This window comes from Triturus cristatus, chromosome 8, assembly GCF_964204655.1.
Source record: "Triturus cristatus chromosome 8, aTriCri1.1, whole genome shotgun sequence".
Taxonomy (NCBI): Eukaryota; Metazoa; Chordata; class Amphibia; order Caudata; family Salamandridae; genus Triturus; species Triturus cristatus.
This window is the reverse complement of record NC_140591.1, coordinates 451,835,623-452,384,430: the sequence shown is the minus strand read 5'-3', so window position 1 is coordinate 452,384,430 and position 548,808 is coordinate 451,835,623. Positions and strand designations below refer to the sequence as shown.

General features: G+C 46.0%; 2 protein-coding genes across 9 annotated transcripts; both read left to right on the top strand.

The window, feature by feature from the left end:
• The first annotated feature begins 41,637 nt into the window (after positions 1-41,637).
• On the top strand, positions 41,638-76,129 carry LOC146802301 (keratin, type I cytoskeletal 12-like). The gene is made up of 8 exons (XM_085621876.1): positions 41,638-42,093; positions 58,307-58,389; positions 60,052-60,208; positions 64,509-64,667; positions 65,327-65,452; positions 68,911-69,128; positions 69,285-69,349; positions 75,905-76,129. Exons 1-8 carry the CDS (start codon positions 41,638-41,640, stop codon positions 76,000-76,002), a joined length of 1,362 nt encoding a protein of 453 aa, XP_085478002.1. The 3' UTR covers positions 76,003-76,129.
• A 193,036-nt stretch (positions 76,130-269,165) lies between these two features.
• LOC146802300 (N-fatty-acyl-amino acid synthase/hydrolase PM20D1-like) lies at positions 269,166-527,031 on the top strand. Of its 8 annotated transcripts, none has more exons than XM_085621869.1 (14): positions 269,166-269,571; positions 269,653-269,861; positions 297,287-297,373; positions 297,945-298,177; positions 302,943-303,029; positions 303,748-303,881; positions 350,150-350,269; positions 372,333-372,408; positions 381,854-381,915; positions 383,099-383,177; positions 383,616-383,687; positions 418,489-418,654; positions 458,112-458,211; positions 465,882-467,375. In XM_085621869.1, exons 2-14 carry the CDS (start codon positions 269,666-269,668, stop codon positions 465,907-465,909), a joined length of 1,440 nt encoding a protein of 479 aa, XP_085477995.1. In that variant the 5' UTR covers positions 269,166-269,571; positions 269,653-269,665; the 3' UTR covers positions 465,910-467,375. The 8 variants fall into 8 exon arrangements, with proteins under 8 accessions (XP_085477995.1, XP_085477999.1, XP_085477992.1 ...); XM_085621873.1 differs by lacking the exons at positions 269,166-269,571; positions 465,882-467,375 and adding exons at positions 459,364-459,405; positions 465,673-465,823 and having other exon boundaries at positions 269,598-269,861; XM_085621866.1 differs by lacking the exons at positions 269,166-269,571; positions 465,882-467,375 and adding an exon at positions 526,920-527,031 and having other exon boundaries at positions 269,598-269,861.
• Positions 527,032-548,808: the final 21,777 nt, after the last annotated feature.

The window sequence follows — 548,808 nt, the reverse complement described above, 5'->3', positions numbered from 1 at the left end:
GACTGAGTGCCTTGGCCGTATTTAAACCAGGCGCTACGCAAATTCGGAGCTGGAGAACGCTTCTTGCAGTGGGTAGACTGCATATATGCAGCCCCCCAGGCACGGATCAGAGTGAATGGGGTCACTTTGTGACCGTTTCCCATTCGGAGAGGAACGAGACAGGGTTATCCGTTGTCACGCCTGCTCTTCGCGTTATACATGGAACCCTTTGCAGGAAGAGTCCGCCATCTCTGGGATCAAAATGGGAGACAGAGTTCACAAAATCTTATTATGCACATGCAGACAATGTGGTCCTGTTTTTAAGCCGGCCGGAGCTCTCGCTGGTCGCCCTGATGGAGGAACTGGTGCTATTTAATTTAGCCTCAGGATTTAAAGTCAATCTTCATAAAACCCAGGCTTTGAGCTTGAGCCTCCCACAGGCCGAGCAGGTGGCGATATCATCGGGGTTTCCTTTTCAATGGGCTACGGAAGGAGTCCAGTACCTGGGCTTGCAGATATTCCCCACCGTCACCAAAACGACGCAAGTAAACTATTCCAGTCTATTGGCCGGGATTCGGCGTGAGCTCACGGGCTGGAAGAGACATACCCTGTCCTGGCTTGGCAGACTAGCTGCTGTCAAAATGACCCTGCTCCCACGGATAATGTATTTAATGCAGACGTTACCACTTAGCCCCCCTCCTAACATACTAGCGCAAATGCAACACCTCCTTTGCACCTTTATCTGGGGGGACACGAGACCGAGAATAGCCTGTCCACTGACATACCTTAAACAGGGGGACGGAGGACTGGGGGTCCCATGTCTAAAACGGTATTTCCAGGCTGCACAAATCCGATATAGGGAACCCCGACTTCCCACCGGCTTTTACCAGAAACAGCTTTCTCCCGTGGCAAGAGGCCAACTGTAAACGTATTGGGGATTTGTTCGATGTGCATGGGGTAATGGAGTTCTCCAGTCTCAAAGAGGGTTACAGCATCCCTAATCAGGCGTATTGGCAGTATATGGCTCTTCGTCATTGGGTCACCCACCCACAGGTGAAACCAGATGCTGGCCGCACACTAACAAAATTAGAGAAATGGTTAATCACTAGGACGTCGGACAAACGACTGCTGTCGGACATTTACGTCTTTTGCCGCACTCCCTGACAGACCAGCAAATCCCCCGCGCAGCATCGGTAGGAATCGGATTTGGAGTATGAGTTCTCCCCCAAGGAGTGGAGTGATATTGTGCACAGGGCCAGGGTTTCAGCGGGCAAGGTGATGTTTTCAAAGATCGCACAATATTGGTACTACACCCCTGAGTAGCTACTTAGGTGGAAACCTGGGGAGACAGGGCATTCTTGGCAGAATTGCGGCCAGCCGGGCACACTCATCCATATTCTTTGGACTTGCCCGAAAATACAGAATTTTGGGATGTAACTCTTCGTGACATTGACACAATCTACCACACGGACCTACCAAGACTCCCCACATTTATACTTTTGGGACTCCCTAATGCTTTGATGTTTCCCCTCAAATCTCGGAGGGGTAGAGTGATAGCGTTGGCATTCGGGCGGCCAAACAGGTATTGCTGGCTAGATGGGGAAAGGTTGAGGTTCCGTCTCATTTGGATTGGCTGTATAAATTGTGGGAACTCCTGGGTATGGAAAAGATTACAGCACGCCTTACGCACTCCCGCCCCAAATTCGAGAAAACATGAGGGTCCACTATAGAATTTTTGTCTAATGAGTTCACAGAAATCACATGCCCAAAGTATCTCAAAGTACTTCGCCTCACTAGCTCCAAACGCCCACAGGAATAAAGTATGATAGGCCATTTCCCGCCTTGTTCACCTATTGAGCACCTGCCAGGCCCACCTCACACCCGCTCATGGAATACTCCTCAGTACCCTCTTTCTTATTTCCTACTTCCTTCTTTCTTCTCATTTTTCTTATTCCTTTTTAGTTAACTTGAATGTTCCCCACCGGCCGATGGATGTAGGTGGTGGCTATTATTATGCTTGACCTTTCTTTAAAATAATAAAAAGATTTAAACCATAAATTGGACGGGCAGGGTGGCGGGCGGGAAAGCTGCAAAAACAGTCCACTCCGTCGCGGTCCTGCTAACATCTAAATAAGGTCCTAAGTCTTAAAGTTTTTCTCCACTTTCAATTGAGCCAATCAGGTCTTAATGTTTTATGAAGCTTGTTTCTTCACTTTAAATTCTGCCCATTTAAACAAATGGTTATATTTTTCTGTTATAAATATGGCACAGTGTCTACAGGCTACTGGAAGCAAGATGCCTGCTGTTTGTAAATGTGGCACTTTGAAATGGGAGAAAATTAAAATGATGAGGTTTATGGAATCAATTTAAATATAGAGTTAAATCCTCGGTGTAATTTTCTCTCAATTCAAAGTGGTTGCAGTTACACACAGCTGGCATCTTGCTCCCAGTGGCTGATAGACACGGTGATGTATTTATAACTCAAAAACACAGCCATTTTTTTTAAATGGGAGAAATTTAAAGTCGAGAAAAGTGCTCCATATATATTACGATTTTGAAGAACATTTTTTTGCACTTTAAATTTCTTCCCTATAAAAAAATAGTAGTATGTTTATGTTTTACATGTAACACGGACACATTTGGCAAAAGGTATGGCTAGGACTGACACCTTTTTTCTCTGGCTTACACAGAAAAACACTGGCCAAGCTGGTAAAACCTGTGGAGGTGGCAACAAGTATATATGACACAGGCTCTCAGTCCTTCATACACATATATCCCTTTCATACATACACACCGTTAGAAATGGGGGTCTCTAGCTGGCAACGGTTTGCACCTTTGTCCAAGTAGGGACCCTTCTTCCTAGCCAGGGTAAGGGGGATACACTTCTAAAATAACCCCTGCTCACACCCTTGGTAGCCTGGCACGAGCAGACAGGCTTATTTCAGAGGCAGTGTGTAAAGCATTTGTGTACACATACAGTAATACAGTGAAAACACTACAAATGGACACCACACCAGTTAAGAAAAATAAGTAATTTTTGTCTAACCCAAACAAGACCAAAATGACAAAAATCCACAATACAGTGATCAAAAGTATGACTTTTAAAAGGTAGAAACAGTTCTGTCCATAGCAAACTATAGGTGTGACACTTTCATCACAAAGTACCTGCATCACAATCTTAAACAAAAACAGCCGCAGGGAAGGTGATGCGTCAGTTACTTACTTCAGGGGAGGTGATGCGTCAGTTCCTTACTGCCACACAGGGGAAGTGATGCATCGATCTCTTACTGATGGTGAGGTGATGCGTCAGTTTCTTACTGTGCGGGGAGGCGATGCATTGGTTTCTTACTACGACCCCAGGGTTCTCGTAGACTGGGTACCCTGGTGCGATGCGTGGAGATTGGTGATGCATCGGTTCTCGATTCGGCAACGGCGCTGCATTGGTTTCTTGAGCTGCGGTCCCACGATGTGTTGGTTCTTGCAGCCACACAACAAGGCCTGTATCGGAATCGGTGCGGTGCTGTGATCTCAGACTTCAGAGATTGGTGGACGGGATTCTGCGTGCAGCGATTTCTACAGTCACGGGCAGGCGTTGGTTTCTTCGGCAATGCATTATAAACAGGTGAGGCTGCGTCACGCTTCGTGAAGTTGCATATCTTTTCCAGCTCCCATCAGCAGGAACAACCTCCAGAGGTCCAATTCAGCAGCAGGCACTTCCTGGTAGGTCAGAACTCCCAGCAAGGAAGTTCAGGGGAGCTGATGGTGAAGTCTTTGTATCCCTGAGACTTCTAAAGAGGAGGCAAGCTCTACTTCCAGCCCTTGGAGATCTTCCTCAAGCAGGGGACACAGCACAAAGCAAGTTCCTTTTCCTTTTCTTGGCCGAAACAGCCACTGCAGGCCAACTCCAGACAGCACACAGCAAAGGGGCAGTACTTCTTCTTCAGCTTCTCCAGCTCTTCTCCTTGGCAGAGGTTCCTCTTGAATTCCAGAAGTAATCTAAAAGTCTGGGGACTGGCCCCCACTTTTTATAGTCCATTTCTCTTTGTTCTCTGGTGTCAGAGAGGTTCTGTGCTCAGCTAAAACCACTTCTGTCCTCTCTGGTGCAGCTGCCCGGCAAGAGGTGGAGACAGCATTGTGCAAGGCAGACCAGGCTCATTCAGGTGAAAGGAAATCTCCTCCCCCCTACTCTAAATGCAGCCCAAGTCAATTCAGCCTAGACCTGACTCACCCTGGAAAGGCAAGATACACCTCACCCCCCCAAGTGGCTGTCTGAACAGAATGCACATCCCCAGCCCCTGTCCCTCCAAGGTCAGACAGTCAATACACAAACCTAGCAGAGGCACACTGGATGGCTAAGAAAGGAAATACCCACTTCCTAAAAGTGATATTTTCAAACTCAGAATATAAAAATCGTCCTTACTAAAAAATGCATCTTTAGATCCTGAGTTCAGGCATACCAAACTCCACATTCCTATCTTGTTCCTATGAGTAGTTGTACTTATAAGATGTTATAGGTAAGCTCTCAAGTCTATCCTATAGGCAGATAGCCTTTCAATAGTGAAAACCGAAATTGGCAGTATTTCACTATCAGGACATGCCACATAAATCAGGGCATGTCCTACCTTTCACATACACTGTACCCTGCCGACAGGGGTACCTTGGGCATACTTTAGGGGTTACTCCCATGTATAGGGGTGGGCGGAATTTGCGTAGTTGCGCTACGCAAAGCTCAGAGAAACGGTAAAAAATTTCCGCGAGCACGCAAAAGTTCTGCAAACACGCGGAATTGCTTGTTCTGCCCATTCGCGTTGCTTTATTCCTGTTCGCGAATGCTGTTTTTGTGCTCGGGGAGAAATATCTCACGAACACGCATTTTGAAAGCGCGAACAAGTAAAACAATTCAGCGAAGCCGCGTATCGTGGAATTTTTGGCAATTACCCAAATTCCGCAAGTGGAACGGAATTTACCGCCCAGGCCTAGAAAAGGGAAGGTTAGGGCCTGGCAAGTGGGTGCACTTGCCAGGTCGACATGGAAGTACTAGACTGCACACAGACACTGCAATGGCAGGTCTGAGACCCTTTTTCAAGGCTGCTTGTGTGGGTGGTACAATCAGTGCTGCAAGCCCACTAGCAGCATTTGGTTAACAGGCCCTGGACACACACAGTGCACTGTACTAGGGACTTAACAGTGAACCAAATAAGCCAATTATGGAAACACTAATCCAAGACAGCAACTTACAGAGGGAGCACCTGCACTTTGGCACTGAACAGCAGTGACAAAGTGCCCAACGCATCTAGACCAGCAAAAACGAAGTCCAACACACAGTAAAAACACAGGAGGCAAAGTCAAAAATACAGGGGAAACCCACACCAAGGATGCCGGCTCCAACACGTGTCCCCTCCAGCTCAAATGTGGGGAGAATTACCCACCCTCTTGGGAGTTCTCTTCCCTAAGGTGGAAAATTCTGGACAGACCATCAGAATTGGTGTGTTCTGTACCAGGGCAGTGTTCCCCCGTAAAGTCCATCCCCTGTAGGGAAATTGACCACCTCAAAAACTTTGGAGTCTCACCCCTCATCTGCATCAACCATTTGAGGGGCCTGTGGTCAGTCTGAACCCTGAAGTGAGTCCCAAACAAGTAGGGCCTCAGCTTCTTCAGTGCCCAGACCACAGCAAAAGCCTCACGCTCAATCGCACTCCACCTCTGTTCCAGGGGAAGTACCTCCTACTAATGAAGGCTACGGGTTGGTCTAGGCCCTCCTCATTTAGTTGTGAGAGTACAGCCCCCACACCATGCTCTGAAGCATCTGTCTGGACCACGGATTCCTGTGAGAAGTTGGGTGCTTTGAGCACAGGCGCCGTGCACATGGCAGATTTCAGGGCATCAAAAGGCTTCAGTCCAGTTCACCTTCGTGGGCTGCTTCCTGGAAGACTGCTCATTCAAGGAGGCGACAATGGTGCCATATCCCTCACCAAACCTCCTGTAATACCCGGTGAGGCCTAAACTTGCTCACACCTCTGCGTGGGTCTTGGGGGGCTTCCCAAGCAAGAATGTTATCAATCTTTGGCTGTACGGATGCCACCTGGCTGCTACCTACCTGGTGTCCTAAGTACACCACTGATTCCTACCCGATGTGGCACTTGCTGGCCTTGATCGTGAGGCCTGCCCTCTGCAGAGCCTTCAACACATCCCAGAGGTGCTGCAGATGTTCCTCCCAAGTGGCACTGAACACTGCGATGTCATCCGGCCAACACCTGATTGACCAGCCTCAGGCAGGGGCATTCTTCAACCCAATGGGCATCACCCAGAACCAGTAGTGCCACTCTGGTTTTGAAAAAAGAAGATCTCTCCTTTGCCCCCTTAGTTAAGGCAATATGCCCAGTATCAGTACCCAGACGTTAAGTCAAATGTACTGAGGTACTTGGCAGCTCCCAACCGATCTTTTAGCTCATCAGCTCTGGGGATGGGGTGCTTGTCAGTCCTCGTGACTGAATTGAGCCCTTGGGAGTCCTTACAGAACCGGAGTTCTTGCGTAGCACTGGGTGCAGCAACCTTTGTGACCAAGTCCACCAGGCTGGACCAAGGAATGTTGGAGCGCTCACTCACCCCTGCAGCCAACATCTTCGAGACTTCCACCTTGATGCTAGCTTTGACCCTGTCAGTCAATCTGTACATTTTGCAATTTACAGGAGGACTGTACCCAGTGTCCACATCATGGACACACCACTGAGTGACACCAGGGGTCAGGGAGAACAGAGCAGCAAACTGTCTCAACAGTTGGCAGCAGTCACTCTGCTGTTCAGGAGTCAGGGCGGGGGGGGGGGGGAGGTTTACAACGTCCACTGGCCCATCGTGCTCTTTAGCAGACAGGAGGTCAGGACGAGGCTCAGTCTCCTCTTTCATTCCATCATCAGTCGCTAGGAGCATGCCCACTTTGGACCTATGCAAGTGGGGCTTGAGGCGGTTCACATGTAGGACACGCAAGGGGTTAATTGGAGACTGAAAGTCCACCAGATAGGTGACTTTACTCTTGCGTTCCATCACCTTAAAGGGTCCAGCCCACTTATCTTGAAGCGCACAAGGTTCCACTGGGGCCATGACCCACACTTTTTGGCCTGGCTGAAACTTGATCAGGGTGGATTCTGATCATACCAGTTTCATCTCTTCCTGGCTGGCTTTCAAATTCACCTGAGCGTGTTGTCTGACGCGCTTAGTCTGGTTCCCGAAGGCCAGCATGTAGCTATATACATCCTGGGGAGGTTCACTGGGAGCTTTCTCCCAGCCTTCCTTGACCAGAATCAGAGGTCCTCTTACAGGATGCCCATACAGGAGTTCAAAGGGACTGTACCCTAAGGACTTCTGCGGTACCACCCTGTAAGCAAACAACATGCATGGTAAGAGGATGTCCAACTTATGCCTCATGGGTTCACCAAGAGCCATAATCATTGCCTTCAGGGTCTGGTTGAATCTCTCACCCAGCCCGTTACCTTGGGGGTGGTAAGGAGTGCTAAACTTGTAGGTAACACCGCACTCCTGCCACAGGGACTTCATATATCTGGATATGAAGTTGGTACCCAGGTTGGACACCACCTCTGGGAACCCCACATGGGAGAAGATCCCCATCAATGCTCAACCCACCACGGGGGCCGTCACAGTCCGTAGAGGGATAGCCTCAGGGTACTGGGTGGCATGGTCCACCAAGACCAGTATGAACCTGTTGTCCATGGCTTTTTTTTTTGGAGTCCAGTGGCCTCACAATGTTGATGCCCACCCTCTCAAAGGGGGTGCTGACGACAGGGAAAGGTTGGAGAAGAGCCTTGAACTTCCTCCCACTCTTACCACTTGCCTGGCAAGTCTGGCAAGTCCTACAGTGAGTGTCAAAATCCTTGCACATTCTGGGCCAGTGAAAGTGGGTGACAAGCCTTTCAAAGGTGTTGTTATGCCCCAAATGCCCTGCCAAAGGTACATCATGAGCCAGACCCAGTAGGAAGGCTCTGAAGGGCTGGGGTACCACAAGCACACGGTCTGACCCAGCCTCAGCAACCTTAGGCTCACTATACAGGAGACCATTCTCCCAGAAAATCCAATGTGACCCAGACTGTTCACCTGCTGCCTGGCTTGCAGCCTGCTGCCGCAAACCAACAAGAGAGGGACATTCCTGCTCTCCTTGCAGAATTCCTCCCTGGAGGGGCCCCCGTCCTGCTGCCAATGGGTCAGCGCAACAGGTTCCCCAGTTTGGACACTTGCTCCCCTGTAGACTCCAGGGCATCATCCTCAGGGTCTGCCTCCTCCTGTATCATGGCAACTTTGCGGGCCAGTTTACCACACCCCGTGCCGCCACGCTTTGTGGCAGGCAACTGGGCCATTCTTCCAGGCTACAGGTCCTCTTGATTGTCCTTACCGGCTGCCATAGACCGAGTGGTCACACATGCCCACTCAGGCAGACTCAACATCTCTAAATGAGACCTGTGTTCCACCTTCTCCCAAGGGGAACTCTCCAGGTCATTCCATAGCAGCCAGTCAACAGGCATGGCTGGGCTCACAACTACTTTCAAGGTACCCGAGACCCCCCCACTCAAAGGGAACCTGTGCCACTTTGCAGAGGCCCTCCGAGTTGTCAGCTGCAAATACTGGGTAAAGTATGTTGGGGACCACATGCCGGTCAGACATTAGCCGACAACTGACAGCTGTCACACTGGCTCAAGTGTCTCTCAGAGCCTGCAGCCTATGGCCATTGATGGTCATTCACTGCCCATATTTCTTAGTGTTAGCGGACAGGTAGGTCCTTGGGATATTCTCACTGTCTCCTAATGAGACCGGGGTCAGCTCCGCTGGCTCCCACCCCTCCTGGGAACCCAACTCCTCCCCCAATGGTAAGCTAGTGCACCCATGGGGTGGTGCACCAGTGAGTGCAGTGATGGCTTTGGGACACTTAGGATCCCCTATGAAGTGACCCACCTGATCACAAGCATAACACTTGCAGGGACCCTTCTCTGCAGGCTTATCTGAAGAGGCCCATGGTTTCCTACCACCGGGGTTGGGGGGGGGGGTGCTGGGAACCTTTCCCTTGGTTCACTTGGGAACTTCTTTGTGACCGTTTTTGGAACTCCATCTGTTTACCCGTGTCCCTCCTACTCTTCTGCTGGGGACCCTGCCCATCTTTGGCGGAGTCTCCAACATACCCTTTGTGGACCCGGGTACTGACCCAGAGATCTGCCTCCACAGCAAGATTCCTGTGGTCAGTCAGCTTACTGTCAATCATGAGCTGACGTGGCTCTGGAAAACAATTAGCAGACAAGTGCTCCCATGCTATCAAATCATAGCAAATCATTTACCTGGCTACCCTTCACCCAACCATCCAGTGCTCTGCAAAAATAGGAAACACCCAAGTGTTTGATTCAAGCTTCTTACAGGCCCTAATCTTCTGCCTGTACAGTTCTAAGGTTAAGCCATATCCCCAGATTAAGGCTTCGTTCCTAGGAGCATAACACATTTTCTCCTCGTCTGGTATGGCTAGCAAGGTATCCTTCCCTTCTGTCAGGAATCGAATCCACAACCCACTCCCCAGTCTCTCTCAGGGAGTCTATGGGATCTCATACCCCCTGAACCACTGACCAATGCCATTACTCTTCACTTAATCTTTGATTACCTCCTTGGGGATGTACACTCTCCCTTCTCTGGGTTCGAATGACAAGCTGCAACTTTGGAACTGGACGAAACTCTTGGCCTATAGGTCCAGCTCCTCCAAACCTCTCTCATGCTCTACGAGCATGTTTTTTTCTTCCAGGACTATTTCTGCCTCTCCAACCCCAATTCCTTATTAGGCCTGGGCGGAGAACTTCGCTCCGTTCGCGGAGTTTGCAGAGTTTTCTGCACTCCACGGAGCTCGCGGAGTGCAGAAAACTCAGCTTCCTGATGTGTGACAGAGTTTTTCCCCCGGTCACGATTGCGAACGGTAAGTAGAATAGCATAGAATTTCTACCCGAGCTGAAGGAATATCAGCACAAACTGCAGTTCGCACTACACTCCGCCACTCTCAGAACTTCGCAGAGGTTTTTTGTAACTTTGCGGAGTTTCGCAAACTTCGCCCAGGCCTATCATCCTTATCCTCCTTCCCCAGCCTGAGCTTTGTAAGCTCCAACTCATGCACCGTGCTTCTCTCTCTGTCCTCCAGCTCCTCTGGAGAAAGCCCTTTTGAATATACACTGCTGCCCTTCCTGGATGGTAACCTACCTCCAGGCAGGTTCAATAGCCCATCCTGCTGCCTATCTAAATTCTTCGCCTCCACCATAGGGTCCTGGGTATGCTCACTGGCATTCCTTGATTCCAACCAGGCCCTCAGCACATTTTGGTATTCCACCTTTCTGGTGAGGCATCTTATTGGGATTTTTTAACTTTTTGCAGATGGCTTTCAATTGTGGCACAGTGTAGGTTTCAGCCCTATCCTTTTCAAACAATATCCACAGAAGCTGGTTTTGTCATGGTGAAAATTGGCAGTTCTTAAGTTGCAAAACGAACATGTCCAAAAAGAAAATGTTTCACCAATTGTGCGTGGTCGCGTGATGGTCTGCACTATACTAGTAGTGTACACCAATTACTGTATGTAGGGCACAAATGCAAGTCCAGATCCTCACCACTGACCATACATGTTAGAAATGGGATTCTCCCAAGAAACCCATATTCAGGGAACCTCCTACTGCGCTCTTAACAGGTGGGGGTATAAATTGGTAGCTCATGCGGGGTACGCAAAATGGTCCAGAGGGGTGGGTATTCTGGTGCGTAGTTCTTTCCCCTTCACATACAAAAAGTTACCTGAGACCCACTGGGCAGGGTCATCACGGCCTCGGGCGGGGGGGGGGAGGCCCCTTAATGTAACATCCCTTTACGTACCCCCAGACTACATTCCATCACACTTGTTGACTTAGGGCCACATATGTTAAGCTTGCCTGACGGTGATGTACTGCTGGGGGGCGATTGCAATGCCACTCTTAACGGCGACTTGGACTGTCTGCCACCAAGGGGAGGAGAATTGTCCGGGAAGTTATTGGCAGACTTTCTTGAGGCACTGGGTTTGATAGATATATGGAGGACCTGTAATCCCACCTCCTCACTGTACACCTTTCACTCTGTGGTACATGGGAGATTGTCACGTATAGATTATCTCTTCTGCAAAGCCTCTCAGCTCCCTCTGTTTGGTGAGACCTCCATCCTTCCCAGGGGTACCGCGGATCATTCCCCAATCACGACGCACAATGGGGGTGTCCCTCCACCAACCCGATATGAAATGGTTCTTAACCCTGATATCTCAAAGTGCCGACGATAAGAGAAAACCTGGTGGAGGCTACCCAAAATTACTTCGGCAAAAATGACGGTTCACTTGATTCAGATGTAACATTATGGGAGGCCTATAAGGTCATGATCCGCGGTTGTGGAGTGGCGGTGGCTGCGGGTCACAGAAAAGAGGAACGTAAACAACTGGTGGAGTTGGAGAAAGCGGCGGTCACGCTTGAAGGCGAGTTGGTGGCCTCACACACGCCTGAAACCGCACATACATTATCTATAAAGCAAAAGGAATATAGGGACATTGCTGAGGAGGCAACTAGGACCCACTACGGAGCTACCCAACATCGTATTTATGGTTAGGGGATAAAGCTAGCAAGCTATTAGCATGGTTGGACAAAAGGGAGTTGGCCAATAAATGGGTGTCTCAGATCATGGATCAAAGAGGTGATAATATACAAGATAGAGCTGGGATATCGATGGCGTTTGCCAACCACTTTGAACAGATTCACACATCCACGGAGACATCTACCCAGATGGAAGCGGCGGAACTGCTAGCTACCTTGCCGCTGCCCATGCTAGACTCCCAAGAGGTTAAGGATCTTGATGCCGATTTGACAACAGAGAAAGTATCTAAAGCGATTTCTGCTTTGCAGTCCGGCAAGGCTATGGGCCCAAGTGGCCTTCCAATTGAACTGTACAAATCTAATGCCACCACTATTGCCCCATTCCTAGTGCAGCTATATGAGGCGAGCGAGAGTCGGGGTATCTTGCCTGACACGCAGAGGCTTGCTAATATAGTAGTCCTTCATAAAAAGGGTAAACCCCCAGCAAAGTAGCTCATACAGGCCTATTCCTTATTGGACCCTGAGGTAAAAATCTTAGAGAAGATTCTGGCACGTCGTCTTTCTCCTACCTCCTCAAATTGGTGCATCCGGACCAATCCGGCTTCATGCCTACTAGGAATACAGCATTGAATCTCCGCTGTCTGTACAGTGTCCTGGGTAGGGCCTCCACAATACAAGAAGACTTCATTATTATGTCACTCTACGTCAAAATGGCATTTGACATGATTGAATGGCCATTCCTGTTTGCCGCACTTGAATGATAAGGATTCGGTGGTCGGTTTCTGTCCTGGGTGCGTCTTCTCTACTCACTGCCCTAGCAAGGATTTCGGTGAATGGCAGTCGTTCAGCAAGTTTCGCATTGGGGAAAAGCAGGAGACAGGGTTGCCCACTTTCGCCCTTACTCTACGCCTTAGCCCTGTAGCCCTTGGCTATTTGGATAAGAGGGGACACCCTTATTAGGGGCCTTAACTGGTCGGTTGAGTGGACGGATAAAATTTCCCTCTACGCTGACGATATGCTGCTTTATTTGGCAAGACCCATCTTTTCTATTCATTGGGTGTTGCATATTTTTACTCTCTTTCAAAAATATTCCGGCTATTAACTATTAACTGGGATAAATCCCTAATCTACGTACTGAGTGGGGACCCCCCGAGTTTACTGAGTGGTTGCGAGGCCAAAATAGTTATCGATGGCTTTCAATACTTGGGAATATATATTACGCAGGATTCCTCTGTTTTCCACGATCATAATTTGATGCCCCCCTTGTGCCATCCCCGAGCGGATGTGCAACACTAGAAAATGAAAATGTTACCCCTTACTCTTTTAGGCAGAGCGGCCCTCTACAAAATGATGGCGCTCCCACACTTTCTATATGCTCTTCAAAACACACCACATGTAGTCCCACCTCAATATTTTCAATCAATTGATTCTGAAGTCCGTGCCCTGCTTTGGAACCAGGGTACTCCCTGTACAGCCCTCGCTAAGCTTACAAAAAGCTGGTATGACGAGGGCATTGCCCTACCCACCATCAGATCCTACTACTTGGCTGCACAGTTGATGGTCTTGAATCACTGGGTCCATTGACCCATAGCAGACCCAGTTTACAGAATGGACAGGCATAATATGCTTCTGTAGTGGGGAAAGGTATGCGCCCAGATTTACACCAATGTCCACTAGCTCTATGGCATAAGGCAGCACTCGCTCTGGGATGGAAGGACAAAATAACGCAAGTTAGTCCACTGTTAGAAGCAGCCCGTCTGGGTATGCTATCAAAGCAGACAGGGTTCGATAAATGGGACCTGATTGGTCTCTCGAAGGTTGGGGACATGTGGGCGAAGGGTAGAGTGATTCCATTTAGCGACCTGCAGCGAGACTATCAGTTACAAGCGGGGGTAAACCTTTTGCTACCTCCGGGCCAGAATTGCATTATACAAAGCTATTCCGAAAGACTCGTACTTGCCGGTCTCCTCACCTCTGGAGGATATGCTATTAGATGACTATCTTCCGGAGAGAATCATCTCACTGACCTACCGTAAAATCTTCAATCATACACCAGACACCCAGGAGAAAATGCGTGAAAAGTGGGTTGATGACCTTGAGGACCTGGATGATGATGAGTGGAGCGATCCGCTCTAGATTCAAACTTATACAACATAAATTGTTACATCGGACCTAACACACTAGCTCAGTACTTTTCAAAATGGGGCTACTGGACTCCCCTGCCTGTCCCCGAGTGTGTGGTCATACAGGTACCTACATGCATCAATGGTACTGGGGAAAAGTTATAGCCGGTATGTCCCAGATAAGTAAGACAGGTCTCCCTCCGGCTGTGTCTGCTGAATATCTGGGAGGCCATGGATCTGTCATGTACAGAGAAGCTGTGGGTTACTTTGGGCTGCATAGTGGCAAAGCGCAATATAGCTAGAACATGGAAGGGAGGAGTCCAGCCCAGATATACTGATTTGGAGTCAGACATGGATTGGTGCATGCAAGCGGAGAGTGTTATCTACGAGAGTAGAGGTTGCCCGCATAAATGGACACAAATCTGGGGCCCCTGGAATGAGAGCAGAGGTCTGCTATGCACTCCCATCAGTGCCCCTACCTCCCTGGTGGTTGACAATGAAGATATTTAAGGATCTAATTATGTGGAAGAATGATACATGCTTTCTGTATTGTAGACTCTGTGCCTTGACTTGTTTCTGTACTATATACTGTGATTATTGGAAGTATTGATGGCTGCAATGCACTGTTTTGGTTGTATTTTTGTATCTTATGCTGATTCTCTTAATACAAATATTTTTTTTTTCAAAGAAGAGAAATGAGTGTCTCGAGTTGGCAACAATTTGCATCTTTGTCCAAGTAGGGACCCTTTTTCCTAGTCAGGGTAAGGGGGATACACTTCTAAATGAACCCCTGCTCACCCCCTTGGTAGCTTGGCACAAGCAGACAGGCTTATCTCAGAGGCAGTGTGTAAAGCATTTTTGTACACATAAAGTAATACAGTGAAAAAAAACAAAGGGACACCACACCAGTTTAGAAACATAAGTAATCTTTATCTAAATCAAACAAGACCAAAATGACAAACATCCACAATACAGTAAATATGACATTTAACCCCTTCGCTGCTAGGCCTTCTCTTCCCCCCCTCCGTGCTAAGCCTTTTTTTTGGCTATTTGGGGTAGTTCGCGTTTAGGCCCCTGTAACATTTTGACCACATAAGGTATCCAAGCCAAATTTGCGTCCTTTTTTACCAATATCATGGGGTACCCAGGGTTTGTGGATTCCCCTGAAAGGGACCTAGAAATTGGCCAAAATACAGCTAATTTTGGGGGGGGGAGGGCTACAGATGAAAGCGTCCGGTATTTCCCAGCAAATGGCATCAAAAAAGGGGCGGTGGTGCTGAGCTCACTATCTTTCCAGCTTTCAGGGACAAGCAGACTTTTGTCAGAAAACCAAAATATTTTACACAGTTTTGGAATTTTTCTGGGACATAGCCTATTTTTGCTATTTTTTGTGCTTTCAACCTCTTTTCAGTTAATGGTAGAAATGGGTATGAAAGCAATAATGGATTCTGAAAAGCTATACATTTTAGAAAAGTAGAAAAAATTCTGAATTCAGCAAGGGGTCATTTGTGTACATCCTTCAAGGTGTCTTTATAGAAACTAACCATTGAATATAGGAAAAATTGAAAATTAGTTGATGAAGAAAACAGCCATCTGTGTCACCGTTTTTACCTGTAACTTCTTTTAATTATGACAGCTGTTAATAAGCAATATGCCATTACATCCGCTGGACCTTTCTGGTTGTAGGGATATATAGGACGTGTAGGTTCACCAAGAACCCGACGAACCCAGAGCCAATAACTGAGCAGCAACTTGCAATGGTTTTTTATTATGTACCTGGTATATAGCAATTATTTTGGGAAAATGTATACATGGAAAAATCGGTATGAAAGATACTTATGTATTTCTGAAATGGGAACAAAATATAGACTTTAAAAAAAAAAAAGTTAATCCTCATTCGCCTCTGACCCCAGACCACTAGGAGACTAGTAGGCTGCCACTGTTACTCAGTTACGAGACGTAGGCCAGCGAGGTGTAAACCACGCCTCTCTGTCACCCGCCTACCAGTGGCAAACCCGCTCCTGTTGATGCCCTTTCGTTGTCAAGGAAAGGGTGGTCATACTCTCTTCCGATTTCTCGAAACCGGTGCCTAATGCTGTGAGTCTGTTTGCAATTGGAAATCGATACAGAAAAAGACACAACACAGCCTCACACAGTCTGAGAGCTTTGCCTGAGGCTTAATAATAGGATCAAGAAATTATATATTTTATATTGATTATCTTATGCTGTGAGGCAAATTGTCATTATTAACGTTGTTGGCCAGGAGACCAGTTTTTCAAGTGATCCCAAATGGCTTTCTTTCTGCTATTTCCCAGTCTAGCTAAATCAGTTCTGGAAGTTTTATATAGAGAAGTCAGCCAATCTGAGTGCGTGGGGGATATGGTCTCAGCCCATCTTTTGCAGATTTCACGTCTAGCTAACAGAATAGCATAGAATAAGAAACCTCTGCTTGGGCCTATCATTTCACTTGATATCCCAAAAATGATAAGCCTGAGGGAGACGCATACTGAGCGCCCTAAAATATCAGTAAGAGTGGTTTCTACTTTCTTCCAGAATTCTCAAATAGCTGGACAATCCCAGAACATATGTGTGTCTGGGACACTTTCCGTATGGCACTTTTTACAGCTGGCAGGAGGGCCCTTAGATATTTTAGTAAGTCTCGCCGGGGAAAAATAGGCCCTATGTGTGGTAAAATAATGGTTTCTTCTTAACCAAGCTGGTTTCACAGCTGTAAATAGGGTATTAAAGGAAATTTGCCACATATCTGCCCAGTCTATATCTGCATCCCCCCATAGCTCCTCGGGTAATCTGAAGTCTCCATCAATAGTCTCTTCTATAATCCAATAAAAGAAAGATACTTCCTTCTTTCCTCCTTGCTTCCGTACCAAATGTTCTTCAAGGATATTGCCCATGCCTATGGATTTATCAGAACTCTGAAACCAACTCTTTAACTGTAAATATTTGAATCTGGACATACCTTCCTCCATTCTCTCATCAAATGATGCCCAGGTCAAAAGTACTCCCTCAGAGACCAAATCTCCCCATACCAGGAACCCCGCTGTTTTAAGGGGGGCTGCCAATTTGTCTTTCAAGCAGCTCGGAGCTCCCGGACTATCCCACAAAGGGGCCAAGCTTGAATAGTATTCTAGGCCCGTCGATTTTTTAATTTTGGCCCAAATTTGAGCTGCACTCAGTAATACCTTCAGTCTTATTTTCTTTTAAAACTTCTGATCTCCGTATTTAAAAAGAAAGCCCTCACGTGATAGTCCAACTTGATCTAACATTGCTGAAAACATTCTCCCCCTTTCTGATAAGTACGGGCATTTTAATAGCATTCTGGGATGTGTTCGCTGAAAGGCCCAGGCATAATATTGAATATCTGGGAGTGTAACACCACCTTTTTCTCTACTGCGCCTCAACTTTTTCCATGCTATTCTTGTCGATTTGTAGGCCCACAGAAAATAATTAATAGATTGCTGGAATTTATCTATGGCCTGCTTCTCAAAGTATAGCGGGATGGCATTGAAAAGAAAAGTGACTGTTGGTAAAATTACCATTTTTATTAAATTAACTCTACCCATGATGGTCAAGGGGAGATGTGCCCGGGACTTCATGATTTTTTGACATTCTCTCACAATGTTTGAAAAATTAGTTTCTGCAATCTTATTAATGTCCTGGACAATTTTTACTCCCAGATATCGCATTTCATTTTTAACCTGATGTCGACATCCCGGTAGATTCCATGTCATAATTTCGGTTATGTAAGCATTAATTTCGTACCCCGAAACCTGGCCAAAGTCCTGCGCTATACGAATAATATGAGGGAAAGATAGCTCCAGATTCGACGACAGAATTAGTATATCGTCTGCATACAGAGACACCTTCCTCTCCCACACTCCACTCTTGAATGGTATAATATCTGTCTCCTCCCTTAGACGTATAGCGAATGGTTCTATATACATATTAAATAGGAGCGGGGAGAGGGGGCAGCCCTGTCTGGTTCCTCTCTCAATTTTAAAGGGTCTAGTTAAATTTCCATTGACTACAAGTCTCGCTGAAGGATCACTATATATGAGATGGATAGTTCGGCAGGATTTTGGACTAAAATTGTACTTCTCGAGTACTGCTGTTAAATAGTTCCAGTTTACCCTGTCAAATATGGACTTTATAAACAGTAGATATTTGTACATTTCCGAAATTGGGAATACCCACACTAGCATGAGAATTATAGGTCATTTTTCAAAATGACTTATTTTTTACACATTGTCTTTCATTGTCTTTCATTTGGAAGGCAGAAATGCATTGAAAGCCAATAGGTAATAACAGTCTACAAATCTGTGTTACCTTAAGTCTCCCAATAAAAATGGTACCTCACTTGTGTGGGTAGGCCTAGTGCTTGCGACAGGAAACGATCTAAAACGCAACGTGGACCCACCACACTTTCACAGTGAAAAATGACCATTTTTTTGCAAAGTGCCTAGCTGTAGTTTTTGAACCCAAGCTCTGCCGCCACCTAGGGAGACCTAGCAAACCTACACATTTTTGAAAACTAGACACCCAGGAGAATCCAGGATGGGGTGACTTGACTAGCTCTCACCAGGTTCTGTTACCCAGAATCCCTTGCAAACCTAAAAAATTGTTTTAAAAAAAAAACACATTTTCCTCATATTCCTGTGGTGTAAAGTTCTGGAATCTGCATGGATCCACAAAATTCCACCCACCCCGTGTTCCCCAAAGTCCTCCGAGAAAAATGGTACCTCACTTGTGTGGGTAGGCCTAGTGCCTGCGACAGGAAACGGCGCAAATTGCAACGTGGACACACCACATTTTCACAGAGAGAAATTACCGTTTTTTGCAAAGTGCCTAGCTGTAGTTTTTGAACCCTAGCTCTGCCGGCACTTAGGGAAACCTAGCAAACCTATACATTTTTGAAAACTAGACAACGATGGAAATCAAGGAGCGGGTGACTTGACTGGCTCTCACCAGGTTCTGTTACCCAGAATCCCTTGCAAACCTAAATATTTTTCCAAAAAACACATTTTCCTCAAATTTCTGTGGTAGACAAGTTCTGGAATCTGCGTGGATCCACAAAATTCGACCCACACCGCATTCCCCAAAGTCTTCCGAGAAAAATGGTACCTCACTTGTGTGGGTAGGCCTAGTGCCCGCGACAGGAAACGGCGCAAATTGCAACGTGGACACACCACATTTTCACAGTGAAAAATTACCGTTTTTTTGCAAAGTAACTAGCTGTAGTTTTTTAACCCTAGCTCTGCCGGCACTTAGGGAAACCTAGCAAACCTATACATTTTTTAAAACTAGACACCCAGGGAAATCCAGGATGGGGTGACTTTACTGGCTCTCACCAGGTTCTGTTACCCAGAATCTCTTGCAAACCTAAAACATTTGTCTAAAAAAACACATTTTCCTCAAATTTCTGTGGAGGAAAGTTCTGGAATCTGGGAGGATTCACAAAATTCCACCTACCCCGCGTTCCCCAAAGACTTCTGAGAAAAATGGTAACTCACTTGTGTGGGTAGGCCTGGTGCCCGCGACAGTAAACGGCGCAAAACGCAACGTGGACACACCACATTTTCACAGTGAAAAATGACCCTTTTTTGCAAAGTGCCTAGTTGTAGTTTTTTAACCCTAGCTCTGCCGGCACCTAGGGAAACCTAGCAAACCTATACATTTTTGAAAACTAGACACCCAGGGAAATCCAAGATGGGGTGACTTGACTGGCTCTCACCAGGTTCTGTTACCCAGAATCCCTTGCAAATCTAAACATTTGTCCCAAAAAATAAGTTTTCCCCACATTTTTTGTGGTGGAAAGTTCTGGGATCTGCGTGGATCCACAAAATTCCACCCACCCCGCGTTCCCCAAAGTCTTCCTAGAAAAATAGTACCTCACTTGTGTGGGTAGGCCTACTGTCCCTAACAGAAAACGGCCTCAAACGCAACGTGGACTCACCACATTTTCACAGTGAAAAATTACCCTTTTTTTGCAAAATGCCTAGCTGTAGTTTTTGAACCCTAGCTCTGCCGGCACCTAAAACCTAGCAAACATATACATTTGTGAAAACTAGATACCCAGGGGAATCCAGGATGGAGTGACTTGACTGGCTCACACCAGGTTATGTTACCCATAATCCCTTTCAAACCTAAAAAAGTGTTAAACAAAACACATTTTCCTCACATTTCTGTGGTGGAAAGCTCTCGAATCTGCGTGGATCCACAAAATTACACCCACCCCGCATTCCCCAAAGCCTTCCAAGAAAAATGGTACCTCACTTGTGTGGGTAGACCTAGTGCCCGCGACAGGAAACTATCCCAAACGCAACGTGGACCCACCACATTTTCACAGTGAAAAATGACCCTTTTTTCGCAGAGTGCCTAGCTGTAGTTTTTGAACCCTAGCTCTGCCAGCACCTAGGGATACCTAGCAAACCTATACATTTTTGAAAACTAGACACCCAGGGGAATCCAGGATGGGGTAACTTGGCTGGCTCTCTTCCAGGTTCTGTTACCCAGAATCCCTTGCAAACCTAAAAAATTGTCCAAAAAAACACATTTTCCTCACATTTCTGTGGTGGAAAGTTCTGGAATCTGTGTGGATCCACAAAATTCCATCCACTCCACGTTCCCCAAAGTCTTCTGAGAAAAATAGTACCTCACTTGTGTGGGTAGGCCTTGTGCCCGCGACAAACGTTCCAAAATGCAACGTGGACCCACCACATTTTCACAGTGAAAAATGACCCTTTTTTCGCAAAGTGCCTAGCTGTAGTTTTTGAACCCTAGCTCTGCACACACCTAGGGAAACCTAGCAAACCTATACATTTTTAAAAACTAGACACCCAGGGAAATCCAGGATGGGGTAACTTGACTGGCTCTCACCAGGTTCTGTTACCCAGAATCCCTTGCAAACCTAAACATTTGTCCAAAAAAACACGTTTTCCTCACATTTTTTGTGGTGGAAAGTTCTGGGATCTGCGTGGATCCACAAAATTCCACCCACCCCGCATTACCCAAAATCATGAAGGATGTCGAGTGCTGGGGGGTCAGTGTCCGGATTGGAGACCAATAATCCTTGGCAACTGCAACCCACGCAGTCAGAGAAAAGATGTTTCGGTGTGGACCAGCAAAGTCCTGTGGACTCCCCAAGTGATGGAGAGTCAGGGCGCATCTGTAGCAACCAGGAAAGCCCACTGAAAGTTAAAGTACCCTTCTCAGGGACCCACAGGTCGATGGACCAGTGAACGCGAAGGGACCTCGAGAGGAAACACAAAATACCAGCCCACGGAACATTCGTGAAGTGTAAGCTGGTAATCTTCAGTGAAATCACTGCTCGGCTTCTGGACTAAAAGTAGCCCAAAGCCCAGCCTCAGGGATCACCAAAAAGCATATGCTGCTGCAAATGTGCACGGTGTCCAGGGGTACGGGTTGCACGGTCCCCACAAGGGCTGCGGGTCTCAGGGTTGCTGAGAGCACTGGTTGGCCTCGGGAAAGCTTGGGAACCCACCTCCTATGTTGCAAAATCTTTGGAGTCCTTCAGGAGCTGCGTAGATGCAAACCGGTCAGATGCGTTTCAGGTGCCTGCCTTGCAGGGGAGTAATGCCTTTACTCCAAGGGAGATTCTTCGGTCATCCAACATTGTGTAGATAGTTGAAGTACTTGGTTTCTGTAGCAGAGTCTTCAGGTAAATCTAAAGTCCTGTAGCCAGGGGTTCCTACTTTATACCTTAGGAAGGGGTGTGACAAACTCTGGGGACCCACCTATGGGAGGGTCAGGACAGAGAGGTGGCTACACCCATGTCTTTTGTCCAGTTGTGTGCCAGAGCAAGGGCTGATAGCTCCTGCAACTGGTTTGAGCTTGACTATGCACAGGGACCCCAAATGTGACCCCAGTGCAGACATCAAAGCACTCTCAGAGTGCACCCACCCAGCCCCAATACACTAAAGCCTGTCTGGGAGGTGGTCACACCCCCCTGTGACAGGAAACCTATTGTCCAGCCTTACCCTGCCGGAGTTTCGTCCAGCAGCAGGAGGGCAGACTCGTGTCTGTGGCTGGCAGCATCCATTTTGTGATGCCAGGGTTTGTAAAGCTGGTACCGGGTGTACCGGTGCTGTCATATTTCTCCCTCTAATAGGGTGGAATCATACCTCCCACACCAGTTACTGGTGTGGAGGTATGATTCTAAGGTGTTTGACACCAAACACGACATGTTTCCATGCAGCCGTTTTAAAGTTAGCATTTACAGCGAGGTTATAATGCACTTAGGTATATATGGTTGGCTGCATCACAAACAACCCCGGAATATAGGTTCCGAAAGCTGCAGAGGGACTCTGCTCATGCATGGGCACCCTCTCACATAAAACCCAGCACCCTGCCTTCAGGATTGATAAGGCCTGCCATAGGAGTGGCTGATAGGTTTATATGTGCAGTGATTAGGATAGGTATAGTGAACCTATATCTAAGTAAGGGGAGCATGCACCACCTTACACGGGCTGCTGTAGCAGACCTGTTGTGTCATTTTAAATGGTCTCCCAGGGGTGGCATAATACATGCTGCAGCCCCTGAGAGGCCTCTGGCGTACCCATGCCCTAGGTATATAGTATACCATATACTAGGGACTTATAAGGGTACCCTAGAATCCAATCTGGAGTGTACCTGGATAGCAGGATCCCAGCCAGTCTAAGTCGAAAACAGTGAAACATCAGCAAAAAGTGGGGGTAACTATAAGAAGCAGTTCCTACTCTCCTACAGCGGTCTGAACAGAAGGGAAATCCCCAGCCCCTGTCACTCCAAAGTCAGACAGTCAATACACAAACCTAACAGAGGCACACTGGATGGCTGAGCAAGATAAAACTTTCTAAAAGTGGTATTTTCAAACTCAAAATCCTCTTTACTGAAAGATGCATCTTTATATCCTGAGTTCAGGCATACCAATCTCCACTTTCCTATCTTGTTCCCATGGATAGTTATAAGTAAGCTCTCAATTCTATTGTATAGGACACATAGCCTTTCAATAGTGAAAACCGAAATTTGCAGTATTTCACTAACAGGACATGCCACACTAATCAGAGCATGTCCTACCTTTCACATACACTGCGCCATGCCCACAGGGGTACCTTGGGCCTACCTTAGGGGTGACTCACATGTAAGAAAAAGGAAGGTTAGGGCTTGGCAAGTGGGTGCACTTGCCAGGTCGACATGGCAGTACTAGACTGCACACAGACACTGCAATGGCAGGCCTGAGACCACAATCAGTGCTGCAAGTCCATTAGCAACATTTGGTTTACAGGCCCTGTGCACCCACCGTGCACTGAACTACGGACTTAACAGTAAGCCAAATAAGCCAATTATGGAAACACTAATCCATGACAACAATTTACAGAGGGAGCACTTGCACTTTGGCACTGAACAGCAGTGGCAAAGTTCCCAAAGCATCTAGACCAGCAAAAACGAAGTCCAACCCACGTCAAGGATGCCAGGTCTCATCCTCACTGAGCGCACTCTCATTGACACACCTGGCTGCCCTTTCATAGTGCACCTAGTCAAATAGGTAAAGTTACAAATATTTTGTTTTAGGTTTGAGTCACAAAATTGACACAAAACAGCACAAAATGTTTATTTTGTTGGTTACTTTGCAACGCTATATGATTTGCACTGGAAATGAGCCTTAAAGTAACGTAAAGCCACGCGAAGTACTGATTTGCATTACTTAGCGTCAATGGGGCGTTACAAGGGTGGTACATGGGCAACCATGCAACCACCCATGCTTTTTCACGCAAATCCCCATCTACTAACAATAGTAGACAAGATTTTGCACCACAAAATTAACCCCACTTCAAAGCATGCATTTTAAAGCAAAAATAGTTTCATTTCTCCTTTCTTTTCCGACTTTGCATGTGTGCTGCACTGTTTTAAAACTGGTCTAGACATACAGTACAAAACCTATGCTAGACTAATGCACACACCCTTGCACTATGGCACAAAGGTGTGTGTGGAGCGCTGGGCAGCAGAATTCTGCGCCAGCACTTAGAAGAGGAGAGGAGAGTGCCATGTTTCTGTAGATAGGGCGCACTCCTGCTCTCCCTGCCATACAACACAGCATTGTTTGCTGCTGTGCTGCATTGTGGAACACATTTGTAAATCTAGGCCAAAGTATTTTGTTCAAACCACAGTATCTGGCTCTATACACATTGGGCTTAAAGTCAAAGAAGCTTGGCATGGGGATGGCTGGTAACCCATGATACTTTATAAATGCACAAATAATTCTGCACTGTAGATTCAAACTATATCGAAATTGTGAGTAAGAAATGTACTGATCTATGTTCACAGTGGCAAAAATGGATAATGTTGTTAAATATGCAATATGTATTGACACTTAGAATTTATGTAATAATAAAGATAAAATGCAATAAAGATATTTAAAAAAAAAAAATGGGTGTGGCTGGTAACAATGCACGAGTTTCTTGACCTTCAGGAACTCACGATGATTTTCACTAATCACAAGTAACTCTCCCTACAGAAAAGGTTGGAGACCCTTGCAGCAGATCCTTTCACCTGCCAATAGCAGGGGTATCTGAGCGCAGGCTGGAGCTCTCATCCCAGCCTGTGAAGAGAGCTCTCTGCCATGTGCCATCGACCCTGGGGATAGGGACCTGCATTCCTTTTGCTGCTTTGACATTTTGTTGCTTCAGTACATTTCCCTTTAAAGACCCTGTACCCGCCTCAAGCCCCATGCTTCTGTGCCATGAAGACCAGTTATGGGTATTGGGTTTGCTGAGAGGGCAGGGTTGGGGGATATATAGGGGGTACCATGAGAGAGTGGAAGGCGACAGTGTTGGGAGTTAGGGAGGGAGAATAGTGAGAGTACTCTGGTCTGACAGACATGGTTCTCTCTGCGTGGGGGACGCAGAGCATGCCAGAGAAAGCATGTGGACACAAAAGCCCACCTCTTCCCACCATCCTCTCTACAGGGTCTACAATTAGATCTCTTCTGCTGTTGGTAATAAAAATGTGCATTTCCCTGTTGTCCATATCTGAGGTGGGCGGTGGGGCCTACTCATTTCTCCAGGGCCTGTGTCTCTGAGAGAACAGAGGCACTGGAGTAGAAGGAGGAGCCATGCACAGGGCACAGAAGGGTTCTCTCTGGCACTCATAGACCCTACTTTGGTCATATGTTCTTAGCACTGAAGCTTCACCCTATGATGCCTAACTGGTTGATCTGTGCAGCTTGCCACTTCCACACTGCACTGCACAAAAGCCAGGCAAACTACCTGATAATTTTTGGACATTTGGGAAAGACCTTACAAGAACATACAGTGCTAAATACTTTACTGGCATGACAAGCCAGGTAAATCTTGCAAAAGCAAATAAATGGGTACCTAAGCATATATAGGATGGCTTTGTGCATTTCCTTTCCAGGAAGTTTCTGTAGAATGTTTTTTTAATATATATGCAGTATTGGATTACCAAATAGGCAAGTAGGCACCGGCCTGTTGGCCCCACTCCCTTTAGGGCCCGCGACAACGGATCAAAATAATATTGATTTGATCTTGAAAGAAAATTAAAATCTAGCTTTTTAAAATTGTTTTCAATTAATGTTTGTTTAATAACATTCATAATTGTTAATGTTTTGTTTTGTGTATTAAAATCAGTTTTATAAATTGTTGGTTGGTAAAATTAACAAGAATTTACAATGCAATACGTCTCGCAATTGTGAGATTTTGAGCTATTGGCATTGTAAATGGCAATGCCTTTTATAATATTAAAAGGAATTGTCATTTACAATGCCAATAGGACAAAGTTTGGCAAAAGCGAGACCTATTGACCTATTGTATTGCAGAACGCGGTGTCCCTGAAGAGGGCGCCGCGCTTGAAAAACCAGGCTATATTAGGCTAGGCCTGGCGGCGCAGGGTACGCCTGAAATCTTCTGAGTTCGCCTTCCAAAATACAGAGACACAGAACACTCTGTTGGCATAGGAACTTCAATTTATTAGCTGCAGCTAGGTACAGTTGTCCTAGAAGTACATCAGTGGTAGGTTCTTAGGAGACTGGCACTTCAATCCATGGCTCACAGTCTTTTATGGCGCTTGAATCCCCTAAAGCAACAACCCCCTCAATGAGCAATAAAAACAAACAAATCATCCACTAGCAAACATTACGTGTATAAGATACAGGATAATAGGTAATAGAAATTCCTTCCCCAGGGTCGTGTTCTCTACCTGACCCTATAGGTCAGATGGCATGGGCATTCCTAAGTTAAATTAATTTACAACAGGACGTGTTTGCGTGTTGCAGGAGGTGATTCGTAAAACAATTGTAGAGGCTGAGAAGGATCACTGAGGGTCAATAGATGGTTATCACGGGGATTAGTTGCTTCGAGCCGGGTCTCAAAATGTACTTGCTCAGAGAGACAGAAAAAAGGTCGTTTAACATGTTAAAATACAGAGTATGGGCGAAACGCTACGAAGGCCTTTGGTGCCTGAATGAGGGCAACATCACAATGGTGTCGATACGCAAGATGGAGCCGTAATTAAATTTCCTCAGACCCTCCTTTTGCCATTACTCAGGCAAAATCACAGAGGCTCTTGTTACTCAGAATCCACTTCAATAGCCATGAAATCTACAAGCTGTTGTTGTAGCATTATCTTTGTGTTCTCTGCTTTCTGGGATACAGGATTTGGAACACACAGGGTGGCGCAGAGCCCGCATATAGCGGGACCACATTGTAGGCAAAGGCAACATGAGAAGAGAATAGCCAAAGTCGCTCCGACAAAGGTAAGAATCTTCCATCCCCATATAGACAGTACTTCCCCAAACCATCCCATCAGAGACCAATTCCCTTCATCCTGGTGAACGGACTCAGCGATCTTATGTAATTTAGAGATGGCTTGGTATACTGTAGGGGCGTTGTCTGGAATATAAATGCAACAGCTAGATCCGATCAATTTGCATACGCCCCCACGGTCAGCAAGAATAATATCTAATACCATTCTGTTCTGAAGCGTGACAAGGCAGTCAGCAACGAGTTCTGCAGTGAGATTACTCAAAGCTCCAGCTGTTTCATTGACAGTGGCTTCTACAACTCGAATTAGTTGTCTTATGTCCCTACTTTTGGCTATTGGGCCCCAGAATGGAAGAAGTCCTTTCAAGACATCCCCGACTTCTTGTCCTGACGTATCCTGGTCAGACGCCACCCTTCTTTTCTGTAAATGATGCTTGGCATCCGCTATGTATGTAGGGGGCAACAACCAAGCGATATAACAAGTGCCTCACCAATTACCAGGTAGAGAAGTGTAAGCTTTATTTCCACACACGAAGTATGTATTACGTGAGGGAACCATGCGAGGCCAGTCTGTCCCATTCAAGGTCACAATATGTTGGCATTAGCTTGTACCTTTATATTCTAACCCTCCTTTCCTAATACAGAATGGTGCTTGTCCAGGTACCACTAGAAAAGTTTGTCCTTTTCGAGAGGTTTTGTTGGAGGGCAGGAAATACAAGTCTGTAGATCTGGTTTGGCGATCAGCATATTCTGACTTCTCACTATTCGTCCCATATATCCTTTTTCTGTCCCGCCAACATAAATGATATGGATGTACTCCCAAGCTCCTTACGTCTTGGGTATCACCATCTCCAGAAAATACCCAACTGGCACTCAATTCCCACCATGCACTACAAGAACCATTAAATGAAAAGGGAAAGGTAATATATGGTATTCCAGTGTTCACTGAACTTGGCAGAAGACCACAAACCCAACAGTTCGTTGCATTAGTAGCCAATTGATGTTGGTGTAGCATAGAAACAAATGTGTTGTTACGGAATTCACTCCTTCTCGACTCAACATGAGGGGGTAGAGCGACATGTGTATGCATTTCAACTGTAACTTTTAGAATAGGCTGCGTAAAAATTACATGTAGTCCCCATCCTATGCAAGACAATATAATACACATTAAAATCAATATTATTAAGGCCACTACAAAACAATTATGCAATAATTTACAATGCTTCGTGTTCATTGTTTGTACTTTGTCCATTCCCTTTTGAACAGTCATTTCCATCTCTAAATGTTGCCCGTGATGGGAGGTTTGCTTCACTCGGCTGTGATTGTCTGTAGTTCTCTTTACTTTCCTACAAATCCCACAGGCCTAGAGCCACACCTTGGGTCACAATTCTGACACTACGATCACAGCCCTGCAACATGTGGAAATCGGGATAAAGACAAAGTCAATGAGGCACTATTGAGGTATTTTGTTCAGTCTGGGCCTCAAATCGTACCTCTGGGAACCAGGTACAGTTTGTTCTTGGAAAAGGAGATGTGGTTCAGTAGTGTCCAATTTCAATGCCGGTGGTACAGTTGCTTGGAGGACCTCGTCGTCGTCTTTCTCTGATCTGGCAAAGTCTAGGTGTGCATCGCTAAACAGTCCAAATCTTGGTATTCTTTCGCTTTCAGAATCGCCAATTGGGTTTCGAACCCACTGATCATAAGGCAAAGGTAGGGGCTCTTTCTTGCAATGTACCCCATGTACCCAGTTCTTTTTGCCGACCACCTTCACTGCAGTACGCGTCGTTAGAAGTACTTGACGAGGTTCTCTCCAGCGAGGTTCCAAGTTCTTCGACCTCTGGAAGTTTTTAATGCAGACCCAGTCACCAGGCCGTATGGTATGACCAGGATCCATTGAAGCCTGAGGCAAAGTATCTTGTACCTGTTGGTGAAGGACACGTAACTTAGTGGTGAGATCATGCAAATAATCAATTAACAATGGATGCTCTATCTCGGAGTATTTCTTTGGTCTTGGGACTCCCCAAACATTTGCCGGGCGTCCAAACACAACCTCATAAGGACTAAGCCCCATACGGGAATGGGTGGTTGTTCTGGTGGATAAGAGAGCCAAGGGCAAGGCATCAGGCCAAGCCAGACCCGTGCTGGCTTGTATTTTCGCGAGTTTAAGCTTAAGAGTGCCATTATAGCATTCCACCAAACCTGCTGACTGAGGATGGTTTGCTGCGTGGAACTTTTGTTTAATGCCAAGGCCTGTACATACTTTCTGCATGATCTGACCCACAAATTCACTCCCGTTGTCACTCCAAATAATTCTGGGTAACCCAAATCTCAGCAGAAACTCCTTCAAAAGGACTTTTGCCGTGGATAGAGCAGTATTATCTTTCAGGGGATAGGCCTCTATCCATCGGGAGAAGGCACATACCACATCAAGAACATACTTCAGATTGTTACATTGTTCCATGTGAATGTAATCTATTTGCAACACCTCAAAAGGGTACGTTGGGGGAGCAAAGTGGCCTGCCGGTGTTGGTGTTCCCTTCCCCGGGTTATGCATCAAGCATATAATACAATGCTTAACCAGATTGTCTGCGCATTTAGGGATCCCCACATTTTGCCATACCGGAGCCAGAAGTTTGCATATACCTTTAGCGCTAATGTGGGCTGGACCATGTGCCATGGTAACTACTGGTAGTACATAAGCATCTGGTAACAACCAGCGTTGATGTTCCGACAAGTCTGTCCAGCACCCTGTCACATCCAACCTTCCTATACTCTCTTTCCACATACTCAATTCTTTCTCTGTGGCTTCTGCCTGGATCATTTTCACACTGTCCACAGTATTCTCACACATCCCACCTTGTGCAACCCATCTAGCAGAGCCCACAACATACATGCGGCTTGTAGTGTCTTTAGCTGTCTCTTTCGCTATCTGGCCTGGGAAAGCATTTCCTTGACCTACATCATCAGTGATCTTCCTATGTGCACCACACTTCACAATTGCTATCTGAGTGGGCAAGGTAAGCGATTCAAGAAGGTCATTTACCAATTGGCCATGCTGTATCTTAGTGCTATGGGACGTGAGAAACCCTCTTTCCTTCCACAGGCGGCCATAGCGATGGGCCACTCCAAACGCATACTGACTATCAGTGTACACATTCACCCTTTTTCCTTCAGCCAACACACAAGCTCTAGTCAGTGCTATCAATTCAGCTGCTTGGGATGAATTATGCATAATACGCGCTGTTTCCACAACAGTGTACAAGGTAGTGACTGCATAGGCTGAGGTCGTTTCGCCATTGGGAAGCTTAAAACAAGGACCGTCCACCCATAGGATCCCATCCGGGTCCGGGAGTGGAGTATCTTTTAAATCAACTCTGCCTCTTGTCTCTTCCTCCGTGCGGAGGAAACAATCATGTTGCTCCGGAGTACCATTTTCTACTGGAATTGGCAGTAATGTTGCCGGGTTCAGGGCATTACATCGCTTAATGTGTATGTGGCTGGCTAGGAGCGTCAGTTCGTACCCCGAAAGGCGGGCACTTGTGAGGTGTTGAGTCTTCGTTCTATTTAGGAGAGTGTCTACTGCATGTGGCACCATGACAATGAGGGTATTATCTAATACCAATCCAGCAGACTGGCGAATGGAAACTGCTGCGGAGGCTGTAGCCCTCAAATAGCTAGGTAATGCCTTGGCCACTGGATCTAACGTGGCCGAAAAATAGGCACAGGGACGTTGCTTGTCCCCAAATCGTTGTGTTAAAACTGATAATGCGCAACCTTCTTTCTCATGAACATAGAGTGTGAAAGGCTTACTGTAATCAGGAGTACCTAACACAGGAGCAGAGCACAAGGCAGTACGTAAATCAGTGAAACTTTTCTGACATTCCGCAGTCCATGGGAGAGGGTGCGGTGTATCCTTAAGAGTCAGTGCCAACAAGGGTTTCGCCAGAAGGGAAAAATTGGGGATCCATTGTCTACAATAAGAGGTAATACCTAAGAAGGCATGTACCTCTTTTTGCGTACATGGAATAGGCATTTGAGCAATTGCTTGAATACGTTCTGGGGTCAATCGCCGTCCCTCCTTTGACAAGAGATGACCTAGATAGGTAACCTCTTGGCAGCAATATTGCAATTTAGATGGTGAAACCTTGTGGTGATGGTCAGATAAGTGGCGTAACAGTGAAATAGTAGCCTTTTTACAAGTGTCCTCAGAATCTGCTGCAACTAACAGGTCATCCACATATTGGATGAGAGTGGTCCCTGGTGGTAAAGACATAGTATCGAGCTGTGATTTTAATGCTTGACTATAAATGGAGGGGCTCTCGCAATAACCTTGAGGAGCCCGCTTGAACCGTAAGCTTCGGCCTGCTAAGGAGAAGCCAAAAATATCCCTACTTTCCTCAGCAATGGGAATGCTGAAGAAAGCGTTTTTGAGATCAATGACAGAAAACCAGGAAGCTGAGGCAGGTATTATTGTCAATATGGCATTGACATCCGGGACAACAGGGAACTGAGGTACTACAATCTTGTTGACCTCTCTGAGATCGATCACAAAACGATAAACAGGTGGCTGAGAGGGGTCGGTTCGTTTAAAAACAGGCAGAACAGAGCTATTGCATACATTACCCCTAGTCTCTTCAACCACACCATTTTGTACCAAATCATGAACTATAGTCAAAAGAGCCTTTTCGCCGTCACTGGAAATGTTATACTGTGGAATGCGAGGAAATTTAACATTAGGCTTGAGGGTTACAATGTAGGGTGGAATCCGCAGGAGGCCCACATCATTGGGGCCGGTGGCCCAGAGGGTGGCGGGAAGAGATTGTAATTCAGGGGGGAGCTGGTCTTTATACAAATACATCGGTGAGGTCAATTTCTTACCTAGGGTAAGACGCACACCAGAAGGGGAACAGTGCAATGTCGCATACAATCTCTTCAATAAATCCAAACCCAACAAATTTTCACCACAACCAGTTGTTAAAAGAAGCGGGGCCTCCAATTTGTAAGGGCCTATTGAAATGGGCAAAGGGCGTGAAACTGGATTTTGAACTGGGGCACCAGAAAAACCTCCAGAAACATTCGTACAGCCAGACAAAGGTGCCCCAGGGAGTTTAGAGTGAATCATAGGGCTCTTTGTCACACCAGTGTCTAATAGGAATGGCTCTGTAACACCTAGTGCTACCACATCAACATAAGGCCCGCTTTGGTCCACTGGAACTGATACTACTCCCTTACTTTGTCCAAGGCTGTCGTAGCTAGATTGGGAATTCTGGCTCTCATCCTCGGTATAATAATCATCATTGTAATAGTTGGTAGACTGAACATTGTGCTGATCAAAATAGTTCGTGGAGTTTCCAGGGGGCATGGAATGTTGGTTATTAGGCGGTGTACCTCGTCCTCTACCCCTGGGTGCTGACTGATAACCACCCCGGCCTCGTGACCCGGTAATGCCGCTCGTACGCTGTAGCAAAACCGGGCAATTATACTTTAAATGGCCTTCTTCTTTACAGTAGGCGCATTGATTCTGGCCCAGTGGGGGTCAGGGAACCAAAGGCCCAGGCCTCTGCAACTGTCTCTGAAATTGTGGAGGCGGCTGATATTCATGTTGGGCAGGGCGAGGAGGATAAGCTTGTTGCAAGAGAACTTTTGTTTTCAGCTCTTTCGTCTTTTTATCAAGTTTCTCTCTCTCCTCTTTATCCCTATTTTCATAAGACTGAGCAGTGGCCAATATCTGGGCAGAAGACGATACAGCCCACGCACTTTCGGAATTCTTTAATTTATTAGATATTTCCGGAACCAAATTAGACACAAATTTATCTACAAACAGTCGTTGGCCACCTTCCGTGCTCATATCATGACCACTATGATCGATAAACGTCTCCTCGAAACGAGTGAAGAAATCAGAGACATTTTCATCCGCTTTCTGCTTACAAGCTGCTAACTTATCCCAATTAACTCGCAGAGGGGGCATCATAGTTTTCAGTAAGGCAATGATCCTAGCTGGGAGTTCTGTAATTAAGACTTCAGGTTTGGCACCACCCACTTGGAGTCTGTCCGCTGCAAGTATGGCAGCCCAATTACCCCCCAATTCCGCGGGATGGTCCTCCTTCCGAATCCTAGCCCATAATGGTTGTGGGACCACATTACCCATTAGCATGTCTATATCGGCCAAATTCATAACACATGCATCGACGGTTTGGGACAACTCTTTGTAGTACCCAGCAGGATTTTTACGGGGGTTCGGTAAAGACCGTTTAAGGGCCAATACCTCAGATTGTTTCCAAGGAACGTGCACCCACACACGTTGGAAGTGAGCAGGTATAAGAGGATTACCACCCTGAGCTGCGACCTCCCCTCTCCACACTGGGGAAACCTCTCTCATAGGATAGTGTTTTAATTTTCGCCTAACAGAGGAATCGCGTTTTGGCAAAGACCGGCAAGCAAACATCATTCTAAATGTGACAAGCGTCCCTACCGCATCCTCAACCTCTGCGCCCACAATCAGCCCTTTATCAAACTCGGCCTGAACATCTAGCAGGCCCTGAGGGACTGGTCCCAATCCAATATCTTCCCATTCTTAACCTAAAATGTTACACATAGCATCAAAAACATATCTCTGCGTTGGTGCCTCCCACTGCTGAAAGGTAACCATAATGTCCTGCAAATTATACTGGGGGCCATTCGTGAACCACCGTCGGGCAAGAAGATCTAACACTTCCCGTTCATCTGGACCTGGGAGCTGACTACGAGTTTGTCTGCGAGGAGGAACAGGGGTCGTTTGAAGTGTCCCAAAGAGAGGGGACAAAAGGCCAGAAACGGTATCAACCATTCGTCTCCGAACGGAGGGAGAAATCGTCATTAGGACAGGAGACAGAATATTAGGCGGAGCAGAAGAGGGAGTACTAGGTATAAAGGGAGACGAAGGCAAGGGAGAGCTCGGTAATACCGGAAGAGGCTGTGATGGGGGTGCAGGAACCGATTGAGGAGCGACGGGTGGAACAACAGGTGGAACAGGTGGGGCAGGTACTAACAATAAAGGTGCATTCGCTCCCGGGGCAGGCGGTAGTGCAAGAGGTACATTAGTCCCCTGCGCATAGGGCAGGGGTAGTCTCAACAGATGGGACATTAAGGGATCCTTCTCAGGGTCCACATTTTTCTCTGTAGGGGAAGTTGGCAACAATGGATAGCATCTATCTACCGCCATACGATGTTGCCTATCTAAAACCTCAATCGCATGATCGGTCTCGTCATTTTTAAATTGCTGAGCAGCTTGTATAATAGTCATATTTCTCCTATCTCTTTTAGCTTGTTTTATTTCTTTCTGTTTGGCCTCCTTGCGCCATAAGCGAAAAGAGTCAAACATAGCCGGCCGGGCTTTTCGTTTAAACAAAGTGTCTTCCAAATTATCTAAGATATTGAGCTCAAAACTGCCATTCTGCGGCCACCGTAAAACACCATCTTTTCTAGTATAGCGAACCCACGCCTCATTAAAGGCTATGTGGCCAATACCATGTTTAGAGTATACTTCATAAGTGGGAGTCCCGGCCGGAGGAAAAGGACGAGAGTCCTCCAGTCAGGAATCCCTATCACAACAAAAACCAAACCATCTTCCAAACTTACTGAAACCAGGGATCGCTAGCACACTAGTTTCTTTACAAACTTCAAGGGGGTTAATTAGTCACTTTATAGTACAAAAAAAAACTGCACTCACCCCTCGGTTTCGGCTTTTGCAAAAGTCAAACAAAGACAAAACAAAGACAAAGGAGTGGCCACTATACTTAACTTAACCAGATGTTTTCTTACGCCAACAGAGGTCCATCTAACGTCTCGCCATACCAATTACCAAGGGAGCCAAACCGTGGCGGCAGTCAGGGCAGCAGGTCTTCGCAGCTGTTGGAAGGGAGAAGCCACGCTGTAAAAACCTTCGGTCCACTTACGACATGCAGGGGTCGATCACGTGGTGCGCGTCCTCCGGAATTTCCTTGCAGGGCTCCTCACGATCCTCGGGCTGGACCCACGACCTCTGAAGCCGCCTCACAGAGGGCACCATTTGAAGAACCAGGCTATATTAGGCCTGGCGGCGCAGGGTACGCCTGAAATCTTCTGAGTTCGCCTTCCAAAATACAGAGACACGGAAAACTCTGTTGGCATAGGAACTTCAACTTATTAGCTGCAGCTAGGTACAGTTGTCCTAGAAGTACATCAGTGGTAGGTTCTCAGGAGACTGCCACTTCAATCCGTGGCTCACAGTCTTTTATGGCGCTTGAAACCCCTAAAGCAACAACACCCTCAATGTGCAATAAAAACAAACAAATCATCCGCTAGCAAACATTCCGTGTATAAGATACAGGATAATAGGTAATAGAAATTCCTTCCCCAGGGTCGTGTTCTCTACCTGACCCTATAGGTCAGATGGCATGGGCATTCCTAAGTTAAATTAATTTACAACAGGACGTGTTTGCGTGTTGCAGGAGGTGATTCGTAAAACAATTGTAGAGACTGAGAAGGATCACTAAGGGTCAATAGATGGTTATCACGGGGATTAGTTGCTTCGAGCCGGGTCTCAGAATGTACTTGCTCAGAGAGACAGAAAAAAGGTCGTTTAACATGTTAAAATACAGAGTATGGGAGAAACGCTACGAAGGTCGTTGGTGCCTGAGTGAGGGCAACATCACAATGGTGTCGATACGCAAGATGGAGCCGTAATTAAATTTCCTCACGCTCACCATTAAAGTAAAAAAAATAAAAAAATGAAACTGTGCACAGTGTCCCTGAAGTGGGAACCACGCTCAACAATAACGTAAAAAAAAAAATTAAACTGAGCGCTCAGCATTCAAGCTTATTTTAAAAAAAAAAAAGCTGAAAGAAAGTGCGGTGTCCCTGAAGCGGACGCCACGTTCACCTTAAAAATAATAAAAAATGTTTTAAAAAAGCATCACCATTGTACCGTGAGTGCTGTGGGGGTAGGAGGCAGCCACTTTTAAAGTTAGAGCGGCATAGCGTACTATACGAAAAGCGACCGCCATTGTCCTGTGTGGGCGCACTGCAAATACAAGAAGCAGCTGCCATTGTCCCCATTAATCAATAAACAAAATAGTGCTCACTGACTTATAATGTAGACCATGTAACAAGCCATGTAAAAGGTCCAGTCGTTATGCGAGGCAACAAATGCAGACAAGGCAGTACCATGGAGGGACTAACAAGCCTATTTACGAATCAGAAGCAAGCATTTACGAAGGACAATGACACAAGCCTATGACAAATATGGCGGAGAGTGGGCGTGGCTTCAAGTGCATACTCCAATACAGCATGCCTCGCTGGGCAGCGCATGCGCACTGCCTCTAGGCTGACTGTGAGGGTCATTTAGAATATGGCAGAAAGATGCAGGTGCCATAATATGGCAAACTCGCCGTTCCATCAGTGTCGCAACTCACCCACCTCATGTACCTGTTCACAGGTAGAGGACTGGCTGGGTTTCCATCTGCAGAGCTTAAGCTCTCTCTGTTGACAAAGACTCTTGACCTGGCGGACAGTGACGTCATAGTGGCGGTCATCCACCCTCTTCAAGGGGCGGGACCATCACTCATTTTCTCCACCCAGGAAATCGCGCTCTTCCCCCTGCCCCGCAAGTAGAGATAAAAGTCCCCGTGTCGAGGCCGTTGCTATTTTGTTTTGCAAGAACTAACGCCAGCTTTGAGAGTTTCACCTTCAGAATACAATATTTTACCGAGAAAGAGGGAGGAGAGATGTCGATTAACTGAACTCAACCGCCCAATTCTCAAAGCCACTTGTGGACCTAAGTTGGAGAGTTGGACCGACGGCTTTTGTTATAAGAATAAATTCCACTTTCTTTCAGTTTCGATGCCTTCTGCTCCCATCTCTTCCCAGCAGACCCTTCCTCCTGCTGTCCATGACCTTCAACTTTACACTCTCTCTTCCCACACATCTATATTCTCTTTACTTCCTGTCCTCCGCTTTTAGGTCTGGCCTTTGATACAGCTTTAGCTGTCGACCTAAAATATATATATTTTAAATCATGTATCATATACTTACTTGCGCTGGGGCTTTGAGCCAACTTGACTGTGTTCTCATCCTCACTCTGTCCTTATGAGTGTGTATGTAAATCTGTCTTCGTTATTAATAGGAACAAGAAGAGGTAAACAATTGGGCATGATTCTTCAAGTTTTCTGAATTCACTCGACTGCGAACACAATAAGCATAGAGGCGCTGATGCCAGGCATTGAATTGGCACCTTCTGCCAAGCCAGCCTGTTCTGTAAAGATAGATGACACTGGCATTATCCAGTGCCCCGCGGTACTGCACCTCCTCTTACTCTTTCACCCTTCGCTCTTTGACCCATTCTGCCCAGTTTGTCAGTGGTGGCACTGCGAGTTATCTGAGCAGTGTACATGTACAAGTCTATAAATATTACCTCTTCACACTTGTCTCTGTTGTATTATCGGAACTGAGGGCCTCGTTTACTACAAAATGACACAGCACGGCGCCGCAAGCCGTTGTGCTGAGCCGAGCTGCATCAGTTAGAAGCACAGGGATGCGTCGTGTTAATCTGTGTGCTTTGCCCTGCGCTGGCGCACATAAGGCTGCAATGCGCCAGCGCAGGTACCCATGTGTCATGTTGCATTGTATCCCTTCCTGCATAAAAGCAATCATTGATGACATTTTCCTCTTTCTATGTGTGCTGCAGAATGCGGCAGAATGCTGCAGAATGCGGCATGCATAGAAAGAGGAAACAACGAGGAGAAATGGAAGTCTTTCTCCTTGTTGCGCCACTCCTACGCCTCCCCTGGGCAGGCATAGGATTTTGACACCATACCAGTATTACAAAACGTTGTAAATCTGGAAATGGGAATCTGGGAATGTGTCAGGTTCCATGGATGTTGCGTGGAAACACACACAGAAAGGCCCATGGAACGCCCCTTTCACGCAAAGTAATGCTTAAAAAGGGGCCCATATTCACAAGGCCATGAAGAGTCATGCAGGGTGTCTTTACGTAGCCTTGTAAATATGGGCAAGGCCATTGCGCGGCCGGTGCATCAATAAAAATGTGACGCACCAGCGGCGTAATGGGCTTGTAAATCAAGTCCTGGATTGGGGAATGCAAGACAGGTTTGAGGAATATTGTGAGCATTGTTTGCTCCTTGTTCAGCAATAATTGTACAACTAAAAAGCAGTTGTTGCAGAGAGGGACATCTTCATTTGCAGACCCCATACAACGATCCAATGCGAGCCACATCCCTGTGCAAATATAAAAATAAACCCTTTGTGGGTTGGGCGGGAGTTGGACGAGTGCAATATACCCAGGACAGAGCTGTGAGGATAGGAATACGCCATGTACGTTTCACAGTTATTTAATTGAGTGAGCGAAGATTACATTTCTGCTGACTCTGATGTACCATTCTTGGCTGAGTGTAAGGAAAACATACACTCCTGCTGTCCATGCTGCACCTTTTCTGTGTATGAGGAAGCTCCGATCCCTTAAATTTCCTTTGTATAGTAGAAGCTTTCAAAACTGTGCCTGCCCTGACACGTTTGTGTACATAAGTGAAGCTGCACTACTGCTGTATGTGCTGTCCATGTTCTGCTTCTTGTAGAAGATTACACTGCTCGTGTTTGTGCATGACGGAAGGCTGCACTACTACTACATGTGCTGTACATATTCCATATGTGGTAGAAATTTACTTTTTATTGACTGACTGTGACGTAGATGAGGGAAGCTTGCACTACTAACACTCAGGGCCCAGTTATGAGTTTGACAGTGCGGCGGCAAGACCGCCCCACCGCCGTACTGCCAAACTCCCGTGAGACCCGCCCGCCGTATTATGACTTTTTTAGTCAATTCGTCTTGACAGAACAAACCTTTTTCCAGGCTAGGTCTAAACCTTCTTTTTTAATACATATGTCACCCCTACGGTAATCACTAAAGGTTCATAGGGCAGGGTGCATTGTGTTAATAAAGTAGGACATGTGTTTGTAAGTTTTACTTGTCCTGGCAGTGAAAAGCTCCTAAATTTTTACTATGACAAGTCCTGTCTCTCCCATTGGATAACAGTGGGTTACCTTATTACATTTAATAAGTGCAAACGTTTGATTACTACGGCAAGCCCTGTCTCTCCCATTGGATAACAGTGGGTTACCTTATTACATTTAATAAGTGCAAACGTTTGATTGGGAACAGATAGGTATGTCAAGTTTGGACTCAGATGAATTTGACCACACACCTCCTCTCATATCAGGAATTACCACTGAAACACTTATCAGGAAATCCCCAATGCATTCCTATGGGAGGGCAGCCTCACAGTAGTGATGAACCAAAATGGCTGTCCTACCTTTGACCTACAATGCACCCTGCCCATAGGGCTAGCTAGGCCCTACCTTAAGGGTGACTGACATGCAGTAAAAGGGGGGTCACAGACATGGCGCACACTTTAGGTGTCACGTCACAGCGGCAGTAACACTGCGTGCACAGGCCCTGCAATGGCAGAGACCTGGGACAGGTTTCAAAAGCTATTTTGGTGGGTGGCGCAATCAGCGCTACAAGCCCACCAGTAGCATTTAATTTACCAGCCCTGGGTATAAGAGATACCACTTTACAAGGGACTGACAGGTAAATTAAATATGCCAAACAGGTGTAGACCAATCCTTACAATATTTACCACAGAGAGCACACGCACTTTACACTGAACAGCAGTGCTAAAGTGCCCAGAGTCCTAAAACCACCAACATCATGTCAGAAAAAAGGCTAGGAGAAAGACAAAAAGTTTAGGGATGACCCTGCAAAAAGGGCCAAGTCCAACAAGTCCTAACCCTCAAGTGGTGACCCCAGATCCTGGACCCTTGTAAGTGATGTTGGTGGTACTGCTCCTGCATAACCCTAAACTTAGAACATTTTCCACCAAAACGTGGCCTGAAAACTGACAGAAGATGGGGTCCTACTTGCCAGCCGATCTGCCTAAGTTGCATTCCCGGTCGGCCTGACTCTGCTTTAGCTACTGCTACATATTGCTCTGTAGCAGCAAACCCTGTTCAGCGGGACCTCTAGGTGAAGGTATCTGCCCTGGTGGAACCCATGTTGGATACAGCCTGCAGCTTTGTCCAACTGGGGATTTACGACTTCCAAAAAAGCGACAATGTCCAAAGGCAGAAATCTTCACAGTGACTCCACCCAATGGCTCCCCGATGACAATGGCTCCTCCTTGGACACTGCCAGATGCCTTGCCCCGCCAAACTTCACCTTCTCAGGAACTGTGCGTCAAAATTCAAAAGGTAAGCCGAGACCATGGCCAACCCACCTCTTGTATCAGAACCATGCTACATAGTGGTCTGCCTTAACTTTTGACTTAGCCCTGGTCTGGTGCTACCAGTTTTCTGCGGTTGGCGCTTTGATCATTTGGGTGCAAGATTTCACTAAAAACCTTAAATAATCTTCACTCCGGTTCTACAAATTGGATTTAATTCATTTTGGTGTAATTTTATTTATTAAACTGTATCCTATTTTTCTAAACTGGTTTGAGATTTTTCTTCTGTTGTGTTTTCACTTTTTTACTGTTTGTGTGCTTACACTTTGCCTCTAAGTTTAGCGTGACTGATTTGTGCCGAGCTACTATCAGGCTAAGCACAGGTTAGTTTAGTGACTTTTGTGGTTCACCCTGACCAGGACTGTGGTCGTTGCACGAGTGTGGCTTCTACCCCTCAACCAATAACCTAGATTCTTACAATGCCCATTTATACTTCATCTGTGATGAAAACGTCATAGTCCCTCCAGAGTCCTGAAAGCCCTGCAACGTCATACAGTGCCAGACTACGCACAAGACAAATGCCAAAGGCATAGCATAACAAAACGTGAGTTTAATTTATTGACATATTTACCACATCTGTATGGCATAATATTAGTAGACCTGGGTAAAATTTAAATGATGCCTGCCCAGTTCGCAGAATTCCATGTTACGCATGTTATTACGCAATTATGCCACATTGAGTAATTTTTTTGCCACAATTCCCTGCAAAATTATAGAACTGGAGGAAGGACCAACACAAACAATCATAATCAGAATGTCTGATGTTTACGGCAATTGTGTTTATCATGCTTTCTTTAACACAAAATGTGTCTTGTGTCAAAAATCGACACAAGGATGCATTTGCCCTATAATATCGCATTAAATGACAATTCTGCATTTGGATAGTTACGCCTGATTTTCAGCAAAATTCGTGGAAGTTTTACACGAATTTCGCACATCCCTAAATATTACATGAGACCTAATAATATCTCAGGGCCAAGAGTGGACGTTGTAGGGCTGGGGTGTGTTGGAAAGTTGGCGCACGGCCACAGATGTTCAAGCTTCTGGCTCTTTACATACTTTTGCAAGGCATGTTCTCATTCTGGATAGTGTCAGAATTTAACTCCAGTTAAGGGCAGGCACGGCCCCACTCTGAAGAAGGTAAAAAATGTACTCCTGGTAATGCCAGGCACATTTTCACTCTGGATGTGGCAGCAGATTCACTCCTGTCAGTGGCTGGTGTTCATCTGTCCTCCAGGTGTGTATGGGGAGGAAAAACCTCCAAAATTGGTGGATGTGAGCGGGAAGGTTTTTTTGCATGGCGGAAAACAATTTTCCATTTGAAGAAATAAATGATCTGTACCTTTAATGCATGAGTAAATGTACAGCATGTACATTTGCACATGCATAAATGGTAATGCATTGAACATGCACAAAGTTGACAGATGACAAAGGAAGGACTAGAAAAATATGTACTTACACAGGGTAGAGAGAATTGGTTCAAACAGGGGGAAATGATTGCTTAATTGTGTTAACAGAAATCGCATCAAGCATGGCCTCTCCACTCCACCCCTATCACATCAGACCATCGTCAATGCATGGTAAACAGCCCCGGGGTGCCAACAACTCAAGCGAAAAGAACCTTCATAAATAAGGGCACCTCCCAATGAGCAGGAGTTGATGCAGATGTTGGTGCTTGCCCCTGCAGAGGACAGGTATGAGAAATGGAACGCCCACTCTATGCTGCATAAAAGGGTGGGATACATTTTTGGTTGTCAGATACCCATACACCTTTTTAGTAGAAGCTTGTTGGCTCACCACCATGGCTTATCATAGCATCAAAATGAGACGGAGTAGTGCTTCCAGTGTGGTGAGCGGTGGTGGTTTTGGGAGTGGTGGTGGAGGTTTAGGCAGTGGTGGTGGAGGGGTTAGCAACAGCTTCAGTGTCGCACCAGGGATCCATCTTAGCCAGGTGGGGATGGAAGTCGGCTTTGGGTCTGTCAATGCTGGTGGTGTGCTTAATGGATTCGGCGGTGGAGCAGGTTTCGGTGGTGGGGGGGATCCTCTTCTTTCTGCCGGGGAGAAGGAGACCATGCAGAACCTCAACACCCGCCTGTCCTCCTACCTGGAGAAGGTGAGGGCTCTGGAGGACTCCAACGCCGACCTGGAGCAGAAAATCAAGGAGTGGTACGAGAAGAACCACCCCGGAGGTGCTGGGGGGGCCGCAGCTCGCGACTACAGCAAATACTACAAGCAGATTCAGGATCTCACCAATAGGGTAAGCATGATGCAGCACTGCCTTGAACTTGTGAATCTAAATATTAAGTTGTGTGGGGGTTTTAATTAGGATCAGCAGATGAGTCCACACCACTGAAGCACAACTTTTACAGTTGTTGGCTATACTTTCACGTTTTATAGTTTAAGGGGTAGTCTAATTAGTTACATAGAACCCAACTAAAACTCCCAGAATACACTGATTTGTTTAAAGAAGGCTCCGGGGTGGAAACTAGGGGGGAGATTTACTAAGATTTTGTGCTATGTTTGCGTCACAAAAGTGACACAAAACAGCGCAAAATAATTTTTTCCTAATTAACTTTCCAGCGCTAAACTTGTTTAATGCTGGAAATAATATAAAAGTAATTCAAAGCAGCGCACTGTGCTGCTTTGCATTACTTTGCGCCATGGGGGCGTGCCAAGGTTGGTGCATGGGCATTCCTATGCAACTACCCAAGGTTTCTCACGCAAAACCCAATTTACTAAAAGAGTAGATTGTTAGTGTGAGAAAACTGGGCCCTTTTCAACTAGGCGCAAGGAAGGAGAAATGCTGTCATTTCTCCTTCCTTTTCCGACTTTGCATGCGTGTTGCACTGTGCAACACGTATGTAAAGTGGGAAAAGCATTGCATCGTGCCTAGCATAGTATTTGTACAGGAAGCGTACCCTTCCTGTACAAACCTATGCTACACTCATGCACACACCCTAGCGCTATGGCACTAAGGTGTGTGCATGGCGCATGGCAGCTGCAATCAGCGCTGGCGCAAGGAAAAGGGGAGGAAAGAGCCATATCTTTAAAACTATGATGCTCTCCTGCTCCCATCCTGTCACGCAACGCAGCACAGCCTCGCGGGGGCTCCCCTGCGTTGCAAGGTAATTTTGTAAATCTCCCCCTCGGTGTCCCGGTGGCATTGAGTTATCTGATAACTGTAGATCTGTTGTCTCCCATAACGCGAAGTACTGTCCTCCAGCGCGGTCACAGGGAGTATAGTCCGAGCCAATGGGATTGTGCGATTCCGCGCCTTCGTGATTTTCTATATGATTTAGATTTTTTCATGCATAGTTTACCATTTGCAGCATAATTTGTACATTTCTACAAAAAATCCTTGTTTATAACTGAAATGGATCAAAAGATACTAAAAATACACGCATACTTCACCATTTGCAGCATACTTTGTATATTTCAACATAAAATGTTTGTTCACAGCTGAAACGGATCAAAAGATACTAAAGAAAGGGGCAAACGCATTCACATGAATTACCAGTCCCTTTTCACAATCTAACTGACCACTGTCCAGTTGCTTGGATGTCAAAGAGGAACTAATGACGTGAAATCTTTGCCCATATTGTGTTAATGCATGTATGCCAACAGACCCATTCGATCTGGAGACTCACGATTTTGAAAGCCCAAAATGAGTTTATTTTAGATGTCTGCCGCCTAAAATCTCCTCCTCTTCAATGTAAGTCAATGGCAAAAAACATAAATCTCCCTTTTACCACAATCTAGATGTTAGCATGTATGTTAATGTGTCTTGAAATCTGAGATAGTATTGCCACTGAATGCGCAGAATTATACCGCATAATTTGCCTATTTTCAAGGCATAATTTACCCACCACGTCCCATAAGGCATACTTCCAGAGGCCCCGAGAATGGTTGCGCTGAGGAAGCCAGCAGAAAATCCAAGAACTTGCTTCGACCTTCTGTAAGGAGAGGCAGAAAGTGAGCAGGTTGAGTGTGCCGGGCAGGGCTGTTCTACCGTCACTAACTGCTTCACTGGAGATAACTCACACAACAAGCATTTGCAATGCAATCGGTCTCGCCTTTGGGACCTTCTAAGAAATAACGATGTAGCGCATTTTCACACTAGTGTCCTGAAATATTTATAACAACCATTGGTACCTCTAAAAAGAAAGCACACTTAAGTGTGTAAAAGAAGCTATGAGAACATATTGATGCTGCCTCTGCAGCACTGTGCAGTAACAGACACCAATGCTGCCATCCTATTTCTTCTGCAATTGCAGACTATCAATCAATCAATCAATCAATACACTTATAAAGCGCACTACATACTCGTTAGGGTCTCAAGGCGCTGGGGGGGGAGGGGTGCTGCTACTGATTGAAGAGCCAGGTCTTGGACTACTTGCCCTTTGCAAAGCTGCTGTGAGAGGGACACACATCTGCTGGAGCTGTGCCCACCACACATTTGTAAAGATCCATAGCAGAATATGACAATAGATTAAAGTCTCCGCACTCTACCCTAGCCGGCATTTACGAACAGCAATTCAAACTCCTTCCTCTCTCAACCCCCACACATATATGGAGGAGCACTCATACGCTAATGAAGAAAATGGTGGCTCGGTGAATTAAAATACTTGCCCAGGAACACATCATTTGAGACCAGTTTATGGGTCAAGAGCATTACAATTAGGTCAAGTAGATTATTTAAGTCACTAGACCTGCAGGCCTATTAACAGTTTTAGGGTTTTTCCAGGCCTGATACCTAAAATAATCTCTGGAGTTTACAAGCTCACATCGGCAGCAGATTGCACATGAGAAGCCCACTTGAGTCTGGAAGACCTGGAGCGACTAAGTGGTAAAATGTCAAAAGCATTTTACAAACCAAATCAATAAAATAAAACGTAAAGTCCATAATTCATAGACCAAAACCTCAACTATGCTTGTCAATAACACATTGTCTTATTTCCTCACTTTTAATAGAAGCAGCATATAGTTTATAAGAATAACCCACAAGATTCAAGCCGTCCCTGAAACATTCTTTGACTGCAGTAACAAATCGTTTAGTTGCACGTTTTTTTTCCTCTTTTCAAGGGCAGAAATATTTTTTTAAGCTTCAATAATTCCAGGAAGATAAAGAGTACATAATTGGGGCCTAAAAGAGTTTCACTCAAGTTACACCGTCTATTACCAATAGGAATGCGGCTCCATTTACCTTCAATCTACCTTAGTGGACGGCAGATCCAGCAAAATGGCAAAATTACTGTTTACACAGGGCTTGAGCCAACCGTCAAAATCTTGGTTGTTATAACTGAATCTAAAGTGTAGTTTGTGTCTGGATTTGCTTTAGTCCCTACTTCTTTTAATTAAACCTGGCCGATAAGACCTTAAGTACACACACATCTGCTGACATTCACACAATGCCCGGGTTTTCACATATATGTAATCACAAATAAAGCCTTGCTGTCTACAGACATGCACATTCACAAAACATGAGTCTAAACGTATATGTACTTACAAAAAAGCACATGTACACTACATGCATGCACACAAACATTCACAAAATACATATCTTGGCATATATTTGATCACAAACTACATTTGTGGAATACATGCATAGCACGTATACGTTTACTTACAAAACACACAGGTTTACATACATTTATTTGAATGTTGGTTACAAATAACGCCTGTACTCTGCATATACTTGCACATACACATTCAAACAATACATAAGTCTTCACAAATAACTACTTATAACACAAGTAGCATCCGTGCAGTACACACAAGCGCCTACATATAATTACCACGTATGTATGCCACACATGCACATAGACATCCGCACAATAAACAGGTCTAAAAATATATACCCACAATTAACACCCATGCAATATACACATGTTCACATTCCCCCCAGTATTCCTGTATTCAAGTGTATGTACCCACACAGATCACATGGCTTTGCAAACATATCTACAAGCACACTGATACAAGCCACACAATTACAAAATGCGCACCCAAACATAATCCCTGAATAAAACATATTTAGAAATACACAGAATGAACAATACATGCACAGTATTCACAAACACACACGTGCATCTAAACAAAACATTAGATCGACGCAAACGTGCAACGCATATTGTTACAGGAGATTATATAATACACTCGTTCACACTCGTCTAAAAAATGCAATTTTTTACAAAACACGAGACACAAGCGTACACATTGGCACCCCGATTTGGAAAATGCGTACATTTACACATACACAAAACTTGTTGACACATACCCACGCAACAACATAAGTTCAATAAGCAACAAGAACATATGCACACAAAAAGCATACCTTCAAGACCACATGCACCTAACACGCTTGTCTACACATGCTTGTTCTCACAAATAGCACATTTGCACATCGCACATGTGTACATACACATTAACACTTCACGCAGGTGTATGCAGATACAGTATGTGCCTTGAAACAACACACGAGCCGTATGTATGCATGCACGCACTTATTCTTAGAGCCCGAAGATTACACACGCTCACGACAATGTCTGTCACATTAAGTGCGCTTACACCTACCTATGGAGCGCACATTCCATAGGTGCAAACGTACAGCCAGAGCAAGGGACCCTTTACACTAGAACACGACCACGGACACCAGCACAATGCGCACCTATGGAGCACACATCCCATAAGTGCAAACGTATAGCCAGAGCAAGGGACCCTTTACACTAGGACATGACCACAGATACCAGCACAATGCACACCTATGGAGGGCACATCCCATAAGTGCAAACGTACAGCCAGAGCAAGGGACCCTTTACACTAGGACACGACCACACACACCAGCACAATGCACACCTATGGAGCGCACATCCCATAAGTGCAAACGTACAGCCAGAGCAAGGGACCCTTTACACTAGGACACGACCACACACACCAGCACAATGCACACCTATGGAGCGCACATCCCATAAGTGCAAACGTACAGCCAGAGCAAGGGACCCTTTACACTAGGACACGACCACACACACCAGCACAATGCACACCTATGGAGCGCACATCCCATAAGTGCAAACGTACAGCCAGAGCAAGGGACCCTTTACACTAGGACACGACCATACACACCAGCACAATGCACACCTATGGAGCGCACATCCCATAAGTGCAAACGTACAGCCAGAGCAAGGGACCCTTTACACTAGGACATGACCACACACACCAGCACAATGCACACCTATGGAGCGCACATCCCATAAGTGCAAACGTACAGCCAGAGCAAGGGACCCTTTACACAAGGACACGACCACACACACCAGCACAATGCACACCTATGGAGCGCACATCCCATAAGTGCAAACGTACAGCCAAAGCAAGGGACCCTTTACACTAGGACACGACCACACACACCAGCACAATGCACACCTATGGAGCGCACATCCCATAAGTGCAAACGTACTGCCAGAGCAAGGGACCCTTTACACTGGGACACGACCACACACACCAGCACAATGCACACCTATGGCTCTCCAGGTCCTACCGAGGCACTCCAAAAACTGAACACCGAACTTTAAACATAAAGTTAAAACGTATTAAAGATGTGACTAGCCAGAGTTTAGCGCAAACACGGGAGGCTCGGGATCCACTGGGCAGGTGTACGCATGCTGCCCGCATACTGATGCTCTCTGGGACAGTACAACCACACCAGTATCCCCTCCCCAGGACAGTGGTCGAAGTGTGGGGGGGGGGTCTGAGGGGCACGGTGTGCCCTTACTTTTTTAATTTTAGGAAAACAGTTCCCCTACTTTTTGTCAAAAGTCAGCCGTCCCGGGACGGTTAATTCCGGGAGCTGAAGAGCTTCAGCTAATCTTCAGTGTCTTTCAGGTAAGCCTCCTGAGCTGTGAAAACGAGGGAGGGGAAGACAGAAAAACAAGCCTTCTTGTCAGGGGGCCTGATTACCTGAAAGAAGTGTAAATGTGCCAAATGCTAAATCTGCAAATGAAACGTCCTGGTAATGCGCATTTATTCAATTTGAGAGGTACTGTAAGGGAGCTACCTGCTAAGATGTGACACGTGTTTTTTTAAAAGACAGTAACCATAAACAAGTCAAATATAAGAGTATAGGGCTTAGGCGTGTGTTAGTAACACATTAACATAACATTAGCATTTCCATAGCGTTGTGAAAACCATCTGAGCAGCGAAGGGCCCAGCAGTATTCCAATATATGAGCGCGCTTTAAAATGTACTGTAATCTACTGCTATATTTAACCCTCGACAGCAGTAAAATAATGACTGACCCCAAAGGACATGTATTTTAAAAGCAACTGCAATTAACTTGTAGCCTACGTGATTTATGCGAGTGGTTGCAAAAATATCAGCTAACAATAGCAAGTTAAGCATATTACAATGCAGACTTGTAAAATACAAAACCAAAGGAGTTGAATAAGGAGGCAACAAAATGTGTGACGTGTAATAGATGAATACTTTGACAGAACACCAAAGAAGGGAACATTGTATTTACAGCTCAAGGGAAAACGAAGATGCTGTCACTATACCATTATATGCTATAATATGGTACTCGCCCAGTGGTCGAAGTGGGGGGGATCGGAAGGGCACGGCGTGCCCCTACTTCTTCAATTCCAGGGACTCTGTTCCCCTATTTTTTTATTTTGAAAATGCGTCCCAGGACGCAAGAAATCACCATCGCCTATAAAGAAAGCTCGGCGTTCCTGGCGTTCGAGGACGGGCGGCAGAGAAGTAACAGGACTCTGTCTTTTCCTTCTTACCCACAGAAGAAAAATACAGTGTCCACTTCTGCTCTGTCGCTTCAGCTGCCCCCCCCCCCTCACTCTTTCCTTCTTCCCTCTCTTTCTGTCTAGCAGTTCTTCTCTTACAGAAAACCGAGATTTCAAGACGGGGTTTTCACACTCTTTCCTCTACTTTCTTTTATTTGCTCCCCTGTGAAATGGATCCAAAAAAGAAAATACATTTTGCTGGAAATGTCGTATTTTAATTCCAAAGTGCAGCATCTGGAATAAAAGGTTACAAATAGGAAAAATAACTAAATAAAGTAAGACAGAGTGGTAGCAAACTGACCAGATTTATTTTATTCACACCCAAACACATTAGCGCCACTTTTACAGAGTTTGCCAGTGAAGCGCTATTTTTGTTTTCTTGTCTTCGTTTTCCCTGGGCTTGCAACTAGTGCACCAATCCTGGAGGTACTACAATGTGTGGATTGGAAAACAAAATGTGTACTGCGGCTCTGCGTCCAGGGACGTGGTCATTTTACCATACTGCTTATGTTTTGTAAGGATATAAGCAATGGACATTGAAATGGGTCCTTTCAGGGCCCTGTAGTTATGTCCTTAACTTTTCAGGCAAAAGCACTCACTGATTTCTGAATAGTGAGTGTAAACGCATTAAGGTAACCATGTTGTTCCTGCTTACATTTCACATGGTTTGCTAAATTTTACATTCCCTATGAGGGTTGTAGTTGAAGGCAGTGTGAGTTTTTCTCAGTGGGGCAGTATGGTGTTCAGTGGGGAGAGGATGTGGCACTATGGCCAGAGCTACTGAATTTGTAACTGGGGAACCAGGTTCAGCCTTAATAACCAGTCCACCAGACCACTCTCCTGAGGGAGCACATTCCTATGCTAGACCTTAGAAGGCTGCGCAAGACCTTAGAAGCCCTGGTGTCTTAGCACCAGCAGGTGGACCCTAGCAGTGGCAAGTGTGGGTTAACCTCCAAGTTTTGTCCACCACAATCCATACTGAAGTTCACCTCCAGTCTTGCAGACAGGCCTATGAAGCAGCACACCCTAGAGCGACAGTGACTCTGTCACTGAGGTCAAAGGACACTTGAGAAGGGCCAGCTCAAGGGCAGTGCAACCGGTGTGACCGCACCGGGTGTTGACTTTGGGTGGAGGCATTATGTTTGCAAGTATATTAAGGTTTTAAAAGCGCTTGCTGCCTCCTTCCTGGCCTCCAGCAATTTTCGGCAACAATAAAAATGTCATGATGACTCTGGTGTTTAATGTTCTTCCTAGAGAGAGATCTTTTTGTCTAGTGGAAGTTTTGATTCATGGAAAGGTAGCTCAGAGGGTTAATGTGCCTGCTGCAAAGAACATGTACCATACAGATTGTGAGAAGTTGGCCTGGTATATGCTGTCCACTAGTTATAGTGGGCACCTTGTACCAGTCCAAACAACCCTCATTGATGATAGGTTTAAAGACAACCTTTATTGAACGCTATCCTAGTGGTAGCTATGGAGAGCAGCCTTCAGGCTAAGGCCTGAAGGAGTGTAAAGCAGCTTGGTTTACCAGATTATAACCTCTTGAATTACTAAATGAAAGGAGATCCACACAAGGTATATATAAAATATATGTATTTATTTCTAAACACTCACTACTAATCTCTTTATGAGATTAGAGTCCATGATACACAATAATACAGTTCTAAAACAACAGTAAATAGCACAATATACAATGGGCCCTAGGGGCGGACCAAACCATATATTAAGAAAGTGGTTTAAGAACCACGACTTGACTAGACACAGTGCCTAAAGCACGTAGAATCGCTGGGACCCCAAGGAACCACCCAAGGTAGTGACGGGTGCATAGGTGTCAAATGGTGTCGGAGATCGTCGTTGATTTCAATGGCGATCTGCTGCAAAGTGCTGCTGCCGGGAAGGAGAAAAGTGTCCGGTGTGATCCAAGCCTGGATCGAAGATCAGAAGAGCCTGAAAGCAGAGGGGACAGAGTCTGGGTCACTTGCCAGTGACCAGGGGCACGGTAGACGAAAGCCCACCGATGTTGGGTGATTCAGGTGCGAAGAGGCGAAGCTTGACTCTGCAGCCACGAGGACCAGGAGGCGTCGATGACAACCAGAAGCTGGATTTGAGCTGTCCCACGAAGGATGTCGAGTGCTGCAGTGTCGGTCCTCGTATTGAACACAACAAGCCTTGGCAACAGCAACTCACGCAGGAAGAGAAAAGATGCTTCGGTGCGGACCAGCAAGGTCCTGGGGACTCCCCAAGCAATGGAGAGTCAGGGCATGTCTGAAACAATCAGGTAAGCCTAATTAGAGGTAAAGTTGCCTTCACAGGGACCCACCAGTCAACGTACTAGGGATTGCGAAGGGACCTCGAGAGAAAACACAAAGGGCCAGCTCACGGAACACTCGTGGAGTCAGTGCAAATGCTGCTCGGGGTCAGGGCTATAAGTAATCCAAAGCTCAGCTGCAGGAGTCGTTGGAAAGCTCATGCTTCTGCAAAGTGACGTGGTGTCCAGGGGTTCGGTTTGCACGGTTGCCACGAGGGATACGGGCCTCAAACTTGCTGTGGGCACTGATCGACCTCTAAGACCACAGAAACCCACCTCCTGTGTTGCAAAATTCTTCGGAGTCTGGCAGGAGCTTTGGAGCTGCAAACCGGTCAGATGTGTCTTTGGTGCCTGCAGGGGAGTAGCTCCTATACTCCAAGGGAGATTCTTCACTCATCTAGTTCAATGTAGATCGTCGAAGTTCCACGATTCAGTATCAGAGTTTCGTCCAGGTTTAATGTAAAGTCCTGTAGCCAGGGGTTCCTTTCTTATACCCAAGGAAGGGGTGGGCCAAACTCTAGGGACCCACCTATGGGAGGGTCAGGAAAGAGGGATGGCTACTCCCATTTCCTTTGTCCAGTTTCGCGTCAGAGCAGGGGCTGGTAGCCCCTGCAACCGGTGTGAGCTGGACTATGCACAGGGACACCAAATGTGCCCCTAGTGCTGAACTTCAAAGCACTCTTGGAGTGCACCCACCCAGCCCCAATACACTAAAGCCTTTCTGGGAGGTGGTGACACCTCCCTGTGACAGGAAACCTATTGTCCAGGCCTCCCCTGCCGGAGTTTCGTCCAGCAGAAGGAGGGCAGACTCGTGTCTGTGGCTGGCAGCATCCATTTTGTGATGCCAGGGCTCTGTTAGCTGGTACCGGGTATACCGGTGCTGTCATGTCTCTCCCTCTAGAAGGGTGGGATCATACTCCCACACCAGTTAATGGTGTGGGGTTATGATTCCAAAGTGTTTAACACCAAATACAACATGTTTCCGTGCAGCCATCCCAAAGTTAGCATTTACCATTTAGTTATAATGCACTTAAGAGTGTATGGTTTGGCTGCATCACAAACAACCCTAGAATAAAGGTTCCGAAGGCTGCAGAGGGGTTCTGCTCATGCATGGGCACCCTCTCACATAAAACCCAGCACCCTGCCTTCAGGATTGGTAAGGCCTGCCATAGGGGTGACTGATAGGTTTATATGTGCAGTGATATGGAGAGATATAGAGAACCTATATCTCAGTAAGGGGTGCATGCACCACCTTACCCAGGCTGCAGTAGCAGACCTGTGGTGTCATTTTGGAAGGCTTCCCAGGGGTGGCACAATACATGCCGCAGCCCCTGGTAGGCCTCTGGTGTACCTATGCCCTTTGTACATAGTATACCATATACTAGGGACTTATAAGGGTACCCCAGAATCCAATCTGGAGTGTACCTATAGTACTTGTAATCAATTTAAGGGAGAAAGCAGATAGTCTGGCTGGGATCCTGCTATTCAGGACCCCAGCCTAAGTCGAAAACCAGCAAAACACCAGGAAAAAAGTGGGGGCAACCATGCAGTCAGATTCCACCTTCCTACACAGATCACAAAGTGCACATAATTTGTAACTTGCAGTTTATAAGTTAAAATCCTAACATACAACAGTGAGCTATTAACTTTCTTCTAAGAGCTGCATACAAACTGCAAGGTATAAATTAGAGCGTTATGTTTTTTCCCCCCAGTCTTTGATTATCCTAATGTTGCAAAAAGTGATCTTTTGGACAGAAATCAATTCTGATTATTAAAGAGAACCCCCAACCATGGTATTACGTTTTAAAATTCTGAGTTTATGTTTCTCCAGACCAATCACTATTAAACTATACGGCCTAGTAGTATGGTTGTCATGTGACTCCTACACCTTGTAGTCCTTAGTCTTATGTAACATTTTCTATACAGTGATTTACACATATATTGATTGTCTCTGAGTAATGTGTGTGATGTAAAGTGCTCTGTCACCCTACACTGGTATGAGTGGCGCTGTAAATCAAATTAAATGCATCTGAGAGCAAGTGTGGTTATGGAGACTTGAGGGGCACTGTTAAAGGGTGGTATTGAGGGAATACATGGCAGAGGTGGTCATTGGGGGGCAAAACAAACATTAATGCACAGGGCACCACCAGTGCAGAGGCCGGCCCTGCCCTTGAGGCCAGTCTGCGTCACTCATAGTTAGCTCCATTGGCCTTGTTTCAGAAGTAGTAGCTGCAACTCACCAGGGATTGGCAATACAGGATTTGCACGCACACCAAACTAAGTTCACAAACTTCACAGTCTCTCTGCTTCATTCACAAGCACTTTTAACATGTGCTGCCTTCTGTGGTGACACTGGAATTAAATATGCAGCAAAGGAGGATACAATTATGCCACAGTGTTGACTAAATTAAGCATTTAAAAAAAGGCTGCAGCGTAATGCAGTATATTTTCTGATATTTTATTATTTTGACATGTGTACACATACTAACAGTCTTTGGAAAGATGTTGCCTTATTAGTACCAGTGTAACATACAAATGCAACAGTGAGAAAGGTGATCACTCAACCTTTACAATGAGCAATCCACTCACAGGAAAACAATTCACATTTTTTATTAATTTTTGATACGTTTGAGCTATAAACAATTTATTAGTTTAAATGGTCAGATCATGCAGCAGATCTTCCATTAGGAGGCAAATATGGCAGAGCCATAATTATATAGAAAACATTTGCAAACTAGGATATTTTGCCATTCATGTTTGAACTGCTGTTGTGGAAAAAGGGAGAAGTGCTGATGATAAACTCCATGGCTCTGCGTCAAATGGCTTAGGCTTCCACATTTTATCGTATTTGGGACATTCTGTGATTAGAAGCATATCCCACTTTGTGAATGTGTTTTAATGTCAATAACTCATTATAACCTTATATAATCATGTGTATCCATTGGTTGATTAAACTGGGCAGTGAAATGCCAAACAAATACTAAAAATTGGGATATTTGCGCATTCTGGCTACACCTCTGGCTCCGCCCACTGAGCCAATCCTTGGGTTATTCCCGCCCTCTGATTCTCCGCCCACAGTTCCCCTCCTTTTTTTCCCCCACTTCGACCACTGTACTCGCCCCAGCGTTGCCATTCGTCACCGATCCAACAAAGCAGCTCTGTAAATACTACATTACCAAGTCACACGCTGGACAAGAACCTGTTCTAAAAGCCGGGCATCGACTTAAAACGCAGGATGACATGCTGCTGTCACCGTGGCAGATCGGGTCTACGACAAGCCTTGCCTACAGGTAAGTGTGCACATTGCAGGACACCAATGCACCTTGCTGCATTAAGAGCACAATCTGCAGCCCCCTAGCTCTACTGTCCCATGCTGAGGCCTCCTGTTGAACCGGCTGCTCCCGCCATGGGATCGGTCTGCAGCCTGTGCCTTGGACTGCGCTGTAAGTCGCCAGAGGCCCTCGGATATCACCCTCAAGCCCAACACAACCCTCTGGCCACCACATTTCTTGATTCCGTGTGCGTCTTGGCTGCCAGGGTCTGAAGCTCACCTTCATCCTCGCAGTTCGCCTGAGATCCTCCGCCGGAAAGAGAAACAACTTCCGCCCCAAAAATGTGCATATTACCGACTGACTGTTTCTGTGATTATTTAATGGCTCCCTGTAAGGCTTCACATTTGAGCTGACCCTGTCGCCAGAACTCCTTCAATAGCTCCTCTACGACGGAGTCCTAAGCCCGGAGCTGGGAGAGAGGGGCCGCTTTGTCTTCAGAGGCCCTGCACTCCCCGGGTCTCCAGTAGCAGCAGATCAGAAGCAGAAAAACAAGGAGCGCTAACCGGTGACTGGCAGACCGTCCGCCGCTTCGCAGCTTGTGCTCTCTCTGCCTCCCACATTGATTTGTAAAAACGCCACTGTTTTGTCATCCATGCGTACGATGTAAGGCATCGCGTGCATGCAATACAAAGAGTACAAATTCAGCCACCAATCATTAAACAAACAAGCACTGAAAATGCAATAGGACTCGCATTTACGCGAGCCCTATTGCATTTTAAACGGAATTGCGGGCATTAAAGAAGGCACCAATGGGAGGGGGTGGGAGGGTGGTTGTGGTAAAAATAATTACGGACTGTGGGAGGGAACGCAGAGAGTTAGGGGATCAAAACTGTTTTTCTAGTAAAGTGGCTGATAGCCTCGTAAGGATAACAAGCATTTGCAATGCAATAGGTCTCGCATTTGCGAGAGTTTGAGCTATTAGCATTGTAAATGACAGTGCCTTTTATTTATGTTTTAAAAAAAGCAAACTTAAATAAAAAGCATTGTCATTTACAATGCCAATAGCTCAAACTCGTATAAATGCGAGACCTATTGCATTGCAAGTGCTTGTTATGACGTGATTCATTCACTGCATATAAACTGAAGCTGAGTAGTTAAAACAAGACCTCCAGACAACCTACAACGTTAGCAAGTACGACCCACGGTCCATTGTGGTAGCACGAACATTCAATAGGTGAGATGAGGAAGGCAGGTACTCACTGTCTGTTCCTGTAGTCCGCCACACGCCACTCTATTGTTTACAGAGCATCACAGTTGTGCACGCGTTTCCGGTCCCCAATCCACGATAAACAGCAGAGTAAAAATTGAACAAGCCGGGCCACGGAACGGAAAGCGAGAAGCCAAAATTCTAAGGGGACTATGTGGGCGTGTGACACTAGGACCCTCGATCAGTGCTCCGTCGTAGAAGAAGGACTAAAAAGGATAGAAGCCTTTCGAAGCTGGTTAAGGCTAAACAGGGCGGCCATCTTACAAAGACACAGTTGTGGATGGAGTGGAGGAGAAAGCGGACCTGCTGCATAATATCTTCTTGAATTTTTATAGTGTTTTTTCTTAATTGAAAAAACGAACTAACTTGTAAACATCTTTATGTACTCTTTCAATTTTCGTCCTCAGTGGGAATGCTTTAGTTTCACATTGGAAAAAAAATAAAAATTAAAGATGGACGCTTCATACCTAACCAGACGGGTAGGGGACTCGTCGGTGATTATAGGTGCATATGTATAGTAGTGCTTTAAGCGATATGAACAAGCATTGGCGTGCGAGCGATGAAAGTTAAAGATGGACGTGATACAGATAAAACGATAAACAGATAAAACGGAGGTGGTTGAAGGATAAGGAAGCGGATGGTTGACAGACGGCGAGAGCGCACTGCCTGTGGCCTAAAGCTTGAGTGCAAGCGAGTGGTGCGCTCGCAGCAGTGATTGGCGGCTGCGCGCGTGCACGCTCACGTGCACTCAAGCTTTAGGCCACAGGCAGCACTTTAAAAATCCCAACTACAAAATGTCTCTCCGAGCCAGCGCATGCGCTGGCCTCAGCGAGACCTAAAAATGAGGACATGAACGTCAGGAGGCGTGATTAACAAGCCAAGCACCAATCAGAATGCAGAAATTATGATTCAAGCCAATTAAAAATAAGGCTGGAAAGTGAGCGGAGCTTCCCCTGCTATACTGTATACAGCATCTCTTAACGAGACAGCGCATGCGCTGCCTAGCCAAGACCTAAAAAGGAACTAGATTAATCAGTTGGCATTTGGCAAATAATTAACTTTTTAGAAAGAGGAAATAAGATGCCCTGATTTTCTGTAATTGGACTGGATTATTTCTGACTGCCTTGCAGCGCTGTGTTCTTTAACAAGAGTGGAAGGAAAAGAAAAAAATCAATTTATAATACATGCCTGAAAGGTTTTCCCGTCAAATAGTGTAATTTCTTAACACAAATATAAAAACATTTTGCAGCATTTTTAGTTTAGCATTATAGATCTAAAGTGTTTCATATTGAGGAATTTGGGGTCTGTAAATTAGGGGCCTCTATTTCGGCAGGACTGATGAAGCACCGGATGTTGGGTTATTTTAAGAGGTTTTGTGTGGCGCCTTCTACAATAAAGTAAGGAACTGTAGTGCTTTCCTAAGTGGCTTTTTTCGAATGATTCTGACGAATTCAAACATAAGGGAGTGTGGGGTTGCTTGTCAGCGTTTTCTACGGTTAGTAGATATTTGTTTAATGGCTGGCTTCTCAATGAGCTCATTTGGTTAATATGACAGTAACATGAGCTTGAACCAGACAGGGACCTCTGCAGTGTATTTTGTTTATATTTCTTGGCATGCAATTGCCAGCCTGTGCACACTGTTTTCTAGACTGCATTGCTAGCCAGGTAAACAGCTACGCTTTGGTGCTGCTCTCTTAAAGGTGAGGTTTGTTTAAGCTGATTTGTATGAATGGCTTTAAGACATATACTGGTGTGGAGCGGTGAGTGGACTGTTGCGTTACCAGTGCATTATGAGCCACAGATCCTGGCGACTGGATTACCTACATCTTGCAATATGTTCTTTGACATGTTTTCAGTCTCATCTTAACGGAGCATTTATAGGTAATCAAATGCTTTATGAATTATTAGTGATAATACCAACACTATTACATGTGGTTTGCTGCCACAATGTGCACATCAAGGTGTCAAGGGCTTCTCTAGAGAGGTCTGTTTGTGAGAAAACGAGTTATAGGTATAATTGTAAAGTTGTTTTGTGTTGCAACTCTGGAATTCACTTTCAGAAGTATATGGAAATCAGTTTTGGAAAACTGTACGAGATAAGAGATGAAGTGAAAGGTGACCCTTAACACAACTGTTCTTTCCAAGGACTACCAAGGCCTGAAGACGAAGAAAAGGGAAGGTGGCTCTGGCAAACAGCACACACTTTTTATACATTTCCAAGGGTCCAAAATTACTAAATCCAGATAGCGTGGCAAGTATTGTGTGCGCTCAAGTGTCACTCACGTGCACAAACTGTTACATTTGCTGTTAGGATGCCCAATTCTTTATTCATAGAGGCATGATCTGTAGATTTGTCAAAGTGAAGATTTCTAGAATATTATCACAATCATTATATTAACCTAACTTCACAATGTAAGGTAAGTATATATTTGCTGAACTCCACCTGTATTGGGAGGTAAGTACAGTACTTACATATTTCTGTATGTAGCACAGAATGTAGTGTTAAGTCAATGTAGTGGGTGTGAAGAGACCATCATGCCTATAGTGGAGGAAGGGCTATTTTTCCACCATATGTTAGTATCACTTTAGATGAGGATACAAGTGGGAGACAGAGTGGTGGCATGACCTCTCAACCATCCTTGTACCAAGAATATTCTTAGAGTAAACCCTTGGGGACAGACATGACACACATATGGGTGAGACCCAGGACAGTTCTATGGATCTAGTGAGATGGGATGGTGTTGTTTGATATTATATTCAGTGTGAAAGATGCTCAGTGATATGTTGCCTACCAGGATGCATAGTCATGCACTGATTATCCTCCTGTCTTACAGATCATTGGTGCTGCAGTTGACAACGCCAGGGTCGTCTTGCAGATTGACAACGCCAGGCTTGCAGTGGATGACTTCAAACTGAAGTGAGTGTGGGGCAGTCACTCTGGGCATGGAGGGGAGCTGGGAGGAGTCCTCTCTTCTCTGTTCTACCCACATTGACAGTTATTTTAATTGTAAGGGTGGCTAATTAAACTATCTTTTGGATCAAATGAAAAGTCTGTATTCCTGTAGGGTCTTATGCCCTCCAACAATGAAGATTCTGAGCTATCGCATAATAATAACATCTTTTTAAAATTTTGTTTGACACATTTTGAATAAACCATTCTCAAACAGCTGAAAGAACTGCAGAGAGGGAGTTTCGATCATGGACGAACCAACAGTACAGCAGCCTTGAACAAGTTACAGGGCAAGGAAAGAAAAATTATGCAGTATGTGTTGTAAATTATTCAAATTATGCTAAACGTTCTGTGGCTTTGTTACTTAGCTATTCTGACATTTTAACACACTGATAGAAATTGGATTCGCCTGCTATAAAAATAAATAGGATTCTTAAGAAGGAAAATAATACGCATTAAACAAATTCTAATCAGAATTTTGTTCACCAACAATTAATAATGTTGGGCCTGATTTGCATTTGACGGGCATGTCCTCCACGCTGACATACAGAGTAAATTCGGCCATACTTTTAATAGGGCCCTTTGTCCTGTTTGGAAGCCCAGCAAACCATTTTATTGACAGTGTACATTCCAACTCAGAATAAAACAGGTTGTGGGAAAAGCATGCAAGGAGCTGCTAACAATCCCTAAACACCAGAATAAAATCCAGATGTTGCTTGAAACATCTGCATGGGATTTATTCTTCTTGATGCCTGTTGCCCCCTGCAGCGAGCAGTGCTTTCTTGGATGCTGTTGTCAAGCTACTACGTCACCTGGGCTCCAGTTTCTTCACACAGTGGCTTTGCAGCAACTTTTATTCATGTTTTGAACCCCTTAATAGGGGCTACGCTACTGAACTTTCACAGTTTTTAACAAATGTAGGTCTTGTTCAGGAAGTGAAGGACATCACCCATCAGGCGACCCCCTTATTGACCTAGTCTTCCCTGCACCCTAAATTATCAAAAGGTGCTTCTGGACAGACCTTTAGTGTTCTGTCGACAGAGCCAACATTAGCTCTGTCAATGGAATACTTCAGGATACTTTCTCCGATGACCCAAGAGAGTAGAGGAAGTCGGAGGAACAATTGTATACCATCTGCCATATTTAGGGTGGATGGTGTAAAGACTTTTGTTTTTTCTGTTGTTCAACGCAGGAAATCCTGCTGGTAAGGAGCAAGAAAACGACAATAAAACACGCCCAGGGTGTAGGGGGGCTTAGTTTTTTATGTATATTTTTTTTATTCTTTTACTTAAAAAAAATATCCCAATTTGGGTGTATGTTTTGGAAAAACGAAAAACTTTTGAAATGCTTGACGGCATGCCACCATGGCTGACAGTACTGTCCGTCAAACTTTTCATACATTAACAAGTGCCTCTGTCAGTGTACAGAGTTTTTTCCGCTGAGCCGGAGAACAACTCTGCATTTGGAGGGTGGAGGTCCCTCAGGATAGCAAAGGTAATGTCCGCCACCATCCTAAGGAAGTACACTCCCTCCGGCAAACTCTAAATCATGCCACGTATCCTTATGTATCATCTCACCCTTGTGCTCTCCTGGATAAAATGACACCTGCTTATCTGTACTCATGCTCAGGGGAGAAAATGAACTGTGCCTGCGGCAGAACGTGGAGGCGGATATGAATGGTCTTCGCAAAGTCATGGACGAGCTCACCGTTTCCAAATCAGATCTGGAGACGCAGCTGGAGAGCCTTGCTGAGGAGCTGGCCTTCCTCAAGAAGAACCATGAGGAGGTAGGCTTCACTGCTCAGCTTTGAGGCTTCCCAAGTGGTTGCATGAAGTTGAAAATTCAGGAATGGGCAACCCAGTGCCACTTTGAGTGAGGCTATGCCAGAGCCATTAGTGTAGCTTTATGCAGGGCCCACTCTATTTCCAGATTTGGTAGTCTTTCTAAAGTCCCACTATATACAGGTACATAAATCATATAAATCTTCATTTGCTCTATTGCACTGGTAACTTAAAGACCCAACCCCTAAAGGGCCTGATTTAAACTTTGTTGGAGAGCGTACTCCATCGAAACAGCGTCGGAGTACCCTCTCTGCCAAAGTGAAGTTGTGACTGCCTCATTGGGCGGAACTTCAGTATGTAGATGGTGGAGACTAATCCATCTCTTCTGCCTGCCTACACATCCAAAGGCGCGACGGAGTAAGGGCTGTTGTACGTTTGGACATGGTTTTTTTTGCCCTATTTATAGCTGGTGAAAACATGGCCAGTTTTAACTGCTCTTCACCGCTAGGTAAAATCTGGAGGTAAAACCTAGATGCGAGGGGCAGAGAAAACTGCAACATGACCCTCGTGCCATGGGAGAAAACTCCCATGGTGAGGAGGGTATTGTGTTTTTTTATTTTCAAAAACAAAATTCCACCTTATGATTTTGTTTTTGAAAATAAAAAAATCTTGAAAGTTTGACAGACAGCTTTGGCATGTTGGTAGAGATGCCTGTCGGAACTACCATGGCGGTGGTCCATAGAAATACTAGAGATGGTCACTGGGCTGGCAGACATCAGTAACTTTGACGGGCAGAGTACCCTCACCATGGCAGGAGTAAAATACTCTGCCAGGGCAAGGATACATACTCTGTATGCCAAAGTATAAAGAAGGGCCTTAGTCTTTAGAAAGAGTCCTTAAAACGTTTTGTAACCATCAAACTAGATGGCTTATTTACAAGAGGCCTGCGCCACTGGGGCATCAGTTTTGTTTACGCTCCTTTGGCGCAGGCCTCTCGATCATATCTATAAGGGGAAGCAAAGCCACACTGCAAAGGACAGGAATGTACCGTATCTGATAATACGGTGCACTCCGCCCTTTCAAATTGGCGTAGGGCAGGGCAGCAAAAAGATTTGCAGCACTGGCCTTCCCCAAATCTTAGTAAATAAGGCCCTAGGTTAAGTGTGTCCTGTCTGGTTATTAATTTATGTCATTGTCAAGGCCAGGACCAATTTCAATGTTCATATCCTAGCGCAAAGACAATTGGTGGAGTGTGAGTGACCTACAATTATCAAAATCAATACAGGGACCAGTGCACCCTGGTGCTCTGAAGGAGGCTGTGTGAACTGATGTTAGACACCTTGGAGACCTACGGTCTGAGCCTTCCTGGCCACATTGTATTGGACCACTCGGTTTACTTTCCAACCACCACCTTATGATGCATTCCGGCTGGCTTATGACGGGCTCATGGAGCCTGTAGGCCAGTTGGAGCTGGCCTGTGATCCCAAAGCGTGGGCCTTTCCGCCCTTGGGATTACAATGCACGGTTTCCGACATGGTTTTCAAGCCTGTCTGTCTGACATGGAAACCATGTCTGAAAGCGTGTTTGGGGGCCCACAAGAGGGCCCCCTTGGGTGCGCAGCCTCCTGTTGGGAGATGAAGGGACACCTATGATGCCCCCCCTGTTGATCCCTGCACCTCGTGGCAGGCACCTCAAGAGGCCTGCCACGGGGTGCAGGGATAAACAACACCTCCCATTTCCCTTTGGGAGCATGTATTATGGCCGGTTTACAGCCGTAATGCATGCTCCCATAGGGAAATGCAGGAATGCGTCCGAACAGTGTTCAGTCGCATCCTTATGAGGCGGTTGGGACCGCCGACTAGAGGTCGGTCGGTCCCAGACCAAGTCGGAGTTGGGCGGAGTCAATGCCGCCTGACATCGAAATCGGCCCTCTTATGTTTTGTGAAGCAGTGTGATTCCAGGATCTGTTATACATTTTTACTTTGTATATATTGTAAACTGCGATCAGGACTTTTAAAAAAAATATTTAGTATGTCAGTGCTCTCTGGGGCTCTGTTTTATCCTGACCATTCCATAGAATTGAATTTCTCAACTAACCCCTTCCGAACAACTGCGCCTTCGATCGAAGCTACTATCGGGGCTGTATCTAGGCCACTGGAGGAAGTCGCCTTGCAATACCAACACAAGAAGACATGAGAGGGCGGGTAGGGAGTTGAGGTACCAAAATTACAAACTGTCGCTTGGCATAGGGCTCAAAAAAAATGTTCACTGGAGCAGTTTAATTTTCTTCAACACCCGGATTCTCTCGAACAAATCTGGGAAATTAGCTACAACCACACAGATTTACACTGATTAGAAAAGAATTCAACAAGATCACATCTCCTCGATTTTATTCTCAAGGATTAAAATGGTTTAACATAGGCTGAATATCAATTAGTTATAGGAAATACTGTAGACCTTTAAATTCTATCAGTAAAGTGAATCACCTAAAATAAAACCATGGGTGAACCACTCTTAGTTTGGCCAGTTAAAGACTAATGCATGAGCATTCTAATTAACTTGGTAAATCACTTGGTAACAGAGCTCCTCTCTGGAATGACCCAAAAACAGCCACTCCTTGCTGAAGAAATGCAGCCAAAGCCTCAGCAAACCTTCTGTGGGCTCCAACATATCTTGCAGTGGCCCCCTGCAGTGGCCCCCTAGTGCAGGCTATTGAAAATAATCAAATGTCATCATGTCGCTCATTGCAAGGGGGCCATGAATTAGATCCAAAGGCCAGACAGGAAGTAAAGAATTTGCTATTTTCTCCATCATTCAGGCGGGGATTCCTTCCAGAACCCCAAGGCCCTCATTACGAGTGATCCAGATAAGTCCTGTGTATGTGATAACTGCTGTTTCCACACATAGCAGAATTTGAGTTTGGCGGCTCACACAGCACTTCTATAGTTTTTACTGGATTAATTTCGACAGGTCAAACCTAAAAAGTATATTGGGGGATAAATCCCCGTAATTCTTGGAACATGTGGATTTTAGTGTAGTAAGCACCAAAATCCTCATGTTATCCCCATTTTCGGGGACAATCTCGTAGTGGGGTACTATTTGACGCACCCAATGATTTCCTTACCGAGTAGAGTCAAATTTATCATCACAAACACTGGCCACACATAATGAGGTCCTAAGCCTATTTTTGCTCCTGGAAGGGGAGCTGATTCCACGAGGGAGGTATACAAATTTCTGTCCATAAAAAAAAAAGCGCTCATTTGTCGGGCCCTCTTGGTCATTTAGAAGTGATTAAATTCCGCCATTTGCACAACAGTACTAAGGGCTATTAAATCATGGGTCAGTTCCCAATTCACTTAAGGCATAGTGAAACAGAAGACAGCAACAGAAAAAAGGGTATATCAGAACATTGGAATGTTGAGCGCTCCATTGAAGACAATGGTGTGCTCCGGGCTTCTAATGATTGGTAGAAGCCCTGAGCATCAACAGCTGTTGCTGTGAACGAAAAGGCCTCAAGCAGCAGATGGGATTTCAACCCCCTCCGGCTCTGTGAGGACTTTGTTTTACAAATTAGAACATTCTGCCCTCTAGGGGTGGAATGTTCTAATAGCCTTAGAGCCCTCAATAGCAGGCTCTATGGGCTATTAAAGACCTGTTCCCTTGTTAAAGGCCCTTGCCTTAAGCTCAGTTCTGGAGCAGGCCTATAATTGCCGGTAAAGCCTGCTATGCGGGCACTAAGGCTATAATGAACAATGGGCGTATAAAGGTGGAAACAAAATCAGTCATTGGTGATAAACTGCCCTGTTCTTCCTGACCTTCCAACTTTGATATTTCCACACATACTGCTATTTCTTTTTCGGACTTGTGTCACGTTCAATTAATTTAGTTTATTCATATTTTCACTGTGCCAATCACACACAAAAAAACAGTCTAAGCAAAAGTAACACAAACAAGGCACATTAACAACATTTTAGCACTTAGCTGATAGAAAAATACAAGGATGCTGTACAAAGGACTAAAATTAAAAACTCTACCAAAAACAGCTACTCAGTCCATTATAAATTAAAAAAATTAAAAAGAAATAAACGGAATTTTGATATTATGCATACCAGTTTACAATTATATTGATTATGTTTGTATAACCATTTATTGGGTTATATTGGTGTTGTTTCTAAACATCAAAATGATGGTCATCCAAATCTTAATGAAAAACAGCACAACTTAAAGTTAAATAACAAAATCTTAACGCACACTGTATGAGGATTTTTGTTTTTTAACTTTACACTGTTTTATCCCAATGTCTAGGAGATGAAGGGCTACCAAGGAGTAGGCGGCCAGCTGAGCGTGGAAATGAACGCGGTCCCAGGAATCGACCTGATGAAAGTCCTGAATGAAATGAGGGCACAGTATGAAAAAATGGCAGAGAAGAACAGGATGGAAGCTGAAAGCCAGTTCAATGAGGCGGTAAAAACACATTGGCCAATGCACGAAAACAGAGATAATCTACACCTTTAGGCTTCCACCTACATTTGATTGAATTTATGCAGTTTTGGCGATTCTCAAGTAGTACATATTGGAAGCTGCGACAATTTACGTTTAATAGGCATAATCAGTTAGACTTTAGTAATGGTATACAGATAAATGCCTTACAAAAGTCAATGTACATATGATTGATTGTTTTTGATTTTCTCCCAGGAAATTAATTTTCCCCCATTGAAAGCAATCTTACCCTAAACACCCTTGAGCTTTGCAGGTGTTATCAACCCATTCCCACTCTGCATCGGTGTTTGCCCCAATCCCTCCTGAGAGGAGCTACTCTTTGACTAAATCCAAGCTCAGATTGTGTGTTGGAAAAGCTGTGAATATCCACAAATTTGTGTGTTTACGGGTCCTCACCAAGCTTCCATGGCTAGTGTCATATCAAGTGTGAGTAAATCAATGTATGGCTATTTTGTAAATTGCAGTTGTGAACTGGCGTGCGTGAATGAAGCCTTAGTACTATTAAGTTGAACTTAGGTGCCCAAATGTTGCTGTTAATCAGTTTCTATATATTTTCATCAATATATTAATGACATGTGAGATCGTTTGACACACTCCCTTATCTTTCTCTTCTTTCTCCCCAGTGTAAGAGCCTGAAGCAGGAACTCCAGGTTGGGGCAGAGCAGGTACAGTCCAGCAAGAGCGAGATCAGTGACCTGAAGCGCAGCCTCCAGTCCCTGGAGATAGAGCTGCAGGCGGCCATCGCCATGGTAGGTGAGAAGTGGCTTTAGATATCTCAGGCCACTGAATGTTTCAGAGCCTTTTTAAATTCTAGCAGAAAGGACAGTCGCAAAACTATTGCAAATACATTCTTATTCTTGGAAAATATTCAATTTCATGGCTTTTCCAACCTATATTCAGATTTTCCAGCAGAGACTTCTGAATTTTAAAATTCTGCTGACGTAACTGGGCAAAATTCATAATCTTGCAATTTGATGAAAATCCAAAGTTGTTCATTCCTTTTCAGGTAAATGTCTGGGGAGGACAATTGTTCTGTAAAAAGGCAATTTTCTGATTTCTTTTAGCTATTAACTGAAAAAGAGTTAAGGATGTTTCACTTATGTTGCTCGAGATCAGTACTTCAGTTTTGTCGGAGTAGAGTTGGAGGCAGTTGTCTCTCATCCATTTGACTATGTTGGTCATGGTGTTGCACAAGTTGTTTTTTGTGTTGGATAGGTCTTCTGTGAGTAAGAGGGTCAGTTTTTAGTGTCGTCTATGGGCTGTGCAGCGCTTGTTACCTTTTTAGTTGCAACTGGGATAAACACTTCTATTGTACAGCAAAAATGCAGATTTCAGAGCATTTTATTCTGAAACCTGTGTAGCAGGCCTTAGCTACTTCATGTGTGAAATACCAGATGTCCAGAGCAACAGGTAATAGGAGAAATATGGATAAAAAGATGGTTGTTCTTAAACCCTATTACAACAATTAGAATGCTACTAAAAGGAATGCCCCAAACCTTCTAACTGTATTAGCACATCTGCATAAAACAGCAACTTGTCTGGGGGATTGATTGATTGAATTGTAGACTTACACAGTACACGGTTACCCACATGGGTATCCTGGCGCTAATATCTTCAAAGAAGCAGCATGGGGAAGGAAATTAAATGTTGAAGAAGTAGATTTTTAAGTGCTTTCTGGACTCTAATTGAGGATTTGTACAACGCGCATCAATGGGATAGAGAATTCCAATCTGAAGCCTTCAGATAGTCAAACAAGTGGCCATCCAATCTGACTTTCCTGAAGTGAGGAGTGGATAGTAAAAAGGCAGAGGAAAAGTAAAGCGAGCAGGAAGGCTTATATTTTTGGAAAATAGCCTGTATCTGGAGATGGGTGAGTCATAGGGTCAAGGGTGAAATGATTGGAATAATGAACATTACCATTGAGTAATCAGAGCACAACGTTTTCATTCCTACATCCAGTTCTTACATCATTGAGAATACAAGCGGCATCAATTCGATATCCCAGATCTAAACAATGTGCATGCCCTGACTCCAGCAGGCTGTCGATTGATCTAACTAATTTCAAACACAACAGCTTGCACCTCAGCGGAGAGCACTCAAATACTGATGTTTAAGGTCCTCCTGGTCCCCCTGGGCCAAAGCCGTTTCTTCACAAGTCTGAAAGACATTATCACAACTCTACTGTCTTACCCTAGATACACAACATCTGTGGTTTCAAATTCCCTGCACAACTCTTTCTTCTTTTCTATCTCTCTCTGTCATTATTTTCCTATTTACCTTAGTTTTTCTTTTAATCTGTTTCACTTGGATCTCATGAATTGTTCCAACCATCAGAGCATAGGTCTTCCTTGCTGTATCAAAGGTAGTTGTACACCTAAAATTCCCTAGTTCCCTCACTTTTGAACTACTGGTATTTGGACCTTTGATTTGGAGTGGAACCACCTAATGGAGTCACAAGTAATGTAGTGCTCTATTACAATGGGTTTAAGCTATAAACCTCCATTGCCATCTCTTTCAAATGAAGCCAGCGGCCGTGAGCTCCTGGGTATTGGCTCTGGTCAGATCGCCCATGGCACACACACACGTGTATGCACACATGAAGGCTGAGAGAGGAAGAATGATGTCTGACTCAGCCTGCCATATGGGTCCCAACTGTGGCAGATGCATCCTAGACTAAATTGATATAATTTGATTGTGGGCTAAAAGTAACTGTGCCATTCCTGTTTGGTAAGGTGTATATTGTCTCATGTTTTCACTTTATGTATGAACAGTGTTTAAAACCGTAACACTGGATTTGAACATGGTACAAGGATCAGAAACAATTACCATTTCCTAGACCCATAATTTATATCTAAGGTGAGATTTTCACTAGGTGAATTACTTAATATAGTTCATGATAGATTATATTTCTTTGACACAACCAATAATACAATTCACCCCTTATGGTTCAGTGAGTCAATGACTGTGTTGCACCACCTGGCAGATCAAAGACCCGGTGAATAGAAGGCCAATCATAGAGGAATTAGGAATCTTCTGCACAAAGAAGGAGATTAAGTTGACATTTTCAGAGCCACCACCAACAATTACCTGATAATTAAGAGGAGGGAATCTCCCAGCCCTGACAATGGAGAAACTCACACATTTGTCTCTACTGCTACTTTGAGGCAAGGGGCAGTCCTGGTGGGTGTTGACCAAGTCAGAAAATAATGTGCTATGATTTTGGAGAGGGCTATCATGTTGTAGTTTTCACAGAATACATGGTAAATGTAGTACCAAGGATCCCTAGAAGGCATTGCAGGAGCAGCACCAGGAAGGTGGGTTGATACATTTGGTGATAGAATGAAGTGGCACTAGAGTGAGTAGGTGACTCACAACCCACATAAATCTGCACTTCTCTTCATAAGCACCTACACAGTCAGTTACAGCTGACAGGAAGCCTGGAAAGGACACAGGATGTGCAAGCAACACTGTAATAACTTTTAGGGGCCTTGGGGGTGCACTTAGGGACTTTATGGACTTTCCGCAGAGTTGGTGGCACCAGCTCCCTGACTTTCTCCCAGGCACAGTAGAGAGTTTGGGGATCAATCAGGGGATCCTGTGGACTTCTGTGGTGCATTAGCCCACAACCACTGTGCAAAGGGCACACGATTTGGGTGGGTGGTGAGTTCAGGCAGAGAGTGTGGACTTCCATGGGCACCTGCTGGGTACAACTGAAGAAGACTCCAGGTCAGAATCACCACAGCTGGGCAAGTGGGCTATACTCCTAGTTGCTACTGTAAGGAAGACATAATGCAATGTTGTAAGGATGGTGAAGAAAATCCTCATCTAATTATGTGAGCCAGGATGCCCATAGCTGCTGGTTCAATACGCTGGGACCTGCTCCAATGAGCAGAGTGCCAAAACCCACATTGAAACAGTCAGTGGAGACAAACATATGGCTAATTGTCTATCTTACTCAAATATGGCTTAGAATACTCCTATGCTTTTCTAACCTTTGATTCTTCATACTTTTAAAATGTTGCTTTTTCATTCTTTTTTCTGTTATTCCTTGTTTTTCCTTATTCTACCTTGCAATGTAGCCTCCTTTGCTCTTCAAGGCTATTCATGACCATCCTTCCCGCTTCTTGCTCTTCCGTTCCAGCCCTTTTCTCCCTTACCTGCCAGTTCTTCCACACCACTACTTGTTCTTTTTTGTCATTCCCGGCAGAAACGATCCCTTGAAGATACATTGTTAGAAACAGAAGGTCGCTACTGCCAGCAGCTCTCCCAGCTGCAAGCCAGGATCAGTGCAGTGGAAGAGCAGCTTACGGCCATCAGGAGTGAGATAGCCAATCAGAGTCTGGACTATGAAAAGCTCCTGGATGTCAAGACATTACTGGAGATGGAGATCGAGACCTATCGACAGCTCCTGGATGGCGATGGAGGGTAAGCCTACAGTCTGTTTATCATTGTGATGTCTTCTGACCTAGATGAACATTCTTGGTTTGAGAATGGAAACAGGATTACTTGAAATAGCTAGTGAGCTAGTGACTGCAGTACTTGAGAAAACCATCAATGTCATCATCTGTTTTTTTGTTTCAGAATATCACTGAATTCACCGGAGAGTTCAGGTGGCGGATCACAGTCTGGATCCCAAAAAAGCAGAGGTAAATCCTGCTGAAAATAGTTTTAAGCTGATCCAGCCTTGTCTTTCATCTTCCAATGAGGTTCCTGTCTTTTCTATAACTGGGTTAAGTAAGAGTAATGCTCACTAAGCAGTCAAAATCTTTGCTTCCTAGAAGACCATGCGTCAAAGCACAATCAAAAGAAGCATACTTCGTTTCTAAACGATGTAGTCATAACTAAGATGTGGCGCAAACAGCGCTACAGGAAGCCTGTTCTCTGGGAAGTATCTTTTAAAAGGAATTTTGGCCTTGTAGATAGGAACATCTAAAAACCATATATTATTTCCCCCAAACTGGTGCTTTGCTACATAGCTTCTGTTTCATCTTGCTTGTGTCTACAAGTCCAGAAGAGCTCCTACTTTGACAGCCATGCTAGAGGAGGTCCATATGATGAACATTGATCTGCATGTTAATCTGTAGGAAATTTGGGGATTTACCTTCTGGTCAGTGCCATTGAATGGCCGATGCTAAGGAGAGTTAGTCCAGGGCATACCATTCTCCACAAACCTTTCTCTCACTCGCTGGTGGACTGTTGTTTGTTCTAGGGGCAAGTGTAATGGGGCAATGTGAACAAGGAGCATTGGGACGGGTAATGGATTTCAAATGGGTGAACTAGAGATAATGATCTAGCAAGAAACTGAATACTGATCAATGGCTATAAATTTTACTTCATTTGTTGATATAAATATTGACATGCTATATAACATATCTGAATGACAGGGTTTTCGAGGTCTACGATTTATGTAATGAACATCTCTTTCGTTAAATCAATCAAATTTCATAAACAGTAAATTTCAGTTCGTATCAGTGGTTAATTTGAACCGATGGTTTCCGGTACTCGGCACTGGCACTTAATTGTCAACACCAGCGCTGTTGACAGTCTGCCACTTGGTGCAGTCTGGGTAATTTAGAGATGACAGCAACAGCAGGTAGTTATGAACTCAAGATACATTAAAATGATTATTACCTGCAGCCCAAGCCAGTCTTATAGCTTTGGAGGCCTAAAATAGTCACACTTGTGGAAGTGACGGTTAGTAGTTGTGTTCTTACAATCATTGGCAGCATGGCTGGGGCAATGTATGGTGCAAGCTGCAGTGGCCTCCTGACGAGAGCCCTGGCACTTATTCTAAAAATTAAGCACTGGGTCATATACCCTTTATGATGTTCATGATCTAACCCATAGAACTCAAAACCTCTGTCCTGCAGCTGTGAGCTTAAATACTTGCAAAGATGTTAGGCACTATGGGCTGCATGCATCAAGCTTTTTTCCGGAAGTAAAAGGGCTGCTTCGCAGAATCGGCCTGTTTGCAACTGGAAAAAGCCCCTTTCCAATGCATTTACCTGTTCTGCATTTGCAATACAGGTAATCGCAATTTATTGCGATTACCTAAATTGCGAATGCTTTTAGGGAATCGCACCTATTTGAGATGCATCAAGTCTTTCCTAAATGCCACTTTGCATTTAGGAAACGCTAATTACCATCAACTTCAAGTTGATGGTAGTTTGCAAATTCTTTGAAAACTGCACAAGAGTGCATTTTTCAAAGTGACATGTGGCGCACACATATGCCCTTAGAGCATGTGTGTGCGCCACATGTGCACACTTACCATTTGAGGGGATGAATCAGGGGGAGCTTAGGCCCCCTGGCACCTTTGCAATTTGCGATTACTAATTTGGTAATTGCAATTTGCGATTGCATTCCCATTAAAACCTATGGGCGTATAATTTGCGAATCGCTATTAGGTAATGTGTAGGAATCACAATTTATTTAGCGATTCCTTAATGCATAAGGAATTGCGATTCCTAAATAGTGATTCCTTAAAAATCGCTATTTAGGAATCGCAATACCTTATGTTGATGCATGTCCCCAAAATCTTATTCGGAGGTCTAATAGTCCTCCAACGAGCCCCTAAAGTCGTATTTTTCAGTTTACTATTGAGGCTGCATTTCATGGTTTGTTGTATTTCTCCCCGCTTTGCTACTTCCTACTTAAATCGACTAAGCGGGTGAGATTATGGGAATGGGAACAGGAATTTGTCAAAGTATATTACGTCCGTAGCTGAAGGACATATTTGTCATCCGTCTACTATTGTTTACACTCACAGCCACAGGCTCGCGGCACAGGTGTTCAAACCAGTGATATAACGTGTATTTGAAAAACAAACAATAACCCAAGTCTTTGGTCTCTTGGCGCTTCAATAACAGATGTTTATTTGTATCCTACTCAGTGGCACTCATTTTTATCAACCTTTGAAGGATAAAATGTTGAGCAGATCGAGATTCAAACCTGGGATCATGAGGTCAAACACAGATCCCTGGAGTAGACACATCAGTCCACAGAGTCCCCGACTTGGTGCTTATTGCACCCCATCCGCTTACAGCAGTGCAATAACCATTTGCCTATAGGGTGCCTATAGGGCCTATGTATAGAAAGACCCGCAGGTGGGGATTGCGGGTTACATGATACGCTTGTAAATAGGACATGTTGTCTGGACAACATCAGCGGCATGATTTAAAATGGCCAACTTGACATTTGCAGAAGTAGCTCAGCTGACCTGTAGTGACAATTTGCAAGGTCACAATTTTGTGCACCCTGGTTCTGGTGTACAGAGTAAAGGTGTTTAAATTGGCAACGTTTTTTTCCATCTTCGCAAAAAGGTGTATGGAAAAATATGCAATATTTCAAAGTTTGCCCGAATGGGCACAAGAGAATAAGATCATACCCACTGAGCAGGGGTGGTTCCAGGAGGGTCATTCTACGGTAGATCATTGCTTTGCTCTTTGGGCTATTATTCGAAAATCTTCAAAACTTAACAAGAGGTTTTGTTTTTGCTTGATTGATTTCCGTATGGCTTTGATACAGTAGATGGGGGTCTGCGTTGGGAAACTCTCCACTCTTGGAAGATACCACCTACTACTTGTATGATCCAGTCATTACATACTGATAACTAGGCCAGGTGGAACTTGACAAGTCTGCGAGGTTAGCCCAGAAGATTCCACTTCAGAATGGCCTGCATCAGGGGTGTGTCTTGGCTCTGTTGCTTTTCAGTCTATCATTGTCGGAGATACCAGCAGCTATAAAATGATCAAAATCATTCTTTCCAAACATTGGTGGGTGGCATATACCATGCCTGTTGTGTGCAGATGATTCAATTCCGTTAGGCTATGCACCCCTTGCTTTGCAAAGAAAATTGGACCCCCTCGATGTATACAGTAAACAGAACTCCTTTAAAATTAGCCTAGAGAAAACAAAGGTAATGGTTTTGGGGGGACAAAGTAGATCATTTTAAATAGGCTTTGAATTCACTAGCCGTGGAAGTGGTGGAATCCTCCTATAGGTTCTTGGGGTAGACTTTTTTATGGGATTTAAAGTGCCAAGGTCTCATGGGTAGCGCCAAGCCCAGATCCATGTTACCAACTGGATGCCTGGTTAAGTTTAACCAGAGGAATGGGGACTTGGCACTCACTCATCTCATGAAAGCCTAGTAAGGGAAAATAGGCCCCCGGGTGTTGTACGGGCAGAGAGAGATTCCTGCACTTGACCCCTCCTGTAACTGGGATACACTGGGGGGAGTTGTCTGTAGGAGGCTATTGTTGCTTCTACCAGGAACCATGATACAGAGTATAAGGAGGGAATTGCATTTGGCTCCTTGGCAGCTAGCTGCAAGTCAATTCCTGCATTTTGATCTTTCCTAATAAGTTATATTTAGATAACAAAACTTTACAGATTTCCAAATAATGCTGGGAAGAAATTCTTGCTAGTGAAAGGAAGTGGGATGTTCGGCTTAAGATAGGAGACCTTAAAAGAGTGCATTGCTTATGAGGCACAATTGGAATACGGAATCCCTTTCTAAGCAAACTAGTTCTAAAAGGATAATCAGAAAAAAGATGTTGTACATTGGATTTGGCCTACTTGACGGAAAAACCTTCTATAAGCTTCACAAAGAAGTCTCTTGGCCAGGAAGTTGATTTGCCCTTTTGGGCTTATATACCTGATCCTAGGTAATGCAATGAAAATCTTAAAAGTGAGACTGGGGTGTAACCCAACTTTCTCAAGTGTGTCATTTTCTCATGGATTGTGTTTTCTATAGGTTTATAAGCTTGCCCGCATCAAGTTTTAAGATCCCTATTTTTAAAATATCAAACATATTTGAGGTCCGATGCAATGGGTTCCTGTCTGAAATGTGCTTTAGGCATGTTGCAGTAGCAATTGCATGATTCATGCTTTCTTTCAGGCAGTGTTTTAAAAAAGGTTTAGAATAAGTTTTGTTTTTAATTTGTGTATACTTGTGGTTTTAGAATGTTTTAGTATGTAACTGTTTTTATTTTATTTAAATGTTTATGGACAATTGTCCCAATAAACTTATTGTAAATCTGATCTCAAAACTTTTGCAACGATTTTCCTTTTGCCACATTCATATGGAAATGGCGACTTTTGAGAAAATATAAATCACATATATCCTTATTTATCTCTAACAAGCCCGCATAAGATATACTTAGCAGAAAACAGTTCTGTGATCCATGATGAATCAAAAAACGGATGCAAACTTTTATTCCCAACTTTTAAACTACATTTAAAAAAAAAATGGTTTAGTAATTGATAAGTATGAAATGTATGAAATGTGTATAAATGTGGCTTATTGTAAGTTTATATTAAGTGAACAACATTTTTTTCCACTTAACTTCACTTCATCCTTGAATTTAGGACAAATAGCCATCATATAATGAACCAAAATAAAAGCATAAAGTGCACACAGACAGACTCCTGTGTGCAGGGATAAGTCATAAATCTTTCAAAGAGAACTGAAGACAGTGGGCTGCTGCCCACGCCCGGTTTCGTGTTGCAAGTACTTATGCCAGTTCCTGCCAAAGAACAGGACCTCACCTCACAGCCCCCTACCATGCCACACAGTGCAGCAGCTAATAATAATAATTCTTATTTGTAAAGCGCGAACATTTCACCCCTTAAGGTTTCAAGGCGCCGGGGCTGTCAGAGAGATCTAGTGCGCAATTGCCAAGAGTCACATGATGCTGAGCTGTTGTCGGCGATTAAACCGTGAGCCCTGGTGCTCCAGACTCAGCCGCTCTGGCTGCTGCGCCACACCTCTTCTTCCCTGAAGTGAGCTCTGTCTGATCGTTTCTGAGAGACATCTGGCAGTTTAGCTTTGTAGTCACAAAGTGGCCCCGACAAATCTGTCTTTTCAACATTTGGCGTTTGCCCCTCCTGACCCGAAGCAGATACTCTCTGCAGATAGCTTCTCTTGGCTCGACACGCCCCCCCTCTAGACCCGCCTGTCTCCGTGCCAGCCTGCAGACGAAAGGGGTTGGTTCAAAATGATCGCCACATCAGCAGAGCGATCAGCTGTCAGACTCAGGGTCCGATTCACGAAGGCACTTACGTGTAGTAAAGTTATGAGTGCCAAGTCTTGGCACTTGTGCTGGAATCTGCACTTAGAGCAGAATCTGTGCCGGGCACACAGCAGAGAGTGCGGTAAAGTGCCTTCTGAATCCGGCCCTCAGTTTAGACGAGGAGGGCAGGCCACAGATGGCTGTGCAGTGCAGAAAGCACTTTGATACCAGTGCAGGGTAAGGAACTCAGGCAACATGTCTAGACTCACTTCAGTAACAATAGCTGCCAAGTGCCTCTACTGTGTTTGACACCTTCACCCAGGCCTGTACAAAGGTTTTTAACTAGTGCCACTTGGTGTTGGGGCACTTTAAACTAAAATTCCTAATGGAAAAACGAAACGACAAGTCCCAGAATGCAATGACTGGACTGGAAAGTCAGAACTGGCAAAAGGTGGCACAAATAATAACCCCTGACAGCAACACATGGTTAATTCAACATAGTTTGTGACTCATTCAGACAACAAATGTAGTGCCAGATTATTTAGCTATTATGAATGGTATGCATTCCATGCTGTCTTCACTAATCCCAAAGTAATGCGGGGTCTACAGGCCCTTGAGAAAAGACACTTGTTGTTCTGGGCAGGCGATGGTGGTAGGCGCCCTTCACGGAAATGTTACCCATTGGGGGACTCCCGAAGAGCCCGCACTGCAGTTCATGTGTGTTCCCAGTATCATTCCTGCTGCTGTTAATGCCAGTCCGCAGTTTAGGAACAGTGATTAGGCAGGAGGGACACAACCTGCTAACACTGGATGGAACTGCACTGCTTGCGTCACTGAATAAAATGTCACTCAAAGCGTCACACATGAGACTGAAATGTCACACATAACCCACTCCAAAGGGAGAAATGTCACACATAACCCACTTCAAAGGGAGAAACGTCACACATAACCCACTCCAAAGGGAGAAACGTCACACATGAGCAGACTGGACCCTTGACAGACCTGTGCATGGTGAAGGATAAGGCGAGGGCCCACCCACGGTCATATATAGTCTTCATACTAGGGTAATTGTATCCCCAAACGTAAGGCCTTAAGACCACCAATGGGTTGTAAGATGCCATAGCAAATTCTATAAAGAGACACGAACATAACCGTTTCCTCATCTCGTGCAATCTACTTTTCTTTCAGGGCCACGCAAAACACGGAAGATCCACACAATAGTTCAGGAGGTGGTCGATGGGAAGGTGGTCTCGGAAAACGTGAAGCAGGTAGAAGAGCTGATGTAAATGACGTCACCACGTCATGGCGGCGAAGGACATAAACAGACTCTTACGACAGGCGTCAGTCTGGCGAGAAGGGGAGGAGTCTGTCTCTGTTCAACAGAAATGATGACCTTTGGCTCCCAGGCGTCGGTGTAACCAATTTATCTTAAAGGCTGGGCACTGTCTGTTTGCACTTCCTGCTCTTCAATTTCTAATAAACTTTATTTCTGCTTGCAAACATGACATGTTTTTTTTGAGTCCTCGTAAGAAATGCCAACCCTTTTGAGATAGTTATATTTTTATTATTTTACTGAAACGTGTTCAAAGTGGATATTGAACATATTATAATAGAATAATATGAAAGGCAAGTACTGGCCATCTCTTTAAACTCTAAGAGGTGTCAGCCTTAGGATATGAAGGTTTTGACTGCACACGGTGTTGCTGTTCAGTGTAACTTACTGTATCACCAGTTCCGGGTTACTAAATAGTCAAAGTAGGCACCGGCCTATGGGCCCCACTCCTTTTAGGAGCCACGCGACAAACGGATAAAAATAATATTGATTTGATCTTCAAAAAAAATTACAATCAAGCTTTCTTAAATTGTTTGCAAAAGATAGGAAAAAATGAATGAACTCAAAGAAACGAAATCTTTGCATTAAAGACTCCACCGAATACAACGCCTTGCAAAAGGGAGACTTCCAAGATATCCTAAAAGATTTAAAGTTTTGCTTGGTTATTACATTTTATAAAAATTACTTTTTGTTTAATAACATTAATACTTGTTAATGTTTCGTTTTGTGTAATAAAATTGGTTTATTAAAATTGTTAGTTGGTAAAATGAAAAACATATTAGAAGATAATTTGCGAGGGGGATCTGCAATTTCAACTGCCTTGGGGACTCCACAGGGTTTACTGCAGCACTGTGCATCACTGCATGATATGCAGAGACCCCCCAGGTGTTTCTGTTGCTCGTACCTCACTACCTCGCTACATGGGATACAGAGAAACACAAGAAGTTTCTGTTCCTCTCTCACTGCATGAAAAAGCAAGCTTCTCCAGGTATCTGGTCTGTGCATCACTGCATGATATGCAGAGAACCCCCAGGTGTTTCTGTTGCTCGTACCTCACTACCTCGCTCCATGGGATACAGAGAAACACGAGAAGTTTCTGTTCCTCTCTCACTGCATGAAAAAGCAAGCTTCTCCAGGTATCTGGTCTGTGCATCACTGCATGATATGCAGAGAACCCCCAGGTGTTTCTGAGGCTTGTACCTCACTACCTCGCTACATGGGATACAGAGAAACACGAGAAGTTTCTGTTCCTCTCTCACTGCATGAAAAAGCAAGCTTCTCCAGGTATCTGGTCTGTGCATCACTGCATGATATGCAGAGAACCCCCAGGTGTTTCTGTTGCTCGTACTTCGCTACCTCGCTACTTGGGATACAGAGAAACACGAGAAGTTTCTGTTCCTGTCTCACTGCATGAAAAAGCAAGCTTCTCCAGGTATCTGGTCTGTGCATCACTGCATGATATGCAGAGACCTCCCAGGTGTTTCTGATGCTCGTACCTCACTATCTCGCTACATGGGATACAGAGAAACATGAGAAGTTTCTGTTCCTCTCTCACTGCATGAAAAAGCAAGCTTCTCCAGGTATCTGGTCTGTGCATCACTGCATGATATGCAGAGAACCCCCAGGTGTTTCTGATGCTCGTACCTCGCTACATGGGATACAGAGAAACACAAGAGGTTTCTGTTCCTCTCTCACTGCATGAAAAAGCAAGCTTCTCCAGGTATCTGGTCTGTGCATCACTGCATGATATGCAGAGAACCCCCAGGTGTTTCTGATGCTCGTACCTCGCTACCTCGCTACATGGGATACAGAGAAACACGAGAAGTTTCTGTTCCTCTCTCACTGCATGAAAAAGCAAGCTTCTCCATGTATCTGGTCTGTGCATCACTGCATGATATGCAGAGAACCCCCAGGTGTTTCTGATGCTTGTACCTCGCTACCTCGCTACATGGGATACAGAGAAACACAAGAAGTTTCTGTTCCTCTCTCACTGCATGAAAAAGCAAGCTTCTCCAGGTATCTGGTCTGTGCATCACTGCATGATATGCAGAGAACCCCCAGGTGTTTCTGATGCTCGTACCTCGCTACCTCGCTACTTGGGATACAGAGAAACACGAGAAGTTTCTGTTCCTGTCTCACTGCATGAAAAAGCAAGCTTCTCCAGGTATCTGGTCTGTGCATCACTGCATGATATGCAGAGACCCCCCAGGTGTTTCTGATGCTCGTACCTCACTATCTCGCTACATGGGATACAGAGTAACACGAGAAGTTTCTGTTCCTCTCTCACTGCATGAAAAAGCAAGCTTCTCCAGGTATCTGGTCTGTGCATCACTGCATGATATGCAGAGAACCCCCAGGTGTTTCTGATGCTCGTACCTCGCTACCTCGCTACATGGGATACAGAGAAACACAAGAGGTTTCTGTTCCTCTCTCACTGCATGAAAAAGCAAGCTTCTCCAGGTATCTGGTCTGTGCATCACTGCATGATATGCAGAGAACCCCCAGGTGTTTCTGTTGCTCGTACCTCACTACCTCGCTCCATGGGATACAGAGAAACACGAGAAGTTTCTGTTCCTCTCTCACTGCATGAAAAAGCAAGCTTCTCCAGGTATCTGGTCTGTGCATCACTGCATGATATGCAGAGAACCCCCAGGTGTTTCTGAGGCTTGTACCTCACTACCTCGCTACATGGGATACAGAGAAATACGAGAAGTTTCTGTTCCTCTCTCACTGCATGAAAAAGCAAGCTTCTCCAGGTATCTGGTCTGTGCATCACTGCATGATATGCAGAGAACCCCCAGGTGTTTCTGTTGCTCGTACTTCGCTACCTCGCTACTTGGGATACAGAGAAACACGAGAAGTTTCTGTTCCTGTTTCACTGCATGAAAAAGCAAGCTTCTCCAGGTATCTGGTCTGTGCATCACTGCATGATATGCAGAGACCCCCCAGGTGTTTCTGATGCTCGTACCTCACTATCTCGCTACATGGGATACAGAGAAACATGAGAAGTTTCTGTTCCTCTCTCACTGCATGAAAAAGCAAGCTTCTCCAGGTATCTGGTCTGTGCATCACTGCATGATATGCAGAGAACCCCCAGGTGTTTCTGATGCTCGTACCTCGCTACCTCGCTACATGGGATACAGAGAAACACGAGAAGTTTCTGTTCCTCTCTCACTGCATGAAAAAGCAAGCTTCTCCAGGTATCTGGTCTGTGCATCACTGCATGATATGCAGAGAACCCCCAGGTGTTTCTGTTGCTCGTACTTCGCTACCTCGCTACTTGGGATACAGAGAAACACGAGAAGTTTCTGTTGCTGTCTCACTGCATGAAAAAGCAAGCTTCTCCAGGTATCTGGTCTGTGCATCACTGCATGATATGCAGAGACCCCCCAGGTGTTTCTGATGCTCGTACCTCACTATCTCGCTACATGGGATACAGAGAAACATGAGAAGTTTCTGTTCCTCTCTCACTGCATGAAAAAGCAAGCTTCTCCAGGTATCTGGTCTGTGCATCACTGCATGATATGCAGAGAACACCCAGGTGTTTCTGATGCTCGTACCTCGCTACCTCGCTACATGGGATACAGAGAAACACAAGAGGTTTCTGTTCCTCTCTCACTGCATGAAAAAGCAAGCTTCTCCAGGTATCTGGTCTGTGCATCACTGCATGATATGCAGAGAACCCCCAGGTGTTTCTGATGCTCGTACCTCGCTACCTCGCTACATGGGATACAGAGAAACACGAGAAGTTTCTGTTCCTCTCTCACTGCATGAAAAAGCAAGCTTCTCCAGGTATTTGGTCTCTGCATCACTGCATGATATGCCGAGAACCCCCAGGTGTTTCTGATGCTTGTACCTCACTACCTCGCTACATGGGATACAGAGAAACACGAGAAGTTTATGTTCCTCTCTCACTGCATGAAAAAGCAAGCTTCTCCAGGTATCTGGTCTGTGCATCACTGCATGATATGCAGAGACCCCCCAGGTGTTTCTGATGCTCGTACCTCACTACCTCGCTACATGGGATACAGAGAAACACGAGAAGTTTCTGTTCCTGTCTCACTGCATGAAAAAGCAAGCTTCTCCAGGTATTTGGTCTCTGCATCACTGCATGATATGCAGAGAACCCCCAGGTGTTTCTGATGCTCGTACCTCACTATCTTGCTACATGGGATACAGAGAAACACGAGAAGTTTCTGTTCCTCTCTCACTGCATGAAAAAGCAAGCTTCTCCAGGTATTTGGTCTCTGCATCACTGCATGATATGCAGAGAACCCCCAGGTGTTTCTGATGCTCGTACCTCACTATCTCGCTACATGGGATACAGAGAAACACGAGAAGTTTCTGTTCCTCTCTCACTGCATGAAAAAGCAAGCTTCTCCAGATATCTGGTCTGTGCATCACTGCATTATATGCAGAGAACCCCCAGGTGTTTCTGATGCTTGTACCTCACTACCTCGCTACATGGGATACAGAGTAACACGAGAAGTTTCTGTTCCTCTCTCACTGCATGAAAAAGCAAGCTTCTCCAGGTATCTGGTCTGTGCATCACTGCATGATATGCAGAGAACCCCCAGGTGTTTCTGAGGCTTGTACCTCACTACCTCGCTATATGGGATACAGAGAAACACGAGAAGTTTCTGTTACTCTCTCACTGCATGAAAAAGCAAGCTTCTCCAGGTATCTGGTCTGTGCATCACTGCATGATATGCAGAGAACCCCCAGGTGTTTCTGTTGCTCGTACTTCGCTACCTCGCTACTTGGGATACAGAGAAACACGAGAAGTTTCTGTTCCTGTCTCACTGCATGAAAAAGCAAGCTTCTCCAGGTATCTGGTCTGTGCATCACTGCATGATATGCAGAGACCCCCCAGGTGTTTCTGATGCTCGTACCTCACTATCTCGCTACATGGGATACAGAGAAACACGAGAGGTTTCTGTTCCTCTCTCACTGCATGAAAAAGCAAGCTTCTCCAGGTATCTGGTCTGTGCATCACTGCATGATATGCAGAGAACCCCCAGGTGTTTCTGATGCTCGTACCTCGCTACCTCGCTACATGGGATACAGAGAAACACGAGAAGTTTCTGTTCCTCTCTCACTGCATGAAAAAGCAAGCTTCTCCATGTATCTGGTCTGTGCATCACTGCATGATATGCAGAGAACCCCCAGGTGTTTCTGATGCTTGTACCTCGCTACCTCGCTACATGGGATACAGAGAAACACGAGAAGTTTCTGTTCCTCTCTCACTGCATGAAAAAGCAAGCTTCTCCAGGTATCTGGTCTGTGCATCACTGCATGATATGCAGAGAACCCCCAGGTGTTTCTGATGCTCGTACCTCGCTACCTCGCTACTTGGGATACAGAGAAACACGAGAAGTTTCTGTTCCTGTCTCACTGCATGAAAAAGCAAGCTTCTCCAGGTATCTGGTCTGTGCATCACTGCATGATATGCAGAGAACCCCCAGGTGTTTCTGATGCTCGTACCTCGCTACCTCGCTACATGGGATACAGAGAAACACGAGAAGTTTCTGTTCCTCTCTCACTGCATGAAAAAGCAAGCTTCTCCAGGTATTTGGTTTTCTGCATCACTGCATGATATGCAGAGAACCCCCAGGTGTTTCTGATGCTTGTACCTCACTACCTCGCTACATGGGATACAGAGAAACACGAGAAGTTTATGTTCCTCTCTCACTGCATGAAAAAGCAAGCTTCTCCAGGTATCTGGTCTGTGCATCACTGCATGATATGCAGAGACCCCCCAAGTGTTTCTGATGCTCGTACCTCACTACCTCGCTACATGGGATACAGAGAAACACGAGAAGTTTCTGTTCCTGTCTCACTGCATGAAAAAGCAAGCTTCTCCAGGTATTTGGTCTCTGCATCACTGCATGATTTGCAGAGAACCCCCAGGTGTTTCTGATGCTCGTACCTCACTATCTCGCTACATGGGATACAGAGAAACACGAGAAGTTTCTGTTCCTCTCTCACTGCATGAAAAAGCAAGCTTCTCCAGGTATTTGGTCTCTGCATCACTGCATGATATGCAGAGAACCCCCAGGTGTTTCTGATGCTCGTACCTCACTATCTCGCTACATGGGATACAGAGAAACACGAGAAGTTTCTGTTCCTCTCTCACTGCATGAAAAAGCAAGCTTCTCCAGATATCTGGTCTGTGCATCACTGCATTATATGCAGAGAACCCCCAGGTGTTTCTGATGCTTGTACCTCACTACCTCACTACATGGGATACAGAGAAACACGAGAAGTTTCTGTTCCTCTCTCACTGCATGAAAAAGCAAGCTTCTCCATGTATCTGGTCTGTGCATCACTGCATGATATGCAGAGAACCCCCAGGTGTTTCTGATGCTTGTACCTCGCTACCTCGCTACATGGGATACAGAGAAACACAAGAAGTTTCTGTTCCTCTCTCACTGCATGAAAAAGCAAGCTTCTCCAGGTATCTGGTCTGTGCATCACTGCATGATATGCAGAGAACCCCCAGGTGTTTCTGATGCTCGTACCTCGCTACCTCGCTACTTGGGATACAGAGAAACACGAGAAGTTTCTGTTCCTGTCTCACTGCATGAAAAAGCAAGCTTCTCCAGGTATCTGGTCTGTGCATCACTGCATGATATGCAGATACCCCCCAGGTGTTTCTGATGCTCGTACCTCACTATCTCGCTACATGGGATACAGAGAAACATGAGAAGTTTCTGTTCCTCTCTCACTGCATGAAAAAGCAAGCTTCTCCAGGTATCTGGTCTGTGCATCACTGCATGATATGCAGAGAACCCCCAGGTGTTTCTGATGCTCGTACCTCGCTACCTCGCTACATGGGATACAGAGAAACACAAGAGGTTTCTGTTCCTCTCTCACTGCATGAAAAAGCAAGCTTCTCCAGGTATCTGGTCTGTGCATCACTGCATGATATGCAGAGAACCCCCAGGTGTTTCTGTTGCTCGTACCTCACTACCTCGCTCCATGGGATACAGAGAAACACGAGAAGTTTCTGTTCCTCTCTCACTGCATGAAAAAGCAAGCTTCTCCAGGTATCTGGTCTGTGCATCACTGCATGATATGCAGAGAACCCCCAGGTGTTTCTGAGGCTTGTACCTCACTACCTCGCTACATGGGATACAGAGAAACACGATAAGTTTCTGTTCCTCTCTCACTGCATGAAAAAGCAAGCTTCTCCAGGTATCTGGTCTGTGCATCACTGCATGATATGCAGAGAACCCCCAGGTGTTTCTGTTGCTCGTACTTCGCTACCTCGCTACTTGGGATACAGAGAAACACGAGAAGTTTCTGTTCCTGTCTCACTGCATGAAAAAGCAAGCTTCTCCAGGTATCTGGTCTGTGCATCACTGCATGATATGCAGAGACCCCCCAGGTGTTTCTGATGCTCGTACCTCACTATCTCGCTACATGGGATACAGAGAAACATGAGAAGTTTCTGTTCCTCTCTCACTGCATGAAAAAGCAAGCTTCTCCAGGTATCTGGTCTGTGCATCACTGCATGATATGCAGAGAACCCCCAGGTGTTTCTGATGCTCGTACCTCGCTACCTCGCTACATGGGATACAGAGAAACACAAGAGGTTTCTGTTCCTCTCTCACTGCATGAAAAAGCAAGCTTCTCCAGGTATCTGGTCTGTGCATCACTGCATGATATGCAGAGAACCCCCAGGTGTTTCTGATGCTCGTACCTCGCTACCTCGCTACATGGGATACAGAGAAACACGAGAAGTTTCTGTTCCTCTCTCACTGCATGAAAAAGCAAGCTTCTCCATGTATCTGGTCTGTGCATCACTGCATGATATGCAGAGAACCCCCAGGTGTTTCTGATGCTTGTACCTCGCTACCTCGCTACATGGGATACAGAGAAACACAAGAAGTTTCTGTTCCTCTCTCAATGCATGAAAAAGCAAGCTTCTCCAGGTATCTGGTCTGTGCATCACTGCATGATATGCAGAGAACCCCCAGGTGTTTCTGATGCTCGTACCTCGCTACCTCGCTACTTGGGATACAGAGAAACACGAGAAGTTTCTGTTCCTGTCTCACTGCATGAAAAAGCAAGCTTCTCCAGGTATCTGGTCTGTGCATCACTGCATGATATGCAGAGAACCCCCAGGTGTTTCTGAGGCTTGTACCTCACTACCTCGCTACATGGGATACAGAGAAACACGAGAAGTTTCTGTTCCTCTCTCACTGCATGAAAAAGCAAGCTTCTCCAGGTATCTGGTCTGTGCATCACTGCATGATATGCAGAGAACCCCCAGGTGTTTCTGTTGCTCGTACTTCGCTACCTCGCTACTTGGGATACAGAGAAACACGAGAAGTTTCTGTTCCTGTCTCACTGCATGAAAAAGCAAGCTTCTCCAGGTATCTGGTCTGTGCATCACTGCATGATATGCAGAGACCCCCCAGGTGTTTCTGATGCTCGTACCTCACTATCTCGCTACATGGGATACAGAGAAACATGAGAAGTTTCTGTTCCTCTCTCACTGCATGAAAAAGCAAGCTTCTCCAGGTATCTGGTCTGTGCATCACTGCATGATATGCAGAGAACCCCCAGGTGTTTCTGATGCTCGTACCTCGCTACATGGGATACAGAGAAACACAAGAGGTTTCTGTTCCTCTCTCACTGCATGAAAAAGCAAGCTTCTCCAGGTATCTGGTCTGTGCATCACTGCATGATATGCAGAGAACCCCCAGGTGTTTCTGATGCTCATACCTCGCTACCTCGCTACATGGGATACAGAGAAACACGAGAAGTTTCTGTTCCTCTCTCACTGCATGAAAAAGCAAGCTTCTCCATGTATCTGGTCTGTGCATCACTGCATGATATGCAGAGAACCCCCAGGTGTTTCTGATGCTTGTACCTCGCTACCTCGCTACATGGGATACAGAGAAACACAAGAAGTTTCTGTTCCTCTCTCACTGCATGAAAAAGCAAGCTTCTCCAGGTATCTGGTCTGTGCATCACTGCATGATATGCAGAGAACCCCCAGGTGTTTCTGATGCTCGTACCTCGCTACCTCGCTACTTGGGATACAGAGAAACACGAGAAGTTTCTGTTCCTGTCTCACTGCATGAAAAAGCAAGCTTCTCCAGGTATCTGGTCTGTGCATCACTGCATGATATGCAGAGACCCCCCAGGTGTTTCTGATGCTCGTACCTCACTATCTCGCTACATGGGATACAGAGTAACACGAGAAGTTTCTGTTCCTCTCTCACTGCATGAAAAAGCAAGCTTCTCCAGGTATCTGGTCTGTGCATCACTGCATGATATGCAGAGAACCCCCAGGTGTTTCTGATGCTCGTACCTCGCTACCTCGCTACATGGGATACAGAGAAACACAAGAGGTTTCTGTTCCTCTCTCACTGCATGAAAAAGCAAGCTTCTCCAGGTATCTGGTCTGTGCATCACTGCATGATATGCAGAGAACCCCCAGGTGTTTCTGTTGCTCGTACCTCACTACCTCGCTCCATGGGATACAGAGAAACACGAGAAGTTTCTGTTCCTCTCTCACTGCATGAAAAAGCAAGCTTCTCCAGGTATCTGGTCTGTGCATCACTGCATGATATGCAGAGAACCCCCAGGTGTTTCTGAGGCTTGTACCTCACTACCTCGCTACATGGGATACAGAGAAATACGAGAAGTTTCTGTTCCTCTCTCACTGCATGAAAAAGCAAGCTTCTCCAGGTATCTGGTCTGTGCATCACTGCATGATATGCAGAGAACCCCCAGGTGTTTCTGTTGCTCGTACTTCGCTACCTCGCTACTTGGGATACAGAGAAACACGAGAAGTTTCTGTTCCTGTCTCACTGCATGAAAAAGCAAGCTTCTCCAGGTATCTGGTCTGTGCATCACTGCATGATATGCAGAGACCCCCCAGGTGTTTCTGATGCTCGTACCTCACTATCTCGCTACATGGGATACAGAGAAACATGAGAAGTTTCTGTTCCTCTCTCACTGCATGAAAAAGCAAGCTTCTCCAGGTATCTGGTCTGTGCATCACTGCATGATATGCAGAGAACCCCCAGGTGTTTCTGATGCTCGTACCTCGCTACCTCGCTACATGGGATACAGAGAAACACGAGAAGTTTCTGTTCCTCTCTCACTGCATGAAAAAGCAAGCTTCTCCAGGTATCTGGTCTGTGCATCACTGCATGATATGCAGAGAACCCCCAGGTGTTTCTGTTGCTCGTACTTCGCTACCTCGCTACTTGGGATACAGAGAAACACGAGAAGTTTCTGTTGCTGTCTCACTGCATGAAAAAGCAAGCTTCTCCAGGTATCTGGTCTGTGCATCACTGCATGATATGCAGAGACCCCCCAGGTGTTTCTGATGCTCGTACCTCACTATCTCGCTACATGGGATACAGAGAAACATGAGAAGTTTCTGTTCCTCTCTCACTGCATGAAAAAGCAAGCTTCTCCAGGTATCTGGTCTGTGCATCACTGCATGATATGCAGAGAACACCCAGGTGTTTCTGATGCTCGTACCTCGCTACCTCGCTACATGGGATACAGAGAAACACAAGAGGTTTCTCTTCCTCTCTCACTGCATGAAAAAGCAAGCTTCTCCAGGTATCTGGTCTGTGCATCACTGCATGATATGCAGAGAACCCCCAGGTGTTTCTGATGCTCGTACCTCGCTACCTCGCTACATGGGATACAGAGAAACACGAGAAGTTTCTGTTCCTCTCTCACTGCATGAAAAAGCAAGCTTCTCCAGGTATTTGGTCTCTGCATCACTGCATGATATGCCGAGAACCCCCAGGTGTTTCTGATGCTTGTACCTCACTACCTCGCTACATGGGATACAGAGAAACACGAGAAGTTTATGTTCCTCTCTCACTGCATGAAAAAGCAAGCTTCTCCAGGTATCTGGTCTGTGCATCACTGCATGATATGCAGAGACCCCCCAGGTGTTTCTGATGCTCGTACCTCACTACCTCGCTACATGGGATACAGAGAAACACGAGAAGTTTCTGTTCCTGTCTCACTGCATGAAAAAGCAAGCTTCTCCAGGTATTTGGTCTCTGCATCACTGCATGATATGCAGAGAACCCCCAGGTGTTTCTGATGCTCGTACCTCACTATCTTGCTACATGGGATACAGAGAAACACGAGAAGTTTCTGTTCCTCTCTCACTGCATGAAAAAGCAAGCTTCTCCAGGTATTTGGTCTCTGCATCACTGCATGATATGCAGAGAACCCCCAGGTGTTTCTGATGCTCGTACCTCACTATCTCGCTACATGGGATACAGAGAAACACGAGAAGTTTCTGTTCCTCTCTCACTGCATGAAAAAGCAAGCTTCTCCAGATATCTGGTCTGTGCATCACTGCATTATATGCAGAGAACCCCCAGGTGTTTCTGATGCTTGTACCTCACTACCTCGCTACATGGGATACAGAGTAACACGAGAAGTTTCTGTTCCTCTCTCACTGCATGAAAAAGCAAGCTTCTCCAGGTATCTGGTCTGTGCATCACTGCATGATATGCAGAGAACCCCCAGGTGTTTCTGAGGCTTGTACCTCACTACCTCGCTATATGGGATACAGAGAAACACGAGAAGTTTCTGTTACTCTCTCACTGCATGAAAAAGCAAGCTTCTCCAGGTATCTGGTCTGTGCATCACTGCATGATATGCAGAGAACCCCCAGGTGTTTCTGTTGCTCGTACTTCGCTACCTCGCTACTTGGGATACAGAGAAACACGAGAAGTTTCTGTTCCTGTCTCACTGCATGAAAAAGCAAGCTTCTCCAGGTATCTGGTCTGTGCATCACTGCATGATATGCAGAGACCCCCCAGGTGTTTCTGATGCTCGTACCTCACTATCTCGCTACATGGGATACAGAGAAACACGAGAGGTTTCTGTTCCTCTCTCACTGCATGAAAAAGCAAGCTTCTCCAGGTATCTGGTCTGTGCATCACTGCATGATATGCAGAGAACCCCCAGGTGTTTCTGATGCTCGTACCTCGCTACCTCGCTACATGGGATACAGAGAAACACGAGAAGTTTCTGTTCCTCTCTCACTGCATGAAAAAGCAAGCTTCTCCATGTATCTGGTCTGTGCATCACTGCATGATATGCAGAGAACCCCCAGGTGTTTCTGATGCTTGTACCTCGCTACCTCGCTACATGGGATACAGAGAAACACGAGAAGTTTCTGTTCCTCTCTCACTGCATGAAAAAGCAAGCTTCTCCAGGTATCTGGTCTGTGCATCACTGCATGATATGCAGAGAACCCCCAGGTGTTTCTGATGCTCGTACCTCGCTACCTCGCTACTTGGGATACAGAGAAACACGAGAAGTTTCTGTTCCTGTCTCACTGCATGAAAAAGCAAGCTTCTCCAGGTATCTGGTCTGTGCATCACTGCATGATATGCAGAGAACCCCCAGGTGTTTCTGATGCTCGTACCTCGCTACCTCGCTACATGGGATACAGAGAAACACGAGAAGTTTCTGTTCCTCTCTCACTGCATGAAAAAGCAAGCTTCTCCAGGTATTTGGTTTTCTGCATCACTGCATGATATGCAGAGAACCCCCAGGTGTTTCTGATGCTTGTACCTCACTACCTCGCTACATGGGATACAGAGAAACACGAGAAGTTTATGTTCCTCTCTCACTGCATGAAAAAGCAAGCTTCTCCAGGTATCTGGTCTGTGCATCACTGCATGATATGCAGAGACCCCCCAAGTGTTTCTGATGCTCGTACCTCACTACCTCGCTACATGGGATACAGAGAAACACGAGAAGTTTCTGTTCCTGTCTCACTGCATGAAAAAGCAAGCTTCTCCAGGTATTTGGTCTCTGCATCACTGCATGATTTGCAGAGAACCCCCAGGTGTTTCTGATGCTCGTACCTCACTATCTCGCTACATGGGATACAGAGAAACACGAGAAGTTTCTGTTCCTCTCTCACTGCATGAAAAAGCAAGCTTCTCCAGGTATTTGGTCTCTGCATCACTGCATGATATGCAGAGAACCCCCAGGTGTTTCTGATGCTCGTACCTCACTATCTCGCTACATGGGATACAGAGAAACACGAGAAGTTTCTGTTCCTCTCTCACTGCATGAAAAAGCAAGCTTCTCCAGATATCTGGTCTGTGCATCACTGCATTATATGCAGAGAACCCCCAGGTGTTTCTGATGCTTGTACCTCACTACCTCACTACATGGGATACAGAGAAACACGAGAAGTTTCTGTTCCTCTCTCACTGCATGAAAAAGCAAGCTTCTCCATGTATCTGGTCTGTGCATCACTGCATGATATGCAGAGAACCCCCAGGTGTTTCTGATGCTTGTACCTCGCTACCTCGCTACATGGGATACAGAGAAACACAAGAAGTTTCTGTTCCTCTCTCACTGCATGAAAAAGCAAGCTTCTCCAGGTATCTGGTCTGTGCATCACTGCATGATATGCAGAGAACCCCCAGGTGTTTCTGATGCTCGTACCTCGCTACCTCGCTACTTGGGATACAGAGAAACACGAGAAGTTTCTGTTCCTGTCTCACTGCATGAAAAAGCAAGCTTCTCCAGGTATCTGGTCTGTGCATCACTGCATGATATGCAGATACCCCCCAGGTGTTTCTGATGCTCGTACCTCACTATCTCGCTACATGGGATACAGAGAAACATGAGAAGTTTCTGTTCCTCTCTCACTGCATGAAAAAGCAAGCTTCTCCAGGTATCTGGTCTGTGCATCACTGCATGATATGCAGAGAACCCCCAGGTGTTTCTGATGCTCGTACCTCGCTACCTCGCTACATGGGATACAGAGAAACACAAGAGGTTTCTGTTCCTCTCTCACTGCATGAAAAAGCAAGCTTCTCCAGGTATCTGGTCTGTGCATCACTGCATGATATGCAGAGAACCCCCAGGTGTTTCTGTTGCTCGTACCTCACTACCTCACTCCATGGGATACAGAGAAACACGAGAAGTTTCTGTTCCTCTCTCACTGCATGAAAAAGCAAGCTTCTCCAGGTATCTGGTCTGTGCATCACTGCATGATATGCAGAGAACCCCCAGGTGTTTCTGAGGCTTGTACCTCACTACCTCGCTACATGGGATACAGAGAAACACGATAAGTTTCTGTTCCTCTCTCACTGCATGAAAAAGCAAGCTTCTCCAGGTATCTGGTCTGTGCATCACTGCATGATATGCAGAGAACCCCCAGGTGTTTCTGTTGCTCGTACTTCGCTACCTCGCTACTTGGGATACAGAGAAACACGAGAAGTTTCTGTTCCTGTCTCACTGCATGAAAAAGCAAGCTTCTCCAGGTATCTGGTCTGTGCATCACTGCATGATATGCAGAGACCCCCCAGGTGTTTCTGATGCTCGTACCTCACTATCTCGCTACATGGGATACAGAGAAACATGAGAAGTTTCTGTTCCTCTCTCACTGCATGAAAAAGCAAGCTTCTCCAGGTATCTGGTCTGTGCATCACTGCATGATATGCAGAGAACCCCCAGGTGTTTCTGATGCTCGTACCTCGCTACCTCGCTACATGGGATACAGAGAAACACAAGAGGTTTCTGTTCCTCTCTCACTGCATGAAAAAGCAAGCTTCTCCAGGTATCTGGTCTGTGCATCACTGCATGATATGCAGAGAACCCCCAGGTGTTTCTGATGCTCGTACCTCGCTACCTCGCTACATGGGATACAGAGAAACACGAGAAGTTTCTGTTCCTCTCTCACTGCATGAAAAAGCAAGCTTCTCCATGTATCTGGTCTGTGCATCACTGCATGATATGCAGAGAACCCCCAGGTGTTTCTGATGCTTGTACCTCGCTACCTCGCTACATGGGATACAGAGAAACACAAGAAGTTTCTGTTCCTCTCTCAATGCATGAAAAAGCAAGCTTCTCCAGGTATCTGGTCTGTGCATCACTGCATGATATGCAGAGAACCCCCAGGTGTTTCTGATGCTCGTACCTCGCTACCTCGCTACTTGGGATACAGAGAAACACGAGAAGTTTCTGTTCCTGTCTCACTGCATGAAAAAGCAAGCTTCTCCAGGTATCTGGTCTGTGCATCACTGCATGATATGCAGAGAACCCCCAGGTGTTTCTGATGCTCGTACCTCGCTACCTCGCTACATGGGATACAGAGAAACACGAGAAGTTTCTGTTCCTCTCTCACTGCATGAAAAAGCAAGCTTCTCCAGGTATTTGGTCTCTGCATCACTGCATGATATGCAGAGAACCCCCAGGTGTTTCTGATGCTTGTACCTCACTACCTCGCTACATGGGATACAGAGAAACACGAGAAGTTTATGTTCCTCTCTCACTGCATGAAAAAGCAAGCTTCTCCAGGTATTTGGTCTCTGCATCACTGCATGATATGCAGAGAACCCCCAGGTGTTTCTGATGCTCGTACCTCACTATCTCGCTACATGGGATACAGAGAAACACGAGAAGTTTCTGTTCCTCTCTCACTGCATGAAAAAGCAAGCTTCTCCAGATATCTGGTCTGTGCATCACTGCATTATATGCAGAGAACCCCCAGGTGTTTCTGATGCTTGTACCTCACTACCTCGCTACATGGGATACAGAGTAACACGAGAAGTTTCTGTTCCTCTCTCACTGCATGAAAAAGCAAGCTTCTCCAGGTATCTGGTCTGTGCATCACTGCATGATATGCAGAGAACCCCCAGGTGTTTCTGAGGCTTGTACCTCACTACCTAGCTACATGGGATACAGAGAAACATGAGAAGTTTCTGTTCCTCTCTCACTGCATGAAAAAGCAAGCTTCTCCAGGTATCTGGTCTGTGCATCACTGCATGATATGCAGAGAACCCCCAGGTGTTTCTGTTGCTCGTACTTCGCTACCTCGCTACTTGGGATACAGAGAAACACGAGAAGTTTCTGTTCCTGTCTCACTGCATGAAAAAGCAAGCTTCTCCAGGTATCTGGTCTGTGCATCACTGCATGATATGCAGAGACCCCCCAGGTGTTTCTGATGCTCGTACCTCACTATCTCGCTACATGGGATACAGAGAAACACGAGAGGCTTCTGTTCCTCTCTCACTGCATGAAAAAGCAAGCTTCTCCAGGTATCTGGTCTGTGCATCACTGCATGATATGCAGAGAACCCCCAGGTGTTTCTGATGCTCGTACCTCACTACCTCGCTACATGGGATACAGAGAAACACGAGAAGTTTCTGTTCCTCTCTCACTGCATGAAAAAGCAAGCTTCTCCATGTATCTGGTCTGTGCATCACTGCATGATATGCAGAGAACCCCCAGGTGTTTCTGATGCTTGTACCTCGCTACCTCGCTACATGGGATACAGAGAAACACGAGAAGTTTCTGTTCCTCTCTCACTGCATGAAAAAGCAAGCTTCTCCAGGTATCTGGTCTGTGCATCACTGCATGATATGCAGAGAACCCCCAGGTGTTTCTGATGCTCGTACCTCGCTACCTCGCTACTTGGGATACAGAGAAACACGAGAAGTTTCTGTTCCTGTCTCACTGCATGAAAAAGCAAGCTTCTCCAGGTATCTGGTCTGTGCATCACTGCATGATATGCAGAGAACCCCCAGGTGTTTCTGATGCTCGTACCTCGCTACCTCGCTACATGGGATACAGAGAAACACGAGAAGTTTCTGTTCCTCTCTCACTGCATGAAAAAGCAAGCTTCTCCAGGTATTTGGTTTTCTGCATCACTGCATGATATGCAGAGAACCCCCAGGTGTTTCTGATGCTTGTACCTCACTACCTCGCTACATGGGATACAGAGAAACACGAGAAGTTTATGTTCCTCTCTCACTGCATGAAAAAGCAAGCTTCTCCAGGTATCTGGTCTGTGCATCACTGCATGATATGCAGAGACCCCCCAGGTGTTTCTGATGCTCGTACCTCACTACCTCGCTACATGGGATACAGAGAAACACAAGAAGTTTCTGTTCCTGTCTCACTGCATGAAAAAGCAAGCTTCTCCAGGTATTTGGTCTCTGAATCACTGCATGATATGCAGAGAACCCCCAGGTGTTTCTGATGCTCGTACCTCACTATCTCGCTACATGGGATACAGAGAAACACGAGAAGTTTCTGTTCCTCTCTCACTGCATGAAAAAGCAAGCTTCTCCAGGTATTTGGTCTCTGCATCACTGCATGATATGCAGAGAACCCCCAGGTGTTTCTGATGCTCGTACCTCACTATCTCGCTACATGGGATACAGAGAAACACGAGAAGTTTCTGTTCCTCTCTCACTGCATGAAAAAGCAAGCTTCTCCAGATATCTGGTCTGTGCATCACTGCATTATATGCAGAGAACCCCCAGGTGTTTCTGATGCTTGTACCTCACTACCTCGCTACATGGGATACAGAGAAACACAAGAAGTTTCTGTTCCTCTCTCACTGCATGAAAAAGCAAGCTTCTCCAGGTATCTGGTCTGTGCATCACTGCATGATATGCAGAGAACCCCCAGGTGTTTCTGATGCTTGTACCTCGCTACCTCGCTACATGGGATACAGAGAAACACAAGAAGTTTCTGTTCCTCTCTCACTGCATGAAAAAGCAAGCTTCTCCAGGTATCTGGTCTGTGCATCACTGCATAATATGCAGAGAACCCCCAGGTGTTTCTGATGCTCGTACCTCGCTACCTCGCTACTTGGGATACAGAGAAACACGAGAAGTTTCTGTTCCTGTCTCACTGCATGAAAAAGCAAGCTTCTCCAGGTATCTGGTCTGTGCATCACTGCATGATATGCAGAGACCCCCCAGGTGTTTCTGATGCTCGTACCTCACTATCTCGCTACATGGGATACAGAGAAACATGAGAAGTTTCTGTTCCTCTCTCACTGCATGAAAAAGCAAGCTTCTCCAGGTATCTGGTCTGTGCATCACTGCATGATATGCAGAGAACCCCCAGGTGTTTCTGATGCTCGTACCTCGCTACCTCGCTACATGGGATACAGAGAAACACAAGAGGTTTCTGTTCCTCTCTCACTGCATGAAAAAGCAAGCTTCTCCAGGTATCTGGTCTGTGCATCACTGCATGATATGCAGAGAACCCCCAGGTGTTTCTGATGCTCGTACCTCGCTACCTCACTACATGGGATACAGAGAAACACGAGAAGTTTCTGTTCCTCTCTCACTGCATGAAAAAGCAAGCTTCTCCATGTATCTGGTCTGTGCATCACTGCATGATATGCAGAGAACCCCCAGGTGTTTCTGATGCTTGTACCTCGCTACCTCGCTACATGGGATACAGAGAAACACAAGAAGTTTCTGTTCCTCTCTCACTGCATGAAAAAGCAAGCTTCTCCAGGTATCTGGTCTGTGCATCACTGCATGATATGCAGAGAAACCCCAGGTGTTTCTGATGCTCGTACCTCGCTACCTCGCTACTTGGGATACAGAGAAACACGAGAAGTTTCTGTTCCTGTCTCACTGCATGAAAAAGCAAGCTTCTCCAGGTATCTGGTCTGTGCATCACTGCATGATATGCAGAGAACCCCCAGGTGTTTCTGATGCTCGTACCTCGCTACCTCGCTACAGGGGATACAGAGAAACACGAGAAGTTTCTGTTCCTCTCTCACTGCATGAAAAAGCAAGCTCCTCCAGGTATTTGGTCTCTGCATCACTGCATGATATGCAGAGAACCCCCAGGTGTTTCTGATGCTTGTACCTCACTACCTCGCTACATGGGATACAGAGAAACACGAGAAGTTTATGTTCCTCTCTCACTGCATGAAAAAGCAAGCTTCTCCAGGTATCTGGTCTGTGCATCACTGCATGATATGCAGAGACCCCCCAGGTGTTTCTGATGCTCGTACCTCACTACCTCGCTACATGGGATACAGAGAAACACGAGAAGTTTCTGTTCCTGTCTCACTGCATGAAAAAGCAAGCTTCTCCAGGTATTTGGTCTCTGCATCACTGCATGATATGCAGAGAACCCCCAGGTGTTTCTGATGCTCGTACCTCGCTACCTCGCTACAGGGGATACAGAGAAACACGAGAAGTTTCTGTTCCTCTCTCACTGCATGAAAAAGCAAGCTCCTCCAGGTATTTGGTCTCTGCATCACTGCATGATATGCAGAGAACCCCCAGGTGTTTCTGATGCTTGTACCTCACTACCTCGCTACATGGGATACAGAGAAACACGAGAAGTTTATGTTCCTCTCTCACTGCATGAAAAAGCAAGCTTCTCCAGGTATCTGGTCTGTGCATCACTGCATGATATGCAGAGACCCCCCAGGTGTTTCTGATGCTCGTACCTCACTACCTCGCTACATGGGATACAGAGAAACACGAGAAGTTTCTGTTCCTGTCTCACTGCATGAAAAAGCAAGCTTCTCCAGGTATTTGGTCTCTGCATCACTGCATGATATGCAGAGAACCCCCAGGTGTTTCTGATGCTCGTACCTCACTATCTCGCTACATGGGATACAGAGAAACACGAGAAGTTTCTGTTCCTCTCTCACTGCATGAAAAACCAAGCTTCTCCAGGTATTTGGTCTCTGCATCACTGCATGATATGCAGAGAACCCCCAGGTGTTTCTGATGCTCGTACCTCACTATCTCGCTACATGGGATACAGAGAAACACGAGAAGTTTCTGTTCCTCTCTCACTGCATGAAAAAGCAAGCTTCTCCAGATATCTGGTCTGTGCATCACTGCATTATATGCAGAGAACCCCCAGGTGTTTCTGATGCTTGTACCTCACTACCTCGCTACATGGGATACAGAGTAACACGAGAAGTTTCTGTTCCTCTCTCACTGCATGAAAAAGCAAGCTTCTCCAGGTATCTGGTCTGTGCATCACTGCATGATATGCAGAGAACCCCCAGGTGTTTCTGTTGCTCGTACTTCGCTACCTCGCTACTTGGGATACAGAGAAACACGAGAAGTTTCTGTTCCTGTCTCACTGCATGAAAAAGCAAGCTTCTCCAGGTATCTGGTCTGTGCATCACTGCATGATATGCAGAGACCCCCCAGGTGTTTCTGATGCTCGTACCTCACTATCTCGCTACATGGGATACAGAGAAACACGAGAGGTTTCTGTTCCTCTCTCACTGCATGAAAAAGCAAGCTTCTCCAGGTATCTGGTCTGTGCATCACTGCATGATATGCAGAGAACCCCCAGGTGTTTCTGATGCTCGTACCTCGCTACCTCGCTACATGGGATACAGAGAAACACGAGAAGTTTCTGTTCCTCTCTCACTGCATGAAAAAGCAAGCTTCTCCATGTATCTGGTCTGTGCATCACTGCATGATATGCAGAGAACCCCCAGGTGTTTCTGATGCTTGTACCTCGCTACCTCGCTACATGGGATACAGAGAAACACGAGAAGTTTCTGTTCCTCTCTCACTGCATGAAAAAGCAAGCTTCTCCAGGTATCTGGTCTGTGCATCACTGCATGATATGCAGAGAACCCCCAGGTGTTTCTGATGCTCGTACCTCGCTACCTCGCTACTTGGGATACAGAGAAACACGAGAAGTTTCTGTTCCTGTCTCACTGCATGAAAAAGCAAGCTTCTCCAGGTATCTGGTCTGTGCATCACTGCATGATATGCAGAGAACCCCCAGGTGTTTCTGATGCTCGTACCTCGCTACCTCGCTACATGGGATACAGAGAAACACGAGAAGTTTCTGTTCCTCTCTCACTGCATGAAAAAGCAAGCTTCTCCAGCTATTTGGTTTTCTGCATCACTGCATGATATGCAGAGAACCCCCAGGTGTTTCTGATGCTTGTACCTCACTACCTCGCTACATGGGATACAGAGAAACACGAGAAGTTTATGTTCCTCTCTCACTGCATGAAAAAGCAAGCTTCTCCAGGTATCTGGTCTGTGCATCACTGCATGATATGCAGAGACCCCCCAGGTGTTTCTGATGCTCGTACCTCACTACCTCGCTACATGGGATACAGAGAAACACGAGAAGTTTCTGTTCCTGTCTCACTGCATGAAAAAGCAAGCTTCTCCAGGTATTTGGTCTCTGCATCACTGCATGATATGCAGAGAACCCCCAGGTGTTTCTGATGCTCGTACCTCACTATCTCGCTACATGGGATACAGAGAAACACGAGAAGTTTCTGTTCCTCTCTCACTGCATGAAAAAGCAAGCTTCTCCAGGTATTTGGTCTCTGCATCACTGCATGATATGCAGAGAACCCCCAGGTGTTTCTGATGCTCGTACCTCACTATCTCGCTACATGGGATACAGAGAAACACGAGACGTTTCTGTTCCTCTCTCACTGCATGAAAAAGCAAGCTTCTCCAGATATCTGGTCTGTGCATCACTGCATTATATGCAGAGAACCCCCAGGTGTTTCTGATGCTTGTACCTCACTACCTCGCAACATGGGATACAGAGAAACACGAGAAGTTTCTGTTCCTCTCTCACTGCATGAAAAAGCAAGCTTCTCCAGGTATCTGGTCTGTGCATCACTGCATGATATGCAGAGAACCCCCAGGTGTTTCTGATGCTCGTACCTCGCTACCTCGCTACTTGGGATACAGAGAAACACAAGAAGTTTCTGTTCCTGTCTCACTGCATGAAAAAGCAAGCTTCTCCAGGTATTTGGTCTCTGCATCACTGCATGATTTGCAGAGAACCCCCAGGTGTTTCTGATGCTCGTACCTCACTATCTCGCTACATGGGATACAGAGAAACACGAGAAGTTTCTGTTCCTCTCTCACTGCATGAAAAAGCAAGCTTCTCCAGGTATTTGGTCTCTGCATCACTGCATGATATGCAGAGAACCCCCAGGTGTTTCTGATGCTCGTACCTCACTATCTCGCTACATGGGATACAGAGAAACACGAGAAGTTTCTGTTCCTCTCTCACTGCATGAAAAAGCAAGCTTCTCCAGATATCTGGTCTGTGCATCACTGCATTATATGCAGAGAACCCCCAGGTGTTTCTGATGCTTGTACCTCACTACCTCGCTACATGGGATACAGAGAAACACGAGAAGTTTCTGTTCCTCTCTCACTGCATGAAAAAGCAAGCTTCTCCATGTATCTGGTCTGTGCATCACTGCATGATATGCAGAGAACCCCCAGGTGTTTCTGATGCTTGTACCTCGCTACCTCGCTACATGGGATACAGAGAAACACAAGAAGTTTCTGTTCCTCTCTCACTGCATGAAAAAGCAAGCTTCTCCAGGTATCTGGTCTGTGCATCACTGCATGATATGCAGAGAACCCCCAGGTGTTTCTGATGCTCGTACCTCGCTACCTCGCTACTTGGGATACAGAGAAACACGAGAAGTTTCTGTTCCTGTCTCACTGCATGAAAAAGCAAGCTTCTCCAGGTATCTGGTCTGTGCATCACTGCATGATATGCAGATACCCCCCAGGTGTTTCTGATGCTCGTACCTCACTATCTCGCTACATGGGATACAGAGAAACATGAGAAGTTTCTGTTCCTCTCTCACTGCATGAAAAAGCAAGCTTCTCCAGGTATCTGGTCTGTGCATCACTGCATGATATGCAGAGAACCCCCAGGTGTTTCTGATGCTCGTACCTCGCTACCTCGCTACATGGGATACAGAGAAACACAAGAGGTTTCTGTTCCTCTCTCACTGCATGAAAAAGCAAGCTTCTCCATGTATCTGGTCTGTGCATCACTGCATGATATGCAGAGAACCCCCAGGTGTTTCTGATGCTTGTACCTCGCTACCTCGCTACATGGGATACAGAGAAACACAAGAAGTTTCTGTTCCTCTCTCACTGCATGAAAAAGCAAGCTTCTCCAGGTATCTGGTCTGTGCATCACTGCATGATATGCAGAGAAACCCCAGGTGTTTCTGATGCTCGTACCTCGCTACCTCGCTACTTGGGATACAGAGAAACACGAGAAGTTTCTGTTCCTGTCTCACTGCATGAAAAAGCAAGCTTCTCCAGGTATCTGGTCTGTGCATCACTGCATGATATGCAGAGAACCCCCAGGTGTTTCTGATGCTCGTACCTCGCTACCTCGCTACAGGGGATACAGAGAAACACGAGAAGTTTCTGTTCCTCTCTCACTGCATGAAAAAGCAAGCTCCTCCAGGTATTTGGTCTCTGCATCACTGCATGATATGCAGAGAACCCCCAGGTGTTTCTGATGCTTGTACCTCACTACCTCGCTACATGGGATACAGAGAAACACGAGAAGTTTATGTTCCTCTCTCACTGCATGAAAAAGCAAGCTTCTCCAGGTATCTGGTCTGTGCATCACTGCATGATATGCAGAGACCCCCCAGGTGTTTCTGATGCTCGTACCTCACTACCTCGCTACATGGGATACAGAGAAACACGAGAAGTTTCTGTTCCTGTCTCACTGCATGAAAAAGCAAGCTTCTCCAGGTATTTGGTCTCTGCATCACTGCATGATATGCAGAGAACCCCCAGGTGTTTCTGATGCTCGTACCTCACTATCTCGCTACATGGGATACAGAGAAACACAAGAAGTTTCTGTTCCTCTCTCACTGCATGAAAAACCAAGCTTCTCCAGGTATTTGGTCTCTGCATCACTGCATGATATGCAGAGAACCCCCAGGTGTTTCTGATGCTCGTACCTCACTATCTCGCTACATGGGATACAGAGAAACACGAGAAGTTTCTGTTCCTCTCTCACTGCATGAAAAAGCAAGCTTCTCCAGATATCTGGTCTGTGCATCACTGCATTATATGCAGAGAACCCCCAGGTGTTTCTGATGCTTGTACCTCACTACCTCGCTACATGGGATACAGAGTAACACGAGAAGTTTCTGTTCCTCTCTCACTGCATGAAAAAGCAAGCTTCTCCAGGTATCTGGTCTGTGCATCACTGCATGATATGCAGAGAACCCCCAGGTGTTTCTGTTGCTCGTACTTCGCTACCTCGCTACTTGGGATACAGAGAAACACGAGAAGTTTCTGTTCCTGTCTCACTGCATGAAAAAGCAAGCTTCTCCAGGTATCTGGTCTGTGCATCACTGCATGATATGCAGAGACCCCCCAGGTGTTTCTGATGCTCGTACCTCACTATCTCGCTACATGGGATACAGAGAAACACGAGAGGTTTCTGTTCCTCTCTCACTGCATGAAAAAGCAAGCTTCTCCAGGTATCTGGTCTGTGCATCACTGCATGATATGCAGAGAACCCCCAGGTGTTTCTGATGCTCGTACCTCGCTACCTCGCTACATGGGATACAGAGAAACACGAGAAGTTTCTGTTCCTCTCTCACTGCATGAAAAAGCAAGCTTCTCCATTTATCTGGTCTGTGCATCACTGCATGATATGCAGAGAACCCCCAGGTGTTTCTGATGCTTGTACCTCGCTACCTCGCTACATGGGATACAGAGAAACACGAGAAGTTTCTGTTCCTCTCTCACTGCATGAAAAAGCAAGCTTCTCCAGGTATCTGGTCTGTGCATCACTGCATGATATGCAGAGAACCCCCAGGTGTTTCTGATGCTCGTACCTCGCTACCTCGCTACTTGGGATACAGAGAAACACGAGAAGTTTCTGTTCCTGTCTCACTGCATGAAAAAGCAAGCTTCTCCAGGTATCTGGTCTGTGCATCACTGCATGATATGCAGAGAACCCCCAGGTGTTTCTGATGCTCGTACCTCGCTACCTCGCTACATGGGATACAGAGAAACACGAGAAGTTTCTGTTCCTCTCTCACTGCATGAAAAAGCAAGCTTCTCCAGCTATTTGGTTTTCTGCATCACTGCATGATATGCAGAGAACCCCCAGGTGTTTCTGATGCTTGTACCTCACTACCTCGCTACATGGGATACAGAGAAACACGAGAAGTTTATGTTCCTCTCTCACTGCATGAAAAAGCAAGCTTCTCCAGGTATCTGGTCTGTGCATCACTGCATGATATGCAGAGACCCCCCAGGTGTTTCTGATGCTCGTACCTCACTACCTCGCTACATGGGATACAGAGAAACACGAGAAGTTTCTGTTCCTGTCTCACTGCATGAAAAAGCAAGCTTCTCCAGGTATTTGGTCTCTGCATCACTGCATGATATGCAGAGAACCCCCAGGTGTTTCTGATGCTCGTACCTCACTATCTCGCTACATGGGATACAGAGAAACACGAGAAGTTTCTGTTCCTCTCTCACTGCATGAAAAAGCAAGCTTCTCCAGGTATTTGGTCTCTGCATCACTGCATGATATGCAGAGAACCCCCAGGTGTTTCTGATGCTCGTACCTCACTATCTCGCTACATGGGATACAGAGAAACACGAGACGTTTCTGTTCCTCTCTCACTGCATGAAAAAGCAAGCTTCTCCAGATATCTGGTCTGTGCATCACTGCATTATATGCAGAGAACCCCCAGGTGTTTCTGATGCTTGTACCTCACTACCTCGCAACATGGGATACAGAGAAACACGAGAAGTTTCTGTTCCTCTCTCACTGCATGAAAAAGCAAGCTTCTCCAGGTATCTGGTCTGTGCATCACTGCATGATATGCAGAGAACCCCCAGGTGTTTCTGATGCTCGTACCTCGCTACCTCGCTACTTGGGATACAGAGAAACACAAGAAGTTTCTGTTCCTGTCTCACTGCATGAAAAAGCAAGCTTCTCCAGGTATTTGGTCTCTGCATCACTGCATGATTTGCAGAGAACCCCCAGGTGTTTCTGATGCTCGTACCTCACTATCTCGCTACATGGGATACAGAGAAACACGAGAGGTTTCTGTTCCTCTCTCACTGCATGAAAAAGCAAGCTTCTCCAGGTATCTGGTCTGTGCATCACTGCATGATATGCAGAGAACCCCCAGGTGTTTCTGATGCTCGTACCTCGCTACCTCGCTACATGGGATACAGAGAAACACGAGAAGTTTCTGTTCCTCTCTCACTGCATGAAAAAGCAAGCTTCTCCATTTATCTGGTCTGTGCATCACTGCATGATATGCAGAGAACCCCCAGGTGTTTCTGATGCTTGTACCTCGCTACCTCGCTACATGGGATACAGAGAAACACGAGAAGTTTCTGTTCCTCTCTCACTGCATGAAAAAGCAAGCTTCTCCAGGTATCTGGTCTGTGCATCACTGCATGATATGCAGAGAACCCCCAGGTGTTTCTGATGCTCGTACCTCGCTACCTCGCTACTTGGGATACAGAGAAACACGAGAAGTTTCTGTTCCTGTCTCACTGCATGAAAAAGCAAGCTTCTCCAGGTATCTGGTCTGTGCATCACTGCATGATATGCAGAGAACCCCCAGGTGTTTCTGATGCTCGTACCTCGCTACCTCGCTACATGGGATACAGAGAAACACGAGAAGTTTCTGTTCCTCTCTCACTGCATGAAAAAGCAAGCTTCTCCAGCTATTTGGTTTTCTGCATCACTGCATGATATGCAGAGAACCCCCAGGTGTTTCTGATGCTTGTACCTCACTACCTCGCTACATGGGATACAGAGAAACACGAGAAGTTTATGTTCCTCTCTCACTGCATGAAAAAGCAAGCTTCTCCAGGTATCTGGTCTGTGCATCACTGCATGATATGCAGAGACCCCCCAGGTGTTTCTGATGCTCGTACCTCACTACCTCGCTACATGGGATACAGAGAAACACGAGAAGTTTCTGTTCCTGTCTCACTGCATGAAAAAGCAAGCTTCTCCAGGTATTTGGTCTCTGCATCACTGCATGATATGCAGAGAACCCCCAGGTGTTTCTGATGCTCGTACCTCACTATCTCGCTACATGGGATACAGAGAAACACGAGAAGTTTCTGTTCCTCTCTCACTGCATGAAAAAGCAAGCTTCTCCAGGTATTTGGTCTCTGCATCACTGCATGATATGCAGAGAACCCCCAGGTGTTTCTGATGCTCGTACCTCACTATCTCGCTACATGGGATACAGAGAAACACGAGACGTTTCTGTTCCTCTCTCACTGCATGAAAAAGCAAGCTTCTCCAGATATCTGGTCTGTGCATCACTGCATTATATGCAGAGAACCCCCAGGTGTTTCTGATGCTTGTACCTCACTACCTCGCAACATGGGATACAGAGAAACACGAGAAGTTTCTGTTCCTCTCTCACTGCATGAAAAAGCAAGCTTCTCCAGGTATCTGGTCTGTGCATCACTGCATGATATGCAGAGAACCCCCAGGTGTTTCTGATGCTCGTACCTCGCTACCTCGCTACTTGGGATACAGAGAAACACAAGAAGTTTCTGTTCCTGTCTCACTGCATGAAAAAGCAAGCTTCTCCAGGTATTTGGTCTCTGCATCACTGCATGATTTGCAGAGAACCCCCAGGTGTTTCTGATGCTCGTACCTCACTATCTCGCTACATGGGATACAGAGAAACACGAGAAGTTTCTGTTCCTCTCTCACTGCATGAAAAAGCAAGCTTCTCCAGGTATTTGGTCTCTGCATCACTGCATGATATGCAGAGAACCCCCAGGTGTTTCTGATGCTCGTACCTCACTATCTCGCTACATGGGATACAGAGAAACACGAGAAGTTTCTGTTCCTCTCTCACTGCATGAAAAAGCAAGCTTCTCCAGATATCTGGTCTGTGCATCACTGCATTATATGCAGAGAACCCCCAGGTGTTTCTGATGCTTGTACCTCACTACCTCGCTACATGGGATACAGAGAAACACGAGAAGTTTCTGTTCCTCTCTCACTGCATGAAAAAGCAAGCTTCTCCATGTATCTGGTCTGTGCATCACTGCATGATATGCAGAGAACCCCCAGGTGTTTCTGATGCTTGTACCTCGCTACCTCGCTACATGGGATACAGAGAAACACAAGAAGTTTCTGTTCCTCTCTCACTGCATGAAAAAGCAAGCTTCTCCAGGTATCTGGTCTGTGCATCACTGCATGATATGCAGAGAACCCCCAGGTGTTTCTGATGCTCGTACCTCGCTACCTCGCTACTTGGGATACAGAGAAACACGAGAAGTTTCTGTTCCTGTCTCACTGCATGAAAAAGCAAGCTTCTCCAGGTATCTGGTCTGTGCATCACTGCATGATATGCAGATACCCCCCAGGTGTTTCTGATGCTCGTACCTCACTATCTCGCTACATGGGATACAGAGAAACATGAGAAGTTTCTGTTCCTCTCTCACTGCATGAAAAAGCAAGCTTCTCCAGGTATCTGGTCTGTGCATCACTGCATGATATGCAGAGAACCCCCAGGTGTTTCTGATGCTCGTACCTCGCTACCTCGCTACATGGGATACAGAGAAACACAAGAGGTTTCTGTTCCTCTCTCACTGCATGAAAAAGCAAGCTTCTCCAGGTATCTGGTCTGTGCATCACTGCATGATATGCAGAGAACCCCCAGGTGTTTCTGTTGCTCGTACCTCACTACCTCGCTCCATGGGATACAGAGAAACACGAGAAGTTTCTGTTCCTCTCTCACTGCATGAAAAAGCAAGCTTCTCCAGGTATCTGGTCTGTGCATCACTGCATGATATGCAGAGAACCCCCAGGTGTTTCTGAGGCTTGTACCTCACTACCTCGCTACATGGGATACAGAGAAACACGATAAGTTTCTGTTCCTCTCTCACTGCATGAAAAAGCAAGCTTCTCCAGATATCTGGTCTGTGCATCACTGCATTATATGCAGAGAACCCCCAGGTGTTTCTGATGCTTGTACCTCACTACCTCGCTACATGGGATACAGAGTAACACGAGAAGTTTCTGTTCCTCTCTCACTGCATGAAAAAGCAAGCTTCTCCAGGTATCTGGTCTGTGCATCACTGCATGATATGCAGAGAACCCCCAGGTGTTTCTGTTGCTCGTACTTCGCTACCTCGCTACTTGGGATACAGAGAAACACGAGAAGTTTCTGTTCCTGTCTCACTGCATGAAAAAGCAAGCTTCTCCAGGTATCTGGTCTGTGCATCACTGCATGATATGCAGAGACCCCCCAGGTGTTTCTGATGCTCGTACCTCACTATCTCGCTACATGGGATACAGAGAAACACGAGAGGTTTCTGTTCCTCTCTCACTGCATGAAAAAGCAAGCTTCTCCAGGTATCTGGTCTGTGCATCACTGCATGATATGCAGAGAACCCCCAGGTGTTTCTGATGCTCGTACCTCGCTACCTCGCTACATGGGATACAGAGAAACACGAGAAGTTTCTGTTCCTCTCTCACTGCATGAAAAAGCAAGCTTCTCCATGTATCTGGTCTGTGCATCACTGCATGATATGCAGAGAACCCCCAGGTGTTTCTGATGCTTGTACCTCGCTACCTCGCTACATGGGATACAGAGAAACACGAGAAGTTTCTGTTCCTCTCTCACTGCATGAAAAAGCAAGCTTCTCCAGGTATCTGGTCTGTGCATCACTGCATGATATGCAGAGAACCCCCAGGTGTTTCTGATGCTCGTACCTCGCTACCTCGCTACTTGGGATACAGAGAAACACGAGAAGTTTCTGTTCCTGTCTCACTGCATGAAAAAGCAAGCTTCTCCAGGTATCTGGTCTGTGCATCACTGCATGATATGCAGAGAACCCCCAGGTGTTTCTGATGCTCGTACCTCGCTACCTCGCTACATGGGATACAGAGAAACACGAGAAGTTTCTGTTCCTCTCTCACTGCATGAAAAAGCAAGCTTCTCCAGCTATTTGGTTTTCTGCATCACTGCATGATATGCAGAGAACCCCCAGGTGTTTCTGATGCTTGTACCTCACTACCTCGCTACATGGGATACAGAGAAACACGAGAAGTTTATGTTCCTCTCTCACTGCATGAAAAAGCAAGCTTCTCCAGGTATCTGGTCTGTGCATCACTGCATGATATGCAGAGACCCCCCAGGTGTTTCTGATGCTCGTACCTCACTACCTCGCTACATGGGATACAGAGAAACACGAGAAGTTTCTGTTCCTGTCTCACTGCATGAAAAAGCAAGCTTCTCCAGGTATTTGGTCTCTGCATCACTGCATGATATGCAGAGAACCCCCAGGTGTTTCTGATGCTCGTACCTCACTATCTCGCTACATGGGATACAGAGAAACACGAGAAGTTTCTGTTCCTCTCTCACTGCATGAAAAAGCAAGCTTCTCCAGGTATTTGGTCTCTGCATCACTGCATGATATGCAGAGAACCCCCAGGTGTTTCTGATGCTCGTACCTCACTATCTCGCTACATGGGATACAGAGAAACACGAGACGTTTCTGTTCCTCTCTCACTGCATGAAAAAGCAAGCTTCTCCAGATATCTGGTCTGTGCATCACTGCATTATATGCAGAGAACCCCCAGGTGTTTCTGATGCTTGTACCTCACTACCTCGCAACATGGGATACAGAGAAACACGAGAAGTTTCTGTTCCTCTCTCACTGCATGAAAAAGCAAGCTTCTCCAGGTATCTGGTCTGTGCATCACTGCATGATATGCAGAGAACCCCCAGGTGTTTCTGATGCTCGTACCTCGCTACCTCGCTACTTGGGATACAGAGAAACACAAGAAGTTTCTGTTCCTGTCTCACTGCATGAAAAAGCAAGCTTCTCCAGGTATTTGGTCTCTGCATCACTGCATGATTTGCAGAGAACCCCCAGGTGTTTCTGATGCTCGTACCTCACTATCTCGCTACATGGGATACAGAGAAACACGAGAAGTTTCTGTTCCTCTCTCACTGCATGAAAAAGCAAGCTTCTCCAGGTATTTGGTCTCTGCATCACTGCATGATATGCAGAGAACCCCCAGGTGTTTCTGATGCTCGTACCTCACTATCTCGCTACATGGGATACAGAGAAACATGAGAAGTTTCTGTTCCTCTCTCACTGCATGAAAAAGCAAGCTTCTCCAGATATCTGGTCTGTGCATCACTGCATTATATGCAGAGAACCCCCAGGTGTTTCTGATGCTTGTACCTCACTACCTCGCTACATGGGATACAGAGAAACACGAGAAGTTTCTGTTCCTCTCTCACTGCATGAAAAAGCAAGCTTCTCCATGTATCTGGTCTGTGCATCACTGCATGATATGCAGAGAACCCCCAGGTGTTTCTGATGCTTGTACCTCGCTACCTCGCTACATGGGATACAGAGAAACACAAGAAGTTTCTGTTCCTCTCTCACTGCATGAAAAAGCAAGCTTCTCCAGGTATCTGGTCTGTGCATCACTGCATGATATGCAGAGAACCCCCAGGTGTTTCTGATGCTCGTACCTCGCTACCTCGCTACTTGGGATACAGAGAAACACGAGAAGTTTCTGTTCCTGTCTCACTGCATGAAAAAGCAAGCTTCTCCAGGTATCTGGTCTGTGCATCACTGCATGATATGCAGATACCCCCCAGGTGTTTCTGATGCTCGTACCTCACTATCTCGCTACATGGGATACAGAGAAACATGAGAAGTTTCTGTTCCTCTCTCACTGCATGAAAAAGCAAGCTTCTCCAGGTATCTGGTCTGTGCATCACTGCATGATATGCAGAGAACCCCCAGGTGTTTCTGATGCTCGTACCTCGCTACCTCGCTACATGGGATACAGAGAAACACAAGAGGTTTCTGTTCCTCTCTCACTGCATGAAAAAGCAAGCTTCTCCAGGTATCTGGTCTGTGCATCACTGCATGATATGCAGAGAACCCCCAGGTGTTTCTGTTGCTCGTACCTCACTACCTCGCTCCATGGGATACAGAGAAACACGAGAAGTTTCTGTTCCTCTCTCACTGCATGAAAAAGCAAGCTTCTCCAGGTATCTGGTCTGTGCATCACTGCATGATATGCAGAGAACCCCCAGGTGTTTCTGAGGCTTGTACCTCACTACCTCGCTACATGGGATACAGAGAAACACGATAAGTTTCTGTTCCTCTCTCACTGCATGAAAAAGCAAGCTTCTCCAGGTATCTGGTCTGTGCATCACTGCATGATATGCAGAGAACCCCCAGGTGTTTCTGTTGCTCGTACTTCGCTACCTCGCTACTTGGGATACAGAGAAACACGAGAAGTTTCTGTTCCTGTCTCACTGCATGAAAAAGCAAGCTTCTCCAGGTATCTGGTCTGTGCATCACTGCATGATATGCAGAGACCCCCCAGGTGTTTCTGATGCTCGTACCTCACTATCTCGCTACATGGGATACAGAGAAACATGAGAAGTTTCTGTTCCTCTCTCACTGCATGAAAAAGCAAGCTTCTCCAGGTATCTGGTCTGTGCATCACTGCATGATATGCAGAGAACCCCCAGGTGTTTCTGATGCTCGTACCTCGCTACCTCGCTACATGGGATACAGAGAAACACAAGAGGTTTCTGTTCCTCTCTCACTGCATGAAAAAGCAAGCTTCTCCAGGTATCTGGTCTGTGCATCACTGCATGATATGCAGAGAACCCCCAGGTGTTTCTGATGCTCGTACCTCGCTACCTCACTACATGGGATACAGAGAAACACGAGAAGTTTCTGTTCCTCTCTCACTGCATGAAAAAGCACGCTTCTCCATGTATCTGGTCTGTGCATCACTGCATGATATGCAGAGAACCCCCAGGTGTTTCTGATGCTTGTACCTCGCTACCTCGCTACATGGGATACAGAGAAACACAAGAAGTTTCTGTTCCTCTCTCAATGCATGAAAAAGCAAGCTTCTCCAGGTATCTGGTCTGTGCATCACTGCATGATATGCAGAGAACCCCCAGGTGTTTCTGATGCTCGTACCTCGCTACCTCGCTACTTGGGATACAGAGAAACACGAGAAGTTTCTGTTCCTGTCTCACTGCATGAAAAAGCAAGCTTCTCCAGGTATCTGGTCTGTGCATCACTGCATGATATGCAGAGAACCCCCAGGTGTTTCTGATGCTCGTACCTCGCTACCTCGCTACATGGGATACAGAGAAACACGAGAAGTTTCTGTTCCTCTCTCACTGCATGAAAAAGCAAGCTTCTCCAGGTATTTGGTCTCTGCATCACTGCATGATATGCAGAGAACCCCCAGGTGTTTCTGATGCTTGTACCTCACTACCTCGCTACATGGGATACAGAGAAACACGAGAAGTTTATGTTCCTCTCTCACTGCATGAAAAAGCAAGCTTCTCCAGGTATTTGGTCTCTGCATCACTGCATGATATGCAGAGAACCCCCAGGTGTTTCTGATGCTCGTACCTCACTATCTCGCTACATGGGATACAGAGAAACACGAGAAGTTTCTGTTCCTCTCTCACTGCATGAAAAAGCAAGCTTCTCCAGATATCTGGTCTGTGCATCACTGCATTATATGCAGAGAACCCCCAGGTGTTTCTGATGCTTGTACCTCACTACCTCGCTACATGGGATACAGAGTAACACGAGAAGTTTCTGTTCCTCTCTCACTGCATGAAAAAGCAAGCTTCTCCAGGTATCTGGTCTGTGCATCACTGCATGATATGCAGAGAACCCCCAGGTGTTTCTGAGGCTTGTACCTCACTACCTAGCTACATGGGATACAGAGAAACATGAGAAGTTTCTGTTCCTCTCTCACTGCATGAAAAAGCAAGCTTCTCCAGGTATCTGGTCTGTGCATCACTGCATGATATGCAGAGAACCCCCAGGTGTTTCTGTTGCTCGTACTTCGCTACCTCGCTACTTGGGATACAGAGAAACACGAGAAGTTTCTGTTCCTGTCTCACTGCATGAAAAAGCAAGCTTCTCCAGGTATCTGGTCTGTGCATCACTGCATGATATGCAGAGACCCCCCAGGTGTTTCTGATGCTCGTACCTCACTATCTCGCTACATGGGATACAGAGAAACACGAGAGGTTTCTGTTCCTCTCTCACTGCATGAAAAAGCAAGCTTCTCCAGGTATCTGGTCTGTGCATCACTGCATGATATGCAGAGAACCCCCAGGTGTTTCTGATGCTCGTACCTCACTACCTCGCTACATGGGATACAGAGAAACATGAGAAGTTTCTGTTCCTCTCTCACTGCATGAAAAAGCAAGCTTCTCCATGTATCTGGTCTGTGCATCACTGCATGATATGCAGAGAACCCCCAGGTGTTTCTGATGCTTGTACCTCGCTACCTCGCTACATGGGATACAGAGAAACACGAGAAGTTTCTGTTCCTCTCTCACTGCATGAAAAAGCAAGCTTCTCCAGGTATCTGGTCTGTGCATCACTGCATGATATGCAGAGAACCCCCAGGTGTTTCTGATGCTCGTACCTCGCTACCTCGCTACTTGGGATACAGAGAAACACGAGAAGTTTCTGTTCCTGTCTCACTGCATGAAAAAGCAAGCTTCTCCAGGTATCTGGTCTGTGCATCACTGCATGATATGCAGAGAACCCCCAGGTGTTTCTGATGCTCGTACCTCGCTACCTCGCTACATGGGATACAGAGAAACACGAGAAGTTTCTGTTCCTCTCTCACTGCATGAAAAAGCAAGCTTCTCCAGGTATTTGGTTTTCTGCATCACTGCATGATATGCAGAGAACCCCCAGGTGTTTCTGATGCTTGTACCTCACTACCTCGCTACATGGGATACAGAGAAACACGAGAAGTTTATGTTCCTCTCTCACTGCATGAAAAAGCAAGCTTCTCCAGGTATCTGGTCTGTGCATCACTGCATGATATGCAGAGACCCCCCAGGTGTTTCTGATGCTCGTACCTCACTACCTCGCTACATGGGATACAGAGAAACACGAGAAGTTTCTGTTCCTGTCTCACTGCATGAAAAAGCAAGCTTCTCCAGGTATTTGGTCTCTGCATCACTGCATGATATGCAGAGAACCCCCAGGTGTTTCTGATGCTCGTACCTCACTATCTCGCTACATGGGATACAGAGAAACACGAGAAGTTTCTGTTCCTCTCTCACTGCATGAAAAAGCAAGCTTCTCCAGGTATTTGGTCTCTGCATCACTGCATGATATGCAGAGAACCCCCAGGTGTTTCTGATGCTCGTACCTCACTATCTCGCTACATGGGATACAGAGAAACACGAGAAGTTTCTGTTCCTCTCTCACTGCATGAAAAAGCAAGCTTCTCCAGATATCTGGTCTGTGCATCACTGCATTATATGCAGAGAACCCCCAGGTGTTTCTGATGCTTGTACCTCACTACCTCGCTACATGGGATACAGAGAAACACGAGAAGTTTCTGTTCCTCTCTCACTGCATGAAAAAGCAAGCTTCTCCAGGTATCTGGTCTGTGCATCACTGCATGATATGCAGAGAACCCCCAGGTGTTTCTGATGCTTGTACCTCGCTACCTCGCTACATGGGATACAGAGAAACACAAGAAGTTTCTGTTCCTCTCTCACTGCATGAAAAAGCAAGCTTCTCCAGGTATCTGGTCTGTGCATCACTGCATAATATGCAGAGAACCCCCAGGTGTTTCTGATGATCGTACCTCGCTACCTCGCTACTTGGGATACAGAGAAACACGAGAAGTTTCTGTTCCTGTCTCACTGCATGAAAAAGCAAGCTTCTCCAGGTATCTGGTCTGTGCATCACTGCATGATATGCAGAGACCCCCCAGGTGTTTCTGATGCTCGTACCTCACTATCTCGCTACATGGGATACAGAGAAACATGAGAAGTTTCTGTTCCTCTCTCACTGCATGAAAAAGCAAGCTTCTCCAGGTATCTGGTCTGTGCATCACTGCATGATATGCAGAGAACCCCCAGGTGTTTCTGATGCTCGTACCTCGCTACCTCGCTACATGGGATACAGAGAAACACAAGAGGTTTCTGTTCCTCTCTCACTGCATGAAAAAGCAAGCTTCTCCAGGTATCTGGTCTGTGCATCACTGCATGATATGCAGAGAACCCCCAGGTGTTTCTGATGCTCGTACCTCGCTACCTCGCTACATGGGATACAGAGAAACACGAGAAGTTTCTGTTCCTCTCTCACTGCATGAAAAAGCAAGCTTCTCCATGTATCTGGTCTGTGCATCACTGCATGATATGCAGAGAACCCCCAGGTGTTTCTAATGCTTGTACCTCGCTACCTCGCTACATGGGATACAGAGAAACACAAGAAGTTTCTGTTCCTCTCTCACTGCATGAAAAAGCAAGCTTCTCCAGGTATCTGGTCTGTGCATCACTGCATGATATGCAGAGAAACCCCAGGTGTTTCTGATGCTCGTACCTCGCTACCTCGCTACTTGGGATACAGAGAAACACGAGAAGTTTCTGTTCCTGTCTCACTGCATGAAAAAGCAAGCTTCTCCAGGTATCTGGTCTGTGCATCACTGCATGATATGCAGAGAACCCCCAGGTGTTTCTGATGCTCGTACCTCGCTACCTCGCTACAGGGGATACAGAGAAACACGAGAAGTTTCTGTTCCTCTCTCACTGCATGAAAAAGCAAGCTCCTCCAGGTATTTGGTCTCTGCATCACTGCATGATATGCAGAGAACCCCCAGGTGTTTCTGATGCTTGTACCTCACTACCTCGCTACATGGGATACAGAGAAACACGAGAAGTTTATGTTCCTCTCTCACTGCATGAAAAAGCAAGCTTCTCCAGGTATCTGGTCTGTGCATCACTGCATGATATGCAGAGACCCCCCAGGTGTTTCTGATGCTCGTACCTCACTACCTCGCTACATGGGATACAGAGAAACACGAGAAGTTTCTGTTCCTGTCTCACTGCATGAAAAAGCAAGCTTCTCCAGGTATTTGGTCTCTGCATCACTGCATGATATGCAGAGAACCCCCAGGTGTTTCTGATGCTCGTACCTCACTATCTCGCTACATGGGATACAGAGAAACACGAGAAGTTTCTGTTCCTCTCTCACTGCATGAAAAAGCAAGCTTCTCCAGGTATTTGGTCTCTGCATCACTGCATGATATGCAGAGAACCCCCAGGTGTTTCTGATGCTCGTACCTCACTATCTCGCTACATGGGATACAGAGAAACACGAGAAGTTTCTGTTCCTCTCTCACTGCATGAAAAAGCAAGCTTCTCCAGATATCTGGTCTGTGCATCACTGCATTATATGCAGAGAACCCCCAGGTGTTTCTGATGCTTGTACCTCACTACCTCGCTACATGGGATACAGAGTAACACGAGAAGTTTCTGTTCCTCTCTCACTGCATGAAAAAGCAAGCTTCTCCAGGTATCTGGTCTGTGCATCACTGCATGATATGCAGAGAACCCCCAGGTGTTTCTGTTGCTCGTACTTCGCTACCTCGCTACTTGGGATACAGAGAAACACGAGAAGTTTCTGTTCCTGTCTCACTGCATGAAAAAGCAAGCTTCTCCAGGTATCTGGTCTGTGCATCACTGCATGATATGCAGAGACCCCCCAGGTGTTTCTGATGCTCGTACCTCACTATCTCGCTACATGGGATACAGAGAAACACGAGAGGTTTCTGTTCCTCTCTCACTGCATGAAAAAGCAAGCTTCTCCAGGTATCTGGTCTGTGCATCACTGCATGATATGCAGAGAACCCCCAGGTGTTTCTGATGCTCGTACCTCGCTACCTCGCTACATGGGATACAGAGAAACACGAGAAGTTTCTGTTCCTCTCTCACTGCATGAAAAAGCAAGCTTCTCCATGTATCTGGTCTGTGCATCACTGCATGATATGCAGAGAACCCCCAGGTGTTTCTGATGCTTGTACCTCGCTACCTCGCTACATGGGATACAGAGAAACACGAGAAGTTTCTGTTCCTCTCTCACTGCATGAAAAAGCAAGCTTCTCCAGGTATCTGGTCTGTGCATCACTGCATGATATGCAGAGAACCCCCAGGTGTTTCTGATGCTCGTACCTCGCTACCTCGCTACTTGGGATAAAGAGAAACACGAGAAGTTTCTGTTCCTGTCTCACTGCATGAAAAAGCAAGCTTCTCCAGGTATCTGGTCTGTGCATCACTGCATGATATGCAGAGAACCCCCAGGTGTTTCTGATGCTCGTACCTCGCTACCTCGCTACATGGGATACAGAGAAACACGAGAAGTTTCTGTTCCTCTCTCACTGCATGAAAAAGCAAGCTTCTCCAGCTATTTGGTTTTCTGCATCACTGCATGATATGCAGAGAACCCCCAGGTGTTTCTGATGCTTGTACCTCACTACCTCGCTACATGGGATACAGAGAAACACGAGAAGTTTATGTTCCTCTCTCACTGCATGAAAAAGCAAGCTTCTCCAGGTTTCTGGTCTGTGCATCACTGCATGATATGCAGAGACCCCCCAGGTGTTTCTGATGCTCGTACCTCACTACCTCGCTACATGGGATACAGAGAAACACGAGAAGTTTCTGTTCCTGTCTCACTGCATGAAAAAGCAAGCTTCTCCAGGTATTTGGTCTCTGCATCACTGCATGATATGCAGAGAACCCCCAGGTGTTTCTGATGCTCGTACCTCACTATCTCGCTACATGGGATACAGAGAAACACGAGAAGTTTCTGTTCCTCTCTCACTGCATGAAAAAGCAAGCTTCTCCAGGTATTTGGTCTCTGCATCACTGCATGATATGCAGAGAACCCCCAGGTGTTTCTGATGCTCGTACCTCACTATCTCGCTACATGGGATACAGAGAAACACGAGACGTTTCTGTTCCTCTCTCACTGCATGAAAAAGCAAGCTTCTCCAGATATCTGGTCTGTGCATCACTGCATTATATGCAGAGAACCCCCAGGTGTTTCTGATGCTTGTACCTCACTACCTCGCAACATGGGATACAGAGAAACACGAGAAGTTTCTGTTCCTCTCTCACTGCATGAAAAAGCAAGCTTCTCCAGGTATCTGGTCTGTGCATCACTGCATGATATGCAGAGAACCCCCAGGTGTTTCTGATGCTCGTACCTCGCTACCTCGCTACTTGGGATACAGAGAAACACAAGAAGTTTCTGTTCCTGTCTCACTGCATGAAAAAGCAAGCTTCTCCAGGTATCTGGTCTGTGCATCACTGCATGATATGCAGAGAACCCCCAGGTGTTTCTGATGCTCGTACCTCACTACCTCGCTACATGGGATACAGAGAAACACGAGAAGTTTTTGTTCCTCTCTCACTGCATGAAAAAGCAAGCTTCTCCAGGTATCTGGTCTGTGCATCACTGCATGATATGCAGAGAACCCCCAGGTGTTTCCGATGCTCGTACCTCGCTACCTCGCTACTTGGGATACAGAGAAACACGAGAAGTTTCTGTTCCTGTCTCACTGCATGAAAAAGCAAGCTTCTCCAGGTATTTGGTCTCTGCATCACTGCATGATATGCAGAGAACCCCCAGGTGTTTCTGATGCTCGTACCTCACTATCTCGCTACATGGGATACAGAGAAACACGAGAAGTTTCTGTTCCTCTCTCACTGCATGAAAAAGCAAGCTTCTCCAGGTATTTGGTCTCTGCATCACTGCATGATATGCAGAGAACCCCCAGGTGTTTCTGATGCTCGTACCTCACTATCTCGCTACATGGGATACAGAGAAACACGAGAAGTTTCTGTTCCTCTCTCACTGCATGAAAAAGCAAGCTTCTCCAGATATCTGGTCTGTGCATCACTGCATTATATGCAGAGAACCCCCAGGTGTTTCTGATGCTTGTACCTCACTACCTCGCTACATGGGATACAGAGAAACACGAGAAGTTTCTGTTCCTCTCTCACTGCATGAAAAACAAGCTTCTCCAGGTATCTGGTCTGTGCATCACTGCATGATATGCAGAGAACCCCCAGGTGTTTCTGATGCTCGTACCTCGCTACCTCGCTACTTGGGATACAGAGAAACACGAGAAGTTTCTGTTCCTGTCTCACTGCATGAAAAAGCAAGCTTCTCCAGGTATTTGGTCTCTGCATCACTGCATGATATGGAGAGAACCCCCAGGCGTTTCTGATGCTCGTACCTCGCTACCTCGCTACATGGGATACAGAGAAACACGAGAAGTTTCTGTTCCTCTCTCACTGCATGAAAAAGCAAGCTTCTCCAGGTATCTGGTCTGTGCATCACTGCATGATATGCAGAGAACCCCCAGCTGTTTCTGATGCTCGTACCTCACTACCTCGCTACATGGGATACAGAGAAACACGAGAAGTTTCTGTTCCTGTCTCTCTGCATGAAAAAGCAAGCTTTTCCAGGTATCTGGTCTGTGCATCACTGCATGATATGCAGAGAACCCCCAGGTGTTTCTGATGCTTGTACCTCACTACCTCGCTACATGGGATACAGAGAAACACGAGAAGTTTCTGTTCCTCTCTCACTGCATGAAAAAGCAAGCTTCTCCAGGTATCTGGTCTGTGCATCACTGCATGATATGCAGAGAACACCCAGGTGTTTCTGATGCTCGTACCTCGCTACCTCGCTACTTGGGATACAGAGAAACACGAGAAGTTTCTGTTCCTGTCTCACTGCATGAAAAAGCAAGCTTCTCCAGGTATTTGGTCTCTGCATCACTGCATGATATGGAGAGAACCCCCAGGCGTTTCTGATGCTCGTACCTCGCTACCTCGCTACATGGGATACAGAGAAACACGAGAAGTTTCTGTTCCTCTCTCACTGCATGAAAAAGCAAGCTTCTCCAGGTATCTGGTCTGTGCATCACTGCATGATATGCAGAGAACCCCCAGCCGTTTCTGATGCTCGTACCTCACTACCTCGCTACATGGGATACAGAGAAACACGAGAAGTTTCTGTTCCTGTCTCACTGCATGAAAAAGCAAGCTTCTCCAGGTATCTGGTCTGTGCATTACTGCATGATATGCAGAGAACCCCCAGGTGTTTCTGATGCTCGTACCTCACTACCTCGCTACATGGGATACAGAGAAACACGAGAAGTTTCTGTTCCTCTCTCACTGCATGAAAAAGCAAGCTTCTCCAGGTATCTGGTCTGTGCATCACTGCATGATATGCAGAGAACCCCCAGGTGTTTCTGATGCTCGTACCTCGCTACCTCGCTACATGGGATACAGAGAAACACGAGAAGTTTCTGTTCCTGTCTCACTGCATGAAAAAGCAAGCTTCTCCAGGTATCTGGTCTGTGCATCACTGCATGATATGCAGAGAACCCCCAGGTGTTTCTGATGCTTGTACCTCGCTACCTCGCTACACGGGATACAGAGAAACACGAGAAGTTTCTGTTCCTCTCTCACTGCATGAAAAAGCAAGCTTCTCCAGGTATCTGGTCTGTGCATCACTGCATGATATGCAGAGAACCCCCAGGTGTTTCTGATGCTCGTACCTCGCTACCTCGCTACTTGGGATACAGAGAAACATGAGAAGTTTCTGTTCCTGTCTCACTGCATGAAAAAGCAAGCTTCTCCAGGTATCTGGTCTGTGCATCACTGCATGATATGCAGAGAACCCCCAGGTGTTTCTGATGCTCGTACCTCACTACCTCGCTACATGGGATACAGAGAAACACGAGAAGTTTCTGTTCCTCTCTCACTGCATGAAAAAGCAAGCTTCTCCAGGTATCTGGTCTGTGCATCACTGCATGATATGCAGAGACCCCCCAGGTGTTTCTGATGCTCGTACCTCGCTACCTCGCTACATGGGATACAGAGAAACATGAGAAGTTTCTGTTCCTCTCTCACTGCATGAAAAAGCAAGCTTCTCCAGGTATTTGGTCTGTGCATCACTGCATGATATGCAGAGAACCCCCAGGTGTTTCTGATGCTTGTACCTCGCTACCTCGCTACATGGGATACAGAGAAACACGAGAAGTTTCTGTTCCTCTCTCACTGCATGAAAAAGCAAGCTTCTCCAGGTATCTGGTCTGTGCATCACTGCATGATATGCAGAGAACCCCCAGGTGTTTCTGATGCTCGTACCTCACTACCTCGCTACATGGGATACAGAGAAACACGAGAAGTTTCTGTTCCTGTCTCACTGCATGAAAAAGCAAGCTTCTCCAGGTATTTGGTCTCTGCATCACTGCATGATATGCAGAGAACCCCCAGGTGTTTCTGATGCTCGTACCTCGCTACCTCGCTACATGGGATACAGAGAAACACGAAAAGTTTCTGTTCCTCTATCACTGCATGAAAAAGCAAGCTTCTCCAGGTATCTGGTCTGTGCATCACTGCATGATATGCAGAGAACCCCCAGGTGTTTCTGATGCTCGTACCTCACTACCTCGCTACATGGGATACAGAGAAACACGAGAAGTTTCTGTTCCTCTCTCACTGCATGAAAAAGCAAGCTTCTCCAGGTATCTGGTCTGTGCATCACTGCATGATATGCAGAGACCCCCCAGGTGTTTCTGATGCTCGTACCTCGCTACCTCGCTACATGGGATACAGAGAAACACGAGAAGTTTCTGTTCCTCTCTCACTGCATGAAAAAGCAAGCTTCTACAGGTATCTAGTCTGTGCATCACTGCATGATATGCAGAGAACCCCCAGGTGTTTCTGATGCTCGTACCTCACTACCTCGCTACATGGGATACAGAGAAACACGAGAAGTTTCTGTTCCTCTCTCACTGCAAGAAAAAGTAAGCTTCTCCAGGTATCTGGTCTGTGTATTTAGTCGAATTTATTGTAGTACACTATACAATATTTCTTCAGTGAATCTTTGGTCATTCGCGCTCTCTCTTTCCTTCCCATGTACACTTTTATTTGTGAAAAGGCCCTCTCGACATTGGCACTTGAGAATGGCAACGCCAAAACAGCAGTACACAATTTGCCAACTCTGGCCACTGACGTAGCTTTCCATGCCAATACTGGTGCACCTCAAGGTTGACATTGTCTGGGCCAGGTTCTGAAACATATGCGTTGAACTGGGTGCATATGCCCTCAGAGGTGTTAAAGCGGTCAAATATGAAGCTGTACTTCGCAAAGTCTGGAGAAAATTCCCCTTTACGGAAGGGATCTAACACTTGCTCAGAGTACCAAAGTGAGGCTTCATTGACATCAAACGCCGTGGTTGATGAAGGGACATTTCTATGCATCATAGCTAGCCATTTCTCATGCATTGTAAAATAACATTTCCTGAATTGGTCCTCAACACTTCTTTGCTTACCAAGTGGCATTCTAACAGGGAACATGTTGCAGTGCCAAAGTCACTAAAAGTGTCGCCTAGCCTACTCTCGAGGAGATGTTTGACATCTACATCAATTATGCCGAACACTTGGTAGACAAGGGTGTTTTTTGACTCAAGTTTTTTGATTATGTCCACTACAGCAGTCATGTTTTCCTGCAAAAATCTAAGAATGCAGTACAGTGTACTTTTTTTGACATCACTATCAATATACACCCGAAGATCCTCACATTTCTTGCCTTTTGCATAAGCAAAAAAACAGAAAACGGTCGCCACATAGATAATATTGCATTCACGGCCTCTAGGACTGAGAACCACCGACTAAATGACACAGTTGGGATGACTCTTTCTTTGCTGCCACACAAAACACAAAATGAGAAATATTTGCGTTTTAGTTCTGGCAAAACGAAACAGTGCACCAGAATGGACTACAAAATCAATAGCATTCTTCATTAGCTCAGAAGATTGTAGAGCTGCTTTCAGCATACCATCTAGCAAGTGGCACGGATCTCTTACAGGGAAACACTTCAGCTCAGGTATTGCTTTTGACAGGTCATCACATAACTTTTTCAGATATGTAGCTGAATCGCTGCAAATACAAACAATATCACTCCAATCTTTGTTAAACTTGGTAAGAACTCTCTGCAGCAGCATTCCAAGTGACACTGCGTTGCATGTTTCCAGTACATCTAGATCTGACATGATGGTACGTCTGTACCATCCATTTTTTGCATCACAAAATGTGATTAGCACTACCACTGCTGGGTCGCCACGCATCTCTGGAGTCTCTTCAAGGGTAACAGAGATCTTTACATCACCTTGGAGTAACTCTGAAATATGTTCAATATCTGCAAGGAACACCTCTGGTAGGTATTTGTCATTCATTTGTGTTGCTTTTGGTAATGTTTTGCATGCTGGTGCACGCTTGCAGAACAGATTCCCAATCGGTCCACCGTCTTGGTGTAAGCTGGTTCCAGATTGCACTAGGGCACGTACAATTTCATGTGCCACATCCTTTTCTTCCTCACGTTTTCTTTTGAAGCGTGTCATTGTCTCAGCAAGAGACATCTGGCATAGGCTGTCGCTATTTGGTGGCTCTTTCAGTTTCAAGTGGGTCTTGGTGACAAGATGTTCAGCAATTCGGCTTGCAGTCTTCCCAGTTACTATTGGGACAGTCACTCTGCAAAACCTGCAAATTAACATCTTTTGCTTACGCACTCCTTCAACCATGAAAACTTTGTTTTCCAGCACATAATCTTCTGCCGTCTTGATTCTGCGGGGCATGTTGTTCTGCACAAACTAGATCATTAAAAAATTTGAAACCGGGGAGGAGCCTAGCGCGCAACCAAGATGGCCGCGTAGGTGCGAGGCTCCCGAGGACCTCCGCAACCTCCTACGTTTATCCTGTCTTCATCCTGCATCGGTTGAGGGGACTGTGTCGGTGAGCCTGAGCCGAGGTGGTACTAGTTTCCCGTTTTCGAATCGGACCTCGGGTGCCGGAGTGAGCACCGAATGAAGTTTGCGGCCTACTTCTCTCCTGACCCCGGATTCGCGTTCGGGGGCGACCCAGTGGCAAAGTGAACAACAACGGCGGGCTGGGCCTGGCGAGTCGCGTACCCCACACTTTCACTTTCACTTTCGCGCCCCCTTGCCGTTTTCGCAAGTGGGATCACGGCGCTCTTTGTGTTGGGGTGGCCTCGCTGGGAGACCCTGCCTGCCTGCCTGCTGTGGCCCGCTCTGCCGGCCTGGGGTGGCCCCCCGGAGCTCGTGGCCTTGATTGCTTGCTCTCCACTGCGTGGCTGGTGCGGGTGTGAGACCCGCGACGATGGCCACGAAGCAGGATGGGGATCGGTTGAAGGCCAAGTCGACCCGGCGTGGTGCCGCCCATCAGACCAACATCATGGACCGCTACACCCTCCCGAAGGGGTCTCCCGGCGGATCGCACATGTCCTCTGAGTGCCCCCCGGATGCCCCGGATTTGCCCACGGATCTGTCTCTGCAAGACGTCATGAGCGCCATTGCTGAGATGAAGGCCTCGGTGGGCCAGCAGTTCGACACTTTAGCGCACAAAATCGACGCGGTCCTCGTTGATGTCAACCTTGTGAGAGCTGATCTCTCTAAGACCAACGACCGGGTCGATTCTTTGGCCCACACCGCGTCGGGCCTCACGACTGAGGTGGCGGCCCTTCAAACGGAGGTGCACCGGCTCCGTCAGGCGAGTGCGCTCATGGATCGGCGCCTGGAGGACTCCGAGAGCCGGGCCCGGAGGAATAATATCCGCATCATCGGAGTACCCGAGGGACGGGAGGAGTCGGCGGCGGATCTCTTTGTGGAGGACCTGATCACTACCCATCTCCAGCCTCGGGGACTGAGTAAATTCTTTGCCGTGGAGAGGGCCCATAGAGTTCCTGGGGGCAGACCGAAGGTCGGAGCCCCTCCACGGCCTCTTATTGCCCGTATTTTTAACTTTCGGGACAGGGATGCTATTTTGCAAGCTTCCAGACTGCAAGGGCCGATTAAGCTGGAGAACTTGGAGGTGAACTTTTATCCTGACTTCACCCAAGCGGTCCAGAAGCAGAGACTGAGTTTCCTGGGCGTCAAGCGGCGGCTTCGAGGCATGAACTTAAAATACGCCATGCTCTTCCCGGCCAGGCTGCGGGTGGAGGTGGATGGTCGCACTCACTTTTTTGACCGTCCTGAAACGGCCGGGGACTGGCTGGACACTTTGTCTGGGGGTCATGATCGGGAGGGCGGGAGGGGGGCGGCGGGAGGAGACTGCCCACCGGACCGGGTCTGAGGTACTGATGCCGGGGCTCACTCCGGATGATGCTGCCACTTTCGGCCAAGCTTAGGGTCTTTCGTTTGTTGTACTCGTCTTCCCTCCTTTGGAGGCGGTGCGGGGTCTTGAGGGGGTACTCTTTCCTCCTCTAGGGGGTCTAACTAGTTCCAATTATATAGGGGCGACAGGCACACTGCAAGTTGGGGGGGCTGTTTGGGCTCATGCAGGGGTGCAGGGAGGGGGGAGTTTTGTTGGGGCGGTTGGGTTGGGGTGGGGTATTGTTCATTTGTACCACAAGGCAAAAGTATTGTTGTGCTATTCCCAAAGTGCTCTCGGGGGGACGATTGATCGCTTTCGGTTATGATGGGGGGTAGGGGACTGAGTCTTTTGTCCTGGAATGTTAATGGACTGGGGGACAGGATAAAACGGGGGGTGGTCCTGCAGTTCCTAAAACGAATTTTACCTGATATAGTTTTTCTGCAGGAGACACACCTCATTGGCAACTCCTTTCGTGCTATGAATCGACGGGGCTACCGCCTTCTGGCCCATTCGGGCTTCACGTCTGGTTCAAGGGGTGTGGGCATCATGGCTAAGACCTCGCTCCCGTTGGAAGTTGATGAGGTGCTCCTTGATGACAGGGGACGTTACACGGTTCTGGTGGGTAGAATGGAGGGCAGAGTGATTGTTTTTGTTTCTGTCTATGTCCCGCCAGGGTTGCAAACGACTACTTTTGCGGATTTGGGGCGCCTCCTCCTTGGCCTTCCGGAGGGGATTCTAGTGGTTGGGGGGGATTTTAACGCTGTGGTTTCCGGAACTGAGGACCGTCACCCCCCTAGGGATCTCCCCCGTGCCCAAGCGTGGTTGTCCGGCCTCTTGGACACCTTGGGGCTGGTGGATTGTTGGCGTTTGAAACACCCTACGCAGATACAGTACACCTTTCATTCCGGGGCCCATGGCAGTCTCTCAAGGCTAGATTATGTCCTGGTGCCGGCGGCGCATGCTGGGAGGATCGGGGAGGTGCGCCATTTGGCGCGGGGTATTTCAGACCACTCCCCGCTCCTGTTGCACTTCGACATTCTCCCGAGGGGGGAGGGTAGGGTGGTCCCGATTAATCCCTGGTACCTGCGTGACCCCACCATTCGCGCAGAGTTGGTCGAATCCCTTAAGCGATATTTTGACGATAATGTGGGGTCTGTGTCATCAGCGGTCTCTCTGTGGGAGGCGTTCAAAACGGTACTTCGGGGGGAGGCCCTGTCCCTTATTTCCCATTCCCGGAAGCGCGGGCGGGAGGAGGTGGCCCGTGTTGAAACTGAGATAACCGAGCTGGAGGGTGATCTAGAATGTGGGGTGACGGATGACAAATTACATGTTCTCCGACTCAAGCAGGCGGCCTATAAGGCCCTCGTTACGGAGGCGGCCAGGGGCCTCAGTAGAGAGCAACAGGGGAGACTGTATGATGTGGGTGATAAGGCTGGGAAATTGATTGCGTGGCTGGATAAAAAGGAGAGAGCGAGTCGAGTTGTCCCGTCGATTGAGAAACTGGATGGTGTGTGTGTCACTGAACCGGAAGAAATTGTTGATTGCTTCGCAGAATATTTCCGTGGGGTGTATTCCCCGGTGTCCTCCCGCTCGGAAGAGGATTCCCATGCCCTGCTTAGGGATATCGCGCTGCCATCCCTTTCGGAGGAGGACAGAGTGTCGTTGGACGCCGCCCCAACATCTGAAGAAATTGCCCTCGCCATACGTTCGGTCGCTTCCGGCAAGGCCATGGGTCCTAATGGTCTTCCCATCGAATTGTACAAGCTGCGACCGGATACGCTGGCGCCGCATCTCCGTGCTATGTTCCTCGCGGCCCGTTCGGCGGGTTCCCTCCCGCTAGACCAGCGTCTGGCTACTATCGTGGTTATTCATAAGGAGGGGAGGCCGCGGGACCGGGTCACGTCCTACCGGCCCATTTCGCTGCTGAATGCGGAACCCAAAATTCTCGCCAAGGTGTTGGCCAATCGGCTGGTTGGCGTGGTGTGCGATCTGATTCACCAGGATCAGTCCGGCTTTATCCCTCATCGCAACACTGCGCTCAACCTGCGGCGTTTGCATGGGGTGCTCGCGCGTGTCCCGTTCATGCGGGAGCCGGCCATTTTGGCGTCCCTGGACGCCACTATGGCGTTTGACACACTTGAGTGGCCATATATTTGGGCGACACTGGCGAAGTTTGGGTTTGGCCCGGGATTCATCGGTTGGGTGAAATTGTTGTATTCTAGACCGCTGGCGCAGGTGGCTGTGAACGGTAGAGTGTCGGCTCCGTTTGAGCTGGGCAGGGGCACGCGGCAGGGCTGCCTGTTATCACCGCTCCTCTTCGCGCTTGCCTTGGAGCCCCTGGCGGAGTGGCTGCGGTGGCATCCTTCTATCCGTGGTCTCCGATGGACCCCAGAGTATGAGGACCGCGTATCTCTTTACGCTGATGATATTCTTTTGTACCTGGCTTCCCCGCGTAAATCGCTGATAGTGCTGGTTGATGTATTGCACTCATTTGGCCTCAACTCCGGCCTAGTCATCAATTGGGCTAAATCGTGTGTGTATGTCCTCTCTGGGGAGGTTCCTATCCTTCCGCGGGGTTGTCCTATCCAGATCGCCCCGCGGGGATTTAGGTACCTGGGTATCTTCATTACCCTGGACGCGGAGGCCCGATATAAACAGAACTTGCTTCCCCCCCTCCAGCGTCTGAAGGATGACGTCGCGCGTTGGAGGCGCTTGCCGCTCTCGCCGCTCGGCCGGGCGGCATTGTTTAAGATGATGTCGCTGCCACGTTTCCTGTACGCTTTACAGAATACAATGGACGTTGTCCCGGCGCGCTACTTTCGCGAGGTGGAGGGTTTGCAGCGCCGCCTGTTCTGGGAGGGTAGACCGCGTATTGCCCTGGCGAAGCTGACGCTCCCGTGGTACGACGGGGGGGTTGCCCTCCCAGACATCAAGCGATATTACTGGGCCTCCCAGCTGGCTGCGATAAATCACGGCCTTTACGGGCCCGCTCTAAACCCGGCCTTTGAGATGGATAGGCTGTTACTGCCGGGTGGCGACTATAATCGGGCGCTTTATTCTAGCTCGCTCGACGTACGTCTGACGGGACCCACGCGGGTCATGGTACGAGTGTGGCACGCGGCTAACGTGGCGATGGGGTGGAGGGATCGTTTGACCCGGGCGACGCCACTATATGCATCTGAGCGGCTGGGCTCCCTGTGGACCTCGAAGGGCTTTGAGAAGTGGGACATGATAGGCATCAGCAGGGTGGGCGATCTCTGGACGAGGGGGGGATTCAAAACGTTCGACGTGCTGCAGATGGAATTCCAGTTGCAGGACAGGGAGTAATTTCGATATATGCAGATCCGTCATGCGTTGTGCTCCGTATTCCCGGACGTTGCCTCCATCCCGGAGTACTCCCCTCTGGAGGATAGAGTGCTAGATGGGCATGTACCGGACGGCACGATTTCATTAATTTACAAAAAACTCATCAATGATCGCTCGGGACTGCTGACTAGCCTTCGTGAGGCGTGGGGGGCTGATGGATTGGAGCTGGATGACGAGGACTGGGTGTCTGCGGTGGCCTCCCCGAAAGAGGTGGCCATACCGGCTCGCCTTCGCTTCGTCCAGCTCAAGATACTCCATAGGGTCTATGTTACGGGGCCGAGTCTGATGCGTATGGGCTATGCTGTGGACGGGTTGTGCAAGCATGGGTGTGGTTCTTTGGGGACCTTTCTCCATATTTTGTGGGAATGCCCGGAGGTGGCGCGATGCTGGCGTGGTGTGCATGAGGTTTTGCAGGCAGTTACGCATGTGCCGCTGCTGCCCGAGGCGAGGAGATGTCTTCTGAATGTGTGGGAGCCAACCGACTACTCAGTGCCGCAGACGTGGTGGGTGACTCTGGGATATATGGTGGCCAAGCGTGACATTGCGCAATTGTGGGGTTCCCAGAGGTCACCGACTGTCTCGGCGTGGAAGGACAACATGGATTGGTGTATGTTTCGGGAAAAGGTGGTGTATGTTGCGAGAGGTAAGCCTGGGAAATGGGTGAAAGTGTGGGGCCCCTGGAACGCCTACCGTGGGGGAATCTGTACCCCGCCGCTGATGCCTGATCCGTCACCGGCCCCGTCCCCTTAGCCTGCTTGTCTTCCTGGTTCTGGGCATTGAGTCCACTTTGTCTCCGTCCCGACCTATCCCCCCCCTTGATATTCCTGTGGATCGGTAGGGTCCCCCCCAGGGGAGCACATGCTGCTGCTTCCGATTGTGGGTTGCCTTGTGGAATTGTTTTTTGTTGTTATTTATATAAAAATGAAACCGCTGTGTGGGGTCCAGATAGTGTGGCTGGCAACGCTTCTTTCAACTCCTGTGATCTCTCTTCTGCCGCAGCGTGTGTTCTACTGTTTGTATTATATGCTCTTCCTGTTTGCTAGCGGCCGGCCTGAAGGTTGTAGGCCCATCTTTGTATATCTTTTGGATTCTGTAATAAACGGTTTCAACCAAAAAAAAAAAAAAAAAAAATTAGAAACCGGTTCTGTACTGTTGAGAAGCAATGATGCCACTAAACAGGCTGCCAACTAATTGGTGAAGTTGAAGAACACATATTTGGAGGCATAGCATAAGAAGCCTGATGACACCAAACAAAAAGTCCACCCAGCCACCCTAATGAGACTCTCAGTCCAATCACACATGAAAAATTAGTTTCAACGATGGGCACAATGTGGCTCAGATTCCTCGCTCTGGGACTCTCTCCCTTGTCCTCTTGGCATTGAATTGATTGGAAAGTCTTGAAAATGTGTTTATTCCAATAGCGGACCTTGAAGCAAAACCGTCAGCCATCAGGGCTCTAACAGGAACATTCACGAAAACTGAATTGCAGTTTCTAAGTGCTTTTGATTTAAAACTTAAAAAATCTGTATCCTTGGTACCCTAAATGCTTTTTAGCCATCATGCTTTTAAAAAAAACGTGGTTCTGGATGTATGCAAATTAGCTAACCTCCAGTGTGCCTAAAAGTGATTAATACATGGTGGTCGAAAGCCCTTAGGCCAATTTCATGCTTTATAAAATTGCAAAGAAATGCGATGTATATACAGATGCAGGTCAGGTAACCTATTGTCAGGAGAATGTTCAGCTTAATGAAAGGGGAATGTTGAATCCATATGTGCCCAGTATGAAACATTCATATACAGTTCAAAAATAATAAGGACCAGTGGCGTAAATATACTTACATAGCTCCCAGATGCGCTACTACAGTCAAATTTCAGGGGGGGGGGAGATTCTTCCAGCAATCTGCAGAATGGAGATGCAGGGGCTCTAAGAAGGGGTAAAAAACAAGAAAGCCTCGTTAAGTGAAATTGTCTTTTACAGACCCGTGAAGTACTCGGTGCGGCTGCAGTAAGACAGACGCCAGAACACAATAGCTCCTCTCCCCCCCTTGTGAGCCAGGCAGGGGGCCTGGTGTTGCTCTGGCCCTTTGGCCATTCACACCTCGGCCCCCCATTCCCTTGTCTGTCTTCGCCCTCTGCACGCTGTGTTGCACTAAACAGTGGGACACTCAGTTGCTGCTCAGAGAGACGAGCCATGTATATGTTCAATTATTCACATAGTGTAGAATACGGGTGTCCAATGTCAGAAGAGGTTGTACCGCAACTGGTGCTCATGTAAAGCGCTCTGATACTGCCGGGTTTTGTGTTCGCTATATAAAACCCTACCCCCTAAAAAATTAATAATAATCCCCCGCTGATTTGTTAGACTTGTTTTAGAAGAACTTGCTGAGGCTTTCCATCCATTTAACTGTACAAATGAAAAGCTATTCACCCCCAAGCTCCCTGACTTTGCTCTCGGAACCGCTGAATCGCAGGCAGTAGACATATGTTACACAGTCTGCGACAATCTGCAAGTGCTGTGAAACGCTGACACTGCAGGCAATCACAGAATCGCTATAATAAATGCACCCCAGAATGCGTCATCTGAGGCCCTCGGAATTGTATATGGGGATACTTCGAACTACCCAAGCGTGGCAGACCTCATGGCAGCTACCAGTCGCGACTGAGGACTACACATGGCACTGATCTACACTACTGGATCTGAGGTGGCCTGTGGCATCATGGGGGTTCCTGCGCACCAATGCTGGTGGAAGGTGAGCTGGCTGTGGGGACTTGCGGGGGGCCGCAGGGCTCTGCCTGGTGCTCGGAGGCCTACCTGGGGTGAACTCTTGCTGACTCGCTGGTGTGGCGCTGGTGACTGCTGCATCAGCGCGTGGTTTGGTATGCTGAAGCAGCAGACCTGCAGCGTGTGGTGAGAGGGGCGGCAGGGCCCTGCTGATCCCATAAAATAACAATTTAAAAAAACGAGGAGGTGAGGCCTGCAGAGGCACTTTGTGCCTCCTGGATTGTCGCTGCGGGGGCTTACTGTAATGACTGTGCCTCTATAATATCTCCACCTGGCCCCCCCCGGGTTTGAATGGCGCACATGATATCAGATTACCTCAGTTTATGGGCTCCAAATTTCACTGTGCCCATTCAGGTGGCCTACCCTTAGTCTGGTGAGAAGGGTGGCGCCGGTAGGCCCGCCAGGCTGATGGCCCTAGAGCTGCGTGGTGCTTAAGTGTCGGGATCCTGGCCCCTGGCTGTGGACACCATAGCTTATTTTATTTTTTTATTTTGACAGTTTTGTATAGCCCGAACAAGACCCTTGCGGGTATCAGAGCGCTTTACATAGCAACCATACGAAAATGAAAGACATGTACATATAAATACAAAGAATTATGTGAATACAGTAAACAGAATACAGAGATTGGCACATAACTACAGGAGTGTATAGGATAAGTTCAAGTGAATTTGGACATGAGAATCGATTTCACTTCTTTTTAGGACTCGCCTGAGCCAGCGCTTTAGTGCTGCTCTCGCGAGAGCTTTTGTAAATGGGGGATCTGGAAGTGCAAACGAGTGCTTTCAGGCCTCCAAATACAGTGCATGTGCGCCGGGTGCACGCACTATTTGGCAGCCTGCACACCATTTGCTTTCACTTTCGCGGCCGCACGGCCACTTTGATGTTTGATCGCAATCGCGATCACTTTCAGCGGCCGCTTGTTTTTTTTGTGTGTTTTGGGCGCTTTGGAGGCCCCCTCCCTGGGCCGCACCAAGCCGCGGAGCATTTATTCAGGCGCTGCCACTAGGCACGAGCCGCAGGCCACGCCAATGTGCACTGACGCCGTGCCTACAACGTGCGCATGGCGCTCTTTCACTTTCCTTTGTTGTAGGAAGCGGTGGGTGTAGCAGCACCCCTCAAGGCTTTTGAAGGTGGGCGCTGAGCGGGCGGGGCAGGTACAACAGGCTGAAGTACCAGCGACAAACTCATGCCCGCCCCAGGTCTCTAGTATCTTGCATGTGAGTGTGCTAGGCACAGCCCCCTCGCTCTTAGACCCTCTCCATATGCTGCTTGTCTCCCTCCTTTCTACTACTCTTTCCTTCCTTCCTACTTTATTTCTTATCCCTTCCCTTCCCACCTTGCTCCCGTTCCTACTTTACTGTCTTTTCTCTCTACTTCTTTCACTCTGGACTTTCACTGCCAATCTTTTTCTTCTTCCTCACTCCTTCTTTCCTACCAGGTTTCTTGTTCTCTTCCTTCCTTCCTCCCCGCTTCCACTCCCAGCTTAGTCATCTCTGGAGACCCTGTTTGCGTCTCGGCCGTGCTTGTGTTTTTTTCTCTCCCTCAACCCTTCCCGGTCTCGTTAAAAGTTTGGCCTGGGGACTTTGAGGTTTGCCAGAGATCTGGTCACCTCTTCGGTAATGCGAGGAGCGGTGGCATCGCTTTCGCACAGGGTGTCCCCGGGCACTTCCGTTGCCCTGTAAACAAAGGCTCGCATGTGCGCACGCGGCGCGGTGACCTGTTTTAAACTTCCCCGCTTACGAAATGCTTCACGCTGTATTTAAGGCATGGCGGGGCTCACCACCACTTCACTATAGCCGCCAGGCACAAACAGTTTCACACTGAAAAGGACCACGCGTATTTGTACTTATTCTTTTCGTCTGCCAGTTTATTCACAGATTATTTTTTGTATTTATATCTATTTTGGAAACAAACTAGTGAGTACATTTGGGATTGTCACCTATCGACGCGTTTACATCGAACAGGAACATCGTAAAACAGCGATATCCTAGTGGTAGCCCCGTTTGTCTCATTCGGTGTGATTGGCCCCAGTGCTTAGAAGGAGCGAGGAAGCAGGTGTGCGACCAGGACTTGGAATGGTAGCACTAGTGTCCCCCCTGCGGCCCCTGCACCTGGCCCTCAACTCTGTGCTCTTCCTGCGGGTTCCTGCTCATCCAGCCCAAGCAGACCGAGTGTGGGCACTGGTACTGTCCTCCCTGCGTGCAAAGGCTCTTCAAGTGAGCGTGGAAGTCTGGCTGTGGGGTGTGCTGTACTGTAATTGTATTTGTATAGCGCTTCATACCAGTGACGCGGCATTGAAGCACTGTTAGTGAATGCAGTAAACACTAAAGCCCCCTGATTGCTGATTCGGCCAGATAGATTTGGGTGAGCTCTATAGCACCACATCTGCCCTACTCCTTATTTTGTTTCTACCCCATACCATGTATATTCACCACCAATTGTGAGTCCGTCCTTTTGTAACAATTGACACTAACCTCTATCCCGTCATGTTGCATCTTGTAAAACTGTATGTCTTATAATAAAACCTGTTCTGTTTTTTAAAGCACTCTAATACCTTTGGGTAATTTTCGCGCTATATAAAAATGCATAAATATCGCATTCACGATTCCTCTCCCTCGCCCCACAGACATTTCAGCACCACTTTCTGCTTCATTAAATTACCTGCACCACTAAGGACGTCACACCACCAACCACATCACTGATGGTGGCATCATATGCCTCCAAGAAACATGCTGTTAGCATGTGTCAAGATCTGTTGTTGATCTCATCTATATCCCCCCTCATGCCAACTGTCACACTGGCTACCCCAGTGCATTCTGGCAATTGCAGTCTCTGTCAAGAACAGGTAAAGCTCATGACATATCAGAACTCCTTACTGCTTGATGGGGCAGGTGGTTATTGGGCGCACTGGAGCCGCTGGACCGTTCTTAACATGGAGTATTCAAACCAGGGCTGGTGTTACTGCCCGTCTGGCTGCATCTAGATCTCCCGGTGACATGTACCGGGGGTGACAAGGAGAGAGGGCGGGGACTTCGCTGGCTGGTGTCGTGCGCCGAAGGTCCCACTGCGCAAAGACTCACTCTGCAGCCAGAACACGGAGAGTAGATAGAAAGTACTGAAATCTGCACCCTGTAATCCACTCCCCCCTCACCATTCAATCATAATCAGGGCTCCCGAGCCTCCCGGCGACATGTACCAGCAGTGACAAGAACGGACGGCGGGGACTTCACTGGCTGGTGCCATGCGCCGCAGGTCACACTGTGCGCAAGGACTCACTCTGCAGCCAGAACACGGAAGGTAATTACAAAGTACTTCGCCCTCCCTCCCCCCAATACAATCATAATTAGGGCTCCAGGGCCTTAAGGTGGCATGTACCGGGGGTGACAGGGAGGGCGGGAACTTCACTGACTGGGTGTCATACGCCAAACGCCATAGCCAAAGGTCACACTGCGCAAAGACACACTCTGCAGCCACATCACGGAGGGTAGTTACAAGGTACTGAAATCTGCAGAAGGATTCGCACTGCCCTTTATTTCCGTTTATCTCGCATTCATGTAGCACTAACTAGGGAGAGGTTGTGGCCTTAGGGCCACAGCTGCCTACTTTGGAGCTGGGGAACCAGATTTGAGCCTCAACGTCGGCTTGGCTCAACTTCCTGTGATTCTGGGCAAATTTCTAAATCTCCCCATACTTAACTAATGAATGTGTCCTTGTGTAACATAACTGGTGCTCCTATGAAGCACTCCAATACGTTCGGGTTGAGTTTGCGCTATAGTAATCTGCAAAAAAAACGAAAAACTCTCCACGAAGGGCTTTAAGTGCTTTGCATGAGCACCACTTACATTACACAGGGACACATAGCTCAGTGCATCTGCAGCTGTCTTTACTAACCCCCCACCCTTTCTGTAGTTGTTGTTTTGAACTAACCAATGCTTTTGACACCCCCCCCCCCCCCGCCCTCCCCACGCCCCCCGTGTGACCCACCACGTCCTGCTCCCTGCCTCCTTTCCCATTCCTTGGCCATAAAAGACAAGTTTATGGCCTCGTAGCCATGTGGTGATCTCTCGACCTCTCTGAAAGTGGTGCAGCCTGCATTGATGTATGTGCCACTGATCGAGATTTCTGTAAACCGAGCATTGCTTTGTTTTCCTACTACTTAACATTTCTTCCACTTCAATGCAAGTTAATTTGTAAATTCAATGCACGCTGTGTTTGTTCTCAATCTTTCTCTTATCTGAGCGCAAATGTTGGCATGTGTCCCCGAATCCTTTCATTGCTCGCCAGAAGACGGCTTCGGGTGGTTGGCTTGGTTTTTGTTTGGGGCGCTTATGAGTCAGAATGAGTAATGTCATCTATGTGTGCACACAACCATGACACATGGTTCAGTGCTGCAGTGTCTGCTTCCGACCTTCACGCCGCACCACAGACCCCCAGCACCCCCTGACGCTGCCGTCACCCCCGGACACAGAGAACCTCTCAGCCCCTGGTGCTTTAACCACAAGGGCTGCCCTGCACTAGCCCTGGGCACATTCCGGTGCTACACCCAAGCAAGCCACAGAAGTGAATTCAGAGAACTGCATTTGTCAATAGAACAAAGGTCACGCTGGTATGTTATTAACTGCACTATTTTACTTTGTTCACCAATGACACTCAGGTTAAAAAATGTAAACTACCTTTGGCAAAGCAAATCTGCCTTGTACTTTGAGTGCTGCCTATAATATTCTAAAGGCCTGTTGCAGTAAAAACAAAAAATACTGCTCTCTATATACGAATGATCTTTGAGATAACTAATCACTTATGTGACGATTCAGTGTACGTTTGCATACGAAATGGCCCCTTGTGCATTGCAATGCAATAGGTGTTGTTTTTGGTATTGTAAATAACAATGCTTTATTATTTTATTAAAGGCATTGGCATTTACAGTGCCAATAGCTCCAAAACTCGCAGTTGCGAGACCTATTGCATTGCAAATGCTTGTTTTAAAGAAGCCGTAGATGGATTGAGTCTCGTTTATGGGGGTAAGGCATTCCATATCCTGGGGGCCATTCCTGAGAAGGTACGATTGTAAGATACGATATACGAAGATACAATAGCTGATGTTACAGAACTCTGGTGAGGTCACTTGGGGTCTCAGAGGTGTCAACGTAATTCTCATCTTTGCGCACAGGTCAACTGCCCTGGAAGTGTTGTATACCCAAGGAGCTGCGGTGCAGTTGCTGTTTACTGTTGGGGCTCCATGTGGGTGGCTTTCTACGCTGCTGAGGCCAAGAACTAGTGCGCTGGAGGATGGCAGTTAGTTAACTCCTTGCCCTTCACACACACTAAGACACAAATAGGCCAGCCCTGTCCTCCCTCCTCTATTCAACCCCTGCTCGCAAGGTATGGGGGCATCAAAGCTATCAGAGCCTCTCTGCTGCAACAGTGACAGTGGTGATTCTGTAGTAATGTTTCAGTTCGACAAAACACGCACTTGGAGCACTGGCGGTCGTCGTCTGGTCGTTGTCTCGTCATCGTGGGGGTCTGAAGTGTGCTACAGTGTGTGGGGCCAGACAAAGTCCAGACAGCATTTTCAATGGGACCTGGCCCCACCCACCAACCTTGCCAACCAATGTGTCTCCCCGAATTTAATGGGGGTGACACATGTTCCAAACTACTTCGTTCTCGGGCCTAAATTGGAGCTTTGCTTCTAATGCTTTGGCTCCATCAAGAGGCCAAGTGGTGCAACAGCAATGAAAATCAGTGACACTCGGTTTAAACCGGGTCAGCTGATTTTCATTCGGTAGGGTACTGTCGGGCAGAGTCGGTTTTAACCAAATTCTGGACAGCCTATTTATACCATATTTAAAAACAGCAACATACATCCAGACACTGTACTGTTCTTTTATTGTCTTAGCCACTACTCGGTGGAATGTACGATGTTAGCAATAGTACTCATATAAAATTGTAATGTCGGTCGCACTCCGTGTTAATCGTAGTAACCAGGTTAATGTCCTTTTGAAATCAAGGGAACATTTATTGAGCATCCCATACCATCGTTCAGTAAAGCGCACATTGTTCTTGCATAATGTTGATTTAAGCGGTATTCTTAGTCCTCTCGGTATTCTTTAAATTTTATGGTAACGTATCAGTGTGCTAGCATGTAACCGCTGGTTTATTTCTCTTTTTGCTGCAAATAAAAGTTGTTTGATATTTGACTGTATTGATCCTGTACTTGTGCAGACGCATTCAGGCTCCTGGATTAAAGAATATATCCGATTCGTGTCCTCATTAGTAAAACCAAATGTATCGGCTTTGTTACCAGTAATATTAGCGATATCTTCATACGACATTCTTAAGTTGGGTGCGTTCACGATGTGATCTGACCAAGGATAATATAAAATTGTAATGTTGGTCGCACTCCGTGTTAATCGTAGTAACCAGGTTAATGTCCTTTTGAAACTCTTCAGGTGCTGTGGGATCCTGCCCCCTGATCAAAGAGGTGTCAATATGAATAGACATAAATGATCCTTCACCACTGGAAGGTATATCCCATATAGCACTCAACTTCACCTTCTTTTCTTTCAATAAACGTAGTCAAATTTGAGTGTTCAAAAATAGCTGTTTTAATCTTGCGGTATGCAGTTTCATAAACAAATTCATTGAATCAAAATCTTCAATTTCCATAATTCATAATTGAAAACATATGTGTAGTACGCTGTTGTGGGGTCACAGGGTTATTAATCCCCAATGCATTTCGGGGCGTGCCCTTCTTCAGGGGGTTCTCCCTGTAAACAGAAATGCGGGCTCTTAATATCATCAGAGCTAGAATGCATCAACTCAAAAAGTATAAAAGACTGTCGAGTATTAGACATGCAGTTAGTGAACTAGTGCACATTATGGTGTCGATTCCGATCATGGAAAACCCGGGTACGAATCGTCGTTCGGAGCGTTTCCTCCATACGACTCGTACCCGGGAAATCCACATTACAAACCAGCAAGTACGATTCGTCCCGATAGCCCATTACCGTACGATTTGTAAACATTTACGAGCGTGGAAAAAATACCCACAATTTCGATCCGGGACATCTTGTACGTGACGTCCGGACGGAGTAAGGCAGCGTTCTACGGACCAGCAAGTACGATTCGTGCCGACGTCACTCCGCACGGATATATTTTTACGGCAGCCAAAAACTCCCGGGAAACTGAGGACGACGCGAACAAGGAGCAGCGGGACGCAACGGACAGCCATGGACCCCATCCTACGTGTCATCCCGGCCCTCATAGCCTACGACCTGGTGCACCGAAACCGCCGCGCACACCGCAGAAGGTCAGAACAACACCCAAGGGCATAGGGGGTGCGAGGGGCAGAAAACATAACCTCAACATAATTACAAAGATACCATATACTGTACATACCTGACCTCCAGGGTCTGGTAACTTGGGGGGGCGTGTCCACTAATATCCGCGCATGCGTACCCGACACCACTACAATGTTGGTACGGGCCGTACCACGCTTTCCCCTACGTCACCACTACAATGGTGGTACGGCCCGTACCCACGCCCTCAGAGCGTGGGTACGGGCCGTACCACGCGTTCCCCTACGTCACCACTACAATGGTGGTACGGCCCGTACCCACGCCCTCAGAGTGTGGGTACAGGCCGTACCATGCGTTCCCCTACGTCACCACTACAATGGTGGTACGGCCCGTACCCACACCCTCAGAGCGTGGGTACGGGCCGTACCACGCGTTCCCCTACGTCACCACTACAATGTTGGTACGGCCCGTACCCACACCCTCAGAGCGTGGGTACGGGCCGTACCACGCGTTCCCCTACGTCACCACTAAAATGTTGGTACGACCCGTACCCACGCCCTCAGAGCGTGGGTACGGGCCGTACCACACGTTCCCCTACGTCACCACTACAATGGTGGTACGGCCCGTACCCACGCCCTCAGAGCGTGGGTACGGGCTGTACCACGCGTTCCCCTACGTCACCACTACAATGGTGGTACGGCCCGTACCCACGCCCTCAGAGCGTGGGTACGGGCCTAAGAACTCTCTGCAGCAGCATTCCAAGTGACACTGCATTGCATGTTTCCAGTACATCTAGATCTGACATGATGGTACGTCTGTACCATCCATTTTTTGCATCACAAAATGTGATTAGCACTACCACTGCTGGGTCGCCACGCATCTCTGGAGTTTCTTCAAGGGTAACAGAGATCTTTACATCACCTTGGAGTAACTCTGAAATATGTTAAATATCTGCAAGGAACACCTCTGGTAGATATTTGTCATTCATTTGTGTTGCTTTTGGTAATGTTTTGCATGCTGGTGCACGCTTGCAGAACAGATTCCCAATCGGTCCACCGGCTTGGTGTAAGCTGGTTCCAGATTGCACTAGGGCACGTACAATTTCATGTGCCACATCCTTTTCTTCCTCACGTTTTCTTTTGAAGCGTGTCATTGTCTCAGCAAGAGACATCTGGCATAGGCTGTCGCTATTTGGTGGCTCTTTCAGTTTCAAGTGGGTCTTGGTGACAAGATGTTCAGCAATTCGGCTTGCAGTCTTCCCAGTTACTATTGGGACAGTCACTCTGCAAAACCTGCAAATTAACATCTTTTGCTTACGCACTCTTCAACCATGAAATCTTTGTTTTCCAGCGCATAATCTTCTGCCGTCTTGATTCTGCGGGGCATGTTGTTCTGCACAAACTAGATCATTAAAAAAAACACTTAGAAACCGGTTGTGTACTGTTGAGAAGCAATGATGCCACTAAACAGGCTGCCAACCAATTGGTGAAGTTGAAGAACACATATTTGAGGCATAGCATAAGAAGCCTGATGACACCAAACAAAAAGTCCACCCAGCCACCCTAATGAGACTCTCTGTCCAATCACACATGAAAAATTAGTTTCAACGATGGGCACAATGTGGCTCAGATTCCTCGCTCTGGGACTCTCTCCCTTGTCCTCTTGGCATTGAATTGATTGGAAAGTCTTGAAAATGTGTTTATTCCAATAGCGGACCTTGAAGCAAAACCGTCAGCCATCAGGGCTCTAACAGGAACATTCACGAAAACTGAATTGCAGTTTCTAAGTGCTTTTGATTTAAAACTTAAAAAATCTGTATCCTTGGTACCCTAAATGCTTTTTAGCCATCATGCTTTTAAAAAAAACGTGGTTCTGGATGTATGCAAATTAGCTAACCTCCAGTGTGCCTAAAAGTGATTAATACTTGGTGGTCGAAAGCCCTTAGGCCAATTTCATGCTTTATAAAATTGCAAAGAAATGCGATGTATATACAGATGCAGGTCAGGTAACCTATTGTCAGGAGAATGTTCAGCTTAATGAAAGGGGAATGTTGAATCCATATGTGTCCAGTATGAAACATTCATATACAGTTCAAAAATAATAAGGACCAGTGGCGTAAATATACTTACATAGCTCCCAGATGCGCAACTACAGTCAAATTTCAGGGGGGGGGGAGATTCTTCCAGCAATCTGCAGAATGGAGATGCAGGGGCTCTAAGAAGGGGTAAAAAACAAGAAAGCCTCGTTAAGTGAAATGGTCTTTTACAGACCCGTGAAGTACTCGGTGTGGCTGCAGTAAGACAGACGCCAGAACACAATAGCTCCTCTCCCCCCCTTGTGAGCCAGGCAGGGGGCCTGGTGTTGCTCTGGCCCTTTGGCCATTCACACCTCGGCCCCCCATTCCCTTGTCTGTCTTCGCCCTCTGCACGCTGTGTTGCACTAAACAGTGGGACACTCAGTTGCTGCTCAGAGAGACGAGCCATGTATATGTTCAATTATTCACATAGTGTAGAATACGCGTGTCCAATGTCAGAAGAGGTTGTATCGCAACAGGTGCTCATGTACAGCGCTCTGATACTGCCGGGTTTTGTGTGCGCTATATAAAACCCTACCCCCTAAAAAATTAATAATAATCCGCCACTGATTTGTTAGACTTGTTTTAGAAGAACTTGCTGAGGCTTTCCATCCATTTAACTGTACAAATGAAAAGCTATTAACCCCCAAGCTCCCTGACTTTGCTCTCGGAACCGCTGAATCGCAGGCAGTAGACATATGTTACACAGTCTGCGACAATCTGCAAGTGCTGTGAAACGCTGACACTGCAGGCAATCACAGAATCGCTATAATAAATGCACCCCAGAATGCGTCATCTGAGGCCCTCAGAATTGTATATGGGGATACTTCGAACTACCCAAGCGTGGCACACGCTTTCTGAAATGCTGCATTTTTCACCTACTGGGTGCGTGTCGGACTGCTCGTCTTGACTTGGGCAGGTGTGCGGGGCAGCGAGGAGATTCCGGACTGGCACAACGGTAGAGACCTCATGGCAGCTACCAGTCGCGACTGAGGACTACACATGGCACTGATCTACACTACTGGATCTGAGGTGGCCTGTGGCATCATGGGGGGTCCTGCGCACCAATGCTGGTGGAAGGTGAGCTGGCTGTGGGGACTTGCGGGGTGCTCGGAGGCCTACCTGGGGTGAACTCTTGCTGACTCGCTGGTGTGGCGCTGGTGACTGCTGCATCGGCGCGTGGTTTGGTATGCTGAAGCAGCGGACCTGCAGCGTGTGGTGAGAGGGGCGGCAGGGCCCTGCTGATCCCATAAAATAACAATTTTAAAAAACGAGGAGGTGAGGCCTGCAGAGGCACTTTGTGCCTCCTGGATTGTCGCTGCGGGGGCTTACTGTAATGACTGTGCCTCTATAATATCTCCACCTGCCCCCCCCCGGGTTTGAATGGCGCACATGATATCAGATTACCTCAGTTTATGGGCTCCAAATTTCACTGTGCCCATTCAGGTGGCCTACCCTGAGTCTGGTGAGAAGGGTGGCACCGGTAGGTCCGCCAGGCTGTTGGCCCTAGAGCTGCGTGGTGCTTAAGTGTCGGGATCCTGGCCCCTGGCTGTGGACACCATAGCTTATTTTATTTTTTTATTTTGACAGTTTTGTATAGCCCGAACAAGACCCTTGCGGGTATCAGAGCGCTTTACATAGCAAACATACGAAAATGAAAGACATGTACATATAAATACAAAGAATTATGTGAATACAGTAAACAGAATACAGAGATTGGCACATAACTACAGGAGTGTATAGGATAAGTTCAAGTGAATTTGGACATGAGAATCGATTTCACTTCTTTTTAGGACTCGCCTGAGCCAGCGCTTTAGCGCTGCTCTCGCGAGAGCTTTTGTAAATGGGGGATCTGGAAGTGCAAACGAGTGCTTTCAGGCCTCCAAATACAGTGCATGTGCGCCAGGCGCACGCACTATTTGGCAGCCTGCACACCATTTGCTTTCACTTTCGCTGCCGCACGGCCACTTTGATGTTTGATCGTGATCGCGATCACTTTCAGCGGCCGCTTGTTTTTTTTGTGTGTTTTGGGCGCTTTGGAGGCCCCCTCCCTGGGCCGCACCAAGCCGCGGAGCATTTATTCAGGCGCTGCCACTAGGCACGAGCCGCAGGCCACGCCGATGTGCACTGACGCCGTGCCTACAACGTGCGCATGGCGCTCTTTCACTTTCCTTTGTTGTAGGAAGCGGTGGGTGTAGCAGCACCCGTGAAGGCTTTTGAAGGTGGGCGCTGAGCGGGCGGGGCAGGTACAACAGGCTGAAGTACCAGCGACAAACTCATGCCCGCCCCAGGTCTCTAGTATCTTGCATGTGAGTGTGCTAGGCACAGCCCCCTCGCTCTTAGACCCTCTCCATATGCTGCTTGTCTCCCTCCTTTCTACTACTCTTTCCTTCCTTCCTACTTTATTTCTTATCCCTTCCCTTCCCACCTTGCTCCCGTTCCTACTTTACTGTCTTTTCTCTCTACTTCTTTCACTCTGGACTTTCACTGCCAATCTTTTTCTTCTTCCTCACTCCTTCTTTCCTACCAGGTTTCTTGTTCTCTTCCTTCCTTCCTCCCCGCTTCCACTCCCAGCTTAGTCATCTCTGGAGACCCTGTTTGCGTCTCGGCCGTGCTTGTGTTTTTTTCTCTCCCTCAACCCTTCCCGGTCTCGTTAAAAGTTTGGCCTGGGGACTTTGAGGTTTGCCAGAGATCTGGTCACCTCTTCGGTAATGCGAGGAGCGGTGGCATCGCTTTCGCACAGGGTGTCCCCGGGCACTTCCGTTGCCCTGTAAACAAAGGCTCGCATGTGCGCACGCGGCGCGGTGACCTGTTTTAAACTTCCCCGCTTACGAAATGCTTCACGCTGTATTTAAGGCATGGCGGGGCTCACCACCACTTCACTACAGCCGCCAGGCACAAACAGTTTCACACTGAAAAGGACCACGCGTATTTGTACTTATTCTTTTCGTCTGCCAGTTTATTCACAGATTATTTTTTGTATTTATATCTATTTTGGAAACAAACTAGTGAGTACATTTGGGATTGTCACCTATCGACGCGTTTACATCGAACAGGAACATCGTAAAACAGCGATATCCTAGTGGTAGCCCCGTTTGTCTCATTCGGTGTGATCGGCCCCAGTGCTTAGAAGGAGCGAGGAAGCAGGTGTGCGACCAGGACTTGGGATGGTAGCACTAGTGTCCCCCCTGCGGCCCCTGCACCTGGCCCCCAGCTCTGTGCTCTTCCTGCGGGTTCCTGCTCATCCAGCCCAAGCAGACCGAGTGCGGGCACTGGTACTGTCCTCCCTGCGTGCAAAGGCTCTTCAGGTGAGCGTGGAAGTCTGGCTGTGGGGTGTGCTGTACTGTAATTGTATTTGTATAGCGCTTCATACCAGTGACGCGGCATTGAAGCACTGTTAGTGAATGCAGTAAACACTAAAGCCCCCTGATTGCTGATTCGGCCAGATAGATTTGGGTGAGCTCTACAGCACCACATCTGCCCTACTCCTTATTTTGTTTCTACCCCATACCATGTATATTCACCACCAATTGTGAGTCCGTCCCTTTGTAACAATTGACACTAACCTCTATCCCGTCATGTTGCATCTTGTAAAACTGTCTGTCTTATAATAAAACCTGTTCTGTTTTTTAAAGCACTCTAATACCTTTGGGTAATTTTCGCGCTATATAAAAATGCATAAATATCGCATTCACGATTCCTCTCCCTCGCCCCACAGACATTTCAGCACCACTTTCTGCTTCATTAAATTACCTGCACCACTAAGGACGTCACACCACCAACCACATCACTGATGGTGGCATCATATGCCGCCAAGAAACATGCTGTTAGCATGTGTCAAGATCTGTTGTTGATCTCATCTATATCCCCCCTCATGCCAACTGTCACACTGGCTACCCCAGTGCATTCTGGCAATTGCAGTCTCTGTCAAGAACAGGTAAAGCTCATGACATATCAGAACTCCTTACTGCTTGATAGGGCAGGTGGTTATTGGGCGCACTGGAGCCGCTGGACCGTTCTTAACATGGAGTATTCAAACCAGGGCTGGTGTTACTGCCCGTCTGGCTGCATCTAGATCTCCCGGTGACATGTACCGGGGGTGACAAGGAGAGAGGGCGGGGACTTCGCTGGCTGGTGTCGTGCGCCGAAGGTCCCACTGCGCAAAGACTCACTCTGCAGCCAGAACACGGAGAGTAGATAGAAAGTACTGAAATCTGCACCCTGTAATCCACTCCCCCCTCACCATTCAATCATAATCAGGGCTCCCGAGTCTCCCGGCGACATGTACCAGCAGTGACAAGAACGGACGGCGGGGACTTCACTGGCTGGTGCCATGCGCCGCAGGTCACACTGTGCGCAAGGACTCACTCTGCAGCCAGAGCACGAAAGGTAATTACAAAGTACTTCGCCCTCCCTCCCCCCAATACAATCATAATTAGGGCTCCAGGGCCTTAAGGTGGCATGTACCGGGGGTGACAGGGAGGGCGGGGACTTCACTGACTGGGTGTCATACGCCAAACGCCATAGCCAAAGGTCACACTGCGCAAAGACACACTCTGCAGCCACATCACGGAGGGTAGTTACAAAGTACTGAAATCTGCAGAAGGATTCGCACTGCCCTTTATTTCCGTTTATCTCGCATTCATGTAGCACTAACTAGGGAGAGGTTGTGGCCTTAGGGCCACAGCTGCCTACTTTGGAGCTGGGGAACCAGATTCGAGCCTCAACGTCGGCTTGGCTCAACTTCATGTGATTCTGGGCAAATTTCTAAATCTTCCCATACTTAACTAATGAATGTGTCCTTGTGTAACATAACTGGTGCTCCTATGAAGCACTCCAATACGTTCGGGTTGAGTTTGCGCTATAGTAATCTGCAAAAAAAACGAAAAACTCGCCACGAAGGGCTTTAAGTGCTTTGCATGAGCACCACTTACAATACACAGGGACACATAGCTCAGTGCATCTGCAGCTGTCTTTACTAACCCCCCACCCTTTCTGTAGTTGTTGTTTTGAACTAACCAATGCTTTTGACACCCCCCGCCCTCCCCACGCCCCCCCGTGTGACCCACCACGTCCTGCTCCCTGCCTCCTTTCCCATTCCTTGGCCATAAAAGACAAGTTTATGGCCTCGTAGCCATGTGGTGATCTCTCGACCTCTCTGAAAGTGGTGCGGCCTGCATTGATGTATGTGCCACTGATCGAGATTTCTGTAAACCGAGCATTGCTTTGTTTTCCTACTACTTAACATTTCTTCCACTTCAATGCAAGTTAATTTGTAAATTCAATGCACGCTGTGTTTGTTCTCAATCTTTCTCTTATCTGAGCGCAAATGTTGGCATGTGTCCCGAATCCTTTCATTGCTCGCCAGAAGACGGCTTCGGGTGGTTGGCTTGGTTTTTGTTTGGGGCGCTTATGAGTCAGAATGAGTAATGTCATCTATGTGTGCACACAACCGTGACACATGGTTCAGTGCTGCAGTGTCTGCTTCCGACCTTCACGCCGCACCACAGACCCCCAGCACCCCCTGACGCTGCCGTCACCCCCGGACACAGAGAACCTCTCAGCCCTTGGTGCTTTAACCACAAGGGCTGCCCTGCACTAGCCCTGGGCACATTCCGGTGCTACACCCAAGCAAGCCACAGAAGTGAATTCAGAGAACTGCATTTGTCAATAGAACAAAGGTCACTCTGGTATGTTATTAACTGCACTATTTTACTTTGTAAAACTCTTCGGGTGCTGTGGGATCCTGCCCCCTGATCAAAGAGGTGTCAATATGAATAGACATAAATGATCCTTCACCACTGGAAGGTATATCCCATATAGCACTCCACTTCACCTTCTTTTCTTTCAATAAACGTAGTCAAATTTGAGTGTTCAAAAATAGCTGTTTTAATCTTGCGGTATGCAGTTTCATAAACAAATTCATTGAATCAAAATCTTCAATTTCAATAATTCATAATTGAAAACATATGTGTAGTACGCTGTTGTGGGGTCACAGGGTTATTAATCCCCAATGCATTTCGGGGCGTGCCCTTCTTCAGGGGGTTCTCCCTGTAAACAGAAATGCGGGCTCTTAATATCATCAGAGCTAGAATGCATCAACTCAAAAAGTATAAAAGACTGTCGTGTATTAGACATGCAGTTAGTGAACTAGTGCACATTATGGTGTCGATTCCGATCATGGAAAACCCGGGTACGAATCGTCGTTCGGAGCGTTTCCTCCATACGACTCGTACCCGGGAAATCCACATTACAAACCAGCAAGTACGATTCGTCCCGATAGCCCATTACCGTACGATTTGTAAACATTTACGAGCGTGGAAAAAATACCCACAATTTTGATCCGGGACATCTTGTACGTGACGTCCGGACGGAGTAAGGCAGCGTTCTACGGACCAGCAAGTACGATTCGTGCCGACGTCACTCCGCACGGATATATTTTTAGGGCAGCCAAAAACTCCCGGGAAACTGAGGACGACGCGAACAAGGAGCAGCGGGACGCAACGGACAGCCATGGACCCCATCCTACCTGTCATCCCGGCCCTCATAGCCTACGACCTGGTGCACCGAAACCGCCGCGCACACCGCAGAAGGTCAGAACAACACCCAAGGGCCGTACCACGCTTTCCCCTACGTCACCACTACAATGGTGGTACGGCCCGTACCCACGCCCTCAGAGCGTGGGTACGGGCCGTACCACGCGTTCCCCTACGTCACCACTACAATGGTGGTACGGCCCGTACCCACGCCCTCAGAGTGTGGGTACGGGCCGTACCACGCGTTCCCCTACGTCACCACTACAATGGTGGTACGGCCCGTACCCACACCCTCAGAGCGTGGGTACGGGCCGTACCACACGTTCCCCTACGTCACCACTACAATGTTGGTACGGCCCGTACCCACGCCCTCAGAGCGTGGGTACGGGCCGTACCACGTGTTCCCCTACGTCACCACTACAATGTTGGTACGGCCCGTACCCACACCCTCAGAGCGTGGGTACGGGCCGTACCACGCGTTCCCCTACGTCACCACTACAATGGTGGTACGGCCCGTACCCACGCCCTCAGAGCATGGGTACGGGCCGTACCACGCGTTCCCCTACGTCACCACTACAATGTTGGTACGGCCCGTGCCCACGCCCTCAGAGCGTGGGTACGGGCCGTACCACGCGTTCCCCTACGTCACCACTACAATGGTGGTAAGGCCCGTACCCACGCCCTCAGAGCGTGGGTACGGGCCGTACCACGCGTTCCCCTACGTCAGCACTAAAATGTTGGTACGACCCGTACCCACGCCCTCAGAGCGTGGGTACGGGCCGTACCAAACGTTCCCCTACGTCACCACTACAATGGTGGTACGGCCCGTACCCACGCCCTCAGAGCGTGGGTACGGGCCGTACCACGCGTTCCCCTACGTCACCACTACAATGGTGGTACGGCCCGTACCCACGCCCTCAGAGCGTGGGTACGGCGCGTACCCCCATTGTAGTGGTGCCGATTCCGATCAGCAGGGGACAGAGATATGGGGTGGGTGCCCAGGACTCCCTGCAGTGGCCAGACATATGAGTGGTGGGTGCAGAGGACTCCCAGCAGTGGACAGACATATGGGGGTGGGTGCCCAGGACTCCCAATAGTGGCCAGACATATGAGTGGTGGGTGCAGAGGACTCCCAGCAGTGTCCAGACATATGAGGGCTGGGTGCAGAGGACTCCCAGCAGTGGACAGACATATGGGGGTGGGTGCCCAGGACTCCCAGCAGTGGCCAGACATATGAGTGGTGGGTGCAGAGGACTCCCAGCAGTGGACAGAGACACGTGATGGGTGTGTGCAGAGGACTCCCAGCAGTGGACAGACATATGGGGGTGGGTGCCCAGGACTCCCAGCAGTGGCCTGACATATGAGTGGTGGGTGCAGAGGACACCCAGCAGTGGACAGAGATATGGGGATGGGTGCCCAGGACTCCCAGCAGTGGCCTGACATATGAGTGGTGGGTGCAGAGGACTCCCAGCAGTGTCCAGACATATGAGGGCTGGGTGCAGAGGACTCCCAGCAGTGGACAGTCATATGGGGGTGGGTGCCCAGGACTCCCAGCAGTGGCCAGACATATGAGTGGTGGGTGCAGAGGACTCCCAGCAGTGGACAGAGACACGTGATGGGTGTGTGCAGAGGACTCCCAGCAGTGGACAGACATATGGGGGTGGGTGCCCAGGACTCCCAGCAGTGGCCTGACATATGAGTGGTGGGTGCAGAGGACTCCCAGCAGTGTCCAGACTTATGAGGGTGGGTGCAGAGGACTCCCAGCAGTGGACAGACATAGGGGGGTGGGTGCCCAGGACTCCCAGCAATGGCCAGACATATGAGTGGTGGGTGCAGAGGACTCCCAGCAGTGGACAGAGACACGTGATGGGTGTGTGCAGAGGACTCCCAGCAGTGGACAGACATATGGGGGTGGGTGCCCAGGACTCCCAGCAGTGGCCTGACATACGAGTGGTGGGTGCAGAGGACTCCCAGCAGTGGACAGAGATATGGGGGTGGGTGCCCAGGACTCCCAGCAGTGGCCTGACATATGAGTGGTGGGTGCAGAGGACTCCCAGCAGTGTCCAGACATATGAGGGCTGGGTGCAGAGGACTCCCAGCAGTGGACAGACATAGGGGGTGGGTGCCCAGGACTCCCAGCAATGGCCAGACATATGAGTGGTGGGTGCAGAGGACTCCCAGCAGTGGACAGAGACACGTGATGGGTGTGTGCAGAGGACTCCCAGCAGTGGACAGACATATGGGGGTGGGTGCCCAGGACTCCCAGCAGTGGCCTGACATATGAGTGGTGGGTGCAGAGGACTCCCAGCAGTGGACAGAGATATGGGGGTGGGTGCCCAGGCCTCCCAGCAGTGGCCTGACATATGAGTGGTGGGTGCAGAGGACTCCCAGCAGTGTCCAGACATATGAGGGCTGGGTGCAGAGGACTCCCAGCAGTGGACAGACATATGGGGGGTGGGTGCCCAGGACTCCCAGCAGTGGCCAGACATATGAGTGGTGGGTGCAGAGGACTCCCAGCAGTGGACAGAGACACGTTATGGGTGTGTGCAGAGGACTCCCAGCAGTGGACAGACATATGGGGGTGGGTGCCCAGGACTCCCAGCAGTGGCCAGACATAGGAGTGGTGGGTGCAGAGGACTCCCAGCAGTGGACAGAGACACGCGATGGGTGTGTGCAGAGGACTCCCAGCAGTGGACAGACATATGGGGGTGGGTGCCCAGAACTCCCAGCAGTGGCCAGACATATGAGTGGTGGGTGCAGAGGACTCCCAGCAGTGGACAGAGGCACGTGATGGGTGTGTGCAGAGGACTCCCAGCAGTGGACACAGACATGTGAGGGGTGTGTGCATCCTAATCAGATGGCCACAACTCCATGGGTGTATGTACGCATCCCTCAAAATGGACTATGTTGATAGTGCCATAACAACACATCACAGACAGCAGTGTCCCACTCCCATGAGGATGGATGTTTTTCCCCCAATGCATGACACACCACATGTGGGTGTGCGGACAAATGACACCTGCATACCCACCCCTGGCTGATGCAGCACAATACACACACAGAGACCATGCCACAAGACTGCATAGTCATGTCTATGCCCAAGAAAAAAAGTAAGCCTAAGGGAACACACACTGTCACGCACATCCCCGGACTGATAGGGATGAACAGGTGCTGGGACAGCCACCAAGATGTTGTCTCTCATGGCTGGAAGAGGGTGGAGTTCCCACAGATACAATGACCATAAATGTGAGTCAGGTGCACAAATACCCTGCAGACCAAGTAACATATATGTGCTAGGCTGGGATTACACACATGCAGTGTGCGGAAAAGGGACAATTTCTCCATCAAGGCATGGCAACATACCCAATACACAGGTACAGTGACTAGCAAGGATGGCACAGAGGATGCAGCCGGAGACATTGATGAGCAGGCATGGCCATAGTTGAAGGGATCCGTCACCAACAGAGGAAATGTAGACACAGTTCAGCACAACAATTGGGCAACTCCGTGCATGGAAGATGTCAGGTGGCACAGAGGAAGGAGCACTCCTTGGGACAATGTCTCCAAACAGAATTAGCACATACGACCAAAGATTCTTGGAGGAGACCTTGTGATGGCAGTCAGCTACCATGGTCCACCTCATGAGCTGCAGACCACAACATTACCCTGAAACAGAACACATTAACACAACCCCAACTCCTGGAGCATCAGCACCCACATCAATACCTCAAATGCAATCTTGTTGAAAGTGAAAAGAAAATGCTTTATTCAGCATGAATAACACAAAATAGAAAATGACACTATGTACAAAGGCACATGGCCAGTCCATACAAGAAGTCCTTTGGGGGGACACTGGGGCACATGTCTCCCCTAGCTTGCCTGCATATCAGAAATATCAGGTGTCTCCACTGGTGGGGGGTCATCATGTGGGGAAGGACTAGGTACCGCAGGGACAGGAGGGAGAAGGGTAGGTGTGGTGGGTGCAGGGACGGACGACTCCACCACAGGGGGTGGGGCAGCGCCAAAGGTGGATTCTAGCACGGCGCTGCACACCACTGCCAGGTCGCCCAGTGTCTCCCCTGCTCCCAAAGATACCACAGGCACCAAGGAGTGGGGGGGGTCGGAGGGATGGGGTGCAGCGCCACTGGGGGAGTGGGTGGACAGGGGGGGGGACTCAACTCCCCTACCCGGGGAGTGCCTTGCCCGTTTGCGGGATGGTGATCCAGAGGGGCTGAGGCCCAGCAAAGCCAAGTAGCTCACCTTCTCAGCATGTGGGGCAGGGGAGCCGAGGGGAGTGCAATGGGAGGGACTGGGTGGTGAGGCATGCGGACTCGGACTGTGGCTGCGTGTATGCTTGTGTGTCCCAGACCCAGTGGGTGTGCCTTTCTCCCCCTGAGTGTGCGTGCGAGGGGGTGTGCGTTTGGCCTTGTGTGTTGGTGTGCTGCCTGTGTCTGGTGGGGTGCTTGCCTTGGAATGTCTGGGTGTGCTTGGGACAGGCGTGGGAAGGGTGGATGGTGCAGGGGTAGGGGGGGTGACGAAGCGCTGCATGAGACTCACTGCTGCCGTCAGTGAAGAGTCCATGGACCTCAGCAACATCCGTTGGTCAGACATCGCTGATGACATGCCCTCCATGTAGGACACCATCTGAGTCAGCAGTCTGGTGTGGCCATGGAGGACAGTCAGCATCGAGGTCTGCCCAACCTGTAACTGACGCTGAAGGTCCACAGACTCTGCAGTGAGGGCAGCAGGGGGTACAGGGGCAGGGGGAGCGGTGCCTGGAACGAAGGAGACACGCCGTCAGCCTGCACGGCCAGAAGGGACCCCAGCAACTGGGAGGGCGGGAATGGGAATGGAGGGGGCGGTGACAGATGTTGTGCTGCTGCCAGCTATTGTAGCAGCCTCCGCCCCCTCAGGGAGTTCAGCCTCGGACCCGTCAGCATCGTATTCGTCGTTGGTAGTGGACAGGTCCTCTGCCTGACTCCCCTCGTCCTCCGTGCCACTTGCTTCCGCAGATTCCCCAGAAGTGGTGGCACCGGTGCTGGATCCCTCCTCCGGCTCCGTGCATGTGTCTCCCTCGTGAAGAAACATAATATAATCAGTCACTTGTATACATCTGACACATGAGTCCAAAATAAATAGGTCACAGTGCACATCAGGAAATGCATCATGAGTAATATCGAAAATACTCTGCACATATATAAGCCCTGCACTCCCCAGTTGGTTGACCCACCATGCCACTCGGTAACAATGACAATTAGGACACAACAGCAAATAACTTGATATTGAATTATACTGAGATGCCAGTGTCTGGGAACTGTTGAGCACATCAAGACTATGAAGGCATGCCACCTCTTGTTCACTGTGAACGAAACAGTATTGGTGCACACAAGGGGAAATAACAGACACCAATGCTGAAGGTGTCCCCACCCTCAGAGACCTGTGAGTACATTAGAAACAACAAAAATAATACATTGGGATCCATTGTGAATCACAATAATTGTCACAATCTACATGTTTAGAAAGTGTGAATGTGACACTTTCTGACCAGAACACACATGTGCCTGTATAACAAAAGTCACACATGGAGGTGCACACTAAACCCCATTTCTACAGTTGTTGTATGAGCTGGCAACCTAAATCACATAAGCCACTGTCAAGTAGAGATGGTGTATCAGTAAGTACATATACATGGCACAACGGTGGTCTGGATGACTGGACACTCGTAAGTAGTAATCAGCAACAACCAAGGAATTACCCAAATGCAACCACACTGTGGCAATATGTCTATGCATAATCGCTAAACAAGTGTTTATCAAAATGTGCCTTTCAGTTACAAGTGCCAGCGTGTCCCCGGCAAGTGTCGTGGTGGGGTCTTGTGCACTTCCCAGGGAGACATCTGTCATGCAGGCACATCATTGTCCTGCACAACAAAACTGGAAAGTAAAGGCTTGCTACAATTGGGACATGTTGACAGGTGTAGTGAGTGGCAAGGTACCACACTTCTTGACTAACAACTTGAATCATGCCACCTGTCACATGGACATCCGTAACATGATGACACATTTAGAAACACATCTGACCCACTGCCTGTCATGTGGAGTGCCACACATGTCCAAATACAGGACAATGCATGAGAGAATGGGCCTGCATTTGTTTCTGAATAAGGAGCACCAGCACTGAGGAGACACCCTCATGTGAACAAAGAATGTCCACACAGATGTCAGCACACACAGAAAACACTATGTAGCATCTCGATCCCACACAGGTGCCAAATATGGATGAGCAGGAACCATGTATTTTAACTCTTGAAACATGCTGCAAGGCACAACCATTGAACCCTGCACAACATGACTGTGTCCCTGCACGTTGAGTGGCTGTCCTGTCAATTTTCACACACAGGTCAGAGCTTGCAAGGAGACATAAGGTCAGGACATGTAGTCCTTGGCTGAACAACCCCCACAAACCTGAGACAATGTGATTGAGACAGATCAAGAAGTGACAACTCTTAATCAGGGTTAACACAAATATGCAGCAATAATCCCCAAAAGTACTCCACCACACCTCGTGATGCTGGCAACACATATTTGTGAGAAACAACCATCAACAGATCATTGTGAATATACACACAGGCACTGGCCAGTGTGAGGATGCACAATCAAAATGGGCTCAGCCTGCACAGTGGACACATGTAGTACATATTACATGAATACTAATGATGCCATTGAACAATGCGACAGAGGCAAAACTATGCTGAACACACAGAAAATGGGCACAGTGTTGGATGAGACACATGATCATGAGGCAAGGGTGTCTCAGGGGACTGTAGTGGGCACACTGCTCCATGTCCCGGGAATGATCTGACTGTAACATGAGCAACCCTCCCGGCACTATACATATCTCCCAACCATGCACATCATGTCTGAGGCCACAACATCATTCATGCATGCTGCAAGTCTGTGCATTTTAAATCTCACAATCCTAGGTTGAGACTCAGCATCAGTGCAAAGATACATGGACCCCCAACTGACTGAACAGGACAGGGCACAGGCAAGGTACCAACACATGTCACAGACCACCCCCACACATGATGCATAAAGCTGTGTGCACTTGGATTACCTGGCAGAATAGATAACCTTGTGCAATAGTGATTGCACACAGACCAGGGAAAACATGTCAAGGAGGGGAAGGGAGGAAGAACAGCCCTGGTTGACTTTGTGCAACAGGATATGCCCTGCACATATGACCCCTGCCAGTGTATCCATGCAACTGAGCACTACCAAGATCTTGGGACACACAACAAACACACATGTACCTACCCCCTCCTTGCTGCTGTTTCTCCTGTAACTGCCTATCCATTTCAGGGAAGACCACCGCCAGAACACGCTTCATATGGTGGGTCAGGCGTCGGCGCCTGCCCTGGGGGCATGGTGGTGAGTCCTCCAGCAGGACCCGGGCGATCCTCCTGGTCCAGCACGGATATTCTGCCAGCGTTTCCGCACTTGTGGCAGGCGCCGCCTGCAACCCTCCACCGATTTCACGGCCCTGACGGCCTCCTTCCATATCTCCCCCTTGGCGTAGGCGGTTACCTGTGAGGATGACAAAGTGAGACAACATCACTACACCTGCTACATGTCACAGAGACACACATTTGAACATCTTTGATATGTTGAACAGGGCATAGGATTGTGCCAACCAATAGCACCTTTGTAATAGGGAGATTAACCTCTGTGGAAGCCCCAATGCACTACATGGCATTGAAAGTACACAGGTGGCATGAGGGGTGCGACACACCCCTGATCATGGCACACACTGTGCATCCCAAGCAACACCAGGCTGATGGACAGCCCCTCAAAGCAGTCACATGCCCCTGGCCACTGACGCAACCTCAGCAGAGTACACAGACACACACAGTCACAGAACAATCACCTGCCATAGGCAACAGCGACTACAAACCTCACTCTGCACATGTGCCACTTGCCTGTGGTGTGTCACAGGTGTGGGGCTAGCTCAGCAGGTCAGACGCACAGCACCGCTTACTTCTCACATCAGATGGTTAGAGCTGTTGCCTCCTCCATGCAGCTGTGGTGCAACACTCCACATACACACTCACACACATGACAAGGAACAGTCACACACATCAATGTCCAGGGGGCGTACACATCATTTGGACAGTGTCAACACAGCTCCACTCAACTCACACACATCTGTGGGTACAGTCACCTAACACAACGGGGGGACCACTGAATCAACTCAGGCACATAGAAAATAACTTGCAAAAAGGATGAAAGTTGCAGAATGTGCAATGCACTATGCAGTTAATGTCAGAGCATGCACAATACAAGTGATGAGTGCACACATGAGCTACATCATGCTATGCATGAGAGACATAAGCCAATCACACCCCGGGGACCACCTCTAAACAACATTGCATGTCTGTCACACCGGGACACAATGCCAGGAGTGACAGTTACAAACAAGGGCCACAGTCAAAGGTAGTGGAGTAAGCACTCACCTGCTCCCCTGGTCTCCCATACAGGCTGGGGTACTGTGGGAGGATGACGTCCAGCAGCGCCTCATTCTCATCATGGGTGAAGGACTGGGCCCTCTCCACAGACCTTGACATGGTTCCAGGGTAAGCACAAACAGCAGCAGTGGTGTGGAATGAAAGGTTGTGCAGGCAAGTGCCCTCTCATCGGTCCTGCCTGACTTATATCTGCCTTGCTGTGCAGTTTCATTAACAGGAGTAACAAGTGATTGGTCAGGCACATTTGTATCCTACGTTTCCACCAATCACTTTAAACATACACAAGTGAGGGAGTTTTGATGGTTTGAAAATCTGAGCATCATGTCAAGTCAACAACCACTTTGCAACATTGTATATAGTGGCCAACCGACTCTTGCAGGCCACCTGATGGAATAATTTGAACTGGGACCTCGGTATCCATGACAACCAGCATGCATTGAGGCCCGAATACTTGTCCCCATGTGTCCCCTATGTAATTTTAAGTTAAACACACAGGTACGGTGCGTTTTACACGTACCCCTACGGCACCAGTTGCACAGTGCGTTTGACGCGTACGTGTACGCACTGATCGTACACGTACGTGTACTACGGTAGTACAGGTACGTGTGCGATCAGTGTGTACGGTCCGTACACACACGCGTACACACTGATTGTACACGTACGTGTACTGGTAGTACAGGTACGTGTACGATCAGTGTGTACGGTCTGTACACACACGCGTACACACTGATTGTACAGGTACGTGTACTACGGTAGTACAGGTACGTGTACGATCAGTGTGTACGGTCCGTACACACACGCGTACACACTGATCGTACACGTACGTGTACTACCGTAGTACACGTACGTGTACGATCAGTGTGTACGCGTGTGTGTACGGACCATACACACACGCGTACACACTGATTGTACACGTACGTGTACTGGTAGTACAGGTACGTGTACGATCAGTGTGTACAGGCCATACACACATGCCTATTCCTACGACTATCCCCAATATAGTGACACGACCGCACACACGCCCCCAGAGCGTGTGACCGGTGCGTTTCACAGCTTACAATGGGGATAGTAGGCGCTCATAGACGCAATGGAGGTCTCAGACTCGCACAAGGCTGTACATCAAGTGATTGTCAGTGCAGTCCTTCATGTGCAGGGACAATGCGTGTCAGGCATTGATATGGCACATGTCTCATCATGTGTTATCACAATAGATGTGTGAGGACCTGTGTCCCCATGTCATGTGTGATGGTGCACTATGTACACACCTCTCCTTCCCACTTTGCACATGTGTGCATGTAGTACAAACATGTCAAGCACTGCATCACTGGAATGGCACAGTCAACAACACCCGCAAGTGTCCCATGATGCCAGGGACAGTGACACTACCACCTGACATCTAACTAGCAGCGTGCCCCGATGTGACTATGTCATGTGTGTCATGTGTTCCCATGAGCTTGCTGTTGCTGGTCCGTCAACTGGATCTGCTGTTTCTGCATCCAACATGTGTCTGTGTGTATATGTGCATGTCGCACATATACGCACAACATGCCACATGTGGCTTCACACGTAACGTGTGTCTGGATGCTCGGAACATGATAGTTGTTTTACATGAGGACATATCTGCGATGTCTCCATGTCTGTGTTTCCATTACTCACGTGTACCCCTTCATTGCAATGTGTGTGATCGGTATATTAATCATGACATGTGACCTGTGCGTCTAGCTGGCTGCCAGCTGTCTGTATGAGATGTCATCCTTGGAATGCAGATATGTGGATGTATGTTACTCCTGTGATGTGTCTGGCTGTTCACTTACACTGGCACATAGCTAGTCCCAGGGCATGTAATGTAGAATTTGACAATCAGCAGGTGTAGCTGTGTCTTCGTAGGAGTATCACCTGGATAGCATATGTGTCCGGGATGTATTGCACAGACCATACTCTGAATTTAGCTGATGTGTAGTAGCAGCGCAGCATGTGCTCAGTTCATTGACCTCGATGTCATCATGTACTCACCCTTCGTCATTCCTTCTGATTTAATGCAGGGCACCGCCTCTACCCAGACCAATGCCAGACTTGGGTGCCATGAGGGAACGTGACTGCATCAGACGCTACTGCTTCTCGCAACAGATGATTCAGAACTTAACCGCGAGGCTGGAACCACACCTCCAACCGCGACACAGATATCCTACTGCGCTGACCCCCAAGATGAAGGTGATGGCAGCCCTACATTTTTTTGCCACGGGTACGTTTCAATTCACCATAGCTGATGTTGGTGGCATGTCACAAACCATGTTCAGCCGTGTCCTGCATGATGTTTTAGAAGCCATGTTGCTGCACATGGATGAATTCATCCATTTCCCGACTCGTGAGCAGTTGACAGGTGTCAAGGGTGAGTTCTATGCCCTGGGAGGGATGCCCCATGTCATTGGGGCCATTGATGGGACACATGTGGCTTTGGTACCACCACAAGCACAGGAGGTAGCCTTTCGCAACCGGAAACATTATCACTCCATTAATGCCCTTGTGGTGTGTCTTGCTAACATGGTGATTTCACATGTCTGTGCACGTTTTCCAGGGTCAGCACACGATGCCTACATCATGAGGCGTAACAGGGTGCCAGAAATGATGCAGCGGCTGCACAACAAACGAGCATGTCTTGTTGGTGGGTATCCTCTGTTTGTCCTGTGTTTAGTGCTATCTTTGTATCTTACGTCATCTCCTGACCCACTTATTCACATGATGTTTCCATGTAGGGGACTCTGGCTATCCCAACATGCCATGGCTGATGACGCCTCTCCACAACCCCAGAACAGCTGCAGATCACCATTATAACAACGCCCACGGGCAGACCAGGCGAGTGATTGAGAGAACGTTTGGACTCCTGAAGAGCCGATTTCGCTGCCTTCACAAGACAGGCGGGTCTCTCCGATATATGCCGGTGAAGGTCTGCTAAATCTTCCTCGTGTGCTGCATGCTGCACAACATGGCAGTGGAGAAAGCTGTGCCACTCATCCTGGATCCGGATGAGCTGGAACATCCACCCGTGGAGGATGAAGGGCTTGGTCATGAGGCAAGTGACGAGGAGGAGGAGGAGGATGAGGACATCCGGAGTCAGCTCATACGCAACTTCTTCTCATAATGGTGAGTCCCTGTGTCTGAGTGTGCACGCTTGGAGCCTTGTGTGGCATGTGTTGCTATGTGTGTGTCCAGCTGACTGTATGCTAAGTGCCTTAGAGGTGTGTTCAGATGTGTCACTCGCGTGATGATGTAATTCAACGCATTGTAGCTGAGACACTCAATTTTAAAGTAGCATGGTGACACACTTATTCCTGTAGGGTAAATGACCATGCATGCAGATGAGAATGTTTTGGCTGACTTCTTGTTTGTCTGTCATCCCCAGGTACTTGCGCATGCTGTCTGCTCTTGTCATGGTTGGCCTCCTGCGATTGCTCATGGGTATTGCCACGTGTGCGGAATCAGCATTCCATACACGGACATGGTGAGTAGTCATTTTGTGTGAGGATTGCCGCAAGGCCTTTTGGGTGTGGTAGGTGTTTGTAATGTGTGTGCCCTGCTCCTGTGCATGTAGTGTCACTATGCATACATGTCGACTCACCATGGGGCACATGACCTGTAGCATGACTCACATGACTTGATAGTCACACTTCGTGACAGTCATCTGTAATGGGACTGTGGATTCTGATGATGGCATCAATGTGTGTAATACTACCCTGGCAACATACAGGATGCTACAGGTGGACATAGTGTGGGACATCCCCATGACAGGCTCAATGGGGAATTGCAGCCTCTCGGTGTGCAGCAGGGGCTGTTTGGCTCACACACTTCACTTGTGTGCCAGTTCAATGGATTTACAGCCTCTGTGTTGAGAAGGGGGTGCCCAGTTTAGCTCCCACATGTTCAGGCAAAAGATCTGTGAGTCTGTTAAGATTGATGCATGTCCCGTGGTGTCAGCCTGAGTAATAAAGGTGTTCCTCACCCTCCAAGGTGCCTCATCTCACTCAATGCAGGTCCCTTGCCACTTGGCATGCGGCATCTCTGGCATAGTTGTAAAAGATTGGGAATATGAGTCTATGTGTAGTTTAGCAACATGCATGCAGTTACTCATGGATTCAATTGTCTATTGTGCATGAAGTCCATGTTTGTGTATGTATTTGGGCTTGTTGGTCCCCACAAGGGGCAATCAACGCCTGCTGAGAGTGTCTCTCCTGTGCACATCTCGCCCTTCGGTTTCATGGTCCTGTGTCAGTCATCTTAGGTTATTGTGCATCCATTGTGTCTGTGTGTGCCATGGAAAAGCGGACACTCCATCATGTACATACGCCTGTTGCAGCTATCCTTTCTGACATCTTTGTGTTTTGGTACAACTTGTGGCATTTTTTGAAGGACATGCCGCATGCTGATGCAGCCCCAGCAGCAAGGGCACAGAAAGTATCCTGATTCGGCAACACACACGCATCCAAGATGATCCTCCCTTCCTCCCTCCACCCATTCATTTGGCCAGTCATCATCTTGTCTGTGCCACTGTTGCGGTCACAGGGTGCCAAAGGATGGACCGTCAACGCATGCAACGTGCACATTGCGCGACCCTCATGTCCTTGCATGACCCACATCACAATACAGTCTGATGTTGCAGCCACACTCAAAGCAATGTCCATCCGCAAAACTGACGCATGCTCTCAGGCATAGCCTAAGCACACACACAGCAGCTTTGCATGATGAGTGTGCCACTCCAACTGCCTACACAGCACTGCACACATTCCAGGCCCTGTCACACCAACCAGGTCATGTCCCTCCTACTCCCCACCGGCGCTCTACCACAGCAAGTACATGGTAGTGGGAGTCAAGCCTTCAGCATGTAGTATGGTGTCGTCATATGGCACATGGGCTAGGCATCATCTCTGAGTGTGTCAATCGTCTATGTGTCCAGGACTACCCTATCCCCCATGACATGCGCACAGCAACTACTTATCAGCTCGTATGCCATTGACAGACAAGTGCTACTCACCCTCACCAAAGACACAAACATTGCCAGTTCCAATCTTAAAGTATGCATGTCATCCATTGATGAATGGCTGTACAGCAGCCACCTGAGGCTGGACTGGTACAGGAATGAGGTAATAATCTGAGGATTGTCCCCTTCCAGCTGGGCAACTGATTGTGTCCCACCCGCAAGACACCTGCACAATCACACAGTGGCCACGCACACAAGATGGTGGGCATCATGTATTCCTGGCTCACATTTGCCATGCAAATCTCAAGCATCTGTACCTCAGGCTGAAACTCACTCTGCATTATGCACATGATCCACAGATTGATCCACTCCGCGTACAGACAGGCCATCCCCCAGGTCCACAACAACATCTGTGTCAAATACTGCCCTGCCCTATATGGAGCAAGTACATCCACACTCTTGGAAACTTGTCCACATCCAGGGGGCATCTGCACACCTCAGCTTCAACATCCAGCCACATAACCGTCCACCAGAGATAGCTGCAATGGATCACTGTGCGCTGGCGGATGACCTTCACACTCCCCGCAAACACTCATGAGGCAGGCCCCAACCCCAGACCCCAAACCAACCTTGTACGTCTGTCAGCCGAGACCCCGTTGGGCCATCTCCCTGCATCCAACCTTGCCCTGGCCACCATTCTTCACATCCACCATACTACAGCATGCAGGACATGTTTTGCACACCTGCCAAGACATACCTGCTACTCCCTCCCAGGCAACATCCACATGAGCCATGTCCTCTACGCATTAATTGTTACTCTTACCAATTGGTCTGTCCTCACAGCATTTGAATCCCCCCCTCAGCAGCATGGGGCCATCACGGGTGAGTATTGTGCTCCATGTCTGTTTCGGATGATACATTGTGACCCAGGTGTGTTCTGTACCAGACTCAGCTCCCAGGGTATGGATGGCTGGAGTTAGTTAAACACTCAGGCATAGTTTGACATTTCCCCACACGTAGGTTGTGGACACATGCTAAATAACTGCAACATATAGGTAGTAAGTTTAAGATTTATTGTCAGTGGGGGGCGTGTTTAGTGGGGACAAGTAGGTGCTATACAGTGTCCCTAGAATCCAAAGTTCACAGGGGGAGATGGTATCCTTGTCATTGGAAATCATCAGAGTCCAGACCACAGTCTAGGTCATCATTGGTCAGACTGTGACCAGCAAGTCCATGTGGCAGAGAATGTCATTGGATGAGGTGCTGCTGTTGCGCCAGAGGTCCAGGTGCCAGGCCAGGTGACCTGGGAGATGTGGATGGTACGCTGCCTCTCACGGTCTTTTCCGTGGACGACCCACCTTCCTCGCGGGACACTCAGATGCAGGCCTTGACGATGCTTGTGATGCTCCGTCGGAGTCCTCCTCCTCCTCCTCCCTCCCTGTGGCTGGTGTTGTTCTTCGCCTGGTGGCACAGGGAGGGTTGCCCATGTTGTCGGCGATCCGACGGAGTGAACGGCTCATGTCCGTGTGCACCACCAGGAGCTCAGCCAGTGTTGCCTCCATCCGTCCTTGGTGTTGCTGTTGACTGGCATGTTGCTCGGCCTGCAGGTTCTTCATCTCATTGAGGGTCCCCTTGATGTCTATGAGGCTGTCCACTACCTGGCTGATGCCCCTGGTGTCACGCCGGTATGTGTCCAGGATGTGGCGTATGTGTGACATACCGGTTCCCTCAGCTGGCTGCTCAGGTTCTCGCCTCCGCCTGCCTCCACTCCCACCACCCCTGCCCACACAAGCCGGACCTGCTGTTGTGGGCACATCGGGTCTATGGGACCCCTGAGGGATGGCATTTGCAGGGTTGTCTGCCTCCTCCTGGGTGCCCGGAGAACCTTGTCCCTCCTGGTCAGACTGGCTGTGTTGTTCAGTGCGATCAGGGCTCCTGGGTGTTTCCAGGGATGTGGCAGGAATGGGGGTGGTGGTTGGGCCAGATGTATCTGAAGCAGGTGCTGCAGTGGCTCGGGCACCAGAGGGGCCAGGCTGGCTGGGGTCATCCACGGAGTGGTGAGAGTCGTCACTGCCGGTGGGGTCATCTTCACGCCGAGCCTGGGACTGTGATTCTTCCCCCCCAGTGTTGGGGGGAGATCCATGACGTTGCCCTGTGTGTGAGAGAGAGACAATGTAAATGCGGTTTCATGCGACATCCATGTTTCATACATATTCAAGTTGGCACAGTTCCTCAAGGTAGTTGGATGTGCCTGGCATTCCTCTCAATGGACACTTGTGGATGTGTATGTTGCGGGGGACAGATTGATATTTTCTCCTGAGTCTTTGACCTGTGGATTTTTGCCTAGGATGCTTATTTGGCTATGGATTGTTCTTGTTGTGTCACATGTCCATTGTGAGAGTGGGTAAATCCGGTGGCTGCCCCGGGTGTGTGTGCTTGTGTAAGGGGGGGGTGTGACCGGGCCTGCTGTTGGGTGTAGTGTGAGTTGGCATTGGGTCTCCCAGGTGATGTCTGTCCCCTCATGGTGCATGCTGGCAAGACAGTGAGTGTGAGTTCCTGTGCTAGGTATCTGAGCTTGTGGAGTTGGTGTTTGGGTGTACAGTGGTCACAGGAGGGCCTTGTGCTGGCTACAGCAGGGCCAAGTGTCAGCTACCTTTTCAGTACTTGGCCAGTCCCTGTGCATTGAGCATGTTGCATGGGTATGTACCTAGGCCATATGGGCTGAGGGCATTGATGTCTGCTTCTGAGTTGCACTATGTGTTTTGTGAGCACCACCCGCCAAGCATCGCAGACAGCCAGTCTTTGTTTTGTGGTTTGTGTAGCCTGGGACATGGCATGGCCTTGCTTTGTGAATGGGGCATGTAGACGTTAGTGGCAGTTGCGTGGTTTTTGAGTGTGGTTGTGCCCGGTGAGGGCTTGGGGGTAGTTGCGTGCATTTGTTGTAGTTGGGGTGTGGATGGCGTTCCCCCCATGTTAGCTCAGTGGTTTGTGTACTCACCAGGCTCTGCGACTCCTTCGACTCCGTGTACTCCCACCGGTGGCAGCGTGCCCATCACCTTCTCCTCCCAGGGATGGTAGTGTACCGGTCTGCGGGGCAGCCCACTTCCAGTGATGTTACTCTGGGCATGTTCGTCACTCATTTTGCGCCGGACTGTCCTCCGCAGATCGTACCACCTGGCTTGGCATTCATGCCTGGTCCTTCTGATGGGCGCAACAGCATTCACCCGATCGACTATCCTCTGCCACATGGTCTGTCTGACCAATGTTCCAAAGAGCTGTGGCTCGACTCTGATGATTTCGTTGACAAGGATGTCCAGCTCCTCCCTTGTGAACTTTGGAAAACATTTGGTTTCCTGTCTGTATTTATTTATAAAAGTGGAAAAATCTTGAAAATGGTGCTTCTTGTGAGAAACTCTCCATGCTGTCTTTCATGAATTCCAGGCAAAAGCTGAGTGGGCAGACAGTACGAAGTGTTAAAAAAACAGAATGGGATGTCCTTATATACAGCCATATGTTAACATATATTTGTAGTATAACGCTAATATGTACCTGTGAGTGCAGTCTTTTGTTATACGTGGCTGCTTAGTTTGCTAAAACGTGAGAGGCACCCATGTTTGTGTGCACGTCCAAGAGTAAAATAAACACTGAAATATACCATTTTACAGCTCCATTTATTCTTAAAATACAAAAGAAATATGGATAAGTACCAATAAGATGGCTAACAAACAAATATGGATAAATACAGATGGAAATTTAAAAAAAAAAAGATACCATAAAACCAGGAGCCCTAATTATAATGGAACTTTCATTTTGTGCTTCATTTCTGCCGCAAAGTGTATGAAAATCTTAGCAGAATTGTTGTAATTTTAATTGGCTATTGCATGGATTGTCAGCAATGCTTTGAGATCAGTACGTATCCTGTAAGGTAACTAACAACACTGTAAGCATTGATTTTAGGCAGCATATACAATTGCACATTCCAAAATTCAGAGCACGCCAAAGAGTGGACGAGCAAGTCAGCAGAGTCACATGTGGAACCCACATCCAGCAGGGAGGGGGGCATACTTTCCAACATTCTGTGTTGGCAAAAAAGGGGTACCATATTCCATGTTTACAACTGGCAGGGTCAGTAGTAATAAGCCACATGTGGGCACCATATTTCCCTGGTATGGCAAGAATCATAATCCTTCCAGTGCCAGAAGTGTTTACTTGGTGTACAATAACACTGTATCAATGTCTGCTAATGAAGAGTAAATAAAATAGTTAAATCACTAATGTTTACATTTCAAAAATTGGCACAAAAGGTATTACCATCAGTTCTCTTCAGAAGGCACACTGCCCAACCGAGCTGGCTTAAAACAGTGAGCCAAACTCTTCTAGCAGTTGTTTATGTAGTTGAGGTTTCACAGTATAATGTACCCTTTCTTACCATTTCAGCTAAGGTCACCCTTTTACCCGAGTTGTCCTTGTGTTCAGGTCTCCAGAATAATTTGTGCGCCCCTTGTCTTTAGTAGCTGTTTCGGCTGCATTCTATTGGGGCTCTGACAGGACTTTAACAAGCATTTACAATGCAATGGTCTCGGAATTGTCAAAGTTAGAGCTATTGGTATTGCTCATGACATTGCTTTTATTTTGCCTTCAAAAGATTGAAAGAAACAGTATTGCTATTTCCAAGTTAGTAGCTAAATGTGTCTGAAATGTGAGACCTGCTGCATTTGCACACAGACACAGAAGCAAACATACAATGTCAGTCATACCGAGCCACTTACACAGAGCTTTTTGCATAGAGCAACGCATACAAATAGAGCCACTCATACTGAGTCACCTACATATACAAAGATTTACCCACACAGAGTCAGAGGCAGTAATGCATAGAGGCACTTTCACAAAAAGTCACCCTTATAGAGGCACATAAAGAAAAATACATACACATATAGAGCCTCCTGCACATACATTGAGACTCACACAGAGGCACACACACACAGCCACATTCACAGACACACATATACACAGAGCCCTATACACATATTGCCACACACAGAGAGCTACACAGATATGCAGAAGCAGAGACACATATAGATGTAGCCACATACACATTGATCTTGTGTGCTAATGAAGAAGTGTGATGTATTTACCTGTTTTTGTAAGCTTTATTTCAGTGAGTAATATTTATTGATAGTAGTAGTTAGAAGAGAGAAGTATAGTGTGGTTAGTATAGTAGTTTGTAAATTATAGAGAATTGTAGCTGCGTTAATTAGGGTATGATAGAGAAGTAGTATGAAAGAGTGAGTAGTAAAGTGGTATTTATAGAGTGTTATGATTTGTAATAAATTAGTAGTGGTGTACTGGAGTGCTAGTAGTATTAATATTTGTAGTATAGTGAGTATTAGGGTGAGTATTAAAGAGTGTGTTAAACATTAGTATTATTTGTAGTGTATTAGATAGTGTTGGTAGTTATGTAGTAGAAGTAGTATTGTTATTTGAGTTAGTGTATCGATATTGTGTACTATCACATGGCTAATAGTTGTTAAGAGTGAGAGAGTAAGTAGTAAAGAGTAAGTTGTAGACTTTAAATGGACGAGTAAGTATTAGTAGCAGAGTGCAGTAAGTATTACTTTTGCGAAAGTATAGCGATATACATTTGTACCTTTGTATTCATATTAGTACATATATGCTGAATATTGTTATGTATATGTTTATATATGTGCATATTTAATAGGTTAGCAGAATGGTGCATATAGATGCATGCAAGCACATAAAAATAAATATTTATTTTATGGAAAAAAACAGTAAGCAAAATGGCGTATGTTTTTTTTATTAACTGTAACTTTAAATATGTTTTTAATATTTTAATATAATTTTGTACTTTGATGATGTTTGCATATTGTATACTTTAAGATTCGTCCAGGATTTCGATTATGCATTCATTTTGAAAGATGACATTTAATGTCTTTGGTAGGTGTGGCATGAGAGCCTCTGCAAAGTCCTCAATGTCTGCTGGTATATCTAGGTGGTCCATTAGAAGCGTATTGTTAATTTGCACCGATTTCAAATGTTCGTTGTCTTCAATCTGTATTGTTATAGTACTTTTCTCCTGAGTTGTATTCTCTAGTCCATATATTGTGATTGTAAGTTCCTCTTAGGGTGGCTCGATTTTCTGGGAAGGCAAAAAAAATGCGTTAATGAAGGCATTTACAGTGTATGTACATTTATTTATTGCCATTTTTGAATGAGTTTTTGTGATAAATAGAAAAGTGATTGGTATAGATCTGAACCGAAATCAGAAAAGATATCAAAGGTAATTGCAGATAGTACTGAGAAGTAGAGACATGTCTGTGTATGGTTAGGTAATGCTAAAGACTAAAAGTGAGTAATAATGGGAAAGTATTTATGTATTTTAGTACGGAGGGGGTGGTGTGTTGTAGAATTTGTGATTTAGAGGGCGTGAAATGTAATGTAAGAGGAATAGAAGTTGAAAGACATTGAGAAAGATCGATGTATGGAGAGTGAGTTTTATAGAAAGGCAGTGACATAGAATTAGAATATGCAGAGGTATGGAGTGATATAGTGTGAATATAGCAGAAGATAAGTTAAAGTTAATAAAAGAGAGGCACTTGTATTTTAAGGAAATTGTGTAGTATTGTGGTATAAGAAGAGATAAACGTAGATGTAGATAGAGACATGGATGTTGGTCTGCTTGAGAAATAATTATTTAGGAAATTGGTGGCAGTTTGAGAGAAAGTTAGTGTTATATATATATAGATAAAGTTAGGTATGTCTAGTTTTGCATGTGGTAGCAGGTAAGGTATATAGTGAGTAAAACAGGTAGTATGGTAGAGTTATGTAGCAGCATTTTAAAATGTGTGGAAAAGTAACAGAGTGAGAGATATAGGTGCCGATTACGATCCTGCAAAAAATATCCCCGTACGACTCGTATCCGGTCTTTTTACCGTACGAATCGTACAAGTGCCGTACAAACTGCCAAGTACGATTCGCACGGGAAAAAGTCCATACGAATCGCATTGGGATTATTTCCCCACACGTCCTCGGGTCGGAAAATGTGACCGACACGTCCCCGGACGATTTACCGTACTAATGTGAAAAGTGAAGTCCGACCGCGCAAGTACGATCCATCCCGTGAGTCCGATGTTACAACCGTATGGAAAAAACACTGTCCGCACCGAACTCCCATAGCAACCATGGAGACATGTGCCCACATACACGCCGAGCAACCCCCAGCCCCCGTATGTACGCGCCGAACACCCCCCCAGCCCCCGTGAGTACGCGCCGAACCCCCACCCGTGTACTACGAGTCGAACCCCCATGTATGTACACCCGTGTACGTACGAGTCGAACCCCCCGTGTATGTACACCCGTGTACGTACGAGCCGAACCCCCCGTGTATGTACACCCGTGTACGTACGAGTCGAACCCCCACCCGTGTACGTACGAGTCGAACCCCCCCTGTATGTACACCCGTGTACGTACGAGTCGAACCCCCCGTGTATGTACACCCGTGTACGTACGAGTCGTACCCCCACCCGTGTATGTACGGTGCGTGTATGTACGGTGCGTACCCCCAGCGCTACGCGCTGGGGGTACGCACCGTACATACACGGGTGAGGGTACGACTCGTACGTACACGGGTGTACATACACGGGGGTTCGACTCGTACGTACACGGGTGTACATACACGGGGGTTCGACTCGTACATACACGGGTGGGGGTTCGGCGCGTACTCACGGGGGCTGTGGGGGGGGGGTACGGCGCGTACCCAGCCCCCTAATCTGGTCGTTTCGCGGCGTACTTCGCTTTTCCGGCACTTTTTGGGTGCCGTAAAAATATTGCCGTCCGGAATGCTGTCGGTTCGATTCATACTTCCTGGGTCGTGAAACGCTGCCTGAGAGCGTCCCGACGTCACGTCGGAGCATTCCCGGATCACATTCGTATGTATATTTTCGTCGGTCGGTGTTTTGTACGACTCGTACGGAAATGGTGTTTCCGTGCGAATCGTACTTGCATGTTTGTAAAGTTTTACGACCGGGTACGAGTCGGACGGTGAAAAGCCTCCGTCCGACGGTTCGTACCCGGTTTCTCCAGGATCCTAATCGGCACCATAGTGTGTTATGAGAGTACGATCGTATATATAAGGATGTTGTGCTTATGTGTAATTGTCAGTATGTGCAAGTGTTTTGAAAGTTTGTTTGTAATGTAGCTCTCCTAAATGTTTTGTATTTTGTAGTTATGTAGGGAGTTGTAGGGAAGTTAAAGAGAAATGTAGTTAGTTATAGATGTACAGGTAGAGTGGTTTAGGGAGTAATGTATATGCATATAGGTAAAGTGATATATATTTTTGGTGTGTCAGTTAGTTGTACTATTGCAAAATGTATGTAGAAGAGAGAGCAAGAGATGTTGTTAGTTCTGAGAGTAAAGAGATGAATGTAATCTGTGTTGTGTATTAGATGCGTAAGTAAGTATTTTTTTAAAGTATGCATGTAATTTAGCGATAAATATTGGATTGCAGTTTGCACTTACTTGGAATTGGGTATTTCGAGTTGAATTTAATATTTTCTGGTTATTAAATTCATGCACTGTCAAATTAGTTATTTTGATGTATGTTCCAAGTTCGATTGGGAAGTCCGCTGCGTCTCGCCATAGTGTTATTTTAACCGAGTCTGTTGCATAATTAACTGTTATAGATTTTAGATTAGTTTCTTGTCCTCCAATGAACACTGTTTTTGTTTCTTCTTCCTGTTAGATACATAAAAGAAATATTAATATTGTTTGTAGTATACATTGTATACAGTGGAGCAGTATAGTTGTTTTTTTTTTTAGAACTTGTGAAACAAATTTTAGTTGATTATGGTAGTGTATTTGTTCTGTAATTGTAAGTGTGCGCTACAGTGTGTATGCTAGAGAGTGTGCGCTAGAGAGTATGTTATTAGAGTATGTGTATTATATAAGTTGTAGCAGAGTGTATACTAAAGAGTAGATGAGTATATTCAGTATAGTCATCAAGTTTATTAGTGGCGTGAAGAAAGAGTAATAATAGTTTCAAATTTGCTGAAAACTGTTGACAGTGTTACATGTAAGTAACACTATTGAATTTTGCAGATTGGTTCTCACCTGCATGCTCACTTATTTATTATCACTTATTGGCAAATTATAACTGGTATATATAAAAGAAATGAAAAAAGGAGCGAATGGAGTTGATAGTACATAGTATGTGGTGTATAGTAAGTAATAGTGGTAGTAGTAGCAACATTATTGTGCAGCATATAGGAATTAATAAATTTATTAAGTATAAATATAGTCTTTAGAGATATTTTTAGACTATTAATGTTTTATTATAATGCATGTAGTAGATTTTACTAGAGACTATTGGGAAGGGTTATGTAGTAAAGAGTGAGTGATAGAGAGTGTGTATGTAAATATATGTACTAGAGTGTGTATATGTAAAAGTGTGTCATAGAGTGAGTAAATAGTATTAATGTGTGTAAAAGAGAAGGAACCAACAGGCAGTATTAGAAATTGTTCTAGATAGAATGTGTGTTACAGAGAGTGTTGTACAGAGTTAGTAGTAAAGAGTGTGCTGTTGAGAGTGTGTGTTTTAAAGAGTTTGTGTTACAAATTGTGGTATAGAATGTATGTTATAGTGGTTTCGAGAGTGTGTCTTACAGTGTGTGTGTGGTAGATAGTGTGTTTGATAGTGTGTGGTTGTAATTGACTGTTTCATGTAATTGTTAATATGTATAAAAACATTTCCTTTTAAGCTACGTACCTCAGATATTGTCCCGAATATGCTCATTAATGATCGTAAGTTTGCTTCTCTTATTGTTTTAATTGGAGAAATCGGTGGAGCAGGTGGCTGTAGTATGCATTCTGCTTCCTGGATAATTTGTTAAGGGTGGCATTCTGGAAATCTTTGTTTGTTTGGTTAAGATTATTACATTGTTTTTGGTGATAACATTTCTAATTATAATTCCATTTCCTTCCTTTGTCTGTTTGAAAAAATCATCGTTGTAGCAAGTCTCTTTAATTGACCCACTTTCATCAGCTAGAGCAATATGATATAAGATTTTACTTTCTTGCTTAGTGTTTTTGTAGTTTGTTTTCGGCGAGCATTTCACTATGTTAGCTCTTATTGCTTTTTGATAAGGCTTGCTTTCCTCTTGTTTTGTCTGCTTAATTTCTTGTATAGAATCATCTGCAATGAGAGAAAAATGTGAGCATACATTCTGAATATAATATTGAAAAAAGGAAATTTCTGAAAGAAAAGAACATATCAAATGATAAATTATGCTTCTTAAACTGCTACCCATAATGCTTTGTGATCACTATAGTAGGACTCTAATATACCAGAGTCACATTTACATTAACATATATATGATCCAGTGTTGAATTGTAGTCTGTTGTGTAGGCTTGTATTTTTTGGTGACATTGGAATTGGTTTTGCATGTATTCTAATAGTAGTGTTGTGCGATACTTGTGTTAAATCTATGTTGAAGTCACCCATTATTATATATTTATAATTAGGGTAAAATTTTAATATGCTAGTTAATACTTGCAATAGTTTTTGTAGTTGTACATGTGGTGGTTTGTATAATATTACAAATAAGTAGTCACAATTATTAAGATGCAGAGTAAAATGTACAATGTCAATTTCGTGTTGTGTTTCATAAATTGGCAACAAGCAAATATTTTTCTTGTAGTAAATTGCGATTCCATGCTTAGTATGCTTCTTATGGAATTTATCAAATATTAATAGATGATATTGTTGAATTAATAAAGAATTGCTATCTCCTTTCCTAGTTGTGTTTATTTCAGTGAGACATACAATATCTGCATTCATGATATTTGTGTCGGCTTGTATAGCTTTGTAATTTTTTTGCAGTGAACGTATGTTATGTACAATAATATTAAGTTTTGGAGATAGTTACATAATTGGGGTGCTGATATTTCCAATTGCATATTTGTCCTTAATCGGGCCATTTCTTCATGTACTTTTGGGTGTACAACTATTTTGTCTTGCTGAAAGTTCTTAATATATATGTTGGCTAATGATTTTGCTCTGCTTAAAGCAACATAATGCAAATGATGTATTTTTCTATTATTAAAATGGATGTAAAGTGCTTCAATAGTTTCTTCTTGTGTTCTATGTATAGTACGTGCAGATGATTGGCGTAGTGGGAATTGTTTGCGTATAATTGTTATAAATTTTTGTGTAAATTGAAAATGTCTTGAGATAGCATTAATTGGTGTCCAATGAGGCGAAATGTTATTGCAATATATGTGGTTATTTTCCTGCCATGTCAATTTACCAACAGTTTCCTTATCAAAAAGAATCCATATTACATTAGGGACGTTATTGATAGTTTCTACTAATTCAACTATACCTGTAGCACCATTTGATAAGCCATCATTAACATTTATATTGCAAGTTAGATTGTATCGTAATTTCAATGCAATATGTAATATGAATGGCAGGCCCATGGTTTTAGTTGGATCTGTAGGTAATTGCATTAGTATTTTTTTTTTACTATTTCACTTAGGTCAGATGCAACTGTATCTATAGCGGTTGCTGTGTAAACAGGATAGTTTATTATGTGTTGCAATAAAACTTCATTATTAATGTTATTAACTTCTTTGTTTGTTGCCATAATATAAGGGATGGTCTTGCTAATGTTTTGGGCTGGGTCTAAATCGCGTATTTGTATTATATCGGCATTAGTTTGTTTTCCTTCTCTTAATCTGTTTAGTAGCTCTGCAAATGGTAAGTCATTTAGCTGCCTCATAATTTTTGTTAACTCAAACAACTTAAAGTGTGTTTGCCATAAATTAGTACTTACTGGTCTGTATGAATGCCTAGAATTTTCTAATATGTATGCGTCAAAAAGTGGTTTTAATTGATAAAAATCTCCAATTGCTAAAATGGATATTCCACCAAAAGGGAGGTTAGACATTTTTATTTCCTGTAACCTATTATGTATGAAATTGAAAAGATTTGCCCCTACCATTGAAATTTCATCAATTATTAGCAATTTAAGATGCAGTAATCCATTTTGCAGTGCGCTCCTGTTCTCATGAGTTAGTGGTTTTTGAGTTAGCATTTGCGAAACTGGTATTTTAAATGTACTATGTAGCGTTTTACCATGAATGTTATGTGCTGCTTTGCCTGTTTGAGCTGTAAGCAATATATAAATGTTATCTGGATTTTCTCCAGCTTTGGTATTGTAATAGCGTAGTAAGGTTTGGTAAAGGGCTGTAATAAGGAAGCTTTTGCCTACTCCTGCACCACCTGTACAAAATGTGTAGCAGGGTGTTTCTTTTGTTTTTATCCAATGCAAGTGATGGTATATAAAGTTAAGTTGTTCATTTGTAAGATTTTGCTTTAAACTGTGATATTGGTCATTTGGCATTATATTATTGGTTAAAAGTTCATCAGAACTTGTACTTCTAATGCCTAAATCGAATGACAAGTCATATAATAGTGGTTCATTGACTTGAACTTCAGGACATATGTTGTCATCTGTTTCTATATCTATTGGAGGTATAAGTAATGTGTCTAATGTACTGTCTTCATTGGTATTAGGTGCTAACGGTTTATTATGCTTATTATGATTAAAGTCAACTATGTTTTGAATTTCTAGGTATTGTTCATAATATGTTCCCTTATGACCAATAATTTGATTTTCTACTCTCCAGGGGTAATAAAGCATTAACAATTCTCTATAATAATTTTCTGGATAATTTTTTTTGTTAAATCTGCAATAGCGAATTATTTTTTGTATTTTGCGTTTTGTATAGTCTGGTTCTGCAGTTTCATCTTGTATATTAATTTCAAGTTCTTCCTCATCTGAGCTATAAAAGTGATTTTCAGTGAGGAAATTGTCATGGTCGGTTTCATTTTTTCGCTTTCTACTTTGTTTATTTTCATTATGCATAGATGCATAGTCAGCTAATGTACATGTTTCTAATTTTTTAGGCCGTTTGCTGTACTTTACTATAATATTATCATATTGTATTTTATTGGATGTATCTGGTAACAAATTTATAGTTTCGATGTCTTTTAATAAAGTAGGTACGCTTTTCTGGAGGGCTTGTATTAATGAAAACGCAAGATCTAGAACTTTTCCGTAAAGGAATTTGAAGTATAAGATATGCTGCTTCTTGCGCACTTATTTCTGTACAGTTTAAGAATTTGTTACCTATATGCTTAAATTGATCTTTTATACTTGGATTGTGATAAACTTCTTTTGCTGCTTGTGCAATAATTCTGCTCATTCCACGCTGTGATTTACTAATATATGATACTATATATACGGCACATGCATATGCGTCTAAGATGTATTGTATATCTATGTTTGCTTGCCATGCTTGTAAAATTGTAGTATTGTAGTTATTAATAAAGCATTCAGCTGGTGTTCTTTTTAGGAAAATGTTATTTTTTTCTATAATGCACCGTATACATATAACATATTGTCTTATATCTAGTTGCATAGAATCTAAAAACTGACTAAAGGAATAATTTGGGAAGTCTTGTGTGTTCATAGTCAGGTGTATTTGTTCAATTTGCTGAAGGAGCTCTTGATCAGTTTTGTTTAGTGCTAATGGTTCTAGTATAAAAGTTTCTGGCATTGGATATTTTGGGTACTGGTATTTGCAGGTTCTTTTATGTTTGATACGGCAATTTTTGGTATGCCTGTGCCTTTGCAGGGGTAATAAAGACTCTATATTTGGATCTTGTGTTTTTGCACATGTTATATATTTATTTATAAAAGCAATAACTGCATCGGGTTCTGAAGTTTCATATTGTGGAGCATTTTCAATCCATATTAGTGCATGTATATGTGGGGATCCTCGTTGTTGGAATTCAACTCTATAAAAGTAATCTATAATTTTGTCAATTGGGTTACTTTCATGCAATAAAATACAATTAAATAATTTTCTAACTTGAAAGTCAAAATGTCTTGCACATGTAATAGGATTTTGTTGTATTAATGTGCATTTTGCCTCCCATGACATATTTTGGAATTCTTCTTCTGTACATTGGTTTTTTTACTCACTACGTAATAGTATGTTAATTAAATCATACCATTTAGTTTCTGCTGCTGATAAAGTTAAAAAAAATGTTGGTATTCCTAATTGTCTAATCATAGCAAATATGTCTTTTTTGCATTGCTCCCAATATGGTGGCGAGCTACGTATAGTTTTTAGTACCCCTCATTAAATTGAAAAATGCTGTCTAATTTTTGTTTTATGTCTTTTGCCGTAATAATGTTCCCATTGTTAAAGTATTTTCTAAGTGAGATGTATATTTTACTCTGCATTTGCTTAATGTGCAACTTTTTCAATTTAAAGAAAACATTTGTTATAGACTTAGCTACTCTTTGATCATTACTTCTTAATTCCCGTTGACAGATTGTACTGTAATGTATTGGTACATGCCTTTCTTTATTTGTTGGCCTTCGCTTCCCACAAAATATTGTAGGGAAAGCTAAATATTCAGAATCTTTGTCTTCATATAGACCTCTTGGTGTGTTATATTCACCAGGTGCTAAATTTATAATATTAATGCTTTTTGTAGTTATAGTTTCAGTAGTTAACATAGTATCTAAATTCCCTGCTGCAATGTTGTCTGAGGAATCTGATGTATTGTTTGTATCAGAAGTGTCATTACAAAGTGGTATATTTGCTGGTGTATATTCCCAATCTGGATTAATGGTGACTCCATATTCTTGGAACATACTGCTAGTAGTTGCTAAATATAGAGCTGCACGTTTTACTTTATTTGGTCTAACATTTTCGAAATGGGTATAGGATTTATAGCTTAATTTTCTTTTTAATTTTATGAGAATTGTCATGTTATCATTAATTTGCCTTGGTAAAACAGTAACAGTTGTCATAACATCTGCAGGAACGTTAACTACTGCACCTGAGAGAGATTTTTGGAAGCCACGTGGTAGTGTTCTAATTTGTAAAAAAGGTATTCTTGGTGATACTAATCTTTCTTCTAAATTATGCAAGTGTAATTCTGGTGGTATATCAGGAAATGTCATCCCATTATAGAAAGAACAAGGTGGTATTTTGTCCTTGGAAATATATTTGTAGCATGTTTTGCATATATCTTCTGTTTGATATTTGCTAATGTTACATTCGATGAATTTCGCCTGTTTTTTTATATTGTGCGTTTTTTGTAAACTTTGTTTATGCCATAATTGATTGCAAATAGTGCAAGCATACTCTGGGCTATATGTAATTTGTGAATGGAAACTACTAATTATGGCATTTGTTGTCAATGATGCTATATTTGTATCAGTGTTAAGTGGATTTTCAGGTTCTTGTGTATGCGTTCTTTTTCTGTTACTGTTATTTTGTTGGACTTCTATTGTAGTTGGTTGATTTTGAAATTCAGCATCAGGTGTAAATGTGCTTGTTAGTACATTGGTATTGCTAATAGCTATGTTAGAACCAATATTACTTGTGGTTGTGGAAAGCTCTTTATGTGTTTGACTATTGTGGTTTAGTGTTTCTATAATTGTATGTCCTACCTGTAAGCTTATTGGTGGGATATGTGGTGAGGCATTCTGAGCTATGTTTGTAGTATGGACATATATGTTTTTTATAGTTTTCAATTTTTTTTCTATGGTTTCTTTGTGTTCCCTTAAGTGACAATTTGGTAATTGTGTTTATTTTAACTGGAGTGAAGTATAAAGTAATACTCAGTGAATTTGTTAGCTTGTCTTTATCAGCTAACTTTATGATGTATTCAATAAGTTGATTAATTGAGTCGATTTCTATAGCAATACATGTCCCATTAGCATGAGGTATTACTTTCTCATCTTGGCTATTTGAATTAAATATAAAGTATGCATGGATAGTTTTGAATACCGAAATAGTATATGTATTCAAACAGACTAATATACCAGTTTGTAAATTAATTGAAGAAGTGAAGGTTGTAAAGAATTTGGTATTTTGCATTTCTGCTTCTTTTATCTCAATTCGAAAGCATTTTTTTAGCTTAATTGAATATATAATGTTATTGTGATCTATGTAATTTGGTAAATTTTGTGGCTGCATACAATTTTCGTTATTAACAGAGTGCATTTCAATATATAAAGCATCTCCGAGATCCATAATAGTTTGTAAGTCTAGACTATCCCAACTATATGCGGGTTTACAGTAGTTTTGTAGAATTGCAAATAGACTATTTGGTAGAGATTGTGCACATCTTGATGTTAGTCCAATATTTGTTTGTTTTTGCTGCTCGCTTGTGTTATTTAATACATTTATCTCTTGTTGTGTTTCTGCTAAAAAAGTTTTGCCTATGTTGTTATTCTTGATGGTATTTTGCCTTTTGGACAATATGCCATTGGTGGTACTTTGTGGAACAATTATTGTATTACTTTCAGTATCAGGTATGTTTGTATGATGGGAACTATGTGTATATGTGTTAGTATGTAAATCACTTGTTGAGGCTGTCAGTTTTTGTACATGTATGTTTGTTGTATTACTACTTCTGATTTCTGTGTTGTGCTTAAGTGTATTTTTAACTATACTTGCATATGTAGTAGTATTAGAATGTGAGGCACTAGTATATTGTGTTGTATCTATGCTATTGCTGTTAGGTGGAGGCAGTTGTGTAGGTGTTGGAGGTAAAAGTGTATTTGGTTTTGTTCTAGTAAGTGGAGTATTAGCTAATGATGCTGATGGCTGTTCTGTATTTACGAGAGTGCTTGTCTTTGATTTCCGAAGTAAATGTTTTTCAGTTTCTATGCGAGTTTTCAATATGTGTGTGAAAAAATCTGTACATGCTCCAGTAGAATGTACATCAATATGTTTTATTAATATGGAATTTGTATTTTGTTCTGTTATGAGCATTGCCTTATGTAGTGAATCTTTTTTAATTGTACTTATATCTATAGGAGTTAATTCATATGGTAAGTAATTTTTATTGGGCCGCTTTAGACTATGTGCAAGATTTGTAATGTACTCTATAAGTCCTTCAAATGATATTTGTATAGTAATACATGTTCCATTTGGGTGAGGCATTCCAGTGTTATCGCGGCTATGTGAGTCAAATACAAAGTATGAATTTCTATTGTGCATAATGGATATAATATCCATGCAAAGCAAAACACCGGAATGTAAATGTAGTGCAGCTCTTAATACTGTTTGCATATTTGGGGAAGATGGGTCAAAATGTTTTAGTATGTCCCCATAAGAAGGTTGTTTAAGCTTAATCGAATAGATAGTGTTATTGTGTTGTATATAATTTGGTAAATCATCAGGATGCATAAGGTGTTCTTGATTAATGGAATGCATATCTATATATAAAGCATCCCCCAAGTCCATAATGGAATATAAATCTTCTATAGTCCATGTATTTGCAGGTTTGTAGTAATTGTGTATGATTGCAAATGTGCTGTTTGGCAAACATTGTTTACCTCTCGAAGTAGCGGAAAATTTGGTATGCCCTTGATGATAAGCTGCTTGCAGTATTTCCATTATATTGATTGTAACACAGAAATAATTTCTCAATTAAACTGTTGACAAAAAAATAAGTATGATATGCCTGTATTCCAGTGTTCTATTTATGCTGTATTTTAGTGCTTTAATTATATGGTATGCATTATATATATATAAATATATTGGTAATTTGTATATATATATTTATATATATCTAAATTTATTGAGCTTTCCTGAGTATTTACTTTCTAGATGTGTAGATAAACAAAATAGTAAGCAACTTTTCTTTTGATGATAATACTACTAAGGAATTACCAACAGATGGTGTTTAGTTAAACTATTTTTGTAAGTTTTTTTATATGTATACCTTAGTCTATTTCTTTAAGCTATATGCATAAGATATTAAACTGAATAGAAGTGTTTTCTATGTATGCATTTAGTGTGTGTATCTATCCATATTATCCACTGGCGGTCGCCAGTAGATAGTTATAGTTAGGACCGTGTTTCCATAGGAAATCTGAAAATTCTATTTTGAATAACTTTGGCGCCGGTTGACGAATCCTCGCGAAATTTTCAAAACTAATGGGGCCCTCCACTCAGCTCCTACCCTGAAAGTCTCGGGGTGATTCGTCAAGCGGGGGCCGAGAAAAAATGGGGGTCCCAAAACGCGTTTTCCCCATGCATTTTTCCATAGGGACCTTTAGTCGAAGGTACAAAATTACTTGAAATTTGGCAGAGAGGTAGTCCTCAGGTCAGGGAAGTGCCTTTTGCATATCTGGTGTCAATCTGTTCAGTATTTCCTGAGAAAATTGCATTTAAAAGTACATAAATATCTATAGGCGCGCACCGTGCGCGCACTGTGCGCGCACTGTGCGCGCACGGTGCCGTGCGTGAGCGTAATTCTGATTGGTTGTTAGATGTCAGTAAACATTCGAATCGGTCGAAATCAGGAAGTGTCGGCCGCCATTTTGTCTGTCACACTGAAAAGGAAAGGTGGAGAACGTGGAAAGGGGGCAGGGTAGGGAGTTCCTGACCCCCTAGCCTTTGTCAGGGGGTCACAGAAGGACCCCGAAGGGTGAAAAAAAAAATTAATTTGTTTTAAAAAAATCGCGGGGTGCGCGCACGGTGAAAAACCCTTAAAAAAAGAAAAAAACATAAGAACGTGAAAAGGGGGCAGGGTAGAGAGTTCCTGACCCCCTAGCCTTTGTCAGGGGGTACCTGAAGGACCCCGAAGAGCGAAAAAAAATTTTTTTTTTTTCAAAAAATCGCGGGGTGCGGGCACAGTGAAAAACCCATAAAAAAAACATTTAAAACTGTTTATAATTTTATAGAAGATATTAACTATGCTGTTCAACTTTATCCAAATTCAAAAAAAATATATATAAAAAAATATATAATACATACATAAATTAGCATTTAAAAAACCTTTAAAATTCACTAAAAAAACCATAGATTTCACACACGTTATAGTTGGGAATTAGCATTTAAAAAACCTTTGAAATTCACTTAAAAAACCATAGGTTTCACACACGTTATAGTTAGGAATTAGCATTTAAAAAACCTTGCAAATTCACTTAAAAAAACCATAGGTTTCACACATGTTATAGTTAGCTGGACATTTCACTCGTAAAAAACCAATGAAATTCCACCGTTATAGTTAGTTCAGGTAACTATAACTCACGCGACCGCAATCCACTGCTGATGACGTCAGATATTACATCACTGATGACATATGTGTCTTTCTGTAAAATAAATATTTGTTATATATGTATAGCTAAAGGTTAATGGAAGAATAAATGGGTAAATACGTGTCTAAATACAGTGATGTAATATCTGACGTCATCAGCAGTGGATTGCGGTCGCGTGAGTTACAGTTACCTGAACTAACTATAACGGTGGAATTTCATTGGTTTTTTACGAGTGTAATGTCCAGCTAACTATAACATGTGTGAAACCTATGGTTTTTTTAAGTGAATATATATATATATATATCTTTGCTCTTAGTTTGTTTTTACAAAAGGTCTGCTTTAATCAAAGTTTTTTAACTATTAAATAGCATGCCAATGGTATTTTATGAACTTCTAAGTATTAGCCTTTGATATACTGTTTATATAATTGTAAGAGTCATGTTTTAGCTATAGTTGATATAGTTTACGTATGAAAAAAAAAAATATATATATATATATACCCAAATGATTTTATTTAAACGCTCTTTGGTACAGGCAGATAGGTAAACAAAATAGTAAGATACTTTCACCTTGATGATGTTTTGATAAGGAATTAGCAACTTGCCACAGCGATCTAGGGAAGAATAAAAACAAGTATTAATGATGACTTTGCATATTAGTATACAGAAAGTTGTGGAATGGGAAGAAATAATGAGTGTTTTGGAGTATTTGCATTATTGAGTTAGTAGTAAGAATAGTGTAGTATAGATTGCATTATAGTGTATGGAGCTAAGCGTGTATCAAACATTGTTTAGTAGAGATTTTTAAAGAGTGTGTAGTAGAGTGTAACAACAAAAAACATACAGAATCAAATTTGTTAAAAATAGTAAAAGAGGAATACAGGTGTAATAATACTCAGATACATTGCGGCTGCAGTTTTATGTAGAGTATGTTAGAGAAAGTGTGGTGGAATGTAGTATACTAGAGAGAATGTGCAGCAGAGAGTGTGTGTTGTAGAAAGTGTACATAACAAAGAATGTGTAGCGGAATGTTTACAAAAGAGTAGTAGAGTGTGTTTATCAGAGTGATTTATTGTAATAGTAGTGTGAAGAAAGAGAAATAGTAAGTCAGGAAAGTGCTGAGAAAAGTTGGCAGTGCCTCACGTAAGTAACCCCAAGGGAGTATGAATTTTGCTTCCGCTTCCATAGTGTGGTGTAATAGGTAGTATGGTGTGAAGAGTGTGTGTGTGGTGCGAGGAGAGTGCGCGGGGCAGGGTGCGTGGGGCAGACTGCACGGGGCAGAGTGCGCGGGGCAGAGTGCGCGGGGCAGAGTGTGCACGGGGCACAGAGTGCACGGGGCAGAGAGTGCGTGGGGCAGAGTGTGCGCGGGGCAGAGATTATAAAAGTTTGTGTTAGAGAGTGTGTGGCATAGGAAGTAGTAGAAAAGGTTGATGTTAGAGTGTGTGGTAGAGAGAGTGAATAAGTGTGCTTTTCAGTATTATGCTGTTGTGTATTTGATTGTGATTACTTTGTAATATTCTCCTTGTAGCTTATTGAAGGTGAGTCCTCTCGGTTTTTTAGATGACATATTTTTTGTTTATGAATAACTGTGTTTTGTTGTATATTTTGGGCAGGTGTAAATGTGTATCTTGGTCTACTAGTTGGATTTCTTGAAATAACTTGGTAATGTTTTAGGATAATGCTAATTGAAGTATTTTTAACAAAAGTGCTGATATTCGTGTTTTGTGGAAATTCCCTAATTTGGTTATGTCAGGGCAAGCTATGGCTTTTATTGAATTAGCGGGTGCCTGTATGTTCTCTTCCTTTCCATAAAGAACAGTAGGCATGGTGCAGCTATATCATGGTAAGTGCAATCTTTTTCTACTTTCCAAACGTATTTCGTTTTTTTTATTTTTTAATCTATTGTATTTGTATTTGTCCTTTCGTTTACTTATTGTTACTGCTTAGGCATTTTGTAAACATTGTGAATGAGTTTGTTTTTCTGTATTATGCTGTTTTTTATTTGATCGCGATTACTTTGTAATATTTTCCCTGTAGCTTCTTTAAGGTGAGTCCTCTCAGGGAGAGAGTGTGGTAGAGGCAGAGAGAGAGAGTGTGGCAGAGAGAGTGTGGCAGAGAGAGTGTGGTAGAGAGAGAATGTGGCAGAGAGAGAATGTGGCAGAGAGTGTGCGGCAAGTAATAAAGTGTGTTACTTGTGTAAACATAAAGATATACAAACGTAAAAGTGAAAAAAGTTGACAGTGCCTCATGTAAGTAATACCATTGTAATGTGTAGATTGGTTATCACCTGCATGCTTACTTTCTCATCAGCTATTGTCAACTTATAGTTGTAAAATTGAAAAAATAAGGAATAAAGAAAGAGAGTATATAAAGTGTGTAGTGTATATGAAGTAGTAAGAGTAATGTATGTAGTATAGAGTACGTAGTAAAGCATAGCAAGGGAAGAAAGTGAGTAGAGATGTAATTGTTGAATAGGCTGTATGTAGTAGAGGCTGTGCATTAAAATGTGTTTTAATTTAATGGTAAGATCTAATGTTTTTGAGAAGTGGTGCTTGAACCCGCCCCTCTTCTCCTTTCTTCGCCATTGACTAGGCTCTTAAATGCTGGTTAGCCATTGGAGAAGAGCTTTACCACTCCAAACAAGACCCGTTTTTTCGGATTTGTGGGCGTGCTTCTTTCTCTTTTTTGAAGCCTGTCCCTTATTCACTAGTGGGTGTGTTTGTTTTTTTATGAACGTTCTCAGGTTTATTTTCGTGCCTGTTGCTGGGATGTGCAGAGCGCTTTGTTGAGTGTGTGCTATAGTGTATGTAAAAAGACTGCGTGCAGTAGAGTGCGTGCAGTAGAGTGCGTGCTGTAGAGAGTGTACGTATAGCGAGTGTGGTAGATAGTGTGTGATAGAAAGTGTAGAATATAAAGAGTTATGAAGAGCGTGTGTAGTAGAGGGTGCATAACAGAGAATGTATAGCAGAATGGTTTTTAAAGAGTAACTAAGTTTGTTTAGTAGAGTAATACAATGTTATAGGAGTGGGAAGAAAGATAGCAAGTTTGAAAAGTGCTGAAAAAGAGTGCCAATGTCTCACGTAAGTAACTTCATAAGAGTATACATTTTACATTTAACTTGCATATTTATTTTTCCATTATTAGCTATTGGCAACTTATAAGAGGAAAGAGTAAAAAAGTAAGTCTAAAAGATATAGGAGATTAACGCTTAGACAGTGCACAGTATATGTGAAGTAGTAAAGATAGTAGTAGGAGCAGTGTATGTGGTGTCAAATAAGTAGTAAGGCATAGTAGAGTTTAAAAAAGTGATTAGAAAATTAATTTGAGGTGAAAGTGCTAGCTAAGGTGCCTGTAGTAGATTGTTTGTAAACTAGTAGGGGGTGTGCATTTGAAAGTGTGTGGCAAGGTGTATGTTTAAGAGTCTGTGTTATAGAGTATGTAAAAATATAGTGTGTGTTAAAGAGTGTTTTAGAGAGGGACTAATTTTGATTATGCAGTTAAATGTGTGTAATAGAGTGTAGTTTAAGAAGTGCGCAATATAGAAAGAGCATTAGTGAAGAGAAAATATTAGTAGCATGTGTAAAATAGAGTGAGAAGCATTAAAGAATAAATATAAGTTGTGTGTAATAAAGTGGGAGTAATAGTAAGTATTAGACAGTGTAATAGTGAGTGTGCGCTAGAGAATATAGTAAAGAGCGTATAGCAGAGAGTGTGTAATAGAAAGCGTGTGTCAGAGAGCGTGTGGAAGAGAGCGTGTGGAAGAGATGTAAGTGTTGACAATGGTGCATGTAGTAGGGGGTGTGTATGTAAGTGTATGTAATAGAGAGTGTGTGTTCTATAGTATGTAAAAAGAAAGTGTGTGGTAAGAGCATGTGTGAGAGCGTGTGGCAGAGAGCGCGTGCCAAAGAGCGTGTGCCAAAGAGCGCGTGCCAAAGAGTGCATGCCAAAGAGCGCGTGGCAAAGAGTGCGTGGCAAAGAGAGCGTGGCAAAGAGCACGTGGCAAAGAGCGTTTGTAGAGAAATAAAGTGTATTACTGTTGGAAACAGAGATAGGTAAAGTAAAAAGTTGCAGAAAAAGTTGACAGTGCCTCACGTAAGTAACACCATTGGAGTTTGCAGATTGGTTCTCACCTGCATGCTCACTTTCTCATCATCAGCTATTGTCAACTTAGAGCTTGAAAGTGTAAAAAAGTAAGGAAAAAAAAGAGTAGAGTGAAGAAGAGAGTGTGCAGTATACATGAAGTAGTAGAGAGAGTAGTAGGAGTAGTGTATGTAGTGTAGACCAAATAGTAAAGCATAGTTGTGAGGGTAATAAAGTTAGTAGAGATGTAACTATTAACTATGGTGCATGCAGAGGCGTGGCAAAGAGTGCCTGGCAAAGAGCGTGTGGCAAACAGTGTTTGTTGAACAATAAAGTGTATTATTGGTGAGAACTCAGATATAAAAAGCAAAAGTTTTTGAGAAAAGTTGACAGTGCCTTATGTAAGTAACAGCATTGGAGTTTGTAGATTGATTGTCACTTGCATGCTCACTTCCTCATCATCAGCTATTGTGAACTCACAGCGTGAAAGTGTAAAAAAAGAAAGGATAAACAAGAGAAGAGAGACAAAGAGAGTGTGTAGTAGAGGCGTGGCAAAGAGCACGTGGCAAAGAGCGCGAGCGCTTGTAGATGGTAGCCTAGGTACCCAGGGCATGGGTCCCTCAGAGGCCTACCAGGGCTGCAGCACTTCTTGTGCCACCCTGGGACAGCCATATCAACTGACACCACCAGACCACTACTGTAGTCTGGGTAAGGTGGTGCTTGCACCCCTTACAGGGATACAGGTACCCTGTATCCCACCCTATTACAACACATATACTCTCATAGGTCACCCCTATAGCAGACCTTGGTAATCCTACAAGGCAGGGTGCTGAGGTATGTGTGAGGGGGAACCCCTACCTGAGTAGGGCCCCTCTGCAACCTTCATAAAATCATTGCTGGGTTGTTTGTAGTGTAGGCATACCATATACTCTTAACCGCATTATAAGTCTATCACGATAGCGTGATAACTTGAGAATGGCTACACAGAACCATATCGTGTTTGGTGTCAAACATGTAGGAATCATACCCCCAGTCCAGCCATGGGCATGAGGGCATGATACCCCCCTGCTAGAGGGGCGATATGGGAAAAGCGGCAGAATTTAGACACCAATTTAAAAGTGCACACGTAGTACAAAATGGATGCTACCCGCCACCCTCACGACTCTGGCTGCCTGTTGCTGGGGAAAATCCTAGCCTCGGCAGCTGTACAATAGGGCTCCTGTGGCAGGGAGGTGCCAGCACCTCCCCAGACAGGATATGTGGATTGGAACTGGGTGGGTGCACCATAGGATGCCTTTCAGAGTTTCACGTAGGCTGCTACAGCGCCTACATTCTGCATACACCGCCTGAAACCGGTTCAGGGGCATCCTGCCCCTCGCCCAGGTGGGAAACACACAAAGGGGAGAGGGTGTAGCCACCCTTTCCCGCCTCAACTCTCATTGGTAAGCTCTGATCTGGACCCTCCCCTAATCTCCTGGATAAAGGTGAATACTGTGTCCCCAGAGCCTCAGATTAATCTTGGACTTTACAGACTTGACCTTCGACGAGCTGCTGCCCAGCTGACTGAAGAAATCTCCCTTGGGGTAAAGGAGTTACCCCCCTGCTTGGCAGGCACCTGAAACACTGCAAGTGATCCGGTTGGAACTTCGCTGCTCCTATGGACTTCGTCGACTCCCAGCAACCTTGAGGTGGGTTTTCAAAGCATCCCAGAGGCCAGTGAGTGTGCACAGCAAGTCTGAGCACCGTGGACCGCGTGGGTGCCGAGATTCCCAATACCCCAGGACACCGGCCACCTCTTGCATAGCACACGACCCTGACAAGTGGGGAAGTTGTGCTTTGGCCCAATATTGAGCCAACCTATAAGCAGCAACTGTGCCAAAGATCAGCACACTAGCCCCCTCCGGTGGCCCGTGGGCTCCCTTTAACGCACTCCAAATTGCTTCCTCCAGCAGTCCCTTGTCTTTCGACTGGTGGGCCCTAGCGGAGGTCAATCTTGACTTTTAAGAGTTTTCCTGGTTGCTCCAGGCCTGCTCTACCGTCTCTCCAAAGGAGACCTCTCACAGACCTCGTGGGTCTGCACCAGTAGCTGATTTGTTTATCTTGCGTGGGTTGCGGTTGCCAAGACTTAGTGGATCCAATCCGGACACTAATACCGCAGCGACCCTCATCCTTTGTGGGACAGTTGCTCTCCAGAAGCTGGCCTTCCTTGAAGCCTTCTGGAGCCCGTGGCTGCAGATCCAAGCTACACCTCTTTCCACTTGAAGCACCCGACATTGAAGGGCTCTTTCCTTTGAGCTCCCTGGTCACTGTGCCGTGACCCAGACTCTGTCCCCTCTGCTTTCAGGTTCCTCTCTACAAGATCTACAACTTCATTCTTCACGACATCATCAACGCTTTTGGCTAGCAGCAGTTTTGTACATTTTCCCGTTGAAAATCAGCCTGCGACCCGACATCGAAAATGACCTATGCTCCCGGCTTCCCCGGGGCAGGTAACAGTGGTACCTCGGTACTCTCGTGGTAGTGGGCTCCTCAAAGGCTTAACTCCAAGCCCTTAACTTTGAACTCCTGCTAGAAGTGTCTTTAATCTTTTAAAATCAAACCGCGACATTCTCCATAGGCTATAATAGAGATCCCGATAGCAGCTATTTGCACTGCACGCGTCTCCCGTGGGTCCCCTTCCTCATAACCTGGGGTGGATTCTTAAGGGGCCAGCGATCCTAAATGCCCTAGGCATTGTCTGTAGAATTGTCGTGGTTCTTATACCACTTTTTTAATATATGGTTTGGTCCCCCCCCCCGGGGCCCTGTGATTCCAGTGCTATTTATTGCATCTATCACTGCTTGTTTGAATTGTAACTTTACCTCTAGCCTCATAAAGAGACTTGTGGGATTCTGTCTAGAATAAATACATATATTTTATATATATACCTGTGTGGACTACTCTTTCATTTGGTCATTCAAGAGGTTATCTATGGTAAAACAATAAGCTTAACACTCCTTCAAGACTTAGCCTGAAGGCTGCTCTCCACAGCTACCACTAGGATAGCTTTCTTTAAAGGTTTTCTTTTAACCTATCACCATAAGAGTCGAATTGGACTGGTGCAAGGTGGCCACTATAACTAGTGACCAGCATATGTCAGGCCAACGTCTCACACATGGTAAAGAGTGTTTGCAGAGAAATAAAGTGTATTACTGTTGGAAACAGAGATAGGTAAAGTAAAAGTTTCAAAAAAAGTTGACAGTGCCTCACGTAAGTAACACCATTGGAGTTTGCAGATTGGTTCTCACCTGCATGCACACTTTCTCATCACCAGCTATTGTCAACTTATAGCTTGAAAGTGTAAAAAAGTAAGGAAAAAAAAGAGGCGAGTGAAGAAGAGACAGTGTGCAGTATACATGAAGTAGTAGAGAGAGTAGTAGGAGTAGTGTAGAGCAAATAGTAAAGTATAGTAGTGAGGGTAATAAAGATAATAGAGATGTAAGCATTAACTGTGGTGCATTAAAATGTGTGCAGTAGAGAGTGTGTGTTATAGAGTATGTAGGAAGAGAGCGTGTGGAAGAGAGTGTGTGTTATAAGTATGTAGGAAGAGAGCGTGTGGAAGAGAGCGTGTGGAAGAGAGCGTGTGGCACAAGGGGTGTGTGCTAAGAGTATGCAACAAATTTGTTTTTGGGGTGTTTCTTTTTTAGGTCTACCCTGACCTGTGCCTCCGTGCAGCGTCATGCAAGCAGTATTTTTGCCGGTGTGTCTTCTGTTTCAGGTAAGCCATCTTGTCTATGTTTCTCATCTAACGCTTTTTTCCTGTTTTTTTTATATGGCTTCCCCGGCCCATGCCGTCCCTGTGCAGCGTCGTGCATAGAGTGCTTTGGCCGGTATGTATGATGCTGTTTGTGGGTCTTAGATAAGAAACATAGGCAAAATGGCTTACCTAACATTTTTTTTCGTTTTGTTTTAGTTACAGGTCTAGCTCAGCTCGTGGCTAGAGAGTTTGGATTAAATTGTGTATGTTAGCTTGTACTGTGTATAGTACATTAATTGGTGAGGAGGTTGGCTGCACAAACTTTCAAAAAATGCTTGGTAACTTTCTTTGCTTTGTAACACTGGCTTATCTAGTATAATGCTGTTTTCAACTTGTTATTTCTCTCTATTTTTTAACATACTCCACGGACACATTTACACACCCATACACACACACACTGCTTCCCTTGATCAGCAATTTGAGCGCTCCATTGAAACTTTCCGTTTCATCTAGTTCTGAAAAAGCAATAGTACATTAATTGACTGTGCAGAGACATCTATACAGTGCATTTCTTGGTATATATGCTGCTGTTTGTGGGTGGCAGGCAAGCCATTTTGTTTTACAGGCTCATTGAATGCATGTGTGTGTTTGCCAGGTCTACCCTGACCAGTGATATTTCCGTGCAGCGTCATGCATGGGGTGGTTCTCACAGTATGTATGCTGTTTCCGGTTGTTAAGTAAGTCATCTTGTCTTTCTTGCTTATGTAATGGATTCTTATTTTTATGTTTGGGGTGTACCCCGTGCCAGAGAGCGTGTGCTAGAGAGCGTGTAGTAGAGAGCGTGTAGCAGAGAGTGTGTGGTACAGAGTTGGAGTTAGCAGTTTGTTTCTCACCTGCATGACCACTTTCTCATCATTAGCTATTGTCAACTTCTAGCTTGAAAGTGTATAAATAAAAATAAAAAACAAGAGAAGAGTGAAGAGTAGTGAGTGTGTAGTATACATGAAGTAGGAGAGAGAGTAGTAAAAGCAGCGTATGTAGTATAGAGCAAGCAGCAAAGCATAGTAGTGAGGGCAATATAGTTAATAGAGATGTAAGTGTTGACAATGGTGCATGTAGTAGGGGGTGTGTATGTAAATGTATGTAATAGAGAGTGTGTGTTCTATAGTATGTAAAAAGAAAGTGTGTGTTAAGAGCATGTGTGAGAGCGTGTGGAAGAGAGCGTGTGGCAGAGAGCATGTGGCAGAGAGCACGTGGCAGAGAGCGTGTGGCAGAGAGCGCGTGCCAGAGAGCGCGTGCCTGAGAGCGCGTGCCAGAGAGCGCATGGTAAAGAGTGTTTGTAGAGAAATAAAGTGTATTACTGTTGGAAACAGAGATAGGTAAAATAAAAAGTTGCAGAAAAAGTTGACAGTGCCTCACGTAAGTAACACCATTGGAGTTTGCAGATTGGTTCTCACCTGCATGCTCACTTTCTCATCATCAGCTATTGTCAACTTATAGCTTGAAAGTGTTAAAAAGTAAGGAAAAAAAAGAGTAGAGTGAAGAAGAGAGTGTGTAGTATACATGAAGTAGTAGAGAGAGTAGTAGGAGTAGTGTATGTAGTGTAGACCAAATAGTAAAGCATAGTTGAGGGTAATAAAGTTAGTAGAGATGTAACTATTAACTATGGTGCATGTAGAGGCGTGGCAAAGAGTGCATGACAAAGAGCATGTGGCAAACAGTGTTTGTTGCACAATAAAGTGTATTATTGGTGAGAACTCAGATATAAAAAGCAAAAATTTGAGAAAAGTTGACAGTGCCTTATGTAAGTAACAGCATTGGAGTTTGTAGATTGATTCTCACTTGCATGCTCACTTCCTCATCATCAGCTATTGTGAACTCACAGCGTGAAAGTGTAAAAAAAGAAAGGATAAACAAGAGAAGAGAGACGAAGAGACAGTGTGTAGTAGAGGCGTGGCAAAGAGTGCGTGGCAAAGAGCGTGTGGCAAAGAGTGCGTGGCAAAGAGCGCGTGGCAAAGAGTGTTTGTAGAGAAATAAAGTGTATTACTGTTGGAAACAGAGATAGGAAGAGTAAAAAGTTGCAGAAAAAGTTGACAGTGCCTCACGTAAGTAACACCATTGGAGTTTGCAGATTGGTTCTCACCTGCATGCTCACTTTCTCATCACGAGCTATTGTCAACTTATAGCTTGAAAGTGTAAAAAAGTAAGGGAAAAAAAGAGGCGAGTGAAGAAGAGACAGTGTGTAGTATACATGAAGTAGTAGAGAGAGTAGTAGGAGTAGTGTATGTAGTGTAGAGCAAATAGTAAAGTATAGTAGTGAGGGTAATAAAGCTAGTAGAGATGTAAGCATTAACTGTGGTGCATGTAGAGGAGGTGTGCATAAAAATGTGTGCAGTAGAGAGTGTGTGTTATAGAGTATGTAAAAAGAGCGTGTGGTAGAGAGCGTGTGGAAGAGAGCGTGTGGAAGAGAGCGTGTGGAAGAGAGCGTGTGGCACAAGGGGTGTGTGCTTAGAGTATGCGACAAATTTGGTTTTGGGGTGCTTTAACCCGCCCCTCTTCTTCCCTCTTCTCCATTGGCTGGCCTCTTAAATGCTGGTCAGCCATTGGAGAAGAGCTTTGTCTCTCCAAACAAGCCCCGTCTTTTTCGGATTCGTGGGCGTGTTTTTTCGATTCTCTTTTTTTGAAGTCCGTCCCTTAATCACTGGTGTGCGCGTTTTTTTTTTTTTTCTTCATTGAACCTTCAGGTTTATTTTCGTTTCTGTTGCTGTGAGGCGAACGCTTTCAGAAGTCTGTCCCGTCCCCGTGCAGCATCGTGCATGGACTGCTTTGCCCGGTATGTATGATGCTGTTTGCGGGTCTTAGGTAAGCCATCTTGTCTATGTTTCTCATCTAACGCTTTTTCTTCTGTTTTTTTGCAGGGCTTCCCCGGTCCGTGCCGTCCCCGTGCAGCGTCGTGCATGGAGTGCTTTGCCCGGTATGTATGATGCTGTTTGCGGGTCTTAGATAAGCCATCTTGTCTAGGTTTCTCATCTAACGCTTTTTTCCTGTTTTTTTGCAGGACTTCCCCGGTCCGTGCCGTCCCTGTGCAGCGTTGTGCATGGAGTGCTTTGGCCGGTATGTATGATGCTGTTTGTGGGTCTTAGATAAGAAACATAGGCAAAATGGCTTACCTAACGCTTTTTTTCTGTTTTATTTACAGGTCTAGCTCAGCTCGTGGCTAGAGAGTTTGTATTAAATTGTGTATGTTAGCTTGTACTGTGTATAGTACATTAATTTGTGAGGAGGTTGGCTGCACAAACTTTCAAAAAATGCTTGGTAACTTTCTTTGCTTTGTAACACTGGCTTATCTAGTATAATGCTGTTTTCAACTTGTTATTTCTATCTATTTTTCAACATATTTCACAGACACATTTACACACACACACACACACACAGCTTTCCTTGATCAGCAATTTGAGCGCTCCATTGAAACTTTCACTTTAATCTAGTTTTGAAAAAGCAATAGTACATTAGTTGACTGTGCAGAGCCATCTATACAGTGCATTTTTTGGTATGTTTGCTGCTGTTTGTGGGTGGCTGGCAAGCCATTTTGTTTTACAGGCTCATTGAATACATTTTTGTGCTTGCCAGGTCTACCCTGATCAGTGATATTTCCGTGCAGCGTCATGCATGGGGTGGTTCTCACAGTATGTATGCTGTTTCCGGTTGTTAAGTAAGTCATCTTGTCTTTCTTGCTTATCTAATGGATTCTTATTTTTATGTTTGGGGTGTACCCTGTGCCAGAGAGCATGTGTTAGAGCGTGTGCTAGAGAGCGTGTAGTAGAGAGCGTGTAGTAGAGAGCGTGTAAGAGCGTGTAGCAGAGAGCGTGTAGCAGAGAGCGTGTAGCAAGAGAGTTGGAGTTAGCAGTTTGTTCCTCACCTGCATGACCACTTTCTCATCATTAGCTATTGTGAACTTATAGCTTGAAAGTGTATGAAAAAAAAAACAAGAGAAGAGTGAAGAGTAGAGAGTGTGTAGCATATATGAAGTAGGAGAGTGAGTAGTAAAAGCAGTGTATGTAGTATAGAGCAAGTAGTAAAGCATAGTAGTGAGGGCAACATAGTTAATAGAGATGTAAGTGGCAACGAGCATGTGGCAAAGAGCGCGTGGCAAAGAGCGCGTGGCAAAGAGTGTTTGTAGAGAAATAAAGTGTATTACTGTTGGAAAAAGAGATAGGTAAAGTAAAAAGTTGTAGAAAAAGTTGACAGTGCCTCACGTAAGTAACACCATTGGAGTTTGCAGATTGGTTCTCACCTGCATGCTCACTTTCTCATCACCAGCTATTGTCAACTTATAGCTTGAAAGTGTAAAAAAGTAAGGGGAAAAAAAGAGGAGAGTGAAGAAGAGACAGTGTGTAGTATACATGAAGTAGTAGTGAGGGGAATAAAGCTAGTAGAGATGTAAGCATTAACTGTGGTGCATGTAGAGGAGGTGTGCATAAAAATGTGTGCAGTAGAGAGTGTGTGTTATAGAGTATGTAAAAAGACAGTGTGGTAGAGAGCGTGTGGTAGAGAGCGCGTGGTAGAGAGCGCGTGGTAGAGAGCGCGTGGTAGAGAGCGCGTGGTAGAGAGCGCGTGCGGCATAGTGTCACACGCGCTAAGTCACACGCGCTAAGTCACACAATGAGTGTGTGGTGGAGAGTGTGTGGTGGAGAGTGTGTGGTGGAGAGTGCATGGTGGAGAGTGCGTGGTGGAGAGTGCGTGGTGGAGAGTGCATGGTGGAGAGTGCGTGGTGGAGAGTGCGTGGTGGAGAGTGCGTGGTTGAGAGGTTGAGGGTAGAGAATGTGTTGCAGATCATGATTAGTAAAGAGTGTGCGTAGTGAAGAGAGTGTATAGTATAGAGTGCGCATAGTATAGAGTGCGCATAGTATAGAGTGCGCATAGTATAGAGTGCGCATAGTATAGAGTGCGCATAGTATAGAGTGCGCATAGTATAGAGTGCGCATAGTAAAGAGTGCGCATAGTAAAGAGTGTGCCTAGTAAAGAGTGCACATAGTAAAGAGTGTGCATAGTAAAGAGTGCATAGTAAAGAGTGCATAGTAAAGAGAATGCATAGTAAAAATTGTGTGCAAAAGAGTATGTGGTAGAGAGTATTTAGCATAATTGTGTGATATAGTGTGTAAGACACTGTATGTAGTCTAGGAAGTATAGCAGAGAGTGTTTTGCTTATTGTTTATCAGAGACTATTAGCATTTAACTTTCGAGGCATAAAGCATGTGTTTATACTTAAAAAATGTATTGTGCTGCAAAGCGTGATTGAAAAAAGCAACATCCCCCAAAAATATTTGTATTAGCGCAGCTAATCAGGAATACTAAAAGCATAAAGGCTAATGTTTGTAAAGCGCACAATGAAAATAAGTAAACAATGATAATAAATAAAATTATTTCGAAGCGTGTATCTAGTTTCGTAAGCGCACGATGTAAAAGTCAACAAAAAAAGTAAAACAAACATAGCACATTTAAATGGCAGTGATAGTTTAAGGATAAGCACCCCACACCCCCTTGACCCACACTTGGTTTGGTGTAATTAATTTGCAGCGAAGTGGCGCAAAGTAAATAAGGTGTATACGACTTTTAGGTAAAACATAAAATGAAACAATGTAACCTGAAAACATCTGTAAAGAGGCGAGAAAAGGAGATAGTAAATATATTGTAATCCAAAGCATGACGAAAAGCAATGGGTGAAAAGCAATTGAAGGCGCACAACAGAAATGCGATTCTAGAAAAAAACTTAGATACAAAAGTACACATAGGGGTGACAGATGTAATGTAATTTCTGATGCGAACCGGACATGAGCTAAATCAAGATGGCGGGAATACGTTTCGCGTTGTAAAACACATTCTGGTAGCGAAATAGAAACAGTTGCAATATATTCAAATAACAGTGGCAAGCGAAACAAAATGACAAGTGGAACATTGCGGCAGCGAAGAGTTGAGTATCAGCGTATAATTGTCCGATTACTGGCAACAGTAGCAAGTATTCAAAGCAAGTGAGGCAAAACTATATTATGCAGAGGCAGCTTTACTAAGTGTGAAATGTACCGCAAATGATAGCAAAGCTGTACATTAATGTCAATAGTAATAGCGTGGAAAACAAAAGTGCTAAGTTTATGTACATGTTGCGCGCGCGATTTTTTTTTTAATACTGGGCAATAGATATTGGTTAATCAGCTTGATTCTAAATAAATGAATTGCAGCTTTGAAAATAAACGGCAGCAAAATAATAAACGCGCTCCTATACTTAACAAGCAAAACGGTTTTCAAAAGTTTTAAGTTATAGAACAACTGTACTTTACATTTGTTAAATACGATTTTACCAATTAGTTGCATTTTTATGAAAACAGTAATACACAAGCGTATTCCCATCGCAATGTAATAAGTTACTTACCGGTTTTGCAACAGAGATAGGTCAGCTCGCGATGTATACCGGATGACGTTGCCCCTCGAAATGTTTAGAATGGCTGCTCTTCGAGTTTAAGTACTGTAAAAGAGAAAGAAAGGGGAGTTACTTAAAACGAATAACAGAAGAAAGCAACACTTGGTGTTTACGAACAGCGTGTGTGTAAGTTGTTGGTGTCTAGCCGTATGCTAATGTTTGGGTGGGGGGCTTCCTTGTAAGGATGAAAGGGATGTCTGGGCGGGAGTGTATGTAAACTGTTAGTGAGGATGTGCGAAGCGAATGTGAAAGCATGCATGTAACAGATAGCGATGCAGTAAAATGCAATGTGGCTCCAAACTGTCTGCCTTTGCTACAAAGGTGCGTTTTAAGGGAATGAAACGCAAGTGTGCTGGAAAGCCAAAAAGTAAAACAATAAAAAGCACGCATTTTAAATACAGGCAAATTAATAAAATAAATAAATAATCTTACCTTTAGGTGATTGTTGACTTCGTACTAACCTATATGTAATTTTGAGTTTTCAATATGCCAACACAACCGACCCTGAAAAGAAACAAAAATTTAGAATCATCAATCCAACAAAACACCTGTCAAAGAAAGCGAAAAAAATGCATTAGCTGAGAAGCATAGACAAGATGGTTTACCTAAGACCTGCAAACAGCATCATACATACCGGGTAAAGCAGTCCATGCACGACGCTGCAGGGGGACGACACAGAACGGGGTAAAGGAAAACAGGCCTACTAAAACACGGTAACTTACCTTGACACGCAGCTACACGATCGAAAACAATTAAAGCAATCAAAAGCTAGGCTAAACAATGACTATAACTAAACAAACTGAATGATAGAAAAACAATAGTTGTACGAGGATACAAAGAAACAAAAGCAACATTAAGTAATAACATAAATTAATCGAACAAACAAATACATAAACAATAATTTCGTAATGTTTACAGTAATCCTCAAACTAAATACGTTCAGAAAATACAAAAGATTGCACTTAGCATAATGTAGCTGTGTCACGCCTACAGTTCATTCTAGAAAGCGAGATAACATACGGACACCCTCCGATTCAATGAAAAACGCGCCCCGCCTTGACGTAGTCAAAGTAGGGAACAGGACTTTTGTTAAAAATTAGCTAATTAGCATTATCCTAAAGCATTACTGAGTTATCGAAAGTGATTTAAACTTTATACCGAAATACAAATTTAAAACATCCCAAAAAATGCATGAAAAGACAAACAGTTATTCATAAAAAATGCTTCAATTACCATTATACTATAACATTACGGAGTTATCTAAAGAAATCAAAAAAGTATTCCAAAATACAAATTTTAAACAGCTCAAAAGCGACAAGTAAACACAAACAGTTATTCGTAAACAATAATTCTAAAAGGTTCAAAAGCCACATACCAAATACCGAGAGGACTCACTTTAAAGAAGCTACAGGGAAAATACTAAGAACTAATCGTGGTGAAATGAAAAAACAGCACAATACAATAAAGCAAACTTATTCACAATGTTTACAAAATGTCTAACCAATAACGGTAAGGAAACGAAAGCACAAATACATAAGCAATAAAGTTGGAAGGTTAACTAAAAACAGCAAACGAATGACGTTTTTAAATTAGAAATAGATTGCACTTACCGTAATGTAGCTGCGTAACGCCTACCGTTCTTTGTGGAAAGGAAGAGGACATACGGATTTGGCAGATTCAATAAAAAAAAAAGATTTTAAACGTGCCCCGCCCTGACGTAGTCAAATTATGGAATTCCCATAAAACACGAATACTAGCACTTTCGTCACAACTGCTTCAAATACCATTATCTTAAAAAATTAGGAAGCTATGTAAAGAAATCAGAAAAGCATTCCAAAGGACAAATTTTAAACAGCCCAAAATATACAAGTAAACAGAAACAGCCATTCATAAACAATAATTCTGAAATGTGAAAAAACCACATACAAAATACCGAGAGGACTACATTTAAAGAAGCAACAGGGAAAATACTAAAAAGTTATCGTGGGCAAATGAAAAAATAGCATAATAAAATAAAGCAAACTTATTCACAATCTTTACAAAATGTCTAATCAATAATGTTAAGTAAACAAAAGCCCAAATACATAAGTAATAAAGTTGTAAGGCTAACTAAAAACAACAAACGAAATACGTTTAAAAAGTAGAAATAGATTGCACTTACCGTAATGTAGCTGCGTCATGCCTACCGTTCTTTCTGAAAAGAAAGCGAACATACAAACACCCGCAGATTCAATAAAAAACATGCCCCGCCCAGACGTAGTCAAATTAGGGAATTTCCACAAAACAAGAATACTAGCACTTTCGTGAAAAGTTATTCGATTAGCATTATTCTAAAACATTACCAAGTTATGTAAATAAATCCCCAAAGTATCCCAAAAGACACATTTAAAATAGCTCAAAATATAGAAGATAACACAAAAAAAGTTATTTATAAACAAGTAATCTAAAATCTAAAAAAAAAACCACATACCAAATACCGAGCGAACTCACCTTAAAGAAGCAACTGGGAGAATATATTACAAAGTAATCGCGTTCAAATAAAATTCAGCATAATAAAGAAAAGCAAACTTATTCCTAATGTTTAGAAAATGACGTTTAATTAATGTGTAAGCAATAGCAATAAGTAAACGGAAAGACAAAGACAAACAATCGATTCGTAAAGCAAAAAAACAAAAAAAAAAAAAATACCTACTATTAAAAGCTTGCACTTACCGTAATATAGCTGCATCACGCCTAACCTTCTTTCTGGAAAGGAAGAGAACATACGGACACCCGCAGATTCAATAAAAAACGTGCCCCGCCCTGGCATAGGGAAATTAGGGAATTTCCTCAACACACGAATACCAGCACTTTCGTTAAAAATTCTTAAATTAGCATTTGTTTAAAACTTTACCATTTTATCGAAATAAATCCACAAAATATTCAAAAAGACACATTTAAAACAGCTCAAAATATACAAGAGGACACAAACAGGTATTTACAAACAATTAATCTGAAATCAAAAAAACTACATACCAAATACCGAGAGGACTCACCTTAAAGAAGCAACAGGTAGAATATTACAAAGTAATCGCGAGCAAATAACAGCATAATACAGAAAAGCAAACGATTGCACTTACCTTAGTGTAGTTGCGTCACGCCTACCGTTCTTTCTGGAAAGGAAAAAAGCATACGAACACCCGCAGATACAATAAAAAAACGTGCCCTGCCCTGACGTATGCAAATTAGGGAATTCACACAAAACACGAATACAAGCACTTTCGGGTAAAATCCTACAATTATCATTATCCTAAAACATTACCAAGTTATGGAAAGAAATTCAAAAAGTATTCAAACATACAAAATTAAAACAGTACAAAGTATGCAAGAAAACACAGTGAATCAAACAATAATTCTGAAATCTAAAAAAACACTTTGCAAATACCGAGCGAACTCACCTTAAAGAGGCTACAGGGAGAATACAAAAAAGTAATCACGATCAAAGAAAAAACAGCATAATACAGCAAAGCAAACTTATTCACAATGTTTACAAAATGTCTAAGCAGTAATAATAATTAAACGAAAGAACAAATAAATAAAAAATCAATTCGTAAGCGTAATCAAAAAAACACCAAACTAAATACGTTTTAAAAGTATAAAAATTTTCCACTTACCGTAATGCAGACCTGTAACTTACCTTGAGACGACGCTACACACAATACTAAAACAGTACAAGAAACACAACCAGCATTGATCAATGACAGTCATTTAGCAAAACGTCAAATACATCACTAGACACATAATGGTTACATTAAAAATTACGCAAAAACAACACAAAAATTGGACAAAGATTGCACTTACCTCATTGTAGCTGCGTTACATCTGGTAACCAACAGAACATACCCACAACAGCAGATTCAATCAAAAACGTAATCAAATAAGGAATTCCCCACAAAATACACATAACAGTACTTTCGTCAAGAACCTCGTCTATCAGCATCACACAAACATAAGATATATAATTAAATAAAGTCTGCTAAATAAAGACTGTACAAAGTAATGGAAAAAACACCAAAATAAGGCTAGCATTAGTCAAAACCTATAAAATAAATAACTAACAATAACTCTTACACTTACCTTACAGAAGCTTGTATGACGCTGCACGGAGAGCACATGGGCTGTGGAAGAGCTGAAAAAGAAAAACGAAAACATTAGATGAGAGACATAAGAAAGATGGCTGACCTGAGACCCGCAGCCAACAGCATACATCCCGGGCAAAGTATTCCATATACAACGCTACATGACTACACTAAGGGCCAGGGTAGACCTTTAACTTACCTTGAGACGACGCTACACAACGACGCTACACACAATAAGAAAAAAGGACAAAAAACACGAACAGAATTGATGAATGATAGGCATTTAGCAAAAACCTAAATACACGTGTAACGTTTACATTAAAAAATAATCAAAAGTAACATAAAAAGTATACAAAGATTGCACTTACCTGTTTGTAGCTGCGTTCCGCCTACCTTTACATCTGGAAACCAACGGAACAGTCCGACAACAGCAGATTCAATAAAAAAAACGTGCCCCACTCTGCCGTAATCAAATAAGGAATTCCCCACAAAATACACATAACAGCACTTTCGCCAAGAACCACGTCTATTAGTATCAAACAAAAAACATGAGATCTATAATTAAATAAACGTTACTAATTAAAGACTGCACAAAGTAATGGGAAAAACACCAAAATAAGACTATAAATAATCAAACAAATAAATAACAATAACTCTTAGTCTTACCTTAAAGAAGAATGTACGACGCTGCACTGGGACGGCACGGACCGGGAAAGACCTGTAAAAAAACAGAAATAAAGCGTTAGATAAGAAACATAGACAAGATGGCTTACCTAACACCCGTAAAACAGCATCATACATACCTGCAAAGCACTCCATGCACGACACTGCACGGGGACGGCACAGACCGGGGAAGCCTTGTAAAAATAAATTAAAAAAGCGTTAGATAGGAAACATAGGCAAAATGGCTTACCTAAGACCAGCAAACAGCATCATACATACCGGGCAAAGCACTCCATGCACGACGCTGCACGGGGACGGCACGGACCAGGGAAGCCCTGCAAAAAAACAGAAAAAAAGCGTTAGATGAGAAACCTAGACAAGATGACTTACCTAAGACCCGCAAACAGCATCATACATACCGGGCAAAGCACTCCATGCACGACGCTGCACGGGGACGGGACGGACTACTGAAAGCGTTCGTCTCCCAGCAACAGAAACGAAAATAAACCTGAGAAGGTTCAATGAAAAAAAAACAAAAAAAACACGCACACCAGTGATTAAGGGACGGGCTTCAAAAAAAGAGAAAGAATCGAAAAAACACGCCCACGAATCCGAAAAAGACGGGGCTTGTTTGGAGAGACAAAGCTCGTCTCCAATGGCTGACCAGCATTTAAGAGGCCAGCCAATGTAGAAGAGGGAAGAAGAGGGGCGGGGTTAAAGCCCCACTTCTGAAAACATTAAATCTCGCGAGCGAGACTGCGCAAGCGCAGCCTTCGCTAGCCGAGATCTAAAAAAGGACAAAGGGATGCACATGACAAAGGAAAGCAAAGCAGGGTCCTACTTTGGACTGAGGGAGCAGGAGCTTGGTCTGTGAGGGCCTCTTGCATAGCTGCCAAGTTTTCCGGCAACTTATGAGTGACATTTCCATGGTTTCAGTGGGCCTCTGAGTGACATTCTATTTCCAAACGTGTGCTAATTTGGGTGACACACTGACATGAAGAAAACCAAGCAATGAAGTTTGTATAAGGAGACAAAGAGAAATTGGCTCAACTTCTACGCCTTGAGAAGCTCTAGACAAGGCACTGAAACAGAACAAAAAGCCCAGAAATTGAAAGACACTAACCTTCCTGGCAGTACTGCCACCTGCCCCTTGTTGTCCTGAGCCTAAGGGTTGTGACGGGTAAACTCCTGCCGTTGACCTGCACATTCCATCATTCTACATTTTTAATTCATAAAATTCTTTCTCTGGGTGAGCTTTACTCATGGTTCTCACCAATGACCACGAAGAGGGACGTAGCCAAGGGGTGAAAAATAATGGCGGGGAATGGGCCCAAAAACTGACCAGGCACCTGAGGGAAGGCCAGTAAATATGCTGCATATTCTACAGTGTCTGATGCTCAGTGTAACACAAAAAATGTACTTGTTTGTTCAGACATGGGTGCTATCTCTGAGGTTGGCAGGCCACGTATGTGGCTCTTGCCTGGTGGCGGACACAGTTCCTTCCATGCTTCATATCATGGGTGGTTGGCCACTGATGCCCAGTTTAGACCACCGGCCCGGATACCATCTCTGCGGCCTGTTGTAGGGAGAGCTTGTGCTGGCTATCCCACTGCCACTTGCATAGCGCCTCGAATTCTCCCCCAGCACCCTGACTTGGAAACATCGTGTGCCCTGCTTTGCTGAGCCCACACTACTCTAGTCAGACCCCCCAGGATATAGCGGCATGGATTCGCAATTTTAGTGGCACAAATATGGAAATTTAGCGGCACAAATATGGAAATTTAGCGGCATTTTTGCGGCACTTTATTTTACTCATAATCATTAATTTTCAGCCTTAAATCAATGGAAACTCTTTTAGCAGATTATTCCACTTTGAATAGGGAACCTGGAATATGGAACAGAGGAAGCAGCCCACAGGTGAAGGCTGTTATCCTTTGGAAATGCAATTCTCCATTTGCTTTAGTATAGGTTGGTAGCAGTCTGAGAGCGGCTGGACACCGCATCCGTGGACAAGCCATGGCCCTTAGAGTAGGTCCGAGAAGGTCCACTGTGAGAAAAATAACTGACTTTATTAGTATGCAAACCTTTTGAAATCCTACCACTGCCCATTTATTTTAAAGCTCGAAATGATTCTGGTTTCTTCTTCCCACATCCTAAAGCTAACTTCCTGATTTGCAGAAGGGAAGAATATTTGTAAAAAATCCTCTCACATTTGCCTCAATTTGTAATAAGCTAATATACAGAATTTAGCACACAATCCCTGGTAACCCCTAGTTTTACTGCAGAATAATTAAAGACATGTTACCTCTGCCCAGGATCGATAGGTGAGTGAGCCAATAAATTAACCACAAGCCGAGCTAAGGGTCAGTCTTGGCTCGAAGAGTCCATGCACGAGCCAAGCCTTGAAAATGTTTGGCACGTAAAAATATATTCTCAATCAATCAAATATAGTTTGTTTTGGGACAAAACCTATAAAACCATATCAGTAAAATAAAAAATAAAAAAACACACATGCTAGACCTAAATAAATATGGCACTTAAAAGTCAACCTCTAAATTAATGTTATATAAATAAATTAAGATTATAATTTTAACATCATGCTAAGGAAACGGGAAATGAGTAGGTACGGGGGCACTTCTAATATTTTAAATGGGATTAATCAGGGTCACGCGATAGGTCAGAGGCGCTGACGATAGCCCACAGGTATGCACCGCACAGAGTTGCTCTTTGCCCTTGTGCTTTACAGGCCTTCAAGGCCGCTTGGATCAGGTCCTTTATTTATATTGGATCAGAATCCTGCAGAGTAGAAAGCGCTCCCGGTTTGCTGGGCCATCAGATGTCTTGAGTATATCAGATGCTGCCTCCACCTCACAGAAGTGTATGGACAGCAGGTGATCTGATTGAGGGGAGAAGAGTTTAATGGGGAGTTGTTTTCGATACCCTTGTGGGCAGGCGCGCAACACCCATTGGACGCAAAGGGCTTCAGCCCCCCCCGTCGTGTGTGGCAGCCCAGACAGCTTCCCGGACACACACACAGCCGCACCCGAGCACTTCACAGGTCTTTTAAAGACCATTTGCATGTTAATGCGGCCTCGCTGTTGTTTCACCCCTTCTAAGAGCCCCTGCAGCTCCACTCTGCCTATTGCTTAAAGATTCAGCCCCCCCCGAAGTTTTTTCTTAGCCCCCCTCCCCCCTGAAATTTTGCTCTAGTTGCGCCTCTGCCTGTGGGGGCAGAACATCATCAACTACGGGATTAGGTCCAGGGGTTGTACATTGCCGATTTCGCAGGCACTTTTGTAAAAATTGCGGCATTTTTACAAAAGTGTCGATTTCGCGGGCACTTTTGTAGAAATCGCGGCATTTTTACAAAAGTGCCGATTTCGCGGCAAGCCGCGAAATCGCGAAATCCTGGAGGGTCTGTCTAGTAGCATCTCTGAACTTTATGTGACGTCACCCTATCTACAGCACATTTAAAATACATATCACTCACTAATTGGAACTGCACTGAACGAAAGAGGTCAGAAGACATACTCGAATGGTGGGCTGAACCCCAAAACCAATGCTTAAGTCGAGCCTAGCGCAGCGCACATGCGCTGCCCTATGGGAGGCTTCTTGTAAGCACTCCCAACTCCCAGAGCTTTTCCCCGTGTTTGATTGGCCATTGCGTAAGGCTTTCACAAAAGAAAGCAGGCAAATGGCCAAAGGCGCGGGTATGTCCCGCCTTATCTTTAAATGTTCCCTCCCATAGCCTATGTGTCTCGGGAGCAAGCGCAGTAATTAGCGGCGCGCAGTGTGCCAGCTGCACGGCAAGCTGCATTCCAGTATCAGGTTACTTGTACTAATTTCCCCAGCACAGGCGCTATGACTTTCGCGACCGATCTGGTTTTTCTCCCTTCACCCCATCCGCTTCCAGTCTCCTATGATGGCCTCTAGTTCGGCCAAAAACACGCTCTCCTTGTTTGTACGGTTTAGAAAGTTGGATGTTTCCATCGCAGACTTGTGGCTTCTGTGCATAAACTGCCTTTCCAGTGTAAATCCTGACAAGGAAATGTTAGTGTTTCGTGACAATACCACCTACTCCAAGGATTCCAGCCTTGGAGGGGCAGCTTCCTTGTTAGAAAAAAATCCAACGGGGAGGGACTTTCTGTGTTTAACAGATCAGCGAGTGCACGACCCCTTAAATATTCAGCCGTTTTAGAACTTGACAAGAGCGTGTTACGCACAACATTCAACTTCCTCTAGAATTTTGAATGAAGGGCAGTCTTTTAAATCTAAAAGCATACTAGGGCTGTTAAAAATCAGATTTCTAAAAATGTAAATAATAGGATCAGTCTTTCTACAGGCTAAAGAGAGAAGACAAAAACAGAGAAAGAAGCAGTTTCCTTACTTTGACATTGCAAAAAAAAAAAAATACTTTCACTTCCGTAAACGTGATTACATTTGCAGGTGTTTCCTGGCCCTGCAGAGGTGTCCATTGGAGACATGTCTTAAGTTTTCCATGTGGCATACACACATGCCGATTCTCTTCCCTCCACCCAAGAGGGTTCACCGAGCAGCGGTAGCTCTGGTGATGTCTTCTGCACTCAAGGCCCCGAGAACTCAGTGAGCAGTTCTGGGGCTGCGAGCTCACTGGGCGGAAGATTGCTGGCTGATGGGACTGTCCTGAGGCTGCCTTTTAAAAGTTGTCAGCAAAACTTGAAAAGCGCTGGGCCTCTGCTAATGCTCTAGCAGCATACATGAATTTTAAAGATGTGAAAAATAGTCTGCCCTGTAAACCTCTCTAGTGTAACTAACCACACATGTATGGCATGTCTTGCTGGCCATTATTTACTCCTGCGTGTCACCTGAACCCAGTGAAAATGGAGGCAGCCCCCGAGCAGAGGATGAATATCCAAAGAAATTAGGTGTACTCGACCAGTTTTTGTGTTTGTACAACTGTACACTGAAAAAGTTCTATATAACAAGCATTTGCAATGCAATAGGTCTCGCTTTTACGCGAGTTTGAGCTATTGATATTGCAGACAACAATGCCTTTTATTTTTGTTTTTAAAAACATAAATAAAAGGCATTGTCATTTACAATGCCAATAGCTTAAAGTCGCGTAAATGCGAGACCTATTGCATTGCAAATGCTTGTTTTGTGTGGTGTAAAGCAGGGCTGGGACCGCAGGTGGCTTAAATACAAAGGTTATGTTAGATTTTATGTTAGGTCAACAACTTGCTGTCAGTCACCTCTCTGAGATCTGAGCCTGACTCTGCAACAGTTTTTTGTTCTGAAATATAAATTAAAGAAAACGTACTTTTGGGTTTCAGTAGAACTAAAAGGAAGGGTGGCCAAGAGAGGTTACTCAACATGCTGGAAAAATCAGACGGGTGAATTCGAGTGCAGTTGCGAAAAGCGCCAAGCAGGGTCTGATATGGAAGGCTCCCTCTGGGGTGCTTCAGACAGGATGGGCTTGTTAGTTGCCTGGCAGTGCTGGGTGGTGTTCGGAATTGTATGGGAAGCACCACTATCAGATAATATACATTTAAAATAAATAATGGATGCTAAAACTTCTCCTAAATATTTGGAGGCGAGAGGCACAACCAGGCATAGCTGCTCTGTTTGCAGTATTTTATTGATTGTAGTGTAAATGACCTGTTTGCTTCCACTCGCACAGAATGACTTCACATGCATTCTGAAATGATTCAACCCCTTCAAGCGCAGGGCCTTTCTTTTGTGTATACTTTTTGTGAGGCGCCCTGGGGGGGGAATGCTCAGTTCAAGCCATGGCCAGTCGGGCCGTAGCCTAGGGGACCCGGTGACAGTCTCAGAGGTTACAGGGGCAGGCTAGGGGTCTAAATGACGTCCATGGAGAGGCTCCTTCCAAACATACTTTTCCTATTCAGATTTGTGCTCGGGGGCTGAGCGGTGCTCCTATGCACTGATCACTGAAAGCCGATGGCTTTCAGGTTCACACAAGTGAGATTTGTGTTAGTTTGCATTTTTAAAATGCACCATTGTTGTTTATTTAGCTTTGTTTGTGAAATAAAGTTAAATAAACAACAATGGTGCATTTTTTAAAACGTAAGCTAACAAAAATCTAATTTCCAATACAAACAAGTGGAAACATATGTGTAGTATCCTCAGGTCATGTAAATATGTTCCCTTCATTCTGTACCTAGCTGCTCAGCCAGTGTCAGTGTTCCGCGTAGAATGTTAGTGTGGGTGGAATGCTTGGATGCCTGTGTGGGACTGAGACAGTTGGGAAGATGGGCTGAGCAGCTAGGATGCTGCTCCTGGTGGGGCCTATTGTGGAGCCTGATCTGGGGCCTGTTCTGGGTTTACTACTTCTACACCTAAGATCTCAATAACCTTCATCTACTCCTACCTGGCCACGTCTACTGCCTCTACTTGTACATCTTGCACACGTGGGGCCAGGCCACTACATTTATGGCGACAATCTGGAGCTCATCTCACGCAAAAGGTAGCCTGATGACAACTAAGAATGAGGAGTGGAGCAAGATTACGTGTAGAAAAGAACCTATGTCAAGTAAAATGAGAAAAAAAAAGAAACAAGCATCAAGAAATTTAAAGAAAAGGAAAGAAACCTGTTTAGCGACGCAGCTGAAGTCAAAGAAATATGTCAAGCTTGCCTGTCTGCCCCACCAGTGTCCACTACACCGGACAGCCCAGCCCAGGCATGCTGTGTCTTCATCTCATCATCTACTACATCAGAAAATACAGTTACAAGCCAGACTACATCTGGAAAAGAAATTATGCCAAAAAAACGTCTATTGTGCTTCAACCAAGGAATTTTGAGCAACAAGTAACAAGGTAATCTGTGGCTGTTTGTGACTTGGCCCACCAGTGCGGGGTTGAAATGTTCACTTTGGCAAAAGGAATCCAGTTTTAAATTTGTGGCTGTGCTGAAGCTATAGACTTTTATATCCCATGGGCTCTGAAAGTGTGTTCTACAGCTTCGTATTTTTGGACTTGTTATTCAAATCTGCGTGTGCTATTTCGTGCCCAAATTGTTTTTGAAGTTTCGTTTTTTGACTGGTACAGTGTCATCTTAATGGATGCGAGAAAATAATAACTGCCAAGTTTATAGGAAGCCAGCGATGTACGGAAAGTTTTATGGAAGCAAGTGTTGTACCGTAAGAAAATGTGACCTCGTATTGCCTCTTTTCGTCTATACTGCCGCTTTAAGCCATCTGTGTGAGGAAAATACATTTTCTATACTAGTTAAAAGTTGTCATTTAATTCTCTCTGCATGGCTGGTGAGAAATTACAGTTGCGCTTATTTAAAAATATTCAAATGTGGCTCGTGCACCGCACCTGGTCAGTGTGTCGCGCGAAGCAGCTCCTGTTATCCATGACGTCCTTTTCGTTCTAATGCACACATTGCTGCCAAAACACTTACCTATGCTTGGTGATGCCGGGAGCCATCCGGGACAGCGTCAGGCGGCGTGCCTCCATTTTGGATTTGGTGAAGTGTGTTCGTCTGGTATTTCGCAATCCGCCAACCACGTTTTTTTCCCCCTCAAGTACAACGTTTTCAATAAAGTTTTTCAGTGACAAGGATGCCGCGATGACTATGATCACTTGTTTTTCTCCTGTCACGCGTGTTCTCATGGAAGCAAGAAAAAGCAAGTACGGTGGGCAACCAAGATATTGTTGAACTAAGTTTCCTCACAGTTCACAGGTAAATTATTTTTTTGGGGTCGTTTTGAAGATTTAGAGATTTTCACACTCCTGTCTTCGCAATAAGTTTACCCATGAAGTGTTGGACAGTATTTTGTTTTCGACTCGATGTAAGCGCAACAGTTGGCATTTTCAACATGTGCTGTTGGTTTAAAGTTCACTCTGATTCAAGCATTGGACACAGATTCTATTTTTGGCATTTTCAACACGTGGTGTTGGTTTAAAGTTCTCTCTGGTTCAGGCACTGGACACAGATGCTATTTTCTGTTATAGTGGTCAATTGTTTCTAGGAATGCCTGTTCCTCATCATCGCGGTGACAGGCACACCATTGACTTTTTGAATTACGAGTTGTGGTCCATGTTTTAAAGAGTTTAACGCAAAAATATTGTATTTCACAAGCAAATGAGTTTTCTACAAGTGTTTTGTATTGCTTTATGCCAACAACGTTGATTTGTTTTCCACACGTATATGTTTTGTTGGTATGGGAGTGGGTTTTTAGTCCCATGTTCCCATGTCTGAAATTGTGTTATCCTTGTCTAAGGGATAGGAGTGGGTTATAGTCCCATTTCCTTTTCAGATATTTTTATCCCCGCTTGGGGATGGGAGTGGGTTTTTAGTCCCATGACCCTTATTTCACATGGGTTATCCCTGCCTAAGGGATAGGAGTGGGTTTTAGCCCCATTTCCGTTAATGATAGTTTTTATCCCTACTTAGGGATGGGTGTGGGTTTTTTTTTTTTAGTCCCATTACCCCAAGGGGGTTTTAGTCCCACCTTTGTTTAATTTGAGTTTGGGTGTCAGTCACATTTACTCTGTTATAGGGGGTTAGAGTCCCACCTATGTTATTAGTAATGGATGTCAGTCCTTTTTACTAAGTTTAAAGGGGGTTTTAGTCCCACCTTTTACGTTTGTGTTGGGTTTTAGTCCCTTCATTTATGTTTTCGCTGTCTTGTGTGTGGGTAGCCTTCTTTTAATGCCACACTGTGCTGCATGTCGGTTTTACATGCTGTACAAGTCAGTGGGTTTTAGTCCCATGTGACGTATCACGTACATTTGGGTGTCAGTCCCGAACAATGTTTTTTTTTCACGTGGGTTTTAGTCCCATAGTGTCCCTCACATGAGGGGTGGCGTATTGGGTTGTCGCCACAGTCTTCTCACGTGAGAAGTACTTCCTTGGGTGTTGTTCTACTCATAGGAATTATACCCGTAGGATTCTACTCTGGGTATCATATTCACTTGTTGTATGTGAGCTTTTATTTCACATCTTAAATTTTTTCTTTGTTAAGTATTAAGGGAGGGGGATGGTGTTAGTGTGTTGATCTATGCTTGCATTTTTCCTTTCTCCTTAGTGTGTCTGTTTTCCCTCTCGTGATGTATTTCTTCATGCATCCCTGGGTTTATGGACTCTTTATATCTTTTGTACATTTCTGTATTTATTTGTTTGCTTATTAGTTTGGATTTAGATTAGGTTTTATTAATTTTCAGTGTAAAGGGAGAGGATGTGTAGTATCCTCAGGTCATGTAAATATGTTCCCTTCATTCTGTACCTAGCTGCTCAGCCAGTGTCAGTGTTCCGCGTAGAATGTTAGTGTGAGTGGAATGCTTGGATGCCTGTGTGGGACTGAGACAGTTGGGAAGATGGGCTGAGCAGCTAGGATGCTGCTCCTGGTGGGGCCTATTGTGGAGCCTGATCTGGGGCCTGTTCTGGGTTTACTACTTCTACACCTAAGATCTCAATAAACTTCATCTACTCCTACCTGGCCACGTCTACAGCGTCTACTTGTACATCTTGTACACGTTGGGCCAGGCCACTACAATATGCTCATCTGAAATCTCTTTAGAACTGTATTAAGAGTGCAGTACCGGATGTGGCTAATAGAGGTCCCTTTACAACTCCGAAGGGGCACCTGTAACAGCCTGTGGTACTGCACCCTTTCCTTGCTGTTACAAAAATTAAAGACCGTGCAACCGCTGTAGGAAAGCGCTGCTGTCTGTAAGATCAGCAGACACTGATCCTCTTATCCCCTTCTTGCGGGGATAAGAGCCAGTGCTTTTGTGTTCAGTGATCCTTGGCTGAGCACTACATATGGGAACAGAGAGCCCTCTGTTTAACAGTGAACGGTGTAAGAAGCAGCACCGCTCCTGCACCAAGAGCACACCATGAACTGCAAATACTCAAATAAATATGAACAATTAGACAGAAGCATAAAATGAAGATGCAAAGACTGTCACAGACCCCATAATGGAAGCCGGATTGCAATGCACTTCTTTAGGCCCTCACATGGCCCCAACAGGCTGTAATGTGCCCTTACCATGCGATACAAATATGTTTAATTTTGCCCATGTCTATCTATGTGGAGAAAATGATAGATATCCCTTTAAAGCCAACATTCTAATGTGGCGACGATACATAGATGACATTCTGGTCTTCTGGAAAAGGCGAAGATACCACGTGCCAGGATTTCGGATGCTGAATCAACACTCTCTACCCGTACCAGAGATTCACCCAGTCTACCTCAACAAGGGAGGTACCATTCCTGGATTTACTCATCTCCATTGAAGATGGGAACCTATGCACTAATAACTATAGAAAAACCACTGATTGCAACAGCCATCTAGTATTTGATAGACACCATCCAAAAGTCCTATTGGAGAACTTGCCAAATGGGCAGTTTTTCCATCTCCAGAGAAATTACAGCTCATTAAAAGACTATGATGCTCAAGCCAAAACACTTAGTAGGAATCTGTCCTCCCGGAACCACCCATCCAGAGTTATCAAATGAGCTGAGAAAAGGGCACGAAACAATGACCGGGGAGCTCTCTTGGAGACCAACACAAGACCTACTGAAGATTTCCTTAGTTGGCTGACCACCTTCACCCCAAACTTCAATCAGATCAAATGCACCATTATGAAATATTGGGTGTTAGAAATGGGATTTCTGGTTGGCTAAGGCTTGCGCCAAAGCCAGGCAGAAACCACCACTCTAGTCAAGGCAAGGAAGTTACCTGCCAAAGATAACCCCTGCTCACCCCGTTGGTAGCTTGGCACGAGCAGTCAGGCTTATCCCGGAGGCAATGTGTAAAGCATTTGCGCACGCACACAGCAACAACATCCCAGGCACACCACAAAAGGAACTCCACACAAGGTTATATATAAAAATAGCCTTTGTATTATCATAACACATTAGAATAGTAAGTACATATTATACATGGGGCCCCCCTGGCACTAGGTCATATTTACAAGGGATTATTTACACCTGACAGGGCCAACTGGACCACTGTCAGTACCATCACAAAGTGAACTTAGTAAATGTAGAACTTATCATAAACATAGAACACAACCAGTAACTACTGTACTTAGCATCAGCCTGTAACATAAACCACATTATGCACAGTATCACATTAGGCGCCTAACGCATTGTTTGCCAACCTCATCAGCATAAACACATTTTGCAATTCTCTCACAAGTCCAAACACCTTAGACCCTAACCTCCTAAGCATAACTACATTAGGGGCGTAAATCACACAGTGGAACATAATCTCACCAGCATAAACAATGATATGCAGAACAACCTCATAATCATAAACCACAGTTTAGAGGTATAACACAGGGTGAATAAAACATACTACACACAGTACATTTCCTAGCACCACAATCACATTAGGGCCTGGTGCCCTACAATTCTAGCAGTCTCCCTGGCCAACTGGCCATCTCAGAAAGGGGCTCAAATGCCCTATTTCCCCAAAGTCAGGACGCGCTGCCTATGAAGCGAAAGTCAAGGGTGCGCAATCTGTGCAGGCCTAAACGTTGCAGCTGGCACTAAGTCAGTGGCGGCTCTCCCATTGGGGCGTGGGGGCGTTGCCCCACTGCTTTCTCGTGGTGCGAGAAGGCAGAAACATAAATGGTAATAACTACCATCGTATGTTTCTGCCTTCTCGCACCGCGAGAAAGCAGAAGTGCCTGATTGGGGGTGGGCAGTCCTGCTCGAGGGCAGGGGGGGAGTGGCTTGCCCACTGTTGTGCATACTGACTGTTTGGTTGGCCCAGGGCCGACCAAACAATCAGTATGCACAACAGTGGCAAGCCACTCCCCCCTGCCCTCGAGCAGGACGGCCCACTCTCCCTTTGTTCTCTATAGAGAAAATGGCACGCCTGTGGGGCGCTCTCCAATGCGGGTCACCAATCACAACGCTGCCATTGCAGCGTTGTGATTGGCAGAGGGGAGGGAGGGAGGCTGCCTACCTGCTAGCTGATGACGATCTCGGAACTGAATTCGGGAAAGGCAGGACGGCGGGAGTCGGAAGTCGGACTTTGGACCCATCAAGACAGTGGTGCAGGACGGTAAGTTAAGTTTGATATTATTTGATGTATTTTTTAAATTAAACAAACCCTCCCCCCATCCCCTACCCTGAGCAAACCCCATTCCCATTTCCTTCCCAGTGTGTTTTTGTGTTTTGAGTGTCTGCCATTTATTGCAGTATTATACTTTTACTTGTATTTTGAACGCTTTTGTAACATGCTCACATGTCACTTTTTCCTTATGTAACGTATCGTTTGCTACCTCTTGTATTTTGTGTGCTTTCGATACATGCACAACGGCCACCACTGCCTCATGTAACGTAACTTTTGTTTTAGTGTTTTGAGTGTCTGCCATTTATTGCAATTTTTTTAACCTCTACGTGTACTTTGTATGCTCTTTTAACCTGCATACGTCACTTTTTCCTTTTGGAACGTATCGTTTGCTACCTCTTGTATTCTGTTTGCTCTTGATACTTGCACAATTGTCACTATTGCCTCATGTAACGTACCGTTTGATTTTGTAACATGCTCACTTGTAATTTTTCTCCTTATGTATCAATACTGCTCCTATTGTGAAGCGCTCTGACACCTTCGGGTAAAGTCCGCGCTATATAAAAATGCATTAAATAAAATAAAATAAATTTCCACCCCCTCTCCCCCACCCGCCCGTGACTGCTACAGTTTACGCCCCACTACTTTAAAAGTACACCAACCGCCACTGCACTAAGTGCTGAGCAAGGATGGGGCAAAGGAGTGCATCTCACTCCTAACTACCAACATGCCCCTGAAGAAAAGAAGGAACTAAATGTTGCAGCTGCCCACTACTTGCTGGGCAGCTGGGAACAATAATAAAAGGCTGGACACTCACTATGCCTCTTGCGCTAAGGTACGCAAACCGTTGCAGCTGCCCTCTGTCTGTTGGGGCAGCTGTGGATCAGAACTGGCCCTGGAACTACTGTGCCCTCTGGTAAATCTGCGCAAAAGCTGGAGCCACACGGGGCTCTAAAACAATCATACCCCCAACACGTGGCAGCTGCCCTCTAGCAGGCAGGGCAGCTGTAAATCTGAAAATGAGGCATGGGCTCTCACGGGGAAGTACGGGCACCACGGGCCCTCGGGACCCCCACTGGGGCCCTTTAAACAAATAGCCCATCGTTGGAGTAGCCCGCTGCCAGGCGGGGCCGCTCGGAAAGAAGTGCGGGCATCGGCAAGCACCCACACGGTGCACGTTCGAGTCCCGCTCGGGGACTCTGATGTGACATACACCAACTGTACAAGACATGGCCACAACGGTGGAGCGGCCCGCTCTCTGGCGGGACTGCTCGGGATCTGTGCCTCGACCGGCACCACTCCTCTCCCTCGAGCCCTCTCTCACCGGCTCTCGGCAGGTACTCCTCTTCACCCGGGCCCCCTCCTGGGACCCTGGACTCTCTGGCAATACGCGGGGCTCCCTCAACTCATGGGAGCCCCACGAGGCATGCACTGACTTCCGCGCCGCCTTCTTCTCTTCTTTGACCAATCCTTGGGCGCGGGGCTTCCCTTGGAAGGCGGAAGTCCCGCCCCACGACAGGCACGACGCTGCCTGGCTTCCGGTTTTGCGGAGCGGCCGCGGCGGTGAATACGAGGGGTGGGCTCACTTCCAAGTATAATTCTAGAGCGGGGTGGGCACCCGCATTAATTACGGCAAAGTCGCGGGGTGGGCAACTGCGCATTAAAAATGAAAGCCATGTCGCGGTGTGGGCACCCGTGCATAAAAATAATTAAATAAGAGGGGTGGGCACCCGCATTTGGAACTAAGGCAATAAGCAGGGTGGGCACCCGCAAAGCTCAGAAGGAGGGGGGAATCCCTAAGAGGGGGATCCCTCAAAGATGATCGCAGCCCAGTGCTGCAAGGGCAATGCACAGAGGCCCCCTCTCAAACCAAAGGGGCCAATTTGAGATAAAGCGCTCCCAGGCGCTAGGGGTAAAAGCACAAAGTCCAAGAAGTCCTGGAGTCCCAGCAAGGCAGAAGGGTCCCAAGAAGCAGTCCTCCAGGCATCCAGGGGCAGGGCAGGGTCCAGGGAGGCAAGCCTTCCCCTGAGCCCCAGCAGCAGCACGCCCCTGGTAGATTCAAATCCACAAACAAGAACATTTTTATGGGGTCACAGCCCTTTCTTTTATACAGCATTTTCCTTTGTTCTGCAACTGTAGGGCAAGGGGAGAACCAGATACAACTGGTTCAGGAGCACTTTGTTTTGCTCAGCTCCCCTCTCTATTCACAGGACAGGACAGGAACATCAGACACACCACAGGAGTTGGAGCCAGCATTGTGAAGGGAAGGCCCAGCCCCATTCAGGTCCCAGGTGCAACTCCTCCCTCCCATCTACATGCAGATCTCTCCATTCACCACCTGGCAGACTCACCCTGGCTCCTGGAATTCCCCAATCCTCTCAGCTCCTGTCAATCACAAGCCAGACAGGCAATTCACATCACGCAGCACACAGACATGCCAACTTCTAGAAGTGGCACTTCTCCACCAGTCCCAATAAATCTGCGCATACCATTGTGCAGCATTTATTCTCACGAGTTCGCACATACCAAACTCGCCCCTGCACTCCTCTCACATCAGGAACTACCATGGACACACATATCCCCCATGCATTCCTATGGGAGGGCAGGCCAGTCTCATTAAATGTAACACATAGCGCACGCACTTTACACTGGGACACAGTGCTAAAGTGCCTCAAGGCCTAAAACTGCTAACACTACATAGGGAAAAAGGCCAGGATAAATGCAAAAAGTTTAGGGGTGAACCTGCAAAAAGGGCCAGGTCCAACATTGGGATATTTTACGCACTGGGTCCCTTGAGATTCCACAGCCATGATTTGCTTTTAAGTGTACCCAAAACCTGAAGTACCTCCTGCTACACAACAGATCCTGCACTCAACAGTCCCACATGCAAAACACCTTGTGGGCCTTACCAAATGTCACAGGACACTATCCCTGTGGGTCCTAAGGGGTATGCACACTCACTAACCATTCCAAAGATGTCAAGTTGGGTCCCAAATTCACCTGGATACAGAAAGGTCAAACTAACTGCAATACAAAATACTGCGTTTACCTGATCACCTGCCCTTGTGGCCTTCATTACGTTGGTATGACCACAAGGGATATCAAATCAAGAATAATGGAGCACCGAAGCAACATCTGTTGCAGACGTACCACTACAAAAATGTGCAATCACTTTTGGGTCTCCAACCATTCTCCAGATGACCTTTGTGGGCGATTTTGGAAGTAAATAACTCATAGAGCCCTGCTAACCTTTTCAGAAGGGAGCAACAGTGGATTTTCTGCCTCTCCACCAACAGCAACGGTCTGAATAATGAAATTCTTTGGTGCAAGGTGTAATTCTCCAGTCAGTCCCCTGCAACATCAGATACTCCCTAACCGTGGATCTATTGACATTCTCTTCATACATGTGATCTGATTTCCCATATCACCACTGAAACCATTCCACATATGGGACGCCCTACTATGGAGTCTCACACATTACACCAAGCAGTGCTTATCATAAGCACTTTGCAACTTGACATGGGTCTCGTTCTTCATTAGCACAGATGTTTCTGTTGATGTCAATGACGCGGTACCACTTCCCTTATGTACCCCCATGAAAGGAACCATGGAGCAGCAGGCGGTTGAACGTCCTCACACAGGCACTTCTTATCAGGCAGCAAAAATAAAAAGATCTCTGGTAAAGCGAACATCATGGATGTGTGAGGGCACCAAGAAATAATCCTTAGGATTGCCCTTTCTTCGTCTGCCTTTCTTTCTTCTTTGCCTTCTGATAAGAACAGTACCTCCACTGCTTTTTGCATTTGTGCTGTATCATTGTTATTTCCACCAAGCAGTACCTGAAGGTTTAAGCAAAGACATGCCACTCAAAATGGGCCAGTGTGACATGTGTGCCATAGAACAAGCACAGATGAGGCAGCTGTAGTTCTCCCCTCACACACATGGGATCCTTTGCAGAGGGTAGGTGAAACAATGCGCATCTCCAAGCACTATCTTGTAAATGGGACTTCACTGGGAATCATTTTGCCATCTTGCAGCACTGCTTTGTAATATGGGCGGTGTAAGCTTTCAGCAAGAAGGAGGAGGATTAGGAGGTACAAAGATAATTTTGTTGTCTTATGGAACTGTGATGGCCGCGTAGATCAATCAATTACATTCTGCAAAACTGACTGCATGGAAGGTGTGGGGGAAGCAATAGCATGTAAGGATTCTAGCAACAACACAGAGCAGGCCAAGAGGCAGTACAAGCAACAACACAGACTGAAGAGAGGGGATGCAACTAACAGGAGGGTTGGAGGAAGCAAGCAACAAGTCAGTGGGACTGCAGGGGGGCCACAGGTAACAGGGACGGAGGGTGGGAAGGAACGAGCAATGCGGATGAAGGGGGTAGGGAAGACAGCCTGGAAAACATCCACTCTTATGGAGTGCTGAAAGTTAAAGAAAAAAGTCGATCTGAAAGCGTGAGCAGTAGGAGGAGAGTAAGGAAAGAATCAGTTCTTGGGCCATGGCAGGGACAAACCAACAAAGAGGAAAAGAAACCACATACGCTGCCCAAAGAGAATCAAGAAAAGGAGAATGGCAATAAAGCCAACCAATGGTAAGAAAAGGAAGGGCCATTGGCCCACCTGTAAGCTAAAAAAATGTTTCTCACAAGCGAATGAAAATGCACTGCATCAGGCAAGACCAAAAAAGTAGCTCACTAAATGTTAGCAGTGGAAGTATGAAAGTCATCCAGTCTAGGCTCCAGGGGATGGACAAACAGAAGATGAACAAGCTAGGACAAGAGAAGCCATTGAATAAGAAACAAGCAAGAAAGAGTTACAATAAAGCAAATAGAGGTGGGAGCGGCAAGCCACAGTGGAGCCTTGGATCTTAGAGCAGGTTCACAAGCCGAGCACTGAAAATGTTTGCTATGTAAATTATATAAGAAATATCCGTAAAATATGACCACCCATTTCAAATTCAATAACGTTTTTTGACATGTAGAAAGTTTGACATTAAAACATCACACTACAGCACTGCACCAAGAGTACTCATTACATTACACCACATCCCATTCATGTTTCAAAGGCAAGAGAGATTAAGCGATTTGCCTAGAATTACAGTATGCTTAGCCGATGCGGAGATTCAAACTTGGTTCAGCACTGGCTGTAATGTTGCATTCTGGGTAGGGGTATGTTGGCAGGCAGAAACCAATTGAAGGTTTGGTTCGTTATGGGCTTGAAGTTCCAACAGGACCTAGAGCCGGAGCCAGGCATAAGGTTCAAGCATTCAGTGGCTTGCCCACCTCTAACGGTAAATCAATGGTAAACAAATGAGGGGCTGTAAGCTACAATAACTCTTTTGGAACCAGACAGAATCTCTTTCCTTTAAAAGCCACTTATGATTCTTCTCAAGTGCTTTTATCTTGCATTTGCTGTTTTCAATAAACGTACTGAAAGGGAAAACTACCGGAATTTTGATTATTCCCTTTTTTAGCCATTTTAGCATTAAAATTCTGGTGAGGCCCCTAAAGTACCTACATGTCAATAGCCCCGATTCAGACGGGATAGACTCCCATGATTTTCTAAGCCAAAAATGGCTTTATTTTGTCCATCTCCCACCTTAAATTGCATCTCCCTCAATAGAAGTCAATGGGGGAAATACATTCTCCTGATTATTTTTTATGTCAAGCCTAGACAGTGCATGCGCTGTCTGGAAGACATGCTGTATTCAGTATGTGAACTTTCATTCTGCTCCTCTCTGCTGATTGGTTAAGAAGAGCATCACTCACAAAAACTGGCTTCTCAATGGTGTTTTTGCCTTTTATGTCCCACCTTCTCGTGTCTTGCTCCTCCCCTGGAGAACTGGCTGTTAGGGGTATCCTTTGACAAAAGGGCTTTTCCATGTCTTTATGCACTCTTTGTTTTCTTGCAGAGTCCGCGTGTTTTCCTGGGTAAGCACGGCACCCAATCATGGAAGCTGTACTTTTTCTTTTAAAGATGCTCCCTCCCCTCCCACTTCACGGCTGGCTGCAACGCTTCAGGAAGCTGATGCTTGATGATGAAAGAAATCTGCACAGCCGCTTCCTTCAACATGCCAGTGTCCCCCCCATCCATTCCCTTTGTGTTGCTTGTTATATCAGTCAGCCAGAGTGAAAAAAGCCAGCCCACCACTTCTTCGAACAGGCAACAGAGTATGTGAGACATGCGGAGAAGCATCTAGCAAAAAGTTATTTATATCTCCTCTGTGTGTGCAGGTTTTTTACGTCTACAAAAAAGGGGACTACGGGCTTTTATAATAGGTCCAGCATACATGCCCAGTAATACATCAATGCAAAAAAGTGGTATGCAGTTCCTGGTAGTAGTTAACAGGTCGTGTAAAAAAGTGAAATCCAGGAAGAGGAGGAATTCCTCTAGTCGAAACTAGGACCCTCACACACCTAGCCAGCTAGGTGTCATGCTTCATCATTTGGGTCTGCTCCTCGTTGGGTCGGCGCAGCAATACCCAACGGACACCCATGAAGGGGCTCTTTGGCGGAGATCTTTTGTTCCTTGCCATATGGTGCAGTGTGTGTGAGGGCCTGGAGAGTGTAGATGTGGTGGAAGGTGAGGTTAAAATAGGAGGTAGATGTCCAATCAAAATAATTTGAATGAGTATGGCTCCTCTCCTAGTTAAAAATATGTGATGCGCCCCTGAAATGATGTTACAGGGTACCGCGTATGCTGGTCGACATGTTTCTTGCCTAATTGTCTAGTTGACTGCAATTCATCAGGACCGGTAATAATGATTCACGTTACTGACCACGACTGATAGTGTAGAAAGTGCGAGACCACAACCAGTACCCTAAAAAGTGTGGTACCTGTCACTTTAAACGATCAACCTGTAGAGAGAGATTATAAAATTATGAAAGTAACAACATCAATTGATGGCATTCATTAGAGGATTTAAAACATGCCCGTGCAGCACTCAACAGTGAAGTAAGCATCCTATAAGTTGGCGTGCTGCGACAGACATGAAAACGGCAGATTGAAATAAAAGATTTTGTGCATCACGTTCTTGAACTCACTCAATTGCAGTCATTAATATTCATCTACGTGTTACAGCAGGCGATGACACTGTAAAGACTATCAATCAATCAATCAATGAATTTGTAAAGCGCGCTACTCACCCGTAGGGTCTCAAGGCGCTGGGGGGAGGGGGATCCGCTACTGCTCGAAGAGCCAGGTCTTGAGCGGTTTCCTGAAGGAGAGATGGTTCTGGGTCAGTCGTAGGTGGGTGGGGAGGGAGGGAGTTCCATGTCTTGGCCACCAGGTAGGAGAAGGATCTTCCTCCGGCGGTGGTCTTGCGGATGCTTGGGACGGTGGCAAGGGCGAGGCTGGCGGAGCGGAGGTGGCGGGTGGGCGTGTAGAATGTGAGGCGGTTGTTGAGGTATGTGGGTCCCATAGCGTGGAGAGCCTTGTGTGCGTGGGTGAGGAGTCTGAACGTGATCCTCTTGTTGATGGGGAGCCAGTGCAGGTCTCTCAGCTGGGGAGAGATGTGGCTGAAGCGGGGGGTGTCCAGGATAAGTCGTGCAGAGGCGTTCTGTATGCGCTGGAGTCTTTTCTGTAGTTTGGCTGTGTTTCCAGCGTAGAGGGTGTTTCCGTAGTCCAGTCGGCTGGTGACGAGGGCCTGGGTGACCGTCTTCCTGGTGTCGGTGGGGATCCACCGGAAGATCTTTCGGAGCATGCGCAGGGTGTTGAAGCAGGATGACGAGACGGCGTTGACTTGCTTGGTCATCGTGAGGGAGGAGTCCAGGATGAAGCCCAGGTTGCGAGCATGGTCCGTTGGCTCTGGAGCGGAGCCCAGGTCAGGGGGCCACCAGGAGTCGTCCCAGGCGGAGGGGGATGTTCCCAGGATGAGGACTTCCGTCTTATCTGAGTTCAGTTTCAGCCGGCTGAGCTTCATCCATTCCGCGACGTCTTTCATTCCTTCCTGGAGGTTGGCTCCGGCGGTGGCGGGGTCGTTGGTGAGGGAGAGGATCAGCTGGGTGTCGTCGGCGTAGGAGATGATGTTGAGGTTGTGTTGGCGTGCGATGGCTGCGAGGGGGCTCATGTAGACGTTGAAGAGGGTGGGGCTGAGCGAGGATCCTTGCGGGACGCCGCAGATGACTTCGGTGGCAGCGGACCGGAACAGGGGAAGGCGGACTCTCTGGGTTCTACCGGTGAGGAACGAGATGATCCATTCCAAGGCCTTTCCTTGGATTCCGATGTTGCTGAGGCGCTGTATCAGGGTGCGGTGGCATTCGGTGTCGAAGGCTGCCGAGAGGTCCAGGAGGATGAGGGCAGCTGTTTCCCCGTTGTCGAGCAGGGACCTGATGTCGTCGGTGGCTGCGATGAGGGCGGTCTCGGTGCTGTGGATTGCTCGGAAGGCGGACTGCGAGGGGTCGAGGGATCCGTTGGTCTCGAGGAAGGCGGAGAGTTGTTTGTTGACGATCTTCTCAATGACTTTGGCCGGAAAGGGGAGGAGCGAGATGGGGCAGAAGTTCTTGAGGTCCGTGTGGTCCGCGGTGGGTTTCTTCAGGAGGGCGCTGAGCTCGGCGTGTTTCCAGCTCTCTGGGAAGGTGGCGGATGCGAAGGAGCTGTTGATGATGTTCCGGAGTTGGGGTGCGATGATAGAGTAGGCTTTGTTGAAGATGTGGTGTGGGCAGGGGTCGGTTGGGGAGCCGGAGTGGATGGTGTTCATCGTGCGGGTGGTATCTTCGGTGCTGACCATCGTCCAGGTGCAGAGGGTGGTGGTGGGGGGCGCCGGATCGGTGGTAGGGTGCGTGGTCTGTGCGCCGAAACTGTTGTGTATGTCGGCAATCTTGCAGTGAAATAACGAGGCGAGTGAGTCGCAGAGGTCATGCGAGGGTGTGATGTCGTTGTTGCAGGCGCTGGGGCTGGAGAGCTCTTTGATGATGCTGAAGAGTTCCTTGCTGTTGTGGGAGTTGTTGTCCAGTAGTTCTTTGAATGTGGTCCTTCTGGTGGTGCGGATCAGTTGGTGGTGTTTGCGGGTGGCGGGTACAAGACTAGTGTCCTGTAGGTATGGAAAAGCAAAATCAATCATATGGGACTTGGTTGGCATAGGTGGTGCGAACAATGTCAGACCACCTGTTCCAATGGTCCAACGTTCAGGGGGAGGCCCTGATAGTGAGAAGTGTCAAGGGTCAGAGGTAGTGAGTCCCATTCTCTAAATCTCGATGAGGTCCACTGAGGGAACTCTCACGCATAACGGAGCTACGGATTGCGACCCACCAGCAGCGGCACACAAATGCATACATTAAAAGAGGCTACCAAGGAGCCCTATCGAACATATCCATTGTGGCCACTGGGGTATAATCGCATAACCGCATGCTACCAAAATTACAAGGTATTCCAGGATATCGCCGCCTATCACCCAGAATCACAACACCTACCGGCAGGTTTTGCCGGTGAGCCTCGTACGCCAAAGTATAGCCGACGAGTGAGAGGGAGGTTTGATTTACTGACGTGTCTTCTCTGTACATTGGCGGAGGACCTACCCCACACGCAGCTGGAACCGAGCGGTAACGACCGACCTTGTTGTGGCGGTTTTGAACACTCGATCGGTAGCAGTCGGGGGTGGGGTTCCCACCACCAATCAGAACGGCGAAGAACACTAGAATGTAAACCCTATGCAGGTGAAAGTGGGGCCATATTGGAATCACAGAGTTTGACGGAGACCATAAGTCAGTAAAAATGTGTGTTACCCAGAAACAACAGAATGTAATCCCAGTGTTCCCGGAGTCAATCAAATATCAAAGTAATTGTAAAAAGGGGGAGGGGGGTGTTGCCCAAATGAGGTAGAATGTAACCCCAGCGTTACTTAAGTATTATCTAAGGCAAGCAAGGCACAACATAACTAGATGATCTATCAGATACAGTGTGATTCTGTGTGGAGCCATTGTGTTGTTAGGGCATTTAACCATTTAACATTATCATCTTGTCAACAGATGCCAGGGAATTTCCTCATTTAACCCTTGATTGTTAGAAGCCAATCGTAACACCCATCTTTGTTCGATGCGGAACAAAGTATTGATACTCATGTGCTTCCAGAACAATCCACTGGAGGGAATCTGGTGTGTGTCACATCATTTCGAAATGTGTGGTCATTTTGGTGTTAGTTTTATGGCATGTAAAGTTGCTCCTGTATTCCCTGATGTGTGTTTTGATAGCCTGGTGGTCATGCCTATGTACTGGAGTCCACAAGGACAAGTTAACTTGTATATACAATTAGTGGTGTTACAATTCGTATGTCGCCTAAGCTGCCACCTGAACCCATTAGAAAAGACAACTTCTTTAGTAGGTTTCGTGAGTTGACAGACTATACAAGTACCACAGGGGGAGTGGCCCACTACCGGTGGGAGTTCCCACAGTGATCTCTGTGTGTTGGTATTGGGAGAGGGGCTGGGCAGGGCCCAGGGAGGCAAGCCTTCCACTGAGCCCCAGCAGCAGCACGCCCCTGGTAGTTTCTAGTCTAAGAACAAGAACATTTTCATGGGGTCACAGCTCCTCTTTTATACACAGAATCCTTTGTCTCCAAAGGTGCAGGGAAGGAGCGAACCAGATGCAACTGGTTCCTGAGCAGCGGTGGGATTAGGACTTGCATTTGCACAGTGCCACAGTGACAACTGGCTACACTGCAAAACTCTGCATTTTAGACAGTCACATGGAAAGGGAATATTGTTCTAAGTTGTTTTAAGTGTCATTTCTGTGGAAATGTGTTTCTTGTGCACTTTGAGTTGGGTGTCCTGCCAAGGATAGAAACCAGAAACTGGAGGAGGTAACTGCTCTTGTGCAGACAGCTATTTCTTGGGTTGGCCTGCAGTAGAAGCTGGAGGAGGTAACTGCCCCTGTGCTGTTTGCTATTTCTTGGGTTGGTCTACAGTGGGGACTTAATTGGTATGGAGTCACTAGCTCGGGAGGGTAGATCATCCCCGAAGTGCAGTGTGAGTTTTCTGGATTCACCAGTAAGGGTGGGATCCAGTGGTGGCAGCAGATGTGTGTCCAGTGCATGTATTCCAATTCCCAGTTCCCGGAGTAATGGTACCTGTGTCACGTGGTGGTCAGGTTGAGAAATCAGGGGCAGTAGAAACTGTCTTACCAGTCTTGGGAGGGGTTTGGGGATGAATGTGTGAAGCGCTGGATGAATGTGAACGTCCCATTCCCAGTTCCCGGAGTAATGGTACCTGTGTCACGTGGTGGTCAGGTTGAGAAATCAGGGGCGGTAGAAACTGTCTTACCCGTCTGGGTGGGGTGAGTGTGAGTTCACTGAAATAAGGAGCTTGCATTAGGGAGTGATTCCAAAAGGAGTGGCTGAGGTGTCTTCCAGCCCAGCGTGGTGGAAGAGGTTCAGAGTAGCCCAGCTAGGTCTCGGTGTAGGGGCTCACGTCCTGACTCTGCGGAGAAGGAGTGGGTGGGACTGCGTGTCTCCAGGTGCCCGAAACCCAGTCTCAGGGCCTGGATGGTTTATTTAGGGAACATCAGGTCGGGGGCCTAGGCTGTACCAATAGGCCATTTGAGGAGGATCTTCCCGTGTTCTAGGATCTGAAGAGGCATTTGGTAGTGATCACTTTAGGAAACAAGGAGAAACTATTGTTGGGTAGAGGAACCAGATGAAACTAAGGAGAGGTTATCCCTGAAACTGGGGGAAGTGGCCTGCAGTGGTTGCCTGACTGCCCAAGAAAGGAGTAAGGAACTGTGTGTGTATGTTAATTTTCAACTTGTGTAGGATCTCCCAGTGTCTAGAGGACGTGGAGTGTCTGTAATCAGAGCTCCAGCAGTCCTAGTGTCTGGCGGTACCGCTCCAGTTGGGAGGGTGCGGAAGTCCAGAGGGAGGGGTGAGAGGGGGAGGGAGTCCCCAGTGGGAACCAGTAGGTCACGGACCAGCCGGGAGGGCTGAGTCGCCACTGAGTGGCCATGGTGTTGCCACTTCTGTCCTGGGGGGTCTGCACACACTGTCAGATGGACAGGAGGTTGTGAGATCAGCGCCAGGCATTAGTTATGTGTCACCCTCGTTAAGTCCTGGTTCGCCAGGCATCTGACCAAAGGGTACGTCCCTCGGTTGGGGAGCCAGTAGTCGGTGTTTCCGGATCTGGACATAAGGGCAGCAGTAGTCCTGAGGGCAGGTGGGGCTCATCGTAAGTGAAGAGAACCTGCTCTACAGTGGAAGGGGGTGCAGAGGGAGGGAATCCTCGCCTCTGACCCCGGTGGATCCCAGGTGGTAGACCAGTTGATGGAGAGAGGTCCTGAACTGGCGGGAGAGTTGTGTTCTGGTGGGTGCTTCCCTGGGAGGGTGCGGAACCCCAGAAGTAGAGGTAGGGTGGGGCATTCTTGCCCGTGACCTCTGGTCAGCCTGAGGGTGCGGACCCTAGGTTGAAGGATCAGTGGTAGTTTGGAACTACACTGAGAGGGAGAGTGGAGAATGGCTATTGGATGCCAGGGGTTACTGCCCCCCACTCTGTGCTTGGCAAGGACCAGTGGTATCTGGGTGGCCTAGGGCCTTGTCCTGGCCGTGGACAACTAGGTAGTATGAGTGGGGTAGCCTAGTTGGGCCTGAGGTTTTTTTTTTTTTCAGATGGAACCACGTTGATTCAGAATGGCGTAGAACCGGAGGGTGTCCCTGCAGTGCGGGCCTGCGTCCGTGTTCTATCGCCCCAAGCAGGGAAGACCATCACGGTGATGATTGGTCTGCCCTGCGTTTTGGCTGGAAGGGGGTAGTGTTGGACTTGGCCCTTCTGGCAAGTTCACCCCTAGAACTTTTAGCATTTATCCTAGCCTTTTTCCTATGTTGTATTAGTGGTTTTAGGCCTCTAGGCGCTTTCACACTGTGTCCCAGTGGAAAGTGTGTGTGCTCTCCGAGTGCATGTGGTGAGATAGGCCTGCCCTTCCATAGGAATGCATGGGGGATCTGAATGACTGTGTTAAGTGCTGATGTGAGAGGAGTGCAGGGTCGAGTTTGGCATGTGCGAACTCGTGAGATTGAATGCTGCACGATGATGTGTGCGGCGTTACTGTGTCTAGTGTAGAAGTGCCACTTCTAGAAGCTGGCATGTCTGTGTAATAAATGTGCAGTGTCTGGCTTGTGATTGGCTGGTGTGCCTGGCTCCAGGAGACAGGATGGGTCTGCCCCGGTGGTGAATGGAGAGATCTGCATGTTGATGGCAGGGAGGAGTACACCTGGGACCTGAATAGGGCTGGGCTTTCCCTACACAATGCTGGCTCCACCCCCTGTGGTGCTTCTAATGTCCCTGGCCTGTCCTGTGAATAGGGAGAGGGGCTGAGCAAAACAAAGTGCTCAGGAACCAGTTGCATCTGGTTCGCCCCTTCCCTGCACCTTTGGAGACAAAGGATTCTGTGTATAAAAGAGGGGCTGTGACCCCATGAAAATGTTCTTTTTCTTGGACTAGAAACTACCAGGGGTGTGCTGCTGCTGGAGCTCAGGGGAAGGCTTGACTCCCTGGGCCCTGCCCAGCCCCTGGATGCTGGAGGACTTCTTTTGGACCCTCCTGCCTGGCCTGAGGATGGCTGGGAGACTGTCCTTGCCCTGAAAGCCTTGCCCTGCATTACCCCTTACTTCCTAAAGGACTTATTCTGTTGACTCCTGGACTTTTGCATTCTTCTAGCGCCTGTGAGCGCTTTTGCCTTGATTTGGCTCTTTATTTTAGGAAGAGCGCTGAGGCCTTGCAGCGCTGCGCTGCATCCCGGGAGAGAGAGGGAATCCCCAGCTGAGGGGTTCCCCCTTGATGTCGGCCTTGCGGGTGCCCACCCCGCTTATTTTTAGCTTTTGGTGCGCAGGTGCCCACCCAGCGTCTTTGTTTTACTGGATGGATTGAAGAGGGTGCCCACCCCGTGTGGCTCCCAGGACATAATTGTTTTCAGAGCGTACATGGCTCCAACGCTGGGGGTACAGTTATTTTTAGTGCGTGACTGCATCGGGGGCATATTTCATTGAAAACACCAGTGCGCTCCCTAGTGCTTTGGGGCAAGTGCATATTTTATTGAAAACGCCAGTGCGCTCCCTAGTGCTTTGGGGCAAGTTCATATTTCATTGAAAACACCAGTGCGCTCCCTAGTGCTTTGGGGCAAGTTTTTTTTCTGTGTTGGCGCATATTGATTTCAGGAGCCAGTGAGCTCCATGGGGACATGTTTGTTTTCTGAGCCAGATGGCTCCAACGTGGGGCACATTGGTTTCCTCATATTTGACTTCCACAGCTGCGCAGCACTTAGTGCCAGCTGCAGCGTTTAGGCCCTGTTCTTGTCCCCAGCTACCCAGCAAGTAGTGGGCAGCTGCTACGTTTAGGTTCTGGCGCAACCTGGACCCTAATGTGATTGAAGTACTATTGTGTTTTAATGCTTGGGGAGTTAGGAAATGTACCGTGTGTAGTATGTTTTGCGCACCCTGTGTTTTATACCTCTAGATATGATTTCTGCATAGGAGGTTGTTTTAATGCTTTGGGTGTTAGGAAATGTACCGTGTGTAGTATGTTTTGCACACCCTGTGTTTTATACCTCTAGATATGATTTCGGCATAGGAGGTTGTTTTACCTGTTTAGGTTTATGTTAGGGAGATTACACTTCCCTGTGTGATGTACGCCCCTAGTGTAATTATACTTAGGAGGTAGGGTCTAATGCGTTAGACTTGTGAGAGATTGCATAAAGTGTTTATGCCCCTGTGATGTATACAGGATAGGTTTTATACCTGATTCTATTGTGATAAAGCTGAGGTCATTATTGCGCCAGTAGTTACAGGTTGTGCTCTACAGTATAATTTGTGTTACAGTTGGTATATGTTCTACATTTACAATTGGTGATTTGTGCTAATTCTGACAGTGGTCCATGTGGCCCTGTCTTGTGTAAATAGTCCCCTGTAAAATTCTGCCCAGTGCCAGTTGGCACAGTGTAAATTATGTGATTATCATCTAATGTATTTATTATAATACAAAGGCTATTTTTTATACATAACCTTGTGTGGAGTTTCTTTTGTGGTGGGCCTAGGGTGTTGTTGCTGTGTGTGTGCGCAAATGCTTTACACATTGCCTCCGGGATAAGCCTGACTGCTCGTGCCAAGCTACCAAGGGGGTGAGCAAGAGTTATCTTTGGCGTGTAACTTCCCAACCCTGACTTAGAGTGGTGGTCTCTGCATGGCTTTGGCGCAAGCCTTAGCCAACCAGAGATCCCATTTCTAACAGCCTGAACTCAGGATGATAAAATACATCTTTTAGTAAAGTTGGTTTTAACATTCTGTGTTTGAAAATGCCACTTTTAGAAAGTAAAAAAAGTGAAAAATGAGTACCCAGATATGTGTCTGGGAATGCCCAGTGCACTACTAAAAACACTATCCAGTGTGAATTTATAACATAAATACGCATTTAGTCCATTAACTTCACATGAAACACATTTAACTGATAGAAATCCAACAGAGATTCGCTGAATCAAACAGAGTCCAATCGATGTCGCTTGTTGATTGCAAACGATTCTTCTTTATTATCGAAGAATACGAGAATGAAAAGTTGCTGTGGCAAAAAACAGCTTTTACAAATGAAAATTAGAACAACCGTCTCAATGTACAAGTCTCCCAATGCATTTCGGGCTGTAGGACGAAGCCCTTCGTCAGGGGAATCTGTAGAAAATAGACAGTAACAATCTGAATACATTCGTAATTACAAAATGTGTATGTACAATATGGCTCATCGGAGGACAGGAATACCAAAATAACCAGTGATCACAATCTTGATGGCGAAAAAACAGAAAGAAAAAAAAGAAGAAAAATGTGAAACCTAACACCCGAAGTGTTGATAGAAGAACAGCCATAACCACAAACTCTGGCCACCAATACACAAAGTGCCGAAGATCAAATAAAGCAAAAATGACTAGCATACCTTGAGCGGTCAAAATACCAGTATCGAATTGGACTTAATGTCAAACAAACGTCTAACGGGTTGTGAAACCTGAAAAGTGGATAAAAGACACTAGTGACCACGAGTGTAATGATTAATGAGAAAGAAAAAGAAAAGTACCCGTGTGACAAAACCAAACCTTACCACGATATATACTACTGAGAGCGGCAGAGGCCAAAATGAGGGGACTTCTGAAAAATATGAAAAACGCAGAACAAACGAGTAAACAATAAGTACTAGGCTTAGGTGGTGAAGATTAATTAATAGTGCCACAAGCCGCTTACCCGTAAAGCTCGAGCAACCACTTCAGCGAACACAACGCCGGCTCCCGCGAATGTGAGGGGTGAGCCGGTGGATCTATAAGCATACACACATGAACGAAATCACCGAAATAGAAAAAGGACTGTGTGAGAAAGAAAACTACCGTAGCGGCCATGATGAAGAGTGCACGTTAGAATAAAATATAAGTAGAAAGTAGGCATTTTCTTGTCTAACCATTCAAAGCTGCCTCTGCTGGGCTGTGTGTATTCCTTTGTCTGGAGTTTGAGTGACAGGGCTGGGGAATTCCAGGAGACAGGGTGAGATGTCCCAGTGGTGAATAGAGAGATCTACATCCAGATGGGTAGGAGGAGCTGCACCTTCGACCTGAATAGGGCTGTGCCTGTCTTCCACAATGCTGGCTCCACCTCCTGGGGAGCGGCTGATGTCTCTGCCCTGCACAGTGAATGAAGAGAAGGAATCCTGTCAACAAAGTGCTCCAGTGCTGTACTTGCCTTCCACAATGCTGGCTCCACCTCCCATGGGGCGTCTAATGTTTCTGCCCTGCACTGTGAAAGGAAAGGAGAAGTCTGGTAAACAGAGTGCTCAGGAACTGGTTTGGACTGGGCATAGGCCTCTCTGCCTTCAGAGGACAAAGGATTTCTGGGTATAAATATTGGGACCCTGATCCCAAGAACTTAGATCACTTTGGGAAAACAAGAAGAACCTCTGCTGAGGGAGGAACCAGAAGAAGCTGAGGAGGAAATTATCCCTGAAACTGGGGGATTGGCCTGCAGTGGTTGCCTTACTGCCAAAGAGAGGAGAAAGGAACTTTGTGTGTACTTTTGCTCAACTTGTGAAGGATCTCCAAGGGCTTGGAAAAGAGCTTGCCTCCTGCTGAAGTCTCAGGAACAACAGACTTCACCCCCCCCCCTGCCCAGAGTTCTTTGGAAGTGCCTGCTGCTGTTGTTGGGCCTTCTGAGGGACTGCGTGTCGCAAGGAGCTGGAAGCGCGACTCAAGAAGGAGAAGCGTGCCGCCGTCGGAGCTGTTGTCGTCGCATCTCCTAAAGTGTGTCGCCGCTGCAGCATCGCATCGAGCGGAAGCGTCTCGCATCATCCAGGAAGTGTCTCGCAAAGCCGAAGAAGCGTGTCACCATCGCAGCCATTGTAGTTGTCGCATTGCACCGCATCAAGAAAAGCGCCTCGCATCCACGGAGAAGCATGCCGCCGTCGGAGCTGCTGTCGTCGCATTGCGTAAAGCGGTGTCGCCACTGCAACATCGCATCGAGCGGAACCGTCTCGCAAACGTCAGAGAAGAGTGCCACTGCCAAGGCCGCTGTCGTCGCATCGCGTAAAGGGTGACGCCGCTGCAGCTGACGCATCGAGTCTAGTCTTCTCGCAACATCGGAGAAGCGTAACGCATCTGGAAGATCTTCACGTCTTTATTTCTTTGCACCAAAAACTTCATCGCATCAACATCGTTGCAACACTTTCGTTGCCCTGCGTGTCGCATCTAAAAGGTACATTGACTTAAAGTGTCGCATTTAAGAACTTAAGAGAACTATGCAAAATTCTACCATCTAAAGTAACAGTATTGTGTATTTTTGTCGTTTAATGGTCTTGTGGTAAATCTATATAAAGAATACTTATTTTTGATATAAAACCTGTGTGGTGTCCATCTGCAGTGTTGTCACTTGGTTACTGTATGTGTTCACAAATGCTTTACACACTGCCTCTGAGATAAGCCTGTCTGCTCGCGCCAAGCTACCAAGGGGGTGAGCAGGGGTTATTTTAGGAGTGTACCCCCTTACCATGACTAGAGGAGGAGATCCCTATTTGTCACAAGTGCATACCTATGTCAACTAGAGACCCCCAAGTCTAACACTGGTGGTCAGCGGTGAGGATTCTGGACTTGCATTTGTGACTCATGTACAGTGATTGGTGAACACTACTTAATGAGTGCAGACCTTAACGCAACCAATACTTGTTGGTAGATTTCTTTTTGGGACTTTCTATTTTTGAGTACTGCCAAGCTTAACCACCATGGAGAAAGCAGCATCCATAGTCTCTGTTAATACTGAATTTGAGTGGGAAGAAGAGAAATTGGATAGCTACACTGCCAAGCAGCTGAAATCCTTCTGCAAGAAATTTAATGTTTCTACTACTGGATGCAAACATAAGGCAGAGTTCTACAAGGCGCTGAGGGCCTGGGTAGAAGCAAGGAATGCCACTGATGATGATAATGCAGAGGAGCAGCTGGAAGGGCCAGTGGGTCCAAGAGGAAGGAGAAACCCTTCCCCTGCCGGTAGCAGTGTTTCTGGTAAAAGTCTCTCTCCAGAGGAGTTGGCAGATAGACAAGAGTGTAGGATGCACAAATTGGAGCTGACCAAGCTCAAGTTAAGTGGGCAGTTAGAATTTGAAATACAAAGTAGAAAGTTAGCCCTAGAAGAGAAAAAGCTACAGTATGGGCATGAAACGGTTTTGAGGGAGTTGGAGTTGAAAGCCCAGAGTTTAGAAATTGCTCCCTCTGGTGGCAGCACACCGTCAATGCCTGTAGAATCTAGAGTTTATATCCCTAAAGATGTGGTGAAGGAATTTTTTTTAAATGATTATATTGGGCAGTGGTTCAAAGCCTATGAGATAGCCATGTCTTCCTACTGGGTCCCTGAGAAGGATTGGGGAGCGGGGTTGTGGGGACGGTTCCTTAGTGAGGGGCGGGACACACTGCTAGACTTGCCTTCTGATGTCTATAATTCCTATCCCCACATGAAAGATGCATTGATGTCTAGATATGGTTTGACCCCTGAGATGTATATACAGAGGTTCAGGGGTTGCACAAAGATAGCAAACAGTACCTATGTTGAATATGTTACTTTTTTCTGCAGAGCATTGGATGGTTGGGTGAAGGGTAGCAAAGTCAATGATTTTCAGGGACTTCTTGATTTGATTGCATGGGAGCACTTGTCAAGTAACTGTTTTCCTGAGCTACCCCAGCACCTGATTGATAGTAGGCTGACTAATCCTAGGAAGCTTGCTGAGGAGGCGGACCGCTGGGTCAGTACCAGGATCCACAAGGGTCACTTGGGAGACTCAGCCAAGAGTGGGCAGGGTCCCCAGCAGAAGAGTGGGGGGGACAAGGGTAAACAGAGGGAGTTCCAGAAGAGGCCCCAAAATAATCCCCAAGGGAACCAAGGGAAAGGTTCTCAGCCTCCCCCCCAGAAACCGTCAGGGGCCCCGATAGGTCCACCTGTTCAAAGAGGGCCCCCGAGATGCTACAAATGTGATGACCTGGGTCATTTTGCCAATGATACCAAGTGTCGCCTGTTTGGAAAACCAGCACCCACTGGTGCAGCCCCCCGGCAGATGGCTAGTGTAGCCCTGGGTTAGGAAAGGGGTGCCCAAGGTGGGTGGGGTCCCGCAGAAATGTCCCTTGTCTCATTAGGAGACTGTGAGGTGGTCCCTAGGACCCAGCTGGCTGATAACACTAAAAAGTACAGGCAGTGGGTGACCATCAATGGCCATAGAGTGGAGGCTCTGAGAGACACAGGGGCCAGTGTGACAGCTGTCAAGTGTCACCTGGTGTCTCAAGAGCAGGTTGTCCCTGGAGCATTCTACCCAGTTGTTGCCGCTAACAACACAGAGAGTCACTGCAAGGTGGCTCAGGTTCCCTTTGAGTGGGGGGGGGGTCTCTGTTACTCTTCAGGTAGCTGTGAGGCCCGCCATGCCTGTTGACTGTTTGTTAGGGAATGACTTGGAGAGCTCACCTTGGGCGAAGGTGGAGCGGAATGCACATTTAGAAATGTTGGGTATGCCTGACATGGCGTGTGTGACCACCCGGTCAATGGAAGCGAGTAAAGGTGCTCAAGAGGACCTGGAGCCTGAGAGGGAGGCCCAGGTACCTGCCATCAAGAGGAGAGGCAGGGGGCGGGGAAACCGGCCCCCGAAGTTCCCACGGCCCAGGAGGGAGCAGACCCTGAGAGGGATGCCCTGGAGCCTACCGGGGAACAGGTAGCCGAACTGGGGGACCTGCCCATTGGCAGCAAGAAGGAGGACCCTCCAGGGAGGAATTCTGCAAGGAGCAGAAAGAATTCCCTTCTCTTGTGGGTCTGCAGACCAGGCAGCAGGTGATCATTCTGGATCACATTGGATCTACTGGGAGAATGATCTCCTGTATACAGAGCCTAAGGTTGCTGAGCCTGGGTCAGCCCGTGTGCTGGTGGTACCCCAGCGCTTCGGAGCCTTCCTACTGGGGCTGGCTCATGATGTTCCATTGGCAGGACATTTGGGGCAGGACAAGACCTTTGAAAGGCTTGTCACCCATTTTTATTGGCCCCAAATGCGCAGGAGTTCAGACACTCACTGCAGGACATGCCAGACTTGCCAGGCAAGTGGTAAGAGTGGGAGGAAGCGCAAGGCTCCTCTCCAGCCATTCCCTGTAGTCAGCACCCCCTTTGAACGGGTGGGTATTGACATTGTGGGGCCACTGGACCCCAAGACAACCATGGGCAACAGGTTCATCCTGGTCTTGAGGACATTGACGGCCCCCGTGGTGGGACGAGCACTGATGGGAATTTTCTCCCGAGTGGGATTCCCTCGCGAGGTAGTGTCTGACCGGGGACCAACTTCATTTCCAAATATATGAAGTCCCTGTGGCAAGAGTGTGGTGTAACCTACAAGTTTACCACACCTTACCACCCCCAAGGAAACGGGTTGGTTGAGAGATTCAACCGAACCCTTAAAGGCATGATAATGGGTCTTGAGGAACCCATGAGGCGTAAATGGGACGTCCTCTTACCATGCCTTCTTTTTGCTTACCGTGAGGTGCCACAGAAATCTCTAGGGTTCAGTCCCTTTGAGCTTCTCTATGGACACCCCGTAAGAGGACCTCTACGTCTGGTCAAAGAAGGCTGGGAACAATCTCCCAGGAAACCTCCCCAGGATGTATATAGCTACATGCTGGCCTTTAGGAACCAGACTAGGCATTTCAGACAACTCGCTGAGGCGAATCTGGAAGCCAGCCAGGAGGAGATGAAGCGGTGGTACGACCAGAATGCCACTCTGGTTGAGCTTCAGCCTGGACAGAAGGTGTGGGTCATGGCCCCAGTGGAGCCCTGTGCGCTCCCGGATAAGTGGACCGGCCCCTTTGAGGTTGTGGAGCGCAAGAGTCCGGTTACCTACTTGGTGGACTTGCGGTCTCCCAGGAACCCCTTGAGGGTCCTGCATGTCAACCGCCTGAAGCCCCACTTAGAGAGGTCTCAAGTAGGCATGCTCTTGGCAACAGATGCTGGGATGGAGGAGGAGACCGAGCCTCTTCCTGACCTCCTGTCAGCCAAGGAGCAAGATGGGTCAGTGGATGTTGTCAACCTCTCTTCCACCCTGACCCCTGAGCAACAGAATGACTGCCACCAGTTGCTGGGACAGTTTTCTGATCTGTTGTCCCTGGTTCCAGGTGTCACTGATTGGTGCGTCCATGAGGTGGACACTGGGGACAGTACACCTGTGAGGCACAAGTCCTACAGAGTGCCTGACTGGGTAAGGGCTTGCATCAAAGTGGAGGTCTCAAAGATGCTTGCGCTAGGGGTAAATGAGTCCTCTAGCAATCCTTGGACCAGCCCAGTGGTCTTGGTCCCAAAGGCTGCCGCGCCGGGTGCCACACCCGAACTCCGGTTCTGTGTGGACTACAGAGGGCTCAATGCAGTCACCAGGACTGACGCACACACCATCGCCAGAGCTGATGAGCTCATAGATCGGCTAGGGGCTGCACGGTACCTCAACACGTTTGACTTAATGTCTGGGTACTGGCAGATCGCCTTGACCGATGGGGCAAAGGAGAGGTCAGCATTCTCCACACCAGATGGGCACTACCATTTCCAAGTTATGTCCTTTGGGATGAAGAATGCCCCTGCCACCTTTCAGAGGTTGGTCAACCAGGTGTTGGCTGGACTGGACTCGTTCAGTGCCGCCTACCTGGATGACATCGCAGTGTTCAGCGCCAGTTGGGAAGAACATTTGCGCCACCTCTGGGAAGTGTTGATGGCGCTGCGGAGGGCAGGCCTCGCGATCAAGGTGAGTAAGTGCCAGATCGGGCAGGGTTCCGTGGTGTACTTGGGACACCAGGTAGGGAGCGGCCAGGTGGCGCCCCTACAGCCCAGGATTGAAACCATTCTGGCTTGGGAGCCGCCCAAAACCCAGACAGAGGTGAGAGCCTTCTTAGGACTCACAGGTTACTGCAGGAGGTTTGTCAAGGGGTATGACAACATTGTGGCACCCTTGACAGCGCTGACTTCCAGGAAGCAGCCCAAGAAAGTGATTTGGACTGACACCTGTCAGGAAGCTTTTGAGGCCTTAAAAACTGCTATGTGCACAGCACCCGTGCTCTTGGCACCCAACTTTTCCAAGGAGTTCATAGTGCAAACAGACGCTTCAGAGCATGGTGTGGGGGCTGTTCTATCACAGATGAGGAGGGCCTAGATCATGGGTACTCACAAACTTTCTCTCGGGGGCCAAATTTACAGTGTGGTTTCTGGCTGAGGGCCGCACCGGTGGGGGAAGGGCCAGTGGGGGAGGGGGCGGGGCTAGAGCAAAAAAATAACTATGACCATGAGGTTGAACACAGGCCCCTGCAGCGGACGCCTTCATCCACTGAGCCACCAGACCCGGTATGCACACATATCTATCTATCCATCTCTCTCTCTCTCTCTGTTTCCCTCCCTCTCTCTCTCCCTCTCTCTATTACTCTCCCTCTCTCTGGCTCCGTCTCCCTCCCTCTCTCTATCTCTCTCTCCCTCCATCACTGTTTGTCTCCCTTTCTCTCTGTCTCCCTACCTCTCTGTCTCACTCACTGTCTCACTCATTCTGTGTCTCCCTCTCGCTCCCTTTGTCTCACTCACTGTTCGTCTCCCTTTCTCTCGGTCTCCCTCACTCTCTGTCTCCCTCTCACTCCGTCTCCCTCCCTCTCTCTCTACCTCTCGCTCCCTCTGTCTCACTCACTGTTTGTCTCCCTTTCGCTCTGTCCCCTCCCTCTCTGTCTCCCTCTCACTCCGTCTCCCTCCCTCTCTCTCTCCCTCTCGCTCCCTCTGTCTCACTCACTGTTTGTCTCCCTTTCGCTCTGTCCCCTCCCTCTCTCTCTCCGTCTCCCTCCCTCTCCCTCTCTCCCTCTGTCTCCCTCCCTCCCTATCCCTCCCTCTGTCTCCGTCTCCCTCTCTCTCTCTATCTCTCTCTCCCTCCATCACTCTGTTTGTCTCCCTTTCTCTCTGTCTCCCTCCCTCTCTGTCTCACTCACTCTGTCTCACTCATTCTGTGTCTCCCTCTCGCTCCCTTTGTCTCTCACTGTTCGTCTCCCTTTCTCTCTGTCTCCCTCCCTCTCTGTCTCCCTCCCACTCTGTCTCCCTACCTCTCTCTCTCCCTCCCTCTGTCTCACTCACTGTTTGTCTCCCTTTCGCTCTGTCCCCTCCCTCTCTCTCTCCGTCTCCCTCCCTCTCCCTCTCTCCCTCTGTCTCTCTCCCTCCCTCTCCCTCTCCCTCTCTCCCTCTGTCTCTCTCCCTCCCTATCCCTCCCTCTGTCTCCGTCTCCCTCCCTCTGTCTCCGTCTCCCTCCCTCTCCCTCCCTCTGTCTCCCTCCCTCCCTCCCTCTGTCTCCCTTCCTCCCTCTGTCTCCCTCCCTCCCTTTGTTCTCCCTTCCTCCCTCTGTCTCCCTGCCTCTCTCTCCCTCCCTCTCTGTCTCCCTCTCTCCCTCCCTTCCTCTCCGTCTCCCTCCCTCTCTCTCCCTCCCTCTGTCTCACTCACTGTTTGTCTCCCTTTCTTTCTGTCCCCCTCCCTCTCTCTCTCCGTCCCCCTCCCTCTCTCTCTCCGTCTCCCTCCCTCTCTCTATTGCTCTCTCCCTCCCTCCCTCTGTCTCCCTCCCTCTCTCTCTACCTCTCGCTCCCTCTGTCTCACTCACTGTTTGTCTCCCTTTCGCTCTGTCCCCTCCCTCTCTGTCGCACTCACTCTGTCTCACTCATTCTGTGTCTCCTTCTCGCTCCCTTTGTCTCACTCACTGTTCGTCTCCCTTTCTCTCTGTCTCCCTCCCTCTCTGTCTCCCTCTCACTCTGTCTCCCTACCTCTCTCTCTCCCTCCGTCTCACTCACTGTTTGTCTCCCTTTCGCTCTGTCCCCTCCCTCTCTCTCTCCGTCTCCCTCCCTCTCCCTCTGTCTCTCTCCCTCCCTATCCCTCCCTCTGTCTCCGTCTCCCTCCCTCTGTCTCCGTCTCCCTCCCTCTGTCTCCGTCTCCCTCCCTCTGTCTCCCTCCCTCCCTCTGTCTCCCTCCCTCCCTCTGTCTCCCTCCCTCCCTCCCTTTGTCCTCCCTTCCTCCCTCTGTCTCCCTGCCTCTCTCTCCCTCCCTCTCTGTCTCCCTCTCTCCCTCCCTTCCTCTCCGTCTCCCTCCCTCTCTCTCCCTCCCTCTGTCTCACTCACTGTTTGTCTCCCTTTCTTTCTGTCCCCCTCCCTCTCTCTCTCCCTCTCCCTCCCTCTCTCCGTCTCCCTCCCTCTCTCTATTGCTCTCTCCCTCCCTCCCTCTGTCTCCCCCCCTCTGTCTCCCTCCCTCCTCCGTTCTCCCTCTGTCTCCTTCCCTCTCCCTCCCCCTCTCTCGGTCTTCCCCCCTTTCCCTGTCTTCCTCCTCTCCCTGTCTTTCTCCTCTCCCTGTCTTCCTCCTTTCCCTCCCTCTTCCTCCCTCTGTCGCACTCTGTCTTCCTCCCGCTGTCACCTCACCCCCTGCTCTCACTCCCTGCTGCCCTCCATCACCTCACCCTGCTGTCCTCTGTCACCTCACCCCCTGCTCTCACTCCCTGCTGCCCTCCATCACCTCACCCTGCTGTCCCCTGTCACCTCACCCCGCGCTGAGACTGCTTCCAGGGAACGCACACGGCCGCCGCACCCAAGTACTTCACAGGTCTTTTAAAGACCATTCACTTGTTAATGAGACTTTGTTGTATTTCATCTCTGCTTAGAGCCCCTGCATCTCCACTCAATCAAGGGGAGATGCAGGGGCGCTAAGAAGAGGAGAAATACAACAAAGCCTCATTAACAAGTAAATGGCCTTTAAAAGAATCGCCCGGCCCCCACAGCTCCGTGCTGCTGTAACCGGCGGTGTTCGCTGACAAGCACAGGGCACAGGCACTATGTCTGCAAGGTCCGCGGGCCGCCAGGGAAGGCTTGCCGGGCCGCTGGAGGCCCGCGGGCCGTACTATGAGTACCCGTGGCCTAGATCAACCTGTAGCCTTCATCAGTAGGAGATTACTACCACGGGAACAGAGGTGGAGTGCTATTGAGCGTGAGGCTTTTGCTGTGGTCTGGGCACTGAAGAAGCTGAGACCCTACCTGTTTGGGAATCACTTCCGGGTTCAGACAGACCACAGGCCCCTCAGATGGTTGATGCAGATGAGGGGTGAGAATCCAAAGCTGTTAAGGTGGTCCATTTCCCGACAGGGGATGGATTTCATGGTGGAACATCGTCCCGGTACAGAACACGCCAATGCTGATGGTCTGTCCAGATTTTTTCGCCTTAGTGATGAGAACTCCCAGGAGGTAGAGTAGTTCTCCCCACATTTCAGCTGGAGGGGACACGTGTTAGACCTGGCACATTGGCGTGAGTCTCCCTTCCATTTTTTCGTTGTGCCTTATGTATTTTTGTTGGTGTTAGCTGCTCAGGGCAGTGTGCCACTGCTGTCCAGTGCCACAGTGCAAATTCTCCCTATTGTAAATTCATGTATGATTTGTGATTCCATGATTGGTTGGCTTGGTTTACTTGTCAGACCCTAGTACAGTGCACCAAGAGTGCCCAGGGCTTGTAAATCCAAATACTGCTGGTGGGCTTGCAGCACTGGTTGTGCCACCCACAGAAGCAGCCTGTAAACATGTGTCTAAGGTCTGCCATTGCAGAGCCTGAGTGCAGTCTGGTACTGTCATGCTGACTGGGCAAGTGCACCCACTTGCCAGTCCCTAAACCTTCCCTTTTCTTCATATTAGACACCCCTATGGTAGGCCCAAGGGCAGGGGGCATTGTAAGGATAAGGTAAGACATGCCCATGTGTGTGTGGCATGTTCTAATAGTGAATTACAGCCATTTTCGTTTTTCACTATTGCAAGGCTACCTGTTCTCCATAGGCCAGAATGGGCAGTTTGGTTATTACATTTTATAATCCTAACTGACTCAGGGAACATGGTAGAAATTTGAATTTAGTATGCCTGAACTCAGGATGATAAAATACATCTTTTAGTAACGTTGGTTTTAACATTCTGTGTTTGAAAATGCCACTTTTAGAAAGTAGGCATTTTCTTGTCTAACCATTTAAACCTGCCTCTGCTAGGCTGTGTGTATTCCTTTGTCTGGAGTTTGAGTGACAGGGCTGGGGAATTCCAGGAGACAGGGTGAGGTGTCCCAGTGGTGAATAGAGAGATCTACATCCAGATGGGTGGGAGGAGCTGCACCTGGGACCTGAATAGGGCTGTGCCTGCCTTCCACAATGCTGGCTCCACCTCCTGGGGAGCGGCTGATGTCTCTGCCCTGCAGAGTGAATGAAGAAAAGGAATCCTCTCAACAAAGTGCTCCAGTGCTGTACTAGCCTTCCGCAATGCTGGATCCACCTCCTGTGGGGCGTCTAATGTTTCTGCCCTGCACTGTGAAAGGAAAGGAGAAGTCTGGTAAACAGAGTGCTCAGGAACTGGTTTGGACTGGGCAAAGGCCCCTCTGCCTTCCGAGGACAAAGGATTTCTGGGTATAAATATCCCAAGAACTTAGATCACTTTGGGAAAACAAGAAGAACCTCTGCTGAGGGAGGAACCAGAAGAAGCTGAGGAGGAAACTATCCCTGAAACTGGGGGATTGGCCTGCAGTGGTTGCCTTACTGCCAAAGAGAGGAGAAAGGAACTTTGTGTGTACTTTTGCTCAACTTGTGAAGGATCTCCAAGGGCTTGGAAAAGAGCTTGCCTCCTGCTGAAGTCTCAGGAACAACAGACTTCACCCCCCAGCTGCCCAGAGTTCTTTGGAAGTGCCTGCTGCTGTTGTTGGGCCTTCTGAGGGACTGCGTGTCGCAAGGAGCTGGAAGCGCGACTCAAGAAGGAGAAGCGTGCCGCCGTCGGAGCTGTTGTCGTCGCATCTCGTAAAGTGTGTCGCCGCTGCAGCATCGCATCGAGCGGAAGTGTCTCGCATCATCCAGAAAGTGTCTCACAACGCCGAAGAAGCGTGTCGCCATCGCAGCCATCGTAGCTGAGGCATTGCACCCCATCAAGAGAAGAGTCTCGCATTAAGGAAGAAGCGTGTCGCCATCGCAGCCATCGTAGTTGTCGCATTGCACCGCATCAAGAAAAGCGCCTCGCATCCACGGAGAAGCGTGCCACCGTCGGAGCTGCTGTCGTCGCATCGCGTAAAGGGGTGTCGCCGCTGCAACATCGCATCGAGCGGAAGCATCTCGCAAACGTCGGAGAAGAGTGCCACTGCCAAGGCCGCTGTCGTCGCATCGCGTAAAGGGTGACGCCGCTGCAGCTGACGCATCGAGTCAAGTCTTCTCACAACATCGGAGAAGCGTAACGCATCTGGAAGATCTTCATATCTTTATTTCTTTGCACCAAAAACTTCATCGCATCAACATCGTTGCAAGACTTTCGTTGCCCTGCGTGTCGCATCTAAAAGGTACATTGACTTAAAGTGTTGCATTTAAGAACTTAAGAGAACTAAGCAAAATTCTACCATCTAAAGTAACAGTATTGTGTATTTTTGTCGTTTAATGGTCTTGTGGTAAATCTATATAAAGAATACGTATTTTTTATATAAAACCTGTGTGGTGTCCATCTGTAGTGTTGTCACTTGGTTACTGTATGTGTTCACAAATGCTTTACACACTGCCTCTGAGATAAGCCTGTCTGCTCGTACCAAGCTACCAAGGGGGTGAGCAGGGGTTATTTTAGGAGTGTACCCCCTTACCCTGACTAGAGGAGGAGATCCCTATTTGTCACAAGTGCATACCTGTACCAACTAGAGACCCCCAAGTCTAACACAGAGACAGAAACAGCTTACTTATTTTTAGTAGCCACCATCCAAGAGCCCTCAAAGAAAACTTACCCTTCGGCCAGTTCCTCCATATTAGGAGGAATGGTAGCTCCATTGCTAACTTTAGGAAAGAGGCAGATATCTTAGCAACTAACCTGAACAGGAGAGAATATCCAACTCGCAACGTGATGCTTTCACTGAGAAGGGCCCGTAACAACAACCGGGAGGCCCTGCTATAGAAAAGACAAAAAGAACCTAGTGAGGTGCTCACATGCATCACTACGTTCACCCCTGACTCTAACAAAATCAGGAACATTATATGAAAAAACTGGAATATCCTTCACACTGGCACCCTCAATCTACCAGTACCTAGGTTTGAATTTAAGCGCACACAGAACCTGAAGAGCATGCTTATACATTTCAGGCCCAGGGTCTCCAATACCAACACACAGAGATCACTGTGGGATCTCCCACCGGTAGTGGGCCACTAGCCCTGTGGTACTTGTATAGTCTGTCCACTCACCAAACTTACTAAAGAAGTTCTCTTTTCTAATAAGTTCAGGTGGCAGCTTAGGCGACATACGAATTGTAACACCACTAATTGTATATACATGTTAACTTGTCCTTGCGGACTCCAGTACATAGGCATGACCACCAGACCTATCAAAACACGCATCACAGAACACAGGAGCAATTTTAGATGCCATAAAACTAACACCAAAATGACCACACATTTCGAAATGATGAGACACACACCAGATTCCCTCCAGCGGATTATTCTGGAAGCACATCCCAGAATGAGTAGCAATACTTGTTCCGCATCGAACAAAGATGGGTGTTACGATTGGCTTCTTAAAAACAAGGGTTAAATGAGGAAATTCCCTGGCACCTGTTGACAAGATGATAATGTTAAATGCCCTAACAACACAATGGCTCCACACAGAATCACACTGTATCTGATAGATCATCTAGTTATGTTGTGCCTTGCTTGCCTTAGATGAATACTTAAGTAACGCTGGGGTTACATTCTACCTCAGATGGGCAAACCCCCCTCTTTTTACAATTATTTTGGTATTTGATTAATTCCGGGAACACTGGTATTACATTCTGTTGTTTCTGGGTAACACAAATTTTTACTGACTTATGGTCTCCGTCAAACTCTGTGATTCCAATATGGCCCCACTTTCACCTGCATAGGGTTTACATTCTAGTGTTCTTCGCAGTTCTGATTGGTGGTGGGAACCCCGCCCCCGACTGCTGCCGATCGAGTGTTCAAAACCGCCACAACAAGGTCGGTCGCTACCGCTCGGTTCCAGCTGCGTGTGGGGTAGGTCCTCCGCCAATGTACAGAGAAGACACGTCAGTAAATCAAACCTCCCTCTCACTCGTCGGCTATACTTTGGCGTACGAGGCTCACAGGCGAAACCTTCCGGTAGGTGTTGTGATTCTGGGTCATAGGCGGCGATATCCTGGAATACCTTGTAATTTTGGTAGAATGCGGTTATGCGATTATACCGCCGTGGCCACAATGGATATGTTCGATAGGGCTCCTTGCTAGCCTCTTTTAATGTATGCATTTGTGTGCCGCTGCTGGTGAGTCGCAATTCGTAGCTCCATTATGCGTGAGAGTTCCCTCGGTGGACCTCATCGAGATTTAGAGAATGGGACTCACTACCTCTGACCCCTGACACTTCTCACTATCAGGGCCTCCCCCTGAATCTTGGACCATTGTAACAGGTGGTCTGACATTGTTCGCACCACCTATGCCAACCAAGTCCCATGTGATTGATTTTGCTTTTCCATACCTACAGGACACTAGTCTTTACAGTGTAGTCGCCTGCTGGAACACATAGGTGAATATTAATGACTGCAATTGAGTGAGTTCAAGAACGTGATGCACAAAATCTTGTATTTCAATCTGCCGTTTTCATGTCTGTCACAGCCCGCCAACTTGTAGCATGCTTACTTCACTGTTGAGTGCTGCACGGGCATGGTTTAAATCCTCTAATGAATGCCATCAATTGATGTTGTTACTTCCATAATTTTATAATCTCTCTACTGGTTTGATCGTTTAAAGTGACAGGTACCACACTTTTTAGGGTACTGGTTGTGGTCTCGCACTTTCACGTTTCTGACCACGACTGATAGTGTAGAATCATTATTACCAGTCCTGATGAATTGCCGTCAACTAGACAATTAGGCAAGAAACATGTCGACCAGCATACGCAGTACCCTGTAACATCATTTCCGGGGCACGTCACATATTTGTAACTAAAAGAGTAGCCATACTCATTCAAATTATTTTGATTGGACATCTACCTCCTATTTTATCCTCACCTTCCACCACATCTACACTCTCCAGGCCCCTCATACACACTGCACCATACGGCAAGGAACAAAAGATCTCCACCAAAGAGCCCCTTCACGGGTGTCCATTGGGTATTGCAGTGCCGACCCGACGAGGAGCAGACCCAAATGATGAAGCATGACAACCAGCTGGGTGTGTAAGGGTCCTAGTTCCGACTAGAGGAATTCCTCCTCTTCCTGGACTTCACTTTTTTACACAACCTGTTCAGTACTACCAGGAACTGCATACCACTTTTTTTGCATTGATGCAGGTTTTTTATTACATTGGTGTCTCTTTACAGGTACGTACTATGTTCTTGTTTAAGGTGGGGAGACCCTTGGTGGGGAACGGGAGACTCCTAGCAGCTCTCCTATCCCATCCTCGTCCCATGCTGCCTTTGCACAGGGCGTCCACCTGGGCTCCATGTATAACTCTCCTCTGTGCTTCAGAGCTGCAAGCTCTCGCTGTAGTGTCAGCCCTGCCCCTGGAGGCACTTAATGCCTATCCTCCCCGACCCCTTCCTTGTGATCACTGCCATTCTTCCCCGAAAGCCCCCCACAGTTTAATCTCTGTGCACCAAGAACCGGCATGTGGCTAAATCATAATTGTATCCACTAGAGCGCAGGTACCTAAGGCCCTCAGCAGACATAGGTGATTGCTATGTACGCCAACGCATAAAATCAAAAACAAAACATGTTGCATGGCGCACATGGAGTATGAGTGAAAGCTCTACCGAGCAATGCAATGGACTTTACTTTGAAACTGAAAATGGCTGCCGTATTTGCTATCTGATAATAGCAGCCAAGGCAGGCATCTGTTTCCCTAGTCTTTCATCTATGCCTATGTTTCAGCTGGTAGCAACGCACTTCCTGTTATACAGATCAGCTGAGTCAAACGGCAGAAGCTAAAAGAGAGAGCAGAGTATTTGGTGGTTATAATTTGATCTTTCTTTATTAAGTCTTGGACTGGAAGAATGTGGCGCCTTTCACCGACATATAGACAGATGGTGCTTTCCTTTTCAGGTCTCGCCTAGCAGCGCATGCACTGCTCGCTTTGCGAGATCTATTGCCGTCGGGTTGTTTTTGGAAGTGGGGTTGGTGACCACCCTGTCTCCCTTAGGCCCCGCCCACCCGGACTGGACTCGTCGTCAATTGCTCATCATGCGCGCTGCGTCTCTCCACTTCTCCCTTCTCACGAGGCGGTGGGCGTGTCGGCACTTGTTCTTTTTCTACCAGAGCCTTCGAGGCATGATTCTTTTTGTGAGACCTGCTCCTCACCTGGGAAAACAATCCTGGCTGCCAGCCGCCTGAAACCGGAGACGAGATGCCCAATTAATGGCGCGTCTTGTAACCATTTTAAGTGCACGCCGATGCGCTGCACTCAGCGGTTGCGTGCGTGTGCGAGCGCGAGGCGCCCTCTGCAGGACGCCTTACCACTTTGTGGGGAAGCTTGGCTCACGCTGGCAGAGGTTCATTTCCATCCATTTTTTTAAAAGTAGTGCGGGGGCCACGTGGTGTGGCGGGATTAACATATTTCCATGTAAATGCGGGCTGCTTATGTGTGTGTCCGTCACCACGGGCCACGGGGGCCCTTCTTTGCAAAGATGTGACATTCTTGTGTTAATCACCCAGATGGAGGCACCTGTGGGGCGGCTGCTGGGGCTTAATGAGTGAGGAGCTGGCAGCCAGGTCATGGTTAGCAATTAGCTTTAGCCCTGGCATTCAGCTGTCAGTCATCGGGGATGAGAAGGACAGTGTGTCCGGCTTAGAGGGATGCTGCAGAGTGGCAAGTGGAATGCGCCTGCTAAAAATACCCTCTGTATTGTGTACAACAATTGCCCTGGGTGTAAGTTTTCAGTCAGCATGTGCGCCAAATCCTTGAGTCAACAAAACAAACTTGGTTTTGGGAAGGTGCTTGTGGAGGTTTGAAGGGCAGCAGTGGTGCAGCGCAACCTCAGGAAGGCGATGACGGGCTGTTGTTATCTTTATATGTGATGAGTAGACGTGTGATAATATAAATAGACAATATTCTACCTTCCGTGCCTGGTTATCGGATACAATTATGTCTAAGTGGAGTAATTGACCGGTGATGCCACAACATTACCACACAAAAATGTGTGGAAAAAGTGTTTTTTTCAGCTAAATGAGGTTTGCAGGGGATTCTGGGTAAGAAGAAGTTGGGGGATCCACATACGCCATACCAACCTATAATCCCATGGGTGTCTAGTTTTCAGAAATGTATGGGTTTTCTAGGTTTACCTACCTGGCCACAGAGCACGGGGCCAAAAACCCAGGTAACACACTTTGCAAACCAGGTCCTTTTGTGATAGGCAATTTTGTAGTCGCCTCAATACGTTTTGGGCCCTAGCCTGACGCGGGTACTTCTGCCTCCCACACGAGCGAGACACCATTTTTATCGGGAGATCTGGGGGAACGCTGGGTGGTAGGAAATTTGTGTCAGCCCAGTGATGCCACAACTTTTCCACCCAACAATGTGTGGAAAAAGTGATTTTATCAGCTAAAATTGAGGTTTGTAGGGGATCCTGGGTTAGGTTAACATTGGGGGATCCACGCAAACCATACCTCCCTATAACTCCCCAGGTGTCTAGTTTTCAGAAATGTGTGGGTTTGGTAGGTTTCCTTTGCTGGCTGCCGAGCACGTGGCCAAAAACCCAGGTGACCCCCTTGCAAAACCAGTTTGTTTTGTGATAGGCAATTATGATGTCGCCTCAATACGTTTTGGGCCCTTGCCTGTCGCAGGTACTTGGGCCTCTCACATGAGTGAGGCACCATTTTTATCGGGAGACCTGGGGGATCGCTGGGTGGTAGAAAATTTGTGTCAGCCCGGTGATGCCACAACTTTCCCACACAAAAATGTGTGGAAAAAGTGATTGTTTCAGCTACATTTGAGGTTTGCAGGGGATTCTGAGTAAGAGAACTTTGGGGCATCCACGCAAGCCATATCTCCATGGAAGACCCCGGGTGTCTAGTTTTCAAAAATGTATAGGTTTGCTGGGTTTCCCTAGGTGCTGGCAGAGCTAGGGTTCAAAACCTACAGCTAGGCACTTTGCAAAAAAAGGGTCTGAATTCACTGTGAAAATGTGGTGTGTCCACGTTGCGTTTTGGGCCGTTTCCTTTCACGGGCAATAGGGCTACCCACATAAATGAGGTACCATTTTTCTCTGAAGACTTTGGGAAACGCAGGGTGGGTGGAATTTTGTGGATCCACGCAGATTCCAGAACTTTCAGGCACAGAAATGTGAGGAAAATGTGGGTTTCTTGACAAATTTTGAGGTTTGCAAGGGATTCTGGGTAACAGAACCTGGTGAAAGTCAGTCAAGTAACCCCATCCTGGTTTCCTTTGGGTGTGTAGTTTTCAAACATGTTTAGGTTTGCTAGGTTTACCTAGGTGCCGGCAGAGCTAGGGTTCAAAATCTACAGCTAGGCACTTTGCAAAAAAAGGGTCAGTTTTCACTGTGAAAATGTGGTGTGTCCACGTTGCGTTTGGGCCGTTTCCTGTCGCGGGCACTAGGCCTACCCACACAAGTGAGGTACCATTTTTCTCAACAGACTTTGGGGAAAGCGAGGTAGGTGGACGTTTGTGGGGCCACGCAGATTCCAGAAATTTCCACCACAGAAATATATGGAAAATGTGTTTTTTTGACAGATTTTGAGGTTTGCAAAGTAAAGTAACCTGGTGGGAGCCAGTGAATTCACCCCACCCTAGATTCCCCTGGGTGTCTAGTTTTAAAAAATGTATAGGTTTGCTAGGTTTCCCTAGGTGCCGGCAGAGCTAGGGTTCAAACTTTGCAAGAAAAGGGTTGGTTTTTACTGTGAAAAAAGCTCAATACGTTTTGGGCACTTGCCTGTCGCGGGTACTTAGGCCTCCCACACGAGTGAGGCAGAATTTTTATTGGGAGACCCGGAGGAACGCTGGGTGGTAGGAAATTTGTGTCAGCCCGTTGATGCCACAACTTTCCCACAGAAAAATGTGTGGAAAAAGTGATTTTTCAGCTAAATTTGAGGTTTGCAGGTGATTCAGGGAAAGAAAAGGTTGAGGGATCTATGCAAGCCATACCTCCCTATAACCCCCCGGGTATCTAGTTTTCAGAAATGTGTGAGTTTGGTAGGTTTGCTTAGCTGGCTGCCGAGCATGGGGACAAAAACTCAGGCGACCCCCTTGCAAAACCAATTTGTTTTCTGATAGGCAATTTTTATGTTGCCTCAATACGTTTTGGGCCCTTGCGTGTCGTGGGTACTTGGGCCTCCCGCACGAGTGAGGCACCATTTTTATCTGGAGACCTGGGGGAACGCTGGGTGCTAGGAAATTTGTGTCAGCCTGGTGATGCCACAACTTTCCCACACAAAAATGTGTGAAAAAAGTGAGTTGTTCAGCTAAATTTTAGATTTGCAGGTGATTCTGGGTAAGAAAAAGTTGGGGGATCCACGCAAGCCATACCTCCCTATAACCCCCTGGGTGTCTAGTTTTCAGAAATGTGTGGGTTTGGTAGGTTTCCCTAGCTGGCTGCCGAGTACGGGGCCAAAACCCCAGGTGACCCCCATTTGAAAACCAAGTCGTTTTATGATAGGCAATTTTGATGTCACCTCAATAAGTTTTGGGCCCTTGCCTGTCGCGGGTACTTGGGCCTCCCACACGAGTGAGGCACCATTATTATCGGTAGACTTTGGGGATTGCTGAGTGGTCCGAAATTTGTATCAGCCCAGTGGTGCCACAACTTTCCCACACAAAAATATGTGGAAAAGGTGTTTTTTCCAGCTAAATTTGAGGTTTGCAGGTGATTCTGGGTAAGAAAATGTTGGGGGATCCACGCAAGCCATACCTCCCTATAACCCCCCGGGTGTCTAGTTTTCAGAAATGTGTGGGTTTGATAGGTTTCCCTAGGTGGCCGCCGAGCACGGGGCCAAAACCCCAGGTGACCTCCCTTGGAAAACCAGGGCGTTTTCTGAAAGGCAATTTTGATTTTGCCTCAATACGTTTTGGGCCCTTGCCTGTCGCGGGTACTTGGCCCTCCCACACAACTGAGGCGCCATTTGTATCGGGAGACCTGGGGGATTGCTGGGTGGTAGGAAATTTGTGTCAGCCCAGTGATGCCACAACTTTCCCACACAAAAAAGTGTGGAAAAAGTTGTTTCTTCAGCTAAATTTGAGGTTTGCAGGGGATTCTGGGTATGAAAACGTTGGGGGATCCACGTAAGCCATACCTCCCTGGAAGCCCCCGGGTGTCTAGTTTCCAAAAATGTATAGGTTTGCTGGGTTTCCCTAGGTGCCGGCAGAGCTAGGGTTCAAATCTACAGCTAACCGCTTTGCAATAAAAGGGTCAGTTTTGATTGTGAAAATGTGATGTGTCCACGTTGCGTTTTGGTCCGTTTCCTTTCACGGGCACTAGGCCTACCCACACAAGTGAGGTACCATTTTTCTCTGAAGACTTTGGGGAACGTGGGGTGGGTGGAATTTTGTGGATCCACGCAGATTCCAGAACTTTCCACCACAGAAATATGAGGAAAATGTGGATTTTTTGACAAATTTTGAGGTTTGCAAGGGATTCTGGGCAACAGAACCTTGTGAGAGCCAGTCAAGTCACCCCATCCTAGATTTCCTTGGGTGTGTAGTATTCAATAATGTATAGGCTTGCTATGTTTACTGTTAGACTTGGGGGTCTCTAGTTGACACAGGTATGCACTTGTGACAAATAGGGACCCTCGCCTCTAGTCAGGGTAAGGGGGTACACTCCTAAAATAAAACCTGCTCTTGGCACAAGAAGACAGGCTTATCTCAGAGGCAGTGTGTAAAGCATTTGTAAACACATACAGTAATCAAGTGACACACTACAGATGGACACCACACAGGTTTTATATCAAAAATAAGTATTCTTTATATAAATTTACCACAAGACCATTAAACGACAAAAATCCACAATACTGTCACTTTAAGATGGTAGAATTTAGCTTAGTTCTCTTTAGTTCTTAAATGCGACACTTTAAGTCAATGTACCTTTTAGATGCGACACGCAGGGCAACGAAAGTGTTGCAATGATGTTGATGCGATGAAGTTTTTGGTGCAAAGAAGTAAAGACTTGAAGATCTTCCAGATGCGGCACGCTTCTCCAAAGTTGCGAGAAGACTCGACTCGATGCGTCAGCTACAGCGGCGACATCCCTTTACGTGATGCGACGACAGCGGTCTTGGCGGCGACACTCTTCTCTGACGTTGCGAGACGCTTCCGCTCGATGCGATGTTGCAACGGCGACACCCCTTTACGCGATACGACGACAGCAGCTCCGATTGGCAGCACGCTTCTCCGTGGATGCGAGGTGCTTTTCTTGATGCGGTGCAATGCGACAGCTACGATGGCTGCGATGGCGACACGCTTCTTCCTCGATGCGAGACTCTTCTCTTGATGCGGTGCAATGCGTCAGCTAAGATGGCTGCGATGGCGATACGCTTCTTCAGCGTTGCGAGACACTTTGATGATGCGAGACGCTTCCGCTCGATGCGATGCTGCTGCGGCGACACACTTTACGCGATGCGACAACAGCTCAGATGGCGGCACGCTTCTCCTTCTTAAGTCGCGCTTCCAGCTCCTTGCGACACGCAGTCCCTCAGAAGGCCCAAACAGCAGCAGCAGGCACTTCCAAAGGACTCTGGGGAGCTGTGGGGTGAAGTCTGTTCCTGAGACTTCAGCAGGAGGCAAGCTCTTTTCCAAGCCCTTGGAGATCCTTCACAAGTTGAGCAAAGGTACACACAAAGTTCCTTTCTCCTCTCTTTGGCAGTAGGCAACCCCTGCAGGCAAATTCCCCAGGTTCAGGGATAGTCTCTCCTCAGTTTCTTCTTGGTTGCTCTCCTCAGCAGACTTTCTTCTTGTTTCCCAAAGTGATCTAAAGTTCTGGGGTCTGGGTCCTAATATTTATACACAGTTTCTCTTTGTTCTCTGGAGGCAGAGAGGCCTTTGCCTAGTCCAAACCAGTTCTGGTCAGTCCTGGAGCACTTTGTTTACATGACTCCTTCTTTCCTTTCACAGTGCAGGGCAGAGACATCAGACGCACCACAGGAGGTGGAGCCAGCATTGTGGAGGGAAAGCACAGCCCTATTCAGGTCCCAGGTGCAACTCCTCCTACCCATCGACATGGAGATCTCGCTATTCAGCCCTGTGCTGACTCACCCTGTCTCCGGGCATTCCCCAGCCCCCTGGATTTCCCCAGCCCCTGTCACTCAAACTCCAGACAAGGAATACACAGCCTAGCAGAGGCAGGCTTGGATGGTTAGACAAGAAAATACCTACTTTCTAAAAGTGGTATTTTCAACCAATCATGGAATCACAAATTCATACATTAATTTACAATAGGGAGAGCATATGCACTTTAGCAATGATCAGCAGTGGAAAAGTGCCCAGAGTCATAAAACAGCCAACAACAGGTCAGAAAAAATATAGGAGGAAGGCAAAAAGTTCAGGGATGACCCTGCAAAAAGGGCCAAGTCCAACATTTACCTAGGTGACGGCAGAGCTAGGGTTCAAAATCTACAGCTAGGCAATTTGAAAAAAAAGTGGTCAGTTTTCACTGTGAAAATGTGATGTGTCCAAGTTGCGTTTTGGGCCGTTTCCTGTTGCGGGCACTAGGCCTACCCACACAAGTGAGGTACTATTTTTCTCAGAAGATTTTGGGGAACGCAGGGGGGGGGTGGAATTTTGTGGATCCACGACGATTCCAGAACTTTCCTCCACAGAAATGTGAGGTAAAAGTGTTTTTTTTGACAAATTTTGAGGTTTGCAAGGGATTCTGGGTAACAGAACCTGGTGAGAGCCAGTCAAGTCCCCCCATCCTGGATTCCCCTGGGTGTCGAGTTTTAAAAAATCTATAGGTGTGATAGGTTTCCCTAGATGCCGGCAGAGCTAGGGTTCAAAATCTACAGCTAGGCACTTTGCCAAAAAAGGGTAATTTTTCACTGTGAAAATGTGGTGTGTCCACGTTGCGGTTTGGGCTGTTTCCTGTCTCGGGCACTAGGCCTACCGACACAAGTGAGGTACCATTTTTCTCGGAAGACTTTTGGGAACGCAGGGTGAGTGGAATTTTTTGGATCCACGCAGATTCCAGAACTTTCTACCACAGAAATGTGAAGAAAATGTGGTTTTGTTGACAATTTTTTAGGTTTGCAAGGGATTCTGGGTAACAGAACCTGGTGAGACCAGTCAAGTCACCCCATCCTAGATTCCCCTGGGAGTCTAGTTTTCAAAACTGCATAGGTTTGCTAGGTTTCTCAAGGTGCCGGCAGAGCTAGGGTTAAAAAAGTACAGCTAGGCACTTTGCAAAAAAAGGGTCATTATTCATTGTGAAAATGTATTGTGTCCACATTGCGTTTTTGAGCCGTTTCCTGTCGTGGGCACTAGGCCTACCCACACAAGTGAGGTACCATTTTTATCGGGAGACTTGGGGTAACACATAATTGTAGAGCAACTGTTATTACCTATTGATTTTAGATGTATTTCTGCCTTCCAAATGAACGACAATGTGTAAAAAATAAGTCATTTTGAAAAATGACCTATAATTCTCATGCTAGTATGGGTACTCCCAATTTCGGAAATGTGCAAATATCTACTGTTTCTAAACTCTATATGTGATTCCCATTTCAGAAATACATAGGTGTCTTTCATATCGATTTTTCCATGTATACATTTTCCCAGAATAATTGCTATATACCAGGTACATAATAAAAAACCATTGCAAGATGCTGCTCAGTTATTGGCTCTGGGTTCGTCGGGTTCTTGGTGAACCTACAAGTCCTATATATTCCCACAACCAGAAAGGTCCAGCGGATATAACAGTATATTGCTTTCAAACAGCTGTCATAATTAGAAGAAGTTACAGATGAAAACGTTGACACAAATGGCTGTTTTTTTCAACTAATTTTCACTTTTTCCTATATCTGTTAGTTTCTATAAAGAAACCTTGAAGGATCTACACAAATGACCCCTTGCACAACTTTTCTAAAATGTATAGCTTTCCAGGATCCATTATTGCTTTCATACCCATTTCTACCATTAACTGGAAGGAGGTTGAAAGCATAAAAAAATAGCAAAAATAGGCTATGTCCCAGAAAAATGCCAAAACTGTGTAAATAATTTGGGTTTTCTGAAAAAAGTCTGCTTGTCCCTGAAAGCTGGGAAGATTTCAGCACCACAACCCCGTTTTTTGATACCATTTGGAGGGAAAAAAACAGATGCTTTCATCTGTAGCTCTTTTTTCCCATTTTTTTTTTTAAATCCAAATTTAGCTGTATTTTGGCAAATTTCTGGGTCCCCTCCAGGGGAATCCACAAACCCTGGGTACCTTTAGAATCCCTGTGATGTTGGAGAAAAAGGATGCAAATTTGGCGTGGATACCTTATGTGGTCAAAATGTTACAGAGGCCTAAGCGCAAACTACCCAAAATAGCAAAAAAAAGGCTTAGCACGGGGGGAGGCTTAGCAGCATAGGGGTTAACAAACGCTGTGTCTGCTGAGACACTAGAACGTGTCCAGGAGGATACAACACACAGCCAACAATTCCAAATCAAACCACTTAATTCCCCTACAAACAACATACAGCCACTCCACATCAAACAAAAATCATAAGTAAAAGACATTGTCCTTTACAACACCAAAAGCTTTAACTTTCACAAATACGAGATTGAGTGCATTGCAAATGCTTGTTTTATATACCTCCCACCTTCCTCCACTAAAACGTTGGTAGATATGAAAGTACTGGTTGGGTTCGAGGTTTGTGAAGACGTTCGTAAACTCAAGCGTTGGAAAATTACAGGTTAAGCAACTCTCATGTTTATGTCTACCTGTTAAGTTATCCTCAAGAATGTTTTGAGAATGGGGGGCTTGGGGGGCAGCCGAGCACGGCGAGGTCTGCCCCCCGGGCGGAGTGGGAAATGGGGGGGGAGTGGCCGGCGAGCGGCCATTTTATATGTTTTGGGCTACATTGGGACTAGCCCAATAGTAGCCCAATATTTTTAGAGTAGCCCAAGGGGTATTTATACATTTTTCGCGCTTTCCCAGCCACCATTTTAGGTTTGGTGACCTGGTGGCTGGGAGCGCTGTGTTAGCTAGGTCAGGTTTAGTGAGTTTGGTGGTGTTTTTGAGGCTTGGTATTGCAAGCATTTGGTCATGGCTGGCGGCGATTCCAGAGTCCTTGAAGCGATGCGGCTGCTCCGCGAGGCGGGCAGATGGATCTTTTGATCCCCGCTGTTGCCGCGCCCCCGCTGAGGCGCGCGTCAGCCGGGGTGGCGGCCGCCGTCGCGGCCTGCTCGCCCCCCCCGGAAGGCCAAAAAAACAAAGGTGAACGGTGGGGGCAGCGCGATTGTTAAGAGCGCTGCCCCGAAGGATGGGGCAGTGTCGGTTGGGGTCGCGGGAGGCGCGGGGGAGGCGCATTCTGTGAGCAGGGCTGTGGGCAATGTGGATCCGCGGGGGAGCGCGTCTCGCGTCTATCCGCCGGACCTGCATGTTGCTGGGGGCCGCTCGTATGCTAGAAAAGCGGCCCCAATGGGAGAGCATTCTCTGGCGGTGTTGGCAGCGGGCCGCTCGGTCAGTGGAGCGGCCCCGTTACAAGAGGCGGCGGGGGGAGTGTTTTGGAGAGGCGAGGCGAGAGGGAAAAAGGCACGGCAGTTAAAAGTGTGGCCCAGACTGGTGATCGGAGGGGGAGCCCGTCGCATGGCTCCCCTCAGAGATCACAAAATGAGAGGGGCCGCTCGCATGTCAGAAGAGCGGCCCGACTAGAGCAATAGGCCAGAAATTTGTCTTGGACGCCCACGGGGGGGGCAGGGAGCCAAGTTGTGGAGGAGACGCAGGTGGCGGCAAGTGAGGCGTCTTTAGCGGCAGGGGGAGAGGGTGGGGGTATGGGCTTGGGAGGCAGGCCCAATGGGGGGGTGTTGTGGGGGCAGGGGAGAAGTCAGGCCTGGGGGGGTCTGGGTATCTCTGGGGGGGTGGAAGGGGAGGCAGATAGAGGGGATTCTCCTTTGCTCATCGATTCGGATGGGAGCGACTGTGACTGGGCGGGTTTGGACATTTTTCCTTCTTGGGTGGAGGGTGTTTCTGGGGCCCCTGGGAGGGGGTGGCAGGACGGGTTTCGCTTGGGGGTACGACCGGAGGTTTCAGGAAGGGGTGTTGAAGACTGTCCGGCGCAGTGGGTGGGTGGTGCCCTAGAGGAGGGGGGTGCGGGCCGAGTTTCCGGGGGGTTTGGAGTGGAGTGATGGGGAGGGGGACGTGGGCGACGCGGAGGAGGTAGTAGATTTGAGCGCGGTAGGGCGGGCATGGGTTGCGAACACTTTGGGGGCCGCAAGTAAGAGGGGTTCGGATGGGAGGGAGAAGAGAGGTAGGCCCAGCACACCAGACCATCCTTTTTTGTTGCAGGTGGTGGAGCGACGCCCAGACCATCGCGGGGTGCCAGACTTGGAAGGGCTGGGAGCGGCCCATTGGCACCAAGGAGAAGGGAGGGTGGAGCCTCGGGCGGCGTACCCAGTGCCCCAACACTCACGGGTACGCAACGTCCTGGGGGACAACACGGACAACGGAGCGACGCTGAAGACGAGTTTTATCTTTCTCGTAGGGTTCCTTCTGCGCCACCAGCGGGGAGCACTGGGGACGTGAGGCAGGGGGAGCTAGATTATGAGGAAGATAGTATGGAAGAGGGAGAGGTGTGAGATGTTGACGTGGAGGGAGAGGGGGGGGCCGAGTAATGTTGTATCTAGTATTTCCCAGGTGTCACAATGCCAGGCGCTGCCCACGGGTCAGACATTGCGATGGGAGGACAGCTCGGCCTCGCGGCCAGGACGCAGGGTGGAACGGCAAACTGAGTCCTTGGCGCCAGGTAAAAGGTCATTGCGCGGGCATCCTGTGATGATGTCGGTGGGCGTGGGTGGGGCTGAAAGGGAGGAGAGGGCGGGGGTAGGTTGAACAAGGGGGCTTATGTGGTGGACGTTGGGGTAGGAACTGAGGATTCAGGTAAGAGTGCGGTCAACGGGTCAGGTAAGATGGCCAGAGACGTGGAGAGCATGACGGACAAGAAGCATGATGACCACCCTGTCTCCCTTAGGCCCCGCCCACCTGGACTGGACTCGTCGTCAATTGCTCATCATGCGCGCTGCGTCTCTCCACTTCTCCCTTCTCACGAGGCGGTGGGCGTGTCGGCACTTGTTCTTTTTCTACCAGAGCCTTCGAGGCATGATTCTTTTTGTGAGACCTGCTCCTCACCTGGGAAAACAATCCTGGCTGCCAGCCGCCTGAAACCGGAGACGAGATGCCCAATTAATGGCGCGTCTTGTAACCATTTTAAGTGCACGCCGATGCGCTGCACTCAGCGGTTGCGTGCGTGTGCGAGCGCGAGGCGCCCTCTGCAGGACGCCTTACCACTTTGTGGGGAAGCTTGGCTCACACTGGCAGAGGTTCATTTCCATCCATTTTTTTAAAAGTAGTGCGGGGGCCACGTGGTGTGGCGGGATTAACATATTTCCATGTAAATGCGGGCTGCTTATGTGTGTGTCCGTCACCACGGGCCACGGGGGCCCTTCTTTGCAAAGATGTGACATTCTTGTGTTAATCACCCAGATGGAGGCACCTGTGGGGCGGCTGCTGGGGCTTAATGAGTGAGGAGCTGGCAGCCAGGTCATGGTTAGCAATTAGCTTTAGCCCTGGCATTCAGCTGTCAGTCATCGGGGATGAGAAGGACAGTGTGTCCGGCTTAGAGGGATGCTGCAGAGTGGCAAGTGGAATGCGCCTGCTAAAAATACCCTCTGTATTGTGTACAATTGCCCTGGGTGTAAGTTTTCAGTCAGCATGTGCGCCAAATCCTTGAGTCAACAAAACAAACTTGGTTTTGGGAAGGTGCTTGTGGAGGTTTGAAGGGCAGCAGTGGTGCAGCGCAACCTCAGGAAGGCGATGACGGGCTGTTGTTGATATCTTTATATGTGATGAGTAGACGTGTGATAATATAAATAGACAATATTCTACCTTCCGTGCCTGGTTATCGGATACAATTATGTCTAAGTGGAGTAATTGACCGGTGATGCCACAACATTACCACACAAAAATGTGTGGAAAAAGTGTTTTTTTCAGCTAAATGAGGTTTGCAGGGGATTCTGGGTAAGAAGAAGTTGGGGGATCCACATACGTCATACCAACCTATAATCCCATGGGTGTCTAGTTTTCAGAAATGTATGGGTTTTCTAGGTTTACCTACCTGGCCACCGAGCACGGGGCCAAAAACCCAGGTAACACACTTTGCAAACCAGGTCCTTTTGTGATAGGCAATTTTGTAGTCGCCTCAATACGTTTTGGGCCCTAGCCTGACGCGGGTACTTCTGCCTCCCACACGAGCGAGACACCATTTTTATCGGGAGACCTGGGGGAACGCTGGGTGGTAGGAAATTTGTGTCAGCCCGGTGATGCCACAACTTTTCCACCCAACAATGTGTGGAAAAAGTGATTTTATCAGCTAAAATTGAGGTTTGTAGGGGATCCTGGGTTAGGTTAACATTGGGGGATCCACGCAAACCATACCTCCCTATAACCCCCCAGGTGTCTAGTTTTCAGAAATGTGTGGGTTTGGTAGGTTTCCTTTGCTGGCTGCCGAGCACGTGGCCAAAAACCCAGGTGACCCCCTTGCAAAACCAGTTTGTTTTGTGATAGGCAATTATGATGTCGCCTCAATATGTTTTGGGCCCTTGCCTGTCGCAGGTACTTGGGCCTCTCACATGAGTGAGGCACCATTTTTATCGGGAGACCTGGGGGATCGCTGGGTGGTAGAAAATTTGTGTCAGCCCGGTGATGCCACAACTTTCCCACACACAAAAAGTGTGGAAAAAGTTGTTTCTTCAGCTACATTTGAGGTTTGCAGGGGATTCTGAGTAAGAGAACTTTGGGGGATCCACGCAAGCCATATCTCCATGGAAGACCCCGGGTGTCTAGTTTTCAAAAATGTATAGGTTTGCTGGGTTTCCCTAGGTGCTGGCAGAGCTAGGGTTCAAAACCTACAGCTAGGCACTTTGCAAAAAAAGGGTCCGAATTCACTGTGAAAATGTGGTGTGTCCATGTTGCGTTTTGGGCCGTTTCCTTTCACGGGCAATAGGGCTACCCACATAAATGAGGTACCATTTTTCTCTGAAGACTTTGGGAAACGCAGGGTGGGTGGAATTTTGTGGATCCACGCCGATTCCAGAACTTTCCTCCACAGAAATGTGAGGTAAAAGTGTTTTTTTTGACAAATTTTGAGGTTTACAAGGGATTCTGGGTAACCGAACCTGGTGAAAGTCAGTCAAGTCACCCCATCCTGGATTCCCCTGGGTGTCGAGTTTTAAAAAATCTATAGGTGTGCTAGGTTTCCCTAGATGCCGGCAGAGCTAGGGTTCAAAATCTACAGCTAGGCACTTTGCAAAAAAAGGGTAAATTTTCACTGTGAAAATGTGGTGTGTCCACGTTGCGGTTTGGGCCGTTTCCTGTCTCGGGCACTAGGCCTACCGACACAAGTGAGGTACCATTTTTCTCGGAAGACTTTGGGGAACGCAGGGTGAGTGGAATTTTTTGGATCCACGCAGATTCCAGAACTTTCTACCACAGAAATGTGAAGAAAATGTGGTTTTGTTGACAATTTTTTAGGTTTGCAAGGGATTCTGGGTAACAGAACCTGGTGAGATCCAGTCAAGTCACCCCATCCTAGATTCCCCTGGGAGTCTAGTTTTCAAAACTGCATAGGTTTGCTAGGTTTCCCTAGGTGCCGGCAGAGCTAGGGTTAAAAAAGTACAGCTAGGCACTTTGCAAAAAAAGGGTCATTATTCATTGTGAAAATGTATTGTGTCCACATTGCGTTTTTGAGCCGTTTCCTGTCGTGGGCACTAGGCCTACCCACACAAGTGAGGTACCATTTTTATCGGGAGACTTGGGGTAACACATAATTGTAGAGCAACTGTTATTACCTATTGATTTTAGATGTATTTCTGCCTTCCAAATGAACGACAATGTGTAAAAAATAAGTCATTTTGAAAAATGACCTATAATTCTCATGCTAGTATGGGTACTCCCAATTTCGGAAATGTGCAAATATCTACTGTTTCTAAACTCTATATGTGATTCCCATTTCAGAAATACATAGGTGTCTTTCATATCGATTTTTCCATGTATACATTTTCCCAGAATAATTGCTATATACCAGGTACATAATAAAAAACCATTGCAAGATGCTGCTCAGTTATTGGCTCTGGGTTCGTCGGGTTCTTGGTGAACCTACAAGTCCTATATATTCCCACAACCAGAAAGGTCCAGCGGATCTAACAGTATATTGCTTTCAAACAGCTGTCATAATTAGAAGAAGTTACAGATGAAAACGTTGACACAAATGGCTGTTTTTTTCAACTAATTTTCACTTTTTCCTATATCTGTTAGTTTCTATAAAGAAACCTTGAAGGATCTACACAAATGACCCCTTGCACAACTTTTCTAAAATGTATAGCTTTCCAGGATCCATTATTGCTTTCATACCCATTTCTACCATTAACTGGAAGGAGGTTGAAAGCATAAAAAAATAGCAAAAATAGGCTATGTCCCAGAAAAATGCCAAAACTGTGTAAATAATTTGGGTTTTCTGAAAAAAGTCTGCTTGTCCCTGAAAGCTGGGAAGATTTCAGCACCACAACCCCATTTTTTGATACCATTTGGAGGGAAAAAACAGATGCTTTCATCTGTAGCTCTTTTTTCCCATTTTTTTTTTTAAATCCAAATTTAGCTGTATTTTGGCAAATTTCTGGGTCCCCTCCAGGGGAATCCACAAACCCTGGGTACCTTTAGAATCCCTGTGATGTTGGAGAAAAAGGATGCAAATTTGGCGTGGATACCTTATGTGGTCAAAATGTTACAGAGGCCTAAGCGCAAACTACCCCAAATAGCAAAAAAAAGGCTTAGCACGGGGGGAGGCTTAGCAGCATAGGGGTTAACAAACGCTGTGTCTGCTGAGACACTAGAACGTGTCCAGCAGGATACAACACACAGCCAACAATTCCAAATCAAACCACTTAATTCCCCTACAAACAACATACAGCCACTCCACATCAAACAAAAATCATAAGTAAAAGACATTGTCCTTTACAACGCCAAAAGCTTTAACTTTCACAAATACGAGATTGATTGCATTGCAAATGCTTGTTTTATATACCTCCCACCTTCCTCCACTAAAACGTTGGTAGATATGAAAGTACTGGTTGGGTTCGAGGTTTGTGAAGACGTTCGTAAACTCAAGCGTTGGAAAATTACAGAGTTAAGCAACTCTCATGTTTATGTCTACCTGTTAAGTTATCCTCAAGAATGTTTTGAGAATGGGGGGCTTGGGGGGCAGCCGAGCACGGCGAGGTCTGCCCCCCGGGCGGAGTGGGAAATGGGGGGGGGAGTGGCCGGCGAGCGGCCATTTTGTATGTTTTGGGCTACATTGGGACTAGCCCAATTGTAGCCCAATATTTTTAGAGTAGCCCAAGGGGTATTTATAAATTGTTCGCGCTTTCCCAGCCACCATTTTAGGTTTGGTGACCTGGTGGCTGGGAGCGCTGTGTTAGCTAGGTCAGGTTTAGTGAGTTTGGTGGTGTTTTTGAGGCTTGGTATTGCAAGCATTTGGTCATGGCTGGCGGCGATTCCAGAGTCCTTGAAGCGATGCGGCTGCTCCGCGAGGCGGGCAGATGGATCTTTTGATCCCCGCTGTTGCCGCGCCCCCGCTGAGGCGCGCGTCAGCCGGGGTGGCGGCCGCCGTCGCGGCCTGCTCGCCCCCCCGGAAGGCCAAAAAAACAAAGGTGAACGGTGGGGGCAGCGCGATTGTTAAGAGCGCTGCCCCGAAGGATGGGGCAGTGTCGGTTGGGGTCGCAGGAGGCGCGGGGGAGGCGCATTCTGTGAGCAGGGCTGTGGGCAATGTGGATCCGCGGGGGAGCGCGTCTCGCGTCTATCCGCCGGACCTGCATGTTGCTGGGGGCCGCTCGTATGCTAGAAAAGCGGCCCCAATGGGAGAGCATTCTCTGGCGGTGTTGGCAGCGGGCCGCTCGGTCAGTGGAGCGGCCCCGTTACAAGAGGCGGCGGGGGGAGTGTTTTGGAGAGGCGGGGCGAGAGGGAAAAAGGCACGGCAGTTAAAAGTGTGGCCCAGACTGGTGATCGGAGGGGGAGCCCGTCGCATGGCTCCCCTCAGAGATCACAAAATGAGAGGGGCCGCTCGCATGTCAGAAGAGCGGCCCGACTAGAGCAATAGGCCAGAAATTTGTCTTGGACGCCCACGGGGGGGGCAGGGAGCCAAGTTGTGGAGGAGACGCAGGTGGCGGCAAGTGAGGCGTCTTTAGCGGCAGGGGGAGAGGGTGGGGGTATGGGCTTGGGAGGCAGGCCCAATGGGGGGGTGTTGTGGGGGCAGGGGAGAAGTCAGGCCTGGGGGGGTCTGGGTATCTCTGGGGGGGTGGAAGGGGAGGCAGATAGAGGGGATTCTCCTTTGCTCATCGATTCGGATGGGAGCGACTGTGACTGGGCGGGTTTGGACATTTTTCCTTCTTGGGTGGAGGGTGTTTCTGGGGCCCCTGGGAGGGGGTGGCAGGACGGGTTTCGCTTGGGGGTACGACCGGAGGTTTCAGGAAGGGGTGTTGAAGACTGTCCGGCGCAGTGGGTGGGTGGTGCCCTAGAGGAGGGGGGTGCGGGCTGAGTTTCCGGGGGGTTTGGAGTGGAGTGATGGGGAGGGGGACGTGGGCGACGCAGAGGAGGTAGTAGATTTGAGCGCGGTAGGGCGGGCATGGGTTGCGAACACTTTGGGGGCCGCAAGTAAGAGGGGTTGGGATGGGAGGGAGAAGAGAGGTAGGCCCAGCACACCAGACCATCCTTTTTTGTTGCAGGCGGTGGAGCGACGCCCAGACCATCGCGGGGTGCCAGACTTGGTAGGGCTGGGAGCGGCCCATTGGCACCAAGGAGAAGGGAGGGTGGAGCCTCGGGCGGCGTACCCAGTGCCCCAACACTCACGGGTACGCAACGTCCTGGGGGACAACGCGGACAACGGAGCGACGCTGAAGACGAGTTTTATCTTTCTCGTAGGGTTCCTTCTGCGCCACCAGCGGGGAGCACTGGGGACGTGAGGCAGGGGGAGCTAGATTATGAGGAAGATAGTATGGAAGAGGGAGAGGTGTGAGATGTTGACGTGGAGGGAGAGGGGGGGCCGAGTAATGTTGTATCTAGTATTTCCCAGGTGTCACAATGCCAGGCGCTGCCCACGGGTCAGACATTGCGATGGGAGGACAGCTCGGCCTCGCGGCCAGGACGCAGGGTGGAACGGCAAACTGAGTCCTTGGCGCCAGGTAAAAGGTCATTGCGCGGGCATCCTGTGATGATGTCGGTGGGCGTGGGTGGGGCTGAAAGGGAGGAGAGGGCGGGGGTAGGTTGAACAAGGGTGCTTATGTGGTGGACGTTGGGGTAGGAACTGAGGATTCAGGTAAGAGTGCGGTCAACGGGTCAGGTAAGATGGCCAGAGACGTGGAGAGCATGACGGACAAGAAGGTGACGGTGGAAATTCAGACGGTGGAAGGGGAGACCAAATTGGAGAGTAAGGAGGTGAAAATAAAACGGTTGCTATACATGGGTGTTACTAAGCCTTTGGGCGCTCTTCAAATGTTGTCCACCAAGGAAAGGATTTGGAAAGAGGAATATGTTGAGATGCTTAAACTCCTCCATAGGGAGGTGAGGGCAAAAGAGGGTTCGAAAGAGGAGGAATTCGAGTTGACTAAAAGGCCAAAGGTGCCGTTGACGATTGAGAATTGGACGGCAGCATTTCTCATTTACGCTAGCGTGTATTGCGAAAAATTCCCGGACAGGTCGGTGGCCATGTTTAAATACATGGACGTGATCAGGAAGGCTCAGATTACGGGGGGCGGCTACGCCTGGGCGCAGTACGATGAAGAGTTCCGGGCACGCATGGCGTGGGACCCGGAGGCGAAATGGGGAGAGCTTGATACAGATTTGTGGCAACATACAATGGGGCTAGCTCGGTCTGGGAAATCTATTTTTACGGCCAGCGGGCTCCCGCTTGTGTATTGGCCCTTTCAAGGGCCCTACCCGTGGGGGTGTGGGGGGAGCAGTCAGGGGGCAGCCGGGGGCAAAGGGGGCTTGCTGGGATTATAACAAAGGGTTGTGCACCAGGGAGTACTGCCGTTTCCGGCACGATTGCTCCGGATGTGGAGGAAGACACGCGTTGGTCAATTGTTGGGGCGGCCAGGGGCAGTTCTAGGGCTCCCAGCAGTGGCAGACGGGAGGTTTTAAGGCAGGGGGGCAGCAGCAGCTGGGAGGGGGGCGAGGGGCTAAGGGGCCTGGGCCAAAGGGCTTGTACTCCGGTTAACGTTGACAATTTGTTGGCAGCCTTGCAGGGGTATCCGGAGAGGGAGGCTGCGGAGCGGTTGTGACTGGGGTTTCTGGAGGGTTTCAGACTGGGGTACGAGGGACCAGGGGTGAGGAGGTGGGTGGACAATCTGAAATCGGCAAGAGAGCGCTCAAAGGTAGTGCAAGACAAGCTCGATAAGGAAGTGCGTGAGGGCCGCATGGCAGGTCCCTTTCAAGACTGGCCGTTGCCAAATTTGATTGTGTCACCCATTGGAGTGGTGCCTAAAAAAGAGCAGGGTCAGTTTCGCCTCATTCAACATTTGTCGTGGCCTGAAGGAGGTTCGGTGAATGATTTCATCGACGAAAGGGAGGCCACAGTTTCCTATTCATCTGTTGACGTAGCCATGTCACTGGTGGTGACCGTGGGCGCACAGCAATGATGGCAAAGTGCGACATAAAGTCGGCTTTCCGGCTGCTTCCAGTTCACCCTGATGACTGGGATCTTTTGGGCATCCAATTTGGTGGTCACTGGTACCTGGACAAAGCTTTGCCGATGGGCTGCTCTATGTCATGCGCGCTTTTTGAGTGTTTCAGCACGTTCCTACAATGGCTGTTTACAGAACGGACAGGTCACCAAGGAGTTACGCACTACCTGGATGACTTCTTTTTTGTGGGCACCACAGGCTCCACTGACTGCCAGAGGGCTCTGGACAGTTTCAATGAGATCATGAGGGAACTGGGCGTGCCGTTGGCACCTGAGAAGACTATGGGACCCAGCACGGCCCTGTCCTTTTTAGGGATTGAGTTGGATTCACGGTTGATGGAGGCACGCCTTCCTGCAGACAAAATGCATCAAATGTTGGGGCTGCTGGAGATCATGTTGTCAAAACAGAAGGTCACGGTTAAAGACATTCAAGTACTCCTGGGTCACCTCAATTTCGCCTGTCGGGTGGTCAGAGTGGGGAGGACTTTTGGTAGGCAACTGGGCAGGGCACTGGCAGGGCAGAGGCCTCCATATCATCATGTACGTCTGTCAGCAGGGGTGCGGGAGGACTTGAGGATGTGGAAGTTTTTCTTGCAACATTTCAACGGCATACCTTTGATGAGGGAGGCGGACATGTTGTGGGATGTCCAAAAATTTTCGGAAGCGGCAGGGAGTACTGGTTTCAGTCTGTACTGGCAAGGGAGGTGGTTTTGCCGAGCATTGGCCTGAGGAGTGGTTGGAAGGGGGCAGGAGCATAGCCTTTTTGGAGTTTTTCCCCCTGGTGGTGGCAATCACACTTTGGGGGGAACTCTTGGCGCACAAGAAAGTCACCTTCCGAATTGATAATATGGCGGTGGTGCACATTGTAAATCGCCAGTCTGCCCGAGATGAACAGGTCCTGAAGTTGTTGAGGGTCTTCGTGTTGGGGTGCTTGAAGCATGATATTGCTTTTCGCGCTGTGCATGTGCCAGGTATGGACAATTGACATTGCGGATGCATTGTCTCGTTCACAGTGGGGGAGATTCCATGGGCTCGCCAAGGACGCGGACAGGACCCCGACCAGAATGCCGCACCAGCTGTGGTATGTAGGCAGCACAGGATGTTGCAACTGGTTCTAGGTTCCCTAGCTCACTCCATGAAAGCAGCGTATCAGGCAGCATGGGAGGAATTTTTGCGCTCTGGTGCACGGCGGCGGGCCTCTTTGGCGACTAGACAGGAGGATGTTATTCAGTTTATCTTGGACTTGGTGGAGAAGGTGCTGGAGCGGGTATTATTTTTCTTTTTTGTGTACCCACTTCATTTTTGCATGTTTATATTAAAACGAATAATGGTTAATTATAATTTTATTAACAGTTTGATGTGAGGTGTTTAACCAACCGTATTAATAGAAAGAATACACATGGGAATGCATTTGCATGGCTAAATAATACGTGAACTAAGCTTGTATGCATATTAATATAATAAGTCTTGCTTTTGTGATGTTATTGTAATTTGTGCTTAATAAATTGAGTATAAACTGCTTTAAATGTTGCACTTTGCTAGATAAATACACACACATAAGGGTATTAGTACGGGAATAACACTGTTTTATCATTTTTAATGTATTAATTACGGTTTTTATGCTTCTTTACTTAAGTTGACCATTTGGGCCTACTACAAAATGGCTTCCGACTGAATCTGACTGTACTGAGTGACATCATGGGCGGAACAGTGAGAAGTGCGCCTGCGCAAACTTCAGCAACCGTGTCCCTTGTGTGACCGGACAGACTGTGCCCATGAAGGCCACCCTGGGCGAAGCGCCAGTTTCCCTGGATGTGCAACAAAGCTACATTTGAACTGTTGAACTTGACGTGTCCCTATTCATCGATACATTTCCCACATGGGAACTACATCGAATGTTTCCTGATGCACCAAGATGTATTTTAATTAACCAATAGGAACCCCTCAAAACTTTATTTGCAACATTTGGAATGCAAATTTTACTATAAAACATGGTAGACTAGAGAGGTAAAAGAGCTGCATCGTGAACGTCATTTCCAGTTTCCTGATGTTATGCTGACGGAGAGGACGGTGACTCTGCTTGACAGAACAGAACTTTGACGAATTGACTGATGACCAGACTCTGACTTAGAAAACGACAATTAGCCAGAATAGGTAAATATGACAAAGTGAGTTTGAATTATTAAGATTTAACCTGCATTTAATTAGATAAAATAATTGAATTGACACATGTGTTGGGTTGTTATTTCATTGAAAGTATTGTCTGGTTATTTAGAAGTGTTAATGTTTCATTAAATACAAACAACTAGATTGGTCCGATCGACCTTAGGATGGAAGGGATGCTAAGTGTGATTTAGGGTAAAAGGTATTTCCTTCCAGAACAGTATTGGGAAACAATTTTCCTCTTGTTAGGTGCGGATAGTTTGACAGAATGAATGTTGGTGTTATGGGCCCCACCAGCGTATGAATTGTGATGTGTGTGACTGAGAAATCATTCTGTCTGTGGTAATAGAGAGGAATTGAGAATCCCGAACTGCGTCAAAGGGTCTTACGAAGGTCACGATAGCGGGCAAACTGGCGGGGATTGATTTCGTCTGGAAATTATTGTGGGGCTATGCCCCCTCCGCGGGGGAACTTGGGGCACGCATTTTGGAGGGTTGGGCACGGGAATGCGGACGCGCAACCCGGGTGCGGAATCCTTTGTCATGGGAGCTGTTGGAGGGGGTGATTGGGGTGTTGCCTGGGTTGTGTTTTGACGTTGGGGAAGTGGTACTTTTCTCCACACTTATGTCCTGGATGTTTTTCGGGGCCTTTCGGGTTTCGGAGTTGTTGGGAACCAAAGCAGAGCAGGGGCTGTCTTGGAGGGAGGTTTCTTTTAGTGCCGATAGGGTTCACATATGGCTGAGGAAGGCAAAGACGGATCAGAGGGGCAGGGGAAAATGGGTTTCTTTGCAAAAGGGGCTGGCTTCGCAGGTTTGTCCTTATCAGTGGGGTCTGAGGTGGAGGTCTTTTTCTGGGGCTTTGGGGGGTTTGGTCTTTGGGCATGGGGACGGTCGGTGTGTCAAGGCTTCACAGCTTTTAGCGGTACTGCGGAAAGCGCTGGGTAGGCTGGGGTTCGAAGGAAAGGATTTTGGCACACATTTGTTTCAGATTGGTGCAGCTTCAGAAGCTCACTCTAGAGGCTGGGAGCGAGGGGACATTATGAGGTTGGGCAGGTGGTCTTCGGACTGCTATCAGCGTTATGTGCGCAGCGTACCCGGGATGGTTATAGCGCGTTAGTTCCTTTTTTCCTGTTGTTCATTCATGTTTCTCGTTGCAGGTTCGGTGATGGGTCCCCTCGCCAGGGAGATGTCCATTTGGATTGTCGGCCATTCTTTTGTGAAACGGGTGCAATTCCAGGCCCGCTCCAGCTATTTTGGGGAAAGTTTGGGGTTTAATAAAGACCTATATTCTGTGGGTTGGCGTGGCAGGGGTGGTATGTGGTGGAACGAGCTGTTACAGGTTCTCAACGGGATTTTGGTGGCTGGTAGGTGCCCGGATGTGCTGGTACTTCACTTAGCGGAAAACGACATGGTCAGGGAGACGGACCTGGCACTTATGCGTTGCATGAAGCGGGACTTGGCTTTGATTAAAGCTCAGTGTTCAATTGTATGAACAGAGTTTGTTCCTCGCAGGGTTTGGAGAGGGGCGGTTAACCCGGGTGCGGTGGACAAAGCCAGGCGTAAGTTGAACACAGAAATGGTGAGATTTTGTCGGCAGTCGGAGATTTGCAGGATTGCGCATAAAGATATTAGGAATGACACACCGGATTTTTTCAGAGGTGACGGGGTCCATCTATCCCAGTTGGGTATGAACTTGTACTTGTTGGAATTGAGGGAAGTGTTGGCCAGATTGCTAGGAGTTCATAGGCGTTGAAAGGGGGGTGGGGGGTTTGCTTGGCCGGTGGGGGAAGCAGAAAAAGGGGGGAGGCGGCGTCTCCGCCTACACTCCCGCCTTTTTCTGGGTGGCGGGGTGGTTGACAGTTGGCCGGGATTGGCTGTAGTTTTTTGTTATATGTTGGTAGTTTGTGAGCAGGAGCAGGGAAAGGGTAACCAGGTAGGATGTTTAGATTAGAGGTTGGTTAGTTACAGTAGCACAAAGGCAGGTAGGGATTAGGGTTAGGGGAGGTTAGGATTTGGAAATGCTAGATTGAGTAGGATTGGGTAATATTATGGTTATGGAATGTTATATTGTATTTTGTGGGGTGGGGGATCTGATGTGGTGATCGTAGGGGTGAGGGGAGGAACAAGGGGTCAGGAACTTCATCTATAGTGAGGTTTTTAGTTTTGGAAGGCAGTTGCCAAGGGATGAAATTGTGATATGCACCTGTTTCAATAAAGTGGCCTTTTTCACACACAGAAAGTTGGTCTCATGTCGGCTTGCTCCCCCCCCTCCCCCGCCCCCCAACCCCCGCTTATCTCCAAACGCTCACTCTTCAACTGGTCAGCTACCCAGATGCTGCGTAAGGAAATCGAACCATTCGTTAAACTGGTTCGATCGGCGGCCACATACACAATGTGGCTGGACGAACTCTGGTAAAAACGTTTTAAAGAAAAGTTAGCAGTCTAGTTCTTCGGGCAATGAATCACATCGCAGACCGATGGGGGTTAAAAGGTCGCTTTTATTTCAGCAACGACAATTCAATACAATAATACAATCAATGAATTTGCATGTAACCCCACATGAAATATCCCCACTGAAATTTCCCCATATTGATCCCCCATGAATTTTCCCCGTATCGATCCCCCATGACTTTTTCCCCATCTTGATCCCCCATGACTTTTTCCCCATCTTGATCCCCCATGAATTTTTCCCCCATATTGATCCCCCATGAATTTTCCCCCACCTTGAACCTCGACCCCAACCCCTTAGTTTGTCCCCCTTTCTACCTCCTGCCTCATTCCTCTGTCCTCTGTTTTCCCTCTGTCCTAAGCTATTCTGCCTGCCCTAACCCTTCCTGCCTGCCTCAATCCCGTCCAAATCTGCCAATAGGTAAAGGAAACCCAGTGATAACCCGGGAAGCTAACCCAAAATGATGGGCAACTAAATGCATAAAAGGGGAGGGTGGGAGGGGCACAAAAACTGCCGCGCTGCCTCCTACCTTAACCTAGGACCCCCAACTGGCACTAATTAGAACGCGGCATTTGAAAACCGCCGCGTTCTAAAGCAGGCGCGCGCTCGGTCTGGGCAATACCATGCCCGAAGCCGCCCGGGGGTGGACATTCTTCGAATGCCACCCCCAAGCCCCCATCGGGCAATGAATCACATCGCAGACCGATGGGGGTTAAAAGGTCGCTTTTATTTCAGCAACGACAATTCAATACAATAATACAATCAATGAATTTGCATGTAACCCCACATGAAATATCCCCACTGAAATTTCCCCATATTGATCCCCCATGAATTTTCCCCCGTATCGATCCCCCATGACTTTTTCCCCATCTTGATCCCCCATGACTTTTTCCCCATCTTGATCCCCCATGAATTTTTCCCCCATATTGATCCCCCATGAATTTTCCCCCACCTTGAACCTCGACCCCAACCCCTTAGTTTGTCCCCCTTTCTACCTCCTGCCTCATTCCTCTGTCCTCTGTTTTCCCTCTGTCCTAAGCTATTCTGCCTGCCCTAACCCTTCCTGCCTGCCTCAATCCCGTCCAAATCTGCCACCAGGAAAAAACCCTGCAAAGGCGTTTTTCCTGTCCCCCCCCCCACCGCTAAAAATTTAAATTGTGAAAATTCCCCCTTTCAGCAAAGATTAAATCAAAAAACCCAAATCGGTTTAGTATCAACAGCCACTTTAGATGAAAATGCCAGGTCATAAAATCTTGTTGTTAAGACACAATTAAGGGACTGTCGCCAATACAGCCCTCAACCCCAAGTTGCCATCCCAGTAGATCAAGGGACTTTCTTCAAAATTCGCCAAATACATTTTTTTTTTTTTTTTTGGTATCACCAAAAAATCAACCCCCCCCATGTTTTAGAAAATCTGAAAATCAGTAACACAAATCCATAAAGTTGTACCAAGGTATTTACCATTTATCCTAATAAACTCAAAGCTAAAAACTTAAGTTAGATCTAAGACAACACGGATCAGTCATCATGATTGCCAACTTAAGACAGGAGTGTCCCACGATCCAGAAGCTTGTCATGTATGCCGGAGAAGAGATTTGACAACCTGGAAAGAAAAAAGATGTTAGCAAGACCAAAAAACTATGTCTAAAACTCATTCAAATCTCTATCATATCTTAGCAGTTTGCTATCCAACGGCCTAACCTTACAGTTGCTGCACAGAAAAAAAAAACTCTGACCGCTTCCAGAGCTATTCCTACTCTAATAGAATGGGTACCAAATTCTAAAAGATGGAAGACCTAACAAAAGCAAAATTTTCTCGAGACCCCTAACAGCTGTGAACCTGTCAACGCAGACCCAACCTGATGCTGAAACAGAAAATGAGTATTTGGATAACTTTCAAATTGGTCAAATTGTAACCAAGCTGATCATGGGCATAGCGGACTGCTAAGCTTCCGCAATACCCCATAGCCCCTTGTCTTCATTGGTCTGTTTTAGATGATTCTAAAAGAATATTTAACAATTCAGGTGTGGTTGATACATTGGAATATATTAGCCCAGGAAAAAACTGATTTTCTTAAATAACTCGGATATCCTAAAAGCTCCAAAGAATAACTATAACATGCAGACTTGAAATAATGAAGCTTCCAATGTGGAACAACAAGGTCTAGGCAGTGTTGGTACAAATGCCTCCCAGTAACGAAAAAATATGTAGGTTTGCACAGCACAGTGCCACATCCCTGTATATAAGGCCAACCTAGGAAAAAATGTTAATCCCCAAATCATCTAGAGAGGGGTCATAACCCTAAAAGTACTTACCATAGAGAGAAATGCCTTAAAGCTTCCCCGCAATGGTGGTAAGGGATACATTCTTATCAATGTTGCTCAGAATAACACGCAGTATGTTGAGGTTACTGAGTAAAGAGCCTACTTGAGCATTGTTACAACGAGTCGTAAATGACTGGAGAAAATTCGCACAAGCCCTTATGTAAGCTAAGCATGCGCTGATAACAAAAGAGAGTCCCACCAACATCTTTATCTCCATCCCGCTAGAACCATACCGCCTGAGGAATCAAATCCTTCCTTGGTCTGCTTTGGGTGGCAAACACAAGGAATGCTATTACTGAGAACGAGATCACGCATCTCCTATGATATTGTCCAGACCAGATATATGCTGAACTGTAAACTTTATATTAAAAGCACGCAACACAGCATGACACAGCACACAGCATGAATCTCTGCAACAAGTCAAGCAGACGTTTTGCTTTTGCCTTCTTACCAGTTACCAGATCCACTTACAGTTTGCTGTGGATATGAAAGGCACTGATTTGCTGCCAAATACTTACTCAAAACTGTCAACACTATGATCAAAGAAAGAATTCAAAAATGAAAATACTGCGATTCTCATTAATCCACGCACCTTTTCCGGCCTAAAAACCCAAAGCAAATACCTCCTAGCGCTTCATCATTTTTTAATTTTTTTTTATTTATTTATTAATTTTACTAACCATACAACACGTTCGCCCAGAGACGTTCTAAGCCTGTGATGAGGAAAAGAAATGGCAGCCATAGCAACGCCCAACCGTTAACATAAAGATCTCCCGGCATTTAGTACCCTGCGAGCAAAATTGAGGTGACCTAGTAACCGCTGTATTCCAAAAAGAATAAGTTTGGTGACATCCTGGCAGGTATCAGCAAGTGCGCAATTCCCTGCACTTTAGTAACTGGTCACCTTACCTCAATTTTCACTGCAATAAACTACATACTGAAAAAATATGAGGCATGTAGAAGATACTTTGACTTCTCTTTAGCCTGAGGCCCGCCTAACTCTTGCATTAAAGATTAAAAGAAATGGGGTGCCTTGACCCACTTTTGTGATCCTTGTGATCGAACAAAAAGAAAATTATCCATATAAAAGGAACACTTATGAATGAGATGACCGGAATGAGAAAATCCCTTGCAGAAAAAGAGCTTAAATCTCCGAACAGCTGACTAGGGACTGCACAACCCGTGGGCAAAAATTTTGTTGACAAAGAAATGTCCTTGAAAGTGTATGTCAAGGAATTCAAAGTCTTGTGGATGAACTGGAAGTAACGTAAAAGCAGATCTAATGTTACATTTTGGCTCTTGAGCCGGCCTTCTTACCAGACCAAAACCTACCTCCACTAAAACAAACTGCACCACAGTGTCTTCCTTGGTGATAAAATAGTTGACAGACAAAAACTTGTAGCCAGGAAAATGTTGTATCAAGTGAAAATCTCCTTAAGTCTGTCTAGGAACCATTTCCAAAGGAGAATTGATAAGGTTGTGAAGAGGCCAAGAAAAGAAAAGGGGGGGGGGGTGGCAGCCAACCAACCTACGCTCTGCAATTCCACAGTGGATTATGAGTTATGACCTGTGAGAACTGTTCGGCAGATTTAAAATTTAGAGCAAACCTGCTGTGTCTAGGACCTTAATAATTTGAGCTGAAAACCTTCTTTTAAAAAATGCCCCCACTCCAAATTCGAAGCTTTTTTTTTTTTTTATAGTGAAGATTAAGAATTGAAGCTATTAACAAAGCATGGAGAAATAAAGTGTTGATGGACTGAACAGTAAAAAATGCCCATGTTAATGTTAACTACAATTCAAAGGCGTCACTGACTATACTACAGCATAAAGACAATACCACTGCATTATATAGAAATATAAGCCTACTGCCCGACCTACGATATAAAGCTAACACCACTGACTCACCAAAGCCATTGCTGCTGATTGACCTACAGTAAGTAAACATTACAAACTTAACTGCTTTTTGACGTAAGGCAGTAATGGGGCACCCATCCCTCTACCTGGACTAGTAGGAAAACCGGATCTTTGTTCACTAAAAACATTGCAAAAAAGGGGGTGTTGACCACATTTGAAACATTCATGGCTGTATTTACATGGATCCTTCTGTCATAAAACCGGTTAGAATTCCAGCAGACTCCTGTATCGAAATCATAAGATTTTGCCGAAGTGCCCGCCCCTCTTAGGGTGGGGAGCAATATCAAGCCCACTAGCAGTATGCATCGTTGGGAAAGGTCTCCGAGAGATACATCTATTGCACCCATTATTTGTTATCCACGTCACCCCCAAGGCTTCTCTGTAACTAGGGCTAGACGGGCTCAAAAATCTTGTCATAATGTAGCCGGGCAAAAAATAACCAAATCTTGACTGAGCCTTTCTAATCGTATCCAAGTATTTAAAATTGAGATTGAACGCTCTGGAAATCTTACACTGTGAAACACTACAAAAAACAGAAAATTTGTGGTCCAAAAATCCATATTAATGGGAACCCTGGGTCTTTAAGGAAACTCCCCAGCCTCCTCTCTAGAGCCTTCTTTGGATTGAATCTCCCTGTACAATAAAATGAAACGCCACCACAAACTCTCCATCCCAAATCTTGTCTTTTGGTATGCTTGTCAAGACATAACCCCAAGAGCATCGACATCCACGTATATGGAAAACTTTTAATACCTATGACTCTTGTCCTTACTATCCTTCTCCTTAGCAAATTCACAAAATTAGATTCTGTAACAGTGGAGGTACCTCATTTTGGCAACAAACCTAGCCTCCGCGGCCTTACCAGCAACTCCAGGTGCTTTAAGTTTCCTAGAAACTTTTTGAGTAATGAATATCAATCAGCGGCTCACCTGCTTTACTGGGCTTTCTTGATGTTGAAAGCTTTTCTTGCTGGCACACCAAATGCCTTGGAAAAACGCTCCAACTCCTCCAAATCCCTTCAGATTCTTGTATCTGCAAAATATTACTCGGAAAAAATCTTGTTAGTAAATCCCCCCCCCCAACCCTCCCCTATTTTGAGAGAGAAAAAAGACTATTAGACCAAATCTTCATCACTAGCACTCTCACCCTCTCCCAACGCAGATAATTCATCATCACCAATAGCATGAAATCCCTTGACGAGCCCCACTACAGGCTGGTTGAACTCCATCGCCCACACCACCATCAAATTGTCAGCAGATTCCCGCTTTTTGAACTGCATTTTTGTGAGTGGACGAAGGCATCAGAAAAACCCGCTCCGATATTTTCCTTTTGCTGACGAGTAGGTGAACAGGACGCTTGATACCTATTCAAAAGAGTATTTCTGCACCTGATGCCCTTTTGCAGACTTGTCTTATGGTTGGCCTGCAAGACACTAGAACTCGCAGACATGTGGAAGGAAAACAAACAGGACGCTTGATACCTGAAAACGAAACAGGACGCTTGATACCTGAAAAGAACAGGACGCTTGATACCTGTTCAAGGAGTATTTCTGCACCTGATGCCATTTTGCAGGCTCGTATTATGGTTGGCCTGCAAGACGCTATAACTCGCAGAACTCGGATGAAATAGCAATTTTCTGTACCCTCACTGCTAACCCACATCCACTTCCCTGCTCTTTATGCTCACCATTAACCCTGACTGACAGAATTCACTGAAGGGGGGGGGGGAATAATAGGAAATATCATATTTAGTAGTTTAACTTAATAAAGCAGTGACCTGAACAACATCAAATAAGCCATAAGTTAAATCCCCACAGGTAGCGCCATTACCCCATTTTTTTTTTATTAAAAACATATCCTGTCAAACCTGACACAGCCACGCCTTGGAAATAAACCATTCTACCCTGCGTAACAAAGCAGCACAAAATACCCCCACAGCAGCGAGGACTCAGCCTTAATTTTAAATAAACAAACAACAAAAAACGCTACAAAAACCAACAACACGGCACCAAAAACAAAGGCGCTCAGGAATAACACATATTCCTTATTGTCAAGAGGACCACTGCACGATAGACGTAAAACCCCTCCCTACACGCCATATGTAAATTACAAAATATTTCATTACATGTCTTAGAACCAATTGTCGTAATACTATGTCAAATATACATTCACAAGCTCTTAGAAAACCCAAAATAAGCACAATACATATCGTTTTTTCCATTCACGCTAAAAATTGAAAGGCTCATCATAAACCAAAACCAGAAATGTTTCATTAATTGTCGTTTGTAAAGCATTTGATCTTAATGCTAAAGATACTTTCACTATTTTCATCACAAAAACGCTTTTTAACCACTAGATGGCACAGTTACTCTACTTAGCAAGTTAAAACACCTAATTGAAGTACTAAAACAAATCAAGCTCCGAAAACCATTGCTAAATACACAATTCAATTTACAGTAAAGGCAAGCTCTGAGGCACAAAAACTGCCGTGCTGCCTCCTACCTTAACCTAGGACCCCCAACTGGCACTAATTAGAACGCGGCGGCGTTTGAAAACCGCCGCGTTCTAAAGCAGGCGCGCCCTCGGTCTGGGCAATACCATGCCCGAAGCCGCCCGGGGGTGGACATTCTTCGAATGCCACCCCCAAGCCCCCATTATGTGACTTCCTATCGGCTCTGTGGCTGCCTGTCGCCTCCAGGATTGCTATTGGCGCAGGAGTAGCTCATTTCAGATGCATGGCGCAGGCATGCAGCGGACATGGGGTGAAGACTGAGATCGAGGAGGCGGGGTCTCCGCTAATAGAAAGGTCGCTGTAATAGCCTGCGGGTGGCTGTTCTCTGTGATAATATGGTGAGTGGGCGCGTCTGTTGTGGGTGTGCCCTTTCTGTTTGCATGTGCCATTTCAACCACGTATCTTTCTTTACCCGTCAGCTCTCAGTATAACATGCCCCGCTGCCCACGCTGCTCCCCTGGCCTCCTGGCGTTGCCCCTCGTCGCACTGGGGTTCCTGCTGGTTGTCTTACTGCTCCGAACTTATAGTTCACAGAGCTCCACGGCGGGCCCCGCTTGGGGCCCCAGGAAGCAACTACCTTTGGAACCGGGCACTGATGAGCAGAGAATCTGGAAGGAAAACCTTAAGGGTGAGTACGGGGAGCACTTAGGAAATTAAAAGAGGAACTCCGGGGTCTGAGTAGTTGTATACTTGTTTTCGTCTTGAATATATTGTAAAAAATGTTGGAAATTAAAGTTTCCTTCTGTAAGTATTTTATTCACTTTTCTCGGGCAATCTTTTAGTGCTCGCTTTGTTCTGTAGTTGGATTCTCGTTCTTTCCAAGCTTTATTGTTATCAAACCACAGCATTCGTATGGAGATTCAGACTGAGCGCAGCAAGCATTTTGCTCCTCCCGGAAGGGCAGAGTACGATCAAGCCATCGTCCAAACACCCGTTGTGTAATCCTCTCAACAGGCCACATGATAAATAAAGCATTGGCATAGCCAGTAGCTCTGGCCTTTGGGACCCGTAGCCATGCAGCACATGCGTGCTACAACGTCTACTGTTACTTAACTGTGCCACTGGTGACGTGACGAGGCTATGTACAACAAGCACAACATAAAGTGGCTGCTTGTGCTGGAGGAAGATGCTTGTGTTAAGAGACTTGGCCCACTCGCTCTCCACTCCAATCCACCTCGCCTCGGTTTCTCACAAAAATATACCTTGTATTATCTTCCGCTTGATACTTTCATCTTTAAAATGTTATTTCATTAAAAGTTGAAACAGTTAATGGGTTGGTGTGCCTACACATATTTGTATGAATGAGTGGCTGAAAATGCATTTTATCTTTCTGATGTTTCAGTGATTACTAGGGTGACCAACCGTCTGTAAATTTCACGGACCGTCCGTAATTTGGACCTCACGTCCATTGTCTGGGAGGATCCCTTTTATGGACGTCTTTTGTCCATAATTTTGGGCATTGCAGGGAGCATCTCTGCTCTCCTGCAAGAAGCCTCAGCTCTAAGCCTGGGCAGAGTTCCTTGAAGTGCAAAAAAAAGTCAGCCACCCTAAGCGGATCTCCTCGAGCAGCGGAGTGCATTAGATAAATGCCGTTCGCGGTGATTTTCAGTGCCAGATGCTTGTCTGCACTGTGTAATCATCGCGAACGGCACAATGCACAGCATGAGCAGGCGCTGCTTCCTTTCTCCCGCTCGAGTAGATTTTTACTCGAGCGGCAGCTTTCTCAACGCGAGCGTACGCGACCACTCGTAATGAGAAATCTGACCGCCTGCGTTTAGAAATCTCACCAGGATGTTTCTCATTTCAATCAGCTTTATTCGGTGCAATACATGTCACCATAAAAGCAAGACAATTATTATAAAAAGCATGCATAACACATCATTTACACATTTAAAAAAAATACATTTGAAATATCTATGCAGCTCATAAAATGCATAATTACAAGTACAATGACCAGAGCATACTATCCTGCAGATATAATTTTTAACAAATACAACTATATGACAGCTCACAAGAGTGCTGGTATCATGTCTTTAAAAATTATAGTTAAAACAACACACATATATCAATATAACAGGTAATCCACATACAGATCAGTGCGTTAAAATGTAAAACACTTCAATACAGTGCCTTCAGCCGTTATTCAATCCTGGTTGCCCTCTAGTGTTTCTTATTTTCAGTGCAACTTTCAGAAAACTTGTTATACATGACAGGGTCAAAGGGTCTTCAGCCCTTTGTAGGTATAATAGAGCGGCCCTGGCTTGTCTAAACTTGCCATTTTTTAAAATTCTTACTAGGTAATAACGCCTGGGAAATGAATAAAAAGGGCATAACAATACAAAATGAAGGGAATCCTGCGGAGATTTACTATCGCAACCGCAGGGTCCTTTCTGCTCAACCGTGGCGGTATAACCCGCAGGATCTGCCAACAAGTGATGTATAAGGTTGAGCCTAAAACGAGTAAATAAAAACCTAGTTTCTGCATTATATATCAGACTGAGATATGGTTCCATGCCACCTACTGTTTTGGTGGTGCTGTGAGCGCAAGCTAAAATCTTCCTACCCTCAGAATCAAATCTACAGTCTGCAGCTTTCCTCAGGAGCAAGCTCTTAATTCTGACCTTATCTTGGGGTATGATTGTGGTTGGGTTAGTAAAAAGGTCTAGACATTCTATTCCTTCTAGTGTCAGTTTTACATATTTAAACCACTGGATGCGCATCCCTTTATCCCTACTGATGCAATCTCTAATGATTTGTCTCCCCAATTCCGCATCTGGATTAGTCCAGATCCTCAGCCAAGCCATAACGGGCCTAGCCTTGATAAGATCTTCGATGTATTGCCTCCCTAATTCTGCATGGGTGATGTAGGCTGGGGAGCTCTGGGGCGTTTTGAGTATCCTCCGCAGGAATTTATTTTCCTCAACTTGTATTTGCCGTACCCCTGCGAAGCCCCAGACTTCTGCGCCGTACATAACTTTGGGGCAGCAAATGGCACCATAAAGGTGCATAACCTGCTCAGGCGACCACCGACCCAACCTACGGCCATAATTCATTATTGCTCCTGTTGATGAGATCAGTTTTGTACACCGTTCTTCAATTAAAAATTTAAAAGCCCATCAAATAAAAGACCCAGGTACGAAAATGTTTTTACTTGTTCAAGTGTGTGAGTCCCTATCCGGTATGTGAATTTTTTACACGGTTTCGTCCCGGCTATTAAAACATAGGACTTAGTTAGATTGGCTGCCAGGTCTAGAGTGTCCATAAAATCAACGAAGCCATCTATTAAACATTGCAGACCTCTTGGAGTGCGTGCCAGAAGGACCGCATCGTCTGCGTATAACAGCACTGGAATTGGGCGAGACCCTACCCTTGGAGTATCAGCATTCAATTTGCACAATGCCTGTTCCAGTTCGTTTATATACAGGGAGAATAAGAAAGGTGCTAGAATACAGCCCTGTCTTACTCCACTCGTGCAATTGAAAGGTGCAGTTGTATTTCCCGCCAAATTGAATCGTACTTTGGCGGAGGTATTCCAATGGAGTGCTCTCATAATATTTACAAGACCTGGCTCTACTCCTAATCTAATCAAAAGACTCCATAATTTTTCTCTGTTCACTCGGTCGAATGCGGCAGAGAGGTCCATAAATCCCAGATATATTGATTGATCACTGGCTATAGTATATTTTGACACCAGTAAATAGAGATTCAGGCATTGATCCGTAGTTGATCTACCAGTCCTGAACCCATATTGTAAATCCGAGATTATATGGTACTCCTCTGCCCAGTCCAGTAGGCGGTTTAGTAACATTCTACCTAAGATTTTTGCGGTTACGTCAATTAAGGAGATAGGGCGATAGCACTGCGGGTCATCCTTTTTACCTTTTTTAAAAATAGGCACTATGGTAGCTGTTGACCAAGAGCGTGGCATACCAGTGGCCACAGCTGCATTGATCACGCGTGTCAGTATTGGGACCCAGAATTCTATGTTGGATAAAAAGAGGTCTGGTGGTATACCATCAGGGCCTGGGGCCTTGTTACGTGACAATCCCTGAATGCCCGCTTTAGTTTCACCAAGGGTGAATTCGATCACTGTCCTCCACGGGCAAATTTTCTCTTCAGCCTCCGGGTATTCATCTAAAAAGTTATATAATTTTTTTAAATGATTAAACCAGCGCTCTGGTAGGATAGTTGTACCAATTACTGGTGCTGCAGAATCCTGAAAGCATGGATTATTTATGGTTCTCCAGAAGGTACTTAAATCCCTCCTCTCCGCGGCTTCCCTTAAAGTTTCCCAAGTTTGGGACTGTAAGGCAAATCTCCTGCACTTAATGGCCTTTTTATAGACAGTCCTACAATGTGCTATATGTGGTTTGTTTCTAGGTCTCAATTTCAAACTTTCCTTGAGGTCTTTCTGTGCTCGTGAGCAATCTTTATTAAACCATCTAGGCGCATTAGTTTGTTTAGGAGGCCGGGAGGTTTTTAATAGGCTCTCTATGCGAGTGGCCATTGATTCAAAAGCTTTAGTCACTGTACAACCATCAGCCAGGGGATCAGAGCAAATTTCAAACTCTTTGCCCCCTTCCTTAATTAAATTCTTAAAAAAGGCGTTTCCATCAATACGAGACCACTTTAAGCGCCTCCCCTGGTCTGTAACCTTCTCAAGACTGCCTTCCGACGTGCTTCTTATTTCTTTGTTGGAAGACCAATTTTTAATCCATAATGCAAGTGGATTATGGTCACTGAATATACTCCAGTCGACTGTTGCCTCATTTATCCATTCCCAAAATAAGTTGGAAACTAATATGAAATCTATTGTGGAACTACACCCCCTCCCTTTAAAAGTTGTTGGAGGACCGGAGCCTTCATCTACGCTCACTAAATCAAGTGTGTGTTTTAGTGAGTGAGTTTTCATCACTTTCTCTAGCTCCCTCCCCTCCTTCGTGTGTTCAAAGTGCAGACCTTTTGTCAAGGTGCAACCGAACCAACCCCCCATACGAGATTTTAGGTTTTGGCACAAATGGCAGTTTAGGTCACCCACCAGGATTATATAGGGAGCCACTGTGGACTTACTCTGCTCTATAACAGCAGACAGGTGAATCTGCAAATCATGCACTATAGAGCCTTCCTTGCTCGATGCTATGGCGTTATAAAAACTAACAAGGATAAAACTCATTTTATTTCTTTGGAACCTTAAACCCAGGAAGTAGTTGGATTTCCAGTTCAAACTGGACCACACTCCTTCCATCTGCAGGTCTACATATACAATTAATCCCCCAGTGGGCCTACCTGGAGCTAGTTTTTGTGCGGGGACAGCAAAGCAACCATATCCTTCTAGCTGGAAGGGGTTATGGTCCACCACCCACGTTTCCTGGAGACAAATAACATGAAACCTGGTCACATATTCCCTCCATTCGTTGTTCTCAAATTTGGAGGACAGGCCAGCTATATTCCAGGAAACTAGACCAATGTCACCCAACCTTGGCTTTTCAATGGGAGCAGCAATACTGGGAGAGGGAGTATGCAGTCAATCAACCCCCTCCAATCCAGAAAGTGAAGTAAAGCGGTTGGAAGTGGGGATATTAAAAGTGGAATCTGCCATTAACTGGGCACTCTGAATTGTTGGGCTCACATAATTTCCTATCAGAGATCTTGGGTAAAAATAACTTAAGTCGTGGGTGGATATACCACCCTCATAACCCTCTGGGAGCCAGTCTCTGATATAGTTTACCACTCTATGGTCTCTAAAATTGACAATTATAACATCACCTTGTACATTTTTAGGTCTTTGTCCCACCCAGTTCAGCCTTCTCACATGAAGAATCTCTCCGTCTAAGTTTGGGGGTAATGGTCTATTCACTCTTAACCAGTGCATTACTTTGTTCTTGAGAGTTTGATAACCTTCAAATTTCTCACATTCTAGTTCAGGAACCCCAGTAAGTGCGATGACATATGGAGCTGCCTCTGGCGGGAGATCAATGTGTGCAGAAGGGCCCCTAGGATTTTTATCTGTGTATGCTCTCTCAACACCTTTACTGGGTTCATAGATCTGACTGTTCGGGACACTGCTACACTTTGGCTTCATTATATCTGTGTGCTTGTTCTGTGTGGCTGTGCTATTCTTATTAGAAAAAGAAAGCGTCTCAGCGCCTTTTACGGGAATTGTAGTATTCGTTGTTATTTCAGGTGTTGGGCCTGGGCGGTTCAACGTGCAGGTTTTCGATGACAATTCCCTCAACAGATTCAAGTTAGTTGTGCCAGTGTCTTGCAAAGACCCCAACTGCTCTGTTAGTCTCTTTACCCTTTCCACTAAAGGAGATAATAGGGACTTAACTAGTTGTTCTATGTCCCTCATTAGATCTTTATATAGGTGCGCTGGCATATTACCTGATCCAGTGTTACATTCTGGTGAATCAGTTATATTCACAGCACTTGTGGGACTATTTGAGGGTTTAGCGTGGCCTCGTTTTCCCTTATTTGCACCACGTTTCTTGTTTTGTTTAGGGAGACCAGGTCCTGGATCTTTTGTTTTAATTGTACTTTTCTTTTTAATGAGATGTTTGTTTACTGGGGTTGCTAACTGCTCCTCGAGGGCAAGTTCGTTTTGTGAGCTTATACTGTTATCTAAGGTGACTGGTTCCCTAGATCCTAACTGCGAATCCGTTATATCTTTTAGTTGCGGGGGGATACCTATATCAGCATTTAGTTCTGGATCATCAATATGTATGTTATGATGTGAGGGGGTAATAGCTAGTTGGATAGCCCCCAACGAGGAACGTTTCCTCAGTAACTCAGATGATAATCGCCGTTCGGTGTGCACAATTTCTCGTTCTAACAATGAGGCAGCCCTTGTAATGAACTGATCTAGGGTGCCTCTAACGGATCCCCCCACCGACGATTTTCTTCTCGTACTAGGCCTGGTATTCATGATAAGCAATATAATATTGAGTCTTATTTAGCAGGCAACTCCAATGCGGGCTAACAGATAATACACTTAATTGGCCCACAACTAAGATCAATGTCCCGCAGCGGGATAAGCCTGCTTCTCCACCTTTTGCTCTCACAACACAAATGTCTTAGATCCTCTTAATGTACAAGAACCACAATTGGCAGGGCGTTAGGTCTCAGCCTATGTGGTGATTTTGAAGCGACACCACTCCACCCAGCTCCCGGCAAAGTAGGGTCCACCAACAGACAGTCTCAGGTAAAGATTTACATCCACACAATGAGACGCCAATACTTACTAATTGGAGTCCCACCACCGATGTTAGGGGGGATGCCCAGCCCAGCCTTATCCGGCCTTTGACGGGCAAGGACGGGCCCGCCTCAGCTGTAGATGTGGGCGTGTCAAACACAGAGGGTCGCTGGGTATGGTAGTTCAGGCGAAGCACCGCCGTTCCCCTCACGGCTTGCTGACAAAGTGGTAATAAGTGTGAACAACAGGAACTCAGCCGTTCCCCTCACGGCAGGATTCAGGATTCAGTCTGCTCCAAGCGCGTCCCGCGCTGCGGGCGGCGCACCGGCCTTAAGAAGGCTAACCCGCCTCAGCTGTAGATGTGGGCGTGTCAAACACAGAGGGTCGCTGGGTATGGTAGTTCAGGCGAAGCACCGCCGTTCCCCTCACGGCTTGCTGACAAAGTGGTAATAAGTGTGAACAACAGGAACTCAGCCGTTCCCCTCACGGCAGGATTCAGGATTCAGTCTGCTCCAAGCGCGTCCCGCGCTGCGGGCGGCGCACCGGCCTTAAGAAGGCTAACCTGCCTCAGCTGTAGATGTGGGCGTGTCAAACACAGAGGGTCGCTGGGTATGGTAGTTCAGGCGAAGCACCGCCGTTCCCCTCACGGCTTGCTGACAAAGTGGTAATAAGTGTGAACAACAGGAACTCAGCCGTTCCCCTCACGGCAGGATTCAGGATTCAGTCTGCTCCAAGCGCGTCCCGCGCTGCGGGCGGCGCACCGGCCTTAAGAAGGCTAACCCGCCTCAGCTGTAGATGTGGGCGTGTCAAACACAGAGGGTCGCTGGGTATGGTAGTTCAGGCGAAGCACCGCCGTTCCCCTCACGGCTTGCTGACAAAGTGGTAATAAGTGTGAACAACAGGAACTCAGCCGTTCCCCTCACGGCAGGATTCAGGATTCAGTCTGCTCCAAGCGCGTCCCCAGATGCTTGTCTGCACTGTGTAATCATCGCGAACGGCACAATGCACAGCATGAGCAGGCGCTGCTTCCTTTCTCCCGCTCGAGTAGATTTTTACTCGAGCGGCAGCTTTCTCAACGCGAGCGTACGCGACCACTCGTAATGAGAAATCTGACCGCCTGCGTTTAGAAATCTCACCAGGATGTTGTTTTTCCACGCTCGCGCTGGCCAACTTGATGTTGACGATCGTGAACGAGGAAAAATCTCACCGGGAGGTGGATTTTCCTCTCTCGCGCTCGCCAACATGACGTTGACGAATGCGAGCGAGGGAAAAAAACTCCGCTCCGCAACACAAAGCAGAGTTTTTCGGAACTCCGGAAGCTCTGCGTAACGCGGAAAACTCTGCGAGCGCCTAGACTTACTAAGCTCCCTGATGGGGTTGCCTCGTACTCATCCTCTGAGCACAAGAGAAGCCCCACCTCGCCCATCTTCATCTATATGCGGCAGATTGCCACATACAGAATGACGATGGGCCAGTCTGGGCTGTTAAAGCATGTGGTCACCTCCTCCAGCCTCGGTCTAGGGCAGGGCATTCTGTCAGATGGAAGAAATGTACAAAAACGCCAATACTTGTACGTGAGAATCCAGTTCATGCAAATTAGGCGGCAAAACAAGTTAAAAGAAGAGATTATAGTTCTTTCACAGTCTTCATTTTAGGACTGGCGTATTTTCAGTATTATATTTAACAAAGGCATGGTTGCTGCTTTTTTATTTTATGCAACTAACAACTATTGAAAAAGCCAATAGTTCTGGCTTTTTGTAGGTGTAACGTTACTTGTTGTATTATATATCTGGATGCAATGACAGAAGCAGCAAAATACCAGTCGGGCGGCACACTATGCTAAGCACAGATTTTCAGCTTATGTGTTTTAAGCCATGCCCTTAATTACATCGAACACCCCTTTTGGAGACACCCCCCCCCCCCTGTTTTTTCATCCCACTTAAAGCTCTGGAAACAACACCATGCCACAGCTGCATCCCATCCTGGCACTGCCTATGTGCAGGGGCTTAATGAACCCTCCACCCCTTGCTTTAGGAACTACAGCAAAGGTGGAGTTCTTGATGGGTCTCTTCTGTCTACAACTCTGCAGACAAAGGCTCAGCTCATAATTATTGTGAAAAGGTGGGTGAGTAAGTAAGTGAAGGGATGGTGTGGGGTGGATGGATTAGTGAGTGGATGAATGAACGGGTGGATGGATGGATCGTGAGAGGATGGATTAGTGAGTGGAAGGATGGATGAGAGAAAAGGTAAATAGATGTATGTATGAGTGGAAGGGCAGATGGATGGGTAAAAGGATAGATGGATGAGTGGATGGATGGATGAGTGATAGTGAGGAAATCATTGAAGATCCCAATCAAAGATTTTTGTATCCTGGTGCACAGTAAAGTCATTATTTACTATGCTTTAGAAGTTAATACAATTGATCTATAATGACAAATGTGTTGTAGAATGCACATGTTTTCCCAAATTTTCTTGGGGGTGCGAAAACAAAGGCTGTGAATTGTCAGTTTGTTTGTAACCCACAACAGCTTTTAAATATCTGTAAATAAACTGTGCAAATGTTTCAAAACACATCCATCAGTTGGGAAACCATAAATGGACCACTTGTTTTGTAATTCAGAAGTGTGCTCGAAACAGAGTTTTAGTAGGATCAAAGAACCAAGACACTTTACTTGGTGATGTTCCAATGATACATGTAGGAAGGTAGGATCCTTCTGCATGGGTACCTAACTTTTTGCCTGATACTAAGCTGTGTTTTGACTAGTCTAACTGGGATACTGGTAACCAGGACCCCAGTCCCTAAATTGTTGTGTTCAGTACTTGGGTACATCCAAGATTGGATACTGCGGTACCCTTGTCAGTCCCTAGTATATGGTACCCAGGGCATAGGTACCCCAGAGGTCTCCCATGGGCTGCAGCATGTATTATGCCACCCATGAGAGGCCGTTCAAAATGGAACTACAGGCCTGCCATTGCAGCCTGTGTAAGTTGGTGCATGTTTCACTTACTAAAGATATAGGTTTACTATATCTAAGGGTCGCTGCACTTAAAACCTAAAAGTCACCCCTACAGCAGGCCTTTACAATCCTGAAGACAGGGTGCTTTGGTTCTAAGTGAGAGGGTGCCCCTGCATGAGCAGGACACCCCTGCAGCCTACGGAATATATTCTCCCGGATTGTCATTGAAACAGCCATATACTTTATAGAGGGGCACCGCGTAATCGCGTGATGGCCGTCTCGAAAACGGCTGCAACTAATCCTTTCATGTTTGGCATCAAATATGTTGGAATCATACCCCCACACCGTATGATTCCAAGCACCGGAAGAGCCCTCCGCTAAGCTCTGTGTTCCCGGTACCAACCTTCTAGTCCCAGACAGCACAAAATGGTTGCTTCCGACCAGAGACATATTTCTGCCCTCCTGCTGCTGAGCCAAGCTCGAGCATGGGAAGGCAGAACAATAGACATTCTGTCAAAGGAATGTGTGACCACCTCCCAGACAGGATTTAGTGTGTTAGGGCTGGGTGGGTGCGCATGCCAGCGCCTGAAAGTGTGCATGAGGGGCACATTTAGTGTCCCTGTGCATAGTCCAGTTCAAACCAGTCTTGGGAGCCGTTGGTGCCCGCTGTGGCACGAAACTGGACAAAGGACATGGGAGTAACCTCCCCCCGTCCAGACCCTCCCTTGGGAGGGTCCTCTGAATCTTCCCAACCCTTTCCTTAGGGTACTTAAGGGCTTACCTGGGTGTATGTCCCTAGATTCGTCATGGGATAAGATTCAGAACTGAAACCAATGCCCTTCTACAGTCTGGGCACTCTGGACTTCATTTGGGCCTGACTTTGTCTCCCTTCCAGCCTGCTGCATCGTATGTGCCTGTGCATCATACAGGAACCTTCCAAGGCCTGTGAAGCATCAAGGACAACGAAACTAATCTCCCTTGGAGTGAAGGAGTCACTCCCCTGCATTCGTAGGCACTGCACCAAAGATGACCGGTCTGCAGTTCCCGAGTTCCTCCGGACTCCCTGGGCTCTGCAACACAGGTGGTGGTTTTCCTCCGCTCCCGAGGCCTGCTCGACCCTCGTACCAAGTTTGAGGCCAGCAGTCCTTGTCGGGTTGCAATAACCGAACCCCTGGGTACCATGTCCCCTTTGCAGTTGGAAAGGCTTGTTGACATCTTTGTTAGCAGATCTTCGGGCTCCAAGTAGCCCCAAACTCGAGCACCTCCAGTGACCAGAATCTTCGGCCCCACCGCATCGTGTGAATCGTGGCCAACATTTTTTGGTGAGCTGCTTGAGGTCCTCTCGCGACTCCTGTGCCTTCGGCTTGTGGGTCCATTTGTTTTCCTTGGGCTCCCCCGCTTGCTCGGGGCCTGTCCTGACTCCCCTACTTGTGGTGAGTCTCCTGGACCTTGCTTGTCCCAACTGTGCACCTTCTTGACTTTCTGCATGGGTTGCATTTGTCAAGGCTCGTTGGTGCTCCTGCCGGACACCGACCACTCAGCAGTCGACATCCTTCGTGGGACAGCTCGTTTCCGGGTCCTGGTCATCCTGAGGCCGCCTGGTCCTCGCAGCTGCAAAGTGAAGGTCACCGTCATCTTTCCTGAAGCACCCGACATCTGATGACATTCGTCTTCCAGGGCTCCTGGTCACTCCCGAGTGACATAAGGCCAAATGTACTACCATTCTGCATGTGCAAAATCTGTTGCAAATTGATTTGCACATGCAAAAATGGCTGTACGCAATGTAAGATATGCACTCACAAATTGAAAATTTGCGCTGCGACTGAATAGCGAGTCGCAAAAAAAGCGATAGCTTTTTTCATATACCACATTGCGAGTCTCATATTACGAGTCGAAAAATAATATGTACGGAGTAGTCGCAAATTGCGCCTCGCGAAATCTTGCAGTCGTACATCTGGCCCAGAGACTCTGTCCCCTCTGCTTTCAGGTACTCCTCTTACAGAATCCACGTTTGGATTCCTCCGGACACTTTCTCCAATTCCAGCAGCGGCACTTTCCCGAAGTCCTCCATTGGGTTCGACTGCGGTTTCCGACACCACTTCACACCTATGCACCCGGCTTCCCTGGGATAGGTAACATGGGTACCACGGTATCCATGGGTGGGATGGGTCTCCGACCTTCTGTCTTCCACTGGGTTTCTTCAGGGTCATCTGTGAAGGGTTCCGATTCTTTAAAATCCCAACTGTGACTTACACATAAACTTGTACGGAGCACGAGGTCGTTTTTTCAAACTTCACACGCGCTCCGTGGGGTCCCTATCTATTTACTTTGGGTGGTTCTGTGGGTCCCCAGCAATTCTACATCCTCACGACATTGTCTTGACTCGAGTCATGGTTCTTATACCACTTTCTTAGTGTATGGTTTGGTCCCCCCCTGGGGCCCACTGTGCATTAGTGCTGTTTACTGTAATTTATTTGCTAAAGTATTGTGTGCTTTGTGTCTATCTCCATGTAGGAGATCCTGTAAAGTACTAGAGAGTGTTATATAATAAATACATATTTTTATAAATACTTTTTCATTTAATCTATACTATAAGATAGCATTTTGGTAAAACAAGCTGCTTTACACTCCTTCAAGACTAAGCCTGAAGTCTGCTCTCCACAGCTAACACTTTGATAGCTTTCTAAGGTTGTCTGAGACCTCTTAAATCATTATAAGGGTTGTCTGGATGGGTGCAAGGTGCCCTCTTACATTAGTGGACATCATATATCGGGGCAGCTTCTCGCAATACATATTTGCTGAAACCACGTTTTCACACAGTATTTGTGCACTATATAGATTTATCAGTAAAATTGCATGATGGCATTTTGCTTCTATTTCAATAGAAAGTGTTTTTATGTAAAAGACGGTGCCTCCCTCTACCCTACAATAATGCCTCCACAGCATAAATAGTTTCTAGTATGTAGCACACTTCTGTGCATCAATGAGAATCTGCAGTTTAAAGCTCACAGAAATGAAACGGCCCAATCAGTATACTATTTCCAATATACAGCAAAAATAAGGAGGGCTGATTTATGACTAGCCAGGGCATGCTATAGCAATGTCCACTCCTAACTAACTGCTCTGACCCACAATAATACCATGACACTCAGCAGTGTGCAGCCAATTGTGGCTCATGCAGTCTGGTTAATAACTCCCTTTTCCTGCTTAATGCTCTTACCTTCGCTATGGGTGTTATCCACCACTCAATACTATACCAGCCCTTATACCAGTCATCACTAGCTGAACAGAAATGGAATGCTTGAAGCGATCTAACACATAAAGTTGGTCAGTCCGAGGACTGCACTCTAGTCCAGCACTGCAGGTCCCAATTAGCTGCATCCTATGCGTGCCGCTTTACATCTCACAATGTCTATCCGAGCAGATCTTCCCAACCTTTTCTCTCACCAAACATGCCTGCTCAGGACCATGAATTGTAAACAAAATATCAAACTCGACAACAAAGTGCAGTAACCATAAAAATAGATTATTATCATATGAAATACCACAAAAAGACCTGCACAGATGCTCAAATCTGTACACATACTGAAAAACCGTGAAGTGCACAATTGTATCAACCTAATATAAACTTATTTTGACTTGTACTTAAGTGGTTGTCTACTTACTTATCTACTATTGTGCGACCTCCTCTGATGTGTCTATAAGAAACTTACCTTTGGCCCTAAGTTTTGTCCTGAATTTTGACCTCCGGTCTTGAACTTTGACCCTTTGTCCTGAATTTTGACACTCACCGTCCTGAATTTGCTTCCATGGCAGTTGGGCACCCAAGCGATTACTACGGTGGCAGCTGTAACAAGCAACAAGAGAGAGGAGGGAGGGATGTTGGTAATTAAAGCTGGGTGGGAGTTGCAGTGGTGTGGTAGGGGGTGGGAAAGCAAGCAGAAACAAATGGGAGGAGATTAAGTGAGCTGGGGAGACGTGCGCCAAAGCTGAACACTTACTGAGGACATGAGCAGCTGGGAGCAGCGAAGGGCGCTGAAGCTGAACAAGCGCCAAAGACACAAGCAGAAGAAAACAATAAAAAACAAGCGAGCGGAGCAGCGACAAAAGCGGAAAGAAAAAGTAATGTGCCGAAACTAAACATATGGCCAAGAGTGAAATGATCCATGTAACAGGGGCAGTCTCCAGGGTGAACAAAACCGACAAAAGGCGGGACGAATGTAAATTTCAAAAGGTAAACGAAACAACCAATGGAAAGCGCTGGGCATGCTGATAGCCCATACAGCATATCTCGAAAAGACAGCACATGTGCTGCCTAGGTGAGACCTAAAAACGAGGTTCTTGAAAGTAAAAAATAAGGTCATTTTACATTTTATTTCTGTTTGAATCTAATCAATTAGATTGCATTATGTGCAAAAATTTTATTAGGTAGTTTATGAGAGATACGGAAGGAATCAAAATAATAGATAATGACACTAGGGAAGATCTTGATAGAGAAATTGACATTGTAGAGCTTCAATTAGCTCTATCAGGCTTAGCTTCAGGGAAAGCAGCTGGTCCCGACAAGATTCCCCTCGAACTTTATAAAGTTTTGGGTATTCAAATTTTACCATATTTAGTAGACCTGTTTATCGGTATACAATCAAGCGGGAACCCCCCTGAATCCTGGAGAGATACTAACATAATCGTTTTCCCAAATAAAGGCAAGCCAGTAGATTTACCTACATCGTACAGGCCGATCTCCCTGATCAATTCAGATTCTAAACTTTATGCAAAAATTATGGCTAATCGACTTGGGAGGGTTATAGAACATCTGGTCTCCCCGTGGCAACATGGCTTTGTCCCGGGCAAAGGCACAACAGATCATACCCTCAGGGCTATTACCTTATTTGATATTATGTCAAAGACGGGAGACCCGATGTCAATGATCCTCCTAGACGCTGAAAAAGCGTTTGATCGGGTGTCTTGGAGATTTCTGTGGGGAGTTTTAGAACAATGTAATTTCGGGCCAGGACTTATTAATTCCATAAAGGCCATGTATCAACAACCCAGGGCCAAGTTACAAATGATGGGATTTGAATCGAGACCTATTAATATCTCAAGAGGTACCAGACAGGGGTGTCCTTGCTCCCCGATTTTGTTTGTGCTATATATAAACCCCCTGATTATTAGACTATTATACAGCCAGAAAATAAAACCAGTCATCGTTGGGGAATACGAGACTAAAATTCTAGCATATGCCGATGATGTGGCAGTTTTAACACCAGATCCCGCTGAGGCTATTGTTGAAATTGAAAGAATTACACGTCAATTTGGACAATATTCGGGATAGTCTTTAAATAGAGATAAGACGGTTATTCTCTGCACTGAAAATATTATATTTACTGACCCTAGGATTGCAATAAATACGACCTATTTAGGAGTGTGCATTACAGCTAAAATAGAAAACATTAACAATCTGAACTATGATCCTCTAATTAAGACTATTACTAAAGATCTTCTAAGGGTAAATAACCTACATCTATCCATTATTGGTAGATGCAATTATTTAAAAATGAATACACTCCCTAAAATACTGTATTTATTTCGGGCTATCCCCCTGTTTTAGAGGAAAAAATCATGAAATTGCTTGAGTCCCAAATGTCTAGTTTTATTGGCAGTATGGGAAAATCAGGAGATCAATGAAATATTTATCTCTTCCTCAAAACAGAGGAGGGCTAGCTGCTCCGAATCTGAGGCTATACCATTGGGCCGCCCTTCTTCAACAAATGGTACCTCTCCTTGTGATGAATGAAGATAATCAAGATGTTGTGATTCCTTCTATCTATGAAATAGCATTGGGGAAAGAAGCTCAAGGACTCCTGTTAAGGCAAACTGAAGTAAGATATTATAAAAAAAACAAGTTGAGGATTGTTATTAGTGCATGGAAGGTCTGGAGGCAGGCCACTAAGCTGATGGAAATCCCGAAATTTAATAGATATACCCCTCTTTGGCAATCCTCGATATTACCATCACATGTTAATGATGTAATTGCTAAAAAATGGGATAGAGCAGGGATACAAACAGTTGGTGACTTTTTGGGGGATGGGACAGGCCATAGGTTTTTGAATATACAAAACACTTTTGGAATTTCGAATAATGATTATTTTAAGTTTATTCAAATTAATTCTATCTTGGGGTCCAATACGATTCCTCTCGAAACTGTCCCATTTATGGATGTCATTGTTAGAGATTCTACTCGGAGAGGAACTATATATGGTATTCTCCAGGAGAAGCTTCCAAGCGATCTAGATGGGGTTGAATCTTCATGGGTCGAAAAACTACATAACCCCGATATTGATATTGACATGAGTTTGGTTTTAATATCTCAACTGCTTTTATCCTCAAATTTGAAAGCACAACTATACAAGACAATTTTTAATTTGTATTTTACTCCTGCCAAGCTGTTTTTATGGGGTAAAAGAACAGACGATTCCTGCCCAAGATGCAGGATAGGACCGGCTACTCTGCCTCATATGTTTTCAGATTGCCTGAAGTACCGGGCATTTAAAGCTCAGCGGTGCAGGGGAACACACCCTAAGACTTCGGGTTCTTTCCTGTTTCAGACCTACAGAAACACAGAGTCTTCTGGGTGAAGTCAAGGATCAGTTTATTGGCTGCAGACCAATTACAGGTATCCTAGAAGTACAACAGCGTGTATGTTCTCAGGAGACTGCTTAAAGTTACAGAAACGGGCTTCTCCTTAAATACAAAATATCATGCTTCAGGCACACATTCTTCGTTTTACGATATGGTCATTCACATGTATACATTTCAAACGAAAAGGCAGAGTCATGATGACCATCCCACATTCCAGTTAAGCCAGCCCACAATTATTTACCCAGCGAGGCTCAGATCCCACATCAGATATCAACAGGCCCCAATAAACTCGGGCAGCTCCTGTTTGTGAAAACAAGCCATAAAACAGGAAGAGTCAGGTGTGAAAGAGATTAGCCGGAGGCTCGTGTGGGATGAAAAGGCTTTATGGTGTGTCAAACCCTGATGCTAATCACAGGTGGCCGTAGGACGGGGAGCTCGTGAGACCGGACTGACCTGGGGCAGCGGAGCCAAGCTACCCAGGTCACAGAGAAGTCAAAGGAAGGCACATGTGCTCTAAAGGCCCGTATTTGCTTCATAATATGTAGCCTATGTGAGGGCAACCATAAGATGGCCACCGCTCTAAGATGGAACCCACGTAGTCAATGTATAATAACGTGTACACAGTGCATTTATCGCTAAAACGTTACACAAAGCACTTGTACATACCGCATTGACCATTCGCGGTTCGCCAATACCGGAATAGACAGGGGTAGGGCCCTGTCTCCTACGCGGTCCCAAATTTCAAAGTACCACATGCCATGCACTAATACCACTTAAAAATATGGTGCTAGGATTCTGGGAGGAGGTATTTGGACATAAGATGGTGTTTTCTAGCACACTTTATATTCTAGGATATGATAATACCCTAGGTTTTAGTCGTGAAGAAGAGGCATGTCTTTTTATAGGGACGAATGTTTTTAGAATCATATTAGCAGCACAATGGAAAGATCCGCATCCGCCCAGTTTTCAGATGTGGTTAGCCAGATTTCTGGGGGTGTATAATCAAGAGAAAGCCATCTTTGCTACTAGAGCATTGCGGTCTAGAATTTTTGGGGAAAAAATCTGGGCACCAATTACAGCTTGGGCGAATGGAGTTCGGCAATATTAAGAAGTCTATGAATTTTTTCCAGCTTGAACCGTTCCCTCTCTATACTGTTTTGTATTTTTCTTTTATGTATTTTTATTGTCATCATTGAGTGTGTATTAATGTGTTTACAAAGCTGCTATATTTATTGCTCGATTTACTTGTTTATTTGTATTTATTGGAATTGCTAATAAAAATATTTTTTTTTTAAAAAGAATCTAATCAATTAGATTGCATTATGTGATACTTCTCAAATGACATCATTTTCAAAGATGTTTTTTTTAGGGTGCCTTACATTCTATCAGCAATTCACGGGGTGCTCCATGCGTGGAAAGACTAAGTGTGAGTCGCAAAGTGCAGTTTTGGGACTTCATAGTGTATTCCCTTTGTGTCAATCAGGCAATGTTAAAAGATGTAATCCTGACACATATTGAACTTATTGAGTGTGATTACTATGTGTTGGAACAGGAATGTTTCCTGCATGGTGAACGGGCAGGTACTTGCACCTAGAGTGTGGACATGCAAGTCCAATCGGTATCCTGACTTTTTGTTTTAGCCCTGGTATCACACTAATTAATATGTTTAAATAGCCTTAGGCTTGTACATGGTAATGCAGGATCCAGAATCTGTTCCATGACCTGGAGGGGCGCACCAAGTGGGCCTTCTTTGTGAGCATAGGCTACTGTCCATGCCTTGGGTAGGTCACTTGAGCGGTGATGGGAGCGTACGGAGTTTCTAAGACTCATTACTGTGACCACACTTTCTTTTTTTTATCTATGTCAAAGAGTTTATGGTTCTACTCACCATTTATGGTTATACTTGCCACTATGTGTAATGTTGCTCTGTTATGTGAACCCCTGTGTGCCTGTCAATTGCTTTAATGTGCAGTGAGTGTGAGACATGTTTGGTAGTGTGTGTGTATTTTTTCGTGTCCTGCTGGAACCGGTGAGCCCAAAATCCTAGCTCTGAGATTGTGTGTGCTTAACTTGTGCTATTTTGAACATCCCAAGCCTGTTCATGTGCACAAGATGGAGGCGAGGTTGCTTTCCCAGACTGTGAAAGTGTATTGTTGACATTCCTGAGACTGAGGGAAGGAGCCCAGGCACTGAACTAGGGGAAGAGGAGACGGTCTTCCGCTTCGAAATTTGATTAGGTCCATTCTGATACAGAGGGCTGCTCATTAATCTTCCAGAGCCTGCCATTTAGTTGATGTCAGGGGTTTAGAGTAGGACTTCGAGAACTGTGTAAGGAAGTGAATGGTCCTTTTAGAAAGTGGTAAGCTCTTGACTTCCTGATCACTGTCAGAGCTGGCTGTTGATACGTGCAGATGCGTTCGTTGTTTGGCCTCAATCTCATCACTGAAATATTTTGCATGTCTCAATACTTCATCTATTTTCTTGTTTTGCCAATCTACGGTATGTTGTTTGATCATTTCACTAATTTCTGGACGTAGACCATATACAAAATGACTCGAGTCCTTTTCGCTCAAATTTTCATCACTACTAAATAGTTTAAAAGCCAAAATCAACCTCACATAGTAAGCATGTACCGACTCCTTACTTTCCTGATGAGTTCTGTCAATCTTTAACCAATCTGTTTCTTTAGGAGGTACTTTGTTTTTCAAAAAGACAATGACCTGCTCGTATTTCTTCATTACCTCGGGGTCTGGGGCTCCTGTCTTTGGATCTCTAGGATATTCTTGTGTGGGCCAATTTATCATAAGTTTGCATTCCGTCCATAAATCTGCTGGTACTATTATGTCAAACAGGCTGTTTAGATCAATCCATAATACTTTGGACAATTTTACAAATCTGTCTACCTGCCTATACCACTCGACGGGTTTTTCACGTAGTCGAGGGAAATCATTTGGGAATGACAAAATATCTTGTCTAGTCCATGGGACATGTACATATCCTCCTCCTGGAATTTCTCTCATAGGACATTCTGTTACTACCTTCTCCTTTTCTCTTACAGGGAAAGCTGCAAAAGTTTTGTCTAAAGCATCATCTCGTTTTCGATACCATCTGCTTGTCCATTTGTCCACATCTCCCCATTTCCTCAGCAGGATAATTATTTCCTTAATCTGACTCATTCGTCCTGTGGTATTCAAATTTTCAATATCTTTTTCAGTGAAATCTATTCGATATGGTTTCTGTAGGGCCTTTACCTTTTCAATGTTTATACCCATTTCATTTGCTACTTCTGATCTTTCATGGAGATTTTTTGCTCTCCAAGTTATGCTTTTACACAGAAACAACAACAACTCCTCCTCCTGGTAAGTTTTTAACTTCTCTGTGGGAATAGTTCCTACTATTAATTCTTCCAATACCATTCGTAGTTTGGCTACATCTATTGATTGGGATTCTTTGTCTTTTCTCTGCAGACTTCTCAACCATTCGCTCAGTTCTTCTGAAGATGGGCCTACTGGTTTTTAGGTCTCGCCTGAGACAGCGCTTTAGCGCTGCTCTGGCGAGACTTATAGTAAGCGAGTTTGGGAAGCGCAAACGAGTGCTTTCAGGCCTCCAAATACAGTGCATGTGCGCCGGGCGCGCGCACCATTTGGCAGCCTGAAAGCACTCGTTTTCTTTCACTTTCGCGCCCGCACGGGCGCTTTGATGTTTGATCGCGATCACTTTCACATTCGCGGCCGCACGGCCGCCTCCCTTCCTCCCTCCATGATTGACCCTCTCCTGCACTATCTGAAAAACCCTTGTACTTTAGTGTTTCACGGTGAAAACAACCTGTGGTAGGCGTGCTGTGCTTCTTACCAACAACAGTGGGAGTGTGCCGATGCTTTAATCAAAACAAACACACATTGCAGGACACATCTGCACTCAACGAGTTAAGGGTTTGAAGAAGGGGAGGGGGGGCAGAGAGAATGAGACATGCTGGGCCGGTGGCGTTGCAAGGGTGGCATGGGCCCCAGTGCACGCATCGAGGCCCCCACTCCGCCTCAACCGCTGTTTAGGTAATACAATAAAGCGATAGTGAAGTGCAACCGGCCGCGCGGGTCCCTGGGCCCGGTGCCCCTGCACCTGCTGCACACTGATTGTTATGCTTCTGTGTAAGTCACAAATTGGAATCCTGACAAGAACCCTACGCATTTCATTCTTTAGATGTTAATAAGATGAGTGCGTTCAGTTGGGAAACAGTAACATGTTATTGATAGCGATTAAAAAATGATCGATGAGGCTATGAGATCACTATCAAATAATCCACATTATTACTCGTCATTAGACTATGTGCTATCAACTGCTAGGACGATAGTTCCCCAGTGTTTAAAAGTAACTGGCAACAGCAGAGCGCTTCACACTTAATTAGGCAGGAAAACGAAGAGTCTATATCGCATCATGTGACATCCTTTTCATTAGATGTATTGTGAAGGCAAAGAAAAATGGGAAATAATTATTAAAAAAAGGTTAATTTTCAGTAGTCTATTCGCGATGCGCCGTATTTTTCATATTTTATTCAAATCTGACGGATGCAACCGGTCCAGAAGCTGTCTTTGGAAGTTACGCTTGGCAGATCTTAATATCATCACACGTTTTACTTTAGACAGAAGACATTTGTTTCATCCCTTCAGATGTGTAATCTTTGGTGCCTTAAGGCGCTTTGCGGCGTTTTGCCTTGTCGTCTTTGACTTTCTCAGCAGTCGTGCCGTTTCTATTTGAGCAGCGGTCCTTTCGATAACTCGCTGAAAACTTTTGTATGGAATACTTTACTTATGCATGTGTTATATAAACTTTACCAAATTAATTTGGCCAGTAATTGATAATGTTAATAAAGGATGGAAAGCGCAGGTGCTTATTACATGCTTAGGACCCAGAGCACTTTCGGATACTAATGTGCTTCCGCACAGTTCTGGTCTATGAGCGACAGGAGCCCCCTTGTGTCTCAGTAAAATAGCTTAGTGGAATCATGCACTCTATGCAGATGGACGCCCTCGCATGACCTGAAGGTTACCGGCCTAAACAGTGCAGGGCTCAGTCAGCCCATATCCTTCACTGTTCAATAACATCTGCGTTGAGTGAGGGTTAACGGAAGCCGAGGGAGGTTCAGGAGTGTCACTCTGTACTGAAGGAGGGGCCGTGCTTAATACAACCCGGTGGTCTCCGGTGCTCCTCACTGGCGCTTTATTGTTAACATCGGCTCTTATGACAGCGACACATGGTGGCGCTGTTTGTCGTATTTTCTTTTGAGGAGCACAACATCTGTTGTTTAATAATTAAATATGCATTTAAAACACTAATACCCGCAACCTAACTATAAGAATAGCTTCGGCGGCATGTATTAGTCATTTTAATGTATATTTAAAGTTTAAACTGTCATACTTTTTATGGGTGTGATGGCTAGTAGTGATAGTACAGTCATTGGCAGCGCTAGTGGGAGCAATGGGTAATGCAGGCAACAGTGGCCTCCTGACAATCGCCCTGGCACGTCTGTTTCGCTTTTTTTTTTACAAATCAAGCCCGAAGTTTGGGCCTTCTGTGGTGCCCAAGAACATGTTAGTAAAGAGACCCTTTAACCATGCCTCTGGTCTGCTGAGGCTCCCAGTCGCCACACTATCGAGGAGGACACTGCCAAGCACCCTTCGAAGTCGTGGCCTGCGCCCTGCATATTTCAGTGGCTGGGGTAACTCACCCTTCCAGGGGGCTTAGTTCATTACATAATTGGCCTAGCCACATGTTTACATCCTGCAGTGGGTAGGAAAAACTTAACAAACGGAGAAAAAATGTTTGTTCACGGTCATTCCAATATGTAATGTTGAATATAACATACATTACGTCATGATACGTCATCAAATGGAACCGCCAGCCTCCTATTTCATTTCATTCGCATCTTCTCAGCCACTCGATTTGTAAGGCTTTCAAGGGGCCTGATTGATTGTGCATGCAATGATGTAAAACTTCAAAGTGGGATTTTTCAGCAGCATTTTTAGCAGCAACATAGACGGACGTTTCTGATCAATGGTGGAACGCCAGGTTTTCTAAATGACTCCATTATATACATCGTACGCTTAAAGCAAGTTATAGTGTCATTGAAATGTTCGTTTTTTATTAAAGCTTTTCTATAATTTTCTTTCATCTGAAATAGGATTTTTTTTCTTCCGTGACGCATTCCTATGCGTAGTTTTACAAACGACGTATCTTGTCGGGAATGTTTTGAAATGCTGTTAAAAGGCGAAAAACATCGCATTGCCCCTTGAAGCAAGAAATCTAAATTCTCTGATGGAAAATAGCCAAATGAAATGATGCTGCCCGGCTTTGCACTGTCACGTCTTCAATCGGGTGTAAATCTATTCATTTTTCATGTGACACATTATTTAATTTTAATTTCCACTTGTTGCGATGCATAAGTAGCACACAGTAAAACGTTTTAAAGTTTAAGCAGGTTTTTCAAAGAACGGAACACAGAATAGATTCGGCCAATGCGATCTTTGAAATATGTGCACGGCAGCAGAGATCCAACAATTCCATCTTCACTTCAAAGTGATTTCGTATGCAAACATTTGTCAGAGTGGAGCCCGGGCTCACAAAAGATGCACGCTTTGATTTTATGGTGCGCCGCCATTTTAGCGCGGTGATTGTAGCGCGCGTGCCAGGAGGCGTGCCAGTGACAGAAGGGCACCGCTCTGCCTTGTGTGACAAATGCAGTTGACACAAGATCCATATTAATGTTGTCAAGTTTGCCTTGATGTATTTAAGCAGATTTTAATTATTTTTTAGAGACGAAAGCCACGAAATATACGGCTTAATAGTTCTTCAAAGCAAGCCTAATTCAACGTGTGAATATAAAACCTCTCATAACAAGCATTTGCAATGCAATAGGTCTCGCATTATAAAAGTGTGAGCAGTTGGTATTGCTAATAATAATGCAACACTAGCTATTGGCATTGTAAATGATAATGGCATTTATTTATGTGTTTTTTTAATAAAATAGATAAAGGCATTGTCATGAACAATGCCAATAGCTTACACTTTTGCAAATGCGAGACCTATTGCATTGCAAATGCAATAGGTCTCGCATTTATAGGAGTTTGAGCTATTGGCATTGTAAATGACAATGCTTTTTATTATTTTTTTTTTTAAACATAAATAAAAGGCACTGTCATTTATAATGCCAATAGCTCAAACTCGTATAACTGCGAGACCTATTGCATTGCAAATGCTTGTTCTACATTAGTTTGTTCTAAGTCCCTTTGGGTTTCAAATACTGATTCCATCTTCACAGTAGGGCTTTCTGCAACTTTTGGGCATAGAAATGAGTTATTTGAGGCATTTGGCTCCATCATACCCATTGTCTGTCTCCATTGATTCTCATTTGAACTCTGCCTTGATTTTTCAATTTGTTTATTACTGTTATAAGGAACCATTAAACAATGTTCACTATCCTTCTGTTTGTCAAAAATAGGCTTTACAGGGCCTATAGTCACTGGAACAGTTACAGCTTCTAAATTTTTGGTCAATTCTCTTATCTTTTCAGTTAATTCTAAGGTTGTTGTTGGTAACTCTGCTGAATTTTCACTACTCATTTTATCATCTGATTTTCTCTCTCCCATTGTTTTACTTTCCCCTAATTCTTGAGGTACTTGCTCTGTCTTAATGACTCGCAAAGTTTCTCTCATGGGGCACTTGGTGTCAACATTTCAGATTCTGGTTGATATGGAGGTGGGTTTTTATAAAACATCATCAAGAACATCATCCTCTAGTTCGTTCACCCCGTACCCCTTTGGTTCTAAATTATGTCTTTTTTCTGTACATTTTTTCCCTCCAACCATTCTTACAGGAAACAACCCATTGGTCATACTCTCATTCCGCCACCTTCTCATTTTCTCAAAATGAGTATCATGCCCGTATCTGCCAAACATGTATTTATACCTTCCGCCACTCCTCTGTCTTTCTCTGTGATGCATCTCATTTTCCCATTCTGTCAGTGCTTCAAACTGTGTTGGTCTAGGTCTCGGTTCTAGATTCATCATTCTTTCTCTCAAATTTCTCAAAACCGCTAAATTAAACGAACCATGCTCTGGAAATGCTAAAACTCAGTCACTCCTGGTATATTTTACCCAAGTGTCTAACCAAATACAAGTGTGATATCCATATTTCACAACCATAAAGGATGCAGGGGTTTTTGGTGGGGGAAGCAACTGTCCTTCCCTAGTCACAATCGGTTTGTCCTTTTTAAACCACTTCTTGATTTTTCCAAACCAGGACTTTTTCTCTTTTTCAGGTGGATCGTAATACATCATTTTGTCTTTTCGCGTATCACTAGTCTCTCCTTTACGACTATTCTGTTATTTTAGCCAATCGTAGCGCGACTCACACTAACGCACCAATCAGGAGCGTTTACGTTTCTAGCTGACTGGCCAATCCCAGCGCGGTCTTTCTGACGTCAGCAGCCGCTGCTCTTACTCCGGCTTCTACTGACCCCTCCTTTACAAAATTTTCTCTGTAAGCTCTTTTCGCTTGTTCTAACTTACAAATCTGTTAGTAACGACATAAAACGCCACCATTGTCCGCTTCGCTAACCAAGGATAGTTAATGACCTTTTTCACAAGAATTCCATCTTTCCGAGAGCTGCGCTTACCTCTGCCCTACTACGGAATCGTTACTTCCGTTGATAAAGTAGCACATCCCTCTACCTTACCCTTCTAACAAGCATTATCTAACCGTTTCTCCAGAATTAAGACACCTAGTTGGAGACCCAATTCTCCTGAGAAATAAAACCAGAGTTTCACGATTAACCTGAATGCTATTTCATTCACGCACTTTCATACGGAAAATGTAGTTCATTCACACAGAATTCTGTCTTTCCCGAGAACACCGAACAGTCTGTCCTACTACAGAATTATGACACTCGTTAACAAAGTAGCGCTACCCTCTACTTTATCCTTCTATCAAGCTTAGGGAGCACCTATTACCTTTCTAGTGATGAGCGTTATTGGAGTGCCATCTGGACCCCTGGTACCTAAGACCAAAATTTCACAGGTGACCTTCGCTACCATACACTTCTTTCATACAGGAGATATCTCTAATGGCAACACACGACGATGTTACCGAATCGAACCCAGACAATGCGCCGTGCAACTTCAATCGTCACATGTTTTCCCCGTGTACCTACAGGACAACAACAATTCCGTCTTTCCCGAGAGCAGCACTTACCTCTGCTCTACTACGGAACCGTTACAAACTTCCTACATCCCAGAAGTCGTGCAAACAACATAGAACTCGACGCGACTCAACATAGAGTGTTAATACATAAACCAATACCTATCCACAATCAATAATCAATAAGCTATTTACAAGTAATAATCACCAAACAAAAACAATAAAAACCATAACTCTGCTACCAAGAAAAACTGCTCCAGCGTGGAATTTCCTATCCTCCCTTCGTCACAAACCAGATACCATACTAACGCTTTCACTCAATACGTTCATTGGTGGGGCCCATAACACCAACACTCACACACTCTCATTTGTTCTGTTCTTACAGGAGAGCTAGATGTTGCAAACGCTGGCGTGAAAAGAATATCTATTTACATTAACATCCACTAAATATCTTCAATCCAGCACATCTTGATCCTGAATCTCAAGATATTCCTTCCACTTAGTCGATGGATCAATTTAGTTGAATTTGGAAAAGTGATTCTAATCCTTTTCATTTAGATTCAGATGATAATAAATAACCCAACACATTTGCTTGTTAATCAATAATATTTTTATCTAATAAATGCAAATTTTTAGTAAGAATTTTAATCAATTCACAGAACATCATAGTTACTTAATCTGGCTATTAGTCGTCCTCTTAAGTCAATTAATTCGTCATGCAGCACGCTACAGTCCCAAAGATTGGGTCTGGACCATAAACGTGTCCGCATCAATCAATGCCTATCAGTCTAAGAGTCCTCAGTTCATCAAGAAAATGGGCAGCAATCTAGTCTGTCAAAGATTCAGGGAAACAGCTGTCTTGCAGTGTCACCGTCCTCTCCGTCAGCATAACGTCAGGAAACAGGAAAAAGAGCAAAACAACTCACTATTCTACCGTCTTTTTATAATGAAATTAATGATAAAATGTAGCAAAAGTCAGTTTTAGGCACTTCTGATTGGTTGGTTAAGATCGCCCGTTTCGGTTTCCCAAAGTCTATGATGTCACACTGTCAGACATGATCCATCCGGTTTTGCTAAGATTGTCCATTGTTAAAGCTCTTGGCAGTAGTCCAGTCACGACCTTGTCAGTGGTACAGGCCATCTTGAGGCCACTTGTTCAGGAGCCTGGATCATGCGCATTTAGTCGGAAACCTCGTGGAATGGTAGCTGTTTCGTCGTGTCCATAGGCCAGCCATTTTATCATAGGCCAAATTGGTCAACTTAAGCAAAACAAACACAAAAAGTAATTAAACATGGAAATAACTAATAAAATGTTTAACCCTCACTAATTCCCTTATGTGTGTGTAATTATCTAGCATATTGGCGACATTTAAAGCGTTTATACTCACCCAATGATGTCATCTGGTGCAACTTACAATTACATCACAAAGGCAACATATACCATGTAATATTCTATTTTTCTTGTGTTAGTATGCATACATATATTAGTTTACAAATTATTTTAGCCATGCAAATGCAAATCCCATGTGTAATTCATACATTAGTAGGGTCGATTAGATAGCAAACAAACACATTAATACTTATTATAATTAATAGATTATTCTAATTAGTATGAACATGCAGAATGGGGGGTATACAACATTTTTGTTTTACCCACTCCATCACAGACTGTTCACACCTCTTTGTGTCTTTCTTGTGAGTGCTCCAGCCTGGATGCACACCACTGCTGCAAGTTCAGAAGAAGTCTGTACCTCTACTATGCAAATCCATATAAAATGCTACAGATGCTTCAGTTTATCAGAACTACTCTGATTAAAGCAAAAAAAAAACATTAAACTGACTGAATTGTTAGGTTGACCGATTCCTCACTGAAAAGTGTATTTGTAAAGGTAAAAACTTGTAGGTGTTTTTTATCCAGCTGTCCCCTGGAGGACTTCTGGAAGGGAATTTGAGTGCTATGGGTGCGAGCAGGCATAATTAGGAGTCAAATCAGCAGCCACTTTCTTTTCAGAATACGCTGCATCTTCAAGTGATTGTTTAGTACTGACATGCAGGTCTGTTTCTCTTTCCAAGGGGCCATCAGGATCCCCACCGTCTCTTTCTCAGAAGACAAACTGAACCTGACTGCCATGGAGGAGTTCAACACATACATCAAAAAAGGTACTAATGCTGTGAGGCCTTTGGTCTGTCTTTTCTATGAGGGGTGGTGGCATTACAGGGTTCAGACTGACTTTTATGGTCGGAGGAGCCATAACCTTCTTAATGCATACTTTGATGAGGGTGTACTGACTGCTACGGGGCAGGTGCATAAGCATAACATCAAGAACACACACTGACTCCACTGTGGGGGTGCATAGCTTGGTACATGCTGGATTTCTGTGTGTCAGGAGAGGTGCAGTGTATGATTGAAACAGCCTGCACCGGTGCATACCTTTATTAATACAGACTTTGACTGTAGCCGGAGATGTAGGTAACATCAGAAAAGCAGTGTTGGAATTGCATAGCTTGATAAGTGCAGACTTTGCAGTGGGAAACGTGGGTAACATCAGTGAAGCAGCATAGGAGGTGCAACTTTACATTATGGTTAACCTTAAATGAATTACAACAGAAGACTTCTAAATGCGCTTTGTTCGATAACGTCTTTTATCTTAGAGTTTCTGAACGTTTAAATTTGTTTTAAACCGAAGTGTCTCTCTATAGCCACAATTAACTCGCTCTATTTTTCTTGCAGTTTTCCCTGAATTGTTTTCCTGCAGCTTTATTCAGCATGAGATAATTGCAGGATACAGCCACCTCTTTACCGTTCAAGGTTCGGACCTCCAACTTGAACCTTACATGATGCTGGCCCACTCTGACGTGGTGCCCGCATCTGACGAGGGCTGGAATTATCCACCCTTCGCAGCCAAGGAAGTTGATGGCTTTATCTATGGGCGAGGAACACTGGATGACAAAGGCTCAGCTATTGTACGTATTGAGAGCCACCAGGCTGCCTCATGAGAAATAGATGATCTTCAAAACTCCCCATGATTTAGGTGTACCCTTTGTCACTCTAAAACAATGAACACATTGCTTTATTTCATTGCTTCAGTCTTTTCTCAATAACCATGAAATCCTTTCTGCCCTTCTTCTGTAGTACCAACTCTGCCATCCTGCACTCTTCCCTTCTTAAGTAGTTGCAAATTCCCTGCAGTAATGGGCAGGGCCAGAACAAGCTGTTGAAAAGAAAAACATTGAGGGTTTTTGTGGTGCTCTGCCTAAACATATTTCTACGTTACCAGGCCCTGCCTCAAAGTTTGCATCCACAACCCGTTTCGGCCATCTCTTTTTTAAGGTCGAGCCTGGGAAGCACATGTGCTGCTCTGCGGCATGCTGTACTGGAGTATGGAATAGAAGCTCCACCCATATTTCTCATGGGCTTGTGTCATTGTCCTTTGTAAATGCTGGCTTCTGATTCGCTAATAGGCTTGTTAGCCCCTCCTTAGTACCGCATTGTCTTCATTTGTAACCTCCAGTGAGGAATGGCCCTTTTACTTCAGTTGTTACACGGTATGTCTTTTTTAGTCTGTAAGCACTATTTTCTTTAATGAGTTTCTCCTACTGCAGGCACGACATGCTTTCCTGCAACATTCGGGTGCTTTCACTTTTGGAGCAGCCCGGGCTAATGGCAGCTGCTTCTTAGAATAGGTCTCGCATTTACAAGAGTTAGAGCTGTTAGCACTGTAAATGACAGTGCCTTTTATTCATTTGTTAATTAGCAAAACAGATCAATAAAAGGCATCATCATTTACAAAGCCTTCAAAGTTGGAAAGATTGATTCTAACCCTGTACTCCATCTGGGTTGGTAAATAGCTATTGGTACTGGTATGATCATTGCTTCTCATATCCCAGTGCCCTATACCTCTCGATGAGAACCCAGCTTGTGGCCTTCCCTTATCAAATGACCCGTTCATTCCTCACAGAGTTCTAAAGCTATCATTAAAGGGTGTTTCTGCTTCTGTAACGGCTATAACAGCATCAGATTAGTCTGGGATCAACCAGGCTATGAAAGCAAGATCTCCATAGAAAAACAAATGCGCCTTTGCATAAATATTCGTCCTTTAGTGACTGAGCCAGACTCCTCTCAGGGTCAAGGTGCAAAACCTTCAAAATGAACTATCCACAATTGACTACACCTACAGCTGATTCTTGCAGATGATCACAAAGGCTCAGAGGGTTATATTCTATATTTAAATTTGATGTGGGTGTGCGGAACACTACAGGAGCCTGCCTCAATACAGACCTTCCGTTTATAAGCACACAAAATAAAAGCTAAAACACAAAAGAGGATTTAAAAAAAACATACCTGTATTATTAGTAGTAAGTCCTTTACCGTTCCCATACAGGGAAAAAAAAATCTGGGACAGGCTCCTCTGTACTGAAAATTGTTGTTTAGCCCATGATACCTATTCATTCTAAATCTAAAGCCATATGTCTAATTCAGAAGGCAAACAAAGGTCATACCCTTCTAATTAATGTCCATAACCTTCAGTGACTTTTCAGTTTCCAGTAAAGGAAGAGGACTCTGTTTCCACAATTCTCCCTGGTCATAAGAGTTGCCCACCTCATCAGGCTTTAGGATCTCCCGAAATTCATTCTTACTTTCCAGTGCAGAGACAATTGATTATATGTGTTCACCACAATACAGCCCTACTTTTTCAGTCCTTTTTATCAGTAGTTTCTCTTCGTTCTACAAGGAAGGTGGATATCGCCACAGTGTCAGGAGATAGTGATTCTATTTTCAATGCGCTAGATACTGGCTATGACTTGTCAGTGAATACTGTTGATGGAGTAATTAAATTCCTAAGTCGGAGGCTTTTCTGGAAGTTTTAGCCTTGGGGTATCCAGTGCTGGTCCTTGTGTACCACAGATATGCCAGAATTCCAGGGTAACCAATTACTATCAGTGGTTCTCCTTTGGTTCACTCTATTCAAAATAGCTTGTGCATATTCTGGAAATCTGGCATACAGACAGCCCACGTGGACCAAGGAGGAACATCACTTTACTTGCAGAACCCATATACAATAGGATTTAGCTTCTTTAAGCAGCCCGTCCATTAGAGTCTTGAGGGCCCCGCGCCACCTGAAAACCTCATTTGAGGACTGATGATGCGCTACAACCAATGAGAAGACAGACCAGCATTTCAGGAAAAGCAGGTAAGAGTGCAAACTTCTTGTTTTACAATTGTTAGCAAGCTAGGAAGTGACTGAGTAAGAAGCTGACACAAAGACCAACCTTCTTTAAGTAATATGGAGTTGTTAAGCTCTGTTAATGGCTCCCCAGCACCTGTAGGCTGTCACAGGTAGCTTTCCATGTTCCTGAGGGGGCAAGAGAGTGACAGGAAGCACACTCCTCTTCATTTTACAGACTCATTAACATTTCTTAAGGGGGTAAATCCCCCCCCCCCTTCAATTTTTTTCAACAAAATACTTTTGTGAATTAAAGTGTATGTTCTGTATCGATTTAGGACCATTACATTTTGTGTAGCGTGATAAATGTACGTGCTTTGTGCAAGCTTAAATATGCCCCAAGATTTTTATGCGTGTTGAATAGGTACTTCGTCTTGCTGGCAGACTGACGTCCAGGGATGCTACAATTATTTATCTATAATGCCATCACTTGGATTTTATTTTTACTAGTTGCACTACTTACTTAGCTGAGTTATCTACACCTTCCTAAATTATCTGTTTCAATGTGATCTATAGAAAAAAATCTTGAGAGTTGCAAAATACTGCAGTTTACTCACAACCATACTACAAATGTGTAGCAGCTGTTGAATCCGGTTACCGAACTTCCTGTACTTAGGGTCTCACCTCTAGCCAATAGTAGAAGGAAGTGGATGGGCTGGACTTAGTAGCAGACCTGCAGATTTCCTATGTCTGTCCTAGACGAGGAGTAGGCCAGGGCCATGTATAACTGAGTTTAGAAGGACGCTCGCCCTTTCAGGCCAAGTCAAGGGTGACAATAACAGGCTAATTTATCTCTGTACATTAAGATAATCCTACACACATCTGAAGAGTGCAAAGTGACCTCGGTGGTTGAGGAGAGGTCATTTTCAATTAACAGGTTCCCTTTGAAATTTGGAATGTGTCTTGGAAACGCACCCTAATCCAAGCCAAAGCCCCATGCAATCGAGAAACAATCGTATATGTGAGTCGTCCTGCACAGAGACCCCTTCTCCCCTTGTTGCCTAGCCAACATAACCAGTTTTAATAAGCATTTCAAGGCATATCTGTTGTAAGGATCATTTATTTGAAGGGCCTACTCTACAGTACAGTCAGCACCAAATGAAGTTCATTTCCAGAATAAAAAAGCATTCAGGAATATAGCGGGAACCCCCACAAATGCCACTTCCGTCCTCCCCCTAAACCTTGAAGAATTGCAGTTGAACCTGCAGACCTGAAAGGGCTAACCTCAGTTGAACACCCTTCCTCTAAACACTACAACACCAGGTTTCTCTCACGGCCTCAGGGTAGATCCCCCTTATCCTGAGGTCAACTCCGAATGTATGCCTAGTGACAATTAAATGACCCAGGTAGAACCTTGTACCGCTGAGGTTAAGCTGCTAAGGAATCCTTGCCTCCTTCTTCTAGGCCTTTAGGTCCAGTTTTCTAACTGTCTCCCTTGGGAAAGGATGCAAGGGTCTCCTACATCCCTTGGAGCTGGTGTAGCAAGTGGACTAACAACATTCTTTTTCAAGAAGGGACCATTCATTTGGGGACTGATGATGCGCCACAGCCACCTCCACCTAAAAGAGCCAAGGTTGACACTGATTGGTGAGTGCAGGAATGCAGGGCACAGGGAGGCCTATGGAAGAACATGGCAAGGAAAAGCATGGGGGTGGAAGACGCGCTCCATGACACAAGAGGAGAGTGAATCTTTGCATCCAACTAAGCATTGACCTGCTGTGAAGGTCTGCAGTACTTGATGTGGACCCATCCGCTAAGCACTCCTCATCAAGGTTGTCCTCCAGAGCAAGGGAAGGGGGAGGCCTCCTAGTCGAGGATTAAAAAAGTAGACCAAAGCCATTGCCTTTCAGTTACTTGTTTTTCCACCTTGTCATGTTTCACATAGTAAAAAAAAACAGTAAAAGAAATTTAAAAAAATTCAATATTGTTGTGTTTATTTCAAATTCTTACACTTTTAGTCTTTTGCCCAAGTCCTCGTTTTCTTATATGGGAATCTTGTTCTTTTGCTGCAATATGCTTGACACCCCATACCTCTCTGATCGCCACCCTGTGCCACCTTCTTAAGGGTCGACTGTAAGATATCTTCCACCCCCATGCTTCTCCTTGGCATTTTCTTCCATAGGCCTCCCTTTACCCTGCATGCCTGCACTTACCCATGACTCAATTCTCCATTTTGTGCAGCCCCATTCTAACTCTTACTACACCTTCTGGTTACTGTGCACCTCCAAGCCCCGTGCATTGTTGTGTGCTCCCTCCTGTAGCTTCCACGCTAATATGTCACATCTTAGACCTGCGCTCCCAGTTGCTTCAGACTATTCCCTATCCACTTTCCATTGCTCCCTCCCATGGGCTCCTTGAAGCACCTTGCTTCTGTTCTCTGACCTCTCAATGCTCTTTCCTAAGTCATTCACTCCCTTGTCCTCTCTTATGTTCAATGCCTTGCCACGTGAAGATCCCTCTATGCTGTATTGCTTTACTTGATACATGTTGTGTCCCCTACTTAGGGCATTTTGCAGGCCCTGGAGTTCCTACTGAAGATAAAGTTCAGACCGCAGAGATCCTTCTACGTGGGTATCGGGCACGATGAAGAGGTAGAGGGCCTCATCCACATTTTTGGTGGCTCCACCTTTCTGCTTTCACCACCTTTTTGGATCCTTTTTGCCTCCTTTCATCCAAAACTGTCTTGTGATCTGTAGCTCTAGAGACCACTCACTTAAACCCCTCCAGATGTCTTTGTTTTGCCCTTTTCACTTTGTTCTTGTTATCTATGTGCAGTACCCTCTTAGCTCCTTTTTGCTTTTTAACAAAATCCTGTTTTTTAAATTTCTCTCTGCCATTCCATGTCACTAATTATCACGTTCTTTCTCTCTCACTCCCTCATTCTTTCAGTTTTTGTCACCCTGTAATTCTGCTTGTCTGTCCCGCACTCTCAATTTTCTGATTCTGTCCGTTTCTGAATTTCCACCCCTATATCCTCCTTATGTCTGTTGTTACCTTTGCTTCTTTTCCTAGTGAATACCTATCTTTCTTTCTTTCTTACTCCACTTCATGCTTAGCATTCTCCCCACCCTTCTTTGCTGCTCTTGCAGGCCAGCAAACAATTTAATAACGTTAAATAGACAAAATGTAGCTGTGGTTGCAGCGGTATCTAAAAATGATTTCATGTTCACTATTTCTTACCTTGCCATGTAAATCTAACCGCCTCCTTGATTCAGTCCATGTTATGTAGGTTGACCTTGTGGTTTCCGCCACAGCTTCTTCCCTAAGATTTTTGCCCCTTCTTCTAATCTATTCTTTGACTGCCCATAGGTGTCTGGATATAAAGGTGCTCTACAAATAGCTGCCAGGCTGGAAGCTCGAGGTGTTCGTTTGTCCTTCTTGACGGATGAAGGCCTTGGCATCTTGGACGGGGTGATCCAAGGAATGAACCGTCCCATAGCGCTGTAAGTAACCGCAAGTCACTCTTGTAATCTGGTGCAGTGTCACATCCACCATTTGCATCCAGCGACCTCCTAAACAACTTTTCTAAGTTACTGAATCAGTATCTCTTCACCCACTCGGCTGCTGCCATCATTTATACACTAAGGATTTAAAAGAAAGTTTCATCTGTTCTGGCTGTTTCATGCACAATGAACTTAGATTCTGCTTTCCCATTTTCACCCTGAACAAACAAAGACAGATGTGGCCTCTATAATGTTCAAGTGCTCTGGGTTGCCGTGGCCATGGTCTATGCAGAGGGTAAAGAAGTCAAAAACTAAGGAACTGCAAGGAAGAGGGACTTTCTGCATGTATGGGGTAGAGTATGAACCCACTTGTGCTCTGTGGCCAGTGGTTGAATAATGGTTGGCAGTCTTAAGATGTAGTGGGTGCTTTCCGAAAATGAAGGGACACACAGTATGTACTCAACTTACAGCTGGAATAGGAGCCCCCTAGAAGGCAACACCTTACTTGTTTCTACATTATGAGCTAGATATACATAGGGAAGGCTTTGCGATTACCAAATAGCGGACTTTTGTGATTCACTATTTGGTAATCGCAAACCATCATGTTTAGCGATTCCAAGTGGGTCGCAAATAGACCTCCCTCATTAATATTCATGAGGTAGGTTTCGGTTTGCGACCTATTGGAATCACAACAAGCATTGGCATAGCCAATAGGTCTCGCCTTTGGGACCTTATAAGTGTTTAGACATGCAACAGTTGGCGCCGCGCTGGTGTTAATGGGCGTCTCACCATCTCCGGCGGCGGCACGGTGTGGCAGCACTTGGCAGCCCGGCACCGAAGCCGGGTTGGGAGGCCTCGGGGATGAGGGCGGTGATTACACTCTTTACGGTTAAATTACATAAGCATCGCACGGCTGCAGCAGGTTCCTGCCCAAGGTCAGCGACGGCTTTTCCTGAGATTAATTGGCACTGCCACTGAAGGGCCTGCCACTGGAGCCCAGGCGCGCAACCCCCATTGGGCTCACTGGGCTTTAGGCCCCCCCCATCCCACCGTCATGTGTGTCAGCCCGGCTGAGACAGCCTCGCGGGCTGGCGTCCATCTAATTGCAGCCGGACCCGAGTACTTCACAGGTCTTTAAAAGACCATTTACTCGTTAATGAGGCTTTAGTTGTGTTGCCCCCCCCCCCGAAATTTGTCTCTAGTTGCCTGCCTGCTGGGGCCCTTATACAATTAGCATTAACATTTCAACAGTGACACATTGATTGGTGGCTCCGGGCCAGGCACACAGCGCTGCAATTACAGAAGAGCTGTGGGGCAGGGGAGGGCTGAGGCTGAACACGGAGGGCGGTGAGGAGGGTGGAGAAGAGAGCCGGGTGGAGGCTGTGAAAGGAGGTCAGGAGGAGAGAAGAGGGTGAGACAGGGAAGAGAGACAGAAGGTCCGAGACAGGTAAGATAAGAGAGAGAAGAGCTGAGACCGGGAAGAGAGAGAGACGGTCTGAGGCAGGGAAGGGACAGACAGGAAAGGGGGCTGAGATAACAAGCATTTGCAATGCAATAGGTCTCGCATTTACGAGAGTTTAAGCCATTGGCATTGTAAATGACAATGTCTTTTATTTATGTTTTAAAAACCAAAACATAAATAAAAGGAATTGTCATTTACAATGCCAATAGCTCAAACTCGCGAAATGCGAGACCTATTGCATTGCAAATGCTTGTTAATGGTCTGTTTAGTCAGTTTCTCATCTCTCCGGGTTTCGCCAAATAAAGAATAAAGAAGATGTTTTTGCCCAGGGTCACATAGTTCAGCCAAGCGTCGGAGCCGGGAATGGAACCCCGTTTTCTTGACCCCACTCAATACTCAGACAAATCCTTCCCATTTGTGGAACGAAAAGGAAGAGGAGCCGGTGGGCTGAGAGCCTAACAAGCAGGAAGGGGGTGGCAAATGGTGTGCACTAGGCCGCTTTGATGTCCTCAGTGGCCGCGCGGCTCACTGAGGACATCAAAGCCGAAAGTGATCAGGCAGTGCTTTTCAGGCTGCCAAATGGTGCGCGCGCCCGGCGCACATGCACTGTATTTGGAGGCCTGAAAAGCACTAGTTTGCACTTCCAGATCCCCCTTTTACAAAAGCTCAGGCGAGACCTAAAAAGGAAAATGGGTAGTAGAAAGAGAGGGGGTTGAGGCAGTGAAAGGAGGGAGGAGAGAGAAGAGCTGAGGGAGGTAAGAGACAGAAGGTCGGTACTTGGACTCACTGTACCTGTTTGGTAACATGCCTAGAATGGACAAGCTAGCTGGGCCCTGAATACCATGTATCAGTGAAGTAAAAGGCTCGTAGCTACGCCCAACAGCACTTTTAGCGCACAACATGTGCACCCAAAACAGTTCGGTTATGCATCTAAAATGTCATCATGGAGCCCCAACTGCATTCAACTATAACCCAACAACCTACAGATTACATTACACAGAACTATCTATAAAAGACACAGTGCATGCTTTCGACATAGGTAGGTGTCAATGTGCTCCTAATAGCACTTTCAATTTTATCTTACACTTTTTTTTAATGGCGTAGACCAGTAATCAAGGGTGTTGGAGCACTGTACTTAAAAGTACATCCAGAACATATGAAGCAGGTGTAGTGCATATCATCTTTACAGAAAGGATTGCATGTATATCGTTACAATACATGCATATGGACAAGGTGGAGTGCAAAAACATATTTATACAGAAACGTGAATACATATATAGGTTACAAACATGAGCAAGAAAATGAAGGGTCAGTGAAATTATTTGAAAGGATGATAGGTTTTTGCGACAGTGGAAGCTCACAGTCTAGCTCTGTGAAAGATATAAAGAACAGTTAAGGCTAAACAGCACAACAAATTGAATCAGTACTTTTAGACACGTAAAGATAAGTGACCGGTCCCTATATGCATAAAGGGTTGTATAGTAATACCATAACCGATATAACTCACAATTATACATGCACAAAATATACATATGTCAGAATATGTCCAAATGACACAGCATCTGGGTATTTGCATAATACTGAGTTGAGAAAACCGGGATCATAAATCAGAATTGCGAGGACTTTGTCAGTGTCACAGAGACAGCATGAACACAGTTTGGCGTCACTGCTTCTTAGTGAAGAATAAACAATGCACATGAACGTCCAACACAACGTTATACACAGAGCACTTTGGGCAGTCAACAGTGCAATGACATGCCACGTAGGTGGATAGGAGAGTTCCCACAAAAGCATTTAAGCATACCAGCAATATTCACCACCATACCGCAGTACATGTCTCAACAGAATTGAAAACACCCACCCACATCAGTCAAAACAAGCTAGCAGATGCGGCCACTATGCGATAACTCCAGCTAATTCACGCACAACCATGTGGGCAATACGCAAGTCAAATGCACCAGTTTGCAAGTAAACCTGTCTAGGTTCGTCCTCCAACCACACCCAACAAACTTATAATATCTATCAACAATAAAGCACCAAATATACTTAAGCTGCCTGCTTTCTACTGAAAATCACAAACATGCGGCTCATATCGCTCAAAGTCCGGTATGGGTGAGGTACAGTAAGTTGGTACTGAAGTCGGCTCTCACAGTCTTTTAATATCAACAACCTTCTGGAAATTTTCACTGATGACTAGTCCGCTCTGTGTAAGTTTAGATTCCGCATCTCGCTCTTTCACCTATACTTGATTAATACTCCACATCTGATATGATGTATGTTAAAAAGGCAGTGTTCATAGCTGGGCAATATTAGTATTGCAAGGCACTTTATAACGATATGTTCATAGGCAATTTAAAAAAAGAATATTTCTTGCAAAACCGGGTGTACAATTCAAAGTACGTTTTTGGAAAACGATAACCACAAAGACCACGTTGCTTGGTGAACACAAACTTTTAGCTCTGAAAACGCAGCCCTTGACAAAATCTGTTAATGTGCGTGCTTTGGGAGATTTTTTTGCCACACTGTAATGTATTGTAAGAAAACTGGCGGCGCGCACAAAAGAACTGTCATGGGAATCAAGTCTTAAGTACACAATGACACACTGCACGCCTGTACAACATGCTGACTGCCTGCACGCTACTTACACAGACCGTTCGTGAATTCAGCCTAATTTCATTGTCTGTAATTAATCTTTAAATTTCAGTTCTTCCGGGTCGCACAACAAAACAAACCCAGGACCATACATATTAAAGCAGCCATATTGGAGCGAGAGGAGCGCATATTATGTAAAACGATCTAAGATTGGTGTACCTCAGCCAATCCTAGTACGCTGCACAAAAATCCGAAATGCTCATTGGCTCTAGAGTCCCCCCACGTGCCTCTGCAGTTGAGCAATATTGTTTTTAAATACTGCTTGTCACGGACTGGGCAAGCTTGAACTGGACGGTGACAGTCTGTTTCGGCCTGGGTAGGTTGTGCTGTTGCTACCCACAATTCAGGACTGGAAGGAACGGTGCAGAGGGGCAAGTAGTGAATGGGTGGCGAATGAGTGATGTTTAGAACCCGGTCACACAGACCCGGCACTGATCACCGATGAACCCATGCCCATAATGTTTCTCAGGCAATTCTGTATGCTCTGACAGTCTCGGTTTCTGACAAAGTGGAGCTGTAACTAAATCATGCACTTTTATCTAAGTCTCTGCACCTCCATTAAGCCCTTCTCACTCAGTTTGTCTTCGTTGTACTTGACATGTAACTGTACGCAGTGTAACTTTTGTTGGCGAAAAAAGGTCTAGCGGTTTTAGGAATAATGTAAGTAGGACTGCTTGAGGACAAGCAGGTCATTCGCTCTGAGCTGTTGATTGGAAACAAGCATGCATGCCTCGCGCAGAACTAGGTAAAAAAAAAAAAGAATTGGCCGTGCACGGGCGCGCCTCGCGCTCAAAGTTAAACAGGAGGGGGGGGGGGGAGTGCGGCCGAGAGCAGGCAGCGTTTACCTTTGGAAGCGAGCGCGATAATTGCTACCAGACGGCGCCCGCTCCCGCAAGGTAATCGCCAAACATGCACACGTTGCATGTTTTTGCCTCAAAAAGGGAATCGACGGCTAAAGGTCTCTTTCCTATGCAGCGCATGCGCGCTGCGTAGGCGAGACCTAAAAATCACAGGGATGGTGATTTGCTGTGGTCAGCAGACCACAATGTCTGTGATTGCTCTTAAATAAGGCAAAGCTTTTTTGGTTATTTTAAATTCAGCCCGTTTTCCTTAAAGAAACCGGGATGTGTTTCAAAAAGAAAAATGAAAAGTTTTCTTAATTTTTTAAGAGTAGGCGGCGGTCCATGGGACCACTGCCTGCTCTTCAAAAATGTTTTTACAAACATTCTCAAAGGGGAAGGATCTCTTGGGGACCCCTTCCCAAATGCGAATGGGTTCCCGCCTACTTAAAGGTCGCAAAACATTCACACGTACCACTGGGATTCGGTATTAGGCTGGGACTCCCTTTACACGCCCCTTCTTAATACCGAATCGCAAACTCGCAAAACAAACACAATAGGTTAGCAAATCGTATGCATTAAGAAATGCTTTTTTTTGTTGCAAATGGCCCGATTCTCGGAAAAAAAAGTTTGTATATCTGACCCTTAGTTCTGAGTCCAGGAGATGTGAGGGAAGATTGGCATATATTCATCCAATTCACGGTGCCAATGAAGTTATTGCTTTTGCGCCTTCTGTTGTTGAAGGCACCACTCACTCAGCCAGGACAGACTGCCTTGATTGCTTCATGTGCATTGGGTGCAAAGTACAATCTGCCAGTAGTTGGCGATTACCAGATATGGCTGCACCTTAGAGAGAGCAGGTATGCTGATATGTCTTATCAGCTCCTACATGCTGTCAAGTTTGAGGAAGGTGTGTTTATGGACAAACAATTCTCAGTGTCGGGTCTGGACTCTGAATCCCCGCCTGCACCAAGCGTGATTCCACAGGAACGAAGATGCGTTTCCCCAAACGCCCAGAAAGCAGCACCTCTAGTAATATAGGGAGACTGGCTGTGAGAAAGTGCCATCTATCTTGCATGGTATGCCCCGACTTTTTGCTGAATTGCTGAATGTACTTTGACTGAGTGTGCCCTGGGCTCCTGCCAATCAGGTACCCAGGGCCTATGTTCCTTCCCTAAAACTGTGCTGAAACCTAAACCCAATTGGCATCTCTGGCCACATGTCAGCCCCTGGTAAATTGTACACTAGGTACCCAGGGCCTTGTGACCAGGGAAGGCCCCTAAGGGCTGCAGCACTTATTGTGCCAACCCTTAGAGGCCCTGTACCCTGACACACACACACACACACACACACACTGCCCTTGCAGGCTGAGTGCCCGGGTACAGAACAAAACAGAGTCGACATGGCACACATCCCTGTGTGCCATGCCCACAACACACACTGCCCTGGCATACATCAGCCACCCCTCTAGCTGGGTGCCCTATGACAGTGGTGTGGGTACAGGAGCCCTGTGCCCCTACAGTACCCTGGTCCATTCATGGGCACGGTAAGTGCAGTGTTGCCATTTAAGAGTATATGGTGCTGGGAGATCGTCAACACGAACTCCACAGCACCATGATGGCTCCACTGAAGACTGAGAAGTTTGGTATCAAACTTCTCAGCACATTAAACCCGAACTGAAGCCAGTGTGGGATTTAATGTACAATGCACGGCAGAGGGCATCTTAGAGATGCCCCGTGAGCCTAACCTACAATCCACGTCTTGTCTGAGGGGCTGCCTAGACTGCCACACAGCAGACATGTTGCTGGACCCCTGGGTAGAGAGCCATCTGCTCTCCTGGGCCTGCAACAATGCACATCCTGGGCGAGGTGCTAGGTCCCCTCCCCCAGGATGGGCAGGGGAAGCTTCAAAGGCATGCCGCCTTTGTGAGCTTCTCCAGACCACTTGCTGTACTCCGCAACTGGCCCCTACTGGTTCTGACCCCACTCTGGCGGGAAGACTGTCCGTAAACCCCAAGGAAGGAAAGGGGGTTTGCCAGCCTCTGCCAACCCCGCCCCTCAGGTGGGGGAGGCGAGGTGAAGCACATTTCCGGGCTCTTGCCATCTTGAAGATGGGAAGCCACGCCCAATCAGGACTAGGCTACTGCCCCCCTCCCACAGGAGAGTGGCAGGATAGGGGGTGTACCCACCCCAGGGCAGGGATCCAGTGGTCCCTGCCCTTTACCTACCTGTAATGCCCCTATTTAGTATTTAGGGGCACCATGAACCTTCCTTACTCGGATCCCGATCTGAAACCAGCAAGAAGATCATGAAACAAGAAGACCTGCCGTGCAGCTGCTAAGAGGACGACACCAAATGACTTGGCCCCAGCCCTACCGGCCTGTCGACCCTCGAACCTGCTCCTGCTAAACCCCGGCATCTCCAGTGGTCACCAACCTCAAAAATCCCGGAGGACCTGACTGCCTTGTGACTCTAAGTACCTGGGACTCCCACGAGCAATGGTACTGCTCAAAGCAAGTAACTGACCCCTGGCATGAGCCAGGAACCGCGAACCCTGCACACTCTGCACCCGCCAAGCCTGGCCTGTGTTGGAGTGAACAAAAACCACGAGGACGTCCCCCCGGCGACTGTGACCCCGAATCCAGCACCCAAGGACCCACCTTAACGCTCCTGACGACGCCTGCAGCCTCAGAACCAGGGACCCCCCCCAACCAGCAGAGGGTAAGATTTCCCGACACCAAAAGGCACCCCGGCGCCCTGCGGCCCCCTGTGCCCAACTCCTGGGTGCCTACCTATCCTCCAACTACCCACCTTACCTCTCGAAGTGGTGGTCGCACCTGAAGAATCTTCGTCCCCGAGCTTGCAGCCTTTGTTCGTTCTTGAGCTTCTCCATTGCAATCCATTGAGCGCCCGACGGCTCAAAAGCACTCTGCACCCAGCCGCCCGAGTGCCCCTGGCAGTGCAACCTCTACTCTAACCTACTTCCCCATTTGCCCTGGGCAAGTGACCAGGAGCCCAGCTCCCACAGCCGCGTGGCCTGCTAGTCAGCAGCCACCAACCAAGGGCCCCCTAATTCCCATGGGATAACATTGGGCCTAACTCACTCTGCACCCGGCTGCCCCTGTACCGCTGAGGGTGTAACAACTGTACTTACCTGACCCTGGGAGACCCCTGAGTCTATGCCCAGAACCTTAACTCTGCCAGTCGAGTAAGTGTGGAATTTCTAAACTTTAAAATATTCACCTAAAATCAACGAGTAACGAAAACGAAAATATTCACCTGCTATCAGGAGAGATCCCAGTGCTGGATCTTGGTGCCCAGCACTGACCCTGAGAAGTAATTACAACCATACTTACCGCTAACCCAGTTTTCTTCCATAGGAAACCATTGACTATTTTTCTGCGAAATTTCTTGTCGATTTTTGCAAACTACAAATATTCTTTAAAAATCGCACCAACTGTGAAAACGTAATTGCTTACCGGTTTTAGATAGATGTCCCAGTGCTGAACCTAGGAGCCCAGCACTGTATTACAAAAGTAACGAGAACCTACTTTACCTGTAATTTTAATTTCCTTCCATAGGATAACATTGCCTGGTTTTTGCTGAAAAAGTTTGTCGATTTTGAAAACTGACAAATATTAGTTAAAAATCGCCTGTATGACAAAAACTCATTCTTTCAACTGTTTACAGGAGATGCCCCAGTGCTGGATCCAGGATCCAACACTGAGTTAGAAAAAGTAACCATAACCCCACTTACCTGCTAAGTGAATTTCCTCCCATAGGATAACATTGGTGATTCTATGTGAAAAAGTTTTGAAGTGTCAACTTTTAAAATACAAAAATATTGCTTAAAAATCACAACTGTAACCAAAACGTTTTTACTCAATTGTTTACAGAAAATGTCCCAGGACTGAATCCAGGATCCAGTCCTGTGGTTAGAAAAGTAATCCTTAAAGTAACTAATTTCATTTAATTAGAAATTCTCATTGAGCTCAATGTATTATTGTGTTTTGAAATTGTGTTGCCTATTACAACCACTGTAACTGTTACATTCAAAAGTCTATTGCCTATTGAAAAGTATTTATCTAAAGCATCTCATCCTGAGAAAGTATATTTTGATACCCATTGTTGGTTCTAAAATAAAACCACTATATATTTTTATACGAAAACCATTGGTCTCGAGTTCAGTTCTTGAGTGTGTGAGACCATTTGCTGACTGTGTACAACAAATGCTTTACACTGTCCTCTGATACTGCCTTACTGCTCGACCAAGCTACCACTTTAGAGAGTAAGGTTATATATAACTTTAGCCTCTGCCAAACCTCTGGGGACTGCGGACTCTGTGCACACTGGACATATTTGGGAACAGCATATACAGAACCACTTTCTTACACTCGCTTACTGGTAACTGTTCCCTAAAAGTTGGGGGAATGAGTCAAGGAGTGACCACCACTCTTCCCCTGATGTAGAAACAGGTGACGCTCATGTGGAGGAACAAGAGAAAAAAAAAAGCTGAAAATGAAATACACACCTTGTTAACACTAACACTCATGTGGCTAGTACCCCAGTTGATAGTGATAATGCATGTCAAGTTCAAGCACACACAACAGTCCACTTACCAGCTTGATCTTCAAAACCTCTATATTGACAGGCAGGAGTTGATGTCACTCCACTGTCAGTGGTAAAGTCTGCACTTCAGGGCCACCCTGTGGCATAAACGTAGGCTAGATCAGAAAAAAGAGTGCTGCTCTATTCAAAAGAATAACTGGACTGCGGTTCGTAGAAGGCACTGGGAGTCTTTGTAGAGGAAGGATTCTCAAAAGAATGGGAGAAAACAAGGAGTGGACAAGGACAACACACACACACACAAGCTACATATTGCTGGTTAATACAGGGCGTCAGTGGGGCATCAAATATTACGGGGAGGGTAGTTGCAAAGCTAGATTGAAATGTCATGCTTCACAGGATAGGGAGGTGGAAGTGTGATGGGAAGGAAAGGGTGCGCGTGATCCTAGAGGCTAGGGGAAAGTGCTGCTAATGGCGATGTGAGTGGCGGGTAATGCCAGCAGCAATGGAGTCTCCCCAAGCGTAGCGCACTATTCCGGCTCTATGGTAGAGCGAGCGGAGCCGAAGCGCGTACGTGTTACTCACACACGCGGGTAAAGTCTTGGTGGTAATACATGAATTAGATCTTTCATCTGGAAACGGGGGCCGATACTCGACTGGATACAATGTTGCGGGAATAAGCAAGGGAACGAGCCAAGGGGGCGTGGTCACGTGATCGGATCAGTAAGCCAAGCAACGGCTTGCTGCTGATGTGTTCCTTTACGTGAGTTAGGGGCCTTGTCAAAAGATCTGCTGGGTATTCCCTTGTTGCAGGGGAAAAAGGGGAGGTCTGTAAAGAATGGACCGACTGAAACTATGATATGCATTAACACTCTGCCTGCTTACGGTCCCAAAATATGCTGCATGATGCCTGAGCCCTAACATTTCTCCCACCCAAAGGCCTATTTATGGGACGGGGTTTTGTGGGATGTTGTGCATAGAATCTGCGCACCAGAACAGGAGCATGAACGTGTTCAGCAGGTTCCCTGGACCTATCCTCTGGGGTGTAACACACCCAATCAATGAGGTACTGTAGTTTACCCCTGTATCTGCGGGAGTCTAAGATGCGTTTTACTTCATACTCTTTTTCTCCGTCTATTGTTACTGGAGGAGACAGGTTCTCAGGTTCAAGAGGTGGAGTATACTTCTTTATTAAAGAACTGTGGAATACGGGATGGATGCGCATTTTATTGGGCAGTTGTAATCTCAGGGTAACTGGTGTGATTACCTTTTGCACTACGTAAGGGCCTATAAATCGGGGTTGTAGCTTTCTAGGTCCCTCTAACCTTAAATTTCTAGTGGACAATCAGACCTTTTCTCCTGCCACATAGGTGGGCTCAGGGCGACGGTGTTTATCTGCTTGATGCTTCATTGCTTCTTTGGCTCTTTGTAGTTCTTTTTTGGCGTTCTCCCATATAGACAAAAGGGATTTATGGTGGGTTTTGACTGCAGGGATACTCTCTAAACTGGAGGGAAGGGAGATAGGTAGGAACCTGGGGTGGTGTGCAAGGGAAAAGTAAAAAGGAGAAACAGCAGTAGACGAATGTGTAGTGTTGTTGTAAGCAAATTCTGCCATAAGAAGGGCCTGTACTCAGTCACTTGTGATGGTGGTCAGTAGACAGCGTAAAAACTGTTCCAAGGTCTGGTTGGTTCTCTCAGTTTGACCGTCGGTCTGAGGATGATATGCTGTGGACAATCTATGGTCAATTCCAAGGGCTGTACACATACCTTGCCAAAACCTAGACACAAACTGCGCCTTTCTATCAGATATAATGACCGAAGGGAGCCCGTGCAACTGGAGTATCTGCTCCAGGGATATCTGTACAAGCTCTCTAGAGGAAGGTATCTTTTTTTAGGGGAATAAAATGCGCCATCTTGGTAAGCATATCCACTACCACGAATATCGTGGTGTATCCTTGACTCCGGGAGATCTGTGATGAAGTCCCTGCTAATGGAATGCCAGGGCGAAGGGAGAATAGATGTAGTCCGTAGCAACCCTGCAGGGGCACAATGCAATGATTTCTGCCTTGCACAGGTCGACCACGAGTTGACGTAAGTTGTTACATCTTAAGCCATCCACTCCCACCAGAACCACCTTTGGCATGTCTGTAAGGTCTTATCGCTTCCAGGATGCCCAGGAAGGGAGCTATTATGACACGATTTTAGTAGTTGAGGTTGTAATGCAGAAGTGGGTACAAACAACTTGTTACCATGATAGTATAACCCATCTCTAATCTGATTAACAGGATCACTTTCCCATTTAACTGCCGGTATTGTAGCATAGCACTCTTTCAACTGATCAACAAAACCCAAGGGTTGGACAGCTCAAAGGTCTCCTACTCCAATCATCTTATTACCAGGAATGATGGGAGTCGAGAGCAACTGATCTTTCTTGCCCTATTCGGGATAGTGCATCTGCCTTTCCATGCTGGGGCCCAGGGCGATAAGTAATGACAAAATCGTACTCACTAAAAAATGAGACCCATCTCATTTGGCGGGGTGTGAGTGCGCGGGCAGATCGATAGAGCTGGAGGTTTCTATGATCTGAGTAGATGAGGATTGTGTGTGGGGAGCCCAAAAGATAGTGTCTCCATTCCTGGAAGGCGAGTTTTATGGCTAGCAGTTCCCGTTCTCCTATTGTGTAGTTCTGTTCTGCGGGCAAGACTGTCTTAGAAAAATAGGCAACAGGATGCAATTGTCCGGTGTCTCTATCTCTTTCTGAGAGAACCCCTCCTACGGCATATTGGGAGGCATCTCCTTCTACGTAGTGGGGCTGAGTATTGTCATCATGTCTGATGACGGGAGCCGTAGTGAACCGTTCTTTCAATGTAACGAAGGATTGTTCTGCTTCCTTAGACCATTCAAACAAGACTCCTTTCCGCAGTAGTCGAGTTATGGGGACAGTAATTCAGAGAAGCCATTTATAAATCTCCGATAAAAATGAGCAAATCCTATGAAGGATTGCTCTTCTTTTACCGAGCAGGGACTGGGCCATTTAACCAGGGCTTCTATCTTTTTTGGGTCCATGTGGATGCCTTCTGGAGTGATCACGAACCCTAGAAAATCCACCTGTGTGGTATGGAATGTGCTTTTGTCGAGTTTGGCAAACAGCTGGTTTTCTTTCAGTTTTTGCAGAATTTTCTTTACGTGAAAGATGTGGTCTTGTTCCGAGTGTGAATAAATTAAGATATCATCTATATAGACGATCACGAAGACGTCAAGGTATTCTCTCAGGATCTCGTTGACAAAAAATTGAAACGCTGCAGGGGCATTGCAGAGGCCAAATGGCATCACACAATATTCGTACAACCCGAACTTAGTACGAAACACGGTTTTCCACTCATCTCCCTCTTTAATCCGAATGAGATGGTAGGCCCTCCTAAGATCAATCTTTGTAAATATCTTGGCTCCTCGTACCTGATCCAGTAAGACCGAAATAAGTGGAAGAGGATATTTGTTTTTTATGGTGACTTTATTGAGGGCGCGGTAATCCAAACAAGCGTGCAACCCCCCCTTCTTACTTAGGAATAAAGAAGATGGGGGAGGTCACTGGAGACGTGGAGTGTCGGATGAACCCCTTCTCTAACATCTCATCAATGTATTTTTTGTAAGTACTCTGTCTGGTGCTGTTAAGGCGTAGATGCGACTGACCGGTAATTCTGCTCGTGATATGAGGTCTATCCAACAGTCATAACTACGATGGGGTGGCAAGACAGTGGCTTTTGCTTCATCGAAGACCTCTTTATATTCTTCATATATTACCGGAAGGCTGGATATGTTGGATACGGTATTCACAGCACAGCACAGCACAACGAGTTGTTCCATTCACTGGCTTCCTTGTAACAGTGCAGCATGTAGTGGTGGGATTTTAAGGTCACTGTTCGGTAGACCCAATCGATATGGGGGTTGTGTGCTTGCAGCCATGGAGCACCGAGAATAGCTCCAAAATTGGGTGCATCTATGGGATCAAACATGAGAGATTCAGAATGTCCGTTACCGCATACCATAACTATTTGTGGGGTTTGATAGGTGATTAACCTTGACAACAGCTCTGTTCAATCTACCGCTCTCACCGGTTCTGGATGGGCTTTCATCACGAAAGGGATTCCTGCATCACGGGCCAACTTGATATCAAGGAAGTTCCCAGTGGCCCCTGAGTCCAATAAGATAGGCAAGTTCTTCCTGTTTTGTGGGGATATAATCAAGGTAACAGACAATGTAAAATTTTTGGGTACCAGGGTAACGGCATTCTCCGACTGTTTTGAGACCTTAGAGAACACAACACTTGAAGAATCGGTCTCTCTTTTCTCCAAGTATTCTAGTTTTCCGTCGAGTGTGCTGAGACGTGACTACTCGCTATACTCTTAGGAGTGGAGCGAGGTTTGACTGGACATTCTCTGGCATAATGCCCTCCTTTCCCACAGTATAAACAGAGATTGTTCTTTCTCCTCTTGTATTTCTCCTCCATTGATAGAGGACCCTTGAGTCCCCTATCTGCATGGGTTCGCAGCCATCTTTGGTGTCTTTAAGGTCCTTCTTCTCTGTCCTAACCATCAAATACTTGGATGAAATACTGTGGAATTTTTCACCTTTTCTTTCATGTAATCTATGGTCAAACTTGACCGTCAAATCAATAAATGCAGGGCAGTCCTCTGGGGGGTCTACAATTTGGGACAACAGATCCTTGAGCTCATCACACAATACACGATAGAACAGTGACGTCCTTTTTTCTTCCGGTCAATGGGTCTCATCTACCAACCTATTAAAACCTAGTGATATATGAGAGTAGGTCATTGGATCCTTGTCTAAGGTTAAGAAGAGCATTATCACTGGCCTGCATGAATGTGTGTTTGCAAAAAAGACTTCTCATCTTTTCCTGGAACAGCGTAAAATCATATAACAAAGGGTCATTATTCTCGACCAGAGGCATGGCCCAATCAGCAGCATTGCCGGCTAAATAGGAAATAACAAAGGCGACCTTGGCTGCGTCATCAGGGAAAGCAGACGCCTTACACAGAAACTGGAGTTGTCATTGATTCAAGATGACTCTAAACTTAGAGCTGTCTCCGTTAAACCGCTCAGGCATGGCTAGAGGAACCGGACTGGGTGTATGGACCGTAAAATTTACAGGAGGTATGGTGCCTTCTCCTCGTGAAGAGGCGCTAGCATTATGGGAAAGCACCGAAAATTTTCAGGTTGAATGTAGCTTTTTCTGCTCTTAGGTCTTGTACCTGGCGCTCTGGTATCTAGGGGGTCATGTGTCTTCAGTTGCATTAACTCTTGTGTGGAGTCGCTGATTCTCAGATCTTAACCTCCCTACTTCAGTTTGCAAGTCTACTAAGGCTACGGCAAGCTCTTCTACTGAGGGACTCTGTAAGGCAGCGTGTAGTGAGGGGTCTAAAGGGGCGCAGGCCCCGTCTGGGTTAATCTTCGCTCAGGTGGAAGTTAATTCTTGGGCTTGGCTTTCTGTCGGGTCAGGACTCTGAATCCCCGCCTGCACCAAGCGTGATTCCACAAGAACGAAGATGCGTTTCCCCAAAAGCCCAGAAAACCGCACCTGGAGGAATATAGGGAGACTCGCTCACTGGTAACTTTTCCTAAAAGTTTGGGGGAATGAGTCAGAGTGACCACCATTCTTCCCATGATGTAGAAACAGGTGACACTTGTGTGGAGGAACAGGATACAACAAAGAGCTGAAAATGAAATACACGCCTTGTTAACACTAACACTCATGTGGCTAGTACCCCAGTTGATAGTGACAATGCATGTCAAGTCCAGGCACATACAACAATCCACTTATCAGCTTGAGCTTCAAAACCTTCTCCATATCGATGGGCAGGAGTTAACGTCACTCCACTGTCGGTGGTAAAGTCTGGAGTTAAGGGCCACACTGTGGCATAAACGTAGTCTGGATCAGAAAAAAGAGCGCTGATCTATTCAAAAGAATAACTGGGCTGCGGTTCGTAGAAGGTACCGGTAGTCTTTGTAGAGGAAGGATTCTCAAAAGAATCGGGAGAAAGCAAGGAGTGGACAAGGGCACACATACGTCAGTGGGGCATCAAATATTACGGGGAGGGGAGGTGCAAAGCTAGATTGAAACGTCCTGCTTCACGGGAAAGGGAGGTGGAAGTGTGATGGGAAGGATGGTGCGCACGATCCTAGAGGCTAGGGAAAAGTGGTGCTAATGGCGGTGTGAGTGGCGGGTAATGCCAGCGGCAATGGAGCCTCCCCAAGCATAGCGCGCTATTACGGCTCTATGGAGAGAGTGGAGCCCAAGCGCGTACGTGTTACTCACACACACGGGGAAAGTCTTGGTGGTAATACATGAATCGGATCTTTCACGTAGTCGGCTGTGAACAGAAGCAATCTGGAAACGGGGGCCGATTCTTGACTGGATACAATGTTGTGGGAATCGAGCAAGGGAACGAACCAAGGGGGGGTGGTCATGTGATCGGATCAGTAAGACAAGCAACGGCTTGCTGCAGATGCGTTCCTTTACAGGAGTTAGAGACCGTGTCAAAAGATATGCAGGATATTCCCTTGTTGCAGGGGAAAAAGGGGAGGTCTGCAAAGAGTGGACCGACTGAAATTATGATATTAACACTCTGCCTGCTTCCGGTCCCAAAATATGCTGCATGATGCCTGAGCCCTAACACTCAGCTGGCCTTTGCAGGACTCTCAGCTCCACCATTTAGAATCACTTGTGCTTTTCAAACGCAGCCTTGCCAAATTTGTTGCCTTAACTCTAAAAGTATGCATGACATACAATGGAATTTACTCCAGCACTACATGCTTTTGAAAGCAGTAACCTTTTTAGGTGGAGCCTGGACAGGGCATGCGCTGCTTTGCGAGACCTATTGTATTTGAGTATGGACTTTAAACTCCGCCCACTCTTCGCCCATATTTTTCATTGTCTTGTGGTCCTTTGTTAATGCTGCTTCTGATTCCTTAATATGCTTGGTAGTCCCTCCTCAGTACCCTCGTGTCTTCATTTGTAACCTCCCAAGAGGACTGGCCGTCTTACATCTGTTGTTACACGGTATGTCTTATTTAGTCACAACATGATTTCCTGCAACATTTAGTGTGCCATGCGCGCTTTTACTTTCCAAGCAGCCTGGTACAATGGCGGCCGCTTCTTTGAAATTAAATGGGTCTCGCTTTACAAGCGTTTGAATTATTGACATTGTAAATGACAATGCCTTTTATTTATGTTATCAAAACAGATAAACAAAAGGCATTTTCATTTGCAATTCCAATAGATTGAACTCTTGCAAATGTGAGGCCTATTGCATTGCAAATGCTTGTTGGAAAATGTCACAAGATGAAGGCGGATCAGTCTGGCTCTTTGCTAGGTATGTGTCATCCAAATGAAACTTTCAGAGGCACTGGCCTGTTAGGCAGAATAAGGCACTTGATTCACCGAAATGCAAGGGGTAGCTCAGGTAACATTGCACAACCTTTAAAGCATAAAGACACATTAGCAAAGCCAAGCTTACTTTTATTCCTCGCTGCTGTCTTTGTGACCTATAAGACCAGGGGCAGCAAAAGCAATTTCAGGGAAACCAACTGGCTGACTTTAACATGTGCCGACTAGATGGGCCTTATTTGGATATATATATATATATATATATATATATATATATGATTCCCCGTGCACAAAGAGCCCCAACTCTACTTGTTGCCTAGCCAAAATAATCCGCTTTAAAAAAAAAAAAAAACAGTTCAGGACAAGTCTCTTATTATGTTCATTCACCCAAAGTGCAAAAAGAACAATTGATGGACAGATGCAGAACAATGTCAGACATTCACCCCAGTACAGAGATCTGCACCTAAATCCATAGTTGTTTTACTCCCCATGCCATTCCAGTTTGAACCCAGCCATATGCAAATCAGTCTTGACACTGCGCCCAATGGGAACAGTCCAGCCTGAACTGCCAGGCCAGGTCCTCCCTGGACCGGAAACAAGCATCCTAGGACCGGTTTCGGGGTTTCATCCCTCATCAGCCAGGATAGCTTGACTCCAGTGGCATGGAGAGCACGGGACCCACGTCTGGGCATACCGATACCACTCGGGGTGACATGCAAAAAGAACAATTGATGGACCGAATGCATAACAATGTCATACATTCACCCCATTACAGAGATCTGGGCCTAAATCCATCGTTTTTTTTACTCCCGATGTGGAAATCGAAAATAATTGCTATTAGCATGAGCTGAAGCCATCTTGTTTGCAGCATCCATTTTGTTAGCCTTGTGATTCTGCTGTCTTCACTGTTGCCTGCTTTTCTATTCTGCTTGAGTCCTCAGCCTTAGTTAACTCCTTCTGTACTGAGCCAGAGCAATGTATGAGCTCAGAAAGGCCTGTAGCTGCTAGAAGGCACCTGTTGGAGAATGTAACTGTCTATCATATCCTACTGATGTAAGCAGTTCTGTTCCCCCTCCCACTTTGCTGACTAAGTGATATTCATCTGCCCATGTTTGTCAGTACCTATTCCTGTGTAGGCCTGTACCTTCCATTTGTAACTACATGCTTACTCTGCAACAAACTGTGTATAAAAGGCCCATGGTTTCTGTATTCCATGTACTACCTCCTACAGCGCCTGAGGTTGTTGTATTGATGTAGTCCCGCTCATGAGTGATTAATAAACTTGTTATTTTGAATTCCAGCTTCAGTGCCAATCTCTTCTTTGTTTAGTCTAAGGACCCGCGGACATACTTAAGGGTGAACCCTGCACCAGTGTGCCCCTGAAAAGGCACATTTCCACAGTTTGGCGCCCGACTCAGGCTCATCGGAGACGCGGCCGTCCGAAGGAGTGGTCTTGACGGAGGAATGGAATCTTACTGAGGAGACGTCCTGCACGAGGAGACCTTTTGTCTTTGCAGACCGAAGTGTTTTTCCGGTTTTCCTAATTTGACCCTCCAGGTGGTGGGCGGTCCCGCCTGAGATCTTCTTTGGCGCCAGTTTTGCAGTGACCATTAGGTCGACCAAGAGATTGGCAGTTGGAGGTTGAAGACTTTTGTTTGGTAAGGTCGCTGAAGCGACACTCTTGATTTTGGATTTGCTTGGCCAAGATTCTGTTTTTTTTTTTTTTATTGCAATAAATAAAGGTAGGTAATGTGGAGATTTGTATCTACTTTGATATATCTGGGATAAGTAATACTTTACTACAACTTGGTAGCATCCCTGCTCCTAGCACATTTTGTATGTTGTGTTGCTGTCTTGGTGGTTCTAAAATGGATTTAGAAAGTTGTCATTCGGCTCCCCTAGAGGGGACACCTAATAGGTACATGTATATTAAATACAGTATTTCTTCCATAATGTATAGTACACTGTGGAACAAATATACGAAAAAGGATCATGATCTTCGATGGCCAGTAAATGGGTCATTTGATTTTAAAAAGATTCAGTATGTTGAGCAGTGTCTGTTTAAACGAAAGAGTCGACAAGATAGGTTTGATTGTGTACGAATGTGGGAGAAAGAAGTGCATGAGAGAGTGAGGAAAGAAGAAGCTATAGCAGAAAAAGAACAGCAAAAACAATATATGAAAAAGCATTGGAATTGAAAATAAAGAGATGAAGGAGCGTCGTTTAAAGGTAACTGGCCAGTACCCTATTAGGCGCCCCATGTATCCCATACTTAATAGACCTCAAGATGATTCTGTTTTGTTAGATCGACCTCCACCCCCGTATAAATTCCCTAGTTCCCCTGAGAATGAAGGCTCTGATGAAGAGCATTTGTCTTCAGAAGAAAAAGATGAAGATAAGCAGGAAGCGCGGAAGACTCACTCTACTTTGACTACTGAATGCAAGGCCACTGTTAGATCAGCTGAAGACTCGCTCTACTTTGACTACTGAATGCAAGGCACTCTTAGATCCGCTGAAGACTCGCTCTACTTTGACTACTGAATGCAAGGCACTCTTAGATCCGCTGCTCATAAAGCAGCTCGTGGGAGTGCCTCCGCACCAGAAGTCATAGCAATAGTTCAACTGTGGATAGATTTAAAGCAGTTATTTTTTGTAGAAACGTTTACTTGGGAAGTAATACTCAGTTTTATAAAACATTCTGATGATTTAGAACCCTCTGATATAAATTCTAATTATAAACAATTAAGTGATGGCACCTTTCTTCCTTCACAGGTGCCTGATCTAATTAGGCAAGTGGTTAAGTTGCGCACTGACATGTTCCGTCTGCGAGAGGAGAAAAAAGCAGCTGGTAAAATTACAACTGAACAAACGGTTCAGACCCCGGAGCGATGAGAGGGAGCTACGGCGACAGATAAAGATACTAGTGATATTGAAGTTACTATAAAACCCATGCATGTTTTTTGGACTTATTTTGCCCCCCGATATGTGGAGATCAATTCGGACGGTAGATGATAATGTAGCCTATGGTGATACTTGGGTGCAGTTAGAGCAAATAGATGCAGCTAGAAAGCCTGCGCAGAAACCACAACGGGAGATATTAGATCTTCCCAAAGCTCTTGTGATTTAAATTGAAAACTCTTATACCCCCTAAGAAAATAGATTGGGCTACATTAGTGTCTTGTAAACGGAAAGCAGATGAGTCAGTTTCTGGTTTCTTTACACGATTTGAAGAGACATTCCATGATGTTAGTGGGCATTCATTGACAGATGACACGGGTAAGCATCTGTTTGTCAACAAATTTGTCACTAACATGTTGCGAGAAATAGCTAGTCGCCTAAAGGCCGGCGAGAGTTCAGGGACTACGTCTTCCCCAGTCTCCCTTTTGACTATGGTTCAGTATTATGAGCTACAGAAATTGGAAGCAAGGAGGATAAAAAGGTTAAGGATCTAAAAACAAAAGTTATGTTGGCTCAAGTCTATGGTATCTCATTTAGAGGTGGTGGTAGAGGTGGACGTGCAATGTATCGCCCTGGTGTACCCCCTTTCCCTCGAGCAACTTTGTCTTCTGATCAGTTTGCTTATTGTAAAGAAATTGGACATTGGCGTGCTGCATGCCTCCTTTTGCAAGGTCAGCAGTATCAGCGGGGTAGAGGAAGTGTGAGAAACCGCCTAGGGAACACAGGAAATAGGGGAGGCATGGATAATCGTACCAGAAGTGAGGCAGTTGAACACAATCCAAATTCTTTTAATAGCTTTGATAGACGAAACCAATACCAAATGTCTTATTATTCGGCTGATGGTCCTAAGCATTCTGATTATGCATAGGAATGCCTAGGATGGGGTAAGGAACCAGTTGAGGTCCCAGTAGATCAGAGGGGTCCCTATGTCGATGCAAACGTCTTGGGTTCTACAGTTTCTGGTTGATACAGGAGCTACTCGTAGTGCTCTGTCTAAACAATGGTTCCTAGGACTCCCCTATCTGGCACAATGATAACACCGATGGGGTTCGATGGGACACCTACACTTAGTGCACTGTCACAGCCACTTGCATTTAGTCTTCATAAATTCACAGCAACATGTCCATTTCTGCTTTCCCCTAAGACGCCGGATAACATTGTGGGTATCGATATGCTTAAACATTTTCGTGCTACAATACGTTGTTTCCCAGAAGGTGTGCGTGTTATTTTAAATGATAACTATCCAATGGTTGAGAGGTCTTGTCTTATTAAAGAGGATATTGCTTTTGCAATGTTACCTAGTACCTTGTGGGCTACATCAGATACCGATGTGGGACAAATGGTTATCCCACCAGTACATATTCAAGTGAAGGAAGGTGCTTCTTTGCCTCGACTGCCCCAATATAAAATATCTTGGGAAGGCGAAGAAGCATTGATACACATTGTTCAGGATTTGATTAAGGTGGGGGTTGTGGAAGAAGTCACTTATTATATCTGTAATAGCCCTATTCTTCCTATTTTGAAAAAAGACACTGATCCTAAAATGTATAGATTCATCATTGACTTGCGAGAGGTTAACAAGATCGTAGTGCCCTAATATCCGGTAGTCTCTGACATCACAACACTTCTTACTATGGTTCCTCCTATTGTAACTACATTCAGTGTGATTGATTTGAAGAATGCATTCTTCTCGATACCTATTCTTCCTGACAGCCGTTATTTGTTCGGCTTCACTTTAAATAATCGATCGTTCAGATTTTGTAGCTCTCCACAAGGGTATACAGAGAATCCTAGCATTTATAGCCAGGCATTGAAAAGGCAGCTTGATTCTTTCCCTGTGCCAAAAGGGGTGGCTCTTATTCAATATGTCTGACATCTTGTTGGCTGCTGATACCCCTGAACAGTGTGAAGAAGGAACACGGTTATTGCTATCATTCCTTGCCTCTCATCATCACAAAGTCTCTCGGAAGAAATTGCAATATTGTACACAGCAGGTTACTTTTTTAGGTCACCTCCTGTCTAAGGAGGGACATGCACTTACACCAGATCACATTCAAGCTATTTTAGACACACCTGTGCCCTGTACTCCGAAGGATGTTCGTGCACTGATTGACCTTACTTCTTTCTGTAGGCAGTGGATCCCTAGCTTTTATCACATTGTTAAACTCTTGTTGGCCCTTTTGACTAAAGACACTCCGATGCCCCTCCCATGGACTAAATGCCAGCATGCTTTCCAACAGTTGCGTCATGCTCTTTGTTCTGCACCAGTATTAGAAACTCCAGACTACACTAAGGCTTTCACACTCTATGTACACAAGAGGGACAGTTGTGCTCTCTCGGTTTTAACACAGACACACGGTGATAAGCAGCGTCCTTGTGCATATTTCTCAACTGTCCTTGATCCAGTCGCCCGTGCCCTGCCTGGGTGTTTTTGAGCAGTGGCGGCGACGGCGACTGCTGTGTCCATACGTCAGAGTGAGAGAATAGTCTTGTTACATAGATTGCTTGTGCTAGTACCCCATTCAGTTGATGCTCTTTTAAATCAAACAAAAACGCAACATTTGACTAGTGCCCGCTTGACAGGATATGAATTGACACTTTTGGCTCATCATATCACACTGAAAAGATGCTCGACTCTGAATCCTGTTACATTATTGCCATTTCTAGCCTCTCAGTCTCAGGAGTTACATGATTGTATATCCCTTACTGAAGAACAAACAAAGGGTCATGTTGACCTACAAGATACGCCCCTTTCTAGTGTTGATGGGGAACTGTGGGTTGATGGGTCCTGCTTGAAGTTGCCCGATGGCACGACATCCGCTGCCTATGCAATCACAACACTTCAAACAGTAGTTGAGACAGTTCGCATTCCACAGAAGTCAGCTCAAGCAGTCTAGTTGATAGCACTGACAAGAGCATGTGAGCTTAGTACAGATCTGCTTGTTACCATCTACACCGATAGCCGGTATGCTTTTGGAGTGGCTCATGATTTTTGGCAACTCTGGAAGGAAAGGCTTTCATACTTCACTTGGGATGCAAATAGTGCATGGGGAATTGGTACACAATCTCCTTACTGCCTTGACATATCCTAAGAAAGTGACGTTTGTTAAGTGTAGCGCACACAAGAAAGTGACTGATAAAATAGGAATCACACAGCTCGTGAGACTGCAATGCAGCGAAGTACTACACCCATGTATGTAGTTAAGTCACAGGCTGAGGGTTGGCATAATGCCAGGCAAGAAGTACTGGATATGCAACGATCTGCTTCTGTTGAGGAATTAGACCAATGGTCTAAGGAGCGAACATTGGATGATGAGGGCTGTTGGAGGAATATAGAAATGACAAAATGGAAGTTACCCACAGCCTATTTACATCCTATAATTCACATGGCACATGGGCCGGCACATGTTGGAGCGTCCTCAATGGCAAAGTAACTTAGGCAAGTTTGGGATCATCCAGATATTGCCGGCACAACTAAAAAGATAGTCCAGTCTTGTCTGATTTGTCTCCAATAAAATCCTGGAAAGGGAACACAAACTCCAGCAGGAGAGTTTGACATACCTACTGCACCTTTTGAGGTCCTGCAAATAGATTACATACAGTTTGAGCATTGTAACAATCTAAAGTATGTCTTGGTAGTGGTTTGCACCTTCAGTAAATGGGTGGAGGCATACGCTATGAAAGATAATACAGCTCTTACTACAGCAAAGGTGCTCCTTAAGGAGTTTTTCCCCAGATTCGGTATTTGTCGAGTTTTGTGGAGTGACAACGGTCCCCATTTCATTGGGCAAGTTGTTGATTACCTCATGAAAGGGTTAGGAATTAAACAGAAGTTCCATGCTGCTTTTCACCGTCAATCAGCAGGGCTAGTGGAACGTTACAATTCTACCCTCAAGCTAAAATTGGCCAAAATACAGGTTTCCACATCTTTGAAATGGCCTGATGCACTGCCATAAGCGTTGCTGTCCATTAGATCGATACCACATACACGATCTGGCCTCACACCGTATGAGGTGGTTTTTGGAAGGCCAATGAATAATTGGGGGATTCCTAAGCCACGCCCTATACATGATGTACCCTATGTATTGATGAACGACTATTTGTCTCAGGTGACTGACAGTTTGTCTTCTATTTATCAACAGGTTCGGGAGGCTCTTCCAGACAGGTTGTAGGGTGAGGGCCATAATCTACGGCCTGGGGACTTTGTCCTAATGAAATCCTTTCAGCGGACGAGCTTCTTGGAGCCTCGTTGGCATGGCCCTGAGCATGTGCTCTTGGCTACCAGGACTGCGGTTCGAGTGACCAACCGGAAGAACTGGGTCCACGTAACCCATTGTCGGAAGGTGTTGCAGGACCTAGTGAGCCCAGCTGTGTTGGCAGATCATCACGACATCCTGGACACAGAGAACAGACAAGCCACGTCACCTGAAGGACCTGAGTAAGTCTTCCTGGACCACACGATCCCTGGTACATCTCGATATCAGCTGCGACCCTGGAAGAGAGACACTTTGTTGCTGAAAAAGACTGTTTGAGCCACAGTCCTGGGTAGTGAAAGACTGAGTTACAAAGGGGGGTACTCTTTTAGTGGCTACTCGTCTGAACCTCAGCGAAGAAACCAACGTCTGCCCAGGACCTTAAGGCACCATCTGTTCTGTTGTTCAACGGCAAGATGAACATGCCTGCGGAGAAGAAGTCAACTGCTGCAAAAGTTTGTGATCGAAAGAGTATGTTCATTATTGGACTCACTTTGATTTTTGTCATTGCTACAATAACATGGGTTGTAGAGGGAGTAGCTCCTGCTCAACAACTACTGACTGCTACTACCCTGTCCCCATTGAGCACCGATATTTTACTCTTCCCTATCATGAAAAGAAGCACCGAATGTCATATCTAAATAACACTTTCATACAAATGTTGCATCACACCCATAATGCTACGAACATTACCAACTGTTGGGTGTGTGGAATGATGCCAGCTCATCAGAAAAAGGGAGGAACGCCTTTCATTCCTTTGCCGTTTTCACACCATGGCTCCTGCAGAGCCTGGTTTGCACTATTGTGGGCTTCTCATATTGGTAATATTACCAACTTTGATGTAGGAAGACTTAACGCTCCGTTAAATAGAGTCTGTTGCCCTGATGAGGAAGGAGGTCCACAAGCTAAAGGAACTGTATGGGAAATGGGAGGAGTATCGCCGAGGAAATTGCTCCACGCACTATGTTTTCCCTAACACTCGAACTGTCAAGGGTAATGGGCCTCCTATTATGGCTGTTACTAGAGCTCAAGCAGACCTTTGTGTGAGCAGTATTGGCAGTATCCCTGTGATAAAAAGTCACTGAACATTACTGGAATAAACAATAGTAGTTTTTTGTCATCACATAACACCTATTTCATTTGTGGAAGTAAAGGCTATTACCACCTACCTATTGGGTGGTCAGGTAGCTGTTTTGTGTCCTTTTTGCTACCACCTATGTTTTTGGCACCTGCATCGTACCACAAAGACTATAAACTGTTTAATTACATTTCTAAGAGGCGATTTAAGAGGACAATAAATCACGACGAGGTGGATCAAACTGATGCTGCATTGCAGCAGTATATTGACTTTAATTTGTGACTATTCTTCTTTGTTTGTGCGGCCTTAAACAGCAGAAAAATAAGGCGCTTAACACGTGTTGGGGCTTTAACAGCCATGGCACTTGGAAACATCACGGAAGAACTACAAATTGCAAGAATTGTGGCACTCCAAAACAGGATGGTTTTGGATGTGATCCTGGCAGACCGTGGTGGAGCATGCCACATTATTAGGAGCAGCTGCTGTGTCTACATCCCTGACCACGCCCCTTCAGTTTTTGTAGCAATTTCTAAGCTGCACAAGATAGCCACTGAAATCCATCAGGATTCCGGAACGTGGACTTTGACTGGATGGCTATGGACTATGTTTACTGTATGGGGCTGGAAACTATTGTCAGCTCTATGTATATTTGTTGCGATCCTTTTTATCTGTTGCCTATGTATCTAATGTGGCCCGATGCTCTGTTCCATTTGTGCTTCTGCCTGTACCTCATGTATACCAGCTAAACAAAATGTCAAGAATGTAAATACCCGACTAGTAACAGACCAAGAAATTAGTGAGTTAATGATGATTGATGTCCATGATATCTTTCATGTTTCTTCTAAATCCTAGAGATGTCTTCAGCTAATGCTAAAACGGCCGTCTGTGGAAATCGAAAATAATTGCTGTTAGCATGAGCTGAAGCCATCTTGTTTGCAGCATCCATTTTGTTAGCCTTGTGATTCTGCCGTCTTCACTGTTGCCTGCTTTTCTATTCTGCTTGAGTCACTAACCTTAGTTAACTCCTTCTGTACTGAGCCAGAGCAATGTATGAGCTCAAAGGCCTGTAGCTGCTAGAATGCACGTTTGAGAATGTAACTGTCTATTATATCCTACTGATGTAAGCAGTTCTGTTTCCCCTCCCACTTTGCTGACTAAGTGATATTCATCTGCCTATGTTTATCAGTATCTATTCCTGTGTAGTCCTGTACCTTCTATGTGTAACTACATGCTTACTCTGCAACAAACTGTGTATATAAGGCCCATGGCTTCTGTATTCCATGTACTACCTCCTACAGCGCCTGAGGGTGTTGTATTGATGTAGTCCCACTCATGAGTGATTAATAAACTTGGTATTTTGAATTCCAGCTTCAGTGCCATTCTCTTCTTTGTTAGTCTAAGGACCCGTGGACAAACTTAAGGGTGAACCCTGCACCTGTGTGCCCCTGAAAAGGCACATTTCCACACCAATGCCATTCCAGTTTGAACCCAGCCATATGCAAATCAGTCTTGACCCTGCGCTCAATGGGAACAGTCCAGCCCGAACCCTCCCTAGACTGGAAACAAGCATCCTAGGACCGGTTTTGGGGTGTTACCCCTCATCAGCCCAGGATAGCTTGACTCCAGTGGCATGGAGAGCACGGACCCAAGTCTGGGCATACATGTCCCAGTCGAGGTGCTAGGCAAAAAGAACGATTGCTGGACAGAATGCAGAACGATGTCATACTTTCACCCCAGTACAGAGATCTGGGCCTAAATCCATCCCTTTTTTTACTCCCCATGCCGTTCCAGTTTGAACCCAGCCATATGCAAATCCGTATTGATCCTGCGCCCAATTCGAACAGTCCAGCCCGGACTGCCAGGCCAGGTCATTCCTGAACTGGAAACATGCATACTAGGGCCGGTTTCGGGGTTTCACCTCATATCAGCCAGGATAGCTTGACTCCAGTGGCATGGAGAACAGGGGACACGCATCTGGGCATACCCGTCCCACTCGGGATGACTAATGCAAAAAGAACAATTGATGGACAGAATGCAGAACAATGTCATACATTCACCCCAGTACAGAGATCTGGGCCTAAATCCATCGCTTTTGTACTCCCCATGCCATTCCATATTGAACACAGCCATATGGTGTTTTGATTTGTTCTGCATTCCGTCCATCAATTGTGTGTCTTTTGCTTTCATGCCCGAAGTGCGCCAGGTTTGCCCAGACATGGGTCCCGGATCACTCTGCCACTGGATTTAAGCTATCCTGGCTGATGAGGGATGAAACCCTGAAACCGGTCCTAGGATGCTTGTTTCCGGTCCAGGGATGACCTGCCTTGGCATTTCGGGCTGGACTGTTACCCATGAGGCACATGGTCAAGACTGATTAGCATTTGGCCAGGTCTAAACTGGGGTGGCATAGTGAGCAAAAGAATGATGGATTTAACCCAGATATCTTGACTGGGGGTGAATGTTTTGATTTGTTCTGCATTCAGTCCATCAATTGTGTCTTTCACTGTGCAGTACAAGCAAGCACCAAATTAAGTTCTCCACGCTGAAAAATACATTTAGGAATCTAGCCGAAACCCCCACAGATTGGCCTAGACTGCCTCTCCGTCCTCCTACTAAACCGTGAAGGTTTATGATAGAACCTGCAGAGCTGAAGGGGCTAACCTCAGTTGAAACAGTCTTCTAAACACTGCAAAGCAAGGTTTCCCTCTCCATCCCAGAGTAGATCTCCTTATCCCCAGGTCAACCCTGAAGATATGCCCAGTCGCAAATATATGCACCAAGCAGAGCCTCACCAGGAGGCTTATGCCACCGAGGCCAGGCTTTAAAGTAATCCTTGATTCTTCAAACCTTCCAACTTCTAGGCTTTTAGGTGCACCTTTCTGACCGTCTCCCAGAATAAAGGAGGCAAGGGTCTACTCCTGCCTCACTTGTAGCTACTGTAGCAAGTGAACACACAACGTACTATTCAAGCAAGACCCACAACTGTCCGCTGAACGTCCTCCCTCCTGAAACAGGACAACTGGTGCATAATCTGTAAGTGGCAGAGGGAACAGTGGGAATGACAGGAATACCTTAAGCAGAACCAAAGACCAGAGACATAACCTATCTGTCAAATGGTCTCTTCTGAGAACCATCAGTAAATATTAAACACGAGAACATCCTTTTGGGAGGCGAATTGGTCCAGAATTCGACAGCCAAACATACTGATCTGTTACCAAGCGCCTATAATGAATATGGGATGGTGGTAAGTGTCAATTTAAGCTGTCTATCACCACATTATCCATCCCTCTGAAGTGTACTGCCAACAAGGAGAGCAGTCTTTCTCAGTCAAGAACCCCCGTCCAAATGGCACCCTCTGACAGCAAGTCCCCTAATGTTTGGTGTAGGTATGGGTCTGAAACACCATTTCTCTGCTATGAGCAGGGGAGTTAAATGGAATGAGGATCCACGGGCCAGTTTCCCACTTCATCTAATTCAAGCACTGAACCCTGCCCCTATGCTACCAGAGTCTCAGAGCAGAGGGCCTTCTGCAGTAGGTCCCAGCCATAGCCCGCGGGTCTATTGTGCATTTCACGGTGGGTGATGGCAAAATGGAATTTCACGGGGCAGCTGCAGTTAAACAAACCACCACTGCACGTGGTCGAGACACTTATTTAGAATTCGTAGGTCAAACTGCTTGCTAGTTTAGCACATGACTAATGATAGATATCAGGTGAAGTCTCACCCATGGGACAATAAACAGGCTTTTAAAGTATCTAGAGGCTGAGAAGAACAAGGCATGTATTAATACCCCTTAAGAATGCCAGTTTCTGAAAGAGTACAGAACGCTGATGCCCCTGAGTTAGCATGTCTCTCTGACATGGAGAAACGTCAGTTAACTTACTACTTGGACGAGGAAAAGTATTAAGAGCTAATGTCACTCCATCTCTCTTTTGTGGCCGCACGAGTGCTGTTAGACCCTTGATTCATGTCCGAACGGTCCAGGTGAATCCACCTAGTGGCATCGCTGAATCAGTGAATACGTTTTACGATTAGTTAATGCAGCATGTTTACTTGCGCACACTTATGATTGTGCGCAAACAATTACTGTGTGTTTCCTGTATAACCTAGCCTCCACCATTTACACAACCCATTAGACTGGTTTTATTCAATGTATCCTGTTGGTTTGCGTTCGAGGATTGTTTTACTGTGGGTGATCGGGCTGTGCGGCCATTAACCAAAGGATGTGTGCGAGCCCTTGCCCTCCCCAATAATATCATTGCAATTGCAATGCTAGGGTTATTTAGAAAAGATGGGTTTCACAGCCATGTGATTTTTAGGTCTCACCTGACCCAGCGCATGCGCTGGTCTGGCGAGACTTATTGAGAGGGCTCCAAAAAGTGCTACCAGGCCAGCCTACAGCTGCAGTGCATGAGCGCGGGCGCGCGCGTCGCACTTTACCACGATTACTTTCACTTTCGCGGCCCCACGGCCCCTTTGATGTTTGATCGACTTTCGCGGCCGCACGGCCGCTTGGCATAGCCAATAGGTCTCGCTTTTGGGACCTTATAAGTATTTAGTTATGCAACTGTTGCATGGCTAAACACTTATAATGTCCCAAAGGCCAGACCTATTGGCTATGCCAATGCTTGTTGTATTGTGTCATGCATTTGTATCTTCTTTCTACCCAGAGCAATTGAACGTGCACTAGGTGAGTTTACCTTTGGATGTCGCCATGAGGCAGGGGGAGGTTATCGAGTGGGGGCAGAGGGCGGAGGGGGATCTTTTGACCTTTCGCCAGCCATGGTGTGCAATTGCAAATCTTATGTGGGGGACATGGCATTGGTGCCTTTTTAGGTCTCGCCTTACCCAGCGCATGTGCTGGTCTGGCGAGACTTATTGAGAGGGCTCCAAAAAGTGCTACCAGGCCAGCTTAGAACTACAGTGCATGTGCGCGGGCGCGAGCGCCGTGCTTGACCGCGATTACTTTCACTTTCATGGCCGCTTTGAAGTTTGATCCCGATCACTTTCGCGGCCGCTTGGCATAGCCAATAGGTCTCGCTTTTGGGACCTTATAAGTATTTAGTTATGCAACTGTTGCATGGCTAAACACTTATAAGGTCACAGTGGCGAGACCTATTGGCTATGATGCCAATGCTTGTTTGTTAGGTGTTCAGGGTGAATTGATTTCTCTGCCATAGACTAGAAGTCTCTGCGTGTATGTAATGAGAAGATTTCGATGCTCTAGGGCACTCAGTCACTTATGTGCTGGACATACTGGTGGAAAGTATTTGGACAGTATATGATGCTACATTTGGAAGGCATGTTGTTTAGCTTGATGTGCAAGTGACCCCCCCCCCCCCCCCCACCCACGCCCCCAACCCACTGGTAGGCCTTCCCTAGTTCTGTCATGTCATGCTGTATGGCTGTAGGGTGAAGAGAGCGGTGCTGGAGAGGTGAGAAGGATAATTGACGGAATGGAAGATAAAAAGGTTGAGGGGTGTAGGTGGGTTGATGTGTGATGGTTGCTAAATAGTGAGGAGAAATGCAAGATAGGAGCAAGCAAAGGAACAAATTGCTGTAGTTGATTGTATGTAGGTGGGGTATTCATTTGAATGTGAATTTCTGTTTTATGATACGTGGAGGGCAAGTTGCATAATAACCAGCAAAGTGGTTATATTTTAATTAAATGTGTTAAGATGAGACCAGTATTGAGGTACAAACGTGCCCTTGCTCAAAGCTTGGTTAACTGGTTCAACATCTGATCATGCTATGCATGTACTCATCCCACATACCTGGAATAAATGTTTCCTTGTCATCATTCGTTACAAAATGTATTGAAGAATCCTAGGTTTGTGACAGGTTATAAGCAACACAATTTTTTACAACCAATAGTGTTGCTATTCCCACACACTTATGTTTTTAGTATGTTCAGTTTTGTTACTGTGCCAACTTGTGGCACTGTACACAAAGTTATTTTACATGGGGTTGTTGTACAATTCTTGCCAAGCGTGTTTGTTTGGTTTAAGGGACAAGAGTATTTGAGTCAGTTAAGGTAGCAAATGTACAGGGACCTTTTCCTTCCTGGCCTCCGGTCGCATGCATGTGTAGAAATGTTGCCACATGGTGTCGTTGTTCGGGAGTACTGCAGGCAGTGTGCATCGGCTTAACCTTGCGTAAGGGCATCTTCTGTAGGTACCTAAATGGCGAGGGCCTGTGGCAGTGCTGGCTGTGAGTATCTATGAGTGAGAATTTTTTTTATTTTTTGTCAAATTGATTAAATGCTGCTACAAGCTTCATCCAGATAATGCCTTAAAAGCAGGCTTGGGAAACTGGGTGCCTTCAAGGTTTCATAAAAGGGTGGACAAAGCTGGCTGCAAGACCCCTCCTTGGACATCCTCTACAGGAATGATGAAATGGACATTTGGATCCCTAAGTGTTTGACAAGTCAGCACAAAGTTTCCGCTGTGCCACCTTGGTCTGCTGAGCCACCTTGGTCCCACACCATCACTGCAGCATGGGGGGAACATGGGCTGTTGGCTTTTGTGGGACCTAGATCAACTAGGCTCTTAAGAGGCAGTTGGTGGCCATCATGTGACAAATTATCTGTTTAGGGCAACCGAGTGGGTGAGTAGGGCATATGTGGGTCCTTCTTCAGACTCCATGGGTATGGCCAGGCATGGTGCATAGCACACAGTGATAGGTTTTGTATATATATGACAATCGGTGTTATGGGTTTGTTGAGTTGTTGGAGTGCCCTCATGGGGTTCAGGCAGGTCATCTTCCTCACACTTTCTCACAATGTCACCAGGCTCCCTGCTGCCATTTTCTCACCTATAGTGAGTTGGTAGAGACCCTGTAGGGAAACCATTTTTGTAGGGTAGAGGTTCCCAGGTCCACTTAGCTAGGTAATACTTCAGTGTTGAACAGTTGAGGGCTACTGAACTCTGATACGCGTGGGAAAGCCTGAATGTTATTACCTTAGTGCAAGAGCAAGATGGGCATTGCTCGCTTATCGCCACGGCCATAGCACAGTACTGCTGTCTTCATGTTGGTGTACATGTTCCCCCTGCAGTCGGCTAGAATAGGCCTTCAGTTATCGGGGAGATTTCCTTTGCTGTAATAAATACCAGAACCTGCCTGAAAGTCAGTTGATATTTTACAGCAGCAGGTGGGGCCCATGACACACCAGGAAAAGGCACATGTAATCTAATTGTTACGGAGTTTTGTTATGCAGTTCTAGTAAATCTAGGTGCCCTTATCAAGCTTGTACATGTTTGGCCAGTCTTTAACACAGTTGGGTGCTCTTGATGGCTAGATATGGGGAGACCCCAAGGACTCTGGGGCTATAGATGTGGTAGCGCTTTACACTTCGGCATACACTATAAAAATCAACACAAAACAGTGGTAGTTTGTATTTTTTTTTTAAACCTGATAATAGAATTCTTTGAAAACATGCCCCTCGGAATGGAGAGGGCTTACCCTCTTCAGTCTATTCTATCATGTTATATAGAGTGGATGGCTACCAAAATCAATCAATCAATCAATCAGGAGTTTTTTTAGCGTGACTACTAACCCGTGAGGGTGTCAAGGCGCTGGGGGGAGGGGGGGTACAGGTTTCAGTCCATCAAGGAGGGGGTCTGTCGAATAGCCAGGTCTTGAGGTTTCTCGCGAAGTTGTCTTTCTGAGGTGGAGTGGAAGGGTGTTCCAGGCTCTGGCTGCGAGGAAAGAGAAGGAGCGGCCTCCCGATCTGGTCTTTCTGGTGCGGGGCACCACAACGTAGGAGAGCTGGGCTGAGCGTAGGGTCCTTTGGGATGCGTGGAATTTGAGTTTTTCTGTTTAGGTATGCTGGTCCGGTGTCGTGGAGTGCCTTGTGTGCGTGGGTGAGAATCTTGAAGGTGATTCTAGCCTCGATGGGGAGCCAGTGGAGTGCACGCAGGTGCTGGGAGATGTGGCAGTGTCTTGGCAGGTTAAGAACTAGCCTTGCGGCGGCGTTCTGGATGTTTTGTAGCTTGCGGGTGAGGTTTTTGTTTATTCCGGCATAGAGTGCGTTGCCGTAGTCGAGTCTGCTGGTGACGAGGGCGTGAGTGACGGTCTTTCTGTGCTCGAGGGGGATCCATTTGAAGGTTTACGTAGGAGGCAAAGGGTGTGGAAGCAGGAGGATGCGACGGAGTTGATCTGGTGGTCCATTTTGAGCTCGGCGTCCAGGATGATTACAAGGTTGCGTGTGTGGTCTGTGGGGGTGGGTGGGCTTTCAAGGGCGGTCGGCCACCAGGTGTCGTTCCAGGCTTCGGGGTTTGGGCCCACGATGAATACTTCTGTTTTGTCTGTTTTGAGTTGTAGGCAGCTACTTTTCATCCATTTGGCGAAGGCTTCCATGCCTTCTTGAAAGTTGTCTGGCAGTGTTGGGTTCGTTGGATAAGGAGAGGATGAGTTGGGTGTCATCTGCATATGACACAATGTTGAGTCCGTAGGTTCTGACAATGGGGGCGAGCGGAGCCATGTAGACGTTTAAGAGCGTGGGGCTGAGGGAGGACCCCTGGGGACTCGGTAGGGGTAGGGTCTGAGAGGAAGTTAGGGGGGAGTCTGACATGCTGCGTTCTGCTGGAGAGGAAGGAGTGGATCCAGTCAAGGGCCTTGTCCCGGATCCCTGCATCGTGGAGTCTGCGTATTAGGGTGCGGTGAGAGACTGTGTCGTACGCCGGTGAGAGGTCAAGGAGGATGAGGGCTACTGTTTCTCCTCTGTCTAGTAGGGAGCGGATGTTGTCTGTTGCGGCGAGGAGGGCGGATTCTGCGCTGTGGTTTTTTCTGAAGCCGGATTGGGAGGAGTTGAGGATGCTGTGCTCTTCGGTGAAGGTGGCGAGTTGGCTGTTGATGGCTTTCTCAATGACTTTCGCTGGGAACGGGAGCAGGGAGAAGGGTCTGTAGTTCTTGAGGTCGGTGGGGTCCGCCGAGGGCTTCTTCAGGAGGGGGTGGATCTCGGCGTGTTTCCAGTCGTCGGGGAACGCGGCGTTGGTCAGGGAGCGGTTGATGGTGTGGCGGAGCATGGGTGCAATGGTGTTGGCTGCTGTGTTGAAGATGTGGTGGGGGGCAGGGGTCTGTGGGGGCCCCGGAGTAGATTGACTTTATCATCTTCAGTGTGTCTTCGGTGGTGAGGGCTGTCCAGTTGTCAATCGTTGGCTTCAGGGTGTCGAGGGTGGCTGGTGAGGGTTCAGTGTGTTGGTTGTCTTCGTGGAAGTTGTAAATGTTCTTGATTTTGAGGTGGATGAAGGTTCTGAGTTTATCGCAGAGGTCTTGTGAGGGAGGGATGTCAGTAGACTCGCTGGTGGGTTGGGCGAACTCCTTGATGAAGCTGAAGAGTTGTTTGCTGTTGTGCGTGTGTGTGTGTGTGTGTGTGTGTGTGTGTGTGTGTGGAGATTCTGTCTTTAATTGCCTTTTTCCTCGTTTTTCTGTTGAGTTGGTGGTGGGCGTTGGTGGCGGCTCTGAAGTCGTTGTGGGCCTCTGTGGATTTGGAGTTCCTCCAGATCTTTGAGGCGGCGCACGTGCGTCTTGACTCTCGAAGTTCTGTGGATTAACCATCTGGCTTTCTTGGAGTGAGTGTTGTTTTTCTTGAGGGGGGCTATGGCGTTGTCGGAGATCCATCTGTGCAGAGTTCGGGCTGCAGTGTTGGGGTCGTCGTCTTCCGCGATGGTTATGGTGGAGTTGCTGAGTGAGGAGGTGAGCTGGTCGTCAGTGATTTTGGTCCAGTTTCTTCGTGGGAGCCGGTGCTGATGTCTGTGGATGGTAGGTTTTCTGAAGGTGAAATGGACGCATCGATGGTTTGTCCACTGGAGTTCGTGGTGTGGCTGAAAGTGATGGAGTTTCCTGTTGTGAAGAAGGGGTCAAGGGTGTGGCCTGCTGAGTGCGTGGGTTCGGTCACGATGTGGTGGAGTCCAATGTTGTGGAGGTTGTCCAGGAGGGATGTGGTGTTGGGGTCCACTTGGTTGTTGAGGTGAAAGTTGAGGTCTCCCAGCAGGGTGTGGTTGGTGGATGCGATGGCATGCGGGGAGATGATGTCCGTGATGGAGTTGGCGAATGGTCCGCGGGGTCCAGGGGATCGGTAGATGAGGGTTCCTCAGAGGGTGGTGGTAGGGCTGGCCAGTATCTTGAAGTGAAGGTGTTCCATCAGGTCTGTGGGCTCGTCTGGGAGTGTGCTCAGGCAGAGGGTGGATTTGTGGACGATGGCGATCCCTCCTCCCGGGTGGGTGGGGCTGTCCTTCCTACCAAAAAGCTCTCCAGCGCTAGCATCCACATCATTACTGGCACCTATGCTCATCAGGGGATGCTCTCAAGAAAAGGACTAAGCTACATAGAGCCATGCAATTAAATGCTTCCTAAACGGGAGTTCATTCTCCATCAGACGCAGGCTAATGGACATAGAATTCCAAAGCTTAGGAACGACATAAGAAAAAGAAAGCCCACCTCATCGCGTCCTGCATACTTGAGGCATTTTCATGAGTCGTGCATTGGTTGGCCTCAGTGCCCTGCTAGGTATGTAAGGCACCGTAAGGGTCCTTAGCAGAGGAGGGCCTTTCGCATGATGTCCTCTATGAGCCAGGCATAGAGCCCTGAATTTCACCCGCTGATCAATGGGAAGCCAGTGAAGAGAAACCAGGGTATTCTTAGCTGAGAGATGTCTTGGAACGTTAAGCAGAAGCCAAGCCGCTGCATTTTGGATGACTTGTAGCCAGTGTACCCTGTAGGGTATGCGCTGCCCACCTTTCTCAAGTGCCCACACCCATTACGAAGCGTGCACTTCACTGCTTAAGTCACTGCCTGCATCACAAGAGTGAGAGACCATTCTGGAACGTTGGCTTTAAATCGCAAGCAGGGCAAAAATAAAACCAGTCACTCGCTTTCTTGGTAGCAGAGCAGGAAGAGAAGTATCTTTGCGAGTTGCAACAGGACGCTGAGTTCGAGCAGGCGTCTCCCACATATGCCGCCTGCTCCCTTAATATTGAGGTGAAGCGGCAGTGGCTTGCAGGAACTGATGGGAGGATTTGAACTCTACTATGCTGATATCAGTTATCAGAAGATGCTCGTGCGGGTCGAGGCGCATTCTGCCTTCCTCTCCTTGGGTTATATCGTTTAGATAAGGACCTGCCTCCTTTCTTCATGCCTAATGCGGCTGTCCCATGCAAAAACAACAATTGATGGACAGAATGCAGAACAATGTCATACATTCACCCCAGTACAGTGATCTGGGCCTAAATCCATCGTTTTTTTGCTCACCATGCCGTTCCAGTTTGAACCCAGCCATATGCAAATCAGTCTTGACCCTGTGCCTCATGGGAACAGTCCAGCCCGAACTGCCAAGCCAGGTCCTCCCTGGACTGGAAACAAGCATCCTAGGACCGGTTTCTGGCATTTCAGCCGTCTTCAGCCAGGCTTGCTTGATTTCCAGTGGCATGGAGAGCAAGGGACCCACGTCTGGGCATACCCTTCCCACTCGGGGTGACAAATGCAAAAACAACAATTGATGGACAGAATGCAGAACAATGTCATACATTCACCCCAGTACAGTGATCTGGGCCTAAATCCATCGTTTTTTTGCTCACCATGCCGTTCCAGTTTGAACCCATGTCTGAACTGGGGTGGCAGAGTGGGCTAAAGAACGGTGATGGATTAAACCCAGATCAGTTGACTGGGGGTGAGTGCTTGCATTGTTCAACACTCCGTCCATCATTTCCTTTGGTTTTTGTAATGCTGCTGTCCCAGCAATTCTAGCATGCAAGCAAATTTTCAATTTAGGCTCTGCAGCCCATAAAAAGCTCTGCAGCAGCCGTGTTAACTGTCACCCTCCCCTTCGTCAGTCATGTGTTTTCATTTTCCATGTTTAAAAGGCAACACGGTTTCTGAAATGCTCAATCTAACTGGTTACGGAGATTGCAAGGCTGTCTATATGTGCCCGACTGCATGGTGACGCTCACATCACTGTGGCCTTCTATATAACACAGCATTTGTTTATCGCTCACACTCCTTACTAAGTAATGACTCATAAAAGGAGCAATTTAGAGACAGATCTGCCTGCTGTGTGTTCGTGCCCCTTGGAGCTCTCTCCATTTCTCGCACAAAGACAGGCTTTTAATTGCGTGCACTGCAGCCAAACTCTACTGCGAGACATGTTAACTGTCTCCTTCCTCTTTAGGTTTTGCCTGAGCCAGCGCATGCTCTGCGAGGCTTCTAGTAAGGACTTCCAGCTAACACATCTTTTGCTCATGGTTTTTTTTCGCCCACGCATTTGATTGGCCATTTGCGTAAGGCTTTCACAAAAGAAAGCACCCAAATGGCCAAAGGCTCGGGTATATCCCGCCTTATCTCTAAATGTTCCCTTCCATGGCCTATGTGTCTCAGGAGCGAGCAGAGGCGCCATCTGTTTAAAATTATTTTCTTGTTTTCGTTTTGCAGCCGCGCGCGCAACGGACATCTGTTTTTTCTTGTCTGCATTTGCGCTTCTTTCATTTGATGCACAGATTACAGGCCGAGAACCTTGATTGATGTGGGCTCCACATGTGCCCTGATGCTTGGATAATTCTATGTGAAGCATACAAATGACTCCAGGACTGTCACATGCGCACAGCATCTGACTGCATTCTGCAAGTGTTTTCATGAACGGAGAAAGAACGCTTCTGAAGATAACTTGCGAGCAGAGAGGGATTGCCATAGATAAACCTTTCTAAAAGCTTTGTCGCCTGCACACTGCCTTGCTAGGGAAGTACATAGTGCACCCCTGCTCTCCTGCCCAGACAGCGCTCCCAGCTGATGCCTGACCAACAACACAGGTTATTTAAAAACAGACATATTTTCAAATATATGCAAAACCCAGAACTATCTTACAGTAATTGTAATTGTAAAAAACACTTGTATAGCGCATGGCTACCCGTAGGCATCCCAGCGCTTTTGGCACAAAAGTGAGCTCAGGGTTAGTTCACATCACATTATTTTACTACATTAAATTCTGGGGAATAAAAAGGTTTTAAGTTTCTTCCTAAACTGAAGGAAGGTATGTTCCAGCCTCAAATAACCCGGGAGGGAATTCCATTCTCTTGCTGCTTGCAGAGAGAAAAGTCGGCCGCCTGAACGGGCTCGTTTTATCCTAGGGATAATTGCCAGATTATGTTCGCTTGAGCGAAGATTGCGTTGGGGCCTGTAAGAACTTATCATGTTTCCCAATATGGCAGGACCTTCTCCATGTAGGATCTTATGTGTGATGCAGAGCGATTTAAATCGCACCCGCTCCTTCACCGGGAGCCAGTGGAGCGATCTTAAGGCTGGCTTCGCCGACATATACCTACTAGTGCCCGTTAAGATCCTGGCAGCATAATTCTGGGCCACTTGCAAGGTTTTAAAAGTGGAAATTGGGGCCCCAAGGTATATAGCATTCCCGTAATCGATTCGTGACAAAACCAATGCCTGAACTACGGTCTTCCTTGCAGTTTCTGGAAGTTGGGGCAGGATTTTGCGCAGGGATTTCAATATCCCATGACAGACTGCAGACGTCTTTCTGGCTTGAGTCTCAAAAGATAAGACGTTATCTAGCCAAAAACCTAAGCTCTTTATTTCCGTCTTAGGCGAAGGTATGGCACCCATACTGGTAGGCCAGGCAAGATGATCGGGAATATCCTGTCCGCCTAAGAGCATCAGTTCCGTTTTTCCTCCGTTGAGTCTCAATTGAGACAGATTCATCCAATTTACCACCGTCTCCAAACAATTAGCCAGGTTGTTCGGCGCGGACTCTATTTGTTGCAGAGAAAACACCAGCTGGGTGTCGTCTGCATAGCTTATTAACTGGATGCCAAACGGGGCAACCAGTTCTGCCAACGGGGCCATGTATACATTGAACAGTGTGGGGCTGAGGGACGAACCCTGTGGTACCCCACACTGTAATGCTAACAAGCGAGAATGACTATTGCCCTCAAATACCTGGAAGTATCTATCCTCCAGAAAGGATCTAAGCCACTTTAAGGCTTTTCCGGTTATCCCAAGATTCCGGAGTCGAGACAGCAGCAGATGGTGATTAACTGTGTCGAAGGCGGCGCTGAGGTCCAGAAGGATAATGGCAGCGCTGCCACCTGCGTCCAAAATCCTTCTGGCCTCTTCCACCACCTTCAACAATGCTGTTTCAGTGCCTTGTCCCCTTCTGAATCCTGTCTGGGATGGATGGAGGAGATTATGCTTCTCCAAAAATGCAGCTAATTGGATGTTTGTCAATTTCTCGATTAGCTTCCCCATCCCAGGTAACAAAGATACCGGGCGATAATTAGCCAAGTCTTCAGGGTCGAGGTTCGGTTTTTTAATCAAAGATCTAACCATGGCCACTTTCCATGCCTTGGGAACCGTAGCCGAATCCAGAGAGGCGTTAACCATCTTGGTTACCGGTTCACTAATGGCAGGGAGTGCCTGATTGAGAATTTTCATAGGGGCTGGATCTCGTGGCGATCCACTTTTAATACTCCCCATCAAAGAGGGAAGAAGCTCTTCCGTAAGGGGGGCAAACTCAGAGTGTTGGGCATTCCCTTCTTTCCTCCCAAGGAGACACCCTGTGGCATACAGTAGAATCTACTACCGGGATCGTCTCCAGAATTTTATCTATTTTAGTCTGAAAATAGTTTGCCATATCCTCACATCTTGTATTCAGCTCATCTGCTATTACGGGAGGATCCGGGATTTTATTAAGGAGCTTCACGATCTTAAACATTTCCCTTGGGGCATTAGCGGCGGATTCAATCTTGTTCGCAAAAAAAGCCGTTTTAGTGGTGATAAGAGCCTTTTTGTAGTTCTTCAGTAAGATTTTATAACTGATCTTCCTATCAGCACTAAAGTCCTTCCTCCAGTGACGTTCTGCCCTTTTACATTCTTGTTTCAGCAGTCTTAATTCTGAAGTAAACCATGGGTGTTTCTGCTCTCCCTTCCTGATTGTTGAGAGTTTTTTAGGTATAAGTTTGTCCAGAGATTGGGTGATCCATTGATTAAAGTTGTTAGCAGTCACCTCCACATTGGAATTATCCAGAGGCTTGCTGCTTTCTAATAGTCCCATCCAGTTATCCACATCAAGTTTAGACCAAGGTCTTATTAACACTCTATCTGAGGAAGTAGAGGTACTTATTCGTGATATTTTCCAGTAAAAAGGAACCACCGAATGATCCGACCAAGGGACACGGTAAGGCTCCGTGACTGTTATGGTCTCAACATTAGTAAAGATGGGATCCAGAGTGTTTCCTGACCTGTGCGTGGAACTCCGCACCTTCAGATTAAGGTTATAACTCTCTAGGTCATTTTCTAGATCTTTCGCTGTTCTATCTCCTGGCTTGTTAAAGTGGATATTAAGATCTCCTAATAGCAGGAAATTCGTAGCCGTACAGACCCCACCTATTACCGCCTCCAACAGGCTTTCCTGAAATAAACCAAGAGGGCCTGGTGGTCGGTAAATCAGTAGCCCTGTTATTGAGCTCTCATCTGAGGGATGGAGAGTAAAATGAGTGCTCTCACATCCCTGAATATTCGTATTCTGTAGACGGCAACTTATGCTCTCCCTGTGGATAATTGCAATCCCTCCTCCTATTCTTCCTGGTCGGTCTTTATGCTGTACTCTGTATCCTGGGGGTAGTGCCTCGACCAGATCTGGGTCAGAGTGTTCCCCCAGCCAAGTCTCCACCAGAAACAAAACATCCAGATCTCTAAAAGTAATTAGGAGTGAGATTTCCTCCTTGTGTCCAGGCAGGGATCGGCAGTTCAGTAAAGCCATCCTCAGGTTTTTCGACCGTTTGTTTTCGTCGGGTACCAGTTCCGACACGAGAAAAGGACAACGATTACATGCGTGGTGGCCTTTCATCAAGTCTAGCGAATGTAAACATCGGGGAGAGGTCGTTCCCTTATACCCTAGCAACTCGGTACGAGAGTATACTCTTACCTGCCCAGAGCATCCGGGCCCGAGGCCCGATCGTGCGCAAACAGGCTTTCCTCTGGCGCTCATCAGGCGCTCCCGCTGCGCGTAACCGCTGCGCGTCCTCATGGCCCGTTAATGAGGGCTCTCCTTCCAAGCGTCTGAGCGCTAGAGCGCTACAACAAAGATGGCGCCGACAAACGGCGCTTCCTCAACAAATCCTCACCAGTTATGGCGTCCTAAATGACCCGGGGCCCGCTCTAAAAGCGGTGAGTGACTCGCCAATGCGATATTTTACAGTGCAAGTGGGGGGCAGCGTGTGCGCTCGCGGCGCGATTAAAATCCACGGAAAAATAAACTATATTCAACCTAGATGTAAAAATAGGGATTATTATTTTAAAAATGTGTTTCGCTAGCGCAACGCGCTTCTGTCCTGCAGTGATCGAAAATAGCGCAGTATTACAATGTAGCGCGGCAATACCCCAGAGGGCTCCTTGTACCAGTCAGCAAATACTGGCGCATTAACTTATTAAAGTGTCACTGAAATTCGGAAAACATGTTTGCTCGGGGCACCCCAGTTCTAAATGGCTGTGACTTCAATTTGACATCGTGTAAATTAATGACGCCACCAAACACAAGGCGCCTGCACCCGGCGCTACACGTGTTTCTTTCAAAGTTTAGCTTTTTATTGCTAGAGTTGTACTCTACAAAAGCACTATGCGCTAACGGGGAACCCCTTTTAATAAGCGCTTCCTTCCCTTACCTTCCTCTGCAGCGTCCAGCGCCAAGAAGCCCCCTGGGCCTGAGGAAGCACTGCCACAGCCTCCGCAGCGCCTTGAAGTGTGGGGATCTCCTGCAGGTCGCACTCCGAGGCATGGCCGAGCTTAGAATCCATTTTCAAATCTGGTAACCGCTCGCGAGCAGCGAGCTGGGCCGGAGCCAGTGCCTCTGAGTCACCGTCATGCCCCGGCGGAGGCTCGCCCTGGTACTTGGCACAGGGAGCCGCTTTCCATGGTTTGTTCCGCACTTTCTCGCCCACCTGCACGTAAACCACTTTCTACTGCCCACTGTTTATCCACCTCTTTAGAAGAACCATCACAGACACAGGGCATGCGCTTTTCGTGTTTGAGTTCATTCACGTTTTTTGGTTTCAGCATCAAGGGCTCGCGCTGGTCACATGCGCTCTGTTGGTGATTTGTATGCGTGAGAACTATTAAAGCTCACCGTGTTTGCAGCCGAGATGACCCAGCAGGAATGAAAAGCATCGAAGGACGTGGCATTTCCACAAGGTTTTACAAGGTCACCTTCACACGGTTTGAATTTGCATTTACCACACGTGCCCTTTTCACCTGGTGACGTGATTCCACAGCTGTGCTTGTGGTTGGACGCTGACTAGGCCCACCCTTGAATATCCACCCCCTTCTTCACACAGCCAGCTTTAAACATCCCAGGCTACCCACTCCCCCCCCCCCCCCCCCCCCACCCCCTTGTAAACCTCATCCACTCCTCATCCCCTCGCCCTTGTAGCTGGCAGCATGCCTAATTGAGTTAAACGCTCGCTGCTGAGACATGCAGTATTTCGAATGTCTGACATGCTAACGGACCCTTAGGAACTTTACAGATAGGTAAGCTGGGTACATTGTGTAATAATAACATTTTTTGTTCACTATACACTGCAGTGAAGAAACATATGCTATTCGCAAGGCGCACAGGTCGGACAGGGCCTGGGTTAAGAAAGAACACATTGAGAACTATCAAATCGTCGCCGAAGGGATGGAATCCGTGTAAGCCTCTTGCACCACATGGCCCCTTTTTTACCCTGAAAGGTCGTCGTTCAGCGCTAATAATGACAGTGGAAGTTGTTCTGGGAGGACATTCTCGAATGTCAGGAGGACGCCTCCTTATGTAAACTAGAAAGAACAAGGGTCTCTGGGATCCAAGAAAAGTACTGGGATCTCTTGGAAAGGTGAGGCCTGCAGGTTAACACGAGGCAGGCCAATTCGCTTCTACTAAGTGCTTTGTCTCTGACCCTCGCATGTGGACGGTGCCATCTAGCTGGGGTTGTCGTACTGGGTCTCACCCGCCTTTGAGAACCTCTGAGAGTCTGATAGAGGCTATGGGTGTGAACCCCTGCTCACAATGTTGGCTTCCTACGGGCTTGCAGGAGTAGGTGAAATCTGGGCCTTTTAAAGAGTGTGCAGCTTCTGCTCAGACTGCTGGCCTTCAGCGCTCGTCCACATTCTTTCATCCTTTCTCTTTCATGGGCTGTCTTTTTTCTACCGGGGTCAAGTAAATAAACAGATAAAATGACAAGGTGCATGGCTACTGCTTATATCTCCAAGTCCCATTCTTACCCTTGTGGCATCCATTGACTCATTTGACAGTATCTCTTTCTGGCACATGTCGCTTTATGGATTACTGGGTCTTATCCTTTTATCCCTCTCCCCCTCTTTGGTTTATGGGCACACAACATACCATCGCCCCTATGGTTAAGCTTGTTAGTCCTTATTATAACTATAATTTGAAGGTCTCTTTCACATACTGCTTCCCATAACATGATAACCGTACCATGGAGGTCATCACAGAGAAATAAAAACACTTCCCACATAGACACAAACGAAAAACTGCACTGCCCAACCACACACCCTACACCTTGGAGGTTGCTATTTGTGTGGGTTAGTGCTTTAGAGCCCCCCTTAAATGTAGTAGGAGCTAAACAATGCTGCAACACAATAGTTATCATTCTTTGCCCTGGCTCCTTTGCCTGCAGTATCTGTAAGACTTCCAGTATCCAGTTCTTTGTAGCTCGGCTTGTAATGTTTAAGTCGGTTATATAGAGTCATATGTGATCCGCTGTATACTGGGGTTATAACCATACAGTCCTTTATTAGATTTTATTTGTGGTTGTATTGATTGATAACTTTTTTTTTTTCTAACTTTATTTACCATTTTCATGTTGATACAGAACAAGCATTATATCACCAAGTTGGTCGCACACTGCTCCAAGCATTAATTGGTTACTCACAGCAGCCATACAAAACAAGCATTGGCATAACCAATAGGTGTCTCCTTTTGGGACCTTATAAGTGTTTAGTTATTCAGCACAATATCCTTGGTGCAACAACATCAACTGTTGCATGGCTAAACACTTATAAGGTCCCAAAGGCGAGACCTATTGGCTATGCCAATGCTTGTTTTTGTAACTGTGTTTTTGTCTTCCTTTTTCGGATAGAAATGTTCAACCTAACTGGGATGAGATATGGCCTAACGGCAGGTCACTTTGAACCTGAGGGACAAGGCTCAAGTTCCAGTCTTGGTTCAACAGTGTATGATTCTGGGAAAATCACTTAATCTTCATGTACATAACAAAGTGTGATGTAATCGGGCACTATATAAGATTGCAAAAGTTATTCAGATCACAATGACTAAGATTTGTCCCTGCACAGTGATCCCCATATTATTGTAGCCTTCTACATTATGTAGCTTTTTTTTGTTTTATAACGGAGTCCTAATTGGATCACAGCTGAGAGAACTGAGCAATTATTTCAGGTTACACAGATACACGATTTGGCAGCAGCGCTGGCTCTCACATAACATCCATGAAGAATATTTTTAAGGCACCACCACTGCTTTCTATAAAGATTAATGCCCTACCTTATACTGTCTTGGTAGGGTGAATACTCCTTTTTTCCTCTGGTGGTAAACAAAATTGTGCAGGTAGCAAAGAGCACTGATTATGGTAGCTGCACTCGCAACACAATTGGAGGGAATATGGTTTGTAACCTTCTGGTCACATATCGTGGAGCCTCTAGGTATAGGGAGTTCCCGTAGTCAAAGTGTGAAAGTACTGAAGCCTGTACAGCAATCCTTCTATAGAGAAAGGAGAGCAGATCTATAATTCTGCTGAGTGTTCTAAGAAGACCATAGCAGCTGGCAAGCAAGTTGCCTTGCTTGTTTTTCCATTGTGAGAGATTTGTCTAGCCACATCCTCAAGCTTTTTATGGGGGTTTTTGGGCTGGTGCTGTACCTAGAAAGTCAGGCCATCCTAGCACTGTCTGGAAATTTCGGGTTGTTGCCCGGCAACATGAACTCGTCTTGTTCCCATTGAGCTTGAGATCGCGGCCAGCCATCCGTTTAGTTACTTTTTCTAAACAATGGCTAAATTGTTGAGATTGTGGACCCTGCCAAGGTGAGAGCGTGAAAAACAGCTGTGTGTCGTCTGCGTAAGAAACAACTTACAGCCTGAATTCAAGATCAATCTTTACCATTGTATGCATGTAAAGATCGAAAAGCATGGGACCCTATTCTGCTTTAATAAGATCAGACACCCAAGGGTTAGGGACATTGCTACAGAAAGGCTATTTCTGGAACTGCCGTATGACTCCACCGAAAATAACCTCAAGATGGTGCCATATGCCACAAATATTTAGTTCTTTTTGTTGCTACAAAAAAAGAATGGTTCTGGTTAAAAGGAGGAGTTCTGGGGGAGAGATGTGAGCAGCATCTTCCCGATTATGTATCTGAAAGAGCCAATTAAACTACTTTGCATCATCAGAATGGAAGGAAAGTGTTAGAGCCCCCGGTACACACAGGCATAGTTGGGTACCCGCTGCTCCTCGAGTGTAAGTTACAATTTTGAGAATTATCTTGGGCACACACTCCCTTGTTGTCCTGAACTGCTAACGCAGCTACAAAATCGTGAACAATCAATTTACAGAAAAGCATTCATGCTCTGCTAAAGACTTTTTCTATGTCATGTGTGCGCCTAAGGAGGTTGAGGTTGTGCGGCTGGAGCTTCCACTTGATTCCTATAAAGAGAGTAGAAACTGTGCACCTTTGTCTGAGCGTTTCTTTCAAGCAAGAGTAAGTCATTTGTTGTAAAGTCAGCAAAGACACCCAGACTTTTTTTGTGATGAGTTTATTGATAATTATGGATGAAAGGATGTTGTCAATGTTGTTGGTGACAGTTTGAGTCACTCCCCCGTGTGCCTCATACAGTTATTTTGACGTTTCTCTTGTGGTAGAATGTGCGTGTTCCCAAGTAATTGAAAGTTATTGTCTGTGGACATTAAGGTCTTTGATTGAGGCAGCTGTTTGTCTTGTCTGTTGCTACAACGACCACCCCGTAACCCAGGTTTTGCTCTGCCTGCCCCAGGATCGGTGCTACGGAGAAAGGCTCCATAACAATGGCCCTGAGTGTGGAGATGCAGCCGGGCCACTCGTCCATGCCGCCCCGTGAGACCAGCATTGGCATCCTTGCTGCAGCAGTGTCCAGGTGATGGTTCGTTCTGCTCTAACAGCAGTTGTTCCGCCGAGGACATTTCTCAAGTTTAAGAAAGTTATTGGTATAAGTATAAGCTAAGACAGTAATACAATACAGTATATAAGAACAATATAGAGTAAATATGTTGTATACAACAAAGAAAGAGGGGTGTAGACGGGAGAGGGGAGAGAGAAAAATATATCCAATACTGGTATAATTAGAATATTCGTCAAAAATACAACACTGAAATCATAAATATCTCATTATAATACATTTAACTATATATTGGAGATAGGAACAAAATACAAAAGAAAAAAAAAAAAATAACTAGATAAAAGTATTTTAAGGAGGTTTGGAAACTTCTTCAATAGCAGGAGTGTGTAGAGATAACGACTGAGCAGATATATTCAGAAAATTGGTAATGGGTAGCCATAGTAAATCACGCTTAATGGCGAGTGTAATCGGGTGAACATAAGCCCTATCTAATCTGTGATTATAACAAATACCATACCACCAGGCCTGAAAAGAAACCTTTGAAGCATTTTTCCACGATTTAGTAATTTGTTGAAAAGCAACTGCGAGAAGTAAATCAATAATGGAAAAGTTACAAGAAATAGAGGAGGACCAGACACTACCTAGAAAAATATGAGAAAAAGAAAAAGGAATATGTGTATGAAATATTTTGTTAATTTGCTGCCACACATTAACCCTAAATTGATGAATAAGTGGACATGTGAACAACATATGCTTAAGGTCTGCAACTGGGGCTGGACATGACCAACATGCAGGGGAATGGAGAGGATCGATATGATGTAATTTGGCCGGGGTGATTAAAAGTCTATTATATATAAAAAATAATGTTTGTGTAGTATTTGCTGCTCTAGAAGATCTCCTTATTTTAGTCCAAATCTTATCCCACATGAGAATGGAAAATGAAGTGTTTAAGTCAGATTCCCAATTACATTCTACTGTTGATTTATCACGAGTATGACCAATTTCTCTTAATTTATTATAAATTTGAGAAGCTGAGGGAGCTAAATTTAAGAAGGAAAGATTAACAGAAGGAGATTTAATATGTGTGGAAGAGGCCATAAGGTTATCATAAGAACACTGAGCAGCCCGAGTCAGTAATACATATTTAGATTGATAAGAAGAAGGAAGGGAATAACGTATTTGCATTGTAGAGAAAGGTATACAAATATCCCCTAGAAAAAGCTGGTTAGTCCATTTAAGACCAAGGTTGAACCAGTCTTTCCAAAAGAGGGTTCTATTTTTAATTTTAATGTAATTGTTATACCAAATCGGGGATTGCAAAAAACGTTTTCGGTCATCTAGTCCATCTAGTATAAGTGGCTGAAGAGTTTTACGAGCAAGTTTAAGAATGGGGAGAGAACATTTTTGGGGAGTATTAGATATGGTTAAGAATTCTTCAAATGAAAAAGGTTAAATGAAATAAGATTCAATTTCTACCCATAAAGGTAAAGACATCAAATCGGTCTTATTCTATGATAATAGTGAGGAGGAATTTTTAAGAAAAAAGGAGGTGTGATATGAGGCAAAATCAGGAAAATTGACTCCACCCAGACGTTTAGGTTGTTTAAGCTTGGAAAAAGACATCCTAGTTTTTTTTGTTCTGCCATAAAAATTTTGATAGAATAGTATAGATTTGTTTGTAACAAGACTTAGGAATATTGACTGGGAGGTTAGACAAGAAAAATAAGATTATAGGGGCCAACATCATTTTCACAGAGTCTAATCTACCCCACCAGGATAAGAATAGGGGATGCCATCGTGATGTGGAGTTAGATAAAGTTGATTGGAGATGCTTAAGATTGAGAGATACGGTATCTTTAATAGAGGGAGTAAACCATAAGCCTAAGTATTTGATCTTAGCAGGACTCCAATGAAAAGAAGAAGATATAAAATCAGCATGAAAACAATGCTTATTTAACGGAAGGATTTTGACATTTGTCAACATTAAGTTTGTACCCTGAAACTGAAGAAAAGGTAGAAACCTCTGAAAGAAAAGCAGGTAAAGAGATCTGAGGATTAGATATAAATAAAAGAATATCATCAGCATACGCTGAAATTTTGAGATGTTTATCACCATATGGAAAACCTGCAATATTTTTGTTCATCCGAATTTTAGATAAAAAAGGTTCTAAAGACAAAATAAATAAGAGGAGAAAGAGGACAGCCTTGCATAACACCTCTAAAAAGCGGGAATGAAGAGGAAACAAGGCCATTGGCAAGGATGAACGATTTGGGAAAAGAATAAAGAAGTGAAATATAGGAAAGAAATTTAGGACCAAAGCCAAACCAAGTAAGCGTTGAAAAAATAAACTGCCAATTAACCCTGTCAAATGCTTTTTCAGCGTCCAAAGCAATAGCTGCTAGTGAGGAACTATAAGAATGAGATTTACTAAGTACATTGAAAAAGAGACGGGTTGTCAGGAATCGGAGGCGCCGTAGGCAAACGCGCCTACCTAGCGTATAAGACTACATATCCCAGCAGCCTCTGGGGCCCGGAAGTAGACGTCCTTATAACGGCGTCCCACCCGGCCGGAGGTGTGCGTTATTCAATTTACAAGGAGAAAGGTCGGAGAACGCAGCAGAGGAGCGTTGCGGCACGGGTCGACGGCGAGAACCCGATTCCCGAACACCCGACTGACGAACACCCCCGTGGGGGTGTGTTCCCAGCGGCCGGCGGCTGAAACGAAGAACGCGAGCAGGTAGGAAAGGTCCCTGGCTCCTCTCACCGGGAACCAACGCTTGTAATCTGTTTGCGAGAGAGCGAACTGAACCCCTACCGCAGAGAGGCGGTATTTGTCCTCGTAGCACCATAGGAGGTGCATATTCTTGATTCCGGTCTAGGGTGCCCAAACCCCCTACTAAACCCCCGCATCACCCCGAGAAGGGGAGGCACTGTCTCTGGTCATTAGTGGACGGGGGCATATCGGACTTAGTGATTCTGGCTCGGCTGAGCAGAGAGACATCGGGTGTCCTTACACCTAACTGGGTATTCAGGGAGAGCGCGGACTGCGCATTTCCCCTCGAGGAGGTGCTCCTGGTGAACCAGGGAGTATCTTTGAACATACTGAGGCACAACTATTGGCGTGTTGATCCTCACGTGGTGAAGGAGCGCTATCATTGCAAGAACGCCGGCGGCGGTTGTACACCGTGGAAGCCTCTTGGAAGTTCTTGGAGTCGTCTATTGATAGCTTGGAAATAGGATCCCTTAGTCTGAGGGAAGACTGAGGATAGGCCATTGCGTTGCGTGGCCGGTGCTAAGTTCTGGACATAGAAAGTCACGGGATTGGTCTGTGTGCTGGAGAGACATGGTTTGGTGGTCCTGAGAGAGGCATCTCAGGGATCACGGGGAAAGGACTCCCACTACACATGGTAATTGCTGACGCTAGTGAGACCGAAATGAGAGTAGATATAAGTGTTGCTCTTATATGAATGTTATTCTTTTTTGTCTTTCAGGTTCTATTCCCTGCTGTCCCTTCCCCCCCTTCCTTTTTTCCCTCACCTGATCGCCTCTGGGCTCTGTAACCTTCTGGTTGGAGTCCGGGGATATCGGGAGGTGGACCCCTGTTACATCGCCCGGACCCTGAGGAGCCCTGTATTCCTAACAGAATAACGCACCCACGATAAGTGCTCCTCCCGGTCCGGGGTGGGCGACATGGCCACCTTGGAAGACGTAGTACAGGCATTAGCCTTAGTCCAACAGGAACTAGTGGCATCGCGAACAGAAACGGCAGCCTTGAGGGACAGGGTAGATAGGCTGACACGTAACCCCTTTGATGCGTCCGCAGCAGGCGGCCCTCAGATTCAGGTGACAGTGCCACCACCCATTCCCTTAGCTAGCCCTGAGAGATACGCCGGAGATCCACAAAAAAATACAAATCTTCCTGACGCAGGTCATGCTACATTTCTCATGTAAGCCATCGTCTTTTCCCACCAATCACTCGAGGGTAGCTTTTGCCATTTCATATCTAGTGGGGGACGCTGCGTCTTGGGCGGTCCCGTTGGTCAGAAACAACGATGTCGTTCTGTCCGATTGGGACGCGTTCAGGACAGCTTTTGAAGCAGTGTTCGATAGAAGAACCACCACGTTCAGTACAGACAGAGAGTTGTTATCCTTGAGACAAGGAAAGAGCGATCTGGTTACCTACCTCACCTCCTTTAACAGGTTGGTGGCAGAGGCGGCATGGCCTGAAGAAAAGAGGATGTCCCTGTTCTATCAGGGTTTGAGCGACGATCTCAAAGACATCGTGGCTCAGATAGACCCCCAGCCTACCACTTGCGCCGCCATGATGAATCTAGTTTTGCGCCTGGATGGGCGCATGGCCGAAAGAGGGGGAGATAGATACAGAGGGGGAGGCCCCACGCACAGATACACCCGGAGGGAACAGGCTCCCTTGGCCACCGACAGCGAACCTAAGCTGAAAGGGAAAGCCGCCGCACCCTGGGCCTTTGTATGTATTGTGGGAAACGCGGGCATTTTGTGCGCGAATGTCCGGCAAAGCCCAAGGCCACCCCTATTCCCTATAGGGGAAAAAAGGCGGCGGTTTCTACGTTGAGTAATGAAACAAGCAGCCAGGAGAGAGGCTCGTTGGGAACTACGGGGGACACGGAGTGGAGAATACCGTCGCTGACCACGACCCGTTCCACAGACACCGAAGCCCATATAGTACTGCAGGCAGGACTAGAAGTAGGTCAGCAGGTGCATCAGGTCCTCGTGATGCTGGACGCGGGGGGCACTGGCAACTTTATAGATCAGGGGTTGGTCAGAATCTTATCCATAGGGGTCGTGCCACGGGGGTCCCCGGAGGAAGTACTGGCCGTAGATGGGAAACCTTTGAAATCTGGTCGCATTACGCTCCACACAGAAAGTCTTAAGATGTCCCTAAGGGATGGGGCCAACCACCATATTGAAGAAATTGAACTGAATATTATAGAGGCCCCTCAATATGAGGTAATTCTAGGGATGCCGTGGTTTTGTAGTCACAACCCGACGGTGGATTGGAAGGAACGGACGGTCCGGTTTCTGTCACCCGGGTGTGCGGAGCAGTGTCTGCATGAGCATCAAGCGATAGCCTTAGCATTGACGTATCCCTTTTATGTCGCTACCGCGGCAGAAAAAGAGGTGGAATTACCGGCGGAATATTCCGGTTTTGCAGACGTTTTCAATAAAACTCAGGCTGAACGTCTTCCCCCACATAGACCATATGATTGTCGGATTGACCTGGTGGAGGGAGCAGTCATCCCCACGTGTAGGGTGTATGCACTGTCAGAGCCGGAAACACGCCATTTGAGAGAGTACTTAGACCACTACCTGGCTCTGGGGTTTATAAGACCATCCCGATCCCCTGCAGCATCACCGCTATTTTTCATAGCTAAGGCCAATGGAGAGCTGAGAGCGTGTTGCGACTACAGGAGTCTGAATAAGAACACTATCAGGAATAGGTATCCGTTGCCACTCATTAGCGTCCTGTTGGATCAAGTGCGTGATGCAGTGATATACACCAGGCTAGATCTACGAGGGGCCTATCACTTGGTAAGGGTCAGACAGGGGGATGAGTGGAAGACTGCGTTCAAGACCCGTTTTGGGCTCTATGAATACCTGGTGATGCCGTTCGGGCTCTGCAATGCCCCGGCGGCATTCCAGTTTTTCTTGAACGAAGTCATGAGAGAGTATATGGACATCTTTGTAGTCGTCTACATTGATGACATTTTGATCTACTCAAACACCGTGGCAGAACACACCAGACACGTAGGGTTGATTTTGGAAAAACTAAGGGCCAATAAACAGTATTGTAAGCTCAGCAAGTGCGAGTTTGGGGTGAATACTGTGGAGTTCTTGGGAGTGATTCTGAGTCCGACTGGGTTGAACATGTCGGAAAGAAAGGTGAAGGCAATCTGCGAATGGCCCATTCCAGGGAATGTTCGGGACGTTCAGAGTTTTCTGGGATTCGCGAACTATTATCGGCGTTTCATACAGGAGTTCTCCCAGATCGCGGTGCCGATGACTCGTCTGCTTCGTAAAGGAGTGCCGTTTGTGTGGACCAAGGAAGCCACCACGGCTTTTGAGCACCTCAAGACAGCGTTCACCTCGGCTCCCATACTCCAGCATCCTCAGATGGACGTCCCGTTCATAGTGGAAGCCGATGCATCGGAGGAGGCCATAGGGGCCGTTCTGTCCCAACGAGACAAGAGCACGGGGAGGCTGCACCCGGTCGCCTTTCTCTCAAAAAAGCTAGATAAGGCCGAATTAAACTATACTGTCGCAGAGAAAGAACTGCTGTCGATCAAAAAGGCCTTTCAAGAATGGCGTCACTACTTGTGGGGGGCGCAACATACGATGACGGTCTATTCGGACCACCGAAACCTTCAGTTCATGAAGACGGCGAGGCATTTGACACCAAGGCAAATGCGATGGACTCTCTTTTTTGAGGAATATGACTTCCTAATCACCTTCAGGCCCGGCTCAGAAAACCGGAAGTCCGATGCACTGTCTAGACAGTCCATGGAGGAAGACCATCTCGCCCCAGCACCTGTGGCTATCATTAACCCGTCCAAGGTAATCTGTGTGTTAAGGGCAGACCGATTCATGGAGGAAGTGCAGATCAGCTGTTCCGTGGAGGAATGGAAGAAGTGGGCTCAGGTGGATACAGTGCGAGGTCTAAAGAAGGGACTCCCTTTTCATCGAAATAGGCTGTTCCTGCCGACAAGCGCGCTGCAGCGCCAGGCGTTTCAATGGTGTCACGTTTCGCCCGTGGCAGGTCATCCGGGGATCAGGAAAACGTTGGAAGCCATGACAAGACATTTTTGGTGGGAAACCATGTCCCAAGACATCCATCGGTGGGTGATGCGCTGCGAAGTATGCGCCAGAACCAAGGGAGAAAGATGCCGAAAGAAGAGGAAACTGCTCCCTCTACCTACGCCCCAACAACCCTGGAGGAACATCAGTCTAGACTTCGTAACCGGTCTCCCCATGGATCAGGGGTGCTCGGTTATCCTAGTGGTTGTGGATAGTTTGACCAAGATGGGTCACTGTGTCCCTTGTAAAAATCTCCCTACGGCAGGACAGACCGCACAGCTGCTGTTAACTCATGTGGTGAGATTCCACGGCCTGCCGGCGGTGATCGTTTCGGACCGAGGCCCTCAATTTATAGCCAGTTTTTGGGAAACATGGTGTAAGGCGCTGCACGTGGAGTCCGCCACCTCGACCAGCTTTCATCCGCAGACCGACGGACAGACAGAGCGCCTAAATCAGACTTTAAAACAGTTCCTGCGGTGCTATGTGACAGAGGCACAAGGCTCCTGGGTATCCTGGCTTTGGTTGGCAGAGCTGTCTTACAACAACGCCCGGCACAGCTCAACAGGAGTGTCCTCGTTTATGGCAAACTTTGGGTACAACGCCAAAACGCTACCGGTAGAGATACCAACAGAGGTGAACGATCAACCTTCTGTGCAAGCACATGTCCGCGCTCTAAAAAGACTGCATCGGAAGACGCAACAGGCGCTACAGGCTGCCAAACAGTCCTATAAGAGGTGGGAGGACAGGAAAAGGATCGATGGGCCTCAGTATGCGGTGGGGGACAGAGTCTGGCTGTCCACCAAGAACATCAGGTTCAAGCTTCGCAGCATTTTTCACCCACGCTACATAGGTCCGTATACCGTGGTGCGGCAAGTCAATCCTGTGGCGTATCGACTCCGGTTGCCAGGCTCTCTCAGGATCCACCCAGTCTTTCATTGTAGTCTGTTGAAGCCGGCAGTATCCGCCAGGAAGAGGGCACCGCCACCTATTTGCGGAGAACACGGGTTAGAATACGAGGTCCGGAGCGTCCTTGACGCGAAGTACCGCAGGGGCAAGTTGTGGTTCTTGATCGCCTGGAAGGGGTACATGGCGGAGGACGATTCCTGGGAACCGGCGGAGGCGGTGCACGCGCCGACCGCGGTGAAAAGATTCTATGACAGACATCCAGGGAAGCCGGGTGCTAGGAGGCGCCTGGGAGGGGGACCTTCTGTCAGGAATCGGAGGCGCCGTAGGCAAACGCGCCTACCTAGCATATAAGACTACATATCCCAGCAGCCTCTGGGGCCCGGAAGTAGACGTCCTTATAACGGCGTCCCACCCGGCCGAAGGCGTGCGTTATTCAATTTACAAGGAGAAAGGTCGGAGAACGCAGCAGAGGAGCGTTGCGGCACGGGTCGACGGCGAGAACCCGATTCCCGAACACCCGATTGTCGGACACCCCCGTGGGGGTGTGTTCCCAGCGGCCGGCGGCTGAAACTAAGAACGCGGAGCAGGTAGGAAAGGTCCCTGGCTCCTCTCACCGGGAACCAACGCTCGTAATCTGTTTGCGAGAGAGCGAACTGAACCCCTACCGCAGAGAGGCGGTATTTGTCCTCGTAGCACCATAGGAGGTGCATATTCTTGATTCCGGTCTAGGGTGCCCAAACCCCCTACTAAACCCCCGCATCACCCCGAGAAGGGGAGGCACTGTCTCTGGTCATTAGTGGACGGGGGCATATCGGACTTAGTGATTCTGGCTCAGCTGAGCAGAGAGACATCGGGTGTCCTTACACCTAACTGGGTATTCAGGGAGAGCGCGGACTGTGCATTTCCCCTCGAGGAGGTGCTCCTGGTGAACGATAACCAGGGAGTATCTTTGAACATACTGAGGCACGACTATTGGCATGTTGATCCTCACGTGGTGAAGGAGCGCTATCATTGCAAGAACGCCGGCGGCGGTTGTACACCGTGGAAGCCTCTTGGAAGTTCTTGGAGTCGTCTATTGATAGCTTGGAAATAGGATCCCTTAGTCTGAGGGAAGACTGAGGACAGGCCATTGCGTTGCGTGGCCGGTGCTAAGTTCTGGACATAGAAAGTCACGGGATTGGTCTGTGTGCTGGAGAGACATGGTTTGGTGGTCCTGAGAGAGGCATCTCAGGGATCACGGGGAAAGGACTCCCACTACACATGGTAATTGCTGACGCTAGTGAGACCGAAATGAGAGTAGATATAAGTGTTGCTCTTATATGAATGTTATTCTTTTTTGTCTTTCAGGTTCTATTCCCTGCTGTCCCTTCCCCCCTTCCTTTTTTCCCTCACCTGATCGCCTCTGGGCTCTGTAACCTTCTGGTTGGAGTCCGGGGATATCGGGAGGTGGACCCCTGTTACGTCGCCCGGACCCTGAGGAGCCCTGTATTCCTCACACGGGTATTATCAGAGAGGTGACGACCTTTAATAAATCCACATTGTTCTTTACCTATTAGTTTTGGTAAGATATTGTCCAAACGAAGTGCAAGAATTTTCGCAAAAATCTTATAATCCAAATTAAAGAGATAGGTTTGTAGTTCTTGCATAATGTATGGTCTTTATTTTCTTTAGGAAAGAGACAAATCCAAGCTTCTTGAAATGAACCGTCAGACTTCTGAGAAACTATAAAAAACGAAAATAAATTAAGTAATTTGGGAATGAGTAAATTGGAAAAATGAGCGTAAAATTCTATAGGAAAACCATCAGGTCCAGGAGCTGTTCCTTTTTTAAGTGAATGGATGGCTGTGAGAATGTCTTTAGTTTGTATATCACCTTCTAGGGCATTGAAATCTACATCCAAGGAGGAAGGTGGAGGGATAAAAGCTAAATATAGATCGATGTCAGACGAAAGCGGTGGAGATTCAGGAGTATACAATGAACTATAAAACTTGGAGAATTCTAAAAGAATGTCTTCATCACTGTGGAGTACAGAATTAGATGAAGATATAATAGACTCAAATTTGGTACGTTCCTTTTTGATTTTGAGATACTTAGCAAGAAGATTGGCAGATTTATTTTGTGCACTATAGAATTTAGCACTGGATTTAAGCATGTATAGATTTACAGAATCAGTAGAAAGTTTATTAAAAGAAAGCTTAGCATTAATAAGTTCTTTTAAATCAGACTGGCTCTTTGTTAAATAATAAAGATGTTCCAGTTTTTTAATCTGGGTATTAAGCAACTGTGATGAATGAGAGGCTTCACGTCGTTTTTGAGCAACAAAAGAAATGATAAAATCTCTAGAAGCAGCTTTAAAGGAGTCCCATACAAGTTGAGGAGATACCTGAGGAGATTCATTTTCTTTGAAAAACAAGGTTGCAAAATCATGAAAATTTGCCATGAAGGTAGGATCTAATAAAAGAGAATTATTAAATCTCCAGCGTCTAGTACCTTTAGTGGGAGGAAGAAGATCTAAGTTTAAGGAAACTGGGGCATGATCGGAAATTAGAATAGATCCTATATCCGAGTGGGAAATGTGTTGGATTAGAGCTTTAGAAATAAAAAGGTAATCTATTCGAGATTGTGAGGAGTGGGCAGGTGAGTAGTATGTGTTTTCTTGTATTGTAGGATGACAAAGTCTCCAGGAGTCTACAAGAGACCTTTGAGAGATAGTAGAGGTGAATTGGGAATGCATAAAGGAAGGGAAAAACCTGGAGTTAGATCTCCTATCTATAAAGGGATCCACAACCATATTACAATCCCCGCCAAAAATCAAATAGTCATCAGTGTATTGCATTAAAATGGAAAGGATGTGGGGCCAGCAAAGTTTATCCTGATTAGTGGGAGCATAGATGTTAAAAATGGTGAGAGGGATCTTATTAATCAGCAAGGACATCGAAACCCATCTACCTTCAGAGTCATTATCTTGCCTTATGAGTTGAACATCCAAGTGTTTATGACAGAGAATAGCAACGCCATTGCGTTTACCAGAACCTGGAGATGCGAAAACATAGCCTACCCAATTGCGTCTAAGCTTAGTTATCTCATTATCTGGAATATGAATTTCTTGCAATAAAGCAATGTCTCCTTTCAAGTGTGCAATATGTGACAAGACTCGTTAACGCTTAATAGGAGATCCCAAACCCTTAACATTCTAAGATATAATATTTAACAACATTTGAATCTTATATAATGATAATCAAAACATTGCGTAAAAAAGACTGTCATATATAAAAGCGAAAACATTGTACATCATTTAACCAATTAGGTGAAAAGAGCGTTATCTTAGAGAGATAATAGTGAGAAATATATAGAAGAATATGAAATATAAGAGAAAATGAGGATGAGAAGAATGACGGTATGAATAAGAAGAGTAAAAGAAAAACCAGTAGTTGAAATAAAACAGGTGAGTAGGGAGAAACAGAGGGAAGGAGTGAATATATCAAAAAGACAAAACAAAATTAACAGTTGATAAGCCAATACAATAATAAAGAAGCATACCACAAAAGAACAATAATGATGGGGTAGGTGGAGCCACATGGGAAGGACGGACACCGGGTGAAAGGTCGCATGACGAGAAGCACACGGAGAACATCTTCCAGGCGAAATAAAAGAGACAGAGCACAAAGGAACACAGAAACCACAACCTGGTAAAAGGGAAAAGAAAAATATAAATAAATAAAATATTAAATAATGAAGCAAATGATAATAACACCAAAACTGACAGATATATCTAAATGAAGGAATCCACAAGCAAGGACACACAAATGACAAAACAGTGAGCCTTTGATATTGAGATAATCATGCCATGTTATGATTTAGAAGAGTCCATAGAAGTATCCATAGAGACCCCTCTACAAGAATTCAAAAATTGTTGAAGTACAACAGGATCTTCATAGTTGGTCGTTTTGTTATTGTAAGTCACCTTAACCCCTTCCCTGCTCATGACGGAGCCGCTCCGTCATGAGCCACGGTTGCCGTGTGCTCATGACGGAACGGTTCCGTCATGACACGCCCGTTGGCGGCCGCTCCGCCTACGCGGCGCTGTTTCCCCGCCTGTGCGGGGGGACAACGCAAATGGGCGGAGTCATGACGGAACCGTTCCGTCATGAGCACACGCCAACCGTGGCTCATGACGGCGCGGCTCCGTCATGAGCACAGGCCCACCGCGCTGCCCCCCCGCACCCCCCCGCGCCGCGGCGGAATTCCCGCCGCGGCGAAAGGGTTAAACAGACATGGATGAAATAAGCCATAACGTGCATTCATGCTGCGAAGTGCTGGTCTCATATCCAAGAATTTCTTCCGGCGATCAGCAGTTATTTTGGCATAGTCTTGGGCAAAAAAGAGATTTGAGCCATTCCAAGAAACCTTTCCTCGTTGTTTGGCAGCGTGCAGGACCTTAAGTAAATCAGTGTACTCTAAAAAGTACAAAATTACACCTCTAGGTTTCGCTGATGAAGAGGCAGAACGGGGATTATGACCCAAACGGTGAGCACGCAGAATATTCAATGGCGGAGACTCAGGAAGGCCAAGAAGAGGAGGAAGAAAAGATTGAAAATAGGAGATAGGATTAGAACCCTCAAGTCCTTCGGCCAGGCCCTAAATGCGAAGATTATAGCGTATGCTACGATTTTCCAAATTTTCAACCTGCTGTTTGAGTTGCTCTACTTCTTTGTGAATAAGGGGAACTTGAACAGTGAATTCTTGAACAGAGTCGACTCTTCACTCCAAGACATCGACTCTTTGTTCAGTGTGAGACCAATTATCTTCCAGGCTCTGCAAACGAATGTTGGTTTCTTCCATGTATGGTTTGAGAGCACGAATCTCTTCAAGAAGAAGTTCCAATGAAAGAGGCGAAGAAGAGTTGGTAGGAGAAGGTGGATTCGTTTTTCCTCGTTTTCTAGGCATGGAGACCGTTGTTGATGGTATTTTGGACCCCTTTTTGGTGCCTAGTCGAGTTATAGAGGAAGAGGAGCTATTAATAGCAGCCGGATCATTGAGAATGTCATCAGCGTTCTCTTGTAAAATGTTAAAAGGATTGGGATCCTCTAACGATGCACCATTGGACTGTAGAGCATCCTTACGACTAGCCCGGGATGTTGCCATGGTCCACACTGAAAAAGGTGAGTTGTAACAAGATCTGGCGAATAAAATGTACACAACGTCACTGGAGGGAATGTATATGAGGAGAAGAACTCCGGTAACAGCTCCAAAAATTGCCAAAACTTTGTATTCAAAGCAAAGGTAAAGCTTGCACAGAAAACCCAAAAATGTTCGCCCAAAATGAGTTGGCATTAGCAGAGACCAACAGAATAGCAGCTATTTTATGACAAACAGTCGTTATGAAGTAGGGAAGCATTTATCAAGCACAAAGGCAGGGAGTGTGAGAGGTGCCAGTGGAGAAAATTCTACTTGTAGAGGTAATTCAATATGCAGCACAAAATACAACTACTAGCGTAGAATGAAGGAGGCGCGATAAATTCATGTTTAGGCAGTCTTTCCTTTGATAAAAATCATTCTTGTGGATTCCTAAGCGAGAGACGTGAGGAGCGTATCAAAAATTGAAAACAAAATGGCGGCCGCAATTATATTGCAGCTGCCGTCACTGAGGAAAAGCAAAAAACAGTTCCAAGCTCACCGCACGCCGATTCTTTTATATCCTGATGCCTGGAGCAGCAATTCCGCCAAGAAAAGGAGCGGTCTTCATGCTCCGAGAATGAACAAAAACATCCCGGAGAGTTCCCGTTGCTTCACGGCGATGCGGAGCTCCCGGGAAAGGCGGCCATCACCGAGGCGCCTAAGCTACGCCCCCCCCCCCCCCCCCCCCGCCGAGGACATTTCTAACCCATTCACTTATTCTGTCTGTATATTCTGCATTCCGCACCCTTCCTGTGGTAAAAAAAACACTTCCGATACTGGACTTCGGCCTTCCTTCCGTCTCTATGAAGTTCCAGCCACTTGTTTGGTGTGCTTTCTCCTTTCGACTTCCATTCTTCTCTCCAGTATAAACTATAGACTTGTTTAGGTTCTTGGCCCTCTCTTTATGTGGCCCATGCTTGAAACCATCTGCACCTCTCTAGGATCTGCACCACATTCTGTTAAACCTACATTTTCCTTTTCCTGTTCTTCCTCTTCTCTGTAACTCCTGTCACATGAATAGAGTAAACCGGAAGGAACATTCAGGCCCTTTTGGAGAAGGACCCAACTTCCTAGTACGTTAGGTTCTTCAAGTGCATGTACGAGATGGACAGCCTCCTCTTTCTGTGCACTGCTGTCCTCCCACTGGGGTTATCATTTGGAATTGTCCCTATGGGGCCATTTCTCCAGGTCCTGGAGTAGCCAGTGATAACTAGGCTGTGTCCGTAGGGGGCGCTGTTGTGCACTGCTGTGTTCCCCTGGCCTTTGCTTCTGTTACTCTCCGCACACTTTACTCTCTGACGGTAGCATGGTCACACCTTTGGGACTTGTGACTTAGATCTGAACCCTGGATATAGCTTGATACAGCAGTCCCACTCAAAAGACAATGGTCAGTGGGATATAACTCGTACAAGATAGAACAGAAATGTCAGGAGGTTAAAATGAACACAAATAGAAGGTTCTAGCAACTTCTGGTGCCAAGGTAGGACTCCAAACAGTTTTATGGACTCGGCCTTGAGACTGGAGGGGTTTACTATGTCAAAGGGGTCGTACACGCTTGTCTTTACCAAGGAAAAGGGCAGTTAATGAATCCTAGATCAGAAAGGACTCTGGCAGCAACGGTATCTGTGTCTGTCTGCTAACATTTCCCTTAACTTGCTGCCAAAAGAATCCTAGCAAGAGCTTAGCGCGTGCCTCCCTCCATGGTGTTCTCAGACACCAAAACGAGAAATGGGCCCTATCCAAAAGGGGCTGTACTGGTGAAGCGTGATGGAAAGTGACTCCGCATGGAATTTTCCAGTAATTAAGTATTATTTACCTCGGGTCTGTGGATACAGATTTTTCCACAGGTGTCTGCTGGGTTTCATTTGGGCGCGGTCGGTCAGTGCGCAGAGAATTACTGGTGGTGCACAGTCCGTGCTCACGGTGTTACTGAAGTTGGGTTGGCATCAGTGGGTGGCAGCTAACATCAGAGGCTGTTCATAGTCCAGTATTTTGAGTATCGGGGGTCCCAGGGGCAGTCATTGGGCGGGATGGCAACCTCCTTAGTTTAGGGCTAATGTGACATCGTAATCCAACTGGTCCAAATGGCTCCAAGTTTAGAGCCCAAATCCACATATAGGACTGCACTCACAGGGGGTCGGTGCTGGGGTAAACTCCGCTTTCTTCTCGAGCATGGGGTGAATGCTTCAAGAAGTCAACGGATGTTCACTCCACACCAGGGGATGCATGACAGCCTCGCATCCAGAACACTTTGTCAAAGGCCCACTGCAGCCTGTCACTTAGTGGTGCCGTGCAAGTTTGCTCGCCTGTGTCTCCATCCGAGTTAGTGCATTTGACCCACTTGTGGGTCATTGGTCTTCGGTGCTCCAGGTCCTCATCTCTTCTGGGCTGGCTTTCCTCGCATGTCCGTCCTTCACACAATTGCAGTTTGTTTGGACCTGACTCCAGCTCTGTCAGCGGCAGCTCAATTCCTCATGACCTAGCCATCTCGATCTGATACAGGAGTGTACCGATCACTTTGTATCCTCCTCCCACCCCACATTTGCCAAAGTATTGTGAGAAATAGCTCTTCACAAGGAGAAGCTATAATGTAGATTTTCCTAGTAATTTATGACGGAAAGTCTTAATTTTAATAAAGACACGGGGCGAGTATTATGCTTTTCTTATCTTGCATTTTATTCAATAGCAGCCAAGATAAAATGAAAACTACAGTTCCCAGAAGGCCAAGAGAGCAAAAGGCCAATGGGGAAACGTGGAATCCAGGAACTCAACCAGAAATGGGCAGAACTGAGTATAATGCTTGTCCTGACTGCGAACAGCCCTCTTTTCTTTGGTGAGCAGACTAGATATTATCCATAAACAAAGGAAAAATTTAGAGAATCACTCCAAAGGCTAGAGTCCAAATAGAAAACTCTCGACAAAAGTCCAAGAACGTCATCCTCTGAATTGGAACTGGGATCGAAGAACCAGGAATGCAGACTGAAGCTGGACGGTGCAGATCAGAAACCTTGAGCGGACTGTGTCCCCAGTCAGGAAGCTGCTGGTGGAAGAGCTGCAGCCGCTAAGAGAGGGAAAAAATAACACATAAAAATTAAGACTTTCCGTCATAAATTACTAGGAAAATTTACATTTTATGACCAGACCGGAGGCTCCTATTATGCTTGTTCAAAGCATATCGACAACTTAAAAAGCAGCAGTAATAACAGGTTTACAGTAAAGCATACAAAACACTTTGTCATTGGACCAATCAGCCGATCACAGAATGTCCTCCAATCTGGAGCCTGCCCAAAAGGCTTTGGAGGCCATGGCTCCCCTGGCAGAGTGGGCACCGAAGATAGAAACATCAATACCAGCAAGGGACATAACCCAACAGGCAAGGGTGGCAGAAGAAACAGGCTTGTGAGGTTTGCAAAATGAAATGAGAAGATGGGAATGCGAGGACGTTCATACACCTTGAGGCATTGACCTACACACAATTTAGGTTGAGAAGGAAAATCAGGGTAAAAAACAGAATTCAAGTTAGTTTTTGTACATTTGTTGATGTAAAACATCACCCCAGACAGGGTAAATTGCTGAGAGGAAACATCCATATCCTTAACATCAGAAACACGTTTGATAGAAACCAAGCACAATAGCATAGTAAGTTTGGCAGAAAGCGTCTTCAGAGAAAGAGCAGTATTATCTGGCCAATCGGAAAAAAGTTTGAGAACTAGATTCGCATTCCATAACTTAGAGTACCTTGGTGACGGAGGCTTGGAAAACTTTACTCCCCGAAGGAGCCGACAAACCAGAGGATGTTTGCCCACTGGCTTGCCGCCCACCGTATTGTGATTGAGGGAGATTGCTGATCTGTAAAGGTTAACCGTTCTGTAAGACTTACCTGAACTGGCTTCAGACGCCAGAAAATTGTCAACGTAAGTTAAATTTGCTGAAAAGGGATCGACATGTTTTCCCACACACCAGCTTGTCCATAAAGACCAAGCTGATTTGTAAGCTTTTGTTGTGCCTGGAGCCCAGGCTCTGCTAATAAAGAGAGAAGCTTCCTGTGAAATGCAGTGGTCAAGGAGGTTAGGGCCGGGATCTTCCACGCGGACAGGGTCAGATTGTTGTCCAAAATGAGACTGTGAGGACGACCCAAAGGATCCATCACAAGATTGTTGTAAGAAGGAAGAAGAACAGGAAAGTCCACTGCCATCTCCAGCAGAGACGGGAACCAAATATGAGATTGCCAGAAGGGAACAACTATCACCAGAGAGGCTTGTTGGCGTCTGGACTGAGCAAGGACTCTGTTTATCATGATGAAAGGGGGAAAGGCGTAGTTGAGATGAAGAGACCAATCCTGGAGGAAAGCGTCTGTGGCAAGAGCCAGCGGATCTGGGCGCCAACTGAAGGAGAGGAAGCTGGGAATTGAGAGGAGAGGCAAAGAGATCGATTTGCAAAGGGCCCCATTTTTGGGACAGAGATTGAAAGACAGATGAAAGAAGCTTCCTATCGCTGGAGTCCCGTAGGTAATGAGAGTGTCAATCTGCGATGGAATTGAGATTGCCTGGAAGATATTCGGCTCTGACTGAAATCTTGTTGAGAATGCAAAATTCCCAGAGACTCTTTGCCAACTCCACAAGTGGCTTGGATTTTGTGACCATGTACTGCCAGTCGAGATTGAACCACATCGGGCGCCCCAACGGGACAGACTTGCATCTGATTCTAATACAAGATCTGGGGCTGAGGCAAAGATTGTCCTGCCGTTCCACGCATCTAAATGGTCTATCCACCATTGGAGCTTTAAACGAGAATCTGTGTCTAATTAAATCAGATCTGAATAAGCTAGGCCTTGACGCAGGTGGCATGTTTTTAGGCGCTGGAGCACTCGATAGTGCAGCGGTCCTGGAAAGATTGCTTGAATGGAGGCAGACAAAAGACCTACAATTCTGGCAAGAGAGCTGAGAGAAATCGAGGAGCTCCGAAGCACTTGGGAAATTTCCGATTTTATGGCTGCACCTTTGTTTGAGGCAGATGAAGCGGAGCTGTTGAAGAATCTACCAGAAAACCGGGGAACTCTTATCTGTTGAAAAGGAATGAGCATGGATTTTTTGGGATTGAGAAGAAAGCCCAGCTCTGAAAGAAGGGACCGAGTGATCTCCAAATGAGAGAAAAGTGTCTGTTTGTCCAAATTCATAATTAAAATGTTGTCAAGGTAAATAAGTAACCTGACCCCAAGAGACCTGCGATAAGTCCCCACTGGTTTCATGATCTTTGTAAAGCACCATGGTGCTGACAATAGCTCGAAGGGTAGAGAGAAAAAGTGGTAAGTCACTCCTAGCCCCTGAAACTGTAGAACTTTCCTGTGGGAAGGATGGATAAGAATACTAAGGTACGCGTCCTGCAAGTCTTTCCTGACCATCCAATCGTTTAAGTGGAGAGAGTCCCTGAGATGATGATGGTCTCCATTTTGAAGTGACGATAAACTACAAATTGGTTGATCCACTTGAGATATATGACAGGACGCATTTTCTTGTTCTTTTTTCGTACTAGAAAGATAGAACTGAGAAACCCCGGACGGTCTAGAGGAGCGGCTTGAATAGCGTGTTTCAGCAAAAGGGACTGCACCTCGAGAGAAACGAGATTGGCCATGTCGGTGGAAAAAACGAGAGGAGGAGGGAAAACTGTTTAAAAAGGTGGAGCGTAGAAATCTATAAAATAACCTTGGATAGAGCTTAGAACCCACGGATCTGCAGTTAGAGTTAGTCATTTTGGAAGAACAAGACTTAAACGACCCCCTACGGGGGAGGCTCTGAGAGACTCACCTTGTTGGTTATTGTTGCGGCAGTTTTTTTGTCCATGATCCCTGAAACCGTGACCTCTTTGCGGGTAGAACTGGGGTTTAAACTCCTGGTAGTTGAAATTTGAGTTGAAAGATCCTCTGGAGCCTTGATTGTGGTATGGACGGCCGGTAAAGCGACCCCTGCCTCTACCGGCCCGTCCAAAACCCGCTGGGTAAAAACTGTCTTTAAGGATTGTTGAGCCTTATCGATGGAGGCAAAGGTAGAGACAAATTTACTTAGATCCTTTACTAACGAGTCACCAAACAAAAGACCGTTGGTCTTAATACCCGAATCAAGGGTAGCCAAGTAAGCCAACTTGAGATCCAACTTGATAAGAAGGTCTTTGGGGCGCTCACGTATGATTGACGAATTGGCATTATCCAGGAGGCAAAAGGCTCTTTGGACCCATAAAGAAACATCCTCGGGGTCCAAATCTGATCCGTCCAAACGAGCAGACTCTGCCATGTCAAAAATACGACCCAAAGGCCCTACAATTTCCAATAATTTGTCCTGACAGGTAGGCCAGGCCCTATCCACCCCTTTATGAGTATCTTTTCCAAACTTTGAGAAGGAAGTTGACAAGGGTTGATCAATAGTCTGAGTAGAGGAGATATTGGAAGGAAGGGAAGGTTTGGGACATTCCCACTTGAGCTGGGATCTGGTGGATTTGTCCAAAGGCAGACAAAGCCTAGCTGAAATATAGTCACCTACATGAGATGCAGGGAACACTTCCGTAGAGTTAGGGGGACGACTAGTAGAAGGGTCAAACATGGGAGCACCCTCCGAATCCAAAAATAGGTTGAAAAGAATCAGTTCTTGACTTCTTAGCAGGTTCAGAACCAGGCATCAAGGTTGATATTCCAACAACGCAGATGGGAACATATATCCCCTACTATGAAAGAGCTACATTGGCTTCCCATCCTGAAAAGATGCACGTTTAAAGTTGGTTGCCGCATTTTTAAAACCTTGTAAGAAACGAACCCAAAATTTGTATCCAGACTTGTTCAGAAATATTTACCTGCACGGAGCTTACGCTCTGCTCACAAGAACCTCCTAGTCATTCCTTCCTACAAATGGAAACGAATAGGTGGCTGCAGGTTTGCAGTACTGGCCCCCAGTTTCTGGAACACTCTCCCTTTAGATATAGGAACTTGCACTGAATCTGTTAGATTCCGTAGATTACTCAAGACCTGGCTATTTACCCAAGCTTATAAATAGACTCTATTTACGACTAACACGTGGCTCCAGAAAAGCTTCTTAAGTCCAGCGCCAAGAAACCACTTGGTATACGAGCGCTTTATAAGAAATTTTAACATAACATAGCAGGAGGGGAAGAAGGATCATTGGCATCTAAAAGGTCAAACGCATCATCGGCGTCTCCAAGATAGTCATCCGTGTCCAAAATTTGAGAAATAACCAATTTTTTAGGTACCTCGGCATTTTTTAATTTTGATTCACATTTACCAGCATTCTTAACATTAAACCCCTCCTTAGCAGGAGGCCTGGGAGGCACTACGTCCTCAACCTCGCGTGAGGAAACCTCACTGTGCACTCGTGACTTCATAGTCGCAGACACCTTGGAATTATTGCTGGAAGGTACAAGCTTTCTCTTTCTGCTATCCCCCGCAGAATGGGCCAAAGCTTTGGACATAAGAGATAACATAGTTTTCCATATCCTTAGAAAATCTCTTCATAGAGGTTTGAACAGCATTTTCCACAGAGGAATTAATAAACGTATTGATATCATTCTTAAATGACTCCCCTTCTTCATTATGAAAATCAGACCCAGGAGAGCTGTCAACCTCCATAGCAAAAACAAAGGGAGAAAAGTGGGGAACAAAGGGTTAACCAGCAGGCTGAGAGAGAGAGCCTAATACCACCCCTTAGCGTTTGGAGGAACACAGAGAGGCTGGGTTAGCAGGGAAAACCTTTCCCAGGGGTCCGGACTCTACCAACGTGTGGACGGAGAAGCTCAGGACAAGAGACACAGCAGGCGAGGAGGCTCAACTTTAAGCCAAAAACCGTTAGGAAATAAGCGGTAGGAGAAATGGCTGCGACGCAACGCGCTAATGAGCGCGCGAGCAGCGGGAAACAGCGCAGCACCCGGCGGCGGGTTATCAAAAGGGATTAACTCCTATAAGCCAGCAATCAACGTTAAACAATACCAAGCAGATAAATAACAATGCGCAATAGAAATACGTCAAAACTGATAAAGAGTATATACTTATCTTGATTGCGAGCAGCAAGAAAAGAGGGCTGTTCGCAGTCAGGACAAGCATTATACTCAGTTCTGCCCATTCATTGGCTGATGTCTTGGATTCCACATTTCTCCATTGCCCTTTTGCTCTCTTGGCCTTCTGGGAACTGTAGTTTTCGTTTTATCTTGGCTGCTATTTAATAAAATGCAACATAAGAAAAGCATAATAGGAGCCTCAAGTCTTGTTAAAAAAAAGTATCTCTCCATTTGCCTAAACGCAGACACTGTTTAGCTGAGATGCATTTCCCTCAGTGGCCACACGAGGGCACTATGGGTCTAAGATGAAGATGCCCACTCCAGTTTCCCAACTTAGGCACCTTTAAATCGATAAACCCATTCTTGCAAATGGAAAATGTCTGTCTGCAGTAAGACGGCACGGGTTGTTGCAGTTCTTCAACGACAAATAGCCTGTTTGGCTCCCTGATTCTACAGTTGTATGAGACTGGCTTTAAAGGAACTGAAGGAAAATCTTTTGAATTCAAAATAAACAATTCCTTCACCGTTTGAGGGATATGTCAAACAGGAATAGGAGATTACAACACTATTCAAGTGATCATTACGTCTTGCAAGGGTATCTGCTTTCTTCACGCTTTCACCTCCTTTCCTCTGCTCAGTTCTTTTAGTATTCCACCTCTCATCCCTCCTCGTTTGCCCTATTGAACGGACTCTCTTTAATATAGTTTATGGTTCTACAGCTTTTATGTATGCATGGGGAATATTGTAGTGCCAGTCTAGCTATGACTTTAATATGGCACTATAAAAGTGACATGGTAGAGAGGTGGTTGAGAAGAGGGGGTTGATGCAGATTAGATAGAGAATTCCATTGATGCCCATTCCCCAGATGTTTACATGTTGGTGAGGCATTGCTTGAAGATGAAGGTCTTCAGTTTCTTCCCAAAGAGCAGGAATGATGGCGCTTGCTGGATCTGAGTGGGTAGGAAGTTCTAGACCTGGGTAGCTGTCCAGAAGAAAGCTTGAGATATTGTGCTCTCCATTCAGTATTTCTAATTTTTGTCTACAGTGAATTTAAATTATGTTGTCCAACCAAGATCTCAATCTTCCATCTTATGTTGTATTTTGTTCCAGGCTGGAGAAGAATCCGATGCCCAATCTGTTTGGCAGCGGGCCAGAGAAGGCCACCTTTGAGCAGTTGGCTCCAGAGGTCAGGACACTGCTTCTACACCTAGCAACATAATGGTAAACTGTGGGTAACCTCTTTCTCCAGGTCCATGTGCGCAAGGCAGCATGGGGCAGGTTTGAAATAAAATTGCTCGCTCTCCTCTGCATCACACGATACTAGACTCTATTCCCTGCAGTGTCTCGCAAACACTTTCTTAGTTTTCTTTTCCTTTCAGTGGTAGATGTGGTGTTGCGTAAATATTTGTAAGCATTCCGTGTGTTGACTTTGTGATGACACTGCTTCAGATTTCAGGAAATCATTATTTTGTTTAAAAGCATGTTTTTGGTCTCTGATGGAAAGCTAGACAAAACAAGACCACAGTTTTGTAAAACAAGTGATGTTACTGCTGGGGTTGTATGTTGGGCCTGAAGTAAATTATTATTTGAGTATACTAGAACGCATTCGATTCACTAACATTTACTATTTGGTTTGTTGATGAGAAGCCTTCTAGCCTCTTCGCTGCGGCGCAAATTCCGCCGCAGCGTGCAGAACATTCCAATCGCGGGCGTGGTCATGACGGCTCCCAGCCGTCATCAGCACATGCCCACCGTGACTCATGACGGCCGGGAGCCGTCATGAGCATGGAAGAGGTGAAACTATGTCAAGTAAACAAAGCTCCTACTAAAAACACTACTCTGTAAGCAGCTCAACCAACTAGGCCATTCATATTCCTAGCAGACATCTATCTACAGTATGAATGGAAACATTAGCAAAAATGCACAGACCTCTATGTCGTAACATCACAACCCCTTTCAGAGGGCCACCGGGCAAGCAGGAGACACTGGGCCCAACTCTGGTGGTTGAGGGTTTTTACTCCTGATTTCCCGGGGCTAGGCCTACTATGGGCTCTGAGCAACTGGGTCAAGTACCCCTTCAGCACTTGACTCTCAGTGATAGCATGGGTTTAGTAGTCCAAGCCTTCTCTGGAAGGAGATTGGTGTAAGGTGTACACAGGCTCACAACTCTGAATACATCCAGCAACCCTAATAACGTTTTGTTAAGTCAAATACTTGCTTTTATGTATAAAGAAGAATGTATCTCCTAACACAGATTACAATACAACACATTGCGGTTAATTTACATAGCCTTCTAGAGGCAAGCCCACTAGCGTTACCCAGATCAGCTTTCCAGTCTCACTTTCCCGCTTTTGGCTGATGGTCATTCCCTATACTCAAGGGGCACCATCCATGCTAGGCTGTGCTAATACATTCGGGTCTCGGAAGTTTTACGGGGGCCCTGTTGCAAAGATCTGAGTTCCAACGATGGAGTGTATAAGTCAGAGCAAGTTCCCAAGGGCCTGGTGGTCTTATTGTTGATCTTACTCGCGGAGTCATGGTTTAGAGTCCCCAGGTGCACCTGGGCAGCCTGACTGATCCCAGAGGGTGGGAAGCTGCAGTCATGGTGGCCGACATCCTCAGCACTCCCCTGATGTGATAAGCCTCTCCTAGATTCCATGGACAGGTCTCCGATGCTCCCAGATGAGGGAGTTGAAGTAGTTGCTCTCACTTTCCACAGGTAATGGCCCGGAGCCCGCAGTGTCTTCTTTGCTGCGGGTGGATTCAGGGAGACAACCTTCTTCTTCCTTCATGGTCCCTTCCTCCTGACACCCAAGCAGGATACCAGCAGCACACAGAGGGTGATTGGCCCTCTGACTTCACCGTGGTCCTCACCTGGCATACGCAGGCTCAGACAGCATGAATGTGGTGGCGACCGTCTTTGGGTCTCGGAGCTGTATCGGGCAATGGCCCTCCTTCTCTCACAATGCAGGATCAACACGGTACACCTTTTTCTTCACCGTGGCCCTCGCTGAGCAGCAGACTTTGGCATATGGTCCAGAAACCCAATCAGCACTTCAGTCTCGTCGGACTTGAATCTCACACTCTGCTCCCAGGATCCCCACTGGACGTCACTCCCTCCAAGCAATCTTTCACCTCGCAGGCAGCACTGTTCTTGGGTCAGACAGAAGCTGGTGCTACAGGCTCCAAGTGAGTGTTTGGCGATGTCCCCTCATCCAGTTTGGGAGACTGGGAGACCCTTACTCCCCAGTGCTGGTTAGAACAGATTTTCAACACTGTTGTGCAACTTTAGATTGACAATTTGGGAGTTGCAAGCCCCCCTTTTTATAATGCGTTTCCAGACATACTTGTGACTTAGCATCTCTATCTTTGAAGTTTGTGTTCTGGGGGTTGCCCACTCCTTTGTTGCTCTCTGGAGGAAGGAAGAGTACAGTCTATCACAACAAGACAGTCTCCAACCTTGATCTGCCCAAATGCTGGTCAAAAGCGGGACTATGGGTTTCACACCCTGATGCCAGCCTCATTAATGTGTGCATCAAGAGGTTGCCAAAGGGCAGGACCCTCCTCTTTATGGTTCCCTGATCAGCTCCATTTCCTTCCTTCAGATGCTTTGGCCAGTGACCTCATTTTGTAATCAAAGAGCCCCTATTAATGTGCATTGAGGTACCTTGACTTCCTTCCTCCAGCTTGTGTACTATCCATGAATCAGTCTGGGGGAAACCTCTACCTCTCCCTGCTCCTCCAGCAAACCGTGCATTTCCCAAAATGGAACTCAGTGTCTTCCATGTGTTGTGTCCATTGCAAACATACATGCAAACTGCACAAACATGCGACAGCCTCAAATGTACTGTACCTTTTCCTGGGCAGCAATACATCACAGTGCACTCATGCAACACTGTGCGCTATCTCCTATGTGTGGTACTAGCTCAGAGGACCACATATATCCATGCATGTACATGTAACTATGCATGCTATTTCCTGGTGCACTGTATCTTCTTAGAAGCACATGTTTATCCCAACACGCACGCAACCACACATGCCATTTCCTGATGCACTGCAGCTTCCCACAGGCACACGTACACCCAGAGCTGCACCCAATCCAAAGCAGGCCAACGGGGAGTTGCAGAACTTTACCAGAGTTGCCCAGGAGACACCACTCCCGTGAGACCGGTTAAAAGGCCTGTCCATTCTACTGATCACTAAGAATGATGCTGCCACCACTGCACTTGTGTGAAGGAAGACACCACTCCCGTGAGACCGGTTAAAAGGCCTGTCCATTCTACTGATTACTAAAAATGATGCTGCCACCACTGCACTTGTGTGAAGGAAGTAGCCTTCTGCCAATTGGAGGTAGTATTTTAGGTGCCCCTCCTGGTATAAAAAGACTGCAGTTCATGAGGCAGGCCTAGGTCCTAGCACACATGCATGATCCGTGACCAAAAATCGTTACCAAGGATCCAGATATCACCGCAGCTGGGGCACTCAGGGCAGGGATAAATGTCTATCATCGGGTGAGGGACTTTTCCGTCCACACATCGAATTTCTCATAAGTCCGAAAGATATGTATTACAATACCAATATATTCAAGCCAGAGTGGTGGTTCGGAAATAGATTGTCTCATTAAACTTATCGAAATACATAGTTAACTTTCTTGTTCAGTGAAGTGAGGTTAAAGCTACAAGCGGATAGAGCAACGCGGTTTTGTGAGCTGGTGAAGCACAAGCAGCAGGACCCAAGCAATTTCTAAAGGAGGCTGACGTGAACCACTTCGGTAGACAATTAAGTACACAGACATCCCGTCCAGTGATTCTAGCTGTAAAGTTCTGCATAAAATGTTTCTGAGGTTCAACTCATTGCCGATGGACTGGCTGTTCCCAACTCTGGGCAGAACTCTCGAAAATCAGTGTAAAACTCTCATCTTGCAGGAGGCTAAACCGCACAGCTAAATGTGTTCTGTGCTGTCGGTATTCAAACAGTTCTTTTATTTAATGTTCTACTAATGCCACGTAAAAGATTTATGCTTCGGTCTTTGAAGCAAGTATACTCACAAGACATTATAACTCTGTCTCGGCGTAAATACTGGCAAATCCTCGTAGAACAGAACACGTGATTAGAGGAGACCAAAGACTCCTAAGGTATAAGCACACATTTCCAAATACTGTGCGCTGCTCAGGTTTGTTGAATATTCGATGCCACGTTATTAGCGAGAATGCAAATTAGGAGCGATGGTCTAAGCGATACAGGGCCCTGTTAATAGGTGGAAGAAAGTGCTTTTGAGAATCGTGGTACGAAGTGTGTATTCTAGAGGAAGATGAAGAAAGTGGATGTGGGTCCTGGCAGCTCGGATAGTCAGTCAGTGAGTTTTCGGTCACCTTTCCGATTCTACTATTAGAATGTAGGGCCTTGAAATTGATATTTTATGTTTATCCACTAGTCAGTTGTAATTGGCACTTGCATCCCTCTGATTAAGCGACCACAGAAAACGAGGCATGGATGCTTGGGTTATGGCTTAGTAACTCCTAAGGCACGTGTTTGAGGTTATAATGCCATCTTCTGGGTCACTGCTATGATGGAAATAAAAAGAGATTAACTTAAGATGCACGCTGAGGCGCAAGCGCTGCAAACCATGCAGTGGTATGTTGTAAACCTAGCCCTAGCTGGGGGAGAGACATTCCAACCAGCAGATTTAATGTCTACATGCAGAGGGTACGGTTAGAATAAGAAACTCGCACCTTTTAGTCTGAAACAACTAGAAATACATATAATAGGACAAGCATCCCTTAAGAGGGAAATCTATCCCATTAAAGACTGTAGAAGAGAAGTGCAGGGCCATCAAACACATCATGGTGCTGCACGCCCTAGAGGGGTGTTGCTCAGAATGTACCATGATGGATGGTGTCCACTCTTGGGGAAGGTGGACCTTAGAATATGAGGGTCGGCAGCCAGGTGCCACCACACATCCCAACAGCTTGCGTGAAGGCATGAGCCACTATCTGCTGGACAGCCTGTGCCTAGCCTTGGTTGCTCTTCAATGGCTTTGGTCCTTGCTGGTGGAGAATGCAAGGCTGACTTCGGGAGGCGTGTAACGAACGTCCCCCTCTTCAGAGCACTGAGGTCAGATTGGGACCCCCTCATACACTGTAACCTCGGGATCTTCCTTAGTTTGAAGATTTTAACCATGGATTTATTTAGTCCTAAGGCCAAGACAGAAAGGCGAGGGGCAGTAGTGACCCATCACAATACCCATGATGTGGCAATGCCCAGGACACAGCCAGAGGTCGAAGTGGGCAGGGTGACAGGAGAATGACGGTCCAAATATTAATAATTTGATCAAAACCGTTTGTATATATTTTTTATTTAAATAATCTACCGATCCTGAACGAATAAGTTGCAGCAGGTTGAAAGAAGAGAAGAAGGGTCTCTACCGTGAAGTAGAACATGGTCTTCAATGAAGCTCTCAACATTCCAATCGAGTGGCTCCGGGCTTATAATGGCTGGTATAAGTCCGGAGCGCCAACATTCCAATGTTTGTCTTTCTGTTTCTGCCTTTTTAATGTAGGGCATATTACCCTCCTTGTGTGGAGTGTTCTAATAGCCTCATAGCCCTTTTTCCTTGAGCTATACCGGTTGGTAAAGGCCCTAACCTTTGTTATAGGCACGCACCTGCGGTGCAACCCTATAAATCGGGTTCAGGGCCTTTAACAAGTGGTATAGCTCAAGGCAGTGGGCTGTAAGGCTATAGTGAGAGAAGGGAGAGGCACCTAAAGAAGAAGCAAGTCCAGTGTCCCTGCTCCTAAAGGAAATGTAAATGTGTGCAATTGGTTAATCAGCAAATCTAAAGACTGCTTGGAAGGCATTTTAGACTTTAATTGATAGAATCTGAAATGTGTCTGTGAGAAGTTGGCCTGGCATATGCTGGTCACTAGTTATAGTGGCCACCTTGCACCAGTCCAATTCGACTCTTATGGTGATAGGTTTAAGTCAACCTTTAAAGAAAGCTATCCTAGTGGTAGCTGTGGAGAGCAGCCTTCAGGCTAAGTCTTGAAGGAGTGTTAAGCTTCTTGTTTTACCATAGATAACCTCTTGAATGACCAAATGAAAGAGTAATCCACACAGGTATATATATATAAAATACATGTATTTATTCTAGACAGAATCCCACAAGTCTCTTTATGAGGCTAGAGGTAAAGTTAAATTCAAACAAGCATTGATAGATACAATAAATAGCACTGGAATCACAGGGCCCCAGGGGGGGACCAAACCATATATTAAAAAAGTGGTATAAGAACCACGACAATTCTACAGACAATGCCTAGGGCATTTAGGATCGCTAGCCCCTTAAGAATCCACCCCAGGTTATGAGGAAGGGGTCCCACGGGAGACGCGTGCAGTGCAAATAGCTGCTATCGGGATCTCTATTATAGCCTATGGAGAATGTCGCTGTTTGATTTTAAAAGATTAAAGACACTTCTAGCAGGAGTTCAAAGTTAAGGGCTTGGAGTTAAGCCTTTGAAGAGCCCACTACCACGAGAGTACCGAGGTACCACTGTTACCTGCCCCAGGGAAGCCGGGTGCATAGGTCGTTTTCGATGTCGGGTCGTGGGCTGATTTTCAATGAGAAAATGTACAAAACTGCTGCTAGCCAAAAGCGTTGATGATGTCATGAAGAATTAAGTTGTAGATCTTGTAGAGATGAACCTGAAAGCAGAGGGGACAGAGTCTGGGTCACGGCACAGTGACCAGGGAGCTCGAAGCACCCGACATTGAAGGGCTCTTTCCTTTAAGTGGAAAGAGGTGTAGCTTGGATCTGCTGCCACGGGCTCCGGGAGGTTTCAAGGAAGGCCAGCTTCTGGAGGGCGACTGTCCCACGAAGGATGAGGGTCGCTGCGGTGTTAGTGTCCGGATTGGATCCACTAAGCCTTGGCAACCGCAACCCACGCAAGATGAACAAATCAGCTACTGGTGCAGACCCACGAGGTCTGTGAGAGGTCTCCTTTGTAGAGACGGTAGAGGAGGCCTGGAGCAACCAGGGGAACATTTAAAAGTAGAGATTGACCTCCGCTAGGGCCCACCAGTCGAAAGACAAGGGACCGCGGGAGGCAGCAATTTGGAGTGCGTAAAAGGGAGCCCACGGGCCACCGGAGGGGGCTAGGGCGCTGATCTTTGGCACAGTTGCTGCTTAGAGGTTGGCTCAATAATGGGCCAAAGCACAACTTCCCCACTGGTCAGGGTCGTGTGCTATGCAAGAGGTGGCCGGTGTCCTGGGGTATTGGGAATCTCGGCACCCACGTGGTCCACGGTGCTCAGACTCGCTGTGCACACTCACTGGCCTCTGTGATGCTTTGGAAACCCACCTCAAGGTTGCTGGGAGTTGACGAAGTCCATAGGAGCAGCGAAGTTCCAACCGGGTCACTTGCAGTGTTTCAGGTGCCTGCCAAGCAGGGGGGTAACTCCTTTACCCCAAGGGAGATTTCTTCAGTCAGCTGGGCAGCAGCTCGTCGAAGGTCAAGTCTGTAAAGTCCAAGATTAATCTGAGGCTCTGGGGACACAGTATTCACCTTTATCCAGGAGATTAGGGGAGGGTCCACATCAGAGCCTACCAATGAGAGTTGAGGCGGGAAAGGGTGGCTACACCCTCTCCCCTTTGTGTGTTTCCCGCCTGGGCGAGGGGCAGGATGCCCCTGAACCGGTTCCAGGCGGTGTATGCAGAATGTAGGCGCTGTAGCAGCCTACGTGCAACTCTGAAAGGCAACATATGGTGCACCCACCCAGTTCCAATCCACATATCCTGTCTGGGGAGGTGCTAGCACCTCCCTGCCACAGGAGCCCTATTGTCCAGCTGCAGAGGCTGGGATTTTCCCCAGCAACAGGCAGCCAGAGTCGTGTGGGTGGCGGGTAGCACCCATTTTGTACTACGTGTGCACTTTTAAATTGGTGTCTAAATTCTGCTGCTTTTCCCATACCGCCCCTCTAGCACGGGGGAATCATGCCCTCATGCCCATGGCTGGACTGGGGGTATTATTCCTACATGTTTGACACCAAACGCGATATGGTTCTGTGTAGCCATTCTCAAGTTATCACGCTATCGCGATAGACTTATAATGCGGTTAAGAGTATATGGTATGACTACACTACAAACAACCTCGCACTATTTTTAATGAAGGTTGCAGAGGGGCCCTACTCAGGTAGGGGTCCCCCCTCACACATATCTCAGCACCCTGCCTTGTAGGATTAGCATGGCCTGCTTGAGGGGTGACCTATGCGAATATATGTCTTGTAAATAGGTGGGATACAGGGTACCTGTATCCCTATAAGGGGTGCAAGCACCATCTTACCCAGACTACAGTAGTGGTCTGGTGGTGGCAGTTGGTATGGCTGTCCCAGGGTGGCACAAGACGTGCTGCAGCCCTGGTAGGCCTGTGAAGTACCTATGCCCTAGGTACCTAAGGTACCATATACTAGGGGCTCATAAGGTATCACAGTATCCAATCACTAGTGCATCTAATATGCACACCAAGTTGTTTAAGGGAGAAAGCAGATAGGCTGGGGTCCTGGATGGCAGGATCCCAGCCAGACTAGTCAAACCCATTCAAATACCAGGCAAAAAGTTGGGGGCAACCATACAGTCAGAGTCCACCTTCCTACAGTGTCTTTTTAATGGAAGTGTATAAAAAAGACTTTGGAATAACATGTATAACATTTTTCAAACTAATGACTTTCATATTTGCAGTGCCTTCACAAACAGGCGCGGACCTCTTAGCACTATAAAACACTTTAGTATTTCCCTGTTGCATGAACCAGAGTCAAATCAGAGACCATCCGGCTGCTCCTACTGAATTTGAAGTGATCACATTAACCATCTAAGCTTTCGTGCCAGAAAAATGCATTTCCAACAGATAAATTTGAGTTGCATTTAATTTTCATTTAAGGTGTGTCCACTATATTTTATAATACAGTTACGTATAGGTGAAAGGTCAAAAAAATAGTTAAAGAATATTTTGTTCATTTTAGCCACATCACTGACCCCGCCCCCACGATTGCTGACCACACCCTCATTGTACTCCGGATCATAGTTTTCTTGCGTTTCTTTTTACATTGGATTTACCTCCTGGTAAAGTGCCACCAACCTGGCAGTCGGTCCAAGCACTAAAGAAAAGGACATTTAGGTGCTCTTCACCCAGAAAGAGGCAGGCCAGACTTACTGTTTGTGGAAATCAGAAATGTTGTCCGATTCTATGGCAAGGTTAGCCCACGGACGTCCAGGAGTGCCAGATTCATAACTGATTTTCATGATATCCACAGAAGATTCAATTACATGCAGTAAATCTGAATGGACTCTATTTACATAGTGATTGTTCTAAATATCTGGACAGGATTTGCCCTCATTGACCTACTTTGGGCCCCCCCAAGCTAGGACTTCGAAGCCCTACCAAGAATAAATAGGCTTCCCTTTAGACAGGTGTGCTTTTTTTGAAGAAGGAAAATCTATTTATTGTAAGGGCCATGAAGGAAGAGCATAAGACAGGATTCTGGTATTACTGAAAAGATTGTGTGGACTGGCATTGGCAGGTTGATATCTTGCCATCCGCGGCACTGTTAACACACTATGTTCTTTTCTGTCTTTCCTTCAGTTCAGCTTCCCCATCAATGTCATAATGAGTAACCTTTGGCTGTTCACCCCTCTCGTCAGCAGGTAAGAGAGTGCTGTCTTCCTTCACCTTTGCGAACGGCCTTGTAATGCCAATAAGCATAGCATCTCCTCGTACATCTATAGAGTCATGGGACCTCCTGTCATCTACTTGTAGTGATTAGTTTCATGAGACACAAAGAGTAGCTACCTCTCTATCTGAAGGTTCATAATACACAGAGATCTCTGTATCTAGGACTCCCAGAGCCATACAGGAATGTGTTGGTTGCTTAATCACACAATATCCCCTCCTGAGTATCCAGAGGGACCTACAGGCTGATTCAAATATTGTAGAATTACACATGCAAAGTATACAACACGTGAGCTGTGCATATGTGTACTCTATGGTTTTTGCGGATTCGCATACATTGCCTTGTAACTCCTGCCTAACTATGCATGTTCTTATATACAGGCATATGTATTAATTTATGTAGAAAGAGGCACAGCCATTTCCCAAAGAGTGTGTGTGTGAAGGCAAGGGGTAATTTGTATTTCACAGCTTATTTGTGTATAAAAACTGCTTAGCTTAATTGTGTATCAAAGCTGCTTAGCTTAATTGTGTACCAAAACTGCTTTCATGTATGCATCCTGTAAAAACGGAACTGGCTCTTGAAATTCCACACACTGTCTACTCGATATAAGCCGAATGTTATGCTCTGTAATTTTTGTGCCAAAATAAGTATGGGAAATGCATGCTTCAAATTTCCTGGCCAGTCTGTGGCACTCTCAGTCTTGATAACTGCACCTGGTCACATTCGGTCATTTGTTTGCTCACTGTGTCACTGAAGACCTGGGATCATATGCAAATCAGGTTGGTCCTGTCCCAATAAGAACAATCCACCCTGCACTTTAGGCCACTCTGAATAGGAACACAGGTAAGCTCAAATCAGCCGGAGTCTTGTAGGACAGCAAGCACCAGAGCCACATTTTGGAATACCCTTCACACTTAGGGTGTCTCACTGGCAAAAAAGAGTGATTTTTTTGAAAGCTTGAATTCGCGTCAGACCGTACTTAACGCGAGGGCTGCCATGGCGCGCGCCTCCGTCCTAGTCGAGGCTCTCTGCATTGCTCTGAACACACACACCTCGTCTCTTACTGCGATATGGCATCTTGCCTGCCTTTGAAATGCATATTACGCAGGTTTGTAATAGTTGTGCTGAGTTTCTTGTGTGCCTCCTGTGCCCCGCAGGATTCTCGAAGGGAAGACCTCCAGCAATGCCCTGGTCCGCACCACTACTGCAGTCACCATGTTCCATGCCGGCGTCAAGGTAGGTCTGGTGTAAAGTTTGTTTTGGTGGCTTCCTGCTACTTGTCTAGTCTTGTCGTATTTACTTCCCACCGGCGCGTATGGATGAGCTGGGGGCTGGGGGCTGGCAAAACTGCCTTCTGTGCAACCAGATCGGAAGCTTAACTTGTACTCCTGGCATCTTCGCTTTACTGTACCACGTGATCATGGATACATCTCGTCGTTCACAGTTCCATCATGTTCAAAAACCTACAAGAATGGTCTGACCGACAGGATTGAGTGCCATGAAAGAAACAAGGTTTCACATTTATAAAGAAAGGTCGGAAAGTCAACCGGCTTTCGTTGTTCGGAGGGTGTTCATGTTTACGATATTTAAATAACAATAGGCAATTCAGTTGACGGCGTAGAAATGTTTAATGTTATTAGAGTGCAGCCATGATTATTTACTATCTTCCCGCAGTCGAACATAATCCCGCCTTCCGCCAGCGCCACGTTGAACTTCCGGATTCACCCCGCCCAGACTGTGCAGGAGGTAACTAACGCTTGAATGAGCGCCATTTTGTGTTCCTTTCTCACATCGTGTATTTTCATTGTCGCTGGTCTGCTATTGAGTCAGAGGCGGACTACGAAACAACAACCAAACGTACAGCGGGCAATATTGTGCCGTTTGCAGGACAGTGCCAGGGCGCGTAGCTGCCAAGGTTTCCGATTCCTTATGGGCGCACGACTGGACCTAAACTTGCAATGGGAGGGGTCGCTTACGTTATTTTGAATGGCAGAGCCATGTTCAAAAGCCCAAGTCACAATTTCTCATGGGCAGTGCTAGAACTCGAAACATTTTACTCCGGGAATCCATGCATTGGGGGTCAAGGTGTGGCAATGGAAAAGGGGTGGTGTCACGAAAGGAGTTTGCACAGCAGATTCTGACGGTCAACTTATGCATTAAAATAAAAATAATAATCATGCTGTAAATAAATTGCAAACAAGGACGAATTTGACTGTAAATCTGTTATAGATTACTTAATTGGTCACAAAAAGGCTGCATTTTAAAATATCTTCTGCTTGAAGACATCTGCTGCATGTGCCTTTGTGTGCTCAGAAGTCTTGAGGGGACAATAATAGCAGTAAAATAACTCTGGTATTTAATGCATTTCTGGGAACGTTTTGTGTTTTGTCTGGTCACAGTTTTGATCCAAAACATTGTATACCAGGTTAATGTGCCTGCGACAAAGCACATACTGTAACATGTGCATCACAGAATTGTGGTTTATGTAGCTGGGTAAGGGGACCACTGTTTTTGACACTGAGATCATTTTGTTACTCCCAATTCATATGTTGCAGTCCTTCTAAAATAGCACCGTGGTCTATTTATCAGAATCACGGAGGAGTCTGTATACGATAGGTTTAGATCCTTATTGTGGTTTTTTTCTCAGTCTAAGGTTGCAAAGAAGGGATCTGTTGGGAATTAAATATGCCTTGTTAGTACAGGCAACACCAATCACTGTAAAGTTTTAAATCCTGACCATGTCTTTCTTCTGACCATTCAGTCTTCGCATATAATGTTCACAAGTATGTGCGATATCTAATTTCTAACACCTTATAAAACTAATTGTCTTATGTGACATTTTTTGTCTATTGAGTTACACACTTGGATGATTTACGGTGTCTCTTTGTGAAGTAAAGTGATACGCGAATGATGGACGGAATACTAAATATATCAAACATTCACCCCAGTCAAGAGATCTGGATAAGTCCATCATTCTTTTGCTCACCACGCCACCCCAGTTTAGACATAGCCATATGCAAATCCGTCTTGACCCTGTGCCTCATAGGAACAGTCCAGCCTGAGTTGCCAATCTAGGTCCTCTCTGGACCGGAAACAAGCATCCTGGGACCGTTTTCGGGGTATTACCCCTCATCAGCCAGGCTAGCTTGAATGTAGTGGCACAGTGAGCAAGGGACCCATGTCTAGGCATACCCATCCCACTAGGGGCCAGACGTGGGTCCCGTGCTCACCATGCCACCGGAGTCAAGCTAGCCTTGCTGATGTGGGGTGATGCCCCGGAACCAGTCCCTGGATTCTTGTTTCCAGTCCAGGGAGGGTCTGGCAGTTGGGGCTAGACTGTTATCATGGGGAACAGGGTCAAGACTGCTTTGCATATGGCTGGGTCTGACCTGGAAAGGCATGGGGTGAATGGTTGACATTGTGCAGCATTCTGTCCTTCAATTGTTCTTTTTTCTCTTTGTGAAGTAAAGCACTCCAAAACCCCACACCGGGATGAGCAGCATTATAAAAGAATTAAATGAAAAATAAGTTAGTAGATGTCCTTTATATCGCTATCTGTGTAATTACTCATAGACAATGATAATTCTTGCATTCTAGCACTGCATGTGCATATATTACATGGCAGGTGGGGGGGGGGGTTCAACAAAGTAAAGACCCTGTCTCTAAGTCCTAGTTTCTCTAAGGTACTTGTGATGTGAATGGCTGTGTGTCTTCATTTCCTTCCCTTGTACTGGCCTCTAGGTGTTATAGCACGGGGAATCTGGATCCAGGCCGACACCTCTACTTTCCAGCACTGCTTGTGAGCTTTCCATTCATTGGTATGAGTGGCTTTTTTATACTCCTTAATACCTGTAAAGATATAGAACTGTGTACTCTTTCTGTGAGAGTGACAAATGGTGTCTTCTAAAACACATTGAGTCCAGTTGTCGAGAGAATACCTTATATTTTACAAGATATTTGTTGTAACTATTTTAGAAAATTGGTGGCAAGTGGTGCAGCTTAAGCACATTTCTTTGGTTATTTTCTCTTCATAGCATATTTAGCAGCAGACCAAACGTTTAAACTGCGGTACAGGATATCAGCACTTGAGATATCCCATGCTGTCGTGGAGAGGACACCCTATGTACAGACTCTATATAGCATAGAATGCTGACTTTCTTTCCCTGGCAGTACGTGGTAACCCTATGTTTTGCCACTCAACAAATATTTTTATTTATTTATTTGAGTTTTATATAGCGCTGGCTAGACCCGGAGGTATCAGAGCGCTTTACATGAGGATCGTTACATTACAAATTACAAATTACATCCGTTACAAGAGCATAATAAAAATATAGGGAAAAAAACAATGTTATAGTAATTCGTAGGAGGGAGGGGGCGGAAGGAGACCCAAGTGGAGAGACGAGGAGAACTATGCCTAATGTCCGGCTGGGTAGGTGACGGCCGAGAGGGAAGACCAGGGCCAATCTCCTCTATAGCTGTCTAGCAGCTCCACCGGTCATCAGCCATGTTGTTCACGTATCCGCAGTCGGGAATAGCAAGAATAACAGATTTGCATGGTTACGTTAGATACTGTTGCATAATCAAACATAGGAGGCAAGACCTCAGTAGAGGGAGGAGGGAAAAAAGGGAGGGGAGAAAAGACAGGGGGCAGGGGAGCAGATCAGTTCAGGTATACCGGCAATGGAAGGAACGTGTCCCAAGGGGGCCCAAAAGTTAGAGCAAGCGGGACCAAAACCCAAGTGGGGCCACATGGAAACTCGGTCCATTGCCAATAATAAACACCATGCAGGGTCATCTCAGCATCAAATTTGAAATAGTTTGAGAGTGGGTCCCAGGGGAGAGATCCTTAAGATGTAGAGGCCAGGCGACATACTTTAGGGTGAAGGGGGTAGAGGACTGCGTCTTATGAGTCTTGCGGTAGCTTTCGTTCAGATCTTGGGTGATCTCATCACATACTCTGAGATCCAAAAACACAGGTACCATCCTAAGGTCAGGATCAGCACCCAAGAGAAACTCGGTTTCAGGAGAGAATGGTCCAGCAGTAGTTCAATCCCTAACAAACAGGCACCACTGCTGAAACGTTTGCCCAGGACCATAGGATTCCGACACGCAGACCAACAGGGGAAGGAGAAAGCTATCCGCGTACATTTCGAATGGACTCCATCTTGGGGTCAGGCCTTACAAGCAAAGCTCGCCGGAATGAAGAAGATACTGTATATCATATATATATATATATATATAGTTCATACCCTACAAAAACAGGCACCACAGCTGAGACAGTTGCGCAGGATCATAGGATTCCAGCACGTATACCAGTAAGGGAAGGAGAAGCGCTCCCTGCACTTCACAAAAGGACGCCATCTTAGGGTCAGATCATACAATCAGTGCTCACTGGAGCGAAGATCATACTGTATAACAGCGGCGGAAAATTGTACCTTAGGGAAGAGAAGTGAGGATGCCATGAACATCCGGCAACGGGCACTCGGAATGGAAATTAGGCCCCGATCTGTTTCAACGGCGATGCAGCCTGCACTGTTGTTCGTCAGACATTTAAGTCCATCACGTTTTTGAGCAGTCGCCATTTTAGGGTCAGGCTGAGTTGAAAACTGGAGCGAGCCTCTGAAACAGACAGGGCTCAGAGAAACCAAAATAGCAGAGTGCCTTGTATGGTGCATGTCCCGTTGAGTCCTGTGTTGAACTCCGAGATTCGTGCTCCAGGAGGGAAACCGGAGCCTCGGTCTGCAGCAAGTTCCGCCGAAGAGCACGCCGCCATCTTGTGCTCAGTAAGAGCTCCTCCGACTCAGGCAATTCAAGGAAGTTCCACTCGATCTCAGAGTGTTTGTCTATTGATTGTAAAACGCCATAAACCAGCACACATTGTCAGTTTACATAGTGCCTTTCTGCTCCGACAGATACCCAAACTTGCAGCAAACCCACGGACACTGGAAGCAGCAGAATATAAAATAGTGCCACGCTGAAAATGCATGCCAGCTTTGCATGAAGAATAAATGAAGTACAATTTAAGCCTGTAAAATGTTTGCGATTTATGAATGGCACAGCAAGTGTATTTCATTGAGTCCTGCATTAAGGCTGCTCTGGGAATGCTTCATAGTGGCAAACCGAGTTTTTGCTGAACTATTGTGAAATGCTAAACCAATGTAGCGTCTACTGTGTTGCAGCAAGCACAGAAGTGGCGGCAATAAATTGGCACAGCAATCACAATCCCAAAATAATTTGCTTTTCAGAAATAGGGGACTGTCTAGTTTCATCTGGAAGCAGCTACTCTAAGACAGTTAATGCATTCACGTAGTATTTTCCATTTCAAGCACTATCAGTGAGCCAACATTACCTTCTCCATCTTAAGGCTGTCAGATACCTGATATTTTCCTTCCCATTGGTCTACGTTCTCCCATCAGCTCCCTTCTGGCACCATCCCAACATTTCCTTCTTCAACTGGGGGCACATAGCAAAATGAGTCCTAGTGATAGGATCACATGAGGACTCACTGTTGAGACAGTGGAGTCGGTGGGCGGTCTCCACTGTGGAGCAGGTAAGCGGCCTCCTGGCTCTCTCGCGGTCTTTCTTTTTCTCTCTAATATTTTTGGAGCAGTGCATGTATTTCTAACTCTGTTATCCCAGTTTCTCCCACTTTCAACCCACATATCTACTTCTTTCCCTCTAATTTTCCCTTTGGCCTTCTGCTGTTTCGCATGATTACTCCTTCCGACCGGTTGGTCAAATGCATACATCTGCCTACCCATGGAGTACTGATTCTTATGTCACGGGGAAGAACAATCCATTTTGTTCTCGAGACATTTGATCTATTTTGTCTTCCCCTTTCCTCTCCCCTTGGCTCTTCTCGATTTCTCTTGGCCCCACGTCTCCCACCCCCCCCCCCCGCCACTGTCCAAGAGCATGCAGTTGTTTAAAGAGCTGTATTATTGATCTGCTTAGATAACATAATGTTTGTGAAATATGCAAAGAACCAAACATTCTTATGGTGGAAACCAGGGGTCTCCAATGGGTAGCTTGTGAGCTATTGGTAGCTAACCAGCAACCACAGAGTAGCTTTCAGAGGTGAAGCCAAGTTCAGTATCTCTTCAATGGATCTGTGCATTTTAAAGGAGACAGCACTGCTCATCTCAAGACCCCTAGAAAGACAGCCAACCACACCAGTGGCAGGGCCGTATGATAACACTTAAAAACAAATGAAGTAATAACAGTTCCCCAACTGCCAAGGCTAACCCTCCTCAGTAAGAATGCCAACATTCTAAGGTGCACTCTCACAAGGGTTCTAAAGTAAAACCAAGGACCCAGAGACATGGGGGTGGAACATACCAATAGGAAAAAAAACTAGAAGACCTGCAAAAGATAATATACATGAAATGGCATTATACATTTAAAAAAGGAGAAGTTATAACACATCTCCTTACCCTAAATAACAAAAGAGGAGAAGAGCCAGGAAGATGTAAAGGGAGGAAGGTAGATGAAAGAGAAAATGGAGTAGGAAAACAATTATAAAGAAAGAGGGATTAGAAATAAAGGATAGGAGCAAAGGTAAGAAAGGAGGAGAAGAACGAAACAGCAAAACAAGATGAATATGGAGTGGAAGGAGGTCTGACAGGAAAGAGAGGACACAGAAAATGCTGTAACATTATATAAAAGATTATTTCATGACATAGTCCCCATGCCACTTGGGTGAACTTACATTCCTGTCACCACGTTTAACTCCAGATATGTTGGACAGCTCTTTTGAACCATTAACCAACTTATTACAGATACCTTGCCTTGGATGTGGAACCAATCTATCCATGCTCCACATTCGGCCATCAGCCATAATGACTACATTTTTCTTAACATCCTTTATTCTTTCTGGACCATAGTGTTTATTGTACCTGTTCAGGTTAGTGTGAGGTTTCTTAACAATGACCCATTGACCTACTTTCCAGTGGCTCAGTGGACTAATGCCTCCACTGCAGGGGCCTGTGTTCGACCTCATGGTCACAGGTTCAAATCCCGGCGGGTCCACTCAGCCTTTCATCCATCTGAGGTCGATTAAAATGAGTACCATTGAGTTGGGTAACAAGAAACATCTGTTATTTGGCGCCAAGATACCTCTGGGTGAACGTGCGCTTTACAAATACACGTCATGTGATGTTATTTGCGTTGTTTGGCTCCCCATCTGTGATCGTATTCTTGCTTGTATTTCTTTTGATGAAACACAATTCTCTCCTTAGCCACTTGACTGTCCCATTCAAATGAGTGATCTTCAAACAACCAATTCGGTGTAGGTTTTGAGCAGGGTTTATGCCCTCTCAATAAACAAAATGGTGAGTAACCAGTTACACTGTTAGGTGTAATATAATATGTCCATATCATGTCTTTGATTGACTGAACAATGGGTTTATGAGCCACCATCGCTAATTGTAAAGCGTCTTTGATCATTCTGTTGCAGCGTTCCTCCAGCCCATTAGCACAAGGGCAATATAAGGGGGTGGATATGTGTTTTATGGCAAGACTGACAAACTCTTTCTTTCCTCTGACACTAGCTGGACACCATTGTCGGTGATGAGTGTGAGGGCTACCTTCATTAGCAAACACTTCAGACAGAAAGCGTATTATAGTCTTGGTGTCCACTCTATTGACAAACTTGAGAGTGATCCATTTGGAAAAATAGTCTACCAAAATTAAAATGAATCTTTCTTGCAGACCTGAAATTTGTAGAGGACCAATAATGTCAAGGCCTAGTCTTTCCCAGGCTTAAATGGGAGTTTGCACTGGTTCCAAAGGTACTCTCCTTGTGCTTTTAAATTTGTCACTGAGACCACAGGCATTACAATCTTTAACCAGATCCTCTATAAGGGTGTCCATACAAGGGAACCAGTATCCTGACCTAAGCTTACTTTTCGTAAGATTCCTTCCCAGATGGCCTTCATGAGCTATTTCACAGATGCGCCTTCTGAGTTTTTCAGGAGGAAGGATTTTGTCAGTCTTAAATACATTAGTCCCTACAATTGACAGTTCTTCCTTTACATTCCAATACGGTTGTATTTCACGAGGAAGAGCACCACATTTCTTGGGCCATCCGTTTTTGATATTTTCAATGACCACCCTTAACGTAGCATCATCTGACGTGTCTTTCCCAATCTTCTTCCAAAATTGCAGGAATGACTACTTGTAAAACTTCAAATCTTCTACACCCTCTTCCAATTGCTTATTGATGGGTAAACGAAAAAGGCAGCCTGCTACCTGATTCTTGATGCCCAGAACATATTCAATTTTAAAATCGAAACTTTGTAAAGGCACGAGCCATTTACCTATTTTGGGTGTGGTGTAGTTCAATGTCTTTTGATGAAAATAATGATACTAAGGGTTTATGGTCAGTTCTTAGTACGGACGGTATACCCCACAAAAAGTATTTGAAATGGTTTGTCACCCAAAAACATGACAAAGCCTCTTTCTTAATTGTACAGTAGTTGCTTTCTGCTTCCATCAATGTCCTGGAGGCAAAGGCTGTTATCTCTTCTTTGCCACCTTCCATTTGCGATAGTGTAGCACCAATGCCCCGTTACTGTCATCGGTGGTAAAAAAAGAGCAGTTGCAATAGCTTTTTTTAAATCCATGAACGCACGGTTAAGGACGGGTAACCATTCAAAATGTGTCACTTTTTTCAGAAGGTCTCTAATGGGTTGTACAAGTTCTGAAAAGTTCTTAATGAATTTAGACATATACTGTGCTAAACCTAAAAAGGATTTGATTTCTTCCTTGTTGACGGGAATGGGAGCTTCCATTACTGACTCTATTAAGTCCATTTTGGGTTTCATTCCTTCACTAGACATGGTGTGACCAAGAAAATCCTCAGATGCTACTCCAATTTTGCATTTATTCTTCTTGATGGTAAAACCTCCCTCACTAAGCTTAGCACACACCTTCCTCAAGTTGAGATTATGTTCTTCATTCAAACCATAAATAAGGATATTGTCGTGGAAACAAATAGATTTATCTATTCCCCCCCAATACATGTTGCATAATTCTTTGGAAAGCAGATGCGGCCGAGGCCAGACCAAAAGGCCTTCTTAAGAATTTGTAAGTACCGAAAGGTGTAGTAAAGGCAGTAAGAATCTGGGAATCAGAGTGCAAAGGTACTTGATGGTATGCTGACGTAATGTCTAAAACAGAGAAGTATCTAGCACCATTAATTACAGACAACATTTAATTGATTTTGGGAAGCGGATATCTATCTATCCAAATGTTGGTGTTTAAACTTCTCAGATCCACACACATGCGGATGTCTTTACTCTCTTTTTTAGGTGTAATTACAATGAGGGGCAACCATTCTGAACTTTCCACAGCTTTAATAATGCCCTGCTTCTCCAGTTTCTCTAGTTCTTTTTTTTAATGGTTCACGCATCAACAATGGAACGGACCTGGTTTTGTGCGCAACCGGAACAGCATAATTGTTTAGTTTAATTTTGTGTACATAGTTTTTCAACATTCCTATATTGTCAGTGACAACTTCAGGAAATTCTTTGCATACATCAATTCCTACCAATGACCTGTCAACCAATAATACCTGTTCTTTATTATTGGGGTCAAGCGTGATGCCTAAATATTTCTGGTACTTCCACCCCAATAGATTACTCCCTTTCTCTGTGATGTAGACTTTTCCAATGGTATGCCTGCATTCAAAAGTGATTCCCATCTTCACCATTCCTTTTACAGGAATAGGATCCTTATTATTCCCCTCTGGATGTATATCTGGCTTCTCAAAAGTATGCCCATTTTCCTTAAACATTCCCTGAAAGGTTTCTTTGTCAATTAGGGTATAAGGGGAACAAGAATCTGCAAACACGCTGACTTTTTCCCACATCTGTAACTTCTGAAATTCTCTTTTTTTGACTTGGTTTTAATTACAGTGTGTGCATCTAACACTCTTAAAACTTTATTGTCCTCCTTAATTTCATTTACATCCTTCTCATCACTAAGAGAGTCTTTGTTATTTTAAATTTCTTTTACACAATAAGCAGTGTGCTCGATACTCTTACCTATCGCTACAGCTTCCTCTAAATCAGGATTTTGAGTCAACAACCTCTCTTGTACTTTGTGGTCATTGGTGCAGCGGACCAATTGATCCCTAATGAGAGAATCAGTAAGTGCTCCAAATTCACATGTGGCAGTGAGCCCCCTCAATGTGGCAATGTATGAGGTGACTTTTTCATTTTTTCCTTGCACCCTTTTAAAGAACTTATGTTGCTCCAAAACAACATTTACCCTATCTTTGAAATGGGAACCCAATTTCCTTAAAGTAGTGGTGAAAACATCTACATCACCTTCACCTTCCTCTTCTCCACCACCAGCAAGATCTTCATAAACGTTTCTTCCTGTATGCCCAAGTTGTATAATAAAATATGCTGTTTCGTTGCAGATGAAAACTTTTCCCCACCTATGGCAATTAAATAGAAATGGAGTATTTTGACCCATCTATCCCAAGGGATTTCTGGTTCACCCTCATCATTTAAGAATGGAGGCGGATGACTCATATTTGCAACTGACATGACTGAAAAGAAACACAAAATTTAAAAGCTAGAAATGAAAATAAAGAACCCTACCAATGATATAGGTGACTATACGTGAAGGAGAAAGGAAGAAGAGCAGTCACAGTTCCAGTTAACATGGAATCAATAAATGGGCTGTGCTTGTCAAAGAAAGTTTAATGAAAAAAGACTGCAGGCAAATATAAGCTGTGCCTATCAGCGTGTAAAGATGAACATTAGTCAACTGCTTATGAAAACAAGGTATGCTGTGCCTGCCAGCGTATACAGAACTATGAAAAACTGCAGGCGTAATTAAGCTGTGCCTGTCAGCGTGTAACACCAACCAAAACAGCACACTGTTAACGACTTCCCCAACTTATTTGCAAAAGTTGAACGACTTCAAACAAACTCTCAGCAGGGAAAGTGAAATTTCACTTGAGGGTGCTGAGAGAGCAAAGCGCGACAGCGGTTGAGGAGAGGACGGTTGGATACCGTTGAAGCAACAGCGGTGATGGCAGGCGAAGACGCTGGATGGAAGCGTGGAGAAAGCAGACGCAGCGCGGAGACGCCGCTCCCCAGGGCGTGGGCTTTGAGGAAACCTTGAAGAAAATAGAACCGGGCAGGCGCAGCAGCGCGGAGACTCCGCTCCCCAGGGCGTGCACTGTGAGGAAACCTTGAAGAAAATATAACAGGGCAGGTGCAGAGCGCAGACGCCGCTCCCCAGGGCGTGCGCTGTGAGGAGAACTGGAAATCTTGAAGAAAATTTAACTGGGCAGGCGCAGCGCGGAGACACCACTCCTCTAGACCTGCGCAGTGAAGAGACAGGAAACCTCGGTGAGGAGCCCCAGGAAAAGCATATAAAGCATGCGCCGAAGACTGGAAGCACCTCACAAGGGATGCGTAGAAATCTTCACCACAGTTTAGGTGGCAGAGAAGACTGGAACAGGATTGCCGGCTATGTAACGAAGCGAGGCAAACTCTCGAGAAATTACCTCAAGGCAGGAGCTAAACACAAACTTGGCACCAGGACACGGCCCAAGTAGACAACGGTGTAAAACTCCAACTGGACAGAAGTAGGTAGAAAACGTGAGGAGAAGTCCCAGAGATGACTAGGTAAGGCCTATTCAAAAGTAGGTTAGGCTGGTAACGTAACAGAGGTGGGGAACCACAGCTGCCCCCTGTGCAATAGTCTTCAAAGGTCACCAAAATGAAGTAATAACAGTTCCCAAACTGCCATGTCTAATGCTCCTCAGTAAGAATGCCAACATTATAAGGTGCACTCTCACAAGGGTTCTAAGGTTGAACCAATCCTAACCCTCCTCAGTAAGAATGCCAACATTCTAAGGTGCACTCTCACAAGGGTTCTAAGGTAAAACCAAGGACCCAGAGACATGGGGGTGGAACATACTAATAGGAAAGAAAAACTAAGAAACATGCTAAAGATAAATATACTTGAAATGGCAACATTCTAAGGTGCACTCTCACAAGGGTTCTAAGGTAAAACCAAGGACCCAGAGACATGGGGGTGGAACATACTAATAGGAAAGAAAAACTAAAAAACATGCTAAAGATAAATATACATGAAATGGCAACATTCTAAGGTGCACTCTCACAAGGGTTCTAAGGTAAAACCAAGGACCCAGAGACATGGGGGTGGAACATACTAATAGGAAAGAAAAACAAAAAAACATGCTAAAGATAAATATACATGAAATGGCAACATTCTAAGGTGCACTCTCACAAGGGTTCTAAGGTAAAACCAAGGACCCAGAGACATGGGGGTGGAACATACTAATAGGAAAGAAAAACTAAAGAACATGCTAAAGATAAATATACATGAAATGGCAACATTCTAAGGTGCACTCTCACAAGGGTTCTAAGGTAAAACCAAGGACCCAGAGACATGGGGGTGGAACATACTAATAGGAAAGAAAAACTAAAAAACATGCTAAAGATAAATATACTTGAAATGGCAACATTCTAAGGTGCACTCTCACAAGGGTTCTAAGGTAAAACCAAGGACCCAGAGACATGGGGGTGGAACATACTAATAGGAAAGAAAAACTAAAAAACATGCTAAAGATAAATATACATGAAATGGCAACATTCTAAGGTGCACTCTCACAAGGGTTCTAAGGTAAAACCAAGGACCCAGAGACATGGGGGTGGAACATACTAATAGGAAAGAAAAACAAAAAAACATGCTGAAGATAAATGTACATGAAATGGCATTATTATACATTTAAAAAAGGATAAGTTATAACACAATACTGTGTCGGTCTTTGAGGTATGGACCATCTGTATCCACTCTCCATCTAACTTAATTCACAAGTACATTGGCCATGTTGCTCTTGTTGCAGGGATTCTGCTCATGCACAGAACTATGCGCAGGAAACCAGGACCTCAGTGAATTGTGGTGTACCAAAAACTCACCTCAGAACCCCTATCCGACCAGCATCAGTGTCCCATTCGTTATCCGTATTCTATCTGAGGTCCCAATGTATAGACAACCCAGAACAAGCGACTTAGAGTACGCTCAGGAATGGTGGGAATCAGAAATACCTGTTCGTAATTATTCTCAGATCAGTCCACAACAAGAGTAATCAGAGACACGGTAAAGTTTAAAAGGTTTATTTTATAAACTGCGTGTCCTAAGATGCATTACTTTCGCTAACATAAGCAGACAAATGATTAAAATCAAAACCATCGGCATTGTTACAATACTATAGAAAATGAAAGGAGAAATCATAGTATAAATGACAGTGGAATACAGCCACCTTCCTTTCGCTAGTAAACTAGCATTATTATACTAATAGAAGGTCTCTATACTTGAATGGGGAACCCCATACCGTAAAGATCAGCTTAGTTGAATCACATCACAGGATCAGGTGTGCTGTGCTCCTGGGAAAGCTCTTCTTCAGAATGTGTGTAAAGCATGCAGACTGCAATATTAAAAGCACTCGACTTTCAGGTATTTGCAGCTGTGTGCGTGTTATGGCTAAATAGTGGGGCGATCAACCTGAACTCAAAAACATGCTTTGTCTGGCGACCCAGACTGTTTCTTTACACAATGTTCAGACCAAGGTCGCAGCGCACGTCTAGGGATGTGAAAAACAGACAGTTCTCATGTGAAGAAAAAGGCGAGCAAGCAGTTTTCAAATAATAACGTGTATCTTCAGTGTCGTGTGCAAAAGCAGCAAAAGTGGCAAGATGGCTTTCTAACATCTAACGCGCTTATGCCAACATAGCAATGTATGTATCTAAATCGCAGCCCTCACTACACTCCCCCCTTGATCGGACCACTAGCAAAATAGGGATATAATAAGGGACGCAGAGTTCAAGTTCGATAGAACAGAACTAAGGGCACAAATTGGAAATCCATATAAAAGGCAGTGAAGGTTCGAAGAGCAAAAAACCGATAAAAGGAAAAAAATTTTAATGGAAAAATTAACGGCAAGGCTCAGAGAGCCCGAATGTCGAATGAAAAACCAAAAAGTTTGTGCAAAGGAAAGTTGGACGACATCCAAGTTAATCCATCAATGTAAGTAGCAACAGCTTCCAAGAGGAAGTCATTGGAGTGTTCTGCAAAAGTGTCCGCCATCCAGTCTAGTAAGGCAAATGAACATACATGTTCTTCGACAACTGGGGCCTCTAGCACAATCAGAGGACAACTGGCGTGTTCATTAAGATATCTTCGTGCCAGGAAGTCATATGCAGCCGTACCGATGTCCCAATTCCCTAGGACAGCCTAACAAGTAATGCTCCCTCAAGACCTGTGTTCTAATTTCTTACATCTAAGTCAATATGGGCTAAACAACAAATAACACCAATTTACCACTTCAATTTATTTCTTTTACTCCTGTTTATTATATTTTTTAATAAATTATCCTTTATGTTTTCAATGAGGCTGCTCCTTTCTTTGACAATGTTGAGAATTGGAGACGCTTCATTGATGATATTTTCTTCATTTGGAAGGGTGACAACGATTCACTTAGCGAATACATTGCTTGGTTGAATGCAAGTGATGACAATCTGAATTTTACAGTTAAGAGCAGTGCTCACTCTGTGGAATTTTTGGATATTTTGATCTCAGGATTCAATAATATCCTGGAAGTCAGCCTATATAGGAAGCCTACCGCAAAAAATACAATCTTGCAGTATCAGAGTTATCATCCTAACATCCAAAAGGACTCTATCCCATTTGGAGAATTTTTACGGGTCAGAAGAAATTGTACAAACATGTCGGATTTCCATATTCATGGTGATGCCCTTAGAATGAGACTCTTGGTGAGGGGATACCCTAAGAGATTGGTACGCCATGCATACAAGAGGGCAAAGTACTATAATCGTGATGCCCTCTTGGAGGGAGCACAACGTGCTCCCAAGGAACAAGTGGTATGTGTGATTAATCATTCCCCCCTTGAATTTCAAGATTAACAACATCATCCAAAGAAATTGGAAAATCTTAAATACCAATACTGAAGAAACCCAGTTAGAACAACCTCTGGTAGCTTATTGCAGAAATCGCAATCTACGTGATATGTTGGTGCATACAAGATCGAGCACCATCAATACTATGCATCAAACTACCATTACGGGTTTACCGGTTGTCATGGGAAACCATATTTGTGGATCCTGCCATGCCTGTGACTCTGCTTTAGTCACAGATCTATTTGTGTATCAGGGGTATAATGTTAAACTGAAAGATCTTACAAATTGCAGAAGTCAAACATTGTTTACATCCTCATGTGCCCGTGCAATCTAGCATATATAGGGGAGACAGCACGTGAATTCAGAGTACGTCTTAGCGAGCACAAATCTGCTATACGTACCTGTAGGGCTTCTGCCCCCCTTGTCCAACACTTTCTCATTAAACACCACACTGAAAAAGATATTAAATGGTGTATTCTTGAGAAAGTAAAAGGCCAAGTAGGGATTCCTATGGAAATTCTGCGAAAGAGAAGAGAGACTTTTTGGATCTTCACTCTTAACAGTGTGAAGCATGGTCTAAATGAGGAAATCCAATGGAATATCACCCAACCATGGTGAGTTCCAAGTGTGGTACTACTAATGCCATCTTGAGATATTAGCTGATGCTTGTCTATTGAGCTGTGAGCCATATTGCTATGGTGTTGGCGAGTGATTTGCCCATAGCGTTTCCTGACAACTAGATAACGGCTGCACGTTTTTTGGTCTATGGTTCTGTTTTGTAATTTTTTAAACACTATTGGTATGAACAGTAATAATGAGTTTTCTTGGAGATATTATTTGGGTCTTTGCAAGTTAGTCAGTAAAGTTTACACATTTGAAAATATCTTTTCATCGTAGGATCCAACTGTAAGCTCAACTGTCCTTCTTTAATGATAGATAGTACTGTTGTTTGTATTTTCAGAAAGTTTGTTTGATTTTCCTTTTTTGGGGGTGTATGTATGATTTGGGGTATATATATGTGTTCACACATTTTTTAAATGTATTAGGCATTTGGGTAGAGATGATTTGGTTGGTCTATTGTTTTTCTTACTTTGCTTTACCTATGGAAATTTAGCGTTGTAGGTTTGGATATACAAAAATCCATCTTTGTGGCCTTTTGAACGTTGTAGAAACATTTCTCAGTAGTGACAACTGGTTATACACTCACTCAAGATGGCGCTGGTATTATTTCGGCAAAGAGTCTGTCGTCCTTGTGGACGATCTTAAGCAGGTTGGGTCCTCGTGGTGGCCTTGCGTGCGGGATCCGATTGGTAACATATTTGTTTTGGATGATGTGTATAGTGGTAGAGGTACAGAGTCTTCAATTCGTTTCTACGAAATTAATAGGTCACGTGACTTAACTAAATATGCATGTGGAACGGTATTGATTAAAATGGTATTAATGGATATTTTTACTTAAGATGCCGTTTGCGGACAATTTGGTAGATGGCTCGTCATTTTTGTGGGTTGTCGTGTACAGACTAAGTTATTTTGCCAACTTGGAATGGGGTATTACGATATGAAACACACTCTTCAAAGATGGCGCTTGCAGTAGTACAAGTAGTTGGTCTGTCGTCAGTGACTATGGAGCCAACAGGTGAAGCTGCTTTAGCAATTATGGTCGCGTATCGTGGTAGACCGCAATGGTATAAATAGAGACGTACAATTGGGTAAAGTCTCGCGAACCTACGGGAAGACGAACCGATGACGCCAACGTTGTGATTGAAGGTCCGAGACGTCTTAAAAGATGGTGAGTCAGGAGGGAATAGGTTGGACTCTGTGATTGTCTTTCGGATGAACTTCGGACTTTTTCAACCTTTGAGTCTTATTGACCTAGCCTGGGTGTTTTTTTGTTAGATATTGGGATTGGTAATTTTTATCTCTAAGAGACTGTGATTTGGAACCCTTCCGGGAATAAATTTGGTAGAAATCTGTGTTGAGCAGCGTATAAATCATGGTGCCTGCTTCCTAGGACTCTTTTGCTCTCTCTCTTACTCTTGCCGGCAAGGATTTTGGGTAGAGGTCTCTGTTGAGCAGCGTATAATTGTTATTGTCTGCCCCCTAGGACTTTTTTGCTAAATATATATCTATTTTTTTGCAACTTTATTGCTATAGGGACACTACGAAGAATTTTAAAAATCGTGTACCTGGTCCGGGGTCCTTTCCAGAATTGGATACAGATAAAATAGGAACACCTTTGTGACCTTGATAAGATATATTACTACTCAAAGGTACTTATGATCAGTATAATTTCCATTCTTGGAGATAGAGTATAGCAAGGAAGCCCTTCATAGTGGAAGATAGGTGGTAATGCAGAATATAATAACTCTTTTACACAGATATATGGAATACCTCTGAATAAATACCGGATGTATCGTGGTTTTCCCTTATGAGTAGGACGACGTTGGAGGCACTTTCTGAGGGTATGTAAATACTGTGTCGAATTACAAGAAAGATTTAGAGAGATTACAATAGGAAAATGAAAGTCAGATATACAAGTACAATTATCCTTATGTTGTCTTTTTGTTCCTATCCTGTCAGGATAGCGTCACACAAAGAAGAAACTGTGATTATCCCCTATATCTATAACAGAAACCATTATAGGTCAATATTAATCCCTCATATAGTAAGTATTTTACCTTTAAATCTATGTTAGGGTTAGATCATAATACTCAATTTATATGTTGGATACATATCCTTGTTATTATAGGATATTTCCACATGGACAAATTCCTTTTCTAGATTGATTAAATTATTTTCTTTAAAAAAAAAAATCCTTTTTTGTTAGGTAACCCAATTCCTAATGTATTACTTTATATGCTGGGGTCTTTTTAGGGTTAACCCGGCTCTCTTTACATTACACTATTTGGTATTGTATATATGTATTAATTGGTCCAATCGGTGTCTTTTTAAATTTATTGAGTATATTATATTTTTTTGTGGCTAGTGATTAATTTCACTTTTATATATATATATCTTTCTAGGAAATCCCAGAATTTGAGAACCTACGATATGAGAAATAGCGGGTCCTGATGAAGGTGGTTTCTACGTTTTTTATGCCACCGAAACGCGTTGACCAAGTCTTTTTTGGAAATCCTACCATTTTTGTAGTAGCTCCCTCTTGGGGGCTATAAAGACGGTTTTACAACTAATAAGCGTTAACTGGGACAACTATTGAGACCCATGTATAGGATATGTATAGGATGTGTATGGTATGTGGATGGATGAATGAATAGTATGAATGGTTAGTGTTCTCTTTCTGGGTTTCGCTTTGGAAAAATAAATTTTGTATTAGGGAATTGACATAAATTATGTGCAAAATATAATGATGATGTCATAAATGAAGATTGATTTATACGTGGAAAATAATTATATTAAAAAAAAAAGGATAATATATTAAAAAATATAATAAACAGGAGTAAAAGAAATAAATTGAAGTGGTAAATTGGTGTTATTTGTTGTTTAGCCCATGTTGACTTAGATGTAAGAAATTAGAACACAGGTCTTGAGGGAGCATTACTTGTTAGGCTGTTTATTCTCACCTCTTCTCCCTGACCTTCTGGAAAAGTATTTTGTTGAGAGGGGGTCCCTATATCTCTTGCATTCCAATTCCCTAGGACTCCATGTGCCACTCCACAGGCCATAATCCTGACGCCAGAACAGTCCAACTCATGAGCCACTAAGGGACTCATTAGTCGATCATGATCCGGGGCAGGAGACACCGAGTTCGACAAGCACAGATCCAGAGCCCATTCGAATGGACAATCTAGGCAATGAAAAACAGGTTGTACGCATGTAAAGTAGGAAAACCGGAAAGACAATCCATAGGCTATGCTCAAAGTTGCCAGTGGTAATGTTCCATAGTATTCAAGCATCCGGTTACGAAGATGGAGCAGCCGGGACAGGCTGTCGTGTGACACAAACTGTGCAGCCATTGCTTAGTAAGCAGACCAACAACAGCACCCCAGCCACAAGGGCGAGAATCACCGGGAGACCGCCAAAGACGCTGGAAAAAATAGAATGAAAAAATGCCGGTATCACACCAAAAATTGTTTGGAAGGAGGTCACTAGGCCGGAGCCCACAATTTTGAAAAAATGTGCCAAGCCAGTTGTTGACGAGGCATTAAAGATAGTTTGAATCAGGGCACCAAAATGAAGTGGGAGATCAGTATTCAAAAGCGCCTGCACCTCGGTGCGCGTATTTGCTACGTGAAGGACAAATGTTTCCCGGGAACAAGTCAGTGTGACTTCTTTTTGAGACAATAGAGCCCTTATTCTGCTCATCTTGTTGAACTCCGCTTTCAAGGTTGGAATGGAAGGCCAGATGGATACATCCAGCCGCCCATGCGAGGGTGGGAAAAGGACATTCTTACAGCAGACTACTCTCTGTGATACTGTCACTATGTAGGGAATTCCCACTAGCATCCCGCAGCAAGCCTCATTATTTAAAAGCAAATAACTACCGTTAGCCAGCAGCGTGAAAGATGGTATAATAGCTGGCACTGGAATCCCTTTCAGGACGCAAGCTAAATTAGGAGCGTGCACATTGCATGCACCATGTAATTGAATGTGCCTACAGACTACAGAGTGATCAGGTGTGGAAGTGCATTCCTCACCCTTCAAATAGACCTCTTTACCGTCTCTCATGCACCTGTATGTAAATGGGAGTGACCAAACTTCATGAAGGAAGGCAGTACCCAGTTGTTCATATCTACCTAAGGCATAATGTTTCATGCATGAACTGAATTTAAACAAAGGAAACGGCAATGTGATTAACACGTGGATAAGCCACACAGCGGAATTCAATTCGGCCACAGAGAAAGGCAAAGGTTCTAACTTTTCAATATGCAGTAATGAGTATGTCGCATCTTTCATGGACATGAATTGTTGTTTTGCAGTGAGATTAAAGGGAAGGAATAAAGATGATGTATTCATATAGTCCCAGGGGACTTTCCCAGCCTTTGACGTTTGCAATGTCCATGCAAACTGCATTATAGAACGCAATGGATTTTGACCATGATACAAAACAGACATATCATCCTGCACAATATCAACAACAGATGAAACAATATTGTCTAAAGTGTAAATTCTGAAAGAAAGGGTGTTAATGCTATTATCTATAACAGCTAGTACTTTTTCCATATTGGCTTGATCAATAGGCCTCAATCTGGAAGCAGCTTCAATTTGTGATAACTTCCAAACTTCGTTATAAATAGCATACACCCATCTTTTGGACCTGCCACCCATAGGACCCTTAACAAAATCAGTCAAATCTATTTTGTCATGTAATTTAGATAAATGAAGTTCAACAGATGCCAAGGTGGAATGTTGCAGCCAAGATTGGCAATCCTCCCTTTCCCGGCAAAAGTGATCGAGAAGATTGTCAACAAACAGCTGACCCGCTACCTCGAAGTTAACAACGTCCTGGACCCTTCCCAATCCGGTTTTCGCAGCAACCACAGCACCGAGACCGCCCTCATCACCGCCACTGACGACATCCGGACCCTGATGGACAAAGGAGAAACAGCCGCCCTCATCCTCCTGGACCTATCAGCAGCCTTTGACACGGTCTGTCACCACACCCTATCAGCACGCCTCCATGACGCCGGTATCCAAGAGAAGGCCCTGGCCTGGACCACATCCTTCCTCTCTGGCAGAACCCAGAGCGTCCGCCTCCCACCCTTCCGCTCCAAAACCACCGAGATCATCTGCGGCGTCCCACAGGGATCCTCCCTCAGCCCGACGCTGTTCAATATCTACATGGCCCCCCTCGCCCACGTCGCACGACAACACAACCTCAACATCATCTCCTACGCCGACGACACCCAGCTGATCATATCCCTCACTGAAGATCCCCACACCGCCAAATCTAACCTCCACAGAGGAATGAAGGCCGTAGCCGACTGGATGAAGGACAGCAGACTGAAGCTGAACTCAGACAAGACAGAGGTCCTCATTCTCGGACCCACCCCATCAGCCTGGGACGACTCTTGGTGGCCCACGTCACTAGGCACAGCCCCGGAACCCACGGACCACACACGCAACCTGGGGGTCATCCTCGACTCCACTCTCTCCATGACCAGGCAAGTCAATGCCGTCTCCGCGTCCTGCTTCAACACTCTCCGTATGCTCTGCAGGATCTTCAAATGGATCCCCCTCGACACGAGAAAAAACGTTACCCAGGCCCTCATCACCAACAGACTCGACTACGGGAACGCCCTCTACTCAGGAACTACAAACAAACTCCTGAGACGGCTCCAACGCATCCAGAATGCCTCGGCCCGACTCATCCTCGACGTCCCCCGCCGCAGCCACATCACACTCCACCTGAGAGGCCTGCACTGGCTCCCCGTCAACAAAAGGATCACCTTCAAGCTCCTGATCCACGCACACAAAGCACTGCACAACACCGGACCCACCTACCTCAACAACCGACTCGGCTTCCACACCCCCACCCGAAGCCTCCGCTCAGCCAACCTCGCCCTCGCCACAGTCCCCCGCATCCGAAAAACCACCGCCGGCGGCAGATCCTTCTCCTACCTCGCCGCCAAGACCTGGAACACTCTCCCACCATCCTACGACAGACCCAGGACCTGCTGGCCTTCAGAAGACTCCTCAAGACCTGGCTCTTCGACCAGTAGCACCCCCCCCCTCCCCAGCGCCTTGAGACCCTCTCGGGTATGTAGCGCGCTTTTCAAATGCAGTGATTGATTGATTGATTACTTCCCTACAGAGTAGGTAGTTACAGAATGAGAAGATTCAAAACGAGGGTCCACGTGAACCTGCGTATACCCAGGTGTCAAACCCAGAAAACGATGTTGACAGGAATCAGAACTTGTCTGCCAAGTCAACCATCCCTCAGAATGCAACTTGGAAATATTGATGGATGTATTAGTAATGTATGACTGCAATGCATCGAGGGACAGATCTGTATGATTATCCCAATTTGGATAAGCACCCAGATCCGGAGTAGAGGAGAATTTAGTTTTTTCGAAGTAGCCAATCCAAAGCAGGTGGTCTGGAAAATTGTTGAATTTAAGAACAACATGTGGTTCGGGATGAGGCAGGCACGATGCAAAGCTTCTGTTCCTCGTACCTGCCACGGTTTGGAATCCCAAACCGATTTAAGATCAATAGTAGCCTTCCACAGATCATAACCTTTGATTGACAAATCATCCATAAAGGATTTGGAATATAACAATTTAGTGTGTGTCAGCCTAATTTTCGAGGCAGACTCAGCCGCCACTTTAAAATAAAATGAGGCAGGATTTGAAACCCTAAAATCAGAAAAATATGTGAATTTGTTCACCAATGTGGGGGAGCTGCCTAGCATTGGCGTTGGACAATGTTCCCATTGGGTAAAATTTACAAAATTTCGAAACTTATTGGCTTTATGTAGGAAATGATTGCCATAATGTTGATAGCAAAACTGCTCACCATAATTAGCAGTATCTAAATACAAATCCTCAGCATCAAATGCGGCATAATATTTCAAATCAGAAAACAGTGCCTCTATGGCCTGAACGTCCCAATCATCAGAACGGATGTTTTGTTTAACTACATCACCCATAGAAACACGAAATACATTTGGTACATTGATAACCTCAGTGGGTCCATGAATTTGAAATTTAACAGCATCCCACGCAATCCCATCTAACACTGGCCAGGCAGTAATATTCACAAAAGTCTGGTCCCTCTTCATGATGTGTGATGAGGAGTGGGGGGCCAAAGTTCCATCAATTAGTCTAATTGTAGATCTTTCTTTAAGGTAGTGTCCATTCACAAGACGAAAAAATACCACTACAAATCCAATGGACATGAACAGAAAAATACATATGAGCATCAGCCAGAAGTAAGTCCAAGGGGGAATTAAAAAATTTTGTTTTAACCAAACAGCAAAAATAGAAACCTTTGACGGGGCATTGGAAGTCATTGAGATAATGTCAAAGGAGAAACGGGACTGGGTAACTGCGGTTGATTGTAAAACAGGCAATGTTACATCTGCAGGATAAGCATACTAAGTATCTTTAGGTGGACCACCAGCCGGTGGTAGTATCAAAGGATCAGTAACCGTATGCATCTCGATGGCAATATCAGACATGGTGGTAGATGCCGGACCCAAAACAGAATTTCTCAGCATCGCAGGGCAAGAAACCGCTGGAGTCATACTAAGAAGAATCGGCCACTCGCTGTAGTTTGACATTGTCAATGGAGAAGTACCTGTTATCCTTGCAACCAGGAAGTGGAGGTAAAATGACTGTTCTTGTACCCTGCACGCCAAGCACTGGAAGTGGGGCTCGATAAGAGGGGCCGAACTTCTTCTTGTTCTCCACCTTCTCACGGACCAGGTCACCAACTCGAGGTAGCCAGCCGACTACCGGAATTTGAAGCGCAGCATCAGATGTGGAGGGCATATGTTCCTTTGCGAGACTGTCTCTGGCTTCTTGTAGAGTCTGCAATACAGCACAGTGATCATCTACGTCAAAGGGTGCTGCAGGCGCCGCCATGTCTAGACCGTCAAGGTCCGGGACAAACATTTTTATGCCAAAGAGCATCATGTATGGGGTCCGCCCACCCAGAGACCTTCTAGGGAGATTATTAAGTGCACGTTGGACGTCATACAAATGGGCTAACCAGTTCCGGCCAGTGCCTAAAACCCTAGCTGTCAAGGATTGCTTTAAGCCACGGTTTATTCGCTCCACCACACTATTACCCTCCGGTCGGTAGGGAGACGAAAGTTTTACTTGGACCCCCACATTTTTCTTGTAAAAGATGATTTTTTTTTTTGTAAAAGATGTCCCCCACATTTTTCATGGCTTCTTTGTACGCCTTAGAGGCGAACGCAGGGCCCTGATCAGAATGAAAGGTACCACATGCAAAACTTCCCACAAAGACACTCAAATCCCTGATGACGGTACGGGCATCAGCACTCCTTTGTGGCCATACCCACAGAAAACGTGTGCACAAATCCACTGCAACTAAGATATACTTGTACGCAGTATCAGAGGAGAAAGGACCGCAGTGATCCAAATAAACACACCCCAAGTGGTTTATTGGATATGTACAACTGAGTTTGCGGTGGACGCGCAGCAGTTGAAGGTTTAATCTGCTGGCAAATGTCACAATCGAGAACATAAGTGCGAGCCTGTTTATATAACCCGCGCCACCAGTAATGTTGTTGTTACAGAGAAACAGTAGCTGCAACGCCAGCGTGGGCATAGGCCATACCCTTGTGAGCTGCTGTTATCAAGGATGGTCTGCAGTCCGCGTTGGGAATCAATCTGTCACCAACGTCGTTAATTCTCACTAATGGGACGTTATCAGGACTTAAGTGATAATGGTAACGAGAAAGGCAACCTCTCGGGTAATTACTTCCCTTCTCTGTAGCAGCAATAGCTGCCAAGATGTCATCATTGATCTTTGCTTTGGATCTTGTAACTTCTGCTACTAGATATGTCGCCACTGCTGTTTTCGCTGCTTCGTCAGCTAAGCTGTTGCCTACAGCGTGGACACCAACTCGCTGGTGCCCAAGAGTGTGAATTACATTCACGAGAGGCAGATGTTCTTTAAGTTCTGCCACTCGAACCCAAAGCATTTTCTGCTTAATTGTGCTACCTTTGGAATCACGATATTCATTTTGAGACCAAAAGAACAGATTGTCGTTGAAGGATTGAACACAGTAAAATGAGTCACTTACTATAAGAGTAGTGACCCGAGGATCAGCAAATTCCAGTGCAAGCACCAGAGCATGAAGCTCCGCCAACTGCGCGGTACAATCACCCAATGACTGCGTATGCACGACATCAGATTGGAATTCACCATTTACGAAAGTACCCGCCACAATTGCACAGGCTGCTGAATAGGCATGTTTTGATCCAGTCGCCGGTTGCGCCGAACCGTCAGTGTAAATGACACAATGGTAATCTTCGAGCGGGCGCAAAGACAGAGGAGCAGGATGAATGAATTCATACTGTAAATACTCCTGAGTCTGTAATGAGGCATCAAAGATATAGGTGACATCGGGCGATGTCAAGAAAGTGGCCCATTGTATCCAACGTGGATGCAAAGCTTTAGAATTGGGTACACTTGCTTTCGCCACTGCCTCTAGGGCAGGATACGGTGTGACCACCAACATGCGTTTTCCTTGCGACAGCGCTCGTTCTTTAAGAATCGCCATCTGCACCGCAGTCAAAACTTTTTCGACAGAGGAAAAGCGCAGTTCAGCCGAAGTGTACAGGTGTGATTTGTATGCAATGGGGAAGGTGTCGCCCTCATTGAATGTCAAGTACGTGAAACCCACTGCGCCTGGCACGATTCTGATTACCAGGTTAGTGCGGTTATCACGTGTCAGTAAGTATTTTGAAGCAAGAAGATCAGCTTGCAAAGATTGCAAAATTGCTGAATGCTCTGGCAGCCAGCTCGTTTTGGAAAAAGTAGGTTGTGCATAATCGGGAATGTACATATGACCGAAATTCACAAAGCCCAGCAAAGACTGTAATTTTTTCAGTGTTGTTGAAGCACGCAAGCATGCGCACTTCTCCAGAAAGTGAGGAGCCAATCCTCGACCCTCATTGTTGAGCTCGTAGCCCAAAAACAACACTGTATACTCTGCAATGTGAGACTTCGCAAAATTGAATTTGTAACCAAAGTCTGCAAACATAACAATAATGTGATCAACGCGACACAGATGCGGCCACAACTCGTCGTCCGTGAGATAGATATCATCAACATACGAGTACGCATCAGGGTCTATGCTCTCTAACAGAGAGACAACACGAGCGGCAAAGACGCCAGGGCTGTTTTTGTAGCCCATGGCTAATCTCTTAAACTGTTTTTGTTTGCCGCCTGAAGTAAACGCTGTCCACTGACTACTAATAGAGGACAGGTTATGGCTGTAAAAGCCATTGGATATGTCAAGTGTGGTTTTAAACCTTTTACGCACAAGACTATCAACGAGGGCAGAACTGTGGGTATTCTGTACCGCGCACGTCCGGCAATGAGAGTTTAAATGCCGTTAATCCAAAACTAGGCGGTACGACCCATCAGGCTTTGTTACAGTGAATAAAGGATTATTCATTGGTGACACACATGTTTCAATAACACCTTGATATTCCAATTGTTCAAGGATGTCCGCGACGTGGGGTCTAGCTTCACAACGCGTGGGATATTGGGGCTGGGGCTGGGGCATAGATCGTAATGGAATCTCATGGCTGGGGGACAATTTATCCCAGCCTACTTGAGTACGATACAAAGCCGGAGCAAGCACCTGAGCCCACTCCTCTGCAAACTTTTTAGCGTGTTCCTTTGGCACTGTGTGCGCAAAGGAAGGGAGGATTACCTCCTCCCCTCTAGGAGCATATAAAATGAAAGCTGGGGGCCAGTCTGCCTCCGCCAAAAGAATGTCATAGGAAGAGGTCAGATTATCCCCAAAAATCCCTTGAATAGTACGTTGTATGTCACCTTCAATTAAGACGACTATATCATATAGTCTGTCAGGGGGAGCCACTCTAGTGTCAGCAGTTTCTACAGTAATGAATGTGTCAGTTGCTGTCGCCTCCAGATATGGACGTAGTGCTTGCCGCACTACTGTAACCTCCGCTGCGCTGTCGAGCAGTGGCATATCTCGCTGTTAGAGCAGCAACCTTCTTCTTCTGAAACGGGGGACGTTGACGTGCAAACTCGTCTTGCTTGCCTTTACCGTCAGCCTGACGGGGTTGCTCACGTCCTTGTTGGGCACCCCAACCCTTGCCACGTTCTCCGCCACCGGACTGCGAGGCCGATGTTTCCTGTGAAGAACGTTGTTCAGCGACCTGAAATCTATCAGGTGACTCAATACTAGTGCGATCGCACATATCGTATGTGTGTTCACTAGTCGGCTGCACGGGAGACGCAGGACGAGACCCCTGTTTCTGTTGCTGCTTTCCCTGTTTCTTTGTCCACCAATTCTGTTTTGGAAAAGTTGGACGATCGTCTTTAACAGACGAGCTCACCTTAGTTTGTTGGATTAAGTCAGGAATGACAATAGTTGGTTTAACCCCTAAACTACTACGGCCAATAGTTCTATAAGCCTCCGCAATAATTTTAGGCAACTCTTTTGGCTTATCGAGCTCATCGACGCGGGCTAGGCCATTAGCCACTTGGAATTGTACCGCATCTCTCTTGAGATTACCAAGGACGAGAGAGGCAACTACGTCGAACACTCCGACAAGCCGCATTCCCAACTCTACAGCTGCCTCCGGGCCGTGGTTATCTTGAACACGTTTAATGATGGAGGGAAGCACAGCCATAGACGGAGTGCCAAAGCACTTCGAATAGACCACGGCAAAAACCTTACCCCAGTTGTCACAATCGGACACTTCTGGGACTAAGTCTTTCGGCAAACTAATGGTGAGGATCCTGTGTTTCTCCACAGCGGTCGAGTGTGGAAAAACTGCCTCCAGTTGGTCAAATTTCTAGGCAAGCCAATAAGGTAAATCATCCTTATTCTAGGTGCGCTTGCCCATCACCGAATTAACTATGACTGGGCTAATAACAACCGCAGGATGACCAGCTGGTAGTCCCGCAACAGCAGGTGCCCCCACCTGCACGTTGCGTGAGACGTATTGCACCAAAGCCCTATATACTGAAATGAGGGTTGTATGGAGCGTACGCAACTCATCCACCGCAAGAGTCAAATAGCGGGGGTGAGGCGTAAATCCGGCCAGCACCGGCCATGTGGCCCCTGGAATTGACAAAGGGCCGAGTCTAGCCGGTGCAACCGCATGGGGAAGGGCGCCATTAAACCAAATGCAATGCTGCCAGGCTGAAAGGGGAATCTCTAGCATCCTGTATGGCGTATAATTTGCTGGGACCCGCGTGTGAGTAAACGAGTGAAACGTCTTATCATCGGCATTCACTGCTGGCAGCGTCACCCAAGAGTAAAACAACTCATAAGGGTAGGAGCCATCTGCACTCACCACAAAAATAACGACCATCCCATCGTCCGGTACCCCATACTGCTCAAATGACATCGCAGAGGTGCATGGCTATGTGCTGCAATTTCGACCGCCATAAGGACACAGAGAAAAACAACAATGGATTTTACAGTAGCACAAGGGTTCATAAATATAAGAAACCTTTTTAATTAACAAGCTTGAAAGAACCTATTAGGCTAGCAATAGGTAGGTAAAATCCGTCACTCCCGTTATCCGGAAACAAGAGTGAGGGAGTCGTGGACTAATATAAGCACTACTAAGGCGTTTCAAATCAAAAGACCAAACGTTAGGTGCGCCATGTTGCAGGGATTCTGCTCATGCACAGAACTATGCGCAGGAAACCAGGACCTCAGTGAATTGTGGTGTACCAAAAACTCACCTCAGAACCCCTATCCGACCTGCATCAGTGTCCCATTCGTTATCCGTATTCTATCTGAGGTCCCAATGTATAGACAACCCAGAACAAGCGACTTAGAGTACTCTCAGGAATGGTGGGAATCAGAAATAACTGTTCGTAATTATTCTCATATCAGTCCACAACAAGAGTAATCGGAGACACGGTAAAGTTTAAAAGGTTTATTTTATAAACTACGTGTCCTAAGATGCAGTACTTTCGCTAACATAAGCAGACAAATGATTAAAATCAAAACCATCAGCATTGTTACAATACCATAGAAAATGAAAGGAGAAATCATAGTATAAATGACAGTGGAATACAGCAACCTTCCTTTCGCTAGTAAACTAGTATTATTATACTAATAGAAGGTCTCTAGGCTTGAATGGGGAACCCCATACCGTAAAGATCAGCTTAGTTGAATCACATCACAGGATCAGGTGTGCTCTGCTCCTGGGAACGCTCTTCTTCAGAATGTGTGTAAAGCATGCAGACTGCAATATTAAAAGCACTCGACTTTCAGGTATTTGCAGCTGTGTGCGTGTTATGGCTAAATAGTGGGCCGATCAACCTGAACTCAAAAACATGCATTGTCTGGCGACCCAGACTGTTTCTTTACACAATGTTCAGACCAAGGTCGCAGCGCACGTCTAGGGATGTGAACAACAGACAGTTCTCATGTGAAGAAAAAGGCGAGCAAGCGGTTTTCAAATGATAACATGTATTTGCAGTGTCGTGTGCAAAAGCAGCAAAAGTGGCAAGATGGCTTTCTAACATCTAACACGCTTATGCCAACATAGCAATGTATGTATCTAAATCGCAGCCCTCACTACACTCTTTCAGTTGCACCATGTGTGTAAATAATGAACCATGAATGAGGAGTGGCAACAGTAGCATGAGCAGTAACCAATGCTGACCCACTGAAGTGGGACTGCAAGAGCCAGTGTGAAAATGTATTAGTTGGATACATGATCAGCCCAAGTGAGGAGAACAGGGTTTGGATTCAGATCAGAGAAATTTAAAAGTCGCCTCCTGCAATAATGTATGTGTGTGTCTGTTTAACATTGTGCTCCTTCCTAATAAACAATATCACTTCCTGGAAGCTATGCTTGGTGCTAAGGGCCCCCAAATGAGTATGCTTGACTCCATCAAAAGGGTTTTATCTCTGGCACAAGTGTGCCATTCAGGTCATAAAAGTGCCAATGGCATAATATTTGTCATCCTTGATTATTTTGGACATTCATGATCTAGTCGTGGCATACTGGCAGGCATCATTGACACGAGTATGACTGGCCTACTTTTAGCCAGCTTTGACATGATGGGGGCCACCCCTAACATATTAATGGCCCTTACTGATATATAGTGGGCATCCTGGCTGTTATGGTGTTCAGCTTTGTCACAATTGAGGCTCTGGTGCAATGGTAGGCATTATTGGAGCAATAGGGGCAAACTTGACGTATAATGAGCATCTATGGCCCATGATTGTAATATCTGGCCATTCAAGGCAGAATCTGCCCATGAGAGGCATTTGTACATGTATGTGCTCAATGAAAATGACAAACTGATGTTTGGGGTCTGCGTATTTCCTAAAAATGAAAACGGATATTTGAAGGCAAAACTTGGTTTTTTTTCAGAAAAGGCTTTTCTTCTGAAATATTCAGTTTGTTTGCCCAAAATTGAAAGTGATATTTGATAGAAAAATTTGTATTTTCATGAAAGGATGTGCTGACATAAACAAAACGTTCAATTCCAAAACACATTTAAAGTTGAAAGTAGAATAATAATCTAACCTGAATTGGTGAGACAAAAGGCTGTGGTTTCCTTTGTGCCAGAAGGCATGTGATGATTTAAATGTTACTTCATTAGTCACATGAAGGCATTTAATATTGATAACTGTTTCCTGGTATTTCTGCTGGTAACTATGCCTGGACTTCTTGTGGGTCACTACTGATAATCCTCCTTAGTGTGGTCATAGTGTCATGTTTACTTATGTTGTCACTATTTTATAGAGACAACATTTGCTAGTAGCTCAGGAGCACTTTCCTTGAGCAGAAGTAGCTTCTACTTACAGAAAAGATTGGGGACCCCTTATGTAACACATTTATATTTCCAATCCTATTAATTGCATTTCAGATGTTCATGGGCACAAAGTCAGAAATATGGCCGACCTAACTAGAAGAAGTGCAGGTTGCAAGTTGGTCACCATGCTCACTGCAAGCAAGCATTAAAAAAAAAACAATATGCAGTTCTATATAGCGCGAACTAGACCCAAAGGTATCAGAGCACTTTACATGAGCACCAGTTGTGTTACAGATGGACACATTCATGGCTCTCTGGCTAGAGGCTAAGAACCCATGGTGCTCCTTCAGACCACACTGCTCACTGCCGCATACTCAGGGCACCCAGTGATAGAGGTAAGTTTAGACCTGCATGACTCCCTAGCTGGGTTTCTGGGCCCAGGGTGCTCCCCTCCAGCACTCCGCTCCGAGCTTTATAGGTGTCTGAGTAGGCTGTAAAGGCTCAGGATGCCAACTCCCAGCATCATGTTCATGCTGGCTGGCTTCCTGGCGTGAGCCTCAGGGCCTGTGGTGCGTCCCCTGTCCCTCTGTGGTAATGCTGTTCCGAATGATGGAGTCTCTCTAGAACCAGATTTTGCAATGTAGTGCTTTTTGGACTTAAATGTTCCCTGCATGGTCTAAGTGGGTATACTCTTGCCCTGGGTAATCCGACTGCATGCAGAATTAGGATCCTGATGTTTTTCCTGTTCCAGCTAACATGGTAAACTAGCACAGTTCAGGCTTGTGCATGATCATGCCAAGGTGCCAAACCTGATGCCATGTTAAATGTCTATTTCATCTGTGTAATGGAACATAGCACCATTGCTTTTGTTGTTTTTTGTGGAGAAAGCTTGTGTTTCAGTACTTCAGACACTTTTTGGTGTTTCATCGTTAACATAAACATGTCTGGCATATTTGTAGAGTGCATGGTCGCCCGAGTATCTCTCTTGACTCTTCTGACCGATAATGGATGTCGGCTGTTACCCAACTCAGTAGTTTTCATTTTATCCACCTGAGAAGGATGAAATGGTAAGTGCATCTGCCACTATTTGAACCTGTGGCCAGCCCCTGATACCCTCACAGGGGATTAGCCACTCTATACAAATCTGATGATTGATTGGTGTCAAACACAGATCCCTGGAGTGGGCTCTTTAACCCATTAAGCCACAGAAGCCAGCTATCATATTACCTATTTATTGTAACCCTCAGTTTCATTGTTTTATTATGTAACAAATAACTTGTGTTTTATGCGGCACTCCCAGGAGGAGTTGTTGCCATTTTCAGCTCTGTAAACAGCAAGTGTTCCATAGTGAACTCATTGATGCATGTCTTATCATTCGCAGAAAGAGGAAAGGGTGAGATATACCTTCTGGAATTCAGACACATACCGCAGGTTACACGCAGATCACAGTAGTAGCCCAGTACTGGTAATCACACATATGTGGTGATCATCTGCATTAATTTTGAAAGACAGATAGAATGTGATACCAGAATGCAACATGTCATGCCTTGTGTTATGAATCTCGTGAATGGCAAAGCACTATTGTTCTAATTATGAATGGCCGCCTGGAGAGGCAATAATTATCGAACAAGTCCGATACCCTGCGGATCAGAATTTAAAAGTGTATGAAATTGTATTATTTGGTGTAGGTGACTACCCACCTCAAGGAATAATCACAACCTTTTACACAACCTTTGACGGAGTGAAACCTTAAAATCACTATTTACCCTTCCCACAACCCCCTAGTAAATATCCACTATGGCACAGTGCAGATATGCCTAACGTACGACAATACGTAAAGTATTTATGCAATACCAAAACAGTGATAGTCAGAATGTAAAACCATACAAATCCCAAACCGAATTAAAAAAATAGAATACAAATTAATAAAATGACTCTAGCAAAGTGCCTCTTTTTGACATGGTCACCCCCACTTTTGCCTGGTATTTGATATGATTTTAACCGGATGTGTACTTGGTTCCCACTAACCAGGTCCCCCCTACCAGATCTCTTTCCCAAAACTGTACAATTGGTCCCCAAGTCCTCAGGAGGCCGAGTCCACTTTGGGTTCACCCCTCGTGAACTCCCTGACGTCGCATGCAGCCTCTGTTTGCAGGCCCCCTCCAACACGAGTGCTAATGGACTAAGAAACCCCACATCTCAAACACCTCTGTTCTTGCACTTGGAGACTTGGACCACCGGTGTCCCGACGTCTCCTAGCATCGCAAGACTTGAACCCTCCTCTTGGGTCAACCCGACTGGTCTTCCAATCAAAACTTGCAGCCTCTTTTCATGAGGACCGATCCCCATTTGCTCATGTTGGGCACCCAACGCTGTATTGCACCACTGCACCCGGCCGCCCCAGTGCCGCTGGAGTTGACCTGCTGGTGCTGCCTTGGACCTTGCCCGATACTCACCTTAAGTCCCGGAGATTGGTCTTGTAAGTGGCTCTACTGTACCTGGATGCTGTACTTATTTTTCCTCCAATAGGATAACATTGCAGCTTCTGAAAAGTGTTGAATTTAAAATGCTTAATATTTAACTTGCAAAACTGACTTACCTGCTCGTATTGATTCTGGTCCCTATACACATACAAAGATGCATGTTATTTTTATAAATTGGTGGGGGATCTGCTTATTGAGTCGTGTGAATAGTTTGTTTATCGGTAGAAACTGGAAAACAGGAGTTTGCTGAATTTTTGCATCCCTGAGATCAATCAGTATAAGTGCAGCCCTTACCCCCAAGAGCTTTCCAGTCATTGGGGCTTCTACTATGACACATGCAAGTAATTGTTATGCCCTAGTGACCTTCCACATGGTCTCAGGACAACCAGGAACTACTTCCACCCCTGTTTCTAAAGCAGGGCTCTCCTCACATGGCTGCTATTCACTGTTACTGCATGTTGGTGTGTAGTGGCCAGAGGATTTGCAGCTGAATATGAATAGTTTCTCAGTTCAGGACATGTGCCAACTCCAGGGTGCTATTTTTGATTTTCTTTATTCATTTTTTATTGACCATGATAATATGCATTAACAAAAGCAGTGTATGCCATAAGAATCATGCCTGCTAGTATCATGTATCTAGCATACATGTAATGCGCCCAAACGAGTTCGTCCTAGTTCCACTAACCAGTGAGAATGAAGAGAAACTAAAAGTTAACAAAACCAGTATCCTCTTCACTCCCCCCACACCCCAGCAAGCAAGCATTGTATGTAATCAAAAGGCGGGGTAAACACTTAATATTTGTTTTATGAAGTAATCCACAGTATATGAAGCAGCCATCTTAAGGGGTTTGAATATTAAATTTACCTTCAACGGGTAGCAAGATTGTTGTCCCATGTGTCCAACGGGGAGTCCTTATCATGTCTGCAGCGTAGGGCCATTAGTGTGGTCAGCTCCGCCCATGCCCAATCTACTCGCAATGGGTCCTCTTGAGTTTCCAATGCGTTGCTATTGTTTTGCTGCTATCAAGGCCATGTCAAAAGGATGCTATGCTTCTTCATTGAGAGCAGGGCAACGTTTTGGATCTGAAAGCCCACATATCCGGATTGTGGAAACAAAAATCACTGTGCATGCGGGTACTTACTGAATTGATGTCCACCCATCGCTCCACTTGTTAGGTGTAGATCGTGGTGGTGTGACGAGCATGTCCATATCAGCTGCAGCCTATATTCAAAATGATTAGGGGTCAAAGCATGAACATCTACGTTGCGTATGTGCAGGCACAGAAGTTCATGCCTTGGTTTTTGGGGAAACCAGGCTGCTTTTAGCACATACATTAATGCTGAACATCTATGAGTTGGTGTATTCACTCAGAAAATGAAGAAGCTCGTACTGCTCCATGTTTACTAGTCTATGCAATATCAGAAGAATGTCAGTGCAGTTTAAGCATAAACAGGTGTAAGAACCTATTCTGAGTCTGTGCAGTGAAGTAGGATGTGTGCATGATGCAGCCAGATGATCACTGAGTTCAACTTTCATTCCTACTGCCTCAGTGTCGAAATGAAGCTTGAAATGTATGATGACAAAGCAAGGCTCGCCACTTGGCAACGTCGCCTGTACAAAACACGCTGACTACAAGGAATGGAAACACATTGCACTGTGCTCATTAATTCTTTCCTGCTCAATAGAAAATGCCCTGGAACTAGACACACTGCACAGAACACAAAGTTAAAGTGCCTTGAGCAGTTCTCACACACACTTGGCAGCTACACAGTCCCAGCACTGCTTTCAAAGAAACAAAGCCCACCCACATGAGTGGTAAAAACCAGTGCTAAGAGGTCCTTGTGCTGGCTTTCAATTACACCTCAATCCACAGACACTACGTCAACAGTGTACAATAGATTTCATACCCTGTGTGAACTGCACTTGAGAGCGACTCTAAACATCCTGCAGTTCATGAAATGGCTTTATTACGTCAGCTGCTTCAAATAACAGCACAGTTTTTTGTCACCAAAGTCGTTATAGCTAACAGTAGTAATATCCTAGCAGTTTTCTACCCTATGACCAGGTACAGCAAAAATAGGCCTAGATCCATCAGTAATAATATATTTATTAGTCCCGCTTTTTCTTGGTATGTAGAGCCACAGAACAGGACATTGTGACACTGGCGTACAATGACCTAGTAGAGAGTACACCACAGTTTACATACATTTAATGTCAGAGTTGAAAATCTTTATAAAGTAGATCTTTCCTGTTTTAATGAAATGCCACCAAATCTCCATTCATGCGCATACTGATCATGAATTGGGACTGGACTGCTGAAAAGAGGTATCTGATTACTGACAATTTAGACTGGCAGAGAGGTGAGATAATGAAAGTTACATGGAAGAACAAATTTATGGAAAGGGTGTGAACCAGTGAGTTTCGAGAAGGAAGAACTAGTAATAATTTACAAAAGGAATGAACGGGGAAAAAAAGGGCATTTCGCTCTAAGCATTGAAAAGACCATAATCTCAGCAATTTTGTTTGGACCAAAAAGTGTAAACCCTGATAACTTAAAAAAAAAAAAAGATTTTTTAATAGTTTTTGAAAGCACTGAAAAAAACTCCACTGGAATTCATAACAAATAGATATTGAAAAAAGGAAAACCTATTCACCTTGTTTTCTTTCTCTAGGTAATTGACATTGTGAAGCACGTCATCAGTGATGACAGAGTGAAAATTACTATTAAGAATGCCTTCGAACCTCTTCCCGTCAGTCCCTATGATGAAACGTCTTTTGGATATCAAATTGTAGGGCGGACCATTCGTGATGTATTCTCTGACATCACCTTCGCTCCAGGTAAGTTCAGACACATTCCACTTATTACTTTGCTCACAATCGGTTACCGCATCTGATACAAGGCCTATCACCCCTTCTTACTACCACTCAAGATAAACAAAGCAGATCACATCCATCATCTCTTCCCCCCCGAACCCACAGTTGCTGCTGATTTATCAGTGCAGATTAACCCAGGCATTGTAGGTGACTGAGGCAAAGAATGCTGGGATTTGGCTCTAGCCAGATATTTGATTTTGGCTAATCTATAGGTCATGTCTGAAGATGAGCAAGGACAAAGCTATGTCAGGACTTTGCCACCCTCTCTGACTCTACTCCCCCTAATTTCCTTTTGCAGCAGCAGTCTGACAGATGTTTGGGAACGGCTGTCACACAGTATCACACAAATCAAATTAAGAATCTGTATTTAGGGATTACTCTGGAAATTTAGTTTCAAATAAATGCAAAACAAAAAAATAGTAAAATATTTATGGCAGTGACAGCCAGGCTGACTGACAAAACTGTCCTGGCAGCCTCCAGCCTTAGGTGAAGGGTCATCATGGGACCTCTCTCATCTGACATTTATATGTTTAGCTCAACTGCAAAGGATAGATATTATTCAAACAATTATTTGCAATTACGTTGATTATGTTTTAGGCTGGCACCCCGTCTGATACTTCCAGTAAATAGAAATAAAACCATTTGTGGCACTACATTCAGATTGCAACATTATAGCACTTACGACCTGCAAAAATTAGAGCCACTGAGAATCACTTGGAGTTCAGAAGAAGAGTTGGTTATTCCTAATGTGTGGCAGAAAATCTATATGATCTAATTCACAAAGACAAGCCCTCGCTGGCTTCAGACTGATACCCGTGTATTACCCTCGGAGAGGATCAAATCAGCACAAACTCCTTACAAAATCCCCTTACTGAGATCAGGGGAGAACCAGGCATAACGGAGGGATCACTTCAAATCGCAGAGATGATTCAATCCTCCAAATCTTGCCTGTCAAACCCAAAGGACTTACCTAATAGCATAGCACCTAATGTTAAAAAGAGCAGAGTATAGAGTTGAAAACATTGGGAATAATGTGTACTGTTAATGTTACTTTTCAAAGAACAAAGATTCAACAATGTCGACAGTGAAACAGAACCCAAAGATGCTGCAGCTATTGGCACCTTCCCACACGTGACAGCCGCCTATCCTTCTTCGACAGTTGGTACATCCGAGATGACATGCTTTCCTAAAACCCTTCTCCCCCTTTACTCCTAAAGCCTCGCATGAACTGTTGACTTTGCTTTAAAAGATATGATTGTTCCTTCTCCATTTTTTCTTACCCATTCTCCATTCTCTGCATCCCCTACTCTCTGTAAGTGTAACCTACTCTGGTGCATGCCTGTCTGCTTTACTCTCAATTATTGCATTTATACAAACAGCCCACACCTCGTCCTCTAGATCATAACCTCTCCTTCCTGGAAAACATATCCCTGCATTTTAACAGTAACTCACCTCCTCTAACCATTCTATGCTTTTCACCAACCATTTTCACAAACTCAATGTAATACTCACACCTAACAGCCATTAACGTGATCTTCCACGGAGACAATAAATGCATGCAATCCTTTCCTTGAGAAAATGACTAATCCCATTAACCATCAAGAAGAACCACTGGATTAACCATTAACCTTTGAATTTAGGAGTAGCATGCTACCTGCCATAAAGTGCTTTGACGCCTCATCAGGGGAAGTAAGCACTATATAAATGTAATTGCAGTACAGTACAGTAGATGGAGGCCTTCGTAGGGGGACGTGCAAAGGGGCACCAGATTAAAGATTAAGGAGCAGTGAAGCCTTTTTCATACGAAATGCAAACTACAATCACAATCTTGAAAGTGCGCAGTGCAAGGCAACGAAGGCAACTCCAATCGACAATACATTCCTAGGCAATGATAAACTTGTCAAACATTATACTATGACAAAATAAGCAATAATTAAACGTAAGCGCAGTGTAAGAACCAAAAAGGGAGAAATGCAATAAAAAGGTTTTTTAATTTCAATTAATTGAGTTGAATAGTAGTATAAAACGATCTTCATTTATAAAAAAACATCCAATTTGCGATATTATGAAATACAATCTTTAGATCGACAATATTTTTCAATATATGAACGACATATTAAAAACACAATAAAAACCAATATTGGCAGAAATTGAATCTTCTTCACTTGTTTGAGCGCGGATGCGCCTTTGTCAGGATTGCCACAAAATTGCCTGAAAACAATAATTTTGAAAGTACATAATAGAGAGAAGGGGCAGGGCCCCTGGACAGTGGGGTTTTGGCCTCCCATCACCTCCCAAACAGTCCCACCTGCCTTCTCCCACAGTAATAAGCAACTCATCTGGAATGACTTTCCATTCCTTGGCGAAGTTTTAATTGGAGCCCATCTGTGCAGAGCATCCACACCTAAGCTGGAGACCTAATATGTGCGTGGGTTTCCACCTCAATGTGTGATAGTGTCTCCTCACTGAGTGCCCATGTGATGATTAAAAGAAAAAAAGTGTGTCACACAGCTACTGTGTGAGTTGACTGTGCTGTGATGCAGAATGTTTAATTTATTCAGCATTCCGTCCATCATTTGTTGCAGCAGCATTTATCGCCCCAAGTGGGATGGGTATGCCCAGATGTGGGTCCCTTTGCTTATGGCTGGGTCTGAACTGGGGTGACAAAATAAGCTAAAGAATGATGATGGATTCAACACAGATCTGTGTCTGGGGGTAAGTGTCTGAAAAGTTTCAGTGCTCCATCCATCATCTCTTTGTGTTTGCTTTGTTCGTGGGTCCCTTGCTCACTTAGCCACTAAATTCAAGCTAGCCTGGCTGATGAGGGGGTTAGCCTAAAACCGGACCCAGGATGCTTGTTTCGGGACCGGGGTAGGCCTGGCTTGGCAGTTCGGGCTGGACTGTTCCCATGAGGGACAGTTCAAGACTGATTTGCATATGGCTGTGTCTGAACTGGGCTGGCAAAGTGAGCTAAAGAACGATGATGGATTCAACCCAGATCTGTGACTGGGGTGAGTGTCTGAAAAGTTTCAGCGCTCTGTCCATCATCTCCTTGTGTTTGCTTGGTTCGCCCTAAGTTGGCAGGGTATACCCAGACGTGGGTCCCTTGCTCACTTTGCCACTGGATTCAAGCTATCCTGGCTGATGAGGGGTGATACCCCAAAACCGGTCCCGGTATGCTTGTTTCCAGTCCAGGGAGGGAGGACATAGCTTAGCAGTTCGGACTGGACTGTTCCCATGAAGAGCAGGGTCAAGACTAATTTGCATATGGGTCCAAACTGGGGTGGCGTAGTGAGCAAAAGAACGATGGATTTAACACAGATCTCTTGACTGGGGGTGAATGTTTGATCTATTCAGGATTCCATCCATCACTTGTTGCTGCAGCATTGCTCCCACCGTTGCAACAAGGCAACTTCCTTGCCACACTAGATCTCAAGGACGCTTACTTCCACATTCCCATACATCCTGCTCACAGGAAGTATCTAAGGTTCGCAGTGGACGGACAACACTATCAGTTCAAAGTCCTTCCATTCAGAGTCACCACCGCACCCAGAGTATTCACAAAATGTCTTGCGGTGGTAGCAGCACATTTGAGAAGACAACAGATCCATGTCTTCACATATCTGGACGACTGGAGTTTGTGAAAATTTTGCGCGCCAAAATAGTTTGAAATGGAAGTTTTGAACCGGAGCGCAAAAGTTGCATCCGAACCCAATGGCGGAAAAAAACAATCTAAGGATGGAGTTGATGCCCATGCGCACTATCGTCCAAGGGAGGAGTCACCTATCTCGTGACTACAAAGACTTCTTCCAAGACAACAACAAGGTGCAAGCATCCGAGCCCAACACCAGATTGCGATCTAATGCTAGTGTGTGATCTGCAGCTCATATGCCTCGAATATAAACTTAGCAATAATAAACAATCATAAGTCTGACTGGATGTTTGAAGAACTCCATCTTTGAAATGAATCGATGGACCTCGAAACAACTGGTCTTTTACTGCCCATTTCTCGGTAGCTTTCCAGCCCGTGCAGACCTAATGCTACCCGCTTGTTTCCATCTGCATTCTGCCGCTTTCATCCCTCACTCCCACTTATATTCCATCAAACAAGTGTGATCTGAGGTTCTAAATTAGAACTGTGTAGTGTTGCCCCTTCTGCATCACATGCTGCAGAGTTGATGGACAATATGCTGAATAAATCAAACATTCATCTCTAGTCAAGAGATCTGGGTTCTTTTGTTCACTACGCCACCCCAGTTTGGACCCAGCCCTATGCAAACCAGCCTTGACACTGTTCCTCATGGGAACAGTTCAGCCCAAACTGCCAAGCTGGGCCCTCCCTGGACCGGAAACAGGCATCCTGGGACCGGTTTCGGGGTAACACTCGTCATCAGCCAGGCTAGCTTGAAAAAATTTACTGCACTAACAACCATATTGATCCACTGGATGCCTCCATCCTGGACATCATTTGCTACTTACTACACTTGCAAAGATGTAATCTCGCATATTCGTCCATACGTTTACATCTAGCAGCACTTGCTGCTTATTTACAAAACAGACAACACTTGTCACTTTTTAGAGTCCCTGCAATTAAAGCCTTTATGGAGGGCCTGAAAAGAATCATTCCTCCCAGGTTGCCACCCTCTCCAGTATGGAATCTAAATATTGTTCTTACTAGGCTCATGGGACCCCCATTTGAACCTCTACATAAATGCGAATTGCAGTTCCTCACATGGAAAGTAGCTTGCCTTATTGCAATCACCTCCCTTAGAAGAGTAAGTGAGATCCAGGCTTTAACCATACAAGAACCATTATTACAAATACATCGTAACAAGATGGTTCTCAGAACAAATCCAAAATTCCTTCCTAAAGTCATCTCTCCATTTCATCTTAACCAATCGGTGGAGTACCAGTGTTTTTTCAAAACCCAGACTCCATAGCAGAGAGAGCTCTACACACCCTAGATGTAAAAAGAGCCCTACTTTATTACATTGACAGAACTAAATCCTTTCGCAAGACTAAACAATTGTTCGTAGCTTTCTCCCCACCGCATAAAGGTAACCCCATCTCCAAAGCTGGGAGTGCAAGGTGGATCGTTAAATGTATCCAAATATGCTACCAAAAAGCTAAACACACATTGACAATTACCCCTAGAGCGCACTCCACACGCAAACTAGGGGCCTCCATGGCATTCTTAGGGAACATTCCCCTAGAAGACATTTTTAAGGCAGCAACATGGTCTACAACACACACCTTCACTAAACACTATTGTGTTGACGTGCAAGCCAAGCAACAAGCTACTGTGGGCCAAGCTGTTCTTAAAACTCTCTTTCAAACTACTGCAAACGATACAGGTGACCACCGCTAGGGGAGCTACTGCTGTACAGTCTATGCTAGTGTGTGATCTGCAGCTCATATGCCTCGAACGGAAAATGCTACTTATCAGTATGCATCTGTTCTTGGCATGTAGAGCTGCAGATCCACACACGCCCACCCACCTCTCCGGGACCTGTATCTGTTCCAGTTCTATCTTACTTAGATATACACACATGGACATCTTTTTCTTTCTACTAACTCCATCATTTCCCATTATGGTGAAAAACAATCTAAGGATGGTGTTGATGCCCATGCGCACTATCGTGGGAGGAGTCACCTATCTCGTGACTACAAAGACTTCTTCCAAGACAACAACAAGGTGCAAGCATCCGAGCCCAACACCAGATGGCAATCTAATGCTAGTGTGTGGATCTGCAGCTCTTCATGCCAAGAACAGATGCATACTGGTAAGTAGAATTTTCCAAAACCCAACTGGTTCAGTTTACATTTTAAATTCATATTTCATTTCATCAGGGCTTGAATTAACAACAAATACCTGACAAAAAAATGTCACATTAGCAACAAGGTAAAAGAAAGGTAAGCAAAAAATACTTTAACAAACAACACTTTTGATACAATTTCAAGAAAATAATTTCACTATTCAAGAGATAAGAGGTACCAATTTATCTATGGTTCATTATAAATAAGTCTTGGAAAACAAAGGGATAATTTGTGAAAAACCCCATCAGAGCAAATGTATCAAAATGATGTTGGAACCAAAAACATGGGAACAGATCCATACCAAAGTTAATCTAAGAACAGGTAAAGATAGCAATTCCGTGTTTTGTCCGACAAGAGATGAAAGCAAAAGAACCGAAACCTGTCACTTTGTGGCATGCTAAAGAACAATACCCAATATTAACAAGTAGAAAAAAACAGTTAATAGAAAGTAGAACTGCATAACTGTTTTTCTAAAGCAGTGGTTCTTAGCCTGTGGTCTGAGGTCCCCAGGGGGTCCGCGACTGCTTTATAAAATGAAATAATATTAAAATTAATAAATTAAAATTAACAAAGTTTATACAAATAATAAGCAAAATTAACATTTAAATACCTTTTCTATATTTTTTTTAAAAGAAATGTTATTGTTTTCAAAACAAATACAACCAAAGGACATGGAATCAGACCGTATGTACAATTCATTGGACAAATCACCACGCAGATTCATAATTTCTTCAAGTAATCCCAAGTCGAACGCTTTGAGACAAACATTGCCGTCCCCCCTCCCTTCCACGCCCCCGGCCTTCCTAGCCATCCGAGTCAGAGGAGTCCTCATCTGAAAGAGGTGGTGGATCACATATGTTACCCCTATACTTGTTCCACGCTCCCCATACTCTGACCCACTTTCGAGGACATCCCCGCCTGATAAATACGGAGCGCTCAGCAAACATGGCCCTATCCATCTCTCTCTTCCATATTGATAGCAACGGTGTCTCCACCGCTCCCCATTTTTGGGCTATGTTCCTTTTGGCCGTCATGTTCCCCAGCGTCACCCAGCCCTGCGCCTGACGATTGAGATCAGTGGGCTCCCACACATTCAGGAAACCGCGTCTGGGCTCAGGCACCAACGACACCCCGCACACCTGTGACATTGTTCGCATCACTCGCTTCCAGAATACCTGGAGAACAGGACAGTCCCAGATAGTGTGATAGAAGGTTCCCTCCTCCCCGCAACCCCGCAGGCAGAAGGGATGAGGCGCTCTGCCCAGTTTATGTAACAAGCTTCTGGTGAAGTACGAACGATGTAGAATACGAAGTTGCACCAGCCGCAGCCTCGAGGGTATACCCGCCTCGCGTGGCGAGGCCAATGCCTCACGCCAGTCCGGGTCATCAAAATCACCGACCTCTCCGGCCCATCTCTCCCGCAAGAGCCCCATAGGGTCCGGCGAATTGTTGATCAGTTTGCGGTACGTGAAGGACGTCGCCTTCTTTGGCATGTACTCGGTCAACAATCTGTCCTCCAGCGGGGATGCCTCCGGAACCTGCACGCCTGGGGTTAACTGTGCCGTCCGGGCATGCTTCATCTGGAGGTATCGGAACCATTCTGAACCTTTTCTATATTTGATTGTGAATTAAACAAAATATTTCCATATTTGAGACTTTGTTAGTTGTGTACTTGTTTCTGTGTTTGTTTTGAAGTTCAAATCAAAGAAATTGCATAGGTCGGGGGAACTCCAGCTTCAAGTAATGACTCATTGGATTCCTTTTATTCCAGTTATGATTCGTTGGGTGTCAACACCAGTCGAAAGGTTAAGAACCACTGCTCTAAAGCATCTATGACAGGATGATCGATCTTTCTAGAAAGGATCATTCAGATGATTTCTGATAATAGTTTATATGACCCTCATTTTGTGTGAAAGTGCGGATACATAAAGTGGTTAAATTCCATCATGAAGTTTTGCATTTCTCTTCATATTAAAATAACAGTAGTTCTGAAAAGTTGTGGAAAATACATTTTCACTATACTGAGCCTCTAATAATGTGCTCAAATAAAGTTATGTGCAAGACAATTAAAAAAAATGTGTTTGGTTACCTATCCATCCAGTATTGTTGCAGGGATTCTGCTAAGGAACAGAACTATGCATGGGACCATACAATGTTAGTATGTAGGGACTGAGTCCCCATACCGCATAAGTACCTATGGGCCCGAATCCGACTAGCTGATAGTGCCTCACTTGCCCTCCTAACCTTCCCAGAGAGACAAGTGATTTGACACCCCAGAACACAACACTCTCGACCCTTCCAGGGATTGCGGTTGCAGGTCATCCCCTTTTAAATAGAAAAGAGGCATGAAGGAAGCTTATAATATTTATTGAAACTATCATGCTCCAATATGCAATAATTGTGCCACAATTGGAAAATATATGCAGGTCAGTAATGTCATTAACATGACTGAAAGACCATATACAATAAAAATCACTGTCATATTAGCTGACAGATTTGCCTAAGCCCACCGCCACTATATAAGCAAAGTGATTTATAGATCTCTGGGATTAGTGATGAACCCCACACCTTGGCATACATAGATGGATGTTCTACATCTCAGCTGACACAGCCCATTCGTCTCAGGACTTTGTCTTTGCCTGCAAGTCCTCCGCTCTGTATTATCAAGCAACAAGTCCCAGGTTATATGATAAAACATGTGTGTTCAAAAACAGCAGCTGGGTTTCGCTATTATGTTTATGTGCTAGTGTCCGACCACAGAGAATATCAAGGACCAATAATGTTTGACCTTGCATGAGCTGTTCTGACTAAATCCCAAGAAGGGAACGTAATACAAAAACATGTGCTGCCTATGTGTGAAAATACAATGTGGCACAAAAGTAAAAGTAATATTTGGCAATATGTGCACAGTGAATGCAGCTTACAATGTACATAGTTAGATTAACATAGGGAAAACAACAGTGAGCTATATAGGGAACACATGACAATATAACAATAAAAGGAAAAAAATACTTTATGTAGCTTTATTGCCAGACTGAAGAAACAAAAAGAACATCTATTAAATCCACTATTCTTAATATATGCATAAAACTAAAAAGCAGCTAGGAAGATCCATGTCCAATAAACCAAATGTGAGGATATCTGAATCAGGATTATCCAGCAAAAAGGACTTATCCTATTCCTTCTTAAAATCCAACAACACCCTACTCGTAACCTATGAAAAATAAAATCAGAGATCGCTTGGACTGCTCACTTTTGCCACTTAATTTTTATTTTTTTTATTAAATCGGGATATTGCGGAGAATGTTGCCTCCGGTGTTATGACAGATCAACATTCTCTGTGTATACTCTAGTTCAACACAAACAAATCAGCAGCAATTTTCTAAGGGGCCGTATCCTAAAAGTCCATAAAAACCCATTAAAAGTGCAGAGAAAAAACACAACCTCACCACTTTTAAACGCATATGATCCTATAATCGGCATGTCGGAGTAACATGTGCATTCTGACTCCCATATCTCATAACAACAAGCATCCAAATATTCAAAATCAACCCAGTTAGATCCAACTGATAGTATTAAATGCACAACTCCACAACTCACAGGCATGATAAATGCCATCTGATAAAGTGGTGTACATACTTATGCAGATTCCTCACATGACATTACAACCCTTCCCTCATATTGCCATTCACAGAGCAATTCTGGGCCTGATCACGCTACCTTCCAAGAGCAATAGACTAGATTGCTAACCTGCTCCTCATCTGGATTCCTTGCTTTCTTTACCAACCCTATACATATATCAACCAAAAGGGAACAATGGACTGCAAAAGTGGTACCTGCAACATGTGTTCAGTGGGTCTTTAGCACAATAACCAGTTATTCGTATGCATATTCAGCATCTTGAAAGAAAACCAAATCAGTACATAATAGCATATTTTGCCCTCTACATTTAATTCTTAAAATCTTAAATGCTCATATCAAAACAAACAGTCAATCCGAATATGTAATCAAAAGGGAGGGTCATAGGGAACAAGATATGAATATGTAAAATGCAATGTCAACTCTCTCTGAGCTTCCTAGATATGGTATCCATGGAATTATGAGTTGGAGAAGAAAGCTGTACAAACAGAACGGCTAGTATTACAGAGTCAATGTGCCTTTAAAAAATAATGCTGCTCTTCATCTCTGTTAAAACCATGAGTAAAAGATTTGAATTTAAAAATCCAAACGCTTTCCCGCTCTCCCAATTTCTGCTCCTTTATTTTCTGCTTTTCTGTGCTTATGCATGCTTTCAATAGCTACAAATCATATGCCATCCAGTTTACTCTCTCAACAAACCATTTCGGTCATAAGAGGCCATAAAAAGTTAAAAAAATACGTATACATGTATAGCTCTATTAAGACGAGAGATGAAATTTCATTGATAACAGGTTATAAAATATAGCCAGAGAAACATTTTAGTTTGTCCAATATCTTTACATCAGTTAAAAACGAGGATGATTAAAACCAGATAAAAATGTTTAAAATTTTAAAACTAAAAACGACAAGTGCGGGGGACATTTTTAGGTCTCGGCTGAGACAGCGCTTTAGCGCTGCTCTGGCGAGACTTATAGTAAGCGAGTTTTGGAAGTGCAAACAGTGGCTTTTCAGGCCTCCAAATACAGTGCATGTGCGCCGGGCGCGCGCACCATTTGGCAGCCTGAAAAGCACTGCCTGATCACTTGCTTTGATGTCCTCAGTGAGCTGCGCGGCCACTGAGGACATCAAAGTGCACACCATTTGCCACCCCCTTCTTGTTTCCTTTGATCCCTATCTTTCCCTTTCTCAATCTCACCCTCTCCCTGCCTTTTACAACTGTGGCCCGCACCACTGTGCCTGCCCCCACTCCCCCCTCCCACTCCCTCCTCGTTTAGTTTAGTGGGCACGTTAAGCTGTGGAGCCGTTTTATCGTTAAACAAAGGAGCAGTATCCTAAGGGGATTACTTTAAATCCAACTTTAAAAAACTTGAAACTAAAGACATATTGTGGGCTTAGCAAGAATATAAAGGGCCTGCAGCCCACACGTTTCTTACAATTGGTTGGCTTTATTATTTCTCTCTTTTGCCTGTTCCTTATTCCATAGTTTTTTTTTTAAAAAAAAAAGCTCGTTTGTCTCTCGCCTGTAGCATAGCCCCTTACCATCACTCTGATTGATTGGCTGGCTTCTCTTCTCTCACTGCTCATTTTTATGGTGCTTTTTTTTTTTGCTTTAGTCCTCTGTGCATGTGCTTTACAGGTCGGTCTCTCTCCGCCCCCCCCCCCAACAAATACTTGCTACCGGCACCCTCCACGTTCTTTCCGTGCTTCATTCCCTTCACATCTGTTTCTTCACCCACCCGTCATTTTTATTTTTTTATTTTTGTTTTTTCGGTATGTTATTCACTTCCCTCCACCGAACGGCTCTTGCTCATCTGTAGATTTTCTGGCCACAGTTTGGGCCCTCAAATCATAAGCTAGGTGTAGTTGTGTTCAGTTATCGCCTACCTTTAGGCTACAGTACTTAGATTTGAATCTGGAGAACAGCACTGCATTGATTTTGCATTAATGCAATGCTACCAGAGCAGGATCCGTGTTCTTTCAGGGGTGTATCATCTTTTTTACTTTTTGGTGAACATTCCATTTTTAGCTGAAGAAAAAACAAACCAGGTTAGATGCTGTCCTTTAGGTTTCACTGAAAAGTGTCTTACATTAAACAAACACAACACCAAGGCTAACCACCAATCTGTTTACCAGCTCAGTTTATGACAATTAATTGAACGGACTTTTTTAAAGTCGTGGATTTAGCATGCATGTAAAACTCGCATTATCCGGCTACATTTACCTTTTGTTGTGGCTGGGATCCCTTTGATCTGGTGGCCCTGCGCGAGTGGATGCCGAGGGAGGTGCTCCGACCGTGGCCTGGCCCCCAATGTCCTTTTAAGCGTCATCCCTCATTATAATTGCTGTTGTTTTACCAGGAGATGTGTCCTGAGGGCAGAGCAGCCTTTGTATGTCTGCAGGGGGTGGGAGCGTGCTCTGATAGTGTCACGCGTAGGTCGGGGCTTTCAACCTTTTAACAAAGCAGTCAAACATATGAAGGCATTCTTTCTCGCACAGAGAGTCGAATTGGTTGTCGATTATTGCACCCAAAAATGTTGCATTTATTCAAAAAGACATTGTTGCTCCTGTTTAAATTATCCTTTACATATTTTGGCACATATAAAATGCAATTTTTTTTGCTCAGAGCCAGGTCGAGCCCAAACCTCCAACAAACACACACATTGTATAATTTGTAGATATGGTTTACAAGATAGTATCTTTTTTTCGGTGGCCCTTTTTTAGGTGGCCCTTTTTTAATCAGAAACAATACTGTTTTCCAAGCTCAATTTAACCAAAAGACCAAAACGGAATCCTTCAGATAATGCCCTTCTGCATACAAACTTGCCAGCATTTTATTCTACTATTTTCCAACATTCTGCTTTCGGGTTTTAAAAAAAATCTGTATTACTTGCACAGATGCACAACTGCAAAAGGTGCCCTTAAGTTCCTCAACTAATTATTGTCCTCCAGACTGATGACATCTTGGTTGTGGAGAATGCAACAACAATTATGGAGTTGTTCACATACTTGTAATTTTCAGACATAAAAAGTAAAACACTATTCATGTACAACATAACACAATATTGTTTCACATTAAAGTGCTGCGTTCACTTTACCTACATGGGCAGCAACTAACCCCACTGTTAGCTATCTCTGCTCCTGCGTTGAGAGACCTGCTGCTGCTTGTGCTGTGATAAGACTTTCAAAGTATTTTGGTGATTATGCCTTACTGCCCGTTTTGAGGTCTCGCCTGGCTATCGCGTAAGTGATCGCTCAGCGGGACTTATGTAGGGGCTTCAGAAAATGCTCCCAAAGGCTTCCCCGGCGGATCGGGTGGCGGTTACGCTCACAACCACGCGCATTCCATTTGCCACCAGCTACCAACACACTGCTGCACGCCGCACACTGCTGCACGCCGCACACTGCTGCACGCCGCTGCACGCGACACAGCGCTGCATGCCTCACACTGCTACACGAAACACTGCTGCACGCCGCGCACTGCTGCACGCCGCGCACTGCTGCACGCCTCACACTGCTGCACGCCGCACACTGCTGCACGCCACACACTGCTGCATGCCGCACACTGCTTTTATGCAAGTTTATTCTACTGACATTGTAAATGACAATGCCTTTTATTTGTTTTAAAACCAAAACATAAATAAAAGGCATTGTAATTTTATAATGCCAATAGCTCAAACTCTTATAAATGCGAGACCTATTGCATTGCAAATGCTTGTTTACAGTTGCTGAGATGTATTAAAAAAGGCCCTACGTCTGTGCCACATAGAATTGAGGAATCGGCAAAAAACTATGGGGGGGGGGGGGTGTCAGATCTTAGAATTCTATACACCTCCAAACACTGTGTACAGCCTATGTTTCTACATAATGGTATGAGCCAATGCTGTCTGGCAGATTTGTAGCCAGGGCAAAAAAAAGAACATGAATGTCGGTCTCATCAGGACTTTTGCAAGCGGGACACCCAACAGAGGGATCTTTTGACCATTTATTCGTAAAAGCATTACCGGGGAGGGTCCCTGTTCTAAACTGGATATACAGCTTCCTAGTCATAAAGGGCTGTATATCATCCAGAAAAGGCTCAAAATGATACTCTGCTTTCATGTTAAGAAAATCAGCCGTTAAGTGCCCGAGTTTGGTGTTCCCCTGCAGATCGACTAGTTTGAGCGATCTATATGCTCTTACAAATTGAAGTCGAGATATTATTGGGGACACTTCCTCGGGATTACTCCACAGGTTAGGCATGCCTATTCTGGTGCATGCGTCTTTGATGTACTTGAACCATGGCAATTTTCCAGCCCCCGAAAGTCCCAGGACCCCCTTGAGTTCTGTTTGGTAAGATGCTAGTTCAGGGGTCGCCCGCAGTCTGCACCAGAAGGTCAGTGGTCTTAGTCCGATCTCCTCTGCAATGAGTTTGATTCCTAGATTCAGGCGCAGGGGAATGAGGGGAGTGCTAGGCGGTAAGCCCAAGAGCTTTCTCATAAATTGGTTCTCTATTTTGGCTAATCCGACAGAAGGGCGGTGACCCCATAGTTCCGCCCCGTACATTACAGCACTCCTTACTTGTACTTTATATATTTCAGCAACCGGGCCAGGCGGTTTGTATAGGGAATTACTGAAGATTTTAGTGATTCCCCCCACCATCTGCGCTAGCCTCAAGCCTGCCTTGTCTAGTTGTGGGCCCCATTCGAACGTTTTGGACAACGTGACACCAAGGTATTCAAAGACAGTCACCCTCTCTAACAAGGTGCCATTTAAAGAGGGGTTTGGGCGAGATGTTTTGTCTGGGTTGAAGACTATGAATTTGGTCTTTGTTGTATTAATCTCCAACCCTCGATTTTTACAAAATAAAGAGAAACTGTCCAGGATCCTTTGAATGCCCTTAGGGGACTTAGACAACAGCAAAGTGTTGTCCGCAAACATCATTGCTGGCACCCTACCTTACACCAGCTTCGGGGCGTCATTGTCCGCTACTTCGTTTAATTGGGCCACCAGAGCGTTAATAAAAAGGCAAAACAGGGTTGGGGCCAGCACACACTCCACTGTTAACTGGAAAGCGGGGGGTCAATTCTCCGGATTTCCCATATCTGACTTGGGCAAAGTTGCCTGTATGCAATCGCATAATCAGTGACAACAGGTAGGGCGGGATACCCAGCTGCTCAAGAACCTCCCACAGTTTGGCTCAGGGGACCAGATCGAAAGCCGATTTAAGGTCAACAAATATCAAATAGAGGCTGTCACGTTCTATTGACACCGTCTTCCAGTATAATAGTTGGAGCCTGAAGAGCTGATCAATGGTGGAAATATTCTTCCGAAACCCAGCCTGATGCGCACTCAGAACTTCACGTTCTTCCATCCAAGAGTGGAGTCGCTCAAGGAGAGTCCTGGCGAACAAGTTCTGGGTGACATCTATCAGGCTGATCGGCCTATAGTTGGAGGGCAAGAGGGGTGAGCCTTTCTTGAAGATTGGGAAGATCGGCCTCTAGCCACGTATCCAGGCTCTTCATGCCTAACAAATATTGCCCAAAGTTAGGGTCCCCAGATGTTAGGTTCCTACATGAATAAGTCCCCAAGGATCTTATCCAAACCAAGGGCCTTTCCTAGGGGGAGCTTCTTAATTACGTTGAAAACTTCTTTGAGAGTAATCCATTGGGGGTCTTCATTGGGATTCCCTAAAGTTGCTAAAGACGCTGCGTCTTTGGGCTCTGTGGGTTCCTCAGTAGAATAGAGAACTTGGAAGTGCAACTTCCATGCACCTGCAGCGATGTTTGGCTCTAACGCTGAATTCTCTATACTGCTGTCTGCGCTCACTAATGACCAAAACTTCTTCATGTCCCTATTAAAGAGTGCTGCCTTAATGTCATCCCACCTTTCAAGCCCCCAGTTCTTCGTGGGTAGCTTGATACTATCTGGATACTCGGCCTTGCTTGATTTGATTAAGGATCTATCCTTAAGTTTAATAGCAAATATGAGGGCACCCTTTGCCTTGCGGCAAGAGGCTTGCTTCGTAGCCTTGTTGGGCTTAGAATGTGTCAAAGGGTTAAAAATATTGGTCAGGCTTGTTGACAGTTCTTCATGCAGTGCCTCTAGTCTACTAATGGTTTGTTGAGTGTTGCAGCAGCCGACTCCATTTGCATTAAGGACGGGATGATTAGAGAATATAATGCGTCTGCCTTATCTGGTGACTGCTTGAGTTTTCCCCACCTGATTTTCCTTCGAATATTGGCAAGTGTTAAGTTGGTACCTGCAAGGGTGCCAATAGTCATGGGATTGTAAAGTTCTGGAGGCTCCATCTCCACTATCAGGGCGTTATGATCACTGTAAAGTCTTAGCATGACAGCGAAGTCGACCACCCACCGCCAAATGCTTGTCTCCACTAAAATATAATCCAGCAGGGAAGATTGTCCTGGTCTGTTAAAGATTAGCTTCCCTGGCTGGTCAGACTGCATTTATCTGGAGTACCAGAGGAGTCCAGGCCTTTACCGGTGGAATTTGAGGATCAGGGATTAGCCAAAGACTATCCTCATCGCTAGAGAGGGCATCAGTAGGGGCAGCCAGGGGCTTGTATTGGCAGTTAAGGTCTCCCCCAATAATCAATCTAGCATTCAGGAGTGCTGTAGTGATGAAGGTGTTAACCTCTTCAGTGCCCCGCCCTTTCCACGCCCTGTGCCGGGCGTTTCATTAGCGGGCGGGGTTCATGACGAGATAGTCTCGTCATGGGCACAGCGCAACCGCGCTCCATGACGAGACTATCTCGTCATGGGCACTGAAGGGGTTAAGTAAGTCTGTGGTCGGGGATTCCTGTGTGATGTTTACAGGACAGGAATAGATGTTAATAAGAGCAAGTTTTAAGCTGGAGGGGAAAGTACAATACACTGGATATCGTTGGATGCGGTATTCAACTGAACCGCAGTGCAATCCAGGTGGGTAGCAACCCAGGTGCATAAGCCCCCCGAGGGTCTGCCTCTTCCCCCTGAGGTGGCCTGCACGTTGAAGGTTGCATAGCCCCCCTCACTATATCCTCTCTTGCCCAAGTCTCCTGAAACATACACACATCGTGGGTGCCAACAAACTGTCCCCAATCTGGGCAGTGAAGTTTATTTTTTATTCCAGCGATGTTCCATGATAGAATCCTTAGCTTATGAACGGCGGAGGGATTGCCACCAAGTGCATCATGACAGTTGTTACTAGGACTTCGGATAACAGCTGGCTGAGCCATAGGGATTACTTCAGCTTCTTCCGTTGTAGGGGCACTCCTAGCTAGGCTAGGGGTTACATGATCCAGAGGAGTTAAAGATGGATTATTATGCATGGCTACACCTATTTCGTTATGATCTAAAGGTCCTCAGAGAGATGAGAACTGTTGGTCCCCTGGTTCATCTTCGTTGCTACTGTGGGTATGCGGTGTCTGTTGCCCACTAGTATTCACCCCCTGCTCCCCCACTTGAACCCCCCATCCCAATGTTAGGGTTGTGGCGCAACCCGAGTCAATCCACCTCCCTGAGGGGCCCATATCTGTTTGCCACTGGGATGTTAGAAAGAGGTCTAAGGGGTTGACCTGCTATTTGGTAGGGTTGGAATCTATTTATTGGGGCCCTGTGTACTGGAGTCCAAGGTGGGATGTGATTGCCTGGATAGAAAAAGTCCAGAGTATGAGCTCGGACTTCAGTGCGCGGTGCATGGGTGCTAGAAAACTGGCCTGCAATTGCTTGTACAGTCAGGGGGTTACTAAAATTGATGACTATGCAATCTCTTTGGATTTTCACCCACCCATCCCAGTTTACCCTTACAGTCAGAAAACTTAAGATGCAGAGACATTGGGTATCTCTCCTTTGGGTTTTTCAAAGTCCTTAGGTGCTCCGTCCATCTTTCTTTCACCCGTCTCATAGTGGACCCCACATAATTTTTAGGTTGAGCATTCGAGACCTCTTGTATATACTTTAGTATATACTTATTATATACTTATCTGTGTATGTACTTTGTGGGCTCTGGAGATCATCCCTAGGACTTGTCTGCTTCCGCTTACGGACTTTCTTTCTGTTCAACTGCCTCTATTTAACTGTCTTGATAGAAAACGACCAGCAGATGTCACTAAAATACCAGAATTGCTTTCTGCTGAGTGTCTTTCTTTTTTTAAATGTTTCTGGAAACTGCCTCTATTTAACTTTCTTGTTAGAAAACGACCAGCAGAGGTCAGTAAAATACCAGAATCACTTTAGCATTCTCTAGATTCCAATCCATAGAAATTGTCTTCCATGAGCACCCGTAGACAATAATATTTTTTTCAAATCTTGCATTTTCAGTGATCTGACCACCGAAGGTCCTGCTTTTATATTAAAAACAGAGCTTTGGACTATACCATTTCTTGCTGAAAGGCACTATTTCTCTCCATGTGTTCCTATATCTGGCGTGTCACGTAGTTTGGTGCTTACTTTCCCTCCATGTTAAAGAACAGTAGATGTTTCAGCACCCAGGCTAATGTGCTGCATAGCTAAATACATATAAGGTCCCAATGGTGAGACCGATTGCATTGCAAATGTTTGTTTAAACAGGCACAAGTTATTACATATATGCATTCATTACTATTGCAATTTAAACGTTCCTTAATCGGGTAACTCTTAACCCTTTCACAGTCCCAAAAGACAGTTTTTTAGGTCTCGCTGAGCCAAAGGCTCGAAGAGACATTTTGTATGTGGGATTTTCAAAGTGCTACCCACAGTCTTTGGGCTGGCCTAAACCTTGAGTGCACGATCACATGCACGTGCACAGCTGCTCCCACTCCCCCCCTCCCTTCTCTATAGCTTTGGCTCCTTTGTTTTTTATTACACCCTCCCTTCTCTCCCCGCTCTTTTCACACTACACCCTCCCTTCTAATCAGTTTCCTTTCTGCTCCTTGGATTGACCTTCCCCCTCCCTTCTCTCCCCACCTCATCGCAGCTTGTTTATTCGCGCAGTCTTGTCACTTTTCAGCTTTAATTAGGCTCCTTCGATGCTGGCATTCCCCCCCTCCCTTCTCGCCCAGCCCTTCGGCCACGCATCCGTTTTCGGTCACCGGTAGTCAGACCAAGTTTCAGGTTCGATGCAGCCTTTTGCCTGACGGCTCAGTTTCCACTGATGCAAGCTGCATGTTCGCTGCGTTGAACAGAGCACAGATCTATTGAGGCTGTGGTGTAAAAGGAAACAACATTTACAAAATCGCCCATGTGTTCACCAAGGCATGCCATCAATATCCACAATCAGGAATGCTGATGCCTTTTTGTTCCGGAGCTGCAGCCGACAATGCTTTTTATCGACATTCACACCTGAAATAAATTAGCTCAACTTGCTGGTAACTAGCTGCACATTAATTGCGCTCCAAATTCTGTACATGTGACATCGTAATTGCCAACCGCTTTTTACCATCGAGTCAGCTTGTTTCTGAGAGATCCCAAATATGTTTAAAAATGTTCACAATCAAATCGCAAATTGCTTATAAAAATCTCATTAGTGATAAAATACAGAAGCACTTTTTTTCTTATGATTTTATTCTCCCTCTTTATCCAGTAAGGTGCCTGTAAAGAGATTCCCGTAGGGGTGTAGCCTATTTCAACATAACAACCACGTATTCCGATGTTCCCTCTCCAAATGAGCACAACATGCGATTTTTTGTTGTAGCATTTAAGTGCTTGTTGCACCAAAATCTACGCAGTGCGGTATTTACCGGGCATTCTCTCTCCATTAAATATCAGCAGGTTTGAAGTGGCGAAATTTATCCAGGGGTTTGAGGGGAGCAGACTTTTCACCCCGTCCCTCATTATGAATGGCATGTTTTTTTTGTCCTGTTTTTTTTGTCATTGAGCAAACGAGTTTGCACGAGACCGGAAGCACGACTTTAGCAATAATTATGGCCATCAGCCGCCATTTTACCTTGGTGAATGTCGGCGGATTATAAACTATCAAAATTATACAGAGCAAATGCCCGTGCAGACAGGCGCATGCGGATTTTGGTGCGGAAAGGACCAAACCACACTTAGGGGCATATTAACAAGCCAGGCGATACAATTCCAATTGAAACCCATGTTAAATGTGAAGGACGTCTAACATGGGCTTCAATTGGAATTCCATAGAGCATATTATCAATCCCATTATCGCCGCTTCTAAAGCGGCGATAATTTTATCGCCTGGCTTGTTAATATGCCCCTTTGTTCCCCTTTTTGGTAGAAAAAAAATCACATATGCAGTTATTTATTAGCTCTAATAAATACGGATCATCTGGTATTGTTTTCATCTTTAAAAACCCCTCACCACCACTGAGCCACAGGGCCTCAGTAATTAGTTACTGGGTGCCATAACAAACACTTCGCACCACTTGTAACGGCTCTCCCTGCTGCTGGGGAGAGATTGTAAAGTGCAGGGCACACAAAATCGATGTTTGAAATGTTCATAGTAGCACTAAGGTCACAGTGACAAATGTATACGCCTTTTAATACATGAATGTATGTGAGTGTAGAATGCAATCCGTGCCTCGTATCTCTAGCACTTACAGATGACCTCTCACAGAGCAGATTGTGGTGCAAGTGTAGTGTTCCATGTACACTGGCATTCTTCAACACTACGCTGTTACAGGCCATAACTACCTCAGTCCTTCTCAGTTCACACGACGGTACTTTGACAGCAGCTTTTTTAGTGCATTTTACTCGTTTTTTGAACGTGACGTGCACAAAGAAATCAAAAGTGGTCATTTTTGACATAAAGTAACAAAGATGAATGTAGTTCTGGTTTCCCTATTTTGGGGGCATGCACCTCTTAGCAGTACATTGGTCTGTGGTGATGACCTGTAGAGAGGAGGGTTATCACATCCTGGTATGGTGGGGAGATGGTGTGATTTGTTCCTAATATACCCTAGTGTATATTATGTATTGTATGTTCGTGACTCTACCTGGTTGTCGAAGGTCAAGAATCTTATCCATGTACTTAACCCCCCCACATGCAAAACCTCACACATCACCAACCAGGTACTGTACTCTGGCATTAATTCTCAAACCTTGGTGGCCACCGAGAGAGATAGTGAACAAGTGAGGAATACATTCCAGTTACTCATCCTTCAATCTGGCCCATATAGTTTTCTCATAAAGTCTGAAGCATCTTACTGATCTTACTCATTTTTGCCTAGGAGAACCGCCACCAGCTGTCATAGTCAGGGCCGGCATTAGTGCTGTTGGCACTCGGTGCGACAACCAATTTTGTCGCCCTGCATCCTATGACCGCCTCCTCAGATTCTGTCACTACAAACAGGACAAGCATTTGCAATACAATAGGTTTCGCATTACGCAAGTATGCGCTATGGACATTGCAAATAACAATGCCTTTTTATTTTTGTTTTCGTTTTCGTTTCTAAAACAAATTAAAGGCATTGTCATTTACAATGCCAATAGCTTAAACTTGCGTAAATGCGAGACCTATTGCATTGCAAATGCTTGTTTCCCTTCTGTATGTGGACAACAGATGCAATTTCCACATTTGTGAAATCCATGTATATAAAGTACTCCTCCCATCAAGATTTACCAAGTTTGAAAGTCACTTTAGATTTTCCTTAAACATATTTCAATAACTCTAGTACTTTCACTGTTAAAAGTAAGTGACAAATCTCTCTGAGCTTTTATCAGATATAATTTTAGATTTCCAAGAAACCTTGGGTTTGTACAGCAAGTCATCTTTCGCGGTATCACTGACCCTATGCAAGGCCTATTTCAAAACGTTCTCCTGATAACCTCTTTCTAGAAAGTGTTTTCTGGTATTTGTTGTGTCCTTCTTATAATCGTCATCTAAAAGCTCAACATGAGGAATATTAGTGTTTTGATGAATAGGATGAGCCGAGTCATAGTGCAGTATGCTGTTAACTAATGTGGGATTCCTGTGAACCCTACTATTGATACTAATTTCTCTGATACAAATCTCATAGACGCATGGAGAAGATTTGCTTCTTAGATTAAGATTAATTCCCCATTCATTGAATTGTGGTTCAAACACTTTTGAAATATATACAATTCATCTTCATTCTTTTTCCAAATTAGAAAAATATAATCAATGAACCATAGCCATAAAAGAACTTGGTATTCCAAAACAAGGTATTCTATTTTCAAATGCTCTGTCTCAAACCAGCCGATAAACATTGAGGCCTACAAGGGTACAAAATGGGAAGCCATTGCAATCCCACTTGTTTGATGAAACAAATCTTTCTCATAATATATATTTTTTTACCTAGTACAAATTCAGCCATTTCCAACACATTACTGGGAGTCAGAGGATTAGCTGATCGTTGTATAGAAAATAATTCATACTTAAAAGGCCATCTTCATGCTTAATACTCGTGTACAAAATTTTAACATCCATTGTCACCAGAAGTAAATCATTCTCCCGTGGCATATTATTTATACTGTTTTGAAAATCAGTGGTGTCTCTTATATATGAGGGAAGATCTTTCACCAAAGAGGCTATAAAGATATTGATGAATTCTGACACCCTTTCTGTCAGAGAACCATTACAAGAGACAATAGGTCTGTCTTGTGGGTTATCCAATGACGTATATCACTTGAATTCTTGGAGAGTAAATAGTTAAAGAGTGATACTCCTACTCTGACAACAACCGTGTCAATTTCCAATTGGTCAACATTACTTTCAGATTTTTCTCTTCTCTTTTAACCGTCATGATATTGTCAGTTTCATAACAGGATTACTGTCTATGAGCTTCTTTGTCATAGTTACAATAACCCTTCACCACTGCTGCTCCTCCCTTGCCTGCATTTCTGATTGTTATCTCTAAAGACCATGAGGCTAACCTCAGTTGCTTACTCAAATTGGTAATTTTATGGTTAAACTGCATCGGGTTCTCATCGCAGAGTGTGTATTTCACATCATTATAATCATTATTTTGTCATTTTGGGGGAGGGGGGGGGGGGGAGTTGATTTCAATTTCCAACCACTTTCTAGTGATTCATCATACTCGATACCCAAATCCTGTGCAATGGGAAGTGTTATCCGAGGAATGAGGAAGATCCCATAAAAATCGTTCCTAGGGGTTGAAACGTTGACTTCTGATCCCAACCATTTATACAATGCACAACTTTTTGCAATCGTAAACTTCAACATAGTGTGGATTCTAATGAGAATAGGTCCGTATGGTTGGGCTGATTGTTTACATTGTACACTGTTTTTGTTATTCATTTCTTCACAGTTTTTTCACTAGCACTGTGCCATCATCAGGAGCGCCTTTGATGCTTTGAAGTCTCTAAATGTCATGAGAATGCGAAATATGATGATACAGAAGTAGATATCTAGATCTCTTGTTTACATCACATTACTGTGTTGGGACAATTTGGACCCTGCATTAAGTCTATAAGGAGGAAAAAAGGTAGACAGAGGTGGGTTGTATAGCACCCCAATAAATATGAGAAAGAGAGACTCCAACTGTCTTTGTCCTGGAACCCGCCATGCCGCTGCTTGCTTATTTTTTTAGTCGTAGGCAAACATGGGACCGTTCACATACACCTATTTATTGTAGAATAAGTGGTTTTCACCTCTGTCTTGCCAGGTACAAAATGAATGACTAGCGCTTCACTGTTCTGGAATGGGAAACACTGAAACCGATTACCACAACTTCTCCAGAGATATCCAACAGGTGCCTGAAGTAGGCAATGGACAGAAGGCCGCGAAAAAATAATTCTTCCTCCCGTGGAAGGGTGGAGCTCACTGTGGGGCTAAACAAAGAACTAGAGGATTGGAGAATAAAACCTTTAAATGGGAAGCCTTGTATGAATGACAAAGCCACTAATTCACTCAGCCTGTTGGCTTGAAGTCAAGAAGAAAATCTTCAGGGACAAGACACCATCTGATGCCTAGAACCAAGGCAAGATCCCATTCTGTGGCAGGATGACTAAGCTTATACCGCAGTAGAGTAAATCCTCTCAGCGTCTGGGTCCGAAGTCTTCAAAGGCACCCCCATGTGCCATGATTTTCTGAGTGCTGTAGCTGCTTCCCCAACACAACTGGCAACCCAGTGATGTTCGATACAAAGCCTTTTTTTTTTTTTAGATGGTATCTGTGAAGCACGCTGTATGAAGCCGCCATGTTGGAGAATCCTAGACTGTGAAGACCAGTCCATCGGTCTGTACACCGACAGGTGAAGCTTCTAACCTACCTTAGTTGGCAGGACTTCAGTGAGTGCGATAGCCAGGAGAATCACGGAAATGTTAGATCTGAGGGAAGAAGGACACTTTGAAGAAATACGAAGGATGTAAATGCACTTTGGTTTAACGATTTGTTTTTTAGATATATATTTTTGATTAAAATAAAGATATTGCTCGTTCCACAGGTTGTACACCACTGGTTTAAGGAATGGGAGGGTGGGCAATGTGCATGCAGTACTTTGGGGTCATGGTGGGTTGGACCTGGGTGTTGTTGCCACTGGGATAGCATTTTTGCAGTGTTGTATGAAGAGAAGGGTGAAAGGGATGCAAAAGTTACATAATAGGAGTTCAAACAGTGTTACAGCTGTGAATGTAAAAAGAAATCTGTTTGCTCCATAATAAAACCATGGTTTCACATTATCAGATTGTACGATTCTGGAGCAAAGCGCTTTTGGCCTGATTGGCAAAAGTCCTATTTAAACCTGTACACATTTTGACATTCACCGGTGTGAATGTACACCCTTTGGCAATTTTACAAATAGTCCCAGTAGCATGCCTGGAAAAATGTGTCAGTCATGCGACACCTCCATTGTTCCCAATGTAGCGTTCGTTATACACCGGGTATAAGAAAATGCAGTTTACTTTCTCCGGGGTAAAAGCAGTGTTCCCAGTGGCGAAAGCCCTCCCACACGACACAACACACTTTGGGGTTCCAGTCCCCTTCCTGCCCTGGAAGGCATGTTACTTCAGACCTTGTTAAGAGTAAATGTTCGGCCATTTCCAGAGTAGAAAGGGATGGAATATGAGTTGCTGAAGGGCAAGAAACTCAGAATTCTATAGGCATCCACAAACTTTTAAGGCAGACCTTACTCGATTCTTCTGTTCTCTGCCCCGTGCGCAGGATTTACCATTCCCTTATTGTGTGCAGCTGCTGTGTACAAATATGCTATAATAAAAACATGCACACCTCCCCAATATATTTTCGCAGTGCCAAAAGACAATACATTACAAGTGATGTGATATACAAAGAACAATATAGTTCATACTAGCCCAGTGCACAGCTCCTGGGTACTTGGGACAGGGAGTCTTAAAAGGCGCTTATGTGCCACAACGCCAGTGTTGGTTGTGTTCAGCACTGGGTGTAGAGATGCATTCTACTGGTTTGGTTCTGGTGACAGATCCTCTGCAGGACCAGCATACTTTTGCTTGGAGAGTTCCAGCACCTCCCAGAAGACAACCAATGTGCGCTTGTGTTTGTAGCATAAATGCTATTTAAAGAAACCTATGACTCATAAGCAGACTGCATTGAAAATCACCACCCTCCCGAGCTCTCACCATACACAAGTGTCCTTCACTGTCTTCAGTTTGAAAGTCAGGCGTATGCTGTTTTGACATGTTAAGCCTGAAGGTTGTCTATTCTTTCTTCACCAGTTGTACTTGTTATGAGAAATGGGGTTGTCGACATGCTTGCGCATCACAGATCAAATACATGCAGAATGGCAGGATGCTTGGTAGGCGTGTAGAGGTGTATGACTCTATATCATTGTTCTGCATTTTGTCCATCAACTGTTGTGTTTGCATTTGTCACCCCGAGTGGGACGGGTATGCTCAGATGTGAGTCCCGTGCTCTCCATGCCACTGGAATCAAGCTATTCTGGCTGAAGAGGGGTGAAACCCCGAAACCGGTCCCAGGATGCTTGGTTCCAGTCCAGGGAGGACCTGGCTTGGCAGTTCGGGCTGGACTGTTCCCATGAGGCACAGGGTCAAGACTGATTTGCACATGACTGGGTTCAAACTGGAATGGCATGGTGAGCAAAAAAACGATGGATTTAGGCCCAGATCTCCGTACTGGGGTGAATGTATGACATTGTTCTGCATTCTGTCCATCAACTGTTGTTTTTGCATGACTCTATATCAATGCATTTTTGTAAGCTTGGGCTAAGTTCACAAATTGGGAAACACTGGAAAACACAGCAGTAGAATTCATAAGAAAATAAAGAATGAAAACTGGAAGTCCTACTATGATTTTCCACAAGAAACAACTCTTCACCTCTGAAGGATTATGTCCAACTTGGAAGATTAAAACCAAAAAAGCAATGTCCCACATCTAATGACATTATAGGAATTAGAAACCACAATATACTTTAATGCCCGAGCAGAAAGTTTTTCTCTGAATTAATGTGCCATTACATAGGTCCAGTTATTTTTCAGTCATTTGCATTCATTTCCAAATATTGGGCCGAAACACATTCTAGTGCGTTGTATTTAAGTAATTCACCTGCATCTATCCACTCTTGAGTCCCTGTTAGTTTGGAACCCAAGCAGAGGCCAGCCCATCCTTTTCTAGAAGAAAGCAAGCTTTACTTTTTCCCTGAAAATACCAAGAGCAGCCGAGGGAATGGACAAAATGCACACAGTAGACCTGGGAGCCAGGAGCTAGAAGAGCATTTATCCTGCAAAGCCCCCTCGCCTGAAGCACAGGCGTGGACCTGGGAATTATGGGAAGAAGTTCCATTTCTTGGTCCTCAAAAGCAATACTGATCGAACCCCAACTTTCTCTGAAGGACAAGTCACTTGGATTAACAGGGACACCAACCGCATCTTCAAGGAACATAGTGCAAAAAAAAAACAAAGACAGCCTGTTACCTGATTTGTCTTCTAAAGAAAGTGAAATACTTTGTTTCAGAAAGCTACTTCAGAGCCTCTGTTCAAGCCCATTGTTCAAGCATTCGTACTTTTGCTCTGGATGGTGGTAAAACTCTCCTTAAGAGTCTCCCAGACTCCACACGAGCAGACCTTTAGGTCATTCTATATGGCACAGCACATCTCATCTTGGGTCTGAAGAAATATAATCACATCACCCTATCCTGATGGCACTCCATTGGTGACCCATGCCGGTCCGCAGCAACTTCAAAATAAGCTGCATCATTTACACAACCAACACGACTAGCACCCCCGCTTATCTTGAGGATCAGCTGACCATCTCCGCTGGTCCTCAGCACACCTGCAACCAGAACACCATCAGACTGCAGAAGATAAAAGGAAGGAAAAATACAAGGAATCTGGCTTTTCCCACCTGTGCACCCACAATGTAATACAACATCCCTGTATCCATCAGGACCACAACCAAAACATTGCTCTAATGTAGGACAGTTGAAGATTCACCTCTCTAAAGAGCACTCATAAACATGAATTAACCATCCACAAACCAGCTAACTCTCTCATCAGTCCTTGACTGCATGCATGTCTTTGACTCTGTACAGCGCTGCAGTGCTTTTTAGGTCTCGCCTGACCCAGCGCATGCGCTGGTCTGGCGAGACTTATTGAGAGGGCTCCAAAAAGTGCTACCAGGCCAGCCTAGAGCTACAGTGCATGTGCGCGGGCGCGCGCGCCGCGCTTGACCCGCGATTACTTTCACTTTCGCGGCCCCACGGCCGCTTTGATGTTTGATCGCGATCAACCATCAAAGCGGCCGCACGGCCGCTTGTTTTATTTTCCCTTCTTAACTGCTTATCTAGCACTTTTGCTCCGTCTCCAACTTTCCCGCTATAGCACTTATAGAATAAATTTACTTTTTGCCACCTTTTGATTGTATCTTGAGTGTAAAAAAATGTAATGTTCTGCTAATACCCAAACACAATTTTCTTATTTGCAGCTCCTACGATTTTGCACTTCCGTCTCCAACTTTCCGATAAAGTCTGTCCGGTTGAGGATGATGAAGCACAAGAGTGCGTGCGCGCCCATTAACCTCCAGAAGCTGTCTCGCCAACAGTCTCTTCCTGTCCCCATCAATACGTCAATGCTGCCTCCGAAGAGGCCACCTCGCTTCCGGGACTTTGACTAACTTGGCGGTCGTCAGCTCTTTATAACAAGGGTGATGTGTTTGGGGGAACACGACTTCCATTTCGGGGCCGCTATTGATTGGCATCCAGCAGTGTTTTTGGCGTTACGTTACCCACCACCTCCCGCTTGTCAGGAAGCGCCGAGCTGCCCCCTGATTAGCTGCTCGTGATTTGACATGTACAGTCAAAAACAGTGTCGTTGGTACTTCATGTCACCTCAGCCACCTTCATGGTTTTGATTTTCGGTTGGCTAAGCTCACTGCTTTGCTTAAGTTCAGAAGAGCGAAGCAACCATAATGACGGGTAAGGCTGTGCCTGAGTACACGCTTCCTCACTTTGCTTTCGCACAAGAAGGGTTCAACTCAAACATTCCTTGGTTTTAGGCTGTCACTTGCAGTAGCTGCGCTGCTTGGTGTTTCAGTGAAGAGGAATTGATCGTGCATCTTTAGGAATAAGACACACACTCGTCTCTCGGCAATAAGAGTGCATGTCCCGGAGCAGACGAGTACTACTTTCCTCGTACTTATGTCCTGTACCCATGATTAACTATCCAGCAGTGTGCGGCTATGGGATGCACAGAGGGGCACTTATTCCCAACAGATTACTTATGTAAAATGAAGGGCGATGCAGTGTTCCTGGCCCTAATCCGTTTCCAGGCCCAAAAGAGCCCAAGCAAGCAATGCCCTTACCCTGTCGCTCTGGACACAGGAGGAACGAGAGTGAGGAGAGGAAACAAAACCTCATGAGCCATTGCTTTTTAACACACGCGATTGTCCTTGCTGCTTTTTCCAGAAGGAGAGGCCGGAAACTTCTTGACAGGGTGAAGATTTTTTTGAATATGTCCGCATTATGAGCACCTATCGGAACAAGGCAGGTCCGGATATTTGAGACCATGGGGCAGATTTATGAGGCCCGTTGCGCCATCGGAACGTCACTTTTTGTGACGTTCCGTGGCGCAGAAGCCTGCGTGATATTTATCAGGCAGCACTGAGCCACTTTTTTTGGCTTAATGCTGCCTCATAAATATCAGTCCCTTTAACGCAGTGTTCTGCGTTAAAGGGGCGTGCAATGGGTGTTGCTGGGGGCGTTCCCAGCAACATCCATGGCCTTTTCACACTGCCCCAGATTTACGAGAAATCGTAAATCTGAGGCAGCGCCAAAAGCTTCCGCCTCCCCAGGGGAGACGTAAGGGAGGCGCAACGGGGAGAAATATCTTTATTTCTCCTCGTTTTTCCTTTTTCTATGTGTGCTGCATTCTGCAGCACCCATACAAAGAGGAAAAACCTCGTGATTATTTTTGTACAGAAAGGTTTCCTTTCCTGTACAAAAATATTCATCTCCGCAACGCAGGCACCCTTGCACCATGGTGCAGAGGTGCCTGCGTTGGCGCAGGCAGCCCATTGTGCGCCGGCGCAGGGGAAAAGGACAGGAATGCGCCGCATTTTATAGATACGGCGCATCCCTGCCCTTTTCTTTTGCCGTAGGGAAGCGCAGCAGGAAGGCCTGCTGCGCTTCCCTACGGCAAAACCTCATAAATCTGCCCCCTAGTGTGCCAGCACTTGGTTCCTTTTTAACTTAGAGTACCCCTCCCACCTCAGCATGGTGAAATGCCTTTATTTACATCGCTGGTGCTTTCAGATCCCTCCCGCCTCACAACACACCATGATAAAAGCGCCTTTATTTATTTAATATCACCGGTGCATTCAGGCCCCTCCCACCTCCCAACACAGCCTGGGAAAGCGCCTTCATTTATTTAGCATCACAGGCGCTTTCAGATCCCTCCCGCCTCCCAACACAGCATGGTTAAGCGCCTTTATTTATTTAATATCACCGTCGCTTTCACTTTGGGCTCGTCTGCTGAGAGAGGCTAGATGTTAAGTCTGAGTCTAAGGTAAAATTCAGATAGATGGTGCGGAAAATACACGTGTTTGGTGTGGGTTATGTAATGGCAGGCTATTTTGTTCAACTGTTTGGACTGTACTGAGGTCTTGTGGAGGGCTACTCAATTATTTTGAGCTAGAGGGAGGGAAAAGTCTTTGACTTATTTCAAACCATAAGCTGCCCACTTTCGTTCATTTGATTTGTGCTCTTCTTGATTTATTCTACTGTAATAATCAAAATAACTATTCTTATATAGCTTTTTATTTTGAGCTTCTGTTTCTGTGTGCTGCAAATATGTGTTTTATATTACCCAATTTTGTACTCCATTTTCCTGACCTCTTACGGACATAAGGCTAAACCTGGCTCTAGACTGAAATATCATAATAATTGCCCCCTATCTGGGAAACAGCTGAAACCCACCTTTGCTGAAAATAATTCGCTCTTGCACCCTTCGCAATCGGGTTTTCGGGCTGGCTTCTCGACAGAAACCACCCTCCTAGGAGTTACTGAACACATCCGGAACCTCCTTGATAATGGTCAAACGGTCGCGCTCGTGCTGTTAGCCCTGAGCGCGGCCTTTGACACCATATCCCACGAAACACTCATCAAGGCGTTATACAGAAACGGTGTCCATGGGAAAGCGCTCGAATGGATCCGGTCCTTCTTGGCTCAACGGACATTCCAAATTACATCCTCCTTGGCCTGCTCCGACACTTTTAAAGCCCCTCACGGAGTGCCTCAGCGGAAGGATCTGGACTTACCCTCATGACCTACGCCGACGATTCCCAAATTATCTTCTCCCTATCTGAATCTTGTCCATCATCTCCGTCTCTCCTTAAATTAGGGCTTCAAAGCATCCTTAACTGGATGACAAGAAATCAATTAAAGCTTAACGGAGACAAAACAGAGATTCTTCTCTTAGGGAAACAACGAGATCTTTGGAATCCCTCTCACTGGCCCAGTCAGATGGGAATTTTTCCCACCCCAGTTACTCAAGTACGTAATTTGGGAGTCATCATGGATAGCTCCCTTTCCATGAATCAACAGGCCAGTAAAGTTGTCGGCCTATGCCTTACCATTATCAAATGGCTGAGGAAAATCCTTTGGATGCTGCCCTCCTCCACTCAAAAAACCGTAGTCAATGCCCTCATAACATCACGGCTAGACTACGGCAATATTCTGTACCTTGGTTCCAACAAGGCGGTAGTCAGTAGACTACAGCTTGTCCAAAATGCAGCTGTTCGATTACTGTACAGAATCCCCAAAAGCTCCGGAGTCTCGAGCTACCGCCGTGAACTCCACTGGCTCAGGGTAGAAAGTAGGAATCCGTTTCAAAGCCCTGAACTACATGTTCAGAATTAAAGCTGGCATTGCACCCAATTACCTTCTAGCGTTGGCTCATCCCTACACTCCCAAGCGAAACCTTCGCTCGCAATCAGCTGCCAACTTCTGCGTTCCAAGATTCAAACTGGCAAGAATGGGAGGCAGATCTTTCGCCCACCTTGGACCAGCCCTTTGGAACGCACTCCCTCCTTTCATTCGTAAGGAGGAAAATCATGCCAGGTTTAGAAGGCACGTTAAGACTTGGCTATTCCAACAATAACTTGAACAGCCAGTATTCCCCTGCCATCATTATGCTGTGTCTCGGCGCCGGGAAACCCTTCTTGGGTAGCTGTTGCGCCTTATAAATTTAAAAAATAAATAAATAATAAAAAAATAACCCACACACTGAAGACCCTCCAGCTATTAATGTCTGCTAAGCCTCCTGGACTTCTGTTGTCTTTGCCATGCTAGCTCCAGTAAGATAGCTCAGTGGGTTAATATGCCTACTGCAAATCTGCGCGGGCCAAACTACAGTTTATTAAGGTAAGTAATAATACTAGTTTTATTGAAGCACAGTAAATAAATAGCAATCGTGTGATTAAGTCATCCTGCATCTCTGATATAAATTACTTTCAGGTCTTTAGAAGTGTGTTAATGCCTTATGTATTACAACCAAATAGTGCACTCGCGTGGAAAATGATGCAAGGCACTGACAAACATCTTCGCTCAAAAAGTGTTATTTTGTGAAATGTATTTCGAATTTTTGAAAAATATTAAGCAGTTTCGCACGCTCCTAGGGAATTGTAAAAAAAACATGTTTTCACTTTAACCCTGGCAAGTTTTGTCCATAGTTCATAAAACTGCAGATACTGAGCTGGAGTGTATAGGGGCTTGGAAAAGTGAAGTGTGTGACCAGTAGTCATAATTTCAAGGTCTTTAATTCACAATGTTTGAGGTCCTGGTCCAAGCTCAGGAACCTCTGTTACATTTTTAAAGCCTGCTGCAAACAGATCCGTTGAGTTCCACAAGCATCTAGAACCCAGTGGTTTCTTATTTAATGTACAATCTCACTACATAAACAAGCATTTGCAATGCAATAGGTCTCGCATTTACGCGAGTTTAAGCTATTGGCATTGTAAATGACAATGCCTTTTATTTATGTTAAAAAAAAAATTGCATTTTCATTTACAATGCCAATAGCTTAAACTTGTGTAAATGCGAGACCTATTGCATTGCAAATGCTTGTTATCTAGTTTCGCTGTGAAAATGCCACATAAATACATACGATATATACATACATCAGGAGACATGCAGACATCCTAAGAGATTGGCAAGACTGTGTGCCCTTTCATTGGTAACCGGGAGCGCAGAGAAGCCTCTACTGCACTTCTTTTGTAACCATATTGTCTATCTGACCCCAAACTGCTGGACCTCACAGTAGTGTTCCAAAGTACAACAGGGACCTGTCAGTTGCTGCCATCTCCATGCAGAGGCATTATTCAGAATTCTGACCCACTACAAAGACATTTTGATACATCCTGTTCTAGTGGTGCCTTGGGGGCATAGAATGTCTCCAGTGGTGAGCTCTGATGAATCAGCCACCACTGGTTTACATCCTCGTTCATGGCTGGGACTGGAAACACTGTTGAAGCCTACTGAGTTGGGGGCCCAGAGATTGTGCAGGTGCAGAATCGGCGGTCATCGTAACATTCTTGCACATGGTACAGACGCAGATAGAAGGCCTAGCGTGACATCTTGTCCCCTGAGGGTGCATGTACGAGCCAGTCAATGTAGGGATGACCATTAAGCCCAAAATTGTGAAGCTGTTCCACTAAAGAGGCCAGCAACTTTGTGAAAGCTCAACTGGAGCACTTTGGGGCGAACACGAGCATGCTGAACTTCCAGTGTTTGCAATGCACACAAAAAGGAAGATACTTCTAATGGGATAGTCGGGTCAGAAAAAAGATTAAATGCATCCTGGAGATCAAAGGAGGCGAGGAAGCCCCAGGAGTTGACAAACGGCTTCTTTCTGGCTCCCCCTTCTTTTATTTCCTCACTGACGTGACATGCAGGAGTGTGTGTGAGCTGGCCAGACACATTTGCAGATGTCTGCTTCCACCAGCACCTCAGACGAGCATGTACCCTTCCCTGTCTGGGTCTGAGCATGTTTCCTTCTTTATCTGTGGCATCCCTTCTGCTTCCAACTCTTACCACTGTGTTCGTCGCCTTCACATTTCCAGTTCATTCACATGCTCCACACCCGTTTCTGGACTTCACAGGTCGTGGCTTACACCCAAAGGGACTACTTGGATGCCAGAGATACAATACTGTATAGAAGGAGCTATACTAGTGCAGGTATTGCCACGTCTCGCAGCTGCAATACATTTCAGTAGCTTTTGTTCTTTCGGACTTTTAGGTCTCGCTGGCGTTGCAGCGCGAAGCGCTGCCGCCAACGAGAACTATTGTTGCCGTGATGCCTCTCAAGGGAGACAGACCGGGGCACGCGCAGCGATCAGGGTCTGTGGACGCGCTTCTGAGACGCACATGCGCAGACGCACACACACAGACACACGCGCGCACGCGCACACACCCCGCCGCTGCCGACCCCCCTCACCGCATCCACGGCTGCCTAACGCGCGCGCACACACCTCGCCGCCGCCCCCCCTGTACAACAAGCATTGGCAAACTTGGAAACACATTTAAACTGTTAATTCGCACTTCTACTTTCTCTTTTAGCTTCGACTGTACTCAACGCATGGAAACGTTATCCACATACTCATGAATAAGTTATGCAGGCGTTGCCTCCTTTTTTAACATTTAAAACATATGGAGTGCCTGAAAACCATATATCTATGCGCTGCAGATAGTCTGCAACAACGGGGATTTCTCGTTCAATGTGCATTTGTTTTCTGTCTTACAAGCACATCCTCTTTTGTTGCTGTAACCTCTGCATGTAGTGGGAATAGTTCACTCCTTCCAGCTCATGGGAGCCATCGAGTCAGCCACTGACTGGCCAGCCCAAACAATAACTCGTCAATCTACTCACTTAGAAATCTTTTCCAGATTGTTAAACTTTTCCTGCCAACAGTTCAAACACTAACAAACAGGAGGGAAAAGAGTAAGCGAAGCAACAGCCCTATTGTAAGAAGCCCCCGGTGCTTGAAATGGAAAATATAAGTGCAGGTACTCTGTAGCCGAGTACCTGCTTGTCTCTGATAAGTGCCGATACTCTCCAGTTAAAAGTATTACGACGGTCTTGAACAGTGCCGTTACTCTCCTCTCAAAATAAAAAAAAAGTGCCGGTACTCCGTACCGGGCAGTACCGGCCCATTTGAAGCAGCCCCCGAGCCACAGGCAGTGTGTCCTAAATACAGGGTTCTCGACTCGTCAACCAGAAGGGTCCGAAAGCTGGGAAAACGCTCTACACACACCTCTCTCAGCACCGAGGCTGCCATCACTGCCAAGGGGTACTGTGTGGGACACGCTTCCAAAACACTCGGGGCACACACCACCCATCCATCTGCAGTAACAGTAAATAGGAAAGTCCCACTGTCTGTACATTCTCCGACCCACTAGAGTACGACAGGGCTCACTCACACCGCCATCCATCCAGAAACACACGTTCACAATAACTTGCTCCATACATTTCTTAGAGTGCAGGTTCTGATTATCATGTCTAGATAAAACACATTTTAAAAGCACTCCCTTCAAAACGTACTCAAAGTCGACCCCTTTCAAGAAAGTGGAGTATCAAAACCGTATCACAATTCTAAACTGCTGTCCTCAAAGTTTTTGCCACAATGATCGCCGGAGCATCCATTAAACATCAGAAAACTTGTTCTAGTAAAATCAAAAGAACAATTATTTACCCATTCCCTCAGAGATGGGCGCGCCTCATCTGAGTCGCTGCTCGCCGGGGCTCCGCGGCATGTGACTGCCCGCTCCGCTTTCGGAAGTCTCGCCTCGGTGTGGATGTGAGCCCTACACGCACCGAGGCGCTGCCGGGAATCTGCTGCGTGTGCGCGCGGCTCCCGCCGCTTCCCCTGGCTACAGCTCATTACACACGTAAACAGAGAGCAGCGGCTCGCGTGGCTGAGGAGCTGCCAGTTGGTGCAGTCCGCGAGCCCTCTGCTGTGGCTCCGCTGATTCAGACCTCCGGCTCACACTGCCTGGGCTTGGTACGGAGCACTATGAATCAGGCCAAATACAACCTGCTAAAGATATCACAGTGGAAAATCGAAGCGGAAAGCGGGAGCTGTGACTGATATAACAGTTGACGGAAGCAGCAGAACATTAGTGATTCTTTCTGAATGACTTCACAAATTGTGAATAGAGCAGGAGTCAAAACAAACCCCGGTCACCCACAGGTGGGTGCTCTTTGTGGAATGCACACGCTAGATTTACTAATGAACAACAAGCATTTGCAATGCAATAGGTCTCGCAGTTACACGAGTTAAAGCTATTGGCATTGTAAATGACAATGCCTTTTATTTATGTTTTTAAAACGAAAACAAAAATAAAAGGCATGGTTATTTGCAATGTCAATAGCTCAAACTCACGTAAATGCGAGACCTATTGCATTACAAATGCTTGTTTAGAGAATGCGGTCCAGAGCTTTCTCCGACTCCCAGGCAGACTCACTTTACATGTGGTTATTCATTATGCTCCAATGGGGCCGGTTCAAACTGAGAGAGAACTACTCTTTCAACATGCTATATATATATAGCACATTGTACTTCTTTGCTCGACTCTTATCATTCCAGTTAGCATACAAGAACATTTAATGTTAACCGAAGCACCCTCAATTCAATTCCTTCACATGCATATCTGAGAATTGACTCTGTGTTCATTAACGTCAGGGGCTGTATTACGGATTGTCATTGTTTGCGCAATGCGCAAACAATGACAATGCACCCTATTACGATGTATGCACTGCCCCCAGGACAGCCGCAAACTCGTTCTGCCCCCAGGACAGCCGCAAACTCGTTCTGCCCCCAGGGCAGTGCATTCACATGAAAATAAGGAGTGGCTGCTGGCAGCCACTCCGTGTTTTCAGTGTAGACGGCAACCCGCCTGCACTTTTAAAGGGGATTAGAAATCCCCTTGCAGGCGGGTGCAGTCAGTTACTGCACCCGCCTGCAGGGATGTCTGGGGCATCCATAGGACACCCTTTCTCCCCTCCAGAGGGCTGCTCTCAGGGGGCGCACTCACGGTGCGCCCCCTGAGAGCTTATTTGCCTCTGCGCTTACGTCTGTAATATGGCGAAGGCGCAAAGCAAAGGAATCCCCTCATTTGCATAGGGCACACCCCTATCCAAATGAGGGAACGCACCCCTTAAGGTAGAGCTGGTGCTTTAAATTCGTCAGCGCTATTGGTATCACTGAAGGGACCGCACAAGCGTCTGTGCACCCTTCTGTAATACGAAAGTGCTCCGGGGTTGCACAAAGCGAGTGCAAACGCCCGTTGCGCCCCCGGGGCAGTTACTGTTATACAGCCCCTGGTCTAGGCATGCAGGTAATGTGCTCAACCATCATCCTAGAAGGTAGATTCTCTATAGCAGTGCAAGCTTCTTGCGCTGTTTGCCTGCTGGCCCAGCTCCTCGCGCGGCCTCTCCCTGTAACACAGCTCTTTCCACTAGCACTGCACATGCCTGTCCGCAGTTCTCTGCTGTTCTTCACACTGAACGCCAGTGACGCAAGCTTCCCACTCTTTCAGCCCAGCGTCCCACCTTCCTCATATTGTCCATCACACTGAAAAAGCACTGACCCCAGCTCTTCACGCCGTCTGACTGTGCCCAATGAACCTTGGTAGTGTCCCCAGTTTATCACCAAATCTCTCCATGTAACCCTGGGCCATCTATTGCCTTCCACTATTGTAGAGGTTCCTCACACTGTAGTCAGCCTATGTGACCCAAGCTCCCCGCGCTGTCCTGTCTGACTGACAGTAATGTATCACTCTGTGTATTTGCATCCTCACTCTGTCAGTCAGGGTAGGACTCGGAGCTAAAAGCAACTGCGTAAAATGTTCAGTACCGGGTTCTCTGAAGAGTGGCCCTCGATCTCCAGCAGGGATTTTGGAGGTCTTCATAACATGTTTTTCAAAACTAGGACCAAAACATGAATGTTCCCATGCTGTGTCCCTAATGTGTTTAGGCCTCCATCAATATTGGTCTGCCTCAGCAAATCATGCATCTGACGGTAGGAAAACGATCTGTTTCCTCCTGACTGTTCCTTCCAGATGTGAAAGCAGCCCATTGCCCTCAAACATACTGAGGGGTCTTCCCACATAGCTCTGCCAGCCCTTCAGGATCCAGAGCTCTGCGCCACGTCTACATGTTCCAATCCCCCCACATGTTCAGTTCATGTGCTCCAAAGCCCTCACTCCTTCCCGCTTTATTTGCTTTGTGGCAGCCCTGCTTGTACATCTGGGGGCCTGAACACACCCTCACACCCCTAGCAGTGCTGCGAGAGGCTGTATTTAGGGCTTCCAGGAAGCCTTGCAGTTTCACTTAAATTAGTTATGAAAATAAAGTTGTGCGTTTTCTTTTTCATACTATCCGAACTCAAACGAGGACTATCCTGTGCAAGCTGTCAGTGCAGCATAACACCCATCCTGACGATGGTCAGTCAACTCTCACTTGTAGACCGTGTCAACAATTGAAAAAAAACCAGAAATAAGTGTCATCCCCCCGCCTCCCCCCACAAGATGCTGGTGTGTCATTGTGCAGAAGCAGCTTTGGAGGTACATTCAAGTAAACGCTTTACAACTGACTAGCGTAATATGTAGCCACAGCAGTCCTGCTAAAGTTACACGAATAACGCTTCTAATTCAAAGTGTATGTTGATATTCAGAGCTTGTGTTCACTTCTTCAGTTAGTGACTGATTACAATAATGTGCCAGGCAGAGCAGAAGAGCGGGCTCTACTTGTGGTTTGTGTACTCTGACAAGACAAAGTGCAGTTTGAAAGAGCCCCATTCATATGTGTTTGCTCTCATTGATTAGCAACATCATTATTCGCAAAAAATGAAATATATTCAATGAAGAAACAATATTGTTCTTAGTGCAAAGAGCAAGCAAAACGGTTGCCTACTTCGGAGACCACGAATAACCTCTTTTTATTGACATTGCATATTGTGCGCTGCAAGTGCACAATATGCAATGTCAATACAAAAAACCCAATCATTTATTATGAATGCAGCCAGGATCAGTTTTCCCACTTTCCTGGTTACGTTATAAATAAACATGCTCAGGTCCTCAGTTTGTGTGGAAGCAGCTGTCCACGTATGTGCAGTACATTTCCCACCGTAGAGGCAGAAGCACAAGTTCTAATGACTCTAAAAATGCTCCCTTGTTACTAGGACTGGCTGTTACTTCTGCCTTTATTGACCCTATTTTGTGTACCTGCTATCTTGCCCACATTGACTGCTTCTTGTGATGGGTCTGATTCTGTAGAGTGACTTGGCATCAGCCATGCCAAGAACACCAGAAAATTCTCAAGTCAACCATTGGTGGCAACCCTGCTCTCAACTGGAGTAGACCAATAACCATATTTCATTTGACTGGTGGACAGAGTAACCATGCTTTTCTGGGTCGGCCGTCGAGTAACCATGCTTTTCTGGGTCGGCCGTCGAGTAACCATGCTTTTCTGGGTCAGCCGTCGAGTAACCATGCTTTTCTGGGTCGGCCGTCGAGTAACCATGCTTTTCTGGGTCGGCCGTCGAGTAACCATGCTGTTCTGGGTCGGCCATCGAGTAACCATGCTTTTCTGGGTCGGCCGTCGAGTAACCATGCTTTTTTTTTAAGTGGGGACAGGGTAATCGAGCCTAAATGGCGACTTCACTTTATTGGCCTAGCAAATAGAAATGGTGTAATGGACTAGACGTAGGGTGGCCATGCATAAGTGGACTGTGAGCACGGTAAACATGTTAGACTGCACAGTGTGAAGGGAGTTCATGCATTAATGAACTGGAGCGGAGAGACTGAGATGAAAAAGTCTGTCAGTCAGTGCACTCATGTTGTAGCTGACTTTGTGGCTTGGTAACTTTGGTGAGCAGCTGGAAGGTATATCACCACTGCTGCAAATCATGTCAGGGTAGGCATACTGCAGCTGGAGGCAGTCTAGTTACATTTTGATGGGTTAGAGGCAGTTAACCATGCGGCATTTGTCTGAAAAGCACCATAGCGTTGCTTCCATTGGCCAGAAAGCAATGTAGATGGGTTGATATGGTCTGGAAGCCATGTGACCATGCTGAACTTGGCAGCATTCTATGCATTCTGGTTTGGTCAGAAAGGAGCATTCCGAAACTGATTGGCATGAGAGTATGATGGGTATGCTTCTGTTGGCAGCTCAATCGGGGAGTCCGTATTGTACTGGCTGGAGGGTCGCATAGCAACATTCTAGGTGGGTTCTCTTGGAGACAGAGCAGCAATGTTTCAGGTGATGGGAACAGACTAAACGGGATTGGATGAGAAGTGGAAAACCAATGCATGCAGTCATTGGCTAGGAGGTAAAGTAACAATGCAGTGATTGGATCAGAGAGAGATTACCTATGCAGGGATGATTAATAGACTTGGAGTTAGATTGTATTTATCACGAGTTCGGCCATGTGCTGTGGGTCATTTATTTAGAGCGAGTATTTTTGCAGAGATGCAAAATTGGGTTTAATTAATTTTACATTTGCTTTGTTTCACCATTTATGCAGTTTCTTTTTTGCCTGCTCATCAGTCATTATTTCAAGTTTATTTTTTATTTCCATGTAGGAGTTTGTGTTGGGAACACAGACAGCCGCCACTATGTGCGCTTGACTCAACATATATACCGGTTCAGCCCAATCTGGTTGAAACCTGAAGACATTCGTCGGTGAGTATAGTGTAGTCTTATGGAGTGAACGGCGGGTGTGAAAACAATGTATGACTAACGCTACTCCATTGTAACGATATGAGTCCTAATCTCCCTCTATCATCTCCCTGTAAAATCTGAAGTCTGCTTTAACATCCTCCGGCTCACCATCAAGAGAAAGGCCTGCGAAGCAACTTAGCAAGCAAATATGCACTATGTTAGAGAGGAGTCCCTCAACTCTGGCAACCAAATTCAACTCCATATCCTCCAAGTAAAATGTGGCACTGCCTTGCTGCTCAGGAACTTCCAACAAGATCCAATCACACTTTATCTCTGAGGTCACCTGCCTGAATTCCACAGTGGTAGCAAAAATTAGACGGGAAGCTGCAAGAAATTATGAAATTTCCATTGTAACAATGTACAAGTCTCATCATTCATTGACTAATGCTTCATTCAGTTACTCCTTCTCCATATCACTAGGTCTAGTAACTGGGTGAGGTCTGTCATTTGACTGGTACTTTGATAATGTCTGCACTGTCCACTCGTGTTGTCTTTTTGAACATTTGATCTTATTCTCCCTTGGGTCGGATGCAGCCACAATATCTCAAGTGCATAAAAGAGCCAGAAACTAAGTTAGCCAGTTATACACGTGCTAAACATTATAGAGGAGTTATTTTCTTTTACATCAATCAAATGATTTATTGAAGGTATAGTTGATAACTCAATGTTATTGGCCCATTTATAAATACAAAAATGATTTTCAGGAACTAGAGTGCCTGCAGACTATGCCAGTATAATGAATGGAGGCACTTTTAGTTGTCTTTGACTTAGAACTGCTGATTTATTTAGGCCTTTTTGTTGTTTTGAAAGGGGCTGTGTGTTGCTTAATGCTCAATGACTCGAGATCTTTGGAGCCTGCTGTGTGGTTGGAGATTGTGACTAAGGTATTTTCAGCAGCTATGCAGTCCCTCGAGGACATGTTCCTTGACTGTGATGCTCTAGACTAAGGTCCTGCCTGAGGTTGTTGTGCACGGGCCCTGTGTGGCACATTGTTCTACTGAAGGATCTTCTTTATGCTATTCTGGACTCTGCTTGGTGCTGATTCGGCTTAGCGCTTCTCTGTTGTGCTCGCAGAATATTGCATGTAGCGCTAACATGTCCTTTCTGGTGCAGGATTCACGGCCTGAATGAGAGGATCTCGGTGCAGAACTATGAAGTTCGAGGCATGTGGGCTGCTGAATTCATATCTGTGCATAGATCGCCGCCTAGTGTTGGGTCCGGATGTTTGCACGTTGTTGTCCTGGAAGAGTCTTCGAAGTATCCTTGGATAGGTGACTCCTCCCATGGACTACAGTGCGCATGGGCATCCTCTCCATCCTCAGATTGTTTTTTTCCGCCATTGGGTTCGGATGTGCTATCTTAGCTCAAGTTAGGAAAAACTTTTGTCGAGGCCACAAGGCCTTTAGTTCGCGTCGGTACTGTTTATCGATCGGGTTTCGATACTTTTTGTTAGTTTACTAACTTTCGGCACCGACTTTGTTCGCATTTGCCTGTCCATCGACTCTACTTCGACGATGGAATCCAGGACGCCATTCAAAAGGTGTCCGGTATGCAATGCGAAGTACCCACACATCGACGTCCATCCGGTGTGCAACAAATGCCTTTCGCCGGACCACGACGAATCGACATGTATGGCCTGTGCCCGGTTCCGTTCAAAGAAGACTCTGCGGAATCGTCGAGCGGCGAGGCTCGAAGCGCAGCACGCGGCACCGGCCCCAGCTGACATCTTCGACGAGGCTGACGACGTCGAAGAAGTAGAAGTCTTACCCTCCAGTCCCGTTTCCGAACACGAACACGAACGGATCGGACGAGGCCGACGAGTCACTCTTCCACAGAGGTGAAGACGACACCGAGGTAGGAGACGACGAGGAGGCCTTAGGAGCCGAAGAGAGTAGCTCCGATGATGAACAAGGCCTACCTGTTCAGACCGAAATTTCACCAGCGCCACAGACTATGGCTCCGGTCGAGGGATCGCCTTCGGGCCTTACCCGAGACCTATCACGCAGTCCTTCGGCCCCGCCCTCGGGCCCGGCCTCGGACGTTCAGCGGCAGCCATTACCGCTTAAGCCAGCTGGTTTCCCTTCCACGAAACCGAAACCGAAAGCTGCTCAGGTTCCTACGAAACCGAAACTGAAAGTGGCGCTAGTCGGATCGAGGCCTTCAACACCTTCGACGCCAGCGCACCGGGTCGGCACCGACCGCACCAAGAGAGACTTCGGTGCCGAACTCGAGACGGGCGACATGGGAGTCGACAAACGGAAGAAGGTCATCGGCGCCGACAAACCTGCCCAGTTACCGGCGTCGACGCCACCGACACCGAGGGCCGTCCCGCCTGCTACGCCTCGCAGCACTCCCTCGACGACACCAAAACCTCACGTGTCGAAGACGTCGACGGTGATCTCCGCACCTCGACTCGATGCGCCACGGGCGCAGAAGATATCTGCAGCCGCCTCGACGACCCTGGCGGGGGCCACGACCTCTAAACCGCCCCGAGTACGGCCTGGCGCGATGCCAGGCTGCGGATCCAAGGACGCCCTCCAGGACCCGTCGGGTTCCGGTTCGGCTCCGGCGGTTTCGTCGGTGCCGACCAGCATTACCTTCGGCTTGCCTCCACCCACAATCCCGAAGGCGTTTCAACTCAGGACACAGGTCACCAAAACTGCGGTTACACCTGTCGAGCCGTCTCCGTCACACGTCATCGACGCCGACACTGGCAGGATGATTCTCCACGGCCGAAGGATAACTTCGGAACCGCCATTGGAACCTTTCAGGATCCCGCTAAAGAGGAAGCTGCCTGTGGACTCAGAACCTCTCCTGTATGAACCCTTCTATTCACCCTACCAGGATCCACACCGGGCCTCCCCCACACGCTCCGACACGGATGCATTGGGGGACTACTTGGATGAACAAGTCCCCTACCATGTGGACACGGACCCTGATGACCAGCAGGACCCTGACCAAACTTGGGGCGACCCTGCAGACCCCAGTGCACCTCTTGATGCACAGGACACACAACTATATGGGCCAAAAACATCACCCACAGAGGATACTGCGGCGTTCAACGCTCTGATTGAACGTGCGGCAAACAACCATGATGTACAGCTTCACTCTGATATCATCGAAGATGACTTTCTAATGGACACCTTTGCATCCTCAGAAAGACATGTAAAGACTCTGCCAATGTTGAAGGGGGTCCTCAAGCCAGCCACTGACATTTTCAAGGAACCCACCAGGGCACGAGTGATAAACCCCAGGATCGATAAAAAATACAGATCAGCACCTGGGGATCCTACTTACATCAGAGGCCAATTACCACTCGACTCCATCGTTGTGGCGAATGCCCGCAAGAGGGCACACTCGCAGACAACGGGTGACGCTCCTCCCCCGGACAAAGAGTCCAAGGTGCTAGAGACCTCCGGCAAGCGAGTTGCCGCACAAGCTGCAAACATATGGCGCATAGCTAACACTCAAGCGCTCCTCGCTCGCTACGATAGAGCGCACTATGACACACTGGAGCAACTTCTTCAGCACCTCCCTGACCCCTACAAAGAAGGTGCAGAAATCCTTATCAGAGAGGGACAGCTACTCACAAATGCTGCCATTAAATGTGCACTAGACGCTGCAGACACGGCTGCCAGGGCCATCAACACTAGCGTCATCCTACGACGTCACGCCTGGCTACGTATCTCAGGATTCAAGCCTGAGGTACAAAACAATATACTTAATCAGCCCGTCAACCCCGACTTTTTGTTCGGACCTGAGGTTGACACCACCCTCGAGAAGATAAAAAAGGACACGGACACTGCAAAGTCCATGGGCGCCCTACAAACTCAGTCCTTTCGGAGCGGCTCCTTTCGTCGCCCCGGAAACAAGGGGGCAGGTAGAGGACAGGGGTCACAACAAACATATAACAAGGGTAATACGCAGACCACCTACGATAAGAACACCCGAGGTGGCTATCGTGGCTCCAGTACCAAGGGCAGAGGACGTGGCTACGGCAACACCAGGTCCTCCCCCAAGAACAAGCAGTGACGCCCTCTCCCTTCCTCCCGACCACATAACACCTGTCGGGGGAAGGCTACAACGGTTCCTGTCCACGTGGAACTCCATCACCACGGACAGGTGGGTCAAAGATATTATAAAACACGGTTACTGTCTGGAGTTAACTTCCACTCCACCCACAATACCACCAAGAAACCGTCCTATGTCCTCAGAGCACTTAACGCTCTTACAGCAAGAGGTAGAAAGTATGCTTCTAAAAGGCGCTATCGAGCTCGTACCCATCCACGAGCAGGGCACGGGGGTTTACTCCCTCTACTTCTTAATTCCAAAAAAGGACGGGTCGCTCAGGCCTATATTAGACCTGAGACCCCTGAACCAGTACATTCTTTCAGAGCACTTTCACATGCTCACTCTACAGCAAGTCCTTCCGCTTCTCAAGCAGGGAGACTTCCTAGCATCACTGGACCTCAAGGATGCGTACTTCCACATACCCATCCACCCCTCACACAAAAAATACCTCAGGTTTACTGTTCAGGGGCAGCACTATCAGTTCAAAGTCCTTCCCTTCGGCGTGACAACAGCGCCCAGGGTTTTCACGAAGTGCCTAGCTACGGTGGCAGCACACTTACGGAGGCAGCATATACACGTCTACCCCTACCTAGACGACTGGCTCGTTCAAGCGAAGTCGGCCCAGCAATGTGCAAGCCATATGTCCCGCACCATTCACCTTCTTCACAGTCTGGGATTCTCACTAAATTACCCAAAGTCCCATCTCCAGCCCGCACACGTACAACAGTACCTGGGCGCGACTATAGACACTCTGGCGGCCTCAGCTCAGCCAAGTTTAGTGAGGATCAACAGCATACAACTGCTGATCTCCAAGTTCAAACCCAATCACTCGCTTCCAGCGCGAGTGTTTATGCAGTTGATAGGCATGATGGCCTCCTGCATCTTCATAGTCCCGCACGCGAGATTACATATGCGCCCACTTCAGGAGTGCCTAGCACGTCAGTGGAATCAGGCTCAAGGACAGTTGAAAGACCTAGTGTTGGTGAGCGGTCGGGCATACAACTCTCTGCATTGGTGGAATCCACAAAACCTTTGCAAGGGGCGACCGTTCCAAGAGCCTGTTCCACAAATAGTACTGACAGCGGACGCGTCTCTCCAGGGATGGGGAGCTCATGTACTACACTACACAGTGCAGGGACTATGGACGACACAACAGAAGAAGATGCACATCAACCTTCTGGAACTGATGGCAATCTTCCTGGCCATGAAGGCTTTCAAAGTACATCTGTGCAACAAGGTCGTGTTGATCCGGACGGACAACATGACCGCAATGTACTACATACAGAAACAGGGAGGGACACACTCTCCACAGTTGTCTCATCTGGCTCAGAGCATGTGGAAGTGGGCCATTCAGAGGAACATGTTCCTCATGGCGGAACACCTCCCCGGCAAGGACAACCAGATGGCGGATCTGCTCAGCAGACACAGCCACCAGATGCACGAGTGGGAGTTACACCCATCAGTACTCCAACCGTACTTCCAGCAGTGGGGTCACCCAGAGATAGACCTATTCGCGACAAGCGAAAACGCAAAATGCCAAAGCTTCGCCGCCAGATTCCCACATCCGCAGTCGCAGGGCAATGCGATATGGATGAACTGGTCCGGCAGATTTGCGTACGCTTTTCCCCCAGCACCGTTGATACCGCTGGTGGCTCGCAAACTCCGACAACACTCCCTGACACTCGTCCTAGTTGCTCCCACGTGGGCACGCCAGCCGTGGTACACCACCTTCCTCGAACTTTCCGTGGTACCGCATCAAAGGCTGCGGATCAAACCCGCGCATTTGACGCAGAACCATGGAGAGGTTCAGCACCCAGATCCGCAACAGCTGAACCTGGCGATCTGGCTCCTGAAGTCCTAGAGTTTGGCTATCTCAATCTGCCACCTGACTGCATGGACATCATCAAGGAGGCCAGGAGACCCACTACAAGAGCTTGCTATGCAGCCAAATGGAAAAGGTTCGTCATTTATTGCGGTAATAATGACATTAACCCGCTGGACGCATCCATCCACGACATCATATGTTACCTCTTACACCTATACCGATGCAATCTGGCGTACACCTCTATACGTGTCCATTTGACCGCAATATCAGCCTATCTGCAAACCAGGCAGCACCTCTCTCTATTCAGAGTGCCTGCCATCAAAGCATTCTTGGAAGGACTCAAACGAGTCATTCCACCTAGTCACCCACCGGCTCCAATGTGGAACCTCAACTTGGTCCTCACACGCCTGATGGGTCCACCCTTTGAACCTCTACACTCATGCGAGATTCAATTCCTTACCTGGAAAGTAGCCTTCCTGGTAGCGATCACTTCCCTAAGAAGAGTTAGTGAACTCCAGGCACTAACCGTTCAAGAGCCATTTATTCAGGTTCACGCCAACAGGGTCGTACTACGTACCAACCCCAAATTCATGCCCAAAGTAATATCGCAGTTCCACATGAACCAGACTATTGAACTGCCCGTTTTCTTCCAAAACCCACAAACTGTTGCAGAGCGGGCATTACATACACTAGATGTACGGAGGGCCCTCATGTACTACATCGACAGGACTAAACCCTTCAGGAAGACAAAACAACTATTCGTTGCCTTTGCCCCACACCACAAAGGTAACGCCATCTCCAAAGCAGGGATAGCCAGATGGATAGTTAAGTGTATTCAAATCTGTTATCAAAAGGCAAAACGCACATTAACTATTCCACCACGAGCCCACTCAACACGCAAGTTGGGGGCTTCCATGGCCTTCCTAGGAAATATTCCCCTGCATGATATATGCAGAGCAGCCACATGGTCCACTACACACACATTTACAAAACACTATTGCGTAGATGTGCAGTCAAAACAGCAGGCAGCTGTAGGACAGGCTGTTCTCAAAACACTTTTTCAGACCGCTGCAGCTGGCACGGGTAGCCGCCGCCAATAGAGGGCACTGCTATGTATTCTATGCACAGATATGAATTCAGCAGCCCACATGCCTCGAACTGAATATGCTACTTACCAGTATGCATCTGTTCTTGGCATGTAGGGCTGCTGACATTCATATCGCCCTCCCTCCTCCCCGGCGCCTGTCGCAGCTGCAGCTCTCAGAATTATTGCAAGCATGGTCATCACTTTCTGTATCTACTCCATCACTGCCACAATGGCGAAAAACAATCTGAGGATGGAGAGGATGCCCATGCGCACTGTAGTCCATGGGAGGAGTCACCTATCCAAGGATACTTCGAAGACTCTTCCAGGACAACAACGTGCAAACATCCGGACCCAACACTAGGCGGCGATCTATGCACAGATATGAATGTCAGCAGCCCTACATGCCAAGAACAGATGCATACTGGTAAGTAGCATATTCATTACTGGTGCAGTTCTACCTGCAGCTCATCCAGAACGCTGACACTGAGGTGCTGCCTATGCCACATTGTGAATCACATGAACTCTGAACCACCCTACAGGCACCGAGCAAACCCCACGCTCTGCGATTCATTCATTGGAATGAAGCCCTGGTGCCTAGTTGTGCATATTTACCTGGACATTTTGATGTGAAGCCTGATTGTTTTTCAGATGGAAAATCGGTGTCAACACCTGCTAACCGTTCCCGTTTTGGCAAATGGAAAGTTGAGCTAAAAGCTGGGTGTGTTCTACAAGATAGACTAACTAAATGTGAGTCACATTTGAGGATACTTACCGCTCACACCGACAGTCTGACCTTCTGTCTCAGTGGGACCAACAACTCTTCGTTCCAGCTTTCTTAACAACCATTGTGATTCTAGTAGTCTGCCTCAGGTCAAGCGATCAAAGATTACAAAAAGGCATACCTTAGGTGACTGCCTGAGACCCTGAAACAGGGCGTCCCAATTACAGGGTGCAAATTTGTCAACTTAACAGAGGAGAACCGGAGAGGAGTACACTCTGGATAGTGTCTGCAAAGAGACAATTGGAAGCTTTGACTAAATGAATAAAACCAAAGAAAAGGTTTGACTCTGAAATTCTCTGGAACAGATTGCAGGGAATGACAAGGGATTCTCTATAACTGCTTGTACTGTAAGAGTGGAAAACCAGGAACGAAACAGGCGAAGGAGGGGCGTATCAGGTAGTACACATTAATGAAACTGATTTCAGGAACACTGTTCTAAAGAATTATACTTATCCAATGTATTCATCCTAGGATACATTTCTTATCGTGCCCCAGCTGTGGATAGATTTCATGTAATTTTATAATAATTTATGAGAAAATCGGCATCAGCAGGACTGCTGAAGTATCAGGCAGACTCCTCGGGTTTAGTGGGGTTTAAATTGTCTCTGATGTACAAGTACCATTGTACAAGGTGGAATGATTTGAGGGGAGGGAGTGTGGTTGAGTGCGTGTGTGTGGGTTGTGTGTGTACATCCACATATAGTCTAGTATAAGATATACTCCATTGATCAGTGTTGTCTTAAGACATGCAAAACGACCAGTACTGCATATAAAGATACCCCCTCCCTTTCTCTCACGCCTTTTCCACATTTAGGGTGCCACGTAAAATTTGTAGTACTAGTTACCAGAGGATATTAATCTGGGGGCTTGGGAGGTGGCTTTGGAGTCCATGACCGGTATAGCTTTAAGGAATGCTGTACGCCAGAATGTTAGGGGTGTAAGGTGAAATCTTTGAGGTACTTTGTACTGAACAGGGCAATTGAAAGGTGCTCTCTGTTGCCTCACAACGCTTTCATGTTGAGTTTTTTACTCGCTACTTACTGTGATAAATACTCTTTCGAACTACTACCTCTGACTGTTGCACTTACTTTTATTACCACAGTTAGCTCTTCATTTAGAGATTTCAGGATAAATTGTAGAATCAATTGCAGCCACAATACTACTATTTATTTTGCCATATAATTGCCACCATTGTCTTGCATTTGGGAATCCCAATTATTTTCTGCATGAGTGATGTCGTTTTAGGTAGTCATTGATGTACTAGAGCCATTTCAGTCAGTACACCATTACCACTGAACTGTAAATGCAGGCAAAAGTGAAAAATGGGCAGTTCACAGGTTGCGGGAAATATTTCTTTTAAAAACAGTGTTCGAGGCATATGAGCTGCAGATTACACACTGTGCATAGATCGCCATCTGGTGTTGGGCCCGGATGTTTGCAGTTGTTTTTCCTCTTGGAAAGTCTTTGGAAGTCACGAGGTATGTGACTCCTCCTTTGGATCGTATTGCGCATGGGCTTTGGCTCCATCCTCAGATTGTTTTTTCCCGCCATTGGGCTCGGATGTGATCTTCGCGCTCCGGTTCCGAACAGTTTCCAGTTCTTCTATCGACGTGCAATCCTCACCCCAATTTGCGGTATTGTTTTCGATCGCTATATCCACACTTGGCGCGGCTCTGATCGATCAAGACCTTCGATTCCAGTCGTCGACGACGGCCTTCGGGCCTACCCAAGCTCCGGTCCTGGCTAATGGAAAGGACTCCCTTTAAGAAATGCCCTCTATGTGGGTCCAAATTCCCCCACACCGGCCTTCACGAAGTATGTAACCTCTGCCTCTCCCCTGAAAACGAGGCTCGAGACTGTCCGGCGTGCAAGTCCTTCCGGTCCAAGAAAACCATTCGAGACCGAAGGGCACGAAGAACTATGGCACACTCATCGACGGCGATTCCAGACGACATCTTCGGGGAAGGCGTCGACGCTCCAGGAGGACAACACACCGACGAGGGTCTCGGAAGCCGACGATTCAGATGTGGAGGACATCACTCCGGCACAGAGGGTTGTGAGTACTGAAGTCCCCCCCCCCCCTCCCTCACCCTCCACGGCACCGAAAAAGGCTACGGTCACGCCTTTGCCTCCAGGCCTAGGAAAGACCAAATACACTGCTTCCCACACCACACCTTCGGGACCGGTAAAGAATCCTATTAAGCCTTCCGGTGGCTCGGGCTCGAGCCAGCCCACCGTCGGTGCCGAGGAACACTCCTCCGCACCGACCCCTAAAAAGAAAACGGCCTCCTCCTTGGCACCGAGCTCCATACCGAAACACTCTGCGCCGAAAACCAGCTCCGACTCCTCGGTACCGACACCATCCCCGGAACCGAGCAAAAAACACAAGGCCACCGACACCGATATTTCCAAGCCGAAAACCATCTTGGCACCGAGTAAACAGACAGCCCTTTCCAGGACGCATAGTTCCAAACAGCGGACTAGCGCAGACTCTAAAACAAGAAAACCGACGGCCCCAATGCCTTCGGCGCCGAAGGACAAACAACCCTCGGAATAACTTTTTATGCCTGAGCCATTGCAAAAGACATTGATCAAGGACCCCAAAACCGAACATTTGATGCTCAGGAGGAGGACTTCCTTCTCGATACTTTTGACACCACGCATAGGGCCACCTCCATACTGCCCATGCTCAAAGGAGTTATATAAGACGCGCCGGAGGTCTTTAAAGACCCAGTCAGAGCCAGGGTCATTAACCTGCGCATAGACAAAAAATATAAAGCCGCCCTTACAGATCCCGCCTGAATCAGAGGGCCAGCACCACTAGATTCCCAAGTAGTGTCTACAGCACGAAAGAGGGCAAACTCCCAAGCGTCAGGCGAAGCACCACCACCTGACAAAGAGTCAAAACTCCTGGACGCATCGGGCAAGCGCACTGCATCCCAAGCTGCCAACATATGGCGCATCGCTAATACACAAGCGCTACTGGCAAGATACGACAGGGCCCATTATGACGAACTAGAAGCCATAATGCAACACCTCCCTGACAAATATAAAAATAGGGCAAACAAGTTAATTCAGGAGGGCAAAACCATTACCAATACCTCCATCCGCTGTGCCCTAGATGCAGCTGACACCGCCTCCAGAGCCATTAATACCAGCATCCTCCTCCGTCGCCATGCCTGGCTAAGGATTTCAGGTTTTAAACCAGAAGTGCAAGCTTCCATTTCTGAACCACCCCTTTGACCAGGAACATCTGTTCGGCCCAAAAGTGGATGAGGCCCTAGAAAAAATTAAAAAAGCCACCGATACAGCGAAATCTAGGGGAGCCTTACAATCGCACCCTCCCAGGCGCTCCTCTCGCTGCTCTTCCTTTCGGGGCACATCCAGAGGCTACTCCTCTGACACCGCTTCCACTTCATATAAGGCCCCTACCCAGTCCACCTTTACAAGGGGTTACCAAAGAGGCAGCTACAGAGGCAACAACCATAAAGGCAGAGGCAAGACAAACATCGCCCGCTCTGCCTCCGCACCTACCCAATGACTCCCCTCCACTCCCCCCAGACCATCCCACTCCAGTCAGGGGCAGACTCCAAAATGTCCTTCCTGTCTGGACTACCATCACCTCAGACAAATGGGTAACACAAATAATTCGGTCAGGCTACTGCCTAGAACTAATATCTACCCCCCAAACATTCCACCCAGACAACGCCCAATGTCACAGGAACATCTAACACTACTAAAGCAGGAGGTAATCTCCCTCCTTCAAAAGGGGGCAATAGAACGGGTTCCTACCAACCAACAACATTTGGGGGTCTACTCCCTATATTTTCTCATACCAAAAAGGGACGACACTCTACGGCCTATCCTAGACCTCAGGCCCCTAAACCGATACATACACTCAGACCATTTTCACATGGTAACACTTCAGCAAGTACTTCCACTGCTCTCCCACAACGATTTCCTGACCACTTTAGACCTCAAAGACGCCTATTTCCACATTTCTGTTCACAACGCTCACAGGAAGTTCCTAAGATTTGTAGTGGACGGCCAACACTACCAATTCAAAGTACTCCCATTTGGAGTCCCCACAGCACCACGAGTATTCACCAAGTGCCTAGCAGTGGTGGCAGCACACCTGCGGAGACAACACATCCATGTCTTCCCATACCTAGACGACTGGCTAATAAAGGCCAGTTCATACAACCAGTGTGTACAACACACGCACGCCACTATCCAGCTACTTCACCAACTCAGCTTCACAGTAAACCACGCAAAGTCCCATCTCCAACCGTCCCACGTAAGACAATATCTGGGTGCCACTATAGACACCTCAAGAGCGCTAGCCTACCCCAGTCCTGCCAGGATAGCAAACATTCAGGCTCTACGTGCAAAATTTCAGCCACAACACTCTCTTCCAGCTCGAGTGTTCATGCAACTCATAGGAATGATGGCCTCTTGCATATTCATAGTACCTCACGCAAGACTCCAGATGCGTCCTCTCCAAGAGTGCTTAGCGCGCCAATGGAACCAGGCCCAGGGTCAATTAACAGATCTGGTGTTGATAGACGGTCGTACCCATCGCTCTCTGCAGTGGTGGACCACCAAAAACCTTTCCAAAGGGCGACCGTTCCTGGACCCGGTTCCTCAGATAGTACTGACCACGGACGCATCGCTCTCCGGCTGGGGAGCTCACCTATTACATCACACCATGCAGGGCAGATGGACACCTCAACAAAAGTTACTCCACATCAACCATCTGGAGTTACTAGCCATATTTTTTGCCCTAAAATCTTTCAAACACAGATTTCAGGCAAGGCAGTCCTAGTCCGCTCAGACAACATGACAGCCATGTACTATATTCAAAAACAAGGCGGCACACACTCTCCACAGCTCTCAGCTAGCACAGAGCATATGGAGATGGGCCATACCCCAGAAAATCTTTCTCCTAACCCAACATGTTCCAGGAGTCCAAAACACTATGGCAGATCTGCTCAGCAGACAAATACAACAACTCCACGAGTGGGAACTCCACCGACAAGTTCTTCACCTGTACTTTCAAATGTGGGGGCATCCACAGATAGACCTCTTCGCCACGCACGAAAACGCCAAATGCCCAAGCTTCGCCACCAGATATCCACACCCGTTGTCCAAAGGCAATGCGATATGGATGAACTGGTCAGGCAGATTTGCATACGCTTTTCCGCCTCTCCGACTCATTCCATTAGTGGTGCGCAAACTACAACACTCCCTCACACTAATCTTAGTAGCTCCAACTTGGGCCACACAACCGTGGTACACCACACTGCTGAAACTATCGGTAGTACTGCACCAAAAGTTACACCTCTTTCCACACCTCTTAACCCAGAACCATGGAGAGATCAGACACCCGGACCCAGCTCAGCTCAACCTTGCGATCTGGCTCCTGAAATCCTAGAATTTGGTTATCTAAATCTTCCCCCTGACTACATGAACGTCATTAAAGAAGCTAGGCGACCCACCACTAGAGCATGCTACGCGGCCAAGTGGAAACGTTTTGTTGTCTATTGTCACAACAATACCATCAATCCCCTAGATGTGTCCATTCAACACATCATAGGCTATTTACTACACCTACAAAGATGCAATCTAGCCTATTCGTCCATTAGACTGCACCTTGCAGCCATAGCAGCTTATCTACAAAACACGCAACATCTATCACTTTTTAGAGTACATGCCATTAAAGCCTTCACGGAAGGCCTCAAAAGAATAATTTCCCCCAGAGTGCCACCCTCACCTGTGTGGAACCTAAATATCGTTCTCACCAGACTAATGGGACCTCCCTTTGAACCTCTACACAAATGTGAACTTCAATTCCTAACATGGAAAACCGCCTTTCTTGTAGCCATCACTTCCCTCAGAAGGGTCAGTGAGATACAAGCACTTACCATTCAAGAACCTTGTCTCCAAATGCACCATAACAAGGTTGTTCTCCGTACTAACCCAAAATTCCTCCCTAAAGTCATTTCTCCTTTTCACCTAAACCAATCTGTAGAACTACCAGTATTCTTCTCGCAACCACAGACCGTTGCAGAAAGAGATTGTTATGCTTAGCTGTGCTTGTTTGTTTATCCTGAGCATTCCTTTAAGTTGTCATGGGAATACTCTGTAGGTAAATTCCATGAAGTGTCAGTTGGGACCTCTCCTTGACCGTGAGAGGAGCGGTGGCTCGTTGATCCCACATTAAAGCTTACAGACAAACCACAAGTGTCTGGTATTATTCTTGCGCTTTGAAGATTACAACAGAGATCTCCACACATTAGATGTCAAACGAGCCTTACATCGAGAGAACACAACCTTTTCGTAAGACCAAACAACTGTTTGTGTCTTTCTCACCACCACACAAAGGAAACCCCATCTCCAAGTCGGGGATAGCTAGGTGGATTGTCAAATGCATTCAGATTTGCTACCACAAAGCAAAACGAACGCTATCCGTTCCCTCTAAAGCCCACTCTACACGTAAAATAGGGGCTTCAATGGCATTTCTAGGGAACATCCCATTACATGATATCTGCGGAGCAGCTACATGGTCAGCACCGCACAGTGGCGTAACGAAACTTGAGGGGGCCCCCCTGCAAAGCACATGGAGGGCCCCCCCCCCCGGCGGCCCAGCACACCAACTACCACTTTGCCCTATCACCGAGAAATCTAGTATATTTTGATTTAAAACCTCCAACATTTAAATGAAATGCCTCTATATTGTCTTTCTCTAAGTTCTAATGAGAAAATGGGAAATACTCTTAACATATAAGCTATGCCATTTGTATCAATACTGTCAAAAGCAGATTATTTGACTGAGGCAGCAATCAGAACAATGCCAAGGAGCGATCCTATTGTCTCAGGAACTGCCTATGGCTGAAGAACAAAGAACAACTATGAAGGGTCTGAAATAGAATTGACATTAATGAACAATAACTTGAAATTTATAAAAACTCGACTGACAATATACATGAGAAGTACACAAGATATAACTCAGTAGCCTATTAAAGTCAAGAGAAATAGACTGGTGAATTATCTGCATGCCACACATTAGCGACTGTCAAGGGTTGTGCATGATAATAACGTGAACTGAGGAAGCAATTTCAATCTCTACCATCATGTCTTTATTAGTAAGCATTGCAAAACAGGCAGGCAAACAAGGCTGAGGAAGAAAACTGTTTGGATGCTTCAGAACATTGATGCAGATGTTTGTCTGTTTTAATTTATAGTTTCTGTAGTGTAAACAATGCTAAATACAAGATTTAAGGTACACGTATTACACACCATATATAACACTGCATGTAGAATTAAAACAAACCATATCAGCAAGTACCCAATGACAATCTATACAAACTGTAGTTGTTAAAGCAAAAGAAAAAGTGCAAATACTTTCAAGGTGCATAATAAAGCAATCACCAGTCCAGCAATATACAAAAATCAAGCAAGTTTTGTAAAACAATCGACTTTCTTCTTGCAGCAAGGTGAAAATACTTTCAAAGTACATGGTAAAAACAAGTCCAGCAGTATGCAAAAATGAAGCCAGGTTAGTCAAACAATTCCCCGTTTGGTGAGCGCATTAAGGCACATATATTTCAAAGCAACTGGTAACCAACAACAACTACAGCCCCATACAATAATCAAACCAGTTTAACTAACAATTCCCTTTTTGAAGGTTCAAATATGTCAAAGTGACTAGAAAAACAGTAACAAGTACAGCAGGCAGCAGCATACAAATATCAAACCACTTTAGTCAACCAATGCCTTTTGGTTTGTGCATGAAGGTGCAAATATTTCAAACTGACTGGTGAAACAACAAGTACAGCAAGCACCAGCATACATAAATCAAACCTATTTAGTCAGACTAGTTCTCCTTTTGTTTCTGCATAAAGGCATAAATATTTCAAAGTGCCTGGTAAAGCAATAACAATTTAGCAGCATAAACATCAAACCTGTCCAGTCAAACAATGCCACTTTTATTTGTACATAAAGGTGCAAATATTTCAAGGCAAGTGGTAAAAACGAAAACAAGTTTAGCAGCATGAACATTAAACAAGTCGACAAAGTACGCCCCTTTAGTTTGTGCATAAAGGCCCAAATATTTAAGTGACCAGCAAAACAATAACACACTCAGCAGCAAAATAAACAAAGCTGTTTACTCAAATGATGCCCCTTTTGTCTGTGCAAAATAAAGTGTCAAGGGGGTGCATATAGTCAGGTTAAACTGAATACATTTCTTCTTGCCTCTATAAACATATGTTCAGAATATTGAGGTAGCCTATATATAAGCGAACAATATTTAAAGTATGATATACTGGCAGAATGCCATATTACCTACTGCTTCCTCATGGGATTCAAAGGACAGATACATTTTGAGACTCACTATCAGTAGGAACAGTACTTGCAGGAGCCTGATGAAGTTAATTGCAGAGTTTGAAGGCTGGTACAGCAGAAAAACAGTACTTTAAGAGTGGACATAAGGCTGAAGACTGCTTACACGAGGAAGAGGGAGTGGCAAATTAGACTGGTGGCTGAAGGCTACTACTGCTTGGTTCACTGAATTGGATAGATGTACTTGACTGAAAGAATGTTTGCCTCTTTGCCTTTCTTCGTGCAAACTCTTCCCGTTAGAGCTTTCACATTAAATTTTTTTGCCAGATCACTCTCAATGCTTAAAGTTGCAAGCCCGACAGCCTTTCCTGCGTCATTGTGCTTCGGCGATAGTTCTTGATTAATTTTAACTTTGAAAATGACCTTTCTGCACTGGCTATAGTAACTGGAATTGTTAGAAAAAGTTTCAGTGCTGTTGCAACATTCAAAACACTGGGCAGAATTGCATGGTTTCTCAAAAATAAAAGGTCAGCCAGATCCTTTATTGTGCCACCTGAGATAAGTTGTATTTATTCTTTCAACACAGCTTTGAAAGCGATGAGTTGTTGTGGAAACACTAGGGACAAGTCTTTTTCGTAATGAGCTGCCAGGGTCATGGCTGCTTCAAACAACTCATTCTCACTAGCTCTGAGGATTTCTGAAGGCATTATGAAATGAAAGCATTGGATTATGGTGTTCATACCAGCAAATCAAGTTTTTATCTGATTTACAACAATATCTATGTTAGCATAAAACACAGACACCTTAAAATTGTCTTCAGGATTGCACAGCCTTTGGTCTTCACAGAGTTCATTGAAGTGCTTTTTTTTGCGTCGTGGTCGTTTTTGTGTAAATGAAATTGAATTCCCCATGCAGCTGCAAGTGAAGATGCTGAGCTTTTAACATCTTCAAACTGTTCTCTGAAACGGGCAAATGTATTCGCTGCGCTACTTAACATATTTGATGCTTGTAAAAGGTCCAGATCTTTAGACACAAGCTCGTGTGACTGCAGGGTGAACAGCACAAGTGCATTGCGAGTGCAGAGTGAGGATAGTGAGTGCAGGGTGAGCGGGTGAATAGTGTGAGTGCATTGTGATTGCTGTGAGTACAGGGTGAGCGTAAAAGTGAAGAGCGAGAAAGAGGAGTGAGTTGTCTGAATGAAGGGTGCATTCCCGGACATTTGAAGTACCTCAGCAGGTTATTTATGGCAGCGTAGGGTTTCAGGTATAAGTTAAACTATTGTTATTTTGGCATTAATAGGGATCCAGGGTGTAGGAAATTATGTGCTGATATCAGCAAAACTTCCAGTCTTATGATTAGGGTTGCCAGCTTTTTGATGCCCCCTACAGGACAAAAATAAAGCAGTCACCTAAAGCCGTATTTTCAGCGCTTATCTGTGCATACTTCAAACAGCAAATATAAATAGAAAACACTTTTAATTGTGTTTAAGGGCTGCCTGAATGATCCATGACTGATAATTAAAGGGGACAAAGACAGAAAAGTCAAATAACACATGAATACATACATTTTTATTTATAACCCTAGTTAGTGTCTTTAAACAACACATGGCTGGCATTTTTCTTTTGGCAACCCTACTTTATATTCCTTTTCATGAAATGCCTTCTCACACTATAGCAGTAAATGTGAATTTCAAATGTAAGGATTAGGCCCAGGGGGTACTGCATGGAACCAGTAAAAAACCTAAGCCTATGTAACCAGTTTACAAAAGTATGCAATGGTACATTACATAATGAGAAGTTGGTTCTGTGCATAAGATAAATATTGCATTCTGTGCTCCTCAGCAAACAAGTAACCAACTAAAATCTTAACAGGGCCTACTTGGCCTCTCATCTTTCTGGGATCAAAACACTGTGACTCATTACATACTAATTGAAAGTTACTATAAGTAAACAGAGGACAGGTTTTCTATTGCACATGTCACTTTGTGGTCACTGCCTAGCCCTTTATTATACTCAAAATGTGCATAGTGACATCTGTTGCTGATGGTGATATGAAAAGACACATCTGCGGTCATAAACACTACATACAAAAACCGATTTTTAAGAGATGAAGGGGAATCACTAGGGAGAGAAAGGATGAGAACTTGGAGGAGAAAAGAAGAACCAGATGAGGGGATCTTGAAGAGGGGCTGTGAATGGACTGAAATGATGGGAGAGCCTAGAAGATTAAAAGGAGGAAAGGGGTGAGAAGGTAACAACAATGACACAAGTGAGCAGTGCAGGTAGTGGGGATAAAGATGATGAGCGCCAGTAAGGATGGGGTATAATAGGAAGATCTAATGAGGAATAAAAAGGAAAACAGTGTGGAGATGTATGTTATCTCATTTATAATGAAGAGCCTCTCTGAGGACCGACCGGGGCCCGTACGTGCACACACTATTTAATTAACTAAGAGGCTTATATGTCAAGATATGTCAGGCTGTGACAATTTGTTTTCTTCATGTCAGCACCATGAGATCTGGAGAATGCAGATGCAGTTTCTGAAAACATGCGCCCCGCCCACACAGATAGAGAGGCGGGAAATGCTTGGGGAAGGCAAGAGGGGGTAATGGAGGATACTCATGCAAGATGAAAGGAGAATGCTGCTGGCTCACTGGATGGAGAGTGGGTGAAGTATGGAGCTGTGCGCACAATTAGTGGCTGATAAATACCAAATAATGCAGCAAGATTGTGTCCTTCCTTTCCTTTATTGTGGTGATATTTAGTGGCTGTGCTAAAGTAGCACCACAAACTTCGTCATAATCGGGGAAAGTTCATTAGATATTTGTTCTGCATTTAAACCCCTGGGAGCAAAGCAGCACACACGGGAGCACGTTTTATTTTCCATTCTGGTTTTATCCCCCCACTTAGCTCGTGTAACTGCCTTCCTGGCCTTTAGCAACCGCCCCCCCCCCCCCCCCTACACCCCCCGGCACTGCTGCTAAATAGATACACATTGCGTGATTCATGCTCTCCGGCCCGCGTTTGAAAAGGGCTATGCTGTGTGACTGTGCATGTTTGTGAACACAAATGTCACGTTCAAGGCCTGATTATTGATGTTCTCTTTTCGGTACCGTAGCCTACTGGTAGCACTAGCAGTCGAATCAGTTATGATGAGGTGATCGAGCAGTAGGGAGGCTAAGAAGCCACGGAACAGACAGGGAGGTGAGCTGAGCATAAGACACACTATGTTAACTTTTAAAAGGTTTATTGCCGGTCGGGCCCCACCATGATGCCCTCCCTGATATCAGTCCAAATTTACAGATTACCACCCCGCCACCCACTGAGACTCCGACGGTTCTCGCCACCAACCACGAACTACTCCTCCTGCCTACTAGGCTCAGACCGTCGGACGCAGACTCACCTGACATGAGGGCTGGGACTGGCCTGCAGCTCAGAGTTAGGCGCGAGGCCGAGCGGGCCGGGCAGAAGGCAGGGGCTGAGGGCAGGGCAAGGCAAGGCTAGCCAGGCAGGGGCCGGGGGCAATTTAAATTATGGATAAAGGCCGGTGACGGACTTCGGACAGTCCTGACCTGCGTTGCGTAGGAGCGTGACTGGGTGAGGGTCTTCTTGTAAATGGATGCCGCACTTTTAATTGCGCGCGCGCGCTAAATGCGCATGTCCTGACAAATGCAATCAGGGCATTGGTCACCAGCCCTGCCCCCACCCTGAACAATGCGGATACGCGTCCCGGAAGGCAGCAAGTGCGCTCCGCGGGCACCCACCCTGTCCCGCCATTTAATATGAAGAGAGCCTCAGAGGTCCCGACCGGGCCCACGCACCATTATTAAGAGCCTCAGGGACCCCGGCTGGGGCCCATGCACCATTTATAAGAGCCTCAGGGGCCCCGGCCGTGCACCATTTATAAGAGCCTCAGGGGCCCCGGCCGGGGCCCGCTCACCATTTCTTAAGAGGCTCAGAGGCCCGGCCGGGGCCCATGCAACATTTATTAAGAGCCTCAGTTCTTGTTTAAGAGGAAGAGGATCGGAGATTATGTTCTGAAGCTCGACGGGGGCCAGGCATGCACGCCTTGTGCACCATTTAATTTATGAAAGAGGTTAAAGAGTCCGGGCGTGCCGTGCGCACAGCGCACCACTAAAGGAAGTAAGTCAAGTGAGGGGGTCCCTGGAGCGCGGGGGCTGCTGGGGCCTGTGTTACGCCCCTGGCACCGCACACTTTCACTAAACATTATTGTGTAGATGTGAAAACTAAGCAACAGGCTAGTGTGGGCCAGGCTGTACTCAAAACATTATTTCAAACCACTGCAACAGATACGGGTAGTCGCCGCTAAGGATGGGTACTGATATATAATCTATGCACAGTGTGTAATCTGCAGCTCATATGCCACGAACGGCAAATGCTACTTACCAGTATGCATCTGTTCTTGGCATGTAGAGCTGCAGATCTACACACGCCCACCCACCTCCCCAGCTACCTTTATCTGTTCCAGTTCATCTTATTTAGATACACACACATGGGCATCTTCACTGTTATTACTACGCTCCATCTTTCCCTGCTGGCGAATAACAATCTGAGGATGGAGCCGAAGCCCATGCACAATACGATCCAAAGGAGGAGTCACGTACCTCGTGACTTCCAAAGACTTTCCAAGAGGAAAAACAACTGCAAAGATCCGGGCCCAACACCAGATGGCGATCTATGCACAGTGTGTAGATCTGCAGCTCTACATGCCAAGAACAGATGCATACTGGTAAGTAGCATTTGCCTTACTGAGGCATGGTAATTGAGAGCATTGGAATCAGGGTTCCATCCTGGAAGGAGTGTTGGCTGCTACACTCAGGGTCCAAGATCGGTAGGTCCGGGCGCTCTCCTCTCTGAGTCAGTATTGCATATTTTGAACTTTGTCCTCGCAAGTCTTCCAACGACTATCCTTACCGGCTTATCTGATGTGATAATCTGCTGGAGATGTGCCACGTTGCACTGCTTTCAAGTCAGAGTGCCAGGGGTACAGCACGGTCAATGAGCCTTGGGACGATGGAGATGTTTTGGAATGGGGCCAGCAGTGCAAAGCACTAACATCAACCAGTGAGCCCAACAGCAGTCCACAGCCCTGCCATCGAGGCACAAAGTCATTGGAAACCACATACACACATCTTTGTGGAAGTGGCATCTCTTCCACCCAATAAGCCAATATGCCTTGCTTGTAAATAGCCTGACAGCATTTTTCAACAATAACCCCAAGCTCCGAACCATCCATGCCATGGTGCACAACAAAATTAAATTCTGCCTCTAGCCACACAAAGCACAGCACCACTACCATCTGGGCATGGAGAGAGTGAGGGAAATGTTCGTAGTTAGTGCTAAAAGAATACAATTTCTTTATAAATACTTTACTATGCCGTAGGCCATAAACATTTGGCAGTATACAAAATAAAATACAATGTCCTCATTGATTCACATCACATTACACTTAATGACTCAAGCTTTAAAATTTGCATGAAATAGGATAAAGCAGGATGCACTTATTGTTGAAAATAGTTGACGAGAAGCCACTGTATCCTCTGGTAAAAACAACACATAGGCATGACTCAAAGTAGTTCCGTTAGAACACTGTATCAGGTTTGTAATTAAAATGCAGGTACAAATGGCAGCGACATTGTAAGAAATAAAAAAATAAAAAAGCTAAAAGCCGTAAAAGTAAAACAGAAAAGATTAACTCACATGGAAGCAGCATATAAATAATACACCAAATAACAGTGGGACGTTAATCCCAGACAAAAGCAAGCAAAAGCAGTGAAACATTGTGCCTTTCGGGTAATTAACCAGCAAGGCTGGTCGCTGCCATTTGCACCTGCATTTTAATTACAAACCTGATAAGATGTTCTAACTTCACTAATTTGAGTCATGCCAACTTGTTGGTTTTCGGGTAATTAACCGTCAGCCTTGCCAAGTCTCACTGACCAGGCACAGAGAAGGTATCTTGACATGGTAAAAGTAAGATGCTCTGGAGTGGCACATCTCAAGACCCTTCCAGCCTCCCAGTATTGCATTGTGCCCAACAGCCTACACACCGGAATGATATAGCGCTTCCTTTGAGTCGCAAAGCCAGCGCAAAAGAACAAGAAACTGTCCTCCGTCTCCGCTATTAACTGCCTAAAGGTACAATCAGCAGTCTAGTTCAGAGACCCATCCCATTGTACTGTGAGGCATTTCATTGGAAGATTACCAATTCTGAACTTGATGTACAAAGATCTAGCAAGACTAGGCCTAATCCTGTCTAGATACAATTCAAAGCTTGGTAAACAATTATGCAATAAAAACTCTTTTTTTACCCTGACAGCTGTTTCCCTAGATAATGCAAATGGAGTAGACCAGACTTCTTCCATTTTAATGAAACTACAAAGGGACTTCATCTTACTGAGCAATCGCGTCTGGGCGTTTCCATCAAGCTTTAAAAGCTCTGCTAGAGCATCCAGCTAGATAAGTAGCTCCGGTACTGACCAGATGTGTAGCCAGAACTTCAACATCTTTAGAGAGGCAACAGCATTGATCTTTTGCAGTGCTGTGTCAAACGAATAGGGACCATGGGGGAGCTGACCGGCATAATAGGAATTGATTTAATAAACTTAGTTTTGGCACGCACAAGGGGAGAGATGTCACCGCTTTCCCAAAGCTCTACTCCATAGATGGCCCTATTTATGGCTGTATCCCTGTAAACTTTGCCCACAGGAGAGATTCCACTGCATGATGTAGCTTTAAATTTCCTTAATATAGCATCCTGTGCTTGTGTATGTTTTCACTTTTCACAATTTGCGACCCCCCAAGAGCCATTCTCAGTCAGTCTAATGCCTAAGTAGTCGAAATATTTGACTTGCTCTATGGGCAATCCCTCAATTACCATCTTCCCCCTAAAGGAGCGATGCGGTCTGATCACCAAGCCCATGAAAGTAATTTGCCCTTCGATCAAAAGAGCTAATTAATTGTAAAAGATCGAATACAAGGTGCTTAGGAGTCTATCTTTCTTAGACAACCTTTCCCATTTTACATGTCGGCGATTGTTAGTCTTGGCAATGGAATCTGCGGGCATGCCCAGTTCATTTGGAGTGATTAAGATAGAGATCTGAAGCTGAGCACAAAGGACGCCGTGACCACTATCTGCTCTTGGCGTGACCACCATAATCAACCACTAAAGACCACTGCCTAATATCAGAAAATCTATATAGTCAATATTCGTAACGTACAACCCTCTTTAAAAAGTCGGTTTACTTGAACTATCAGAGTGTGTATGACCATTTAAAGCTCCAAGACCATATGTTATCAAGATGTCAGTGATTCGCTCCGCTACCCATGAGTGCCTGTGGTTAGAAACCACTGTTAAAAGAGGCACTCCGTTAGCCTCATTCCTAGTTAATTAAGTAGCGGTTTGTCGAACAAAATAGCTGTATTGCAATCACCAGCGACTATTTTAAGGCAAGCAGGATGTCGTTGTTCGATCATTGTGAACAGATAACGTATAGAGCCAGTCTTGGCAGTGTCTGGGCTAGGCCGGATATAGAAATTAATAATTGCGATCCGCTTGATCCCACCGGAGCTACCACACGTAATAATAATACCTAATATATCTTTACTGTCGGGTAGGCTCTACCTGCCCTGGAGGGTGTGGCATTACCTTGAAAAGATAGATAACCCGGTTGAAAGACCAGTTCCGTCGCCCAGGTTTACTGGAGAAGGATAATCTCCTGCTGCTCAATACACGTATCCCATTCAGGATCACTGTGTTTGGTTCGTAACACGGCAACATTCTACGACAGTAAGTTGACAGACGTGTCCAGCTGGGAGATTGCTGGATTATGGTGTTAAACATTAGCCTTAAGAAAAGTGCCTAGTCCTTCTCTATTAAACAGGTGAGACTGCAAATAGCCTGACAGCATTTTTCAATAAAAATAAAAAATTCAGCACCAAAAAAACCTCCCTCAAACTCAGAACTCTCCATACTAGGGTGCACCACACAATGAAAAGCTGCCTCTAGCCACACAAAGCACAGCGTCACTTCCATCGGAGCATGGAGAGAGCGCGGAAAACGCTCCTAGTTTGTGATAAAATAATACAATTTTATTTTTATGAAAGAAGAAGGGACACAAAGTTTTATCCTGTGGGCAGGGTTGGGTATCCTTAAACATTTTACAGTATGGAGGAGGGATTAGGAGAATGTCTACAGCTGTGCAGAGGCACCTACTTTCTTAACAACATTTGAAAATAAAGTGTGGAGCAATGAATAGTCATGTAAACAAAAGTCCTGATGGAGTGAAAGGCAGTGAGCATGTTTGAGAGGGTGAGAGGCAGTGACTGAGAGTGAAAAACAGTTTAAATGAGTGGGTTGATTCATGCAAAAAACTGAAATACTTGCTTCACTGTAATAGAACTCGATTGAATTCGCTTTTATGTAGAGAGCAGTATACATCGCGCACTATTGCTGTTTTTCCTAAAATATTCTCATTTTATGTGCACTGCAGTAAAAGCAATATGTTTTATAAACACTGGGAAGGCATAAATTGTGTGTATATTTTAAGCCATGTTCTATCATTATTGATTTCCAAAAATTGGGAAAACACTTGAGTCCACATAACATAAACACTGAAAACAGGATAGCTTAACTAGGACCGGGGCTCGCCTGATTTGCAAGCTGCAGTCAGCATTTACCACCTGCATAGTGAGTTTTTCCGCTCAGCCAACGTTACTCTGAAAGTAACTCTGTTGATTATCTCACATCCCAACTAACAGACTGCAATAAGTACACATTTGCTTTTATGTGGCAGACACACAAAGGGGTCTGTGCTATTGTTGTGATTAATTACTGGTAATCTTCAATTCAGTGAGTTCTTTTCTTCCTTGTTACTATAATTACATTGTTCAGGTGAGTCATGTCAGAGAATCAAACTGTGCTAGTCCAAATTTAACAAAACACAACTTACCTCCCGCTTACTACGAGGATAATAACTAACCTTATTACCAGAAGCCCTTTTCTTAAGTGTTAAGAAGCCACACGCTGTCAAAGAGAGACTATTTAGGGTGGTGGGAGGGTGAGTAGTAAGGCTGTGACACATAGAACTACTTTTAATGAAGGTCCCCGGTATCATTGCTACCTTGTTCTTCAAGTCATTGCTTACATTATGAGGAGATACCGAGCAGTGCAAGTCTTCGACTAGTAACTCTTGCCAAGCACATCTTGCACACTGTTGGCGCTCTTGAGCCTTAGGAATGGGCCTGTCTAATAAATTGTAGGGGTGAACAATGAATCCTGCTCCGATCGCAGAGTTTTTCCCTCTCTGTGTTACATTTGTTGCTCGGACTTCCGGCAAAACTCAGCCAACAGCTGCATTGCAGAGTTTTTTTCTTGCACGTTTCTCACCAACTTTAAGTTGTGGAGCAGGAATTGGTGTCCCCCACCTCGATTTTGAGGCGCTGAGACGGCACCCAGCGAGATTTCTCAATGCAGGCGGTTGCAAGTTTTCGCGGTGAGAAAGCCCCACTCGAGCAGCAAACAAGCAGCAGCCTGTGGCACGCCGCAGGGTGCCATTCGTGCAGATTTTGCAGCTCAGATCAAGCACCCGGCGCTAAAAATCAGTGTGATGTGCCGATTCTGCCTGCTTGCGGAATTCTGCTGAATCGTGCAGAGTTTTCATGTAACTCCACGCCATTCCGCAGAGTGAAACTCTGCGAATTCCGCCTACCCCAATAAATTGTCAAGTTAATGGCTAAAGAAAACGGCCAGTGTTAGCTATACTTTGTGTTCTCAGAAACATTTAGCTGTTGAAGGCAGTGTTACCAATACTTTGTGTTCACAGAAACATTTAGCTGTTGAAGGCAGTGTTACCAATACTTTGTGTTCACAGAAATATTTAGCTGTTGAAGGCAGTGTTACCTATACTTTGTGTTCACAGAAACATTTAGCTGTTGAAGGCAGTGTTACCAATATTTTTTGTTCACAGAAACATTTAGCTGTTGAAGGCAGTGTTACCTATACTTTGTGTTCACAGAAACATTTAGCTGTTGAAGGCAGTGTTACCAATACTTTGTGTTCACAGAAACATTTAGCTGTTGAAGGCAGTGTTACCAATACTTTGTGTTCACAGAAACATTTAGCTGTTGAAGGCAGTGTTACCTATACTTTGTGTTCACAGAAACATTTAGCTGTTGAAGGCAGTGTTACCAATACTTTGTGTTCACAGAAACATTTAGCTGTTGAAGACAGTGTTACCAATACTTTGTGTTCACAGAAACATTTTGCTGTTGAAGGCAGTGTTACCAATAGACCTCCATGTACAGTAGTACCATAATGGCTCTGCAGTCATCTGCAGAGACAGTACAGTACATCACCAGCTGGCTTATTGGCTCCCATCATTCAGAAATGAGGAGGCATAAACTATGTTCACTACTGTGAGCAGAAACCTCTTGCTGAAGCATTCCACTAAATAAGAAACAAGCGTTCCATGCCAACAAATAACCTATTGGACACCAGTAAAACATAAACATATTACAGAATAACCGCAACGTATCAAAACACTCTCAGTATTCACCTGATGATACTTCTGATACAATAAGAAAGACTCAGGTTTAACTTGCACATCAGCCATGAAGAAAGCAGGGCTGAGGCCATCATTTTCACATCATGTAGGACTATGACACTTTCCTTATTTGGAGTTTGGCAGAGCAGGATAGTCTCCTAAAAGGAACAGATGTCTCGTCTATAGTTTCATTATTAACATCACTGCACTCTAAGTGAAGCAGACCGGATACCCACCACTTTTTGGCAAACGGTCTGCATCTGCTCACCTCAAAATGAGTCCCATAAATACTGTGAGGGAGGAAAATCAAATTGATGCAGAGCGATCCTTGTTGCCCTTGATACAGATCAATTAAAAAAAGATATGAATGTGGGATACGAGACTGGTTCATTAACCCCAGTTACCTCCCTGCCCTTCTCCCACTTCACTCACCAGCAGTATTTGTCCTACCCCAGGAGCGTGTATGTCCACTCCATATAAAAGGTAGGCAGTAGCTTCTGTGAAATTAAATCGGTGTTGCTTGATGTTCGGGAACTATAGCCATAACTTGTGGCATTACACATGCTAAGTTTGTTTACCGGATGCACTTTTCTCCAAAAGCGAGACTCTTTGTTCTGTTGCACCAAATGCATGAGTTCTAGAATCGAGCTTCCTAAGCTAAAAACCATGACTATTGTTGGTACAGAATTTTCTGTTCTTGGTCTTCGCCCTTGCACCGCCTCTATTTTGCCCTCAAGTTGGCTTTGTTTTGTGAGTGAATTTGATCAAGTTGAAAGCTGTGCTTAATGTGTTAAAAAGTACAGGGGCTTAAAGATTTTCTTAGAAGTCCTATGTCACTGCTTCTGAATGCCAGAGCTGCTGAATACCAACACTGCCTAGTCTTGATTTCACATCATTCCTCTCTGCAACCTCCCTATGCTGTCAGTCTCTTTAGCTCACTCTCGCATGTTCTTTTTCTTTCCTCCTTTCTTCCTTGGTCCCTGATTTCCTCTTTCTTTTCCTTCTCCCTTGGATGATTTTCTCTCTTTTGTTCAGTGTCAAAGTCTGGTGTTGAAAAATAAGCCATTGTTCCCACAACAGAATGCCACCACTTGCAACCATTAGCATGCATTAAGCACTGGCACCAAGAGCAGTCTAGATGCTGAGGTAACTATGGGCAGATGCCATTAGGTCAGTGTGCCTCACTTTCCTTATCCGACAACATTGGGAGCAAAGCTAATTGAGTTTTCAGAATGTGCAAAGATGCCCCATTTGTATATCGTTCAATGGACTATACTTCAGCTTTCCTGTTTTCAGTTTCTATTTTTGGTAAATTCAGGTGTTTTTTTTTCAGTGTTTTCAAGTGATTTCAATACCTTAAAAAACTGTGGTTATCAGTGGTTACACATTTTTGCGCCATTAAAAACAACAGCAACTGTGTTTTTCCGGTGTTTATGGAACATTTAGTATCGCTTGCTTTCTGCACTGATAGTGCATAGTATATAGACAGGGTACATACAGTGTAAATGAGGTCTAAATACATTTTTACAAATCAAACTTATCGTAGTACACCATATACTACTACTTCAGTGAGTCTTTGGTCATGCACGCTCGCTCTTTCCTTCCCATGTAAACTTTTATCTGTGAAAACGCCCTCTCAACATTGGCACTTGAGACAGGCAATGCCAAAATAGCCTGTATATAATTTGCTAACTCTGGCCACTGACATAGCTATCCATGCCAATAGTGGTGCACCTGAAGATTGTGATTCTCTGCGACAGGTTCTGCAACATATACGTTGAACTGAGCGCACATGCTCTAAGAGTTATTGAAGTGGTCAAAAAATGAGGCAGCACTTTTGAAACTCTGGAGAAAATTTCCCTTTACGGAAGGTGTGAGAAGTTGGCCTGGCATATGCTGGTCACTAGTTATAGTGTATCACTCAAAAGGGAGACACTGTTCCAAAAAAGGAAAGAAAACGAGAGAGACTCAAAGAGATTTGGGGAGATAAAGTCCTAGGCTATTATTGGACCCAAAGACTAGAGGGGGAAGCAGAGCTTAATTTCTCTTGTTGCCCTCACACACCCCGAGGGATGTCATGCTTCATCATTGGGCGTTTTGCTCCTCGTCGGGCCGGCGCTGCAATGCCCTACGGGTCCTCCGGAGGGTCACTTTAGCGGAGATCTTTTAAGAGAAAACGCCGTTTGGTGCATGCGGGTGTGTGGTTTGGGTCCTAATAAAAGGCAAGTGGTGATGTGAATGTGTCTGTGACGTGATAAATTAAAATTGTCTAAGGGTTGCTAGTAGAGTAAGATTTAATACAGGTGGCACCCTTGACACACTAAAAAACCCGTAGGTTAGGTGTTACCTTAATGGTAATAATGTTCCATCAAGTGACTAAAATGTGGTCGACATGTTTCACGCCCCAATGGTCCAGAACGGATCCGTGGCGCTTCCTCAGGACCGACTAAAGGTTGAGTGAAATGTGAATGTGAACTGGGGGGTACTACCCACAGTATGTATCCGGGCGTGCAGGGAAAAAGTGGCCCTGCTCTCTGTTGTATCAGAGTAAAGGTCGCTCCTGGATAAAGGCCTAGGTAGACACAAAGGAAAGGAAAAGAAGAACATCCTAAGTGTTAAAATGTTCATCTGTCCAACAACTGGACACGAAATTAGAGAAGAGTACATAATTCCAAATAAACCAAGGGCATCAACTCCACTCGCGGGTGATGGCGTTATGAGGTCTCAACGATAAGCCAACGGGCGCTTAAACCAGGGTGAGAAGCCTGGAGTGAAGGCCTCCCGTCGCCGATCCGAGTCACCCATTAGTCCGAACACTGGCCGTGGAAAGATTAGTGACAGATGCACAAGTCATCACATGGCGTAGGGTAATTGCGGCTTATTAGCCAATCGTGTTTGAGCCAGTTCAACAACACTCAACAACACTCACCTAAAAATGGGGAGAATGATGCTCCATAGACTAGGGGACGAGCGTACACACCTTCTTGTGCTAGGAAAACAAAAGGAATCTCCCAGTAAGTCCTAGCTAGTAAAAAGGAAACCATGTCTGAATCATCGTATAATACACGACCAGTCTCCTCAGTGCCCCTCAAATCATCTACTTACAGTTTTGCTCCGGCGTGGCCTCTTACACACCTACCCCAGCCATCCTCCTGTCTGGAAAGGAACCGATGGCTGCTGAAGGTTCCATTTGTAGTCCCGGGGAGGCGTTTCGGGGCGGTCCCCGTATCCGGTCAGCGGTAGGTAACAGGTGTGTTTTGGGCGTAGTGTAGAGTAGTGCGCATGTGCGGGAAACAGACATACGGTCTCCGCGCTTGCGCGTTAGAATAGAGACTACAGCTTAGAGTAGTTGAAGGAGACGTATATGTGGAGTGCATGCGCAGTGGCGTGGTTTCCCAATTCTCTCGTTAACTGTTACACGATCTACGTGTAGGAAACTACTGATATCCTTACAATCACACTAACATGGAAAGGGTGTGTGAAAAATAAGCATCCGACTGAGACAAATTGTCTAAGTGTGAAAAATTAGATTTAAAAACACGTGTATATTCCCAAGGCAGCTCATCATTGGAAACTGCACAGTGGGCGCACGTGTGTATCTGGTCAGTCATGTTAAAAACCTATAAGACCCCAACTAGTATTGATGAGGGAACCATAAGGGCAGAGGGGATGGTCCAAGGGGGGGTGTGTGTCTACTGAAAAGAGTCACAACAGGAGGCCCAAAGTCTAGGTGATCTCAAAAGGTAACTAATCGCCGGATTGGCCATAATGCTCGATGGAGATTCCATTTATAAAAGTTTTACGTCCTTTGTTCATGATGGAACTACACTTGGACAAGGTATGCTCTGTGCTCCTCGCTGTGCATGAACCCGAGGCTGTGGAGGCTGTGGAGGATGGATAACTCAACAACTATGTGTAAGTCTAGAATTCGTCAAAGGGAGCGTGTGGTTATCAGTATACACTGCCAGGTAGGGGTAGAGGATGTCAAACCGCTCATGTGGCAAGTGACCCGAGAAGTTGCTGAGGGTAAGGATATACTGTCTGTAGTGATGGCGGAAGTTTGCTGGTTACTCAGCTCAGAGATGAGATCAGGCTTGGTTACAATTCAGTCCATGGTATCTCATCATTGAGACCCTCTTCATTAGTCCGTAGACGATGTACCCAACGTTGTTCTCTACGTAGTAAAGTATTACTATTCCACAGTTGGTTGTTTTCCAGAACTGTCCACCTGATATCATCACATGAGTGCCCTTTCTCAATGTAGTGATTAGTGAGTCTCGTTGCTGTTCTGCCCCGTCTGATGGTACTCCTGTGTTCACTGATCCTCAATTTGACCTGTCGTGTGATCATCCCTATGTAGCGAAGTGCACAAGGGCAGGTAATGAGGTAAACACAGTTTTTCGTGTTGCAGTTCGTGTGTTTCCGTTGATCCCATGTGACTTTGTCCAAGTCAAGGGGTGTGGTATGTTTGGTAAAGGGACACGCACTGCAACTACCACATGGGTAATGGCCTTTCACAGCAGGGAGAGACCATAATGTGGATTCCTGACGGTTAGTCTTAGGGCGGGGTCTACTATTGATCAGTTGGTCACGTAAGTTGGTGGTCCTCTTGAATGCAAATCTGGGGCGCTCCATTGTAAGGTTTCCCGCATTGAGAATTTTCCAGTTACGGTTCACAATGTTTTTGATTTTGTTTGAGAGAGGGGTGAAGGTGGTAACGCATGTAATGATGTTATCGGTTTCCTTGGTCCTGTCTTCCAACAATGCCTGGCGGTTGTTGTTCCTGGCTCGTTTGCGTGCTTGTTGCACAATCATATCCGGGTAGTTTCTCTGTTTTAGGTTTCTCGTCAGGGTGTTGGCCTGGGTGTCATATTCATGAGTGTTACTACAATTCCGGCGGATTCTCAAGAATTGTCCAAAGGGCAAGTTTTCCCTCAATGCTTTAGGATGATGGCTGTGGAAATTCAGCAGACTATTGCGATCAGTTGCCTTTTTGTAGATGGTAGTGTGGAGTTTCCCATCATCTAAAGTGATCAACAGATCCAGAAAGGGGATTTCTTTCTCACTCTCTGTTTTGGTGAAGCGTAGATGGGGGTTCAGATTGTTTATCCATTGATAGAACTCTTGGCAAGTATCCGCATTCCCTTTCCATAAGATGAGCACATCGTCGATGTATCGTTTCCAGGTTACCATATTATCTTTATAGGGGTTGTTGTCCGTAAAGATGTTATTGGCCTCAAAATGTGCCATGTACAACCCTGCCAGGCTCGGCGCGAATGTGCTCCCCATGCTCGTCCCTTGTATCTGATGGTAGATGGCGGTCTTATACATAAAAAAGTTGTTCTTAAGGGCTAGCGTGATGATTTCCGTGATGAAGACCGCAGGGGTATTAGTAGGGAGGTCTGTCTCATGTAGAAGTTGTTCTACTACTTCAATAGTGGCGTCTTGGGGGATATTAGTATACAATGCCTCCACATCTAAAGTTAGGAGGAGGTTGATGGTCTCGGTGTTGTTGTCGTTAATCTCCTGTATCAGATTCAGAACGTCCCTGGTATCTTTTAAGTAGGCTGGAGTGGCTTGGACCAGGGGACGTAAGAAGAAGTCGCTGAACTTGCTCAGGGGTTCCAATAACGAGCCAATGCCAGAGACAATTGGTCGTCCCGGGGGTGGAATGATACCCTTGTGAATTTTGGGTAACAAATAAAAGTACGGCATTCTAGGGTCCTCGTTGATAAGGAACGCCACCTCATGGGGTGTGATCCAACCTTCAATTGTTGCTTCATTGACTATGATGCGTATGCGTGATAGAAGTTTCTCAGTGGGATCTGTCTCTAACTTTTTGTAATATTCCGTCTTCCCGAGTTGTTTAACGCATTCTTTAGCATAATCATCAACTGATAGGATGACAGTGGCCCCACCCTTATCCGCCGGTTTTATAATGATGGTTTCATCGTTAGTGAGTGAGAGTACTGCCTGACGCAGTCTTTTGGGCAAGTTATCATAGACATGCTGTCTTTTCAGATTATTGGCCTCCTTGAGGACTGCCTTTTCAAATGTCAACACTTCACTGGGGACCATGCCAGCCGATGGAGTAAATTTGGAAGGTGGTCTGAGTCCGGTATCCTGGCGATCTGGGGTAGGGTTGTTACTGAAAAAGGATTTGATACGAATTTTTCGAAATAGTTGTTGCAGCTCCTCGTTCAAACGGAAGTTATCCTCCTTGGGGGTGGGTACAAAACCTAGACCCAGTTCCAGGATGGTGGTTTCATCTGTGTTCAAGTGTCTATCTGTGCGGTTCACTATCAGGGTCTCGGAAGTGTCGTGCTCCTTGTTGTCCTCTGTTGTGTCTCTGGATCCTGCCATTGAACCTGTTTTTGACCTCTTCTTCTTCCTCTGCCTCGTCCCCTGCCTCTGTTCTGAAAAGGAGGAGGTGCATTAGGGAAGAATGGTTGTTGGAATCCTGGGTGTTGACCCGGAAAAGCTGGAAACCACATCGGGCCCTGTTGAGGGTAAGGTTGGTGCGCATAACCATACATGGGTGGCATCGGGGGTAGAGGGAGAAGACCTGGTTTATTGATGTTCCTTCCCCAGCTGCTGTTGCTGGAGTTGCTGTACATGGAGCGTCCTGAGTTGGTTGATGATGTGGAGCCTTCATCTGAAGCTGCATCGCTGTCTGAAGGTCTGTAGTCCTCCTTGGTATAGGGATATACCTTCTCTTTGTCGAATCTTTTGATGTCTTTCTGTAGTTTCGATACTTTCTGCTGTAATAGGTAATCCCGATGGTCTGCCATTTCCGCATTTATTTCGGCTAAGCGGGTCTTGTAGGCTGACATACTGATCCCAGTTTTCAGTCCATTCTCTGCGATGTTGAGCTTGATGATTAATGCCTCTGAGAGACGTTTAGCAGTGCCAATTATGAGAATCAACCAGTCGCGGGTGCATTTCCATGCGATCTGGCTCCATTCTTTGCGGAAAATGAGGTCTTCCAGGAAGATTCTCGGTGCCGTGCGGACAATTGGGCCATTGGGTGCAGCACTTGCTCTAAGGTATTCAGTCATAATTGTGCCATGCATGGCAATTTTGACTTTTTCAGTGATGCCAGGGAATTCCAATCACCTTGTGATGATGTACTGGCCATATTCCCCTCACTATCCAGTAGTGAGGGAGTTCTCAAGATTTCGGCCACAATATCATCATCAAAACCGAGTCCCAGGTTGTCCCCCATGTTAGAGGTTGACATTTTTAAGTACTCAATTGAAATTGGAGAGATACAAAGGGAAAGAGAGGGGGTTCCCTCGGCTAAGCCGCCGTGCTAATTATCTGTACTCCTGTGTTCACTGATCCTCACACAGTAAACACAGTTTTTCGTGTTGCAGTTCGTGTGTTTCCGTTGATCCCATGTGACTTTGTCCAAGTCAAGGGATGTGGGATCAACGGAAACACACAAACTGCAACACGAAAAACTGTGTTTACCTCATTACCTGCCCTTGTGCACTTCGCTACATAGGGATGACCACACGACAGGTCAAATTGAGGATCAGTGAACACAGGAGTACCATCAGACGGGGCAGAACAGCAACGAGACTCACTAATCACTACATTGAGAAAGGGCACTCATGTGATGATATCAGGTGGACAGTTCTGGAAAACAACCAACTGTGGAATAGTAATACTTTAGTACGTAGAGAACAACGTTGGGTACATCGTCTACGGACTAATGAAGAGGGTCTCAATGATGAGATACCATGGACTGAATTGTAACCAAGCCTGATCTCATCTCTGAGCTGAGTAACCAGCAAACTCCCGCCATCACTACAGACAGTATATCCTTACCCTCAGCAACTTCTCGGGTCACTTGCCACATGAGCGGTTTGACATCCTCTACCCCTACCTGGCAGTGTATACTAATAACCACACGCTCCCTTTGACGAATTCTAGACTTACACATAGTTGTTGAGTTATCCATCCTCCACAGCCTCGGGTTCATGCACAGCGAGGAGCACAGAGCATACCTTGTCCAAGTGTAGTTCCATCATGAACAAAGGACGTAAAACTTTTATAAATTGAATCTCCATCGAGCATTATGGCCAATCCGGCGATTAGTTACCTTTTGAGTTCACCTAGACTTTGGGCCTCCTGTTGTGACTCTTTTCAGTAGACACACACCCCCCCCTAGGACCATCCCCTCTGCCCTTATGGTTCCCTCATCAATACTAGTTGGGGTCTTATAGGTTTTTAACATGACTGACCAGATACACACGTGCGCCCACTGTGCAGTTTCCAATGATGAGCTGCCTTGGGAATATACGCGAGTTTTTAAATCTAATTTTTCACACTTAGACAATTTGTCTCAGTCGGATGCTTATTTTTCACACACCCTTTCCATGTTAGTGTGATTGTAAGGATATCAGTAGTTTCCTACACGTAGATCGCACCGTCCGTGTAACAGTTAACGAGAGAATTGGGAAACCACGCCACTGCGCATGCACTCCACATATACGTCTCCTTCAACTACTCTAAGCTGTAGTCTCTATTCTAACGCGCAAGCGCGGAGACCGTATGTCTGTTTCCCGCACATGCGCACTACTCTACACTACGCCCAAAACACACCTGTTACCTACCGCTGACCGAATACGGGGACCGCCCCGAAACGCCTCCCCGGGACTACAAATGGAACCTTCAGCAGCCATCGGTTCCTTTCCAGACAGGAGGATGGCTGGGGTAGGTGTGTAAGAGGCCACGCCGGAGCAAAACTGTAAGTAGATGATTTGAGGGGCACTGAGGAGACTGGTCGTGTATTATACGATGATTCAGACATGGTTTCCTTTTTACTAGCTAGGACTTACTGGGAGATTCCTTTTGTTTTCCTAGCACAAGAAGGTGTGTACGCTCGTCCCCTAGTCTATGGAGCATCATTCTCCCCATTTTTAGGTGAGTGTTGTTGAGTGTTGTTGAACTGGCTCAAACACGATTGGCTAAAAAGCCGCAATTACCCTACGCCATGTGATGACTTGTGCATCTGTCACTAATCTTTCCACGGCCAGTGTTCGGACTAATGGGTGACTCCGATCGGCGACGGGAGGCCTTCACTCCAGGCTTCTCACCCTGGTTTAAGCGCCCGTTGGCTTATCGTTGAGACCTCATAACGCCATCACCCGCGAGTGGAGTTGATGCCCTTGGTTTATTTGGAATTATGTACTCTTCTCTAATTTCGTGTCCAGTTGTTGGACAGATGAACATTTTAACACTTAGGATGTTCTTCTTTTCCTTTCCTTTGTGTCTACCTAGGCCTTTATCCAGGAGCGACCTTTACTCTGATACAACAGAGAGCAGGGCCACTCTTTCCCTGCACGCCCGGATACATACTGTGGGTAGTACCCCCCAGTTCACATTCACATTTCACTCAACCTTTAGTCGGTCCTGAGGAAGCGCCACGGATCCGTTCTGGACCATTGGGGCGCGAAACATGTCGACCACTTTGACCACTATTTGTCACCTGATGGAACATTATTACCATTAAGGTAACACCTAACCTATGGGTTTTTTAGTGTGTCAAGGGTGCCACGTGTATTAAATCTTACTCTACTAGCAACCCTTAGACAATTTTAATTTATCACGTCACAGACACATTCACATCACCACTTGCCTTTTATTAGGACCCAAACCACACACCCGCATGCACCAAACGGCGTTTTCTCTTAAAAGATCTCCGCTAAAGTGACCCTCCGGGGGACCCGTAGGGCATTGCAGCGCCGGCCCGACGAGGAGCAAAACGCCCAATGATGAAGCATGACATCCCTCGGGGTGTGTGAGGGCAACAAGAGAAATTAAGCTCTGCTTCCCCCTCTAGTCTTTGGTTCCAATAATAGCCTAGGACTTTATCTCCCCAAATCTCTTTGAGTCTCTCTCGTTTTCTTTCCTTTTTTGGAACAGTCTCTCCCTTTTGAGTGATACAGATGATACACGGAGCACAGACACTGGACCACAACAAGCTCCTGGTCCCCCCCCCCCTTCTTGTACAGACACTAGTTATAGTGGCCACCTTGCACCAGTCCAATTCGACTATGGTAGATAGGTTTAAGACAACCTTTTAAAGAAAGCTATCCTAGTGGTAGCTGTGGAGAGCAGCCTTCAGGCTAAGTCTCAGAGGAATGTAAAGCAGCTGGTTTTACCTTATAATCTCTTGAATTACCAAATGAAAGGACACCACACAGGTATATATATATCAAATATATATGTATTTATTTCTAGACACACACTGCTAATCTCTTTATGAGATTAGAAGCCAGGAACACATTCAAATATCAACGTTTCACAATAAATTAAGCACAAATATGGCTGGAGTCCTAGGGGTGTACCAGACCATATACTAAAGAAGAGGTTTAGGAAACTCGACTTGCAAGGGGACAAGGCCTAGGGCCTGTAGAATCGCTGGGGCTTCACTAATCCACCCAAGGCAGGTAAGTAAAAGACCCACGGGAGACGCATGCAGTGTGAGAACACAGCCGCGGGTTCCCTACTGATTGCAATGGAGCAAGTCATGGTTGGATTTTTAAAGTTTTAGGGTACTTCAAGGAAGTCTACAAGCAAGCCACAAGGTAAGTAATTCGAGGGCCAACACAGACTAGGGCACCGGAGTGCACGAGTTACCTCACCCAGGGAAGCCGGGTGCATAGGTGTCTTTTGGTGTCGGGTCACGTCGCTGTTTTCTATGGAAGCCAAAGAAGATTTGCTGCTTGCGAAGACTGAAGAAGTGTCCGGTGGAATCCAAGGCTGGATTCAAGATGAAGACCTGAAAGCAGCAGGGACAGTGTTCACAGTCACTTGCCAGTGACCCGGGGCCAGGAAGATGGATGCCCACGGATGTCGGGTGATTTCAGGTGCTTGAGGGTATTTTGACTCTTTGCCCACGAGGTCCAGGAGAGATTGACGATGACCAGCAGCTGGATTCGGAGTGTCCCACGACGTCTGCAGCTGACTGCGGTGTCGGCAACCGGATTGGAGCCAACAAGCCTTGGCAACAGCAAGTAAAAGTGAAAAGTGAATAAAGTCAATGGTGCAGACCAGCAAGGTCTGAGGGACTCACCCAGCGAGGGTGAGTGAGGGCAGGCCTGGAGCAACCAGGGGAGCCCTTTGGTTCGATAAGAAAGTCTTCAGGGGACCCACAAGCCAACGGGCAAGGGATCGCGTAGACACCTCGTGAGGAAATGCCTTACAGGAGCCCACGGTCACTCGGGACGGGGTAGGCCTCTGAGTTTTGGTGCACAACCTGCTGGAGGCTTGGGCCACAAATGGTCTAAAGCACAAGTTCATAGAACGTCGTGAAGGGGTTGCTTTCAACAATAGTGCACGGTTCCCAGGTATTGCAGTTCCTCGTCACTCGTGGGGTCCACACGCCTCAGCTCTGCTGGGGACTCACAATGGCCGTCGAGAAGTCAGGAAATCAACTTCCGGGGCTGCAGGGACTTCGGACTCCGGCGGGAGCGGGAAAGTTTGGTGACCATTGATTCAAGTTTTTGTGCCTGCCAAGCAGGGGAGTCACTCATTGACTCCAAGGGAGATTCTTCCGTCTTCCAGAGGTAGTGGAACGTCGAAGGACCAGGATTCTTCTTGTAAAGCTTCGTCCAGGGTTATCTAACTGGCAATGGCAAGGTGTACCCATCTTATAGTAAAAGAACGGGAGGGACTAACTCTATGACCACTCCTCTAGGAGGGTCAGGGGGGTGGATGGTTACACCCACTTCCCTTTGTCCAGTTTTGCGCCAGAGCAGGGGCTGGTAGCCCCTTAACCGGTTTGAGCTGGCATATGCACAGAGGAGCCTACTGCTCCCCCAGTGCAGGACTTTAAAGCAATCGAAGAGTGCACCCACCCAGCTCCAATACACTAAATCCTGTCTGGAAGGTGGTGACACCTCCCTGTGACAGGATGCCTATTGTTGGGCCTCCTCCACTGAGAGTTTCGGTCAGCAGCAGGAGGGCATCCCAGTGTCTGTGCTGGTGGCATCCATTTTGTGATGCCAGGGCTCTTTCAGATTTCTACTGTGTTTCCACAGTGGGTACATGTCGTCCCCTCTAGAGGGTGGGATCATACTCCCACACCAGTTACTGGTGTGGGGGTATGATTCCAAGTTGTTTGACACCAAACACGACATGTTTTGATGCAGTCATTCCAAAGTTAGCATTTACCGGGAGGTTATAATGCACTTAAGAGTATATGGTTTAACCGCATCCACAAACCGCCACAGGGAATAGACCCTGCCAGCTGCAGAGGGTCCTGCTCAGGAAGAGGCACCCCCTCACATTGTAAACCAAGCACCCTGTCCTTAGGATTGATTGGGCCTGCTGTAGGGGTGACTGATAGGTTTATATGTGTGTGTATGGTGAGATATGGGAACCTATACCTCTGTGAGGAGTGCTAACACCACCTCACCCAGGCTGCAGTAGCAGGCCTGAGGTGTCAGATTTAGTCTGCTTCCCACGGGTGGCATAATACATGCATCAGCCCCTGGTAGGCCTGTAAAGTACCTATGCCCTTGGTACCTAAGGTGGTGACACCTCCCTGTGACAGGATGCCTATTGTTGGGCCTCCTCCACTGCGAGTTTCGGTCAGCAGCAGGAGGGCAGCCCAGTGTCTGTGCTGGTGGCATCCATTTTGTGATGCCAGGGCTCTTTCAGATTTCTACCGTGTTTCCCCAGTGGGTACATGTCGTCCCCTCTAGAAGGGGTATGATTCCAAGTTGTTTGACACCAAACACAACATGTTTTGATGCAGTCATTCCAAAGTTAGCATTTACCGGGAGGCTATAATGCACTTAAGAGTATATGGTTTAACCGCATCCACAAACAGCCACAGGGAATAGACCCTGCCAGCAGCAGAGGGGCCCTGCTCAGGCAGAGGCACCCCCTCACATTGTAAACCAAGCACCCTGCCCTCAGGATTGATAACAACTTAGTGTTGTAAATAGGGTGTGGCTTAGTCCATCTCACACCCCCCCCATGATCGGAGCACTAACCAATAGGGATACATTTATCAAGAACGCAGAGTTCAAGTGATTTAGAACGGACTCAAGGACATATAAGGTAAGTGTAAAGTCCGATAATAAAAAAATGTTCGTTTAAAAAATGAAAAAATGATGTGATAAAAGGTAAGCAAAATTTTCGTAGAAATTTAACAATTCTGGATGCAAGCTGCATTGTCAATGTCAATCAGTCAATCCATGAAGGTATATGCACCGTACGTTGCGACTGCTTCCAAGAGGAAATCATTGGAGTGTCCCGCAAAAGTATCAGCCATCCAGTTGAGCAAGTGAAAGGAACATACATGTTCGTCAATTATCGGAGCATCCAGCACCATGATAGGACAACTATCAGTCTCCTCAATATAACTCCTTTCAAGGAAATCAATAGCTGCCTCTCCGATATCCCAGTTTCCACGGACTCCGTGTGCCGCACCCAAAGCCATAAACGCGACACCAGAACAGTCGAATTCATGAGCCACTAAGGGACACATTAGTTCATCAAAATCCGGGTCAGGCGACGCCAAGTTTGATAGGCACAAGTCCAGAGCCCATTGGAAGGGACAATCTAGGCAATGAAACACAGGTTGCACACACGTAAAAAAGGGAAACCGGAAAGACAATCCATACTTGACGCTTAATACCGCCAGTGGTAAGGTGCCGTAGAAATCAAGCATCCGGCTACGAAGATGGAGCAAGCGCAGCATTCTGTCTTGCAGCTCCCGGTGTGCAGCCATAGCGAAGAGCGCAAATCAACAAGAGGATCCCAGCCACCAAAGCGAGGAGCAAGGGGAACCCTCCGAAGACACTCGAAAAAATAGAATGTAAAAATGCGGGGATCACACCAAAAACAGTCTGGAAAGATGTCACGAGGCCGGAGCCCACAATTTAAAAAAAATGAACAAGGCCAGTCGTAGACGAAGCATTAAAGATAGTTTGAATCAAAGTTCCAAAATGGAGGGGGAGGTCAGTATTTAAAAGAGCTTGTACCTCAGTGCGTGTGTTTGCAACATTAAGAAGAAATGTTTCACGGGATGAAGTTAACGCAACCTCTTTTTTAGACAAAAGAGCCCTTATTCTGCTCATCCTATTGAACTCTGTGTTCAAGGTTGGAATCGCTGGCCAGATGGATATATCGAGTCGGCCTTGCGGGGGTGGGAAAAGGACGTTATTACAGCAAACTACTTTTTGTGAAACAGTCACTATGTAAGGAATACCCACTAGCATCCCACAGCAAGCTTCACTATTTAAAAGCAAATAACTACCGTTGGCAAGTGGCTTAAAAGAAGACGTTATAACTGGCATTGGAATCCCCTTTAGGACACAAGCTAAATTAGGAGCGTGTATATTGCAAGCGCCATGTAATTGTATATGTCTGCAAACAACAGAGTGATCAGGAGCGGAACTGCATTCTTCACCTTTTAAGTAAACTTCCTTGCCATCCCTCACGCATCTGTAAGTGAACGGAAGTGACCAAACTTCATGCAGAAACGCATCACCAAGTTGTTCGTATCTGCCGATAGCATAATGTTTCATGCACGAACTAAACTTGAACAAACTGAACGGTAAAGTTACTAATCCGTGTACTAACCACACGGCTGAATTTAACTCAGCTACAGAAAAAGGTAAAGGTTCTAATTTTTCAATGTGCAGCAATGCATAAGTAGCATCTTTCATGGACATGAACTGCTGTTTGTCAGTCAAATTAAACGGAAGGAACAACGATGAAATATTCATGTAATCTCAAGGGACTTTCCCTGCCTTTAACGTTTGCAATGTCCATGCAAACTGCATAATTGAACGCAATTGATTTTGACCATGATACAACACAGATACATCATCTTGCACAATGTCTACAACAGAAGAAACGATATTATCTAACGTCTAAATTCTTGAAGACAACGTGTTAATACTATTATCTATCACAGCCAATACTTTTTCCATATTGGCCTGGTCAATAGCACGTAGTCTAGAAGCAGCCTCAATTTGCGACAACTTCCAAACTTCATTGTAAATAGCATAAGCCCATCGTTTAGACCTACCATTAACAGGACCCTTAATGAAATCATTCAAATCTATTTTTTCATTTAAACGTGACAAATGAAGTTTAACTGAAGTTAATGTGGAATGTTGCAGCCATGACTGACATAACTTACCTACAGAGTAGGTAGTCACCGTGTGTGAAGATGTGAAACAAGGGTCAACCCTAAGTTGTGTATACCCCGGGGTCACTAGAAATCGACGTTGACAGGAATCTGAGCTTGTTCGCCATACCAGCCAACCCTCAGGATTTAATGTTGAAATATTGAAGGTGCCATTGGAAACAAGCGACTGCAACCCAGTAAGGGACAGATCTGAGTGATTTTCCCAACCAGGATAAGCACCCAGATCAGGGATCGAGGGGGAAATTAATTTTTTAGATATAGCCAATCCAAAACAGGTTGTCTGAAAAATAGATGAATTTAAAAATAAAATATGGTTAGGGATAAGACAGGCACGATGCAAAGCTTCTGTTCCTTGTACCTGCCACGGTTAGTTCCCCAAACCGATTTAAGATCGAAAGTAGCTTTCCATACGTCATAACCTCCAATAGCCAATTCCTCCATAAAGGCTTTGGAATATAATAATTTGGTGTGTGTCAGTCTGACTTTAGAAGAGGGTTCTTCCGCTACCTTAAAGTAAAAAGATTCAGGGGTTGACACACTAAAATCCGAAAAGTATGTGAATTTTTTCAATAAAGTGACAGAGCTGCCAGGCATAGGGACAGGACAATGTTCCCATTGTGTGAAATTAACAACATTTCTGAAAGTATTTGCTCTGTGTAGGAAATGTGTGCCATAATGTTGAAAACAAAACTGCTCCTCATAATTTGCAGTATTTAAATACAGATCTTCAGCATCAAATGCAGCATAATATTTTAAATCAGAAAACAGTGCTTCTATTGCTTGTACATCCCAATCATCTGAGCGGATGTTTTGTTTAACTACATCACCCATAGAAACACGAAAAGCAGTTGGCACATTAATAACTTCGGTGGGACCATGAATTTGAAAGTTCACCGCATCCCAAGCAATCCCATCACGTACAGGCCAGGCGGTGATGTTCACAAACGTCTGGTCTCTTTTCATGATGTGTGATGAGGAATGGGGGGCCAAAGTTCCATCAATTAATTGAATTGTAGAACGTTGATTCAGGTAGTGTCCATTGATAAGTCTAAAAAACACTACCACAAAGCCAATTGTCATGAATAAAAAAATACAAATCAGCACCAGCCATATGTAAGTCCAAGGTGCAACCAAAAAATGTCTCTTGAACCAGGGAAAAAATATAGAGATTTTGGAAGGGACAGTGGAAGTCAATGATTCAGTTTCAAAGGAAGAACGTGACTGGGTAACTGTTGTTGTATTTAAAAGGGGCAAAGCGACTTCCGTAGGATAAGCATACTCAGGATCAGCGGGCAAACCACCAGCAGTAGGTGGCGGATCATTAACTGTGATCATCTCAATGGAAACCTCAGGCACGATGATAGAGGGTGGCACCACAACAGAGTTTCTCAGCATTGAAGGGCAGGAAACCGAAGGTGTCATACTATGGAGAATCGGCCACCCTGTGTAACTTGACATTTTCAATTGAAATGTACCTTTTTTCTTTGCGACCAGGAAGTGGTGGTAAAACAACTGTACGTGTACCCAATACTCCAAGCACTGGGACTGGTGCACAATAAGAGGGGCCAAACTCCTTCTTGTTCTCCACCTTCTCACGGACCAGATCACCAACTCGAGGTAGCCAGCCGACCACCGGAATCAGGAGCGCTTCTTCCGATGCAGAGGGCACGTGTTCTTTTGCCAGAGTGTCTCTTGCTTCTTGTAGATTCTGCAATACAGCACAGTGGTCATCTAGGTCAAAAGGGGCGGCAGCCGCCGCCATGTCTAGACCGTCAAGGTCCGGAACAAACATTCTCACCCCAAAGAGCATCATGTAAGGGGTCCTCCCACCCATAGACCTTCTAGGGAGATTATTAAGTGCACGTTGGACGTCATACAAGTGGGCAAGCCAGTTCCGGCCTGTACCTAACACCTTGGCTGTCAACGATTGCTTTAGGTCACGGTTCATCCGTTCCACAACACTATTGCCCTCAGGCCGGTATGGAGACGAAAATTTGACTTGGACCCCCAAACTTCTCATAGCCTCTTTGTAAGCCTTAGAGGCGAACGCCGGGCCCTGATCAGAGTGAAGGGTACCACACGCAAAACTCCCTATAAAGACACGCAATGCTTTGATGACAGTCCTGGCATCAGCACTCCTTTGTGGCCACACCCACAGAAAACGTGTGCACGAGTCTACTGCAACCAAGATGTACTTGTACGCAGTATCAGAGGTAAAAGGACCGCAGTGATCTAAATAAACACACGCTAGTGGTTGATTAGATATATGCAGCTGCGTCGGAGGTGGACGCGCAACAGAAGAAGGTTTGATCTGCTGGCAAATGTCACAATTAAGTACATAAGCCCGCGCTTGTTTATACAAACCGTACCACCAGTAACGTTGCTGCAACAGAGAGACAGTCGCTGACACTCCAGCGTGCGCAGACGCAACACCTTCGTGGGCAGCTGATATCAGATTTGGTCTGCAGTCCGCGTTGGGGATTAATCTATCACCAACGTCGTTAATCCTCACTAATGGGACGTTATCAGGACTTAAGTGATAATGGTATCGGGAAGGGAAACCTCTAGGGAAGTTCGTCCCTGTCTCAGAAGCAGCAATAGCTGCTAAGATGTCTGCATCAATCTTAGATTTTGATCTTGTAACTGCTGCTACTAAATATGTCGCCACTGCTGTTTTAGCTGCCTCGTAAGCCAAACTGTTACCGACAGCATGGACACCAACTCGTTGGTGACCAAGAGTGTGAATTACATCCACAAGTGGCAAACTCCCTTTGAGTTCTGACACTCGAGCCCAAATTGTTTTATGCTTTACTGAGCAACCTTTGGAATCACGAAAACCATTCATAATCCAAACAAGCATTGGCATAGCCAATAGGTCTCGCCTTTGGGACCTTATAAGTGTTTAGCTATGCAACAGTTGCATAACTAAATACTTATAAGGTCCCAAAAGCGAGACCTATTGGCTATGCAAAGCGGCCATGCGGCCGTGAAAGTGATCGCAATCGCGATCACGATCAAACATCAAAGCGGCTGTACGGCCGCGAAAGTGAAAGTAATAGCGGTAAAGCGCGGCGCGCGCTCCCGCGCACATGCACTGTAGCTCTAGGCTGGCCTGGCAGCACTTTTTGGAGCCCTCTCAATAAGTCTCGCCAGACCAGCGCATGCGCTGGGTCAGGCGAGACCTAAAAAGTATATTGTCGTTGTAAGATTGAACACAGTAGTAAGAGTCACTCACTATAAGAGTAGTGACTCTGTGATCAGCAAACTCAAGTGCAAGCACCAGAGCACGTAGCTCCGCCAGTTGCGCGGTACAATCACCCAATGACTGCGTATGCACTGCATCAGATTTGAACTCTCCATTCACGAAAGTACCGACTACAATTGCGCAAGCCGCTGAATAAGCGTGCCTTGATTTTGCGCCGACCCGTCAGTGTATATGACACAATGGTATTCCTCGATAGGGCGCAATGACTGTGGAGCTGGATGAACGAATTCATACTCCAAACTCTCTTGAGTCTGCAACGCTGCGTCAAAGATGTATTCGACGTCAGGCGAAGCTAAGGAGGTCGCCCATTGTATCCACCTTGGATGCAAAGCCTTAGAATTTGGTACACTAGCCTTAGTGACTGCTTCAAGAGCAGGAAACGGTGTTACCACCAGCATTCGCTTTCCTTGTGATAGCGCTCGTTCTTTCAGGATCGCCATCTGAACTGCTGTCAAAACTTTGTCAACAGTGGAAAATCGCAGCTCAGCCGAAGTGTACAGATGAGATTTGTAAGCAATGGGGACTGTGTCACCCTCATTGAACGTTAAGTACGTGAAACCTTCTGCGCCTGGAACAATTCTAATGACCAGGTTGGTGTGATTGTCACGAGTTTTTAGATATTTAGCTGTAAGAAGATCAGTTTGCTCTGGCAGCCAGCAAGATCTGGTATAAGTTGGTTGTATCAAGGCATAAAGTGTCTTGATACGCTGGGCATAATCAGGAATGTAGGATCGACCGAAATTCAGAAAACCCAGTAAGGATTGAAGTTTTTTCAGTGTCGTAGGGATACGAAGGTTTGCGCATTTCTCAAGGAACTGCGGTGCCAAGCCTCGACCTTCATATTGAGTTCGTACCCCAAGAACAACACTGTAAATTCAGCAATGTGCGACTTCTTAAAGTTAAACTTGTAACCGAAGTCTGCAAACATAGTCACTATGTTATCCACACGAGCAAGGTGTGGAAGCAACTCGTCGTCTGTCAGATAGATGTCATCGACATACGAGTATGCTTCCGGGTCTACCATCTCTAAGAGCGAGACCACGCGAGCGGCAAAAACTCCAGGGCTGTTTTTATAGCCCATCGGGAGCCTCTTGAACAAATTTTGTTTACCACCCGAGGTAAATGCTGTCCACTCATAACTAAGAGGGGCCAGATTATGGCAATAAAAGCCATTTGATAAATCGAGCGTAGTTTTGAAACGTTTTCTCACAAGACTATCTACGAGAGCCGAACTATGAGTATTCTGTACCGCACACGTCCGGCAATGTGAGTTTAAATGCCGGTAATCCAAAACTAGGCGGTACGATCCGTCAGGCTTCGTTACAGTGAATAAAGGATTATTCATGGGTGACACACATGTCTCAATTACTCCTTGATATTCCAATTGTTCAAGGATTGACGCGACGTGAGGTCTAGCCTCGCGACGCATGGGATATTGGGGTTGAGGCTGGGGATCGGATCGCAATGGAATCTCGTGATTGGGAGACCATTTATCCCAGCCAACCTGATTACGATATAACGCAGGCGCAAGCACCTGTGCCCACTCCCCGACCAACCTAGTAGACTCCTCCGTGGGCACTGCGTGCCCAAAGGAAGGAAGTATAACTTCCTCGCCCCTAGGGGCGTCCAAAATGAAAGCCGGAGGCCAATCTTTCTCCGCCAAAAGAATATCATATGTGGTGGTAAGATTATCCCAAAAAACCGCTTTAATTTTGCGTTGTATGTCACCTTCAATATTAAGGACTATTTCAAATAATCTTTCCGGGGGGGCAACGCGAGTATCAGCAGTTTCGACTGTCACATAAATGTCAGTTGCTGTCGCCTCCAGAAATGGACGCAATGCTTCCCGCACTACTGTAACTTCCGAAGCGCTGTCTAGCAGCGTCAGTGCCCATGTCAGGTTCCGAAGCTGTGTCCTGACCATCTGAGGCATATCTCGCTGAGATAGCAGCAACTTTCTTTTTCTGAAACGGTGGACGTGGTCTGGCAGCGTCTTCCTGCTTGCCTTTACCGTCAGTCTGGCGGGGCTGGTCACGACCCTGAGTGCCCCTTCCTCTTCCACGCTCTCCACCACCAGAGTGCGAAGTCGATGTTTCCTGTGAAGAACGAGGAGAGCGTTGTTCAGAAACCTGAAACCTATCAGGTGACTTAATACGAGTACAATCGCGCAAATCATAAGTGCGTTCACTATACGACTGAACTGGTGAGGCAGGACGAGAAACCTGTTTCTGTTGCTGCTTCTCTTGTTTCTTGGCTCGCCAACTTTGTTTAGGAAAGTTGGGCTTTTCGTCTTTTGTAGACGAACTCACCTTAGTTTGTTGTACTACGTCTGGAATTTTGATGGTGGGTTTTACACCTAAGGCACTACGTCCAACCATCCTGTAGGCTTTCGCAATAATTTTTGCGAATTGCCGAGGCTTGTCTTCATCAGCCAGAAGCTCCAGCATATTGCCAACTTGGAACTGCATGGCATCTCCTTTGAGGTTGCCCATTACCATGGAACAAACCACATCGACACTGTCGACAAGCCTCATTCCCAACTCAATAGCTGCCTCTGCACCATGACTTTCTTGAACTTTCTTGATGACGGAGGGTAGTACAGCCATAGACGGAGTGCCGTAGCAGTTCGAATATGTCGCAGCAAAGATCTTGCCCCAATTGTCACAATCAACAATCTCAGGGACCAGGTCTTTCGGCAAAGTAATGGTGAGTATCCTGTGTTTATCCACAGGTGTAGTGTTTGGAAACACGGCTTCTAATTGATCAAATTTTTCTGCAAGCCAGTAAGGAAATTCATCCTTACTGAGGGGGCGCTTGCCGACAACCGCGTTAACCATAACAGGGCTTATCACCACCGCGTGATGGTGATCTGCCCCGTGTCCAGCAACCGCAGGTGCTCCCACCTGAACTGTGCGTGACACATACTGCACTAAAGCCCTATCGACCGTAATCAGGGCAGTGTGTAGCGTTCGTAAATCACCCACTCCCACCGTTAGGTAGCGTGGGTGCGGAGTATATCCGGCCAGTACCGGCCATGTAGCCCCTGCAATTGACAACGGGCCCATTCTCGCCGATACGACCTCATGGGGGAGGGCGCCATTAAACCAAATTGTATGCTGCCAGGCAGTAATAGGAATTTCCAGAGTCCGATATGGGGCATAAGCCGCAGGTACAGCCGAGGCTGTATATTCGTGGAACAAATTATCGTCTGTATCCACCTCCGCAAAGGTCACCCATGAGTAAAACAACTCATACGGGTAGGTGGTATCAGCACTGACCACAAAAACTACGGACATCCCGTCATCAGGTACCCCATACGCCCTCAGATGAGCGTGCAGAGGAACCCTACTATGAGCGGGAATATTAACCGCCATAAGGACTCCTTAAAAAAGAACAACGATTTACACAGTAGCACCTGGGCTCAAAAATTATAACCTTTTTAATTGTCAAGCTTGATAGAACTTTTAGTCTAAACCTAGGTAGGTTAAACCGTCACTCAAGTTTTCCGGAAACGAGAGCGAGGGTTGTTGTGGACTAAAATCAGCACTACTAAAGCGTCTCAGACGTTAAGACCAAACGTTAGGTGCGCCATGTTGCAGGGATTCTGCTTTTGCACAGAACTATGCGCAGGAGACCAGGACCTCAGAGAATTGTGGTGTACCAGAAAACTCCCCTCAGAACCCAGAACCCCTTATCCGACTAGCTTAGTATCCCATTCGTTAACCTAGATCTAGCTAGGTGGTCCCAATGTATAGACAAACCAGAACAAGCGACTTAGATATTTCTCAGGAGTGGTGGAAATCTGAAATACCTGTTTGTACTTATTTATTAGTCCACAACGGAATAATACAGACACGGTAAAGTTTAAAGAGTTTATTTTATAAACCTCGCGTCCTAAGATGCAGTACCTTGGCTAACACTAGCAGACTAACAGTAAAGATCAGAATCATGAACATTGTTACAATACCATATAGAATGAAAGGAGCAATCATACTATTAATGACAGTGGTATACGACCACACTCCTTTCACTATAATCTAATACATTATTATTATTAGACTATTAGAAGGTCTCTTAGGCTAACAGGGGGGACCCCATACCGTATAGATCAGCTTAGTAGAATCACATCAAAGGATCAGCTCTCACAGCATGCATCAGCTCTTCTTGTTCGAATGAATGTAAAACCAAACTGTTCTGCAATATTAAAGACGCTTGTCCTTCAAACATTGGCAGCTGTATGCATGATATGTCTAACAAGTGTCTACGATCAATCTAAACACAACACTCTGTACCTTCTAGTGACCCAGACGCGTTCTTTGCATGATGTACAGACCAAGGGCACATTTCACGGTTAAGAATGTATAACAACCGTTTGTTATTCTGTAGGGCAAAGACGAGTCAGCATTTTACAAAATGAATAACACATAACAACAGTGTAGTGTGCAGCGCAGCAGAAACAACAAGCTTGCTTGTTAACTATGATCTCGGTTATGCTAACTTAGTGTTGTAAATAGGGCGTGGCTTAGTCCATCTCACAGTGCCTGCTGTAGTGGTGACTGATAGGTTTATATGTGTGTGTATGGTGAGATATAGGAACCTATACCTCTGTGAGGAGTGCTAACACTACCTCACCCAGGCTGCAGTAGCAGGCCTGAGGTGTCAGATATAGTCTGCTTCCCAGGGGTGGCATAATACATGCTTCAGCCCCTGGTATGCCTGTAAAGTACCTATGCCCTTGGTACCTAAGGTATCGTATACTAGGGGCTCATAAGGCACCACAGTAACCAATCACTAGTGCATCTAATATGCACTCCAAGTCGTTTAGAGAGAACAGAGAGACTGGGGCCCTGATTAGCAGGGACCCAGCCAGACTATAGCCAGAAACCAGTGTTAACATCAGAAAAAAAGTAGGGCAACATAAGTGCAGATCCTCAACTTTATTAATATATTTGGGAACCGCGTGACATGACATAAGGAGTGATTAACAACGGCAACCAACCATTGCCTATAACTCCTGTGTTCACTGATCCTCAATTTGACCTGTCGTGTGGTCATCCCTATGTAGCGAAGTGCACAAGGGCAGGTAATGAGGTAAACACAGTTTTTCGTGTTGCAGTTTGTGTGTTTCCGTTGATCCCACATCCCTTGACTTGGACAAAGTCACATGGGATCAACGGAAACACACGAACTGCAACACGAAAAACTGTGTTTACCTGTGTTTACTGTGTGAGGATCAGTGAACACAGGAGTACCATCAGACGGGGCAGAACAGCAACGAGACTCACTAATCACTACATTGAGAAAGGGCACTCATGTGATGATATCAGGTGGACAGTTCTGGAAAACAACCAACTGTGGAATAGTAATACTTTACTACGTAGAGAACAACGTTGGGTACATCGTCTACGGACTAATGAAGAGGGTCTCAATGATGAGATACCATGGACTGAATTGTAACCAAGCCTGATCTCATCTCTGAGCTGAGTAACCAGCAAACTCCCGCCATCACTACAGACAGTATATCCTTACCCTTAGCAACTTCTCGGGTCACTTGCCACATGAGCGGTTTGACATCCTCTACCCCTACCTGGCAGTGTATACTGATAACCACACGCTCCCTTTGACGAATTCTAGACTTACACATAGTTGTTGAGTTATCCATCCTCCACAGCCTCGGGTTCATGCACAGCGAGGAGCACAGAGCATACCTTGTCCAAGTGTAGTTCCATCATGAACAAAGGACGTAAAACTTTTATAAATGGAATCTCCATCGAGCATTATGGCCAATCCGGTGATTAGTTACCTTTTGAGATCACCTAGACTTTGGCCTCCTGTTGCGACTCTTTTCAGTAGACACACACCCCCCTAGGACCATCCCCTCTGCCCTTATGGTTCCCTCATCAATACTAGTTGGGGTCTTATAGGTTTTTAACATGACTAACCAGATACACATGTGCGCCCACTGCGCAGTTTCCAATGACGAGCTGCCTTGGGAATATACGCGTGTTTTTAAATCTAATTTTTCACACTTAGACAATTTGTCTCAGTCGGATGCTTATTTTTCACACACCCTTTCCATGTTAGTGTGATTGTAAGGATATCAGTAGTTTCCTACACGTAGATCGCACCGTCCGTGTAACAGTTAACGAGAGAATTGGGAAACCACGCCACTGCGCATGCACTCCACATATACGTCTCCTTCAACTACTCTAAGCTGTAGTCTCTATTCTAACGCGCAAGCGCAGAGACCGTATGTCTGTTTCCCGCACATGCGCACTACTCTACACTACGCCCAAAACACACCTGTTACCTACCGCTGACCGGATACGGGGACCGCCCCGAAAAGCCTCCCCGGGACTACAAATGAAACCTTCAGCAGCCATCGGTTCCTTTCCAGACAGGAGGACGGCTGGGGTAGGTGTGTAAGAGGCCACGCCGGAGCAAAACTGTAAGTAGATGATTTGAGGGGCACTGAGGAGACTGGTCGTGTATTATACGACGATTCAGACATGGTTTCCTTTTTACTAGCTAGGACTTACTGGGAGATTCCTTTTGTTTTCCTAGCACAAGAAGGTGTGTACGCTCATCCCCTAGTCTATGGAGCATCATTCTCCCCATTTTTAGGTGAGTGTTGTTGAGTGTTGTTGAACTGGCTCAAACACGATTGGCTAATAAGCCGCAATTACCCTACGCCATGTGATGACTTGTGCATCTGTCACTAATCTTTCCACGGCCAGTGTTCGGACTAATGGGTGACTCCGATCGGCGACGGGAGGCCTTCACTCCAGGCTTCTCACCCTGGTTTAAGCGCCTGTTGGCTTATCGTTGAGACCTCATAACGCCATCACCCGCGAGTGGAGTTGATGCCCTTGGTTTATTTGGAATTATGTACTCTTCTCTAATTTCGTGTCCAGTTGTTGGACAGATGAACATTTTAACACTTAGGATGTTCTTCTTTTCCTTTCCTTTGTGTCTACCTAGGCCTTTATCCAGGAGCGACCTTTACTCTGATACAACAGAGAGCAGGGCCACTCTTTCCCTGCACGCCCGGATACATACTGTGGGTAGTACCCCCCAGTTCACATTCACATTTCACTCAACCTTTAGTCGGTCCTGAGGAAGCGCCACGGATCCGTTCTGGACCATTGGGGCGCGAAACATGTCGACCACTTTGACCACATTTTAGTCACCTGATGGAACATTATTACCATTAAGGTAACACCTAACCTACGGGTTTTTTAGTGTGTCAAGGGTGCCACCTGTATTAAATCTTACTCTACTAGCAACCCTTAGACAATTTTAATTTATCACGTCACAGACACATTCACATCACCACTTGCCTTTTATTAGGACCCAAACCACACACCCACATGCACCAAACGGCGTTTTCTCTTAAAAGATCTCTGCTAAAGTGACCCTCCGGGGGACCCATAGGGCATTGCAGCGCCGGCCCGACGAGGAGCAAAACGCCCAATGATGAAGCATGACATCCCTCGGGGTGTGTGAGGGCAACAAGAGAAATTAAGCTCTGCTTCCCCCTCTAGTCTTTGGGTCCAATAATAGCCTAGGACTTTATCTCCCCAAATCTCTTTGAGTCTCTCTCGTTTTCTTTCCTTTTTTGGAACAGTGTCTCCCTTTTGAGTGATACAGATGATACACGGAGCACAGACACTGGACCACAACAAGCTCCTGGCCCCCCCCCCCTTCTTGTACAGACACTAGTTATAGTGGCCACCTTGCACCAGTCCAATTCGACTATGGTAGATAGGTTTAAGACAACCTTTTAAAGAAAGCTATCCTAGTGGTAGCTGTGGAGAGCAGCCTTCAGGCTAAGTCTCAGAGGAATGTGAAGCAGCTGGTTTTACCTTATAATCTCTTGAATTACCAAATGAAAGGACACCACACAGGTATATATATCAAATATATATGTATTTATTTCTAGACACACTCTGCTAATCTCTTTATGAGATTAGAAGCCAGGAACACATTCAAATATCAACGTTTCACAATAAATTAAGCACAAATATGGCTGGAGTCCTAGGGGTGTACCAGACCATATACTAAAGAAGAGGTTTAGGAAACTCGACTTGCAAGGGGACAAGGCCTAGGGCCTGTAGAATCGCTGGGGCTTCACTAATCCACCCAAGGCAGGTAAGTAAAAGACCCACGGGAGACGCATGTAGTGTGAGAACACAGCCGCGGGTTCCCTACTGATTACAACGGAGCAAGTCATGGTTGGATTTTTAAAGTTTTAGGGTACTTCAAGGAAGTCTACAAGCAAGCCACTTACAAGGTAAGTAATTCGAGGGCCAACACAGACTAGGGCACCGGAGTGCACGAGTTACCTCACCCAGGGAAGCCGGGTGCATAGGTGTCTTTTGGTGTCGGGTCACGTCGCTGTTTTCTATGGAAGCCAAAGAAGATTTGCTGCTTGCGAAGACTGAAGAAGTGTCCGGTGGAATCCAAGGCTGGATTCAAGATGAAGACCTGAAAGCAGCAGGCAGGAACAGTGTTCACAGTCACTTGCCAGTGACCCGGGGCCAGGAAGATGGATGCCCACGGATGTCGGGTGATTTCAGGTGCTTGAGGGTATTTTGACTCTTTGCCCACGAGGTCCAGGAGAGATTGACGATGACCAGCAGCTGGATTCGGAGTGTCCCACGACGTCTGCAGCTGACTGCGGTGTCGGCAACCGGATTGGAGCCAACAAGCCTTGGCAACAGCAAGTAAAAGTGAAAAGTGAATAAAGTCAATGGTGCAGACCAGCAAGGTCTGAGGGACTCACCCAGCGAGGGTGAGTGAGGGCAGGCCTGGAGCAACCAGGGGAGCCCTTTGGTTCGATAAGAAAGTCTTCAGGGGACCCACAAGCCAACGGGCAAGGGATCGCGTAGACACCTCGTGAGGAAATGCCTTACAGGAGCCCACGGTCACTCGGGACGGGGTAGGCCTCTGAGTTTTGGTGCACAACCTGCTGGAGGCTTGGGCCACAAATGGTCTAAAGCACAAGTTCATAGAACGTCGTGAAGGGGTTGCTTTCAACAATAGTGCACGGTTCCCAGGTATTGCAGTTCCTCGTCACTCGTGGGGTCCACACGCCTCAGCTCTGCTGGGGACTCACAATGGCCGTCGAGAAGTCAGGAAATCAACTTCCGGGGCTGCAGGGACTTCGGACTCCGGCGGCAGCGGGAAAGTTTGGTGGCCATTGATTCAAGTTTTTGTGCCTGCCAAGCAGGGGAGTCACTCATTGACTCCAAGGGAGATTCTTCCGTCTTCCAGAGGTAGTGGAACGTCGAAGGACCAGGATTCTTCTTGTAAAGCTTCATCCAGGGTTATCTAACTGGCAATGGCAAGGTGTACCCATCTTATAGTAAAAGAACGGGAGGGACTAACTCTATGACCACTCCTCTAGGAGGGTCAGGGGGGTGGATGGTTACACCCACTTCCCTTTGTCCAGTTTTGCGCCAGAGCAGGGGCTGGTAGCCCCTGAACCGGTTTGAGCTGGCATATGCACAGAGGAGCCTACTGCTCCCCCAGTGCAGGACTTCAAAGCAATCTAAGAGTGCACCCACCCAGCTCCAATACACTAAATCCTGTCTGGAAGGTGGTGACACCTCCCTGTGACAGGATGCCTATTGTTGGGCCTCCTCCACTGAGAGTTTTGGTCAGCAGCAGGAGGGCATCCCAGTGTCTGTGCTGGTGGCATCCATTTTGCGATGCCAGGGCTCTTTCAGATTTCTACTGTGTTTCCACAGTGGGTACATGTCGTCCCCTCTAGAGGGTGGGATCATACTCCCACACCAGTTACTGGTTTGGGGGTATGATTCCAAGTTGTTTCACACCAAACACGACATGTTTTGATGCAGTCATTCCAAAGTTAGCATTTACCGGGAGGTTATAATGCACTTAAGAGTATATGGTTTAACCGCATCCACAAACCGCCACAGGGAATAGACCCTGCCAGCTGCAGAGGGGTCCTGCTCAGGAAGAGGCACCCCCTCACATTGTAAACCAAGCACCCTGTCCTTAGGATTGATTGGGCCTGCTGTAGGGGTGACTGATAGGTTTATATGTGTGTGTATGGTGAGATATGGGAACCTATACCTCTGTGAGGAGTGCTAACACCACCTCACCCAGGCTGCAGTAGCAGGCCTGAGGTGTCAGATTTAGTCTGCTTCCCTGGGGTGGCATAATACATGCTTCAGCCCCTGGTAGGCCTGTAAAGTACCTATGCCCTTGGTACCTAAGGTGGTGACACCTCCCTGTGACAGGATGCCTATTGTTGGGCCTCCTCCACTGCGAGTTTCGGTCAGCAGCAGGAGGGCAGCCCAGTGTCTGTGCTGGTGGCATCCATTTTGTGATGCCAGGGCTCTTTCAGATTTCTACCGTGTTTCCCCAGTGGGTACATGTCGTCCCCTCTAGAAGGGGTATGATTCCAAGTTGTTTGACACCAAACACAACATGTTTTGATGCAGTCATTCCAAAGTTAGCATTTACCGGGAGGCTATAATGCACTTAAGAGTATATGGTTTAACCGCATCCACAAACAGCCACAGGGAATAGACCCTGCCAGCTGCAGAGGGGCCCTGCTCAGGCAGAGGCATCCCCTCACATTGTAAACCAAGCACCCTGCCCTCAGGATTGATAGTGCCTACTGTAGTGGTGACTGATAGGTTTATATGTGTGTGTATGGTGAGATATAGGAACCTATACCTCTGTGAGGAGTGCTAACACTACCTCACCCAGGCTGCAGTAGCAGGCCTGAGGTGTCAGATATAGTCTGCTTCCCAGGGGTGGCATAATACATGCTTCAGCCCCTGGTATGCCTGTAAAGTACCTATGCCCTTAGTACCTAAGGTATCATATACTAGGGGCTCATAAGGCACCACAGTAACCAATCACTAGTGCATCTAATATGCACTCCAAGTCGTTTAGAGAGAACAGAGAGACTGGGGCCCTGATTAGCAGGGACCCAGCCAGACTATAGCCAGAAACCAGTGTTAACATCAGAAAAAAAGTAGGGCAACATAAGTGCAGATCCTCAACTTTATTAATATATTTGGGAACCGCGTGACATGACATAAGGAGTGATTAACAACGGCAACCAACCATTGCCTATAACAAGAGGGACGTTATTTTGGTCTTGATAAAGATGGATTATTAGTCAAAACCATCGAAACGCGTCGACGCTACATTTAACACAATCTGTGTGAATAGCTTTTATTTGAGATACTTTACAACTAGATTGTTCCTAAGAAGAGATTTTTTGAAATCTTAAAAATGGATGTGTTACATAAATGACAAAACAAACTGTCTGTCTTTGTCTCTCTTAAGTTTATGGGTTAAGGATAGAAATTAGACACAATTGTTTTTACTGTGATCATCATATCTTGCATCGGAGTTTTGTGCATTAACTCTCTAATCTCACAAGCTTGCATAATGTGTTTATGCATTGGTAGTATTATACATGTTTGGTGTTAACATAAACAAAAAATCTCTTTTAATTTTTAATTGTGTTTTTTATATAAAATAAAATATTTGTTCGAGGCATATGAGCTGCAGATTGTACACTTAGCATAGATCGCCATCTGGTGTTGGGCCCGGATGTTTGCAGTTTGTTTTTGTCTTTTGGACAGTCTTTGGAAGTCACGAGTTCGGTGACTCCTCCTTTGGTCCGTACTGCGCATGGGCTTCGGCTCCATCCTCAGATTGTTTTTTTCCGCCATCGGGCTCGGATGTGATACTTCGTGCTCCGGCTTCGAACTTCTACGGTTCCAGCCTCGACGGAAAATCCTCGTTTCTTCGAGTTTTCTTCATCATCTTCATCTCTCGAAGCGGCACTTTCTCCATCCCGTACATCGGCACCGGCCTTCGGGCCCTCCTCGACTCCGGTCACAGCCGATGGAAAGGACTCCGTTTAAAAAGTGCCCAAAATGTGGGTCTAAATTTCCCCACACCGACCTCCATCAGGTGTGTAACCTGTGCCTCTCTCCAGAACACGAGGCCAGAGACTGCCCCGCCTGTAAGTCTTTTCGATCGAAGATGACCATCCGGGATCGAAGAGCTCGACGCACCATGGCGCACTCATCCTCTGCAGCCCCACCGGACATCTTCGGAGACGACGCCGAAGCTTCGGGGCCACTACACACCGAACAGGAGGACGACGTCGTCAGCGCTTCCGAGGCCGACGACTCCGACGTGGAGGACATCACACCGGCGCAGCGGGTCGTGAGTACTGTACCCCCTCCCACCCCCGCGCCCAAAACAAAAGAGACTCAGGTTACACCCTCGCCTGCAGGCCTGGGCAAAACCAAGCACAAAGCTTCTATCACCCCACCTTCGGGCCCGGTGTCGAAGCCACAAAAGTCTCACGGCAGCTCGGGCTCGAGCCAGCCGACGCCTGGTGCCGAAAAACAACATCCGGCACCGAAGAAAACAATACCCAGCTCGACTCCGAAGCCACCGGTGCCGAAGCCTGGACTCTCGGTGCCGACCAAACACAAGCAAAAATCTGTCGGCACCGACGCTCCGGCGCCGAAAACTCCTTCGACGCCGAAAACACCGGAGGCCCCAAAAAAGGCGCATAAACCATCAAAGCCCTCGGCTCCGAAGCCATCGGCGCCAGCGGATGATCCAACACCACTGGCCCTATTTACACCAGACCCTTTGCAAAAGACTTTGTCTAAAGATCCAAGGACTGGGCTATTGACTTTAATTGTCAAAAAACGACGCCTTGACACTCCAGCTCCTCCTCCACCACCCAAACGGAAAGACTCGGCTACCTCTCCTCTCAGAGTGCCCTCCCCACTACATCCTCCTCTACCTCCTCCACCTCCTCCACCCCCTCCCCCTCCCAGGTCTCCGCCACCATTACCTCATCGCTCCCCAACCCCGTCACCAGATCCGGATTATGGGGACCCTGATTATGACCCAGCGGATGCCCCAATGGGCCCCACTCCACCGGGGACCCCTGACCCATGGGAAGATTACCACAACCCTGACGTACCTGATATACCTCAGGACGACCTATACCCATCTAGGCCGTCTCCCCCAGAAGACTCCTTGGGGTTCCACCATTTAGTGCAGAGAGCAGCACACTACCATGGGGTGGACATGCATACCGAACCAGTGGAAGACGACTTCCTACTGGATACCTTTGACATTCAGGACAAAACCACAGCCATTTTGCCTATGCTTAAGGGTGTCACCAAGCATGCTACAGAGGTGTTCAAAGACCCTGTCAGGGCCAGGGTACTGAACCCCAGGATAGAGAAAAAATACAAGGCGGCACCCACAGACCCTGCATACATTAAGGGCCCTGCTCCCCTAGATTCCCTAGTTGTCTCCACAGCTAGAAAGCGGGCTAACTCCCAGTCCTCAGGAGAAGCCCCGCCACCAGACAAAGAATCAAAACTTTTAGACGCGTCTGGCAAACGCACCGCCTCCCAAGCTGCAAACATGTGGCGCATTGCGAATACACAAGCACTGCTTGCGCGTTATGATAGAGCACATTACGATGAACTTGAGGCTCTTATGCAGCACCTTCCTGACAAACACAAGCGTAGGGCTCATGAACTCATACAGGAAGGTAAACTAATTACAAATACCTCCATTAAATGTGCCCTCGACGCAGCCGACACTGCTTCTAGAGCTATTAATACTAGTGTCCTGCTTCGTCGCCATGCCTGGCTCAGGATCTCAGGGTTCAAACCTGAAGTCCAGGCATCCATACTCAATCACCCCTTTGACCAACAAACTCTCTTTGGGCCAAAGGTGGACGAAGCATTGGAGAAAATGAAAAAGGACACAGACACAGCAAAGTCTATGGGAGCACTCCAAACACAAGCTTCTAAGCGTTCCTTTCGACGCTCGTCCTTTCGTGGCTCAGGCAGAGGCTTCTCCACCGATAGCGCCTCTACCTCCTACAAGTCCCCTCCTCAAAATACCTTTTCAAGGGGCAATCAAAGAGGTGGTTACAGAGGCAACAACAATAAGGGCAGGGGCAAAACTAACACCACCCGTTCTGCCACCACACCCGCACAATGACTTCCCTCAGCTCCCCCCAGACCATCCCACTCCGGTCGGGGGCAGACTACAAAACTTTATCCACGCATGGGAGTCCATAACATCGGACAAATGGGTGACCCAAATCATTCGGTCAGGGTACTGCCTCGAGCTAACATCTACCCCACCCAATATCCCACCAAGGCACCGTCCAATGTCTCAAGAACATTCCACACTACTCAAACAAGAGGTACTCTCTCTCCTCCAGAAACACGCTATAGAGCAGGTCCCCGTCACTCAACAAAATCTAGGGGTATACTCCCTATATTTCTTAATACCAAAGAAAGACGGGACCCTCAGGCCCATTCTAGACCTCAGGCCTCTAAATGCCTACATACATTCAGACCATTTCCACATGGTCACCCTACAACAAGTCCTCCCGCTCCTCTGTCAGGGAGACTTTCTCACCACCTTGGACTTGAAAGACGCATACTTTCACATTCCAATACACCCCTCTCACAGGAAGTACCTCAGGTTCGTGGTGGACGGGCAGCATTACCAATTCACGGTTCTCCCCTTCGGGGTCACAACCGCACCACGGGTGTTTACCAAATGCCTAGCGGTAGTAGCAGCACACCTCAGACGTCAACATATTCACGTCTTCCCTTACTTAGACGACTGGCTCATAAAAGCCGCGTCCTACCACCAATCTGTGCAACATACAAACAGCACTATTCAACTGCTCCACCAGCTGGGCTTCACGGTGAACTACCAAAAGTCCCACCTCATACCATCTCACACAAAGCAATATCTCGGGGCCACTATAGACACCTCCAAGGGTATTGCCTACCCAAATTCAGCCAGAATCACAAGCATTCAAGCCTTACGCAAAACATTCCTTCCTCAACACTCTCTTCCAGCAAGAGTGTTCATGAAGCTCATAGGAATGATGGCGTCTTGCATTTTCATAGTGCCCCATGCAAGACTCCACATGCGTCCACTTCAAGAGTGCCTAGCACAACAGTGGAACCAGGCCCAGGGTCAGCTGACGGATCTGGTGTTGGTGGACGGCCGCACCCATCACTCTCTGCAGTGGTGGAACACCACAAACCTCTCCAGAGGGCGGCCGTTCCTGGACCCGGTTCCTCAAGTGATCCTAACAGCGGACGCATCGCTCTCCGGCTGGGGAGCGCACCTCCTACACCTCACAATGCAAGGTCTATGGACGCCACAGCAAAAATCGCTCCACATCAACCATCTGGAGCTCTTGGCGATCTTTCTAGCCCTAAAATCTTTCCAAAAACTGATTTCAGGCAAAGCAGTCCTCATTCGCACAGACAATGACTGCAATGTATTATATCCAAAAACAGGGGGGGACACACTCTCCCCAGCTCTCCCGCTTAGCCCAGAGCATATGGAGATGGGCAATTCCTCAAAACATCTTTCTCCTGGCGCAGCACGTTCCAGGCGTACAAAACACCATTGCAGATCTGCTCAGCAGACAAACGCAACAACTACACGAATGGGAACTGCATCCACAAGTTCTTCACCCATTCTTCCAACAGTGGGGGCATCCTCAAATAGACCTCTTCGCCACCCACGAGAACAAAAAATGCCCAAGCTTCGCCGCCAGATACCCACACCCATTGTCCAAAGGCAATGCGATATGGATGAACTGGTCAGGCAGATTTGCATACGCCTTTCCACCTCTCCCACTAATTCCATTAGTGGTAAGGAAGCTACAACAACACTCCCTCACACTCATACTGGTAGCTCCAACGTGGGCCAGGCAGCCGTGGTACACCACACTACTACAACTATCAGTGGTGCCACATCAAAAACTGCAACTATCCCCACATCTCCTAACCCAGAACCATGGAGAAATCAGGCACCCGGACCCAGCTCAGCTCAACCTTGCGATCTGGCTCCTGAAATCTTAGAATTTGGATACCTTAACCTTCCCCCTGATTGCATGAACATCATCATGGAAGCCAGACGTCCTACCACTAGAGCATGCTATGCCGCAAAGTGGAAGCGATTTGTAATTTACTGCCGTAACAATACAATCAACCCTTTAGATGCATCCATACAGCACATCATATGCTATCTGCTCCATCTTCATAGGTGTAACCTGGCATATTCATCCATACGCCTACACCTAGCAGCGATCGCTGCTTATCTACAAAACAGACAGCATTTATCACTCTTCAGAGTGCCCGCGATTAAAGCCTTTATGGAAGGCCTTAAACGAGTAACTCCTCCCAGGGCACCACCTTCCCCTGTATGGAATCTAAATGTAGTTCTGACACGGCTAATGGGTCCGCCCTTCGAACCAATGCATACATGTGAGCTACAGTTCCTCACTTGGAAAACAGCCTTTCTCGTGGCTATTACTTCCCTTAGAAGGGTTAGTGAAATACAAGCGTTCACTATACAGGAACCCTTTCTACAAATACATCACAGCAAGGTCATACTTCGTACAAATCCGAAGTTTCTGCCTAAGGTCATTTCCCCCTTCCATCTTAATCAATCGGTGGAATTACCTGTCTTCTTCTCGCAACCTCAATCTGTTGCAGAAAGGGCTTTACACACACTTGATGTTAAAAGGGCTTTACTGTACTACATACAGAGAACGCAACCTTTCAGGAAGACTAAACAATTATTCGTCTCCTTCTCTCCACCACACAAAGGCAACCCCATTTCTAAATCAGGGATAGCTAGGTGGATTGTCAAATGTATACAAATTTGCTATCAAAAGGCAAAAAGAACATTATCTGTTCCACCTAAAGCCCACTCTACTAGAAAGTTAGGGGCTTCTATGGCTTTTCTAGGGAACATACCCTTAGATGACATCTGCAAAGCAGCCACATGGTCAACACCACACACCTTCACAAAACATTACTGTGTAGATGTGCATTCCAAGCAGCAAGCTAGTGTGGGCCAGGCTGTACTAAAGACACTGTTTCAAACTACTGCAACGGATACCGGTGGTCGCCGCTAAGGTTGGGTACTGCTATATAATCTATGCTAAGTGTACAATCTGCAGCTCATATGCCTCGAACGGAATATGCTACTTACCAGTATGCATCTGTTCTTGGCATGTAGAGCTGCAGAGTTGTACACGCCCACCCGCCTCCCCGGCTACCTGTATCCGTTCCAGTCCATCTTATTTACATACAACACACATGGGTTTCTCACTGTTATTACTACGCTCCATCATTTCCCTGTTGGCGAAAAACAATCTGAGGATGGAGCCGAAGCCCATGCGCAGTACGGACCGAAGGAGGAGTCACCGAACTCGTGACTTCCAAAGACTGTCCAAAAGACAAAAACAAACTGCAAACATCCGGGCCCAACACCAGATGGCGATCTATGCTAAGTGTACAACTCTGCAGCTCTACATGCCAAGAACAGATGCATACTGGTAAGTAGCATATTCCTTTCATCATTTTAAATTGTTATGGTTTAATTTGACATTGTACATGTTCTAGAGTATGGGCTGTAGATTGTATCTATTATAATAACTTAAGTATCCATTCTAGTTTTCCACCAGGGAATTCCTTCTTTTACTTGGTATCATGTTTTTATCCATTCTTTGTGGGTAAATGTGATGTTACATATTGGGAAAGATTCTTATGAAACCTAAATTTTTCTTATCAATGAAAGACTCAAACGTAGCCCAAAAATCAAATATGATTTTGATGTTTCCTGATTCTCTACAGTTTATAAAATAAACAAACAACACCTAAATATGCTTCTAACCCCTGTATCTGTAGACCAAAGACCACAAAACTGAAAAAAGGAAGAAGAAACTATATTTTGGTGACTTCCCTAAACAACAAAACTCAAGCAGAGTAATGTTAGCCCAGTCTTTCTTACTGCTACCTTATATAACAAAGTTACATTGTATTGGCCCCTTCAGAAAGAATTAAAAATGACTCTTTCACTCTCCTTTTCCTTTCTTTGAATGGCATTTAGTCTGTGGTTGTGCAGGTTTTTTTTCAGTGTTGATATGTTTACACTGGTGAGGGCTATTTCCCTTCCGATGGGGTTTTATCAGTTATTATAGGTTTAAACCTAAAACCAGACAGCCTAACTATACTTTAGATATATGTGTATATATCTATATATATATATATATATATATATGTGTGTGTGTGTCTATATATAGATATCAAAAGAAGATCAAACTAGGAGGAATGACCACCAGCCGGTGGTAGTAACACCGTGATTGTCTTGAACACGTTTGATGACGGAGGGAAGCACAGACATAGACGGAGTGCCGAAGCACTTCGAGTATGTCGCGGCAAAGACTTTGCCCCAGTTGTCACAATCGTCCATTTATGGGACTAAGTCCTTCGGCGAACTAATGGTGAGTATCCTGTGTTTCTCCACAGGAGTAGTATGCGGAAAAACCGCTTCCAGTTGGTCAAATTTCTCAGCAAGCCAATAAGGTAATTCATCCTTATTTTGGGGGCGCTTGCCCATTACCGAATTAACCATAACAGGACTGATAACCACTGCGTGGTGCTCAGCTGGTTGTCCCGCAACAGCAGGTGACCCCACCTGCACGTTGCATGAAACGTACTGCACCAAAGCCCTATGTACTGTAATAAGGGCTGTGTGAAGTACACGCAACTCAGCCACCGCCACCGTCTGATAGCGGAGATGAGGCGTCAATCCGGCCAGCACCGGCCACGTGGCCCCTGGAATAGACAAAGGGCCCATTCTAGCCAGTGTAACCGCATGGGGAAGGGCGCCATTAAACCAAATGCTATGCTGCCAGGCAGAGATAGGAATTTCTTGTGTCCTATATGGCGTATAGTTTGCAGGGAGCTGTGTGGCAGTATAGGAGTGAAACGTATCATCATCCGCACTCACTGCCGGCAAAGTCACCCAAGAGTAAAACAACTCGTAAGTATATGCTGCATCGGCGCTGACCACAAAAATAACAGCAATCCCTTCGGCTATGCGCTGCAATATCGACCGCCATAGAACGACAATGGATTTTACAGGAGCACAAGGGTTCAGATATACCAAAAACCTTTTTAATGAACAAGCTTGTAAGAACCTATTAGGCTACCAATAGGTAGGTTAAATCCGTCACTCCCGTTATCCGGAAACAAAAGTGAGGGTGTCGTGGACTAATATAAGCACTACTAATGCGTTTCAAATCAAAAGACCAAACGTTAGGTGCGCCATGTTGCAGGGATTCTGCTCATGCACAGAACTATGCGCAGGAAACCAGGACCTCAGTGAATTGTGGTGTACCAAAAACTCACCTCAGAACCCAGAACCCCTATCCGACCAGCATCAGTGTCCCATTCGTTATCCGTATTATCTCGGAGGTCCCAATGTATAGACAACCCAGAACAAGCGACTTAGAGTACTCTCAGGCATGGTGGGCATTAGAAATACCTGTTCGTAATTATTCTCATATCAGTCCACAACAAGAGTAATCAGAGACACGGTAAAGTTTAAAAGGTTTATTTTATAAACTACGTGTCCTAAGATGCAGTACTTTGGCTAACATAAGCAGACAAATGATTAAAATCAAAACAATCAGCATTGTTACAATACCATAGAAAATGAAAGGAGAAATCATAGTATAAATGACAGTGGAATACAGCCACCTTCCTTTCGCTAGTAAACTAATATTATTAGACTAGTAGAAGGTCTCTAGGCTTGAATGGGGAACCCCATACTGTAAAAATCAGCTTAGTGGAATCACATCGCAGGATCAGGTGTGCTCTGCTCCTGGAAAAGCTCTTCTTCCGAATGTGTGTGTAAGGCATGCAGACTGCAATATTAAAGGCACTCGACCTTCAGGTATTTGCAGCTGTGTGCGTGTTATGGCTAAATAGTGGGCCGATCAACCTGAACTCAAAAACATGCATTGTCTGGCGACCCAGACTGTTTCTTTACACAATGTTCAGACCAAGGTCGCAGCGCACGTCTAGGGATGTGAACAACAGACAGTTCTCATGTGAAGAAAAAGGCGAGCAAGCAGTTTTCAAATAATAACATGTATCTGCAGTGTCGTGTGCAAAAGCAGCAAAAGTGGCAAGATGGCTTTCTAGCATCCAACGAGCTTATGCTAACATAGCAATGTATGTACCTAAATCGCAGCCCTCACTACAGGACCGAAGAGCTTCCAGAAAGACTTGTCTCCCAAGGACCCAGATTGTCCAACAAAGAAACTCCAACTTCAAAGACCTGGATCCAGGCAGATCTGTGTCCCCAGCACACTCTGCACCCGACACCCACGGACCGAGTTAGTGACTCGCCTATCCAGTAAACGCTCCCCGGCGATCCTGACCTCGTCTGCATCGGTGGCTGACCGCTCCAGGACCCCCAGTCGACGCCTGCAGCCTCTGTTTGAATGGTCACCCCTTCCCCCGACAAAACACGGATCCAGCTGAGGAGTCCTGACCTCAAAAGGCACCCCTGCATCCTCTGCCCCGACTTTGGGAAGCCCAGCCAACTTTTCCCAGGTATCCACCAGCTGCCCAGTCGTTGGTCTCCTTCGTTTGGCCTCCTGGTCCAAGCTTGCAGCATCTTTTCCAAAACAGACAACCTCCATTGGAAAGCATTGGGTGCCCGATGCTGATTTGCACCCTGCAACCGTCCGCCCCTGTGCCGCTGTAGCATTGGTGCTGCTTTGAGCCCGCCCTCCCCCATGCTCACTTCAGCCCTGGGGAATTTGGCCTAAAACTGTGGGTATCTACCTGCAACCAGTGCCTCTTCGAGGTGCCCTCCGGCTTAATTGGATAACACTGGGCCCAGTGACATCTGCACCCGGCATCCCCAGTGCCGCTGGTGGTGCAGTACCTGGTCTTGAACCGTGCCCTCTGTTATCCTAAACCCCCAAAGCCTGGGGAAGTAAGTAGAGTACATACCTACTAAGTATTGAGCTCCTGAGGCGGAAGCCGGGAGCAGGACTCTGTTTTTAAAAGCTCTCACCTTTTGAGTGGCTCAATATATTGACTTCTTCCTGAAACCTTTCATTGGTGAAATTCCGGCCCACCTTAAAGATACCACAGCCTTCCTAAACAGAATAGCACCCGTCCGATTTGACAACACAAGACAACTGATGGTCACACTGGACGTAGTATCACTTTATACCCAAATTCCCCAGGACCAAGCATTAGAGACCTTAGAGTGGTTCTTGGGCAAAAGAGAACAGCCGGTCCAAGTTCCCATGGAATTTATCTTGGCACTTGCCAAATTTTCATTGTCCAAGAACTATTTTACATTCGACTCATAGTTCTTTTTCCAAACAAAAGGCGTGGCTATGGGGTGTCCCTTCGCCCCGGAACTAGCGGTGTTGTATATGGGCCTATATGAAAATAATTTCATATATAACAACAACCCGTACTCGGCAAACATTTCTAGTTACATGCGATACATTGATGACATCTTTTTAATCTGGTCAGGCACACAACAATCACTGGATGAGTTCGTAGGATGGCTTAACGGACGGTCTAATGACATTAAGTTCAGTGGTTCGTCATCAAACGAATCAATCACATTTTTGGATGTAAAAGTGGAGGCATCGGATGGACATCTAGAGACCACACTTTTTAGAAAATCGACTGATAGGAATAAGGCGCTCCATTACACCAGCAACCATCCTCGAAGTCTGAGACAGAATTTGCCGTACGGCCAGTTCCTGCGGATTCGCAGGAACTGTTCAAATAAAGAGGAATACTTTGCTCATGCGAACAAACTGAAAGATCGCTTATTGGTGAGGGGATATCCGAAAAAGTTACTGAAACATTCCCTTAAGAGAGCATGGTGGACACCAAGGGAAACACTGTTGGAGCAAAAAACAAAGAAAATGGCCAATAGACCAGTTTGTGTCACTACGTTTTGCCCTAACACACATCAACTTCGAAAACTGATCCTCACTAATTGGCATTTGATCAAAGATCTCCATGAGGAATTTTCTATTCCTCCTCTTTTTGCATATAAAAAAGAGAAAAGTATAGCCAATTATATTGTGAGAGCGGCTTTACCGAAACAACAGACCCCGACTCTGAGAAGTATGCTAGATCTACCACCAATTGTTGGACACCACAAATGTGGTACCTGTACATGCTGTGCTCAAACCATTGAAGGAGATGCCTTCATGTTCAACAATATCCATTGGAAGCATAAGGCATTTACAAACTGTAAAACTAGGAATGTTGTTTATGCAGTAACTTGCCCATGTCCAAAGCTTTACATCGGAAAGACCACCCAGGAGGTACGGCAGCGCATCACCCAGCACAAGTCGAGGATTCGACGACGAGTGGAAAATGCTCCACTAGTTAGCCACTGGGTGACAAAAACACACAGGGAGGAAGACTTTAAATGGACAGTGCTGTCTAAAATTGAGAAAGACCCCCGTGGGGGGGATTTGGAGGGCCATTTGAGTCAGCGCGAAGCATTACTCATTATGAAATTCAATACGGCAACCAATGGTTTAAATGAGATAGCGGAGATATTTAGACCAATGTTATAGACCGTGTAATTCACAAGATTATGACGCCGTAATTTGAGGTCTTCCTTTTATGCCATGTGACCACTTGTTCAACTGTACTACCGAAGTCTAACAGGCTTTTCCGCATCACGCGTGCCTTTTTCCTTTTTCCGAACTTATGATGGTGTCATGCCATAGAGGTTCTGTTTAAGAAAGTTGGCAAATCAGCCTTCCATCAAGAAACCCGATATCCCACCCTGCTCTGAACTATCGGCATATTAGACTACAATTCCCATGAGCCATCGGCAGTTTATGACCCGGGAGGAATCAGCCGTTACACGCCTCAGTGCTTCCTGAAGCATCACTGACAGACTAACGGAGCCGCGAAACGCTGGAGGAGTGAAGTCATCTCGGTGAGCGGTTTTTACATTCTTTTGACAGCTCCGTAGACACTATGGATATTACTAGCCGAGCACAACTAATGGCGATATCTTACGCCTTTTTGTTTTAGATGCCGGCACGGGATTTCAACGTGACACGATTACGTAAACTTACATAGGTAAGCGGCCGCTTCTGGTCTGACTTGGTTTTTTTGCGCAGTCCGTTTAGATCGTAAAGAGGATACCAAATAGTGTTCATTTCGCACTTAGGTAGAAAAGAAGTTCGTCCTCCGAGGTAGCCGGCTAAGAAGACAGCCGTCTCACAATTGGGTAAGCCAATATTGTATTCATTACAAGAGTAAGAGATCGGGGGGACCCAGTTATACTCCGGCTGACACAAGTCTATAATCTCTTGTAGGACTCGGCTGTCCCATCACGATAACAGATTCACTTCAAAGGGTGAGCCAAATGGACGCTTACAGTTGTTTCTATGTTTGTCTTGTAAACGTTTTTAACAGAAAGAATGATGATATAAGTGGGTTCTATTTGTTTTTCACAGCCCCAGGGCGAGTTGGATGAGTCACGGATAGTTAAGGTTCCCCATTTACGCACTTTTCTAAGGTGGGTGAGCTCAGTCGTTGATGGTTCTCTAGAGGTCCTGAGTTGTTCTAATTATCTAAAGAGGGTTTGTTGTTTTTTTGTTACAGAAATTGGTTGGTCCTGAAGAGAACCTCAAAAGATAGAGGTTCGAAACGCGTCGACCAGATTGGTCCTGTTTGCACCCATTTGAGAGGCTCCTACTAAAAACGTTCTTTTGGATTTTCATTGTATAAAAAAAGAAAAAGTATTATGACATATATAGAGTATGTTAGTGAATTTTTTCCAAAAGGAGAGGTGTCATTAGGACCGCTTTGTTCAGTGTAGGTCGAGTGTGTGTATGAATGAATCGGCCATGAATGTTTGATGAATGAATGCAGTTTGAAACCTCTACACAGGGGATCAAGACTATCGTTTAGTGTTGTTTAATACATTTGTATATATACTAGGATGTTTTTTGTAAAATGTGAATGTGCAATGAACAATTGTTGAACACACAAAAAGAGAAAAATGAGAAATAAGCAATAAATGTTCTTCTAAGCAAAAGGAAATTCATAAAGCCCTCCTTTCATGTTTTACTTCTCATGATAGGAGTTATAATAAGGGATTGGTTGTAGTGATTCTCAGCCTGGACAGTATGTTCTGTTTTTTCTGTTAATTGGGCTCAGTCCAGCTGAGCTTTTTGAGCCAGGACCCAGTTTTGGTTTGTAGCTTTAGGAGCGGGCAGAGGCCCGCGAGGTTGTGCTAGTGGTTAAAAAGGGACCACCAGGCTTAAGCAACTTCTGTTGTTAAATACATGTGTTGTGCGTGTACCGGACGGTTGTGTGAAATTGTCTTGTCATTATTTGTCTAACAGGTCATTGTATGTTTTAGTTATTGTTATCCTCAGTATTAGTGTGCGATGGCAGAAAAAGATGCCTTCGCTTACAGTGAAGAACATATTCAGAATTTAATGCGAGAACCACCAGTCTTTGCATCAGCCACCTTAAGTGTCACTGCAAAAACTCAGAATGAATCAGACAAACTAACTAGATTACGCAAAAAACAAATTAGGACGGACCTTCATGGGCACTTCTTACTACAACATTTAAGGGAAGGGACAATCCCATCGGGATTACAGATACGTAATATCCTGGCCGTGTTCATTGATGAGCCGGTTTATAAGAAAGGATACAGCTGCATCGAGACGAAATGTAGCCGGGATCTAATGGTGCTAACTGTTGAGACAGCACACAGGCTGTCACTGGTACAATTACAAGAGATTGCGGACTTGGAGGCAGAAATTAAAAACAATCCACACTTAACTGACGCAAAAGCTCTACTGGAAAAGGTTGAAAAGGAGATATCGGAGTTCAAAGACTATACAGTCATTCAAAAAAGCAATAAGTTTGAGTCGGACAAAAAGAATTTTTCGTTGGAATCAACTTATCCTTATCTAAATAAAGATTTCTACACCAAAAACGATTCAAGAAACTATCTTCAGAATTATCGAGGCCGGTCGCGAAAGAAATTCATCACCTTCTCGGAATCATCATCGTCCTCTGGTGAGGAAACGGACGCCAACACCAGGGCAAATCAAAATCCAAGGCTAAATCAACAAAATCAGGATCCACAAATATCAAACCAAGGGGTACATTTTTTAGCCCGAGGCCAACGGCAAGGCAGAGGACGCTTACGATATTCCCAACCATGGGAAATGAGGTCACGACGACAGTACTACAGGAGCTAAGTTCCTCGCCAATATTCAACCTGTCTGATAAAATTCTAACAGAAGCTGAAATGTCAATACTAGAGAAAGGATTAAGCTTTGTTCCATCTAGACCAACAGACTTTGTGAAAATGAAGTTGGAAACAATGGAGTTTTGTCGCAAAATTCGTCTTAAAACGTTTTTTTCGGACTCCCCTGAAGTTGCCACAACAGAGGTAACAGGACTGAGGAGAAAATCTTCTTTCTGCCCTTCAGGCCCTAAAATACCTAAAGAAATCAGTACCTTTGAAAGAACCGTTCTATCTGGGATACAGGCAATGGAAGGCAAAAGAGGCTACGTTAAGTACAACTTAGCCAAACAAGAGAAAGATGCTTTGATGGACCTCAAGAATGACAGATCGGTAGTGGTCAAACAGGCGGATAAAGGGGGTGCAATTGTGATTTGGGATGTGAATAAATACAAGAAAGAGGTGTTACGCCAGTTAGAGGATGTTGATTGCTATCGAAAAATTCCCAAGGACCCAACAAAGGAATTACAAAACCAACTATTCCAAATCATCGAAGAAGGGTTCACACAAGGGTTTTTTGGTACAAAAGAACGAACTTTTTTTACAGAATAAGAACCCTAGAACACCTGTTTTCTATGTTCTGCCCAAATTACATAAAAGCGAACTTGACCCCCCAGGCCGACCGATTGTGTCAGGTTGTGAGTCACTTATTGAGCCAGTGGCTCAATATATTGACTTCTTCCTGAAACCTTTCATTGGTGAAATTCCGGCCCACCTTAAAGATACCACAGCCTTCCTAAACAGAATAGCACCCGTCCAATTTGACAACACAAGACAACTGATGGTCACACTGGACGTAGTATCACTTTATACCCAAATTCCCCAGGACCAAGCATTAGAGACCTTAGAGTGGTTCTTGGGCAAAAGAGAACAGCCGGTCCAAGTACCCATGGAATTTATCTTGGCACTTGCCAAATTTTCATTGTCCAAGAACTATTTTACATGCGACTCACAGTTCTTTTTCCAAACAAAAGGCGTGGCTATGGGGTGTCCCTTCGCCCCGGAACTAGCGGTGTTATATATGGGCCTATATGAAAATAATTTCATATATAACAACAACCCGTACTCGGCAAACATTTCTAGTTACATGCGATACATTGATGACATCTTTTTAATCTGGTCAGGCACACAACAATCACTGGATGAGTTCGTAGGATGGCTTAACGGACGGTCTAATGACATTAAGTTCAGTTGTTCGTCATCAAACAAATCAATCACATTTTTGGATGTAAAAGTGGAGGCATCGGATGGACATCTAGAGACCACACTTTTTAGAAAATCGACTGACAGGAATAAGGCGCTCCATTACACCAGCAACCATCCTCGAAGTCTGAGACAGAATTTGCCATACGGCCAGTTCCTGCGGATTCGCAGGAACTGTTCAAATAAAGAGGAATACTTTGCTCATGCGAACAAACTGAAAGATCGCTTATTGGTGAGGGAATATCCGAAAAAGTTACTGAAACATTCCCTTAAGAGAGCATGCTGGACACCAAGGGAAACACTGTTGGAGCAAAAAACAAAGAAAATGGCCAATAGACCAGTTTGTGTCACTACGTTTTGCCCTAACACACATCAACTTCGAAAACTGATCCTCACTAATTGGCATTTGATCAAAGATCTCCATGAGGAATTTTCTATTCCTCCTCTTTTTGCATATAAAAAAGAGAAAAGTATAGCCAATTATATTGTGAGAGCGGCTTTACCGAAACAACAGACCCCGACTCTGAGAAGTATGCTAGATCTACCACCAATTGTTGGACACCACAAATGTGGTACCTGTACATGCTGTGATCAAACCATTGAAGGAGATGCCTTCATGTTCAACAATATCCATTGGAAGCATAAGGCATTTACAAACTGTAAAACTAGGAATGTTGTTTATGCAGTAACTTGCCCATGTCCAAAGCTTTACATCGGAAAGACCACCCAGGAGGTACAGCAGCGCATCACCCAGCACAAGTCGAGGATTCGACGACGAGTGGAAAATGCTCCACTAGTTAGCCACTGGGTGACAAAAACACACAGGGAGGAAGACTTTAAATGGACAGTGCTGTCTAAAATTGAGAGAGACCCCCGTGGGGGGGATTTGGAGGGCCATTTGAGTCAGCGCGAAGCATTACTCATTATGAAATTCAATACGGCAACCAATGGTTTAAATGAGATAGCGGAGATATTTAGACCAATGTTGTAGACCGTGTAATTCACAAGATTATGATGCCGTAATTTGAGGTCTTCCTTTTATGCCATGTGACCACTTGTTCAACTGTACTACCGAAGTCTAACAGGCTTTTCCGCATCACGCGTGCCTTTTTCCGAACTTATGATGGTGTCATGCCATAGAGGTACTGTTTAAGAAAGTTGGCAAATCAGCCTTCCATCAAGAAACCCGATATCCCACCCTGCTCTGAACTATCAGCATATTAGACTACAATTCCCATGAGCCATCGGCAGTTTATGACCCGGGAGGAATCAGCCGTTACACGCCTCAGTGCTTCCTGAAGCATCACTGACAGACTAACGGAGCCGCGAAACGCTGGAGGAGTGAAGTCATCTCGGTGAGCGGTTTTTACATTCTTTTGACAGCTCCGTAGACACTATGGATATTACTAGCCGAGCACAACTAATGGCGATATCTTACGCCTTTTTGTTTTAGATGCCGGCACGGGATTTCAACGTGACACGATTACGTAAACTTACATAGGTAAGCGGCCGCTTCTGGTCTGACTTGGTTTTTTTGCGCAGTCCGTTTAGATCGTAAAGAGGATACCAAATAGTGTTCATTTCGCACTTAGGTAGAAAAGAAGTTCGTCCTCCGAGGTAGCCGGCTAAGAAGACAGCCGTCTCACAATTGGGTAAGCCAATATTGTATTCATTACAAGAGTAAGAGATCGGGGGGACCCAGTTATACTCCGGCTGACACAAGTCTATAATCTCTTGTAGGACTCGGCTGTCCCATCACGATAACAGATTCACTTCAAAGGGTGAGCCAAATGGACGCTTACAGTTGTTTCTATGTTTGTCTTGTAAACGTTTTTAACAGAAAGAATGATGATATAAGTGGGTTCTATTTGTTTTTCACAGCCCCAGGGCGAGTTGGATGAGTCACGGATAGTTAAGGTTCCCCATTTACGCACTTTTCTAAGGTGGGTGAGCTCAGTCGTTGATGGTTCTCTAGAGGTCCTGAGTTGTTCTAATTATCTAAAGAGGGTTTGTTGTTTTTTTGTTACAGAAATTGGTTGGTCCTGAAGAGAACCTCAAAAGATAGAGGTTCGAAACGCGTAGACCAGATTGGTCCTTTTTGCACCCATTTGAGAGGCTCCTACTAAAAACGTTCTTTTGGATTTTCATTGTATAAAAAAAGAAAAAGTATTATGACATATATAGAGTATGTTAGTGAATTTTTTCCAAAAGGAGAGGTGTCATTAGGACCGCTTTGTTCAGTGTAGGTCGAGTGTGTGTATGAATGAATCGGCCATGAATGTTTGATGAATGAATGCAGTTTGAAACCTCTACACAGGGGATCAAGACTATCGTTTAGTGTTGTTTAATACATTTGTATAAATACTAGGATGTTTTTTGTAAAATGTGAATGTGCAATGAACAATTGTTGAACGCACAAAAAGAGAAAAATGAGAAATAAGCAATAAATGTTCTTCTAAGCAAAAGGAAATTCATAAAGCCCTCCTTTCATGTTTTACTTCTCATGATAGGAGTTATAATAAGGGATTGGTTGTAGTGATTCTCAGCCTGGACAGTATGTTCTGTTTTTTCTGTTAATTGGGCTCAGTCCAGCTGAGCTTTTTGAGCCAGGACCCAGTTTTGGTTTGTAGCTCACCTTTTGATTGTCACTGCATATTTGTTTAAGCTACTTACTTTGCTCCCTGCCCAGCTGCTCTCGCGTAGACGATCCTGCGCTGACGCGACATCTAATCCAAAGCTTGCATTGCCGCCATTCTGCGAGCCCGGAGGCCACACCCCTTTCTGAGGCCACGCCACCCCCCCCCCCCCCCCGCCGCCAACTCACAAATAGACGCCGACTGCTAGCGTCTGCCCACTAAGTATTGAGCTCCTGAGGCGGAAGCCGGGAGCAGGACTTTGTTTTTAAAAGCTCTCACCTTTTGATTGTCACTGCATATTTGTTTAAGCTACTTACTTTGCTCCCTGCCCAGCTGCTCTCGCGTAGACGATCCTGCGCTGACGCGGCATCTAATCCAAAGCTTGCATTGCCGCCATTCCGCGAGGCCGGAGGCCACGCCCCCTTCTGAGGCCACGCGCCCCCCCCCCCCCCCCCGCCGCCATCCCACCTATCCATAAATCATGTGCATCTTCCGACCGGGCCCAGGGGCCACCCATCATGCCCTGCCTGTTCAATACTCTTCCACTCAGCTACACACCCTCCAAGGCCTGTGGCCTCTGGAGGCCTCTGTGATGTCGCACATTGACAGACTGGGACTGACGGTCTTGCACCCCCCCCTCCAGTTGCCCTCACCCTTCCCTTCCCCCGTCCCTCTTGCCCCCCCTGCCCCCACTATCCTGTCCGTCTATTATCTTAACACCAGATCAGCAGTTAAGCACTGCCACAAACTCTTCACACTGTTGGATTCGCACAAACCGGATCTCTTATTCCTAACAGAGACCTGGTTTTGCGACAGCTCCCTTCCTTCATTATTAGCTGCATTCCCTGCTGCTTACTATGCTCTGCGCGCCGACCGTCCCTCCGGCAAATTGGGAGGCGGCGTCGCCCTGATTGCCCGCAAAGAACTCTCCTTTCAGTTGTCATCCTTTCCTCCCATTGGATCTTCAGACTTCTTAGTCGTTCGCTCTCTTTCCCTTAGAGTCCCACTCACCTGCCTGCTCATGTACCGTCCCCCCCAACCTTCTCCACCCTTTCTCCCTGGCTTCCTAGATCTAGTGGCCACTCTAGCGGTCAACAACGCCTCTATCTTGATACTAGGTGATTTTAACTACTGGCCGTCCGACCCTGCCGAATGCTCGTCTTCGAAAGACTTCTCAGACACCCTCTGTTCCCTCAACTTTGATCCTCACGTTCACTCCCCCACCCATATTCACGGCCATATCCTAGATCAAATCTGGTCCCTAAATTGCCCCCTAGCCTCCCTGCTCATCTCCCCTTGCACCTGGTCCGATCACTTCTTGTTGTCCTTTTCCTTACACCTCAGCCTAATCTCCAAGCCCTCTCTCCCCAAAAACACCTGGGCGCGCTCATGGAGCAAGGTCGACGTGCCTGCCCTCTCCGCCACCCTCCTGGCTGTCAGTCCGGACCTACACGGCTTGTCTTCCTCTGCACAAGCCGATTCCATCAACTCCTGGCTCCTGTCAGGCTGCGACTCTGTCGCTCCCCTTAGGCGGGTGTCCTCCAGACGTGCGAACGACGCCAACCACTGGTTCAACGAGGAACTCAAGGCACTAAAACTCACAGTCCGCCATGCCGAGCGGGCCTGGCGACGTGACTACTGCCCTAACCTTAAAATCCAGTATACCATCCTCCTGTCTCAATATAAAAAAACTATTTTGGCTACGAAGACGGCCTACTTCTCTTCTAAAATCATAGCTGCTGAAAACCAGCCCAGAGAAATTTTTTCTATTGTCCATGACCTTGCTTATTCCGACAGAGCCACTCTCAAACCCACCCCCTCCCAGGATCTATGTGACTCTCTAAACTCTTACTTTTTGGACAAAATCTCTAATATTAAAGCCAATATCCCTTTGCCCCCCCCTTCTTTCGTCAACCCTCAGTGTCCATCAGTCGCGGCACGCCTCGATTCTTTCCCTCCCTTGACTGAGGAAGCCTTTCTCTCCCTCCTTCCCCTGATTAAATCAGGCTCTCCTCTTGACCCCTGTCCGGCCCATAACCTGAGGCACATTTACTCGATCTGTGCGGAGCCTCCTCTCGAATTTCTCAATAGCTCATTGTCCCAGGGCATTGTCATTTAACCCCTTAAATCGGCCATCATCGTCCCTATCCTCAAAAAACCGGGCGCCAACCCCTCCGCTCTCGCTAATTACCGCCCCATCTCATTGCTGCTCTTCCTTGGGAAGGTGCTGGAGCGCCATGTCACCAGAACTCTCAGTACCTTTGTGGAGGAAAATGGAGTTCTAGCCCCCCGTCAGGCCAGATTTCGCCCCGCTCACTCCACGGAGTCCGTAGTGCTATCAGTCCTTGACAACCTCAGAGAAGGTATGGACACTAACCATCCCCAGGCCCTGGTACTCCTCGACCTTTCTGCCGCCTTTGACACGGTTGATCATTCCATCTTACTTTCCCGTGTCGGAGCGGCGGGGGTCGGTGGCTCAGCTTTGGTCTGGCTGTCCTCCTTCCTGACGGACCGCACCCAGGCTGTTCGCTTAGGCGACTACTCTGCGGACCTCCGGAAGGTGCAATGCGGGGTCCCCCAGGGTTCTTCCCTCTCTCCTCTTTTATTTAATTTGTACATTGCCCCTCTCATCTTTGCTCTTCAGGAAATGGAGGTCTCCGTCTACAATTACGCAGATGACCTCCAGCTTATTTTTACTTTGTCCCCCTCTCCTGAGTCTATGGCGAATTTCCAGTCGATTATGATCTTTATCCAGGACTGGATGAACTACAACCACCTGAAGTTAAACCCAGACAAAACTGAGCTGGTTCTGACAGGTGGTTGCACCAGTCCCTGGACCTCGTCTTTTTGGCCCCCTTCCCTAGGTCCCTCCCCTCTTCCCTCTTCCTCCGTGAAGACTTTAGGGATCAAACTGAACGACCAACTCACTCTGCACTCCCAGGTCAACTCCGTTGTCTCTTCCTCCTTTCTCTCACTCCGCACCATCCGCAAAGTCTCTTGTTTCTTTTCTTTTTCTGCCCTAAAACTCATTGTCCTGGCGATGGTAATTTCCCGCCTAGACTATGGCAACGCTCTATACTACGGCATGCCTGCCTACAGCATGCGCCGACTACAACTCATCCAAAACCAGGCTGCCCGCCTGGTCCACAATCTGGCCAAACTCCACCATGCCACTCCGCTCTTGAGGTCCCTGCATTGGCTCCCTATACGAGAACGAGTCCAGTTCAAGATAGGATGCATCACCTTTTTAGCACGGGCCGGCGCAGCCCCTGCGTTCGTCTCCTCGAAAATCAAAACCTACGTCCCCGTCAGGGAATTACGCTCATCCTCTCTACAACTGCTGACAGTTTCCCGCTTCAGGTGTAAAAAGTGGGGGGGCACGAAATTTTCCACACTTGCCCCCGTCTTCTGGAACTCTCTCCCCACCCATCTCAGATCTTCCACTCAATACCCACATTTTCGCAAGGCGCTCAAAACCTTGCTTTTCCCACTATAATTGCTCTATTTTTCCCCTCCTCCTGACCCTTTTGTCCTCTTGGGCTCAGTACTTCATAGCGCCATGAAACCGTTAGGTGTCCGTGCGCTTTACAAATATTTTAAACTCAAACTCAAACTGTTTAACATTGTTTTCCTCCATAGGATTGCACAGTACGTTCTATCTATTGCATTGAACTGTATAACGCAGCACTTCAAAAGCATACAACTGTATTTGATTGACATCTACAGAAAGCATTCCTAATACTGTAAAGTACACAACTGCTTTCACAAACTGTAAAACCTACCTGCACTAAGTGATTCTTGGTTCTAGTAATAAAATAACAAAGTAACAACCTTTTGTACAACCAATTGGTACCTGGGCTGAGCAGTTCGGCTTATCAGAGGGTAGTGTTAAGAATGTATTGTACACACAGGCAAGAAAGGATGTCAAACGCTCAAACATTTGAACCATGCCTCCTCAAACAGCCAATGGCAACACATCATAGTGAACAAAATAGAGAGGCACCATCCTGGCTTACTCTTTCTTTGCAAAACCAGTCTATAATGTCTGAACGAAGAAACAGTTCCAATTCTCAACAGAGAGCCAAACAGCAGAGTCCAGTTCTCAACAGAGAATATATTCCATGAATCCTGGGAGCCACATCCATCCTCCAACAACGAGGTGGTCCATCTCCAACCGGATCCGCGACTTAGTTCTGTTTAGAATCGTTCCCTGAAAAAGAAATAGGTTTGAAAATAGGGAACCCACAAGGTTTGACTTCTCAGGGTGGGTATTAACAAATTATGAATATAGAAAATATTCAACTTAGCAGTTGATATTAACTGTCCCAACGGGTGGGATAATCCTCGCCTCCGTGTCCTTAACAGAATCTAAAATTCTTGTCGCTATAGCTGGAAAATTCTGTATTCTATGGCAGGATCGGAGGCTTCTGCTTACGCTGGTTCAAAGCTCATCAATAACAACCGATGAAACATGCGAAACAGGCTTTTAATAAAACACCTTAAACATTGAACTGCAAGACCAGTCAGCAGCTTTCAGGATATCTTCTAAACAAGATCCTAACGTGTGCTTTGGAGGCCATGGCGCCTCTAGCGGAATGAGCAACAAACACAGAAATATCAATGCCTGTTTCTGACATTACCCATCTGACCCACCAAGCCAAGGTGGCAGCTGAAACCGGTCTAAAAGGTTTTTGAATCGCTAACAATAATTGATCCAAGGGGTCAGACCTATGCGCAAGAGTGCGTTCCTCATAAACCTTTAAACATTGCAAAACACATAATTTAACATTGTGTGGAAAAGCAGGATACTCAACTGAACGTTTTTGTCCGTCTCCTAATGATGAAAGAGACACCCTGTGGGGAGAACATTCTTCCCGCCAGATCCAGAGCGTGCACATCAGACACTCTGCGACATGAGATTAAACACAACAACATGGTGAGCTTGGCCGATAACTGCTTCAAAGACAAATCTTTATTATCCGGCCAAGATTCGAGTAAGGAGAGACCCTTGCAGACGTCCCATAACGTTGAATACCTGGGACGAGGTGGATTAGCCACCCTAATACCTTTGAGTAATTTACACACTAGGGGATGCATACCCACAGGTTTACCATCAATGGACTCATGGCCTTCCGAGAGTGCCGATCTGAAGTTAACTGACCTGTATGAAAGACCAGATTCAGCACACTCTGACAGAAAATTCAAACCTTCTTTGCCTGTAATCTTCAGATTCACAGGAAGTGATACCTGTTGGTAGAATGGCATGAACATAGCATTTTTATTGCTTCACTCTTAATTTCTCCCCTGCCTCACTGTTCCTCCTGTCACTCCTCCCACACTCTTGTGGCAGTGTAGACCTGTGTCACTAATAGAAGCTGCACTATTAGACACGCATCTAAGCACCGGTGGAGACATTGTTTCTAGAAGGATCTGACCCCAACTACTACACTGGAAGCTTCCAGTACATGGACCTCATCAGGAGTGACTATTGGCAAAGCGGCATGAAAGTGTGAGTGAGGATGAGCGTGAGTGCTCACTGGTTCACACACCTAGTCTGTGCATTCATTTCTCTCTCCCTCTTTCCACGTGAGCCTTCCCTTCCCTCACTTTGCATCTAGGAAGTGGGTCCTCCCTGCATCTCCCTTCCTCGATGAAGCTGGTGATTTCCTTCCTTCCCAACTCAGGGACATATTTATCAAGGATTTGCGTCACCCTTGCTCTGCGCAAGGGTACGCAAGAGCGACGTAAAACCTAAATGATATTTATCGAGGCACGCATGGCCACTAGCGAATTGTGCTGCCTTGCGGTACTCTGTGGCAGAAAGGCGTACCATGGGTGGAGCCAGACGCGCAACACCCATTGGACTCAAAGGGCTTCAGCCGCCCCCCCCCCCCCCGTCGTGTGTGGCAGCCCAGGATAAGACAGCTTCCCGGGCACACACACAGCCGCACCCGAGCACTTCACAGGTCTTTAAAAAGACTATTTGCATGTTAATGAGGCCTTGCTGTTGTTTCACCCCTTCTAAGAACCCCTGCAGCTCCACTCTGCCTAGATTAAGTCCCCCCACCCCCGAAATCAGCTCCACTCTGCCTATTGCTTAAAGATTCAGCCCCCCCCCCGAAATCTTTTCTTAGCCCCCCCCCCCCCGAAATATGGCTCTAGTTGCGCCTCTGGGTGGAGCTTGGGTGCTCCCACACATCCACCCATAGATTCTGACACATCATCTGATTTTACAACATTGGTAGACCTGGGAATGTGTCAGAATTATATGCATCCCCACATATGACTGCACCATGCTGGCCAAGTCAGAGGAGCAGTGTCACCGGGTTGGTCTGCTTTTGTGTGGTAGCTTGTTCAGTTTTTGATTGGTGGGGATTCGGTTTGGGTAGCTCTCGTCCCCCCTGTGCTTGCCTGTAATGTCTCTTTGTCTTGCTGGTGTGGGAATAGTCTTCTAAGACAGTGCCCTGGATAGTCTGTGTAGTTTCCTTCGCTCCGTGTGTTCATGAAGGATCGCACTGGTTCCCCACAGGCACGTAAGGGGTTTGCCCCCTACCTAGCCTATTCAGAGAATTGCCTTTTGATGTAGCACTGTATCGAGGGGGGGAATGCGAGGCTCTCTGATTCCTCCGTTGTGTCTTGCAATGGCTGCTAGGTGCCCCAGCCCCGGGCGTGATGATGTTTCCCGGGGCGGCATTCTAATTCAGAGGCAGGGAGCTTTTGGCGCCTTGGCCCTCTCTCTCCGGGCCCTATGTTCACTGATTGAGGCGTCAGTTGGTGCTACGTCCGCGCTCCAGGGCCCTGCATGCTATGTTCTCAACCTGGGTTCCTTATTTGCTGGGAGGGGGAGCCTGTGGTGTTGCGCCACCGCTAGGCCTGCGTCGCTATTTAATCAACTCTGACACTTCATATTATATTGTTGGCTAGCGCGGAACTAAAACCACGCCCAGAGCCCTGGGCTTTTTTATTATCTCCACACGTGGTCTCGGCATCCGCCGAGCCCACCTTACAACTTAACTTTTGGAGGGGTGATTGTTTATGGCACAACCCCTTACGTTGCGAGAGCCATGGACTCTCCCATGGTCTCTCACGACATTACATTCCTCCTTTACCAAGAGATGCAATTAAAACAAGACACAGTCCCGAAAACTTATACATAAACTCTCAGTCCAGACCGCTCAAAATCGGTCGCAACATAAAATTGGAACAGTCTTACTTGGATGTTCTGGTCAGTTGCTCACCAGGGCTGCGACCCGACCCACGGTTGCCGACTAGCCGTTGGTCTCATAGTCCTTGTACTTCTGGGATGGCTGAGGACATGGCAGAAGATGGTATCTGTTATGACTGCCTCGTGGCTGCGACCCCGGATGCTGATCAACTGGATCGCTGATGGAGTTCGGGCTTTGGTCTCCCAATTCTTGATCCTGGATTGACGGGGGTGGTTGGTCGGTGATAAGGTCCACCAGGTCTGGTCGCCTGGGCCTCGCCATTCCACAGCTAGGGGTTTCGGGTTCGCTCTGGGGTCTTCCGTTCCATCCTAACAGTTCCGAGGCTTCGCCCTCCTCCGGGGGCGGGACTTTCTTGAAGAAAGATACATTGCGGGTAACTGTCTCTAGCCCTCGCTGGGCCGTCATCATGGTGCCTTTTACGGCGGTGACCGTCCACGGGTGGGAAAGGTGTGCGGAATTTCCCACCTGGGTGACGGTCTTGTACTAGCACCTGATCGCCCACGGCAATGGGGCTCTCTCTGGCATGTCTTGTTTGGGATGCCGCTGCGTTGGTCTTCCCTCGCCTGTGGTCTGACAGATTCGGGGGACTCGCTGTTTCTGCCCATGCAGGATGGTGGGGGATGGTGTCTGTAACCACCCGGCCGAAGCACAGCCTACTTGGGGAGATGCCGGTAGTGCAGTGGGGGGTGAGCCGGTACTCTCGGAGAAATTGGTGTACTGCCCGCTCCAGGTTGAGACCTTCCGCTGGCGCAATCTGGATCGTTTTGTTCAATATTCGCATTATCCGTTCAACTTCCCCATTGGCTTGCGGCCACCTCGGTGTTACTTTCCGGTGCTTTATATTGTGGGAAGCTAGATACTCGGCTATCTCAGCACTGGTGAACGGTGGCCCATTGTCAGTGCGGAGTTCACCGAAGAGTCCATGGGTGGCTATCACTTTTTCCAATTTGGGGATGACTTCTGCGGCGGACGTTGAGGCCACAATTTCGACTTCCGGATACCTGGAAAAATCATCCACAAGCACAAGCATGTGTTTTCATCCTGGCAGACTGCCGAAGTCTGCACTCACTCTTTCCCATGGACAGCTCGGGCCTGCCTCCGTGATGATTGGTGCCGGTTTGCTCGGTAGGCTCTTGGCAAGGCACACGGGACAGCGCTGTATCAGCGATTCAATTTGGTGGTCCAGGCCTGGGAACCAGACTTTGCTGCGAAGACGGTTCTTTGATTTGACGATCCCTTGGTGTGCACCATGAGCGAGAAGGGCGGCCTGTCTGGTGAGGCTTGCCGGTAGGACAAGGCATGGGCCCCGCAGGAGGCAGCCATCGGCTGACACTGACAGTTCGTGGCGGACTTGGTGTAAGAATTTCAATGTTGCTTGGGCTGCCGCCGTCCGCATGGGTGAAGGACTTTGCAGCGGCTGCCAGTCCCCTGAGGAGGCCGCTTGTATGGCTATTTGGAGGCAGTCGTCGTCACGGGTGGCAGCTACGACTTCTTGCAGCGATATTGGGAGCGGCCGGGACCGCTCGACGACCATTCGCACATAGTCTTCAGTGGCGGCTGCTTCTGCGGCTTCCGGAGGGGTGACTGGCCGTGTGTGCCGTGACAGGAATTCTGCTGGGTTTCTGGTGCCCGGCCTGTACTCTACCGTTAGCTGGAACTCCTGTAGCTGCAAGATCCACTTCTCAATACGCGGGGGAGGTCGAGATGAGGAGCCTTGGAAGAGGGGAATCAGGGGCTTGTGGTCGGTAATGACCGTGAACGGATGGCCGTATAGTTAGATGTAAAAAATGGCGACATCCCCAGAGGATCTCTATGGCTTCACGTTCAATCTGCGAATAGCGCTGCTCTGTAGGCATGAGGGTCCGGCTCGCATAAGCAACCGGCGCCCATTCTCCACAGCCTTGACGCTGTGCCAGGACGGCGCCTAGGCCAGTGGGGCTGGCGTCGACCACTAGCTGGGAGTCGTGGCGCGGGTCGAAGTAGGCGAGCGTGGTGTCTGCGGACAGGCAGCTTTCGTTTGCTGGAACGCTTGCTCTTGTTCCGGGCCCCAGGTCCAATGGGTGTTGGTTTGTGTGACCTCACGTAGTGGGCCTGTCAGGTCCGATAGGTTCTTGATGAGCCTGCCACAATACGTGACCATGCCTAGGAAGCTGCGGACTCCCGTTACTGACGTGGGGGCTGGCGCCTCCTGGATATCTTTCACTTTGGTTGGATCGGGCCCGATGCCTTTATGTGAGAAGCGATACCCGAAAAAGCTGATATCAAGGCGTAGGAATTCGCACTTTTCCCTGTGTAAGGTCAATCCGCAGTCCCTGAGGCGTGTGAATACTGCGTTGAGGCGAAGAAGGTGATCTCCCAGAGAGGAGGCGTGTACCAGGATATAATCACTCACGTTGAGCACTCCCTCCAGCCCTTGCAGGACGGTCTTGATGATGTTTTGGAAGACTTTGGCCGCGCTGGAGATTCCGAAGTTGAGGCGTTTGTATCGCCAGAGCCCGGCATGGGTGGAGAAAGTCGTGATTGGGCGAGAGTCCGGGTGTAGAGGGACTTGATGGTATCCGGACCGGAGGTCCATTTTAGAGAACCACTTTGACCCCGCGAGTTCGCCTATGATGTCATCAATAGTGGGCGTTAGGTGCCGCTCCCGCTTGATAGCGAGGTTCGGGATCCGCATGTCGATGCAGATGCGAACTGCCTCAGGTTGCTTCGGTTTCTTCGCGGACCACGATGGGGGACACCCACGGGGTGGGGCCTCGCACCCGTTCAATAATTCCAGCTGCCTCTAAAAGGCGGAGTTCTGTCTCGACTTTTGGGCGGAGGTGGAAGGCAATTCTCCTGTGCCGGAGGGCGACTGGGGCTACCGACTTGTCGATGTGCAGGCGGACCGCTGGGCCTTTGAGACATCCGATCCCTTCGAATAAAGGTGCGAACTCCGCTATCAGGTGATCCAGATCGTGTGCTCTCACCGTGAAGGCAAAGTGGATGAGGCGCAGTTCTTGAGAAGTGCGGCAGCCAAGCAGGAAGCCTGATCCTTCTCAGGAGACATAGATTTTGGATGACTGATGAATGCCGTTGTGAGAGAGGTCAGCTTGGAACACTCCGCACAACCGGGGTGGGGGTCCCAAAAGCGTACACTTGGACGTTGGTGCTACGGAGGACTGGTGGAGTGGGTAATAGTCTGTAGGCGCTGACGGCCATGAGGTTAATCGTGGCTCCTGTGTCGATGAGTGTCGCCACTGGGTGACCTTGCACTTTGACGGTGCACATGGGCGCTGCTGTCGGGGAGGCGGATAAAGCGTGTAGCATGTGCACTACGTGCACGGTTGCGGCATCATCTTCGTACATGTCACCGCTTGAGGAGACATCTGGGAGCGACTCGAGCGTCCGTACTTGTCGTGGCGGACCGTGTGACTGTTGCGGAGGCTTCGAGCGACAGACTTTTGAGAAATGATTGACCTTTCCGCACGCGCTGCAAGTTTTCCCTTGAGCTGGACAAGCGCCGTCATGCGGGAGTGGGCCTTCACACCATCCACAGAGGCGGACCTTGGGGTTAGGTCTGGAGCTTTGAGCGGAGGGCTTCCTGGGTCTTTGTCGCGGACCTCGTGTTTCGGAACGAACAGCACAGACCGGTTCTTCTTTTACGGCTGCTGTGGCCTTGAGTTCCATATGGGCCGCCCTAGCTTTGGACAGTTCCTTAGAGTGCCCTAAGGTCAGGATGTCCTTCAATGGCATGTTGTGTTCTTCGAGAACGCGCTCCCGAAGTTTTGACGAAGCGCAACCCTGGATGAACTGTGCTCTGACTTCATCATCTTCATCCGGTAGGGTGCACGTGCTTGCTAACTCCTTGAGGCGGGCGTAAAATACGTCGACGGATTCATCCGGGAGCTGTTTCGCCTGACGGAGAAGAAAGCGCTCGTATTCCGGGTTGGCATACGACTCGAAGTGCGCTGTGATGGCGTCGCGCATCGTGGCATAGGTATGCGGGGGTCCAGCTTCCTGGACAGTCTTTGCGATTTTGGGAATGTCTGCGCCACCCAGGTGGAGGAGCATGGACCGTTGCCGTGGGGCCCGAATCTCCGCAGCCTCGAAGAATGTCTCCAACCGCTCTACCCACTCTTTCCATCGTGCAGCCTGGGAGGGCGGCGGGCCAGTGGTGGTGAAGGGTTCCAGCGGTGGGACAGTGGTCATGGTGTTGCAGCGAAGGGCGTGGGCGCCATGCTGTTCGTGGACTGCTCCCTTGCAGGTGTAGCGCAGCCGTGGCCTATGCCTGTCTTGGGGTCCGTGTGCTGAGAAGCGGTGAGCAGGAGAGACTGAGGGAAGCAGAGTGGTGTGTAGGGAGGAGCTCCTCACAAGGTAAGGCCTTTCACTTTCAACTTTGTTTTTTTTTTTTCAATTGTGGACTGGCCTGGCAGCTCCTCTTGGGTGAGGACGAAGCAAACTGCTGGCTTGAGGAGATGGCAGCGAGGCACCTGTGCTGGGCAGCAGCTTGTGGAGCGTAGGGCAAAGCCACAGGACGCTGCACACGAAGTCCGTTCTCTATTTAATTGTCAGTGTAGGCGGTGCGATACCGCATAGGGCCAGAGGGGGCAGCAGAGAGGCGGCAGAGGCTTACCTCTACAGCGCGCGGTCTTCCGCGGCATCAGCCGCTGCAGGCACTCCACGGGCAGGCGGGTGTGCACGCCCGCGCACTTTTCCTGGGTGCTCCCAGCGAGCACCGACAGACTGGCGGGGAGCTCTTGACGCTGCCACCGCAGCCACGGACGCGAGGCCGACACCAGCGCTTCCGCGGGGCACACGGAAGGACACTTCCGGCGGGAGCCGCACGGCAGGTACCGGCTTGTAGGGGCAGCCAGGGGCAGCATGGTGGATGCAGGGTAGGTCAGCGACGTGCCGACACCACCTCGTCGCCAATGTGGTGTTGCGCCACCGCTAGGCCTGCGTCGCTATTTAATCAACACTGACTCTTCATATTATATTGGTGGCTAGCGCGGAACTAAAACCACACCCAGAGCCCTGGGCTTTTTTATTATCTCCACACACGTGGTCTCGGCATCCGCCGAGCCCACCTTACAACTTAACTTTTGGAGGGGTGATTATTTATGGCACAACCCCTTACGTTGCGACAGCCATGGACTCTCCCATGGGCTCTGACGACATTACAGGGCCCTTCCCTCTCCCCCTTCACCATGGATGCCTCTGCAAAGAGGGAGGTACCCACCCCCGCCCCAGTCCCAGCCCACGTTCTGATCCCCGTCCCCGGAGCAGCAGGGCTGGGGGGACTCACCGGTTTCTGGAAGCCTTTGTGGCAGCTGTTGGATCGTCACCGGCCCCGCCGCTCTGCGGACCTTCTGGTCGTGGCCTCTTGGCATGTGCCCCCGGCAGTCTCTTCTCCCCTCAAGGCCATCGGCCGCGGTGAGCGGAGGAGCTGATTTCAGTGGGGTTGTTCCCCGCTTCTATGCCCCTCATGTCGCCTGTCCTCCTCTCGCGGGTCGGGCCTCCACTTCTCTGTCCCGATGCCAAGACGCTGTCCCTGCCGGTGTTGTGTACTCTTCCCTACTTGTCACTGCCTCTTGTGTCTCGGTTATTTCCTCTACCACCTCCTCCTGGATTGCCTCCTCCAAGTCATGTGTTGGCTGCCTCCTGGGCCTCCGTCACCCCGCAAGTCTCAGGCCTCGTCTTCTCGGCCGCCGCCTCCGCACTCACTGCTCTCGCCGTTGGTGATGCCGGTGTCTATTGTGGGAGGCACTCGTTGTCGTGTCCCCCTCGGTGCGGCCGTTCGCCTCTTCCTCAGGGTTGGGCCTCCTTCCTTCCTTCACGGCGCTAGGGCGTCGCCGTTTGTGGTAGCATTGCCTCTCTTCGCTCTAGTGTCTCCTCCGTGTGGGTGCCTTTTGTTGCTTCTCCCGCCTCAGCTGGCGATGCTCCAGCACTGTGTGGGGACGTCCGTCAGCTGGCGGTGATAAGATATGCACCGCTTGCCTGTTTGCAGCATGTCTCAGGGGGTCGCACTATTGGGATCAGGCGTCCCCCCTTGTCTAAGATTCTTTATTTTGGGGGACTAACCGCATTCTGTTCACTCCTGTGCAGTCCGAGACGGCACTGGACCAGGTTGAGTGTCCCGTATGTGTCTTTTGGCTGTTTTCCGATCCCTTCCGCTGTGGATGTATGATGATTGTCGGGCCCGTGTCTGGAGCCTCGGGAAAACGCATCCGCCATTGCGACTGGTTTAGCCCACGCGCCCGAAGCAAGTTGTATAAACGTTTTTATGGTTGCAAAAAGTCCAAATAGCTGTGTACACCTGCAGAAATGTTTTTTGCTATTTACTAAACCTATTTTAGGAATCAGTAATGTTTTAAAGGCTTCTAGAATGGGTCTGGATTCCATATCGATTCAGTACTTGGAAGGGCATATTGAGAGTGTCCCTTTAAAAAGTCCAATTGATATGAGTTCAGCCCCGTTTACTTTAAGGAAAATGGGCTGATTTAAAAAATAATAATAATAATCTTCATTTTAAAAACTATCAGAGACATGGTGGTCTGCTGACCCTCGCAGATCATTATCCCTCTCTTTGTGTCCAATCGAATCGAGTAGCTAGTTGCGACCTACCTCACGAATATTAATTGTAACTCATTCAGATTTGGAATGTGTACATAGTTTGGTCCATTTTTGTGAACAAAAATATAGGAAACAGTTTATAAAAGACCAGGTAATGTACAAGTGATTATTATGCCTGCCCCCATTGATCAAACAGGACTATTGAAAAGACCACATTTTCATTGAACTTCTTTATTTCTTACTATTTAAATATTTTTTGATTTATACAATAGAGAATCATTTCATTTTTCTCATTTCTTTGGGTCTTTCTATATAGACATTTCTTATCCTCAATGCTGTATCATTTCATATTCAGTTGGACAATCGTATTTACATTCCATATTTACATACAACAGAGATAGAGAGCAAATATCAATTATGGCTTTTGTTAAATCTACGCGCGTTTCGGCGTTCAGCCTTCCTCAGGTGGCCATAATTTCTTAAATCCTATGGTAAAAGAAACATAAACTATAATCGCTTGCACATACCAGATAGATCAAGTGCAAATTTATGATTATTAACAAACTTTTTTGGACATATACTCATATACATGTGTGACTTCTATTCATCTATACATTTCTATTTACATCTATATATCTATACATATTATTTACAAAAACAAACAAACATAATCCATCTCCAATCTGTTCTATATACATAGACCTATGTGCCTCATTATGAAATCTGTAGGGGAAAACTTTAGAGAGCATGATTTGAGTCTAGGGAAATGATATCAATTGAGTTCACAGATGTAGACAATAATGTCATCTCCTATCTGCCATATCGCTTTTATTTACACATAATTTAGGTTGCAACTAAAGTAATGTTGCATACATAGGTAATAACTCATCATTGTTATTTCCAGCATGTGGAGAAATCAGCCCGTTATGTTGACTAAACCTAAATTTGGTATTAAATCAAGTCAAGCAACTATCTACACAAATGGGATAATTTTGTTATCTATTTCCTCGTTTTTTATGTAGCCATATTAACGTGCTACTAATGTTACCTTGATTTTCAGATTCCAAATTCCAAGAAGGGATGAATTAAAACCTTCCCTATTTCTTTTCTTTACGATATCTAGTCATCTATTTTCATGGGTGGCTATCTCCGTAATGGGCTGTACTCCGACTCGGCTTACTGGAGAACACGGACAATTTTGGTGAATCTAAGGCAAACAACAATTAAAGGCGGAAATTATAGAGACTACCTGCCAGTATTGAAGAGCTGTCATGCTTACTGATTAGGTTGCTTATCTAGCTGAGGTGCTTGTATACTTACTCGTGGGCTCCTGCGTCTTTATCATACGCCCTTTACCAGCTTGACTGTTGAGAGATTTCTAAAAGCGTAGGTCAGTACGATTCTAAAGCAATAGAAAAATAAACATAGCCAATGTTTTTTCTTTCACCCTTTCTAGGTTTGAGGCCCATGATAAATCTCCGGGTGGATACAATGTTATTCTCAACTTACTCGCAAGTGTGTGCGTGATTCGTAAAATCGTGGGTTCCGAATTCCCCCAGACTACGGGTGTGCAGCCTCGAGCTCACTTTTTTCACAGTGCAGCTTGACTTTTGAGGAATCTTTTTCCCGGTTGGTCAGTACATTTCTGAATTAATGGGAAATGAAGCAGCAATGATTTTTTGATCTTCCTCCTTTGTAAGTTTATATCCCATAATATCTCTCTAAGTCGATGTAATATTTTTAAACATATTCTAACTTATTCATAAATACTCGCATGGTTCAGATCACCATGGGTTCACAATTACTTCAAACTGCGGGCGCGCAGATGCGAACTCACTTTTTTCAGAAATGCAGACAACATATCTAAAGGCCTATCCTTTATGACATTCTCAGCCTAACTAGGCTTTAGTGACTCTCACTTTATGTACTACTTTTTTACTCACTGAAAAATGCTAGCGCAGTTCGAACGTCTGTTGGTTGACCTTTCTCGCCAGTATTAAAGCATGTGACCGAAGCGCTTGTTTCCCCAGAATGTCGTCATGCTATCTGAAAGAGAGTGTGTGTAATTGCCACTTTTAGCTGCAGCAGAGTCAAGAGAGATTTCCTACTGTATTAGCTTAATCATATAATGCGCCCCTACTCACCCGGTCCTGTTCATTTTTCTTCCTTCTAGGTTAGAATTCTGGCATCGAAGAACAAACTAGGCTGGCCATTGGAGAGCCTAATATATCCTCTAAGCCCTTCCTTTATTGGTCAGATTTTGTCCACCTGATTTTACCAGATCCAATAGCATGCCTCAGGGGTTGAGGGGCTAGTTCTCTTGTGTTTTAAAGGTATATACACTGCCCTACCTGTTGTATAACCTTTTCGTATTTAAAGGTGTACTTGATATTTGCATCCAAAGAGGCAAAGGACAGAAACACTGCCACTAGTGTCCTGGTGGTTGGAAAGATATTGTTAAAATTCCAACCCTGCACATGAATGCCAAACGCTCATCCATGTTGCACTAATGTGTGCGTAAAAAAAAAAAAAAAAAAAAAAGAGAACACGTGTGTCCAGCAATACCTTATGACACATCATTTCAAAGTTTATGTGCTTGACAGTAC

What these genes read in the sequence shown, in the direction of transcription:
- LOC146802301 (XM_085621876.1), top strand. Translation starts at nt 41,638, where the DNA reads ATGGCTTATCATAGCATCAAAATGAGACGGAGTAGTGCTTCCAGTGTG. An exon ending in TCAAGAAGAACCATGAGGAG is followed by an intron (nt 60,209 to 64,508) that starts GTAGGCTTCACT and finishes CCCAATGTCTAG; the next exon opens with GAGATGAAGGGCTACCAAGG. An exon ending in CTCCTGGATGGCGATGGAGG is followed by an intron (nt 69,129 to 69,284) that starts GTAAGCCTACAG and finishes TTTTTGTTTCAG; the next exon opens with AATATCACTGAATTCACCGG.
- LOC146802300 (XM_085621873.1), top strand. Translation starts at nt 269,666, where the DNA reads ATGCCCCGCTGCCCACGCTGCTCCCCTGGCCTCCTGGCGTTGCCCCTC. An exon ending in ATGAACCGTCCCATAGCGCT is followed by an intron (nt 303,882 to 350,149) that starts GTAAGTAACCGC and finishes TGCCTGCCCCAG; the next exon opens with GATCGGTGCTACGGAGAAAG. An exon ending in CCGCCCAGACTGTGCAGGAG is followed by an intron (nt 383,688 to 418,488) that starts GTAACTAACGCT and finishes TTCTTTCTCTAG; the next exon opens with GTAATTGACATTGTGAAGCA.